Source organism: Camponotus vicinus, unplaced genomic scaffold (genome assembly GCF_025532165.1).
Source record: "Camponotus vicinus isolate PSW18456_S1 unplaced genomic scaffold, iyCamVici1.0 SCAF_10, whole genome shotgun sequence".
Lineage (NCBI taxonomy): Eukaryota > Metazoa > Arthropoda > Insecta > Hymenoptera > Formicidae > Camponotus > Camponotus vicinus.
Genome location: NW_028141946.1, coordinates 7,446,670 through 7,921,959, shown reverse-complemented (window position 1 = coordinate 7,921,959; position 475,290 = coordinate 7,446,670). Strand labels below are relative to the sequence as shown.

Below are 475,290 nucleotides of genomic sequence, written 5' to 3'. Positions count from 1 at the left end.
GTTGCCAACATGACAAAATAATTCAGTGTGACCAATTGTATTTCTAACAATATACAGAGAAAAACCAATATAATTGTAGAAATACAATAGGTGCTTTCCATTTACATCAAAACTCAGATAAATCTCACTTCTGTCTTTCTTCAACATTCATGTTAAAGAAAGACAGAAGTGAGATTTATCTGAGTTTTGATGTAAATGGAAAGCACCTAATATATCGTCAGAAATACAATTGGGCACACTGAATTATTTTATCATGTTGGCAACCCTTTAATCAACGATTGAGTTAATCGGAGTTTGGTCGAAGCGGCCCTGAATTCACCAATCACATTCGAACTACTTAGCCGCTCAGTGAGCGGTTGTGCTTCTGGATGCACCCAATGGCTGCGTTCAGCAGAAAAAGCTGCTTTGCAACTGTTGTAAAATTCGTGAGCTTGATTGGTATATGCTCTTAATTTTGACTGGATCTAAGAGCATACACCAATCAGATTCACGAATTTTACAACAGTTGCAAAGCAGCTTTTCCTGCTGAACGCAGCCAATGGCTGTAGCAATTGAATGCGATTCTATCTTTGAATTCACCAATCACAGTCGAGTGCTACTTAGCCGCTCAGAGAGCGGTTGTGCTTCTAAATGCACCCAATGCATCATGTTTTAAAATCTAATCAAACATTAAAGAATTAATTTTCATGAACTTTTCTTGCATGCTTTTTGTAACATACACAGTCCTATTTTATATATCTCTTATTATATATCTCCACGTTAGAAGTATTTTGTAACATATTGTTTTTATAGTTAACAAATTTGATACTTGTGAAGTTTGTATGTCAAGTATATGAAAATAAAATTTTAATCATGATTACATTAAGGATTGGTATTCGATCATCATTAATTCACAGTCTAAAACTTCTTATCCTAATAATGATAAATATTATAATTGATTAAATTATATATCATATATTAAAGTATATATTATATATTATATAATAATATACAACCATTTTTGTAGCTGGATTCGAACTCGTTTTGAATCTGCGCAATGGTACCGGTATGCTTTTCTGCGCAGACGCTTGACGCTTGATTTGATGCTGCCATCAGAGAGAAGACTGAGAGATGTCATGACCCGTTTTTAGATGATCCCTGGAAGCGATACTCCCTCTGTGGACACTAAAAACGTGGACATGAACTACAAAACCAATGTCCACGAATGTTCTCAGAGGGTAACACATATGTCCCTCTGATAATATAAATAATATAAATAAAAATATAAATAATTTAATTAATAATAATTTATTATATAACAATATTAGTATGTTCTCTCTTTTCACGCTATTATTTATTTATTTATTTATGTGTCTTCTTTTTCTTTTTCTCAACATCATTTATTTATTTATTTAGTTCGCTCTAAGTCAGTCTTTTAAAATGCAAAACTAAATATTATAAAATTTGACTTCGGAAAAACGCGGTAAAACAATCGAATAAATTCAAATCATTAGCATAACAAAAGGTTCCGTGATATATCAATCGTTTAATAATTAATTTAAAATAAAATACCTCTATAATTTAAAATTCCGCGTGTTTATGTAGTACGTAAAATATTTCGGCAGAGAATTATCAATAATATCATGTTTGGCCTTGGCGACGTATAGCAAGCGCGCTATACATATCACGGCTTTGTCATCATTCGCACGGTGACTCTCGAGTAATAAAGTAGTGATGAGAAACGCTTCGTATATTGTAATTTTTGTACTAAACACGATTATGATTAGTATCGAAACATAATTTGCTATAAATATTAATAATTAAAAATTAATTAACTTTTGATAAACATGAAACTGTATCGCAACGATAAATATTTATCGAATCGTAATCATTCATTACTGCGAATAAAAATTGAAACAGGGAATACATGAAAGGGGACAAGAGAATTAAATATATTATGATCTTTTGATCATCAATGCTTATTATAATATTTCTTTAACAATATTAGAATTAAATATATTTCGACCAATGCTTTAAATTTTCTCAATCCTGGTTAATTAAACAAGAAATATATTTAATTCTAATATTGTTAAAGAAATATTATAATAAGCATCGATGATCAAAAGATCATAATATATTTAATTCTCTTGTCATCTTTCATGTATCCCCTATTTCAATTTTTATTCGCAGTAATGATTGATTACGATTCGATAAATATTTATCGTTGCGATACAGTTTCATGTCGTTTATCAAAAGTTAATTAATTTTTAATTATTAATATTTATAGCAAATTATGTTTCGATACTAATCGTAATCGTATTTAGTAGAAAAATTACAATATACGAAGCGTTTCTCACCACTACCTTACTACTCGAGAGTCACCGCGCGAATGATGACAAAGCCGTAACGTATAGTGTGCTACTGTTTATATTTTATATTGCCAAAGTCGAACACCGTGTTATCGACAATTCGTTGAAATATTTTATATATTATAAAATATACACTAACGCGAAATATATTAAATAACAGAAATACTTTAATTTATTGATTATTAATTAAACAATTTATCACGGAGCATTTCGTTACGTTAATTATTTGCATCTGTAATTCGATTGTTTTACTTCGTGTTTTCTCAGAATCCCTCCCCCCCCCAAATTATATTTAGATTGTCAAGTAGAGTGATAAAGTAACACGGATGGAATATATTTGTGACTCTAAGTATTAAAATAATAATTATTGTCCGTAAAGATCACAATGATCGAAGTGATTATTTAATATTTTGTATTCCTATCATTTTATCGATTCTCGATTAAATTGTATATTAATATACAATTTAATCGAGAATCGATTTAATGTGATAGGAATCCAACATATTAAATAATCACATCGATGTTTGCAATCTTTACGGACAATAATTATTATTTTAATACTTAGAGTCACAAATATATTCCATCCGTGTTACTTTATCATTTTACTTGACAATCTAAATATAATTTGGGGGGGGATTGTGAAAGAACACGAAGTAAAACAATCGAATTATAGATGCAAATAATTAGTATAACGAAAGACTTCATGATGAATAGTTTAATAAATAATCAATTAATCTTAATCAATAAATTAAAATGCTTCTATAATTTAATATTCCGCGCACGAATATTTTATATTACAGAAAATATTTCGGCAACGAGAGAATTATCAATAACACCGTGTTCGACCTTGATAAACAGTATCGCGCTATTGTTAATATGTTACACGGCTTTATTATCATTCGCACAGTGATCTTGAGTAGTGACGTGAGAGACGTTTCACATATTATCAAATTCTTTCTTTACATAGTCAACCTTGGCGATATAAACAGTACCGCGGTAATGTTTCTGACTTACGATCATTCGCTCAGTGGCTCTTGAGCAGTGAATATCTTGAGTAGTGATGTGAGACGTATCATATATTATCAAATTCTTTCTCTGAACACAATTGCAAGTGCAACGAGGAACTTTTCGTGAATGAATGTAAGTGCAACGAGGAATTCAAATGAGTGCAACGAGGATTGAAGTGCCACGAGGAAAAAGCGAAGAAAGCAAAAAAAAAAGGAGATTTTGGAAATGGATGGACCAATGAAATATGATGTAAGTCATTAATATAAATTATTTATCACATTCATTATTTGTTATATTGTTGCGTCCCCGCGTCCCGTCCCGCTGTATTCGTCACCCGTTGAATTCTTTCGAAGAAGGTCGTTTCCGCGCGCGATGTCAAGATATTGTTATAAACAACGACTGTCAAAGAATCTGAGCCCAGCTGTCAAGCTGTGCGGACGCGCGTCTATTTGTGATCCATTTTACGATTATTCTGAATTCTTGTATGTTACTCGCGGTTTATTAAAATTCTTGTGCACCTTAAATCGCGTTATTATTTACGAGTGCACGAACGTCAGCGTATGCCGAAAAAAATATTCCATTTTATTTTAAAATATTTATAAAACATTTATAAAATTTTTTATTAATTAATATTTTCAGTTACTTCTTATATTTTATAAAACATTTCATATTAATATATTTATTTAAATATTTCATGTATAAAAAAAATAGAAATTTTTTTATTTATCATATTTCTAAAAGTTTATATCTAAGAAATATAAATTATTTTGTAATTACGAAATTTATAATATTAAAATATAATAATTAGTTTTAAAAATAATTAGTTTTAAAATCAATTATTTTGAACATTGCTTTATATAATAGATTTTCTTTTATCTTTTATATTTTTATTTATTATTTATATTTGCGAATTTAAATTTATGTACTATATTACAAAATAAATTTCAAATTATGTATTATATTATATATAAAATTATATATAATATAACCCTCCCATGGGGTACACCTTGTCGCGGTGGGAGGGCTTAGTACTTGGATGGTGCCTTGAGGTTTATCTTAAATTTTTCTATTTATGATAAATTTTAAGGTGCCTGAATGGGAAGCTAAGTACCCTTTCGCGTCGTCGGTGCCGTCAACGTGCCGCGGACGGCAAGCGCTTCATTACCGCGTTTTCGCGTTGCAGTATTCTCGCGTTGTCGCGTTTTCGCGGAACTTTTGGACTTTTTCATATAAAATCCCAATTTCATTTATTGTCACGAGTCTCTACTTCCGATGCCAACTAACTGGGATGTTTCGAGTTTGCACACGTTACTATACAACGTACACTCGCGCTTCGTGCTTCGTGCTTCGTCAAGTGATTCGGCCCGAATTAGTTAGAACTTGATCGATTGCTCGGAATGGTCGTCAATGGGTCCCTTCTCTTTGCTCGTCTACAGCCATACGCACTGCGTGTGTTAACCCTGTCGAGGAGTCGAGTGGATTCCCCTAGGCACGATTTTCGCTCGGTAAAAGGGGTTGCCTCCCCATTTTCTAAATTGCTGAATGTTAGCATTTAAAAAATGTGGGTATCCTCTTCTTTTGCCGTCTACTAGCCTGGTGTAGCATATAGCAACCGCGGGAGGCATAATATGTCCGGGCGGAGCACCTGAAATCGTGCTTAGCGGGTCCAGGTTCGATACGAGATAGGATAATTATGCGCGAAAAAGAGTTGGTGAACTTCATTTTCCTCTATTTCCGTTAATCGCTTCGTCTTCTTTCCGGTTTGGGCTTAGTCCTTGCTCGTTGTATCGTTGCATTCCCGACCTGTTGACTCGAAGCTGATTCTCGTAAGTGAAATGGGATTTTCGCTCGTACCGAAACCGGGAGTGCCGTTCAAAGTATATACATATTAAGTATATACATCGCGCGATCAAATAGAAAATTTTTTATTGTACCGAAATAGTGCGGACACCGTTAAGTATCGCGCGTAAAATAGCGGAAATAGCGATATAAAAATATCGCTCGCGAGTGCGGGAGTGTCGTTATCGTGCGCCAACAACATGAGAGGAGGAGGAGGCCTGGGAGAGGCATCTTACATCGGCGGAGCAACCTGATGGTGAATATCTATTATTTATATGTTAATTGTTATAAATCGTTAACTTGTTATAAACGAACAATAATTCGATCTTATTATTTAAATGAATTAAAGAGAAAGATTTTTATAAAAGTCATATAAAATTTTCTATTTAAAAAACGGTTTCAAAAATTTATAAAATTTTTCCATACGTGTTTATCTGCTTATTATTTTACACATGGGATATAAAATTCCGCGCGATAAAGATTTTTTTAAATATTAATTGCATTTTGTGAGCATTATTATAAATGAATTTTATATTTGTATGTTACAGACAACTAGCTTCGATAACAACAACTCCGCTGTTGCGCATCAGTGCCGGTGAGTGAAAAAAACTTTTATTTAACTTTAAGGTAACAGATTCGTAGAGATTGCAGATGTAGATGTAGATGTAGATGTAGATGTAGATTGTAGATTGTAGATAAATCCGTTGCCTTAAAATGGATGAGCTAGGATGGATTAAATTAAATAAATTAAATTAAATAATTAAATTAAATTAATTCAATTAAATTAAATAATTTTAATAAGTTCTTTCGAACTTATGCTTTGCATCTATTGCGAAAATATATTGAAATATTAATTAAAAAAAGAAGCGATTAAGAAAAGATTTTTTTGTAAAGATTTTGTCTAATTTATTAAATAAAGGACACGCATTAACAATTACCAATTTTATCAATTTTTGATGCTAATTTATTCTTATAATACGCACTTATCTTCTAATTGCTCATAGCTCATCCATCGTAGAATTTGTTTGTAGATATTGTTTTTAAACTTTACTTTAACTTAATATAAAGCCAAATGATTAATTAATTAAATAATTTGTAATATGATAAATACACATATTAATTTTATATTTTACTATAAAATATAATTTATAGAAATTTGTAGTAATTTGGCTTTATTTCAGTTAAAATAAAGTTATATTCAATATTTAACGAACGATCGTGAAATCGAACGATCGTTACTAAATGAGCGTAAATATTTCACGCTCTTTTGCCGGTAATTATCCGGCAAAAGAAGGAGTAATTATCTCCTTCTTCGATCTCTGATTAGAGATCGAGAAAGAAAGTGGCCAGGATCAACGAAAGGTAGGTTCAACTGGCCTGAAGAGTACGGTTAGGGTACGCGGTTAGGGCACGTGACTAAAATATATACATGATTAGGTGAGGTGATGATTAGAGATAGGTTCCTCAAATCTCGAATAATTTTAGTTAATCAGGAAGTAGGGTTGTTAAGGCTATTAAGTAAAATCATTAGAATTCTTCTATTAATATTAGGGTTGTTAGGGCTCTTAAGATCATTAGAATTCTGTTATAGTAGGATTGTTGGAGCTATTAAAATTATTAGAATCCTTTAATAGTAGGGTTGTTAGGGCTATTAAGTAAGATTCATTCTTTCTTTTAATATTCCAATAATCCTAGGAGTAAATTAAAATTATTTTAATTAAGTTGAATTTATTTTTAAAAACGTAAAAATGAATATAACATGTTTTAAAAATAAAAATGTTTTAAAAGGGAAATTTAAATTATCAAAATTATCTTCAGAAATATTAAAGAAATTGCATAATTATTAACGTTTAAGAAATCTTAACATGTTATATTTTATTTTAAAACTTAAAAATGTATGTGTATTAAATCGAATATAATATTAAATCCAAATGTTAATGCTATCAATATCAAATTATTATATCAATGTTATTAAATATTTGAATAAATGGAATTATTATTTGATATTGATAGCATCATAAATTTGTAAATTGTAAATTGTAAATTATAAATAGTTATAATTGTATTTTAATTATAATATCTAACATTGATATTTTAATTGTAAAATACAATACAATTATGACTATAATTATATTATATGAAATTGTATTTATGATTGTAAATTCTTATGTAAATTACACGAAAAATTATCGAAAGTATACGTATAATGATTACATAATAGTAATTAACATAATAGTAATTCATTAAATTAAAGTATTTGTTTCTGTAGTATATATTTTTGGAATATTCATAAAAGAGTAACTGTTTGTATTTTCATGTCAAAGAGGAACTGAATATTCTTAAAATAAATTATTAAATTATGATTGCGAAAATACCGTGTTCTTTCCGCGTTCTCTTCGCGTTCTTATACAAGATTATCATTTTAACAGAAGAATTTTATCGCTGTCCCTCTCGTCAGATAATATTCCTAAATATTGCTAATTAAATATAAAGAAATGTCGAATAAGAGAGTGAAGATTCGATAAGATTTGTGATAAGTCAACGATTAAATATTAACTTCACAAAATTTAACGATCACCTTCGATATTATAGAATCGCGAGTTAATTATTATGAATTTAATAATTTATTTTTTTTGGTTATATTTGTATTTACGAATTTTTTTTTTCATATCGAAAAATATTCATAAATAAATTAATAAATTACCGTTGCGAAAACACCGTGTTCTTTTCGCGTCCTTTTTCGCATTCTTTTTCGCGTTCTTAGACGAGATTGTCGTTTTAATAAAAGAGTTACCATTGTTCCTTCCGTTAAATAAACTTTAATGAAAGTTGCGTGGCTCGTACCGCCAAGGAGTCAAAACGATTTTCATCATGGAGAATTATTTTTCATCGGTTCTTGTGAGATCCATTCGCGACGTCTAGTTCGGTGCCCTGTTAAAAATTGGGAATTTTTATTGTAAGATTGAAGGAACTAATCTCAGGTTTTCCTAGCAATTTCCGAAAGCAATGATTTCGGTAGTAATTCAACGATGATACGCTTCTTTAACGTCGAATTAATTTAAATAATATATATTTAGATGAGAGAAATGTATCTTTTCTTTTCTTCGTTAAAAATGTTCTATCATTATTAGGATTGGTATTATTATTGTCTATATATATAATGCTAGAAAGATTTAATAGTAGATTAAATATGGATATAGCGTTGTGTATAAATTTTAGGTTTTCAAGTAATTTCATATTGTAATTAATTTGTATAAATTTTTTGATAAAAATAATTACGAACGAATATATTTTTAATTAATATAATTTGTCTCTTTTGAAAAATTATTTTTAGGTGCTGGGGATATTAACATTAATTTTTAGTTTCTTTTAAGAAACTATTTGCAGGTATTGGACATCCATCGGCATTTTGAAATATTAGTTTTTAGATATATACCATTTTATATATATGTATAATAAAATACATGCACAAATTTACGTATCCAAAATATTTTTATAATTTTTAATAATGTTATATATTATATATACGCGAAATTATACATGTATATTATATAAAATGTGCGAATACTTAAAAATTTCGAGACAAATCGAATGGGTACCTATATCAGTAAGATATTGATTAAAAGAAAAGAAATTATTAATTTAAACGTTATAAGAATAAGAATCTAGAGAATTAATCTAGAATTAATTGTTTAAAATTATTTGATTTATTTTATTTTGCACACTGTTCGAATTGAAATTTTTTAAATCTTGCTGATATCGGATTCGATTCGTCTCGCGCGCGCGAACCGTACCCCAAATTATGTGTTCGCACATTTAACACAAACTCCAATAATGCATGTATTTTATTATTTATAAATATAATCGTTCGTAATCACATTTCAATAAAAAAGGTCGTTATATCCATTTAATTTTCAATAAAGAAATATATTTCTTAATAATGGAAGAACATGTTTTCTAATGTGCATATCAATTTCGTGAATTGGAGATAATGACGAGGGATAATTGTGGTTGATTTATTACTGAAATCACATTGCTATCGGGAATAGTCCGGAAGATCCAGGATTCGTTCCCTCCTACAGTGAAGTTCCCGACATTCAATGGATTACTTAACTTTTCTTCGCAGATTGATGTTGCGAAATCTAATGTAGACACAAGATGTTAATCGTTCTCCATTTTTAAGATCGCTCCTCTTTTTATCGGATATTACTGATATATCATTCGCGTATCTGCAATTGAATATTTTGAATATTATCGATTTATTTATTCGTCGCGTTTTATCGCGAATTTTAAATCGCGATTTATCTTATAAAAATTCGCAAGTAAATCGGTCGGTGAATTGTATATTCGCAAACATTACAGACCTCAAATGATTGTCGAAATATTTTTGATTTTCTATACTTACGTGATAGCAATTATATCGCGCTCGTGTCTATTGAGAGCTTCGATTATTATATTATAAAAATTACGTATCGCGATCAAATATTCCGCATATTATGGACTTATTTATTCGTCGCGTTTTCCCGTGAATTCGAGTCGCGATTTATCTTATAAAGATTCGCAATTGACTCAGACAATGAGTACTGTATTCGTAAATATTACAGACATCAAATTGTCTGTCCAAATATCTTCGCATTTATGTGATAATTATATCGCGCGCGATTATAATGTCTATTGAGACGCTTCGATTATTATATTATAAAAGGTATACATATCACAATCGGATATTCCGAATATTATCGATTTATTTATTCGTCGCATTTTCTCGGGAATTTTAAATCGCGATTTATCTTATAATTTAATCGTTGACTTATGCCTGTTTCTACCAACGTCGTTTAACTTTAATCTTAGCTTAACTCACTCTTTGTCTCCTTCTAACTGTTCTTTTAATTTGCAATTAACAATTACATATTTTTTCTTCGAAACAACTATGTTTTCTTTACACCAATTGATTCCTCTCATTATTTTGTACATAAAAGTATTAAGGTAAGATAATCGAAAAATGAATATTTTACAAGATATTTTACGGTTTATGTAAAATTAAGAAATGATTTCAAGCCTCATAACTCGGAAAGTACTTAATTAAAACTAACTTAATTATAGTATTTTGGAAAGCTCTTGAGATGAGCTACAAGAATATGTAATAAAAATAGCGAGTTCCATTTAAAAAATCCAAAGTGATTTTGCCCTGATCTTGACAACACTCTTCAAGGTCATACTGATATCACCATGTAATGCGTTACTTGAAACCTTACAACTTTTGTTTGAAATATTTTTGTCTGCCGCGCTCAGTTTTTGAGATATTCGGCTGAAACGGGTGATCTGCGACACCCTGTATATACATATATATATATAATAAATTAAAATAAATTGTTTTACTGCACAATATATAGACCATTTAATATTAATTATATTGAACATATTTAGACCAGGAGACGTCATGTGAACACCACAATTGATAACATTGAAAATGTATTAGAAACTAAAATTTTTATATTACTTAATTTATCTTACTGAACATAATTTTAGAATTAATATGATTTTTACGACTAATTGTAAAATCACATTAAACCCAACATTTTATTCAAATAATTTTCAATTAGAAATATTCTTTTACTTATATAACAATAAGTAAAAGTTATCCGAATTATATTGTGTTCGATGTCATTTTAAACGCAAGAATTTCATTAATCCCTTTTAATCAAAAAAGATCAAACAAAATATAAAAGCTTTAGTTTTTATTTTATGGCAATTTAAAGTCATATATTATTATAAATAACGAAAAAATTCCCGATGCCGCAGATTCCGAAATTTCTTACACGAGACTTCATTTATAATATTCACGAATATATGTCAAAAAATAAAATGCATTTTTTATTCATTTGAAAGTAATTTTAATAGAATAATGAGAATTTTGCGATTAAAATAATACCAAACACGATATAAATCGCATAAATTTAATTAAATATATAATTATAATGAAATATTTATTATCAGATTAATTAAAAATTACCCGATTTACGTCATGTTTGATATCATTTTAATCGCCAAAATCTCATTAATTCATTAAAATTACTTTCAAACCGATAAAATTAAAAATAAAAGTTTCAATTTTTATTTTATAAGATGTTTACATTTTCGTGAATTGCGAATGGATAGAGGAAGCGAAGAAACCGATTGTAAGAGACTTCGGAACTCTTTGATGATAGGTCATCTCGCTCGCTCTCTACTCATGGTCTTACTTTCTTTGTCACACTTGACAATCGTGATAGATAGCTCGGAAAGATAAGCGGACCCAAGAATCGAGAGCGAGCGAAACAGTAACAAGAACGAGCGAGACAATAATAGGAGCGAGCGAGACAGTAATAGGAGCGAGCGAGACAGTAATAGGTGCGAGCGAGAGGAAAATAATAGCGCGCAAGAAAAATCCGATTCTCGAGCTCGAGTCTCGTTGCTCGTGCTATTTCTATCTCGTTCGCTCTTATTGTTATTTTACTTGTCCTTCTCGCTTCCTCACGTAACTTTCGCATTGCTTTTATACATACATACGTACATACATACGTATATACCACACACACACACACACACACACACACGCGCGCGCGCGTGTGTATATATATACATATATATATATATATATATATATATATATATATATATATATATATATATATATATATATATATATACATCTTTATTATTTAGAACTTTTATTCTTAAGAAATGTGTAGGATCTATATTGAAAATAATATCAAACTTTCTCTCTCTTTAAATATATAAATTATTTATTAATAGTCTGGTAAAAAATATCTTATTTTCAAGTATAGTCATATTATGAATAAATTTCTATATATTGTATATAGCTATTTTTAGTATAAATCTCGATATATATATATATATATATATATATATATATATATATATATATATATGGAGAAAGAGAGACCACAAATCTTATTTACATTAAAGATGTATACATAACTTGTCTTGCATTCATATTTTTGCAGTCATATTGCCGGCACTTTGTGCATATAGCACGGAACAGAACCACAAATCGTGGACATAGCATGTTACCCTTTGAAAAGTTTCATGGACATGGCTATGTAGTTCAATGTCCACGTTTTATGGACATAGAGGCGCTTCAAATACGGGTTCCACCTAAATCAGGGGCATGGCCGCTCTCAGGCTTCTCTCTGCTGCCATGTAGAGGCACCTTAATCCCATCATGCCTCGCGCGACCATGTGCGACAACTTGACGGCGTGTACCATTCTTCGAGAATGTCCGAAAATGTCAACAGCGTCTAAAGTCACTTTCGGTTTATGTTGCACGGTGTCCGTTGGAATAATAGGCTACGTTCATTATAAACAGGCATACGACAGGTAGGTGAGTACGCGCGTTATTGCTATTTGAATAATTATTACTCGACGCAATTAAATGACGGGCTGCTTACGTTACAGGGAGCAACTTCATTTGGGGGTGATACGCGACATCGAGCGACGAGAGCGTCGAAAAGTGCAAAATGTCTACATTTTGCAGCAGCAGGCTGAATTGACCAAGGAATTGCGCAAAGGGATGACGACGGCTCAAGCGACGAATACGTAACGCGAAGCTGTATTCTGTTGCTCCAGTTTTTGTAGAGGGGATTTAAAAGAGTGCGTGTGTTTCAAGTATCCCGTCCCGTCAACCCACTCCGTTTTCTTTCCATCGATCTTTCTCATTGAAAAAAAAACACTTATAAATTTCAATTTCCTTCCAATTCAACGAACATTATGGCCGCTGAAGAGTCTGTGGATCAACCAGGTAAGTTTGGAGCTTTGGAGAACAAAAGTGCAGAGATAAGTTTGTCAGAGTACTGGTTAGGCTGGTGTATATAGTGAGGTTATTTATATATACCAAATATATATACCAGATATGTTATGTAATGCTCTCTCTTGATGTAATTTCTTAAACTATTTTGTGTTATTTTTTTCTCTTTTATTTATCTTTCTTATTGTTATCATGTAGTTAAATGATAGTTCTTTTGTGAAAGAGAGAAACAAAAAATAAAATCAAAGATAATGATATCCTGTTGAGATATTATTGTAAATTTAAAGATTCAAAATATTAAAAACTTAGATTTTATTTTCTACCAATGTATCGCTTGTTTCATTTAATAATTTAGGAAAGAGAATGTAATTATATATTTAAAAAATGTTCAAATTCCATAAATTGTGCACAAAGTATTATATAAATTGATCTTTGCTATTGAATTAAATTTAAAACTAAATTCCAAGAATAAAATAATATTTTGCATTATAATGAAAACATTTCAAGTACAAACTAAACTATACAAACTATACTAAAGTAATAAATTCCTGTTTTATAGATTTATCTTGCGTAGAGGAGAGCCTAATGAGTCTAGAGAAACTGGATAGAGCGTCTCCTGATTTATGGCCTGAACAAAGTGAGTATCTCTTTTTCGGAAGATCTCTTTTTGAGATATATATACATAATATACATCATATATGTAGCGAGCAATGAAGTTCCAGGTGTGCATGAGTTTGTCGCTCAAAATTCACCGCAGACAGAGCCATGTTTTTGGACTGCGAGTTTTTCAGCGGACGACATAAGTCAATTGCATCGTGAGTTAATATGCGTTAACATATAATTCTTCATCTTGTGTTGCTAAATATCGTAAAAAATTTTCTTGCAGAATTGGGTAATTTAACAATGACCGGGCTTATCTCGGAAGTGAAAAAACTGCACGATTTAGCTTATCAGCTGGGTCTAGAAGAAGCTAAGGAAATGACGCGTGGCAAATATTTGAATATATTTAAACATAAATAATATTTCATAGTTAAAAAAATAAAACTCGTGAAAATGCAATACCAATCGGTGTTCTTAAGTACCATTTTGAGACGATTGCATTTGCAATCTTAGGCATTCTCTAAAATCCATCGTGTGTATCTCTGTACATTTATGAACGCAGATGGAAAAATGGTGCTTGAGTCGCAACTAGACCCATATGATAGGATTCCGACCTGATAAAAAAAATATACATATAAACATGAGAAATATAACCTATAGTATATACATATATATAGAAACATTATATATATATATATATATATATATATATATATATTATATTAGTGTAATATACCAGGAAATATGTGTTCGCATATTTATATAATAGAGGACTTCCACTGTAACCTGAACAAGGTTCACAGTCTCCTTTGGCGCACAACTCAACAGACAGACCTTGGCTTGAATAATCTGAGCATTGCTGCTTAGGTACGAGTTTTAGTTGTAATGATTGTTGCGTCGGTGGTTGTGCTGGATCACAGGGTTATCGCATTTGAACATCACACATAAACACTGCTTACAGTTTACTGCTTTACGATAGTTTGTTCAATTAATATAATACCTTTTTGACCGGATAATTTTCCCCAGCCAACAACGGTGCATGTACTTTCCAAGCTGACGTATCTATCTTCCGGTATAAAGCAGATTGGTTGCGCTGTGGCTGAAGAAGACCGGATGTGCATTTCATTAAGACCGATCACCAAAACGTTTTTACATATGTATACATTGAATTGTACATACCTGTAAAATTGATAGCCTTCTTCAAGCGAAGTAAGGCAACGTTATTGGAAAAACTTGCGGCGTCGTAGCCCGGATGTTTTATTACATACGATATATCATGGCTACTGGTATTGTGTCCGCAAAACAATTTATTGCAATCTGGATCCGACTCTGTATTATATTCACCAATAAGCACAGAGCATCTAAATACGAATAAAAACCGTTATAAATTATTGCATGCTCGATTCCAGGCTTAATTATACAATCGAAAATATTAGTAAAGATTATTCGTTATATTTTCGACTGTTATATACATACAATTTGTATTTGTCCGATTTCGCGAGTGCGCATGTAGCTGTAGTTAATACTGTACGCTCATTAACAATCACGCCACTGCACGAGTATTTGATCTCACTCGTTAATGTATCTGAAAAACGAATTCTTGCTAACAATCTGAAAGCGCATGTCTTGTATAATAAAAGAAATATAGCTAATTAATCTCTCCTTCAAATAGATAAACTTGAGTATAGTTTGTCGTATACATAGTGTTACTGAAGCCGCACAATTTCATTGAGAAACATGGAATTAAAGTTTAACGCACTCAATGAAAAGTTTTCAATGACGTCACATGATACAACAAATACTTTAATTCTCAACATTAAGAGAAAAAAATGAGCGGGTTCTGGGACACATATAATACAAGCATTTCGCACAAATACTTGCTTGTAAAACCGATCCTCGCGACGAAAGGATACGATCCTAAATTATCTATGTTATTTCGAATAAGACTCTTTCCGCATTGAGATTTCGAAGACGATTGTGTCAGATACGCATCCTGATTCGTATATATCGGCCGTTCGGAATAATTGTCTACGCTGCAGCAAATTTTCATGCGCGTTCGATCATATCCACAAACAGCCTGTCGTAATCTGTAGTCGAAAAATCTGCGTATGTATGCATGTATATACGCGTATATATTTTATAATGCAAAAAATATAATATCACGTTTACCTGTGGGCGGAAAGCTCGTTTCGTTCCATTAAAGATACAACCGCCGGGCAGTATTCGATGAATGTGCATTTCTGATCGCCAGGGCATGAGAGAGAATTATTTTGGCACGTATAATATCGATAATCGGAATGCTCGCACGGTTTCGAAGTTACTATTGGCAGTAAAAGCAGCAGCAATAAGCAGCACATTTTTCTAAATATGAATATAAATAGATGATCACTTTAAAAAAATACTCTACTTTCATATAGTATTCGTATAATCAGTCATAATCAATTTTAAGAAAATCTACTCTAAGAAAAAAAATTTTCTCATAGAAAGAATGACAGCGTTGATCTGTAAAAAATTATCGTTTACTTCCAGAGGAAAAGTTTCCTGCTCTAAATTCGTTGTTCTTTCCGTACGCGACTGATAACGCAAGACACTGATGCAGATGTATTTTTCGCATCCGCGACTAACATCATCTATACCGGATGATGAACTGATTTCGTTGCATCGTGCGCTTTTGTGCGCAACAGATTTGTTTCTCTCGGTTACCTTGACTAGAGCATTATTCGCACATCCGGCGGAACTGCGATTAGCAGGTAAAAAGTGTATTACGCGATTCATGCGCGAGTTGTCATTATGTTTTATCTAGATTTCTTAAGAAGATAACAGAGGGTTGATATAAACCTTTTATATTTTTACGAATTATCGTTGATTAGTTTAAATTGAAAAAAGAGAATTAGTTCATCATATATTATATTTTTAAAATAGCTGACTATGAATAATATAGGAGTATTTTACGAGATATTTATTTTCCTTCAATTATAGACATTGTCTGTATAATTGCGTGATCCATCTCCTTTATGTATAAAATTTATTGTATATTCATACACTACACGAAAAAAGACTATGGACTCAAAATAATAAGTTATTAAGTACTGGCATAAAATTTCTCGCGTTGCTTGGCATGATATGAATTATTATTTGAGTGCATTAACAAACTTTGGTTTGTGCAATTTTTTTTAACTTTTACGCGAAATCTTAACAATGCGAATTTCGTCTTTCGTTCCATTCGATTGCAGTTTCGATGATGCCGGACGATCGGACGAAGTCGACGGCGACGATATTGGCTGTATGTTGCCACTTGCTATTATACCAATTCGTAACATTGATATTAACTTTCTCCGCCATCTCACGAATGCTTCCAAGTCTATTTAAGATTACGTCCCACGTATTAGGTGTTAATTCCGCCATCGCTGATCTCGGTATCGCTCTAGGATACCTGAAATCAGAGAAGCCCAATTGGAACAAAAATATTCATTGAATGATATAGACATAATACAAAATAATATCAAGTATAGTTTATAGCGCTATAAATTTACAATGCCTGTCAGCATCAGCTTTGTACGAATTTTACACACCCGAGACTTTCCGTTTCGATACGATTCAGATAGTTAAACAAATCATCGATGTTTCTGACGTTTCCCCATTGATGTGTCACGCAGGGCCATATGCTCTCGTAACGATTGACCACTCGTTTCTCGTCATAACCGATTATGAGCCTTTTCCCAGATGACCAGATTGTATTCAGCGTGCTGGTCCACCCGTAACTCTTCGGCAAGTAATATCCGGCAAATTGTTCCTCGAGAAATCCAACGAAATTGTGATGCACTCCCAGATTTTTCCCAAAACCTAGTACCAAAAAATTAAACGAAAAGATCTTATATTATACGATAAAGAGAGAGAGAAAGAGAATTAATATATCTTATTATTAAATTATAGTTTATTATTATTATTATTATTATTATTGGAAATAATAATAAATTATATAAGAGAGAGAAATAATACAAAATAAATATTGTGCATTTTATAATTTTATAATATATCTACACTATATATGATATGAATATATAATAATAATTATATAATAAAAAATATTGTAGTTTTTATATCTAATGATTTGTATATACGAATATTATTTTGGTTTGATCAAATGTTATGAGCGATTTAAGGAAAATTACCAACGGGAAATTCCTGGATGTCGAATATCACGATCTCGTTTGTATTGTCAAGAAAGATCTTCACTTGATTCACGACATTTTGCATAGGAACAGATTTGAATACCCCATGATTGACCCACCATATCGAATTCGTGTTAGGATAGTGTCCGACCCTGATGTCCAGATATCGAACCCCATAGATCAATTGCGCGAGTACGTCCACATCCTGCAGTTTAATTATCCTAACGATTACCAGCAACGGTTATTCTATATTTAATTTTTATCTGATTTCAATGTTCCTAGATTTTATCTGATTGCAAGTTCGTCGGCCATATTGAATTATAACAGCGAGAAATTATGTAAATTTTTTTTTAGTTTTATACATTAAAATATATTAGTTTTTCTAATCTCGCGTATTATATATTTGAGATTCTAAATCAATTTTTAATTAAATAATAAGCGAAGTTTTAGGGCATATAACAATCCTCATTATCAAAGTGATATGTGAAATAACTAATTTATTTCGTTCTATCGTATAAAAGAAAAAGATTTGCATAATTTCTCATTTCTGACATTTCATAATTCGATATGCCTACGATGAGGAAACAGGAGCTTTTTGTGTAAGCAACATTCAGAACTTTTCGTTAATTATTCAAATGATAAAAAACTTCATCTCTAGAGAAACAATTCCGATAAAAAAACTTAATTTTTTAATATATTGTTTATAATGAAATAATTTAAATAATTTAAAAAATTCTTTAACTGTTGCATACTGTTTATAATTAATAATTTTTTAATTATGCACAGTCCTTGCCTCTTTCTGACGAAATTTTATCAATCGAATCACTACAAATGTTTTTACATTTGAACCGAGAGGAAATCTTCAAGTCAAGAAAAGAATCTATGAAAAATTAATGCCATAGAAATATCTTGTGTTTTAATGACTTTCTATATATTGTAACGAGATCTTTTTGTAAATTTACCTAAAAAAAATATTCGATTCTTCAAGCAATTACCTGTGTTATTACGAATTTCTCGACGATGTTCTCAGAGTTCGCCCGCTCGTGTATCGCGTACGATGCAGAGTCATGTGTACCTGGTAAGAATATCCTGCTTATCGGTAATGATCCCAGGCTGTTCCTCCTCTCTGCCATCCATTGAGGATGCGTTTGCAGACAGTTTGTCAATCTTATCGTACCGTTTCTTAGCCAGGCGACATGATACTCTAATATAAAAAAGCACAAGATTCAAATATATATAGCTAGATATCCTATTAAGAAAATGTCGCGAAAGATAACGAGACAAGAAACAATCTTTGTACGCTTCTTAACAGAATTTAAAAAATAGAAAAAAAACGATAGAGAGAGAGAGAGTATTATCTACACTTAATGACAAACATGAATGTATAAAAAATTTTTGTAATTACATCGTCAGATTATGTGAAAGAGATTAGCGCAATCTCCATGCATAATCCGATTAGTAATCTATGTCGTAAAATTATGTAATCGCGTACGTACGTAGACATTGTTGAACAAACATGAGACTCGAGGTGGGGACGAACGTGGCCTGCACTCCGGTCCTCTCGATACCACTCGGCGCGTTTGGTATCAGGGTATAAATTGGCTCGAGGTCGTTCGTGGGTTCGCTCGTGTAAAGAGCTATCGTATCGCCCGGTCGATACTTGACGTGGTTCCAATAAATCTCGATCTCTCGTATCATTTTAATGGACATTATGGGCGAGATAATCAGGCCGACGTGTGCGCGTTGGAAATCTAAAAAGCAAAACAAGTGTACGGAATGTTCAGTCGAAAGACCTGTTTTATGTTGATAATCCTCGACGACGATTTAAACGAATTATTGCGAAATTAAGTACATGTATACGTATGCATAATTACGTAAATCTCTGCAAGAAATCGTAAAGAGAATGTTTTCCTGAATTCTTTTTCTTCAATCAATCGAAGGATATGATGCCGAAAGCAATACAAAGATGCACTGATTCAATGTTCAATCGATTGAAGCGTTGTTAATAATCATTATACATTATAATATTGGTGATACCGTGATTTTATAACTCACCATCTCCAGTTTCTGGATCGCAGAATCTTCCGATCGATATGCAATCGACGATTATTAACCAAGGGAAAAGGGCGAGAACGATTGCGAATGACCTCATTTTCGCTCACGAGTTATGCAGGAAACCTCGTTAGTAAGTAAAATCTATCCGCCTCTTCGTCGGGACGTCGACATTCCTCTTTGTGCCTCCACAATCGTTTCAATTCTCTCTTCCACGAAGACTGTTTACTATAATATACCACTAGAAAAAAGACGTCGGCCTTAGACTTTGCTCCAATTTTGCTATTTCTGCATACACACACACACATAATTCTTGAATTTAAAAAATTATCGCGTACGTTAACAATCTCACACATACAACATATTTCCATTTTGAAAAAAAAAACGAGCGATATCAATAATACATTTTACAATATTAATAATTTATCAATAATACATTAAATTATTTGATTTAATAAGTAACGAAAACAATTGCACTCTCACATAAATTATAATAATTTTTCAATCAAAGACTCTCTCTGCTTTTTGTGATGAATATAATATTTCAAAATATTTTTGATATGAATAATATCTAACATACTTTATAATGTATTATTTAAAAGTTCAATTATTTAATATATAAATTTTATTGTTAATATTTTTATAAATATTTATCGCGTCGGAGAATTTATACTTATTTTAGTATAATATTTTTTTCACGTCTATATTATTATCATATGATATGTAAGTATTTAACAATATTTGCATAACTAAAATTATAAAAATTATTCCAAGCTGCGAAGTTATGGATGTATCTTGCAACAATAATATTAACACTTATACAATAATCACTTATGTAATAATCATATTTTAGATAAAAATATCTAACACACACATTTGTGCGTTATAATGTTACGATACGATGATCGATCGACTGAATGGTCTTCGATTCTTCCCTCGGTTCGGCGCACTCGTACCTCTCTCCGTTGATAAATCGTGACTGATCGTCGTTGTGATCAAGTCAAGTTGTGCAAGTTCAAGAACGTGTGATGTCGTGAACGCGATGACGACAGATTCGAGTGATAGCTACTCTAAGTAAAAACATCCGCATAAATCATGAATGTTAACTGTTTATTTTTTCCTGTCCTATATCCTAATGTTAGCAGCAATTATTTATTTTTTGCATTCGTCACGAAGTTCTGTAATCTGTATTCTTTATATCATTGCTTTTAAGGAAAAAACGAATATTTTCTCTTCGATCCTCGTAATTTTATTCAATATACAGTAATTTTCGATTAATAAAAAATGATTAATAAAAATTTAAAAAAAAAATAAATTAAATAAAAAATAGATTGAATAAATAATGAATAGATTTAATAAATAGATTAAATAAAAAATAGTTAATGAAATATTTAAAGATTTTTTTTATAAAAATACCGCGCGCGGAAAAAGAAAAATGATGATAGAAGAAATTCGAAGAAACTTTCAATTATTTCGTAATCATGAGAATTTGCTTACGTAGGATGTAACACTCGACACTCGATCGAGATCGTTGAATCGCGTGGGAGGGGGGAGGAAGAAAATTACATATATAATGCGACTCGACGATATTTCTCCGATGCTGATCCAACAACTTTAGATCACGCGTTGAAGAACGGAAGATTTCTTACCGAAAATTTATTGCAAAGAGTGACCGCGAGATCGGTGTAACTGACTCCGAGGATCGAACATTTAGATCATTTTCGTTCCCTTGCCATCAAAACAACACGCAGATACGTGAAGCTATGCGGACGATTCGGTATCACGCGAGTTTTAGCAAAAAACATCTGTCGAAGTCAATGTGCGCGTGGCTTGCCTCGTACGAATGTTTTTTTTTCTCGACAAGAATATATCTCAGAAGTAGCGCAATATATTAGGGGTGGTGAATATTGTAGCGCGGTGATATATAATTAAAGGCCGCTTTGTGAGGACGATTGCCGATATCAAAAGAAGAAATTTTAAGAGTGCGAAACGTAAAAAGAAGAAGGAAGAAAAAGGAAAAAAATGAATGGAAAGAAAGAAAAAAAATAAAATGAAAAGAAACGAACAAGAAAGAAAGAGGCAAGAGAAAGAGACATCGAACTTGCTGTTGATACGTGCTTACGACATAGAGCTGCGCGAGCTGCAATCTTATGTCGTTCCACTTTCTACAACGTTCGACGTTCGCATATTACCCATACTTTGTATTATTAACGTTCGAAAACAACTGAGTCATACTACGAAAGTAAGATCGTTTGCGACTTCAAAATTAATCTATGCAATCTCTTCAAATTAAAATTATATAATAAAACCATTATAATTTTAAATTTATTAATTATACAATAAATTTATTTAATTGTACTAATTAAATTTTTACACATTTTTATTAAATGAGTTTCTTTAAACAGAGAGAGGAAAATTATGTAATTCTCTTTTATTCCTTTTTCTTGGAAGAATATTAAAATTACAATTAAAAAAATTATATCACAAATAAATTTCTGTTTAAATAAGAGACATACATATATAACATGTATAACTTTTCTCAAAAAAATTAGATATAATAAAACGAGAATTATGTAATTTTTGATTTTAAAATGATCTATTGTATTCCGAATAAAAATTGAAAATACACAATATGATTATTCGCATAAATAGTAATAAAGCATAAATAGTAATAATTGTTATTCGGTGTTAATGACTCACATAATAACGGTTCGCGTTTATGCATAAGAATTACGAGTTTTTTCCTCGAGTAAATCGCCGGTATGCAAGAATCATTAAGTAAGAAGTGTTAAATAGATCTTGGCACGTAAGTTTAACGCTAATGAGAATACAGGAATATTTGCGGATTCTGTACTCGTGAATTATGCACAAAAGTATATTTACTATTTAAACGCTTAATTCACGATAAAATGTTGTTTAAATATCGAGAGACAGGAAATCAAGAGAATATTTATAATTAATCACATGGAAATCATAAGAAAAAATATTTTTATTACGTACCTGTTGACTGGCTTCGATGAAGTTGCAGAGAAACATAGACAACCTTCGAAATATTTTCACACGTGCACTGTACATATTCACGTAGAAAGAATAATCCCGACTATTTTATCAGCAACTGTTACGTCTCTCTGATGGGAACATGCGATTCAAAAATGAAAACGGAAACGAGGGCGTAGAGCATACGAACATGCTTCGCTTGTATCGCGCTTACGTAAAAGAATCGTATATACAGTGTTATTTACTTCCGCTACCGTGATCTCATGGTCTGATGATTAACTACTATGCTGTAAAAAACGTATTGCAGGATGTTGCGAATATTTCAAATTTACTGGAAAAAATAGGAAAAATTATAAATCTAGATTTTACGCATTGCAAATTTTTAATATAATAGAAAGGAATTGGTAGAATTACTAAGAAATGTTGTTACATAATTTAATCTCTTTGCTAAAAATGCAAGAATTATATACATTAATTATTCTCTCTCTTATAGTTTCATATAAGATTTAAATTTTCAAATATTAATATTTTGCGCAAAAATATTTAAAATTAATAATAAGATGACAGAATTATTAAAGGACAAGCACATTAATCCATGAAATATAAATATAAATATATATATGTATATACACGATGATTACAAAAAATTAAAAATATCATTTCTTCAGTTTTCGAGAAGTATTGAATATATATTGATAATATCAATGTTCTACATGAACGATTTATAATGCTCTTTTGCAAAGAAAGTAGAAGGTGAGAAAATAAAAAGAAAATGCATTCTTCGGGTTTTTTCTCATCTTCCTTTATTTTACAAAACTGAAAAAAAGAAAACTTCTGCGAGAGTAACAAACTTTTGGCTTATGTGACTAGTTGTAATACTTAGCGGCAATACTAAATTAGTGCAGTGTAAGTATGTACATTTGTGTTTACAATGTCTCGACCGCAAGAAATCCTGCGGATTCGTTTGCAAAGCAATCGTAACTTTTATCTTAATTCAAGACTCGCGTTGAAGCGAGCACTTCGCGCATCGCAAAAATGTTCCTACAAGAGATACAGAGAGAAATGTTATTTTTTCATTTTTTACTCGGAGAGAGTGCCGATACATATAAAGGTAAATACACGAGAGGGACAAATGTACAAGAGAGATTAGTAAATGTCCCTTCATAATTTCTTCGCCTGTATTTCTCCGATTACCTTAGTCGCTAAAAGTACGTATTACAGAATGTAAAATAAGTTACACGTGCGCATGGTTCATCGTACTAAATGAAATGTTGACACACGCGAAACGACACACACAGTACACCTCGTACATGTGAATTTTAATCATCAGTACATCTCTTACACGTATTTTAAATGGTATAATGAATAATTTAACTTATAGATATACGTAAACTACTTTAAGATAAATGTTCATAGTCTCTCTCGTGGAAGACACGGTGTGGCAGGATTTTTCCTATTTTTCATTTATTTTTTTATTTTTTCCTTTTGATTGAATGTCCCTTTTAATGCAAACGACGATACGATTTTGGGCTTCTTTGCGACGATTGAATGTCTCGAATATTCTTTTTTTTTTTGCATTTCTGTCGAATCGATTTTTATTATTTTATTACGAAAGAATAAAATTGATGTCTCGTAATTAACATGTATACCGAAAAACCACGAAGATCTGCCTTCGGGATACAATACAATACTGCATTTATTAAATTAAAGAATGTTAAATAGTAGTGATACATTTTAACGAATCATATCTCATGATTTACTTCATTATTTATGTAACTCGCCATTTTGCGAGTTACAAATTGGTTTTATTTTACTGACGATGCATAGGAAAAATCTATCGTTTATTCATTTAAATAGCATTGTTTTATGAAAGAAGATAAAACAAAAATTCAATCATTAATAATTAATGATTGAAAAAAATTGAAGAATCAGATCCCGAATAATATAAACTATGTAGACCTTGTAAGGAAGTGAGGAAGTACTTAATGTATATATGTACACAATCGCGTATAAATCTTAATAAATATTCATGCGATAAATTACAAGGACGAAAGCTTTGATGCGATGTACGGGACTTTTCCTTTCAAACTGTCATCTCTGTTTACGTTGCAACTCTTCGTCGACATTTTATGTAGACAAGAAATCATCATAAACTTCAAGCTAATCGAGACATCAAACAAGATCGTGTGTAAATCAATTCGCAGTTATTACACGAATTATTTCTCAATTTGAAGTCATAAACGAATTGCGCCGCATTTTCAAATTTTAAAGAGTATGCGGATATTTTTTTTATCTGTTATAAACTGATACGCTTTGAATTTTTGCGCAAAAATTAAAATATAAATCGTTCGATCGCGTGGTCGATAACATTACACAAATAATTGTAAGGAAATATTCACTCTCTAAAAGTGAATCAGTGAAAATATCACTAATTTAAACAGTAAAATAAGATTTCACTGAGAATCAGTGAGTATTTTACTGATTTTCAGTGGAAACGCTTATTTTTTTGTTATTTTATCTTATATCTCACTGATTATGGTCAGTTAAAATAAAATTCACTGTAAAACCAGTAAATTTCATTGTAAAACCAGTAATCGCTAGTTCGTTTGTTTACCGCTACGATCGCTATCTCTCTCGTATTTAGCTTTAGTCATAAGAATTATATAAAGTTTGCAAAGAGCGACAGATAAAATTAAAAATATTACTTCGATTTAATTTCAGATATTAAATCGATCTTATGAGTCGGACAAATAAATGTCTGGCGACTTAATGAAAATTATTCGTTCGTTATCTACTTAAAATAGCAAGTTCAATATGCATGTAATATTATAAATAAAATAAAATTTTTAATATAATAAATATTTAGTAAATATAAATAAAATTTTTAATTTTATATGAAATAGATAGAGAGATGAATTGTAGTTTAATATTACTGACAATAACGAAAGAAATATTATTACTGATTGAAACAGTCAAAATTATTAATTACTAATTGTTTCAATAAAATATCACTGATTTACAGTGCTGTACTTATAACTGCTGTAATTAGTGACTATTTACTGTTTTTCAGTGATAATACACTGATTCACTTTTAGAGAGCATGTAAAAGTAAATACTTACTTTGATAACAAAACCACTGATTAGAGACAGCAAGCAAATATTACAACGTAAAAAATATTATATATTAGGAAACAAAATATAATATTATTTTAATATATTTTAATAATTTTTCAATGCTTTTTCTCTTGTCACGAAAAGTAAATATTTAGTGATTAGAGTAAAATTAATTTCTTATAGCTAGAACTTAACCCACGAATCAAGTCTATTGTATGTACATGATTCGATTAATAAAAAATAATCTTATCTAAATATGTGATCTATAATTATATTTTTTCGTCCTTGAATTTTGCAAATTTAATTCTATCTAAAATGAACTCTCGCATGAAATTGTTTAAAACTATTTTATATATTATATGTAAAAAATAACATATGTACGTATACAGGCGAATTATTCGTCTAAGACCTAATTTGCGTAATTTTCTTATAGTAAGGAAAGAAATAAGAAGAGAATTAATCTGAAGAAAAATGTGAAAAAATACATATCATGAGCTTTTGTGAGTCTTCTACAGAGTATTTGCTAGGAAATATTAATATATAACATTCGCGATAAATTTTCCTGATAATCGGTATCTAAATTTTTTTTTATTTTTTCTTAAGGTATAGTTTTTCTTAGGTATAGTTTAAGCACCATCATTACTATCATACATATTTCGTCCGTAATAAAAATTTATTTAGTATCATTCTTTTATTATCATTTTGATGTGTATAGTTAGACTCACTCTATATGATATTTATGTATAATATATAATTCAACCAGAATGTCGTTTCATGAAATGACTTGATCAATGCGCAAAAAAGAAAAGGAAAGAAATTATTAGAAATGACGGAGCGGTGACTAATTTAAAGCTAAAGTCTTCAGTATCAGTCCATTGAAGTTTTCATGCACGTGTAAATAGGTACATGGTGCACGTGTGGTCGTATAGCTACTGCAACTAGAATGATAATTAACCGGAATTGATTTTCGGATTTTCCCGTTTTTCAGGATTGGCTCGCAATTTTTCCGATTGGCGATCTGGCCGATTTAATTCCGATGGCTTCTATTCGCAGCTTTTGAAAAATGTGTCTCAAAATTGGCGAAAAATTGATATAAAAGACAAAATTATGATAGTTATAACAAATGTTGACTGGCAAAATATTAATGGTATTTCTTTTCTTTCTTTTTTCCAGTACAACCTCTATTGAATTATTATTAAGATTGAAGTATTATCATAATTAACGTTATACAGCAACTTTCCACCAATTTAACGATAATTCGATGGTACATATTACATATTGCATAGCAAAGTACATAATATCCTCTTTTTTTTTTTATAGTGGAAACTCATCGGAATTATAGCGATTTAAATCCTGAAGTATGATATTCGTCAAAATTATGTTATTTGAGAATTTTACAGGCAGCCATGACAAGAATATCAAACATAAGTTCGATAAGACGGAATCAACGACATACATACTTAAAGAAAAGAAAATTGAAGATTGGCAGTTTAAGATTAAAAGAGAATTCATTTCTCACACAGTCAGTATCTTACTTCAATCTTATAACAGGAACATACTTAATTCAATTGTTCATATTATCATTGTCATAAATGCATATACATTATATAATAACTGTCGAAATCGAACTATATTATAATAAAATGCATGAAAGAGAAAATGTGATAAATATATACTATTTATAAAATAGTACTATAAAAAAGAGGGGATAAAAAAAAAGAAAGAAATCCCGGAACAATTTCTTTTCGAACGGATTTTAAAAAAATCTTAAAAAAAGAAAAAAATACATAAAATATATGCGAGGTTCTTAAAAAAGAAGGAAAGAAAACCTATGAAACATTTCATATATACTGTATATATTTACTGAAAATCTTAATCTTAAGAATATCTATAATGATAATTCGTTTCTTGTTGTATGTATGTCGTTGCACAAAAATATGATTTCAAGTGACAATATTATAGAAATAAATTAGTCAATTTTCTTTTATAAATACATGTAGTTCGTGCGATTTACGTCGCATTTATGGTCATGGCGTTCTTTCTTCTCTAAAGTAAATAACACTAAGACTCAAAAGAACGGCGTTCGCTTTGATTCGCTTCGATCAATAGCGCGCACACGCCGACTTAAACTTAATCTCTTATATGTACTTAATTAAATACACGATTAATTAACTAATAAATCGAAGTGCTGTACAAGCGACGTAGCGCGATAGATAACGCTTAGGTAGGACTACACAATGTGTGAAAATTCTTTTAATAAATACAATACCTTAAATTTTACATCTTACGGCCCGAGGAAATTCCTCGGTGTTATACTTAAAGTTAAGATAACATCGCGCAGTAATTATACAGATTAAATGCTTACACGCAAGCTTACGTTATACTTCATATAGCGTACATTAATACAATATATGTACGTGTATATATATATATTATTAATAGTATTACTCGTGATTGGACCATTCGTAATCGAAATATAAGTAATAAATTAATCGCGATTAATCCCCACTAACTATAGAATTTTTCTGAAATGCTACCAGATTGACAGGCAAACATTGACTGAGACACCGGTCAAATATGTGCCAGCTTCGCAGTCATACATACTTTATTACCGAAAAGAGAAAAAAAAAAATGAAAATAAAAGTGAAAAAAGTCCCACAGTTTCTCTTTCCTCTTTACTTTCGTAATTACGATAATTTTACGTGCTTGACATTCGTATAAATTAGGAGGAAATCCGTAAAAATCGATTCCTCGCCTCCTAAGGCATTATACTACAATGGTTTATTGAGAAAAGAAAAAGTGCGTTTTTTATATTTACTCGCATCTAAAAAATCCGTTATTATCTCTATTCGTCCAATGTTATATACAATGTGCATTGACACGATGTGGTAAAGAGCTCAGGATACTTAGACTCTTTCCTTTTACGATGTAGAGAAAATATAGGTCATCTATCTACTTTTAATGTCGGATATTATCTACGCGAGATAAACGAGTAAAATAAAAAGCGCGAGCATTAAGTGTAAGATAAATGCAGCTTAATTTGTCACGTAATTATATATATTATATATATATATATATATATATATATATATAACTATATATATTATATACATTGAGCGACTTCGTAATTGCAATTAAACTGAATCCGAGTATTTATTTATACCTGTATTACAATCCCCTGTAAGAGAAGATAAGGAAGCAACGACTGCCGGTTGATTGCGCTTTTTAGATTTGGTTTCGATTAACGAATCCGCGCTCGAATAAATGTTTCGCTTTAACTAGATTATGACCAGTTCCGGTCGAATAAAATGATTTTATGTCGCCGTTGGTGAAACGGGGCGTGAAGTGGGGAAAAAATGCGCCTCTGACTAAAAGCCTCGAGAAGAACAATTGATATATTTCACATTGTGCGGGTAAATGATGACTAAAATTATATTCGAGCGTCTCTCACGGATATATATCCTTTCACTAGTTAGTATAATCGGCAAAGTTGCGAGAAGTTGCGTTAAATTGCGAAATTTTCCTTCTTTTCCTTTCTTAATTATTTACAACATTCGTATGCACACTCTCAGCAGTATTTACATCTTTCAATCACTTCGAAATTTATTATAAACGCGAAAGCATCATTATTAAGTTGTTGTATCTTCTCCTCGTTTTATTCGATTCACTGGTTTCACGTAGGTTTTCATCATGAATCACGATTCGAATGATTGCGGGTGCTCGCAACCACTTGACTCATAAAGTCGATTACGATCGTTGAAAGGTTGGAATGACGCATATACAATGTGATTAATAATCGTGTTCTAGGAGACTGACTAGGTGCGCGCATGATCTTTGAAGGAACAAACTTAACGATTGTAGGAAATACGACGACGCGAATCCTTGAATTGTCAACCTCGCGCGGCATAACATGATTCATATAATCGTCGTCCTCTATTATATCGATAGATCGTGTTAGAGCTTTTCCCTTTTCTTTTTTTCATTCACAGGCCTTCGTGCTTCTTGAATGCGACTCATCGACCGGCGAATTTAAAAAATTCAGCAACTTTTATACGTGGTGTTCCAATAAATATCTGTTTTATGAATATAAGAATAATCCGGATTGCTCTTAGACACTATATAAATGAAACTGTTATTTTGTGTAATATTTAATTATATAAATGCGATATAATTGCCAAGAAAATGCATTTTTGCTTTCATCAAGAAAGGATTTATTTGATAAGAATTCTGACTTTAATCAAAGCGCTTCCTCCTCTAGAGATCCAATACTCGCGAGCGTACAATTCGAGACCGTGAAAAAAAAACGAGTATAACAGAATACTTGATAAACAGGTTCAGTCCTCCATATGTTTAATAATCGCAAAACTCCCGACAAAGTTGAGAGAAAGAAATTTACATCGATCGCGTGTGTAGCACTTATTACAGCGGCGCGCTAGTAATTTCAGTTACATTCAAAAGACTCTGGAAATGGAGACTCGGTGCCATCATCTTATTAGGATGAGACAGCTGTAAATTGATCATTCTGTAGTAATTTGACGCTTGCACGCGATTCGACAAAGAAATAAGATGGGGTCCTATACGTGTGTTATTGTTCGAAAATGACATTTCGATGCATCTCTTGCTCCTCGCCAGACAAAAAGCGAGAGAGGAGGGTTCTGATAAAATAAAGTGAATAATCGCGGAAAAGAAATCGAGCGGAAACGAAATCAATCTCGTTGCTCGACGTTGAATCGATAAAAAAGTTGGTGATAAAAGAATGAAATTATTTATGTATTCTCCTAACGTCATTTCGCTGTTCGAGCTGTGATGAGGAAATGCTCGTTCCTTTTCTTCGCGGAAAAAAAGGCAGGAACACGATGATATTCTATTTCTAAGACCCTGATGTAATTATAGTGCGCCTTCCTAGCGAGAGCTTCGTCGAGAAAGCGGTCGATACAGTACATGACGTAGCACGACGCGTTTTGCTATCTCGAAGGAAAGGCTGTATACTTCATGTATCTTAAGAGCGAGTTCTTATAATATGATATAAAATATAAATTCTATATATGTATATATATTTATATATATACACACATAATAGGAAAAAAATAAATACTTAAATATGTGTGTGCTGTGTGTATGTGTGTATGTACGTGTGTATATATTATATTTTATAGCAACGCTGCGGCAGGATTATAACATTTATAAGGAGATATTAATGTTAAAATTAGTGATACTTAGAACAGCTCGACATATACACGTGTTAGCTTAAATGATGCAGAGTAATGATTATCATTAATATTACCTTAAACGCGTCGTACCGCCAATTTAAAAAAAGATCCATCAGCTGATCAGTCGGAATCGACCGATTAATCAGCCTCGAGACGTTTTGGTTACGTTACAATGCAAATTTGTGTTTAAACCTTATTTAAGCTTAGCCCGTTATAGTAAAATATTATAGTGCAGCGAGAATATACTCTCTAATCGTATTGCTATAGTAAACCGCTCACGCGGTCGTAGATTTCTCTCCCAATGCGTGCCAACAATCGGCGAATTGCAACAAGTGAAAAAAATATATATATATCAACTTTGTGATATTTTCTTTCTTTTGCATACTCGATGACAGATACAAAGATGAGCGTATAAATAGTAACGCTGTTTCTGTATATAATTCGAATCGTCATAAATTTTTTTTTTTTAAAGCATTCGAATATATGATTTCATTCTTTAATATTTCCGTTATTTAATTAATTTTTTCTGAGATATTAAAGCGCGTATAAACACGCAATATTAATCGTTAGTTTTATGTATATATATATTACATTTTTATTATATTCTATATATATTTTTATATAAATAAATTTTATTCTTACATGCATACTCATAGTAAAGCTACATGATGTTACTCCGAATTATACAAGAAACGACGTTTACTCCTATTTACATTATCTCACCGCTATACCATCATGAATGCAACTTTGCAATAAGAATACTGTCAAGAGTTGGTATTCGAATTTAACTATCATAAAGACATTTATATATTTTTAATATACTGTCGAAAGAGTGGTAAATTACCTAAAAATCCAGTACTTACATATTTCAGTTCATTCGTCAAAAATGTTGAAAAGCAAAAAATTAAATTGTACGTATATGCGTGTTTTAATCAGAAATGACTTCTATTTAGTTACTCAATTCGTTACATAACAGGCAAACGATAAATTTGACGCGTAATATTTCAAGAGAAATAAAAGTAAATAAAAATGCATAAATATTAATTTCACGTTGACATAGATTGCCATACACGTTTAACGAATTTTGCAGCTTTTCGAATAAACATATTTCTGCGATTCTTGAATCGGCCACTTCTTTAATCCAATTGAAACTCAGTGAAATCGCTTTATCACCGACATTAATTTCTATGCATATAGTGACGTTTAATTCTTATTATTAAAGGAACTCTATTTATATTAAACCTGTTTCTATCTGAATCGCGTTGACTGTCGCGCTGTACAAGAACAAAAGATTTAGTCGATATAATGTAATGCTTGCATACTTAGAGACCGTAATATGAAATTTAGAGATTGGGATTATTACTTACTCGGGAAAGCGGTTGAAATTACATTTCATCACGGTACGCGTCGCAATTAAGCCGGCCGTTATTACTAATTACTACTGTGCACTTAGTCTCGCTATATGACGCGATTATTACTCTGACCAAGGAGTGCGAAACAGTTAGAGAAATATTCGCGAGGAGCTCGAATCCCCGGGAATTTTTCATTCGTGCGTCCCACAAGCATCTCGAGTTTTCAGATTTTTTTTTTTTTTCGCGATACGAAGTTTATCTTTACAAGGAAATATGACTGCATTTAGCAAAGATCGGTACTCGATCGTTTGATTTTCGATCCGAAATGGAGAAATAATCGAGTTTTGGAATTTTTTAAATACATCAAGTTGATCTCTCTGTTGCACGCGTATGTTAATTCTCTTTCGTCAATCGATACATATATTCTTTTTGATTTTTCGAAAGTTATTTCTTCTAGCATCGAGACACGATTCTTTGAATTGAACGATCGATGCGCGACATTTAAAAGTCTCTAGATTGCATTTAGATGCGCGATGTCTCTCTCTTTTTTTTTCTTTCTGTGACATACACACACATATACACACTTCTTTCCTTCATACTACGTACAACATTTCTTCATTATTATTATTATTCAATACCGGAAGATTGGCTTGTTCCCTTGCCGGGACAACAAGACGATAATTTTTATACTGTACAATCTCTCTGACAACGAATACGATATATTATAAAAAAATTCAGTATTATACTTTCTTTCATCTCATAAGCATTTTTCTTATTTATACACATTCTCTCTCTCTCTCTCTCTCTCTCTCTCTCTGTGAAATCTCTATCGAAGATAGATCCTATCATAATTCTGAAATGAATTTTTCCAAGATATTTAAAGTATTTGTATTAAGGCAAACAAGGAAAATGAAAATTTTCCTTCTGTAATTAAAATGAAGAAATAATACTCATAATATAATTGCAGAAAATGAAAAAAGAATACTCATAATATAATTGTAGAAAATGAAGAAAAAATACTCATAATATAATTGCAGGTATTAATTTCGATTAATTTCTCTTAATACTATTAAAAATGATTTCTTTTTCAATTACTTTACGTAAAAGAGATTTGATATTTTAAAATAAAATGCAAAAAATCCTGTAAAAAAACTACACAAAAGAAAACAAAGAGATCAATATGCGATATAAATTTACATAGAATATATGCACATAAAATATAAATCTACAGTAATTCTGAATTTAGATTTTTAGAGCTATTGAATGCGAGGATTGTGTTTGTTTAATTGAGTAATTATATTTCGCGAACGCGAAAGATACTTTGTGTTATTTTTTTTAAAGACAGAAGAAAGATAAATTTGATTTCATGCCAAAATAAAGATGTTTGTATATTAATTACTGTATCAGATGTATTCAGCAAAAAGGGTGTTAGTTTGCGGTCGGACGAGAAATTTGTTTTCGAACCTCTCGAGTCAGATTTCACGCATGTATATAATCGTTCCACAGCCCTAGTTAATCTATGCTCAAAGCGATTATCGTACCGTTTCAAGATATGACGTCATGACGAGAGATTCAAGTAAGCACACCGAATAAAACACAAATGTTTGCTGTAAGCTCATGTTCGCAATCAGGAATAGAATGAACGACAAAGGAATTCTGCAAAGAAACGTAAAGTATAGAACAGAATATATTGACAGGACCTGTTCTAATGAGAGATCTCAACGTATTGCATTTCTTCCTATCATCTAGTTTGTCGTTACTACCTACTGATTGTTTACATCATCCAATTCCGTATCTGCAAGAGATTCGAGGCTAAAAACATTTTTCAAATCTATATAATTCCATGCCGTGCAGAAAACTTAAACGTGTGATCTGACCGATGTTCCTGATTTACACCCGCTCATCAAGCCCTCCGCCCTCTCCCTCCTTCTTCTGCCGGTCTATATTAAACTTTTATTTTTTTTTTTAAAGACTTGTAAAGATTGTAGACACGCTCTTATTGCAATAATTATCTACGAGGTACCCGCACTTTTGCGAGGGAGAAACTTGTAATTTTATATTTACACTTGCGAGGGTAAAGTTTGTCTTTTTTAAACTCTCGATAAATTAATTACGGGGACTATGCGCGCATATATTGCATCCAGTTCTATTATCTTACTTACGATAACTGTGTGTAATTAGAGTAATTATTTACAACCTTGAGATTATATGTCGTAATAACTTATACGGATGCGACAAGGAACTCTGGTTTGGGAAATCGTTATTCTTCCACCTCTTAATCCTGAAACAGCATTCTTCGAAACGATCAGGAACACGAGGGGAGCTCGTGTTGCGATGTAGATAATAAGCTTGTAACAAGATCAATAATTAATATGTACATCGTGTTTATCATTTTGCGATATATCGTGTGTATATTTTTATTAATGATCTCTCTTCACGCTCATTGAATATGCATTCACATATATTTTATATTTGTATCTGATATTGCAATGAAACGAAAGAATATCCAGATTCTGGTCGATATTTTTAGCCATGTGATTGTTATATTTGATTAATCAAAAATGGAAAATTCTAATGATTATCTCTGATCCAGTATCAAAAAAGTATGGAAAATAAAATTATGTTAATAAAGTAGAAATATTGGCAAAAGTATCTTTTGGATGAATTCCATGATTATCACACGTTGTTTGGGAATAGCTGTTTCAGAACTTGTATGCAAAGGACATAGAAAAAATTAACTCTGAAAGGAATGAACAGTCGATACAAAAGGACTCCGGGCGTATTTAAGAAAAAGAAAACACGAACCTATGAAGCTGGTTTCAATAGGCTGATCCAGATAGAAATATTACGCGCTTATATACCTCTATCTAATTGTTTGATGGCCTAGTTTATGTTACGAACACAACACCATCTTTCCCGAGGTCTCCCTGCATTGCTATCCACCGTCAAGATCTAATTACGTTTGGCCCGCAACGAGAGAAGGACACGTAGCTCTTGTTGCCGTGTTGGCGAACGAACGACTTGGTAACATCTTTTCTCGTCCAACAGTCTCGTCAGGACCACTCGCGTATTGCCCTGAGTATTTGTTTGTACATTAATATCTACAGGTTTTTCCGCAAATCTTGTGATCAACGAGGGCTTCAAGCGGCGTTATCTTTCTCTCGCGCTAAAATTTTCTCGCTTATAATTTATATATAACTCGACTAATCTCATCGATCAAGCGGAACATCCTCGAAGTTAGTTACATTACCAAAATGCTGGAAACCGTTCTTGAAGATCCGCCCGCGACTGGTGCCTGCCTTCATCTGATCGAGCAGCGTCACATTGTCCTCGAAGTCCTTCACCCACCTAGCGGTCTCGTGACCCCAGTGGAATCGAATCGGTGCGGCGTTATGGTAGACCTTTTTGACACCGAGACTGCGTATCTCGATTCCCTCGTCCGAATGGTAGAAGGACTTCTCGCAAAAGTCCTGATTTAGAAATGGCTCCAACTCGGTAACAATCTCCATGAAGGTAGGACGTTCGCTCGGTCGCCACTTGAAGCACTTCTCCATGATCTTCTGTACAGTCTCGGGACAGTTACGTGGTATGTTTAGCATACCCTTGTGCAACACGTGATGCAACACCTCCTCGTTCGAGAAACCTTGATATGGTATCTCGGCGAGAGTGAGTATCTCATACAGAACGACGCCAAACGACCACACGTCAGAATCAGACGTAAACACACCGTCGGAAAGATTCTCCGGAGCCATCCAGCGTATCGGCAGCAAACCTTTCTTGCCGATCTTGTAGTAATCGGTTTCGTAAATGTCCCTTGCCATGCCGAAATCGCCGATTTTGCAAACGAGATCCTTCGATACCATGCAGTTGCGCGCGGCCAGATCGCGATGGACAAATTTCTTCGATTCGAGATAAGCCATACCGTCTGCGATCTCCGCTGCCATTCTCATTATTCTGGACGCATCGGGTACCATTTGGGTGTCGCGTATCCTACGTAGGTACGTCTTCAAATCGCCGTTCTCCATAAGTTCCATGATGACGAACGGCGGGTTACCCATGGAGACCACGCCCAGCAGTCTGATAATGTGCCACGTCGAAAAGTTCTTCATGACCGAGGCTTCATTCAAGAACTCATTCTTCTCCCGTTGACTGGCATTTTCGGAAATCGTTTTGATGGCTACCTGCATGGTGCCATCCAAATAACCGCGATATACCATGCCGAAGTTACCTAGCCCGAGCTCTTCCAGGATCTCGACGTTTTCCCTAGGAACTTCCCAGCTGTCGATGACATACTTGGTCTCCGTAATGTCCGGATTTACACTGGCTATCAATCGTTCCTGCGTCCGTTTCTTCTGATGACTCTTGATAAAGAGTGTCGCTGCAATCATACTGATGAGTAGTACAACTAGAGTCAACAGCGTCGCCAAAATTATCTGATTGTAATCCGATAGACCGACGGAAAAGTAAATCACGTTGGTGAATGTGCCATCACCTGCCAGCGATGTGGAGCGTATCCTCAGACTATATCTACCCGGACTGAGGTTCCTGATATAATGATTGTTATATTTTTGTCTGCGACTGGCGTAAGGTATGCATTCGGTGCTTTTTTTCGCATCCTTCACATCCAAATTCGTATATTCAATGGTATAGGAGACTGTGAATGCGTTTGGATCTCTGACAGACTCCCAGATGACTTCGACTATTGTATCGTTCGAGACGTGGACCTTTACATTATGAATATCGTCCGCGTTCGGCCGCATTTTGGTCCGAGCGTTCGCGTATTGAATGGACGAGCACATTGGCGTATCGCCATCCACCTTCACGCCACACGCGGCGATCGTGATAGTGTATAAAGAATAGTGACGTAATTTTTCCAAGTGATACGAATTACGTTCAGCAGTGACATTATATATGACCGTCTCATCGTCCATACGATTGATCGCGACATTGCTACCCGTAGTACTTGAAGAGACATTCATTACCGTTTTTTGCCTCTCCTGCGCAGAGGACAAATTATTTTCCAGGTCGTAAAATTTACTATCTGGTGAATTATAGGTATTGAAAACGCAATGATCCTTCCAGCCGGGTGACAAATAACTGATGGTCATATTTCCATGACAGAATATTTCGAACTGCTTAGAAATCGCGAGCTTCGCACTCGCATCTTTGGAACAGCAGGAATTAGGATTCGAGATGAGCGGAGTCTTAATTGTCACCTCGTGTATCTCCTCTTTCTCGATTTCGCTGATCAAGGTATCGGTGCAATAGTCGCGGGAAGCAATTAATTCTTCGTCGTCTGATTGAATCGTACTAGAGATCATATAGTAACCTATGGGACCGTTCGGATACACTGGCGGGGCCCACTTGAGCAGAATCTCGCTATCACTTATTACAGTCGTGCTCACATTTGTCGGAACTGAGGGTATCGCGCTCTTTGTCCGGAAAAAGATAATCTCCGATTGACCTACCGGACTAATAAAGGAATTCTTATTCCTCGCCGTAAATGTTTTTACGTAAGCAGCATACTTGGTGTACGGCTTTAAATTCGTAATATGTTTCGAAACGGTCGAGTTCCTAGATGTACCAACATCTACGATCTGCCATGTGTTATTGCCGCAGGCATTCGCCTCATACATTACATTTTCATTTTCGGTTTCTATGTAATTTAATAAATAATTGAGCAGCTGCTGGCCTTCCGATGGTTTATAGCTGTCCCAACTCAGAATCACTGAATCTGCGTCCCGCTTTTTTATCGTGATATTTATATTAACGATATTGCAGGCCACTTTATCACCATTCGATTCCGGTTGTACTTCGAGATCTGTGAAATTGGTGATGTTCACCGTTTTACCGAATTGCTCTATCTTGGAGAGACAAAGTTTGGGATTATAATGGAAGAATAATCTGCCTCTTTCTATTGTTATCTTTTGAGACGGCGGGAAGAGCGAAGAGAGATTCGGATTGTCCAGGACTACAAAGCTTGCATTATTAATGTCCAAAATTTCGCCTTTGATCACTTTAAGCTTCTTGAAGAAATCCAAGGATGTGATCGGAAAGGAATGCGTTATTTTCACATACTCGGTTATCTCCTCGATTAAACCAAACGCGTCTGCCAATTCGTTCATTATATTCGGATTTCCATTTCTGATTTGAAACTCTAGGGCGCCCTTAACCACCGTTATACCGCGAAAACTCTGAGCGTCCGAAATGTGACGTATGATAGCGCCGCTTCCGATCTTACGGCACTGACCTTTACAAATACGACAGGTTGTTGCCTGTAATGTAAAATCAAGAAAAGAAAAATCAAGAAAAAAAGAATGCGCGAAGCATAATAAGTAGATGCAAATATATCATACATTTTTTTCGTCATCATCCTCGAAACCATCAGGACATTGAGTAACGCAAGAGCCGTTGAAAGGCCGCCATGTTTCTTCCGTTTTAGAAAATCTTCTGAACTGGTTCATCTTCTGGCATTCGACCTCGCTGATGCAGCGTCTCGACAGATACGCGTATCTGCCAACAGAAAAGTCCAATGTTACAGTAGAACAGATCTTCCGAGTGCGAAAGATAGGACATGTACTATGTATGTCATACAAAACTTTGAAACCTTCTGACATTATGTGCGAAAGCTGTGAGCGCGAGAGTGTAAAGTATAATATGCGGGCTTATGAGCAAATTTCGAGGTATTTTATGCTAAACATCTGGAATTAATATCTTCTTTCGCAATTTCTTACTTTTCAACATTATATCTCTTGAATACTATAATTTTCTATTTTAATAAAATTTTTATTTCTAATTATCTCGAAATAAGAGTTGCAGAGAAAAAGCAATCGAGCAAATTTCAAAATTAAGGAAAAATTGACACATCAACTTACTAAAACATTACAATAATAAATAAACGGTTTGGGATAATTTACACAATCGAAGTAATCGCTAAAATCTATAGATTTATTTTACACATCTACTTTTTAATTATTTTATTTGTATATAAGATATAAATATGATAGAGAAAGTATAAATGTATATATATATATATATACATTTATACTTTCTCTATCATATTTATATCTTATATACAAATAAAATAATTAAAAAGTAGATGTGTAAAATAAATCTATAGATTTTAGCGATTACTTCGATTGTGTAAATGTATATATATATATATATACATTTATACTTTCTCTATCATATTTATATCTTATATACAAATAAAATAATTAAAAAGTAGATGTGTAAAATAAATCTATAGATTTTAGCGATTACTTCGATTGTGTAAATTATCCCAAACCGTTTATTTATTATTGTAATGTTTTAGTAAGTTGATGTGTCAATTTTTCCTTAATTTTGAAATTTGCTCGATTGCTTTCTTTTTCTCTGCAACTTTCTCTATCATATAATATGATAGAGAAAGTATAAATGTATATATAATGTATATATATATATAATGTATATATATATATATATAATGTATATATATATATATATATATATATATATATATAAAATGTATATATATACATATATATATATATATATAAACTTATAAAGTTAGAATTTACTCCGTCACGTTGCAATTGCATTTGTACAAAAATTACTTACAACTCAGGTGGGCAGCTTTCGATGCATCTCCCGTCGTGCCGGTAATTCTTGCACACATAGCACTCGCTGTCGTTCGGACCATAACACTTTCCGAGGCATTGTTCGTGACATCTTGACCTCTCTAGCAACTGACAGTGTTGGGCGGTCCAACAATAACCGCCAGGACACTGAGAGCATCCTATAATAATATTATAATCATTTGTGCATCGCAATCGCAATCTTTTCTCTGATAAAGTTCAGCATTTTCGTTATACTTTTATATTAAAAAAAAAATTCTTTTTTTAAATCATCTATCACCTTTCATGTGCGGGCAATTCTGTTCATTCCTGTTATCTTTAATGAAATTCTCGCCTGCCGGCACGATAAGGCTCCAATTTAAAGTATTTGTGAAGCAGAGAGCGGGATTTTTCTCGATGCGTACACCGCCCCGAGAAATCTTCGTCAGACTGGTGAGACCGATCTGTGAAAAAGTTTCGTGGAATTGTGAGTCAAAGGTCGAATAGCCGGTTAATTTGATTGACTGATTAACGTCACTTGACCCAGACCATTTAACCAGGTCCTACAGCAACAAATTGGACCATACCAACACCTTCGAACTGACTGGACTTGATTCGGCGTGGGAATGAACGATCGCGATATGAATTCTACGTGACAAACGAGCGTCACATGCGCGCGTACGAATAAAATTCCTAACATTCGCGCGATATGAAAAATTGCAGTTCTACGATGTCGTGTATCATTAAATGTCAATACTAAATACAATGAACTCGCACTCGGCCATCGAAAACTCTTATAATTCTTCTACGGTGAGATATGTGTAGAATAAAAAATAGATACAAATTTTCTCCAAATCCCAAATTTAATAACCACTTATATTAAAATTAACATCCGCGAGATATATTAAAAATATTGATGAGTATATAATCAGTATTAATTAATTTATTTATTCACTTAAGAGATTTATTCATTAACGAGAAAAAAAAATTCTTCAACAAATAAAATACAAGTGAATCGATCATAGATAAATACAAAATATAAGAGGAAAATATAAAAAGTATAATGTTTTGCAAGGATAATAGCTAAAAATTGAAGTTATTGCGAATTTAAAACTAAGATATCAGAGAACACTTTTCAATTTACGCAGAGAAAAGTTGTTATAATTATTTAAAGTGTTAAATTAATTTTAGTAATAAAGTCCATGTTAGATTCATGTTAGATTCACTTTAAATAAGCATAAAAAGTGGAATAACACGAAGAAGTTTAGAGTACACGTTAAGGATTATAATTTAATTAAAATTCTGCTTTAAGCTAATTTCATTATTAAGGAAGATAGAAAGTGGCAAAATTAAGGAAGAAAAAAAATTCAGGAAAAGGAACAAAAGAAGAGCCAAAGGAAGAGCTCACGCGAAAATCTCACCTCTTGCAAGTTCTTCATCTCGTAAATCATGAAGGCGTAATCCGTAAGAAGTATATCGCCCCGGATGACCTCGAGATTTGGGAAAAGTTTGCTGAGGGTCTTCAGACCGTCTACGCGATATAGAAGAAAGTAGCCGGTGATCTCGCGTAATTCCGGAAAACTGACATTGTCGAAATCGGAAGTATCGGTATTGTTCTCGATTAACACGATCTGAAGGAAACCCTCGATCACTTGGCATTCCCTCAATACCGAGAAGCTGTTAACGTTATTCCTGATATCTATGCTTTGACAAATGCCATTCGCGGCAGTTATGTTCTTGGACCGTCGTCCCTTCTCGCGTCCTACCTCCTCGCTCGATTTCATATCAGACTTGGGCAGATTCGACGATTGACTAGACTGATGATTGTTCTTGGGCATCCCGACATCCATAGATCTGGAAAAATCGAGTTTTCATTAAAATTACAGTAGGCAATGAATTTGTCGATTCTCTTTTCGATTTCTCTCTTAACGGAATTTTACGAATTACTTCGAGTATTCGATTATCTGAAGAAACTTTGAACTATCGAGATTCTATCTCTGTACTGTTATATTGAACTTTAATATCAGTTCCTATCGGTCAATGTTGCGCAAAATTATGATGTTGCCGTCGAAAATTTATTTTTTTTAAATACCTTGACAGTTAATAACTCTGATGAATGGTAAATTTCACACAATGTTTTTAATAAAATAAAATACATGCATTCACATTTTTTGCTGAATTTTTAACGTAAAATTGCTCTTTTGTTGGGAAAAGGTAAATGCTCAAATATATTCTGCATAGATTTAAAAGAACTTGCATTTAAATGAACTTGCTTTTTGTGCGTAATACCATGAATCACTTCAACCAAGTAAAATTAGCGAGGCGTTTAAAAGCCGTTAATTACTTTAATAAGATCAAAGAGAATTTCAATGGCGACAGGAGTGCAGAGAATATCGCCGCGTCGCAATCTCGACGATATTATGTACACGTAATAATTGATCTCCAAAGGAATTTATTGGCTAAAATAAAATCACTTAGCGCTTATCATCATATTCAAATAAATATCAAAGTACGGCAAGTATGAAATTTATCAGATGCTTTGCGTCTATTTCGAAAGGCAATTTCTGCATACATGGCATCTTTCGTTTTGAAAATTCGAGAAGTAGACGGATATCACGTACAATATCTCCGATTACGAAAGAATTTGCTGATATCTCGAACAAACGCAAAGTACTTTGACTCTAAGAAGATCAAGATTTATAAGTTAAATGATTTTCATTTAATCGATCAGATATACATATATATTTTTTCATAACAAAAATATAATAATATAAAATATATTATTTAATATATCATACGTGTGTGTGTGTGTTTCTAACATACCTGGAGTTGTCGATCGCTCTGTTGTTTCTATAGGGCTTGTCGGGCAGGAAGTCGGAGTTATAGGCCGAGTTTCGATCGGATTGCTCCTCCGAATCCTCCTCCCTCGTCTTGTCCGCGTAATCGGGATCGTACTTGTCCTTAAAGCTTTTATCCCGGTGCTTCGTGGTCGACTTTGACCACCTTTTCTCCTGGCAGAGCGCCAAGCCCACCACGCAAAGCAGAACGATCAGCAGCAACGACTTCCTCGTCCTCATCTCCTTGTCTCATTGAAACACCGCGTGCTCGGATCCAACCGTTGAACGTTCCCGAAGTGTCTTATCCCCACGTGTCGTCGCCTTAACCACCACTTTCCTTCTCTTATGATTGATCGACGATTGATCGTCGACTCTGCGAGCCAGCCCCTCTCCTGTCCGTTTACTTTTGCCCCTACCCCCGGAATCTAGATCGTCCGATTATACTTTTTCTGGACTTCTCGGGAGAACTGCAAAGTAGACCGTAGTTTCCGTTAATGTTTAAAGAAAGACCATTTGAAACTATATACAACAGTAAATGGCTATTGTATTCAAATCCACTTTATCTTGCTGGCATTTTAAAGGCTCATGATAAAAGATAAAACGAGAATGATACGCAATGAATAAAAAAATATACAAAATATATATTGTATAAAAGAAAAAAATATTAGCGTTTTAATGCGGGTTCAGAATCATATCGTATGAAGAGAATAAACATGAAGGAATAAATGTTTTCGACTTCTATAGCAATTGACCTTTTTCAACTCGCGATTGCTACACATTGGAGTTCAATGCTCAAACATTTAAAAGTATCAATAGGAAAATTTTGTTTGTTTTGTGCAATGCCACTTTTGTAATTTAAGGTTTCTGAGATTGATAATAAAATGCAAATCTAGATGCAAAATGCAAAAAAAAAAATGTTTCTTTTATTTTTAAGATTATTCTATAATGTATTCAAGAGGGCTCGTTAAAACTGCATATTTAATATCATCCCAAGAGATAAAGTGGCATTCTATTCTATTTCAGATGAATATACACACAAATGCTAAATACACACAACGAAAGCATTATTTCTCGTCTCGTGTACCTGCGGATTAAACGATTGAACGGCCGAGAGCTTGCAGCCGCGAGAAAAACACTCCGAGTTATTCCGCGCTCCTGTCCTCCTCCCTCGTATAATCGATCGATCGTCCCAGCATTTGTCCCAGGCTCGCGTAACCCTCTCCGATTCTCTCCTCCCGGACGCGTTCGTTCTCCGGGTGACCGGGATTTCGATCGTTAACTCCTTCCTTCCGGTCGGGAATCAGAAATTCTCAGGAGTCCGCGCGAGTCCTCTCGATCGCGTAGCACGTAGGAATGCACCGCGAAATGTTTCGAAATGCTCGACTGGCGTCGAAAAGTGTCTTCAGAGTACCTTCTTGTTGAAGATGAAGTACTTTTTAGCCTTCATAATTGCGCCGTCGCGCCGAAATTATCTGTCAAACACATAAAAGTCGGAGCTAACGTTTAACGCAAGACTTTATAAGAATTTAAAATTATTACTGATTCTTAATTTAGATAAAATAGATTCTAATTTAGAAAAAAAATTGAAATTTAAAGCTTAAATTGTCGCATGTTATTATTCTGTGAAAAATATAATTTAAAAATATAATATAAAAAAATATAATTTTTAGATTTGTATTTTAAAAATCTTTGGATATATTTTTTCGCCTTTCAGCTATTCTGTTTTAGAACAGTGTAGTGTGAATGTTTCATGTTGCGCAGAATCTAATCCGCAATAATGGAGCTTGCGACGATAATTGTCTTATAATAATTATACATGCGAATCGGATTTTAAAAATACTTAAAAAAGATAAAGAAATATATCTTTGAATCAAAGAAATTTATTTGGTTTTTATTATTAATTTTTTTTACAAAATTCCTATTAGAATAATCTATTTATAGTTCGCCAAATTATATATTTAGATTATATTTCTTCATAATTTTTAACATGATATTTCCATATGCAATATAGATACGTATACTCTGACTCTAATGTAGCAAACTTTGCTATGCTTAATTTAATTAAGCAAATTTGCATAAGGTACTGAAAGAAGAATATTTAAGCATATATCCGCTAATTAAGACTATGTAAAAAAATACCGACGTTCTAAACTGATTCACAAGTTAATATAATAATGTGAAGCGCAATTAAAGGCATCGGTACAATTTCTATATTGTGTTGTTTGGAACACTTTGTTATTAAAGTTATTTATATTTATATTATACTATATTATTAAAAAGTTATATTATTTAAATTTTAATTGATTAAAACATTTAAACAGAAATGTGAAAATATGTGCTTATTATTTTTTCTTAATCAGACAATCAAAAATGAATGGTATTTGAAGTTTGATCAAAACGTAAAAGCGCAAGTTTCTTTGAAAATGATAATATCTAATAAGAGAAATAAAAATCATAATTAAATTTAGAAGAACACGCATTCATGTTTGTGTGAATATAATTAGAATGAAATTTTAATAGCACGTGATATAACTGTGATATAACTAATTATAATCAATTTCAAATATGTAATATACATGCAATATAACTGTGATATAATTAATTATAACATTTTCATATTTTTATTGACGGCTTTAATAAAATAATTAAAATTGTTTGAATACGATACGTAATTTCTATAGAAATTTATTACATCGGAATAAATATATGATGAATGTGTATATTTTAATCAAATGTATAGCGATATAGGAATTTCAATTTGAATTTTTTTATATATTATTTCATAATTTTGTTAGATTCTAATTTTGAATCTTTATGTGTATATATATGTAAAAATTGCCAGAATTCTTATCTATTTAAATTATTGTCTTGTATATCTCAAATAAAAATCTCATTAATTCAAATCTAGATTATTTATTACAAATGTATAACAAAAAGTGCATCAATCAGATGTCGATATTTTGTATTAATTAATTATTTCGTATTAATTATTTAATTATTTTATTAAATGAATTTAATCATATTGTGAAACAGAAAGAGAGAGAGAGAGAGAGAGAGAGAGAAAAGGAAGATAAAGTTTAATTTTAAAACTTCATTTTTGTTAAAATCCAGTTCAATGCCTGTGGTTACATTAAGCGTGTCCCTGCGGTGTCATATAAATACTTATTCGTGATAATTTCATTGCAAATACATACATTCATGCACTCCTCCGCTTCTTATTTAATTAGAGCAAAGTAAATGGATTCGCTTTGGATGTTCCGCCAGAGACTCAAGTATGTTTACTAATTAAAGTCAGATAAATTTGTCTTATTTGAAATTTTATTAACAGATAGAGTTTTCGCTAGAAGAGAAGCGTGTGTATGTATTTTGTTCTATAAAAATATAATAAATATAATCTTGAACGAAATAAAGTAGATAATATATCTTGAACGAAATAAAATAGATATAATAATGTAGAACTCTCATAAACGGCTTAAGTCTTATTAGACTAATTTGCGTATAAAGCGATTCTAAAACAAGCTTCTAAAGACAAAATGTATTCTTTGACGAGACTTTGATGAGATCATAAACTTCGAAGTCGATCTCTCCTATCGTTCTTAATTATCTTTTGTCTCTCAGGATCTTTCAATTTTCAATATTAAATAGCTTAGAGAACTGCTAAGTATCAAGATAAGTAAGATTCTGTTAAAGTGAAGTTTATATTTAAATTTAAATATGAGAGAGAGAGAGAGAGAGAATATTTTGTTATATATTCTCGTTAAGTTTAATTGCCAACAAATCTTTAATTTTTTTGCCGTTTTATTTATAGCATAAAGATTGTAAATATTTCTTGCATTACACACGTTAAGAAACATTGATTTTAAAAATTGATCAAAAAGAGTGCGATAGACAAGATTCTACAACTTAATATAAAATTACTCTGTAAATTCCAGATCTTGGGCTTAACTCGTTTTTCTCATTTATCGTACTTTTTATCCGCTTTTCCTTCTTTTACGCCATTCATTGCCGTTTATTGCTCGGCAATATCAGATATCTACCACCTTACGGATTACGACGTTAGCAAGGAGAAAATTCGCGCGAGCAGAGTTTTCTCGAATTTATGTCTGAAAAACTGTTCTTCCATTTTGGCTCTCAGAAAAGCCAGCTTTACGGAAAAATTACCATAAACCTCCGCTGTTATATTAACATACCGCATCAATGTAGAAAGTGCAGCTACGATGCTGAATTTCACGAGGATTTTCAGCGACGATTTTCGTCATTTCGTCACTCCCCTGCATTTTATTAACCCATTTTAAGGGTCCTAAGTGATTTCCTTAAGTAGAAGTTACTTGCGTAAACTTTGAACGTGAGAATAATATATATTCGCATATTTCTGTCGTCGTAAGTTAAAGCTGTCGACTGTACAGTAGGCGCCATTAATGCCTTAACATATAAAATTGGTCACATTCGGGACTAATAATAATTAGACGCACCCCACACCAAGCTATTCATGCATCATCAGACTATTAGTTAGAGAAGAAACCGACAATATTTGTTTTGAAATTATATCTACAATCTTTTATAAATTACATTTAGAACTGTTAACGAGACAGATGTGTGTGGACACTGTTCCAAAATAATGTCGGTTCCTTCTTGAACTAACAGTCATGATGCATGAGTAGTCTGATGTGATGTGTCTAGCTATTATTAGTCCCAAATGCGACCAATTTCATATGTTACGGCACTATTGGCGCCTACTGTACATAGTTTTCCACGTCAGCCATCTTGGTTACGACGTCAATAGCGCATAGAGAGACCGCAGCTTGAAAGTTATTTCAGATTTCAGAGAGCTTCGACAGCTGCTGTCATTATTCCCATAAAACCGCGAATAATGACAGGATTGCGTCGGATCCGCGACGAGGTTTATGCCGCGTTTCAAGAGTTCCCTTGATTGAAGTGACGCGGCTTCGTCGACAAGAAATGATTTACAGCGACGTAAAGACTTGTGTGTCGGTGCGAATCTCTACTCGCTTCTGACGTCGTAATCTAATACCAGGTAATGTATGTAGATAGGTACGTAGGTGGAAACCTTTAACGCAAATTCCTGGTTAAAATCAGCAACCTTCCACCTACATCCACCGAAGATAACAGTATTGCCCACCGTTTCGCGTATGCGCGAATATCTTAATTCGCTCTATAAATATCGCGATAACGATCGAAGCGAAAAGGAGAGATAACAGGATAGGGAGGGAACAAAAATAGGGGAATCTCGGCGCGGCGCCATCGTACTCCATCGATTAAAAACCGGATACACGTACGATAAAACACGAGAATTTGTTCCACGATAAACGTATACTTGGGAAGCGGAAGAACGCGCGACTGTAAACTTATATTTTTTTTTTCCAGAAGAGAAAATCCCGGAATTATGAAAAGTGCAATTGTCGTGATAAGTACATGCGCATAAATTCAGACAGTTCTAAAGATTGGCGTGTTCCAAGGTAATATAAGATCCTCGTTACGTATGTTTAAGTAAGTGGTTTGCACTTTAAAGAGCATACAAATTGTTCGTGTAAAGTCACAATCATTTTTCTATCGTAAAAACTTCAAGCGGTTGATCTTATCCTGTTGATCACAATCAAACCCGAGAGCTCTACTTCATTCGCGTTTCATTTTTCATCTTATAATCCTTGATTATTCTTGTATAAATAGAGAAATCAAATAACAATAAAATGACTCTGTAAGCTACATTTAAAATAATATTGAATTTTTGCGGCGCTGATCGTAATTGATTTTCTTTATTAAATGGGAGCAAATAAAAATACGCACTTTTAATTTTCTCTTTGGATTTGATAAAGAAAAAAAAAGGGAAACTCTTAATCACACATGCGAGTCGAAATAAAAGCAAACAAGTGTTAACACGGATTGTTAAACAGCGAGAGGGAATAATCTAAAACAATTAAGCTTATCTTCCCGATATAATACGATACGATATAAATCTGTCAAGATTGACACTCTGCGGCAGATTCCCCATATCTCGCTCTTCTTGGGTACAGAAGCGCGGAATCCCAACTTCGTCATGGACTTTTTTTTCGCTCTTCTTTTTCTCGCGTTCTCTTCGTTTAAACACGAGCGAACGGATGAAGTTGGATGTTTTTGTTGGACGATGGAATTCCGCACCGTGCAGCAAAGTAGACAACTCCGTTGGCGATTCCGACGCGCGAGGGATTCGTCGAGAGAGATGAATGGGGAGGCCCTGCTCTATAATGTGTTTTGCACGAATTGGGCCCGAATGCTTGGAATATATATATCGAATAGATCGAATATTTCGGTATAGTCGGGTCAGACGGTCGGTGAAGTTAAAAGAAGTCAGCTGCTGCCGCCGTCGCCGTCGCAGCTGCTCGTCGGTGCCACTTTGTGGCATCCCGAAGGGAACGGCTGGCACATACAACCGGATTTGCGAGAAGTGTGACGGGCGAATAGCTCCGCATGGTTTACGATACGGGAAGTGTGTTTTCGGATCCTCATATTTCACGCGCGAGAAACCTAAATGCGCGCGCGCGCACATCTATTATTATTTATGACTTATTTATTCATTTACCCGCTGTCCCTCAAGTAGATGTTCTCGAGAGACAAAAATTAATATCGAGTGAATAAAATATAGTATTTACTTTCTTTTTGCATTATTTTTCCGAGCTTTACTCGTTCGTAAGAACTGTCATTTTTATTTTTCTAATTATTTCCATGTATTTTAATATGTAATGTTAATAATTCATTTTTCTAATTATTTTCACGTATTAATATGTAAGTATTAATATATTATAATTAAAATTCATATTTTGCAACATATCAATTTTATAAATTACTACATGTAAATTGCTACATTGTTGCGGAAACCGGTTTGTTTGTTCCAAGCGCGAGTTTGAACCGTAATACTTTTTCCAGAGAATGAGAAAGTATACCACGTACATTTTATCAATAAATATATGTCGACATGAATAATCACAAGCGTTTTAAGAAACATTCTATTATAATTATTGAAAATATTATTCGACTTCTCTACATGAACAATGAAGAAGAGAGCTAGCGCGCGAAGTTTTCAGCTCAACTTCACCACAATGCACATTCATCGTTCACACAGCTTGCTACATTGTTAAGGATGCTCATTTCCAGCAAGTACCGACACCTTGAAGTGACTCAAAATATCAATGTCCTATATATACGCGTTTATATTTAAGTATACCTAGGGACGCGCGCGCGGTTGACGGATTGGGTTGGACAGTCGTGACTGCCCGACGAGGAGAGAATGATGAGGGGGAAAATACCAATAACGGCAAGGAACCGACCGGAAGTTGCAGTGTTGCCAACAAAATCGGCTTCACAACGCTGCCCGCATACTCGATGATATAAAAATGGCCGCACATTCTTGCTTGGTACATACTATTACGTGATGTTCTTTGTCACACACTCTCTTTGTCTCTCTCTCTCTCTCTGTTCTCTTCGTGTCTTGGCACATTCTTGCTCATTTTTCCTCCCTTTCCCCCTCTCTTTTCCTTTCCTCCCATCTTCTCTGCCACCCGTTTGTCTCTTTCTTTCTTCCACTGTCGATTTTTCGCCCGGCAACACTCTCCTCTTCCTTTATCCTAATGCGACCCCTGGCTATATTCTTCCTTTATACTTAGTTTTTCTACACACTTACGTGTGGCGCGTCGATTAATAATGGGCCTGCTTTACAGTGTTGCACAGCGGTTTCGACGCTGGTCGTTTTATTCGTGCGATCGTTATTACTATGTTGCACAGCCACCGCCGGCGCAAAACCAGTTTTTGATCCTCGCTCTATGGTAAGTTATAGCTGCCCGGTTCGTCTACTACCTTGTTCGTAAATATAACGCGCGGATATTTTCACGCGCGCCTAGAAATGCTCGACATTACCTATGTCGTTTAATTGTACTTTGGACATATGATATTTTGCACGTTACGAAATGTTTAAATATCAATATATCAATATTATAATCGTACGATGTAATCTAATATGCGGGGATGTCGACGCCGATATCCTCGATAATATCGTAATAAAACGACCTCGTCCTGCATATCAACAAGGGATGCGTTTCCAACAAGCTGAAAAAAGTTTAAAACTTTTTTTCAAACTCCCCGATCCGTCTTTCGTATGATGGCTAAAAAGTCGCGAGAATTTTTTTTACGGATTAAAACAATCTCTTCTCTCTTATCTCTGAGGATAAAAGAAACTTGTGAAAGTTTTTCAAAATTTGTTGCACATAAAAGAATGAAAAATATAAGTATTTTTTAAGATCAACAATGTGACAGCTAAAAAAAATTTTCTTCAAGAATATTAATCATGCTTGGAACTTCCCTTATATTCTTTTTTGCATCGATATGATATCTTTAATTAAGGTAAGTGTAGCATTAAGACTTTAATATCGCCATAATTTTGCCCCGACATTTTCGATATCATCTAGCTTCTCAAAAATCGAGAAGTCTCGAGATGGTTTATTCAAGGAATGTTCTTTATTCTTCTCTTTCCTTCATGGTCATGTTCTTTCTACGATTTTTCGCACGCATTTTTCGATTCTTCATACGTTTGTCGGTGCCTTCGCAACGAATCTCTTTTGTTCCTCGACAAGATGGCTTTCGAAGTAGAGATTGAATTCTGCACTGCTAACAAATGCGCTTCAACCAGACTGTTGCCTGAAAAGAAAGGAGCTCAGAGACGTACAGAGAGCGTGTGGTGCCCCAGAACGAGCACAATGTAGTTAAGCTCTCTCCTTTCATACCCAGAGGATTTTTTCCGAATTAAATTAATCCACAACATATCTGTGTGTATTGCATGAAGTCCTAAATCCTTCTTTTGTTAAAAATATACTAAATAAAAGAATATATTTTCCCATTCATAATTTATCATTTCGTTAATTATCAATTTTTTTTATCTCTCGAGTGAATTGGTTTGTCTAAAAAAATTCTAGTTATCTGAGATTAGTAAGAGGAATAACGTTGCTCAACAGCCTTATTATATCAATATTTCAAATTCAGTTTTGATGAACAAGTATTCGCAACTTTGAGCGAACATTGAGGAATTTATTACTGACGGAATCCGCGTCGATACAAACAGAAAATTGAATCGCAAAGTTGAAGTAAAAGAAGTGCATCCACTTAACACGAACAAATCAACAGTTGTGAAAAATTCACATTACATTTTTCATCGAATGAATAAGTAGGAGCAAATAATTTCTCCGTCCTTGCAGCGCTCCCATAGACTGACATTCGAAGGCATCTGTGTTCTGCCGTTTCCCCGCTGTTCCCCCAGTCTATATCTCTGAAGGGACCCACCTTCTTGCAACCTTGTAGTCGCCATGACGGCTACATCATGGTTTTATAATGGTTGCTGAAGTTATGCGAGAACAATAATTTTGACGCTTGTGGACAATTTTCGATAAAACTATGACAGTTGACCATCGATATTTCATTGCTCGCGATCTCTTTTTCGAATTTTTTTATTTGTAAAAAGGAAAATCTTTCTATCGTAATGCATAATTTAAAAAAAAATTGTCCAAATAATTTACAGGTACAAAAATATATTATTACGAGCAAAATATGAGGAAAATATTCACACATTTTTAAAAAATAATATTTTATAAATACATACATATGTATGTATGGAATAAAAAGATTTATATAATATTTATATAATATTAATATGCAATAACAGAAATAAAGAAATTTATGGAATTATAATTTTTAATGATTGCAATTAAAAAACAACATTAAACTAAACAAATCTCGAATACTTTCTTCAAAAGAAAAAATAGTCAAACGAAAAACCTCTGCATTATACACTAATTAAATTGCAGCTCGCGTCTATAATAATTTCCAGAAACCCCTTAAAAAAGAATCGCAATACGCGTTTACTAAAATACTGCCACTCCGCGAGATTAAGCTTTGCTTCGTACTTCCCTTTTTCTGTGCACTTTATTTTTTACCAAGCATTTTAACCACGGCACGTTATTTCTCTCTGCCCGTCGGTGATGACTCGCAAAATTTATAAAACATTTCGCTAAAATATACTTTATTGGATTATTCGCTCGTTAATTAAAATTATTAATGCGACAAAATATATTTGCCCTCCTTTTTCTCTCATGTTATAGTTTTCTCTTATAAAGTTGACCTGACGTTTTTCCGCGAAAATTCGATTGGAGATCAACCATTCGTCACCCGTTTTTTAATTTTCGATATTAACACGTCGGGTGCTATATCGCCACTGGTGGAATATTCTCTTTCTATGAGAGAGAGCTCGTACGTTCATGGGACATATACATTTTGCCTTCAGCGACGCGCGGCCATTCGCGTGATATTTATATGACGCTACACACAAGTTATATATACGGACTTTACATCAATCAAACGTATTTGTTCTCTCGATGCAACATCAATTACCTTAAACAAGATAATTTCTTGTCTTTGTTATATATTTGTTGTAATAATTCTTTTTTATATAAATATCGAAAATATTATCGTAATATTTCATTTAGTGTATCGATCGTTATATTTTCAGCCAAAAAATCCTTGTTCAAATAAATTTCGTAGATACGCGATAACGATTTTAGAATGCAAAAGTTTAAAAAAAAAGTGTAATAAAATATACGTAATGAATGAACAAATTACTTAATAATGAAATAAAATAAGCGAAGAAAGAAGCGAAATAATGCAAAATTCTCTGCATTCTTAAATTATCTTGCTGAACGAAACCTCATATTATAAGTTTGAATTTCTGTGATTCACTCTTTCTCTTTTTCAAGCGCTTCAATTACCATTGTACTCTATGGGATGGGCATCGAAATGAGTTTCGCATCAGACGAAAGCCATTAACCGCAGTCTGAAATTTGCTCAATCCGAAGAACGAGCAGGACAGAAGATAAAATTAATCTTGTTGCATGCAAATATTTTATGTTATTCTTCGCAATATAATGCTTTGTTTAAATATTTAATTAATCTAAAATTTAAATTTGTAAGAATTATATGAATATATTTATATCCTTTGTAGTAATTGAGTAATATTAATCTAATTAAATGATTATTAAAAAAATTCAGACATATGTCACTTGTGAAATTTTACATTGTTTTAAAGGCATTAAAATGCCAATCATTTTTAAAAATTCATGAAGGAATTCTAAATATTCACAATTTGTGAAGCTCGGAAGTAAACGGACAAACCTTCCTGACATCTTGATTGTATACATATATTCATGTATTGTATTTTTGATTTAATATATTTTAACATCCATATTCAATTCATGTATGCGTGGGTACGCTTGTATGTAACAAATTCAATATTGGAAAATAGAAAATTCTGTTTCTTATTAAAAATTTAATAAAATATTATACGAAAAAGTTTAAAAATATCTAACGACTATAAAATTGCAATAAGATTAAAAAATGCATGATTTAATAAATTTATAATTAACTTTAATGAAAAAATATTTTTACAATTCTGTGAATCGAAATATATATATGTATATTTTCTAAGCATTTTAAGCATTTAGATTACTGTTTTTAACGGAATCATTTAAAATTATATTAATTTATAATTTTATTGAAAGTTCCTGTTTTAAATCTCTAGGTGAGAAATCATTTGTTGCCTACTGAAGTACTATAAAATAGAAATTCGATTCCTAGATAAATTAAACTTTTCGAAATCTCCTAGAATCTATAAATATGAGAAAAATGAGATTGAAAATAGAAACAAGATTTGAACTCGGGTTGCTCCATCTTCGAATATTTCACGGATGAACTCATTCTCATCGACTTGATGTCAGCTACGCATCAGTTTCGAGCAACACGATACATTTAATTTAACGCTCGCGAACATTGGACAAAGCTGTCCATTTAAATCGTATTTCCATAGTGAAGCATGGAATAAAATTCCAAGTTGATCGCCCATATCTAGTACATTGTAACTTTCTTTTATTCTAATTTTCCCGAATTCTGCTTGCAAATTATGAAGGAAACTAACGTAAAGATCGTTGCCAACAAATTTAAGATGTTCGCAAATTTGGAACTTTATCTTTAATAATTTAACATCTTTGGGAAACTGACGGAAGTTTCCTTGTAATGTGTTTTAATGAGATGAGATCCAACGATGCTTGGAGATAAATTACGCTTATTTATATCCTTTAACAAGTTAAAGGTAAACGTCAGGTTAAATTATTTGTAAGAGGATGATTTGCGAATAATTTCGTATGAAGAAAAAGAATTTCCTTTCTTTTTACCTCAATCGATGTACTTAAAGTTTAAAAATCGCAATGCTTGGCTGCATCGAAATGTTTCTTTAATATCTTGAAATGTGTTTTTTAATGATAAAAATGTTACGGATGGAAAACTTGATTCAAAGGTTTTATCTGATCTAAAAATTAATCGACACTTTTTTCCGCTGTTTAATAGGAAGAATTAAATTATATACTTAAGATGTATATTGGAACGCCTCTAATAAAACATTTTCAGATTCCGTGTGATTAACGCTTGATGTCAGGAAGTCGATTGAGCCTTTGTTTGCCGAGCAAACAATTTCACGTGCAAACCAAACGCACAAAGTCGACTGACGAACATTCGGCGATAAAAGAAATGCGCGACTCGTCTAGTTGATAATTTCGAAGCAATGATTCAAGATTAGATGGTTCTATGCATACTTCACTTCTTCTTAAAATCTGAAAAAATCCTTTCATTTAAATCATTTCACGCGGAATAATCTCTCACTTTTCGACAGAAAATCGCAAATTAATTCTCCGATGGAAAACGCCAGCTCATTTATGATTCATACCAAGAATGTTTTATAAACTCGATATTTGGAATAATAATATTTCATGTGCAAAGAAATATATATCAACTATCAATAATTTTTATTGCAAAAAATATTCTTCTTTTTTCTAGAATTATTATATGGATCTATTATTATATGAATAATATTTTAAGAAGTATATTTACGACTTATCCCCATATATACATAATTAAAATCCATTATAAAATTTTAATCATACATGCAAAGGAATTTTTGCTTGCAAAATTGACCCAGCCTCCGTCCACGCAATTGTCTGCTGGTGTCCAAAAATTAAAAAAGGACGACTCCACACAATATCCTCCTGATCCTCCATCGATTACCACAATACATGTATGAAATGTCGCATTTCCTGCGCACTTTTCTCATTAAAGAGTGAACTTCAGATAGCACATAGGGAGGGACTCGATTAGTAATCGGCGCGAAACAAGGAAACTCGTTTAACCATCGCACCGATGTAACCCGTTTCGAGAAACAAGTTAGAAACAGTTCCGTACGTGGCTTTAGGTTTTATGACGCGCCTCGATAAATCAGTGCGCGCGATGTAAAACTTGTTGAAAGCAGCGTGTGCGTGCTTACGATAATCGTGAGAATTACAGTTCGGTTTACGATAATCGATGTCTTAGAAATTAATTATTCCGGAGTCACATGTAGCGAATTAGAGGGCCACGTGAGAAGCAATCGAGCGGAAAATGAGATGGCTTTAACCGAAGCACTTTATTACTCCTTATCTGTTCCCCTCAGAAACGGGACATCCCGTTTTCTCTTTTTGACACTAACACGATCGATTCCTTTTCGAATATCGGTTTTTTTTCTCTCTTTTTCGTTATTAAATTAATCACTTAATTAAACGAGAATATATTGAGATAGTATCCGCAATGGTTATTAATAATAATCATTTTGCTAACGGCCATTCATTAATTAATCATTAAGAATGAGCATTTTGTGGCTCATTAAAATTCTCTGTCTTGTCAGTAATTATTTCGGGTAGCCTAACAAAAGCTTCACGTGTGTCGATTAATGTTTTTGATAATAAACGAGAAATTCTGCCTCGGATTATCACCATTCGTGAACTTTATGCGTCAGGGAACTCATTTTATAGACGTATATATTCTTCAAAAAAGGATAAAAATCACAGTTATTTTTTTTTACAAATATCCGGATTTAAGTGAAACATTAAGATTGCAAAGTTGCTTTTTTAGAATTTTAATAATCGTTATTAGACATATTTTTGTTTTCATTATAAACATCTTATAGGATACTTAAAAGCACATCGAGGAAGCTATCTACTTTTAAAGAAAAATACAAAATAATTGCAGAGTACAAATTTATGAATAAAAAATGCAGAAAGCGCTTCGATGTAAGATATTGGAATTATTGGCCTTTCATATTTATTGTACGAGTTTAAAATCATCAATAAATTGAGCGATAAAATGCGAGAGAGAAAATGCATTCATTTCAGAAATTATCTGTGAAATGTAATAAAAACTCTTTTAGATACATACATATAATTGAAGATTATAATGTATTGCAAAACAGATAATACCGACATGTGTGAGCCGACATGCGAAGAGACAATGTTTCGATAAAGTTACCTCTCACCGAGATATATGTATACCAGTCTATCCGACAATTCACGCAACACGCAGCAAGCGAAAGCGCAACGGTGCAATTTTTTAATTGCTACATAGACGATGTTGTATTCCCGGGCGCCATTAAAGCGTGGGATTAATGGGCGGAATGTACAATGATAAAAAATAAATTTGCGAAAGAAACAGAGATAGATAGAAAGAGAAAGAGAACCTTCGGCTTGCTGTCTGATCATGGATTTTCGCCTCTTGAACTCCAACGTAAAAAAAAAAGTTTCTTGGCATAAATCGATTGAGCAATTATTTAATTCAAATCAAATTTGTTATTATTTTAATAGAATATTAAAAGAGAGAGGAGATGAGAAAGCGGAATATATAGTGTCTATATATGTTTAATATTACTATGAATATAATATCTTTATTATATTCCATGAATCGAAATTTTTTTTTACTTCAATTTTCAACCTAACATTTTGCTTTGATATTTTAAGCACATAATTAGATCATTTTTTATCTATAATTTTGCTGAAAATCCCTTTTAAATTTCAATAAATAGAAAACTTCGTTTATTATCTATTTGAAATTCAAAGGAAGCAATCTTCTATATAAATTAAATCTATCGAAATCCTCTAGAATCTATAAACGTGAGCAAATTGAGGTTGAAAGTAGGAGCAAATTGAGGTTGAAAGTAGGAGCAAAATGAAGAGCCACTTATCAATTTGGAATATTACATTTGGACAAGGACTGAAAGGAACTGAATCACTTTCATAAAATGAGCACTTTTTTATTTACATAAAACTGGTTCATCATTCTTTTATTATTAAAAATTATTCAATAAATCATGTATAGTTAAGATAAAAATTCTCGAATTTTTCCTGAAATATAGACAGTAAACAAAGTTTTCCACTTGGAGGTTTAAAGGAGAAGTTCTTGGATAAAACTACAAGTAAAATGGTTTCCAAAGAAAGAGTAATCTGACTGAAGTACTGAAATAGATGTTGGAATGAAAATGAGGATAAAAAAATTCTGTCTCTGGTGGTGTACTGCAAACTCGCAAGTGATCATAGTGAATGCTATTGTGTTGCTGATTACTAATTTGGTCCATTATCGATCGCACGTAAAATAAAAGCAAATTTATCAGACTAATTTTTATAAATTCGTCAACTATTTTTAATAAGATTCCATAAGAATTCTCTGATTTTCCAAAATATAAAAGAAATTTCATCAGAATTTTTCAGATTTTTCTATAGAGGAAAGATAGACGCTTTGTTTTATATTTATTGTCATTGGTATTATTTCTTATATCCGACCATTCTATTTGAAAAATCGAAACCGTATACATATGCACACAATACCAATCAAAAGTATTGCATCATTTATAGAAATAGGGAAGTCATTATTTTAGTGAATAAGAAAATATATATTTTCAATATTGCTAAATTATATTTTATTACCGTTGTTTTATACTTTAATAATTCTATGAACATGAAAATAACTGGGGAAAAAATAAAAGCTTAATCATATTTGCTCCTGTATGTTTTTTGAGGGTGAAGCAATATTTTTGACTGGTACTGTATATAACTCCAATATCGGAAATAAAGTGCAGACAGAAAAAATATTTTAGTTCATTCGATATCGAGAAAATATTGACAACCTAAAATATCGGTTCCTACATTCATTTGAATTTAATCAATAAGGAGCATCATAAAAGCTGCGCTAAAATCGTGCAATGATTATAGCTGCGCGTCGCGTCGTTAAATTTGTCTGCATCGATCTCGTCGCGATGCACATCTGCTCGAATTTTTATTCGACCGAATAAAAATATATCTACCAATGCGAAGCGTCGAAGTCACCGGGGCAACGCGCGATTCTGTTCCCGTATATCGAGAAAAAAAAGCAGTTCGCGTATATAAACGTTTGCGCACAAAGGGCAGAGACCTGCCCGATAGAGTCGGAGATGGAGTTACGGTATTTCAATAAGAATGCCGTATCGGGAACGCTTTACTTTTGATAGGAGGAGTGTTTTTGACGTCGATACCAGATTCAGTATCCCTCAGTATCATATGTACAGTCGATGCGCCACAAAAAGGACAACGCGGTAGAAAATTCTCCAGATTTTGTAGATTTATTTAAAAAAAAAAAAGTGTGTGTGTGTGTGTGTGTGTGCGCGAGCGCGCGCGCGCGCGATATGAGAATAGAGAAAAATAAATAAGAAAGAAAATAAAAATAAATAATAGAGAAAAATAAATAAGAAGAAAAATAAAAATAAATAAATAAGAAAAGTTATTTAACACGCATAAAAATGTGGAAAAAATTGGACACTTAATTTCACGTGTCGTGCTTTTCGACTCGTGTGTGAATCGTAAATCTAATCGTTTCTCCATCGTGTTTTACACTTTCGTATATACGCACGGGTGGTCAATATTTTATTTTTCGCTTCCGTTAAACGAGCCTCTTTATTCTCGGCACGTCGACAACGGCGCTTATTGTTAGACGTGTCAATTAATAAATCGCGCTCGGTAACCGACCAGGGGGAAGGGCGATGCTGCGACTTTGCGATGCCACGAAGCTGCAACCGCTCGGCCGCAACGTGATGAAAGCCAATGAGATCCGGTCGATGATCCTTCGTGGTTTTTATAACGGATCCGCGAATTGGTTCTCTCGAGTCGACTTCTCTCTCGTGTCACTTAAACTGGTCGACACGTGTCGTACTCGCGAACCGTCTTACCACAAAATTGCAACGAAGTTTCTTCGCTTCGCTTCACGTTTAAACGGCGATCTTACAGCTTACAGCTTGCTGCTACCTTGCGCCTTATTTGCATAATTCGCGATATATCTACAGAGTATGTATCAGTCAGGCAGTTGAATTAAATGTCAGACTGCGTTTGATGCATTATCGAAATGTGTTGCAATTATGTATGTTGGGCAACCATTTCTTGACTCATGCCGATCGGCCGTTTTCGAAAAAAAAAAAGAAAAAAATTGCCGACAGTATTAATTTTAAGATCAGGAACTTTGTTGAGTTCCGTGCGGTTATTAGCGCGAAGTATGTAGATAAAGTTGTATTCACGGAATCGTGCAAGCGTATCGGCCGTATTTTTTCACGTAACTTTTTTTCGACTTGTGACACACGAGCAGACACTTGAGTCTTGATATTTTTTTCTTCGAATATACAATAAATGCTTCGCCAGTCAAATTTTTGACGTTACTTATAAACGACTACTCCAAAAGTATGCGGAGGATACATATTTAATGTACTTTCTCACAGATGCAATTCCAGATGCAAATTTCTCGAGTATTACGGCCGTGAGATATTTCACAAACTTCTGGTATACTTCGTGTCTGTGTACAAATTGGTTTTCCCTTCGCTTCTGTTAGAAAAAAAGGCAGCGAAATAAAATTCGCCTCCTTTTTTCCAGAATGCGAGAGCTACTTTCTCGCGAAAATTACAAACTTACGACTCCGAGAAGTCCTTTTCTCCTTTCCTCGATCTAGTCGAGCGCCATGATGTAGCGTAAGATTAAGAACATGTCAGATCCCATCTTGGGAGCCACTTTTCCCACAATATTCTTCAGAGATTACCAGCGGACTTTGCCGTCTCGTATAAAAGAAGTCAAAGTCACTGCGGTTCTCCAGCCAATTCGCATTGCCCTTTTTGAACACATTCATCCCACAATCTCAAGATTATTTTCTTCCTTCACAATCTTGAGATCGCCTCGCCTCGATCCCGTTATCCGCGTGAAATGCAACTTTGTCCGCGATTAACGCGTAGTAATGCTGATTTATCATTGCGTATCTCGTGTAATTATATATGTAAAATTCAACTATCGGAAAGTGATGTCTTTTTCCACTCTAACTAATTATATGAATTTACAATCGAGTGTAAAATATGTACATACATACAAAGTTTATCGGCTTGTATATTAAAGAGCTGCTATTAGTTGTGAAATGCGTATACCGTCGTTCTTACTTTCTTATTCGCGTACAATATCATTGCATACATGAAATAAATTTTATAAAATGTAATAAAAAACATATAATTTATATAATTATTAATTTATATAATTTATATTATATATATATATATATATAAAATATATATAAAGTATATATATTATATTATTAATATATATATAAAATATATATTAATAATATATATATTAATAATTTTATATATACGTATAATTTTAAAACGAGCAAAAACGTATAAGAGCGAAGTCAAAATAAATACGTGTAACTGACAAAAACAATTGTACGAAATTGGAAACATCATTAGCACATGGATTATCGCATTTGCATATTCTACATGTATGAAAGTTCTATCCAGCAGTTCTGGAGAATAGCAATAGAGAGTATCATATGTACTTGTGCGCCCTCGAGAGGGCGCTCTCTCTCGAGAGGAACTGCTGATTCTCTACCAGAATCGTGATAACGATTATGGACTTTGATAGTGTTCGAAAATTCCGTTTATCCCTTAGATGTCGGAATAAAAAGGACATGAGAACTCATTCAAAAGTGTTATCATATTTCGTATGTCATTTGCTTGTTTATCTTTAAAATATTTTATATTTCTGTGTTACTTTTTCCACGAAATATCACATTCTTTTTGATTCCATTATATAAATTTGGTAAACATAAATACTTTTTTATGCGAACAAGATATTGATATAAAAATATTTCTATATATATAAATATAATATTAAGAATAAATATTGTAAACCTAGTAATACTAACAAAAATATCTATTTTAAAAATAATTTATTAATTTAAATAAAAAAAAGATAATCACACACAGATGCTACACAAATATTTTAATATATAGACCAATTTGCACCACAATTTTTATATCTAGATATTATAGCATTGATCATTAGACAGAAAACAATAATTTTCCAGAAAAAGATGCTTTTAAAGTAGAGAAAATCGATTATAGTTTAATATTAAATAATTATATTACAATAAACAGAATTAAAGATTATCAATAATCGTTGATGTTTTTAACATGTAACCGATTATAAAGATCATTTTTATGAGCGATTATTTGGCCATTAATTCTTTTTCTAGATATCACTCTATCTTTTAGCAATATATGGTGAATGTTTTCAAGAATTTAAATCTTCTATCCAATATTTTACCAAATCGATCAAAAGTATACTCATAGAAGTATACTCATGTAATTCGAAATTATCGAAAAAAATTTTCCGTTTCCTCTTTTATTGTGTTGAAAGTTTCCAAGGCTCGAAATCTTAAAGAAAGTCTCAGGTAAGAAAATGTGCATACCAGCTGTCTTCATCGAATGTTGCATAAAGAGATTTTCGGCCGAAGTCGAAATGACCAGGGGGTTTATTTAGTAGTCTTAACTGAGAAATAAACTACTAAATTATAAAATTGTATATCTTTAAAACTGTATATCTTTAATAATCCTCAATTATATTATATTATTTTTTATTTAATACTCCATAATGCTAATTTATAATATATGGTCAAGAAGAAAGAAGGAAATATCTGTATATTTATTGCCTTATTGCCTATGTAAAAGCAATAATATAGTAGTATGAAATAGTAATGCCTCCTAGAACTAAAGCAATGCCTACAATAATGAGTTGTACAATATGCTCTCAGCGATTTATCGTTTGACTATTGGCGATGCATAGCAAGAACATAAAGATTTCTCTCAAATAACGCGTTAGATTTTATGTATTTAAATTATGTGGAATATCTGATGTGCTTAGATAAATATGCACGCGTGAATGCACACATATTTATACATATGTATAATTATATTGTATACATATGTATAGAATATATGTATATTATACATATGTATAGTTATATTGTATAATTTCGTTTGAAAAGTGTTATTATAAAAAAAAGAAAAAACTGTCATGTGTGACTTAAACAATATTTATTAATATGAGAAAATTAATACCAAACGTTTTCAAAACTGCCAAATATTTAAGAAAAATATTTTTAACAATCTTTTATCATCATAATTCACTATAATAAAATGAAAAATGTAATTCTAAGATTCTCTCAAATTCAGAGGAATGTTCCAAAAATCCTCTATGAAGTGTTTTTATGCAAATTTAGCGTTTTCAGATATCACATTCATCACCGTCTGATTTGAATATTTTTACCTTAAATTCGGCGACCTAGAAACCCCTCGAAGTAATTTTCAGATAAATTCAATGATGCTCAAGGTATAAAAGGTATCAAATCATTTTTTTCAACACTTAAAAGAACTAATGAATAACATTAATCTAATAAAATTTATTTAAAAAAAAGATGCATATATAAAGAGATATTTAATTAAATATAAATTTATATTCCCATGTATGCACATTTATCTCGTTTTATTCAAGTTTAATGAATTAAATAACTAAATTTAATAAGCTTGCGATTAAGATTAATATCATTCGTAATCAGATAAATTAAAGATTATACCGAAATTCGTAATTAGATTATAAATTAAGATTATATGAAATTCGTCAAAAAATTTTCTGATAATCTTTTCTTTGCATGAAAAAGGAAGAGAATTCTATATGTAAATTTAAACAATTATAGTTAATGTGTTACAGGAAATCATAAAATCTTATTATAAAAATATTTCGTCGCAATTTTCAGTAGGAACTTCTTCACGCTTTACGAGTGTCAGACCGCAAATGTCTTATTAAGAGAAGTTTTTATGACGTAGGCCCATTGTTTATTACCGTGAGTGCACGTGTTTTTATTACGGTTGGCATTTCCCGTGCGTCTATCGTTAACCCCAACGACGAAGACACTGCAGCCATTTCGGATGAAACAGCAGACACCTTTTTAAAGAACGGACCGCACGCGTAAAATGGCAAAAATCCAATTCCCGTCATCATTCCCTTGGTCTCATCGTGGTATTTCCTTCTTGGGTTGCGTTAATTGCGCGGCCAGATATATAGCGTGGTAATGACCACTTACCATCGCTATAGCGATTACACTGTAAACGCACGAAATTGGAAGTCATATTATAATTTTCGACCAATTTTGGCTTGTACTCTCTCTTGTGTTCTCGCATCTCATAAATAAAAAAATATATCGTATATAAAGTGCGATTACTGGTGCAAGTTATTAAAAAATATCTGTTTAATATCTGTATTGATACTAATTTCTTACCAATTAATTAATTGTAATTGCATATTACGTATATACCATGTCATTATAACATCTTTTTAAAAAATGTAATGTTTAATTTTTTAAATATATTATAAAAATAAATAATAAAATGGATATATACACTTATGTATATTATATTCATATAATAAATTTGTGTAGTTAATATAATAAATTAATTAATATAATAATAAATAAATTAATATAACATAATAAATTTGTGTAAATTGTTGTAAATGTGTATATAAAAACACAGAATATATAATTTGGGAATTTTTATCAAGAATATGTTAGAACTTTGACATTTCGATTATGACAAAAATATTCTTTTCGACACGATTTATATCGCATTAAACAAGAAAAGCAATAAATTGACAAAAAATGTCAAATGTCTCATAATTGAAAAATTAGTTAGCTCTTTTCACTCATTTTTTCCTTTTACACATACACATGCATGTATGCACTTTTGTAAGATCCAATTCTATTGCGGCGTCACGATAATAATCGTCTCTTAAGTATGCAAATAACATCGGATTGTCGTGAAATCGTGACTGCACAACTCTCATGGATGCATAAATATATAATTGCAGGCAAAAGTGTACGCACGAGTGAACGTGTTACGTTGCATTGCCGGCCTCTTTAATACTTACTTTACTCTAGCAAGTTTGTTGCAGCCTTGAGCTAACTTCGTACCACAGTGTTGTATATGTATATGTCAAATGTAATATGCATAATATTTCTAAGCGCAGCTACATTATAACTACTGATAATATTTTAATGCTAAGAGTTATCTTCGTATCATTAGAGACTCAACATTCCGCGGCAACCGTGCAACGCGTATTCTCGGTTTTCAAATCGGATTTCTCTTTTACGTCCACTGATCGCGGGAAAAACTTTAGGCATCTAGTTGCAGATAACGTTTCACGTAAAACATTGTGCGAAAAATAAAAAAAAGCGAAAAAAAACGGCTGAAAACGTTTTAACTTATATTTTTCATTCGGTGTTTTCATAAAGAATTTTTTTCATAAAAAATTCGTAGCAAATAACAAATATCTTTGTGAAATTTACGCACATTTTAGTTTTCTTCTAGTATAAATTTCTAAGTGCGACGATATATTCCAAGTACTTGATATTAAATTTGATACTAAAATTGAAGAACTTGAATGAACGAATAATTAAATTGCCAAAGATAAGGAATAATCTTTATTTTCTTTTTAATTCAGCCGTAATTTCAAATGTGCTTCAATCGAATGTATTTCAAGGCGCTTAAAATTGAAGATAAATTATTATAAATAATCGCTTTCAATTAGATTTGCATTTTAACGAATAATTAGCTTTAAATTCGATGAAGGCTAATTATTGTATATCTCTCATCTGCATGCTATGTGTATATAATTTTGTTATTATTTACGCACTATAAAGGAAAAAAATTTAGATATAACGTATGTCAACATGCGTCACGTTTAGATTAAAATGCGACCGGATAAAATGGCCGGTTCTTTAAATATGGAGCCGAATGAGCGACAAGAAAATTATCTGCCAATTGCAGCACAATCCAAACGACGTTTCATCGTAATGAGATGTGTGTTCGTACGTTATGAAAGACATTTCCAAGAATTAAAAACAGTCGGCACGATCCCGCCTGCCCATTCATAACTCGGCGCGATAACGATAACGAGGCGATAAGTCAGACTCGTGCCTCGGTTTTCGATTTTATTCGTTATATCGTTGTTGAAAAACTGAAATGATTACAGCGGATACAATTCCAATAAAAAAATCCTTCTAATATTCCGATAAAAAAATTTCAAAGTGAGAAATAGTGAAACGAATGTGTTTGATAAAAAGGGGCGGTCATCATGTAAACAGAGAAATAGCGGTTCTATTAAAAAAGAGAAATTATTTTCTTCTATGAAAATGTTCAATTAAGGAATATCTTTTTTAATATATAAAAAAATATTAATAATTCTATTTAAGATCTCTTGATACCTCGTAGACCAAGTGGTGTACAAGAAAGTCGAAAAATGCTCCAGTCCTGATTTATTGATTACGATGCGTCTTTGTTTAAATGTCTGTATAAAGAGAATTTTATATATAAAAATAAAGAATATAATTTAAAAAAAATTTGTATCACATTATAGGAAATATTTCGAAAAGGAAAAATATATCTGGAAAAATCATGCCTCATTTTATATTGCAAGTTTTATCTTAGAGATTACACGCGCGAAGTTTCTCATAAAATGTCCTTCGTTTCAATGTCTTTTACAAGCATTTAAATCGGAAAGTATTTAACTTGTCTATATAAACTGGCATTAAAATGAATATGCAAGCGAGCGTATTAATGTTAATAAATTATCCAGAGTCTACATCATCTCTTTACACAGTGAAAGGCGCACTGTAGATTTTATGGGTTGACTTCGACGCGTTGCAAATTGGAAATGTTCGAGAAATATACCCATTTAAAACTTATACGATGTAGTTCTTCCGTTACGTCGACTAACCTTTCGGCGACGTGCAGCTTTTCATCGGTCATATACGCATATATACACGCATACAACGACACGTATATTCATTCAGCATAATACTGTGTCATAATATGAATCGGTGCACATTTAGCAGTTAATCTCTCGTGCTCATAATGCGATATATTTTCTCTGATTTTGCAAGTTGCATAAAATAGCAAATATTTAATTAACACAAAATATCAAAATAGAAATTAAAATTAATATTGTAAATTAAAAAACTTTATTTCCTAATCGTTTGAATATTTCTATCTTTGAAAAGCAAAATTGATCATACTACAAAATTTTATAGAAAATTAAGATAAATTCATAGGTAACATTATTACCATCATTTTGTAAGATGGAACTTGAGTGGAATATATTAAAGATCAAAATCAAAATAAAGATGATCGGTGAGAGATATATGGTCTATCTTTTATAAATATTTATCAAAGTTTGTAATAATAATCTTATATAAGAGAGTACATAATCTTTATTTTTTTTCTAAATATGGAATTGTGAGGTAATTGGAAAACACGTTGCTCTTCGGTTGTAATGTAATCGCGATCCAATCAGTAAAATCGAATTTTCGCTGAAGATAAAACAACGAGGATAATCTAAGATAATCCCTATGTAGACTGTAATCGTATTATCAGCTCATTATCACCTGACAAAAATAGCGTAGCGATTTGAGAAGCTCCTCTTAAATTTTAGACTTTAATTCCATTTCAGTACTATACACAAATTTATCCACGCGCGAAAAATCGGCTTTATGTAAGTGTTTCCGCTGTAGAACCAAGCCAAACATAAAATGTTGCAAAATGTATTTTCGAAAATTACTAGAAATAGAGAGACTTTTTATAAAATATATTTAAAGCTTTTACGAGTTAAATGGTAGATATTGTAAACAGAACACTTTGAAGCATATTCTACCACGTTCTTTTTATACGAATGTATCCCTTTGGAAATAGAATGTTTTCATGAAGATTTAAAAACTGTCACAGAGCGTTTCACATCAAGTCGCAACTAAAAACTATCGAAATTCTATCAATTATTGACAACGGTGGATCGTGTTAACACGTTGCGAGTATTAAAAAATTGTATCAAATGTTTGAAATGCATTTCATGCGGTCTCAAACGTTTAGCGTTAAAAAAAAAATTTGGAAATATGTATAAAATATGCGATAACCTGGTTTCGCGATCAATTGGGTCACCAGCATTTTTAACAGCAGTGGAATTTTTTGTGCGTAAAAATATTCAGTCATGGTTTATTGGATATCGCATTAATTTGTCGAATTAATTCACGAGTTATTGGAGCGTAACCGAGAACTATGTATGTCAAACGCTTTTCCCGTCAAATCAGCTTTCTCTGTTTTCCATTGATCACCTCAAAATGTAGCCTGATATAGAGATATATGTAGCGGTTGGTTTACATTTCAGTTACGCATTACGATACTCGGTTGTACGTAAACGCTGGCAATTCACGTATGATCAAACATTCTTTGATGCCATCGATAAACACGAGAAGCGATCAACGCGCTAAATGCGCAAGAAACAGGTATATATAATTACAAGTTTGACAAATAGATGGTTCGCAATCGCAAAATCAAATTACTTGAAATTGCAGACGAGCAATTTCCAAGCCTCACTTAATCAAAATATTCTTCAAATGTAAAGAAACGAACCAAGAAATAAGCAAATAAAAAAATAAAAATTCACTAGTAAATAGATATATTAAATGATAATAAATTTTCCACTAATATGATAAATAGATATGTTAAATGATAATAAATTTTCCACTAATATGTAATAGCCTAATACTTAGTAAATATATTAAACGAAAAATATATTAAACGAAACCAATTATAAAACATTTTTACGATAATGAAATAGTTAAATTCTCAAAAATGTATGTATTTTTAAATGATTTACATTTTTTTTCAGAGCCACGGAATAAATTGTCATAAAAAATTTGCATTAAAAGCTTGAAATTTCCATTTTTACCTTATATATTAATACTATACAAAACGCTAGAATAAAAGAGATTCGAAAAAATTCATTCAATATCCGGAAAAGAAACAATTTAATATAGTTAATTAATTTCGTTGCACTTTTCGACGTGAATATCGAAGCTCGAGCTCGGGGAAGACCAACAGTTTGATTTTAATATTTCAATATATCACTTTTCATCGCAAAACATTGCGGCGGTATTCCTGCGTGTTTTATTCCAAGTATTATCGGCCGCATTTTATCGATAAAAATAATTAATTGTTCCGCATGCAAGGTAGATCAAATCAAAGAGATCAAACGTGAGCGGGTTGAAAATTTACAAAAAGGCATCGGCGGTTAGCAATGCAATTGGTTGCGAATAATTCAAGTGTAACGATCGCAATTATAATCTCGTGAAATTTTATATTTCGGTGGTAATTATAGGATGTATTTGCCGGCAGTTTGTGAATTATGAAATCAATCAGCGGTATTTAAAGCGGCGTTAATACATCGATTTATCAAAACTCTCGTGTTATTTAGTATAATTATGAATATTAATTATTTTTCGTGTAAACATCTCAACTTGGTTGGAGAACATTAATTATCGTAATTTTAAATAATTAAAATATCAATACATATATATTATCGATATTAAAGAAACATGATAGATAGATTAAATACGTTTATGTGTACAGGGTGTCTCTAAAATATCTTAAGTTATAAATATTTCTCGGCAGGTGTTATAAAAATGTCCCATAGTTTATACAGGAATTTTTCAATCTTATCTCTATTCGAAAGAAATTGTTAAAAATAATTTTTGTGCATGTCTCGATGTGTTTCATAAAATAATACAGTAGTAATCCATGCATTTACTTCGATGTACTGATTTATTGCTACACAGCGGGCTTATCGAATCGTCAATGTGCTGTTATCGTTTATTCTCAACAGAAAGGAAGTGATAAAACATTGTGTTTGAATCACAAATCTTGCCAGAAATTTCTCTAAAACTCTGTCACAGACAAAAAATATTCAATAACTGAAAAAGAAGAAAGGAATTTTCAAACCTGTGCATGTGATTTGTCATCCTTGAGAGAAATAGAGTATGTAAATGTCTATTTAAATCTACTCTTTATTACGTAATAACGATTTTCAATATGTTATTTATACCATTTGAAAATAAAAGATAATAACTTTGAAGTCATTACGTGTATCTGACATTTATCCAAACTAAACGTAGAAAGAGCCATAAAAATTACGTAAATGTTTCACGAAATAACCTTTATAATAGCATAAAAAAGGCTTTTATAAATATCTGAATAGCTTTATTAACGAATTTATTTAAAACATTTTTTTGAAAATATTAACTTTTATATTTTACATTAAAATGGAATAACATTCATTTTATCGAAGATATATTGAACGCTATTTAAGAATTCCATAAAATGTTTCTGAAAAATAGAGTTTATATTTGTCTATCTGTATACAATATTTGTTTATATCACGAAACCTTTAGATTTGTTATTGAAAACACTATCGATATACAAGTTCGATATCACATATGATTCGAACGAAATATTTGTTGTCGAAACGCAAACATAAAATTTGACAGAAATTTAAATCGGCGCTTCAATTTCATTAGAATCATCATCTTTAACGCGGAGGAGAGCGCAATCGAGAGACCTTTATCCTTATCCAGGACTCGAAATTTTAGGTCAGCGACTTATATTCATCGGCGATATTTAAGCTAATATCAAAGGTAAACGCACTCGGGGTCACACGAGTATCGATAGCAGCAAGGTATTTTAAAGCACATCTCTTTACTCACCAATCAAAGTGCTTACGTTTCCAAGTAGATGCTTCTATCAATGACCGATAAATACGGTTGGCGCACGGGGGAAAGAGACGGAAAAACACGCTTCTATTTACCACACACGAGACAATGATGGTTCCGGAACGCGTGACGGCACTGATGACACTCGATACACACGTACACCCCGCGCGCGATTTCGCGCTTTCGTTTCCGGCGCTCGGCGATAGCGCGGATATTTACAAAGGCGCGCGCTTTCGATCGTGACATCGATTCGGCATTCGGGCGGCTTTCCATTGTTATTGTCGACCGGCCGATATCAACGGGGCAAGGCAAAGGCGCCCTCGAGAGCACGTCAATAGCTGACTCAGAGAGAGATAGAAAGACCTCGATCTCGCAGCCGAGGGCTAACAATATAAAATACCACGAGCGGCGAGTGTGTTGAAGCCAACCATAATTAGATAGATGTGACGTAAGAAGAAGTCGGCCCGATTAAAGGGGGCCGAAATTGCTTTCGATCGTCATTTTCTCTCTCTTTCTTTTTTTTACACGCAAGCAGAGAGGAGAACGTTGCGTCATCCACGTTATACCATGTACACGCATTTTGGCAATGCGTCGTATCTCACGCGGTTGTTCGAAAATTGACCGTGTCGTACTTAATCGTTTTTATGCTCTCTCCGGCGAGGGGTAAAATATACCAGGTGTTTTGTGCCGATTGATCCGCTCGTGTTCAAGCGGAAAATGATTTCCCTTTCGCGCGATTATTCTATACGAAACATTGTCCTGTGATATAAAAGTCTCATACATTTTTCTCTCTCGTGGAGTACATAAAAAGTTAACCCCTAACTAATAAAGCAATTCCCGCGGACTTCACTGCCTTTGTTTCATACTCCATTTTTTTCTTAATACCCTCTGTTCTGAAAAATTGCACCATCCATTTATCTTTTGCTTAAGTGCTTCTTTCCTGACATTTTCTTTTTGTTACAAGTAACTACATATCGCGTCACATCAATTAATAGTGAAAATTAAAGCACGTAAATTTTGTACAAATATAAAATTTGTAAAATTTTCAGTCAGGGAAAGATAATCTAAAATAATCCTTTTCGCAGAGAGAAATTTGCAAATATAAATAAATTAGAAGGTACCCATATATCTTTAAAATAAATTAAATTTCTAATAAATTTAATTGGCTTTTTGCTAAAGCAATATCTATATTATTTTAGATCTTTTGTATATTTGTATATTTTATATATCATGAGCTTGTCGGTAGTATTACATTATTTTCCGAATAATTTTACAAGCTTTAATTGAATTGATCTAAATCTAATAAAACTTACGTCTTTCTAATCGTACATTAATATAAACATCTATAACAAAACCAATCGCTTCAAATTCATTCCTTTTTTTATCGTTTAAGTGTGCAATAATAATTTCAATTTAAAACGCACGTGCAAACACATCATTATTTCATTTTATCGTAGAATTCGAGGAATCGGAAGTCATAACGTTATATCGTTCGAACGCGACCGCAAATGTGATTTTTCCTAATGCGCGCGCGAGCCCATTTACGAGATAATCAATTGACATTTGGCGTTAATATTGGTAACGGTAATATTTGAATAATCATTGAGCGAGAAATGCAAATCGATTATTCGACTAATGAAGGACCGCGCTGGCGATTATCATTATTACGATGAGGTAATTCGAGCGCGTAAGTAGGTGTCTCGCCGACAATGTCGGTGTCGCGTTTGGTGCGATAACGTTAGTTTATTATAGCGCGCGCGCCCAAAGTCTCGAGTTGCAAACAATAAGACAGACATACTGTATGTTATTGTAGAATGTGATTATAAACTTGGATCGAGTTCAAATTACTGAAACGACTCCGTTTCACGGAGAATTAATCGACGCGAATCGAGCGTTGAGAAAAAAAGCGCCGTTTTCTTGCCCATCTTAAAAATAGATAACGCAACAAGTAAAAAAAAAATTTGCAAAATAGCCTCGTAAATAAAGTCCACGTATCTTTTTTTAGGACAGATATGTGCTTGTGAATGAATACACACATTCATATTTATGATATTCTATATCTCTCAAAGTGCAGGAAACTAATTCAATTTAAATTTATTTTTATCGGCCACTCTTGCCCACAAGGAAATGTCTCATTGCTCCATAAAGAGCAAGCATATTTTTTTTTTAAACAGATGTAAAATATTTAATTTAGCTTTTTCATGCGTACGCTCTTCGTATTTAACTTTTGATGTTTAACTTTTTTTTATACGAACGCGAGGAAGAGTTTTCAGACCGCGAAAAGTTGGAATGTATTTTCTTTCAGTAAATTCTTTCTTGTAATTCAGAAGTCTGGTTACTCTATTTTTTTTAAGAACATATACATATCACAGAACAAAAATTAAAATGATTTAATTAATATTAATATTATAAATATATTTTAATAAATAAGAAAAAATGTCAAATTAAATTTAAATTTAATCGTTGATAATTTTAACTTCTTAATTTTATGTTCCGCATACATTTAAGTTTAGAATAAAAAATTTAAAAAATGGTAAAATAAGTGAGAATAACATTTTCAAAAATAATGTTCAAATTTCATGAAATTTTACCTCTCAAATGAATGTCCATAATGATCAGCGAATCACGACTCAAATTTTACGATAAAACTGATATAGCACAAAATGACAACGATACCCATTTTAGAAAACTGATATTGTATCGCGATAAATAACATTTTTCGTTTGTTTTTCATCTCGCACAAAAACAATTGATTTATTTTTCATGCCCGTTTAAAGTAATAGTTAAAATACGAATCATCCATGTGACAATATCAGATTAATGAAAGATGACGTCGTCTCGTCGCTTTATATTTAGAGGCAAATTTATGACAAGATTTGCGAGCGTGCGATCATTCTTCTCAATCAACATATTATTTTGAGAGTCGAAAACACTGAATGCCATAAATCGAAGAATGAAGCTTGGAAGACAGTATACTTCTCTAGGAAAAATCGTTGATTGAAATATCGAACCGATTTCTGATATCGCAATTTAAATTGGTCGAAAATAAATTTTGACTTTTCAATATCAAATCTTTGATTGTCTATCGTTTACGAAAGAGAATATATGTGTAGTTAATTATAAAAAAAAGTTATTATCTTTGTATTCACCGCCAATCTTGCTCTATTTTTCAACTAAATAACTATCTTTCTGAATTGAATTGTAAATCGGTTATTTTTTTCGTTACTTTTTCTATTTTTGAAATGTAAGTTTCAGCGCGAAAATATAACAAATCAAAGACGATGAAAAACAATATCTATATTATATTACGTGATACTATTCTCTTGAAATAATGAAGACAAAGCTGTAAATTATTGTGGTATCGCTTTTAAAGTAAACGATTAAATTATGTCGAGACTTGAAAATGATAATCGAATGTGTTGAAAACACAAACGCGACGATAATAACTTCTCGTAAACAAGCTGATTTGTCGTGAGAATTAGAACGATTAGAATTAAACTCTCTTTTCCTCCTCACGTCGCTAGAGAGATAGAGCTCCTTACAGAATGTTTTCGAAGTGAAAAGATCCGCATTATATTGATTAATTGGCAGTGATGGTGCACACACAGACTCAAGTGTTTTCAAGCGCAAATTGCACATGTAAACAGGAAACTCGTGAAATTATGGCGACACTACTTGTAACAGAGTTTCGCATATAGGCTTTTAACTTCTTTTTTTTCGGATTATTTAAAAAAAATATACCTTTAAATATAAATTGCGTAAAATTTCAGTCAGAGAATATTATGGTCAGTTTACCAGGGAATAATTCGAAATTAATCTTCCAGAGGTAACATAATATGCAGTGAATAACCCAACGTTGTTGTATAATGTAACTTTTCCAAAAATGAAAATTATTATCCTGTCGTATATAATTATTCCAGTTAAGTAACTTTTTCGCATAAAAATTAAATATTTAAATGCTATTAATATCACACGCTAAAGTTTACTATTTGAAATTGATAGATACATTAATTAATAATCAGCAAATAATCGGTCTATTTATTGTAATCTATATATAATATTTAAAATTAATATATAAATATAGTTATTATTTACTGCGAGAGATTACACTGATTCAGAATATATTAATTGCAAGATGAATAATTGACAAGTAACTATGCAAAATATTTGCGCATTAATATATAAATATATATAAATATATAAATAATATAAATATATATAAATGTTGATATAATTAATTTTTATAAAATAATGATAATATTGACAAGTAGTTAGAAAGTATTATGAAAGTGTTAAGAAATGAGATAAAACTTTTCAACAATAAACAATGATATACTTATGTAATTATGTGAAAAATATTTTTTTTAAATTGAAAAGATCAGAATTAACGCGAGTATTTAAGTGTTAAATTCTAATTTACCTAAAAATTAATTGTAAAGCGAGTCTTGTCATGGAGAGTAAACTTTTGAAAAATACTTTTTGAAGTAAACTTTTGAAAAATACTGAATAGCATAGAACTCCCGGATAATAAATCACGAATGCAATTGTAAATCGAAAAACCGATTTTTTTTTCAAAACTGCAAAACTAAATAAATAAAATAATATGAAAGATAAACGGTATTTTCGGCCGATGCAATTGATGGATTTATTCCCTGGTTTCGACTTAATCAAATCCTCGATATATTGGATGCAGTAGAGCTCTGCGGTTTCTGGCGCGGTACCTTTGTATTGATGAATTTGTTGTCATGACAACCCTATGACAACTGAAGCTGAAACGCGTCGGTAATTAGCCCAAAAATTTACGAGATATCTTCAAAAATTCAAGTTATTCCGAAGCCGAACATTTTCAAATTTATTGACAAATACTTTTTACTCCTCTTGCCTTTATTTTTTCGAACAAAAAAAGAAATGTAAAAAGGATGCAATTTCTGAATATATATATATATATATATATAAAGGCCGATTAACAAATTTCCGAAAAAGAAAAAAAAGTCGTCGGCGCGAAATGGCAACTTTACTCGACATGCCTGGCATGACTGTTGGTGCCTTTTGGCTAAAACCGGAGAGACATCAGGATCTAGTTGCGACCGCAGAAACGACAAAAGAAACAGGCCGCTATTGCGGTAGAATTGAGCGCGGTATATTGTAGATACAGGCCAAGGCGCAGCAGGATCGTAAATTATTCGCAATAACGGAGCGAAATGCAGAGTAAGGGCGCATTCACATCAGATGCGTGGCCAAAGGAAACTAAGCCATGCGGCTAAAACGGATACAAAAGAGAATATCTTGCGGAATGCGTGAATTTATAACTGTTCTAGGTGTTCGAAACGCGATGCTTGTTTCTGATGCTCTTTTTATTACATTTCCAACTTTCCGTTGAATTGCATCATGACGTAAAATCGGACGCGCTAAATTAAACGCGAGAGGGGAATCTTTGTAATATTTAAGTGCCATCTCTGAAAAAAATTAATAAAAAAAATATCTTATCGTATTTCTTAAATATCGCAGTTCAAATGGTCAAGTATATTATTTTTCGAATTAAAAACTCGAAGATTTTCCTTCACGAATTTTTTGCACAGTATTATTAATAAAATTATTTTCGCAAACTAATTTTTATCACTCCTGTTTTACCGTATTTTTTCACCTTTTGACAGGATATGTTTTACTGGCATTAATATAAGCGCCTCGTCCAATTAATTCCGATACGCGGAATTTTCCGTGCATTCATCATTTGTCGAGGTAGTTTCAGCGCTACCGGATCTTTTTAAAATAACGACGTTTATGAATCATGTTTGTTTATGCTCATTCATGCACGTTTTATGCGCGTTCAAGCGCGTATATCGTACATTAAACTGATCTACAATATTCGCGAATGTTTCATGCGATTACGTCCGATTTAGACGAGGTGGATATTTTTTTACACCTGACTAAAAATTGGAAAAACCTAGACAATTTTTAAGCAAAAACTATAACATCGATATATTTTTATTATTAAAATTCTTAATTATAAATATCATTAACATAAGTTTTGGTGAGAAAAAGATAATTATATATTAATCAATAGTGACAATTTAAAGTTCTCAAGCGATAAATGGACTTAAGATAACATCTTTTATTGTGAATACAAGAATAGAATAAATTCCAAAAATGTTAAGAAATTTAAAAAAATGCGTCTTCGAAAACGAGCACATTTATGAGCGCACCTTAACTAAAATCCGACGAATCCCCGAAGATCTTATTATTCGTATTGCATTGCGATCCGCAACGTCGAATAATGATAAGACTAGGGAAGTTAAATGTCAGCTCGATAACATCAATACTACCAAATTAATGTATATATATTTTCCGAGAAACGTTGATATGCATTTTTAGTGTAATCATTATTTTTAAGCATCTTTTCCTGAATAATTTATTTCTCTGGATTATTCGGACAAATCTATCTTTCCTTAACATACTATTCTTTCCATAATTAACAGAAAAGCGACTGTCGAAATAAATGAAACAAAAATAAGAAAATTATAGGTTGAAAAAAATAATTAATATCCTTTATCAATATATTTTTCTATAAAAACACTTTATATACGATGCTTTAAAAAATATTGAAAGGTGAGTGATTATTGCCACAGCTTATCACCTCGTTTCCATTTATCTATGCGCAGGTAAGCTATAACGAGTCGCAAATGATCACTTTCTCGTTGTTGCTGACATAACGATCCCAGATAATTTACATAAGTATGTGTCTCTTTAAATTAACTACTAACTATATCTCTCTCTTTACAAAATTTACACATTAAAACGTGACCTATGCAGAAAACTGTAATCGTGGAACGGTAGATATTTTTGCATAGATACGATGAAATACACGATGTAGGAAGATAATTAGAGAGATTGTGTAATAATGTATTCTGAATAGGATAAACGTTAATGTCATATCAAGTCGCGTGACACATAATCATGTCTCTAAAATGAAGGTTGCCATAACAACCCGTTGGGGTTGCTAACGTTTTACCATATTCTAACAGGATCGCTACACACAAGCTGACACTTTCCAAAGCGCTAATAAATTCTCTTCCAATAAAACTTCATTAAATTATTGCAAGCTAAAAGCAGCCTAATTACATCACTTTGTGAGAAACAAGAAAGTTATAAATAAAAAAGAAATAGACATTAAATATAAGTAAATTTGAAAAAGTACGCGAATTACCTTTTTTTACATCTCATATTACTTCTTAAATTTCTTTCTCAATATCGCTTATACAGGGTGTCCCATTTTAAAAGTTCCATCCTCATAACTTTTCAGGATCAACGTTTGAAGGAAAACGACTCGGATAAAAGTTGTAGAGAACAAAGGCGGCTATCTAAAGCGTCGTCTACAATGAGATTTTAAGGAGACTTAAGGCGTAGGACTTAAGAAATTGACCAATCACAGTCAAGTATTAAGAGAATACTCGACTGTCAATTTTATATAAACCATAAAATATCTAGTAAAATATTCATTTTTCGATTATCTTACCTTAATACTTTTATGTACAAAATAATGAGAGGAATTAATTGGTGTAAAGAAAAAACATAGTTGTTTTTAAGAAAAAATTGTAATTTGCAATTAACAATTCCATATTTTTTCTTAAAAACAACTGTATGTTTTCTTTACACCAATTGATTCCTCTCATTATTTTGTACATAAAAGTATTAAGGTAAGATAATCGAAAAATGAATATTTTACTAGATATTTTATGATTTATATAAAATTAAGAAATTATTTCAAGCCTCATAACTCGAAAAGTACTGAATGAAGAAATACTTTATTATAGTGTTTTGGAAAGCTCTCGAGATAAGCTACAAGAATAAGTAATAAAAAAATAGGGGTTCCCATTTAAAAACCGGAAGTTGACCTTCAAATGACCTTGAAAATGACCTTTAATGTCGAATCCAAAGTCACTATTAGATAGCCCCCTTTGTTCCCTACAACTTTTATCCGAGTCGTTTTTCTTTAAATGTTGATCCTGAAAAGTTATGAGGGAACTTTTAAAATGGGACACCCTGTATAATGTTCTCTTATTTCGCGTAAGCATAATTATTGCCAGTTAAACAAAACTTTATCTTTAGAGCTTCCAGTTATCGCGGAATTTGACAAATTCGCAATTTCCTCGATTTATTACGGCACTCCTTGACCTTTGCGATCTTCATAGTTGTTGAAATTTATATGAAAAGTTCCCGCTGTAAAACGAAACTTCCTATTATTATTGCTCGCTTATACGACCTGCGTCGCGGCTACGAGTCAATGATGTTCTCTCGAAAATGTCTATCGAAATATATAGACGCACGCAGAATGTGCCTCGTTCTTATCTCGATTGCGTAACCTTCAGCAACGTCGCACGCGTCCTTTGCTTTGTTTCTGACGTTGCCGACTTCGTTTATTCCTCGTCACGCTTATTTCTACGAACGACGAGCTCTTTACGCGCACAAATAGCGATATGATTTTAGTTTTAGCGAGTTTACGAGCTAGTATTTTAGGCGATGCTCGATGCAAATCACTATATGACGCCCAGGTTCCATCATTCGTTTATTTAGGGGCTTTCCATTTCAATTTTCACTCTAGTTTATATTTCGACGTTTTACAATCAAACTGGATCCATCAAACAAGAGCTTGGTAATGTACAACATTTACGAGCTTTTTTTTTATAATACGTCGGGAAAAAATTTCTGACGCGTTGCAAGCATAAATTAGAAAAAAATACTGATTAAAAAAAAATAAACTTAAAAAACAATAAAATAAATTTAAAAAATACAGTTGCAGCGTTAGTAAGTAATAAATGTTATCATTATATATATGTGTGTGTATATGGTTAAACAATTATCATATATTAACTTTATCAGTCGATTTACATGAGTTTATAATCGATATTCATTTACCGCGCGTAACACATTTGCAAGACGTCGGTGAAATCGCAGGCAAGTTGGAGCACGAAACCGGCAAATAATTACACGACCGAACCGCAATCAGCGAATTTCTTCATAATTTGCTTACGTAGAAATTCGAGCACAGCCATCAGTTAGTCACGATATAATCCCAGCTTTGTCATCAAAGTATTTTCGTATACGCATAAACGTCGAAATTACTTTTTTAATGCGTTTCCTAGGTTTCCTAAGAGAAACGCGAATGATAAATTATATCCAAGAATGCGCAATTGATTTTCCAACAATAATTAAATATGATCTCTACAAATTGTACTTTTATTATTTGCGTTCATAAAAACTTATATCCAAAACAACAATCAAAGTAAATATGAGATATTATTACATATTAAATTTTAGGCTTCGCCTATCTATATTTGATGTTTAATATCTATATTTAGACTTTGCCAAAAATTTAATATTTGTACATTATAATATTACCTATCCTATATAAAAAAAGAAATTTTTTTTTATAACGGGAGACCGATTTTTACGGGAGGAGGGGAGAGGGAGAAGATACATATCCCGCGGGTTATTTTTCAATCGGAGGGATTCCACGGTAAATAACCAGAGTTTTTTTGTGCAAATAATAGATAACGTGGCCTTGCTGATGGAAGTTTTCCCCGTCTCGTGTCTACCGTTAAACTCGTTAATTTGTTTTCTTTGGCGAATAAGTTGACTGTCACTCGTGCGCGTGTTTTACGGCGTGACGCTTCACGGAAGGTTGAAATTGCTAAAAAATTGGGAAATAATGGAAAGATTACAGTAATTTGGCGTAAACATCTTCGTCTAATGCGGAGACATACGAGGTAAACGTCAGTGTCGCTGACATAATCCGTACTTTCTACTTTACGAAGTATAAGTCTGCGTTTCAAGGTGATCATTACACGGTAATGTTCGAGGGGAGATCGAATTATACGCCATCGACTTTTCAGTTTTTTTTTGTCCACCTGGATCTTCGATCTCTGTACCTCGCGTACAACCGACATTCGCTTATATCACGATGGTATACCAATCGTACATCAATTTAACAAATTTATAGTGCTCATTAGCTATTCGAGAGACTGTCGAATTATAGCGATAATTTATTTATTCGATTGATTTTTCAAAATCAACGTGATATCGATCGATTTGAAGCCATTGTAAGAAAGCAAAAATTGCAAAGTAATTTCCGGAACTTCCTACAAACATGTAACAAGACTTCATTCTACAGATACTTTCCGAGTCTTACTTTAAGAGCATCTTGCTTTAAGACTCGCTAGAATCGAGATACCGCAAATTGCCCGCGGACAATCAGTTGACCATGATCGCAATAGAGAGTTTTAAAGAAATTTTCGTTCGGCTTTTCTATAAGTTTCTTCGATAACCAATTAATAGTCTCGATCAATTCTTCATATTAAACTTAAATCGATGTTGAAAGATTCAAAGTATCTAAAAAATGTCGAGTATTGAAAATTTTGCAAAATCCACGAATTCCATAAGCCAGAAATTAATAGTAATAGCATGGCTTTAAGATAAAAAATATAAAACCATCAACATGTATATTTTGCGTAAAATCAAAGGAGGATCTTTTTGTTCTTTTCTCTTTTTCTTTTTTTATCAAAGTTATGATACATAAAATGTGATATTTTTTTTACTCGCAGGCGTTCGCAAAGTAAATTGTTTGCTTTTAAAACAGCATGCGAGAATAGCACGGATGGCATGTTTGCATACAAAACGTGATCCTCCGGCATTCGCAACCGGTAATCGAATATTAGCCCCTCTTCGTCCCCTCTCCGACTATTCTACCCGGATATTCTCATTAAAGACACGTCATGCATGAAACGCAGTGAAAGAAGTTGCGAATGAAGTCTTGTACAGTCGCAGCACACTTGATCCTAGTCTAGAAGTGCGTATCGACCACCACAAAGTGTTGAATAAAGTGTTTTGTGACGTGTCCAATAAACTCGATGAAGATAAAGATTTGATTAATTCTCAATATTAACCAACTTAATTAAATGTGATCAAGTCTTAATTAAATAAAATGCGACGATATATATTAATTTATCGGAAATATCTAAAGATTATTTATTTTGACACTGAAAAATCACGTCTCTTTTTCTTTTAACATTTATCAAGATTCCTGTTTTATGCGATACCCGGATAGTTTCGGAAGCATTCTGTATTAACTCTCTGGCTCTCTTTCCTTTAACAAGTCAAGGAGTAATCAAGAAGCGCATCTTCAAAAGGGCGATGTGGTTCATTAAGTTTACGAAAGAGTTTACAACCGTAAAAGGGCGGACGGAAACGTTCGTGGATACTTACGTGGGGGCTGTAGATACGGTGCCTTTCCTCTTAAAAGTGGGACTGGCCGATGTCGATGGCGCGTCGATAATAAAATCAACACTGGAGCACTGCCACTGCCTTGTCCCACATTACTTGCCATGCCGATAGCCCCAATAGATCACTATGTAAACAAAAACGAGAAAAAATAGAGGCGTATTATAAGATGATTCACTCGACTATAGCATTACATAGTATTCTTCAATATGATTGTCTTTTTTCATCTTTTCAGTCATATTTTTCTTTTCCAAATTTTTTAAATTCTTTTCATTTTTATTGCAAAGTAAATAAAACTTCTGAATTTAGTGTAGTATGTATGTAACTTTTAAAATTTAGTACAATATATATGTAGTAATTCTCTCTAAAGATTTTTTCCATCTAAAATATATATTTCTACTACCTTGCATTCATTTTGTTAGAATCTGTCCTTCTTTACTATGAATCATTAGAATAATTTATAAAAAATAATAGAGAAACATGCATCTAAAGATATTTAAACCATTCAGATACTCTAGATATTGTAGATATACGTTCTCAAATGCAATAATTTTAAAATTGAAATATAAGAAAAGTAAGAAATTTTTAAATGAGAGAGTTAAAATTATTAAAAAATTAGGAAATAAAATTTAACATACTCTATTATAAAATAAAATATAAAACTGATATTACAAAAGTTTGGCATATTTGAACCTCTTTTGGAAAAATTGAAAACAAATTTTTATTTTTATAATCTCTTTTATAACTTCTTAAAAAATTATAAAAAAGAAAGAGATATATTAAACAATATTTACACAGAGAGAAATCTACAAAAATAAATACAATTCTTTGAATAAAAATTAAATGGTAGTATCAATTAATTAGGCTACTAATAATCAGGGATTAAACAGTATAATCAAGCTAATTTTAATTTCCCTAATTATCGTTAAAAGGATAATTGGCGGGATCCAAAGTGTAACATCCGTAAGTATTACGATCTCCTCTATCATTAGCTCGTTGCTATGCATCCTGTGATTAGTTTTTGACATTTGTCGCGCGACTATTTCCATAAATTGAAAAAAAGAAAATTTTACTTATTTTACTTTTTTGTTCATTTTATGTGATCCAATTACGTTTTGATTTAATACTAATTGTAAGGCAACGGTACTTGCGAAAAGGACCACTCGAATGTGCGTGCAAAGATCTGTGTTGTTTTTCAATCCTTCCTTTCGCTAAGGCAATTATGAATGAAAGATGGTACGTCGACGATTGAACCACGTGTGTGATGTATACATGTGTGTATAACGCGTGAGAAAATCTCTTCTGACAGCGAACTATCAAACAAGTTTATTTCGTAATCGACATTTTGATAAATTCGTTTGGCCAGATGTGATAGAATCGAAATTTTCGAATCTTCTCAGTCCCCCTTCTAAAATTATCGTATGCTCAATCTCTCGGAATCACTTACAAAAGCATGAGGAATGCAAACAAATAGACGTGACAAAATCTTGTGACAACAGATTAATAGCTGAATAAATTGATTTACTACTACTCGATATCTTAATATTTGTTTTGTTTCACGAGATATAATCGAGCATAGAAAGCTATTTTGTAGAATCATGATGTTCTCAAGTCTCCCGCGTAGTTGATAGAAAGTAGGTCAAGCTGTATCAGTTGGATTTAAAGAACTGTCAAAGATTTTATCTTCTTATTTGCAACACAACGTTGTTTAAGTTTTCAAGGTAAATCGATCGGGAAATTTTACGTTTCGCATTTTAAATTTAAAATTTTCTCGCAATGCTATATATTTTATAAAAAATTCCGTTAGTATGCAAATTCCTGTAAATTATAAAAAATACCTCTTGCGATAAAAAACTTTTCGTTCATGTCAAAATTTATGGAGAATTAATACTTTAAGATTCTACAAATTTACAAAGAATCTACATTGAGAAAAAAATAATGTTGAATCAACAACATCAGTGTAATTGGAATTTATTTTATTAATTCAGTGTAATTGGAATTTATTTTATTAATTCAGTGTAATTGGAATTTATTTTATTAATTCAGTAACATTATAATATTAATCAAGTCAATACATCATGATACTAATATGTCATGATCACTGATTTGATTAATAATGTTATTGAATTAATAAAATAAATTCCAATTACACTGATGTTGTTGATTCAACATTATTTTCTTTCAATGTATAAAATTAAAATCATTAAAAAATGTGAGAAGAAATATAAATTCCTGGGAAAAATTTGTTAAATGTTTTCAGCATAACATATATATACGCGATTTCTTAAACATTTAAAGCCACGTGCCATCTTTATTGGAAACGCGTGAATAAGTACGCAATTTCCTGTTGTTACTCTTAATCTTAAATGTTTAGCATGACTGAATCTAATTGAGAATGATTGAACGTCTATGAAGTATATAAATTAAATATTCATAGAAATACACATTTACAAATTTGCATAAATACAAGTTGTTACATATATCGATGTATGAATTTTATACGATGTAAATATAGTTTCATGCACCTTACATTTTGGAGCAATTGCTGTTTAAACGAATATAATTTTCATGCTTGAACAAACTTGCAATATGTAATTACAAAGTGAATCCCACATAAACCGAATCAAATTGTACATGATGTAAATAATATTACGTGACTTGTGCATTCCAGTATAATTAGAAATAATCAGAATAGACAATAAAGCCTTAAATTAACTTGATTAACTTTCTGGAAAATAAATTGCTTGAAAGCTATTTGCTGCCTCTTTTGAAACATTCACATATTCCATTATAAATAAAAATGTACGTTAAAAAATAATAATTAAATGTAATTAATTGCATTAATCGTAAATACAAATTTGCAAAAATAAATGTTACAAAGTTATTTGCGTATTATCAAACGCATTGCACATGATTAAATTCGAATAAAATTGAAGCATTTATCGTAACACAATATGCAGTTGGATAAATAAATATTATAGTAATTGAAATAATTTTTATAGCAATAATATATTCTTTCCTTATCTAGAAAAAAAAATTGTTAAAAAGGAAAGGCTAATATTACTCTGAACATTGCGTGTGATGCACAATTGCCAATCACTTTTATAAATTTGTTAACAATTTTCTTCAGAAATTTGATAAGTAAATTCCTGATACAAAGAGATAAAGAAATTCTCGATAAGGGAGATCCATCGCTTCGTATAAAAAATATATTTCTCGCGATTATAACGAAGTAATTGACCCGACATTAATCTCTGCGACGTTATTGATCGAGATAACCGACTAGGTATAACAAGAATAAAAGTTTCGCGTGAAACGAGATTAAATAATTAAAGCGGTCGTAATTCATTCCGTGCCGTTTTAATTCGAGATCCTTTACCGGTTTGCTCTGCCAATTTTATTTCATGCGGAAGAGAATTGATTTCGCGTCGCAAAATTTGCGCAGAACGGAACAACGAGTCATACTTCTCCACGAAAATTAAATCATAAAGACGACGACGAGGACGAGAACGACGACGAGGAACGAACGACTAAAAGCGATCACGCGCCCGTTTACTTGGTCCTATCTCCGAACAGGTTGTCGTCGTATGCGCACACACTTTCGCAATGGAATCCCAGTTATTTCAAAGGCACACACGCGTGCACACGCATAGCCTGTTCCCGTTGCCCGAGATCGGCGTGCGTGAGTGCGTGCGTGCGCGTGTTACATACTACCGGAAAGAAAGAAGTCGATGGTAAAATACACATTGATGAATGTATGCGCGCTTCTTCACCTCTCCTAGATAGGTTTGCTCTTAGATGGAAGAAGCGCAACGTGTTCGTGTATAAAGTATCGAGTCGTCACATATGAAGTATTTGGATTTCCGAGAATCTCAATCTTATAGAATGCTTGTTTTATTCATGTAAGTGCGTCCGAATAATTAAGCATGAAAATAACGTCACGTTCAGTTTTAGCGAAATTGCGTTCGTGAATTTCTTTCAATTTTCGCGGAAATTTCTATAAAATATTACTATACTCGCGTAACATTGCTTTTAAATTAAAACGCGATGTATTGCAGAGGCGATGTATCATAGTATAAACTTTGCACTTGAAAGAAGACATATTATTAAGAAAAAAATGGATATTGTGTGTGGAAAATGAAGTTTAACATTCAAGATGCAAGATTGAAAATACACATTCTAATATTTTTATATTTTTCATCTACTTCCTATACTATCCTATTACATTAAAATAAGAGCATAAAAGTAATTTATTTTGAGAGAAAAAAAAGAGCAAGTGAAAGACATTTTCAATCATTAATAATTTAAGAACGTAATAACACTGTCAAGAAAAATTCCAATTTTTCACTATTAATAATAACTGGGAAAAGTTTAAGTTTATAAAAACGAAATATTATTGTTTTTTTCTTGAAGAAAATTTTTATAGAGTCTGAAATAGAATATTGACACCCGATAAGATTTTTTCTAATTTCTCATGTTACTAGAATGCCTCTCGTATATTAATGATATGGTTATGCAGATAAGCATTTCTAATTTCACATAGGAAATATAAGCTCGGAAAACAGTATTGAAAGGTTTATATAGTATATATATATATGTATGAATATACGTTAGGATTTCACTTTGCGACGAGAGATACTTTCGCGACATCGTGACATTCGGGCAAACTCAAACTTTGGGGAAATTCGCTTCGCTTCCAAAGTATCATCGCTACTGGTACAAATGGATAGTAATATCACTCGGCACTCAAGTGCTCAAGAGATATAGATGATATTTTGTACCAACATAAGCATCTTTGAAAATTCGTCCTGCGTATATTGTACAGAATTTTTGCTTTGACATTTGTATATATATTCTATTTTTTGCAACAGAAGACGTGTTTCTACGTCAGTTCTCTCGAGCGCATTTATTTGCAAAAATTTATCTATTCTAAGATATTACCTACCCAGGTCAACTACAGCATCAAAACGGAAATTGCTAAAAATTTATAGTCGTGCAACACACACCATATATCCTGAATGAAACTATGTTACTTTATATGGATATCAATCAGCATGTATGATGCTCTTTGGCAAAACTTATTTAATTTAAGAAACTTTGTAAACTCGTTAAAAAAAGGAGAGCTGTTTTTGAATTATAATTTTTAATTTACCTCTGCATATGTATAATTATTAAATTATTGTGTGGTGTATTATTTATATAGTCTACATATCAATTGTATCTTCATATAATTTGGAGGAATGGATGTTTATATTCGTATCACAAGGATGTGGATACAATTAATTCTGCACGAACGGTTTTGATTATTATGCAGCGTCACGATTCTAATTTAGAATAACTATATATGTTTGTAACGTGTCAGTAATATCATTCTTGGTAATATACTCCATCATATATTCTAATTTAGAGAAATAAGTAGATTTTAAACGTGTTTTCTAATACATTTTTACGAAGATAAATATTTCCTACATACAATAATAGTAAAATTTGAACTTTCTTGAGTGTGAAGTTAGCCCCTAAGTTTCTTTTTTTAAATAACTTTTTTCTACAAATGTGCAGACGAAAACTCAATCTGTACGCGAATGTGTAAACAAAAATCTATCGATTATATTGATTGAAAATCATTTTTGAAAAAATTGGGGGACTAATATAAAGTTGACCCCCCAAAAGTTTTTTTTGAATAACTTTTTTACTAAGTGTGCAAATAAAAAAAAAAGTGCATTCTTGTGCAAACAATGTGCAATCAAATCATGAAAAAAATCAATTGTTTCTAATATTGGGTTGTTAACTTCACGTGTTTGGCTTAAATTTGTATTTACAAAATTTGTAAATACAAAGCATTGTGTTACAATGATTCATTTCGCTGCACTTCAAGTTTACAAAAGGCATTGGTCGACTCAATTTAGAAATTCTATTAATGGAATAGTATCTATTGAAGGCTACACTGTGTTTAATGATAAATTCCATATGTTTCACGTGATCTTATTTGTGAGAAACTAACTAATATAACGACAATTTTCAAAATATTATATTTTTTATTTTTGCTCGAACCGCTATATAATTTGCTAAATTTTTCACGATATTTTCCGCTTGGTACAATGTGTACCATGTATACTACGTTGCAGCAAATGTAAATATCGAATGAGAGAACTATCCAACTTTTGTTGACACAAGAAATACCGCAAAATATTGTACTATTTGTATTTGTTGTTTTTTTATTTACAAATGTGAATATATTTTCTTGTTCAAATAATCGCTAAATATATCAAGATTTCACACAAATCGTACGTATATTAAATATAAAGAGTCCTCCTAATTATTTAATTCATTGCTTTTTTATCAACTGGACGCATTATTAGCAAATTGGGAAGCGTCGTTTAATTAACTATAATTTCACGAAAACTTTATACCTTTATCTGTGGATATCTTAGCGGAAACAATTACTTATACATTCTATGCTATTTATTTCAAATTGTAATTCCTCAAATTAAGGGAAAACCGACGAATTTTACACGTAGTATGTATATGTATATCAATTATTTCAAATGTAAAATAATGTATGTACAATATCGCCTAAAATTTTAGAATGTTTTATAGAGTTTATCTCAGAGTTTATGTTTTGTTTTATATGTTTTAGAAAAAGATAAAATAATTAATTAGTTTAATCTATATAATAGTAAAAAATATATAAACTGTTATCAAAACGTGTTATGATTGTTAAACAAAAACTGTTTAATAAATCAATACGTGATATCTTTTAATAGATCTACATACAGCGTAAGAGACACATCATCCATTTAAATACATGATATTATATTTTTTATTATGCTAATGAGAAACCATTAATCTTTCGACTTAACGCACAAAAATATAAAATATACGCTTGATCGACTAGTTATATTAATTAACGTACATGCTTGACTTGCGAATTGATTATGATATAGAAGACGAATAGAATATGTAAACACTGTTTTAATTCACATACAAGGATATTTAATTAAGCAACACTCGCGGGATTTGCTCTCAATTTTGGAAACATACGAATTACAATACACGAAATTTTCCCGTGGGGGTTTCCATGTTTGCTTTCAAATTACATTTGATAAGAAAACAATCCGAAATTTTGCCTCTCTAATGTCTTGTCGAATTTTGCATTTATTACAGATATTAAATCAAAGCGAGACCTCATTTTCATATCGCTCGATCGATACTTTAAGAGATAAGCCAAACTGACTTTTGCTTATTCATCGCAAAATTGGAAACAAGTTTCGATTATTTTCTTTTAAAAAATCGACTTACACGATACTGAGATTTTCGAATGAATATGAATTCGACTTATCATAACTCAGATTCGCTACGTAAACAAACGCGATTAAGGCTATAAATTCGTGCAAAATACGTCCTTTCTGCTGGAATTAATTAAGTATAAACTATTGTTTTCTTTTCTATTCATGTTTTTCAAAGTCGTACCGCGTGTATAATTAAATGCTTGTACTGAATTTTTAAACTTTTATCTATGTACCTCATGTTTTTTTCATATAAGTCTAGGTAATGTCTCGTATTTTCATATTTTTACGCGACACTGACATAGCTTATCTCTCGCACAACTAATGTTACATAACACATGTTATACAACAAATAAATTATCTTTTAACTCTGTAGTGTTTGTTGCAACACATACAGAACACGCGTTGAAAAATGTATATTATTAGATGAATAAGAACAAAGGAAAAAAAAAGAATAAATATAAAACTGACAAGTAAATTTTGAGTTAGTTCTTTTTTCTTTCTGTCTCTGTATTATATAACTTTTTTAATTTTACGTGCCTTCTTTTTTTAATTTGTGTATAATTTAAGTTTTTAATTTTATGCGTAAACTTTGTATCTAGCTTTTTCTGAACCTTAAAGATTTTATTAATATAAATGAATTTTACCGGAAGCATTTTTAATAATAATGCGTTTCGATGAAATTAAAAAGAAAAGTCTACATCGATACCTTAAAGTTAAGTTTTTTAGAAAATGTTATGGAATGGAATCTGTACAACACTCTGTATATGAGTCAGTATTTATGTAATGTTTATGTTAGAATTTTATGTATTTCCAAGTCTGCGGTACATTTTTGCGAAGACTAATAATTTAAATAAACCAATATATTCGAGAAATTATTAATTCTCGTAAAAAATCCGCCATACATGATAATCGAATACCTTATATAACGTATCGACACCATTGCTACTACTGTCTAAGGAAAAAAATACGCCGATAAACCGCATTAGCGAGTGTCGCAATTGTGTTGTGTTTACACAACACGATGTTTAACTTGTCACGCGAAATGTACGACGCGCGCAGGAATCTTCGTTTCGCGTCGTGCCAAATTTTTATCAAAACAGTACCATCGCACGATCGATGCAAATATAGCGTGACGACACAGTCACGAGCAACGATACGCGCGCTTTCTAGCAAACTTTGAAATGGAATTTCAAAAGGGCCAATATATCTCGCAACTGACATTACAATAAAAACAACATCTCGCGTTGCGAGAACTTCCATACTCACTTCGTTTTCCCTCGGCTACTCCGCCAAGAGCGAGATCCGTGTGTGCGTCCAATGACATCCTGACGCTATCGTAGGCGCGAGACGCTTCTTCGTCGTAAACATAAAAACAACAACGGGGCAACACACCTTCTCAGGGACGTATCGCACATGGATTGGAACGCGAACACGTCGGATATCAACAGTGGAAGGTCACCATCGGTGTCGCTACCAAAGAGAGAGCGAGACGCGGAATAGAGATGATGATAGCCGGCGATGTGCTCGAAACGGGATGCCGACTCGTAAAGTGCGTCGAAACGCACTTGGACGGATCGGTGCGCAAGTTCGCCGCCGTGAGAGCTTTCGTCGAAAATTAACCGACTCGAGGAGCGCCCATCGACGAGACGGAACGTCGGTCACGTGCAACGCGGCGTCAACGATTGCGCTCGACGGACGCTCCTAACCTACCCAGCGGGAGAGGATGAGGATGACGATGACGATAACGACAATGACAACGACGACGACGATAATGACCCGTCTCGCCGAGATCGTAGATACGTACTACGAACGCGGTCGCGTACTCGCCCGAAGACACGGCCGCGCATCCGCCGATTCATGTCTACTGCTCGCACGCGAGATATAATACATAGTACGACGCAGCGAAGGGAGAGCGAGAGGGACGGTAGGAGTGGGGCGGAGTGGGGGTCGGATGCGCCGGGGAGGGGATGCGCGGCTGGGGAAGGGGAAGCGCGGCGCGAGGGTCGAAAGCGCGTGGGAGGGGGGGGGGAGCGGCCGACGCGAGGGGCGACGATGAGTGAGAAGCGTAGCGGAGGAACAAAAGTTCCGATGCGTAAAAATATTTCCGTGTTTTTGGGAGTGTGCGTCGCACTCTTTCTCTCTCTCTCTCTCTCTCTCTCTCTCTCTCTGGCACCGAGCACCGCGTGTTATTACTACTCTGGATAAGCGGTGGCGTCTTTTTTCCCCCTCCTTCCGAGGAGTCGAGAAGCGTAAATGGCGGAAGACGCGACGGGGGCGGTGGGCGAAGGAATGATGGAAACGCTGACCTTTGTACGATATTTTTCGCGTAACGTTTCTTCTCGCTTTCCAACCGGAGGAAGCTCCTTAAGCGATTTCAGACATTAAGATGTTTGCGAGTGATACAGCATTCTTACGACTCGCTCAAACGAAGAGCCAAACGCGGTAATGAGATCTCAAATTGCATTGGGTCTCTCGCAGGATTCCCTTTAGAAATGCTCGTCCCTCAAAACAAAGAATATTCAATGTCGACGAGAGTCATCTGCATAAATTTCCTCTCCCCGCGACTTTCTCCTCCATATTAATTTAACTTTGTACGAGAAGTTATAACTGTATACAACAGGTAGGCGCCAGTTAATCAACAAGGAGAATGGGACCGGAAATTTGCTATTGACATCACGTGAAAAGAACGTTACGACCACGCGCTTCGAAAAATTGTGGTTGAAGACCCACGATTCTATATGAATGGCTTTATTGCATGCGGAAGCGCACAATTGTTCACGGTAGAGATAATTTTCGCACGATCACGTTCGCATAATCTAGAGTTAAATGCGACACGCACTATCATCATTAGCGTAAAAAAAGGGAGGAAAAAACGCGCCTCTTCGCACCTATAAGTCTATTATTTACATTTATTTACACGAACAAATAAAAGCGTTCGAGCAATAAAGATACAGCAAGCTTAGGAATTCTATTAAAGGCGCACCGATGTTAATCTTGACGGCATTGTCAGGGAGATCAATGATATCAATGCCGTCTGAAAATTGCGTATTCAAACCGCAGGTTTTTTCCTCGGGAATGACTCATTAATAAAGCACAATCGATGCGACTAATGAGCATGCAATTAAGAATGAATGAATTTCTACTTTAAGATGTTATCGGATAATATCTTGTGTCTCGCAATATCTTGCTACAGAATCATATTTTACGAATCTCTATAAATACGAACGCCATTATACCTCCGTATTGCGTAACGTTAGATAAATTAGAGTCAGACAGTTTCATTCAATGCGAAATGCATGTTATCCGTCTTGTACCTCTTTCTCTCTCCCTCCCTTTCTCTCTCGAACTTGTAAATTGCTTCGTATAATGTACAATGTAATGTTTTTTATCGCCCATGCCATTCTCGAGATAGCGGTTTCCTGAGACTTTTAATTTTCTCTGCATTCATCAGATCGCACTGAGCGAGGAATATGTATCACTTGTCACTAAATTACACGAATCATTTGTCTCGGCGATTACGTAAGAACGCGCTCTCTCGAAAATCTTGCTGAATTCGCGTCACAGTTGGTCGCGTTTCTCAATTAAAATTCGCAAATATCGAAAAATTGCACTTCTAAAATAAACACAACGTGGATCTATCAGTTTTGCGAGAAACAAAAGTGATTTTGTATTTCTTTCTCGACCGGAAAGAGAGAGAAAAAATCGAGGAAAATAATCTAAATAACCATAATTTGCAACGTCAGTAATACCGAATGATGGTCGAGGTAATTATACATGCTAAATATGATAGCTTTCGATCCTTAACCTTCTCGTGACGCGACAAATGATCGATCGTCTGGAAAAAAGTTGCATATTAGTGCAAGATATGCAAAATTATGCGTTGACATAGCAATGATTTATTCAGCTATTATGCAGTTTCGCTATTAATTTTGCGATTATTAAAGTGGAATACACGAAAGAGGGGAAAAAATAGCGGATTCGCGATTGCACATATTCGCGTTTTCGTGAATTTTGAACGCTAAATGCACGATGACAGCAACATGCTGAGCTTTTCAGAACAATTCTCGATTCGAGCAGGACATTCTCCCTCTACCGTCCCAATCAATGTGCTATTGTAAACGTTGCATCACTAGAAGCACGTAGAAACATGCAATTTTAAATCTTTCAAGCTTTGATTTACATTGCTATGGCAAACACAGAGGGGGAAAGCAAGTTTTATTTAAAAAAAAAATTCTTAAATTAATTAAATATTTAAAAAAATGTAAGATAACGAGGATGTTCCAGCAAAATGCGGGAAAAGTATCCTAGTTAAATACGAATTTCTAATTCTGATGATACGCATATGAACAAGGAACACGATATTTCATATTGGACATACAGAATTCAGAAATTCGTGGAATTGCGCTCGTATTATTACATTTTACATTATTGGATAATGTAAAGTGAAAATTGCGGTACCGAAGAATCGTGGTCGCGAAATAACAAGGACTGTTTACACTCGAAATTTCCTGTACTAACGTTTTATTAAATTGCGGATATCCTTATTCAGATGGTATCTGCAAATTGACTTTTTGCTGATTTAGAATTAAAACTTAATATCAAGAGATCGATTAAAAGATACAGGAAATTTATGTAAATTTAAAATTAATAATTAGGAATTTGGCTCAAATAAATAAATAAAAATTAAATCACAATTGGCATAAGAGCCACAACTATCGCGCTGTGGCTCTTATGCCAATTTTGATTTAATTTTTATTTATGTAAATTTGTTTTTACAAAGAGATAAGAATAGAATTTTGTCTCATTTTTATTCCAATACGATTATTTGAAAATAAAATAAAATCCAATCTGTTAATGCATAACTTACGATTCATTTATGTCATTCCTCTTTCACTTCCACTGTTCATTTCCACATTTCGAATGTTTACGATCACTTATTTACGATATTACGCATCTAGTTTCAAGATAAAATATCGCCCTTCTCTATCGTATCTCGAAAAACTTTCCAAATAATAGATAACCGATAAAAGAGAGAGAGAACAAGAGAGACGGTGATTGGAATCACGTGTCGAAAATTGAATAAAAATATCCGAAAAACTCGATTTCTTTCGCATGTAATCTAAATTAATTGAATTTATCTGTAGTCGGTTAATTTATTCTCCTGAGAAAAGTTTTTCCTAAACTCCTCCGCCCCGAATGAGATGGATTTATTGGCAAATGCGTCGTTAAAATCGTAACACGAGGCTGTGTGGGGTAGAGGTACGGCGATCTTACGCAATGTGCCGCGCAAAAGCATCACGGAGCCTTCCCGTCGATTGATCCCATAGAGAAAATGCGTTTTATTCGATATTAATTTCTTTTTTGCTCCATCTCCCATACCGTTTTCCCTCTCGTGCAGAGCAACAACTTTGACGATTTCCGAATTATTAATTCGTACCTCGCGTTTACTTTTATAAACGCGAATCCCTAATTTATTCAATTACAACAGCACTTTTTTCTTAGTAGTAGTTTTCTCAATATTTTTGATAGGTTTTTTTGTAAAATTAATTTTTTAATTTTTATTTTTTTATTTTGACACGTTACACGCGTGATATTGTTGCACTTATGATACATTGATTTATGGATTTAATAAGTGTATTATTAAAGCAACATTTTTTTTTCTTATATTTTCGACAGATTTTTTTTTTAATGAAAAAGTAATTTTTTAATCCTTATTTAATCTATATTACACGCGCAATGTTATTTATGATACGGATCGTTTTCTCTTATTTGCGCCATAAAACGTAATATCTCTCTATTTAATTGCTGTACTACGATATCATATTTACGACGACTATTATATTGAACGTTTCCACAATTAAGAAAGTGTCTTAATATTAATCGGAAAGAAAGAATGCGTCGCATTAGATGTTCGTGACGATTCGCGGTGAAAAAAATAAGCAATACTGCGCAATAACGCGATCACGTGTCGTGCCAGCTCAATAATCACTCCAAATAATTCTTAATTAATCCTCAATTTTCGATAAGAAAAATAATACTTGTCAAACGTCATTAAGCGTGGGTTATTGATTTATCGTTACTTCGTTTATTTATCTCATTAGAAACAGTCGTAATACACAGCAATGACGCGTCGATCAAAAGGGCGTCTCTCTCTCTCTCTTTCTCCCTCCTTCCCCCTCTTTCTCTCTCTCTGGCGCAACAATCTATTATCTAATTCACGATATCCGATAATTCGCGTTCACGAACTACGACTCTAGCGATTTCTGAGCGGATCTCGTCAAAAGTAATGTTTGTAAACACTGCGAGCACCTCCACGTTTCTTGCTCGAAGGGCTACGAGATATACACAGACCGACGATTCTGCGTCGCACGTTTCGTAAAAGGCACGCAGACATTGGGTCCTGCCGGACAATGCACCGTCGCCGTCCTGTACCATCTTCGGATCTGGCGGGTCGTAAGGAATCCGACCGTAAAACGGGAAAAAGAGAGCGCAGGAGAGAGAGAGAGAGAGAGAGAGGAGACGAAGAGGGCGGATCTCGCACACGAGACGCTTTTATTCCCACCGCATATTTAGCAGTGAAACGCGCGCTCTAGTTGGACTCCCGGCTTACATTTGACATTGACACGATTCTCGTATTACGACATACAATGCGCGTTCGCGTCGTCCTTGCAGGTGCGTCGCGGGGGAAATGTAAGGTCGAACGAGGGCACTTTTAGACGCAACACCAACCTTTGGATCTCCTCGCGGCGCATTTAACGACGTAGATGGATAGACGTCGGCTTTTCGACGCGACACGACGCGAATCGTTCGCGTCGAACGCACGAAACAACCGTCGCGGATCGAATATCGAGGGAATACAAAGGGAGAGAGGCGAGTCTCGGCGAATCGCCTCCACGTGAATCCACGACTCGCGTCGCTCTCGCGCTTTTTCCGTCGATCGGTCTTCTCGCCCAATCGCGCGAGCACCCTGCGCCGGCGGCGAACGATCAAAACAGAGGAACGAGGGCGCGCCGCGACGCGACGCGGCGCGGCGGCGGCGATAGGGGTTGGTGGGGGGGAGCGAGAGGTCGCGGGCATTGAGCGGGCGCGACGGAGCGCGAGCGCGCGAGGGAGAAGGAGAGACGGGGAAGGGGGGGAGACGGCGCGGGGAGAGCGTGAGATAGACGGCCGTGTCGTGTCTTGTATTGCGTAGTAAACGCTTGAATGGATTGCGTCACGGGCCAAAGTCGGCTGCAGGGTGGAAACCGCGCGCGATAATACGTCGAAAACGAATACGTTCGACGTATGGCGGACCCTCGTTCCCTCTCGTTACGCGTCCCGCGACGTATCACGCACGGTAAACACGACGCGAATGACAAACGGCGGCACGACGCAACGTGACACGACGCGACGCACCATGTCGCGTGCGTAAGGGACGCGGAGACTCGCCGGGGACTCGTCGTCTCCCCGATTAAGGCGACCGAGCCGCGACACGGCGTCGTCGCAATCGATCGTCGCGCCTGTACATCACGTCGTAAGTGTTCCGGTTAGCCCCGTTACCGCGGTGCGCAGATATACTCCCGTCTCGCTCCCGTGCTCGACGCCCACGTGCGTTCACACGAGTCTCGGGCGCGTCTCGTGCACGGTGTCCCTGCGTTCCTCTCCATCTCGTTCGCTCCGTCTCATCCCTCTCCCACTGACGCGCCAACACATCTATATATATGTTTCTAAATATATATAATACATGTATGTGTGTGTGTGTGTGTGTGTACGGTGACATATGTATATACATGTCATTTATATTTATGTCTTGCCGTCTCTCTCGCTCCGGTTCCCTCAAACCGCGTCGCGTCGCATATTATTGTCCGAATATGTGATTGACGTCGAAATTGGCGACACTTGGCCGCGCTCCTGACGAGCCTGGGAGTGCGCGTCGTTTGTCCGTTCGATTGCTCGCTTTTGTTTTCGCGCAAGAAGACGACGCGTCGCGGAGGCGAAGGCGAAGGCGAAGGCAAAGGCAAAGGCATCGCATCGCATCGCATCGCATCGTCGCGCGATATCACGTGGGCAAGCGTGCCTTTTCGCGACGAGAGCACTCACCTCGTACGTGTCGTACGTCGCGCACGATTCACGTGCTCGCACGTCGTAGCTCGTAGCAGTCGTGTAGCAGTTGGCGGAGGCGACAACGCGAAGTTGCCCCCGATCGGCACATCTCTCCTCTCACTCGTCTCTCCGTTTCTTCCGGGAATACGTATCCGCGCACCACGTACACACGCGCGGATGTAGGTACGCGCACAAACACATAAGCACGCTGCACACACGGCACGAACTCTCTCTCGTGACTTTGTATCACGCGAATGTAACAAACTCTCTCTCTCTGTCTCTTTCTCTTTACCCTCGAATACGACGCGCGCGCGGCTCGCTCTTTTACCGAGAGCAGACGACACACTACGTATATACCGACCCACGAGTCGGCTGCTACTGCTCCAAGCCGCGATTGTACACACCAACAGCCGAACGCGACCACGAACGTGACAGCTTTATGAGAAGCGTCACTCCCGCGCGACGCGAGCGCCGTCACGCGGTCGCATCGCGAATCGCTTCCAGTGAATAATTTCAGAGTACAAGATAGGTTTCTTAACGATCGTCGATTCGATGAATCTTCCATTTGGCGGAAGGAATGTCGAGGGAAAGAATCGGTAAGTGTACTATTAATTAATTAATATTATCACTTGAATAATTCGCGCGATATATAAGCGATGCATAGCCGAGAAATATACTTGTTTGTCCTAAAGAAAAGATTATTCATTAAATACGCTTACTTGAAGATAATAATAATAGAGAGATACTTCATTTAGAGATGAAATTAATTAGGTTAAAATAATCCACAAATTAATGAATATAATATAAATAAAAAATGTATTTAAAATATTGAAATTAAATTTTGTTCGCAAGTTTTTAAATACAGCGAATGCCTATTGTTATGCGTCTGTATTATATATATAATATACGCTACTTGATATTAAAAATGCCTTGAATAATTTGAATAATTTGACGAAACAAAAGAGCGGACATTTCTTGTTTGGATAACTATTGCATGTAATTAAATATAAGAGCCCTTGTAAAGTGGAATACTTAGCATTTGCCAAATGGTAAAGTAATTGAGAAGCAGCACAGGAGATGTTAAAGAAATGCAAATATATATATATATATATATTTGCTTTATGTTGTTTCTCCATTACTTTACCATTTGGCAAATACTACGTATCCCATGTTACAGAGGCTTATAATGTAATAGTTGGTCCAGACAAGAAACTTTTGCTTCGTTTGTTTTGATAACCAAATTAAGTATTTTTAACGTTAAGTAGAGTACATTCTTAATTATGTATGCAAATAGAATAAAAATATCATACATCATGATGTTAAAAAAGATGTAAGATTTCGATACATATAATAAAACGAATAAAAAAATATTTAATGAACGTGGAAAACGTCGAAAAATCAAACTTATCACAAAAGCAATTCGATGCAAAATAAGCAATTTATTGGCTTCTGTTTATCATATGTGAAAGTACATGATTATTTTACGTAGTTTTACTCTGATCTTTACAAAAGATATTCTACGTACTTCTTTCCATTTGCATGTAAAATTATTATTTTTATATATAAATATAGTGTAGAGAAAAATGCAAACTCTCTTTAAAAAATTTTTTTTATATTTCCTCGAATCGTTTAACATGTATTTTACATAAAAATTCACTGATATAAATCTTGTGTACCTTTTTTTCCAACACATTATGTATCTTATATACACTTAATTAAAACATTTTTATTATGTGTATGTACCACGAAATGAAGTAGATGCTAAGAAGTGCTAAGAATAAAGGAAGTTTGTCTGGCTCGACGTGCTAAGAATAAGAATGAAGCTTCAACTGTCTGTAAGTTTTTTTTTTCATTATTTTCTAAATATTTGTGTGTGTGTGTATGTGTGAAAGAAATTAATAATTTAAATTTTCATGTTAGTTACGAGATACGTATGATCATATTATTGAATAGATAAAATATTTTTGCCATTTAGAGAAATTAAATTATTCAAAAATCAATTTTATATCGATAAAGTCGATTGAATAATTCTGATTATTTTTTAATCAATGTCATTTGTCCTTCAATCAAGGCCTTAAATTTCTATTCGTAATCTTTATTCATTTATCGCATTAACAAAATGTCTGATAGTGATTTCTGTTATACCACCGTATCAAATCAACAAAGCTGATCGACACATACCTGATGAGATAACCCGCGATAGCATGAATGTACTTTAGATAAATATTTGCGTAATATTTGAGTAATTGATAGGGTGTACAGGCGATTGATAGTCTGGTTTGTTTTCATTTCGATTGCTTCTGTCCCATTCGTCTGGCTTTCTTTTTCTTCTCTTATAATTCGCTTCTAACACGAAAGCAATCTCTCTCTTTCTTTCTTTCTGTCGAAACATCGAAGGAAACATCGTGATATTCTATGCCAATGTCTTATGTATTGTATATAGATATTTGTTGCGTAAATTTATGGCTACTACTAAATTAATGTGCATTTTATTATGCAGAATAAAATCGCGAATCTTGATATTTAACATTATTCGGCCTTTGAGATACTTCTTGTCGATAAAAGTGTCTATGAATTTTTAACTTGTTTCGTGATGTTTTCAACATGTTCTTTCCTGTTGGAATTTTTATATATGTATTATTAAAATATCATTATATGCATATTAAGCTTTGTTTAAAAAATATTTGCCATTTTTTATCTAAATGTTTGAAATATTAAATAATTTTATAAAAAAAAATAATACTACTTTGAGGGTGTAATTATATATATTTTGCTACTGCATACACACACGGAGAAAATATAATAAAAATTACAATATAACAATGTTTTGTAATTATAGAATGTACTGGCATAGAAAAGAAAAAAAATCGATATTTTTATTCAATAATATCATATACGTATTATATTTTAAAGAAGTATTGCAATTATATTCAGGTATTTTGAGGCACAAAATGCATAATTGTTAACAAATAATAAAACAAATAATAAAACAAATAATAAAACGAATAATAAAACAAATAATTTACAACTTTTACATTAATAAATATCTTAATGTCGTTATATTCCAAGTTTCAATAAATGTAAAAATAAATATATTTTTTATATAATTTGTTGTGTAAAATTTTCTCCTTGTATAAACATTGAGAATTCGTAGTTATTATTTACTTGATAATATATCGTGTATTGCAAATTTTATATTATTTAGTAATTTTTAATTTTTATTTATTATTTTATGTGCAATATATCCAATATACAAAATCTTAATATATATAAATTTATTTATATCAATTTTCTCGTCACGTACACACACATACGAACCATAAATACCAAAATATTGATAATTTCTAAGTTTATAAGTGAAACATTATGATATGATGAACAACTTAAAGTTTAGTTTGTTATTTATAAAAAATAATGTGGATAATGTAGAAAGCGGTATCACGATTGCTGCTATAACAGCTATTATTTAGCCACCAGCTATAACATCTTCCGGTAAAGACCTGTTATAGCAATTAAAATACCAGCAATTAAAGTATTTCGTAATGAGAAAAAATATGTATATGAATATAAAAGTATTTTACTATTTGTACCTTTAAATTTAAAAATTTATATGCAAACAAATGTGTGTAAACTAAGCAAAATTATTAGATTAAATTACAACTACAAGTAACTTATAATTATGTTGCCGTAAAAATATATTAGAGATCTTTTAAAAAAAAGACCGTCTGCCGATCGAAAAAAATGAGTCTCTCTTGTATAATTCCCATTTTGTCCCAATTAAACGTTAAACGTTTAACATTAAAAAATAATATATGCATGATATAATAAATAAAATAAATTTGCAAAAGAGTTTTCACGAAATTCGAATCAATCTTAATCTATTTTCTTCTTGAAGACATCTTGACCGATTACTGCTCGCCAGCATAATTTCTTGAGTCCGTAAATTATCAGGATTAAACTCGTTATATAAAATATTGCGACATCTATACTGTAATAACGGAACGTGCTCATATATCTGAAAAATGTTGTATTTCATTTATATACTTTCTCCAGTTTTACATATATATATATATCGTAGATTTATTTGCTGCATCGAACATTTCAATATACGCATTTTATATATAATTTATTTTAAATTATTTTAAATTTATTAATACAAATTTATTAATAAATTTACTAATACATTAATAATAAAAATGTGATGAGAATATAAGAGAGAAGAAAAGATGCAGATAAAATATTTTATATAAATGTTTTGATGTTTATTTACTTTTCAAGAAAACAGAAATACAATATAAAATAGAAATAGAGAATAAACATGGAAATATTAAGAAAATATTTCAAGATATGAAAAGAAGTGAGAATATGTAAGTAATAAAAAGTGGTGAAAAGAAATGAGAAAAAGAAGTTTGCAAGGGAAAAACTGAGGAAGGAAAAGAAAACTAAGATATGTATAAGAAATAATAACAATACAGGAGGAGTAGAAAAGCACTAAAGAATATAATAAAAGTATGAATAATTGTAAAAGAATATAAGTTAAGCTATATAAGTTGAGAAACAAGACCGAGATATTTTAAGATGAAACGAGATAGACGTATGATATCAGATAGTAACGTACATATATAGAAATAAGAAGGAAAAAAGTAGAAATACTAGAAGAAATAAAAATATAGATTATGTTGAATATAGAGAACCCAGACAGCACAAAAAGGCCAAAAGATGTCTTAAAGATGTCTAAAAGACTTCAAGACGTCTTTAAGTCGTCTTTTAGATGTCTTTTGGACATGTGTGCTGTCTGGGAATATTTCTTAGAAAGATGCAAACGATCGGAATTAAAAAGAAGATATAATAATGATAAATAATAATAATTGAAAAAGTATAATGATGATAACAATTGGAAAAAATATTACCTGATTGAGCTCTTCAAATGATCGGCTCCTCCATGTTTGGCGACGTGTATGACCCACCACGTGGCCAATTCTCTGGAATCAATCGGAAGATCACGCAGCAACGCGCTTCGTTTTTTAGCTGCCTCTCGATAAGAATTATTATGAAGGGCGGCAACTTTAAGTATACCTTCATGAAGTGCACTAATGGATATACCAGCCAAATCCATTACCAAAGCGTAACCCAATTTTTCTGCGTTAAATAAATATACGAAAATGTAGTAAATTAACCATTAAAAATAATTAATTTTTTTTATCGGTGAAATATCTTAAAATATTATGACTATCATTATTAGTTATGAATATTCGATTATAAGTGAAAGATATACGATTATATATAGCGTAGTAGGCAACTTTGATCAATAAAAATATAAAATTTAACTATGGTTGCGTTTTTCATTGAAATTTTTGATTAAAATTTGCAGTCAACAATTTACTTTCAACACTCGAATTATTCTTTCTATTTTTATCGTATATTCATCTTCATCTTTTCTAATCAATAATCATGCGATCAATTCCATACCTTTTTATATGTTATATCATTTTTATTAATTAAAAAACAAAGTGAAGGAAATGATTTACCGGCCTGCGCCGCGTTTCCATCGTGGTCACAAAAGACCGGCAGGACCAGAGTCGGCGCGCCATGATAAGCTGCTTCGTGAAGGGATAACAATCCACCGTGAGAAACGAAGGCGCGGAGTTTGGGATGTCCGAGTAGCTCTTGCTGCGGCCACCAGGCAGCCGTTCTCACGTTCGTCGGTAAATCTTTGATCTTGGCACCTTCCCACTTCCAGATGACGTTGTACGGTAGCGCGGAGAAAACCGCGACAAAGATCTGCCGTAGAGCCTCCGGCATTCCGGAAGCCTGCACCGACGATCCCATCGAGACGAACACGAAACCTGCGCAAAAATTGACAACGTCTCGGTGTCACATGCAAGTTTAGTCAGAGATTTTTATCGTGCACTCGTCACACGAGTCACCGCAGGGAAGATAGTATCAAAATAACACGAAATAACGTTGCATATCTCGGATCTGTACTTATACACGCAATACGGTCCCTTACGTAATATGCAAGAAATGTCGTCATGAGAGATTTAAACGAGAAGTTTAAATATTTTTATGTTGGAAGAAATCCAAAACAAGGAAACGAGGAACGAAATGTAGCAGTTTTTATCGTTTATTAAAATAACACAAGTTTACTGTTTATTCCAATTTCCTTTCTTTAAATGCGCGAAATTTTTTTATGACAATATAATAATTAATAAAAATAGTTTTAATTAATAAAATATGTTTTTTATTATATGATGAATGAAATGTCATTCTTCAAGTTCACGATAGTTTCGCTCTGAAATGTAAGAATTTTATACAGCTGTCAGAAATGTGAATTTTATATAAAAAAATAGGAAGTGAAAGGGAAAAAAGAGTACGCCTGCGATATTACCACGTCGCAGAAAGGACTCCAAATCCGAATTTAATTGCATTGCCGGTCTACAATGAAGACAAGCCACGTTCACGACGTTTGACAAGTAGGGCACGGAATCGGCCACAGTGTAATGACTGTTCTGCAAAGTCAAAGGAACTTCCGCCGTTAAATTGTACAAATCATCGGGTATGTGATCACCTGTCAAAAGCAAAAATTATCTCTATCATTATTCGTATAAATATTCAATTAAAAAATAAAAGATGTGCACGATTATTACAGCGTTACACGCAATTTTGATCAATAAACGAATAGAGTAGAATGCGAAGTTGATTTAAACGTTCACCGAGATATTTTTGAAGAGTTGGCCGAAGGTAAATGGAAATTGTGATCCAATGCATAATTTTTAAAGTGAATTGAGCTGCCACGTTTAAGACCCTTTGGAAAAAGTTCATATCTTGCGTCATCACTTTGCCGAAATATGGTGTCACCGACCATGGTGACGGATTGCCTTGACGCATAATGGATCCACTGTACAATGCCACCTGCATACATAATATATATCGTTGTTTCTATTACTATTATAATAATATTCAGCAAACGTGATTAATTTTAACGAGTCGAAAATATCGATTTTAAATATCGAAAAAAAAAAATCGGAGGAAAATGTTTTCTTTTTAAGTAAAACAGCATAAAAATTCACTTATCATCGAATCATCGACGCATCATCGACGTTATTAGAAGAATAAATGATGAAAATAGCAAAATCAATATATACATAGAATAATTGAAGTTTAACTTGTAAGTTTCTTAAACCATTTTAGCACATCTAGAGATATGTATATAAATTATTCAAGGAGGCAATTATTCTGACATATCGCCATATTAGTTACACGTAGTCGAGTGAACATAACACGGTATTCATCATTTACTTTTCATTTATATACGAAAACGTTATGATACGACAAACAAGTGTGTTTTGCACATTCCATACTCATGAGATAATTATAATGAATATCTGTATACAATTTTATTTTGATATCTGTATACAATTTTTTTTTTGATATTTTTGGTAAATCAAGCAGTAAAAAGAAAAAGTTTACGGTAGACCACACATTATTATTTTGAAACTTAATTTATTCTCGAAAATTTTCCTCCTACATTAGTCAATCTAATTTCTCAATCTAACATTTATTTTAATATAAAATAATCTCGTCTTTTCTTTTAAAATTATCAAACTTATAATTTTCTTCAGTTTTTCTTTAAAATTATTAAGTAGAGATCTGTTTGTTTATTGTACTATTTGATGTACAAAATAGAGTAAATTCTTATATAAATTCCTATAAATTAAATATGTTTAGAAATTTTCTAAAATTTATAAACGTAAATAATTAAGAAATTAAAAATGCAAACAATTAAAAAATTTATATTTTATGCACATTATAAAATGTGTAATCGTATCATTATATTGTATATATTTACAGCGACGTATTTAAAATATCTCGATAATTCTAATATAAAGAATGTGCGGTTCTCTCGAGTCAGAATTGCAACATAATCCTGTATCGTCCTTTTTACTTTGATAGCTATAATTTTTATACGAACTAAATTCATCTTAATACACATAATCATTCCATAATCCACATATTTATGTATAATATAATGAATGAATAATTATATAATATAATGAATAATTATACTATAATGAATAATTATACTATATATCACATATATTATATATAATATAATGAATAATTATACTATATATCACAAGTGATTCAAGTAAAAGTCGAGTCGACTGTTGTCTCTCTCACAGCGAGATAGAGAAACGAGCTAACTCTAACAGAAATTGAATTAGTTACGGGGAGTCTCGTCACGATTTTGCGGTTTTGGGTGAATAGCTTATTACCGTGTTGAGCATTATTGTCGGAACATTCTCGCCGTGAAGAATCCCCAGCAGACACTCGGGAAAAGCGCCGTCAATCACCGCGACATCCCATCGCGCGCGCGGATTGCCATCTGGTTTTCTTAGACCGGCCGTCGACGCCGTGTCGCGCAACAATGCCTCGCAGGACTCCCAGCCGTACCTCATGGCGTCCCATGGTGAAATCGGGAGCTCGTTCCGGAATCGGGCGCCCACCAGATCCCACTCGGACGTGAAGTTCTCGACGTAAGCCTGCCGTAAGAATTACGCGCGAGAATAATGCAAATATCTTTCGCGAAACTCGCTGTGGTGTCTTGGGACTTTAATCCCAAAACTTCGACTTACGAAAACTGCTAAGCTTTCGAATTAGGATCAAACTTCCTTGTTTTCGAAGATAGTTTCATGGAGAAAAATAGATATAAAGCGACGAATAAATCGCAGAAACAAGTTTTGCAAAATTTTCTAGTAGAAACAAACTACTCTGAAAGATTAAATGTAAGTACAAGGAGAAAGGGTGAATGAGAAAATTATAATTTTTTATTTGTTTCAAATTATTGGATCGCCACTTTACAAACAGAGCGTAAAAACGTCCGAAGGACTCCGCATCCCTTGACTCTTATAGTCGATGCGTATGCGATAAATCTTAATATTATTCGAAACATCCCATTATACTCGAATGCTGCCCATCTATATCTTATAAAAATAAAAAGTCCGCAGACAACAGGGCTAAGAAAGAAGGTAATCAACAAGGAGGTAATCGTATAAGCGGACGAATGGTACAGTAAATTACACCGCGTGTAATAAAATTAGGTAGGTCAAGAGCCAAATTGGACGGAGGAGAATAATGACGAGCGATAGCCCGCGGTGATTTCTGGGTATCATGTCCGTTTTACTGGACTGGGGCATCGAGTTTATGCGGGAGTAGATCGTAAATCACCTCGAGGATCGACGGCACCAGCTCGCGAAGGCCATTATTCGCTGCGGGACCGGAGAAAGCGCTCAGCAGTGTGACGTTGTGGCCCCGCGAACTCAGGCTCGTACCAAGGGCGACGAAGGGCACCGTGTGAGACTTGGTACCACCCAGGGTGGCCATCAGGACGTTATATCCTAGCAGAGGCTCGATCAGCGCGGAGATGCCCAGGAGGAGGACGAGCCGACGTGTCATCTTTGCGGATATCGCCAACGCTTCAGGTTCTTCTCGCTCTTATCACGAGAATGTCGATATCGCGTGCGGTACCTTCTCAACGGGGAAGACCGATCGTCTCGCGATCCTGTACCGTGGACATATCCACGTTACGCTCGAACGCGTCCCTTTCGTCACGAACTCTTTTGTGCATCGACGAAGCGAGAAACCGATGCGCGGAGGATCTGTATTCTCTCTACGGACCGTTTCCGGTCGGTTGACCGAGATGAAGAACGGGTCTTCTTACGCTCCAGTTCGCGGCACCGATAAATTGCGTCGTGATCGCGATCGTTTCGTGATCGTCGTGTCGCGAATGCGTCTCACCCGATCGCTGGTCGTCTCTGCGACTGTGGCGGATGCTGCGCGCATCCTTCGTCTCGTGTATTCTCGCACGTTTCGGGAATTACTCTTGTCTCTCCCCCTCGAAACGCACCAATATAATGGTCTGAAACACGCGAGGTCTCTCGAGTTATAAACAAGTTGTCTCATCAAGCTAGGCAACTCATTGTCATTCTAATGCACCGTCGAAAAGAAAATTGTCGGCCTGAAATTTGAATGTCTATGGTGAATCGCAGCATCGACGTGTCATGTCTCAGGCTACGCGCGCTTGTCCCTTTCAAATTCTTATTCGTTTCCGGCAAGCGTCGAATAGTTTCAAAGATGCCATCTCGCTTTGTGCTACCATCAGTTTACTCGTCGATTTTTTGCGATAATCTTCTGTGTATTCTCAAGATTCTATTAAATGAAAATGGATTCCTTTGACTTTCTCGAATGAAAGATTGATCGTAAATAAAGTATTCTTTAATGCCTCTTCTCTTAGTTGAGAGGAAATGAATTTTATCGATTGTGTAATCCCGAAGCTATTTCGTCGGCCTCTTAATCGAGAGATTTCGCTTTCTTCCTCGATACATAAATTTCTATGTAAACGAGTTTTGATTATGTAGATTAGCAAATTAATTATGTAACGGAGAGACTCACTTTCGATATCTTTATAAATGCTACAAGATATTAGATAACTGACGAACTTTCTGGAGCTTATTATTAAACTTTTATTATTTACATCTTTTTGATATCCATCTCATGATGACAATTGTAACATATAGCACAAAAGAAAATTGTAATATTTTTATCAAATATGTATGCAATTTTTACTCAGTTATTAATTTCGCTTAACCTAACTACGCTTATTATTGTCTTGAAAGGATAGATATAAATTTAATTCATTTATAATCGATTCTATTTTGACTTAAAAGCTGGAAAAACACAAAAAAGATACTTTTCACTGCATCTTTATGTTGTGGTCTACGTGTGTGTGCTTACATTCAAGCAACTTTGTTTTTCTCTTTTTCCCATCAACTTCTCTTTAAATCACTTCAATTTGCAAAAACCGTTGGTTAAAAATCTCTCCATTTATTATCGATTACTTTTTACTTCTGGTGCGACATCGCGGAGTCGCGGTTTTACAAAGTATCCTATCTAAACGTTTCTTTTGCTTTTGATAGCTTTCGAAGAGCTTGGTGTGGTTTCGCGTATCTCTTTTGCAGATCCTTTCTCTCGTCTTGAAGTACTTGAACTTCTTCTACCGGTCTAATATTCAAAGAGAAGCACTGTAGAAGATGACGCGCAACTTTCAAGACATGCGACTTTTTAAACCGTCGCGTCGACCGATCTTTTACGATGTATCGTGTATTGAAAATCAAGTATTGTTGAGAACGCTCGTCAATTTTCGCTCAATTACTTCTTCCTTTCTCCGACCAGGTGAAGATCTCTTAATCCTTCCTTTCTTCTGACCTTCTTTACTCCTTTCACGCGATTCCTCGGCGATGTCAGTCTTGATCTTCTGAAACTGTACACAACTTTCACTAATAACACACACCTCGTATGCGCGATCGCTCGTGGTGATAATTCAATCCTGGAAATATCGATGCTATTTCCCGCCTTCTGTGGTTCCTCGTATCATTACTAACATCTTCATTCAAACTTTCGAGATTAAGATATTTTTAAAAATTAAATCGAAATTGACAAATTTGGAGCCACAGGGCAATAATTGGAGCTCAAGGAAGAAACAACACTTCCTTCTTTCTGATTATTCGTATGTTTCAAATTAAAAATAATTACATTAACAAAAAATGAACGTTTCGGATCATCTTTTGATCCCTCTTCAGCGCGACATTAACATATGCATTACAAATTGTTGTACGTGACGTATTAAATTATAAAAATATACGTTCTCGACGCATAGGTAACGTTAAATTGCATCTCGCAGAGGTCTGGTAAGCATATATTGTTTCTAATAATTCTTTAAATTATTGTAATTATTGTAATATGCCAAAGTAAGTGTAAGTTAAGTTCCAATAAATCTAACAAATCGAGTGAAAATATGAATACAAAGAAATATTATACGTGAGTGAAATATTATACGAGAGTTTTATATTTTGTTTTAATTATTAATCAGAAACATGACTCCCCAGATTCCGCGCTTTTTACAAATTGATAACTATATGCCGTTGTATATATCTCATGTTAGCTTGAGATTTAATGATGAAATATATAAATATATCCTCGGTTGTTAGGATGTAAACTGAGGACGAACTCGGTTGACTTGATAATAACAAACATAATATATGTGAACAAACGTCTCATATTTTCGATATATTATCGATTATCATGCATTTGGAACGATAATCGATAATTTATCGAAAATATGAGAGGTTTGTTCACACATACATATATTTGTTATTATCAAGTTAACCGAGTTTGTCCTCAGTTTACGTCCCAACAACCGAGGATATATTTATATATTTCATCATTGAACTTCAAGCTAACATGATATACATAGCGGTATACAGTTATCAATTTGTAAAAAGCGCAGAATTTGGTGAGTCCCGTTTCTGACTAATAATTAAAACATAAAAAATTAATTCACGTATAATATTTTTTTATATTCATATTTTCACTCAATTTGTTAGATTTATTGGAACTTAACTTACACTTACTTAAGACACTTTGTCATATTACAATAATTACAATAATTTGAAGAATTATTAGAAACAATGTGCTTACCAGACCTCTGCGAGATACAATTTAACATTACCTATGCATCGAGAACATATATTTTTATAATTTTTATAATTTAATGTATCAACAACACTTTGTAACGCATATTGTTAAGGTCGCTCTCTGAAGAAGGATCAAAAGATGATCCGAAACGTTTGCTTTTTGTTATTGTAATTATTTTTAATTTAAAATATACGAGTAATCAGAAAGAAGGAAATGTTGTTTCTTCCTTCGCTCCAACTACCGCGCTGTGGCTCTAATTTGTCAATTTCGATTTAATTTTTAATTATTATTATTCCAGCCAAATTTCAATTTATTTAAGATATTTCTTTGCATGCGTAAAATACATTATGTGAATGAACGAATTGTTTCAAACTGAATATCTTAAATTGAGGTCCAATTAATTTCTCTTCGCCGGTTTAATTTGTAAACAAAGAATCATAGTGTTGTAATGTATTCTTGTATATATTACTTGCTTGTTAACGTTTCTATCTGCGATAATTTATCAAATCCGTTCTCGTAAAATTTGCAATTCAATCACCGCTACACCCACATTAGTTACATACAGTCGACGATACAAAAATTATCGATGAAATATAAACCACAAGGAGAGTAAAACTCGAATCAGACCTGATTCACGTGTAAATTCAGTTACGGAGACTCGATTTCCACCACTGCGATATATCTATTCCCCGGTGTATTTAACCAATTTTTTGTCGCTGCTTCCGCCTTTCCGATTTATATTCATACACAATTTGTTTTCGAATCACGTAGTCAACTAGCAAATCTTTCTATCCCGTGCGTCGCGCTTTTCGTTTCGCTTCATGGCCGGATCGACGTGCCGAGCACGGAAGCACGGACCTTGAAATCGGTATCGGTGGTGTACAACTCACTCGCGAAGCTCGCGTATCGGCGAGCGTGAAAGTTTGACTGTGCCAACGGCAACTTTAATGATCAGCTGAACTCTAGAGAGAGAGTTTTGCCTCCCACCAGGACGTTCTTCATCGTCGGTCACGGTACCCGTGAAGATGTGTTTGCTGCGCTCCCGCGCATACCTACCCGTTTGCACGAATGCTTGTTGATTCGATTGGGCATCTCGATGACTGTGAAATTTTAATTGCATGATTATAGCGAAACGTTGTCATTGAAATTTTATCGAAGAAAAATGTTATTAAATGTGTCTCTTATTGAAACAATAATTTATTTTAATTTCCCTAGTCTTTCTCTTATTCTTATAGATTTATATTATAGATTTCTCTTTCTCTTATTCTTATTCTAGATGATGTACCAAGTGATGTACATAGATGAATAAATATAAATATGGAGAATATACAAATTATTGAGAATAAATATTATATTTCTAATATTTAATAGAGGCGATAAAGAAAAAAAATGCTATACTAAAAGTACTGTGAATAAATTACTTTACTTACGTGTGCGTGATAATTTAGCAATGAAACTCATTTCAAGGATGTAATTTCTGTTACTTTAACATAATGTTATCTTTTTATCAAAATTTGTTCAACGAAACAAGTGAAATTTTTCTTCGTTCTCGATCTAGAGAGAGGATAAACTTCCTTTCACTTTATTTAAAAGATTACAATTTACTTATCGACGATTACTGGCAACACCATCGCCTCTCTCTTTCCCTGTTCACTCGTAATTATATACACGTAACTAGGTAATTTACGGTTATCTCGAATATATTCCATAGAACAAGTTTTGATTTTTTATCTTCTTGTAAGTGTATCAAGGAAAATTAAAGTCTAACGACGGGATGCGATTGATAGATTAATCATATCTATAAAAAAGAGTTCGTGCTCGAGTTAAATGTAATTTGTTGTTCGAGACTGTAATATGACATTTGTACAGCCACTTATAAGCAACTTGTGCTGATAATTTCGTAATTATAAATTTGATATAATTTCCGCTTGAATTTATAAAATCTAATTGCTTCATCACTTTTCTATCTTTGTTATACATTACATCTTCATTATGCATACTTCATTTTATATTATTTCCTTGTTATATTCGAAGTGTTATATTCGATTACAGAATTATGATAATTTCCGGTTATGTAACTCACCCGGTTGCGATTTAGTTATTTCGAAACCTCGAAATCTTGACTCTCTATTCTCTCGATTAATAATCGTCTTTGACCGAGAAGTCATAATATAAAGTTATAAAGTAAACGTACACGAAATTGTGACAAGAATTTCGCGAAAGGGAGCGAACTCGCTACTTTAAGAATTAAGGCAGATTTCACTGATTCAATTTAATGTACCGTTACATCTTGTGCAAACAAAATCTTTCAAGATGATAATTTATTTGTTCAAATAGAACATAAAAAACGATTTTTATCAATGTTATGTTTTATTATGTTTAATTATATGATTAATAATAAAAATTTGTTAGTTTGTTTTATTTACAAAATAAGATATTTGTTTTATTGATAATTGACATAATTTTATAATATAATATATAAAAATGTTTTTTAATACATTTTACATATACATATATACAATATTTTAATATATCTACGCAATATATATACATAAAATATAATACAAATTACGGAAATTATTCATAGAATTTCTCTTTCTTTTTTTTTCTATCTCTTTTGTAAATTTCTAAAAGTTGATAACCAAAAATAGTAGAAATAATTAATATAACAATATCTTTCTGCTATATAATAAATTCAATATTTGATTACAAAAATTTCGCTAATCTTGGTCTTCACGATATGTTTGTCTTGAAAGTGAGAAAAATTTTAACAATTTTAGATTTAATTTAAAATTCTTATACCGCATATCACACATACTCTAGCTAGTAGCACATTAAATTACATTAAAAATAGCTCTTTCTATTTTAGCCTTAAATATTTCAATATTGTGTTTACGTAATAGAACATTTCTAGAAAATCGAGATGTATAAAGCATAAGAAAAGTGATAAAGAATGATTATAATCTTCATTAAACTGCGTAATTATAGATATTTTCAAAAAAAATATTATGTATCTCAATATCTATAGAAGAAAAAATCAAACTGGCTTTTTATACTAATAATTTCCATATATATTTAACATAGCGAAACCAATTGTCCCGAAATAAGATAATTAAATTGTAGATGACTGAGCACACTCAATATAATATATAATTAATTTGATTTGATGCATTAATGCGCATCGATGCGCACAAAAAGGTTGCACAATCGTGTGTATGTGCTATAGATCGAAATACGCTTGTAATATATGAGCGATTAAATTAGTGAAATGTTCACAAGCTATCATGTTACTTAATAAAATGTATGTTAAACATTTTATCGCGCAATCAAGGAAATTGCGTTACGCTTTTTTGTATTTCGAGAATTGTGTACGCGATAGTGTATCTAACATATTTCGCTATAAAATTGCATATGAATCAACATCCCGTGCATCATTAATCAAATTTATCTTCGTGTATAAGATAATTAATTAAATATCACTTGATCTTGACACTTGCCATCTTTACATATATTTTGAGAATACATGAATATTAATTTGTTATTTAAAGTTAAATTTTTTTAAATTTATATTATTCGTTATCCGTTATTCGTTATCCGATATTACATTATTATTTGTATTATTTGCTATTTGAATAATTTATCATTTACATTATTTTCATTATTTTCATTATTCATACTACATTTAATATTTTAATATTAATGTAATACTTTATTTGAATTTTTATTAAAAATGTGAAAATATTAATTAACATGAACATCAATGTATGATTTAATTTTTCTTGTGATTAGCTTAATGTATTTAAATTTTTTCAATTTAATGTATCTTTTGAATAAATAAGACTTTTCTAACTAATGTATAGTATAGCAAAGATTTTATCTCTATTACCATTATTTAATAAATAATAGAATAATGAAAATATTATTCAGAAAAATTTTTATTTAAATAAAAAATTAAATAAATTGTTGTTTGAATGAAAATATATCTAATTAATTATGAAGAAATTAGGAATTATCTATTTTATATTTTATATATTGGATGAATAAAAGTTCTGTATTGGAATGACACGCGATAATTAATTTGTCGCGGAATATCGCAGCTTTCCACTTATCCGGTGTCAAATCATTAGTGTTTTACGACATTCTCCCGTTTTACGATTTGTTTAGCAATGCGAGTGAACCGTGATAATTTTAAAATTAATCTTCATGCAAGCTTTATCACTCCACAGATCGACGCGTGCGTTCCGCGTTTTGACGTTTCGTTGACTGTCAAATCGTGTGATTTTACAAAGTTAGATTTGATCACACGCAACAAACAAGAGAAAGGAAGCGTTGTTGTTGATTCTTGCTGACGTGCCTTTTCAACTCTGGTTATGATGTTGAAGCATGTCAAGATAAGCTAAATGCACACTATACATAACGTCACGTCAACGTAACATCAAATATTTTCTTATGAAGCAATACACATTGATCTGACATTAGAAGCCTATATAAAAATATTTGACGTTACGAACAGTGTGCATTCAGCCATACTCGTTGAATCTGAATTGCTTTAGGAAACCTATGTGCATAGGTCCAATCTCAATCTAGTCCTTCCTTATCCTGTTTTTTCGTTATATTATCGACTAGGAAAAAGAAGGAAGAAAAAATAGATTAAATGAGGCGATTTATTTTGTGACATTTAATCTCCTTAGTTTACATATGTATTCATGAAAGAGATATCGTTGACGAAAATATGCATGAAAATCTGAGTTCACTAGACATCACACAATTTACATCACATGTACTATTATAATATGATGCTGTACTTTTCATATACACAAACTATATGAAAAATTCAGAATATTCATAGATATTCACAAATAAGCTTCTTGTTACATCTATAATTTACATAAATCTATGATTTACATAACATATATACATACACATACATTTTATTTTATTTAGTAGCCACACGTTTTTACATAAATATTCAAAATAATATTGTTTTAATCTTTACAAATAGCTAAAAATATGAAATTTAAAATTTAAAAAAAGAATTATTTTCAGTTTTTCAATTTTGAAAAATACTATTTCTTAAGTAATAATTAATTAATATAGCCTTTGAATAAAATATTGTTGTATTTATTTAAAATCTCGATATATTTTTACAAAATTATAATTTTTCTCTCTATCACGATATTTATTTATAATCAAATCTGCATTTTTACAGCATCAACGCTATATACAATATTTAATTAGTGACATGTTCTCCGTGTGCGATTTATGTCGAATAAACTTTATTAACTTTAAACGAAAATTTAGAACGTTATCGTATATTCACCGCAATTTTTCACACATTTTGCGACTACATATATTTTTACAAAATTGATAGATTAAAAGCACTCAGAGCGCGCATATATATATATATATATATATATATATATATATATATATAAAGTATATTTATTACTTGTGCTAATAATCAACATACTATACATTGCAATTTATCTTTCTTTTATGTCTTTATTATAACATATGACAATCGTATTATCTACAATATGCAATGCATTGTGTGTCTTTTATATTTTACGTAATGCATGGTCATTTTTTTTCATTTAGAGAAATGCAAATACTAATGTTAAATTTTAGTCTTTCCAATCATACACAATTATATACAATTTTAAATAATCAAATATATATAATTCACGTTTTATTATTCGAAACTCGTTCAACAGTGTGTGGCTCCTTGCAAAAATCAGGTGAATCAAGTTTTCCATAATGCGGTCAAATCGACTTTACAAGAGAAAAAGGAAGCATCGTTTTAAAACTTTCTAAAATATCTGCCTCTTTTCAGGGCCACGGGGAGAAAGACGGAATATCGCGAAAAAAATATCTTTATTGCTATCTTCTTATATGTTCGCTCATCGTTTCGAGTCAATTTCATTATTCTCGATTCGCGCGAAAATATTCGTACAACGGATTGCGCATTTAAAAGGCGCATAACGTAAGAATAACTTTTCCCGAATTCGCGTACAGGCATTCGATATTACCAAGAGTTGCGAATTGTCATGAGATAATTTTTGTCCATCTCACCGTGAAAATATCTTGCGTGATTATATAAAACTGATTTTTGCCTGATACTGTAAATTTTATCGTTAAGCTTGCATCACCGATTTCTTAATGAAACTTTCTATTTTATAAAATTAATTCGGGTGATTATTAATTTCGTGTAATATATAATATATAAATATTACATTGTTACTGATTATTTATTGGATCTATCCATAGAATTAATCACTTTTTACTAGATCTTGATATTCCATATCTTACGACGGCGTTTTCCGTCATTTTACGCCGCATCTTCAAAAGCATGTTTTTTTTCCTTCTCCTGTCTTCTCCTCATCTTACGACCAATTTACCGCCTGGATCTGGGTGATATCCGGTTTCACGGGTATCTTTTTCACGTACGAAGCTGCCTCAGGTTTTCGGGCGTTCACTGTAGAAAGTGACGCGCCATCAACGTCTCGTTTTATCACAAATTCTTTCACGCGCCAATTTAGATTGCGTGCGTTCTCAATCGTGAAGGCTAGGTGCAATATTGACACCAGAAAATGACACCTTCCATAATTTTGATCGTCAATAAAAGTACACTTAGAAAGAAAAAGAGAGAGAGAGAGAGAGAAAGAGAGAGAGAGAGAGAGAGAGAGAGAGAGAGAGAGAGAGAGAGAGAGAGAGCCATGTATTTGTGTTATGTTATTTTGTACAAAATTACTTTAACAATATTTTATATTTTGACATCGTTTTTTTCTCGAGCGATGGTTTATTTCGGAATAGATAATAAATTTTTTTAAGAGCGTGAGTTTTGCAAGCTTTCATTAATTATATAAATAAATAATATAATAATAATATAATATAAATACAATACATATAATATATAATATATATATATGTAATGATAACACAATATATATATATATATATATATATATATATATATATATATAAATAGATAATATGTATAAATAAATAGATAAAAATATAAATAATGAATTAAAATTTATTATAATAAATAAATAAATTTAATAAAATCTAAAGTTGAATTTGTACACTAAATTGTTACTTCAATATTTTTAAAATTTAAAAAGTGCAAAATAACATGTGAATCTATTTTCATATTTTATACATATAATAAGTGCCTATTTACAAGCGTAATATAAGCTGTAAGATATAATTTGAAAATGCAGTTGTGGTAAAACGATATTATTGATCGTTGGCGGACCGCACGAATCTTTCTGGACGAGAGAAGCGGTGAAAGAGGAAACTAGGAAATTGCAATTAACATCCGATATATAGTAACCGCCGATTTAATGAATACCTTTGAGCTTTATAATATTTAACAAAATATGTTCTTAGTTTAATGAAGCGAAACTTTAATAATATACTGTCATGTTTAATGGCGAAACAGGGAGTTATTATTTCCAGAAAAGTTATTGAAAATGTTTTGGATAATTTATTGTGTTACTTTAATTTTTTGGATTATCAATTCTCACAATTACACTCTCCGTGAAAGTATATTGCGATGATTCTTGACTTTCCATTTGGATTTTTTAAAGAGAAGTTAAACGAAATATTGTTAATTATAAAAATTATGTCACAATTTTAATAAATGTTTGAATAGCTGAACGATACGAAGATTTTTTTATAGATTAATCATTTTTTTCTCAAGGAAGATGTACTATATCACTTACTTAAATTTATTATTACGCAATTAAAAAAGAGGAGCCTAAGAAAACATTGTGGTGCTAATGAGTTATCGACTATGCGGCAAACCACATACAAATCTGACGCAACCGTATGTTTCTCAAACAGAACTGAATATTTGACTTGGAATTTACGAGACGCTATGAGACGCGAGCCGCATCTGTTAGAACGAAACAGCTTTTCCCTCGAGGCGTATTTGACACACGGCGCAAAACAACCACATATTTAACAATACTCTTTCACAATTAACACGACAATCTAACTGCGGTAACTCTTTCTAACTGAAAGTTACCCTCTCTACAGGTATGATGACAGCTTGGAAGGTTATCTGTATTCCATTTGTCGCGAGACGGTGCGATTCAGTTGAGTCTATTGTGTACATTAGTTGATTTTGCAATACAATGCCTAACCGCATGCGAAAATCTCGGCAAAAACGGATTACATAAAATCCATGCAATTATAATATTAACTAAGGGAATCAATGTCATTGAAAGTGATGATATTAAACTTGAAATTATAAGCTCATTTATTCTTACAATTTCTATAAATTATTAATGCGCGTTATGAGCGTTTATTTTATTAAATCATACAATAAACGTGCTTCATATTTAATTTCTTGTTAAGAAATTATTTTCCTAATAAACACATTCAACATGAATTTGAATTACAAATAGATTAAACATTAAATACATTAAACTGAGAAATGGATTTGTGTTATACATACTTGAATTGCATATATATTGATGCATCAATTGTGCACATATTAATACAGAAACATGATAGTAATGTAAAATCATCAATCAAAATTAAGCCATATCGAAATAATTATGAAGTAGTTAACCTCGATTGCTATATTTACATTTAATATACTCTAAATGCAGCCGGAGTTACTGATACTTTCACATTTGCATTCTTTTTTTTATGTTAAATGCTTGTGTGCAATATCTCGCGTTAACCGGTACGAATGCATGGATTTTTCATCATCTAGAATAATATCGATTTGGTGGATTTAGGTCAAGTTTTTCAAGAAAAATTTATCAAAGTCAAGAATTATTGCTCACGAAGAAAAAGATCAATAATTTTAATTTCAATGCTGTACAATCTCGCAAAACATGAAGGCATAATCGAGTTCTTAATAAATGAAAGTTATGATATAATTATATTGCCTGAGGCAGAAATTTTGCGGAGTGTTTCTTCAGAATAAAAGACATGTTTAATCGAAGGTACGATAAAAAGATAAATGTAATTGTAAATTTTTACATATATATTATATACATAATAATCGAAAAATGTGTAATAAATATATGTTTCATCGAAGCGTAAAAATTCGACGAAAATAATCAACATATATAATATTACGAGAATTTTTTCTTTGGGGTCTCAAATAGAATCGCAATAATATAAATTGGTAGAAACAAAAAAACGTTTTGCCAAAATAAACAAATTGGAATATAATATTATTGTACATATATTCCTATCTTATTATATCCAATAGTCTCTCATTTAATAACATTAAATAATCATATTCTAATTGTTATCGAAATATTGACTATTTGTTGCTATTAGAAGAACATCAATTATTTATAATTATAATTATTTGTATCTTAAGAGAATAAAGTCTGTTTTAATCAAAACGTTACTTTTATTAAAAATATGTTCTACGTTTCTTCCACGTTTTTAAATGAATTAACATATTGATCGATATTGTTGTTGCTTACTCTCACTTTTCCGTTTATAGAGAACCACGCAATAGAAACTATGAAATTAAAAGAGAAAAACCATTGTCAGGAAATAATTAAAGAGAATAAAATTCATCAGTCGTGCTTTGTAAATTTTTCAATAGAGCGTCTTAATTAAATTAGAAATAATTTGTGATAAATATTTATATATAATTCGTTGATTAAAATCGAAATCAAAAGACTAGTATGAATTGAAATGCCGATGTTGGAATGCAAATTAAAGTTTTATACAGAAGAATATACGCATGTTTTGACTTTAAATCACCTTCAGTCGCAGTTTCTTTTCAAACCAATTATATCGATTAAATAATTTTAACATTTATTTAATAATAATTTAATAATAATTAGATAGACTAATTTTTTCGCGTTAAGAATAAAAGTATCAAACGATGAAACGAGGAGAGATTTCTCAATCTTCAAGAGACGCGCGGATCTTCGTTAAAGCGGAGTCCATCCAGAAAATGTTAAGAAGAACTCGCGGAGAGTGACACGAATGCGACGACCGTAAATTTTCCTCGCGATTTCACTTTCTCCGATGTGGCATAATTACGCGTGTTACGAATCGTAATGCTTGATTCCGCGCGACATGGTCGCGCTCGCGTAACGCAATCGCGCGATCGTATTTTAACAATGCCAGATCCACAAACGTGACAACTATACAGTAGAACCCCATGTAATGAGGAATACGTCCAGCGTTATATATGACATTCATGATTTACCTAAAATTGAAAAAGAAATTATATTGTTTATCATATTGTATTTTTTATTATAAAAGAAACACAAAAAATTTACCTTTAATATATTGTCAATAAAATTTTTTATTTTATTTTAAAATAAAACAGAAAACAGAAGTTAACAGAACTTCTTCATTACGTAAGTTAAATTATGTAATTTTTTTTCTATAATTTCTTCGTTATGTAATCTAACAAAGTGAATCGAAGTAAAATTTAGATATAGACTTAGAAATTAAAAATTTGACATGTATCTATATGCTGATCACGTTATACGCCTATCGCTATTTTTCCACTGCGTTATAAAAGTATACAGAGCGCTATAAGGAGATCTATTGTTTTTCTCATGTCTATGATACGCGTATTTGTATTCAGATTGAGAAACGATGAATATCGGTAATATTGGTAGCGATGATACATCGTATCTCATATCTAAAATCAATTAGCATGCAGTGAATATTTTTGTTTCTCTCGCGTATTATTTGCAATCTGCATGCAATTATTCTGCTATTTGCAATTTTGCAGGTTAACAACTTTAGGATTTTCTCATTTGCAAAACAGTTGATAGTCTCTTTTGCGTTTATAATTTTGTAGATTTATTTTTAAAGAACATTTTTTTATATGTTGATATCAAAAAGCTCAAAAATTATTTTTGGATGTAAAGTTATTTATTGTTACTTTATTTTATTTGCGAAATTCATTACTTGAACAGATTAATTGAATATTTTGTCGTCGAGCCTTTTTGAAGCATACTACAATATTTTTTGAATTTTTGAAGATAGATAGAAACTAGATCCTTTTTTAATTACATATCTTGATATATTTAATTTTTCTTTTATCTATTTTTTTATATTTCGCGCTTGTATTTACGTAGATAATACATAACTGCATTAAATATTTTTATCGCTTAGAATTTTATTTTTTTTTCTTTCTTTCATGGTTTTTTTATTTCAATTCATACTTTGTTTAACTGTTACTAGAATGTTACAAAGTGCGCGCTATTTTGTTCTATTATATAATATCAGAGAAAATGCATATCTATAAAATTTATATATAATATTAAATATATAATTGCACTATGTGTGTGTGTGTGTGTGTGTGTGTATAAAAATATTAAAAGTAAATATATACAATATTTATAATTACTTCGAAAAAAATGTATTTGTATCTTTTGCATTATTTTCTTGAACGTATTTACGCACACACATACATGCACAAAATGATAGAAATAATGCATCAATAACTATTAATAAAGTTTTTTTTATATAAAAATAGAGTTATAATAATTTTTTAACGCTATATTACACTAGAGACACTAAAACTATTGATTACTGTCTATTAACAGTCTAAAACAAGTGATTTTTCGTTTCGTAAACTGTTTAGCATATTTTATTATGAAACAAAGGAAGAGAAAGAAAGAATGAATGTACCAGCAATTTTATTAAATACAAAAACATTGAAAATATATTAATGAAAGATACTTATCTGCAAAGAGACATTTTCTTTCAAACGGTTAAAACAAAGGACGAAGAAATAAAGATAGCGCATCAATGTTTAAATTTTTCTTTCATTTTAAAGGTTTTCTCATTACTATATCGTCAGTTTTTAAATAATGAAAGTGTGTCAATACTTTTTTCAAATTATATTTTAATGTATTACATATATATTATTACATATATATATTATTCTAATATATTACATATACGAAGTGATCGATTACATATCGATCAGTATCTATTTTAATTAAAATTAATCATCGATTCAATCGATGAATAGATATGTATTTCTTTTTTAACATTAATGGCGCACATCAATGTGGTGAATATACATATATACATATTTGTTTCTTTTTATTTTTATTTTTTTGCAACTTTACTTTACATGGATATTTATTTTATTTTATTTTATTTTTTTTTTCATAAAGTCGACGTTATCAAGTTATACTAGTAAGAGGCGTACGCGTTCAACACATTTGTATACATATTCTTATGGAAACTTTAGAATTCTTCGAGCGAATATTACATCTTTTATGATAGACTTTTTGTTAAAGATTAAGCAAACAGATGGATATAACAAGAGCAACATTAGCAATATATATATTATATATATCAGGTTATACATATCACGTTTGTCAAAGAAAAATCTTCTTTTTAAAAAGTTGTTTTTTTTTCAATACATTGTTTCAACGTCGTTTAATTTTTAGTATGCTTGGTTTGGCACATATATAATTCGAAAGTTAACTAAAAAAGTGTAATGTAGTTATGTCTATAAGTTTAGAAATGGAATAAATAGAATGGAATAAATATAGAATAATAATCATGCATTTTTGTTCTGGCCGAGATATATTTTTTAAGATGTATTTTCTTTCTCAATATTCCAAAAAAGGCGAAAGATATAAACATGTTATATAATAAAATTTTAATTTTGATATAAATTTTCAAGATGAGAGAACTTTTTGATTAATTTAATGTTTGTTTTGAAACAAGTGTTTGATTTCTTTAGAAACATAATAAGATAAATATTTATACGTTTCATTTTTCCCTAGAATTTTTTCAGAAATCAAAATCAATCTATAATAGTTATTTGAATTGTTTATCTAAATATAAACTCATAAAAACACATACGTGATATATCTTTTCAAACAAAATGATACAAACTCTAATATAAATGTTGTACTAAATAATAATTTATTTTATTTATTCTGCGCACACAACTTTTGTTTCATAAAAAATCATCTTGGATTTTATGAAATGCGAAACTGTACGCATTAAAAAAATTATAAACGGATAAGCCCAAATTAAAATAAAAAAAGATATGTATGAAATAAATCTCTGTTTTACACAGAAGATTCAGACTGCTTTTTTTAACAATTAACAAATAAACGACAAAAATAATATTTTACACTATTTATTCATTGTTGGTCTTCTGATAGCATCTTCCTCCATACGTCATTTTCCCTTCATGCACCATTTCTGAGAATAGAGCACAAGAGAAATTTTATTTTTCTGTTTGACTTGAACGGTTGAGACTCTTCATTTCTATTTTGTTCGTTGTGATTTTTGTATTGACTATCCTCGAATTCGTATTGGTGGAAAACATTTTTTTCCAGGTGTGATAAAACTGAACATTCAAATATGCGTATATGATAGGATTGTAACAGATGGAGGATTTCGCGAGAAGCGCAGGTAGCACCGTTACGATGTGGGAGGTTTGTACCTGCAGTATAAATTATTTTTTATGAGCTTTTGTGATCCTTCAAAGGCCGCCATATGTGGAGAGAAATTGATCGAAGCGTCGAGAAGCTATTGTCATGTCGATTATTAAATCTTAATATAGACAGGCAATCGCCTCTCAATCTTTTGACCTCGTTGCGATTAGACAAAATAATTTTGCTATTTGAATGTATATGTTATAAAATATTATAACATTTTATAACTGATAAATTAATTATAAATCAGCTCGAATTTCATAAATTAGCTCTTTTTCTCGAATATTAAACTTTTCGTGATTAGAAATACTCACATAGAAATATTGAACTGCGAGAGCAAGAATGGCATAGGGCAACCAAGCGATTAGGAAAGCAAGGACCATTAGATATACCATCATCGTGACTCTTCTCTCTCGTTTGTTATTTTGACCTAAGAGTAAGAAAAATACTGTTAGTCAAATTAGAGATTTAAAGATGACTTGAAACTACGTTATCAAATATGCAGCATATATTTTGTTCCTAAATTTGTATGCGAAAATTGTATTCAGCATTGTGTCTTTCGATAGAGAAGAATTATATTTAACTTTATATAACTAACCAGAGATTTATTGCTATTAACAAAATCAAAGACTCACCAATTCTCTGTTTTATTTTCTTCAAATTCCTTATAATGCCATAGTAACTGCTAATAATTATTGTGACAGGAAGGAAAAATCCAAAAATAAATAAAAATCCGATGTAAGAATCATTATGCGTCTCGGGATCGTGCAATTCCCAAGACACGCTGCAAGATATGTTACCGGCCTCCAGACCGTAGCTGCCCCAATTGAAAAATGGCGGTAATGACAAGGAAAGCGCATATATCCAAACCATAAATGCTAATACATAAGCATGTCTATAAAAGAATTAACAAATTTCTAAAAGAGTAAATATTAAACTTAGAGGATAAGAGCTTGTAGAAAACATTAAAATTAATGGGACAATATATAATGTTTATAATTATATTATTTTGCTGGGAGAGATTTAATTTGTATTAAAAACATTTATATTAATTAAAGTAAAGTATAAAAACTTAGCGTATTCATGAAAAAATTAAAATATTTTATCAGATTGTGCACATATTTAAACTTTGAAAATATATATAAAATTGTTATATATTTTTATAATTTGATGAATAGTTTAATTTGATAGTTATAATTTGATGGATAAAATTTAACTAAATATTGAATTTAACGAAATATTGAATGTTTAAAAGAATTCACGTAAAAATAACAAATAAAAAAATAATCGAATTATTCAAAATTATTAATTATTTGAATAAAGATATAATCGGATGCGGTTTAAGTTGAATTTCACGAATATAGGCACAGTTCTATTGATTTTTCTATTTATATTACATTTACATAGTTCATTATTATTTACAGAATTTGTTATAAAATATTTTAAAAAATAGCAAAACGCGCAAAAGAAGAATGAAAAAAAAGTTTTTTTATATGACGCATTCATATGTAAATTAGTTTTCATGCAAAATGTTAAAAAAGAGTTCGAAAATTCCAGAACATATTCTTTGATTCATTCAAAAACTGCTTTTTTGTAGTAAAAGCATGCATATAATTTGTTTAAAATAATTTCTCACACAATGTTCAAATTAAAGATTTTTATAAAAGTAATCCTTTTAAAAATCTAAGTTATATAAGTAAGCATATTTTTTTGTTAAAATTAAAATTAAAATTAAAAAATAATCAAAAATACTTTATTTTTGATATCTTCTTTATTTTTATAATTCAAAGATTATTAAAATTTATCCTGATATATTTTCACTGAAGAAAATGATGAATTCTTAGCAATAGCTATATCTTTCAATTTTTGAATTTATATTCTTAATATGAAGATAGGACAAATTAAAATATTGTGTGTGTATGTGTGTATGAATATATCATATATAAATTCTCGTTTGATGGAATACATGGTTGCGGTATTTGATGGATCAGAAATTTTAACTCGTTAGTGAAATATTTAATTCATTAAAGGAAGGATTTATTGTAAGCGGATTAAAAATCCGTTTGATCTTCTTTTAGTTGCTATCATCTTTAGATTTGCTCAAAAGAACAATCACTAACAAGAAGATTCATCAATCGATAACAAAGAGATTATTTTTAATCGTTAATAAAAAAGAGAATTTATGTGTAATATATTTATACACGAAATATTTTAATTTATCCTCTCTTTGTGTTAAAAATATAAATTCAACAATTGAAAGATGTAACTCTTGATAAAAATTTGTCGTTTTCTTTAGTGACAATATCGAAATATTTATAATAATCTTTGAATTATAATTACGAAGGCACAAATAATAAAGGATCCTAAAATACACAATATCAACACGACAATATTATATTTTGTATAACAATTCATAGAATGATTGATAGATAAAACATAATATTGTGATGTTGATTTTTCCCGAATTTCCGATTTATATCTATAATATTATTGATCATGCGCAAATTATATATGAATAACTTTACCTTCTCTTGTCGTAAAAAGAATAAAATTCTTAAAATCTATTCTTAAATTCTTAAAAACTGCGCTAAGATACATTTATTATTTATATTTATTTCGTTGCTTCTCAATCTTCTATATACGATAAACAAAACGAGTAAAGAATGATGCAATTAAAATTTATCGCAAACTGCATAAATTTATTATGTGTAAATTATGTCTTAAAGATGTTTACGACCACTGTAAACGATTATTTCGTAGATATGAATAACGCTTCCTGGAGAATGTCGCGATGAAAGTATGTGTGCGATGGAAAGTCGAGGAATGCTTAAATTGATCATTTCACTATACCTTTGTATATACCATAATCCCTACATTCTATTTTATAAGAAAAAAGGCAAATTATTTTCTTAAAATATAAATTTTATACATGACAAGAGCGAGAATTTATTTCTCACTAACGATTTTTTTTTTCAGTCAATATTTATAAAATAAATATTAACCAGGTTTGAAAAACTTGCTCTAAAAACTCTAAAATAACATAATCTAAAATAACAAAATTTTAGTTACATAAGTTTTCCTCTTGTCTGCGTATGTTTTTGTGCACATATATGCATATGTATATACAGGATGAGTCAAAAGTATGTGTTAAAAATTTGTGAGCGTGTTCCTGAATAAGAAAGACGAACAAATGTTCATATGGTCGTAAATGCTTCGTTATCGAAATGGACATAAATTAGCAGTATCAAATAATGATTTATTTGAACGTTTATAGTTTTGTTATTCTTTACAAGAGATGCTCTACGTGTCCTCCATCATTTTCAATACATGCCTGAACACGACGTCTACATGGCTGGTGCACTCGTTCGAAAACATCAGGATTTCCGCGGACTATCTCGCAAGCATTATAGATACGTGTCCATAGATCTTCATTGTTAACTGGTGTTTGATAGACGACGCTTTTGAAAATGATGACACGTAGAACATTTCTGGTAAAAAACAACAAAACTGTAAACATTCAAATAAATCATTATTTGATACTAATTTATGTTCATTATTTCGATAACGAAGCATTTGCGATCATATGTGAACATTTGTTCTTCGTTTTTATCCAGGAACACGCTCACAGATTTTTAACGCATACTTTTGACTCATCCTGTATATGCATATGTACACACACACACACAACACACACACATATATCTGTTTGTGTTCATCTTATGTGCGTGATTTGATTAATTACCTTATTGATAATACCTTCATTGGACATCTCACTAGCAGGAATCGTTCTATTGCCATTACCGTTAAATTACCGATACTAGCGAATCCCATGGTAGTCATAAACCACGCGTACCTAAAGTAGAAAATTTGCCGTAATTATATGTGTAATATAAATCTCTATTAAATAAAATATGTTGTGAATCGTAGATTATATATTCATAAATTAATATTAATTTCATAAAATGTCTTTTATTTAGAATTGAGGAAGTAGCTACAATGTATATAATTGAGTTAGTATTAAATTTTGAAGTTACAATAATATTATCCATATACAAAGCGTTCTACGTAAAGTAATATAAACAAGAAAACTTGAAAATTGTAATCTTCTTGTGGAGAAAAATATTTCCAAATCAAAATTATTTGTACAGAAAAACATTTGATGGCTTTTTACTCCTCTATATGTTTGATGGCTTCCAAAATTTAAAGATTATTCATATATCTTAAAATAAAATTATATATATTTTTTTACATAAATTAATTCTCCTCATTCTGTATATAAAAATATAATATTTGGGTGAAATTTTATAAAAGATGAATATTTTATATAATGTAAAAAAAATATATCTTATGTTTTGAAATCTCTTAGTCAGAAATTGTGTGCTATTTTTTTTGCATGGCATACACATATATTTTTTTTAAAGCTTGACATTTCTAAAATATTAAAGATCGACAGCTGCGACTGATGTTTAGAACGGTGAAGATTTCTCTCATTTTTAGCATCAACGAAAACGTTAGTCATGCGATAACAGCTGTTCGGCGATTAAAATTTTTCTCGTATACCCAAGTGTATAGACATTACTTTTTTGATTTTCCAGAGAAACGGAAGAGAAAACTTATTGTTTTATAATTATATTTTATTATTTTTTTAAATATTTCTGTTTGCATTTAGAACCAATAAAAGAGAAAAGAGTTTTACTAATAATAGTATGTAAGAAATTATATATAATCCTTGACAAAATCGTGTTACATATTTCGATATGTGTGTGTTTGAGATAAAAAATGATTTGAAATTTTTGGCATTTTATATTTTAAAAACTCAGGAGTCTATCAATTTTATTCGAATTAATTACAATTGAAGAATCTTGTATTCATATTACGAGTATATAACAAATGTGCTATATTAAATTTTTGATTATCATAATAACTTTTAAGATATTTTATTCGAGAGAGTATGATTAATATAAGAATTCTATATAAGAAAAAAAACGACAGCATTCGATAATAAATCCGATAATAGCTCTATGACATACAATGTGAGATACATCCATAATCATAACCGGATTGTCAATACGTTTACATATTAGATGTCGAGATATATTTTGATATATGTATACATATATTTGAAATATTAATTCGTTGATATCTCACTTTAATATTCTTATGAATAAAAAATAAAAAGTTTTATGTAACAAAAGATATATAGTTTTATTTAAAAAAATAACGATAATTTGTAAATCTTGGAAACGATTTCTCATTTAAATTAAAAACATACTATTAAAATAATATGTTAAAAAAACAACTGACTTTTCTTCAAAATATTTTTCCAGCCTATAGTAAATTTTCAAATTATTTATTTTTAAATTATTATTCCAAATGTGACTCTCTGTACACACATATTAAATTTTCTTATTTCGATATTTTATAAATTTGAGTAATAAAATATATACTAAATATATACTATTTCATAATAAAAATATTTTTCTTAAATTTTGACATGACGGAAGAAAGTAAATCATGTATCTTAGTAATTATGTATCTCACATCGTACATATGTGTATATATATTTCGGACATAATGTATATAAATATGAAAAATTATTGTCGATGTTTCAACTATTACGAAATAATTATGTCACGTAAAATCCAGATTAAAGCAATGGAAATATTATAATTAAATTTATTAATTGACGCATACGTTTTGATATTTTAAATATTTCCATTTAATTTTTTTAACCGGTTACTTATCATTAATAAATATAATAAAAATACAGTATGAACATATATGACTTTTTTACGAACATATATATCTGATTGTGTACAAAATTTGAATGAAATTTATGTATTATATATTATATTGTTAAGCTTAATCTTTAGTATTATAGGTAACATTTATTGTCATGAGGAGTAAAAGTTTTGGCTTTATAGATAAAAAATATTATACACATATTATTTAAATAATTAAAATGATATATACCACAGACACACATTATGGTTCCAATACCATGTACCAGCGATCGAAGATATCATTGTGATAGGATTCCCCAGCACAGCTACTAAAAAATCTCCAACCTGTTTCAATAAAAAAATGTATGAAGCATTATATAAAAATACTCAATAAGATTATTTATATAAATTGATCGATTTATACTTAATTATGCATTTTAAAGTTGTTTTTTTTTTTGTTTTTTACAGCAACAATTCGGATATTTTATATTATTTTCTTGAATTTTGCAATTAATTATATGCATGTGTATTTATAAAAGAAGCTCTATATAAAAGATATATAATACAAAAAGAATATAATATGTTAAATCCATCCAGATTTGATTGATTGAATTTTTGCAATGTCATAGTAACGAAAATTTTCCCAGAAATATAGAGGTATTTTGGAAAACTAGTGAAATATAAATGATGCTTAATTTCACTACATATATTTGAAATAAAATTGATTTAAACTAAATTCAAAGCCTATAAAAAGATAAAAATGTAATAAATATTATATTTATTATACTTTATATATTACTTAAATTTCATATTAAGTTTAAAGTTAAGTTTAAAATACGTTTTAATTTTCCAAAAATTATGTACATACAATTTGGTTTTAGTACAAGAAGCATGTTTCTATTTGAATCAATAATTTTATATAATTCTTCGGTAGTTTGTTATTCAAATGTATATTTTGTGAATTAGAATCTTTTGAACAATCTTTTCATTAAAAAGATTATGTATTACCTTAGAATTTATTCATACCTTTATTCATACCTTTATCACAAATAGTTTGCAAAATCAGTCGGTTAAAAAAAAACTTAATTAGACTTTTTATAAAACGCTAGTTTCTCTACAAAGATTCGACATTTTATATAGAAAAACTGTGATTTTGCGAAAAATATACAACGTAAAAACACATATATCTCTGTATAGACCTCTCTAAAATATTTTTATTCTAATTTAAATTTCAGTCAAAGTTTGTAGATGTACACTAATTTGTGTACATTAAAAAAATATATGATATGTATATTGCTAAAAGAAATATATTATATGTATTATATATATTATATGTATATTGCTTGATGTATTTAGAACTTGTTTTCGTATGCATGTCACGCGTATTTGTACGTCGTATAGTTAATGAAGTTTTCCTCATTGCCAATCTATATCGTGGCAACGTTAAGAAAGTTTTCCTTGGCTTGTAAAAGCTACAACTTATCCGTCATATAAATTTAAATATGGTTGTTTACTCTTATTTTCCAGTAGAGATGATTTAACTTTTTAAAACATAATTTTTTCTAATACAAATCTTAGAAATATGTTTATATATTATATTATTTGTGGTTATTCTATAATTGCGTATGATAAATAAATAAACAATATGTTTTAAATTTTATGAAAATTGGAAAAGATTATTATTTATATAAAAAATATATTTTTATAAAAATATTTATATAAAAAATTATATAAATGTATATATACGTGCTTACATGTAAAATTTCCTCAATTGAGTAATATTGCATATTTTTATATACTAGACATATGAGATTTTATATGTTGAATTTAACAGCTTTTTTGTATATAATAAATTTATATAAAAAATTATGAATAGGATTAAGGATAAAAGACCCGAATGCTAAGTAAAAATAGATATACTTATTATTATGTATAAAAGTTTTCTTAAATAATAATAAATATTTCTCTCTTTAGATTATCCTTAACATACAAAGGATATTGTTATTTTCTTTAAATAGTTTTTCAATACAGAATGATATCAATATGTATATAATTATAATGCAATTTTAATTAAATCAGGCTTTTAAAACTTCTACATATTCGTACATTGTCGTTAAAGTTGCACTTTAAAATATAAAGAAATTAATTTCTATGCGTTGATCATCTGCAAATCAAATTTGATAGAACGATATTGCAATAATACTTACAACCGTATTAACGAGGATCACATTGTTGGGTGTCCATAGCACTTGGGCGTCCTTGATAACAGTCAAAATGACCAGTAAATTCAGAGTGAATCCGAAAAAGCCGATGATACCAAGTACGATAGCCGCAAAAATATAAATAGCGGACAACCCTTGTTCCTCGGTGATGAGACCATCGTCCAATGATTTGGTGCTCAAATTCAAAGACATATATACTTCTTATCGTTGAATAGGATTTCCGGTTAGATCGCGAAGATCAGCTGTTCTATGATAGGAAGAGAATCGAAACACTCGGTTGACAACGATAACGAAATCAATGCAGCTTGTTTATGTGTAAAAAAAGAAAAATTCAAGAAAACGAGCGATAACTAACGACGCAATGGCGAATCCGTCCCGGCCGCATTAATCAAAACTAGTGGCGATGTTTCAAAATCATACTTCTCTTATATAAAACTTGCCCAAGCCGCCCTCGCCGCGCTTTCCCCAGCCACCCAGCAACCAACCAACCCCTGACAACGTGACGAAGCAGCATGCGCGTGGATCGAGTGGATCGCCAATGTTTCTTCGAAGTGCATTGTTCGTCCATAGGGATTCTAACACAACTCGCGCGCATACAAATAAACAAATACACATCTTTGTTATAAATTATATATATAAGCGCAATTTTATGAAATAATGTACTTACACATAAAATTAGTCATTAGATTATTACTTTTAATATATCTTGAGATATGTATTTTATCAAAAATATTTTAAATAAAGATTATTTGATTTTAAAAAGGATATTCTATAATCAGCATGACTTTTTCTAAATAAAGATGTTTCCAAGATTTTTCTTACTCTGTTTTCTTAATCATTCTAGATAAAAGATAGAATCATAAAAAAATTAATATTATGTAATATTTCATAATTTATTTTGATATATGAGATATTTCCAGATATGTAATATCTTATAAGGTATTCATTTCTCCATTAAAATATTTGCTAAATTTTTCATAGAATAATAAATAGAATCGATTCATGATTTTATACAAGTGTAATATTGCACCTGCAAGATGTAATTATACATCTTAAATGCGATTGTACATTTTTTAATATTAATTTGATTTATTCTGTACATGAAAGTTTAAAAATAAAGTCATCGAAAAGTAAATATTTTACAAGACATATATTTTGTCACAATATTGTCAAAGAGAAATCAATTTACATCTTATAAACTTTCTATTGATTTTTTAATACCATTCTATTTTAATATTTTGATATGTAAAGCAATGAAGAGAATAAACTTTTATGTAAGAGGAAATTTCTTTACTTTTTCACGTGAGAAAATATATATTGGTCATAGAATATTTTTCTAAAATCAAATCAAATAGTCTCTTTATGAGAAACATTTTTGTCTATAAAACATATCTTAAAATTTATTAAAGGTGATAGGAGATAGATTTGACTTATTTTATGTATGTATTATTTCTATTTTCAATTCATGTCGATTTGCTTGAGAATTCTATTATAATTTAACTTACTTTTTATTTTTCCATAATATTTTTTAGTTCTCCTGAAGAGAGGCAAGAAAGGCTCAATTTAAAGGCTCAATTAATATTAAACTAATAATGTTGATAATAGATACTAATGGTGAAACTAGACACTATAATCTCCAATATATCAATCAATCATGGAGATAGAATTTTTTTAAAATTTTAAAATCCGTGAAATATTTCTTTACATCTACGTTTTTCAGTCATATTGTTACAACTCGATTTATTTCCATTGTAAGTCTCCCCCTCTCTCTTTCTCTCTTTGAAGATAAAATTTCTATCTGGTCCTCTAAAACTTGCTCAAGTTACAAGGTACAAGATCATGTTGCAGTATCATCTTCTAACAAAGATTAGTGTCATTTTCTATAAAAGAATATACAACGTTTCTTGATGTTTTGCGTATCCTTCGACTTGATTTTGCAATTTATCGAGGAAAGATATCGCTTTTTTAGCATGTTTTTCGTCTGTTTCTCATAAAAGTACATATTGTCAATATTAAACCCACAAAAAGTAATGGAAAAATGTATTAAAATTGATATTAATGTTGTAGTATTGAGATAATTTTTCAATGTTATAAACAATTAAAAATTTGATAAAACGATTAATGGCAATTTGAAAAGAAGGAAGTTTGGTCGTTTAAATTAAATTTTAATTTTATTTCTCAAGTGGTTTATGCTTAAAAATCAATAATATAGATACTCATAAATAAGAGCACTGTTAACAAGTAATTGACTTCAAATCAGAAATAAATCCATTATTGAAAATCTAGTACATTTTATGCATAACATCTGTTGTTATCCAATTATCGCGAACAAGCTCATTAACACTATAAGGAAATATTCGATAATGTATAGGAATATGTACATATTATCATAGATTATTATATTCTTATCATTTTTTGTAATTGCACGCTTAAATCATATTAAACTCATATGAAAACATGGAGTAAATCCGTAAATCTTCTCTCGCATGATAAAAATTTGTTATAAGTTTTTACAGCGATATTTTTCAACGTGTTTGTTACGAGCGAGAGATAATTCCTTTGGAAATAGAAATAATTCGCTGAAAGGTCAATCCTTGCATGCGTTATTGGCAGCAAATACCTGATTTATGTTTTTTAACGAACGTTTCTCGATATTTTGTTAAAAAAAGAATAACAAAAGTGATGTTATGCAATTAAATCGCACTTGTTTTTTTTCATATATATATATATATATATATATATATATATATATATATATATATATATATATATCGCTGTAAAAACATATAACGAATTTTTGTCATGCGCGAGAAAATTTACAGATTTACTCCATGTTTTCATATGGGTTTAATATGACTTAAGCGTGCATTTACAAAGAATCATAATAATATAGTAATTTTCATAATCTATAATAATATGTACATATATATATATATATATATATATATATATATATATATATATATATATATATATATATGTGTGTGTGTGTGTGTGTGTGTTATGAATCGGATATAAAAATAATCCAATGGCAATGATTGTTGATCAGCTAAAAGATTTGAGCATTAAATAATTAATTTTTTTACATAGAAAAACAAGTTAAGAGAAATTTATATATAGAATCTTGTCATTTTTACTTGTGACTATTTCTATATTTCTATAAAATATTTAAACAGCATATTAATGTGTTTTCTTAAATAAGTTTTCTCTTTATTTCATTCATTTTTAAAATCTTGAATTGGTGCATATATATTTGTATTAATACTTAATTTTATCGTTTACAATACAAAGAATTTTAATGGCAGTATTCCTAACGTCATTTTACATATCCTCGGTATCACTGTCCGAATCTTCCGCCATTGCCTGCCGTGCCTTCGTCTCGGCCTCAGTTTTTACATCGATTGGTACACGTTCATGCCTTCCATTGGTATGGGCGCCAACCCAACTCATTTCTAATTCAAACTGTTTATCTTTCAACTCATCGTGAACGAGATAAATAATACGAGCAGCTTCCTTAACTAAATCCTTAGATGACATCTCTGATAACTTTAACTTTTCAATTTCTGTTTTTGCAGATTGTTTTGCTTTACCTACGAGATGATATATATATGCAAAATATAAATTTCTTCCTATATGTTCTAATTTATCATTATCAATATTTCGCTTACCTACTGCACAGCCATAATAACCATACGATACTCCTGATGGATCTATCATATATAATGCTGGACCATCAGTTTCATAAGCACTGAGTAGAACGGAGCAACCATAAGGACGTACAGCAGAATACAAAGTGTACGCGTGCATGTACATGGATACCCTTTCGTTTAAATATTTCAGTGGAATACCGACTCCGTACTGTGCCTTATAACTTGCAGCTTCTGATCTTGCAGTCTCAGCGATTTGTCTTGCATCCGATATTATACCAGAGACAGCCATACCAACATGTTGATCTATGTTGAATATCCGCTTATTAGCACCTGCTTCATAGAGTTTTGATGTCACTATCTTTTCTACAGCGAATACCACACTGTCTTTCCCTCGTAAGCCAATAACCGTCCTGCAACAAGATTGCAATCACATAAATAAGACAGATACATGCGTACTTTTTACTTTTTTTATGAATGTTTAATCAAATATTATATATAAAAGCAGATTTATGCGTTATTACAATATTAATTGTCGTGTGCAGGTTAAATCGATTTTATGTAAGAGTTTATTAAGGAAAATAGATGAAAATAAATATAGATGGAATAACACTCACCCTCCATTTTCTACGGCTTTCTGAGCATATTCCACTTGAAATACGCGCCCGTCTGGCGAAAATTGCGAAGCGGACAGGTCATACTGTAAGGAATATTAAGGTTAGGTTCTAATGTCAGTCGCAAACATTACATTTTACAAATCGTATCTCGCGTAATACGCAGTACACTTACCCCTGTGCCTATCGAACTCATTTTTTAGAACAGGTATACAGAGAGCAACGTTATTAGCTGTGATACGAAAAATTGTTTACACGTCTACGACGTGAGTAGGCGAAAATCAAACGTCTCAGTCAACCTCGCGCTTGCAGTACTTGCAATGCAATAGTCAGCGCGAGTGTCAGGATAGGTTAAGTAAAAGCGCGCGCGCAACGTCATCTGGTGGCAGCGATCGACAGACAAATGTGAACGGACGCCATAAGTGAGAAGATCTCAATCTCCGTCTCATCACGTTTTCTTTTTATTGAGTTTTACGAGTGGAATAATAAAATAATCCGGATTATCTTCTCATCTTATGGTACGTTTCTAAAGTTGCTATCAGATTTGTAACATTTTTAAAACTAACGAGAACGCTATATCGAAAAAAGAGCGCAAGCAAAATTTCAATATAGAATGAAAATTCAAAATTTTTCTCCTTTCAACATTAATTTTTGGTGGAATCGTTATTTGAACGATTATATCACGAAATACTGTGAAATTTTTAAATAGCTGCAACTTTTTAATATATATATTAATATATATCATAAATATAATATTCATATATAATATTCATATATAATATTCATATAATTCATGAACTTAAATAATGTTATCACACGAGGGAGAAATTTAGATATAAATTGATCGAATTTATAAATATATATGAAATTTAGTTTCACACATCTCTAGCCAGATATATATAGAATTTTAATAACTATTAAATACGTTCATGAAATGTAGACTGACATTTTTGTGAAATTACAGTTTCAGTCGAACATATCTAATATATGAAATATCAATATACAATTTCTTTTAGAATAATATATTAGGTTACATCTAATGCATACATTAATATATTAAAGGATCTATTGAATAAACAATAAATACCAGGAGCGATATAAGCGCTTGTATGTGTTTGTACATATAATTTAATTAAACTAAATATAACTAAATTAATTTCATATTCATATTCATAATGCATCGCATTGTTTGGCATTATTTCGCGTTAATTAATGAAACATCTGGACAATATAAATACTTGTAAATGAAATATAATATATTGCGAGCAACTTCAAAAGAGAATAAAATAGATGCATCTCAGAAAAACTTATATAAAAGAAATAATTATTAAAAATAGTACAAGACATAATAAATATATGTTTTATTATTCCTTAAAAATTTATTTGGAATGATTATGTAACTTCTATAAGAAAACAGAATAATAATGTAAATATGTTTAAGAATGTTTAAGAAAATTACTATAATAATAAAATATACTTTATAATAAATAAATATATAAAAACTTTTAAGAGTTATTGTAGGATAAAATTGTGAGCTATTATAGATAATATAGCTCTTATAAAATATAAGAACTATATTAGAGCTACATTATCAACTACAACTTTATTTATTATTCTTATTTATTGACAACAATAGTCACCAATGACAGTCACCAATACAACTTTGTATTGGAAATTAAAAAAATAAAATTAGCCTACGACAATGTCGTTTTTTTTAAATTTGCAGTGTGATTTCGATTTCATTATATTTCTATTTAGAAAGACATGTATAAAATAAAACTATAGAATATAAAAAAAACTAACAGTTGTATAGAATAAAACTAAACAGTTTTATTACATGACAGAAATCTCACATAGCTCATATCGATTAAGATTATTACAGATGAATTGCAATCGATCAAGATCAAAATACTATAATTTAAAATAATACTCTCAATTAGATTTTTCTAATAATAAATATTTTGTTAAATAATATAACGTTAATGTCAGTTAATAATGAAAAAGATACATATTTTTACTATGTAATAATTGCTAAATTAAAAGAAAATTTTTATTTTGTTTCGAATTAATATTACATTTTTATATTCGTATTAAAATTGCAATTATATCAAATAAAAAATATGCTTATGTTCTTTATGCAAATAACAATAATTATAACAAAACATGCAGAAAAATATAAAAATATAAAACATGTAATTTTAAAAAACAATTTTTATTTTTTCATTAATTATAATAACATTATTTCCATTTTTTGCACGAGAATGTCTATATGAAACTAAAGCACATTAAGCTTATTGAATGATTATCATTCAAATTATGATATAAAACAAGACATGTATAATTTTTAGAATTTTATAATTCTAAAATATTATTTATTAATAAAATTTAATCATAACTGGATTTGCATATATTTTTACCTAAGAAAATAGAATAGAATGTTTTATAGATACGTTATTAACATTTGCATTATCTTCTTTCGCTTTGCAAGAAATTATTTATATTCTCTTTTTTACAGCTGTATTCTGGTGGACATTGCTCGATATTGCCGTATTCAATCGCCTTTCGGAATTCCATGATCATCTTCTCGTAGTTAGATTCTGCAGGTAAGTTCCTGCGAAAATTTCACACGATAATATTCGATTTCAATGTGATAACAAAGTTCGAAATTTTTAAATAATTTATAAGTTTTTTAAAAAGAGTTCAAATTTCGTGTTTTAAATTGTTCCAATCATTCGAATTTAAAAATATTTTCGAACAAATCGATCTATTCAAATTGACTCCATGTAATATTGTGTAAAGTTAGATGATGTTAGTGATGTGATAAATAATAAGGGGAATAAATAGAAGTGATGTGATAAAAGATAAAAGGAATAAATAGAAGCCATTTATTTTTTACAATAAATTTAATAATTTTAATCGAAAATTTTTCTTAGTGTTTGAATTACTCAGTTTTTCGAGAATGAACAAATAAAATATATAATCAATTTCAAAAATTTTTTTGTTCTGGATTTATATTTATGAATAACAATTCTTCCATATTATTACATGTGTCAAAATATTTTGCAATATTTGGTCTATCTTATTAATCACAAATTCATCAAAATCACACATGTGAAAAAAACCGATATGTAAATATCGGTTATTAGTATAAAGAAAATAATCCAAATACCGTTATAAAACCAAATACAATTTTCGATGATTTTCCTGACAGTTTTTAGTTTTTGTTAACGTTTCGTGATTTTTGAAATGCTCTTATAAAATATAAAGCGTATTCAAGTACTTCTTTTTATGATAAAATATATAACTTATTAAAATAAACCTTTATTCTTCAAATTATTTTTTAATATTTTATATACATACTGTGGCATCAATTTCATTGTTTGCAAGAGCATTTCAGCTGCGCCAAGATATTCTTTTGCTATATGTGGTTCTTCGCAAGCTGCTCTATATAAACAGGTATCACCGATTAGGTATCCAAGAGCTAGCGCGAGTTCACCTTCCGACACAATATTTTCTGAAATTAGCAGAAAGTTATTACAATACCTTAATATTATTATATATAATTTTTAATTATAAAACATAAACATATATTTTCCATATATATTCGTATATTACAAATACGTATTTTTAATTCCGGAATTATTTAAATTTTTAAAAAGTGCAATAAAATATTAATTATTTTCTTATATAGTAAATTTTTGTCAATTCTTATCAGTGCAATCATTAGAAATTTTTGAATCACAAACATTAAATTTGCTAAAATTACCATCTTCTAATTCGCGTCCTTTGTAGCCGTGTTGTCCTATATAACCGGCGCCAAACACAACCGCTTTGAGTACCAAAAGAAGCAGCAGATTTGAAAGATTTAAATTGAGCACCTGCAAAATTACTTTTAATATAACTCTTATTCAAATTTTCAATATTTATCATTAAATATTCTGATAAAATAACTTGAAATATATAAGAGTAAAATAGAATTTAAATAAAATTATATATATAGAATGTACGAAAAATGCACATACACATAAAAATTATATATTACATAAATTATATATAATTATAAATATATGTATTATAATATATATAATGTAATATAAAAATATATAGTATAATTAAAAATATATAAATATATAATATGTGTGAAATACATATAATATATATAATATAAATATATTTTATTTTATATTTTTATATTTTATTATATATATGTATATTTTTATATCTCTTTTCCACATTTATCCATTTTTTCTATATATAAACATTTCTTGATTTAATTAATTCTATTACTGATTATTATTGAAATAATATTAATTTATATGAAAATGATATATAAGCTTGAAGTTTTTACATGATGAGGTTACCTGACTGCTAGTTGTTGATCTTTGCACAAGTTCCTTCGCGATCTCAGCCAGCATTGATCCGGCATATTTTTTATCACTGGTCTCTTTGTAAGATTCTCGATCGGTAGTACGAGGATATACACCGCAAATTACCAGTACGACAATCACAAACACTTTAGAATTAATTATCATGTTTCTCGATGACATACGTGCGCGTAATCAACAAGGCAGTTCTCCACAAATAAACATAAATTCTCGACAATCGCTTAGATTATTACCATTTTTTTATGATTCTTAGAGGAGTATCAAGCAGAATTTCTTTTTGTTTTTTTGTGAAATCTTAAATTTTTAATATCTACAAATGCAAGCTTGGAAATGTATGTACTGTAATTGTTCCTAAGTTGAGATAACGAAACGTTAACTCTTATGTTCGAAGATAAAATAACTTTGCAACGATGTATCGTACTTTTATATCGTACTTTTATGCGTGTTACGCTCCCGGTAAAGCGTGAAGCCACTTTTATCCATATTCATCTGAGCTCGAAGTGACTGTCATCCTTTGATTTTCTCCATTGTGACGATAAACCATGCCATTGCTAATGATACCCATTAGTCGCTCTCCAACTCTTGGTCGTACGCTCTATGCGCGCATTTTCTTTACGCGTTGACGGAAATAAGCGGTGAAAGCACACTTGCAAACTTTTACCACAATAAAACGTCGGTATTGGAATTAAACGATGCATTCACGTAGATCGCCATTTGAAGTATTTCATCTATTCGATAGCTTTTCAATTCGTACTCGTGCAGATACGGTATTGGCATTTATTTGATGCTCGTTATTTGGCCGAAAAATTTGGACAGCATTATATGTTGCGAAAATATTTTTAGAAAGGCGGCATTTTTAATACAAATTGAAATAAGCCAATGAAAAATAAAACGATAAGCAAAACTATGAGCAATAAAATGATCGGATCTAGGGATCTTTCATGTCGCAAATGCATATCATCAATTATTTACAACAGTAGAATTTATGCAAATTTCGTAGCTCAAAGCTCTATTTTAGTACAGTCGAAATACGCATGACCGATCGCGCAAACTAAAACCATTACCTTTCAGTTAGAGGCGGAATAGTTTATGAACTTATAACGTGAATTCGTAATCATACGTTCTATACATTCCTTTATCAAATATGTATCAATAAAATGCACTTACGTGAGCAATTCGTTCGCAAAGGATCAAGTCGCTTGAATATGCGTCAAGCGGAAAAACAAGTTGATGAAAAAAAGAAAAGACGAGAAAAGCTGCGAGTTTCTACTGCATAATTAATGTGAGAGATCCGACTCCTGTCGGAACTTCTCATTAATAGTTGTTGCGACTCCTCCTCTCTTCGTTTCGTCACGTTTCGTCCCCTCATCTTTCTTTTTCTCCACTGTAATTGTCTGCTACATTTCTTATTCACTGCAATTTTCTGTACGAAGTTGCAGAATACATGCACGTTATGCCTCAAGAAAGTTCTTTTGATATATAATATATTAATTTTAATATCGTTTATCAATTATTTTGGAGAATTTTTATATCATATTTAAAGAACACATAAAAATTGACTTGCGAGTGTGAAGCACAAATATGCAATAAAGATTATTGTATCTCTTTTCTATGCAGTATAAAATTAATCATACCAATTGATATTAGTACATAATTAGTACAATAAATTATTTTAATTTTCTAAGACTTTTTATAAATAAATTGAAAATTAAAGAAACAATGAAGGAGACAGAAGAGTTTTAGTTTATATTGCATATAAGCTTGATTATTGATATTTAACTATTTAATATTATATTTGAATACTTGATCATCTGTTTATCCATATATTAAATTAATAAAATTTTTATACATTATTTTTTCATTTTATAAATAGCTTATCATACTCTTTAGCATATATTTTGTACCTATTGATTGTTCTTTACTACTGGCGCTCTCTGAATTACAACGGTTCAAGCTACATTACCACTTGTAAATATCGGCTGTTGATTAATAATATAAATAAATTCTATTAATCAAAAATAAAAGATATATGTGTGAAAAATAATCTTAAAAAATTTAATTTTCATATTTTTATGATTTTTATATAAATTGAAAATTCGATTTGTAAATTTTTAAGAATTTTTACCAATAATTTTCTTCCCTTCTTGGAAATTCTTAAAGTCTTGTAATATAAAAAAATTTCTGCATCGCGTTGTATAACATACATATTGATTTTTTTATAATTAATATACAATTTATATCTGGTACTACTTTATTAGAATATGTACATTTTACAAGCATCTCGAAAATATATCGATTCTATTGCAATCGATGATTTCATTAAACAATTGATACATACAGATATTTTTCGCATTATTAAATTTTATTTAATTTTTCACTCTAAACTGTTTATTGCGTAGAGACACGACATGTAAGTTACCGATCTCTTCAGAACCTAAAATTGATATACAAAATCGATTTTGATCTTAATGAGAATTAAATTTTTTTTGAATTATAACATATTTCATATTTCTAATTAGTAGACTTTATATTTATTCTTATGTCAAGAAAAATAATCAACAAAAAGCTTATATTTATTTTTTGTTCTACTGAAATGAAACAAAGTTCCAATTTTTTAAAAATAATAAAATGAAAATGTACATACATATATAGCTATATTTCATAGTTTTATACCTCACTGAAAAGTTCTCGATTGAAGGAACAGAACCGGCCGGCGGTGATTTGTAATGGCGATTGAGCACGACACATAATGATAATTAGCGACTTTGCTTCGCAAGCTGACAAGTTATACCAACTGCAATCATATGCCGCATATGCTATTTTCGTACTCTGGAATGTCAAATTCAAAAGATTCCAAAGGAGAAACATGAATTATATAGTAACGCGGCGAAATGAAAAAGCTGAAAAGATCACACTAAATATGAAAATATGATTAAACCCTCTTGTATTTCATATTTTAAATCGTATACAAGTCATAGAAAATTATAATTATGAATTTACAAAAAGCCTACATATTAATTTTTTTGTGATAAAATAATTTTTTTGCAGTTTTTTTTCTTTTTATCAACAATCGACTGATTATATTAGCATTTTGTACCTTTTTTTACACATCATGTCATAAGAAATCTTATTGGACATGTTCAATTTTTGAGTTTTCAATTCATATTGCATTACATATTGCATATGTAAATTATAAGTTACTAAAATAATGAGTAAATTTTTTTCTTATGTGAAATTCTAGAAGAAACTTTTTTCTTATATGAGATTCTAGAATAGTACAAAAATAAAATAAAATGCATATTTTTATAAAATAATAGATTATATCTATTATTAGATTTAAAAGAATTGAACAATTATATAACACATATAGAATTTCTATCTTTTAATGAAGTTTGAAATATTTGTTTATCCGTTTTCATTTATTGCTTATTGCTATGTATATTCATCTATTCTCCTAGATCAGCTACTTATGATATATTAAATGTGTAACAAAAAAATGTGAAAAAAAATGCGTATTTCAATTTCGCTTGTTAACATCCAAGGCGTCATGCAGATTGATTTAATACGAAAGCGTGTAGTTAATGACTCCATTATCTTTGTAATCGGGTCATCATCGTGACGATGCAATTTCACTTTTTAGAATGAAGAATGGTATTTAGAATAGTACTTATAATGAAGAGTAAAAATATGTCGATTGAGATAATATCATTTACCAATAAATATAAAAAATTTTATCTTTTTCTGAAAATTTAATTTTGTTTTCGAGAATTTTATCTGAGACATAGAGATATAATTTTAAAAATATACACACACATACACACATATATATATATATATATATATATATATATATATATATCAAAAGTTATATTAACATATCAATCAGAAATTATCAATTATGTCAACACATCATCGGAAATTATCAGTGATTATCATATTACCTCGACAAGTAATCTTTCGCCGATATAACAATACAAGTACAGCTGCAACAATATGTAAACTACATATATCATCAGGAAGATGATTTGCAAGGTGAGGAATTCGTTTATTTCGCCGATCATCGACTACAAAATAATGAAGAATCATTACGACAGATTAGTTAGATTACAGTTTTCTCTTTTTTTTTAATTTTTAACTAGATTATTCCCTTTCTTTGTACGGCTCACCATGAACGCTTGTAAACACTGGAAACAAAGTTGCAACGAACATCCCACCATCTGTATCAGAAGCATCATGTTGAAACAGTCCTCGATTGTTTCTGCAAATCTTATGGAAAATGCCATCGTGTGAAAACAAAAATGTTTTAAATTATATTTATTTTTCACAAACAAATCGTATCATTGATTTCAAGTCTTTTGATCATTTAAGAAGTTTATTTAAAAATTTATTAAATTATACTTTGTATATAAATAAGCAAAATCTTGAAGTAACTCAATATTTGACCACGAACAAATCCGGCGAAATATCACAAATAGAATATCGTATTTATAAATAATATCGGTAGATATTTTTTTGGCACGTTTAAAGTTATATTTTATCGGATGTAAAATCTTTTACCTGTATATCTCTTGTAAGTTCGTTGAACGCTATGATTTGTGCTCCTTATGGATAAGCCATATCACCCGAAATGAATTTGTCAGGAAAATTGTGAAAAAATTGAGGAGTCGTGAAAATCTTTCATTATGCTTTCTTACATCGCGCTTTACTCGATTGATTTCTCACCTGTTGAGATATTCATGTTTCCTCACGATCTTTCTTAATTTCGTCTGGAACCTTGTTTTTGTACAGTCATGTAGATTTATTAGTTCTTGACGTAAATTCGCGAGTTGACCGCACGTATGAAGTACCAGAGTGGCAATGAAAGTGTCCACTGCCGCATAAGTAACCGCCGCATACATATTGGCGATGATTTGTCCGAAGAAGGTTAATTCGTAAGAAGGACTATTGCTCACGTTGTAAGGAAAATATGCACGGAATAATAATTGACGACCGGTATGTCGGATGACGATGTATCGATACGTTACATAGGTGATCGCCACTATTTCAGCCATTATGGTGCTTCTTATGGATAGATTTCGAGTGATCTTTGCTATATCTGACATTATTTTGCGCTCTCGCTTATCCACGGTCATATTCCAATCCTTCTTCATGCTTGATATAAGCATCTTCATGGCTTTTTTAAAGTGTAGAAAAAATTTGAAATATTAATTTTACAAAATCAGTTTTATTTCAATATTCTTTCCCTATTTTAACGATTTCAGATTCTAAATATGTAAGTGTGTGTATATCTAATAATACAATGTATTATAATTTTTATTATGAAATTGAAAAAATTTATAATGCACTTTTAAATTGAATTATAATTAATTTATATCTTATCAGAATTTATTCAAATATTCTATTTAGGATTTCTAGATTGTAGACATCGAATTATTATACGCGCTATGATAAAAATTGGGACTTGTGGTATGAAAATTGATATATTTACATCGACCGTTTGACCAAAATATAGCGGTCTTTAACAGCGAGATCGTAATTGTTATATTTGCCATGGACAAGTTTTCTATCACCAAGTCAAAGTCGTTCCAGATGAACAATAAATTGGCCGACTGTGGTGCGCATACGAAGCAGAACATTATTAGAATTGGGACTATTGCCTTGTAACTAGAAGTTCGATCGAAATTTCTATTTTCCGGCCAAATTCCCATAAACATCATAGTATAACGATTCCATCCGTGTGCGTATTCGGATTCTGCCTTTTTAAACAAAGATATTAATGAACGCAAATTTTTTTCTGTAATTTGTAGCACTTTGTGGCATAAAACATTCTGATATGATGTTAATATTATAAAAAAAGAAAGTTATATTAACAAGTTGAAAGTTACGTTAATAAAGTGAAATATTTATTCCAATTAAATTAAATAAAATTAATGAACAGAAACAAGAAGTATTTTAAATATTATAATCTTTGCTAAAATAACTTGATATTATACATCCAATAATCGAATAAATTCTTAATCTAGAACGCTCACTGCCATTTCGCATAGTTTTATGAATTTATTACATATTAAATTTTATTTATAAAAGAATTTACGAAGTATTTTTAAAGAGAGATTTAAAGAAAAAATTGAAACCGACACCTCGATTGGCATCTTGAAGTTTTCGCGACAACAACATTAAAGTAACTGAAAGGATCTGTCTCGAGGCGCATGCGAATCTTGATGACGCATGCTCTTTAAGAATATGTTACGTACTAAAGGAAATAATATTATATTGTATCCGACAATATATGATATTTTATTTTTCAAATCAGGAGGTTAGAATAATTATTAAAATACTGAAGGTATTTCGATATAATACAAAATTTTCCTCATTTTAATTATTTTTTGTGAATATAAGTAATAATAATTTTATTAAAAATTAAAGGCAAATATCTTTTCTAATAATTTTTTTAAAGATTTATATATTACATTAAAACAAATAAATTTTAAAAAATACGTAGTATTTTAAAAAACATTTGTGTTTCTAAAAAGCATTTGTGTGTATTGTGTACATCATTGTTTACCATTACTATTGTTTTGGAATTATTAAGTTGGAATTATAAGTTGTTGAGTCATATATGCAACAATTTGTCCATATTCCTGATTATCGACAAATAAAAAATAATAATAATGATATAATCTCCTAAATAAAAATAAATAAAAATATATTAAATATTACACATTATATTAAAAGTATATTAAATAAAAATATATTAAAATATATTAAAATTCTTTCGGAAGCATTATAGAGACCTTAAAAGATGTCATTATACAATATAAAGGTTCCCTCTCTCGAAGAACTTTGCAAGCAAATAGCGATGAAACATGAAGCTCTCATGATCACTATACACATTTTATGATTATCGGTTGATGTTAAGAATAGTAACTATCATATTTTCGTCATATTATGTCATATTATATCATGTCATATTATTATTGCTATATTACTATATAAATTATTCTATAAATATAAAAATCATATATTTTGTTTATATTTTGCACAATTTATCACAAATATTTTTACAAAGCTATTGTTTTCTCTTTGTGAAGAAAAATAATACTTATTTCTTAAAAGTACATGTAATATATAAATAAATAATAAAGGTAAAAAATAATTCATTCCTTATGCATTATCAATTCGGATAATTATTTACTTGTAGAGACTACATCTTGATTTCAATAATTCTCATATATGTTATCAAGGTCATCATTTTGAATATTGTGAAAGTTTAATTGGTCATTGTTTATTAAAAAGTTATAAACTAAAAAACATCTAATAAATAATGTAATTTCAAATTTCATTGTTTATTACAAAGTTATAAACAAAAAACGTCTAATATGTAATTTCATGAAACTATATACATTTTAATACCTTGACCTTCGCTGAGAATGACCTTCGCTTCGTCTTACAGCGTGGTATTTCGCCTTCTTTCATGGGGGGGCTTCACTTCCGAATGTATGGCCTAATCCACAAATCGGAATTCATTGCGTTCCGGTATGTACATTTTACCTTGATCCTCGTTGAAAGTGAACTTCGCTTTATCTTACAAAGTATATGCGTGGATTCAGTGGATTTCGCTCCCCTACGGGGGGTTCCACTTTTTGAAAGGTATAACTTAATCCAAGCCTTTTCTAATTTAAACCAAATTTTAGTTATAAATCAGAAACAGGTTTGTGTGAGTTAAGTTATATTTTCCGGAAATGAAGCCCCCCGCAGGGGAGTGAAACTCACTGCGTTCCGGTATATATTATACATTTCATCTTGACCCTCGCTGAAAGTGAACTTCGCTTCGTCTAGCAAAGTACATATAGTCTGTCTCATGAAATTACATATTATTCATTAAACTTTTTTCGCTTACAACTTTTTAATAAACAACGACTAAAATCTTTATAACATTATTCAGAGTGATGATTCTTTGTGATAACATATGAGAATTATTCAAATCGGGAGATGGGGTTCCTGTAAGTAAATAATTATTTAATACATCTATTTTTTAAAAATAAGTATTATTTTTCTTCACAAAGAAAAAAAATAATAGCTCTGTAAACGTAAATAAATATCAAACAGTTCATAAACTCACTAATAAATAATTGATATATATATATATATATATCAATTATTTATTAATCAATTTAAACTGTTAATCAATTGAAACTGTTTGATATTTATTTATTCACATTTTACGAATTCGTAGCAATGATAGAAAGTTTTTCTTATATTTTGCATATTGTAAAACATTATAAGAATGACAACTAACATTAGGATTATAAATCGGTTATTAAATAATAATGCTGATAAATAATGAATAAAAAGAAAAATACAATACTATTTTGTTAAAGTAAAGTTTTATATGTTTAACAATAATTTATTTGTGCTTTGAAATACTATTTTTGAAACACTATTTTTATACGCACATATGCAGTTATATCTTATGTTCTCTTTGCTTAACGTGTAAATCTTTTTTCGCAAGAGGGATATATTTCTGCAAGGTTTTACACTACTATCCGGTCCGTAAAATCGGTGTTTCAATTTTGTTTCCATTTCCTAGAAAACTTTTCTAAACTTTTTTACAATTCTGCTTATACGAGGGGAAACAAAGAACGTTTCGTGCACAACTCAATCATTTGATTTATGCACCATGCAACTTTCCAGCTAAAAAACATGTCCATTCTACGCTTAGAAAGCAAACATTTTTTGCAGACATATGAAGTTTAATATCAACTCTGACAAACTTTCGTGGAAGTTTTAGGAATGATCTATAGACGATTGCAATGAACTATACCTCTTGCGAATGTTTGAAATTACTAAGAGCGAAATGTTCTCTTTATGTAATAAATAATTTTTAATTATGTAATTATTATTATATGTATTATTTTCTGCTACATATTTTTTAATTAATGAACATTTAATAAACATATAAAATAACATATTAAGCAACAAAAACATATAATCATTTTAATTAAAAAAATATTTTTTTACGTTTAGCAAAATACATAAGCACATATATAAAATAAAAATAAAATATTTTAATCAACAAGAATATAAAATTAAGAAAATATTAAAGACAATACAAATAGTCCGATACATCTTCTAAGGCAGAACAGGCAAATTATTTTGCAATTTCTACTCTTTTCATAATAGTAATTTAATGATAGTTAATTTTTATAGAATTTTCTTACAGAAGTTTAAATTATCGCGCACACATATAGACACATATTAATATAAAAAAATTGGGTTTTTATATTTTACTATATTACGTGACTATTTCACATATAAAATAGAATAAAATTTATATTTTTAATAGAAAATATATGTTTTTGCCATGTTTTTTGCCATTTTTCGAAAACATTCTATTTTTATTGGTACTAATTGATGTTTATAGAGCAAAAATTATAGTTGGATCGAATCGTTCTTCGTGATTATACCAAATCATTGTCATTTGGCGTTTGCTCAAAGGATAAATCACTATCATCTTTTTAAATCTCGAATAATTGATTATGACACAGATAACATATAATTATATCGTTGAATCAGATGAGTGTAGAATACTTACTTTTTGATAAGTTAGTTATTTGCTCGATGGGTATGTGTATTCACTTATGAATATTAAATCCTTTATTTCTGGCGTTGTTCAAGATTTGTTACTAAAACAAAAATGGTCTGAATTAAAGTAGCATATAATAAGAAATATTTATTTACAGATTATCATATTGTAAGTGTATAGAAAACATAAATAAATATAAAGATTTGAATAATATACAACTGAAAATTGAATAAATTCATGCACAAAGATAAATCGAAGATGCAAAATAAGACGTTTTTGTACAAGGCTTTGTTTTTGAGAGAATTAATTGTGAAAATTGGTAATTTTTGCTTTTTTAATCCTAAAGAATCTCTAGGCAACTTATGTTATACATTTATCTGGACATATATTGGACAATACTGGACAATAATTAAAATTGGACAATAAATATACTGGACAATAATTAAAATAGAAATAAAGAAATAGAATATTCTTTCTGTATTCTATTTAAAAATTAAAATTTTTTTATCTTAATATTTTTCTATATATAATTCTTTTATTTTTTTTTAATAATGTATAATAATTATAAATAATTTAAATTATTTAACTAAATGGAATATACACTTATCTATTATAATATGTACCAAAAATATATATAAATTTGTGAACGATAGATATATAAACTTGTTAAAAATATTATTCAATTTTAAAATACAACAATATTTTATTTACACTTTATATATATATATATATATATATATATATATATATATATATATATATCACTCAATTCAATAGACACATGTATTCTTAAACGTACGAATGTTTAATAAAATTCAATAAATATTAATTAAGTGCATATATCTCTGTAAATATACACTTGGATCAAATATTTACATATAATACATTAAAATCGAATAATTTCTATTTTTATCTTATATTTTTATTTATTCAACAATATATTAATCAGTAGAAAGAAATAAATAACTTTATCGGTTGCACGTAAATGTATATTCATTCAATAAAAATGATGTTACATTCAGGGGGGGGGGGGACAATATATGTACATCTATTAATAACATTATTCGAAAATTCATCTAGTCGGTTATACAACATTAATTCGAATGATTTCCTTTATTCTCTTATTGTTAGTAACGCAGATAAATATCCCATTGATGTTTTTACCGCCTAAACAGAGTAAAAATGAAAGATAAATTTAAAATTTTATTTTGGTAGATGATAGTAAATGATGGATATCATATATAATATATACATAATTAATATATAATATAAAACAAAAATAGAATGAAACTAAATGGATGCTTTTGCATAATTGCATATAAAAAGTGATAATTTTTTCGTAGATATATCTTACTATTCCGAACAATTCTAACGAAAAATTTCCAAATATTCCAGCAGTCAATTTAAGCGAAATCGCAGATCGATATACGATCAACATCAAGTCTTTCGCATCTTTCGCCGGTATATTGTACCATTTGCATTCATACATACCGAACGCCATATTAGTACTCTGAAAAAATTACATTTTTGTTTTACATAAATACGTTAATATTTTTGTTTTACATAAACACGTTAATATATATAATTTGATTACCTCCATTAAGAGTCTTTCAGCAGCATAACAATAAACATATAATTGTATCAAAATGAGGGAGATATACAAAGTGAGAAAAATTATTTTAATAAGAGGAACATCCGAATTATCTGTTATCATCTGAAAAAATAATAATAACTATATAAGAATCCAGGCTCTGTGTATAAAACATAAACTCAAATTCAAAGGCCATAAGAGCTAAACGCGGATGATAGTGCGTAAGTTTCAACGAGAAAATAAGTTTTTCGTTGAAACTTATTTGTGTGCACAGGGCACAAATTTTCTTGGTACGATACCAAGCAAATTTAAATAATTCTCAATTCGAGAATTTATTTAATTATTATCCCTCTTCCCCCCTGTAATGTTGTAGGCGAGAAAATAATAATACTTTTTCAGTGCAATAGTTGCATGCGAGAGTACACTATGTAATAATTCTAATGCGATGCATTATAATATTATACTCTGAAAAATTATCTGTACTATTTTTTATCAAATTTTATAATTTAGTTTTTTGTACTACATTCTTTTTTATTAAATTTCATATTTCAATCTTTTGCAAAATCATGTAAAGATTATATACACAAAAAAATACGAATTGTTTCGCTTACCGTGGAAGTCTGAAAAGTTACAAGACATAATTGAAAAGAACCGCCTAGCACATGTATACATAATACTGGGCTGTAGCAATCATCAATTGTTTTTACACTCCTTAAAAATTAGTACACATTACATAGTCATATATTATCAACTTATAATCAGAAAATTTTACAATGTAAAAATCTTTAAAAAGTTATTTTAAATTTATACAATAAAATTGATTGAATAAAATATATATGCTTCCTTTTGTCATAAATATGTTACAGTTTTACATAATACGTTAAGAATGCTCAAACGTACCTTATTAGATACTCGTGTCGTATAATGATCGCTGCTAAGCCTTTTTTAAATTTTGAAGGAGATATAGGTTTGTTGTTTAATTTGTTGATCAAATTGTTGAGTGTAATTCGTAAATTTATTAATTGTGCACATATATGCAAAAGCAATATCGAGATGAAGCTATCGACACTATAGTTGCCGAGAATTGCATATATACCGCCACAGAGTTGAATAAAACAGGTGATTTCATAATTCGGACTCTTTTGAATGTAGTCAAATCGGTAAACAAGGTATCGTCGAGGCTGGTGAATGTTTTGAAAAACACTCTCAAGACGTACGTAACAAGCAAATATGATTGTGCTTATTGCAACCATGAAATATGTAATGGATACATTTCTACCAGTTCTTACTAGGTTCAACATTGTGTTTCGTTCCCAATTGCTTTTCGAAGTCACCAAATCAGTCATACTTGATGCTATTAGCATTCGAAGCTCTTTCAAATGAAAGATGTCTATATTATTACTAGTATAAATGTAAAATAAATTATCTTTATATAAGAAGAAATGTTACCTACACAATATACATATTCAAAAGATGTCCACAAGATATCCCGAAAATATCTTTGGGAAAGACGTTTTCAGGATATCATCTGAATACCCGTGAATACCAAGGTGAATACCTTTTGGATATGTATGCTATATGGCTACACAATAGCAGTCTTAGTTTTTAATAGGGATAATTCAACAATAACATTTATATTATTTAAGATAAATACAAATTTATTTGATATTTTTGTTACTGCAACATAATAACTTACTGTCACTATGATATTTAGTAATAATCAGCTTGCATACTGCCATGAAACTGAAATTAGCGGCAACAAAGAGTTCCACCATTCGACTCACGTTGCCCCAAGCTCGAAACAGATTTATTACTTGCGGGGTGAATACATAAAGACTCATAATACATGTAGCAAGGATAAATCCTATTTTTGGCCGGCGACAAATATTCAAAAGGACATCTGAATCGGGCCATACACCTAATATCCGCATACATTGACGGCTCATTGTAAAAGCGTAATGCAATTCTGATAAATTATTTATATTTTAGAAGAGAAATATCACTGCTTATAATGGCTATTTAAAATGAAACATTATTTTTCTTCAAGTATTATTTTCGCAAATTTTTCTTTTTATATGTAAATATGATTGTTTATGTATGAATTTTTTATATATAAACATATAAACACATATAAACATATAAATATTTATATTTATTTGGTAAATAATTAAAATATACACAACATAATATATATATTAAATTAATATAAGATAAAAAAATGTAATAATGATAATGCATCTTTTATGCCAGTTATATAAAAACAGCAATTTCTTTAATAATAAGCAATGAAATAAACGATTTTTTGCTCAGACTTTATTAATTTTATTTTTTTAATTTAAAATAATTTTATATTAAAAATTATATTATTTCATCACGTGTATCATATGAATAACAAATAGTTTAGTAATGATTTATAATTATCGAGTTTTTTTTTTTAATAAAATTTCAAACTAATGCATATTTCTTTAATTCTTATTTTAGAGAGAGAATTCGATTTTGATAAACTTAATATATTATATATAATTATATTTTGCATATAATGCAATTATATATTTTTGGAAAATAATATAACGCGAGCTAATTTGCTTTTTCTAATTTCTATTCTACCTTTGTTAAAATTCATCGATGTTCACTGAATAAAAATTATCGTTTGACTGCATCGTTCTTCGCGATCATACGAAAGCGCTTTGATTTTGCGCTTGCTCAGTACACAAAGAATTCAACTACTATCATTTGCCAACATGTCTAAACCCTTTCGAATATCATAATAGTACGTAACTATGACAACCATGACGGACTGAATTGCATATCATAAAGACAGCACTTGCTTTTCGACTATAAGCAAGGTAAGAGGAATTCAGGTGTTATACAGAGGAGTTCAAGAGATGAGATTTATTTGAAACTCAAGGGAAAGGAAAAGATCATAATATTATTTCATCAATGAGTTTTTTGGGCAGCTGTGGTTTAATAATTATCACGAAGAAAAGAAAGAGGATTTAGAAAAATTTATACAAGACACATATACATATACAGTATATATGTCAGATGCATTCATAATAAGAGAATAATAGAAAAAAGAATGCTCTCCTTCAGAATATTAGATATAACAAAAGAGAATGCAAATATATTATAGAAATTTAAATTTATTAATAAATACTATGTGCACACACACATATGCCTACAGCAGCAAAATCTGAGAAAGAATAAATATACAAAAATTTGTTTTTATAAAAATTATCGATATTATTATTCTGTATTTGAGAGAATCAAAGCTCGAAGTGTTACAAAGTGTTCCAATATATATATGATGCCAAATGAAATGTTGTTTGTGATTTGTGTCTTTGTGAAAGATTATATTATTGGTGTGTGAGTGGAATATTGTTCTTCGATTAATGCACAGTATATTTTAATACTAAAAAATGGAACAGAATTGAAGCAGAATTGTGTATGATGTAGAGAATTCTACGTAGTGCATATTTACATTCTCGAATAAAGATTGTTACATTATTAAAGTGAAAAATATGATCTTTTTTAATTAATTATTTTTAAAATTGTTTTCTCATTGTATGTGATATTGTGTAAATAGTATATATTATATCTTTAATGCTAATTAAAGTAGCATATCATATATAAAATGCATTATTAAAAGATAGCTAATAAAACTTACTGATAAATATATATATGGCATTATTGTATTATCAGAGCGAAAAAATATAATATTTTGTACTCTAAGAACAAAAACTGGATTTAACCGAATTGTACCTGTATGTGCTTTAAGTTTTAATAATGAAATATGTGCTGAATGTGCACTATAATAGATTGATTTTTTCTCCATAATTTATTCCATAAACTTGTAAATGTTAATGGGCTACATTTGCATAAATTACTGTTATTTTGCATTATTTCTGATAATATTAATATTCATAAATACAAAATAAATATTCATTATTTTAATTGTTATTGTAATTTTCTAATCACTAGTACGAATTTTAGAAAAAATTTTATAAAAATTATTGCTTATAATGTTAATTTAGAAGAAATTTTTTTTATTCCCCAACGAAGTAATTTACTTATATTAATTTTTTATCTTTATTTAATTTACTTAATTTATTTAGTTTTGTTTTTATTAATTATATTTAATTTTTATTTTATTTAATTTATTATATAAATTTATAGTTCAAAACTGTGTATAGGTTTTTCTTCAAAGCATCTATTTGAAAAATAAATATTTGCATAATATATTTTTAGCATAAATAATTTTGTATTTTAGAGCGATTTAATAACAATATAATGACGAAAAAAAGAGTTCTAAGGAAAGATATATACACATATTTAGATGCGTATATAAAGAAAATATAATAAAGCCAATGCTTCTTAAAATATTTTTATAAAGCGGGAAAAGAGAAAGAAAATATAAGTTTTACAGGATTGAATTTATCGATAGATTTATTATTATAGTATCAAAAGTATTATAAGTTAAGACAATTGTTTTAGTGAAAAGATATTGATCAACATTATTATTTGATTGTGATCGACATTATTATTCGACGATTAAATTAGCGCATATTACAAAATGTTTGTTATGTATACAAAATATCGTTTTCTGATTGATTTATTAATGATAAAATCGTCTTTTGGTTATTGCATGTATATTGCGGAATTATAAACAGAACGTTAATTAAAATTATACGTTTTATTGTTCAGAAAGAGAAACAGAAGTAGAAAAAAGAGGGAAAAAGAATATTTTTGTGTTCGCAATTTAAAGCAAAAAGATTATTGTTCCAAATGAAGTTATCAATGTTATATATATGTATGTATATATATACAGGGTGACCCATTTTAACTTAGGCAGCCAAATAACTCGAAAAATAAGCAAGATAGAGAAAAATGTTTTAGACAAAAGTTGTATGGTTTCGAGGGGGCCATAAGATGGTATCATTGGTTTGACCTTGAAGAGTCATTTGAAGGTCACGTGAAGGTCACTTCAATTTTTTTAAATGGAATACCCTATATATTTTTGTACATTCTTGTAGCTTATTTCGAGAGCTTTCCAAAACACTAGAATTAAGTACCTTTCCGTTAAGTACTTTTTGAGTTATGATGCTTGAAATAATTTCTTAATTTTACATAAACCGTAAAATATCTTGTAAAATATTTATTTTTCGATTATCTTACCTTAATACTTTTATGTACAAAATAATGAGAGGAATCAATTGGTGTAAAGAAAACACATAGTTGTTTTTAAGAAAAAATATGGAATTGTTAATTGCAAATTACATATTTTTTCTTCGAAACAACTATGTGTTTTCTTTACACCAATTGATTCCTCTCATTATTTTGTACATAAAACTATTAAGGTAAGGTAATCGAAAAATGAATATTTTACAAGATATTTTACGGTTTATGTAAAATTAAGAAATTATTTCAAGCCTCATAACTCAAAAAGTACTTAACGAAAATGTACTTAATTATAGTGTTTTGGAAAGCTCTCGAGATGAGCTACAAGAATGTACAAAAATATATAGGATGTTCCATTTAAAAAAATTGAAGTGACCTTCACGTGACCTTCAAATGACTCTTCAAGGTCAAACCAATGATACCATCTTATGGCCCCCTCGAAACCATACAACTTTTGTCTAAAACATTTTTCTCTATCTTGCTTATTTTTCGAGTTATTTGGCTGCCTAAGTTAAAATGGGTCACCCTGTATATATATATATATATATATATATATATATATATATATATATATATATATATATATATATATATTAGAACAATAATCTTTCAACAATTCAACAACTTCATTTAGAACAATAATCTCTGCCAAACATAATGATTGTTAATCATAACTTGCATACAGATATTGGAATGATTACATATTTTAACTTGAATAATCTTAAGAAATTATGATCAAAATGTGTAATATATATTTCTTTATTTTTCTGTATTGCAAAAAGCTATCTATGTGTTTGTACGAGATGATAGCAGAGATGTAAAACAATTAGAATAAAATATATATTATGTAATTCAAATATTGAATCGATTTTATCCGAAATTATCGCGAGATTCTCAAATCTATGCAAACTAAATTTGATCAAAAATTAATGAAAGACAAAATTTTTTTCACGATCATTTATTCGAGCGATATCGATGATTTTTAATTTAATCAGAAATACTATTTAAGAAATTTAGAAAAATTTTGAAGATTTTAGAAGACTTTTTAACATTCCTTTATGTTCCAATTTGAATTAAAATCTTAACTAAAAGAGAGATATGCAAAATATCTCTAAATGCCAATTTTGTTACTAATAATTTATATACTATAATTTATTACTATAATTTTATATTACTATAATTTATTATTATAAGCGCTTAAGCATAATATCTATACCTCAATGTGTATCGATATTTAACGGATGTCGACGGCGCAACAATTGTCTTGACTTTCTGTCAATTTTTCCTCATCTCTTTCACCTCAGGTGGATCATGCATGCGGAAAGTGATGATATGCTGCGTACAAAAGACCATAAAATCAAGTCGGACAAAGTTACATCATATATAACAATTCATGACACTTTTGAATATATCGATATATCCATCAGAAATTTATTGCAACTTGCTCAAAGTGTGTCAAATCTAATTTGTGCGATCTACTAATATATTTAATAACTGAGAGTTACTATTTAATCGCTTAATAAGTAAAATATACATAAGATAAAGAAAGTTCATATCATAATTATGTGGAATTGATATTCATCAATAGCAACATGATTGTCGTTATTTACGAGTTATTTAACGATTCAAGACGCATGTATTCTCAAACGTAAATGCTAAATAACATTTATATTAATGCAGTGGAAATGCTTCTGTAAAAGTTCAAATTAAATGCTTACATAAATATATTAAAATACATTAAAATGCATAATACATTAATAGTAAATAATTCTTTTTCTTTAAAATTTACATAATTTATATAATCATGTTCATTCAATTTCTCATGATATTATTCGAATTTTTTATGACATGCTAGTAAATAGAAACAAATAAATACCTTTATGGTTGCACACAAATATGTATTTATTCAATTAAAGAAGTGTTACAGACAGTGCATATAAATATGTTTATTGTTCGAAAACGGTGTAGAGAAATTACAGAATTCATTCTATATTATTATTTCCTTTATTCTCTTATTGTTAGTAACGCAGATAAATATCCCATTGAAGTTTTTATCGCCTAAATAGAATAGAAATTATAGATAAAATATTGAATTTTATTTTCACGAAAAAGTAATTGTAAATAATAATTGCGGAGCATCATACGTGTATATAATAGTAAATACAAAGAGAGAAATATGTAAACATTACATAATATATAATATAAAATTAAAATAGAGCAAAACATTTACAAACTAAATGGATACTTTTGCATAACGCATATAAATATTGATTTTTTTCTTGTAGATATATATCTTACAATTCCAAACAATTCTAACGAAAAATTTCCAAATATTCCAGCTGACAATTTAAGCGGAATCATTGATCGATATACTATGAACATCAAATCTCTCGCATCTTTTGCTAGTATATTGTACCATTTGCAATCATACACTGTATACGCCATATTGATATTCTAAGAAAATTATATTTTTGTTTTATATATAAATAACATTAATGTGTATATAATTTGTTTACCTCTGTTAACAGTCTTTCAGAGGCGTAACAATAAATATACAATTGCATCAACACGAGGGAGATAAAAAAGATGAGATAAATTGTCCTTATAGGAGAAAAGTCTAAATTATCTGTTATCATCTGAAAATAATACGTTTTTATACAATAGTTGCATAAAATGAGATATTGTATCGTATAATTTTAATGCGATATATCATATTTGCATTTAGAAAAAAATTAAAAATTTCTTTTTTTAAATTTCATATATAAGTTGTATTTAAATTGACGATAAATATTTCAATGACCAATTCTGTGTAATATTTTAAGACGAAAATTCTAATACGAAAATGTTGAGGCTACAATAATTTTCAAATGGTTAAAGTTTGAAGATTACGAATGACAGAGCAAAATTTTCACGCGCTCAGAAGTGACAAAATAGCCATGAATTTTCAGTCCATGAAGTAAGAATTATTCTTTATGTATCAATCATATTTAGCTGTCTTCACAATGAAGTTGGACATATATGATAGCTGACACATATCAATATCCATATATTAAATTATTGAATAAAAACATTAAAATTAACATCATTATTTAAACTATTATTACGATTCATTATGGATAAATAGAAATAGATTTTTAATAAAAATTTTGAATATTTTTACAATAATTTCACTAATGTCACAGACATTCGATTCATGGGAGCACTTTTACTACTGGCCATTTTGTCACCTCTGAGCGCGAAACTTTAGGCCTATCATTCTGATTTTTAAACTTTTTCCATATGAAAACTATTATAACCTCGACATTTTCATATTAGAATTTTTGTCTTAAAATGTTACAAAGAATTTGTCATTAAAATATTTACCGTCAGTCTAGGTATACCCTATATATGTATTTCGTAAAATAATATAAAGATTTTTTGTGAAATAATATAAAGATTAGACATACACACACATAAAAATACGAATTGTTTTGCTTACCGTGAAAATCTGAAAGGTTACAAGACATATCTGAAAAGAGGCGCCTATCATGTGTACAAATAATACTGTACTGTAGCAATCGTCGATAGTCTTTGCACTCCTTGAAAATTAGTACATTATACACAAATATTATCGACTTATAACTAAAGAATTTCACAGCGTAGAAATCTTTAAAATATGTTATTTTATGAATTTATAAAATAAAATTGAATGAAATATGCTTCTTTTTATCTTATAAGTATTTTAAAGCATACATAATAAAGTTTTATATAATACACTGAGAATGCTCAAACGTACCTTATTAGATGTTCATGTCGTATAATAATCGCAGTTAGACCTTTTCTAAATTTTGAGGAAGATGCAGGGCTGTTGTTTAATTTATCGACCAAATTGTTCAGTGTCGTTTGTAAATTTATTAATTGTGCGCATATATGCAAAATGAGTATCGAGATGAAATTGTCGACACTATAATTGCCGAAAATTGTATATATACCACCGCAGATTTGAATAAAACAGGTGATTTCATAATTCGGAGTTTTTTGAATGTAATCAAACCGATAAGGAAGGTATCGTCGAGGCTTGTGAATGTTTCGAAAGACACCCTCAAGACGTACATAACAAGCAAGCATAGTTGTGCCTACTGTAGCTATGAAATATCCAAAAGATAAATTTTTAGAATTTTTTCCTAGCTTCAATATTTTATTTCGTTCGGAATTATTGTTCGAAGTCATCCAATCAGTCATAATCGATGCAATTAATGTTCGAAGTTCTTTAAAAAAAAATATAACTATGTTATTACTAGTATAAATATATAGTAAGTTATCCTTATATTAAAAAAATTGTTATACAATGACAATCTGAGATAGTAAGGATAAAAAACATTAACATTTGTGTTATTTATGATAAATACAAATCTATTTTGCATTCCTGTTATAAAATAATAACTTACTCTCGCCATGATATTTGGTAACAATCAGCTTACATATTGCCATCATGCTAAAATTAGCGGCAACAAAGCATTCCATCATTCGATTCACATTACCCCAAGCACGGATCAAATTTATTGCTTGTGGAGTGAATATGTAAAAACTCACAGCACATATAGCTATTATGAATCTTATGCGTGGCCGATGAAAATCACTCAAATTGATGTTTGGGTCGGGCCATACTCCTATTAGCCGCAAACATTGGCGACTTAATTGAAGTGCGTAATTCAAATCTAACGAATTATTCATATTTTAGGAAAGACACCATTGCTTATAATGATAATTTAAAGAAAGCATTAATTGTCTTAATCTTTTAAATTTACAATAAATCGATATAAATCGATATAAATGATTATCATAAATGTTAAAGAATTCTTTTTAATATATCTTTATAAAAATGTTTATATTTAGAGAGTGAATAATAAATATATGTTTATATTCACAGAGTAAATAGAGACAAAGTAAGAAAACAATATTATTATATTAGAATAAGATTGAAAATGTTTTTAGAAATAATGTAGTTTTAAAAATCTCTCTCTTTACAAGACATTTTTGACACGATTTTGTGTTATTATATTGATAAAAAATTGCTTTAATTATTTTTCGGTTTTTGTTTTACAATTTTTTGGTAATTCTGTTCATATATATATATATATATATATATATATATATATATATATATATATATACACACAATATACTTCATCGGAGAAAATAGTCGATTGATGTAATTCAATCATTTAATTTACATGTACAGTCATGTACATCTTATTATTAAAAACACTTAAATACAATTTGAATATCAGAAATAAACGTTTTTGCGAATCATTTTTTGCTGGCAAAATTTAATATTCACTCTGACAAACTTTCACGAAGTTCGATAGGTCTATAGATTACTTGTAAAAAATGACGAGTTATACAAAGCTTTGCAAAAAATTACGAAGGGTGAATTTTTCTCTTTATTTAATTTAGAGAACTGTTAAACATGTGCAAGTGTTATTATATAATATTTATCGTATAAAATATTTCTTAATTAATAAATATGTAATAAATAAATGTACTGGAAATTGTTCAATCAGAAGAATAATAATTTTAACGAAAAAACTATTCTTTTATATTAATAAAAAGTAACGTAATGTAAACAATATAATGTAAGATATAATGTATATTAAATTAGTATAAGATTAGTATAAAATGTGAAAACATAATAATGATAACATATATATTTTTTTTTTAAATATACAGAATAATTTGTTATATAAAAAGAATAATTTATGTGCAATTTATTAGATGGATAAATATTAATTTCTTTATGTGGATAATAATTTAGTAATGATTAATTATTACTGAAATTTTTTATAAAGTTTAAATTAAAACGCTAAATTTTTATCACTTATTTGAGAGAGAGCAATCTGTTTTTAAATCTGATATTATATATATATATTTTTGGAGAATATTGTAATGTCGGCAAATTTATTATTTTTCTAAGTTATATTCTACCTTTATTGATATTCATTGATGTTCACTGAATGAAAGTTATTGTTAGACTGTATTATTCTTCACGATTATACGAAAGCGCTTTAATTTTGCGCTTGCTCAGTACATGAAGGATTCAACTACTACATTTATCAATGTGTCTATAAACCCTTTCGAATATCATAGTAATATGTGTACGTAACTACCGTATCAACGGCGACGGACTGCATTACATTGTAAAGACAGCACTTGCTTTTCGACTATAAGCAAGGTAAGGGGATTCAGATTTTGTATAGAGAAATCCAAAGAGGAATTTATTTGAAACTCAATTGTAGAATAAAAACATAATATTATTTCATCAGTGACATCTTTTGTGCAGGACAGTTGTGCATTTTAAAACGGTTTAATGATTACCACGAAAAAAACAAGAGATCTAGAAAATTTTACACAATGCATATACATGTACAAGGGGTAGACAAAATAATGTAAACACTTAAAAAATACATTATATTTGTTTATTAATAAGATGATGGATTCTATATCAAAGAGAAATGACGTTGTATTAAAAGCAAATGGTAGTCCAATATCTTATTAATAAATAAATGTAGTATTTATTTTTCAGGTGTTCACATTATTTTCTCTATTTCCTGTATATGTGTCAGATGCATTCATAACAAAAATAAAAAAACGAGAGTATTTTTCAGATTATTGTAAATATAAAACGAAAGAGAAAAAAGAGGAAATGCAAATATTATGTATAATATTATTATAGAGCTTTGAATTTATTAAAATGCTATGCACATATGCCTACGACAGCAAAATCTAAGAGAGAGAATAAAAACAAAAAATTTATTTTTATAAACATTATCGATATTATTATTCGGTGCTTGAAAAAATCGAACCACGAAGTGTTATAAAGTGTTCCGACATATATATAATGAAACCAAGTGAAAAGTTATTCTTTGTGATTTATGTAAAGCATTATTTTATGATATTAGTGAGTGAAATATTGTATTCGATTAGTGCACAATATATATATTACTAAAAATGGAATAAAGTTGATCTGTGTATGATGTAGAGAATGTACGTAGCGCATATTCACATTCTCAAATGAATATTGTTATGTTATTGAAGTGCAAAATATGAATTGTTTTTTATTAAATACTTTATTAGAAATTATTTTTTTATTGTGCGTGATATTGTGAATATATAGTGTTTATTATATCTTTAACGATGTTGAATAAGGTAGCATATCATGTATAAAATGTATTATTAAGTGACAGTTAATAAAACTATATGATATATATGATATTATCGTATAATTTTAGGGTAGTATATTATCGAACTGAAAAAGAGAGAGCATAATATTTTGTATCAAAGTAAAACTTGAATTTAACCGAATTGTATCTGCATATGCTTGTAAATATTAATTCGCATAAATTATTAATATTCAAAAATTTTGTATTATTTCGGATAATACAAAAATACAATATTAATATTCATAAATCCAAATAAATATTTATTATTGTAATTGTTATCGTAATTTCCTAATCATTAATACAGATTTGAAAAGAAATAGTATAAGAAATGTTGCTTATAATGTTAATTTAAAAGAAAAATTTTATTTTTTTATTTATTATTTACCAACGAAATAATTTGCTTATATTAATTTTTCTTAATTAATTAATATTTATTTTTATTTATTATAAATTATAAATTAATAATATTAAAAATTCATAGCTCAAAAGTGTTTATTATATAGTCTTTCCCAAGATTTCTATTTGAAAAATAAATATTCGTATAAATATTCGTATACTTTTCGTATAAGTAATTTTATATTTTAGAGCAATTTAACGATTAAATAATGATTATCATGAAGAAAAGAAAAGATCCAAAGAAAAGTATACATGCAATTACTCAGACGCATATATAAGGAAAATATAAAAAGGCTATATGCTAATGTGCTTCATAAAAATATTGTTATTATTAAATTGAAAAAACAGAAAGAAAATATAAATTTTATTGGATCCAATTTATTCAATCATCGAATAATGTTGATATCTTTTCACCACAAAAATTATTTTAATCTTAACTTATAACACTCAAAATTTTACTGCTAAATATAAATTATAGATAAATCAGAATATTATCAGATTAAAATTAAATATATATATATATATATATATATATATATATATATATATTAAATAATTATATTAAATATACTTTTATTAAGTGTTCATTAGGCATGCTATAAGTTCAACTAATGGAATCTGTTCTAAATACACATTTTATGTACAATGAAATTGTTTTTTTATTTCGTGTGAATGCTTACGGATAATAACGTTATCAAAGTATTAGTGCTATTATATATTTCTCATTATTTCAAATACATATCATGAGAAAAATATGTTTTTTATTATAAAATACGAAATATGTTTTTTGTAACATTTCATCAATAATTTTTCTAATCAATATTGAAAGACAAGTGTTCAAAATTTTAAAATCATCGAAGAGTTTGAAATAATACTAGAAAAAATAGAGATCTGTAATTTTATTTTGTCAATGATGAATTTTTGACTTAAGTGGAAATTTAATTCTTGAAATTATAGATTCTGAAAAATTATGGATTCTAAGAAATTATGGATTTTGAGAAATTACCTTTTCTGAGAAAAAGAAAAAAACAATTTTTTACTTTTTGTGTTTACCTTTCTAATTTTTTTCTACATTGCCAGGTGTAGATGAATAAATAGCTCCCCAGACAGCATAAAAAGGCCAAAAGATGTCTTAAAAACATCTAAAAGACTTTAAGACGTCTTTAAGTCGTCTTTAAGTCGTCTTTTAGATGCTTTTGTACATGTGTGCTGTCTGGGTCATTTTGTTGCGCACACAGGCATATATTTATTCAGCAAAAGTTATGTTACAGATATATATGTATAAATCTGTTTATTGAATCATTAGAAAACAGACAGTAATGAATCATGCGCAATTAGTTCGATTTTTAATGTTGTTATTTTTAGTCCTTCATTGTTAGCAACGCAGATAAGTATCCCATTGATGTTTTTACCGTCTAAACAAAATAAAAATTAAACATAGTTTTATTTTTAGAAATTAAGATAACAGTGTGGATCATTTAAAATATGTATAAATGTATATATATATATATATATATATATATATATATATATATATATTTCACATATGTGAAATATATTTATAATAAATCTAGTATTTCTCCATCTAATATTTTATTTTTTTATTTTAAGATTCAATATATTTCACTAACAATTCAGCAGAATTCTCTATTCAACATTTCACTGTTTAAGATATATCTATAAATGCAATATAAATTTCATCTTTATTTCTATATAATTTCATTTCTATAAAATTTTTAAGCATCTTCATAAAATTTTATAGTTAGGCTGTAGTTAAATTAGAATTTAAATTCTAGGTTATAGTTAAATTAGAATTAAAATTCAATTAGATTAGATAAGTTAAATTGAACTTATGTATTAAATATATATTAAATTAGAATTAAAATGGTAATTTTAGTACTTTGTACATGAGAAATTGATTAATTTAATAAGTTTATACAAATATCAAAAGATGTATTATACACCAAGGATTTAAACAATGAAATATTAAATATATGTGAAAAAAATTGTCATGAGGATGAATTATCTTACACAAGAAATAATTAGATGAAAAAATGTCGGACGGGAAAATGACAAATAATGAAATATTTATAAACAAATTTTAAGCACGCGCAGAATGCGCTTTTGTTATAATTTTTTAAAATTAAAATTTATATTAATTTGTACTAAATGTTTCATTCTATATTCGCATGTTATAATATCAATATCTCTACAACGAAGCGTTTACAAACATATTTTTAGATATTTCTTATTATTTCTTTTATTTTGACATTTTCAACTTAGATTGTATATTTAATAATTTAAACCGAAAATATTTTGTATATTTAATATTTAATACACACACGCACAGATATATACACGCACTATATTTAAAATATTTTGAAAATAAGTGGCCAAACAAAGGGATCTTCTTTTATCATGTAAGATATGCGCGCACGCACACGCAAGATATATGTTTCTACAGTTTGGTCTTGTATTTCTAAAACATACTCTCTGCATAATAAAACATAAATAAAATAATTATTTATTTTATGAACTAAAGAAGTAAATATTTCTGTCTGAGAAAAATAAATCGAGTCTTATAGATACTTACTGTTCCGAACATTTCTATCGAAAAAGCTCCGAATTTTCCAGCTGTTAATCTAAGCGGAATTGTAGATCCATGTACGATAAACATTAAGATCTTTGCATCTTTGGCCGGTATATTATACCACTTGCATTCATATACGCCATACGCTATACTGGTGCTCTGAAAATTATATTTTTGTTTTGCACACAAATCGTGTTAGTATACAATAATTGTCTTACCTCTGTTAAAAGTCTTTCAGCCGAATAGCAATAAATATACAAATGCGTCAGCACAAGAGTGATATAAAATGTAAGGAAAGCTATTTTGATAATAGATATATCCAATTTGTCTGTTATTATCTACAAATTAATATGCATTTTTCAAATATTTGAATATGTATAATAATATAATTATGCCACAATATTTAAGTTAAATGTATTAAATGTGAAAAAGGTTTATAATTTTATATATATATATATATATATATATATATTCTTTTTCCAATCTTTTATTACATGATATGCGAATATTCAAATAAAATGAATGTAAAACATACTTTTATATAAATCGTTTTACTTACTGTGTAAACTTGAAAAGTTTCAAAACACAGTTGAAAAGTAGCAGCTAACATATGTACAAATAACACTGCGCTGTAACAGTCATCGACTGTCTTGGCAAATCTTTAAAAAATGTTTTATTCCTTATATATATTGTATACATATATATGTATATACGAATCTTATAATAATTTAATTATAATTTTAAATTTAATATTTAATTTTTTATTCTTTTCTATACTTCTGATCTAAATCTGATTCAAATTTTCGACATTTAGGATCATATATTATAAGTCCTTAAAAAGGTTTTTATTAAAAAGATATTGTTTGTAAGATATCATATATGCTTCTTCTTATAGAAAAAAAACACAAAAATATTAAACTTAATATTTAAATATTTCATAATTAAGCTACTATTAATAAATAAATACTTATAAATGTATCTTTTAATTTCATCAGAAGTCCTTCAGCGTACCTGATGAGATGTTGATGTCGTATAGCAATCGCAGTTAGACCTTCTTTAAATTTCGAAGATGATATGGATCTATTGGCTAATTCGCTAACGAGATTGTTAAGTGTCGTCCGTAGGTTTATCAGCTGTGCACATACGTGCAACAAAAGTATCGAGACGAAGCAATCAACGGTACAATTGATGACGGCTGAATATACACCGCCGGAAAGTTGAATGAAAAAAGTGATTTCATAGTTTGGACTCTTCTGAATGTTGTATGGATATGCGAACCGATATACCAAACTACGTTGCGGCAAATACATATTTCGATAAAACTTTATGAGATTGAAAGATACATAAAATGTTACTGTGCATGTTGCAGCCAGGCAACATTTGAAAGATAAACTTCTGCCGCGTCTCGCAATATTCAACATTGCATCTCGTTCCCAACTATTCCTCGAAGTTCTCCAATCGGTTACGATCGATGTCATCAGTGTACGAAGTGCTTCCATCAGATTAAACGTAATAAATATCAGTATAAATTGCAAAGCAAATCATATAATAAAATTCTATAAAAAGGACTGTTGTACAATGACACTCTTAGACTTGAAGAGAGAGAGAGAGAGAGAAGTACACCTTTATATTTATTTACTGACGATAAAGATTAATTTACGTATCTTTATCGCCGTAAAACATTAACTTACTTTCCCCATGATACCAAGTAGCAACTAACTTGCATAATGCCATCAAGCTAAAGTTGGCGGAGGCTACGTACTCTACCATCCGACCCACATCACCCCAAGCACGAATCATATTCGTCAATTGTGGCACGATCACATAAAGACTCAAAATACAGGTAACGATCATGAATCTTATATTCGGTCGAAAAATATTCAAAGAGACTTGTGGATCGGGCCAAACGCCTAATAACCACAAACATTGACGACTCATGGTAAATGCATAACTCAAATCTAAGGAAAAATTCAAATTTTATAAATAATATCATCACTGAGAGAATGTTAAACAAATCAAATAAAATGTTTTTATTTTGAATTATTTTTTCTTTCTTTATATATGTATAATTATTTATTAATAATTAAATTAAATTAAATTTATTAATTATTTATTAATATGAGTTTATGAACTACTAATATTTATTTATTCACGTTTTGAATTCATAGCAGTGACAGGAAATTTTTATTATATTTTGCTTATTGTAAAATACTATAAAAATAACAATTAACTTTAGGATTATAAGTTGATTAAAAAATAATAATGTTGATAAATAATTAATAAAAAGTAGAATGATATCATTTTGTTGAAATAAAGTTTTTATATGTTTAAACAATAATTTATTTGTGCTTTGAAATACACTATTTTTACACACACATGTACAGTTTTTATCTTATGTTCTCTTCGCTTAAAGTGTAAATCTTTTTCGCAAGAGGGATGTATTTCTGCAAGACTTTTACATTATCATCCTCTGAAATAAAATCGGTGTTTCAATTTTATTTTCATTTCCTAGAAGTTAAACTTTTCTACAATTCTGCTTATATGAGAGGAAACAAAGAACGATTCATTTGATTCAACTCAGTCAGTTGATTTATGCACCATGCAGTACAACTTTGCAACTAAAAAACATGTCTATCCTACGTTCGAAAGCAAACATTTTTTGCGGACATACAAAGTTTAATATCAACTTTGAAAAACTTTCATGGAGAACATGAAGTTTTAGAAGTGTATATAGACGTCTGCAAATAAACCATAATTCTTACGAGTGTTTGAAACAAAATATGAATTGTAAGAACGAAATGTTCTCTTTATTTAATAAATAATCTTTAATTATGTAATTATTATTATGTATTATTTTCTTCTGCATATTTTTTAGTTAATAAACTTTTAATAAAGAATTAAATAACAAAAACAAGATAATCACTTTAGGCGAAGAAATATTTTTTTATGTTAACAACATATATATAAGTACACATATGAAATAAAAATAAAATATTTCAAATCAACACACACAAGAGCATAAACTCAAGAGAGAAAATATTAAACACAACACATATCTTCCGATACATCTGCTGTAAAATAACATATAATAAAAATAACATATCATATAAAGCAAATTACTTTGTAATGTGTACACTTTTCGTAAATACTCGTGGATGATATTTGGTGATAATTAATCTTTCCTAGAGTTTTTTTATAGAAGTTTAAGTTACTGCACACATGTAGACACACATTAACATAAAAAAACTTGTGATTTTTATATTCTACTACATTACATAACTATTTCACATAAAACGATTATAATTTTAGCAAAAAATATATGAATTTTTGCCATTTTTCGGAAACATATTCTACCTTTATTGACATTCATTGGTGTTCACAGAGCAAAAATTATATTTAGACTGAAACGCTCTTCGTGATTTTATCAAACTACCATTTCGCGCTTGCTCAGTACACAAAGAATAAGCCGCTGCCATCTCTTTAAGCCTTATCGAACAATCGATAATGACACGAACATATAATTACTGTTGAATCAGATAAGTGTGGAGTACTTACTTTTTGATTATGAGTTAGTTACTTATTCGCTGAATATACTCGCTTGTGAATGTATCTTTCTTTAGCTTCTTTGCTCAAGATCTATATGTTATTAAAGTAAAAGCAGCCCAGATTAAAATAACATGCATATAATAAGAAATATTTATTTACAGCCATAATATCTCGTATAAAAAATAGAAATATATATAAAGATTTAAATAATTAACTAAAATCGAGTGGTTTTATGTGCAAAAATATATCGGAGATACAACATAAATTTTTTTCTTATAGGCGTTTCTTTTGAGAAAATTAATTGTTAAAATTAATAACATATTTTCATTCTTTTCGTTGTAAAAAATCTGTAACAACTTTTTGTGATATATTTATCTGTGGACTAAGACTATTCTTTTCTTATCTTACAATCAATTTTCTTCAATTTTTTTTTCAAATATTAATAAAGAAGAGGAATAAATAAAGAACTTCATTGAATGCAAATGTATATTTATTCAGTAAAAGTGGTGTTACAGGTAATAAATAAAAATTTGTTAATTACATTATTCGAAAATCGAGATATAATTAATTATACAGAATTCAACATTATTTTCTTTACTCTCTTATTGTTAATAACGCAGATAAATATCCCATTGACGTTTTTACCGCCTAAATAAAGTAAAAATTATAGATAAAATATTAAATTTTATTTTGATAGATAATAATAATGTAATAAATTATCGTATATAATATATACAAAGAGAGAAACATATACATGATATTTAATGTAAAGCAAAAATAGAATTAGATAGTTTCGTATAACGATATTGCATGTAAAGTAATATATTTTCTATTGTACATATATATCTTACTATTCCAAACAATTCTAATGAAAAATTTCCAAATTTTCCAGCTGTCAATTTAAGCGAAATCGCAGATCGATATACGATAAACATCAAATCCTTTGCATTTTTCGCTGACATATTGTACCATTTGCATTCATACACCCCATACGCCATATTAGTACTCTAGAAAAATTACATTTTTGTTTTACATAAGTAACGTTGACGTAAATAATTTGTTTACCTCCGTTAAGAGTCTTTCAGCGGCATAACAATAAATGTATAATTGTATCAACACTAGTAAGATATAAAATGCGAAAAAAATTATTTTTATAAGAGAAACGTCCAAATTATCAGTTATCATCTAAAAAAAATAACACTTTTTTAATGTAATAGTTGTAATAGTGATAGCACATTATGTCATATAATTTTAACGCGATGTATGTTATATATATACAATATATATATTATATATCATAATATATATAATATATCTGAAAATAATTTGTTTTTATAAAGTTTCATATTTAATTTTTTATTTGATTTTATTAAATTGTACATATTTATTTCTTCTGTAAAATAATATAAAGATTGCACACACACAGACATACATGAAATTGTTTCGCTTACCGTAAAAATCTGAAAAGTTACAAGACATAATTGAAAAGAAGCACCTAGCATGTGTACAAATAATACTGGACTGTAGCAATCATCGATCGTTTTTGTATTCCTTGAAAAGTAATACATTACATATGCATATGTTATTAATTTATTATATATGTATTAATTAGAGAAGTTCACAATGTAGAAATCTTCAAAAAATGTTATTTTAAATTTTGAATTTATAAAATAAAATTCATTATATATGAAATAATATTCTCCTTCTTATCATATAAATACTTTAAAATATTACATGATGCATTGAAAGTTCCTAAGTATACCTTATTAGATACTCGTGTCGTATAATAATTGCAGCTAGGCCTTTTCTAAATGTCAAGGAAGATATAGGTCTGTTGTTTAATTCGTCGATCAAATTATTGAGTGTAGTTCGTAGATTTATTAGTTGCGCGCACATATGCAAGAGGAGTATCGAAATGAAGCTGTCGACGCTATAGTTGCTGAAAATTGCATACGTACCGCCGCAAAGTTGAATAAAGTAGGTGATTTCATAATTCGGACTTTTTTGAATGTAATCGAAACGGTAGATAAGGTATCGTCGAGATTGGTGAATGTTTCGAAAGATACTCTCAATACGTGCATAATGAGCAGCTGTGAGTGTGCCCATTACAATTATGAAGTATCCAAAAGACAAACTTCTGCCACTTCTAGCTAGCTTTAACATTGTTTTTTGTTCCCACTGACTCTTCGAAGTGATCCAATCCGTCATAATCGATGCAATTAGCATTCGAAGTTCTTCCAAATTAAAGATAGCTATATTATTACTGATATAAATGTAAAACAAATTATTTTTATATAAAAAGAATTGTTATGTACACTGGCAGTCTTAATTTTCATAAGGATAATTCAACATTAATATTTGTATTATAATGAAGACAAATCTAGTTTCCATTTCTGTTGCTACAAAATAAAAACTTACTCTCTCCGTGATATCTGGTAATAATCAGTTTGCACAATGCCATCAAACTGAAATTAGCGGCGACAAAAAATTCGACCATACGACTCACGTTACCCCAAGCACGGATCACATTTATTACTTGCGGGGTAAATACATAAAGACTCATAATACACATAGCAAGCATGAATCCTACTTTCGATCGATGAAAAACGTTTAAAGGGACATTTGGATCGGGCCATATGCCTAATAACCTCATACATTGACGGCTCGTTGTAAAAGCGTAATTCAAATCTGACAAATTATTCATATTTTATAAAAAAATATTATTGCTTATAATGACAATTTAGAAGGAAATATTATTTTTCTTTAAATATTATTTATATAAATTTCTTTTTTTACATGTGAATATTTTTATATGTAAATTTATATTTATTAAATGTAATCGTTAATTTATTGACAAAACCTCAAAACTTTTTCGATTTTTTATCCATATTTTATAGTTACACATAATTTGTTCATCATTACAATATCAACGATTTTTGGCATTTTTAATAAAACTGCATTTAGAAAATCTTTATAATGCTATGTCTTATAAGTAATGCTTCATTTTGCTTGATGTCATCGTTGTTGTCTTGTATAACTCAGAATACATGTATATATGTATATAAGACAATATATGTATATGCATATATAATATACAATTTTATATATACGTAATTATTAATATATAATAGTTTTAAGCAGCTTTATATGCAACAACTTTTTGTAGTTTATTGTAAATACCTGTAAAATCATGGACACTGTTACAAAAAAAACTATATCAAAAAGAATACAATTTATTTGTATATTAATCTTTATATAAATCTTTTAAATTTACTGACATTTATGAATGTAATATGATAAAAAATTCTTTTTATTATTTCCTAAGGAAGTTTATATTCGTAATATATATATAACGAATATTAATTTTGATAGATAACAAAATAAATAAAATAATATTATTCTAGTACATATATATTATTCTACTACAACAAGATTGAAAATTATTTTAGCAATAATGTAGCTTTAAAAATCTCTCTCATCACAAAATTTTCTTTTGCTAGATTTTATATTAATTTACTGATATGAGAAATTGTTTTAACTATTTTTTAGTTTTCGAAGAATTTTATAATCTTTGATAATTCTATTTAAATGTGAGAACAAATATTAGTTGACTGATACACATGTAAATCAATCATTTCATGTATATGTCATGCCCAATGTTACTACTAAAAAAAAAAATGATACAATCTCAATATCAAAAGTAAATTTTTTTTGCTGATATACAAAGTTCAATATCCATTCTAGCAAACTTTCGTGAAATATGAAGTTTTATCGAAGGTCTATAGACATGTTGAAAAAAATTACGAGATTTGCAAGCCTCTGCGACAAATTAAGAAAGAATTACTCTCTTCATTTAATATAGAGAATTGTTAAATATATGCAAATATTATTATACATTTAGCATTGATCAATTTATTTAATAAGTAATTAATTAATTAAATACATAAGCAATTTTTATTTATAAACACTTCCTTAATTTTATTTTTCTAATTTAAAAAGAAATTAATGTAATAATGTATTAATTATATTAGAAATTTTTTAATAAAATTTAACTGAAATGCAAATCTCTTCAATTCTTATTTATTCAGACAAAGAATTTAATTTTGATAAACTTGATATACAACGATTTTGCATATAATGCCATTATATATTTTTAGAGAATATTGTAATGCGAGCAAATTTGCTATTTTTCTGAGATATATTCCACCTTTGTTGGCATTCATTGATGTTCACTGAGTAAGAATTATTATTAGACTGTGTCGCTCTTCATGATTATACCAAACTCTCTTGATTTTGCGCTTGCTCAGTCTACACGAAGGATTTAACAACTATTATTTGCCAACATGTCTGTAAACTTCTCGAATGTAAAAGTACGTGTACTATGTAACTACCATGACAACTATGATGGACTGAATCATATATTATGAATATAGCATTTGCCTTTCGACTATAAGCAAGATAAGGGGATTCAAGTTTCAAATTATAGAGGATTTCAAGATGAGATTTACTCGAAACTCAACTTCAGAAAGAGAACATTATTTTATCAATGATTTCTCGTGCATTTCATAGCGATTTAATGATAAAATGATTATCATAAAGAAAGAAAAGTTTATACATACATACGCATAGTGTACAGATGCATAAGAATAAACAACAAAATGATGCTCCTTTAGAATATTATAGATATAAAATAGTCAAAGATAGAATGCAAATATTATTACAGAGGATCGAATTTATAATAAACGCTTTACGGATATGTCAATAGTGGCAAAATTTAAGAGAAAAATTTGTTTTTACAAAAATTGTCAATTTGTTTATTTGACACTTTAGAAAATCGACGCATGGAGTGTTACAAAGTTTTAATATATGTAAATAGTGTCAATATTAGTGAGATGTTGTTCTTTGATTAGTGTGCTCGTGAAAGCTGTTTTATGAAATTGATGTGTTAGTGAAATATTGTTCTTTGATTATACGATGTATTGTGGTAAAAAGGGAAAGTTGATCTTTGTATGATGTAGAGAATTCTATATAGCATTATCTAATATTTAAATTCTCCAATGAAGATTGTTATTTTGTAAGGTGAAATATGTAAATGTTTCTTAAATTAAATTATTTTAAACTATTTTATAATGTGTATCTCTCTCTCTCTCTCTCTTATTGTGTGTGCGGTACATATTTTTAATGATGCTAAAAACGGTGAATAAATTAATAAAATGTACAAAAAGTATAATATTAAATGATAAATGATAAAATTTAACGATAGATACGTATAGCATTATGATTTAATAAAAACGATTCTAAGAGATAAAATTACTCTTCATATATAAAGAGGCTTTTTACTTTTTTCGACATATCTCCAAAATTATTCGAGATATCAAAAAATGTTTTATACACAAGATTTTTATCATAAGAACCGCCGCTACTTACTACATAAATTATAAATTGTTTAAACTGTTTTTTAAAATGGATCATACTTTTATATTATAATATGTAGTCAAAATATATTTTAACAATAAATAAAATTGTTGGAGAACAATTTCAAGTTTACAGTACGAAAATATTTTATTTATACTTAATCTCTCGATGAATTCAATAAATGCATGTGTAATCTTAAACGCGCAATCTTAAATAAAGTTTATAATGGGTGAAAATGTCTCTGTAAATGTAAGATTGGATAAATTAAAATATATTAAATGTTCACTTAAACGATACATTGAAATTAAATAATTTCTATTCTTTAAAATTTATATTTTCATTTATAATCGTGTTTATAATCATGTTCAATCTTTTACATTATATAACACATACATTAGTCAACGAAAACAAATAAATAATTTTATTGGTTGCACACAAATGTATATTTATTCAATTGAAATGATATTACAGGAAGTGCATGTAAGTCTATTAATTATATTATTTGAAAATTGATGTAATCGGTTATATAGAGAATTAATTCCATATTATTTTCCTTACTCTCTTATTGTTAGTAACGCAGATAAGTATCCCATTGACGTTTTTACCGCCTAAATAAAGTAAAAATTATAGATAAAATATTAAATTATCATATATAATAGATAATAAGGAGAGAAATATGTACATAATATATAACATAAAATAAAAATAGAGTGAAATATTTTGAAGATTAAAACTAAAGAAATGAATACACTTTTGTATAACGATTGCATATAAATTAATATAGTATATAATATATTGCATAAAAGTAGTATATATTTTTATAGATATGTCTTACTATTCCGAACAATTCTATTGAAAAATTTCCAAATATTCCAGCTGTCAATTTAAGCGATATCGCAGATCGATATACGATGAACATCAAATCTTTCGCATCTTTCGCCGATATATTATACCATTTGCAGTTATACACGCCGAACGCCATATTAGTACTCTAAAAAAAATTATATTTTTATCTTATATAAGTAGCGTTAATGTAATTGGTTTACCTCCGTTGATAGTGTTTCAGCGGCATAACAATAAATAAACATATAATTGTGTCAACACGAGGAAGATATAAATCGTGAGAAATATTACTTTGATAAGAGAAATATTAAAATTATCTGTTATCATCTGAAAATAATACTTTTTTTATAAGTAATAGAATAGTAAAATAGCACATTATGTGGTATAGTTCTAATGTATTATAATATTATATTCTAAAAATGTTTTTTATCAAAATTCAAATTAAATTTTTTTATACTAAATTATTTATATTAAATTTTTATATTAAATTTCTTTTAATTAAATTCCAAATTTAAATATTCTAATATATTAAATGTTCTTAAATATACATGGTGGCCCACGTAAAGTGTTACAAATTTATATCTCGGAAACAAAACAATTTAGAGAAAAATGTTTCAGACAAAAGTTATATGGTTTCAAGGGGGGCATAAGATGGTGCCATTAATTTGACCTTGAAGAGTCACCTGAAGATCACGTGAAGGTCACCTCCAACTTTTTAAATGGGACACCCTATATGCTTTTGCATATTCTTGTAGCTCATCTCAAGAGCTTTCCAAAACACTATGATTAAGTTAGTTTTCATTAAGTACTTTCCGAGTGAGGCTTGAAATAATTTCTTAATTTTACATAAATCGTAAAATATCTTGTAAAATATTCATTTTTCGATTATCTTACTTTAATACTTTTATGTATAAAATAATGAGAGTAATCAATTGGTGTAAAGAAAACATACAGTTGTTTTTAAGAAAAAATATGGAATTGCTAATTGCAAATTACATACTTTTTCTTAAAAACAACTATGTTTTTTCTTTACACCAATTGATTCCTCTCATTATTTTGTACATAAAAGTATTAAGGTAGGATAATCGAAAAATGAATATTTTACTAGATATTTTACGGTTTATGTAAAATTAAGAAATTATTTCAAGGCTCATAACTCGAAAAGTACTCAATGAAGAAATACTTTATTATAGTGTTTTGGAAAGCTCTCGAGATAAGCTACAAGAATAAGTAATAAAAAATAGGGGGTTCCATTTAAAAAATTGAACGTGACCTTCACGTGACTTTCAAACGACTTTTCAAGGTCAAACCAATGACACCATCTTATGTTTCCCTTGAAACCATACAAGTTTTGTCTGAAACATTTTTCTCTAAATTGCTTCATTTCCGAGATATAAATTTGTAACACTTTACGTGGGCCACCCTGTATATTAAATATTCTTAAATATTTAATTTTTCTGTAAAATGATATAGAGATCATATAGTTTGTAAAATGATATAGAGATTATACATACACGTACAAATTGTTTCACTTACCGTGAAAATCTGAAAAGTTACAAGACATAAATGCAAAGAAGCGCATAGCATGTGCACAAATAATATTGAGTTGTAGCAATCGTTGATCATCTTTGCATCCCTTGAAAATTCGTACATAACATACTCATATATTATTGATTTATAATTAGAGAATTTTACAATGTAAAAATCTTTAAAAAAATGTTATTTTGAATTTATAAAATAAAAAAAATTTTTTATTTTTTATTAGCGAAACGGTGATTGAGGGGAGGAGCGATGAGTGTGTAGGCGCGCGGCGAAGGCTCTTCCCCTCTCCAATCACTGCTTCGCCGCGCGCCGCCATTATGTTACAATGAGACCGCCTTCACCGCCACGCACTTCTAGCCACGCGCATTGGCCGATTTTCTTTAATTTATTTCTCGTTAATTATTGCGAATATTGCATAACTGTACAAGACTTTTCTTCTAATTTTGAGCCAATCTACCTTAATTTTTTAAAGTCATGCTCACTTTCATGACACCCTGTATAATACTCTAAAAGTTCCCAAGCGTACCTTATTAGATGCTCGTGTCGTATGATGATCGCAGCTAGGCCTTTTCGAAATGTCAAGGAAGATATAGATTTGTTGTCTAATTTGTCGATCAAATTGTTGAACGTAATTTGTAGATTTATTAATTGTGCGCATATATGCAAGAGGAGTATCGAGATGAAGCTGTCGACGCTATAATTGCCGAGAACTGCGTATGCACCGCCGCAAACTTGTATAAAAGTGGTAATTTCATAATTTGGACTCTTTTGAATGTAATCAAACCGGTAGGGAAGGTATCGTCGAGGCTGGTGCATGGTTTGTAAGACATTTTCAAGGCGTACATAACAAGCAAATGTAATTGTACCCATTGCAGCTATGAAATATCCAAAATTTAACCTTCTACCACTTCTTGCTAGCTTCAACATTATGTTTCGTTCCCAATTGCTCGTGGAAGTCACCCAGTCAGTCATAATCGATGAAATTAGCAATCGAAGTTCTTTCAAATTAAACAAGGCTGTATTATTTACATTTATATTTATTAATATAAATGTAAAGCATGTTATTTTTACATAAAAAAATTATTATACAACAGCAATTTTAGACTTTACTTATGATAAATACAAATCTATTTGATATTTTTTGTTACAAAATAATAACTTACTCTCGCCGTGATATCTGGTAATAATCATCTTGCATATTGCCATCATGCTGAAATTAGCGGTGACAAAGAGTTCTACCACTCGACTTATATTACCCCAAGCTCGGATCGTATTTATTACTTGTGGGGTGAATACATAAACACTCATAATACACGTAGCAAGCATGAATTCTATTTTTGGCCGACGAAAAACATTCAAAGGGACATTTGGATCGGGCCATATGCCTAATAACCTCATACATTGACGGCTCGTTGTAAAAGCGTAATTCAAATCTGACAAATTATTCATATTTGATAAAAATATCATATTTTATAAAAAATATTATTGCTTATAATGACAATTTAGAAGGAAATATTATTTTCCTTTAAATATATTATTTATGCAAATTTCTTTTTTTTATATGTGAATATGATTTTTCATATTTAAATTTATATTTATTAAATGTAATCGTTAATTTATCGACAAAACTTCGAAGACTACTACTTTTTAAAACATATTTTATAGTTATACATAATTTGTTCATTATTACAATATCAACAACATTTTAAACATTTGTAATAAACTGCATTTAAAAAATTTTTTACAATGCTATGTGTTATAAATAGTACTCCATCTTGTTGTAATCAATGTCTTCTTGTATGTAATTCACAATCAGTATAGTATACGTTTATGTATGTATATAAAACATATTATTATATATAAAAAAGTTTATATTGGAAAATGAATATATCAAATTAAATACATAATTGATAAAATAAAAAAAAATAATATTATTTTATTAGGACAAGATTGATTATGTTTTTAACAATAATATAATTTCAAAAATTTCTTTACAAGATTCCTTCTTCCATAAGATATTGATAAAAAGTTGTTTTAATTATTTTATGGTTTTTAAGTTTTAAAATTTTTGATAGTTCTGTTCATATGCTGTGGAAGAAAGTATTAGTGGATTGATGCACATATAACTCATATGTCATGTCAATCACATATGAGTTATATGTGCATCAATCGACTAATATTTTCTTCCACAGCATATGAACAGAACTATCAAAAATTTTAAAACTTAAAAACCATAAAATAATTAAAACAACTTTTTAATATTTATGTCTACGTAATCTTACTATTAAGATCTAAATGTTAAGCCTTTCTTTTGATAGTGTATAAAGCTTTAATATCCACTCTGGCAAACTTGCGTGTAGCATGAAGTTCTATCGAAGGTCTATAGACTTCTTATAAAAAATTACGAGTTTTTAAACGTTTGCGACAAATTATTAAGATTGAATTATTCTCTTCATTTAATATAGAGATCTGTTACCATTAAACTGCAAACATTATTATATAATATTTGTCGTACAAAATATTTCTTATTTAATAAATGTTTAATAAATAATGTATTAAATATCAATCTGATTTATGTAAATCTGACTTATACAAATCTTTATGTACATTTTTTTATGTATCTTTACGTATTTTTATGTATAAAAAAAGTTACATGAGAAAAGCAATTTATTTAATGAGCAACTAATTAAATAAATGATTTTTATTTATAAACACATTTTTAATTTTTTTAAATTTATAATAGAAAGATTTTATATTAATTATTTCATCACGTGAATAATATATTTAGTAATGATTTCTAGCTATCGAGTTTTTTTTATAAAATTTAAAACCTGAAATACAATTCTCTTCAATTTTCACTTATTTAGAAAGAAAAGTTGATTTTGAAACTTGATACATATAATTATATTTTGCATATAATATATATATTTTTAAAGAATATTATAATGCGAGACAATTTGCTATTTTTCCATGGTGTATTCTTTATACCTTTGTTGATAGTCATTGATGTTCACTGAATAAGAATTATCGTTAGACTGCATCGCTTTCATGATTATATCAAACCTCTTGATTTTGCGCTTGCTCAGTACACGAAGGATTCAACAACTACCATTTGCCAATGTGTCTGTAAACCCTTTCGAATATAATAGTAATGCAATGTTGTACGTAACTACCATGACAACCACAACGGGCTGAATCGTATATAGTGAATACTGCGCTTGCTTTTCGACTATAAACAAGGTGAGGGGATTCGGGTTTCGTATTAGAGAAGATGGGATTTATTTGAAATTTAACTTGAGAAAGAGAACGTTATTTTATCACACACAGTGGCTTTCTGTACGAGCATTTGTGCTGCACTTCAAAGCGATTTTATGATGAAATAGTGATTACCACATGAAAAAAAAGATAATCAAGAAAAATTTAAAAGTTAATTAATATTTAATTAATCAACATACAATGTGTGTTGGGTGCATTAATAAGAATAAATAAAAAGAATGTGCTTCTGCAGAAATATGATGAAAAAAGAGAGAATGCAAATATTATTAGAGGATCAAATTTATTAAAAAATAGAACATCGACATGTTTAATGTGATAATTAAGAGAAAGAGAATAAATATACAAAAAATTATATAGAAAAAAATTGTTTTTATAAAAATTATAGTGTTGTATTCGACACCTGAAAAAATCAGCAAATCAAAATCATGAATTATTACAAAATGTTTCGCTGTATACATATATGTTTGCAATGTCAATATTAATGAAATGTTGTTCTTTGATTAGTGTGTTCGTGAATTATGATTATTTTATGATGTGTTAGTGGAATTCTTTGATTAGTGCACTGTGTATTGCGATACTAAATTCAAACACATTTCAAAGTTGATGTGTGTAGAGGATTTTAAATAGCGCATATTTTCGTATTTTTAAATGAAGATTGTTGTGTTGTAAAGTGAAAAATATAAATATTTTTTTTTTAAATTAATTTTCTTTTAAATCTATTTTTATGGTGTGTGTCACATTGTGTATTATTTAATCATGATAAAAAACGATGGACAAATTAGCAAAAAATCTATGTACAAAATAATAATAAATACCTTATAAAATAATAGATAGAATATAACATTATGATTTAATTTTGAAGCAGTGTTAACAAAACGAAGAAATACAATATTTTGTATCAATAGCTAGATTACCAAATTGTATCTACATGTGCTTTAAGTTTTAATAACGAAATATGCTTTAAATAGGCATTATAACGGCATTTTTTTCTTAATCTATTAAACCTATCAATATGCTAATGAACTATATTAATATTGTATAAACAATATTATGCAAATTACTGTTTTTCAAAAACTTTGCATTATATACAATATATTGTATATAATGTTGTGACGCAAAAATATATTTAGCAAGTATAATAAAATTAATCATTTTTAATTATCAAATAATTAATAATAAACAATTATGCGCACTTAGTTTGATTTTATATTAATTGCTACATATCACATATAATATTTTCTATATATACACATATGTAGAATCATATAATATTTTCAACATATACCTACACATACATTATTTTCTTTTTCTTTTCTATTATAGCTTCTCTAATCTTTTATTGTCAACAACATAGATAGGTATCCCATTGCTGTTTTCACCGTCTAAACAAAGTAAAAATAAGAATATTTAAATTTTGTTTTATTTTTATGGTAAAATATAATAATTATATATAATATAATGATATATGCACATATGATACAAAATTTCCTGCAATTACACAATTTTCCTCTTTAGCAATAAATTATGTAGATTAATTAGAATCGAAAATTCTATTGCCCGGAAATGAAATTTAAATTTGAAAGGAAAAAGGTTCATCTCCGTTTTCATCGGAAAGTACATTAATTTATTATTATTATTATCATTATCATTATTATTATCATTATTATTATTATTATTATTATTTTTATATTATTAATTTATTTTATTCTTTGTTACAGGTTTAATCATTATTTTTCAATAAATATTAAACTAATTTGAATAGATTAGAATTAATCTATTATTTTTATTTTTAAGGAAAGGATATTGAACCATTTGAATAATTTACATTGTGTATTAATGTACAATTAAAATTATGTGTTATTATCTTGTCAGTTGCATCTAATATTTGTGTCAATATTAGTTAACTGGTATAAATCGGTATCATTTAAATCGATTGCAGATTTGAGTACGTATATTATATAAGTTACAATCTGAGAGTATGCGAATTATACTCTATATTTATTGATCAATTTTTTTTTTCAATTGCTTATAATTCTGTATAATTAAACAGCGATAAGAAGCTATATGAAAAGATATTTAATTTAGAACATATTAAAAAAACGAATATTTAAAAATAAGTTTCTCACTGCTCCGAACATCTCCATCGAAAAATTTCCGAATTTTCCAGCTGTTAATTTAAGCGCTATTGAAGATCCATGTACAATGAATATCAAATTCTTCGCATCTTTGGCCGGTATATTATACCACTTGCATTCATACACGCTATATGCCATACCGGTGCTCTGAAAATTACACTTTTTATTTTACACAAATCGTATTAATTTACATAACTATCTTACCTCTGTTAAAAGTCTTTCAGCTGAATAGCAGTAAATGTATAATTGTGTTAACACAAGAATGACATAAAATAAGAGAAAAGCCATTTTGAAAGTAGATACATCTAATTTGTCTGTTATTATCTGAAGATATATATTTTTCTCAGGTCAAATGCACATACCATTAACAGTACAATACAATTAACAGTACAAATAACAGTACAATTATGCCACAATATTCAAAATATTATAATGTAAAAAAGCTTTATTTATGTATATATATATATATATATATATATATATATATATATATATTTATCTTTGTAATATAAGATATATGAAATAATAAAATAATATAAAATAATCAAATATTCAAATATTCAAATAAAAAGAAAATGTACTTATATAAGTCGTCCCTTACTTACCGTGTAAATTTGAAAAGTTTCAAAACACAGTTGAAAAGTAGCGGCTAGCATGTGCACAAATAGCACTGCGCTATAACAATTGTCAATTGTGTTTGCATCCCTTGAAAAATTATTCACATTATACATTTAAAATTAATTTTTTTAAAACTTATGAGCAATTATTGTCATCAAAAAAATTACTTTATTTAAATCATAATTAAAATTCAGAAAAATATAGCCAATCATATGAGAATAAGTGTAGAAAGAAATGAGATATATGAATTTTTTCTACTTAAACTGAATCAATGAAAATATTGATTAAAGCAAGACAAGATTTCACTAAAGATCAAATATTTTTATTGATTTTCATGAATATTTATATTGATTTTCAATGAAAAGATTCACACACATGCGCCTTTTCTTCGTTTTATACAGAGTGTTTCTTAAGCGATATCGAAAATTCCAGGAAGTAATTTCTTGGACGACTTTAAAGAAAAATATTCCTATGAATATGGATCCAGAAATGATTCCCTATAAAGTTATGGGCTTTCAAAGTTAAAATAATAAAATAATTGTATGATTATCTTTCGCAATTTTTAATTGAAGGTTTTTAGTCGAGATTCAGAAGCATACGCCTCGTAAACATAAATATTATGTTTACAATCTTCATGGAATTGTCGATTTCTTCAACACTATTCAGAATATGCTCAGAATTTATGAGTCAATGATCAAAATAATGTAAGCGTGCGTAGTTGCGCGAGGTGGACACTTCGACCATTTAATTTATTCAAGTTAATACTTATTTACTTATTATTACTAAATTAAAAATTATGAAAGATAATCTGAATTCTTTTATTTTTCTTTCACTTTGAAAGCCTATAACTCTGCAGAGAAGTATTTCTAAATCCATGTACATAAGAACTTTTTTCATTGTCCAAGGAAGAAATTACTTCTTGGAGTTTTCGACATTACGTAGAAAATATCTGTATATTTCATTGATTATAGTAATAAAATTTCACTAAAAAATCAGCCATTAACTTATTTTTCTCATTATCATTAGTGACACTTCGTAGTTTACAATGCTATACTGAAACCATTACTTATCAGAGAATACACTAATTCTATTTCAAAAAGCATTATTGGGAAAAAGGAATACATAAAGAGATAGATTATTTTATTAAATAATTTCGCATTATAAATTTAAATAAATAAATTTTTATATAATAATTTTTCAATAAATTGATTTTATACTTTTTGGGTTTCATATTTAAATATTATAAAATTTTAAAATACTTTTGACACTTAGAAATATGTTATACGTAAAGAAAAATCTTGATTGTATCAGAAAAATTTTTTTTATATAAGATTTCTTTATATAAGATATTGCACATATTTCTCCTATATAATAATATATAATCCTATATAATAATATGACATGTGATACATGAGAAAAAACGATATGTGTTCTTGTTTTAAATATTTCATTTACATTTTTAAATATTTTATAAAATTAATGTGCATTTATGGAGAGTTTATAATTTAAATAATCGCCGGAAATTCTTTGAGACATACCGTATAAGACGTACATGTCGTACCGCAATGGCAGCTAAGCCTTCCTTGAATTTTGAAGAAGATATGGATTTATTGGCTAGTTCATCGACTAAATTATTGAGTGCCGTTTGTAGATTTATTAGTTGCGCGCATATATGCAGCAAAAGTGTTGAGATGAAACTGTCGACAGTACAATTGATTAGTGCTGTGTATAATCCGCCACAAAGTTGGATGATAAATGTGATCTCGTAGTTCGGACTCTTCTGGGAATTATAAGGATAAACGAAATGATAGACCAGTCTGCGTTGAGGCTGATGAATATTTCGATAAAATTTCAGAAGATTAAAACATATGTAAAATGAAACTGTTATTGTCGCAAATGCATAATATCTAGAAGATAAGCTTCTGCCACGTCTCGCGAGTCTCAGCATCGTATTTCTTTCAGGATTGTTCCATGAATTTACCCAATCGATCATGACTGATGTCATCAGTGTTCGTAGTGCTTTCAAATTAAACACACACACACACATACATATATATAAATTATAAAAGCGTAAGATAAATTATTTTAATATACAAATATATTAATACAAATATAATAAATATACAAATATAATAATAAATCTAAATATAGTACAATGACAATATTAGATGTGAATTGAAAATCTAGTATTTGTATTATTTACTTATATTGTTTTATTATTTATAATAATATTTGTTTGTTTATATTTATTTATAAATATTGTTTTAATATTTACAATAAAATAAATATATTTGTTCAATATATTTATTGTTGCAAAATAATTGCTTACTTTCGCTATGATACCAAGTAGCGATCAACTTGCTCAATGCCATCAAACTGTAATTGGCGGAGGCTATATATTCCACCATATGAGTCACATTACCCCAAGCACGAATCATATTCGTCAACTGCGGCATTATCACGTAAAGACTCAGAATACATATAACAATTATAAATCTTATGCTTGGCCGACGAAGGTTGCTTAAAGGAATACATGGATCGGGCCATACACCTAACATTCGCAAACATTGACGACTCAAAGCAAACGCGTAACTCAAATCTAACAAAAATAAAAGTTTTAGATAAAATATCACATTAATGTTGGTTTAGAAGTAACATTATTATTTTATATTATTTCTTAACATTATCTCTTTCCGTTTATATTTTAAGTAATTATATTTAGTTTAAAACATATTCAAGAGGATTGATTTTTTCACAAATCTGTGTATTAAACTAGCACTCGAAAAAGAATTTCATTCACTTATATTATTTTCTCTCTAATCTATTATATTGGTTGTATTATTGTACTATAATATCATTGCGTAGGCTGTGGAAATATTTATTTTGTACTCGAAGGAGGCAGCGTATATATATTAATTTTGAGAAATATATAATAGGGGAAAAAAGAGATAATGTTATTTTGAAAAGAAAATTAAGAATACTTCTATTAATAATTTTGTTTCATTGTAATTATTTTATATGCAGTTATATTACATAAACTTTAAGTCTCTTGATAAAATTTTTTCTTGTATTGCTATATCCTTCTACAAAACATTGCTGTCTTATTTAATTTTTAACTTTTATAAAAATTTTTCATATCTCTGTTTACGCTAGAGGGAAATGAAGTATGATTCGTATATAAGCACAATTCGATTTATATCACTATATATCCAACTTTATTGTTGAAAAACACTTTAGATCAATCTATATGCCGAAAGCGAATATTTTTTGCAGTGGAGAAAGTTTAAGTATCAACTCTGACAAACTGTCGCGAAACACAAAGTTTTTTGAGAGATCTATAGACGAGTACTTGTATTAAATCATAATTTTCGCGAGCTTGTATAAAAAAGAAATTGTTAGGAACAAATTTTTCCTTTTATATTTTACAAGTAAACTGTAAATAGTGCAAATATTATTACATAATATATATTGCAGATAATATATATTTAGCAGAAATTTAATAAATAACACGTTAAATAACAAAAAAGACTGATTATATTTATCTCGAGAAAAATATATTCTCTTCAATATTAATAAAATAAATAAACTTATATTCATTTATAATGGGATATAAAAGAAAATAACATGAGTTGTATAAAATTGCGAAAATATTATCGATAGCACATATTGGATGTCAAGAACAATCACATAATTATTTTTTGTAACTTGTAAATTTTTCTTCAATACGATACCACTCGTGCGAATAGTAATTTAGAGTAATAATTAATCTTTATTGAAGTCTTATATATGTTCATATCGGAGCAGTTTTTATTAACGCACGTTGATAATAAAAAAAATCTATGATTTTTATACTTTACTATATTACGTAACTATTTTATAACATAATGGGATTATATTTTTAGTTGCGATGCGAATCTTTCTGCTATTTTCCGAAACGTATTCTACCTTTGTTGACATTCATTGATGTTCGCGGGGTGAAAATTATCGCTTGACTGAATCGCTCTTCGCGATTGCAAAAACGTTACGTGATTTTGCGCTTGCTCAGTACACGAAGGATTCAACAACTACCATTTGCCAATATGCCTGTAAACCCTTTCGAATATAACAGTAATTCATATTGTACGTAACTACCAACTACATCGGGCTGAAAATAGTGAATACTGCGCTTGTTTTTGGACTATAAGCAAAGTAAGGGGATTCGGGTTTTGTATTAGAGAAGACTCCAAGATGGGATATACTTGAAGCTTAACTAAATAAGCTTGAACTTGAGAAAGGGAACATTATTTTGTCAGTGGCTTTTTATTCTTACGAGCATTTCAAAGCGATTTAATGATGAAATAGTGATTACCATATGAAAGAAAAAATAATCAAGAAAAATTTAATAATTAATTAATAGGTATATAATATGTGCTGCATGCATTTATAAGAATAAATATAAAGAATGTGCTTTTTCAGAAATAAGACAAAAGAGAGGAGCAAAAATATTATTATAGAGGATTGAATTTATTAAAAAACGCTATACAGACATGTTTACAATGCAGTGACAATGTAGTGATAATTAAGAGAGAGTAATTGTATTATAAGTTATATAGAAAAGAATTGTTTTTATAAAAATTATAGATGTTGTTATTTGATACTTGAAAAAGTCAGCAAATCAAAATCATGGATTATTACAAAATGTTCCGCTGTATACAATGCCATTATTAGTGAAATGTTGTTCTTTGATTAGTGTGCTCATGGGTTATGATTTTTTTATGATGTTGGTGTGTTAGTGGAATGTTATCGTTTGATTAGTGTACTGTGTATTATGATACTAAATTCAAAATATATTCAAAATTAATCTGTATAGAGAATTTTAAATAGCGCATATTTTCATATTCTCAAATGAAGATTGTGTTGTAAAGTGAAAAATATAAATTTTTTTTTTTTAATTTTCTTTTAAATCTATTTTTATGGTGTGTGTCACATTGTGTATTATTTAATCATGATAAAAAACGATGGACAAATTAGCAAAAAATCTATGTACAAAATAATAATAAATACCTTATAAAATAATAGATACATGTAACATTATGATTTAATTTTGAAGCAGTGTTATCAAAACGAAGAAATACAATATTTTGTATCAATAGCTAGATTACCAAATTGTATCTACATGTGTCTTAAGTTTTAATAACGAAATACACTTTAAATAGGCATTTTTACGACATTTTTTTTCTTAATCTATTAAACCTATCAATATGCTAATGAACTATATTAATATTGTATAAAGAATATTATGCAAATTACTGTTTTTCGAAAACTTTGCATTATATACAATATATTGTATATAATGTTGTGACGCACAAATATGTTTAGCAAGTAGAATAAAATTAGTCATTTTTAATTATCAAATAATTAGTAATATACCTTTATGCGCACTTAGTTTGAATTTATAATAATTGCTACATATTACATATAATATTTTCTATATGTATATACACATATATGTAGAATCATATAATATTTTCAACATATACACATACATTATTTTCTTTTCCTTTTCTATTATAGCTTCTCTAATCTTTTATTGTCAACAACATAGATAGGTATCCCATTGCTGTTTTCACCGTCTAAACAAAGTAAAAATAAAAATATTTAAATATTTTGTTTTTTTTTATGGTAAAATATAATAATTGTATATAATATAATGATATATGCACATATGATACAAAATTTCCTGCAATTACACAATTTTCCTCTTTAGCAATAAATTATGTAGATTAATTAGAATCGAAAATTCTATTGCCCGGAAATGAAATTTAAATTTGAAAGGAAAAAGGTTCATCTCCGTTTTCATCGGAAAGTACATTAATTTATTATTATTATTATCATTATTATTATTATTATTATTATTATTATTATTATTATTATTATTATTATTATTATTATTATCATCATTATTATTATTATTTTTATATTATTAATTTATTTTATTCTTTTATTATAGATTTAATCATTATTTTTCAATATTAAACTAATTTGAATAGGTTAGAATTAATCCATTATTCTTATTCAAGAAAAGGATATTAAATAATTTGAATAATTTACATTGTGTATCAATGTATAACTAAAATTATTTGTAATAATCTTGTCAGTTGCATCTAATTTTTATCAATATTGATTAAATGGTATAAATCGATATCATCTAAATTATCGAATTCGATATCAGATAGCAGATATTAATACATATATTGTATAAGTTACAGATCTGGGCGTATACAAATTATATTCATCATATTAATCGAGCAACTTTTCAATTGCTTACAACCTTATATATTTAAACAGAGATAAAAAGCTATATGAAAAGATATTTAATTTAGAACGTATTAAAGAAACGAATATTTAAGAATAAGAATGTCTCACTGCTCCGAACATCTCCATCGAAAAAATTCCAAATTTTCCAGCTGTTAATTTAAGCGCTATTGAAGAACCATGTACAATAAATATCAAGTTTTTCGCATCTTTGGCCGGTATATTATACCATTTGCATTCATACACGCAATGTGCTATACCGTTGCTCTGAAAATTACACTTTTTATTTGACACAATCCCATTAATTTACATAACTATCTTACCTCTGTTAAGAGTCTTTCAGCTGAATAACAATAAATGTATAATTGCGTCAACACAAGAATGACATAAAATAAGAGAAAAGCCATTTTGAAAGCAGATACGTCTAATTTGTCTGTTATGATCTGAAGATATTTTTCTCAGGTCAAATGCACATATAACAGTACAATTATGTCACAATATTCAAAATATATTATAATATGAAATATGTTATAATATGAAAAAGCCTTATATGTATATATATATATTTTTTTAATCTTTCTAATATAAGATATACGAAAATATTCAAATAAAAAGTAAAAATATTTATATAAGTCGTTCCTTACTTACCGTGTAAACTTGAAAGGTTTCAAAACACAATTGAAAAGTAGCGGCTAGCATGTGCACAAATAGCACTGCGCTGTAACAATTGTCAATTGTCTTTGCATTCCTTGAAAAATTATTCACATTATACACTCATTATAAATTGTCGACTTATATTATTATAATTCCAATCGGTAATAAGAAAATGAATGCGCTTGAAAATATCAAAATCTTTTTAATTTTCTTTAAAAATAAAAGAAAGTTAATAATATTAAAAAATAATTTTCCTTAAATATTTTGGAATATATGCAATAATTTTTGTAATATATCTAATTATGTTTAAAAAAATTATTAAATTATTAATTATATAAAAATAGAATCAATAGCACTTTTGAAATGATTTCTTGTAAAATCACGCTTTTTCATATTAATGTACATTTGTTTGGAAACCATATTGGTTTGCTAACTTTTTGAATCAATTTAGAGGTAAATAAATTATTATTTAATCGTTTGATTTAAAAAAATTGTATTAATTTTAATAAAATCAATTTTATTAAAACTTATGAGCAATTATTGTCATAAAAAAAATCACTTTATTTAAATCATAATTCAAATTCAGAAAAAGACAGCCACACATATCAGAATAAGTGTAGAAAGAAATGAGATATATGAATTTTTAATGCTTAAACTGAATCAATGAAAATATTGATTAAAGCAACGACAAAATTTCACTGAAGATCAAATACATAAAGAAAAATCTTAATTGTATGAGAAACATTTTTTTATATAAGATATTGCATATATTTGCATGTATTTCTCTTATATATAATAATATGACATGCGATATATGAGAAAAAGAGATATATAGATATCATTTACATCTTAAATATTTTATTTGCATTTTTAATATTTTATAAAATTACTTCAAATGTGCATTATGAAGATTTTACAATTTAAATGATCGCCGGGAATTTTTTGAAACCGTATAAGATACCATACCGTATAAGATGTTTATGCCGTACTGCAATGGCAGCTAAACCTTCCTTAAATTTCGAAGAGGATATGGATTTATTGGCTAGTTCATCGACTAAATTATTGAGTGCCGTTCGTAGATTTATTAGTTGCGCGCATACATGCAGCAAGAGTATCGAGATGAAACTGTCGACGGTACAATTAATTAGTCCTGTGCATAATCCGCCGCAAAGTTGGATGACAAATGTGATCTCGTAGTTCGGACTCTTCTGTGAATTATAAGGATAAACGAAATGATAGACCAGTCTGCGTTGAGAATGATGAATATTTCGATAAAATTTCAGAAGATTTAAACACATATAAAACGAGACTCCCATTGTCGCAAGTGCATAATATCTAGAAGATAAGCTTCTGCCACGTCTTGCGAGTCTCAGCATCATTTTTCTTTCAGGATTGTTCGTTGAATTTATCCAATCAGTCATGACTGATGTCATCAGTGTTCGAAGTGCTTTCAAATTGAACATAAATAAATAAATATATATATATATATATATATATATATATATATACAGGGTGTCCGATTCGTGAGGGACCAAACGAAAAGTGATGATAGATTGGGTCGAACTAAGAAGAAAAGTCCTCTACCATTTTGCAAAATTCGCAATAATTATTAAGTAATAAGCAAAAATGTCCCGGCGCATGAGAAGCGGTAGACCGCACGCATCGAACGGCGAGCGACGAGCGACACGCGACATATGATACCGCGCCGAACAGTATTAAAAAGAATTTTTTTTCGTTTCTTTGGCGATGGGAAAATGATGCGCTATCATTTCCACACCACATTGCGATAGATAGCTTGGTGCGTTTTTTAATTTTTTTTACACGCCATTCGGTGTGAAAGTCGCTTCGTCGGTCCACAAAATATTGTCGGGATAAGACAAATTCCGCCGACATTGCACGAAGAATTCTGTGCATATTTTCTATATTTACTATAGTTGTTTCACTTTTAAATTAATCCGCGAATATGAAGAATTGATGATAATACCTTTACAAAAATTTATCCATTGCTGTAAATCCCTCGGAAACAGTTGTTGCACACGCTGGTAGAGGTACGGATGTAATTGGTTTTTACGTAAAGTACGATGCACATTGTACCTCGAAAAACCTTTGTGTGACGCATCATTTTCCTATCGAAGAAACGAAAAGACAATACTTTTTAATACTGTTCGGCGCGGTATCATATGTCGCGTGTCGCTCGTCGCTCGCCGCTCGATGCGTGCGGTCTACCGCTTCTCATGCGCCGAGACATTTTTGCTTATTACTTAATAATTATTGCGAATTTTGCAAAATGGTAGAGGACTTTTCTTCTTGAGTTTGACCCAATCTATCATCACATTTCGTTTGGTCTCTCACGAATCGGACACCCTGTATACACACACACACACACACACACACACACACACACACACACACACACACACACACACACACACAAACTATACATATAAATTACACACACACACACACACACACACACACACACACACACACACACACACACACACACATACATACATACATACATATATGTATACACATACACCCATACACACAAACACATATATATGTATATATAAATTGTCAATGCGCAAAATTAATATTTTAATATACAAAATAATAAATCTAAATATCGTACAATGACAATATTAGATGTGAATTGAAAATCTAGTATTTGTATTATTTACTTATATTGTTTTATTACTTATAATAATATTTGTTTGTTTATATTTATTTATAAATATTATTTTATTGTTTATAATAAAATAAGTGTATTTGTTCAATGTATTTATTGTTGTAAAATTACTTACTTTTGCTATAATACCAAGTAGCGATCAACTTGCTCAATGCCATCAAGCTGAAATTGGCAGAGGCTATATATTCCACCATATGAATCACATTACCCCAAGCACGAATCATATTCGTCAACTGTGGCATTATCACGTAAAGACTCAGAATACATGTAACAATTATGAATCTTATGCTTGGCCGACGAAAGTCGCTTAAAGGGATACATGGATCGGGCCATACACCTAACATTCGCAAACATTGACGACTCAAAGCAAACGCGTAACTCAAATCTAACAAAAATAAAAGTTTTAGATAAAATATCACATTAATGGTTGATTTAGAAGTAACATTATTATTTTATATTATTTCTTAACATTTTCTCTTTCCGTTTATATTTTAAGTAATTATATTTAGTTTAAAAACCATATTCAAGGATTGATTTTTTCACAAATCTGTGTATTAAATTAGCACTCGAAAAAGAATTTCATTTACTTATATTATTTTCTCTCTAATCTATTATATTGATTGTATTATTGTACTATAATATTATTGCGTAGGCTGTGGAAATATTTATTTTGTACTCGAAGGAGGCAGCGTATATGTATTAATATTGAGAAATATATAATAGGGGAAAAAAGAGATAATGGTAATTTGGAAAAGGAAATTTAAAATATTTCTATTGATAATTTTATTTAATTGTACTTATTTTATATGCACAGTTATATTACATAAACTTTAAATCTCTTGATAAAATTTTTTTTGTATTATTATATTCTAGAAAACATTGTTGTTTTAATTTTTTTTAACTTTAATAAAATTTTCCATCTCTATTTATGCTAGAGGGAAACGAATTATGATTCGTGTATAAGCACAATTCTATCATAATTCGGTTTATACCACATATCCAACTTTGTTGTTGAAAAACACTTTAAATCAATCTATATGTCGAAAGTGAATATTTTTTGCTAGTGTAGAAAGTTTAAGTACTAACTCTGACAAACTGTTGTGAAACACAAAGTTTTCTAAAAGATCTATAGACGAGTGCTTGTACTGTCACTAAATTATAATTTTCGCGAGCTTGTGTAAAAAGAAATTGTTAGGAACAAAATATTCTCTTTATATTTTGAAAAATAAACTGTAAATAATGCAAATATTATTACATAATATATATTGCAAAAATAATTACAAAAATTTAATAAATAACACGTTAAATAACAAAAAAGACTGATTATATTTACCTCGAAAAAAATATATTTTTTTCAATATTAATAAAATAAATAAATATACATTATATTTGTTTATAATGGAATATAAAAGAAAATAACATGAGTTGTATAAAATTGGAAAAATATTATCGATAGCACATATTTTTGGATGTCAAGAACAATCACATAATTATTTTTTTGTAACTTGTAAATTTTTCTTCAATACGTTACCACTCGCGCGAATAATAATTTAGAGTAATAATTAATCTTTACTGAAGTTTTATATATGTTCAAATCGGAGCAGTTTTTATTAACGCACGTTTATAATAAAAAAATCTTTGATTTGTATACTTTACTATAGTACGTAACTATTTCATAACATAATGGGATTATATTTTTAGTTGCGATGCGAATCTTTCTGCTATTTTCCAAAACGTATTCTACCTTCGTTGACATTCATTGAAGTTTGCGGGGTAAAAATTATCGCTTGACTGAATCGCTCTTCGCGATTGTAAAAACGTGACGTGATTTTGCGCTTGCTCAGTACACGAAGGATTCAACAACTACCATTTGCCAATATGCCTGTAAACTTTTTCGAATATAACAGTAATTCATGTTGTACGTAACTACCAACTACATCGAGCTGAATCGTACATAGTGAATACTGCGCTTGCTTTTCGACTATAAGCAAGTTAAGGGGATTCGGGTTTTGTAATAGAGAAGACTCTAAGATGGGATATACTTGGAACTTAACTAAATATGCTTGAACTTGATAAAGAGAATATTATTTTATAAGTGGCTTTCTGTACGAGCATTTGTGCATTTCAAAGCGATTTAAAATAATGATTTAAAATGGTGAAATAGTGATTACTATACGAAAAAAAAGATAATCAAGAAAAATTTAATAATTAATTAATAATTAATTAATAGGTATATAATATGTGCTGCATGCATTCATAAGAATAAATATAAATAATGTGCTTTTTCAGAAATAAGGAGAAAGAGGGAAGCAAAAATATTATTATAGAGGATTGAATTTATTAAAAAACGCTATCAAAAAAATGCAGACATGTTTACAATTTAGTGACAATGTAGTGACAATTAAGAGAGATTGTAATTATATAAAAAGTTATATAGAAAAGAATTGCTTTTATAAAAATTATAGATGTTGTAATTCGATACTTGAAGAAATCATCAAGTCAAAATCATGGATTATTACAAAATGTTCCGCTGTATACAATATTAATGAAATGTTGTTCTTTGATTAGTGTGCTCGTGAATTATGATTTTTTTATGTGTAGTATTTTTTGATGTTGGTGTGTTAGTGAATTTTTATTGTTTGATTAGAGTGTATTGTGTATTACGATATTAAATTCAAAACATATTCAAAGTTGATCTATCTAGAAAATTTTAAATAGCGCATATTTTCGTATTTTCAAATGAAAATTATTGTGTTGTAAAGTGACAAATATAAATATTCTTTTTTTAAAATTAATTTTCTTTTAAATCTATTTTTGTAGTGTGTGTTACATTGTGTATTATTTAATGATGTTAAAAAATAACGCACAAATTAGCAAAAAATGTATGTACAAAATAATAATAAATACTTTATAAAATAATGGATACATGTAATATTATGGTTTAATTTTGAGACAGTGTTATCAAAACGAAGAAATACAATTTTGTATCAATAGTTAGATCAATAGTTAGATCAATAGTTAGATTACCAAATTGTATCTACATGTGCTTTAAGTTTTATAACGCTTTAAATATGCATTTTAATGGCGTTTTTTTCTTAATCTATTTAATTCGTATTTAACAAGAATTATTACTTTCTTATTCGCAAGAAACAAAGTACATACATTACATATAATAAAAAAATATAATAATTATTGATCGAAATTTACTTTAAAAGTTTAATTCAGTCTTCATCTTAATTTATCTTTCATCTTATTTATTTATAATTAGATATGGCTTAATAGGAAATAAAGAACATGTATTGTGACACAAAAATATGTTTAGCAAATATAATAAAATTAATCATTATTAATTATTAAATAATTAGTAATATATCATGTTATGTGCACTTACATTGATTTTATAATAATTTCTACATATTACATATAATATTTTCTATATATACAGGGTGTCGCAGACCACCCGTATCAGCCGAATATCTCAAAAACTGAACGCGGCAGACAAAAATATTTCAGACAAAAGATATGTAATTCTTAATTGCAAATTACATATTTTTTCTCAAAAACAACTATGTGCTTTCTTTACACCAATCGATTCCTCTCATTAGTTTGTACATAAAAGTGTTAAGGTAAGATAATCGAAAAATGAATATCTTGCTAGATATTTTATGGTTTATGTAAAATTAAGAAATGATTTCAAGTCTCATAACTCGAAAAGTACTTAAGAGAAAAATATTTTATTATAGTGTTTTGGAAAGCTCTCGAGGTAAGCTACAAGAATGTGTAATAAAAAATGGGGGTTTTCATTTACAGAATTCAAGGTGACCTTTACATGACCTTGACAACATTCTGCAAGGTCATACTGATATCGCCATGTAATGCGTTACTTGAAACCTTACAACTTTTGTCTGAAATATTTTTGTCTGCCGCGCTCAGTTTTTGAGATATTCGGCTGATACGGGTGGTCTACGACACCCTGTACACATATGTAGAATCATATAATATTTTCAACATATACACATACATTATTTTCTCTTTCCTTTCTATATATATTATAGCTTCTCTAATCTTTTACTGTCAACAATATAGATAGGTACCCCATTGCTGTTTTCACCGTCTAAACAAAGTAAAAATAAGAATATTTAAATTTTGTTTTATTTTTATGGTAAAATAATAATAATATAATCATATATGCACATATGATATGCAAAATTTCATACAATATTTTTCTCTTTAACAGTAAATTATGCAGATTAATTAGAATCGAAAATTCTATTGCTTGGAAATAAAATCTAAATTTGAAAGGAAAAAAGTTCATCTTCGTTTTTATCGGAAGGTACATTAATTTATTATTATTATTATCATTATCATTATTATCATCATTATTATTATTATTGTTATAATTATTATTATTATTATTATTATTGTTATTATTATTATTATTATTATTTTTATATTATTAATTAATTTTATTCTTTTATTATAGATTTAATCTATATATTCTTTTATTATAGATTTAATTATTTTTCAGTAAATATTAAACTAATTTGAATAGATTAGAATCAATCTATTATTTTTATTTAAGAAAAGAATATTGAATAATTTGAATAATTTACATTGTGTATCAATGTACAATTAAAATTATTATATAATATATAATATATATTATATAATAATTTTAAATATTTTATAATATAATAAATTTATAATACATATTATATAATATATTATATAATAAATTTGTAATAATTTTGTCAGTTGCATCTAATATTTATCAATATTAGTTAAATTATATAAATCGATATCATCTAAATTATCGAATTCGATATCAGATAGTAGATATTAATACATATATTGTATAAGTTACAGATCTGAGCGTATGCAAATTATATCCTATATTAATCGGGCAACTTTTCAATTGCTTACAACCTTATATAATTAAACAAACAGCCATAAAAAGCTATATAAAAAGATATTTAATTTAGAACGTATTAAAGAAACGAATATTTAAGAATAAGAATTTCTCACTGCTCCGAACATCTCCATCGAAAAAATTCCAAACTTTCCAGCTGTTAATTTAAGCGCTATTGAAGATCCATATACAATAAATATCAAGTTCTTTGCATCTTTGGCCGGTATATTATACCATTTGCATTCATACACGCAATGTGCCATACCGCTGCTCTGAAAATTACACTTTTCATTTTACACAGATCCCATTAATTTACATAACTATCTTACCTCTGTTAAGAGTCTTTCAGCTGAATAGCAGTAAATGTATAATTGCGTCAACACAACAATGACATAAAATAATAGAAAAGCCATTTTGAAAGCAGATACATCTAATTTGTCTGTTATTATCTAAAGATATATATTTTTCTCAGTTCAAATGCACATATAACAGTACAATTATGCCATAATATTCAAAATATATTATAATATGAAATATATTATAATATGAAAAAGCCTTATATGTATATATATATATTTTTTTAATCTTTCTAATATAAGATATACGAAAATATTCAAATAAAAAGAAAATGTACTTGTATAAGTCGTTCCTTACTTACCGTGTAAACTTGGAAAGTTTCAAAACACAGTTGAAAAGTAGCGGCTAGCATGTGCACAAATAGCACTGCGCTGTAACAATTGTCAATTGTCTTTGCATCCCTTGAAAAATTATTCACATTATTCACTTATAAAGTGTTGACTTATTATTATTATAATTCCATTCGATAATAAGAAAATGAATACGCTTAAAAATATCAAAATCTTTTTAATTTTCTTTAAAAATAAAAGAAAGTTAATAATATTAAAAAATAATTTTCCTTAAATATTTGGGAATATATACAATAATTTTTGTAATATATCTAATTATGTTTAAAAGAATTATTAAACGTATAAAAAAGGAATCAATATCACTTTTAAAAATGATTTCTTGTAAAATCACGCTTTTTCATATTAATGTACATTTTTTTTGGAAACTATACTGATTTGTTAACAACTTTTTTAGTCAATTTAGAAATAAATAATTTATGATTTATTCGTTTGATTTAACAAAATTGTATTAATTTTAATAAAATTAATTTTATTAAAACTTATGAGCAATTGTTATCATCAAAAAAATCACTTTTTTTAAATCATAATTAAAATTCAGAAAAATGCAGCCAAGCATATGAGAATAAATATAGAAAGAAATAAGATATATGAATTTTTACTGTTTAAACTGAATCAATGAAAATATTGATTAAAGCAATGATAAGATTTCACCGAAGATCAAATATTTTTATTGATTTTTATGAATATTTATACTGATTTTCAATGAAAAGACTCACACACACACATGCGCCTTTTCTTTGTTTTATACAGAGTATTTCTTAAGCGATATCGAAAATTCCAGGAAGTAATTTCTTGGACGACTTTAAAGAAAAATATTCCTATGAATATGCATCCAGAAATGATTCCCTATAAAGTTATGGGCTTTCAAAGTTAAAATAATAAAATAATTGTATGATTATCTTTCGCAATTTTTAATTGAAGATTTTTAGTCGAGATTCAGAAGCATACGCTTCGTAAGCATAAAGATTATATTTACGATTTTTATAGAACTGTCGATTTCTTCAACACTATTCGGGATATGCTCAGAATTTATGAGTACAATTGTCAATGGTCAAAAAGAATGTAAGCGTGTGTAGTTGCGCGAGGTGGACCACTTAATTTAGTTAAGTTATTACTTATTAATATTATTACTCAATTAAAGTTATGAAAGATAATCACAGAATTCTTCTATTTTTCTTTAACTTTGAAAGCCTATAACTTTCCAGGGAAGCATTTCTAGATCCATAAGAACTTTTTTCTTCGTCCAAGGAAGGAATTATTTCTTGGAGTTTTCGACATCACATAGAAAATATCTGTATATTTCATTGATTATAGCAACAAAATTTCATTAAAAAATCAGTCATTAAATTATTTTTCTCATTATCATTATTGAGACTTCACAATTTACAATGCTATACTGAAACCATTACTTATCAGAGATAATACATTAATTGTATTTAAGAAAGCAATGTTGAGAAAAAAGATCACATAATAATTTTTCAATAAATTAATTTGATTTTACACTTTTTGGGTTTCATATTTAAATCTGATAAAATTTTAAAACACTTTTGACGCTTAGAAATATGTTATACATAAAGAAAAATGTTATATGTTATACATAATGAAATATGTTATACATAAAGAAAAATCTTAATTTTATGAGAAACATTTTTTTTATATAAGATATATATCGCATATACTTCTCCTCTATATAATAATATGACATATGATATATGAGAAAAACAGATATGTATTGTTTTAAATATTACATTTGCATTTTTAAATATTTTATAAAATTACTCTGAACGTGCATTTATGGAGATTTTACAATTTAAATAAAATTCTTTGAGACATACCGTATAAGATGTTTATGTCGTACTGCAATGGCAGCTAAGCCTTCCTTAAATTTTGAAGAGGATATGGATTTATTGGCTAGTTGATCGACTAAATTATTGAGTGCCGTTCGTAGATTTATTAGTTGCGCGCATATATGCAGCAAAAGTGTTGAGATGAAACTGTCGACAGTACAATTGATTAGTGCTGTGTATAATCCGCCACAAAGTTGGATGATAAATGTGATCTCGTAGTTCGGACTCTTCTGGGAATTATAAGGATAAACGAAATGATAGACCAGTCTGCGTTGAGGCTGATGAATATTTCGATAAAATTTTAGAAGATTAAAACACATGTAAAATGAAACTGCTATTATCGTAAATGCATAACATCTGAAAGATAAGCTTCTGCCACGTCTTGCGAGTTTCAGCATCGTATTTCGTTCGGAGTTGTTCGTTGACTTAATCCAATAATGCATGACTGATGTCACCAATATCCGAAGTGCTTTCAAATTAAACATATATTGATACATTAAATATATATATATATATATATATATATATATATATATATATTAAAATAATTTGTCTTTTGTTCTTTTAATAATTTATATATATATGTATGTGTGTGTGTGTGTGTGTGTGTGTGTGTGTATATGTATATATATATATACACATATATATATCTATAATAAATTTATATATATAAATTATCAAAAGTATGAAAGACAAGCTATTTTATTATACAAAATACTAAATCTAAATATTGTACAATAACAGTATTAAATGTGAATTGAAAATCTAGAATTTATATTATTTATCTAGTATTTGTATTATATTTATATTGTTTTATTATTTCTAATAATAAGCATATTTATTCAGTGTTGCAAAATAATTGCTTACTTTCGCTATGATACCAAGTAGCGATCAACTTGCTTAATGCCATTAAGCTGAAATTGGCGGAGGCTATAAATTCCACCATATGAGTCACATTACCCCAAGCACGAATCATATTCGTCAACTGCGGCATTATCACGTAAAGACTCAGAATACATGTAACAATTATGAATCTTATGCTTGGCCGACGAAAGTCGCTTAAAGGGATACATGGATCAGGCCACACACCTAATATTCGCAAACATTGACGACTCAGAGCAAACGCGTAACTCAAATCTAACAAAAATACAAGTTTTAGATAAAATATCACATTAATGTTGGTTTGGAAGTAACATTATTATTTTATATTATTTCTTAACATTTTCTCTTTCCATTTTTATATTTTAAGTAATTATATTTAATTTAAAACATATTCAAGAGGATTGATTTTTTCACAAATCTGTGTATTAAACTAGCACTCGAAAAAGAATTTCATTCACTTATATTATTTTCTCTCTAATCTATTATATTGGTTGTATTATTGTACTATAATATCATTGCGTAGGCCGTGGAAATATTTATTTTGTACTCGAAGGAAGCAGCGTATATATATTAATTTTGAGAAATATATAATAGGGGAAAAAAGAGATAATGTTATTTTGAAAAGAAAATTAAGAATACTTCTATTAATAATTTTGTTTCATTGTAATTATTTTATATGCAGTTATATTACATAAACTTTAAGTCTCTTGATAAAATTTTTTCTTGTATTGCTATATCCTTCTACAAAACATTGCTGTCTTATTTAATTTTTAACTTTTATAAAAATTTTTCATATCTCTGTTTACGCTAGAGGGAAATGAAGTATGATTCGTATATAAGCACAATTCGATTTATATCACTATATATCCAACTTTATTGTTGAAAAACACTTTAGATCAATCTATATGCCGAAAGCGAATATTTTTTGCAGTGGAGAAAGTTTAAGTATCAACTCTGACAAACTGTCGCGAAACACAAAGTTTTTTGAGAGATCTATAGACGAGTACTTGTATTAAATCATAATTTTCGCGAGCTTGTATAAAAAAGAAATTGTTAGGAACAAATTTTTCCTTTTATATTTTACAAGTAAACTGTAAATAGTGCAAATATTATTACATAATATATATTGCAGATAATATATATTTAGCAGAAATTTAATAAATAACACGTTAAATAACAAAAAAGACTGATTATATTTATCTCGAGAAAAATATATTCTCTTCAATATTAATAAAATAAATAAACTTATATTCATTTATAATGGAATATAAAAGAAAATAACATGAGTTGTATAAAATTGAGAAAATATTATCGATAGCACATATTGGATGTCAAGATCAATCACATAATTATTTTTTGTAACTTGTAAATTTTTCTTCAATACGATACCACTCGTGCGAATAGTAATTTAGAGTAATAATTAATCTTTATTGAAGTCTTATATATGTTCATATCGGAGCAGTTTTTATTAACGCACGTTTATAATAAAAAAATCTTTGATTTGTATACTTTACTATAGTACGTAACTATTTCATAACATAATGGGATTATATTTTTAGTTGCGATGCGAATCTTTCTGCTATTTTCCAAAACGTATTCTACCTTCGTTGACATTCATTGAAGTTTGCGGGGTAAAAATTATCGCTTGACTGAATCGCTCTTCGCGATTGTAAAAACGTGACGTGATTTTGCGCTTGCTCAGTAGACGAAAGATTCAACAACTACCATTTGCCAATATGCCTGTAAACTTTTTCGAATATAACAGTAATTCATGTTGTACGTAACTACCAACTACATCGAGCTGAATCGTATATAATGAATACTGCGCTTGCTTTTCGACTATAAGCAAGTTGAGGGGATTCGGGTTTTGTAATAGAGAAGACTCCAAGATGGGATATACTTGGAACTTAACTAAATATGCTTGAACTTGATAAAGAGAATATTATTTTATAAGTGGCTTTCTGTACGAGCATTTGTGCATTTCAAAGCGATTTAAAATAGTGATTTAAAATGGTGAAATAGTGATTACTATACGAAAAAAAACATAATCAAGAAAAATTTAATAATTAATTAATAATTAATTATTAGGCATATAATATGTGTTGCATGCATTCATAAGAATAAATATAAATAATGTGCTTTTTCAGAAATAAGGAGAAAGAGGGAAGCAAAAATATTATTATAGAGGATTGAATTTATTAAAAAACGCTATCAAAAAAATGCAGACATGTTTACAATGTAGTGACAATGTAGTGACAATTAAGAGAGATTGTAATTATATAAAACAGTGCTGGGATTTACTTGCAACTTTCGGCCAGATTTCTTAGCTTACGCCTACTGTTCCCCTCTTACCGCTTGCGCCGCTCGTAACTAAGGAGCGCTCAGGAACGTGCGCGTCACAAATGTAATGTGGCAATCTATCTAAGTTCTCTTTATTGTTTATTAATAATAAAAATAATTATTATATTTTTAATTACGTACATGTTCTGTAACAATTTAAAATATTTGTGTTTTGAGACGTAATTACAATAAAGAGAACTTAGATAGATAGATTGCCACATTACATTTGTGACGCGCACGTTCCTGAGCGCTCCTTACTTACGAGCGGCACGAGCGGTAAGAGGGGAACAGTAAGCGTAAGCTAAGAAATCTGGCCGAAAGTTGCAAGTGAATCCCAGCACTGATATAAAAAGTTATATAGAAAAGAATTGCTTTTATAAAAATTATAGATGTTGTAATTCGATACTTGAAGAAATCATCAAGTCAAAATCATGGATTATTACAAAATGTTCCGCTGTATACAATGCCAATATTAATGAAATGTTGTTCTTTGATTAGTGTGCTCGTGAATTATGATTTTTTTATGTGTAGTATTTTTTTATGTTGGTGTGTTAGTGAATTTTTATTGTTTGATTAGAGTGTATTGTGTATTACGATACTAAATTCGAAACATATTCAAAGTTGATCTATCTAGAAAATTTTAAATAGCGCATATTTTCGTATTTTCTAATGAAAATTATTGTGTTGTAAAGTGAAAAATATAAATATTTTTTTTTTAAATTAATTTTCTTTTAAATCTATTTTTATGGTGTGTGTCACATTGTGTATTATTTAATCATGATAAAAAACGATGGACAAATTAGCAAAAAATCTATGTACAAAATAATAATAAATACTTTATAAAATAATAGATACATGTAATATTATGGTTTAATTTTGAGACAGTGTTATCAAAACGAAGAAATACAATTTTGTATCAATAGTTAGATTACCAAATTGTATCTACATGTGCTTTAAGTTTTATAACGCTTTAAATAGGCATTTTAATGGCGTTTTTTTCTTAATCTGTTAAACCTGTCAATATGCTAATGGGTTATATTAATATTGTAAACAATATTACGCAAATTACTTTTCATAGAAAACTTTGCATTATATACAATATATTATTCATCATATTTATCATTTATATAAGCAATATAATTATTCATTTTTATTTTTATTGCAATTCCATAATCATTAATATTAAATATTTATAAATATAAATTTATGAAAAAATAATATCAGAGTAAAAAGTTTTTTTTTCGAATATTGGAGTTATACTACATTTGCAATATTTTTTAATGTAATGTGGTATTGTTTAATATGAAAATATGTAGAAAATTTGACAATCAGACAATGAACTTGAATAATATTATTTTATATGGAAATTTTATGATGTGTTTTACGTGGCTAAAAATAGTTTGAATCATTTGATTGACTAATAAAATACAAAAGTGATAATAATTTCTTTGTAATTGGTTCAACGCTTCTCTGATAAGTTTAACAAAAATTAATTGAATATGCAGAAAACTTTTTATGAGACATTGTATTTGAAAGAATTAATTATGAAAATTAATAACTCTGTTTTTTAATCTTAAAAAATTTCTTACTTATGTTACATATTTTCTCAATTAATACTATTAAAATAGAATATAAAAAGATAATACAAAAGATAATACAAAAGATGCAAATCCTACTTCAATTCTATTTAAAAAAATAAAATTTATTAATAGTTTTTCATATTAACGTAATTATTTTAAATTGTTTTATTTTATTAATTATAATTTTATTAATTAATTATTTAATATTTCAAATTATTTTATTTTATTAAATAGAATTTTTTTATATTATGCATTTGTAGTCGAAATAGACAATAAATGTAATATAAAGTTATTAGAAATATAGTTATATAGAAATCATTCAGACACAAGTTTAAAATACGTAAATATGTATAAAATACATAAATATGTATTATTTATTTTGCAAATTTCAAAGTCAGTTTTCTTGAAAACAAGATTTTGAAAATTTTTATTCTTTTCATTTTCGATTTATTTTGTGTCATTGTTATATGTATAATCATCCTTTACCCCCCCTTTATTGATATTCAGATTAAATTCCAATTATACTGAAACATTCTGCATTTTTATAGCGATACAATTATGATGATATTATTTTTCTATACTATTTTACTATTAGTAACATTCACATATATTATTCGCTTTTGACTTTAGTATATTAGTAAATGATTTAGTAAGTATAATTCATTTTAGTAAAAATTAAATTATATTTTATTTTCTTAATATGTTAAATTAAATTTTATTTTGTTATGTATGAAATAATTTATTCAGGCGAAATACATAAATTAAGAATAATGCAAATGAAAGGATAGACAGAAATGTTTATCAAAGCGAACCATTATTGTATTTAACAAGAATTATTACTTTCTTATTCGCAAAAAACGAAGTACATACATTACATACAATAAAAAAACATAATAAACTAAATTATTGATCGAAATTTACTTTAAAAGTTTAATTCAGTCTTCATCTTAATTTGTCTTTCATCTTAATTTATTTATAATTAGATATGGCTTAATAGGAAATAAAGAACATGTATTGTGACGCAAAAATATGTTTAGCAAATATATATAATAAAATTAATTATTTTTAATTATCAAATAATTAGTAATATAACATTATGTGCATTTAGTTCGATTTTATAATAATTTCTACATATTACACATAATATTTTCTACATATACACATATGTAGAATCATATAATATTTTCAACATATATACATACATTATTTTCTCTTTCTATATATTATAGCTTCTCTAATCTTTTACTGTCAACAACATAGATAGGTACCCCATTGCTGTTTTTACCGTCTAAACAAAGTAAAAATAAGAATATTTAAATATTGTTTTATTTTTATGGTAAAATAATAACTATATCTAATCTAATCATACATGCATATATTATATGCAAAATATCCTACAATTATACAATATTTTTCTCTTTAACAATAAATTATGCAGATTAATTAGAATCGAAAATTCTATTGCTTGAAAATAAAATCTAAATTTGAAAGAAAAAAAGTTCATCTTCGTTTCCATCGGAAGGTACATTAATTTATTATTATTATTATTATCATTATCATTATTATTATCATTATTATTATTATTATTATTACTATTTTTATTATTATTTTTTTATATTATTAATTAATTTTATTCTTTTATTATAGATTTAAACATTATTTTTCAGTAAATATTAAACTAACTTTAATAGATTAGAATCAATCTATTATCTTTATTTAAGAAAAGGATATTGAATAATTTGAAGAATTTACATTGTGTATCAATGTACAATTAAAATTATTTATAATTATCTTGTCAGTTGCATCTAATATTTGTCAATATTGATTAAATGGTATAAATCGATATCATCTAAATTATCGAATTCGATATCAGATAGCAGATATTAATACATATATTGTATAAGTTACAGATCTGAGCTTATGCAAATTATATCCTATATTTATCGGAACTTTTCAATTGCTTACAACCTTATATAATTAAGCAGCGATAAAAAGCTATATGAAAAGATATTTAATTTAGAACGTATTAATGAAACGAATATTTAAGAATAAGAATGTCTCACTGCTCCGAACATCTCCATCGAAAAAATTCCAAATTTTCCAGCTGTTAATTTAAGCGCTATTGAAGATCCATGTACAATAAATATCAAGTTCCTCGCATCTTTGGCCGGTATATTATACCATTTGCATTCATACACGCAATGTGCCATACCGCTGCTCTGAAAATTACACTTTTCATTTTACACAGATCCCATTAATTTACATAACTATCTTACTTCTGTTAAGAGTCTTTCAGCTGAATAGCAGTAAATGTATAATTGCGTCAACACACCAATGACATAAAATAAGAGAAAAGCCATTTTGAAAGCAGATACATCTAATTTGTCTGTTATTATCTGAAGATACATATTTTTTTCAGTTCAAATGCACATATAACAGTACAATTATGTCACAATATTCAAAATATATTATAATATAAAAAAGCTTTATATGTATATATATATATATATATATATATATATATATTTTTTTTTTTTTTTTAATCTTTCTAATATAAGATATACGAAATTATTCAAATAAAAAGAAAATGTACTTGTATAAGTCGTTCCTTACTTACCGTGTAAACTTGAAAAGTTTCAAAACACAGTTGAAAAGTAGCGGCTAGCATGTGCACAAATAGCACTGCGCTGTAACAATTGTCAATTGTCTTTGCATCCCTTGAAAAATTATTCACATTATTCACTTATAAAGTGTTGACTTATTATTATTATAATTCCATTCGATAATATGAAAATGAATACGCTTAAAAATATCAAAATCTTTTTAATTTTCTTTAAAAATAAAAGAAAGTTAATAATATTAAAAAATAATTTTCCTTAAATATTTTAAAATATATACAATAATTTTTGTAATATATCTAATTATGTTTAAAAGAATTATTAAATGTGTAAAAAAGGAATCAATATCATTTTTAAAATGATTTCTTGTAAAATCACGCTTTTTCATGTTAATGTACATTTTTTTGGAAACTATACTAGTTTGTTAACAACTTTTTTAATCAATTTAGAGATAAATAAATTATGATTTAATCGTTTGATTTAACAAAATTGTATTAATTTTAATAAAATTAATTTTATTAAAATTTATGACCAATTATTGTCATCAAAAAAATCACTTTATTTAAATCATAATTAAAATGCAGCCAAACATATGAGAATAAATATAGAAAGAAATGAGATATATGAATTTTTACTGTTTAAACTGAATCAATGAAAATATTGATTAAAGCAATGATAAGGTTTCACCGAAGATCAAATATTTTTATTGATTTTCATGAATATTTATATTGATTTTCAATGAAAAGACTCACACACATGCGCCTTTTCTTCGTTTTATACAGAGTGTTTCTTAAGCGATATCGAAAATTCCAGGAAGTAATTTCTTGGACGACTTTAAAGAAAAATATTCCTATGAATATGGATCCAGAAATGATTCCCTATAAAGTTATGGGCTTTCAAAGTTAAAAAAAATAAAAGAATTGTATGATTATCTTTCGCAATTTTTAATTGAAGATTTTTAGACGAGATTCAGAAGCATACGCCTCGTAAACATAAATATTATGTTTACGATCTTCATAGAATTGTCGATTTTTTCAACACTATTCGGAATAGTATGATCAATGGTCAAAAGAATGTAAGCGTGTGTAGTTGCGCGAGGTGGACCACTTAATTTAGTTAAGTTATTACTTATTAACTTTATTACTCAATTAAAATTATGAAAGATAATCATAGAATTCTTCTATTTTTCTTTAACTTTGAAAGCCTATAACTTTGCAGGAAAGCATTTCTAGACCCATGTTCATAAGAACTTTTTTCTTCATTCCAAGGAAGGAATTATTTCTTGGAGTTTTCGACATCACATAGAAAATATCTGTATATTTCACTGATTATAGCAACAAAATTTCATTAAAAAATCAGTCATTAAATTATTTTTCTATTTATCATTAGTGAGACTTCACAGTTTACAATGCTATACTGAAACCATTACTTATCAGAGATAATACATTAATTCTATTTAAGAAAGCAATGTTGAAAAAAAAGAACACATAATAATTTTTCAATAAATTAATTTGACTTTACACTTTTTGGGTTTCATATTTAAATCTTATAAAATTTTAAAACACTTTTGACGCTTAGAAATTTGTTATACATAAAGAAAACTCTTAATTGTACGAGAAACATTTTTTTTATGTAAGATATATATCGCATATACTTCTCCTCTATATAATAATATGACATGTGATATATGAGAAAAAGAGATATGTATTGTTTTAAATATTACATTTGCATTTTTAAATATTTTATAAAATTACTCTGAACGTGCATTTATGGAGATTTTACAATTTAAATAAAATTCTTTGAGGCATACCGTATAAGATGTTTATGTCGTACTGCAATGGCAGCTAAGCCTTCCTTAAATTTTGAAGAGGATATGGATTTATTGGCTAGTTGATCGACTAAATTATTGAGTGCCGTTCGTAGATTTATTAGTTGCGCGCATATATGCAGCAAAAGTGTTGAGATGAAACTGTCGACAGTACAATTGATTAGTGCTGTGTATAATCCGCCACAAAGTTGGATGATAAATGTGATCTCGTAGTTCGGACTCTTCTGGGAATTATAAGGATAAACGAAATGATAGACCAGTCTGCGTTGAGGCTGATGAATACTTCGATAAAACTTTAGAAGATTAAAACACATGTAAAATGAAACTGTTATTGTCGCAAATGCATAATATCTAGAAGATAAGCTTCTGCCACGTCTCGCGAGTCTCAGCATCGTATTTCGTTCGGAGTTGTTCGTTGACTTAATCCAATCATGCATGACTGATGTCACCAATATCCGAAGTGCTTTCAAATTAAACATATATTGATACATTAAATATATATATATATATATATATATATATATATATATTAAAATAATTTGTCTTGTGTTCTTTTAATAATTTATATATATATGTATGTATATATATATATATATATATATATATATATATATATATATAAATTATCAAAAGTATGAAAGACAAATTATTTTATTATACAAAATACTAAATCTAAATATTGTACAATAACAGTATTAAATGTGAATTGAAAATCTAGAATTTATATTATTTATCTAGTATTTGTATTATATTTATATTGTTTTATTATTTCTAATAATAAGCATATTTATTCAATGTTGCAAAATAATTGCTTACTTTCGCTATGATACCAAGTAGCGATTAACTTGCTTAATGCCATTAAGCTGAAATTGGCGGAGGCTATAAATTCCACCATATGAGTCACATTACCCCAAGCACGAATCATATTCGTCAACTGCGGCATTATCACGTAAAGACTCAGAATACATGTAACAATTATGAATCTTATGCTTGGCCGACGAAAGTCGCTTAAAGGGATACATGGATCAGGCCACACACCTAATATTCGCAAACATTGACGACTCAGAGCAAACGCGTAACTCAAATCTAACAAAAATACAAGTTTTAGATAAAATATCACATTAATGTTGGTTTGGAAACATTATTATTTTATATTATTTCTTAACATTTTCTCTTTCCATTTTCATATTTTAAGTAATTATATTTAGTTTAAAACATATTCAAGAGGATTGATTTTTTCACAAATCTGTGTATTAAATTAAATTAGCACTCGAAAAAGAATTTCATTCACTTATATTATTTTCTCTCTCTAATTTATTATATTGATTGTATTATTGTACTATAATTTGCGTAGGCCGTGGAAATATTTATTTTATACTCGAAGGAGGCAGCGTATACACATTAATATTGATAAATATATAATAGGGGCAAAAAGAGATAATGTTATTTTGGAAAGAAAATTAAGAATACTTCTATTAACAATTTTGTTTAATTATAATTATTTTATACGCAGTTATATTACATAAACTTTAAATCTCTTGATAATTTTTTTTTTATTGCTATATCCTTTTTGGGATACATTGTTGTTTTAATTCTTTTAACTTTTATAAAAATTTTCCATATTCCTATTTATGCTAGAGGGAAACGGATTATCATTTGTGTATAAGCACAATTCGATTTATACCACCATATCCAACTTTGTTGTTGAAAAACACTTTAAATCAATCTGTATGTCGAAAGTGAATATTTTTGGTCAGTGTACAAAGTTTAAATACCAACTCTGACAAACTGTCGTGAAATACAAAGTTTTCTGAGAGATCTATAGACGAGTGCTTGCACTAAATTATAATTTTCGCGAGCTTGTGGAAAACATAATTGTTAAGAACAAATTTTTCCCTTTATATTTTACAAGTAAACTGTAAATAGTGCAAATATTATTACATAATATATATTGCATTTAGCAAAAATTTAATAAATAACACGTTAAATAACAAAAAAGACTGATTATATTTACCTCGAGAAAAATATATTTTTTCAATATTAATAAAATAAATAAATATACATTATATTCCTTTATAATGGAATATAAAAGAAAATAACATGAGTTGTATAAAATTGGAAAAATATTATCGATAGCACATATTTTCGGATGTCAAAAACAATATATCACATAATTATTTTTTTGTAACTTGTAAATTTTTCTTCAATACGTTACCACTCGCGCGAATAATAATTTAGAGTAATAATTAATCTTTACTGAAGTTTTATATATATTCAAATAGGAGCAGTTTTTATTAACGTACGTTGATAATAAAAAAATCTATGATTTTTATACTTTACTATTATTGCGTAATTATAACATAATGCGATTATATTTTTAGTTGCGATGCAAATTTTTTTCTATTTTCCGAAACGTATTCTACCTTCGTTGACATTCATTGAAGTTCGCGGTATGAAAATTATCGCTTGACTGAATCGCTCTTCGCGATTGTACTAAACCGCCGTAATTGTGCGCTTGCTCAGTACATATGAAGGGTTTAACCGCTACCATCTATGAATATCTCTTTAAACTCTTTCGGATAACAATCGATAATAATACGTGTGGTGTATAATCACTATATGCTGAACCAAATGCGAATACAGCACGTGCCTTTCGATTATAACCAAGTTGCAAGTTGTGTTCGACGAGAGTAACATATTAATATCGACCAACCTTTTATTTCCGAAAGTTGTTTAAGATCTGTGAAGAGATATCAGTAAATAAAGAGTGAGATACTAGATTCAAGGAATACACATGTATAGTAAAAAATATCGTTTATTCATCGACTCTTACAGATACGATGTCTTACGCGTAGAAAAGTACAGAAATAAATATATTTTCGTGCTCGACGCGCGGATTGGCGATGATTCCTGAATCTTTGAATCATTAAAATTCGCATGTAACATTTTATTCACTTCTGTGACTCTCTTGGCGCGTCGAATTAAATTATACCTCGTTACAAAATAATTTATTCGGACGGAATTAAAAATGTGTGAGAAAATGAAGCGATAGGCGAAAATGTTTATCATGGACGATGATGTGAACATTTGGAAGTTGCAACTGATACAACTGATTATCCGCCGATTGTTCATTCTCCGTCAGAAATTCTATGCTTAATCATCTAAATTACAAGTATGTGTGCATTTTAAATAAAATCGCCTCGATGGCAAGTATGTACAATTGTGGCTCTGTGCCAACTCGATGTATTTATCGAAAACGTATTTATTCGCGAAATCGTTGCGGACATAAATTAATAAAGTTTTTTTTCTGAAAATAATGTTAACAATTATAATCGCAACAATTCCATTATTCGAAATATATTCTATATACGTGACAATCATTCTCTTGCGAATTTATCTAGCAAGCTTAAAGATAATGCATTATTTATTGCATATAAAGGACACTTTTCGGTTCATTTTCGACTATTAACATAGTCAAGAATTCGAAGAATCTTTGAAAAATAATTAATAATTATATAAGATATTTATTAATTATTTTTCATATTGTCATATTTCTCATTTGATTTTCTCAATAACTTTTGAATTGATTTTTTTACAATATAACTATTTTAGAAGTGTGATTTAAAAAAAGACTGTAATTTTTCGCATTTCTAAAGAAAGACATTGCCGGGTCTCGCTTGCGGACACAAAAAGACGGAACAATCATGCTTCCTGACAGCATTCATGACCTCCTCAAAGTGACTGGACACTTGAACAGCTGCTCCAGGCTGAATTCTGCAAGCAAACGCAAACAATTAGATACAGAATAGCGATAGGATCGTTAGAAAGTTGGAGACACACTTCAGCAAATGATCGACACTGCGCGGCTGATCATTAATTAAGTGTGCACTAGATCCATCGACATTTCTCACCGCGTTCCATTAATGATCGCTCGCTCCAATTAACTCGCTTTCCTTACAGCATACTAATTGAAAATACAAGGTGATACAAAAGTACGCTGCGCTTATAAACACATTAATTATAAAACAAATTCAACAATTGATTATGAAAATTTAATAATATTATAGATTATATTAATCGTGCAAAATTTGAAAAAAAGATCTTTTGAAAAAGCCTTAAACTCTTATGAAAAAGTATATTGTGAATGGAAAGCCGATAAAAGGAATCATGCAATTCCTGCTATTTTTAAGAGAGAGAACGCAGTTTACCTCGCAAATTCTCGTCACGTATGCGAGAAATGTTTGCTCGGAAATAGCGCGCACTTACAACATGGTACATGATATAATGCTGCTCTCTCGTCGGTATACGGATGCATGTGTTTGCAATGAATCAAATTGAATAATGAAGTCTCGCATGGTTGTCGACGCAGGAAATGGCTCGTTAAATGCCATATATTTGTCATTACCAATTCATTCGCGCATAAGAAATGTATATATCATCGTGCAAGCTTAATTTCTCTCATTTTACTTTTTAAATTTATCTTAAGTAATATACTCATCGAGCAGAGAAATTTTTTTTTAATTGAAGTGTATAAATATTTGCCATTCTTGAAATATAACGCTTAGAAAGAACTGTTTCTTCTAAGATAGAAGAAACAGTTTCAATTATGCTGCAATGATTTAAATACAAAATATGTACATATTATTTGAGTTCATAGACTAAAGTGATTGACTCAATTTTTTTAAATTTTAGTGTTAAAGCACTTGATTGATCAATGCTTTGAGACTAAAATTTTTAAAAATTCAAAAATGGAATTAATCGCTTTAGCTTGTTAGCTCATTAACTCATCCATTCATTAATACGTTATGAAATAATATTTATATGATACGATGATATATTTTACATAAAATGAATTATAGTGAGAAATGATGTAAATATGACTATTAACAAATTACATCAGAAAACAACTTAATCGAATGGTACATAATTGGAAAGAATTCGAAAGCGAATGCGCAATTGAGTGAATTACATTGGCTGGGTACATTGGTTTTCCCTGTGTCTTTAGCCTTTTCTCTTTTTCGATAACATGCGTCTATATTTTTTTTCTATTTCTTTCCTACTCTCCAGGATTCTTTTCTATCGCACGTGGCCGATGCGATGTCAAAGACAGGACGCAGTATGTGCATACAGTGAAACTGTGCTAAGAGGTAAAAGTCGAATCAGTCAGTAGGACGTCGTCGGCGAAAGCTGGAAGAAAGTTATACGCGACTCTATAGTTCCGTCCGACCGGCTGTTATCGGTGTCCATTGAAGTCCCGATAGTTTGAGCCGCGATAGTTGAATCGCTCGTGCGATTTCATTTCGCTGCTAAAAATGGTGAAAATTACCACAAAACGAGTAATCATTCGTTTTACATCAAATTTGCCCCCAACAAATATCATCAGGTTGCAATATCAACCCAACGTCTCAATAAAACAAATGTAATATATATTTCACATGTTACTTTGTATATTTTATATTTATATGTTACTTTATAAATTAATAAACTGTTATGTACAATTGTCAACTCTAAGGCGTTATTTCTAATAATCAAATACAATTTTAGTTCATTCACATAACATTTTCTTTTAAAGAAAGGAAAATTATATTATTAAAAATAAAATAATGTATAAAAAGTGAAATATTAAATGTGAAGAAAATATAATTTGATATTAATAATAATTTAAATATTCCATGATATTTCCATTGATATCAATTTTTTTTTATCTTGTATTGATCGTACAATATTTTTCTCAATTTTAAAAATAATCTAATATTAAATTTATCACAATCATTTATCCGTGATTATGATAATTATATATTATAATAATTATTTGTTTTAAGTTCTTATCTATAATCCCTTATAATTCAAGTAAAAAATATTCATTGTGTGTAAAAATGCTTTTATCTCGACAGATTATAAGAATGTCAAAAATACTTACAGTCTTAATAACGCTGTCATCTTCTTCTCCATGAGCACCGAGGCATCGGATCCTCTTTGAATCATCGTATCGCAAAATATCCTTTTTGCGCAGGGCGTATTTGTCCAGTCGCCTTGTATGTGAGCCATTTCGGCTACTTCGGCATTTTCCAAATTCTGCAACGCATCCGAGAGTTCCTGATCGCTCTCAACATTGCGCTTTCGTCTTCCGTTGTCTTCTTTAGAAAAATCTTCATCGATCTTTCTTATCATTTCTTTCTCGAGATTACTCCCGAGAAATTGTGATTTTTCATCTAGCACGAGAAAAGTACCATCGGTATCATCTCTCCGATCTTCCTTCGTCGAAATTATATCCTGTAAATTATCGACGTTCCCAAAAATTTTCGCGGTGTTCTTTAATGCGTTTTGATCCGACATGTCTGTTTTGAGATTTTCCACCTTCTTGTTATCGTTATCGATGGTCAGGATGGTATTTTCATTCGAGTATCTCTCTTTGTTCTTCTTCGGGATCAAAAATTTGGTAATATCGATACGACCTGCGCCAGCAGGCACATCAATTTCGACGATTTCGCTGATGAAATCAGCTCCCTTTCTCTGAAAACGCTTGGTACGCACCAGATTTTTCATGTCAATATCCGTCTTAAAGATGTTTAAAAAGTCGAGGCTTCTCCTTCTTCTTCGTCCGTTAGTCTCCACATAATCGGCCTCGTCCACCATCTGTCTGCTCTCTCGATTTTCAATCCTCTCGGCGTTCTGCTTATCTTCGTCTTCCAGAATCAAAAAGACTCCGTCGTTCTCTATCGAACTCGTATTCTCATCTTCTACTTTATCATCTTGAGCGACGTTTCGTAAAACGTACATGGTCCGCGAAGGAGTCGTTTCGTTCGACCTCGAACTCTCGTCCTCGATCGCTCTCAAGTACACTCCAGTCTCCAAGGCCCGCTTGTGCTCAAGATCGAGATCCTCATCTACGTTTGAGCGTTTTAAAACGTCGACATCGAGATATCGGCCAACCGCCACAGCACCTATTCCAAGCGCAGCGCCGGATGCGACAAGGCCTAAAGCTGGTATTAGGATACTAGTGCTCGAGGATATCGTGTCGATTTTATCCTGAGCCTCCTTGCCCTTGGAAAGACCGAGATTCTGCGAAATCTTATGAGTGGCTTCCACCAGAGGATCGATCACTGGCCTAGTGAACTGCGAGACTCTCTCGACCCCGGTGGAAAATTGATTCTTCAGATTCTCAGAAATCTTTACCCAAAACGGCGGCTCGCTCGGCCGTTTCAAGCCGTAGAAGTACTGATTCGGATAGTAGTTCTTCGTCGTATAGCTGTCGACAATACTCTTGTCGTTTAGCACGTACTTCTTCTTGTGACGTTGTTCGGTGAACGAGTGTTGATTCTCGGGGAAATTGTCGGGGCGGCGTTTCTCGTTCTTGAGGATCTTGGCGGGCTGCACACCCAGCTCAGGATGAGCATATTGGAGAACCGGCGCTCGAGCACCGGGTTTCAGAGCCACAGGCGCGATAGTCTGGCTTTCGGGGATGTAACGTTGCGAGATCGGATAATTCGCGACGCTCTCCGGGTGCAGCATTCTCTTGTGAACGCTCGCACGGTAATGGTCGTTATGCGGCTCGTATACCTCGGCTTTCAAAGCTTCGTTCTTGTAATTTCTCGGGTCCCATTCGAAGTATACGTTACGACCCTCTTCCTCGTAATTGCGACTGTATCTGGCAAGAAATAAAACGGGAGATCAAAGAAAGCGTTCCAAATATTGTTGAATTTGAATAATAATTTTGATGACGTTGCGAAATCGGATAATCTGCGACGTCATCCGAATGCAACATCCTCTTGTGAAAGTTCACATGGAGATTTATCATTTATTTACGCAAATAAAATTATTAATAGGGGAAAGATGATAGAATCAAAGTTTCTAAACATATTTTTATAATTTAGCACAAGTGTATGCTATTATTATCATAAAAAATCTTTTAAAAGCTTTAATAGTTAAACAATTTTCTCTGCCTACCTTCGATTGATATCTTTGAAGAACTTATCGAACTTCTGCTTCTTCTCGACATTATCGCCAGGATGAGACTCAATGGAGGGTTCCAGGGTAACTCCCGCGGTGCTTTCGAAATTTATCAACTTGTTATTAATAACTCGAGCGTTTCGCCAAGTTTGTACCTTGTCGATGGGTTCATCGGGTACTCTCGTACCGTGGATTACTGGTGTACCGTCCACGTCCAGCGACATAGGTGACCTCTTCGGCGTGGTTTTTACATTGATTTCTGATCGAACGATTACTTCCGCGGGAACGGTTTTGCCGTCTCGATTTTTCGACAGATTCGCCCCGATATTCGTCCTCGTGGACTGATGAGGCACGTATGTGTAGACAGATCGCTCGTTCTTATCGCTTCCGTCTCGTAAATCGAAATTTCTCTGAGTCCGATCTTGGAAATTTCTGGCGAACAAGATGTCGCCGATTCTACCTCCGTCATAGTTGGTCTTCTCCTCGACTGTAGTCTTTAGATTCGTCCGCAACGGCTTCCAATTTCGATACTCCTCTTCTTCCGGCTCCACCTGTTTCAACGCTCTTCCATCCGTGTCTAGCGGTGTCCAGTTTCCGTAATCGATTATGCTGCTGCTAATTGGGTGATTTTTTTCGGATATCGGTTTCGCATCGGTCCGGTTGACGTCCGGTTTCTCGTCCTTCGGTTCCGATAATTCGGAGAATGTCGCTCTGATCTGCGCTACCTGAGCTTCTTCGAGTCTTCGCACATCGTTTTTCTTTCTGATCTCGCTTCTGTCGTCATCAAGTTTCGATTCATTCCGCGCACTCGAGTTATTCTCTGCAGTGACGTTTGAGTCTGCCTGAACAGGTTTTGGTCCAAGCTTTGATTCGTCGAAGGTGAACGACGATTTGTCTCGTCGCTTAACGATTAAAGTAGCTAAATTGCCCTCGCTCGTTCGTACTTTTAGCTCTTCCGTCTCACCTGGGAGACTTCGAGAAACTTTCAACATTGTCCTGGTGTAGCTCGGCTTGGGCACCTCGTTGCACGTGCCGAGCGTCAAAACGACGAAGAATAAAAAATAGGTAATCTGAAAAATAAAATAAAATGTACAATATGCATAATATATTCCCCTTTTATGGTTTTATGATTTTATGTTTCTGGAAAATTATAAAAAATATTTCCCTTTTATGGTTTTATGATTTTATGTTTCTGAAAAATTATATTTTTTAGCGATTTTATGAATATTATTTAATTTACCTAATTTTTTAAATAGAGGACAATCATCATTATGCGTTGAATCGATTATTTTTCTCTCTAAATAATTTTATTCTAAATAACTTCAATAATTCTTAAACGTGTTAACGATCATAGAGTAAATTTCTCATTCAAACTTTCTCCAAATTAATAGCGAAAAAGACGTTACTTCACATCTATGTACAAAGTTGCAAAATCTTTTCGAATTTACGATCAACGTCGATTGTTTGCTAATTTCCGATCAGAAATGTGACGCGATAATGCACTCCATCAGAAATAATACACGTCAATGATAATTCCCGCATTCCACGTTACGTACATGTACGATTGCGCCTCGACGATCGAAGTACAAGATGACCAGAATGTGAAATGAGTTTAAGAAAAGGTTTTCGAAAGCCGACCTTACGAGTTTCTAGAGATTCGCGGCTCATTTGCAAATTGCGTGCGTCGTTCGCATTTGCAATATACGAAGTACACATGACGTAACACTTAACAGTTACGAAGTCATTAAGTCGACGTTTTGAACTGTCGCAAAAAAAAATCGATATTCGTAATATTCGAATCGATACTCGACTGACTGAGTCATCAGAATCGGCAATAGCCGCGTGATGAGAGAAATTTAATAGCTCACGGATAGAGATTGCCGGCATTCTTTCCCGAGATTAGAAAATAGCAGTGTAGTAATCGCGCGACCGGTGGGTTACTTTCTATTATAAAACGTGACGGATTACCGCTTATTGGAATTACGCGCACCTGTCGTCGCGTGATCGCCGTCTTAAATTCGCAGCTGACTCATTACATGGATTATAAAATCTCACAAGGCGCACTGAAAGTAAATGACAGAAGTATAACGAATACTTGTCGAGAAATATCTGTAAATATATACACGGTATAGATACCATTAAGTTGATATAGAGAAAATAATTTTTCAAGTATCGGCAAATCACGCGCTGATTATCAATCGATTTGCGATTCACAACTTTCAATCGTTATCTGTCAAGACTATTATACTAGCATTTGGGGTATCACTTTTTTAAATTTAATCATTTAAAATTCTCGTTAACAAGAATCGGCTGAAATATACATGTGTATAAAGTTCGATGCTGCAGTGAAAAAAAATACTTTCTAATCGCATGCTTATAGATCCGCGCGAAAAGCGGATAAAATGAAATAAAATCGTGAAAGGTGCCTATGGACCGAGCATGTTCCACCGACAAGTGAAATGGAACGACATGCTTTCCCCGTGCACGCGTTTGGCATGAAGCATGCTAACTCGTCTGTACGTCTCCTATTTTATATATGTGTATACAAAATGTCAGAATTCATAAAATTGGAACACCATCTGTTAATGACAGAATCTTGAATTGGAGATGAAAATCAAGAGATATATATCGAGGCTGTTATAAATTTGTAAATAGAAAGCGGTTCTAAAGCGGTTCTTTTGGCCAATTAAATTACCCATAGTTGCACTTGTCAGCATTTTTCGATACATCGCATAGCTCTCGAATATCAACTTATCTTTAAATATTGATATGATTTTATAGCATAAAATTTTATTACAAAATTTAGCGTCAAAGCGATATGCATCGAATTGTCAAAGTAATCACATAAAGTTTGCCACAAGCAAATGATGTTGTTTCTCATACGGTATAAATGTTTTAATAAATAATTTTCTTATTTTGTATGAGAGCTAAGAAGAGATTGATTAAATTGTTTTAATATATTTCCTCCTATGTGAGATGAAAAAAAAATTTTATTCATAAAAGAATATTATATCACATTTCGTATATAATACACTTCATCTGATAATTTTAATGTGCATCGCATTTTAATACTAATATTTTGTAATATTTTTGTATTGCTATTATCAGCAAATCTATACAACAATTTAATTAGTTACAAAAAATGAAATAATGTCGAAAAGTGTTCGATATTATTGCAAAATTATATCGATATTTGAAGTTATATTAATATTTAAAAATGGACTAATATTCGAGAACTTCAGATTATTTTTTGCGATATACCTGAATTTTGGACAATCTGATTTTTTTATCCAACTTTAAATGATCCCCTTTAATTAAAAAACTATTACACCTTTGATATTTTGATATTAGGCTTTTCGCCTCCAAATGATTTCTGCCATTAGCAAGTTGTGTTGCATCAACAACTCTGCGATATTCTGTACATCAACGCATGGAATATGCCAAACAATATATTCTTTTCATGTCAGTGACGTTCAGTTGTCCATTATTGATGCTTGACAATCAGAAAATCCATAAACTTGAGAAAATTGAGATTGAAAGTAGAAATAAAATTTCAATTTGGAAATCTATGAGAGCTTTTCAAAGCTTAAAATTTTGATAATCAGGCACAATTAAATAAGAAAAATTGTATTTTTTAAACAATTTACCTTTTTGTATTTAAGAGTTCGAATTTAATTGTCACGCAACATGTCAGCTAGTTAAAATCGCGGAGTGAACGGTATGCATTAAAGTATATGGTGGAAATACATCGTGCACAATGATAGCGTGGCAGCGATGCACGTCACCCACTCGGGTTTCCGCTCCAGAAAATTCATTAATTGCACGGCAATTAAGCCGATCTAGTTTTTTTTGTTTCCCGATGTCTGTCTGTCGTCCGTTCGTCCGGAAACGTCCGCCCACGCACTTTGCCACCGATTATGAAGGTCGGCTTCCGTCACGCGTGCCGATCGATTACGCGCGGGATACCACGAAGATGATCGAGATTAACCACGGAATCGTTCACGGTTCGTTATTACGCCGATCGTGAACGGAGATAAACCGTGCGTGTATATAACACGTATATAACATGTATATTTACGTAACCGACGGAAGAGCGGGTCTGCACGGATTTCTTACGGTTTAATTAATCATGCGATGCGTTGCGGTGGTCTTATTAGGATCTCATTCATAAAGGGAGAGAGATCATTCACATCCTTTCGTATAAAAGTAGATGTCCCGTAGAAATAGGTGATTGTCATGATGATTAATGGAACTGCAAAAAACACGTCTTCCGCGAAATGTATCGATTAATGATGTATTTTTGAATACTTAATAATCACGAATCATGTGTTATAATTTATTTCGCGAGAAATGAACCTGTCAAGAAATAAAATACGCGAGAAATGAAAACTTAATAAAAAAGATTCGTTCTTGTCGCAGTTTTCACATCGCTTTTTGTCTAACTTTTCAAAATGAGATTCGAACTTTCTGCAGAAATCATGCTGATTTTTATTTTTATATTATATTTTTATTTTATTATATTTTTTATTTATATAGTATTATTTATATAGTTTATTTATATAGTTTTATATTAACATTTAATGATTTATAAAATACAAATTACCTGACATCTTCTCATTGTCGTCATATCTCCTGCGAGTTTCCTTTAGCGATTTCCGAGAGAAATAAAAAAAAAATTACAAAGCGACGCAAGAGACACGAGGACTTTTTTTCAGGACCGCATATTTCGCGAAAATCATCGATATCTCGTCGGCGAATTGATGAACGTGCGGATCTTTTGCCGATACCGAGGACGAAGCGAAAGCAATGATAGAAAGAGAGGAGAAAAAGAAAGAACGAAACGGACGTCTCTCCTGCTTCTGCAAACACCTGTTAACTCCCGGGATATCCTCGCGAGACTGACTGAGACTCGCTCAACCAGCGGCCGACCGACGTAGGAGCGAGGCTTCTCTCCGACCTACTTCTCGCGCCCGTCTTCGCCTTCTTCCGTCGTGGTGGCACGAGACGAGTCTTCGCACAAACCCTTCCGCGAGAGCAAGACCTTTTTCGATTTGTTAAATAATCCCGAGATCAAAAATGCATCCGGAGATGGCTACGACATCTGTAACAGGTATTAATTAATATAAATTTATTAATTGATTTCATCCTTTCGGCATAAATCGCCTCTTTCTCTCTCTCTCTTCCACTTCTTATAATTTATTTGAAGAAAAAAGATTATTGATAAAATGAAAAAAAAATATATATATATAATTTATAATTTAAGTATAACGAATATTAATAAAATGTTGTGACTAACAAAAGACTATTTTCTTTTCAGGGGATGTGTTTGTTTAGAAGTTTATTATTAATTGCTTGAGAGATTTTTTTCGTATTCTAAAAATATGGAAGGAAGAAACTGGTATTTTTAATTTGCAATATTTATATATATGCAAATTTTTCAATTTAAATGTCAAATACACTACTTGTCAACAAGAAAATTCGTTATGCGGTCATTTTTTTAAAAAAGAGAGGGCTATATTTATATAAAATAATGAAAATATATTATTCATCGAATAAATGAAGAGAGAGAGAGAGAGACAGAGAGAAAGAGAAAGAAGAGCAACATTATTGTATGCAAAAGCATGTCATTCGAGAAATAAAAAAAAACTCATTCACATGTTACTTTGTAAATGTATGCAACTTTTATTTGTACCATGACAAATTTAATTTGTAAAGATGATGCGATACTTCCGTTTGTTCCAATTACTCGGCCGTTGCAAAAAAAATTTACACATTCAGGACGACGTTTGGACCGCGTCATTACATCTTTATCTCCAGTATTTCTTCTCCTCTAAATACTTTCTCGGTACTCATATATTTCGCGCTTCATTTCTCAACTTTGCACCGCTTTCATTTCGTGCTCTTGAACTTGTCGAGTTCACCAATAACAGATTTCTAAATACAAGATTTCTAATACAAGATTTCGTATAACGTACGGTATGTATTCATAGTCTATAATTTTTATAATTTTTATAAATGTTTTTTGTGAAATTATAAGTTTGTATGGTTTCAAATTTTTATCTTCTAATTCTCTCAAATGTTTTAATTCTTAATTTACAATTCTTGGGATCCTAATTTTCGGTTTCTGCATGGAAGAGTTTTCGTTTATAAAACACCATAGCACTTTCATTTTAAACTCTTAATATATATATACGAATAAAACAACAGCCGCATTTGACCTAATCATTGAACCTAATCATCCAACACACAACTTTTAATTTCTATGTAAAATAAATACTACTTATAATTATAATTAGCTTATTTCGTAGAATTATCTTCCAAAAAATTATTTTTATTGAAATTTATCTTCCAAGAGAATTATTTTCTTTTCATGTACGGATTAAAGAAATTCCAAGTAAAATATAATTGCTCTTTTCCGGTATATTTAAAATGATTCATCAGAAAAGCCATAAAACAATATACATTTATTATCTTCTGAGTCCCATTGTTCGCATGCGACATACCTGTAAAATGAGTTTTAATTATCGCACATACAGATTCTTATCTTAAATTCCAGAGACGTGCGAAACTTCATCGATGGTTTGCAGCCGGTTTAATTTTCAAGTTCACGAACGACGGGGCCGGTTCGAAACGAACCGGAAGAGGCGTATTTCTTCGTGAGAGGCCGCGGCGAGTTCAGAGACCCGCCAGTGAAAGTCGATCGGTTAAATGACGCCGATGCACACCTGTGTGTAATGTTCCTATTCTGCCCGCAAGGCACTATGTATTTCCTCTTCGATGAAATCTCTTTGATCTCTTTCGCTTTAAATCGATAATCGATTCTATATAGTTGTGTGTAGTCGTAATACATAAGTTCTTTAAATACTTTTATACATGTGTGTAAGATCGAAACATTATTCTTCATATTTCTTTATAAAACCTATCGTTTCTATGCATCTTTTCTTTTTACAAAATAAAGATAGTTTTTTTTATTGAAAATATCTTCTGGATTAAAGTGGGAAAAAGGGAGACACATAAAATATAATAAATTGTCGAAAAGCTTCAAAACAATTTGCGATTATGATATATATATATATATGTAGGAATATTTAAAATAATCTGAAACATATATGTACTATTCAAAATAAATTTCATAGAACTCAAGAATCTAGAAATATGAATATTTAATAAACTTGACTTTCACTTTTTGTGGATTCTGAGCAAGCAGTGACGGAAGTATCTTTCAGAATAAATAAATATTTCCTATATCACCTGAATAACTATTGAATATTAGAATTAAGAAATACAAATATAAAAGTAAGAAATACAAATATATAAATAAGATATATAAATATATAAGTAAGAATATAAGATTAATATGTGAATATTTAAAAGCATTAACTTTTAAGATGTTTAATGGCAAATAACAACGAAAAGGAGACAACAAAGTGTTTTAAACCAAATAAGTATTTTTTATATTTAATTATGATTCATGACACAAAATAATATTTAATAAATGTAATTCACATTCGATTCAGAAATATATATATTTATATCATTTTGTTTAACAAAATAAACTTCTTTTTTCAAATTAAATCTTCAGAATAAGATTTCTTAATATTTGATATTAAAATAGACAAATATATAATAAACAGAATTTAATAAAGTTTTCAAAAGATTCGAATCTTTTAATTTCTCACGTTAGCTTGTGAATACTATTACCGCGAGTAATATAGATCAGTAGGTAAGTGTGGCCCGTAGTAACGCGTAAATGCGAAGAGAAAGAGAGAAATTGCAGTTCTCTTGAATGCAATACGTGACTAATACGGCGTATTATCGCAGCTCGCTCATTTATCGCGGTCGAATAAATCGCGTACATTGATTGCACTACCGTCAATCTTGAATTTCATCTACTTTTAAAAATTACAATCATCGATTAATGATTTAGCATAAATCAATGTTATTTATTCAACGATATTGCAAACGAAAGTGCAATTTTTTGTTTAATCAGTCTTCAAGAAAATGTAGTTAAATGAATAAATATAAATAAACATGTCCATTTAATAAAGATTACTATAGCTTTGGCAGCCTTGATTTACATATTTCCTTCGATATCATTGTTTTAGTATCTCTCAGCAGGTGGGACATTCATCTAATTACGAGGAGAGAAGTCTTGAACATGGTCCACGGGCGTATACGAATCGCGTAACGAGTTTCTCTTCTCAGAAGGGTCAACATCCTGCTTTTAGCACGCCTCTTATGACGATCTAATGCAAACATTTAGAAGTACGAGAGCTAATTGAGTCCCTTTTAAGAAGCAAAGCGGTTCCGCTTAAATTCATTCTCGTCTGACGGCTCATCAACTGATGGACGTACCACTTTCTTCGCGTCAGCTACCGACGTCGCTAATTAACTCCTTTAAAATTCTGTTTCACGCATTACAAGAGCTCTTTGTATGTTTATAAAACTATTATTGACAGTTCTGCAGAATCGACAGATAACAAATATTATGAACAAAATTAGTTGTGCTTAAATTCGATTGTCTATTCATGCTTTTCACATAAACTTGTAATTTTTTAAATTAGTAAAAGTGATTATTTATATAATAACAAATAATTATGACAATTGTATGTATAATATGTAAAAATAAAAGAAATTAATTTAAATAATAGAGAGAGAGAGAAAGAAAAGAGATAATAATAAGATATATACTATATATACCCTAAAACAAAGAAATAAAAACAATAAAGATTTCTTAATAATCATAACAAGAAATTAATAAAAAATTGTTCGTGAATCTCTTATCTAAATCTTTAATTTTTGTGTGTAAGTAACTTTATAAAATTTGGGAAAAATTAGGTAGGAGGCAATATTACTAAAATATGTTCTAAAATGGCTGTATAAAATTTAATGTATCTAATAAATATTAAAATTCATTAATTAGTAACGACTTTTATTTGAAAATTCGCAAGTAGTCCTTTATTTTGGATTTTGATGAATTTTAATGTGTCCTCAAAACACATATTAATCGCAAAAATATCGCAAAAAAATTATAAAATAATTCAGCTGTTTTTTTTTAAGTATTCTCATATAATTTCGACGAAACATATAGAGAAAACTATGAAAAAACTCTCTCCCTAAATATTTTCATACTTTTAAACAATGCAAATATTTTCAAAGTTGTAAAAATTTATTGTAAAAAATATATACATTATAAAATATGCAAAAATATGCATTATAAAATGTAATAAAATATAACATTTATAATATTATTTTTAAAATAATATTATAAAATAATATTTGATATTGAATTGATTGATTTCAAATATTTGATTTGAAAAATAATATTATAAAATAATGTCTGATAATTTTATTCTAATAACAACACACAATCTTTTCAAATAATTATATAATATATTATATTCACATATAAAAAATAAAATATTTTGATAAAAATAGGCATATACATATTTGTGTGTTTTGGTAAAATAAAATTTATTGATATAAAATTGAAAAAATTGATACATGTAATAGAAATTAAATTTAGATTCTTTAGTTCCATTCAGAATAAAATGCCGTTAAGAATAAAATTCAACTACTTTACAAATTTCTTATAGTCAATTAATTACTTTCTACACAATAAAATATTTAAATAACGGATTCGTTTGTCTCTCTCTCTCTCTCTCTCTCTCTCTCTCTCTCTCTCTCTCTCTCTCTCTCTCTCTCTCTCTCTCTCTCTCTCTCTCTCTCTCTCTCTCTCTTCTCTCCCTCTCTTTCTCTTTCTCTTTCTTTGCAATTTATTGATCAGAATGTATCGTACAGATGTTTCTTTCAACTCCCGCGTCCTCGAAATCAGGCTATGTTCGCATTTGGCGAGATCATTTGGCATTACGATCACGTTGGCATTATTTACATATATGTATATCCTAATGCACGATGCACACGAGGTCTCGTACGCGACATTTTCCAATATCGTTCGGCATCTTCAAACATACTCGTTTTCCTTGACACACCTCAAAGATGAATCCACGCATCATTGTCGCGGACATCCTACATACACCTACGTATCACGTATTATTAGCAATTTCTGATGACTACCATAAGTGATAGAAGACATGATAGAAGAGAAATATTTTTATTTTATATTTGATAGAGACTTTAATCTCCTAAATCTGAAAAAAATCTATTCTTAAAAGGATTAAAAAACATTGTCTCCTCGCTTGTAAACATCGAATTAGTCGTCGTATATAGCTTGCAGAAAAAAATCAAATGGCTCTCTCTAAATCAAGAATCATTGATCTTTATGCACGATTTAAATCAGCTCGCCATCCGCATACATTGCGATATGCGCTTTCACAGCCACATTACTTCCGCCGTGGTGAAACTTATATTGAAGGAGCTCTGTGCATCGAGTTTAGAGCTATTGTCGTTTTGATTATATTTAACAATTGCACTTAACGCCGCGAGGAAAGCGAGAAATGTTGACAACGATTTTTACAATCGCATAATATTGTATAACATTTTATTTTCTATCCGCAATAATGTCATAAAGTGAACGAGTGTAAAATCGTGAAAGCTGAAGATGAAAATGTAAGAGAAAATGTACACAATAACATCAGATTATGTGTTGTTAGCATTCAGTATTTTGCAAAAGTGAAGTCAGATCTGATGTTACTTAATGTTAGGAATCGAAAAGTTCTAACGAATCAAATTTATTTAATCGTAAATAGATTTGACATTAGTACAAAATTTTATTTTGGCTCCTCATTTGTTTAAAATTAAAGCATTTTCGGCAAATTTTCAAATTTTTCTCTCATCTACTTTATTAATTAAATTTTTCTATGAATTAAATTAAGTTAAATTAATTAAATTACCGATTGAATATAATTATTGATTAAACTTTCCTCTGAAGATAAAATCAGAAGTTTCTAATAAAGAGATTTATCGCCCTCTTAGCTGACCTCCCGGAATACTTTATAAACGGAAATGCACTTGCATTAAGCATGACAAATCGTTGTCGCATAATTACAACTGAGACTATCGCTGCGCGACGACATAATTATTCTCGACTGTATGATTTAATTGTTCAGGGCAATCTCTCCACGGAGAGAGATCTCTCCGTTATCTGAAATTCACGGATAGGAATAGCATGGAATTTTTATATTACACAGCTGAGAGAAGATGGATTATAGATTCTAACATTATTAACGTCAAAGATATTTCAAATTTCAATATTCGCGTGATCTGTCAATAGTGCTATTGCAATATTTTCGCCGCGAGACACATGGAATAAACCTCTAATCTTTTTTTAAGCGAACCTTAATGGGGATTAAAGAAGTATACGTATAGTTGAGAAGAAATATTGAAAGTTTTTTTTTCTACACACACGACCGTTAAAACCGTTAAAAGAAAGCTTGTTGTAGGGAAAAATCTCCGCATCTGTTTGTCTTCCTCATTTATTTTTTGGAACGCGGAATTCTCGCCTCTTTATTATGCTTTAGAGGCGCTATGTCTCTTTGGCACAATTTTCTCGGAACGTAAAAAATGTCGAAGAAAACATCGCGAAATAATTTGTCGCAAATCATGTTCTTTCGAGCGTTTTACGAGCGATCTCGTTGCTCAACTATGCTTGAAACTATGCTTAATAATTCGCGACAGAAGTACAAGAATCAGCGCAAAAGGTGGCTCACTTTCGGTAATCGATATGACTACGTGTTGACTTTCGAGTATCTCTGGAAAATTCAATCTGGAAAATTTGTTTAATAAATAAATTAAATAAATTTATATAAATTATAATGAATACAAGAAGGGATGTTCATGTAATTGCGCGTAAGATATCTTACACAAAGATATCTTATGATAAGTTTAGATATCTGTTAGTAGTGACATTTTTGTTTCTCACGATATTCAGAGAGGATGTCATTAATTGATTTGACTGGATCGACTGGTTATCAACGCAACTCGGAGCTTTCTTGCATTCCTGAAGTGAAAATGGAGAAGCGGCGGTTCGTCACGACCCGAAATCCAACTCCGGCATTCGTCTTTATTACGCTTGTTTCTCTCAATTGCCAATTATCTTTTTATCGGCTCTCATATGTTGATATTTTATAAACAGATTTTTGCCGCAAATAATGACATTGACATAAAACAATTCTTCATAATTCATTTTGTTATTGACGTTTTTAGCGCCACTATAGATACTGCATCTCATTTACAAGGTATTATAAGTATCATCGATTAAAGAATTTTAAAAGATATGAATAATATGAATAATAATGATAATTGTGCACGAAATAAAAGTCTTGCGAGTAAGAGAATAATTTTAAACATGAATTGTCATGTAGACAGTTCATTTAAAAAATATAATTGTTTTTATGTTTATCGTAATTAAATGTTGCAGTGTAATAACATAATTTTGCACATTTCGTATGATAAGTTTCATATTTGCAACATATATATACACGTATATAAATATACACTATATTAAATATATCTTCTTTAAATACATAATTAAATGGATAGAGAAAAATAATAATCCTTAAAGTCTCCTACTGTTGCTGTAATATTTTTTTATGATAGATCCTTCAATCAATTTATTATTCATTTCTCAGTAAAAATGTTAGAATGAGTTATTATATTTATTAGAACTTCTAATTATTAGTATTATACAAAAAAATCAAACATTTTAGCAAAATTGAGATATCTTATTTTAAAATAATACTTTGATACATTCTTCATTTTTTTCTAATAAAATTAAATTTATACAAATATCTTACAGATGAAAACTTTTAGATTTTATACAATTATACGAAAAAAAATTGATTTTTTACTTTTATTTTTAAAACTTGTTTCAATAGAAAATTCTATATTATTTGCTTGTTTTTAATTGCTACTTGTCGCTAAATATTTCAATACTTTTATTTAGAGAAAATAAATTCTATATTAATTAAAAGAGATAGAGAAAGAGAGAAAAACTGTAATTATTAAAATATGAAACATATATATAAATATTAAGAGAATAAATAAAAGAGAGAGAGAGAGAGAGAGAATATCAGCCCCCCATTACATATTACATTTAACCATCGTTATATATTAACTCCTGTTACATTTAGCGTCGTTACACTTAGCCGTCAAATTATCCATTTTGTTTCGCCGACACCTTGTTAATTAAAAATTGCGGTGCACTTCATCGCCTCGATTTGACCGCGTGTAATTATTGTTGGCGCGTGTAACGTGTGTGCGGCGCGTGTGCGATAATTGGTCAGCTGCTTGCCCGTCGTCAGAAAGTCCGTTGTGCATCCATAAATTCTCCGAACGCACGTTCGCCGTAGAATAACGTCGACCTACTTATAAACTGACTACTTTCACTTGCGAGGACGAGGTAGGTACGGATGCACAGGCGGAACGTATTTCCGAATAACATACCTCTCTCCTCTCGGTATTTCATTCTTAAAAAAATCCAGTTTTTATCCTCATTTTCGTTATTTTACAGCAACTTTCCTGTTGTTTGCTTACGCATAAAGACGATGTGGATGTGATTAATCGTTGCGATATACGCGTAATATAAAAATCAATTCTCATTTATTGACATTTTTCGTATTTTTATTGAGAATCACTAAATTACACAATGCATTTCATGCACGAAATTATGTGTTAATTATTGTGGAATAATTAAACAAAGAAGATATTAAATTTCTTGAATATAATTTTGTAGATGAGTGATGTGTAACTAATTTTTAATATATCGTAATGTCTCTTTTACTTAACTATATAATTATCTATTATATATAATTGATGTATTGATATATTATTACAACGATCGTTATACGTATGTGATCGGATAATTATAACGTTTTTTCTCTTACCATTTCATGCATAAAGTCACGAATTTGCATAACGTGTAAATATTAACACCATAAATCAACGAACGCGAAATTGATCGCGTGTAGCTGTAAGTGGTTTTTCAGGCTTCCTAGACGGTTATTAACAATCGATGGTCATGCAGTCCTTCTTTCTCACAGCGCTAAATATCTCATGAAGACCGTTTCTTTTTGCGATGTCATCCGCAGTCCTGTTAATTTGTAAAAAAAAGAAACATTTTTTCGCTTTATATTATTTTTACGAATATATTGATCAGCGATACGGAACTAAAGTGCGTCATTTACCTAGTAGCCAAGTTCCACAGGACATTCTGCAGAATATTGGATTGCGGCTCGCCGCCAGCCAGAATTAATTCGCAAATAGATCGATCTTCGCAGACGGTCGCCGATTGTTCGTCGAACGAGCGTGCCTGTTTGTGTTCGATCGGCAGGTCGGCGACCCGCAATTTAGAGAGGACAATGCTCGGCTGGCTGGAACGAAATTTATCCATTTATTAATTAAAAAATATGAGCGAGTAGATGCAAGAAGAGGCGACTCACGTTGTCGTGTTGTTGATTTGCACAACCTTGGGCATCAACACGAATAGCAGACCCAGCGGCAATAAAGTTCCGATCAGATGAATGATCTTCTTCCAAGGACTGCAAATGATATATTTTGTTTTATATTTAGAATTCAATTTTTATGCAGAAGCCATTAGATATAAACATTGCTTAATCAATTCCTCAAAATATTCTATTTATTTAATCTCTGCGTTAAAAACTCACCTTTTCATTTGCGGATAAGTCATCGAGTGTGGCTTTTCCATATATTGTATATCGTGATACTCATCGCCCGGTTGATAAAACGTGTACGGGAATTTGCGCTTCTTCGTGTAAGTAGATTGCTGAACAACCAAGACGCCGTTACTCTCGGGCTTTTTTATCATCTCGAGTGTGGCCTCTTGCATCGGCTGATGAGGGTTCTGATTTTGACTGGTGTAATAATTGATGATGTACGGAGGAGATCTTGAGAAATCGAAGTAAGCACCAGTCGATCGATGATCCGTCATCGCTTTGCCGAAGATCGTTGATGTGTCCTGCGGCTTCTTCAAGAAAACCGTTTGATCGAAGAATACATGTCCGACAGTGGGCTGTTCATGCGGCGACCCCGAAACGATCTCTGTAATCGCTTGCTGATCGTTGAAGGGATGATGGATACTCGATGGTATCTGAATATCCTCTTGGAACTTAATTCTGCCCGATCGCATCGCTTCGTCCACCAGACTGGAAACACCTTGATTCTGCAAGACATCTTGGAATTGTTCATGTTGCGCATCTAAATGAACACTGTTCTCGAATCTCACGTGTTGCACGTTGTTGAAGGGATTTTTTCGACTCTTCGGCTGCTCGATCTCGCCTAAATGTATACTGGGTCTGAAGACGTTGGAATTGTTTTGAGGGAGAGTCTCGAAAACGACTGGCGATGTTAATTTCTGACTATTATTGGTGACTGGTGCAAGCGTTGTTGTTTCATGACCCGAATACTGATCTCCTACGGGGGTTTCCTTAAAGGAGACTTTTTCGCATATTACTTCGGATATCTCAGCAGTCTTCGCGCATGCAAACACAATGAGCAAAAGATGAAACAGCAGCAAGTAACGTTCGGAGATCTTATGCAACCGCATGTTTGTCGATTAAGTCAACGGTCAGTGCAAATGGAGTGACGATGACGAGCGACTATTGAAGACAGCTGTTTCCATTGCGAAGAATCCGCAACTGAAGGATTCGGTACGACATACTGTGACTTTAACTCGCGAAGGCAAGAGTTACCTTAATGAGGGCACTAAAAAGCGTGAATGTGGGAACAGTGTGCCTTAATCATTGTCCGTACTCCAATTGTCGTCGACAAAATAAGTGTTGCGATGTTTAGTTCCAGCAAATTTCACGATGGTACGGTGCATCATGCCGTAAATGCACATTATCGCGGCGATGAGATAGATGTTTTCAAAAACAATTTCACATAAAATTAATTATTAATCAAAGAGGAAAAGAGATAATATATTTATTATTATGTCTCGCTTCTGTTTTTCTTATTTTCAATTTTATTTCTATTCTTTTTTATATTTATCATTTGTATACGGAAAAAAATAATATAGATTAATTACAATCACCAGATCAAATTAAAGTCTCCGACTTTTATTTCATTAAATATTATAGAAGGAAAGCACAAATAATTCTGAAGTATTTATAAAATTATCTCTTTATAAGATTAAACTTTTTACCGAGATATACATATGCTATATTTTATATATTATTTTATATATTTCACCCTTTTTATAAATAAAGATTCAGATCGAATGAAAGCAAGTGAAACGTTTGATGGATTGCTAAATTGCGTAATTAAGATAGAAGACATTCCTTGCTTTAGAGATACTCGTTGAGTACAAGTGTAATGAGCGGAAGGGGTGAAAAGACTTTCTAAGCTAAGTTTTATCGCCGAGCGGTGAGAGTCTGACCCTGTTTCACGGCGAGGTCATTTCAATATGTTCTATATATGCATGCGATATATCTTAGAACTTATTTTACAAAACAGAGAAAAGTTTTATATAATCCATTTGTTAAATAATTATTCCTTCCTTTTAAATATTTTTTGTGTGCACTTGCTTCGGCTTGTGTGCTTGCTTGATTCATGTAAAATAGAATTAGAATCTATGATCTATTATATAAAAATAAAAGCGGTTGTTATCGGTGAGAGATGGCAATCAAACAAACAAGAGAATTTACACGAAATGTAAAAAATTCAATTTATTAAAAAATAATTTATTAAAAAAATTTAATTTAATAAAAAACAATAATATAACTATTTCGATAATATAACTTGTTTTTTTTATAATTTTCCATAATTCCATTAAAAAATTTTGTTATAATTATGCTTGTACATCAATTCGTGTCATTTCCTCTGCTAGTTATTGTATATCTCCTTTTCTTGAAACTTTCTGTTATCGCACAAATTCTCAGGATCTAGGCTAGATTTTATCTAGGGACCCTTTTCACCCCTTCCACTTCTACCCATATCGTTCTCGCCATCATGACTCTCCCTCTGGTATGACCGACAATGAAAGTAGACGTTTGCCGCACTCGCGCGAACCATTCTTCCTTTTTTCCACTATCGTCGTAGTCGTTTTCGCGGTTAGCTACGCGGTTAATCTAAACCGACCTAATTCCGGTTTTGAGTAGGCCACGCTAACCACGCCGTAACCGGCATTGGAAGTAAGAAAAAATCCATCGCACGTCTCTGCAATTCCGAAAATGCACGATCTTATCTATTTCACAATAAGAGAAAAAAATTGCTTTATGTAATTATTAGTATTCTTAAAAAAAAAGATTTGCCATTATCGAGCAATTGTTAAATAAAGTTACGAATTATTTTCTTTGAACATTTCAAAAAGCATATATTTTATTGCAAACTGAATTTTGTTTAATATACGTAAGTATATTATTTTAAATTGTTAACAAGCTTCAAGAGAAACAAAAAATCGAAATAAAAATGTTTGAAATGATGCAACGTAGAGACACGTTTTGTTAATTTTCTTTTAAAATGATAAGATAGTGATAGTGCACTACGAAAATTGAAGGAAACATGTAACCGGCGATAGAGACGGGAAATGAAATCGTCTGTTTCTGGGTCGGCGCTGGGCAAAAAATTCTAGATCGGTGAAAATCTGGCAGAAGAATCGGAAGCTGCTCGTAAAACGGAAACTGTTAAGATGAATTTCACTCGCGCGACGAGCAAGAATCGTCATAAACGAGAAAGAGGTAAGGGAGGGGACGGAAAGAAGAGGGGAAGGGGACACGAGGGATAAAAACGACGGAGGTTTCTGGGCCGCGAAAGCGCAAAAATCGGTAAACGACCGATTCTACGTTTGTTCGTCCGATACTCGATCCTCGCATCTGCATCGAAGAAGGCTAAATCGACAATTTGTCGAAGCATGAAAATCAACGATGGCTTTCTTTTTCCTTTATGACGTCCTTAATTGTGCGGTCATTCGATCAGAAACTCCATTTCCTCTATGATTATAGTACGCGTGCATTTAATTCGATATGTATAATAGAGTGCAAATAAATATATGTTAAATAAATAATTTCTTATTCACTCTAATCATAATAATATTGATGTATGTTACTTGCGTTAACTGTCAAAATATATTGTACGTTAGAATTATTCAGTAACTAATAGCAATAAAATCTATATTCCCCATAAGAAATTAATTTTTAATTATATTATAATATAATATAATAATATATATAATATTATCTCTCAAATATATATTGCAATTAATTGTAGCAAGTATATACATAATTATGATATAATTTAATTCAAGAAATAAAAAATCACTATAATTTATAATAAGATTATGGTAATATATCAATATTACTATCGGAGCGCGTCTTCATAATAAATAAAAAAAAAATTACATATGAAATTATAATATCAAAAAGTCTAAAAAGAGAGAAAGTGAAAGGTATGTTTCTTTTAATATTTTATTCACAATTTTGTTGGATCTCTCTCGTGGCAATCTCTTTGACAAATAAAATAAGAAATTGATCTCGAAAAGACTGACACGACCCAAAAGTTCCTCCAGCATGTCCGATCTCTTTAAAGTAACCGAAACTACTCTAAAGTCGCGCCTAGAGGAGGCCACGACCAGAAGAGAGAACATAACTCGTCGTCATCGCCATGGAACGTCAGTTTCTGCCATGTTTAAACGGTGAAAGTAGCATTTTGACAAAACGTAAAATCCGCGTGAAAATGACACTGTCACCCATCTGGATCTAGCCAGAGTCAGAGCGACGGATGCAGTTCGCTCGTCGTGTCGTCACCCGCTGATTGTCACGAGCGCGCTGTAATTAGCGCGTGACGAGCGGTCTAGGTCTGTTTTTCATCATTGTATTGCCTTCAGTCGTCGCTTCCAGGCATTAGCCAGGAAAGGACGGCAATCAATGAATAATACATGAAAACTATTGGCGATTGACTCGATTTTCTCTGTCAATTACGGCTCTATTATAACTTCTTTATCCTCTTGATAACCGTTCGCGCTACTGGGGTGGCAGAAATAATCCTGGTGATTAAATCGTCGCGAGAATGGTTAAAAAACACAATTGTTTCGTCTCGTTCGAATGCATTCAGTCGTGTTTCAAGTTACCGGCTAGATTTTTGCGATGTTGTAAGTGTGCCTGATTAGAGATGCTGATAAGTGAGAAAGCGCATTGTAAATAACTTGTCGAAGTGATTGTTTTAGCATACGGGTGGATCGATCGAGAGAATTCGTTTGTAACAGTAATAAAGGTGTTCTGATAGGAGAAAACATAGGAATGATTGAGAAGTTTATCTGTGACCGAAATAAACTTGCAATTCGATGACAGATTTTTAGAGATTCAATATAGGTTTGCGTAGTATTTTCAAAGTATATTTTAATACATTATTATCATAAGTGCAAGATTGACTCGAGAAGTTCTCGAAAAATTATATAGATAACGATCATCGACTTATTTGTGCAGTAAAATTCAATATATGCAATGTTTCATAAATCTAAGATCCTACAACTATACATGTAAATAAAAAATTGTTCATGAATACCTAAGCATATCATAATATTTGAAATGTAAATAGAATTGAAAGATATTTCAACCTCGATTGGATTTTCCTTCTTCATTATTTTATACCAGTCATTCAATACTCGTTATTTTTACAGAAATGCATGGACAAAAGCAAAATATTCTAAAGTAAATAAATAAATCTTTGAGTAAAAATAGAAAGAGAGAAAATATTTTGCATCCACTTGATATCTACATGAAGCTTAGAAAAGCGAACACTTTAGAAACCGCTATCTTAGTACCGTATAACATCCAACAGTACCTCGCGCAAAAATATAAGCATCATTCACTTGTCGGAGACCAGTGATGGGCTCATCGATCATCGATCGTAGCCGACGATCTCGTAGACGATGACCTCGCCTCCTATTGTGTCCATTGTATTCCAAGAACGTTATCCAAGAGGAAAGACCTCTGAGGAACTATTCTGAGGCAAGAGAGAAAGAAAGAGAGAGAGAGAAACCGCGTCGATGGAGAAAAAGAGAGAGAGAGAGTCCCCGCCTGGGTGAGAAGGAGAGACAATCCGGCGCCCGTTCTCCGAGTTGACCAAGTCGAGAAGTAAGGAACAGTGCATAACAGCAAGCCGCGAAGATCGGAGGAAGATGCAAAATGGACCAAGCATCGACCAAGTGGGGATCTGGATTAAAAGCAAACGAGGGCAACGTCTCGGCAACAGAGCCATCTCGGACCTTGAGGAGTCGAGGCCGCGCTATCTCCACACTTCCGCTTTTCCGTTCGCATTCGTCGTAACTCGTCGTAGTTCTGTCGTCGTTGCCGGCGCGGTTGGTTCCCTGTAACGGGTCTCCGGAAGCGACAAGTGGCGCGGACCTCGTTGTTCATGTAATTAAAGACGATTCGGACGACTAATATCAACACGGTCAGTGCGACGCATTGTGAACGCGAATTATCCTCTATCGATGCTTATCACGATAAAGAGTAGAATCGAATAGACGATGAGAAATTAGGGAGTGGAGCCGAAAAATGACAGTGATTTTGACAAAAATAGCAATTTTCAACTATTTCCTTAGGAATCCAGTTCGCTTAAATCATTGTTTCATCCCCCTATTAGTCTCTCTATTTTTAATTATCAGACATTTTATTAGATATCCCTTTCTTTGGTTCTTTTATAATTTTTATAATTATTAATACGCAGGATATATCACTTTTCTTTTTAATTAAAGATAAGGTCTTGCAAACTGCGTAAACAAAAATAAAATTAGCATATTATATTGTACAATAAATTGTAAAAAAAGTTATTAGAATGACTGGTAAAAAATGGAGATTTTTAATAAAATTCTGTACGATGTACGAAATAAAAAAATCTTCGTGTTTTAGAGATGACGCCAAGAGGAGCGCTTTATCTGCTCCTGACGATCTTGACGATCTTAGATGGATCGCAATGCAACACGAGATACTTTGTAAAAATGAGAACGAATGCATCCGACATGTTTAAAACGAAAGCCGAAAATCTACGGATTCTTCAAGATCCGATAGCGATCACACCGAATTCCCTGTACGATAATGAAGAAAACGAGCATCAAGTCGAGGACGAGAGGATGACTAAAGAAATATCGAATGATCAATATAATCGGAGAAATTCTTTCGTCGAGACTTCGACTTTCAATCCAGATGTACTTAACAAGTTTCTCGAGGAATACGCGAACAAAATAAAGAGCACTACCGAGAAGAGTTTCAAGTATCCTTTCAGAATCGTAAAACCACCTGCAGAGCCGCTTGTCCTCGAAATCGACAACGAAACTGTCGAGACCACAACCAGCGAAGAGGATGAAAAATTTGATCAGAATTCAAGTACTATTTCAGAAGAGAATGATGCGGTAAGACAGAAATAAAATTAGTAATATAAGTTCTAAGTTAAAATAATAATCTATAATAATTTATATTTTATTTTTCTCACGAGAGCTTGAATATACAAAGAGTACATTAAAATAAAGATATAATAATATTCTAATTCAAAAGTTCCATTATAATTTGCATTTTTCCTGAGAATATATTAATTAAAAATAATGCAAAAATAATAGTGTGTAATACACGATCAATAAATTTACATGTATATAAAATACATTTATATTAAATATAAATATTATTTTTAATGTGTGTTATTTATCATTGCGTAATAAAAAATACGTTGATGAATTTCCGGTTGTCTCTCTCGACTCTTAGTTAAGCGAGGCACTGAACGACACTTTGAAGAGGAACAAATATTACGGTACAAATACTTACGAGGACAGAAATGGCTGGGTGACGTTAGAAGCAATTCCATGGTCTAAGAGCAAAATTTCCAAGTGGCAGGCCAATCCCAGCACTCAACGACCTTGGCCAGAGATAAAACCGTGGGATAAACCGAGCATGAAACCATGGGCCAGTGACTATACCATCAGACCCACTTATGAAAACAACAAACCGTGGTAAGTACCGCAACCGTCAATTTTCCTTTCACTATGCGATGCTACATACAAGTTCGAAAATAGGTTTCGTGCTCATTACGACAAGAGATATTTACTATTAGCGTCCAATTGAAACTTTCTTGTCCGCGAGTTTATCGATATTTTCTTTAACAATACAATAATGTATCCAGAAATATATCAAGAAAATCTCGTAGATTTTTATTCATTTTTCACTTGTGCGGTTTAATTCTTATTTACGCAGAAATTTCTATAAAAATAAAATGCAGATTAATTTTTAACAAATGATCAAAAATAATCTTTAAAGATAATAATGCGTAACATCTAATTAAATATCTACTTTTTTACATCACATCGAAATATTTATTGATAGAATAAATTTCTAATAAATGGTCGAATCTTTAGGTACGACAAATCGAAACCCAATTGGTCCGAAAACAATGAGAACCCGTATCAAAAACCGATTTCCCGTCCTTATCATTCCGGCGACATGGCACAAAAGTGGCCATCAGAGAAACCGTACTGGAACAAGCACGAAACTCATCGTCCAAACAGCGACATCATCACGGACGATAGACCTGCCAACTTCCCCAACACTTGGTCCAGGCCTCAGACGACTTCGTATCAGCTTATCGACAAGTACACGGAGAAGGATCAATCAGGAGACGAGAGCGAATGGCACGATTATCCATCTAAATATGATCAAAATCGACCCACTCTAATCACTGAGAGACCAAACTTCTCCCATTATCAATACGTGAATAATCATCCACCGAATCATCCGGCGAGCGGTGATGGTCAGTGGATCCTTCTGTCAACGAACCGCGGATATTCCAAGTCGAGACAGAGATCAATCAAGATCGATACGGTAAACACTCCGGAGGCACTCCAGGCGGTCAACACAACGAATCGCGGGAATAAACAAAACAGGCCTGCGCTACCCGTGATAACTTCAAAACGCCAGGTTAGGCTAGATGATTAAAGAGATGGAGTAAAATTTATTCTAATTTAATGTTCTAATTTAGATTTAAATATATGTGTGTCCTTTTTCTCACATGAATCATTTTTTTAAATTGATAAATTTTCATTCGACATTAATCAAGTTTCGAAGAAAACTGCGATCAATATTTATCAACATATAATTTTGCAATTAATTATTATTGATTCGGATTCATTAATAAAAATATATTATTGATAGCTGCTTTATGAAAAATCGTTTACCTAGGTCAGATTGACGGTGTTGCCGTCGATCAACGGCACGAACACGACGACGTCTCACGGAGGCCTTCTGGAAGTCGAGAAGACGTTCAAGAGCGTCGACCAGAGCCGCAAGGAATACGAGATGGGAAAATTGACAACCGAACCGAGTATCCCGAACAAAAGACCGATCAGGCACACTTTGAGCGGACAACCGTCCAGTTCGGCAGTCCTGGCAGCCGTCGGCGCAGGTATAGCTGTAATAAATTAAAATATATGTATATATTGACAGATTTATATTTAAGTTGACATAATAAATTTAAGTGAAATATGTTGAAATTCTTTGACGTTTAAAAAGAGAGTTTGCAAACATGTTAAATATTATAATTAATAAATGTTAATTTAATGGTATGAAAAGTACATTAATGTAAAATTGTAAGAGATAATGTTGTAGTTTCTCTTATAAAGTCTCTAAAATAATTGCTAATATTTATATTTTCTTAATATAATAATGTTAAAAGTTAATTAGATTCTATCTTTTTATCCTTGTGAATTTTTTTGAGCTATACCATAAAATCTATTTCCATAAAGTTTCATCACAAATTATACATTATATTTATTACGTCAACGGCAATCTATTAATAAAAGTATGATTAAATTTACATAATGCATATTTTAAATTTAAATCTTAATATACAGAGTGTTATAGATTTTTTGTGACATCATTTAATGATAGAATTTATCTAGAAACGCAAATATTAATATAAAAATGTCGAGATTATAATAGTATTGAAATGAGCAGTATTTAAAATTGTTTAATTGTTTAATTAATTTTTTTCGCATGGTAAATCATGCAATAATACAATAGAAGATCTCCCAAATCTTAATTTTATTCTCGACATTGATTTAATTTTGTATGTATCATTATTGAAAAAGATTTCTTTGTGGCTCATCTATATCTAACTTTATCTTGCAAAACCTTTCATTAATAAATATTACGAAAAATCTGAAACACTTTGCATCATTGTTTAATTTAACTTATTTTTATTTATTTAATTTAACTTATTTTTTATTGGTTTAATTTAACTTATTAAATTATCATACCTGTATGCGACAACAGGTATGTTGCCGGCGACAATGGCAATGATGATACCGATGATGCTGGGCCGCCGAAAGAGAGATTTAAGACTGATGGATGGCTTGAGTAAATCCTACGATCTCCAAATGAATCTGCGTAAGCTCGCGAGAGAATACAACACCCAAGAAAGAAGACCAATAGGACTGTAGATTAAGGTAGAACAGGACTACTCGTTCAACATTTAAAGAATATTCATTAAATGCAAAATGATGTGAAATGCAAAAATGCAAAAGATAGAGAATGAAACGCGACATGTATAAATGACGTTGAAGTTTCAAACAAACAAAACATTAGAAATCTAAAAACAAAGCGTTTAAATGAATAATTCGCCCATAAATTTGGTGCATTCTTGCGCCAATTATTCAGTTAGAATTTAAATAAAAATAGAGTTTCAATATGTATATGAGATTTAAAGTTAAGATTATATATGCATAAATTTTACAGACCATTTCTTGAGATACCGTATTAATCAGTTATGCTATAGATGTTTTAATAATGAATAATCGATACTTCTGTGCTTAAACAAGCAAGCATATAAATACGATCGATTTAGAAACTTCTGTTGCTGTTCTAATAGAAATAGCAGTAAATAGAGGAACGCGAAAACTGTAAAGAAATTTCCGCATGTTGTTTTTGCTTTGCTCTCATATTTTGCTACTTGAATCACCATTTATAAATTATGTTTAATTGACAGTAGATGGTTTTATAAAAAATGGATTTTATAAAAAAGAAAAAACATAATTCATTTCGACATTTATCTATTCATGAATATTTATTATTATATTCTAAGTTCGAGCAGACATCGTCTACGGCAGATATAAATTTGTAATTTATTTCACTAACACATGTTGGCGCGCCAACATTTATTTGCAAGAGTTTAATTATATCATTGCGTAAGCGATCAAATTTATATTTATTGAAGATTGAATTGTCCGAAAAACTTTGCGGTCCGTTCAGTTTTCACATTGATACGATGTGAAATAATTCGTAACTTCTCTATCAATAACTTTTCTATCAAAAATAAATGTTTTAGTATTTTTATGCAACGTAATATAGAGAGAGAAAAAAGAGCGTTTACAATCTCCAATATTTATTTACATAACTCATATCAGGGTATTACATAGAGAGAGAGAGTTTTACTTATTTATTTATTCATTTATATTTGTTTCTCATTATTTATTTATTTATATAGAATACTTTACGGTATAAGTTGCCTAATATCGGCTCGTCCGTACATTTTTGCTCGCTCTTTGGCGAGACGAAATAAGAGCAGCACGCATACCAAATTAGTTATGTAAAGAGATGAAAAGATTTTCAATAAAAATTTAATCGCGATTTTTTGGAAGAAAAAACGTTTATCGAAACCCTTCACCAAACTCCAGCGCTACTTTTGACCTTGAAGAAGTATATTTTTAAAACACGTGTCGTGTGTGCGCGCGCGAGGATCCGAAAACCGATATTAAAGCTTATCATATTAATCAAACCCGTTATCGTGAAACCCAAGTACATTGCATTGTCATCAATCATCGATTCCTCGCGCGTCGAGCATCGAAGAGGATCCTGGCGAAAGATTCAATACTTTGAAGAGGAAGCCATTCGTTCACCGACGTAACAGTAGTTCGTGTTTCTCTTCATCGTTTTAGCTTTCTAAGTGAAAGGACGATCATTTATCGGCGATGCAAACAGATAAAAATGATCGTCCGTGAAATCGCGTCTCGAATCGACCGTGAAGATGTCGGGAAAGATGTGTGCTGCTTCTTCGCGTTTGCCGACCACCGTTACGAGGCTCTTCAGGATCGCAGTTATTCCGACGAATAATGTTTTGAAGCAAGCGCGCGCCGCATAAGATAGATCGGGAAACGCGTATAAATTATTATTAAAACAAAAACGTAAAATTTTTATCGCCAATTAATTTATCATCGCTTTTCCGAGTTAGTTATACACGATCACCCTCATTCCTCGCCGTTGATCCTCTTTTGCACGTGACCTAGATATCGCGCGAATCCTTCGCTGGCATGTTTTAGAATCGTCAAGCCCAGCCTGAACTTGATCTCGGCCACTTTCTTCACGAAGTTGAAAAGGCTGAAGCCTTCCGGGGGTTTCTTCGTGGTCGAGCTCTCGAACCATTCGACAGTTGTCGCTTCCGAGGTTTTCGGATTCGATGTTGTCGCGAAATGGATCTCCGAGGTGCCTCGATCGGAAGAAATCTCCGAAGAGGTGCTTGAACCACCGTCGTTCATTTGCTCGACGGTCTTGGGAGATGATGTTACGCTTTCGGGACTATTCGTCGTATCTTTTTCCATATTTTTTACGGTGGTAAGAGTCTTCATAGTAGATTCTTTCACACGCGTATTGGCTTCCTCCTGCTGTCTTTTCTTTTGTCCCTTGAAATCTTCCACCTCGTTTTCCTCGCTATTATTCTTCATCTTTTGCTGTTCACCACCTGGCAATGCCGAATCAATGATATCTAGAATCTCGTTGCTCAAGTCTTCTTCCTTCTCCGCCTCCTCACGTTCCTCTTCCAGTTCATGTTTCGACGGTATCACCTGTATCACCGAATCTCTCTTCAATCTCGAACGTCGGTCATTTTCGCTGGTACCAACAGAGCGTTTGACCTTGAGAGATCGGGGTCCATGTTCGACAGCTACCGCGGTCGGCGTTATCTCGATTTCTTCATATCCATCGTCCGGTCTGACGGTCGACGCTTCCACCTGATAATTATACACCTCAGCTGAGTTCGGTGGGAAATTGAAACCTTGCGCGATATCCCTCTCGAATTGCGTTTGCCCGATCTCGGTCGATACATAATTAATGCCATTCTTGCTGTCTACCGGCAAGACGGCCGCTTTCACCTCAAAGGGATATTCTTTGGGTACGTTACCGACCACAAACTGCCGGTTCGCCGATCCCGCGGCTTCTACCACATCCAAATGCTTGTGATCGTAATAAACCGGAGTGGTTTGAGCCTCGGTATATCTAAAGTCCGTGTTCCGATACTTAACCGCCGGCTGAGTGTTCTCCATCGTTCTATAAATGGGCGATGTGGATATCGATGGATATCTCGCATCAGTCTTTTTCGTCGTCTGCGTATCATACGCACCGTCGTAATGCTGATAATGATAATAATTGCTATCTTTCACCCCCGGATACTTGCTCTCGTGATTCGTCATACCTTGAAATACCTTGGATAACACCTCCTCCTCGCTCTGTCCGTAATTGCCGCCGTACTCGTCCAAATTATATTTGTAATTTGGCTCCACGTCGTAGTTTCTTCGAGAGATGGTACCGCCGAAGGGGTACAAGAAATACGAGGCTAAACCGAGACCCAGACCTACCAGTGACATTACGCCGAAGCTAGGCATCACGTCGCGACTGAGAAAATTGTAGATTTGAGTGCTAATCGCTTTCTGCGGCTGTTTCTTCTTATTCTTCGTCGCGTTTGCGATCTTTGTCTCGGGCGCGATCTTTGATTCTTGAATCGCGTTGTCTAAAAGGATGGCATTCGTGGTACCCTCGCTAGTCTCCATCAAAGTAGAAACGATCGTTGCGACTGTCGTCGGACTTGGCGCTGCCGAAGTCGTGGATGGCTTGCGTCTGCGAACTTTGTTCTTCTTCCTCTTCGAATTGTGTCTCGGTCGTTTAGTCGTGGTCGACGTTGACGTTGCAGTCGTCGTTGTTGACGTCACTTCAGTTTGCGTTTGCGTTTCTACGTTAATTTTTGTTAATTCTGGATTAAAGTCGAACTGTAAATCTATCTTGGAGTTACTCAGATTGTCCGTATCCTTGTCCACGATTTGCTCCATCTTGTTCTTGTCGATCTTCTCGATCTTCAGAACAGGCGCGTTCACTTTAATCGGTTCTATTTCAATTTGCGTAGCCTCTTCTGCAGGCTTCTTCAGCTGTACTTTCAACACGTTATTCACCTTCGTGCCGGTCGGCTTCGATTTTACTGGCACTTCCACAAGGTCGATGTCGGACAAATCTGTTTTAGACGCGATATCGGAAGCTGGAGTGGTTATAGCCGATGTCGGAAGTAAAGTAGTCGGAGACTTCTGATTGTCCATGAGTACTGAAGCTTTTATCTTAGTGACAAATATCGGTTTTTCAGTATTCTCCGGTTTGTTCTGCGGAGTCGTGATGATTTGAACCGGCTTGAAAGTCACCTTCTCAATCTTACCAGTCGACGCGGATGTCTCGTTTTTCATTGTTTCAAGTTTGACCGTGGTTCTTCTTGTCGTGGTAGGCTTCGGTCTACCCTGTTGACCTGATCTCGTCGGTTTTGTCGTTATCGGTTTAGAATGCGAAGTCGTTCTCGACGTAGTAATCTTCGGTTTAGAAGTGGTTCGCTGATTCTTCTTTGTCGTGGAAATAGTTGTCGAGAATGTTGTTTCATCGCTCGCCAAACTGCTTACAGTTGTGGTGCGAACAGCCTTTAAAGTCGTACCCGAGGAGGATTCCAATTTTTCCGAATCTGAAGTACCTTTCTCCGGTCTTTGAGTAGTTGTGATCTTTTTCGTGATTGTTGTAGTCGGTTTTTTCGTGATCACGGTTACTTTCTCGGTGGTTATAATGGGAGTCAACTGCGGTGTGCTCTTCTCTGACGTCTTATCAGATTGCGAGATCGTTCCCACTTTGTCGATCGACGAGCTTGGTCTGACCGTCAGTCGTACTTCTGTCTGAAAAGGTTGTTGTAACTTTATTTTTTCAACTTCCGCGCTCTTAACAGTCGTTGACGGCGGATTCAGCAGGATCCACGTGGAAATACCACCGGTAGTTGTCGGATTATTTTTATAGGCGGTCATCAGCCTCGTGGAGCTCATCTCCCGTTCGAGCTCTTCCTGCGTTATTGCCATTGCCTGGCCAGGATGGCTACTCTCGAAGTAACTGAACTTGGAATTTATCGGCCTGCCGAAAATTAAACCAGTGGATTCTAAGTTACCGATTTCTGAATTGACTTCTTTTATCAACGAAGATGTGTCGTTTTTTTCCGAGGACTTCAGCGTCGTAGCGATGCCATGTTCTACGGTGGTGAAGTCTTTATTATGCACCTTTATCACGTCCTGTGGATTCGTAACATTGAGAAGTTGAGTGGCGACGGTTCTCAAGGATTGATCCATATATTGCAGATCCTTCAAGTCACGGGTGATATTTAGCTGCTCACTGAAATAAAATCCATTGTCAAATTTTATCAAAAAATGATCGAATAAACTGTTTCGCAAAATTTCGATTTAAATAATCACATATTGATACAACGCAGTCATATATAATATATAATCATATATATAATCACATTTTAAAAACGGAAATTGTAAAGAAGAAATCATGTGATAATATCTAGTTACTTCACGAATTTCTTTTATAATTTTATTAAAATGAAATTTTTATTAATTTTATTTAAAAAGATAAGCATATTATATAAAGATTTTAAAAAAAGTCCTTGCACATAACAGCATGTTATTAAACATTATCCTTACCTTTTATGTGTAATAGCTAAGACTTGATTTTTCATACAGTAACAAAAAAATTAGCACCACTATCAAGCACTACGCATGCAATTAAAAATAAAATGAAAAAAATAATATGGAATAAAGTTACAAAATATGATGCAGTTTCAAATAAATTATTATTTCTATCTTAGAGAATAAATCGATCAAATTAATTTTAATTAAAATTCTTTCAATAAAAATTTTCCAATTAAATTTTTTTCTTCATCAGCATTTACATATCTAAGCACACTAATAATTTTCAAGTAAATAAAGTGGATTAAGCGTAAGAAATTTTTCTAATTTTTAATAAAACTAATGCTCTTTCGTTAAACATTGATTTCAATTTAGATTCTATTTTAACAAAAAATTGTACTTAAAGCATAATTACATAAAAAAATATACTATTAATCTTTTGTACTCTAAGCTTTAACTTGATTAACTTTAAAAGTTTTAAAATATTTACTAAATTAGTAACAAAATTCTCTTTAATTTTAATAAAATTTATACGGATAAGCAATTGTAAATAACTGAATTAGTTTAATCGATAATTTGTATTATTTCAGCATTTGTACTGTGTTGATTTGTACTTGTTCATTTGTTTTTATCGAATTATTGTGTTATAATTATTATATTATAATATGATATAAGATTATTATATTAATGCCGTGTTGTTATGTCGTGTATGTATGTGATACAACTTCTTTTTGTGAAATATCAACTTCTTTCTTTATTTTTTTACAGATACTATATTTTGCAAAATGCACAATTTCGTATATTTCTTGCTTTCTACATAATTTAAAATGTGTATATTAAATATTATAATATTTCTTCTACAAGTTTAGTTGATTTTCAACAATAAGCGGGATAGAGGATCTAGGGAGATTGTAGATGTATACATACAAAAATAGGAACATATATTTTTATATAATATATACGAAGGTATATAAAATATATATTATATATTTATTCACAAGAATGTATTAATATTTACTTCAAATATTTTATTAATATTACATATTTGTTGGCACACAAATATACTGCAAATGCCCTAAAATGGTGTAAGCTTTTATTATGTTTAAATACCGACACACTTAGTAGGAAGCAATGATTATAAAAAATTAAATATATATAAATATTTTATCAAAAAACTTATATTAATTTATAGAAAATTTATATCTGCGATAAAAAAGCGCAATATATACTATATGTTCTACTATTGAACATATGGCTAATAATGATAAATAATAGTAATAAAATACTGAACATATACACAGACATACATGTATACATATTTATATATACGTATGTCTTTATCCGTAAATCTTCTCCTTTATTTGAACATATTATATTGTTCAATCTACGGAGTTATTTATATAAACAGAGAATGTGTTTTCCTATCATGCTATTTTTGGCAACAAAAACAAAGCTATTTAATATCGCGTATAAAAATATATTATGAACTTATAAACGAATTCTTATATAATCATTAATTATTTTATTAAAATTATATCTATTATAGATTTCTTTTCACACACAAAAAAAGAAAAGAGAAAAAAAGAAAAAAATGAAACGGAAAAAAGGTGTGTGTCAAAGATATCATGTTCATAAAATAATAAATAAATTTTCTATTCATTTAATCATTATTATTCATCCAGATAAATAAGCTTTGTACGAAAAAAACACCACAAATCTGACTTATCGTTACATATGCTATATTATGCGTTATGTATTAACGCATCCTCATGTTTTAAAATAAATGCATGTAATCTCATTCAGCTATATATATCTTTTTTCGCTTCTTTTATTAATCATATATCATTTTCAATCAACTCTAGAAGGATATCAACGCCTATGAAGGATATGAATCACACTACATCCTTTCGAGTCCTAATATAATTAATTCTAACGGAACCTGCTTATGCTTGCTTCATGCAAGTTTTACACCATGACTCCTCTCTTCGAAATAATGCCAAGTGATTTCGAAGAAATATACGAGCATTACGAGATCAATCACAAAATTAATTCATTTCCTGCGCTTCTTCCGTCTACTTTTCCATTCGTTCAAACCATTGTACTTGTGCACGGCTTGTTTAACGAATTCCTCGACATTCGGCCTGAATCTAATCGTTGTCGTCTTGTCCGCGGCGCGTCCGAAATCGATAACATTTGGTATCGCCCACGGAAAGACAATTGCGGCGACGCCAAGCACGCCAGCTGCCATTGCGGCGAACGGCGCTGCAGCGAGGCTGAAGAAACTGTAACCTAATGGATTTAATAAAGAAAAGTACGTGAAGACCGAAGCGACTGACTGCAACATGCCGCCTGGCAACATGTCGAAATCGTCGTCGTCATCATCGGAGGATAATCCCGAAGAACCCTGCGACGAAGATAAACTACTAGTGCTTGGTAAGCCAGGCCTAGGAAGATTCTGCAGCGCGGGATGCTGCAGAGAACCAGGACCATTGGCTTGACCTGTCACAGAATTGCTCAAAGATTGTCCGACCGAAGGCACATTTATGGAAGCCGGCGAGTTTATGGAACCGGGGTTTCCGACAATGGGTGATTCACTTGCTGAAGCCTCGGCAGCAGCCGGCGGAACAGCCGCGTCATCACCAACGGCAGGACCATCGACGGACGATCCGACAGGACCATCTGCAACCGAATCCGCCGTCGCTTCCGAGTTTGTTATCGGGACACTCGAGCCGAGCACGCTGATCTGAGTATTCTGAAACACTTCGACAGTCGATAGTTCTGAGGATACAGGATTGTTTCCATTCAAGGTACTATCGGGATCTTTCTGGGAATCGTAATAATTATTTTGATCTGGGCGCGATGCCTCAAGCGGGTCATACGTGCCGATCGGCGCTGTTACGTAACTGTTTGAAGAATCCTGATGGGAAAGATCGTCGATTTCCCCATATTTATCACTCTCGTTTGTATTATCGTAGCTCTCTGTCGGTTCGCTACTCGGTTTGAACACGTTCGTATTCAAGACGTGGGAGTTGACGATTATATTCAGATCGGTACAGCCTTCTTTGCTTTGAATCGTATTATTTACGCGGGTGTAAGTATTTATCGTGATGGTCGGGCAATTATAGGACGAGGGGAAGGTATTGGTCTCTTGCTTAGGAGGTTTCTCTTTATCTTTTTCTAACATTATATGAAGATTGGGTTTTTGATCTGAAGAAGAAGCCGCTTGAGCAGCAGATATCGTACTTGGTTGAGACACCTTCAATTGCGTTACATTCGGTTCCTTCAGACCATCGTTTAAAATGTGGACCACCGTATTCTGCGTCACATGTGTCGTGGGATTGTAAACGGTTTTGTTTTTTAATAACGTCGCATCAGACCAGGAAGAAGGAGTTAAAATAGGAGAAAGATTCGCAGAATCTGTTGCATACTGAGGACGAATGGTTGGATTCGGATACTCTTCATAATAGTTTATTTCGTCGGAATTTTGACTCTGAGGCGTATCTTGAAGATTGACAGTTTCGTAACGATCGTTATCATGATTACTAACGCTTAGCGGCCGATTAGGTTCCAAATTTTCGTAAATCGATTCGAAGACTGAATCGACCGGTTTGTGAACATCGTCACTGTCTTCCATAAATTGTGTGCTGTTCGGCGTGATGGTTGCTACCTTCAACCAATTGATGATTTTCTTTACGCTGGCATCAATAATCGGATCCGGGTGATTGTAACCATCGTTCGACGACAAAATCATTGGCGTCTCATGGACATCGTGAAAGCCGGAGTCAGGACTTAAACTCTCCTCCAGGGACGAAGTGTACTTGTCGTAATTGTATAGATCTTCAATATCCTTCAACGTTTTGTTCGGCCAGTTCTTCAAGTACGCGTTATGTTGTACCGTCGTTGTACTACCGTATTCGTCTCTCGTTGTGTCTCCGCTGTCGACTCTCTCGACCTGACTCGACAGATTCTGAGCATGCGAAGAATGATGATTCTTCGTCAGATGGAACGTCGCGCGATCATTTAAAGCAGGCCTCTTTGCAGCTGTTCGCGTCAAGTGGGTCTTCATCGACTCTCTCAGCTGAACATTGTCGTCACTTTTTAGCTTCGAATTTAACGCGACATTGCTAGCATCTCGATTTAAAGTAGAAAACGGATATCGGAGCTTAACGAAGTTTCTATTAGAAGTTATCGCGTGTCTGCGAGATACGTCATAACCGACTTTTGATTTCGGATTCGGCATCAAAATCGGCTGTGTCAGTTCTCCTGAATTATTCAAATCGTCGCGCTCGGCATCGATAATGCGGCGAAAAGAATCGGTTATGAAACCAGACTTTAGATTTTCGTGCAAAGTCACGATCGAGTCCGTGCTTTTACGAATCGACTGATCTTTATTGATGGAATGCGTTGAAACAGCGCTTTCCCGAGGATCAATTGAGACCTTAGTTCTCGCTATATGCGAAGAAGGAATATTCAAAACCTGCCCTGTCTTCCTAAGCAAAGTATCATCTTCAATAATATGTTTATTTGAAAACAACTCAGGCTTAGTCGAACCTGACTTCTGCCGATTTTTCGCGATAGAAATATCATCGCTCACCCTCGCCAGACCAGATGCATGATTCACCAAGAAATTACTTCCTCTCGTCCGAGCGATTTCCAATTTATAATTTCGACTCGAAGACGCGTCAGATTTCGGTCTTTCTAAATCTTCGCTACTTACTTTTCCAGAATAATCGATCGTTCGATCAATCCCTAAGTCGGAGCTTTTATTCGATGCAAAAACAAATCTCGGTGAATTATTAGAAAAACCACCAGGCAAAAACCCATCTGATTTATTTGAATTTCGAACGGTGCCGGTCTTTGTGATTTCACCTAATACGTTCGTCCTCGAAAGACTCGAAGGTGCTTTAAATTCAGACGTCGTCCAGATCTCATCGATCTTGGAACGACGAGCGTTAAACGACGAGCGTGTTGTTGGAACGAAACCGTTCGCGCGTGAACCGATCGCGTTATGCTGGCGCGACAAATCGACACTATCGCGGAAATGTGTGATATACGACTTTCTATTACGTCCGGAAGTCCCTGTATACCTGCTATCGTCCCGAATTGTATCGTGCGTCTTGTTCCGGGCTTGAACGTCTTTCCATCCTGCGTCGCTCGATTCCGCTTGTGGTGCCAAATTTACATTGTCTGAAAGGCGAAACAAAATTTTTTAGAGAGAAGAAAAACTTGCATTAAATAATTATCGATTAAATATTGGATGTGCTACATAAACGAAGCTTGCGACACTAATAATGTGCTAATTGTTGTCAATTGCAATGAAACTACTAAGCCGTGGCAATTTCCAATTGCTGCAAGTTTAAATAAATGCTTCCGTCTTAAGAAATTCGATTTTGCAAGAAAAACACTATAGACGCATGACGAACAATGACGTAATTGCGATAAGAAGGACAAATTGCGATTCGACACGCTACAACAATATATAATTGATGCTATTGGGAAATTACATGTTTGATGCGTCGTTTTCTCCATAATGGAACGTTGAACGAAGTCCATTTTTTAAGAAATGAAAGGCTCTTTATCAGAAATAATAAGAAAATCAATCATTGAAAATAATCATCGTATGTAAATTGCACGCAAATTTGTGAAATAAAAGTCACAAAGTCGGAATTATTATACCAATGATCAAGAACTATTATATTAATTAATATCATTACATTAATAAATTAATTAAACAAATTATTAATATAATAGAATTATTATATTATTATAATGTAACAAAAATAATCATAATGTGACAGTTATTGCATATATGTACAACAACTAGCAAAAAATATTATATTAAGTAATTATAATTGAAATACATTTATTAAGTGTCATATATTAAATTATATGAAATTATTATGATATTAAAATATATAAAAAGATGATAGATTGGATAAGCAATTGGATAAGCACGATTTATTAGCTACGATTGTACCGCGTAAAAGGCATCAATTGTGCGTTAGAAAACATCGTTTTCTGCTACCAATTTGCTGCATTACATGATTTGATTGCTAGACATTACCGATTGTTTCCGTCACGTTATAATATTGTCATCAGGCATAATGTCATTCTTTTGAAGAAACTTACCACTTTTCTGAGGTCTGGTATCTCCTGATCCTGCGACAAGCAGGACCATCACAATTTTTAACATCTGCATCCACATCTTTGCACTGAAACAAAGATTAAAAAGAATATGTTAGAAAAAGATTATATATACACATTTTATATAAAGAAGACTATACCACAATCTTTTATGTGATTTATTTACAAATTCAGAAATGGCTTTATCGAAAACGATGTGCTGTGAATTATAAAAAGAAAGACAAAGGGAGATTCCTCGAATTGCAAAATATGCATATCAAGAGACTGTCCTCGACACGATGACCTACACTCCTAAGCATCGAACCTGATCTTGAGCAATATTCTAGATCTCGTTGCTTATAGACTGTGTATCATAGGGAACCAGTCGAGAGCGAATATAAAAACAATTTTGCGATCGTCGAAATGAAAGGCGCGATCGAGTCAATCATAGAAGGAGCGACAGGAAACGATGGAGCAAATGCGGAAATGGAAGGTTTTAATTTTACGACGACAAAACGAGACGCTTGCATTAACATTCATGAGAATAAGCATGTGCGTAAGCGTTATTGCGAGGATTTACATCTGTAATATATATTTACCGTTTTTATATGTTTCGACAAACATTTTTGCAATATCTCGCATGCGTTTCATGAAGCGCAGATAGATATTAATCAAATATATACATAGAATATTTTTTCTGATTGGATTATACAATGATATATTAAGCGGATAAGAACAATATTAATTCGAGATTTTTAATCTTTTCTTTCTCGATAATCGAATTTCTAATCAATCTGTAAATATAATTTGTAAATATATGTAAACGCACAATAATAGCTAAATTTTCTTATCATTCTTATATGTGTAAAATTCTAATTATTATTATTAAATTAATAATTTAAGTCTGAATCTATGTTATAATTCTATAAAATGTTATTCAATAAATATTAAACATCCGAATCAAATATTTATAAGTGTAATTTGCGTAGGAAACCTTAACTTACGATTGATAATAAGACACGATCTTATTACCTGCGCACAACGACTTTTAAAGTGATGTTGGACAACAACAATTGAAGAAATTAAGATGCACAATCTTTAGGTTACTAATGACGCAATTGTCGAGACAGTTGATTTCGGTGACTTTACTTAGACGCGACGTGAATTTCTGAGCACCAATTTGTCACTGAAGGTTCTTGGTCGTTCGTATTCAATTTTCATTTCCGATTGTTCAACCATCAATGCACGTGGAATACAAGCAGTAGAATTATCTCAGCATCGACGTTCACATGAAATTAAATATGCATTCGCGCAATGAGATTGTAGGATTTCATATCACTGTGCAAGATGTGTGATACAAATAATATAAAATTAAATAATATATTAAATAATATAAAACTTTTTCGAAAAAACTTTAGTAAAAATACAAGAATCACGTATTCATCAATATAAGAATTATAATTAATACATCATAAATTAAGAGAAATTGTCTTGTGGAATAACATTTAATTAAATAATATCCTGATCATTTACGAACGAGCGAAACGTTCTCTCCTCCTCACGCATTGAAATCTCCGCTAAGGATAATCAGATACTTTCAATCTCAACTTGAGAAAGACAAGTCGATCAACTGTCATTTATAATTAATATTTCCAATAGAAATCGCTCGGCGATAGCATGATTGTCACCTGGATGTTGTTTACCGTTGCATTTTTCCGCTCATATAATCGTGTCTACTAACGGTACCACGATTGGGGCGTCGATCTTCTTCGGGAGTTCTTCGTACGTGACGCGTCGATCGTGCATCCCGCGGCGGTATCAGAGAATGTGGGAATGTGATCGAAGTGCGAGAAGCCGGGACATTATTCGCCGGTGTTGAATAGTAGAATCCGCAAATTCTACGAACGGGTACGTACCGTTAACCATTTGAATGTATCTTTACGAACATGAAAACCACGCGCATAAACGGCTACGTTGAGTTTGTGAATAACGTTATAAAGAGAGTCTCTGAATTCCAAACGAATGCGTCAGTAAAAAAAAGACCGATCGAGCAATATGATAAATAAATTATATATCTTTGTTAAATATAAATATTGTTATAATAATTATACTTCAATTATCGTGTTAGCATTAAATTTTCAAGCTGTTTGCGTGAAACTAATATGCTATTTAAAAAATTAATATTAAAAAAGCTATATATAAGATAACAAATAAATCGTTTCTTATAATTATGTGACAGACTATAAGCGTTTTCTAATTGATAAATATATAATAATTATAAATTAAGTGAAACAATTTTAATAATTTTTGGTGATAAACCTACAAACTTTGTGCTTTGTATAATTCCGATAATTTTATCTTCGTAAAATTTAACAGTTATATGCAACAATAATTATTATTTATGCTTTACGCACTGACTATTTTCGATGGCAAGCGTATTGTAGTAATTTCCGGCAATTGTACAATAAATAGACATAAATGTGAGATTACGGAGAACTATTTTACCGTCAGACTGTGTGATTTCATTAAGTAAAACTTTAATAAAAAATTAATTTATAAATTATGATAGATCAAAGAAATGATGACAAAATATCTTATAGGTTCAGTTAAATGTAAAATCAAAGTATTACTTCTTTTCTTTTCTCTATATTTATAAGAATATTAATATTATAAGAATATTAAGTTTATTAAAGCTTAATATATTTTTCACCTGTATCTATATTAATGTGACAAATCAACGGAGTGAAATAAAATCATTCGATCACCTCAATAATTCAATCTACAAAGTAAGGCTATTCGCGTATTCATGGAATCGCTTATGGCCGAAGAATGAGATGCGTTTCTGGAACGTTGAATGCCCCAGCGGAAACGATCGTGCGCGCAATAAAATTACGCCATTTACCAAACAGATTTGTGCTCTAATGAGCGACCCTAACGCTTAAATCAGATCGCAGAAGATAAAAAAAAAAAGGAAATAAAACCACGAGATCAGAAATTCACGATGAAAGCGCTCCTTCCGATCGTTCGAGTCAATAAATCGCATTAATATCGGCCGGATCGAATCTCATTTACGGATAGATAATCGTTCGTTATGGGAAGCGGATGCTTCAGCGACTGTCCCGCACAATGAATGTTCTCACGCGAAGTCTCCCTTTCCATCGATCTTTAATTAATTTCGCACTAATAACGGTAATACCTTTAGCTATATACCTAGCTAATATACCCTAGCTATATTATATTTTATATTTTTTTATGTTTATGTTTTTTATTGTTTTTAACTTTTTATATATATTTTTTTATATACTTTAATGAAAGAGAATAAATTTCTTCTCTCATTAAAGATACTTTCACTAAAGCGTGAAAGAGACTATAATATAATATAAATAATTCAACATGTCCATAAAGTAGAAAAAAATAGATGGAAATTGAAAGTATTCATATATCATAAGAACATAACGATTAATTATAATTTCTCTATTTTGCTGATTTAGTAAGTCATGCTTAATGTTTAAATATTGACAATTTTGATAAATCATGCATCTATGTAGAATGATGGGCGATTAGTATAAAGAAGCTGTGTTCCTTGTCAATAAGTAAAATAATTTGTTCCCAATAAAAATAATGTCTAATTAATATTTCATTAATAATAAAAGCTTAAAGATAGTAAAAAAGATTTTGGCATATTAAGCTTCAGAGATGCACATACTCTCTAAAAGTGAATCAGTGAAAATATCACTAATTTAAACAGTAAAATAAGATTTCACTGAGAATCAGTGAGTATTTTACTGATCTTCAGTGGAAACGCTTACTTTTTTGTTATTTTATCTTATATCTCACTGATTATGGTCAGTTAAAATAAAATTCACTGTAAAACCAGTAAATTTTACTGTAAAACCAGTAATCGCTAGTTCGTTCGTTTACCGCTATGATCGCTATCTCTCTCGTATTTAATTTTAGTCATAAGAATTATATAAAGTTTGCAAAGAGCGACATTTAAAATTAGAAGTATTACTTCGATTTAATTTCTGATACAATCTCAATAGAGAGGCTTCAGATATTAAATCGATCTTTATAAGTCGGACAAATAAATATCTGGCGACTTAATGAAAATTATTCGTTCGTTATCTATTTAAAATACCAAGTTCAATATGCATGTAATATATATAAAGAAAATAAAATTTTTAATATAATAAATATTTAGTAAATATAAATAAAATTTTTAAGTTTCTATGAAACAGATAGAGAGATGAATTGTAGTTTAATATTACTGACAATAACGAAAGAAATATTACTAATATTGAGAAATATTACTGATTGAAACAGTCAAAATTATTAACTGATTCTTTCAATAAAATATCACTGATTTACATTGCTGTACTTATAATTGCTGTAATAAGTGACTATTTACTGTTTTTCAGTGATAATACACTGATTCACTTTTAGAGAGTAGGTAAAAAGAATCTTATTCTTTACAATTCATTTTAAATTTACTTGAAACAAAATTTTGACCTACAGATGAATTTATAAAATTTTAATAACAAATTTAAAAATTCCGAACTTTTTTAAAATGGAAAATTACTTTAATCGTGTCCCCATGCACACAATTGTTTGGCACAAATAGGTCGCACAACATATTAATAACATTGATTAATCTAATTAATGTAATTACTTCCAATCTTTTTTAGAGCGTGGCGTATAAGCTCCAAAAGTGTTCCCAATCATTTAATGAAACAATATAATAAGATATCCATGAAACGCCATTAGGTGAGTATGTGAAGTATAACATGACGTAATGATGTGAAAAACAAAAATAGAAAGCACTAAAGGCTCTTCTCCCAAGAAAGTGATGATTATTAACGATGTTACATCCTGGATCTGATTCTGCTAATATCATATATATTACAATTTCTTCTTTATGTTTCTCAATAAAGTAATATATTCATGTTATTTAAAAACTTTGAGTTAAAATTAATTATGATTAAATACATAAGAGATTTTTAAAATTATTTTAAATAAATTCCATATATGTAAATTAAAAAAAATAACATATAATGCACATAATGACATTTATAACACATGTATATAACACATGTGCGTGCGTACGTGCACATAATATATTATATAATTATCACATTAATTATGCAATAATTGCCGCCAAAAGACGAACAATTAAACTAGCGCAAAATGTGTTAACAAATTTGCATAATTAAAATAAACGAAATATGCTATTATTCAACCAAATGTGATAGATGGTTAACAATCATTGTAAATTTATCAAGATCTTACCTATATCTCAATCAACTGCCCAATGACACATCGAATCACCGCTAACGCGGTGATCTTCATACACATACACGCACACGCACCCCCGACGACCGCGAGAAAACTTTTCGGCGCACCACTGATACGAATCCGCGCGTTAACTACTCGACTATCACCTGTTCGAAAAAGAAGAGACAACGAACGTGGACGAGGAAGAAGCGAGAGAATGCAAAAGTACAGATAGATGCTCGAAGTGAACTCTAAAATCTGACGAATCGCCAGGTATTTGAGAAACGGAAGAGATCGCGAGAGTGTCGACTACCCGGACGATCTTTCGACAATGGTGCACGGCTGACTGGCGAGCTCGACAAGTCGTACCCAGGTTGAAGAAGGTTTGTAGCGGGCAGAGAAGAGGAAGAGGGTTCCCGGCGTGCACACGCGCTCGCCTAGAGCTCGCGAGGAGGTAAAAACCGAGCCGAAGGTGGAGCGCCGGCGCGATGCCCGGCGTGCGCGGGCCTTAGGACCCGTTATACTTGACGGTTACAAGATCCGCCCGAGTTGAACAACCTTCGCCCGTCGCCGTCGCTCGTCGTTATAATACCAGATACATATAACGCGTATGCTAAGTGCGCGCGAGTGAGCGAGAGATGCTCTTTCGCCGCTGACGATCGATGCGCGAAGTGGGTGAACTTGACGTACGGTGCACACGACGATACGGTATCTCGAGTAGTTGAAGAGCGGAACAAGCCTAAAGTGGGTTTGTTTCAGACGAGACAAAAATTCAAATGGATGTTATATTTTACCGGGTTTTGATGTATCTTAATCATATCTAATTAGTTATATAATGCAAATTTGGATTTGTAAGGAATTTTGGAATTATGTCAAAAATATAGCAATATATTTGGAGTATAGGCTTGTAATTTTGCAAGAAATATTTTATGTTGTAACCATGTTAAGTTATAGGCTCGAAATAGAAGGGATATTTAAATAGATCTTGTATAACGTAGCTGGAACTGTAGCATAGAATTAGATTAGGAAGTCGACACTTGCGCTAGGTATCAGGAAGAAAAAGTGTATATCGAAACTTTCACGAATATCAGTGCTGATATCAATTATCAGTATCGACATATTATAAAAAATTACAACATTTTTTTATGGCAACGCAACGACTGTATTGCAAATCTAATTTGACGCAAATGTAATAAAAATGTGTTTAAATGTGATATTTATGTTGACATTTCCAGTGTAATATTATTCAAGATTAAGGATGCAATCCAAATTTTTTAATTAAAATAAAATTCATAAATTATCTTTAGATATCTTTAGAATTAAAATTACTTCTAAACGTCTCTATTATTTTAATATATTCTATTTTATACAGAAATATTAATATATATATATATATATATATATATATATATATATATATATATATAATTTTGATAATATATATGTAATATTAAAATTGTCCTAATAAAGAATACATAATAAGGAAATATTATTTAATGTAGCCAGAAACAATTGCTTTCTATTATTCTATTTTAAACTATTATATATTCCTTCTTTTAATAATCATAATAAATTTTTTCTACACTAAATATCATATAAATTGTTTCAATATTATAATTATGTCGCAAAGTTTATTGGAATCATCGAGTAACAAATTGCAGAAACGGGAACCGGTAGATTAGACACGAGTCAATGTCGACCGACGTACATATTATCGAGCAACTTTGTTCTACAATCCCCATTCATTCTTTTACATCCTGCACGCGATAGGCTCGATGAAGGGTTTGTGCCGTCTCAATAACGAGGTGCGTGATGCTAACTGATGGTTAACGCAGGAAGAAGCTTTTTCTCTCTGGTGTACGTCGCGCGTGGAATGCGAGCGAGTGTCAACCGCGGAAAGACGAGCGCACGTTCTCTGATAGCTCGCGTGCGACAGATGGAAGCTGAAGAACGGAACGCGCAGAGAGTTTCAACCCAGGTCGGGAACCGGTTAGTGAGGAAAGGAGTGAAGGAAAGAAAGGGAGCGGCACCCCTTTTTCAGCCGACAAAGGCGCCGTGCGTACGTCCCAATAAAGTGCTGGCGGATCGTAATGCATATGATCTACTTGTCGCGTCCTAAGATACAATCGAATGATTTCTAAATATGCAGTGATAGGCGAGCAAAATAGCTTGCATCTAGTTTACGGTGCGCGCCTTCCATGTAAGATGAAGATTGTAAGAAAGTGTAGCAACATTTTACGATACATATTTTAGGTTTATAACCCTAGAAGAAATACTTTATTCACGTTAACATTACTAAATTATAAGATAAGATAAATAAATAGAAGGGATATTTAAAAAAATCTTGCATAACGTAGCTTCAACTATACAGCAAAAAATTAAATTAAAAAGTCGACATTTTAAGGAAGAAAAATACATATCCAAATTTCGATTCATCAATGGCCGATTTTTCGTGAATTAATCAACACTGTAGCAAAAGAAGAATGAATTCTGTTGTAATGAAAATTGTATATATTATATTACGATATGAATAATCACGATCAATCTTTCCTTTCTAACAGAAGCAGAAAATGCATCGAATGCTTTATCGCAGTTCATAACGATACGCTGAGTTACAATTTAAGTCCAACCACCATCTGCGCTCTCGAAGTGGAATAATAAGCAGAGAAAGGATGAGTCATGGCGTTTAACAGCAAAGGGGAGCTGCATATAAACCTTATTTTCCTTTCTTATTTTATTGTAATATTATTCACATTACAGCCGGAAAATAATTTTAAAAAGGAACTGTTTTGAGTACTTCACGATTTCACTCGTTATCCTCGAGTAAATATAAAATAATCAAGTGAAAGAAAACTAGTTCAAAAAAAAATTAAAAGTAAATTTCTGCAACGATTTTATCGATGATAAGAAACAGCTAAATTTCCAAACTTTTAATTCAAAATGTTTTCCGAAATTCTTCTGAAACCTGTAGAAATCATGCGGAAGCAGTAGGAAAAAAAATAAATCGTGGTTTGTTCTCGATAAATGAAGACTCGCGATATTAAAATTTAATTTGAGGTTTAAGAAATCAATCATAGCCGAACCCGGAAGATACGTAATAACCGAATGCGTCGTCCCAGAATCATCCTCCGCCGCCTCGGCTCTTATGTAGGACATAGCGGCACTTCTTGCGGGCTTAGATACCTTCGCCGGCTACAACAGCAAGTGTAGTCGCGTCGACGTCATCGTCGGGAAACCATCTCTGAATTAATTTATTTGCGCGCGCGCACGCGTGTGTTTTAAATGTAGATTAATGCATCTAGCTACGCGATGGGAAATATGTCAAATCACCGGTCGGCGGCAGATGATATGAATTTCAAATAGCTATAATTTTTAATTAATCGCTCCAGCACTTGAGAAGTGAAGCAACTTCGTTGTATATGTAATAAATCGTCAGGTTGATGAGAATATTGAAGTTAGAATTGGCAAGAAACGAATTTTACTCTTTAGATTCTCATTTCATATCTTCTTTTAAAATTCTTCTAAAATAAATATTAATAAACAAATTATTCAATTTAATAGAAAAATAAACTATATGGAAAATATTATACGGAAAATATTATATAGAAAATATTATATGGAGGTAGTTTACTTATTAATCGCATACGAAATGTAAATAAAATAAATCAATATGCGAAGTGTAAGAGTTTTTTTGTTATCGTCTTTTTAATATATTTATATTAAATATATTTATATTATTTTATTTGCAAAATATTAGATTAATACCGTTGCTTAAGATAGAAAATGCATTTGATATTGTAAAAGAAAATAGACTGATTCTGCGCATTTAATATGACATAGGAAAAAAATTATAATTATTATTGTATGTATGAACATTTAAATGCCAATCTTACATTGCTTTCTAGTCTATTGAAAAATACAAGTGGAAATAGATTAGCCGCTTTCCTTATAATGCTTCAAAAAAAAATCTTACACACACAATCTATCATATTGTTTAAATTACTTCCCTTGAGAATGTTTCCTCTGTCAATACTTGGAGAAATTACTTTCCGCTTTCGATTCTAATAATCTCCGTCACGCATTTGTCATATGTATGTACTCGTGATTAAGATGCCCAGCGAATTTGTGTAAAAACAATGAATTATAATGATGAGATTTCGATTTATGTTTATAGCGGCGCTATTATATATGTGCACGCAGTTACGCTCGCGATGTCAGGGAACGTCTTTACCTTTCATAGATAGGCGACGATAATATTCGAATATTCGTACATTATAATTATTTTCGTAATTTAAAAAAAATTCCCTAATTTATTTATATCTCGATATTTAATAATGATATATAAATTTTGTGTTAATAAAAATATATTTATATTCCAATTTATACAACCATAAGACGTAATTTTTAAAATGTCAACCTTGTCTTTTATAATGATTTATTTAAAAAACTTCTTCATTGTTTTCTAATTAAATTTAAAAAAAAAATTATAAATCTCAAGTTAAATAATTTAAGTATAATTTTATATATATATATATAAATTATATAATATATTAATATAAATTATACTATATTATATAATTATTTATGCGTATATTAACTAATTAATTTATTAGTTAAATTAAAATATATTTTAATAATAATATTATGAATTATAGATATCTTTTTAATATCTTTATAATTATCGATAATGGTTGTCGCGCGAATACTGTTTCGAAATAATGTTATCATTATGTATATTTATCATTATGTATATTTATCAAGAACAAAAGGCGTCTCATAATGCCAAGTGTATCACTGAATCTTCTTCGCGAGTACTTATCTCGGTGCAGTCTTCAGCAATTACTCGAAATTGCCGACCGTGAATTATGTTATCGTCTCGTTGATCGTCGTCGGACTAATAAAGAATCTCTCGACACGAGCGAAAAAAGAAATAGAAAGGATCGAGTGTGGTTCATCTCGTAAATTATACCGCCAGAATTTCTGGTCGTGATAAATTGCATGTATAAATTGCAGATACAGTTCACAGAGGCGCCGCGAAGATAATATAGAAGAGAGAAATGATTAGGTACCGGTGTTTGAGCAGCGGCGGTGTAATTGGCACCTCGACTACTGCGACTATCATATGTATATATCTAACCAAGGTTGAGAAATATATAGTGAAAACAAATACGATATTTTAAACAATTTATCAATTCAAGCCTTGTTCTCATCCTTTCTCATTATTAATTTATGAAAAATATATTATATACATGCTCATTAAAATTAATATACGAATATGAAATCTTTATTTTGTTTTTGTCGTCTTATTATAACTTGACGCAAAGTGCGCGATTATATAATTTATTATTATTTATTATTTAATAAGTGCACAAATTTATTAATATATTATCAATTGTCCCGTGCATTGCGATACTTAATCCGATCGTTAACTTGTCTTAATCTCATTAAAATCATATTATTTCGTCAGTTTTTCTTTAAACATATACACGCGCGCGTTTATAATTTCAGATCAATTGCATATGTGATTTAAACTGGACAGTGAACGATATGGGATATTCTTAACATGCAATAATGTTTGCTGACACCAGATTTCTATATATTATACGTAGATCGCTAACATCGAACAGTTATTTACAATTAGAATATATAGATTGACTTAATATACATTTTATGTCGTATTTCAATTTGTCGGCAGATATTATGAGCTCTTTTTATGTACAGATAAGTATTGATTGATATTTTGGATTAATATTTCGTCTATTAATAGAATAATTATATTCTGTTCAATTGTAAGTAACTCTCCTAGCTTCATCTTTAGCAAAACTGTTAACGGTCTAGTATATATAGAAGTTTGTGGCACACATTTTGATACACTTACCATACAAACTATTCGTGATAATGCGAATAAACATGTGCTTCAATTCCACCTGTATGATTATTTGGATTGAGTACACGTGCGGAAATTGCGTGAATGAAATTGCAATCTTTGTCGAGAAATGAGAAATAGAATATGCTTGAAGGCATATGCCATGTTATACTTACATCCGCGTGTCATAAATCGATAAACCCGTATTCGCGCCTTGTTATAAGAATGATGCGAGGCTTTTGTACAAAATGTAATTGAAAAAGAGATTTTTTTAATTGAAATCTATATTTTTTATTTAAATATGCTTCTATTTGGCATCTGAATGTTTTAAAATGATAGTTATGAATATTTTACATCATTTATTTTAAGAGATTTGCATCTTAAAAATTGACTGTCAGCGTTGTGTATGTTTGTGTATAATATAGAATCATTGTAGATATAAATTCCAAAGATTTCTTGATATGTATATATGCGTGAATTCATATATTATTATTTTATAATTTTTATTATAAAAAATAAAAAAATAGAATAAGAATTTTTATAAAAAATTATTAACGACAGTTTTGCCTTAATAATTCACAAATTATAAAACTTGGTTCCATTTATTTATAATTCCGCTAATGCTAACTTACAATGGAATTTTAATTTTAGATTCAGTTACCAAATCAAGTATTAAAAATTAAGGAGTCATAACAGTTTTTAATATGAAAATTAATCATAAAATTAATTAACGTTCCACATTAAAAACTTTTTGACAAACAAGAAATTAACTTCAAATCAATAAAAATTCCTTTTATGGATAAAAGATAATGTGCAATATGTGAATCAACATTATCATAATGTCTGAAATTTCCTGTATGTATTACCGTAAATGGATGAATAATGATCGCGAACGAGTAAAGGTCATCGATCGTCGAGAGATTGAAAGTCGCTATAATGGTGAAAGCAAACGATAACGAGGAAGGTCAGGAACGAGTAATAGTAACATTGACATTCATGAAAGATATTAATCGCGTCAGTGAAAAATATTAATCGCGTCTAATTAATTTATATGTGGTACAAAAGAATACGTTTTGAAGTGAAAACGGACTAAAAATATAATTGCGATTGATAAATTTGCAATGTGCATTTGCATTATTATTAAAGAGAAAAAAGTTGTATTTCTCTTTATTTATTTATTAAATAATCCGGATGTCATATCTGCGAATTGCGATCGGCCAATTAGCAAACAGTGTACGTACAATTTAACAAATTATTTAATTAAATAAAGATGCTATATAAATATATAATATATTAATTGATAAAAAGAAGAGCTTGATGATTTGTATTGCAAGTCATTCATTTCAAAGTGTACACGATTTGTATGAAAGTGATCGTGAATTAGCGTTCGAATTTAAATTGATATTTAAACTGACTTGTTTGTAAACAGTGATGCAAAGTCATCTAACAGTGTTTTCCTTCATGAAATTCAAATCAAACGATCCACTTCGTTTCCTCTAACGGACTGCTGAAGTCTTAATCTGCACGCTTCTTTGTATGCTTTTATTCTCTCACTATAGAAATATTTGCTATATCATTAATGTTTCATATCTCACGCAGAATTCAATAAGTACATAAATAATATTATCGCCCATTACTGACAAAAAAATTTATGTTTAATTTAGCTATATGAATTTTACAACACACATACACACAAATAAAAACTACAAATTGAAGAAAACTAGGACTGTAAAAAAGATGGAAATAATTGAAATAATAAAGTGTTATTATGCATAAAACTTGATATAAACTATTCAAAGAGTTTAACTATATTGTTTAAAAAAAATTATACGTTATGAGCAAGAAATTTTTATGCCATATTTATGCACTTTGTGTATTTTTAATCCCTATTATATTAATATTTGCTAATATAATCAATTAAGAATGCTATTTGTGTAAAGTTAGGAAGTTTTGTCTCTATGCCTATTAAATTTTTTGATAAATAATTGGAATAATTCAATAAATAAAATAAATTCAATAAATAAAATAATATTAAAGCAATTATACGCATATAATATCTTGTTACTTTATTTATTGAATTGCTCTTGTAGAAAAAAATTTATATTCTACAGAAGAAAACTAAAATATATATTTTAATAATCATGGAAAAATGTTAATTTTCATCAAAAGCTCCGAATCTTTCGGCAAATCTTTCTAATCTTTTCCAAAAAGATCTTTTTTATAAACGGAAACATCGTCAAATACACATTTCATTCACACAATCAATACATATATATATCAATACATATATATATATATATATATATATATAATATTCTAATTTCAATTAAGAGATTGACTTACTTCTTTCGTGTATCACGGATTGATACCGATCTTCACGTCGTTCGTTCGCCGCTTCTTTATCGTCGCAAATGCGAAATCTGGAAAGTGCGCGATAATTCTGCAAATTCATATCCAGTGCCTTCTGCAATTCCAGTCTACGACGGGTGAGACCGATTCCGTGGGCGGGAAGACGATCATCGGCGCGATGATGCCGATAGCAATTTCTCGCATCTCACGAGACGTTTACACGGCTGGCAAATTTGTGAGGCGAGACATCCGATCTGAAAAACAAGCTTGGCATGAAACATCAGATTAAGGAGCGCTAACGCGAGACGAAAGTAAGTTGGGGAATGACGGCAAAGTGCGTGCATGTATATATGTTCATTATTCGCGCAAAATAAATTAGAATTAATCAACGTCGTAACGTTAATTGGGAACCATTCATTTCATTCGTAGAGATTCGTAGATGTTACATAAAAGAAGAATATGCGAGATGCGAGAACCGCCCATAAAATACCCCAATTGTGATAATTGTCTTTAAATAAAAAATTGATACTTTATAATATATTTCACGATTTTTCAAGATTAAAAGAGCTCGCGCATAATTGCATTTTTAGAGATTTCTTTAGGAAAAAGAAATTTGCATTTGATAAAAAAATTCGTTCGATAAATCTACGTGCATAGCAAACTTGTTTGTAATAAATCGACGACTTCAAAGATCGTAATATAAGATTCGATGTTACTTATAATTATTCTAATTATCGTAGAAATTATCACGAAAAGATATACCTTTAAATCTTCGATTTTCCTATCCTGTTCCTTATTACGTCGATTCGATTGGCTGTCAAGTCTTGGGCTCTAACAGGATCCTGTTTCTCTCAGTAAAATGCTATCTCCTTCGCTTAGGGTGAGCGCGTATTCAGATGCAAAGAGTGGCGTATCGCGATTAACGTCAGGCTGATTTCGCCGCATCAGTGCAAAACCATCAACACCTCGTCTATAATAGTTCCTCCAAATGATCGGTCCAGGCATATACGAGAAAACGTAATATCCTCAGACAGACTACTTATTTGTAGACATCTGTGTCTACAGGTGTCCCGATAGATTTTACCGTAGCGTCCTCAGAGGGGAAAAAAATTCGAAAGGATCATTCGAAGATTGTGGGTCGTCGTGTAAAGTTTTTCTACATGTGCTAATGTTTGACACACACTTCACGCCGAGTGAAAATTTCTCGATTTCTCGGCACAATTTTCTCCGGTTACGGTAAATAACGAGTGTCCCTGTCGATTAATCATGGTGTTTAAGATCTTAATATCAATGTGCTATACCACGGATAATCACTCAATTAAGGCAAGATGCGTCAGATGCGGAGTCACGTTGTTGATTCGATCCCGATTCCAATTCTTTTTTTATGCGTAATACGAGGCGAGATGCTGAAATTAATCTAGAAAGCTTCCTGTTGATTCTCCAAAGGAATACGATCCAAATTTCTCTGTTTTTATCAGGCGTATCCGACTACTCTCATCGAATCATGTCGCTCTCGTAGTTTCTCCCGCTCGAAACTTTTGTTGTTTGTGAAAGAGAGAAGGTGATTGTGACTGTATATAAGTCGCTATTGTATAATTTTCTATTTTTAGCACAAGGATAATAAAACGATGAAATTCTCTCGGTGGTTCACGATCGTGTATCACGATCGAGTATCAATTATTGTGATTGTTGCGTTGCACTCCTGTCGGTTCACACGACTGACACCGGTTGTACTTGCGAAGGGTCACTCGGGTTCCAGTAAATATATTTTTTCTAATTATTTTCTTTTAACAAAACAAAACGAATCCAATTCTACCTCTCTTCGCGCGCTGCGCTTCATTGGAATCGCGCGGCTTTTTTCGTCCGCGATCGCCGCTCTCGCGTTTCTTATCCACTTCAACTCTTCGTATTTACGACGGTACACTTCCGGCCGATCGCTCTAATTTTCAAACTGAACGAGCGAGTTTTGCGAACGCGTTGTGCATGTAAATCAGGTGGATTCAAACGACCGCGTCGGAATCTAGATGTTTGCGATTGACGTTATCCCGCCTCCTTTGCTAGATTAAGTAAAGTGAATTTCCGTTTGAGCAGCCTCTCTCTCCACCGATTCGTGATATATCTTATCAGTGCGATATCCTCGATATTTCTCCGCGGCTTTCTCTCCGCGACTGATATTTCGCCTCTCTTAATAATTTATAGCGCGGTTTGTCGAGGCGGTATCTCTGTTTACCGCAATATTACCTTCGCGTTTAACACGCTTAGCACGCTTTGTTAGAATAACGGGAATAACCCTGGGCGATTTACGTTTCATTATTCTCTCCCTCGGCTTATGTATGGCACGCGCCGTTGAACCACCGGTTTAACATCTCTCATTGTAATCTTTTCGCGTCTTACTTTAAAGCGAAACAACCACGTTACAGCAAATGATAAATATATATTTCTTCTTCTGCGATTTCTCACAAGCTCTTGAATACCCGAGACGATAAAAGGTGAGAACGTCTGCTCCCCTTGTTTCTACAATACACCTCTTGAAGTTCTCGTTTATATCTGATATAATAACGCAACACGTATTGTAAATGTGTATTTTAAAATCTTCCTGTTAAAAGTCTTCTTTTTGGATCACGCATTAATAATCCAGCGGTGTCTTATCTTTCCCTTAAAGACAAGAGAGATTAGTCTGACTTCTTTTGTCTGTTTTCCCTTCCGATTTACTCCGATAACTTTTCGCAACTCGTGGTAAACATGTCTCCGAATTCTCGATATGTTGGTACCTGAAGCAGAATCATTTTTCATCAGAGTGATATTTTCGATTGCGAATCCGCCTGTTCTCTCATTCTCCTCTTATTATGTATCTTGCGACATGCATTACAATCCACCACCAGCGATATTCCTCGCATACTTAAGAGCCAGTCCAAGACAATTTCTCTGGCTCTCTCTCCCCTTCGTCTATTTATCAGATGTAGAAGAAATTTATAAACTAATATCGAACGCTTATTATTTACTTACGATGTTGACCCAAAAACGTTTTCTCACGAAGTACTCTTCTCGTGATGGCTCTCGTCGCGGCACCGATATAACAATTTGATACTTCTAGCTGTACATTGCCAGATCGATCGACACTCGATATTCACCACGTGTTCCCGATCTTCTCTCTCAGTACGGTTTACTTCGCCCTTTCTCCTTTCTTCCTTACCGGGTTATCCTTCTCCTTCAATGGATCTCCGCAGCGACTCTTATCAGGTTGCACGCCGCACGTTTAACCTCACGTTTTGACCTCTGGCTCTCGTTTAACGTTCCGTTTCATCTCGTATCGCAATTGCCTTTCGTGACACGAAAAAGTCTTTCACTTGAAATGATTTCTTCCATTGTCCTTTTCCTCTTTTCAGTCGTTGACATGAGTCGAGTGTCATCAACAGAGTTACTCTTCCGCGTTTCTGTGCCTATTCATGAGTACGTCGTCGTTGCTCCTTTCGCTCCAACTTTTTTCTTCTTGCCACTCTACTCTTAACGTTTCACATGCTTCTTGGCTCCATCAGAGGGATAATTTGCACGTCTCGATTACACGCATCGAAAATATCGGGGATATTCTATGATTTGACCTCCTCCGATTTCACGACGTGCGTTTCCATTACATTCAATTTACATGTGGAGTTGAAATTACAGACCTTTGTAACCTTGATTGTGCGTGCGAATATTTTAAAATAGATTTTCCGCGTATCATATAATTTAAGAAAAACATAATGAATGAATCAAGTGTAATCAGAATATATTAAGGATTGCAATTATATGCTCATCTCTTTTCTCGATAAAACTTTGCTGGAATTTTCAAATCTCACAATTCAATTATTCTTCTAATTTTCTTGGTCGAGTCCATCAACGATACAATTATATTCGCGTATCCTTTTTTTAATGGCTTTAATATCGGCATCATCTGCAAAGAAGCGCAAAGATCTCGCGTCTTCAAGAGTTACTTGACGAACGCTGGGATACTACTGAGGCAAAGACTAGAGATAGCTTCTCTTTACGCGGTGCAGACAGACTTAATTGTGGGAACGTGGAGTTTCCTTCGGATCATTCACGGCCTCGTTCATTTAGTATTCCATCTCCATGTCATTACGCCGGCGCAGACATTTTCCGCAATTTTTCTCCCTCTTCGCACAGTTCATTCAAGAGATAAAAGTTTCGAATTGCCACTCGCCGAGCAATTACCCGATGCCTGTGTCTATAAATGGAAACGGCTTGAATATTATATTTTTCCGCGATGATCTTGAAAATGAAATTCATACGTTCTACTCTTCGCCCCTTAATTACGGATGCGAAATAAATTAATTCTTTTTCACAACCGCACGCGTGCTCGATTTAAACCGTGAGTTCTGATGTTACACAATCTTCAGTACAGTTACATTGTTCAGACGAGTTAGAGCGTTAACCTTCTTCTCGGTATCTCCCAAAGTCATTTATCGAAGCTCTATATATTTTTTCTCCTTAATATCATACAAAGTCATGTGTTAAAACGAGACAATTACTTTATGCAAGAATAACCCCCTGTCGATCTTCAAGTTGTCCGCCGTTCGCATCCGCTGTTTCGAGCGTCGGGTTCATTCATCTTCATCGATCGTCGAGTCGGAGTCTTCTCTCAAGCCGTGATGAGGCACTTGCGTTTCTTCACACACTTCCAGTGTTACCATGTAACTAAACTTGGCGGATGGTAGAATTGCACTGAGGCTGGATGATGCCGAGCCGCCCCCAATGTAGCTCCTCCTTGCCTAGCTCTGCAATCGGGCCATTTAATAGTGGGGGATTCGGATCCCTTCTTTCGCTTCTGCCGGGCGAGCTTGCTCGCTCACCTCCTCGTGTCCTTGCTCCAACACGATTGTAATATCCGATACCGAGTGTTTCCTCCCTCTGCCGCACCTTCCACGCGATTCTTCTCATTCTCACGGGTCTCACGAGGCTTTGTTTCCGGCTAAAGTGCGAATCCGTGTCGCTGGCATTTTCACTAAACGCCGTTTTCGTCACCACCCTACTCAAGCACTATCGCGAATCTGACGGTCGAGTTTATCCAAAGTTACCTTTCGAGATTAACAAACGCTACCTTCGCAAGAGACAAATGATTTTTTTAAATACAAAACATATTTATAAGTAAAAATACATATACTTGTCCATGAATGTAACGCAGTTCTTGACATATTTCTAAAATTGTAAATTTAAAAATAAATTTCGTATTAAAGTCTATATGCGCGCACATTGAAATTTTTTTCGCATCTTCAAAGGATCTTAGATTGAATTTATAATTTATACATCATCGAACAATTTGTAATCGCGCTTGACTTTAATTATGTACAGTCATTCTTCTTGTCATTTTTGACAGGTGGTACCCTAGAATGTTACAAATGCACGCACTGTTTATCGTGAGAACTTTTAGAGTGCGCTTGCAGAGAAATCACTAAGCAAAGGTTCCACCTGAAAAAGGGCATTCTCACGCGAAGAACGTGAGTCGTGCCAACATTCGACATTTTCTAGGACGGCGACCTCGATCTCTGCATACGCCGCGTTCCGCTGGAGCGGAAGCGTCGTTCGTCGCTTAATACGGAAGATCGTTTCTCTGCGAGAACTTCCGCGTCTCGAGAGAGGGTGAGAGCTCGACAATGAGAGACGCTAATGTGCAACACTTGTAGCATGCTAATCGATCGCTGTAACATGCTAATTCTACGAACGATTAATGTTCGTGCCTCTCGGTTCGTTTTAGGAACATCGTACCTCTCATGATGCACATTTATTGCTCCACGTGTAATTTTGTAAGCGGACAGAATATCTCTCTTTACGTACGAGAGACGCGGTCACCAAAAGTAACAAAGAACCTTGTCACGGATTCAAGAACACAAATCCAGATATAACAGTACTTGAACTTGAATATATCTCAATCATAATTAGAATACGAATAAATAATTTTCAAGTAATTCGCTTATGAAACATTTAAGTAACACAAGAGATTATCTTAATCTCGTTACGCAAAGAGCGATTTGATCAAATGCATAGCTTTAATTAAGAAGATTCGGTGAGAAACGTTATAATAATACACAATTATATCTCTTCGATCGATATAATCAGCTTAATAATAAGTTGTTTGAAAGTCATACTTGTTAAACAGGAAATAAAACCTCTGTTTATAACGCAAAGATGCATGCAAAATGATACAATCATTCAGAAATCAGTTGAAAAAATAATGCAAATATCTTTTGAACATCTTTTGGATTCATTGATAATTAAGATTAATTTGTTTTTTTTTTTTACACGTCATAATTTTAATCATACATATAAACTTGACATTTCTTTGAAATATAATAAGTTCTAAAACACAAGAAGAGAAGTGAAAATAAGTGATGTTATCTAAAAAATTATATTATATAATAACTATATATTGTTCTATTCGTCGCAAACTTTTTTTATTAAGTAGTTTGTATAACGTTAATAATTATTGCGTGCATTCGCAAAATGTTTATCTGAGCGTCACAACGGAAAGATCAGGGTGTAATCGTCAGTGTTCGTTGCACTCTGTACAGTGCGAGGCAATTTAGTCTTTAAACGATCTTGGAATAAGATTAGGAAAAACGTACATATACGCATACCAACCGCATATAATTAAAGTAACAATTATGATTACGGTACATGAGCGCGTGGTTGCCCCGAGTTTATACGCATTATAACGCTGCGTCGCTTTAAAAGCGTAACGCTGCGACGTTCTTTCTTTTCACGAGATATACGATATCTATTATGATAAAATGCGAACGAGTTTCATATAAATAATAAAAAATAGCTCTTTAGAACGCAAATAATAAGTTTTCGTATCAATCATAACAGGATATACACGATTATTCTGCAATATATGTAACGATTATAACATGTCAGGTTCGTCAATCAATGTATACATATAATGTGATATAATTATAAAATAGATTAATTTTAGAAACATATAAATTATTGCAATAAAAAATAATTTTTTTAATATAAAATGTGTAGGACTGTTTTTCGAAATTTTTTAATGCTGAATATGATTTCCAAATTTCTTAAAATTGTGATGTGACAAAATTTAAAAGCCGAATCAAACATCTAAAGTCAACAAAAATGCAAAAAATAATTATTCTTTTTTTGTTGAATTATATTCTTAAATGTACTTTAACATTTAAAAAAAAATATTATTCTTTCGATTTCATAGAAAAATTGTACACATTAAATATATTTATTAATGAATACTCGGTCATTTAAAATATGACTGTAGTAATACTAAGAAAATTAGAACCACGAAATGTGAAATTATATATTATGATTTCTTTCAAGTTACAAAAGCGTATCAATCTTATACTTGTATAGATATCATCTCAGCTCTGAGATCATAGAGTTCTAAACCGTTATTTATGATATTTTATGGTTGTCCCATGTAATCTAAGAATAATCCAAGGCCAAGGCTAGTCGACGATAAAATACAATATGTATAAAATTATATAGTGGATACAAAGGCTTAAGTGGACAACGGAATATAGTAATAAAAGTAAATACATGTGCGCGGAAAATGGACGTTGCGGTATCTATGATGTCGAAACTCTATAGATAATCTCTAAATTTCTGCTTACTTTTATGCAAATCTTTTGCGCAAATTAAAACGTCACTGTTTACTACACGCATGAGATTTAAAAGAAACGTGCATTCTCAACCGGAAAAATATACGCAAACAAGAATTCTGACACGTTATATTACCTAATAAGAAGAAATACATAAATATCTAAGATCGTGAGATTTTTAAGGAACTTTTTTAACGCATATCAGGTATTTTGCTCTTTCAAAAAAAAAGTCAACTATGAAATTTTATCTGTATGTTACACTGAATTACATAAAGAGTTACGTTATATCGAACGTTATATCGAACATTACATAAAGAGTTTCTTAGATCAATTAATTACATCTCATGCAGAATATGATATAATGATATAATGATTAAACGTTGTAACGCGTAACCTGAATGTAACCATATTGGGAATTCACACATGATAAGAGGATTTAAGATGCGAAATTCATTCGGATTTGCAATCCACAAAAGGATTAAAGTGTGAAAAAGACATCCGACTGAATATCCGGTACTATCCCGCTTGCTTAATGATGTTACGGGTCACAAACTTCCAAATTACCTTTCGGAATGGTAACGGAAGTCTTTCATCTTTTCTTGCGCGAGAGTTTGTTGTGAATTCGTAAAACTATTATTTTCATCGTTCCATTTTTTCGAAATTGGACCAAGACTGGGAACATCCGCTACATCATGAATTCGTGAATTTCATAGAATGATAAATGTACGAAAAGAACTATTGTTTATATGTGCGCATTATTACATATAATATACAGAGAAAAAATTAGAATCTATTTTTTATTATTTTATATACATTAAAATATCAATAATCTCTAATAAAAAATTGAAAATGAGAAAATTTTTCGCAAATAACATGCAAAATAAATAACTATAATTCTATAGAAAAGTAAAGTTGCTTAGAAAAATATTATAATATATAATATATATTAAAATATAATACATATACATAGTTAAACTAGATTATATCGATGAGAATTATTAGTGGAAAAAAAGCCGGAATATGCGGGAAATGTTGAGGTAAATTCATATAAGAAAAGCACAAAAGAATTACTTAATATATTCTGTGCCTTAAGTTTATTTATTTACACGTAAATATATTATATATTATATATATTTTATATTATATATATCACTGTCTTTCTTGTCGCTATAACTCTTGACATTTACATCAACTATATCCTCTATATAATTATCGCTTACGCTAGTATAGATTTAAAAACATCGAAATTTATCGTTTTCTCTTCTCTGACAGACATATATAACGACTGAGCGCGTGACCGCGTCAAATTATCAGCGAAGAAATTATTTTTATGATTAATTCATTTTGTTCACGAAGTGTGGTGATTTTTTTCATCGGTAACGTGACGACAACGAACCGAGAGCCTAGCTAATACTGTTTAAAAATCGTCTTTTTGTCAATCATCTCGTGCATACATCTCTTCTACTTTCTTTTCCATCATCAAATAAAAAACACAAAATGTTGAGGAAAAGAACATTAAATGTTTTAGCAATTTAATACAACAAAATGCATTTATAATTGTTTCGACTTATGAAACGTTACTTCGCTTCTTGGCTCCTCTATCTGTTTGATTCGCCTCACACGTTCTTCGATCATATTGATTTGGATAAATTGATTGAATTCGACTCATAACATTTTTAGGAACTCGTATACTTATTTTCCATTTACGAAAAAAGAAACAAAACAACAATAATTAGTCAAGAATATAGTCAACTGCATCTCTAAATTTTTTTCATTAGATTTTGTGAAAAAAATATGATCACTGCATGAAATTTCATGTACAGTGAAAGAGGATATAAAAAGGTTTTTTGTCGGTATGACGGTTCTTTCTCGTCGTGGCAAGATCGCGGACTTTAATCGTTAATGTCTTTCATGAATAATCCAGTAGGTTAAATTCGTTACTTAAAATATTGATTCGAATATTATTATTATTTACAATAATACAGGTCAATATAATTTTCTTTTGAAACACAAGGATCGAGATAATCACCTATAACTTTTTTTATACTGAAGACAAATCTAGAATGCTCTGTCACGTTACAATTTGGAAAAACGAAGTTAAAATTGCAAAAACGGATTTTTTTTAAACGTATTTTGCTACAGCTATGGTATGTGCATATTAGAAGTGTTTTATTGCCTTTAAAATTATTTATATATATTTGCATATTTGCAATTTTAAAAACCCTTAACAATTAATATTTCCATATATATATAAATAGAGATAAAAATTTTAGAGTTTTGAGATTGCAAATATATCAAAAATTCAACATGATGAACTCAATAGCAGGTGTTTAAAATTTTTGCTCTTATATCACAATTAATCCACTACTTTAATTTAGTTGATAATTAGATTATTTGTACTCTGTAATGAATCTTTCTTAGTTTAACTTTACTAAAACTGAAACAATATTTATTAATGAAAATCTTAAAATCAAATTTTCGCAATAAATTTATTTTCAAGATAACTCTATGTTAGATCTGTTATTGATTAATTTTGAATTATTTATTGAATTATTGATAAATTCGAGTTCGATATTGGTTTAGTCATCCCGTATGATTTAAAAAAAATCGAAAGAAAATTAATAGATTATCTGCTCGACAAAAAGAAGTTCTAAAGTCTGCAATCGATTCTCTTACAACAAAAAGCAAAATATCAAAGTTTCTGAATCAAATAATCGTAATGTCACTGCAATAGAATACTAATTATAGTATTAATTAAAAAAGAGAGATGTAATCTTCTCTCCAAAACAGATTTCTCTATTTCAAACGCTTCTAAAAATATATACATACTTGATTTTAATCGAAATAAAATTATTTCAGAACAAATCATATATAACTATAACATGATAAATTACATTAAAATAAAATATTCTTTTTTACGATTGTAACTTCAAATTTTTAAAAGTTGTAACGAGATAGAGTATTTTAAAAAACTATAAAAAATATTATTTTTCTTTTTTTCTCTTTTTAAATTGCGTAATCTAAAAATCATGACGCGGCATCACTATCATTTCATTCGCATTTTCAAGTATCATTCAGTTGATGTCTTTGTTTGAATTTTTCTTAATTCAATCTTAGCAAAATGGTATGTCATTTTTAAAATATAAAAAAATTAAAAAAATGTAATCTATTTTATTCTCACAAAACATATAACATCTAATAATTTTTGATAAATTTAGGCTAAACAAAATTCTTAACATTATGTTTAAATCACGTTCCTAATTTATCAACGCTCAGTTCATTTTTATTACAGAATTATATATAATTATTGGAATATTCGAATTATACACAATAATCGAAATATTCCCTTGCATATTTAATTGCAACATGCCTCTATACGAAGGTCAGGTCACCTTTTTTGCGAGATAGAAACTCGCTTATAGAAACTTCTTTCAATGCCGCATCATAGGCTCGATAATAGTAATTGCAACGATTACAAAGATTTGCTCAATTCTTTATCAAACGAAATGTTATAGAAATGTACTCGATAATAAATGAAACTAATACATCCTTCAAATGCGGCATAAAAGAAAGCATTACTTTGGTCGTGCACTTCCTATGGAAAGAACTTATAGCATCTATGTGTAGAGATTTGTTTGTTTAATATTAAAATAATTTTCAAGTTTTTATGCAGAATACCGCAAGTTTACTTTCATATCAATAAATCAATAGATTAAAAAAAATGTTTCTTCACACAAGTCATAGAAATATAACATTAGAAATGCATCTCGCTAAATGTGTGACACCTCGAAAATCTCACAATCTCGTGACCCATAAAAAATATTTAGTATATACAAATTGCCGTTTCTTCAACTAGCATCTACTTCCGTTGTTAGACGATAAAATTCAGTTTCAAACTGTAGCTGTCTCGATTTGTTTACATTCAAATTTAAGATGCAACGGTCTCTCTCCAATTACACGGCAGATAATTATCTGGATGGTTTGTGATGTACATGTATACCGTATTTCTACGTTTCATGTATCGTATAAATGGCACGAAAAGCTCTTATGTAAACGTTGTAAGCGCAACTTCTCTATTAATTGTTAATTATAATGGCAAGTAGTATTACAATTAACATTCATCTAGTTTCAAAACGTTTTTATAAAAGCTTTTCTCTTTCTCCATTCATCATAAAATTTGATCTATATATTCAAAATTATCATATTAATAGTGTCTTGGCACATCTTTTCTTTTTTAACATGTAAATATTCTGTTCATATATATGGCGTTCATGCGATTACCAAAGGTTCGTCATCTGAAAAGCCTCGGATCACAGGACTGTCTTCTTCTTCTATAAGGAAAAAGGAAATTCATTAGTTCTTTTTCCTTATTTCACATTCGTTTCTCTTATTTTTCAAAATGACACTTACCTAAACCGTCTGTCGTGCCTGGGAAGGTAGCTTGTCCTCGCCTCGTGTCATAATGACTATTGGCAAATTGTGTAAAGCTATTAGATAATCTTCTATGTCGAATGATGAAATATGCTAGCGCTGCACCCAACGCTAAGACGACTAAGCAGATCGATATAGCGAGAGACAATATGTTCGACGTGTTCATTATCACGGGGAGTTGCGAACCTATTAAATAAAAAAATGAAAAAGCTTATTATATACATATACATATATTAAAGCATCTCGCTTCTCGAAAGAGAATCACCTCAAAATAGAGACTTACCTGAAAATTGCGTACTCCACGTTTCGCTCAATGGACTTCGATATCCGTCTTCCGTGACCAGACGTGCGGCAAAGGTATAAATCGTTCCATCTGTTTTAGCGTCCTTGTAGCGATAAGGCGATCGATCTTTAGTAAAGATGACGTTAGCCGTCGACTCATTTATCTCTCTCGATCCCTCGGCTATCAAAATCTCGATATGCCGCTCAACATCCTTCGGCATATCCGGCTCTTGCCAATATATTAGATAATCTTTATTATCGTGCAAGACAGTGACTTGATGGGGCGGCTTGATCGGTGGTGCCATATAAACAAATGGTTGAGTGGGTATAGCATTTTCCTCATCAGTCGCTACCGTAATACTATATTTTCCACCGTATTTGATAGAGTGGAAGGTATGTTTCATGATAGTTTCGTTAGTCGATGACAATGTCACAACCGTCTGTTTGTTGAGGATAGTTTCCGTAACAAAAATCTATAAAAAAATCGATTAACTTGAATAAATATTAGTTTAGTTACATGAGAAATTTTCCTCAATAAACACAACTCAATTTTCTTAAAAAAATACATTTTCTCGAAAAAATATTTCATAATGTTATTAACTTACTGTATAACTGATTGGTTCATCAATTGTGGGACAACTCGCACTCCATGAAACGATTATACTATCATTTTTATCTGGCGATGGTATTACTCGCAATCTCTTCGGAGGTGCGCGTTTGTTGAAGTACGTCGGAACCGTGATCGGTTGACATAAAGGTCCCGCTCCGTAATCTCCAATAACACCAACGGCAAAGAAGTATGATTCACACGCTTCCAAATCTTTGATCGTAGCCGTGAGATTAGTAGTTTTTAACTTGTAAGCTAAAAACAAAATAGAAAGAATATTTTTCATTATAAAGATATTATAAAAAACAAAACAATTTAATCACGATTAGTAACGTTTAATTTACAATGAAATACCGATTATCTTATTATATTAAAATAATTTTCGTGTAAAAAAATCGTACAAATTTCTTCTCACCTTTAAAGAAATCAAATATATTGGTGGCGTAATGAATAGCATACTGGAATTTGATTTTCTTGGTGCTCTTAGGCGGGTCCCATGTAAGTTTCACAGTCGTCCTCTGAGACTTTACCAATTGCGCGTCAAACTTTGTTATTAGTGGCAGCGCAGTATCGTTCGTCGAAGCCGTCACTATGGCAACTTTACCAACATATTTCTTTTTCACTGCACCGACTTCAAAAGTATACTTGATTCCTGGTGATAATTTTGTCACTTCCAATTGATTTTCCATAGTCGTAATTGTCTGCAGCGTTGGATAAGACGGCGGTGCTCTGGGAGTAACATGATATCCATCCACATCTTTCATTTTCTTCCACGTCAACGTGACAGAGTGATTCGTCGTCGACACCACGCGAAGATCTTCAATGTCATCGATGTTGGCTGACCCGTCGAACGTCAATGTGGCAACCTTTGACGAAACTGACAGGTACTGTCGGTTCTTTGCCACGATCCAGAAAGAATAATTCTTGCCCGCCTCAAACGCCATGTCGATGATCGCGGAGGTTTTTTGCCGCGAGAACTCCATGGGCGGTATAGGCGGTGTGATGTAACCTTGATAGCCTATAATAAGACCGTTTGGATGTTCAGGTTGTCGCCAAGAGACCTCCACGCGAGTGCCGTTCTTCTGCGTAACTGTCACGTTCCACGGCTCAGATGGCACACCTTCGCCAGTCGTTATGATTTGATACTTAGCTGGTGGAAATGCAGTGCTTTGACCCTTCACTTTGACGTAGACAGTCAAATTATACTTGGTATATGGCTCCAGATCGTTGAATTGATACTCGGTCTCTTCGATCCACTCACTGGCATTGGTCCACTTGGCGCCTGGGATTGCCCGCGCGATCGATGGCAGGAACTCGAATGTAACGTTCGATGGTATCGGCATCCACCAGAAGAGCAAGAGGCTGCTGTCGTTAATGGCACGCTCATCCACACCCATCACCAGTACCTGATATACGCGTGAGCCGTTCTTCTCGCAGTTACTTTCGTCAAAGCCATCGAAACAATCCTGATGACCATCACAGTAGGATGCTAACGGGAAGCAGCGCGTTTCGTCACATGGGAAGAGACCGACGAAGCAGGATGGGGTGGCGGGTGGGCTTGTGTCATGCTCCGTATGGCAGCCGAGCTCGTCACTGCCGTCCGGGCATTCTTCGATGCCGTTGCAGATGTAGGATAGAGGAACACATGAGCCGTCCTGACGGCACATAAACTGATCGTTCTCGCGGCATGATGCGTGCATATGTTCACAGTGCTGCTCGTCCTCACCGGATGGACAATCGTTGGAGCCATCGCACACCCATGCGTTTTCGATGCACTCGCCATTGTAACACTGAAACTGGTGTTCGCGACAGATGCGCGACTGCTCGGTCGTATGAATTGGCGCCAATGTAGAGTCTGACGTATCGTCCATTTCGCTACCGCAGCCAATCTCGTCAGAATTGTCACCGCAGTCGTCCACGCTATCACATTTCCACCAATACGGTACGCACTTCTTGTTCTGGCACAGGAACATCCAATCGTTGCAGGAATTCGTTGGCAGAACCGGTGGGATAAACGCTGGCGGCACGGTAGTAATGGTACAGTTTAATTCGTCGGAACCGTCTACGCAATCCTTGTCGCCATCGCACGCCCATGACTTGTATATGCACCGTTGTCCAAAATCGGTGTTGGTGTTGTTACATGTAAACTGCCACGATTCGCACACCAGATTATTACAATCCCTTTCGTCCTCGCTGTCCTCGCAGTCTGGTTCGCCATCGCACTTCCAGGAAGTCGGTATGCACGAGTGTTCGTTCGTGCAAGCGAACTCATCGGATCGACACGTATTCGGTAAAACGCTTCTGGTGCAATTACGTTCGTCCGAGCCATCCCGGCAGTCGTCTTCACCATCGCAACGCCATCGATGCGAAATGCAGCGACCGCTGTCGCACTTGAAACGTAATTGATCTGTGCAATTGGCGTACGTGCAATTTTGTTCATCCTTACCGTCCTTGCAGTCGCGATCCATGTCACATACCCAGTATTTTGGTATACACTTGTTACCGTCGCACTCAAAATTAGTAGGGCTACACGTGGCGCGATTACAGTTGGTCTCGTCCGAGTTGTCGCCGCAATCGTTGTCACCATCGCACTTCCAAAATTCGGGGATGCACACACTATTGTTACAAGCAAACTGATTCGACGAGCAGGTACTAGCAACGCGTGGGCATGTCGAATTGGCGTAGGGTTTGATGCCACCTGGACAGAGACATTTTCCGTCTGTCATTACCATGCCATCCGGACAAAGGCACACATGACTGTTGCCCGGTGCACCCAGGCAGATATGTGAGCACGTGTTGTTTGTCGCGCACTCGTTTTTGTCGGTTTGCACGCTATGCCCAAAGATCTTCAGGTCCATCAGGCCCACGATTTGAAAGCCAATTATTGTGTTGATTCCAACACCGTGATCTTTGTTGGCGACAAAGATCATCGATTGTTTCCAATCATCCCAGTACATGTTGTCCTTCAAAACGGCGACTGCAAATGGATGCGACACGCGCGCATCGTTGGCGATAATCTTTTTAAATCTCTTACCCTCAAAGTCTGAAGAAGCGATATAATCCGCACGGGCATCTACCCAGTAGATACGTTCGGCAATGTGATCAATCGTTATTCCATTCGGCCATTCAACTGTAGGTTTGACGAACAATCGCTTGACGTCCGTGCCATCCATATTTGCGCGAGAGACAGAAGCATTGCCTGGCGACCAGTCGGTCCAGAATATATATCCATTCATGGGATGAACCGCGATACCTCTCGGTTTCTGCAATACGTTCGGGCCTAATATCGTTCTGCGCATTCTGCCCATGGTGGATATGTCTGTTCGAACTATTTGTATCCTCATTTTAACACCATCCACGAAATAGAGCACATTGGACACCCAATCGAAGGCCATTCCCTCGATGGAACTTAAATCACTTTCGACGAGAACTTCGGGATAGCTATTGCCTTTCAGACATTGTCTGCCAATTGTATCATTTACAATATCCGCCCAGTATAAACAATTGTTCTTCATATCAAATTCGATAGCAATCACATTTTTCAAATCGTGCACGGGCAACGTTTCCATTTTATTTTCCACCAGATCTATTCGCGTTATGTGCTCCCGTTGAGCAACCAACAGAAATTCTGGTGCTTCGTCCATAGGACATGGTATCTCATCAGGCTCAAAGTTTCTCGCAAGACCGCCGGAACATTCGTCATCAGATATCTTTATGTAGCCTTTTGTACGATTATAAAACTCGCCAGGTTGACATGTAATTGGCACGGCATAAGGATCGTAATCAGTAATTAATTTATTGCGGATACAATGATACGGATTTCCGATACGCATGAAACCGTAATCACACTGATAATCGTTTGCGTCGCACTGACAGACCTCCAATCGCACTGGTCGATCGTAATTCACGCCTTGATAGCAATTAGTATGTACCGCGCGTCTCTGATACGTTTCTTTACGTCCTAATACACAGGCCATAACTGGTTGATCGGTACTTGACGGCGACCAGAATTTGTAATCGTCCTCCGTACACTCCCTTTTAAATACATTTCGCAGATCAACCTTGATTATGAGCCATTGATGTTGTCCACTATCCGATCCGAACATGGTAAATACTGTAGTGTTCTCCCCGGGTTCCGTCATGAGACCGTAAACGCGTAACATTTTTTCATTGAATTCATAAGTTTGCCACGTTTCGCCTTCGTCCAACGAATACGAGATATCTCTGGTCTCTCCGCGCGACTTGAAATACTTTACTGCTACTAATAGACCTCCGTGATCGCCCATATTGAAAAAGTAATATTCCCTCAACACCTGTTTCCACGTGAGACCTGCATCTCGCGAGACATAGAGCGCAGGGTGGCCTTTTAAACTGCTTCCAATCACGCCAGTGGCCATTATTATTCCGGGCGCTGATTTCGAGCTCATGATCGAGACAGACCTCGTTACCGGATACAACTGACTGAATCTTTGACTCAAATGTAACGAGCAATCTTTCGGACAATGAATGTAGTAGCCTTCGTTATTCGTTGTCGGCGCTTTAAGGCTATTCCAAGTACCACCGTGATCAAAAGTGATCACCGATTCTAAGTTTTCCGGTCCAATCGAGCCTGATTTCGGAGTACCTTTGACTCGTGACGCTATGTATATACCTCGAAGACCTTCGACTTTATACATGTCTGTGAATGTCTCGTCAGCTACATCGCTATACAAATAAATACACAAATAAGCGGGGCAAAATTTTAAAAGAAATATTTTAAAAAGTCATACAATTTAGAATTTCACTCCATGCGTTATATTTCATTATACTTACTTCAACCAGCTGTCCTTCCAAGTACTGTTGAGGAAAAATGTGAAAATACCCTCCAAGGATAATGTAAATATAGCCTTTTCATGATCTATGACCTCCGACACATAAAGATTGACCATAGTCTCGCTGTGCGACACCGCGATGAAAACTCGATTGTACGATACATCTACAATATGGTAATCATTGCAATCCAATTCAGTGTTAAATTGCGCCACGACGAACGATTGATTTTTGTAAGACACATGGAGATCCAGGTGCTCCGACGTCCTATTCTGTTAAGCAGAATAAAGAATTAATGATCAAGAAGACTAGATTTGATGAAAAAAGATGCTATGTAAGCACAACATCATAATACTTGCCTTTGAATTTTTTACAGTGAACATATAATCGCCTTTGATTTGGAAATCCTCAACATTTTCGATGACAACAGCAAATTCTCTTCGTAAAGCCGGTCTTATTCGCAAACCCAAAGGATGTCGACTTTGATGCCAGAGTAAATATTGAATATCTAGTTTCCAAACCGTATTCGTTTCAGTAGGTTCTGTGCGTTCCACCAATAAAACACGATAAGGTGACCAGTAAAAGGCCTTCACAAAATGTTGTATCGGTACCCAAGCTATCCCACGATCGGTTGACATCCATAACTGAAATCGATTATAAAATTATAAAATTCGAATATTATAATATTATAAAATTCAAATACTTAAATCCTTTTACGAATTCTTGTAATGAAACAGTTCAATAACGAAAAAGTCGCGTGCAAATTCGGTATCTAACTTTATTTCATCTCATACCTTCCGCATCGAATCGACTTTATCCAGTGCGATGAGTACTCGTGGATCTAATTCATAAAACGAGACCTCGGTCGGATGAAATGGCACTGGAATTCTTCGAATAGTTTTGCCATTGTTAAACGTTATGAAGATTAAACTATGTTGACTGTCCACAAAAACACACTGCAAAGAAAATAAGATCTAGGAGATGTCCTTCCGATGACACGCAATCGGAGATATATATACGTTCGATAAATAATAAATTACCATTATACATTTTTTTATAAGAATCGATTTTGTAAATAAACGAGACTCACGTATTGGTAGTATTTTGGATGATTGGTGAATTTATCCACGACAGCGTATGCTGCATTGGGATCGGACGAAATCCTGAACTGTTCAGTCTTATTCTCAAACGTATCGCCATAATCGTAACTGATGTAAACAGCACTAGGATTGGTCGGGGAGGAGAATCTGCCACCTTGAAAACGCACCACGGGTGTGCTATCCCTTGCTAAACATATTATTACATTGGAACCTTCCCCGACCCAATGTACCATCAATTGCTGATGCGAATCATTTAAAGCATTGACCTGTAATAACGAGAAATATAATGATATTGGCGTTTTTTTCAAGCAAGCGACACAAAGGACACAGTGTATCGCTTCATCCTTGTTGGTTGCCGAATGTAAACAAGGACGAAATGATTCATTGTGTTACACTGTGTCCTCTGTGTTTGCTGAAAAACGTTTTGTAAGAGATGCTAGAAATCTTACGCATTGTATATAAATTTATGTAATAACGACAACTTTTATAAACAATGAGATTTACAAACAATAAGACTACTTTTATCTTATAATATTAGTCGGACAAACGGCATAAAAGATAAAGAGATAAGGAGACGAAAGATAAACGTGATTACAAGATTAAAATAAAAAATCAAGTACATAAAATTGTCGACTTGTTGAAAAAATACTGCAATGTTTATGTAGATTTAGTAGTATAAAGAAAAACGTATTAAAAACATGTAAATGTAAGATATATATGCGCGCATATAAATCGACATTTTTCTTGCAGTAATTTTAGCTGCATGCGCAAAATATATGCCGCAGGAGATGAATCATTGGATATGCGTAATTCGCGACAACCACTATCAGATTATTTTCTCTATCGCACTCAATATCTCTTTTCCTTAAACCTTAAACAAAGAATATAAATCGTCATTCGAAAAAACATAAAGATAGTAAATCATTCAAAATATTTCTATATTTCGCAAATTAATGCTAATTAATTGTATATATTAGCATAATTTTTCTAAAAGTATTAAACGCAAGAAAAAAATTCTGAGCGATAAAAAAGACGAATAAAAGGTCAATCATTCGTCAAGATAGAAGTGAAAGCTATCTGGTTTTTTTGCATAATTAATTAAATGCAAAACAGTCTAAAATCTAAAACATGCTATATATGATTGAAATAATTCTGCAAAAAATATTCCTAAAAAAATGATATAGAAAAAAAAAATTAAGATTAAGAGCACAGATTGATTAACATCGAAATATTTTTTTCTATCAAAAAAAATAATATGATTTTAATAAATTCGAAAATAATATGATTTTAATAAATTTAAAAATAATATGATTTTAATAAATTCAAAATCTCCCGGAGTAAAACACAAACAAACAAAGGAAACAGAGAAATGTAATATATTATCGATCAAATTAGTTTCTCGGAGCCTTGGGCAGTCCGTATCTCTTCGAAGTGACAAATTGCTACGTTTTTCTTTGTTATCACGAAAATTAATAGTCACAGTCAAAGTGCATATGCGTATCTATTAATATGTCATAGTCACTAATCTATAAGAGTGTGCATGACTAAGCACGCGTTACGTGACGTAAGAAAAATAGACGCAAAAAAAAAAAATATTATTCACAAGTGTTTCTGAAAATTCTCTTGGCAGCTCCAAAGCCAAGTGTCGCAGAAGAAAGGAAGACTCCAAAAATAACGATGATATCGCGCGTAACAATCTCGTACAACGATTTGTTTTGTTTACAGAATCGGCGACGTTTCCTTCGCGGAAAAGCCGCGGAAAGCGGGGAGAGAGGCTTTCCTCGAAATGCGGGAAGGGAGGACGCGAGCGGAGGGCGGTTAGTGACCCCTCGCGTGTATCAATATAAACGATGCGGGCCGCGCGACGCTCCGTTTCGTCGAGATTGATTGAATTTACTCCGGAAGAGAGATAATACGGCAATTATGCCCCGGTTGTGACCGCGCACAAAGGCCGCGCTTGTCCGTGTCTCGACGATCCCAATAGGAAAAACTCCGCGGGAGCGAGATACAGACACATCGGAGGAACGCGTGTCGCGCGTATCTGTGTACGTGGCGCGTCTATTTACGCTAACGTCCGCGAGTTTTTTTCCTTCCCCCATTTCCCGGGGGGGAGGAGGGGGGAGGAGGGGAAGGGGGCGACGGGGAGAATGCGGGAAAAGGGGGTGCGAGAAGCGAGAGAAGCGACGACCGTTGCCGGCGTCGAATTGCGACGCAACGACGCGACGACCTTCACCTACGCGAGCGATACGTACCTTGGTCGTGATGTTTGGATTATTGTTTGGGTGCTCGGGCGGCACGTCCCTGCGCGTACGCCCGTCGAATGACGTTTCGTGCCCGTCCTCGTCCGGATCCAGGGACCGCCTGTCAATGATCAGCGGCCTCCTGTAGGACGAGTCGCGGTCCTCCGCGACGTGCAACCGCTTCGCCCTGTCACCGTATCTCACGCCGTAATTGCACTCCGTCAGTAGAACCAAATGGAAGATTAACGCGAGGTAGTAAAAAGCCGCTACCGTCCGGCCGGCCATCTTGCCCAAGACTGACTCTTTCCCTCGAGAAAGCGGGGATATTATGCGCCGAGGCTACGAGTGCGCGCATGCGCAAACGGCGGACTTGTAAACGACGCTTGCGGTCTGTTCGCGAAATGTACCGCGGTGCACCAAGGGTGCTTATCGAAGTGCATTTATCGAACACAATTTCGTTCCTTCTTCATCCCCGCTTCGACGCTGAATGTTTCTGCCCCTAAAGCTCATTCGATTTTCATCAATGTTATTTTTTATTGCATGTATAAATAACATTTTTATATTAAAATAAAATTAAATTGATTTATGATGCGCGAATATTTTATGTTCCACGGTTATAAATATGTTGTCTTTTATTTTGAAAAATCAAAATAATAAATCGAAGTCGTATATGACGCTGCGGATAAGAAAAGACGCAGAATCTTTCGATAAAAACAACGGATCGCCGTTAGGGGAGCGAATGCTTTTAATGACGGTGCGCAGATGTAATAATAAAAGTATATTAGATAATGACTTTCATTTCCTGACATGGCTAGAACGGTGTCGTTGACGCGCCTAGGTACGTAGATTCCTGCTCGCGATATGTCCCTGGCGAAAATAAATATCGGAGCGTAAGTCGAATGTAAGGAAAGAGTAACAGAAGTGTAAACTAAGCTTCTACGAAGTGTTAACGTTTCATTTATGTTTCGTTGTTTCAATTTACGCCTCTTAGAAGCTTCGTTTACACTTCTGTTACTCTTTCCTTACATTCGACTTACGCTCCGATATTTATTTTCGCCAGGGATGTAATCGACATCTAAACGTTATTTTTATCCTTCGTAAAAAGATCGTCGATAATTTATTAAAAAATAAACGAATTATTATTATTACAAAAAGAATTACAATTTATTAAAAAGATAAGATAATCGAAAACTAAAATTCTATACAATTACGTTATCCGGAAGCTGTCATTTATTATAACAAAATATAACGTCATGTAATTAAAATTCGCTATCATGCTTTAATGTTTCACAACATGCTATAATAATGCGATTATCAGAATTGATTGATGATCGTCACGCGAGGAAGCAAAGATGACGCACCTTACCTCTTAAAAATTAAAATATTGAAAGCAAAGACGCATCTTGCCTCTTAAAAACTAAAATATTGCTTCTTTTTCTAAAAATGTGAGCAAGTTAAACTTTTTTTTATAAATATAAAAGAAACGATTGAAAAATAATAGAGTAATCCGGCTTCAGTTGTCAGGTTTATCGAAAAGAATTTTCAGAGGATTTTTCTTTTAAAATGCAATTAAAAGCAATTCGAGTATGTTCTGTTTGAGAATCTTATCTTACCTTGCGTTCGCCTAGAGATAAATCAATCAACTGATTGCACAGCTGATTGCACAGAAAGCGAATTTTTCGACGATTACCACAATTTGCGGACGATTGCGGTGTCCGATAATTTCCTTCTCGTTTTTCGCAAAATCTAAACATCATATCACGGATATTTTCGAGTTCTCGAACGAAACTCGAACGCGATAGAATTATTCTTTTCGGACGTATTTTTTTTTTTTATTTCGTTTCGATTCACGATGGACGGTAACTAGGGCGTGTAGTTATCTCGCTGATTTTTAATTTCCTGTTTTTTGGCAACAGTGCACGAACGAATCGATATCGTTGCAACGGAAATTGTACGCGTTGTTATTACTGTGTGCCTTCCGCACAATCGCGTGTATTTCCAACATTGACATTTAACTCGTGAACCTAGTCCCGCAATTTTATTACGGTTATCATGCATGGATGGACATCGCATATCCTGACAAACTAAACTTCGCATAAAATGTTCTTGCAGATGTAACAATTCGATCTTGCATTAATAGATTCACGATAAATAAAAAAATCTCGTAGGAAAATGTATAGATCTTATGAGAAAGACGGGTTTCTCGTGTGTCTTGTTTCGAAATTTCATTATAGTTTTTCCACTGGCATCAACTACATTTCATATATATATATCGCATTTTATTTGTCAACGAAGCTATAAAAAGGCACATTAAAAAATTACAAGTTGATCTTAATGAAGTTTGAAGGTAAAGTAATTAATGCGTACACATTACATTGCCGTGTCTCGTGCGTGATAAGGAAGTGTGAGTATTGATTCGTTTTCCAAGGGAAGATGGAATTAATCGAGCGAAATATACTCTTAATACAGTGTTAGATATAAAGGAAAATTGTTTTCTCGCTAAAGAGAAATACTGTGCCATATCTGCATTTCTAACGTATCGAGAATTGCAATCCGAAAAGTACAACCAAATATTTAATTTAAGCGATATTTAATAATATACATGCAAGCTCTTTTCGTATTAAAATGTTCCTATAATCAAATGTACTTTCAGTTTTCTAAAAAATTTTTATTTAATCTCGCTGAGATAATCATCGATAATACGAATCCGGTCTTCTTATCTCGAAGATAGAATGTACGTAGAAGGAACATTTCAAAACGAAAAGAGCCACCATGTTAATTCGACAATTATTATATATATATATCATCTATTATAATAATTTTTATTTCTTAATGTTCTTCATCATTCTCTGTATTTATATATTTATAGATATATTTATATATAAAACACATAGCTATGACATACCAAATGTATTGTTTAGCAATGCGACTCTGATATTCAAATGTTTCCGCTAAATGCGCATGCATGAAATTATAAAAGCGAATGTACAATCATTTTGATTAGAATTTATTCTCGCGGACATAATATGCGTACAGCTTCATATATACAAATCTCTGTGTATATAAGCTTAGCTAAAAAAAAACGCAATTACAAGATATCCCAAATGTTTAACGCAAGTCGGAATTAAATCATAAATTGCAAACGGTCGCCGAATCGATCAGTCGAGTCGCATTGATTTGGAGAACAAATGAAATGTCGTTTAATATATTTTTTTCATAAAATCATTGTAATATTTCCAAGATATAATGATTAGATCAAAAAATACGGAGAATAAAAAGAATTCTTAAAACTTTGCAATAAAGGGACTTATATTCTAGGAAAAAAAAACAAGGCAAATGCGATAAATATTAAAAAAATTAACAATTACAAAAGAATAATATATGATCCGTATAATATCACGCCAAATGTCAAGTTGGAATCAAGTGAGATACAGTGATTTGCGACAATGATATAATAATTTACGGCTATATAATAATTTATACCGTAAGCGCTCACTTAATACGAACTGTATCATTTGCGCAGGTCTAGAAATTTTTAAATATCCTTTCAATTCTACAGAATTATGATATTTAGGAATATTTAGGGAAAGGTTGGGAGGGGGAAAACTCTCTTGTTAGTTATTATATTTTCTTTATAATTCTTCAATGCGATTTTTTTCCCTTAGGACGCTGCATATTTAACAATTTATTAAAAGCTAGTTTATATAATATTATGTCCCAAGTTAGTGTGGCTCTTAAAATATATGGCAGTCATTCAAACGCAAACAGACACGTTTGCAGGGAAAAAAGTCAAATAAAATACTGCAGTGCAATAATATGATAATGAAAGCGATATATCCTAAGCAATCAACACGGCTGGAATCATTTCTCGTTCTCGCGTGTTTATTGTTGTTGAAGATTATATATCTTCTATAATACGAGAACCCCTGTGTGAAATGCAATAAGAAAAATGCGTCAAAATATTAAAAATTAACTCGTCACAAAAATCTGTGCTCATCGTGTAGAATAATTATACTTCGTCATAAGCCCCATGATTAATATTTATGTTTCCTCTAATCTACATATTTTGCAAATGAATTAAGCTTGTCTCTGTCAAATAATTTCTTCTTAAGAAAATTGCTGAATTATAGAAATTCATAAAATATTTTGTATCATAAAGAAGATATAATTTATTAAATGACAAAAAATAATTATGCATTTCTAATGCGTGACAATGATAATAAAACACGCAAATACGAATTACGTGTATATTATAAAATTAAATCCCGTGTCAAGTCTGATCACGCTAACGTGGGACAATAAATGTCACTTGTTCTTCAACTAGTAATATTGCAAAGTGTCCAAAATTCATTGAAGAACTAAATTTAATTAGACTTTCAATAGCCTACACTTGTAAATATCAACATATATAACCGTTAAATATCTCCATTCGTCGAACGTAGGCGTTTTGTCAAAGATCCATTCAATTCGTCCTTCAATATATTTCATAACACCCCATCGTGTGTGATCATGTCTTCTAATTTTATATTAGCGTTGCTTTAACCATGTAGAGCGACGAAACATTTTTCATAAACGCGATGTTGTGCTGAGACGCATTACGAGAGCGGCTTATACCGAACTTCACTGCTCCAGTTTAGCTGAAAATTAGCAAATGTGAACGGTGATAATTATTTCATCACTAGGGCAATCATTAATTGTCACTTCCAATTACTGTTTTTGTTTTACAATTTAGGATTCGTATGCACAATTACGAGATTAGATAAGAAAAAAGGCATATGTATATATATAGGAAATTAGCTAAAATTCTTGTAAGTTGTAAAAATGCGGTTTATAATTTTTCAGGATGACATTTGATGCGAGAATTGTTAAAATTTAATATTAAAAATTAAATTAAAATAATAATTACAGTAATTATTGTTCAGAATTTGAAAGAAAGTACATATTATACTCGCTCTATTTCAACTACTGCATGTTTTTTATATATTATCATTATTTATAAAATAAATATGTTACACAAAAAAGATGCTACCATATAAAAGTCTTCCTCAGTGCATTATAAAAGAGATTAAGTCACTTATATCTAATATATGTATAAAATTATCAACTACTCCGTCTTTAAGGAGTCACATTTCGTGAAATACGTGTCTGAAATAGATGATGCGCGGATGTACTCAGTTACCTCTACGATAAAAATTCCTGGGAATATTCTGATAGCAGAAAAAGCATGAAAAGTAAATGACGATGTTCAGAAGCGGTGGAAGCTACAATATAAAATTTGTGTGACAATGATACACAATAATCCGAATATCTACATAACACACTATCTTATGCGAAATAATAAAAAATATCCAAAATGAAAGCGATAGATATGTATGCGAATAATAAGCACTTATTACATAAATGTTAAACGATGTGGTAGAGAACAATCGTGTTTCGCATATCTGTCATTTGCTTATGATGAGAGAAACTTGCAAAATTTATAGATTTTTTTATATAATAAAAAATGCCTTATAATTCCCGTAAAAATATTCAAACACTCTTATTGCTAGATTCGCTCTACGTATGAACACAGAAAGCTCTACGCACATCCAGATATTCTCTCATTTCAGAGATTTTCACGTAATCATTCCGCATTCACAATTGGAAGAACATTCCTGCCGTATTCTTCAGAGAGAAGCTAATTATAACGAAAAACTAAATACAAGAAGAAAAAAAAAAGACAACTGGAATGATGATCGGTTAATCGTGCAATAGTACGATATGGTAGAATGATCTAGGATTATGTGCGACTCACCGCATTTCTAAATGTTGTTCCAATTGTGTACTGTTTCATACGTTCATTGGTTTCGCTTTCTACTTTTTGGCTTTTCTAAAATATGATAAATGCAATATGATCGAATGCGCGATAGGATGAATGGATTTCGTATGGAGTGAGGGCGCGTATCTTCTCGAATTATGCTTTGCTTTACGAGATGATCGTCCGTCACCCGTGAATGATAATGATGATGAATAATGCTTTTCTACGATAACCAGATAAAATATTGTGGTTATCGTATTGTTTGATGATTAATTAAAATAATATTTTAAAGTGATGAAGGGAAGGGTCGAAAACATCAAGAAACATTTTTTCCGAAAGAAGGAAAATTAGTCTTGTTAAAAAATATAATACGGAATGCCAGATATGTGAGGAATATCATTCGAGGAGTGTAAGTAATGGAAGATGACAAATGTATAATTTTTTTATTGCTAACAGAATATTCTCTATCAGCTTCATCGGGACGTGTTCAAAAGGATGAAGCAAAATAATAACAAGATAACAGGCATTTTACGTACAAGAATAACATTGTCTTGAAATGCTGCAAAACTTAATAACTTATATATTCGCAATATTATTAAAAAGTCAATTGTAGATTTAGAATATTATCATTACGTTGCATGTATATTTTATTTGCCAACTTTGTGAAATTTACAGAATTTATTTGGCTTTTAGCTTTAGAAATTCTTGCGCCGATCAATTCGTATATTCATATTCATATCGTCTTAAATTCTCATGTATGATATTATTACGATATGATAACAAAATTTCTCAATCAACACTTACTTTTTCTTGAGAGTGAAGAAACTACGCCGCTTAGTTTCGGCTTGTGTCGGGGCGGGTAAAGTGTGAGCTCTGGACGTACTTGCACCTGATGTTCCTTGCGCCGCTTGATTTAATACGGACACCCAATCGTTCATCTCGGCGTCATCTTTGGCCTGGAACAGGAAGTCGGATCCGCTTTGCGACCTATAAAAAAACAGGTAACAATAATAACATTTGCGTCAGCAGAAGCGTAAAATTAAATATGATCGAGGTGCGTTAAATACTGACTTGACTCGGAAGACATGTTTCTTCTTAGTGTAATCACTCGCTACGATAATAGTCGCGCCTCGTAAATCAAGGGGAGCTTCTCCTTTGTACGATTGATCAGGCGAAGCCTTGTACGACTTCTGATCTTTATATACACATAAGTTCTGCCCGCGTACGACCATGTACACCTTGTCCCAAGATCGATTGGATGCCTTCTTCGTCGTGCTTTCCCATTCATGCTTTCGCTGTAACGGTCCTTCGAATTCGTCGTCGCTCGGACTTCGTTGCTCTGCAAAAGATAACGTTCATCATTACTTATTATTCGTTGAGAGAATGAGTTTCTAAAAAATTTAAGATTAGATTATAAATTATTATCTGTACGGAAGAACAACATCAGCCTGTTCCCTTGTTCTTTCGGTAGATAAAAGCTGCAAATAATCAATGACATTATTATTGTAAGAATTAGTCATAACATGCTTTCAATGTAATACGCTGCCCATAACACATGAAAATTCGTTTTAATTCCTTGTTATTTTAATTCAAAAAGTATGTTTGTTTATCGTTTAAACTCATAATAAGCCGACATGCATTGATATATTTTTATAACAATACTTGAAAAAAAAAAAATAATTTGTCCCAATTATTCATTCCTTTACTTGTTATCCAAATACAACGTAGCTCTTCGAGTGTCTTCCCACTATAAAAGATATAATTTTATCATAGCTGACTTATATTGTATATAATGATAAAGTAATTGTTAAAAATATACGTATGCTTAAACAATAACTGAAAATAAAGCATGATTAATTAGTAAAGTAATTATATAGATGGATACAAATATATATGAAAGATCACAATATCCACCTGGATATTCAATAACAATTCGCAACAATAATTTAGAGTTTCATTACAAACGTACAAAATTTGATCAGAAACTAAAATCACATAAAAAATACCTTTCCAATTTTCGATAATAATGATTTATTTATTGTTAGATTTATTGAAGATGGATTATCCGTTTTTCACATCTTGGCTGTCTTAAATTTAAACATGTAGAGAGTGAAGATAAAACGAGCAAATCTTGTAGTAAAAAGAAAAAAAGAAATGTTGAATGAGTGAACATGTAAATTTCTAACTACTGTAGACCACGTGAATTTCTTTTCTTCACTTACCGGGGATACTACGTTCATCGTCACTCACGCCACTGCGATCTAAACTCGGCGACTTGGCGGACTTTCTCCAGCGGAAACTCCTAAACGGTGATTTGCTCCGACTTCGTTCCTTACGCCTTAAAGACTCGGAGCCGGTTCCGCCTTTTGGAGCTTAACGACGTACGCAACACACATAACGTTTATTAGCTACTTACTTTGTACCCTGAACCACCTAGCTTGTAGCAGAGAATTGATCAGGTAAACAATTTGTCTCACTAATAATCCTCACATCCACATATATGTACGTTACATTATTTCTCCATACCCTCTAACTACATACGAACAATATGCGAGGATACGTTCATGCAACATGCTCATGCAGATGTCAAATGACCGATATATGAATTGAATGTTTAATAAATACAATATATTTTTAATTTATCTGCAGAATTATTGTATCGTACAAGTAATTATATCTATTCCAATAAATGTATATGTATATAATTAATTAAACTGTTCAAACTGAATTACTGTGAGCATAGTTATCTCTCATAAAAGCTATCTGTAGTAAAAAATGGAAAAAGGCGCATTAATTTTTTATGATTATAAATAAATTTGAAAGAAACACCTGCAGTTTCAAAATAATTATCGTGGACTTCAATATACTCTTCATTTAGAAAGAATAATTTCTTGAAATATATGATCGAAGCAGATTATATATTTCCGAAAACATTTTTAATCTATTAATCAATCAGAGGAATTAATTAATTTGTTTAAAATAAATCTTTAAAAAAAGTGATAAATATTTTGCATACATCTATCCCATGAGAACGTATTCTGCGATGATATATATTTCTCATGTTTTAAAAATAGTGAAGTGACGTGAGAGACAACAGAATAGAAAGAAAATCGATCGTTAAAAGTTTCGTGTATCTGTAGTTACAACGACTTGCGGTATAATTTGCACGAGACACGCAATGGTCTCGAAAAATACACTCATGATTATGATACAATCATGTCGAGTATAAAAATAATACGTTCGGGATGAACTCTTGTTGCGCAGAAAAATGGGAAATTCCGCATACACCGCAAGTACGATTGATACCAGCAGTGTCACGGCCCGCACCACCCTGGTCGGGTGTTGCGATAATTGATTTAAAGATGCAAGAGTTATCATCAGAACATTTCTCGGGAAAGTACTTGGTGCTTCTCTTCTATCCGTGCGATTTCTCGTTCGTATGCCCCATCGAGCTTATTCAATTTAGCGATCGTATTGCCGAATTCCGGCTTATTGGTATGAAATTTTATCATTTATCATTATTAACGTCAATATGTCATCAACCATAAATTCAATTTTTAATATCAAAAATCTTGATACATTTAAAAAAAAAATTATTTTTCGTCCAAAATGAAGTCTATTATTATTCTAATTTTAAGTCTCTTGGTTCCTCTTTACGTGAATTGTGAATTGATTAATAAATAATTGTATATCTTGATCAATTGTAATAAAGTCCATCCTCGAAAATATAGAATATATTATATATAATAAAATAGATGCAAATTGAGTGCATTTTCACTTTTAATGCAAAATAAAAAAATAATTTCAATTGTATGATACATACAAAAAAAAGTGACTCATTAAATCAAAATTAATAAATTAATCTCTCTTATATATTTCTCTATTGTGAATATATAATTACTATATTTTTATATTATAGGTTCGGAGGTAGTAGCTATTTCAACAGATTCCAAATTTTCGCACTTTGCATGGGTGACGACACCGCGCAAACAAGGGGGCTTGGGTGAAATGAAAATCCCACTCCTGTCCGACCAAAATCACCAAATAGCGAAAAATTATGGTGTATTAAACGAAAAACATGGAGTAGCATATAGAGCTCTGTTCGTTATAGACAAACAACAAATTGTACGTCACGTAACGATAAACGATGACGATTTACCGCGATCGGTGGATGAGGTTCTGCGGGTCATAAAAGCTTGCCGTTTTGTGGATGAACATGGTAGCGTGTGTCCCTTTGGACCGTTGCAAACGAAAACCGCCTCCGGAGAAGAGCCGGATTATTATTTCCACACGAATTAATTCCGATCAAATATCAATTGCATCCTTATATCTGAGATTTCTCACTTAAAAATTGAAGGTGTAGTCTTTCATTAATTATACAGTTTGCATTGACTGCTATTTAATTGCAAGACAATTGCGATCATGTCACGAGGAAAAAATATTAATAAAAAATATTTTGCACAATGTATACTTAATTTGACACAGTTCATTGAACACTTACTTGTCGGTGTGCGAGGAGTACCATGCGGCGGAGTTTTCGCAGAGGTTGGCGAGACAGGAATCCCTTCTCCTTCCCGGAAAGACAGTTGCCTAGGTTTTTGTGCATGCACTACACCACACCAATCACAAAATCATGCTATATATGTATATATATTATTCTTACATGTACATCGCGTGATATTGAATACCTTATGTATATATTCAACACAATTATATCAAATAACTTTCAATAATTATAATTAATAAATGTGACATCCGTTACGAAAAAATCGCACTGCTGAGAAAGTGAAGATTTAAAATTTTATCACAAAAATTACTTCACACTATAATCGAAACTAATAATTGAACTTTTTATATGTAATATATAATAAAAATATACATATATTATATAATAATATAAATCTCTGTTATTATATTAATATATTTTTAAAAAATATATTAATATTATATTTATAATATATAAATATATAATCATAAATAGTATTATAAATATTTGTTATAGTGACATATCGTGTCCCCGAATATTTAAGTAAACGAGAGAATATAGAATATTGTATCTCTACATTTATAGAATAACGATTCCGATATACTTATCTTCCAATAAGGTATTTAAGCATTTTATCATTTATATAAGTCAACAATCGTGCGATGAACAAGGTGAAATACGATAGTTCAAATATGTACCTACCAAATTAGCGATGCAAAATGAAATGGTTTATAACAGAGTATATAGTACGACCAAAAATAATAACAATAATAATATAGATAATGTATAATTAGAATTATATTGTTATAGATGTATATCGTTTCACGCGTGTGTCTATTCATACGTGTGTCTACTAAATATTATCTATATTATTTGAAATATTTAGTAAATTATGAAACATAATTGATATATCAGCTTGTGACAGATGACAAGAAGAGCATCTCGGGTAATAACAGCCCTCACCTGGTAGAGAAAAAAAATTAATAAAAGCGCATAAATGATGACTTGTGCGGGCGAGAGCGATAAGTGCGGTGTTGTTACGAATATGCTGAAAGATATAAAATTATTATAACATAATGTGACTTGATGCTTATGTGAATCCGTAGAGCGAAGCAATTAAATACTGTTACAAAAAATACAATATTATGATTATCCGTTATCCATCACCAATTTGATGAAAGATTATAGAAACTACCATAAGATTCGATTATAGTTTCAAAGCAGTCGTGGAGACATATTAAGATGTACTTAATATGAAAGTTTTAATCTGCACAAACTTTACACGCCTCACGTAAAACTCACCTTCCTTGGGCTTGTCTTGAGGCTGTGGTGTACGTGTAGAAGCCTTGCGATGTGCCACTGTGGTTCGTGCATTCCGTGCCGCATTAAGGTGCATTCGGGAAGGATAATATGAGACGACGTGGAGCGATGGATTTTATACGTGGATCGAAATAGATTTAGGTTGCGGATAGGAGAAGGCAAAAATAAACGTGCTGTTAGCGATGTCACACATGCTTATCCAAACAAACCGTAACGCTAATTGACAGAGTTAAATTTTACGTCAAGAAGCAAGATTCTTTGCTGTACCGATTATTAGTCATAACAAAAAGAAAATAAAACAAAACAAATGTTACATACCGAACTCGATTTGATTTTTTCAAAATCTCTTTCGGTTATACAAAATTAATTACTACCATCTCGCAGTTACTAAATCAATAAAAGTTTTACGAACACATTACGTACAACCCCATTAGGAAAGCACTCGATTACATTACATTCTAAATAATGTACGTATATTAAATATCGATCGTTATTCATCAATACCAGCATTCAAACGGAATGCAAAATCGTAAAACGAATTAGAAGATAAGTACCGAGAAGAGTGTTATATAGAGAGCTTCGATTAGTATAAATCCAAGATATATTATTAAGTGTAGTTATATTACCATGTCCCTCGTCTTCTCCAGCGCGTTCACCGCTTGTTGCTCCATCAGTTTCGGCTCTGCAGCAGACAAAATTTATTCATGATAATCATATCATCGTGTAATCGCAACAAAATATTTACCTTTCACTAGGTGGTTCATCTGGACTAGTAACAGGTGTTGACTTGGCCAAACGTGCGGCTTCTGCCGCTGCTGCCTCCTCCTTCTTGCGTTTTTCCTCTTCTTCCCTTTCTTGCTCCCGTCGCTTTAGCTCTTTCAATTCGAACTGTGCATTAAGAAAAACAATTATTTATTTCTAAAACCGTAATATTTATAATTCGTATTGTGTTTTATTATATTATAATAGCATTATGTAATAAAAAGAAGATAAAAGTATAAGCAGCAGATAATTGTATGTAACAAGATTTATATATTTAAAATATTCATTTAAAGATGAAATATTGAAAAGTTTTTAAATTTAGATTATAATAGAAAATTTTTTAATATTAATATAAATAATTTTATAAATGATTTTACGGTATTTTTACGTTTTCTATTATAATATTATCTAGTGATTGTGTGTGTGCGCATATGTATTTAATTACTTACAGTGGTAAGTCGGTGCAAGGCACTAAATCTTTCTTCTTGTGCAGCTGCCGATTTTTCAAAAGCTTCATGTTTCTTGATCAAATTTTCAACTTCGTCAATAGTATGCTGTGAAAATAACAATTTTCTTTTTTAAAAAAAGTTGTACGCTTAATTAAGAATTCGGTATTTAAATAGTATGCTGTAAAAATAACAATTTTTTTTTTTAAAGAAAGTTGCACGCTCGATTAAGAATTCGGTATTTATGTTTGCAAAAATAATTACTTACACCGAGCTCTTGACTCATAAGATACGGCTCTTGAGCGATTAACCATGCTTCAGCAACCGCTGCATCTCGGGCAAACTGATAGACTTCCAAAACTATGGCAAAAAATAAGCAAGTGTTAAATAAATACACATGCATATACATACAATATATTTATGATTTTTAAAACATTAGATATTTCAAAGATATCCAGTATTTCATACTAATCAAAAGATATTAAATTGTGCAATAAAATTGAAATATATTTTCCGTTAATAAATATAACTTACTGAGCTGCAAATTTTCCCAACGTTCCTCCCATCGATGTAAAAGCGCATTTCTGTGATCGGTCAATGCTGCCAATTTTTCCTTTATCTGCGCGCTAGCGTAATGATTTCTGGCTAGCAAATCTTTCCCGAGATTGATGCATGCCATTAGATTATCCTCTCTAGCATCGATTTCCGCCTTCAAACTCTGATGATTGTTCATCAGTAATTCAACACCGGCGACATCGCGTGGCTTTTCAGACGTGTTCATTTGACGTACAACGTCGTCCATCCAAATCATCAAGGTTCTAACCATGTTGAAGAATCTGAAGAGATCTCCGGTGTCTTCCAGTTTAGTTCGTCTGCCCTCGCACAGCGATTGCAAATTATTCCATGCTGCCACGACTTCGGCTTCGCGATTCGTGATCTCTCGTGCTTTGTCACCAGCGTAACTTGCTTGCAATTTGGCAGATTCCTCCTCGATCTGTGTCACTTGACTTTGTAATGTGGACAAATCCTGGATAAAGTTGGTATGCTTGCGTTGGAGAGCAGATACCGAGCCAGCATCTCGACCCAATTCATCGGACATGGCGTTTTGTTTTTCCAGGATTCTGCCGAGAACGTCCTTGCAGTCGTGGAAGAACTTATGCAACTCGCGACTGGCCACCAGCATCTGCGTGCGCGTCTCAATTAATTCGAGCAGATCTTGCCAGACTTCGTTCAAGCCGTCCTTCCATTCGGCAATCGTTGCTGCATCAGAATGTCCAGTAGCAATCAGAGAATCGGCGATGCCGTTCACGGCTTCTACCCGCTCGGAACCGATCGCCTCGGTATCACGCGCAAACTCCTTGAATCTTTCCCACAATAGAGTTACGTGATCGTAATCCTGACCCAATTCATGACTGCCGGCGACCAGTTCGCGTTCTTGAATCCATTGCTCGAGATCGTCGACCTCGCGGTTTAACATGAATAATTGCAGTGCCTCGTCCAATTTGGCGCGTCGCTCGCCCGCCAGATCCTTCAAACCGGCATAGAGTTTATCTGCCTGCGACTGCTTCACGGCGATTTGATCGGCCAATGGATGCTGATCGTTTATAAGCTGCCGGGCGGTCTCGCCGAGCTGACGAATCGTTTCTGCGTAATCTTCCACTGCGTGTTCCAGAGACTCGTGCTTTTTCATCAAATTCTGAGCGGAGATCTCATCCTTACCGCGATCTTCAACCATCATGTACAACTCCTGCTCGCTCATCCACGATTCAGCCTCAGTAGCGTCGAAGAAGTATTGCTGCGCCTTCTCGTTCTGTAGCAAATGCCTGTTTCTATCGTCGACTGCGTCCTTTAATTCGCGCCACTTTTCTGTTAATTCGGATATCAATTTCTGGAATTCGGGACTATCTTCATGTCCCTCGTCAATCAACTTCTGCCCATTATTGCACACTAGATTAATCCTGGGTTCGTGGTTATCGATCTCCGTACGCAGCGATTGATTTTTCTTCTTCAGCATGTGAACATTAAACAACGAGTTTCCATACTCGGTACTAGTCGCCTGCGGCATCTTCTCCGCAATCCACAATTTCTCGTCTTCGACATCTCGCCGGAATTGGAAGGCTTCCTTCTTTTTCTCAAGCTGCCGCTGGCGATCGATGAGAGGCTCCTTAAGCTGCGCGAATCTCTGAGCGACTTTCTCCTTCTTGCACTTGATCTCCTCCATCTTATCATCCGGCACTGTGCGCTGCAGATGTTCCGCCTGTTTGTCGAGTTCGGTGACTTGTTTTGCTTTCACCGCCATTTGCGTCTCGATCATCTGTTGTTTCTGCATCAGTATATTCACGGAAGCTAAGTCAGAACCAGTGTCAGTGCTCTCTATCTGCTTCTCTAGTTCGTTCATCCAGGAGTCGATGTCGTCGCAAGTCTGGTGAATCAATACCTCACGATTCGCATCAAACAATCGTTCACCCTTATCATGAGTCGTAGTTTCTAACTCTACAAATTGATCCGCTAATTCGGCTACCTTCGGCTTGATAATCTCTGCCAAGTCTGGTTTTTGTTGAATCAATTCGTCCGCGGCTTGTTGCAATTGCTGTAAGCGGTCTTTGTTACTTGCAATCTCCGCTTCAAACGCCTGATGACGAGTCCATTTACTATGAATAGTCTTTGCGCTTCTATATGTCTCATCCTGAGCAGTGATATGTTTCTCTTGCACCCATTCGCCGAGTTCCTCGCAATCTTGCAGGAACATCTGTAACTGAAGCTGATCCTTGAGTTTCTCCATAAGTTGATTAGCCTTCTCGCGATTGATCCGGCGACGCTCGTTGATATTCTCAGCCTTCTTCTTTACTTTATCAGCCGCAAAGTGTCCCTCATCGACCAAACGTCCGGCAAATTGCACAACTGAATTAATCTTCTCATCATTGGCGTCCATAGTTGTCATAAAAGCTTCGTGTCGCTTGATCATATGTTCTGCTTGCTCGAAGTTTGCTGGCGTTTCGTCCTTGGCAAGGATATGTTCCTGTTGCGACAAGAGTACCTCCGCTTGACGCGCATCTCGATCGAATACCTGCAGATTCAGAGAATTGGATAGCAAGTTCTGACGATTTACCCACATCTGATGTAGCTCTTCCCAGCCCATCTTCAGCGCATTCAATCTTTCTCGCAGGAACATATATTGTGTGTCGCCATCGCCGGCCTCCGTTGTCAGTCGCTCACCGTACTCCATCATCTTCTGATAGTCATCGGTGTAATTATCGATTTCCTCCTTGATATTCTGATGTTGCGTGAGGAGTTTTTCGGCATCAGCGAGACTGGTCGGCGTGTCTTCGCTAGCGACATCAGTCTGAGTTTTGGTGAGCCACGCTTGGAAGTGATCGAGATCACGCAGGAACCGGTGCAAATCTCCAGCCTCTTCGAGTTTAGCGTCACGTTCCTTTAACATTTGTGTCAACTGCTCCCAAATTAAATGGATTTGCGCAATTCTGTCGCGTATCACAGCTGCCTCTTCTGGATGTTCTTTCTGTATGACTTCTGCTTCTTTCTCCAAAGCATCCAATTTAGCCTGAATAGCCGCCAAATCACGTTCCATGCCACTCAATCTGCGTTGCAGCGTCATCACACCTGTCAGGTCCATTTCTAGGCTATCGGTCTGCTGTAAAATTCGTTTCTTGTCCTCGATCCATGATACGGTCTCGCGACATTCAATGTGGAACGTCTGCACGCCGTGTGCGGAGTTCAACTCTTCACGTTTGCCCTCTGCCTTTTCGCGCAGTTCGGCCCATTTCTGATTGAGCTTATTTTGTCGCGCGATTATCTGTTCCGAGTTCGGATGCTCGACATGTAACAATTGTCTGGCCAATTGATTAACTACAGCGACGCGAGATGCATTTGCGTTCATTTCTTTTTCGAAGCCGTTATAACGGTGTTTCATAATTTCGACGTCTTCGATATCCTTGACGGGCACCATTGTATCCAGCATCCTGTTCTTCTCGCCAATCCATTGTTCAACTCCGTCAGTCTCGCTAAATACTTTGTATAACGACTGGGCATCCAAGAGTCTTTGTTTACGCAATTTAGCTAGTTCAAGAAGTTCTTTGTATCTATTATCTATCGAAGTCAGTCTTTCCAGGACCTCCGGTGATTTAGCATCCTGCTCGCCTAATGTGGATGCCTGCTGATGAAGCTGTTCAATAGTCGTAGCGTAATTTTTGAGCTCATCCGTCACGTCCTTATGCTTTTTCAATAACGACTGCACATTTGCCTCGTCTCTACCGACATCTTCTGATGAGACAAGCCGTAAAGTATCTAACATCCAAATGTCGATGTCGTCCGCGTCCGCAAAGAGCTGATGATAGTCGACAGCCTCTTCGAGCCGCTTTCTCCTAAAAGCTGCCAGATCCAGCAAATGATTCCACATGCCAAGAATTTCTTGGAGTCTCTCTTGAATACGATCCGAGCCGAAATGCTGTTGTCGAACTAATTCATCGCCAACAGCAGCGACTGACATCAACTGCGGCTCATGTGACTGTATCTCATTCTCCAATGCCTTGTGCTTGGATAATAGCAAATTAATAGTGGTTAGATCGTGACCAATGTCCCCTGTAGATACAATTTGTTCTTTCTCCTTTATCCAATTCTCCTCGTCAGCCATGTCCCAGTAGAATTGCCAAAGCTTCCGAGATTCCTCAAGCCTAGTGCGACGCTCGATCGCTAGCCGCACTAGTTCAGCGTATGCATTCTCCAGCTGTTGTACACGTTCGACTATGATGGCCGGATCGCACGGACGATAGCCCTCTCCATGCTCCAAGAATCTCTGACTTTGTTGAACGACGGCCTTGACTCTTTCGCCTAGAACGTTGATATCTGCCTCGACGAGAGAATGCTTCTGCAGCAGATCTTCCACACCCATCAGGTGTTTGCCGTAATCGTCCGTCAACAGTCGCATCTTGATCTCCTCCATACTGTCCAGAATGTACAACTTTTCTTGGAAATTTTGTTGTAACTGCAGCGACAGTTCCAGCCGCATTCGTCTAGCGCGGAGTAGTTCTAGGAGATAGTTCCACAAGCGCAATACGTTATCCTTACGAGCATTGATACGCTCGATGTCATGGTAATTCTCCGCCTCCAACTCCTGTGAGACCGCCATGACGGCCTGCACACGCTCCTCGTAAGCAAAGATGTCGGTTTCTATAGCCTCGTGCTTCTTGGCAGCGGCTTCTACAGCGGCGAGATCAAAGCCGAAGTTATCTTGTGACACCAGTCGTTGATTCTCTGACAACCAAGTTTCGCGCATGCTGGCCTTTCGATTAAATCTAGCCGCCAATTGCTCTAACTTCTCCTGTCGAATCAGTTCTTCGCGCAAAGCCAATTCTCGTTCGTGCTCCGCCTTTTCTAATCTCTCCCAAGCCTTATTGATGTCGGATATCATTTTACCCTCTTTAGGCGTGTAAGGCTTCTGATTGTTTGCGCGCATTTTCGATTGCAAAGTGAATAACAGTACTTCGAGATTACCCTTCTCTACGAATTTAGGCGGTTTCTCTACGGTGCGATAATTCGAGAATTGCGAGAGCTGTGATTGAACACCCACTAGAGAATTGGCAAATCTGCGATCGCCAAGCGCCTCTATCGTAGCTTCGATCCAGCGTAGCAGGTCACTGGTAAGACTCTCGTATTCGTGTATCATACGATCATTTTCCATTGCGATACCGACCACTTTGCCGATCCTTTTACCTTGCACCGTCTCCTGCTTCATCTTTGAGAAGTAATGATAATATGTAACGACATATGTTATGATAGACTTCTCATCCGGGTGATCCACGAAGATATCTTCAGCGTCCAGGAGTTTTGTGAGTCCGAGTTTGTCTTCTGCGACGTTGAATGCATTGTTAAGATTATAAATAGCATTTGATTTGGAGAGTTTCTCGAACTGAATCAAATCCGGACGGTGTTTATGAATGATTGCGTTAAACGCCAGACCGTCTCGCCATGATGTCGTGAAGTTTCTTACATTCACGTTGTGGTAACCGGCAGTCTTCATCTGACACCACAACAGCAACGCGTCCTTGGCGGACTTGGTCTCCTGATTGTCCGTCTCTTCGATTGTAATATCTTGGATCTGGAATCGCAGGATGATCGTCCAGATAAGACCCAAGCTCAAACGCGGATTCCCGTCGACGATGTCATGAGAACCCATGTTCTCCAAATGTACCCTTTGCTCGCGCAAGAATTGGAGGGCCTTGTCCACATTTTCTAGGCAATGGATGCGCATCTTGCCCTTGGTAGGACGCGGTAAACGCTCGCCCGATAAGATCTCTAAAAGTCTTATCAGCATCTTGCCATCTCGCAGATCGACGTACAAATCGCCGATCCGGCACGAACATCGAACCAAGTGGGAGTTGACCCATTTCTGGAAAGTCTTCTTTTGCACTAATTCACGCTCACCTAACGAACAAAATTATTTATGAGCGATCGTGATAAATTATTAACAAATTTCGATCAATATATGCTATAATTAAAATATAACGTGAATTTAAGATATAATTAAATTATCTAAGAAAAATATGCTTTGTTTAATAATAAACGAATTAATTAAATTAATAATAAGCGTTAGGCTTATTATTAAAATAATTAATATAAAGTTTCTTTACCTCGAAGATCAAGTACGACTTTATCATAGTTCATCTTATTAAAAAAATTGCAATTCTACTATATAAATTATTTTATATACTTTTTCAAATAATCAATATTTATTTCTAATCTAATCAATTATTACACTTATAATAACAGTTTAAATAACTGAATATAATATAACGACCACTCTCAATCCAAGCTAAAAAGCAACTGGTTAAAACTTAGAGTTATAAAAATCATAGAGCGATTATCAAGAGGATGCGGTTGATTCATATCTCAACCATACAATTTTCTAAAAAAAATTTACTAATGCGTGCATTACCATTTTTATTACAAAATAATAGTATAAAAAATAGAATTTTACTGCATTTGTTTTATAAAATTAATAAAGGATAAATTACATAATTAAAAAAATCAACAAAGTTTCGTACCAGCTAACGCCTTGATACGTGAGCGTTCGAAAAGTCTCGAACTCGAGTTTCCCCCGTCGTATTCGTACTCATCGACAATCTCTTGTTGCAGCGTGGGGTCCCATCCCGCACGCACCACCGAGATATCGGTCGTCATTTTGTCAATCGGACCAACAGCTCACTTCTGCCTAACCCTTAAAAAGGGTGCACCTGAAACAGCATCGCGCAAGGTCATTAATTCGCAGCAATTAAAGAAAAATATATACTTATAATTATCTCTTATCAGTCACTATTATTACTATTATATTATTTATACTTATAATCACTATTAATATATAAATAGAAAAGTACATTTATTCCATTTTGTAAAATTTCAAAATAATTCAAATTACGTAAAGAAGAGAAAAAGTATTGTGTACAAAATGTCTAAACGAATTTTATTTTTTCAATAGAGATAATGATGCATTTTTTATCTTTTAATCTTTTTTATAATTACTATCGAGATAAAAAATTTAATAATATATAATACAAGATTGTTAGAAATCATCCAAAAAATAATAAGTTATCAATTTTCTAACTTTTAAAGTCAATTTTATTGAAAACAAAGCAAAAACTTATTCTGCATTTTCGATTTATTATTTTATATAAAATTAATACTTTCTAATTGTATCATAATTACTGTAGATACTCAAAAGTATATAATATAGAAAATATTTAACGTTTACAATATATATCTTTAATCATAAGTCTAGGAAACATGATACTACGCATAAAATAAACGAGGACACAATAATCATAGGAATTTTTTCCTTCTTTTACCCACGCAGTATAATAGTAAGCAACGTGATGCATACAGAATATGTCTTTAGTAAACTCTACAGTCAGCTCATTGTCGTCAGTTAATTTTTACACAGATAAGAGAGATGTTAGAATAATCTTATTTTCTTTTAATGCATAGGCAATCTTTTTCTCTCTCTTCTCTCTAGGGATGCTTAATAATTAAAAAAATAATACAGAAACTTTAGATAGATTAAGTTTTACATGATTCTGTTCGATAATGCAATATACATATGTGTAGATTTTTTATTCTTTTTCGATAAATTTTGATAAATTTCTTTAATAACTTGGCCTCAAATACAAAAGTTTTGAAATTAGATGAAGATTTAATTTGTTATTTATTTTCATTTGTAAGAAGCTTAATTTGCGAGACATTTTTTTTTTCGATCGTTTATAAAGCAAAAACTATTAATTAATAATTTCGTTAAAAAAATTAACTTCAAATTGATTAATTTATGCTCTCAAATTTTTGTTTTAAATACTCTTTTTTTTAACAAATTTTTTAAAAGTCTTACAGTATATTTTTCATTCTAAAGATTATATTTTTCATGTAAAAAAAATAAAAATTAAGATGAATTCGTTTTAAAAAGAAGTGCAATAAATAAACTTTAATACCTAATTTATGATTTTATCATATAATAAATTTTTTTAATGTTAGACTTCTCTCTCTCTATTATTAAAATACATTTGATAAAATTTATTTTCTTAAGTGTCCATAAATTCTCTCTCTCTCTCTCTCTCTCTCTCTCTCTCTATATATATATATATATATATATATATATATATATATATATATATATATATATATATATATATACACTTAAGGAAATAAATTTTATATATATAAAATACCTTGTACAACATCGTTTCTCCATTTTCTATATATTCTTACACATTGGTAAACTGTATTACGTCACTTTAAGCGTGAATTCATCTCTGTTTTCTTTCATTTTCGTCCAGTATCAATTTACTTTGGTACTCAAATTTACTCAATTTGCATCCCTCAAATTTGTCCTTACTGCTAGCTAATTGCACCGCTGTTGTGTAATCGTCAAGTTTGCAGGGTCACCGGATATCAAGAAAGCATCAGGTGCGTACTGTTAACGAGCCTACCCATCGAGTATTACTTGATTCTACGTGTGTTTATTTAATAAAACGTTACATGCTTGTCTCCGCGTGGGAGACGTAACGCCTCGCGCTCACTACGATTACATCACGAAAATGATGTCACACATGCGAAATACACATCGCATCGGCATCGCATCGAATGTCCTGCAGAGGTAGCTAACGAGAAGTTAAGAGAACACTGTGACACTAGCGTAATATCGACTCTTGTAAAATAATGTAACACACGATAGAATTATTATATTCACTTGCATTGTTAAATATATAATGGACTGCATGCAGCAAAGTGGCAAGCAAAATCTAAATCACGCACAGGTGTAGAATAGTAATAAATATAAAGGACTGAGATTTTATATATATATACATACATACATATATTTAAATATGTATATATATATATATATATATATATACATATACATATATTTAAATTATTCTGTTATATATAAGCTAAAGTATGCTAATTTTTATGCACATATAATAATATGCAGTTGTATATAATTCAAATATCAAATTAATTAAATAATTTAATTAAATTATATATTATAGTTAAATAATTTTAATTTAAACATTAACTTTCACGACACAAGATATGAATGAATTTTTTATGTATAAACGTGAATTATATACGTATAATGAATCAAACACAATATTTCGTGCTAAAATGCCAAGTAAGAAATATCGTCATCAACGTGACTCGATTATTAAAATAGAGCGGAGGATGATTTAGAGTGACGTCTAACGTCTAATTTACAACGATCTGTCGCAAACAATGTTTACTAATTAATATTGATAACACTTAATTCAGATAGTTGCAATTGCAGCTGCATGAACAAGCGATAACGCAATAATAATGTTTCAATGGACCAAGTGTTCTACAGGTTAAATGCGCAAATAATATTTTACATATTCGTGCACGCGCTTGTAAAAACTCAAGGAGAACCACGGTAAACCGATATGGGTATTTGATAATGAACCCGACACCGAAGAGAAATAACTCAAGTAACGCAAGTATGTACAAAACTTGTAAAATTAATGACACATATAAAAGTGATTGCGTCAATCTTTTGAAATTAAAGATATTGCACGGTTATTACATTATTATTTATTTATCTATTATTATTATTATTATTATTTATCTTTAATTATTATTATTTACAATATACAATTATTATTTATTATGTAATAATAATCTATTATGTAATAATATATAATTCACGTTTTAATCATCAAGTAATGCCAAAATTTATTATTAATTAAAGATATATTTCACAGTTATGTTATTACTTATTATTTATTTACACTATATAATTATTATTTATTATCTAGTATATCATAATAGATAATTCACGTTTTAATCAACAAGTTTTGTTAGAATTTATTTATTATATATTCTGTATATATCATTATACATATATATATATACATACATACATACATACATACATATATATATATATATAATATGTATCAGGCTAAAAATAAAATATTAAAATTATATCTTTTATCATTACTACTTTAAAGAAAGAAGTAGAACATGGCATTGAGTATATTTCTTTCTCTTTTGAGTAGCCGACAAGATGGAGACCGATTCTGATCACTTTGCGACGATATCGATATGTTTTCCCCACCAAGAAATGAAAGTTTGAAGAACGCAGGCATGAATGGCATTCTTAAATGTCTGGACAGTCACTTACGATGAATTAAGAGCAATTACGCGAGTGCCGTCATACTTAATGGCTGGCATAGTAGTGGGAACGTATAGATTAATGCCTCCGTAATCTAGTGGGGGCGGAGTGAAATGAATCACAAAGTGAATGACACGATAATCGAGGAAGGTTAAGTTTACCGGTGACACTTTCTACACTAATATCTCTGATGCAAGCAATAAGCTGCAAATCCGAAATCTCATTTTTCAGAAAAAGTCTATGTACAAAAAAAAAAAGTATTTTTATCTCCAAAATTTGAAATGCATAAATAAATTTTAAACAAGTATGCATGTATATTTGATATATGTGTTAAATCAATTTTTATTTAAACAAATTGTTAATATACCGCAGCGCAATCTTTTTTATTGTAATATAAATTTGCCACGTTATATTTTGATAACACTACGGATACTGAAAAATTCTTTCTTGTTCAGAAAGATTTTTATGTTATTATCTTGTCTATTGTGGAAAATATAAATGCAGAAAATTAATAACAATTGTATGATCTCTCTCCAGCAATTGTGTTTATGTATAATGCGCATGTACCATCGTGAAAAACTTTCTATTGAGAAAAAGTGAGAATGGAGAACAAGAAGCTTATTGTGTATCGAAACGAGAACAGCCGGTCTTTATATATGCATCGTGAATATTACTTCGACGGTCATAAAAGCAGAATTCTGTTTAAATATATCTAGTTCGTTCTAAAACTTGTTATCATATTATGCAAGCAAAAAATACGGGTTTTTTCAATTTGTTCGATAACGGCAAATTATCACTGAACAATATTCTTTCGGTTTCTCATTTTTCCAGTAGTTTTATAAAAGTAAATTAGATTATAATAGCGCAATGAAAGTAAAGTACTTGTACAATTATCATATATATATGTTGGATATATTTATAAAGATCAAATGTCTTGCATCAATGTTTATATTTTAAATGTTTATATTTTATATAAAATATGTATGCAAGATATATTTTATATAAATTAATATCGTTAATATAACAGTAATTAGTTGTTTATAATTAATAGTTTCTAAAATTTCTATGTCAAAGTCTGAAAAATTTATACTATTTTATCTTTCTATCTATCTATTTATCTACCTATCTATCTATCTATCTATCTATCTATCTATCTATCTATATATTCTTTGTAAACTCTGCAAAATATTTTTAAAGGACTATATATGTCCCTTTAAAGATATTTTCCAGAGTTTACAAAGAATCTTTATAAAGTGTCGTGACCTCAACGATATATTTTTGTCGTAGCTAACGGAGAATCGCGCAGATAAGCGTAACATTAACTTCCTTGGTGGATCTATTTTTAAGTCGACCTAAGACAAAATACGCACAGCGAAACCGATTTTGTCGTCTAATCGACGCCATACAAATTAAGTTGTCCGCTTGAAGCGACGCGCGTTTACGCCCGCTTTGATCCGCCTTCTGGAAAGAAAGGACCTTATATGTGCTATGTATATATGTATATATGTAGCAACGCGAAAATTGTCGCAACACCGAAGGTAAGATGAATACCGCTCGCGCGCACGCACACAACGCCGAGTTATTGATTTTCTACCGGAGTCACCGTGGCGCCGGTGTCCCATCGTATACATACATGTACGCCGAGAGCACCTGCATAAATCAGGAAGGGAGGAGGAAAAAAAAGCAGGTAATATTTATGTTTTTTTTTAACTCTTATCCTTAGAATCCTTACTATACGTGAGATCCTCTTCATCGCGATATATTTTCCGAAATTACTAGAGGCAAATTAAGTTGCTCGAAAAAAAATAATGAAAAATGAATATTATTTATGTTTTAAATATATCTCTGTAAGAGGTATTCAATCATAAGATGCGACCTTTATTTAATATCACGCAGGGATAACATGACGTAATGATATTCTCTATTAGATATACATCTATTAACATTTTTATAAAATTATAAAAAAAAAACCTTAATGTGTGTAAATTTGTGACAAAAATATAAATATCGAACACGTAAAATTATCTCAATTAGTACGACTGCTATCTTCAATAATTATAATTCATATCAGAAATGTATAAATTATTGGATCATGCCTGGGGATTAATTAAAAAGAAAATATTTATCATCTCTATTATTTTCAAAATTACGAAAGATCGATAGAGCATATTATATCGTTTGACGTAAATACAAGGCGTAATAGTACATATATGAATTTTAAATACTTTGCAAAATTATTGTTTAATATTAATAAATAAATTTATATGTTTAATATATATAAATTATTATATTTATAAATAAATTTAAATATATTAAATATTAACGATATAAATATATTGTTTGATGCGAAGATGATGCGAAATGATCGAGGTAAATTTTTGATAAAGTCATAGTTGTGTGTAGGCATACTTTGCGAGATATAATCAGAAACCGTTACGCGACGCGAATACAATTGTAATCTGCTTTCAACACTTCCCACTCCTCTCCACTGCAGGCATCTATCGGAAGAAAGAATCACGGAAGCGTGAAGTGTATGGGTAAACGCCCTTATGATGACCCAGTTTTCGCCAACATCCCTCTATGCAGGAAGCTGCAAGCTGACTAACAAGATTTCAAGAGCTGATAAAGTTTTGAAAATATTTCTGCAATTCTAAGTTTTTGAAAGAATCTAATTGAAAAAAAATTAAATTTCAAGAGTGATATTGATTCATCACTTTTAAAAAAATAAACATATAATTCTAAATTATAATTCTAAATCAAATTCGAATGCTTCTAAAGTTCTCTATGTATTTTAAATCATATTATACTCGCAAAAACCTTCGAAAGGAAAGAAAATTAAATTTTCATTTATCAAAAACATAATAAAAATTTATACAATTTGATTTGAATTTTGTTAGATAGCCTCTCGCAATTATTTCTGAAAGACGCTAAGAATAACACTGAAAACATTCCCACGCCTTACTTATAGCTCTAATTCACAGAGAGATTTAAAAATGGAGTTAACTTAAAGAAAAAGATTGTTACTGTGCATTCTTTAAAGATCAAAAGCGAAGGAGATTTAAAGAAATAGCGCGAGGTGAACGCTCTGATGACTCAATTTGCTCTTTCCTTAGCTTTAAGCACGGAAGAGTCGTTGCCATCATCATCGACGATTAAAGACTGATTACTTGATCATGAATTATACGGTATAATTCTAAAAGTACCGATGCAAGCCACGATGATAATTTAGAGTGAGTGTATGTATGCATTATGCATTTTCTTGTGTCCTAATTTTCATGGAATAATTATACGATCACGGCAATCGTTTTGTCATGTATCATCGAAAATGAAAAGAATCGCTGAGTCACCGAAGTTTCATCGGTCTTGTTAGAAAGACTCCATTAATGTTATTGAGTGAAAAGAATCGTCACTTTAGATGTTATAAATAGCATCCGCGAATGCGAAATGTTGCGCTTATACAAGTACTCGCGATTTAAATCACGAATATCTATATAATAATTAATAATTATAACTATTAATAATTATAACTTGCGTGAATAATTAGATTTATCTTTCGTAATATGAAATATAGCCATCGATTAATTAATTCTCTAATTATGTCAAGCATATATCCGCAAAAGCATGTTTTATTATTCTAATAAAATTAATCAAATTTGATATCTCTTTGCGATTTAGATTTCTATAAAAATGAGGAATAAGAAAATAATTAATTAATAATTAATGCTGCATATAAAATAATTTTAAAATAGTCGAATGCTTCAATATACATTACTATCCCACGATTTACATGACACATTATCATAACTACATAAATAACATATAACTGCATTAGACGAATAATTATTAACAAAGCGATTGCGTATTGCCAAAGGCATTCAACATGTCACTTGCCAAGTGGCTGGTAAATAATGCAACATCTCGACAATATACATGTCACTAAATACAATCCATCTCTAGGAATGTGATCTTTCAACGTTCAGTAATATCATTTTTGATTTGATGACATTTGCTAAATAATTTTCACATATTAAATGAAATTGTATGTTGCTTTAATTTTATAAATTTTAATTTTATATTAAATAATTAAGATGCTTGTTCATTAATATTTAAAGAGGTTTCTTTATAAAAAAAATTATGTACTGATGAAAGAAGGATGTTTGAAGCAGTTATATATCTTTAAATAAGAAGAATTATTTGATTTCAATTATTAATTTCTCTGAAAAATAATCCAAGAATCACTATTTTCAGTTCGTTCAAACATACGATCTGTATCTTAAGCTCATATACTTTCCGGAATAATAGGATAGACGTGTAATTATTCATGGTGCTAATAAAATCTGCCACGAAATGGAGCAACGAATTAGGTCAAACCACAGATATATTGTCTTGATTGTCCTCGAGCATAATGTCTGTCCATGACACACGGAACTTGCACTGACCTTAGTAATTTTCAGTAATCGTCATTTCGTCATTTGCACTCGCTCGCATATCGGCAAGTCAAGTTTGTAATCGATAAATTGGGTTGCATCCGAAATGTGTATCATCGTTGCTTATAATCGGTCTAAAAAAACACTTCTTACTTTAAAATAATAATTGAGCAACTTTGCATTACCGTAAATTGTTCGACACAGAAAAAAAAACAAGTTAATTAAAGTCAAATAATTAATTTTCTCGTTTCAAAATTATCTATAATTTTTTGATTACAGAATATATGTATCTCAAAATCCGTAAAAATTTATTTTTTAAGATTAAATCTAAATAAATTTTTACCTTTAACAAAATTCTTGAAGAGAGAAAGAGAGTAATTATATAAATGTGAAGGTTCAACTGGAATTGTACAAAGAAACATCAAATGGAAGTCCCTATTCTAGACGAAGAGCCGGTAGTTGTTATTGTACAACTACGTCACGTCCGCATTTACGTTAATCTGCCTGTTGGACGACTTTGTCGAAACATTTTAGTACATGAACAAAATGTCGTTTTAGCTATAAAATGCAAATCCAATCGACCAAAGCTAAATTTAATTGCAATTAATATTACATTAATATCTATAAAAGAAACGAGAAATTTTGACAAATTGACAATTGTTTGTCTACTGATTCTAGTTAGCATTTGTAATAAGCTTATTTTTTGGAAGTTTGAATTGCGCTTGTTAAATTTTTTGTTATTATTGATTGTTAATTCAGTTCGACTTCAGAAGAGAGTCAATGGATTTTCTATTCTCTCACAAAATATTTGAAGAAATAATATTAATAAAAATGCGAATCCCTTGATAAAATTCTGTCAAAATTTGCCGATTTTACTAGAAAAATTTTATAAAAAAAGACTTTAAGAATTCTAGATATTTTAGCTTTCTTAGTTAAGAGATACTGTATAATATAAAATTTTAAAAATATAATTCTTATTTAAATTTGCGATAAAAATATCTATTAAAATATGTTAAGATTTATATTTTATAATAATATTTATATAATATATAATTTTTTTCCAGTTAAATAATAAAAATGTATTTTTCTTTCTTTTGTCCTCTCTTAAACATTATTTAATCCTCAAAAATTATAATATTCCTTAATTTGTTCGTATATGATAAAAAATATAATAGAAGCGTGAAAGTTTAAAAATCTACTATTCGAAATTTGTATTTCTGTTTTTTTTAAGGAAAAATGCATAGCAAATTTTTAATTCTCTGCATCTCGCTATATAACACTTACATTACATAAGGCCTTATCTCGAACGAGGTTGCGCGTAATCTGGATGCATTAACGCTTGATAACTAGGTTGCATCAAACCCTTCTACAGACGGAAGTGCGCGATTATCGCTTACTTAAAAAAATCGATATCAAAGACAGGTATCGAGTCGGCGAAGTAACAGCGAACAAAGCTTTTCCTCCTCCTCGCTTGTTTATAAAAAAAGAAAGGTATGAGCGTCCGTACGCATGCATATACATTTAACGCAATCTCTGTATTCCCTTCCCGTATGACCTCTCATCGAGGCATTTTCTGCTCTGAAAGTAAGACAAAAGAGATTAGATTATTCATATTCGATAGTTTTCCTCGAAAACGCGGTTATACTTCGCGAAATCAGTCATACAATATAAATAGAAAGCATCAATCAACTGTCAAAAAAAAAAGAAAAAAAAATGCATTAATTTTCTCAATATATGTACATTAGAGTTTATTAATATCTTAATAATCTTTTGTCAAACACATCGTGCCAGAAATATTCATACATGATATACTGTTGATTAAATAATTCAAATTTATATTTCTTCTTGATTAATTTAATATTTTATGTGTATATGAGTTATTACTTTGTCTTCTAATCTCTCATGTTTAATTTTTTGTGCATATCAAACATTTATAAGTTAAATTCAGACAGAATTTCTGAATCACAATGCATATCTAAACACGTGAAGTTTAATGACTCTAGATATCGGAAGTGTTAATACAGAAAATATTCTCGCTCTATTTAATTGGTTTTTAAAGGACATACATTGGAGCTAGGAATTCATGTTAATTTATCAAAAATGCATGTGTATACATTCTATATATAAAATCAAGTAATATACTTGCATCGAAATCAGATTTCTTAGTAATTGTAACAAGTATTTGAAAATCACTAAATCGAATATTTTATTTATATTTTAAATTAAAACCCGAGGTTTTTTATTGCAGCTATTATGACGTCAAAGGCAAAAATATGTGAATTTTTGTTATTGCATCATGTGTCGAAATAAATCAATTTTTTCATATGACGTTACTCCCATATTAGTATAAACTGGTAAAATATATTTAAGACTTTTTTTGAATTAGTAAATAACTTTCGTGAGTTAGTAGACTTTCGTGAATTAGTAAATAATCGTAAATCTCGATTAACATTGTTAGATTTATTTTTGTTGGAAATACATTGTATCATACATACAGATTGAATTATTATAAACATTCTTTAATTCCGGATATTAAAAAGAGAAATTCTCGGTATATCTTACTATTCCATATTAATTATCAGAGATGCGAGCTTAATTTTTATTTTTTAATACATATTTTATGTTCTTTTTCTTTGTTAAATTTCCGTTCATTATAGAACGCAATATCTCGGAATAATTATATCTTGTCTTAATTAAAGAAGGTAATATTACATTGATAAATAGATAAATTAAACTAATTAAACTGTATTATTATACACGATATTGATTAATTAGAAAGTTTATCGTTTATTTAATTTATTTGATCTTATTCAGGAAGACAAACTACTCGCATATGTGCCCGAAATGTGACTTTCTTGGAACTTCGACTAAATATAATATTCGCACATGACTTGTCTTCATATCTCATATATTTCTATATCATTAAATAAGTTTCGAGAACATTTATTCGGCTTAGTCTCTCTTATATATTTTCTATTCAAACGCTACATACAAATATAGACTCTTACCTTGTATTTTAATGCTAATAACCTACTATAATGCGTGTATTTAATGTAATAGAATTAGACTGATTAGATTGATTATAAATATAACTGTTCGAATAAATTTGCCAAAGAATGACTGTAATTATTCATGATTATTTATGTTCAATAAGTTTATAATACTGATATGACATATTTATTTTATTTTACAACTGCAAGTTCTTATCAAAAAAGCACTGGGATATCAATTAATAATTTTAATATTGAACAATATTTTTTTAATAAATTGACAATGTTATTAGTTAGTCGCACTTTTAATCGCCAATCATATTCTTGCAGAATCTTTAATATCATTAAAAATACAATGTGTAAATAAAAAAAAACATTAAAATTCTACACAATACGAATTTACTACAGAATGTTAGAATAATTTAACTTTGAAATATTAAAATATATTATAAATACCGCGTATATATATCCTGGAATGTTAAATACAATTATAATTAGAAAAAATTAAATTTTCTAACTATATATATTAATATATAAAAATATAAATATATAAAATTATACAATTAAAAAAATATATATATATATATATATTTTTTTTTTTTTTAAATTAACGTTATATTTCAATTATTCTCTCTAGTAAGTTTCTGAAAAATTATCAAGCTACTTAAGCAATATTTTTACATAAGCTAAATAAAACAGGTAAATTGAAAATTCTATTTTTTTTCGAGGTTATTCCCCTCCTGTTTATCTCCTCTCGGTCGAGAAATCATACTGTATATCGAACGGTGTCTCGTACTTTGCAGAATGCAGCTATACGTTGACCTTAACATTTTGCGGCATTTAACCACTCGATTCGCGATGAAATGACTCAGCTCTAGATTCGGCGTCGTGACTAAATCGTTCGTAACCTATAAAGAGGCGACTCTGCCAATACTGACCGATACTGAAGCCATTAAACGCATTAGCTCATTAAATTGGCTAACCATACGATCACTCTTCGATGAAAGATATCCTCTGTACGTGCAAATTTAAATAAAGACAAGCGAAGAAAAAAAATCTTCGCGATAGTCAGCACACATTATACTACTCATATTTCAGATCTTCTCTTTGAAAAATATGTGTATCTCTCTCAATGCGTCTCTCTCGGAATTAACTCCCCCTCCCTTCTACAAGTGTTAACGGCGTTGCGTGTATTCCTGAAATAGCGCATGCCGCGTAAACGATACGTCGGCATATCTGCTTCTTCTTTTCGCACATGTACGTACGAACGAACGCACGAGCGCATGTACGAACGCACGCACGCACTTCCGTCAAACACAGTGCGGTCAGCGTGCGTTCGACGCGTAACCGGAAGTGTCCGTAAATCGAGGAAACCTGGTTACCTTCGCGAGGTTGTACCTGGCGCGCACACACTGTGAATGTCACGTGAATTCATTCGCGATCTGCCATTGTGTTCTGGCGCAACGGAAAGCACCGTTGTCCCTAGATAAGAGCGGAAGTCAAATAGCAGTTATATGGCAGTTGAGTAATATTCAAAGTTGCGGCACACAAGATGTTTTAAAATTTAAATCATTGAGATTAAATTATTATATTATTAAGGAAGAGGCGTAAATAAGTTTTTTAAATATTATTAAAAAATAAAGCTTAGATAAGAAAATAATATTTATTAAAAGTTGAGTCCGTAAAATATGTTGATTCAATCTTTAAAATTCTCTCTCGTTACATGACTCGATAATATGTTTTGGATGATAATTCTTACATAACGATTTACCAGCAGTGATAAAAGTGATAAAGATAAATTGACGGAAAGTCTTTAAACTTATTGTTAGTTAAAAAACGTACGTCAAGTATATATATATATAAAAAAAAATTCAAAATTGACAACTAGAAGAGACAAGTTGAAAAAATAAGAAACTGCTATAAAAAATTACTTGTTCAAAAACATAAATTACACTTGGCAATTGATATCTTACATGCTATTAATTTGTAATCGATGCTGAACGACTTAGGACTCTGTAAAGCACATTTCGTACACGCACATTTTTCGAAAGAAAATTTACTTGACGCACACAAATGTGATTTCGCAAGACTCTCTACGCGTAACGCGTATATCGCTCCAATGAAATCGCGAAGCAGGTACAAGGACGAGTTTATCTCGCGCAATCGAAGCGCGAGATCGCTTTATTTGCCCTCCACGCCCATTGACATCAATTTAAAATTAAACGCGATACGCGTACCGAGAATCCGCTGTCGGCGATCGCGAACTTTGTCGCGTCGCATCGAATGCAGAGTACTATCGTCGAGTACTTGGAGCACGAAAAATTAACGCGACAAATTAAAATCGAGAAAATCCGGAGACTTCTTTTATCTCGCCGCGTTACGAGATCGGCGAGTCACATACGTTTGATTCGCTTCTCGGTGCGCGCTCGACGCGTTCAATGGATCGCGCCGGGAATTAGGTCACCGGCAGATAGGTCGTCTTGACAGGTGAACAAAACTGCTGGCAACGAGCGAGTGGGCGGGCGGGCGGGGAAGGTGGGAAAAGGGAGAGAAGAGGAGGCGGAAATTAAAGGCGACCGATGCAGGGAATCAACCTCGTCGACGACGACGACGACGACGACGACGACGACGCCCTTCGATCGTGATATCACGCGACGGAGGATTAAGCGAACGGACACGTCGCGCGGGCGCGCGACACCGCGAAAAAGATTTTTCCCCTCCCCCCCCCTCTGTCCCTCCCTCTCGCCCGATTTCCGCAGTCCCCTCGGTTGCAGAGATGATTCGATCGCGCACAGTGGAACGCGTTTCCCAGCAACTATCAGCCGCGAAGGTGGCAGCGGCGGCGGCAATCGATGCCGGCAGGGTTCCACGGACTCCGCGGGCGATCGACGACAACGACGACACGACGACGACGATTATGACGGCTCCGACGCCGTCGACGCGACGCAGATGCACCCGGTGGGTGGGACGCGACGTCTCGTCTCGCCATCGACGAGGATACGTGATCGTTGCGAGAGGCGCGCCGACACCGATAGTCTCGGCACGAGACGTACTACGATACCGGTATCATCGTACGACACTGGGGAGAAGCTAAAGCGGCGCGCACGCCATTTTTATCCCGACACAATATCCACCCGCGGCGACTCGTCGCTCGCCGCCCTCCGCTCGTTGCCTTCTCTCTCGATCGGTGGATACTTACCCTCGCGTAAGGACACCCCGTGGCACCGCTCCGTCCCGCAACTCGCATAAAAGTCTCACACGCCCGGTGTACACAAAAGAAAAAACCCACCGAGCGAGACGATCCGACACCGAGCCACCCGTCCACACACTCGACCGGCGCGCAACCGACTGAGTGTAACACGGCGCTCGCCTACGCCGCCGCAGCTAGTCCCTCTGCGCGGAGAGGCTGCGCACTGCACCGCGCAGGATCGACGCGCAGCTTGGTGCAAGCGAGACGGGGAACGCGCGGCGGGAGCGACGATTTTACTTCCGTCCGGTATCTTGAAACGTTTCGAGAGAGAGTAATCGGTTTTTCGGGACGCGAATGTATTCGGAGAAAATTGGCTGGCGATATTGACGTTAGAAATCGACGTTTACATGTGTGTATCTCCTGTACGTATCTCCTCAAAATAGGTACGTGAAAATATGGCGTCGTAAATTTCGTAAGACGATTGATTCGATTGTGAGCAGACGACTTTTTCTTCGGATAGACGAATGAGTATATATTTTAATTCAATAGAAATATTTCAAGAGATATTCTGAGACAGTCTCTTGCAAATCGTAGTTACAAAAAGATCGTTATGATTTATGTATCGATGCTAAAATCAAGTTTTTTTCTTATATCGGATATGACACTCATCGACAAGTTATATTTTTGTCAATATATAAGTAGTATACTATGTATATATATTATTTTACATGCACCCTTAAAAAACTAACATCTTTTTCCGGAAAAAATACCTCGTCGTCGATAAAAACAATAAACTGTATAATTTTAATTTTCTAAATTATAATTTTATTTTTCTCTTGAGGTAAAAACAATCTATCATAATTTCTTCATGTATATATAAATAAAATATAAATAACTTTGAAAAAAAAGATGCGACATGTCACTTTTTCGATGATCACAATCCTCATCTGTACTGTATCCACTTTATCTTATTCCAGGCGTAGGAATACACAACAAGATGTCTCGCTTATGACATCATCAATCCTGTTTACTCGTTTTCTGGACCGCGGGCACGCCCTATCCTCCGTGTTAATCATGTAAGTTTTTCTCGTTATAGTATATTACAGATGCCACGCATTATGCTTATCGTTATCGCATATCGTGCGTGAAAAAAGTCCGCGGCACTTGTGTCAAAGGGCCATGTTCCGATTTCGAAAGTTTCAATTTCGAATATCACGCGCGCGATTACGTGGCCAATCGCATAGCTTCAATTTCAATATATTTGTTCCTCTTACACTATCCTGTATCATTCATCTCTCCCTTTTCTATCTTCTCTATATTTAGATATACACTTATTTTATTTTGAACGCGCAGAGAGAATAACAATAAAGAATAAACTTAATAATTCATAAAAGAGATACTGTGCATTCTTACAATTTTATTTATCTTACTTTACTTTGCTCCAAAGTATCTTGTAAACGCATGAATAAATAGAATACTTCGCTTTTTACGATATATTTATATTTTTACACTTATCTCTTATAGTATACAATATAAAAGGCGCAAAGAAAGAAGGAAAAAAATTGTAAAAGTTGAGAGGTTTCTTGCGAGAAATAGTTTTAATGATAATAATTAATAAGTAATTTTTTCTAGCAGAGATAATCTCTGAATTTTATGTATATGTATATTGAAATTTCATATATATATGAAATTCGTATAAAAAGAGCCTACATTAAATATATACTGTCTTAAAAATAATATATAATGGTAATTATATAATATTGTACAGTTTTACTTTGTTTATCCTTTGCGATCTTGACAAGAATAATGTACTATATCACCGTTAGGATACCTCGCAAAAGCACTAAGAAAACAGAGCCAATTAATATCAATATAAATATAAAATTTGTAACAAATATAATTTAATATAATTTTACAAACCTTTGATTGCCAAAGCGTTTTTTACAAACTGGACATATATTAAACTCTGTCATGAGAACGCTCTGTGACTCGTAATGCATTCGTTGTTCCTGCACTTGTAAATGTTCTGCATAAAGCAACCCTTTGAGAACCTGTGTTCTTCGCCTCGCATTCAAATTATTTTGTAAACTAACTTCCAAGAAATGTTTTATCCTGCCGATAGGTACAGAATCCGGTAAAACTTTCAGAGCTTTCATAGGATTTATTTTTGAGGCGTGTTCCTCTAATAGTTGAAGAGCCATTTCTAAATCTGGTTGTGCCGTTCTTTGAATTTCCGGACTGCAACCTTAAAGAAAAAATATAATATATAACTATAATTATAATCACATATATATATGAATTATATAAAAAATCTTATTTGTATATAAATATTTATACCAGCCATTAAAACTCCTTCATTATCAGGTTTCAACAACTGCTGAATTAATAAAACATACACTTCGTCAGCATTGTCCGTTTGTTTTTCCGCACAATCTTGATCTTGTGAATAACTTTCAATTAGTTATATCATCTTTTATTTTATATTTAATATAAAAAAGCTTTAAGATGTTTACTTACTTTGGTATTTTGTATATACATTTTGACAATATTGTATAGCACGTGGTATATCATTTAAAAGACTGATATATATCGATATAGCTTGTTGATGACGACCGAGTCGTCCAAGTATAATTGCACGTTCCTCGAACAAACAGTCAAATGGAAAGTGCACCAATATTGTTTCAGGTGTATAATATGTCGATTTTTCCAAGAATTGTTGCAATTTCTGTCGTATATGTTGTGAGGTTTCTTTCTCCGCTGGTGTTGCATTAGCATTCATAGAAGTTAGACATTTTTCCTTATACTGATGTATCAAAACATTATGAAATAGTGGATTAGTGTCTTCCCAAAGATGTACCACATGCTCCAGGTATTGTATTACTAAATCTTTATGGAAACGCAAAAGATAATCTAATATTTTTGGTCTAGGTAAATGTTCGACTTCCTGTAAAAATTATTTTATTAATACAATATAATTAACAAAAAAATAATGAGTTGAATATATAAAAGTTGAACAAATAAATGCACACCTGTATATCTTCCATAAATATTCTGAGGCCTTGTTCAGGATCCTCTGTTAAAACCCATCCAGCAAACTTCAAAATTAGATCCATATGATCCCTGCCGAGATGTTGTAAATATTGTATAGTTCTCTCAGTGCCTTTTAGACTAGAATCATTCTCTTTTGCGTGCTTCTCTAAAAGTTCCAATGCTTTTTTATGTTGTCCTTTGGTTTGATATAATATAATGAGTTCTGGATATTTTTGATGCATTAATAAAGTTTTCTCAGCTTCTGCCAAGTGGCAGTGATTCAGTCTAAGTAAAGGTGCTACCAAAGCATCAGTGGTCTAAAACAAAATTTGTTTAATATTTATGTGAACAACTTTTATAAGAATTCATTTGATATACAATTTTTTAGTATCTCCTTTTTTGTATTTTATTTACCTGTAAGTAACACTTTAAAAGAGTAGTATCAATGATCTTCAAAAGTTGTTCCGTAGCTACTGCAGTTAAATTTTTTTCTCCATTTACTCCATCCTTTTCTTTATTAAGCTCTTTTTCTTTCGCCATTAATTTATGCCTAACTTCAGTTAGAAAAACTATTAATGCACGTAAACCTTTTTCCAACTCATGATCTTGCAGTTTTGGCAAGCTGGGTGCTGGTTCACTAGGTTCATGAGTGTTAGTCGAGGGTGCTAAATCTGGAAATAATCTGATTACCTCATATGGATCAGTTCCCAGTTTTAAAAACAAATCCATCGCCTCTTGGAATCGCTTATTGTAAAACAAATAATGTGCATATAATGTTTGTATTTTATATGTTTGTCTAGTTTTCTCCTCATCTGTTATATTGGACAAATTCTAAGAAAAAAAAATTATATATGTATGAATATAAATTTTAAGCACTTTAAAAGATAAAGTATTATCTTATTATTGATATACAAATATTTAATGTAACATACAGTTAATTTTAAAGCCAATTGAAATTGATTTTGCTCCAGCAATGTCCTAATCTGCAAAGTAACATCAATTGCCTTGATACACCAAACTTGACTAATGGATGCCACAAAGACTTTTCCTTGTTTACATCTGTATATAAGTCTAGCCTTATTTAGATCTCTTATTGTCTGAATATGTAGACATCCTTCTAATGTATATACCTCCAATTTCTCATGCACAATACCAAGTAGGTAAGGATCATCCCATGCTGTATGTAAAGATCAATATAAAAATTTTGTCAATTGCAATTTAAGAGATAAAAAGAATAATGAAATTAAGAAATAAAGTTTATTCTGCATACCTATTGCACTAGGTGCATCTGACCATTTTATAGGATTGTGCTGAACCAATTCTCCTTTCGTGTCCATAACGAATGATTGAAAATCTTTTCCCAGTACAAACGAATTATCTGATAATTTTGTAACACTTGGTTCTGGAGATTTACCAGTGGGAAAAAGTTCTTTAGGTTTACCATTTAAATCAAAAATGGTATAAGATAATCCACGAAATCCTAATATCAATGTTTCACCACACCTTAAAAATTAATATCAAGTTAATCAAATAAAACTATTATATTGAGCTATTTTAATAACTTTTGAAAATCTATTACCATGATAATTGACGAGGTATATCTGGCACTGTTAACTCGAAATCATTAAATTCTTCAAACTTCTTTCCCTTCCAGTAATATAACTGTAATTTACGTTTGACAGCAACACATAAGCGCACTACAGTATTCTTTTTGCCTGTCAGACTTTGAGTTGATTGAACATCCAAAGTGAATAGAGTAGCACCGCGAGTTTTTGGTAGTTGACATATTTGTAGAAAGTTTGGTGAATTCAAATCATGAGTGCATACAATATTATCTGCAATTTTTCATAATTAAATCAATATATAATAAAAATCATCACATTGTCTATATAAATTAACTCATTAAAATAGCTAGTATTATCTTAAATATACCTGTCAAGATAATCAATAAATTATACTCTGGCACAACATCTATCTGATTGATCCGTTTCTTGTTAAAATTTTTACTATGACGCAATAATTCCAGTTTGTGACTGTCATCAAACATTGATGGAACATTGTACATAAGAAGATGACCCTCTCTTGTGCCTATTAATAAATTGTCATCTGAAATAAACAAAACAATATAAGCAATGAATATACTCTGGTATTGAGAATAATTCCTAGTAATTTGATTATGTATACTAAAAAAATAAGAATTATTATTCACCATAAGCTGCTATGGATTCGATTTGCACTGTAATATTTAATATAGATGTTTCCTCATAAGCGTCGTGCATTGTGGCAATTTATAAAAAATAATATCCTGTGTCAATTAAATTCTTCGAACAATCAATTGTATGTTCTTTTCAACAATCAATTGTATGTTCTATCTATATGACTTTGTCAATTGACATCGGATGAGTATCTCTTTCTATGTAACTGTCAGCTGGTATCTGACATCCACCATCTGACACTGTGTTAAATGGAACGCACCCATTGGGTGCATCCAGAAGAACAACCGCTCACTGAACGGCTAAGTAGCAATCGAATGTGATTGGTGAATTCAAACATAGAAACCACTACCCAATCGTTTTCGAGAAAAAAGCATTTAAAGTTTCGCGAGCACCTTATAAAGCCACGGAATAACATAGAGATATAAAATTAAGCATAGGTAGGTGAATAAAGTGGTAGCGGTCGGAACGCAGGAACCGTGATTCGATTCCCGCCGTATCTTTTTTTCCAATTTTTTTTTATTAACTCATTATTTCAAATATTTTAAAATGAATAGGAATACGCAAACATTACGTGCGACAAAATTGAATTTTAAATTATTTATTATATAAGCAATAAAATATAAAGGAGCCGTGCATTTTATGCCCAAGAAAGGGATACTATATTATAAAAAAAAAGAAAAAAAAACCAGAAAATAATAAATAATTTAAGATTCAATTATATGTGTTGCATGTAATTTTTGCCTGTTAATAAATATTATATTGCTATTTATTAGATATATTTTTTCTTTTAATATTGCAAGTAAAAAAAGAAATTTTATAAATTGTATAAATAATTGTATAAATTTTTATTCAGTTAGTACAACTTTTTAATATTATTATTTTTATAAAAAATTAAAACAATTATTTTGTATAACTTTTTCTGGTTAAAATATTTTTGTAGATTTTTATTTTTAGTTGGCGCAATTTTTTGATATCATTAATTTTTATAGGATATATTAAAACAAATGTGGAAAATTAAAATAAATCTTTTGTATAACATTTTGGCTAATAGTTTTCTACTTGCTCGCGTGAACTTGGCGCCTTTTTTTTACCTTTTTTGAAAAGGTTAGTTTTTTTAGAGATAGTTATAACATTAATAATATAAATAGTAATTTTAATTACTATATATAATAGTAATTATAATTATAGCTATTTTGTTCATAATAATTCTATTTTATTTATATAATAAAATGGAAAAATAAGAGTGTATCTTCATTAGTCTCGTGCTTACTGCCGCATGATTTACTCATCGTTGATGAGACAAAACGTGTGGCAGCGTGTGGCTGAGCCAGCAAGGCTCTTGCTTGCCATATGAAGAGTCGCGGGTTCAAGTTTCGTTAAGGCCAGAATTTATTTCTGGCGATAAAGCCGCCTTCAGGTGAAATATGGTATGGGGAGTGGATTGTGAAAAGGGAAGAGGATTGGAGCAGAACTTTTAGGACGGAACTATGCTAAAATATACATATGTAAAGTATACAGAGTAAAAATAATATGTGGAATTGCTTTACTTGTAATTACTTCACTTTTTAGATGCATGCATGCTTGTGTGCGTATGTTCAGTACGTCGGAGTTTGGTTTCTATTGTCCCATGAAGTGGATTACGCGGAAGCGGAATCAGTTAATCACCAATCACGAGACTGTTTTAACGTAATCTTTATCAGAATAATCTCGTGGATTGGCGATCCGCTAAATCCACTACCGCGTAATCCGCTCCATGGGACAATAGAAAATCAAACTCTCGCGTATCAAAAACGACGGATCGTCTGTCATTGGTCGGAGCTCGATACGCCCGATACGCGCGTATCGCAATACGCGCCATGGGACGTCACCCTAAGGGCCCTACACAAAATTGCATAGCTGCATATGCATAACATAAGACCATACGGATCAATGAGCAACGAGTATTAAGTCGCCATATTGACTTACATAACATAATAATCGATGCTCATTGGTCCATATGGTCTTATGTTATGCATATGCAGCTATGCAATTTCGTGTGTGATGGCCTTAAGGGCTACAGAACGCCATCCGCATGCACCGTGCATGCTTTTAGAGATACAGCGTAACCTCATTCATTGATTAAAGGATTGCCATGCACCACGTGAATTAGTATAGTTAATAGATCAACAAATTTTGATCTATTATACAAAAACATTGCAATAAAGTTATTTTGCATTTGTTTGACAGAAAATGATAAAATATTTTCTCTTAGCATTATTGCTCTGGAATATGATAATTCTAATTCAGATGTGGAGGAGACAGAAATAGACACTAACAAATCTGAAAATCGAGAAAAATCTGAAGAGCAAGACAAATGTGAAAATCAAGACAAATCAGGAGAGCAAGACAAATCTGAAAGTCAAAACAAATCTAACAATCAAGATACTATACCAATTCCCGAAACTTTACAACAATATCGTACAATTGAAGAAAATGTATTATCTTCTTGCAAGCAAATTGACTGATAGTGAAGATGATTCTAGTAGCAGCTGTGATAGCAGCAGTAGCAGTAGCAGTAGCAGCATTAGTAGCGACAGCAGCAGTAGCATTAGTAGCGACAGCAGCGACTATGACTCGGATGATATTAGTACCAATAACAAGTATTATTACATTTCTCTCAGAATAAAATTATGACATATATATATTTAATCTTTTTTTAATATATGGAAATGATAAACACCTGATATATATATTTTTAGGGAGAAGAAAGGAAATAAAACAAGCATAGTAAAAAAGAAAAAACAAATAGAAAATGAACTTGATGATCTTCCGCCAATAGAAGATTTAAAAATTAATGTTTCTGAAGTCTTATGTGATCTTCTGGGTGAGGTAAGCAATATATAAATGTATATAAACATAATTTTGTAGACATATAGAAGCTTATAAGATAAAATAATATCATAAAATCAATTATAATTCTTTTTTCATATTTAAAAGTTACATTTTTATGTCATTGAACAATTCAGGTAGATAAAATAGTGGAACAATTGGTAATTGTAAAACCGAAGCCCAATAAGCCTACTCCATGTTGATACAGTTTTATTTATGGAGAAAGAAGAAAGAGCGCTCGGTAAAATATTAGATGTGTTTGGTCCTGTCAACGAACCGAATTACTGCATTTGCTTCAATAGTTGCGAACACATACAAGAAAACAATATTAAAGTGGGCATGCCAGTTTATTATTGTCCAAATACGCAATATACATCACTAATCTTCCTACATATACAAGTCAGTATTTTGAAAAAATATGATACACAGTGTATACATGATACTCAAGTGAATCTTTACTGTAGACTGAATAGTCATGATGCAATGGATGATGACGAGATGCCGGCATTTTCGGACGACGAGAAAGAGCGAGCTTACTACGAAATGTTAAAGCAAAAAAATAACAAAGATAATTCTGATGCTGACACATCACGGAAACGGCAATGTCTATCGAGTGAGTATTTCTCGAGCTGTTAATATTAATTGAATGACTGAATAATTACTATTGATCGTTCTTCAGGTTTTACTCAAAATAAGCCAACAACTGAATGGCAGTCAAATCATTCATGGAACAGAAATGCCAAATTTCAAAGGAAGAACCAGAAAAGGCAACAGGCATGGAGAAATAATAGTCACTTTAATCTACCAGAGTATGGGCCATATTCCTATAACGATTCTTGGTTGCAATATCAATATCAGAGTAACATGCATTGGTCGCCTGTCCCGAGAAACATACATTCCATGTTCAACGAACCAAATGCGGAGTACAGACCGTCATTTAATATATCAGGCTGATAAGCGTGGAATTAAAAATAATAATTATAATTATTTAGCAGATAAAGATGGCATTTTCCATAATCATCAATCATTTGCTTTATTAATTATTAAAAAGTCATCGTTTTTTAATTTATTTACAATAGGCTCTTCTAATTTCTGTTCTGCTATTGCAATATCATTTTTTATCTCTTTGACGAGTTCCTCTGAAAGAATAACACAAAATTGTACAGTAATCATAAATTATGCAAGAATGATGATTAATGATAATATTTATATATTTTATGTCACTATTATAATGTATTTTACCTAAAGAAGAGAAATTTTTTTCTGGCCGTATATATCCAGTAATTATTACTTTGATCTCTTTGCCATAAAAGTCATCGTGGAATTTATGTAACAGATGAACTTCCTGCAAACAAATATACTATTTTAATTTATGATAATAACAACATATAAAACAATAACTTTGAGAGGAAATTTAATCGATGAAAATTTCAACTTAATATTATTTTTCGCACCATTGACTTTTTCTCATTCTTGTAATAAGGATTCCATCCTATGCTGGTGACCATTTTGTAAACTTGCCCATGCAAGGAAGCCCAGCCATAATAAATTCCAGTATTTAAATCTTCCGGCAAATCGTTGACTACAGATTCTGAGAAATTAGCTAATATAATTGTAAAAAAAAAATATTAATTCTTTTATACATTAAGTCCCAAATATAAATTTTAACTGTGAACATTAATAGCAATATTTGGATTAAACACGGCGCCATTGATAAGACGTGGAGTGATATATATATATTTTTAGATATTTTCTGCAATTTAATATTTAATTATAAAATGTAAAATATACAAGAGATTAATTGCTATTAAGGTTCAATTAAAAATTATAAAGACATACGGAAAAATAATTTTTCTGCATTTCGAATAAAATATATACTTTTTAAAGCCTTTTGAAGAAAGATACAAAGTGCAGGAGGTGCAATTTTAAAGGAGATAGATCTATTGATTTAAAATACATGTAAGCGTAGATTGTTGTGAAAAATCCTAACCTGGAACAAGGTAATACTACGTATATAACGCGAACGTCAGTTGCAAAATAAGTGAAGAAACAAGATTGAAAATTACAAATATTAAAATTGTAAATGTGAAAATTGTTCGGCTTTTGACAGCAGAGAGAAATAAATTACCACATATCATTATACGTCTCGTTATTTAGTATTGATATAATGTGATGAATCCTCGCGCAATATTTTTTTTTTCCTTGAGGATCAGATCGTTTTGACTTCGATACGCATTTGAACGACGTTCAATGTACTCTTGTCCTGAAAAAAGGGCTACCTGTCGGAATGCCGAGCGCTTTAGAGCCTCTACCGAAGCCCTTGATAACAGTTCCTGACACAAAGTATGGTAATGTCTTGCTGCCCATAACTTTCGTTTATTTCGCACTAATCGGTGTTATTCTGCAAATAAGTCTGAAAAAGCTGTTGAGATAAACTAACGATAATTAATAATATGACATATGACGTGGCATATCCTCATAGGATATATGACATATCAGCACGTTCTGTTATCCGATACTAGATATTTGCAAACGTATATCATGACCAATCTTAAAATTGTAAGCAATCTCTTCTTCGATCAATTTCTTTGTTAATCGATATACTGATACAATAAGAAATTATTTTCTTGTATGAAAATTAAACTACAATTTCTAAAATTTTAAGTATTATCAGTTAATTTAAAATAAATTAATTTTAAAATTAATTTTAAATATTATCGATTGAAATATCACATTACGTAATAAATTGCATCTATATCATTACATAAAAAAATCTATCGTTTAATTATACATTTAGTTCTACACTTAATATGATTCAATATATTAAAGTTTTACAAGCATTTGCATACTATATGTATACATAAGTATTGAAACATTTAAAAAAACACTCAATAAATATGTTAATTTTTTTATATTATATTTTATATTTTTATATTTTTTTATGTTGCCCAAAGTTTGTTAGCGTCATGAAATCCTGTCCTTCCCAAATTACGTGCAACGCGCGAAAAGCAAGATCGCAAGACCTCGTGCCTGCCGCCGCATTGGTAATTTTCATTGGCTGCGTTCAGCAGGAAAAGCTGCTTTGCAACTGTTGTAAAATTCGTGAATCTGATTGGTGTATGCTCTTAGATTCAGTCAAAATTAAGAGCATACACCAATCAGGCTCATGAATTTTACACAGTTGCAAAGCAGCTTTTTCTGCTGAACGCAGCCATTGATATATCAAAAAATCTACCAATAAGATGCTAGCAAGAGAGATAAAATAGGCCTCCTATGTAGTACTTCTTTCTCTACAGCGGGCGCTCGCCTGTCTGTCGCGATGCTCAGTCCATTCTATGGCTCATATTCTGAATCCTCTTTTATCGATAAAAGTGCCTCTAAAAGTGGCATATAAGCCTTCTGATTGGCTACAGGCCGCTTTTAGGAGCACTTTTATCGATAAAAGAGGATTCAGAATATGGGCCTATAAGTCGATGGTCTTGCTAGTCTCGATAGGGTTGGCCCATCTTTAATAGTACGTTGTTTGTGGTGAAAGCTTCAAAACAAAATTTCGTTTGGCGATTAGTTTGTTGAATTTTTATTGAAATGATCGAGGAACACAACGAACACGAAACGATATGCGACTCAGTGGTAAGTGATATGATAAATTGAATATAAAGACGCTGTTGGATCATCAGAAAAAACATGCAAACTACGAATATATAAGTATGATAATATTCTAACCTTACTTTTAGAATTCACTGGTTGAAGGCTGTCGTTTACCAGTTCGAATGTGTGCCACAGATGATTGGCGTAAGTAAATTATATACATATTGTTTCATTAATGCTCCGAAGAACGTTTTACTATGGGAAGGTGGGATTTTTTGGTTTCGTCTAAAAGACTGAATTTTGTAATCTACCTTGATGAGTTTGGTTCTAAGCTATTATTAAATTGTAGGACAAGATATATAAATACGAAGTTTCATTGCAAAATATTAATAGATTATATAAAAGTCTTGAAAGTGTTTTGATTATATCATTATTTGTGTTGATTTGTATTACTTTCTGTAGTAACGATATTTATACATATATATTTCTGATAAGATTGATTCTATTTTATATATAACACTTAAGTTTAAGAATTCATTGTATTTAGATAATGCAATTTGTTTGTAATAAATGTTGCAATAGATAAAATGGCATTATGAATAATATATTATTTTTAAAATATATAATATTTTAATATTAAGGTAACTTAAGCGGATTATTTTATCTGTAGCTCTTGCCGAAATCATCAGTATCAAAGATGTACAAGGTGTCAAATGTTATTATGTTCATTATGTGGATTGTAAGTAAATAGCTTAGCATTGGAGTCTGAAAACTCTAAGTGATGTTATTGTCATAATTGTGTTATTTTAGTCAACAAACGATTAGATGAATGGGTTATGGAGGATTCTTTGGACACTAGAAAAGTCCAATATCCTCGTCGCGAAGGAACAACACCGGGAACTGGTGCAGCAACACCAAAAAAACAGGCTGTTAGTAGACCTCCTAGTCCCAGTAGTGTTAGCAATGAACCGGTCAATGATAATGCTGTGCTACAAGCTGCACTACAAAAGAAAATGTCTAGAAAGAGAAAAGCGACATTTCTAGAAAATGAGGATTCTCAGGATGGTCAGCCACAAACTGCTACGCCAGGTCCCAGATCCACTGGCTCTCTAGTAGCGCATCAAAATGATGATGTAGTCACAAGAATGAAAAACGTAGAATTAATTGAACTAGGTCGTCATAGGATAAAACCTTGGTATTTTAGCCCATATCCACAGGAGATGGTGAATTTAAATTGTATATATATCTGCGAATTCTGCCTGAAATACAGGAAGAATCGAAAGTGTTTGGAGAGACATTTAGTCAAATGTAATTTACATCATCCACCTGGAAATGAGATATACAGGAAAGGATCTATATCATTTTTTGAAATTGACGGTCGCAAGAATAAAAACTATGCACAAAATCTTTGTCTACTAGCGAAGTTGTTCCTGGATCACAAAACTCTCTACTATGATACAGATCCCTTTTTGTTTTATGTAATGACAGAATTTGACAGCAGAGGATTTCATATAGTTGGCTATTTCTCCAAGGAGAAGTGGTCGACCGAAGATTACAATGTAGCATGCATTCTAACACTGCCACCATATCAGAGAAGAGGATATGGCAAGCTCTTGATAGAATTTTCATATGAACTATCGAAATTCGAAGGAAAAACTGGCTCTCCTGAAAAACCACTATCCGACTTGGGTTTGCTTTCATACCGAAGCTATTGGGCGCACACAATACTCGATATTCTGTTAACTCTAAAGCCTGTGGTAGAGAATGAGAAACCACAAATAACAATAAACGAAATCTCCGAGATTACGTCGATTAAAAAGGAGGACGTGATATCGACTTTGCAAAATCTGAATCTCATTAATTACTACAAGGGACAATATATTGTCACATTAAATAGGTAAATTATTACCAAGATGAAAGGAGATTAGCTACAATTTACCTAATTTGATGAGATCTTCATCCTGAGGTATATGTTTATTTGCAGGGAAATTATTGAACAACATTCAACTGCGATGGAAAAAAGACAGATTAGAATAGATCCTAAATGTCTACATTGGACACCGAAAAGAATGTTAGGGTTAAATGGTGAATAAAACCCTGAATTGACAATAAGATGATGCCGATTTGTTTTGAAATTATTTTTCAGGGGAATTCAGGAAAATAATTATTGTTGATGGATGCAAAAGTTGTACATACATATATATACTAATCTGTGACCTCTCAATGGTCTAGCGTTTTAATAAGACTGTATTTGGCATGCACGCTTATCGCGATGCTGTGTAGAGATTTGTCGACGTACGAAAATCTCGGTTGTAGAGAGCTAAGATCATATAACGCGAGCAGTCGTGGGGTTTTATCTGGCAAAATATTTGCTGTAATGATATACATCTTACAGGTAAACGCAATGTTTTAATACTGCGGTTAGAATTTTTCAGATACACAAAAACGACTGTCGTTGCTACGATAGTCGACTGGTGTAGAAAATCTATCAATCTTGTGTATAAATAAATGTGATTTTATAACATACTTACAATTTCTCAATAGCTCAAGCGCATTCAAATTTTATAGAGAAATATTTATATAAGCTCAATACTCAGACTGCTGTTTATAATTCAATTTTTAATATACGAGAACAAAATGTAGACGCATCGTACCTATTGTGTGTATGTAAATATGTACACATCTTTTCACATTGTTATTTATATATTGTACATTTCCTCGCGATAAAATTGGGATAATTTAGATAATAATGAATATTAATAAAGTACTGTAAAAACGAGTACTCGTCAAAAATATACATTGTGTATCTGCGTATATTTACACGATATGCAAGCAATCTTATTTCACGAACGATTTTAGCTATCACCATTATTATTGATTGTATTATATATAAAATCAAGGATGTAAATAATTTACTAAATTACTAGTATATTACTGAATCCGTCCGGGATTTATTTTTCATTTGAGGGCTTTTTCATAATCCAAATATTGAATTTTTATAGCTTATAATTAATGCTTATATGTTATAAATTTATAGAGAAGCGCCCTTTGATGTAGATGATCCCTACTCATATTTTTGTTTTGTAATAAAAACAAGAGTTATATATAGTTACCAATATAAAATAAATTTCAGCTTTTCAATTTAACAATTCTTTTTTTTTTATTTTAATTAGAATATCTTATACCGAATGCAATATTATATGATTTCAATGTATCTCTGAATCTTTATCGTATATTAAAAAAAATATTCTCATTAAAAATATGAGTATTTCGCGTTTGCATAAAAATTTTACAAGGATATACGATTAGTAGGATAAACGTAGTATTGAAAAAAATTTACGCGATTAGTCATAAAAATTTTTGCTTCATGACTAATAAGGTTAATAAAATTAATTAAAGTTTGGTGTAGAATTCATAAAAGTTCAAGTTAATTTAACTCGATTAACTGGAAAAATAAGAGTTTATATTACGAAATTTATAAAATTTATATCTCTATTTATACCTTTTTCTAGTTAATTGAATCAAATTTTTATGGAATTATTTAAAATTTTAATTAATTTTATTAGTCAGAAAACAGAAATTTCTGCGATTAATATAATAATAAACAATAGTTTTATGAATAATAGCGTCAATTTTTTCACTATTACATTTTCCCTTAAACGATTATTGCTTGAAAATTTAATCTTAATTATCTCATTCAAGACTAATAAAAATACGATAGATATACGATTTATAGAAATAAGATTTGTAAAAGTTAGAAAGCTCTTGTGTTAATTTTTTCATAATAGTGGTATACGATAAGGAAACTTTATGAGATAGAGAAATTTGTGTTTTGCTTTTTCTGCAAAATGCATATCAAATAAAAAGAAAAGAAGAAAGATTCTTATTTTATACGGTAATTGCATTTTTTTTCATTATGTACTAATTTGATAGGATTTACGTATAAGGAATTTCTAGCACAATACATTTTTATTGCCTATATTACATAATAGATCAGTCACGTTATCGTCTTTAAAAAATAGTTTGCTCGTATGAATATAAATTACAATTTCACTTTCACTCACATACACACGGATTCACGACAGACTTTGTTTCGGTGAGCGAGAAGATAAAAGAAAACATTCTTTAGACACGACTTTTTAAATACAGCATCTCTTTTATGTATGTATGTATATATGTATGTATATAGATATATAGATATATTTTTTTTTATATTCAACAGTAACATCACAGTAGCTTCATATACAATAAATCTTTGTTCATAATTTTATCTGTCTTTTTGTATTCGTTACCACGCAAGCGTGACACGGCGAGTTCCTAAAAGATTCATCACGTGAATACGACGACAAGCGAGAAGAAAGAAACTCGTGTGTGCACGCATTTCTCATAATTGTCAGGTCACAGTGATTTCATACCGATATGATCGCATGAAACTGGAAATGTTTTTTGATATCGTAAATCCATTGATATATATATATCTCTCCTGTCCATCATACACACTATTACTAATTTGAATTCACGTTCACAACAATGCGAATATGATACATCAGGATAACAAATTAATCAAATAGGTCCATATTCTGAATCCTCTTTTATTGATAAAAGTGCCTTTAAAAGTGGCTTATAAGCCTTCTGATTGGCTGTAAGCCACTTTTAGAGGCACTTTTATCGATAAAAGAGGATTCAGAATATGGACCATAATGTATGCGACTGACGTTTTATCGCGAAGCATACTGAGACATATAGATAAATCATTAATAATCGAATATAAAAATGCGGCAAAACTAGATAACATTGGGCTATTTATAAACTGATATAAATCACTTGATACTTTCGTATTAAAAGAAATGTACGAAATGCAAAGAACGAGAGAATCACGATTTTTACTTATATTAACCACTGTAGAAACAATGTTTAAATATTGTACAAACAAGATTGTTTTTTCCAAAGATATTTAAGAGAATGAGATCTTTCCTCTATTACTCTTCGTCATTCATCGCTAAAATATTCTTCAAAAATCAGAGTACTCTCTGGAATTCATAATATTATATAGGAGAAAGTGTGAAATTAAAAATTTATAATTTATCTATATTATATGATTTTCAAAATATAAATTGACAAATCCAGAAAAAAGTATAGTCGCGACTTCTCGCCGCTGCGTTTGTTTCGCGACATGCGTGCAATGAGTGGACAATACCTTTTTCCCTCTTAACAATAACGACAACAACAACAACAACGAGACGATGAAAATTCAATGGCAGCGATATAATGTCGAGGAGGACAGCGAATATTTAACAAGATAAGAATGACGACACGTACACGATATCGCAACAACGCATTTATAGACTATCATACGAATAACCAGACGCATACCAGAGAATTTGAAAAGCGCTTAAGATTACGCACAACCCTCGTATATCGCACGGAACGCAACTCTCGATCGAAATTATCCCTAATCAGGCGCACACCGAGCTTTGGGCAATGCAATAGCATATTCTCTGCATATCATCATCGTAAGTTTCAAAGAATGAACAATAGAATCTCTGTACAATTGATTAACATATCTAACGAGAATTATTATAATATATACAATATATATCAATAATTAACGGTCTTTCGAATATAATTAATTGATAAAAACCATTACAAATTTTAATTTTGATGAAAATTATAATTAACAGAATGGCTAAAATTGAATGCTATTAAAAGATACTATTAGATACTATTATCTTATCATTATAAAACATTATACACATAACAGAATACAATTAAAATTTCAAAGACATTAATAAGCGTTTTTAGTTTTAATTCTTTATGACATTTCACTCGCTAATAGATTATTTTCATAAGAGTATTAAATAATTCTAAAATTGTTCCTTTCAAATCCGTGGCAAAACTGCTTTCATTAATTCAATTCCTCTTCATCTTTTGCCGGATCCAAAACCCATTATCTCAATGTACGCCTAAAATTACTCTTATTCTACTTACTCGCCGGAATCCGCTCACGTGGCGTACAATATCTCGTTACAGTTTTAACTCGTCGCATTAAGTACTCTTTCTCTCTTCCTTTTTTCACCCTCTCGTTCTGTTTAATGTTACATGTGCACATGTATACCATATGTGCGCGTGTGTGTTCACATTTTTATAATATATATGTATACGTATATATATATATCTTTTTTCCATCTTGCCTTCTATTCCCCCCTCCCCCTTGCGAAATAACTTTTTTATATATTTACGTGAATGCATGTACAATTGTGTGAACAATAGGCGGCAATAGCTGGACAGAATGGCGTTCGATGACATTTTTTTCGATTTTCTTTTTTAGGTGTTCTTCCACGAACGGGGGTTGTCTCGACACATCTCCCCCTTTTTTTGTTCTACGTTTTGATCAAGCAACGCCTGGACTGTCTCATCGAGTAAAAAAAGTGTTGTTTTGTACATTAGTATATTCGTGTCGCAGCATGAGAGGAGGAAGAGGTATATATGACAGAGTTTGTACTGATTCATGGTATTTTTTTTTTTTTAAACTCGAGCGCAGGTTCTAATTCTTTCACATCTCAAACAGATTATTGATATTGATATATAATTTCGATAAGAGAGAGATAAAGAGAGAGGTGAAGGCGTGGACAAGATAAAAAGAAAGTGAGAAAATTCAATATTTTAAATATTCTCTACAGATATATAAAATTATACTTTGCACAAAATCATTTTTGCATGTCTATAAAATCTCAGCTCTCATCGAAATTATATCTCGATTTCATAAATATATCCTGTTTTAGATAATTTTACATTGTGAATAGACAATTTTTTACGCGTAATTTATACATTTAGTAGTTAAATGTTTGCAGAGTTGTATTATATATTTATATATGTTAATTTGATATTAGTATTTGATTAAACCTCGAGTTTACATTATACGCAATTACGTAATGTACATTGTGCGTTATACAACTACGGAAATTTCATCAGTAAGCATTGAATGAACCTGCGCCGTGTTTTATTCTGATAAATATAACGCGCGATGAATAATGAGCTTACGACATCTCTATTTAAATTGGGAGAGAACCGTCGTAAATACAATGACCGATCGAATACACTTCGATCACACACTAAACATCTATAATTACATACTGACGAAGTAAAATATCGAGTTTCGCTCATTTCACAATTCGTTTTCTATTATTCTATTTATCGTTTACTTTTTGTCTTAATCGTAAGATCGTACATACTTTTTGACATAAACTGATAGAAAGTCTATTATTTCGATACGTATAAAACGAGGAGATCATGTGTATCTATCGCATATTTTTAGGATTTACATTATAATAATTAATCATTTTTAATTTCTAAAATAACTTCTAATTAAATTAATTCTAATAATATAATTGTTATATAGTATTATATTCGCGACGTGTATCTTATTCTGTTATTTTATAAAATATTACAAAGAATTCCTATTACAATAATAATGATTAATATAAAATATTAACGTAAATTGCACTATGTATTATATATGATAATCGGCTTTGTCAAATGGCGATACTTCGAAATTCTACTTTCGTCCAGCCACTTGCCTGAACAATAAGACACTTAACAGTTTGGCGATCTCCACATTTGACGGGAGGAGACCGATTTTAATCCTCAGCTATGATTATATTTTAGATCGCTATATTACGGTGAGATCAATTTTGATCCCAATAGCTTAATCGGAGTACAATCTTTGATTGTTATTGATATATCTATCCAGTTTCGTGCTATACTTACAACAAAATATAAGCCATTAAGCACATTTTGCATATGTATTAATAATTAAATAATACTAGAGTAACAATACAGACAGTATTAAAATATTATAATAGTATTTATGAATATAATCTTTCGAATGATTTCCGATAATGTAATCGTGCCGGGGATTAAAAATAACCTTCTCTTAAAATGCAGAAGTTTGAACAGTCAAAAGTATCCAATCGCATATAAATGAACATTATTTTTCGTACATTATGAAATACGACATACGAATGTTTGTATTGGGAACAGATTTGAGTCTACCGTAGTAGTTGAGGATTAACGGCCTTTTATCTTTACGCGCGTTACATCGTAATATTATTTTGTTACGTATATAATAACACAATATACAGCGGGGAATCGGCGCTCGAAAACATTACGTCGTAATTGCGGGCGACCAATCGAGATCGTGTAAAAATATTTCCTTCCCTGGAATCTCGGGGAAGAAGTTTTGAAAAAAATCCTCCAGAGAGAAAGAGAGCGACAAGTACGCGTTCTCGATCGCGCGATTTTTTTTCCACATTCTTTCTCTTTTTACTTATCTTTTGATATATGCAGTCGTTACCGAAACGTTACCCAAACCAAACTAGCCGAGATCTCTTGTTTGAGATATGCAAAAATTCATCGAAATCACGTTGATCAAACTCGAGAGAGCGAAAACCCTCCTCTTAGAATTCCGTTTAACCCGGCGGAAAAAAATCATCGATATGTCTCGTCTCTTCATAAAACGGGAAGATCGATAGTTCACGATCGTGTAATAAAAAATTTCGCGGGTACAGTCGAGGCGAGTGTCTTCCCAGACAAGGAAGATATCTTGCTAAATGAAGAAGAGGCCCCCGCGCGCGCTGTCGCGCGAAAAATTCTTTCTTCAGCCTGCCCCCCGTGGATTTTAGAATCTCTGCCTTAAAGTATTTGAAGATATAAAATCTACGATATAGAAAACAGAACAGATCTCGAATATATATATAATATATATATATTTTTTGTTTTTCCCCACATTCAACATCGATTCGCTTATCGTTTTTTTTATCGTTATTATATTATTTCTCATTTTATATATATATATATATATATATATATATATATATATATATATATATATATATATAACTGTTATCGTTATTATTTTCATTATTGTTGTTACTCATCGTTTAACGTTTTATTCTTACCGACAGGTATGTATATATATACATATGTGTATATATATATATATATATTTATATATTTTTTTAAGCTTACATAATATAATAAATCTCTTTTATTTACGTGTTATATCAGTAGCGCTTTCTTTTATGATACAGATTGTCATGTGTCGGCATTTTATTAAGTGCCGCCGATACGATGCGCACGGATGCATTCAATCGAAAATCCATCTTTGATCGATGACAGTCTAAATAAATTTTTCCGTTGACCGTCAACATTGCATTTAGAACTCGAAACGACTACGTTATGATTCGCTGCTTTCATTCTTTCTTTATTTTATTTTAGTGGTACAAAAAAAAATAAATAATACCACATGATGATTATCACTACTCAGATTTATCTTCGTCGTCCATTTGCAGTAACGTATATATATATATATATATTTTCTTTAATTAATTACTTTTGACCGTTAACTGATTTCATTGAACCTGCGTTTCACTTGCAATCGATGTGCTTCGTATTTACCTCTATCGATCACGCACTAGAGTTATATTAATATTTAGCAAATTCCATATCTCTAGGAGATTGATGACGCCTACTCGAGAAACTTTAATATGAAACGTCGATCACATCGTAATTGTGTTTTACTTCATTTCCCAGCTCGATTCATCAATACTAGATATTTCTTGCCCTGCAAGACTTTGGAAGAGCATTTTATACTATCGAAATTCTTCGATATTGCGAATCGCAACATTTTATACAAATATTGAATTAAAATTATATTCTCTGAAAGATCATAGAAAAAATAAATAGTGTGTGAGATGCGTATAATTTCTAATAATTCTAATATATTATCATAGTTAGAATAATGGAGTTTCGTTAACACTTTCATCATATTTACTCCAAAATATGGAAGCAAAATTCAACTAATCTGGACATTACGAAATGTATATCGTGGAAGCATCATCATAAAACAATTTTTGTTTCTATTTCAGAATTTTACAAAGATTTTAATAATACATAGAATTTTACGTTATATTCGAAAATAATTACGCAAAAGGATCGCGTTGGACATTTTTACTTTTACCAACATAGGCCAACATTTCACAAGTCCGATTGACATACACATGTCGAATGACTGAAAAGTCGAGCAAGAAACTTCTAAATTCCTCAGATAAATTTTTAAAGGAACTTTTTAGAAATTTCCTTTTCAAGTATCTTCATCGATATCAGCCTAATATCTCCTTAAGATGATTTATATCTTGATGTCGCAAACAAAAAACTTGAAATACCATCAGACACGATTGAATTATCGCAAGTATCAATAAAGTTTGCGCGGTTTCGAGCCGAGACTGTCTAAACTCATTGTTCGTTGAGGGGTTCGGCAGCGACCTTATACGGTTTCGGAGCAATCTATCAAAACGCTTGTCAGGCCCTACAGTGTAATTATCGACTCCTACGTATCGAATTTCGTGATCGCGGTCGGATGCTCTAATTACAGATCACCGTTTACACGGAAAGATCATGATTATTCCCGCACAATATCCGATGACATAGGCGCAGCAAAACATTACGAAATAAGACTTTCCTTTTCGACAAATTTATCGATCAATCATCGAAACGTATTTTCAGGTACACATTATGCTTACGGCGTTTTTTACGTTTTCGTTGATGTTTACAGTCCACAATCGAAGCTCTCTTGATTCTGCACTTTCTTCTGGTATGCCTCCAAATAAGGATCGACGTTTCTGTATGTGCCCGAATTCGCTTGATACATGAGGGTCTCGAGGATACGTTCGTTCCTTATGGCTTTCGACGGCAAAACGATCTAGAAGACGAAAAATGACTTTATTCGTGCTCTTTTATTCTATTCATTGTACATACTATGATATTACTTTCATCTAATTGTAAATATAATCATTTAGATTACATGATTATATCTTTTCTTTGTTATTCTGTAATGTTGTTTATATTTTCGTCTGACATGTTTCTTGATATCTCTTCAATACGTACCTTGATTAATTCGTATGGTGTTATCCTATATAATTTAAGGTCCCTGCTGAGCCTCTCCATGATACAGTTGAATTCAACTTTCGCATCGAGCTTGGTTGATTTAGTTTTGATTCTATGCTTCGCCCAACTCAACATTGCCTCGAACTTTTTAATCTCCACCACTTCGAGGCTACGGCACATGATCATTTGTACCATCGACTCGCTTAGGGTAAGGAAGTCCGGGTTCTGGAAGAGCTGATAAGCCCTCGTCTCGACGAACGCGAGGATCATATTGACTAATTCTGAGGCGGATGTATATCGCCAGTAATAATTCTCGAGGGCGCATAACATCACGCAGACGATCTCAATCCTGAGGAACTGCTTGGCGTGATGAAAGCAGGCTTGAAGTAATTCTGGTAGATCATAGTGTTCCGCGGCACATATCAGACCCGGTATATTGCTACACGTCAGCGGACAGGATCCGGTGTGCAAGTAATCAAGTAGAATTCGAAAAGTCTCCGGATCGAATTCGATGATATCAAACTGAAAATATATTTTTTTATATTTTAGATATTAAAATTATATGACAATAATATCGTGCTTCAGCTCGAAAAATATTTTAATCAAATTATAATATTTATTATACAAAACCAATTTTTATTATTAATTAAATCTACTAGAAATTACGTATCTCACTACTTATTTTTTTATGATCTTTTAGAAAATATATACAACACGTTATAATTCAATATTTATTTATTTTATTGTTGCAATTCATGATGTTGAAGAATTGTGTTATATTATAAATACTATTGCTACTTAAAGATAAAAAAAAATAAATGTGTAGACGTAAATTAACAAAGACAATAGAAACATTTAATTTTACGGAATATAAAATATTATAGTTGTCTATTTATTGTCGATTGATATATATCGATAATGATATATATATTCTGGAAATCGAAGTTTTACAATAACATGAGCTTTCTGAAAAACTGCCCTTATTTCTTTTCCAGTAGAAATATGCGTTTGATATTCCACTCACCTCAGTCTGTGCTAATTTCGCTCTATCTACTTTTTGCGCGTCGGCGCAAACGCTGAGCCTTGGTACTGCCAATGATTGGGCTTTGTCCTTATCTTTCACTTCTTTATCTGTAAAAGATTTATTTTATCTTTAAAATTCATCTATCTACTTCATCGCGAAATGAAGACTTATTGTACACATGAATATTTCTTTTTCTCTCTCTTCATACACGGTTATTGAAAACATTAAGAGAGATTATCATTTTGTATACATTACATCTACCTATGAATTGGCTGTATTTACGCTTTAATTATGTATGATATTTGAACGTAAGATTAAAAACTACATAATATATAAGACAAATTGTCGGTGTTTTCTCTTAAAATCTGTGACACGTACTGCTGCAATCTTGCGAACTGGCCCATCGCTTTCGATCCTCGCTCTGCAGAGTGTTGCTACCGTGTTTTCTAATACTCCTCCCCCATCCGGCCGTTATCGTGCCCAATCGTGAGAAGGCCCGTTTTACCATCGGTGACGAAGGGACACTTTTGGGCCTAAACACATCAGAACCAGTATCTCACAGAAACCGCGGAGCGGCACCTCAAGGTATGGAGATGGAATTTATGGACATTTTGCACAGAAACGGGAATGAATTCAGAGTGAATGGGAGGGGACTGGTTACATAACTGAAAGGAAGAAATATATATATCGAATATCAAATTTTACGAAACAAAAACGACACAACGATGAAAGCTTACTCTCAGAATTAACAATTTATATCTGTCAACGTGCGAAGAATTGAAACAATTTGTGCGCATTATCGAAGTCATAACAGCGATACGAGCTTCTTGTCAAATTATTAATATAATATTGATATAATTATTACATGAAATTTAGAATATAGGAAACAAAAACTGCGATAATAAAATTATTGACAATAATATATCGCAATTAAAGTAAATGAAAGGAAGCATATTTGATTTCAATATTAATACGGATGGAAACAACACTGTGTAAAAGAATATACTATAAATGGTAGATTTCATATAAAAAATAGCACGTCTCAGAATAATATCAGCGAGCAAAATGGTAAACTTTATTCGTAGAATTTCACTATTTGTAACGTAATTGCCGCTCTTGTTTAGCGATCGAAGCAAGGCAAGTTTGCCACGAGTTACATCATTCGACAGAGTACTTTGACAGGTGCTTCTCAGAGAAGAGCATGCCACATAGAATTCAATATACGATACATGGTCCCATTAAATTTATAATACTCTTGCATTATATATACGGTAAATAAGGTAGATATATATAAACAAAAAAATAGTTATACACGAGATAATCATGCGGTGCCGTGAGGATAGGAGACATGGATGTGCCGTGAAAAAATACACTTATTTACGACTCGATAATATATAAATATAAAAGAAACATTCGAGACACTGAAAATCGCAGGCATTGATCTCACCCGTCAAACGGGATTCCCAATTATATTCTCATTAGAGATATCCAATTAATATCTCGCATAAGATGTCGCATGAACCAGGTACTCCCGTACTCAATGTCCTGAGCGAATGCTCTCAAGTCGCCAATTTCAGTTTTGCAATCACGTGTTTTGCGGATTGGTTTATTGCATTATTTTCAATTTGTTTAATAAATTTAATTGCGAATCTTACCGCTTTTCGTAATGACGTATTCCGCCTTAAGCGGACTCGATATCAAACTGGATTCATGAGACTGACAAATAAATATCTCGAAATAACAATAGCAATCTTGATTGTTAAAACGTACCTTGGACTCTCCATATCGGGAACTTGAAGAAAGTTCGAACTCTTCGGTTTTTGCGGGCTGAGCAATGTTGGCGCCGGCCTCGCCAGCAACTCAGCAACCGGGACTTGTGGGCTTCCGAAGCCCGCTTGAATTCCGTATAACATTTCTTGGAATACTCTGCACAAGAATAAATATTTATGGATAAATTCCACGCATCAATGTTCAACATTGACGTTCAAACTGAATAAATTTTCTATATTCAATTAATTTTTTAACATTCTTTTGTTTAGCAAAGAAGTCTTTTATATTATTAATCAGTAGGTCTTAATACGGGTTTATTCATTTGTGAATTTCTGTTTACTAATTTATTCATCTGTAAAATGCTCAGCTAATTATAAAATATTTATTTTATCTTGAAATTAATAAATTAATGATCAATAAATTATTGAAAAAATTTCCTGCACTAAGTATAAATAATCGCGAAGGAAAGCACAACCGTTTAAATTTATATAATATTAATTACACATTTTACATATTAATTACATTTCCCTACATTTCGTTACCTGCTTCTTACTGCTAGAATCGCCCTAACGCCGATGAATCTGACTTTTTGCTTTTGTTGTCCTGGCACAAGGAAAGATACGTCAAATAGACTAGCATTTAGCGTCACGTTCGCTGAATTATTAAGGAACACCCTGGTAAAGTCCTTTGCGAGCTGATCATAATCCTCAAACTGATCTCGCACTGAATCCAATAATGGCGACGATGGTCTCATGTGTCCAATCGGTCGCCAAGAACCTCGTCTAAAAATTAATAATCGTAAATTTAGTCCCACTAATCAAGTGCGTAGTAAGTAATCGAGAAGCTTTATAATTTACAATGCAATTAACGAATTTACACATAAGAATAAAATTAGAATTATTTATTAAATTTAATTTCAATATTAAAGATAATTGATACGCGTCATATATAAATTATACGAAAATATTATAATATATGCCGTAAGGATATAAAATAATTAGATATAAATATTAATTTTTTAAAGATATAAATATTAATTAAAAGATATAAATATTAATTTTAAGTATAGAATAATTATGCCATATATTTTCATATCATTATTATACTTTGTTTACATGAATATACATGAATTTTAGTGTACTTTATTATGATTGCGTTATCTCACCTATACGGTTTCGGAATCTGCCCGGTTTCCGCATGATTAGCGAGATTCGCTACGATATCCTCCAACATTTGACTTCTCGTTCGCTCCTGCATTCTCGCGAATTTCGGTGCGGAATAACTCGCTCTTTCACCATTCACGATTTTCGTCAACATCCACTCTCGGAACATCGGACCTGTTGCGCCCGGAATATTCGATAGATAAGCTCAACACGAGAGAAATTTTCTAAGCTAACATAATTCTAAAGTAGCCAGTCAACAGAATTTTATCATTCACATTGCTATATTATTTTCCACATGTCTGACAATTAAAAACTTAATATAATTATAAGAGAATATGTCTGTAGAGAGAAATTCACAATATTAAATTAATATCAAATTTACTGTGCTTCGTCGCAAAAACCATATGGATTTATAATGAAAATTATATCATATTAAGCAAATTATGTAATTAAATTATCATTTGATATTCATAATGTTGATGATTAAATTGTTAAATAAAATAATACTTGCTAATTTATAAAGAGAACTTTGCAATAATCTTTTACAAATTTTATATATTAAGTTTCGTGTGCGAGAATAAAATTAACTTTTTTAATTTCATGCTCTCGATTATTTAGCTTAGTAAAAATATAATTTTTGGCACCTTTTTCGAAGACGCTTTGCTCCCATAGATACGGTTTGTAGGCCCCAACTTCGTCCCTTGTAACCACGGATACTTCGTATCTCGTGACTTTCCGCTTTATCCGTGGACTCACTCGCACCAAGATAAATGTGTGCAAAAAGTGCGACTTGATGCAAGCTGGACTGAAATTCGTGTTGTCGGCTTCCAAAAATACGACGCACACTATATCGTTGCCAATGTGTCTTTTTCTCTGGAGCTGCGCGTGCAAAAAGCAAAGATTTTTGATTAAATTTCTGTGAGACATTTTATCGCGTAAATTGTTTTAAAATTGTTGGATAAAAAATTTAATAAAAATAAGATTGGCAGCAAAAAAATATTAACGACTCACTTTTTGAGGATCGTGTTTCTCGTAAGGCAATAAGGTGGACACGTGGAACATTATCTCGATACCCCTCCAATTGGTGTAGACAGAATATAGGCCCGTCAAATCGTGTACGGTATCGAGACCGCCTTTGTACTTGTCGAAACCCTTCAGCCTGATTTTGTCCCCGAGAATCTGCAGAAATTCCTCGAAAAGCAGCGAGTTGTCGTTGTTATCGAGTATCTCCTCCTCGCTGTACTGACCTTCCTGAACATATATCACTCCCACTTTTAACTCGGACTTGATAAAAACTTGATCGAGCTTGAGAAGTTCTTCAGGCGTATCCGGCAATTGTCCCAAGGTCAGTGGCGGATTGATGTTTACCTCCTTGCCAAGACTACGTACTACTTCTTCTCGATTATATCTATAAAACAACTGCCATGTTTCGCATATTCTCGCAAGAAAAATTAATTGTAGCACGCGTTTGATTAATAATTTGGACTCGTTGAATATCTTCAATTGTCAGAATAAATTTTTGATATGGAACAATCGATAATATCTTCTATTATTTCATTAATAGTTACATCAATCCGAAAATTACATTTAAATTTGATAAAAATTTTTACCTTATGCGCGTCACGAGTAATTAAATTCTATTAAGAGATAATCATACGTAATTGTAATATGTATGCATAAACTAAAAAATGAATCAAAAATTACCGATCAGCAAAGACGCAGCTGGCGGGGATAAGGCCGTGAACCGTGTAACTGATAGCTCTGACCAAGATTCGGAATTGATCCCGGTTGTTGAGCGTTTCCTGCTTGATACTGAGTATCACCGGTCCCAGATCCTCATCATTTGTGAAATAATTCCAATGTTCCGAGCCATAGAAGTATTTCTCGTAGGTTTCCTGTTCGACCGAGGTAAGTTCGAAGCCCTGATTTTTCTCCCATTGTTCTTCGATGGTGGTTTTCTTTCGTGGCACATCGTCCGTATCAACCTCGTTCTCCTCGAACAAGCAAAAACTGTTGTCTTGTCGCTTTAGCATCGACGAACGCTCCTCCACCGTTTGTTCTTCCGTCTGCTCAGGATCGGTAGCCTCGCGATCGCTCTCGCTTTCGTCCCAGATCGTGTCCGATGTGATCTGCTGCCGCGAACATTCGATCCAGTAGCCAGGCGTTGGTATCAGGTTGTGCGGAAACTCTTGACAGAATTCATCTATAGGAAAATTTATCCTCAACTCGCATCTATTTTTAATTTGCCTATTTTTCATTACTTCACAGATTTCTGTAACGAGTAGAGATAAACAAATAGAAGTCTTTAGAATTAATTCGGCTAACGCTTCGAGAAAAATACTTGAAATACCATGATAAGTCGCTTCTGGCTTTTGCAAGTTCAATGAGTACTTTTGATCGCATTCCTTTGAAAGATTAAAGATATGGGATATTAAACGAGAAATCTAAAGAGTGTAATCACGGAGTAGTAATATCACAGTGTAAAAGTTATTAAATTGTCGTGGTACGTTGTACGTAAATGCAATAATGCTCAACGTTTTCATCATGAAGCGCGCGGACGTTGATCGGGCAATTTCACTCAAAGCGAGATTAACGTTAATTAAAGCCGCTCGACTAGCGCTCTTCCTGTCGGAGCAAATTGGAGGGCGATAGCGTTCGATAGTGTCTTTGTTCTCCGGATATGCCAAAAGAACCGGTCGAATTATCCTCGAAGCGAAGGGGATTTGTTTAGAAATTGGAGGAACAAAGCGAGATAGATAATAGATAAACAGATAGATGGAATCGGTAGATGGAGTAGATAGATAGATAGATAGATAGATGGGAGACGGAGAGCTCAAGGAAGTTGGAGCAAATAATATCCGAAGACCAGCACTTTGGCTGAAAATCATTAAGAAAGGAATCCGATCCGACAAAATAGAGCCTCGAGGGTGAATCGACCCGTCGGGTTAGATAAAGCCCAGAGGCGGAGAATTTCGAAGTGATTTTCCTTCCACAACTCGGACTCACATCCACTTAAGCACGTATCGCCGGTAATATGTTTCTTCTCTTCCATCCCCGCTGCCATTTCGCTTTATCAATCTTCGTCTTCCTTCCTGCCTGCTGCTTCTTTTCCCGACGCGCGGCTGTCGATGATACCGCAGTCGATTCACTGTAAGGTAGAACACCAAGCTGTTTGCAAACAGGGCTTGGTATTCGAACTTAGAGTGAGCCGCCCGCGGTGCCTTCCTCTTCTTCTCTCCGCTGCGAATCGACCTAATTACCAAGACCCTTTATCCGCGCATAATGGCCGTTTATATCTCACCGGGAATTCGAATTTTGACACGGATGACTAAAGTTCGCTTAATCTCCCTTGAAGAAATGGAGAGATTTTTAGCTCCCGGGAAGGGAAGATAATTTTTTCAAAGTTAAAAGATAAATGATGTAACTTCGACGATAGAAATTTACATGAAAATTATTTCAACGATCGCGCGATATAATTTACTTTTACTTTTTCATCTGCCATTCGCGTAAGAATTCATCTCGACGAGCTGAAGATGACTTTAAGAAAGCGTGTCAATTATCATTTTCTCTTTTTATCGCGTTTTTCGTCGCAAATAGGGTCTCGCTCGTAAAATCTATGTTCGCTATGCGAATCCGGCGACGAGATAACTTTGCACGTATAATCGCGCGTAATCCAAGGCGGGCGAAACCACCTGTAGCTTCGTCTCATGCATATGCACTCTTGCAAAAGTCGACGACGTCTGTTGCATTGGTCTCGGTTCGCGAAAACGTGGCACGACGGTTAGAGAAGGAGGAGAAATGAACGAGCGATCTTGACGACGACGAGAATAAAAGTACTTACCGGAGCACGCCTGAGGTGGCAACGGGAAAATCAGGGTGGTCGAGGACTTTCTTCTCGCAACTGCGCAGCCTAAACTTTGTGGTTTGAAGCTGCGCAACTGCTGCATGAAGTCCGAGCACTCCATCAGCGCCACGTCGGCAAAGTGCAGATCGCAAAGTATCTGGTTCTTGAATCTGAAACGCAGAACAGCCCTTAAAATCGTTCGTCGAAACGAGTGGTGCTTCAGACGGCTGTTCTTCGCCGCCAAGAGAGGTCATAAAAAGATGTTTATGGGGCTATACATATTTATAGCGATAGACTATCGCTATGATAATATTGAATATCAGCGACGCGAGTGGCAATGATATTTTCGACATATTCCATAAGAATAAACTGATATGTAAGCACAATATATATAAATGGATTTAATATTTGACAAGCGAATATGATCGCGATATTTTCCTTGATTAATGCAATTGTTTCTCTAAATATATTTTTATATTACACGATAGGGAATATTAAATTCTCTTAAATCTTTGACTAGCGATAATAAAAGTTATTAGCAATTAAATTAGTATTCGCAATGGATCGATTACGAAAATTAATTAAGCGAATTAATAAGATTGCATCAGAGAATACAATTTTTTTCCATTTCTGACACATTTCATTTTGGCGTGATAATACTTGTAAATTTAAGCGAGTTTTATCACAAGCGAAAACAATCAAGGGAAATGAAGTTTTATAGGAGTTCCGCTTGATAAGAGACGCGAACCCATCTCAATGGTGGCTGTTATTGGAATACGCCGACTCCCTTATCTCCTCTATCATTCGCTCTTATCATGCGAATTTATGCAGTATCAATTAAAATTATGAGTTTGCTAGAAATATGTTAATTCATATTTTTAAATACTGATAATCCATGCATAAATGCATTCTTGATCACTTTGCAATTTATCCAACTTTTAGAGCAAATTTTCTTTATTATATCTGTCTTTCGGATTACTTTATTAATACTTTGTGCGAAATAAAGGAATTGAAATATTAATTTAATCTCTCAAAAAAATTTCAATTTATAAATACGGAAGTATCCGAAATTAAATTTCTCACTTCTTAAATATTTTTTATTAATGCAACGATATTCCGCACAATATATTTAATAGTTAATAGTAGTAATCAAACACCGTGGACACAAATCATATAAAAAATGTTATTTCCTAAGATTTATATTCTATTTATTTCTATTTATATTTTCTCCAGCTAAAAACGACAGCCCCGTTCGCACAATACTGTGACGTGCGTAGCGATTTGCGTAAGTGTTGTAAAACGGCCGATAATCGCGCATAACGGTACATTAAAATGTCCATTCCAATTCAATCTGCATCTGACAGGATTCTGCACGTTATTTCCACGGCCTGCCGTTCACGTCGGAATAATAAATATTTTTCAATAATCTCTCTTTCGCATGCGCGCACATTTTCGCCGAAGAAAGCTTGTCGAAGAATGATGTTATAACGCGCTATGATGCTGCGTTTTTAACGACAGCTCGACGATAACCGTTCGTTGAATCGTAAATGGGTTTCCTGAATCTTCGACCCGATATCGTTCATCTTTTTATCCGGGGAGGGGAGAACCACGTTAAAGTCACCGATTCAACTCTTGTCGCACGTGACTCACGATCAAACTGCATGATGGGGATGGCTTTCCGATCGACTGAGCCCCGCGATGATCCTCCGATGTATATGACGGGTGTAAATGAAAACGAAACGTTGTCGAATGGGAAACGCGATAGATAGTCGAGCGTTCATTTAAAGATCAAACTACATCGACTATAATAAAATCGGGCCTTTAAATTTGTGGGCACGCGAGCGTGCGAAGGCGCGATATTCGTGCGCGGAGACGCCTGATCGAACATTTGTTTTCGCGAGTTCTTTTAACGAAATCAGATTGAATCCGCCAGAACGATCGGAGTTTCGTTGAATTTTCCCGCGATTCGATTAATCGGCCGAGATCGATTCTCGCTGGCGAGGGACACTTGATTCCGCGTCATTTTGCCTCTCGATCGTCCACCGTGTTTGTCTCGTAATTTCTATGCTCGTCGCGTGTGGGAAAAAGTAGTAAAAGTCAGACGGCGATGTGATGTATAGACGGTGAAAAAAGTGCCTTTCCCTGTCGCGCGATCCATTGACGCCTTTCTCACTTCGGAGAACAAAGTGTTAAATCGTGAACGGAATCTCTGTCTGTGTATGGCAATGCGTTTCAAAAATACAGTTGCACAACAATTCCTCGGCTGATTGATTGTAAGTTTATCGTGTTATATAAAAGATGTTATAAATATTTCGACATTTTTTTATTTTATTTACGGATTATTGCGAATTGGTATAGTATAAAATTATGTATAATTTAAATATTTTTAAGAAAGAAAGAAAGAAAGTGAGAAATACACTATATATATGACGAGATTAATAAATTATTAGCGATAAAAAATCGTATTTTAAGATAGTACTTCTCTAATTCAAAAATTAAGTTATACGAGTAATTTTTTTTTATTAGTCTATTTTATCTTGAGCGTTTCTCTGAGGCTACAGATATGTAGATCGAGAGAGCAGTATTTCGCTCGCATCTATTTCATCGCGCATATCTTGAGCAGTCGGCATCCAACCTCCGAGACTGAAATATCCTGAGAATTTAGCATCATGGGGCCGCCCGTGTCATGGATCTCGTTTCATATACGTTGGTTCAATTTTTTAAATATAGAAGGAGATGTAGGGAGTCGAGCGGAATGGCATAAAGCAAATAGCAGACAGAATCTAATGATGTACAATTATTCACAAAGAACGAACAAAAATTATAGTACTCGTAATAATTAACAGTTTATTAAAATGTCTCGCATGTTCACAAATTTAAATAAAATTACTTTATTGTGTAATTGTTTTTTTTTTCATAAATAATAATTTAAGATATAAAAGATATTCTCTGTACGTCCATTTTTTGTCGGTAATATTAAATATTATGTGAAGCAAGATCGAAGGTAAAAAGTAATAAATCAACTAATAATAAATGATAATTTAAATGGAAGGTAAAAAGTAATAAATCAACTAATAATAAATGATAATTTAAATGGAAGACGCGAATTTGTGACTCAGCATTTTTCTGGTAATTTTCAGAACAGACATTACTTTCCTAAGTATACCACGAATCAGTATGATGAGATTTTATACAATGTTTAAAAATATTTTCAAAATTTTCGGTACGTGCAAAGAAAAGATTTATTTCAAAATTTTTGAAAGAAATTAGTATTTATACAGCATATTTTCGGATTGCAATTGCTTTAACGAACCAAACCATTATACAGTCATGTTGAAGATCTCGGTGAGAAATGGAAATGTAATAAAATATGGCAATGAAAGATAAAGAAATTCTTCACGATTCTTAACATACTTACCGTCTTGCCCGCTTTTGATTGGGTCCCGTCAGATTCAGGCCGCAGCTGTTACATTTTAGGCACTCCTCGTGATAATGGTTGTTGTCGTACAACGGCGATGGTTCTTGAAACAATAAGCATAGAAATACACTTTTAATATCAATATCCAAAATATATAATATTTGTGTGTGTGTCAAATATATTTATATTTCAAAACCTCAAAGAAAAAGTCTCTAAATATATATAAGAAAGTTTTTAGAAATATTTATAATTTTTTAATTGCCATTAATAAAAAGATAAATACTCAGTATATTTTTCACAAGATAATCGGTAAAAAAATGTCAAGGTTCATTAACATTACATTTTGCAAAAGTATTGTAAATAAATTATTTGAGCAATAATTAAATATTAATATGTAATTAAAATTATAAATATTTATTATTTATTTAATTATAATTGTGAAAAATATTTGAGTATTTATCTTTTTATTAATGGCAATTAAAAAATTATAAATATTTCTAAAAATTAACTTATAAAAATTAACAATTAATTTGCGTTTAGATAGTAGACTTTTCCCTTGTTTTTGCATTCTTCCTTTTAAATGTTTCCAAGGCATTACGTAATATCCTCTTTATCATCATCGTCGTTAAAACCTCCGAGAGAATTTGTCTATCATCCCATTTTATTTGCATTATTTTTCTATCTCCGTATTCTGCCGAATCCCCGCTCCTCTCTTTCATTCCGTGTCTTTTACTTAACTGCCCTTCTGCGAGATTGTATTGAGCTGAATCGGCGGGGTGTGGTCGTCGCTCTCGTGACACCGTACCATACCACACACCGACATAGTGGAGGCCGTAAAGAGTTCCAGCGCGTGCCAAGCATGGAATTTTGATATCGAGAGAAAAGCGAGCGTCACGGCGCCGCATCAGTGGTTGGTTTCGTCAAGTAAATCGGCGAGGCATTCGTGACCGCTACGATATGTAATTGCACATATGCACGCACGCACATGAATGGGAATTCGTATAATGTAGGGACATTTCGACATATTAACACAAAAAGTAAAAAAAATGTTTCACAAACATTTAGACAGTAGAGAGAGAGAGAGAGAGAGACTTTAATTTATATTTTATCTATTGATGAAGTGCGAAGAGATTATAGTAAAATATAAATACGTAAAAATATGATAAAGATTCATGAAAAATAAAGTGCTTTCTTTTTTATTATACGTTAGAGAGATCTGGAGATTCTTGAGGAAAAAATCGGACATTTTATGTGATGTAAAATAATATATTTTTTGATGACACTCTTGTGAAATATAAATTAAAAATACTATTACATGAATAAATGAAGCTATCTCTATACGAATTTCGCGTTATAAAAACCAATTATTTTGCATGCATGAAAATTGTCATTTTCGGAGAACTTTCGACATTTTGCACAACATTGCAATTATATGCAATTTTGTTTATTTATATTGTTATAATAAATGTTTAATAAAAGTGCCCAATAATAGCAGCATTCTTGAGAGCTTTCACAATGTTACTAAATTATTAAAGCGTCAAGATTTTGTATATGTCAAAATGTCCCTAAATTACATATGTGCTTTAGGATGTCTCAACTGGTATTAATAATTAATTATTTAGTTACTTTATTAATGTTTCAAGTTAGAAATATTTAATAAACATGGCTTCTATTTTCTTCTCTTTCTTTTTTCTCTCTCTTAATATAATTGATAAAATATAATATAAGAAAAGAAACATCTCATACAGAAATAAAATTCAGCAAAATATATGATAAAAAAATTAAGAATATGATTTACGTTTTAATGTCACTTTTCTAAATATCTTCTAATTAACAAAAAACATTTGTGTGTGGGTGTGTGATAAATTAAGAAAATAAAATATTAAATTATAAAAGCAACGTTTAGGGAATGATATGTTTTCCGAAAAATCTACGCGACAGAATCGATAAATTTTCAAATTATTCACGATCTCTTTTATTTTAACTTACATCTGCGTGAAAGATTGTATTTTTCAGATTTTTTAGGAATCAAGATCATTTCAAAAGCTATTATAGAAACTCGCGAAATATCTTATATTATCCTCTGTATCCGTTATTCTGACATCCTTTCGACGCTATACGCGAAGCATAGATATACCGATTTATTGTTTAACTTGGATTGTTACAAAGTTATATATATATATATATATATATATATATACACACACACACTTAGTTTATAGTGTATACATTATTATATATTTTAATGACGGCGATATGTATCTTAAATAGAAATAGTGAACTCTTCCGCTAATTGAAATTTGACGATCTAAGATAGTAATGGGTTCTTGTATACACAAGATGTTTGTCTTCAATTAAATAAGAAAACTTGCATAAGAATCAAATTTGATAATTTTAATTAAAACAACATTTTGCATTCCGAAATATAATAATATAATACAGAATATAATAATATTTCTATAAATATATAACATGTTATTATATGTAGAAAATATAAAAGTAAAAGTTTTTATTGTTTCCAAATCTTTTATCTTTTATTATTTCAATGTTAAAATATTTTGACAGGAATTCTATTGCTGCACATTATTTTCGTTTCATGTATATATATTTTAATTTCGTGTTTTTTAATTTATAATTTATAATTTATAATTTAATATTTTTTTTATATTGATTATTTTTCAATTACAAAATATCCAAGATTAGATATAAAAATTACATTAATGTGTTTTGAATGATACAAAATCAATTTTGATAAATTGGACATTATTTCACGAATGCGCTTGCAACGAGAATACGTTATAATATTTATGTATTAATATTAATGCGTTGTTGAGGAAAGTTTAGAAGACACCGATGAATCTGAAATATAAAGTAGCTACGTTGCATCAATCTTGTTTTCAAGTTTTCGCGGACTGTAATATATTTCGTGCGAAATATCCGGATGACGAGCGAAATTATTCGCGGCATAACTGTAGCACGTGATATGACAAGATTACGCTAGATGGTATATTACTTTACGCACACAACCAAGGTATTATTCTTTCTACACTCGATTTACGCCGCCATCTGATATGCTTTATACAAGAATATTATACAGGGTTTACCAAAAGTGTGGAAACCCCTTAATATTTCGAAAAATACGCATTTTAAAAAAAAATGTTTCATACAAAAGTTATAGGGTTTTATGTGGCACATTACACAGCAACATTATTATGACCTCGAATAGCATTGTCAAGGTTATGTGAAAGTCAGCTTTAATTTTTTAAATGGAACCCTATATTTTTTATTACATTATCTTGCAGCTTATCTTGAGAGCTTCTCAAAACACTATAATAAAGTATTTCTTCATTGAGTACTTTTCGAGTTATGAGGCTTGAAATAATTTCTTAATTTTACATAAACCATAAAATATCTAGCAAAATATTCATTTTTCGATTATCTTACCTTAATACTTTTATGTACAAAATAATGAGAGGAATCAATTGGTGTAAAGAAAAAACATAGTTGTTTTTAAGAAAAAATATGTAATTTGCAATTAACAATTACATATTTTTTCTTACAAATATAACTGTATGTTTTCTTTACACCAATTAATTACTTTCATTATTTTGTACATAAAAGTATTAAGGTAAGATAATCGAAAAATGAATATTTTACTAGATATTTTATGGTTTATGTAAAATTAAGAAATGATTTCAAGCCTCATAACTCGGAAAGTACTTAATGAAAACTAACTTAATTATAGTGTTTTGGAAAGCTCTCGAGATGAGCTACAAGAATATGCGAAAGCATATAGGGTGTCCCATTTAAAAAGTTGGAGGTGACCTTCACATAACCTTGACAATGCTATTCGAGGTCATAATAATGTTGCTGTGTAATGCGCCACATAAAACCCTATAACTTTTGTATGAAACATTTTTTAAAAAAATGCGTATTTTTCGAAATATTAAGGGGTTTCCACACTTTTGGTAAACCCTGTATAGTTATCCTTTAATCTCTTTTCTCTTTTTTTCTGCTACATTTTAGAAATCAAAATAAAACTTGTGCTTTGCAAATTCCTTTTTATTATAAATGAATAATTTATAGAATAATTTTATATTGAATTTGATTATTATATAGTATGTATGAAATTATTAACACATTATATATGAATATTATTAACACTTTATTTCTTACAGTGTTCCAATAATACTAAAAATATGATGCAAAATATTTTGCCGGCTAAAAAAATTAGATTGAACGAGATAAAGCAATGGAGTAAACATTTCCAAAATACAAAGCAAAACCATTCGCGTTGCAATTCAGATCGGCGAATTAAAATCGCGTGAGACCACAAGCGTAACTGCGGGAAACATCGATTAATCTGCAGTTCTTCTACACGTGCGATATATTTTTCAACGGGAAAACGCGAGATGTGTGTGTACATACACTCTTCAGGTTTCGCTTTTTATCTCGAAATACGACGCGATGCAAATCTCGCCTAAAATATGCAGCAGCTAAATTGAATGTTAACAGATGCAATTTGTCATCGAGATAAAACGTGTGTTTAATCACGATCTGGAGCAAAAGTTTGGAAAGTAAAAAAGAGACAGTCCACCTACATGTGTCGCGATGGCCTTTTTACAAATTGTCGCCTATAACGATTACATTATACTCAAGATGTCGTGTTCTTATTTATATACTCATTGCACGACAAAATAGCGTATCAGAAAATGTCAAGTAACATGGAATGTGTAATGAATATATTGGAAAGAGAAAAAGAGAAAGAAGAAGAAGGAATTGCAATATTTCTTTTTCTTTTTCTATTTCCGATCGAACGAGGTATAATCGAAAATTGGAAAATGGTAAACAAAGCAAAATAATGCGTTAGATGCGAATAAAGTTGAACGAAATTGTTGTCGCCATTGCACCGGAGATATTTGAATATTACCTGAGTTGCGTGTTTGTTATTCCAAACAGGCTTTAGTAACGAAAGAAAATAATAGCGTGCACGCACGAACGCGCTGATATTGACGCAGCCTTTATCAGTACTTTAACCTCGTTTGATCCCCTGGCTCTTTCTATTTTATGAGAAAATGGGTAACTGCAATGTGTTTCCTTTGCGCGTGAAAATGAAAGTATGAAGAAGTAAATATGAATATTTCAGGAAAAAAAATTATTCAATTTAACTTTTAATTCACAAGAGTATAAATAAATTACTCAAGATAAATGAATCTCTCATTAAAAAAAAGAAATATTAAAAGAGATTTTTGAGAAATCATATTTTTATTCGCAATTGCAAAAGAAACTTTGTAATTTTGTGAGATAATGTTTACCGCACATTTCCTTCTCATTACAATTTCACCTTAATTCCCTTTATGATAAACTTTTGTCGCAATATAATTGTCGCAATCTTGTGCATTATCTTACGACTTCCAATGGGACTTCTGTGAACGTTAGATTGCATCTCTCGCCACGCCTAATTAATTAATTCTTCGTTGCCTGCCGACCTGTTATTCCCGTTTTGCCGACGAATGCAATCTCGCGCGCATACGACGCTCTTCGTGTAGAACATTCGCAGCAAATGAAATTTTCGAAAGTTTTTCGAGAAAAAGAAGGCGGGGGGAGAGGGAGGAGGAGGAGGAGAAAAATATGAGCATGTAATATTGCGGCAAACACAAACTCGCTCGCGACGGCTCGATAGCTTACTTTTATTGACGTTTTAACCCTCGTCTTTGCCATGTGCTCGGAGCAGGTGTTTTATTCGTTGCTGCAGCTTTACAGCATTTATGGATTCGGTCGCGGTTGATAAAGAAAAATTTGCCGCATATATTTGATGCGATAGGAAAACCAGATTTAACGCAAACTACGAGAGCGAGTTTCGTCGTCTCGTCGGTTGAAGTCGCTTAATTCGTATGTGAAACACAATTACAAACACGTGTCGAGTGCGTAATGCAATTGTGTCTGGTAGCTCCGTCTGTTACGCCTTTAGGCAATAACTTTCGTTGAAAATCAGAAAAGAGATCTCGACATGAAATATTCTTTTAGCGCGTTTCATAATATTAGTTTCATTATTTCACATTAAAATGAGATTAGAAAAAAAGTACGTAAAAATATTGAGAAGATAGAATTAATTATTTCGAGCAATTATACTATTATTCTTACATTATATCACGTTATTCGACATTTACAATAACAGTAATTTAGATACACAATTAATGAAAGCTGTAATTAACACACTTTAACCTTTTCCAGTTCAATAAATTCAATTGGAATTATATACATATACAGAATGTATCAGTTTTCCCCGCGCATTTTGTTTTATTTGTAGCTTCTAAATTTATAGGCTTCAATCTGAGGTCGATTTCTCTAACAAAAATGTCGAGACTAATAGCTTCTGTATTACAAGCGATTGAAATTTAGAGGAAACGTAAAGAATTTATATATTTTATGTCAATATACATTTTATATCAATGTTAAACATGCATTAAAAATATTTTCTTTAATTTACTCTTTTAACGAAATTTAAAATATATTTACATTTGTTTAAAACAGAGAAAATAAATACTAATAGTTATTTTATTCACGGAATTTAGTAATATGATTAAGAATATTCATTTAATAATAACACATTAAATACTTACACTAAATTTTTATTCATTTAATAATAACTAATTAAATACTTACACTAAATTTTCATTCATTTAATAATAACACATTAAATACTTACACTAAATTTTCTCAATTAGTCCGAATTGTGTAGTGGCTGTTGAACGCGTGATATCGACATCGGATCATTTGTAGACTTTTTTAATATACAGAATTTGGCTTTGATGTATGTGATGCGTGTTAGACGAGAACTAAATTAAGTTTGTACAGTCCATTTTCACGATTGTTCGACGCAGGTTGAAAATGAAGTAAAAGTAAATTTTATATTCAGTTTCCTATTGCGCGTAGAAATAACTTTTTGAGAAATGAAGGAAAAATGTTCACTGTTAATTCTATATAACAAAAATTAGGTTCCACATTACATATTATGTGTTAATACTTAACAAATAATTTATGACTGGATTATATACAAATACGTAGTGTAGGTTCCAGAATCACCCAATTAAATTTTAACAACAGATGCTCCTTCTAATCCGAAAAATCGATTTTTCCTTAACCGGTTCCAATAATTTTCGTGTTACAAGCAAGCCCGAGAACGAAGAGCTTTTGGTGAACTTAACTTGTCGATAGTTCACTTCCGATTCATTCACTTGGGACGATTTATCCAGAGCCATCGCCAAAAGCGTAAATTCGGCCTTAGCAATGAACGTGGTCTTGTCGACGGAAATTGATGACCAGGGAGCACGGCCTCGACCAGTCGGCCGGCAGAATTTATCGAAACCAATGAAATTCCCAGGAGTCCTCCGGCAGAGAGCGACGATTACCAGCGGTCTCCACCATGGAAATAATAATTACATCTCGCGCAATTATTGCATCCGGGATTCTACCGCGTCACTTGCGTCGCGGATGAAAGAATTAGGCCGATCTCATTCTCTCTTTTCTACCAGATTTTTCCGAACTTGGATTTTTAATCTGCATAAGTTCATCCGTATTTCCAGAATTATTCATTCATCAAGAAAAGTTTTGTATAAATTTAAAGTTTACACACAATTATAATTATAGAGACTTAATGATATCGAAAAGAAAAATTTTATGAAAGGTAACTGAATTTAAAGAATTTTATATATATAAAAAAATATATAAAAAATATATATATATATATATTTTTTTTTTATATATTTTTTTATATACAAAGAGAACCTCTCTCTCTCTCTCTCTCTCTCTCTCTCTCTATTATATACATTTGTTTTAGTTGTCAGATAATTATACGATAAATTCTCCAGTAATCTGTACAGATTCGCTCGTCCAAATAACATTGAAGAGAATGAATGTAGCGCGTGTGTGACGTGCCTTAATCACAATGTACGCGGTCGTGAACAAAATACCGATTATTTACGCTTAGTATGTGCCAATCGAAATTCCCCCTTTAATCCGGCGAGCGTGCCGCGCCCTTCACGCGTCAATAAAAATAAACAAATAATTGATTTGCGATTGGTGCGAGCGCCACGGGATAGATTAGAGCTCAATAAATCCTTGATAAACGCACACGCACAGAATGAGCAGCGATGCGATTGATACCGAGGTGGGATTTACGGTTGGCAATATTCCCCCCAAGCATCTCCTCGAACTTTCTGATTTATCCTTGACTTCTTAAATTCGATAATGTTCGATTTATCGTTGTCCTTGGTTTCCTAAATTCGATGAATTTAGGAAACCGTTCTTGTACTAATATCCAGCGTATTTCATTCTCGAAACGCTACACACACATACACATTTATATTGATTATTAATAAGAGAATGATAACACGGAATTACCATCCATGCGGATCGGTTAATTAATTATGTAATATTTATAATACATATAGTATTAGGAGATTATGCAATCGTATCTCGGAAACAAATAAAACAATATGGGTTATTAACAATTAGATATGAATCTCGTTTACAATAGCTATGTTTTAGCAATAAATAAGCAAATCACAAATAATAATTATTCATACGATATGTATTGAATGACTTGATGTTAAAATTATAATATTTTTAAATAAGAAATACAGTCTTTTTTAACAAGCTTTGCTTTTTTAGATTTTTGAAACTTGAAAAGATACAATTGTTTAAGCATCAATAATCACGACAGTATAAACAATGTTACTCCCTATTCTTATTATATTATATTATATTCTTCTATCGATATTGAGTCTGAAAACACATTAGTAATTTAATTGTTAATGCGTTCGTCGATAAAAGCGCCCTTCGTCGTTGAAGACTAAAGAACAAATAAGGGACGAATTCTGTCGAGGGTTCGGCTGGCATACAATAAGCCCGAGAGTTTTTCATGAGCATCTCGCGTGTTACGGCCGATTAATATTTCTCGATTAAAAGCTTATTACGGTCATGTTATACGGCGAACGGGCGTGGAATAATGCGATTAAAAACGAACGTTCAATTGCATTTCTCCATTCGAAGCGCATGGTAATATATTCTTTTTCGTGTTATTTTGTTTGCCGTTATCTTTGCTTTCGTCACTTCGAGCTCGCGCGAACGACTTATTGTATTTCGCCTCACGTTTGCAAACGGCTGAAGAAAACGAAGTGATCCGGCATCCGAAATGTTTTTCTTTTTATTTAGCTACACGGCACACACAAGGTTTTAATAGGTATCTACCTGCTACGCGCAAATAATCCCAGAAAACGAAATAAGGGCGACAATTACAATATCTACACATGTCGGAAATATAAAGCAGTGCAGGAAATAATATGTGCATAAATAAAAAGAATTAAGGAATAAAATCATAGAAAAATTCGCTGAAACAAATACAATAATTTTGAATTGTTGGTTGACAATAAAAGTCTGATTTCGCAATGATTTTACAATAATATTCTTGCCTCTATATTATATATATTTTATATACTATTTTATTGTAATCTTCAATAAAATTTAAAAAGTGTGATAACAACCAACGAATATTTAATAATAAAACTTCAATTACATACTGCAAATAAAAACCGAACTGTGCTGATAGAGTACTTTTATTTATATATTTTTCAATGTAAAAACTATTTATTGTTAGTAAGCGATATTTTCTCCATGCTTGTTCTACTTTTCAAAAGATATCTGTGCTCCAGAAAAATTTAATCCTATCATTCCGGGGAAACATTCGATACACGGCAAAAAGAGCCTAAAATGAGATGAACGGAAGAGAGAAGTGGAGGTACTCAACATAAAAGTCGGACGCCTCACCTTGTTATTCCTTCCTTTAACGTGAAGGCGAAAATACACGAGAGCAATTTCGAAATGGACGCATTCGCGCGACCAGGAGACAAGACCGATCTGGAAAATTACATTTACCAGCGGCGCTCAAATTACGGACAATTTGTTCGTAGCTCCGGTGCCCTGAAACGCGTATCCACTAAATTACGTGAGCACTGGCCGAGTCTCGAAGATAAGAGAAACATAATTAAGGCAGCACGGTAAAGTAAAAAACGGCCATAAAAGTGGAAAAACCTTCGGCAACGAAGAAAGAAGATCAAGAGGAATGTAATAAACTGCAGATTGATGAATATTGCAAAGCGCAGTGCACATAAGTTCTAATTGTTACAAAAAAAAAACAACGGACATCTAAGTAAATATAATAAGCGATTATATATATATAGATTATTTTTTATATATTATACAATAAATATTTTTTTATAATTTTAATATTTTCATTGTACGAAGGTTACTTAATTTGGAATTATTGAAAATTATCTGTATGGGCATACAGAGTTAATTTTACAACATGAACTGATGGCAATTCTATTACGTTTCGCTGCGTATTCGATAATTGTCTCTAATTAAATCGTTATCGATGGGTACCAATCGATTGGCTAATTTAAAAGCGCACTTGTGAATGTACGCGCCAATATGCATACTTAATATTACCTGTACGAGAAAAGAGCTGATTGCAGAACGTAGTTGAGTGTAGTCACGCGTTTATCATTAATTAGATATTCAACAATCGTTTCGTAAATTAAATTATTATTAATAGATACGATTTAATTACTTACTTCAAACATTATTTTCAAGCATAACTAATTAGTTAACTAGTCGCATAGATACTCAGCTTTTTTGTTGTAGATTTTCAACGATAGAAAATAAATCCTTTTTCGATATAGATAAGGATCAAATTCAATAATCTACCGTCTTAAAAATATTCGTACGAACTATACAGATTTTTTTCCGATATTAATAACGCGCGATACGTTTTGAAACTTGCTAGCAAAATGAGCGTAAAAGTTGTCGACACTTCGAATCTCTAATACGCCGAGGAGATGTAAGAAACAACTTCCGGTCGCCCAGATCAAGTTAAATTTCTTGTAACGATCCTTCCTTCGTCAGCAACGGAGAAACAAAGTTTGCAAAAATAATTCGCCCCCGCATAGTTCCGACACGAATCTCTTTGTGAGTTGAAAAGCTGCGCGATTAAAATTCGCCGTGATTGTAATAATTAAATCGACGAAAAAAAAATCCTTTATGTTATAACGGATCTGCTGTAAATAAAACCGTCGGCGATTTAATTAGCTAAATGAAACTCGTTTTGGTTTGCGAGATTACGAACGAATCAACATTTTAATCTCGGTCTTTGCAGATTAAAGAAAAGTAAAGGCGAAATATTCACGCGCGATGTTAAAAGAATTATTTTTATAATTGATTCTAACATACGCGTGCGCGCAACTTCAATGACGTGTATTAAATACGGTCCGCGATAAAAGCGTTCTAACGAGGAGCGCTTCTCTACTCAACTGATCACGTCTGTCATAAAATTCGCAATGAAAATATTTATCACCATCGACGTCGTCGAGAGGGACACGATTATCTTATATCTCAACTTCTCGAACACGCCATAAGCTCGGCAAAATTGCCGTTTCGAATTTAAATGTAGCACACTAAATTCTGTACTATCAGTATCGTCGATCCATTAAAAGACGATAACATTATGAATAAATGTAATCGAGTGTCTTGTAAATATCATCCTACACGATGAGACCGAAATAAAGTTGAATTATCATACTCTTAAAAACTTGCGATTTTAATTATAGATATACTATAATGAATGTGTACATATAATGTTCATTAACGTATTAAACTTTAAGTAAATTGCACTGGAGTAAATTACGTTATCCGTCGGTATGTGTTAAATTTGTAAAGATTTAACTTTGACATTTGAATACGGTGCGTCGGGATTCGTAATCTAAATTGGCGACTAACCACAAATTAGCACGTATAATTCATATTGACTTATTAATCTCAAGTATTGTGAAACGAACACGTCACGTTACTAATTGTGGTATGACATGCGATAAGCTTCGCACTATTTTCTCGTTAACAGTTAATACATATATCATTTATGTTCTTTAATTGATTATTGAACTAGAGCAAAGCTTTTTACATTATAAATTCAAAATTATAATTATCTTATATAGTAAATTATTTATACATATATGTATAAATAATTTACAGTTATATTACGGTTATAATACAATTATATATATATAAATCTCTATCATTAATTTAGAGTAAATTTTAAATAAACAATTTTTTAAGTAGAAAAATTTTTTCGAAGACTATTTTTTTAAATCTTCCAATATTCAAAATTATTATATATATACACACACACACACACACACACACACACACACACACACACAATAATTTTGAATATTGAAAGATTGAAAAAAAAGACTAGTCTTCGAAAATCTACTTAAGAAATTTTTTATTTAAAATTTACTCTAAATTAATAATAGACATTTTTTTTAAGCTTTACATTTGAAAAATCATATTACACATTAATAATTGAAACGATATACCGCATTATATAAATCGGATAGGTATTCATGTAAAAAATAAATTCTACAGAGTTTCCGCTCGTAAATTATATAAATGTGAATCATAAAAATATGACGCATAAAAAACGTACATAAAATAAATTATTAGAAGTATATCATAACGCTCCCTTGAAAAAAAATTATTATTAATCGTACAAAAAATCGATAAATGTTTTTATCACAATTGTGCATGAAATCGCGCAATAAGAATAAGGATCTACGTTCGACATATATTTTATACGGTCGAAACATACCTGTGGATCATCACTTTCGCAAGAGTTTCCGGCATCATGATCGCATTGACAGGAAAACAGTAAAGTCCTCGATCGCTAGGACGAGTCCTTCTCGCCATCACTCGCCAATTTCGCATTCGAACTTCACAGAGATAACACACAATCGGCACACCGACTAATAGCGCGTGACTATCGAACGATCGACATAACGTGTCAAGGACGCACGGAGACGTCCGCCGCCGCCTCGAAGGTCACAGAAGGACCTTTCAGGTCGCGCGACGATAGGACGAGTTAGGTACTGTTTCCCTGACGACGCGTGCCGCGTGTTGGCCGATTTCCAAATTTTTCGCGTGATATCGGAACCGATATCGAACGACAGAGTTCGCCGGGCTCTGCCACAAGTGGTTGCGTCCTGTCAGTGGAAAACACCTGATCGTGCGCTCCGCGAGCGTCAACTCAGGATGTATGCTTGTAGAATATATTACATATATGTACATACACACATATGCGGGGAACCGACGAAGAGAGGAATGCCTGTTCGTTTCACACGGAAATCTTAACAGTCGGTAAACTTCAATCTGTCGCTCGGAAGAAGAGCCACCACCCACAGTTAACGTATTTTCATCGCTCTAATGGACAAATTCGATTGCATCAACCTTCCGCAGGAAGGGCTACGCACCTTTCTGACGGCGTGGCTCGCCACCGACATTTGATCGTCCTAGGATCGATTCTTCGAGGCGTGTAAACAGACAAAGGTAGAAGCGGGACGGACAGGATTTGCCGCGTGCACCTTCAATTAAAACACGAAGGATTAGACGAGTCGTCCATTCGTGAAAAGTCCTTTCTTCAGGAGCGATCCTTTATCGGTCGAATTCGATCGTCGATCCTCGAGAGGACCGAGATAAATACTGGTCCCCGAGTACGACGAAATTTTTCGAGACTCTCACTTCAGTGTAGAACGCGATGTTCTTTCGCGATTACTCCAACTTCCTCGTCTTACGATGACGGGAACACCTTGCGCACGAGGCGGAGCCGCGACGAGTGTACACGCACGCTCGTCCTTAGACGAGGAGTACCTCACAAGGGTTGGTTTTCTGTTTTCCAGTCTATCGACTACGGTGCACCCCCAGTGTTATCTCGCAGGAACTAATCCGGTCACGATGACGCCTGCGTCCTCGAGCGTCGCGACGCCGGCTATTCGCGCATGACGCGATAATAGAAGCGCGAATTTAGCATAACGTTCGAGATGCAGAATATTTGATAGCGAATATTTAGGTTTGCTGGCTATTTAGAATAATGAAAGCAAATGTCATGATTAAACGAATCCTTGAAATATTCTACTAGAAAGATTTTATAATATTATTGAAGATTTTATATGGCATATGATAAATAAGGAAATGATTTTTAAGCTGTATTTAAAAAATCAAAAGAAAGTTTTGTATTGAAAAAAAATTTTTGACTTAATGAAACATAATATCGTCGAGTCAAGAAATATCATTATCTTATACCATTGCAGTATGACTTTAATAATTTGATCACGAAAAAAAACTTTTATAAAAGAAAAATTTTATTTATAATTCTTTTTTGCCAAACTATTTAAAATAAAAATTTTTCATTATTTTTTTATAACTTTTTTCAACTTTGTTAAATATAATATATTATAATTAAGATAATTTATGAATAATATTTATGAATAATATTTATGATTTATTTATGTAACAATGATTGAACAAAGATTATAGAAATCTCGATATGTAATTATTTTTAGGATTAGAAAAAGCAAATAAAAACTTTTTTATTTTAGTTTTTCTTTTTGTTCAAATTTTTTCTATTAAATGAATTCACGTGATGATTCTGCGATAGTTTCCTTATTCATTCAATGCCTAAAATTCAATATATAAAACATATCAAATAAAATTTTCAAAAAATGAAACGCTAAGGCGCGGACATGTTTTGTTCATTGATATTACTTAATGAAGATGTTTATTCTTTCAAGAGTAAGAGATGTTTATTTTTTCAAGAGTAAGAGATGTTTATCCTTTCACGTATTCCGTGTTGCCTTGCGCAACACGGAATATTTTAAGAGTGCTAAAAATTTACGAAATTACAAGATTCCTCTTGTACTAAGAATACATCACGGAGCGAAAATTTCTACTGTCAAAGGACAGGTCAGGATGAATTTGGAACACGCTGGAATTCACCAAACGTCGTGAATTACAATATTTTTACATGTACGACGCGCGGAATTATATTTATCCTTTAATCTTTAATCACTCACCAGTCTGGGTGCTGCTGTCAAAAAATGTGCTAGATGTTTCGACTGTCATCGTCGCGAAGGTGCCATCCGTGATTTGAGCAGAGCTATCTCTTCGTCCGCGATATCTCTGAACCTATGAAATAAGAAATAAAGTCTCATGATCGTTAATTACATAAATGAAAAACACCAATATTCTTAGCTCTAATAGTTAGTTCTAATAGCTCTATGTTGCTTTCTTAAAAATGTTAAATTTTTTGAATAGAAGTTTTTTAAAAATTATTCTTATATTTATTACGTAAGGAAGATTTCGCTTCATAAGAATTTTTTATAAAAATTTCCTTTTATAAAAATTTTTATTTTGTTTATTCGATGCCCTTAAGTTTATGCAAATTTAAAAAGAAATCAGAATTTTTGTTTTTTAATGAAGCATTATTATATTTTCTATATATCTATTTCGAGATGAATTTTATCGATAATCGCGAATATTATCGAAATGAACGAACCGTGTCGTCGCTCTGAGAGCTTTGTCGTCTAAAATTACGGCATCGTATCATCTCCTCGGTGGTACTCTGCCGTCGAAAACCGCGCGCTATCAAAATTTCTTCGGTGGTGGATTGCCGTCGTATTATTGGTGCATGTTGGATACCGCTGGGTGCGCGAGCACAAGGACTGGGATCTCTGGACGAACATGAGGAGCTGTCCGGCGATCTGCAATATATATAAATGGGAAAAATTTTAATATGTTACAAATTAATATAATTATATTAAAATTTTAAAGTTTGGCGAAAATGTGATTTGAAATTGTATAGATATTTATAATTTAAAAATATTTTAAAATGCGTATAAAAATAAAAATATGCGTATAAAATATTTAAAAATAATTTGTAAAAATATTAATAAGTATATTATAAATATAATAATATATAATAATATTTCAATATATAAAATAGGGCTTGGTTACACATATTAAAATATTTTGGAATTTAAAATGTTAATAATTGTTATGAATATTAAATGGATCATCGCATTTACGCCATTCTTGTTAGAAAATCAATAAAATACAGGTACCTTGGTGGCCGACCAGCCATGGAGGTGGATTGCCTTCTCAGTCGAGCTTTTCTTTGCCTGATAGGACTGATATCTCTTTTATCAACAGTTCTGTCGGGACTCAAATGACTTCTTGAGTCACGACGTCGTGGATAAGAAGCGGAATCCGGACTCAAGGAGTCTCTTCGTGCTTTTCGACCTTCAAATATATCGATAAAATTAGTATATATATCCTACAGCTTAAATAATTATAACAATATCTCTCGAATTTAATATCTTCTTCAATTATCATTTAAAGGAAATGTTAATTTATATCAAAATGTTCTTTTAAATTTGAAAAGTTTAACTCATTGCCGAAATGAAAGGGTGACGCTATTACAATAGAAGTTAATAGAACCGTTATGTCATAATTGAAATGATCGATTTTAAGTATTTTGTGCGAGATAAAAATACAAATAAATTAACAGATATATAAAGAAAAATTATATAACAGATACATAAAGAAAAATTAATTGCAGACAATATATAGAATTTTAATTTCATGTATTGTTTGAAAAAAACTAAAGCAATTGTAACAACAATTGGTATTTACCGCCATCATCAGGATCCGGTGATAAAGTTGGCTGACTGCCACGACGCCCTGTGGGTGGCATGGACTCGTCTATTGCTGCCTGTTGACGTATCAGCCTCGACAATTTATTCGGCGAAACTTCTTTACTCTTGTAATAACACTGTTAAAAGAATCGATAAACCATTAATATGCAATATATAAACAACAAAAGAAATGGAAGATTTATGACAGCTACAGATGCATTTTAATAAATTACGCAAAAATTGAGCAATTGGAAAATTCTAACTATATTTTTGTCAAATATATAAAAAAATTTAATTTTACATCGCTATAACTTATTACAATCATACATCAAATTACTGGATTAATATTCTTCATCGTAAAAGAAGAACGCAAAGTTTACCTGCGTTGTCGAGTCTCTTCGAGTGGAAAGTAACGGATGCGTAGGTGTATTGTTGACGTTCGGGGAACCAACTGGGCTGGAGCTACCGGAAGTCGAGGTACCAGGAAGCGGTAGGCTGCTTCCGGCCGTCGGTGAAATCGCCGGTGGCGTTACCGAGGACATGACGATAGTCGGTGGGTTCATAGATCCGTCCAGATTGATACCGGACTTGTTATCAATAGTGGCTTTTGTATCAACGCTCAAGGTCGACAAAGTGGGGGTATTGATTGTCACTATTCTCGATTCAGTCATGGTGACGACGGACGTCTTTCCGTCGACCGTCAAGGATGTCGCCGACATTGTCGTCTTCGCGTCAATCATGGGGCCAGTTGATTGTGTCTTGGTTTCAGTACTGCTAGATCTCTCGCTTTTGTCTGTGGAACTCCTCTGGGCCTCCATATGATCTCTAATGGAAAACAATTAATTAAATAATACACATACTACTTACAGAGTATCTCAAAATTTTGTCCTGGATATTTTTTAATAACAGATTCTGTGGTCAATTTGGAGACGAGAATATTCTACATTTTCTCTCTCTCTCTCAATACAGAATCAAATATATGAATAAAATGAAATGAATATGTTATTCTGTATCGAAGAAAATTATGAGGCATTGTGTATATAATTTGATATATGTATAAACGATTCTTTTGTATGAATGGTTATGTTATTAATGTTATTAATTTAAAATTTAAAGATAATTAAATTAATTTAAATTAAAATTAATTAAAAATTATTAATAAAATAATTAAAAATTATGTATTTTAATTACTTATTTTAATTACCTTAATCTCATTTATTTGAATTTAATTATTTGCCTATTGGCCAATTTAATTATTCATCTTCACCGACCTGACCGCGTTACTGGCCGCACTGTCTGTGCTTGAAGCGCTCGGTCTTTGATCATTTCTGTAGTATTTCGTAGGTGTAATGCCACCCCCATCCATCGACTGTTGAGACTGCCTACGTCTATGATGACGACAGTTGTGCTTACGCTCGCCGGGACTCGGAGTCTGTCCCGCAATCACCGAATCTCTCCTGGATCTTGCGCTTTCACCCGAGCCACGACGAGAATTTCTCGATTCGCCAGAACCTGCAAGTGATATAATAATTAGTATGATAAATATGCATCGTGCATTTCGTTAAAAAACGATTAATTTTTTTTATTCCCTTCATAATTAGTTTTTTTACATTGTTTGAAAATTAAAATTTGACACGCATAAACGTTGATAAGCTATTAAAAATTATGAAACGTACTAAATAAAATATTTCAAAAATAATTACGCGTTTTACGTTAACATAATTGGTGAAAAAGAAACTAGACTATTTTTCAAAGTGACTGGTCACGGATGTTAAAACCAGCACGTTAAATCTGCAACAAAACGTCACACTTTTTCTCTCTGTGTATCTTTAAATTAAATTAATTAATTTAAAATTTAATCTAAAGAAGAACGATTATACATGACTCATGCAAGACGCACATCTGTCTCTAAAACTGTTGTGAATGAGTTTTTTTCATTGAATTCACGTATCAATCACTTTGCAGTCTCAAAGCAATCGCGAGCACGAGCGTTATTTTTAGACTGGTATCAGAGAAACACAAGCTATTTCTCCTTTGCTCTTCTTTGAAGGCTTTACCTCGTCGTGGCGTGGGTGAGATGACTGTGGGCGGTTGCGGCTGCGGCGTTTCCTTCTTGCTCCAGAGTCTGGCTATGTCGTTCTTGAAATCGCTGATGGCGGAATCACGTCTAGACTTGGTCGACACCTGGCTGCGAATACCGCTGTCGACCGAGCTCTCCCGTCTCTTCCGCAGGCTGGCCAGGTGGCTCGCGTCCGTGGTGGTTTGTCGCGACCACGGCAGCGACTTGGCGATGTCCGCCAAGGTCTCCCTGCGGCAGAGCTTGTTGCCGCGTCCGCTCTTCGCGGAGGCACCGCCGCCCCATTCGCGCAGGATGTCGGTCAGCTGTGCGAGGCTCGATCGCCGTCGACGTTGGTTCGTCGGCGAGGAGTCATGGGTCTCGTTCGGTGGCGAGATCGATGTGATTTGCGCCGCGGAGTCTCGTCTGCCTGTTCCTGAACGCAAACGCATTTTTATTTTTGTAGATGTTATCGTTCGATTAGTTCAAGAATAAAATAATGTCGTCTTATTATTGATTTGTTATAAAAAAATCCGATGCGCAACGACAATGCCAGTTTTTTTTGGGTGGGTCTTTGTTTCTTCTTAATAAATAATGAAATAATATTATATAAATAGCAAAGTATTATTTTATTTATACTTGAGAAGGTCGCTCGAAAGATAGAAATAGGGAATATATTGAATACATAATTAAAAATTGATTTAATAGCTGTATTTTAAAAAGAGGGACGTTCTTATTCTTCTTATTATTTTATATAATACTTATTTTGTGCAATTTATGCAATATTAATTTTTTATATGATACTTTTTTAATGAAATGAATTTTTTCCCGGAGAGAAAAGATTAGAGAAAAATACAAATGCTATTAATTTCCGACTTTAATAGTTGCGCAACACGGGTATCGGCCATTACAATTCTCATGAAAATGAATTTAAAGCACTTTCGCATAAGAAAACCATCGAATTTCCATAATGTGCGAGAAATGCTGGTTACGAATCGTCGAAGCGTGTCCGTGCATACCCAGTCGTTGTTTCAAAGTGGACTCCTCCACTTGCTCTCGCACGAGATCGTCCCAGCCGTTGCCACCCTGCCATATCAGCCCGACTTGATGACTTAGGATGGGCAGGTTGCACACGAAGCAGATCGCTGTCATGGTCCTGAAAAAAGGAAGTGCGCGGTCTCGGCTTAAGCCGGTAGGAAAGCGTGACGTCCGCTTGCCGCCACTCGCGAGCGGAACGGAAGAACTTTCAACGGAAGAAGAAGGTGCATCTCTCAACGATAAAATTACGTGAAACCAGGCCATGCCAACAGAGCGCTCAAAAGTGACAATACTTCATTGAAGTCGTGGTTTCTTTTAGACCCTTGTTAAGACGCGCAACAAGACGATTGTCATGCTCGATTTTATTGCGAAGCTACCATCGGTACACAAGAGACAGCAGGAACGAGGCACGTATAATATACAGATATATTGATATATACAGATGTGCGAGCCTCCTCCTGCCTTCTTATCGCCGCGAAACCACACTTCGTCTATGCCCACTTCGTGAATACGATCGAAAGAACTTAACGAGATATTCAAGATAATACAAACGTAGCTAAGTAGAACAACACTCTAACAATGTACAGTAGACACAATAACGTACGTGTAATAATTACAACGGGGCTGGCGATTGTGTAAGCTCGACCGTGATTTTTGTCGAGAATACGCGAGAATAATTCTTGCGAAAAAATAATCATGAGAAATTTTTAATGTGAATTTTAAAAAATAATACAAAGCATTTTTTTAAAATTGATAAAAATTTTTAATAATGTAAATTTCATAATGTAAAATTTTTAAAAATAATACAAAGCATTTTTTAAAAATTGATATCATGTAAAATGAGCAAAGATCTAGTAACGCATGGCACTATTATACACAAGACAAACACTGTCGCGTCGACATTTCTAAAAAATCTAAGAAGTACTTAGCATTAATTTGATTATATAAGCATGATATTAGAAATTAAAAAAAGAACGGATAATTCTAGATTCTATTTTTTATCTTCGAACATACACTATCTAAAATTATCACAACACTGACGTACTGTTTGATGCTTGATACATGTGAGATTAAATTCTTCGCGTCATTTTGAATTAGCATAAATTTAAATATAAATAGGGTAGAGACTTCAGGAGTAAACGCAGCGAGACTAAACGCGAGACTCATTCTGGCGTATGTAAAGCACGAGATCGCCGAGTTCACACAAGTCGACATCGCAGCCTTCCGTTTAGGAATGTTAACCGCAGCGTGTTTCGCGAGCGCCGATGAACGTCATTCCAAAAGCGTGGATGCATAAAGAAACTTGAGATATATTATATAATATATATACATATATATATATATATATATATATGTATATATGTATACAATTACTAGAGAGCGAGAGAGCCGCATGTCTTTTCTCATGTGTATACAGCATATAATAAAAACTTTTTTAGAAGGCATATATCTGATTTGATGTTTCGACCTGTAATGTCGAAGTCTGGGGCTCTGCAACGACATCGCATGGCAAGGGTCTGGCCGACCTGCAAAAGATACACACACACAAACTTTTTTTTTTTCGATAGACCGCTATCGCGTTCGATAGTAAAGTAGTTGATGTAAAGAGGCATCGCGCTCTCGATGATGCTGTATCCTGAAAAGGTGCGTGATACTTGAAATAGAGCGTGGAAAGTAATCGATGATCATTTTTTAATCACGGAAACTGCGTTGTTTCTGCGCAACGCCGCCGTTTATTTCTTATATCGAAACATCGGAAAATTAATGACGTTGCAAAAAGGTTGACAACGAAACTCGATGATAATGTAACACAATAATATTGAGAATAAATATCATATATCATGATTGTGTAATGTAATTATGTGAAAATACGTTATATTTCCTAAAATATCTCCCGCATTCATTAAAATGTTTTAGCAATCGTTTACTAATCAAATGGCTAACATAATATCTAATGAATGTAATATTATTGCCACATACGAGGAAATACGATTTTAATTATTCAATATAGTTTACAAACGTTATTATAAACACATTATACGAAAATTTCTATATTATTGGAACGTATGCATATACCTCGTGTCTGGTTTCACCTACATATTGGACATTTGAATATGTTGAATGTAAATTCCGTTAAATATATATGCAAACTTCAATGTTACAAATTTCTATCAAACATATATTTCCATTCATAGTTTTCGTATAATTTCTGCGAAATCAATACGATACAAGTTTTGCTATGTCAGTAACTTTCTAGAAACTCTCGCTACATCACAATAATATTAACTCTTGTTAAAACTTGGCTGCCTTATATTAAGAGAAATCGTGAGAACTCAATCCATTCGCATGCTAATACGACTGGTCGTTAATAGTGAAGCTTGATGGCTCATATAAGACGAATTAAGAGAAGTAATTAAAAAAAAAAAGTGTTACGATAAGGCGCAATTACAGTTTCATCAGAGGAACGATAGGGAAAACTAGATGTTTGAAGTCTGGACCCGAAACGTGCGCACAGATAACAATTAATTAATCTTCCAGTCAAAGCTGTAGGGTTTACTTATGCACAAAGTGACCTAATTAGCGATTCACTTGCCCTGATTACTTCGCTCCGGCAAACAAACGAGCATCGACAACGAACTTGTGTCTAATATCGATAGTCAATAAATTCGAACGACAATTTAACTTGTCCAAAAAAATAAATTTCGTGATTGACTTTTTATTTGCAAATTATTCAATTAAAACTTAAAGTTTTATGAGTTTTTGTATTCTTCTCTTTTTTCAAAACACATAATATCACTGATCAACTTCAGAGTTAAAAAAAAATTTAATTCGATGTTCAATTATCATATGTGTAATAGTGAATATTGAAATTTGCGAAATGTATACTTTAAGTTTTTCTCTCGAAAAAATCTTATATATATATTGAATTTATATTTTATAATTGTGATCAAAATAATAGTCCACGATATATTTAAAAATCAATGAATGAGAAATATAATATGAGAAATATAATATTGAAATTCGACACGATACTTTTGCTTGACAACAAAATTCCGACACGATTATTATGGAACAAATAAAATGTTTGATATTAAATCTGGTTAAATCCGACAAAAATTCTCATTTCAACGAACAAAATAATTTTAGAGTTTCCGCATATAAAATGATGATTAAATATTAAAATTAAATGTGAAACGCGTGAAAAATTACATTATGAAAGGAATTCTGTGTCATTCGATTCTGAAAAAAAGAAATAGAAAAGCGGAGAAGTTTGCATTTAGTTTCAGCATCGCGCATTTAACATGATAAGTAAAAAATACAATAAAAATGTAAAAATTACAATAACGTGTTATTGCCAAGTTAATGTTTTCTGAACTAGAACAACAATTCTTTAGTAACATTCTCAGCTAGAATTTTTTTTGCTAGCGTTATTTGAAACCACAACACAGTGTAGATGCACGAAAATACGTAGATCACGGACTTTTATTTGCATGCGTCAAAGTCACGTTTCCAAACCATGTTGAGGTTTATAAACGAGAAAAATCATATAAAAAAATTGTTTTTCGGTAAAAAATCTAAATTCAAAAATTCGAAGATATAAAAATTTTGATTTACATTATTAGAAACATGAGTAATATTAAACATGAATTTTTTTTATTGCTCAAGGATTCTACAGCGTAATGCGATAAATGAAGCGAGAGATACATAATATTTTGTTGCTGGTCACTGCAATTTTACGCGCCATTAAAGGCGATCGTCATGGAAAATATGTTTTAACCGATTTCCATTTCGAGAAGTAAAAACCAATTTTAGAAGCAATAAAATAAATTTATTGTTATTTGAAAGCGCAAATACTATCTTTAAAAGCCGAGACCTTTTTTCGCGAGATTACACAAATATATTAAAATACATCACAAATACATCCAGCGAGAATAACGCAAATTTGCTCGATAATAGTGCGCGGAAGTTTCAGAGCTTTGAATAAAATTTTTAATAAAAAATTTGTTTGACTTTTTTAAATAACAGTACTTGGATTTTTTCTATATTAATTAATAATCAAGATTGAAATTTTTTCTCGTTAAAAGAATATTATGTAACTTTTGAATTTCATATTTCAGAGATTGATGATAAATATCTCTCTTTTTTAAATTATAATATTGTAATATGAATGTTGCAATGAATATATGATCTTTTTACAGTCTAGATTTTCCAATATTTGCTAATACTCTCCACTTTAATATGTATTATGGTAGCACGCATGCCAAATCGACCAGCCGGATCGCCACCCTGCGTCGCCATAATGCGTGCTTTAATGTCACATTGTGGCGTGTATTATCGGCCTGCGAAATGCCTGTACGTCATTAATACGACAGCTTTGACATTTCCTATTTCAACATCCATTGCGTGGTAATGATGCCGATTGCGAGAGCTGAGAGGTAAATAGCTCGCATCATAGAGCCATAAAGCGAAATAAAATCATTTTCACGATTAAGAAAAGAAAATAAAATTAATTTATATAGAAAATACATTTGCATTTATTTATGTCTTTCTATATATTTATGACAGCATATCTTCCATTGAAAAAGATGAAAAATGTTCAATATTCCGGGGAAATTATAATTAAAAAAAAGAAAAATTATTTTAAATTATGCAAACAATCCAGATTAAATTAAAAAAAATTTTTCTGGCTAACTTCTAATAATTTCTAGATAATTATTTCTGCATTTTATAATCGTCAAATATTTCGTTATTCAAATGTGTATTAACGCTCTTTACATATTTATTATTCTCCAGTCTCTCGCAATTGTGTGGAATGACTTACTCGTATAACGCGAAATGAATTACTCGCGCGGGCATCACGTTAACATTGAAATTATGAACGAGCAGCAGATATTGCGCGAGATCATATTCGCTCCTGAATTTAATTTCACGCAACACGACGCAACGTGTGTAATTCGAAGCGTTGTAACCAGAAACTAGTATATAGATGCACAAGAAATGTAACTGCATTTTTTTTTTAAATTTATGCGTATGAGCAAACGCGAATTTATCTATACAACAATTCCCTCTTACATACTTAATTCCAATTCACCAACATTCTTGTATCAGCATAATTATTACCTGCATTATTAAAAAGCGTATATTGATAATTCTTCTTAATTTAAGGGTGTGAATACACATCTTTTTAAATTAAATAGTAGTATTATTAATGATGCAGTAGGGGCAAAATATGTATTATGGCGATTCTCTCTTAAAAGTTCTTTCCTATGTTCCCAACGAGGATTAACCTCTTAAATCTTAGAGTAACCCAAGAATAAAACATAGAAATTACATATTTCAGTAGTTTATTCTTACTAATGCTTGCCCCTAATCTCTTCTTAAAGAGAAGAGAGTTTAAAACTTTCTACGAAAGCTTGGAAACCTTATTTCCTAAAATAAAATTCTCTGCATCGCGTAATTTTACACATATCTTACGATATAAAATATGCATTTTGCATATGCATTTTAAAATATTGCAGATTTTGCCTCTAGTTATGTACAAAAAGTCACGTGGAAAAGTCCTTGTAATGGCAGGAAGACGTTTTGAGACGTTTGCTGGAAAGTAATGATAACTTGTAGATTATCATCAGAGATGGCTGTGATTGCGGCTTCGTAAAAACGAGCGAAGTTTATCCGCGGAAAACTGGCGGAGGACTCGAGGTAGTTCCCGCGCAAATTGAAGGACTCGTCTTCTTGCTTCGCAGATCGCGATGCAGACCACGCGAAGTATCTTAATAAAATCTGACCCCGAAACTCGTCGGAAGGAAAACTCATCAGGCACCACTTCGAAAACTCATCTGCAAACAAGCTTGCGGCCAATAACAATTAAATAAAAAAAAATAAAATGCAAGAAAAAAATTAAAAACTAATTCTTAGAATAATAAATTTTTTTCACGTTCGATATTTATCCGGGTATAAGCTGCGAAAGACTCTCAAGATGAGGAAAAGTAAAAACTATTTAGCTCATTTTTATAAATATTTTAGCTTATATAAATATATGTAATTATGCTTTTTTTAGAATAAACACTGTAAATATATACGTTTTATTTAATTTATAAAATATTACTATTTTTTATTATTCTTTTAAAATTATTGTTAGATCTTTTTTGTTATTCACATTGTTATAAATATTGTATTAATATAGAAAGATATGAATTAAAAATTAGATAAAAAATGTGAAACATTTTTAAACAAAAATATATAACAAAAGCATAAAAGAGAGGAAACAGTTTATAAAATAGATTTTTGTTAAAAACATTATAACAAGATAGAAACGATATTTTTCACGTAAATGATGGTGAAATGTCCTGATTTTGTCAAGACGATGCGGTGTGCACGTTTTGTAAACTCGATCATGTCTACTATGCGTTAAAGCTTTCTATCGAGTTAAATATTTGAGGATGACAGGGGATCGATAATGGAAGTATCAATATATGCTTTACACGAAGACGTATTCGCGTGAAGCAGCAAATATTCAAAAAATATTATGTTTAAATATAGAGCTAAGTATTTTTAATGTTTAATATAATTATTGAACACATATACGTATGTATGTATGTGTATATAATTATTCAAAATATAGTAATGATTTATGTACATTAATATCGCGTACATTTTAATATTAATTATTTTCAATTTATATTTATTGCAATATAAATTAAATTATTATTGTGTACAGAATGTCCAACGTCTTAAAAAAATTCAAATTATATTTTGAAATATTGCACAAAAATTACTTGTAAATGAAAACTTTTGATTGAGTATCTGATTAACACTTTCGTCACTTGAGGCATATATGTTTCATGAGATTTCAAAGTTTCTGTAATCTTGTAAGCAAGTTTTCGCAACTTAAACATACTTTTAAAGTAACGGTGGTGTTAAAGAAACATTGCAGCGTTGAAAGAGTTAAAGGAGATACATTGTCCAAAAATGTACAACTTACATTGAATTTCTTCTCGAATATATGAAACAAATTTCAGAGAATAAAGATTTATGTGTATCGCAAGAAAATACGAACAAATATATATGAAATAAAATAAATGCAAGCAAGAGATGAAGGAAATAACGAGAATTATGAATCAAAGGAGAAAAATACTCGTCTCTTAATGATGAAATTTATTATGACCAGGAATAATTGTTTTCGAAAAGCTCTTGCGCAAAATCTTTTTATGCAAGGATCTACTTTAAATCTTTATTTTCCCTATTTGTTATCGGACACGGTTCTTCAATTTCCTGCGCTTGACGTTTTCTGCGCGTACTACATATACGACAATGGTTTCGACTATATCAAATCGAGCTCACAGATAGTTTGCCTGATATTTCATCGGCGAAACGAGAGGAATCTGCGTAGGTAACAGAACGAGCGATTCATATCGAGCTACATTCGGATGACAAGCGATTATTTCCCATTGAGGGATCGCTTTTCGCGAAACAATCGCCGTGATGGACGTAACAATGCAAGATCCGTGGACGCTCGTGTTCGTCGTCCCAAGTGGTTCTCAGGCTCGATACTTAGAAGAAATTCTGATCTACAGGTGGGCGTTAAAAGATGAAAGACATGACGGCAGTCGGTAAATATCTCCCTCGAATGCTTCCGCCAAGAAATTCTATCACGAAGAGTGTGATTTTTTTTCTGATAATGTCACGAAAGATACTGTCACAAAATTTTAAACGTGTATTCTTCCGACGACGATATTTTCATAGGAAGCAAAATTATAGGAAACAGAATGAATTATAATCCTTAAAATTTTGTAATATATATTAACATTTATCTTTTAGTTAATTTTCTTATCTTTCAATATTGTTTATCTGATCACTTTAAAATGATATTTGCGTGCAATCAGATTTTCGAAAAATTACAAGGGATGCAAAGTGCACAGGAAAAATAAATAGTCATGGAGAACAATATTATTTTGTGAAATATTAACGATACAAAAAATAATAAATAAGAAAGAAAAACTTTCAATATTTTCTCTTTTAATAATATGTAGTATTCTTATTGCAATGTTCTCTTTGCGAATTTTTTAAACATAATTTATCAAGTTATATCTCGAAGGAGTCAGAAGACGATATTTAGAATATAGCGATGAAAAATCCATGACCACCCACATTTGGGAGAACTTCGATTTATCCAGAGTGATAAAGCACACGGATAAGCTATAACAACGTTTTCTTTAAGGCTGGACAGAAAGCGGTCTAGCTGACGAATGAACAACGTTTCAATGTCGCATGAAAGTCCCAGAAGACTGGTGAATAAAAGGAAAGAGAAGAGGAAAGCGAGAAGGAGCAAAGGAGAGACATGTCGGGCCACAAGGGTCGAATACGAGGAATAAAAATCGGGCACGATGTCGCCTGATGTTGAACAAAAGCCTAAGAGGGTATCCCCATAGCAACCATTGCGACAACGTTACCGGAGAAAGAGCAAGCAATAAATACAACTACGAAGGATGTCGCGAAACAAGGAAGAAGGAGTCAAAAGGTGCGTGTGATATCCGAGGGCGAAGAAGAACTAATATTCTTTCTTTTGTACTGGTGAGAGGAATTTATGTCCGTGCATTAGAGATTTAGCTCTAACTAAATATATACTAAATAAATTTTTTTCACAATACTCGCATATAACGTAATAGGCGTATAATCAAATGACGTATTTGTCTTTTTCTTCTCAATGTTACAAGATACGCTGTATTACAAGCTAGTATTATTTAATCCTTGCTGCGATTATCTCGCTATATTTATAATATAAATAACATATACAAATCAAGGAATCGAAATTATCTGCAATATATTAACAGAGTAATTTTCTCTTTGATGTGACCGAGCATTATAAATAGCGTTAGATAAAATTATATAATTTATGATCTTGCTACAAGTCTCAATGTTATTTTACTGTAACTAATAGAAAAGATAAATATATAAATTATTAAAAAAATATTAAAAATTATATAATTTATATAAAATTTTATAATTATATAATTTATATAAATTATAATTTATATAAAATTATATAATTTATATAAAATTATATAATTTATATAATATATATAATCAAGCAGTTAGAAGTTCTTACAATAAAGCTAATTAAAAGAAGTTTACGATCATATTCGCGGTCGTAATTAAAATTTCAATTTTCAAATTCAACAAATGCTGAATTTATTTTACTATATAAAGATATATAAACGAGAAACGATAAATATGACAAATGTTTTTTTCGTAAATTCAGCACACGAACATAATTAAATGCAACGACAAAAACGTTTGCTGATGCTTTGAATATTTTCAATTCTACATCCTTTCATGTATAAATTTAACAAAGGACGAATATTGAATATGTACACAAAAACTTTTTAAGTATTGTCTAAAATAGAAAAAAATGTAAAAAATCTAGATGTACGATAGAATTCATTTACTCATAGTTTTCGTAATTTACATAAAAAATATTCTATAATCAGTCATTTTGCCAGTTATAATTTCTATAAAACGTATATTATATATTATAATTGGCCATAAACTCGACTATTCCAATCAATCTCAAATCTACAATTAAACAATTAAATAAAAAATCAGATTCAAATAGGTTTAACATTAAATGTGACTTTAAAATAATACCGTTCTTTTTAAATTATACTGAAATAGAAACTATATTGAATTTTAATGAATGAATTTATTTTTATTATATTTATTTTATAGAATACTTATTTATATTCATTTTATATAAACGAAAAATCTTTAGATTGTACAAACTTTGAAATATTATGTGCCAAAATAAAAGTGTATTTTGCTACGATTACGAGTTAAATCATTGCTGTCACATGATAATTTAATATTCTTAGACGTTATTAGGCACAAATAATATAATATTATACATGTACAATATTATACATGTATCTATATGCACGACCGTAATATACTGCGTAATAGAATTTTATGCATATTATGCGCATAGAACAGTTCATAAGCGATTAATATTCATTATCATATTCAAGCTGTTACATCAATAATGTTACATGAATATTTCGATTAGAGATAATTAATCATTACATACATTTGTATAGTTCAACTTGCGCTTTTGGAAATCTTGTACTCGGCCTTATCTACTAATTGCAGCGATCCCTAATGTAATATGCGTTGACATTTACCTTAACTGGAATTACACAGGCGGTCCTGTGGTTCGTACTCTTGAGCACGTGATAGTTCTGCACTATCATTTAAGTATATTACTATACTATAGTTGTATTTTACGAAAACTTTCAAAAGACAAACTTACGAAAATTGACAAGATATTTTCTATATCTGTCAGATAAAATATATATTTGTCAGATAAAATATATAAAAAAATGAATTATTTAAATATAAAAAGTTTTTATATTTAAACATAATATACACGTACATACATACATACATATGTACATATATACATATATACATACATATATAATCTTAGCTGTGATATTTATTAGACATATTTAAAAATGATGAGATTATTAAATTTTTATTAAATAAACAAATATTTTTAACAAAATACAATAATATTTTTAATAAAATGCGCAATATTTTTAACAATAAGAATTGAAAATTATATAAAATAATATGTTATTTGATTTTGAGATATCTCACATATCTGGAATTTAATTTAAATATATAATAAAAAAAGCGCAAAAGAGTAAATATTATATAAAATTATTATTTTTACTTTCAGGGTTAACTTGTCCGCAAAAATTGATTTTTACTTGCGGTTTTTAAATAAAAGAGATTGCCCCTCTCTTGAATCGAAGAAATATCTTTATTGTAACCGAAAACAAAACTAATTTGTTTCAACATGACGCGCATGACCACTGACCCGTATTGCGATCGTCAAAAGTCGACGCTCCAAGCATGAAACTTTTGTGCGGCGATTGTATCGTGATTCCGATACAACGACACGCTAGAGGGTCTGTGAAAAATGCGCGTGCTACGTACGCCACGTTAGGCATATTGTTTCTAAACAAAGTCGCCCTCTCTTGCCGAGCATTAACAAAGATTCCGAGACAATGCATTTGCGAAGAAAGATTGGATTGCCCGCTAATTCCAGTCTTTTTTGAAAACTTTTTTAGGCCTCGGTTAACAAATACAGATGCGGTATTTCATTTCGATTATCTCAGTCTTTTAAAAATAGGCCAGGACGCAAGCTAATCAAAAAACGTTATATTCAAAAATATAAATTAATCTCGAAATTTAAGCTTTAGGCTAACTATAATCAATAAATAATTTCACGAAGTTTATTTCTTTTTAAGAACGATCGAGTTTATATTTCTTTTTTAAAAACGATCTATTTTTATTTTCTCACGCGAGTGAGAACGCATTCACCGTAAATCGAACGAGAAGATGCCCTTCGGGGCATTGCATAAGTGCTACAAGATGAAGCTGTGGTGCATAGCAATTGCATCCCGATCGCGTAATTTCAAGCGAGAAAACGTTATCCATAAATTCTGTCGCAATTTTGGTACTCGCATAAACTATGCAAGCGCGTATTCAGCACGCGTGCAGGTGTGCTGGACCACGTTACCTCCATTATCTCGATTGGTGCCCGATTTCGGCGGGTCAACGATGTGTCATGCCTAATAATATGTTTGACGATATTGGCATACACGCGCGCAATATGTACGCGAAATGCATATACCCATAATGCAAGGTAAAATAATATGATAATATGATAAAGGTGTTTACATCGATCAACAGACCATAGACCAACAGATTTATGTTATTATGAATAAATTATTTCGTCGATGATTCAGAATATGTTTTATTTAAACATTAGTTTAGTAACTGACGAACTTTATATTCTACAAAAATCAGTATATATATATATATATATATATATATATATATATATATATGTAAATATATAGTGATTTTTATTTTTATAAATATTTTTATTAAATTTAAATTATTAGATAAAGTTCATGTTTATCACATAAGATATATTGTCGTAAATAATAAGTGCTTTTTATTTTACAAAAGATACATGATATATCTTTTAATTTTAATTTGAAATTTGCAGATATCTGTGCAATACCTGTTTCTTATTTTCTTTTTCTCTTTCCCTTTCTTTTGCATTAAACAAATTAAAGCGGAATAGAAGATTAATCTTAGCATACATAATCGGCTTCGATCTATGAAACGCAGTCGCGATTATGATATCGTGAGAATCTCTGCAGGAGGCATCGATTAAATTGCAGAGAGGTCGTATGAGCAAATCTAATTTGCGAGAGACAATAATCTCTTTAGCAGTAATTGACCCCCTCCTATTTTAGTATTCAGCAAATACATTTGTTTCTTGAGAACGAATAATTATTCATGCTAAGATACAGATATTGTTGCAATAACAATATATCTTAAGCTTATCTTTTCTTAATTTCGTGATGTATAAATTCTTACTATGAGTTTTATTAACTGAAAATGAAGTTTTTTTTTCAAGAATTTCAAATAAAAAAAGGTTTTAAATACTATATTTATAAATATTATATATTATAATCGTGTATATTATCTACATGAAATTTTGTATTCTTGTCAATCTATCTATGAAAATTATTTTACCTCATGAAAAGCATGTATTTTAAGATAGGGATTTTTGTAATTAAATAATAAGTAATATTAGACTTGCATTAATATTGATTAAATTTATGCTTATTGTTAGCACAGGTAGAAGTAACTGTTTTGACCTTTAAAGGTCAATGTAATGTATTTCATATTTGTTTAGAATACCATGAAAGTTATAAGAGCTGTCTACATCTGTCTATATCCTTTAAAACTATTATCTCATTTAATAGATATTAATGGATATTTCACAAATGTATGATATTTATGATACTCAAAATAATTGATAATAACAGTAGAAGCTGCACATAAAGACGTATTGGAATTATTTTTATTCTCCAATATGGATATTATTCTGAAAAAAAGTACAAATATTAACATATAAATACAACATGAAGAATTTTGATTTTACGCAATCGATCTATTTGATCTTCCTTAATGGATATTTCATTTTAATTATTTTTCCATTTAATTTTCTGTAATTAAAAGACATTTATATGTTATGCTATTTTTTTTCTTAATGAATATAGACACACATGTTCGGAATAAAATAAATAATATCTTCGTTCCATTTGTGAATGTAAAAATATGTCCCTTTTTTATTCGATTGTAGCTAATCTGCGAACGATATATGGAATATTGGAATATTATTTTTCAGAATTATATTCAATCCAATACTTATGTCTTGGATTTTATTCAACTTGTAATTGGAAATTCTCTTTCCTTTCTTTTTGATTATTAAAATGTATGTCGTCTGCTTCATTTATTTTATTTAATAGCGTTGATTTTATTTATTTCTGATGTAGTAGATTGTTATTCGGCGACTTACGAGTTAATAAGTTTGGAGATCTTTTGCTCTATATAAAACAATTTATCTCGTCTCGTCGATTATTATATTACCATGTTAATCTTCATTTCGATTGAGCAGAAATTTTCAGCATTCTGTAGCAATACATGTGATACGTCTCGTCGGTCTTTCTTTCTTTTCCTTTATGGCTACTTATGCACGTCATGACTGTCGATCTTCGGGGAGAATTCTCATTTCAACGCAGATTTAAAGTCTTTCCATGTTTTACCACGTGCTTCGTATTTTATGATCCACGTAAAAGTCTCTTGGCATATATCGTTTTTTTTGTGTACTGATAAAATCTCACCATTTCATCAAGGTCTCTCTGATCCACTGTTTCTGTAGAGTCCTCAACGTCAATATTCTTAAATGTTAGCTTGTGTCTTTCCCATCCGCGTAAATAATTACATCATTACTGTCTATCATCTATCAAGTTGTGTTTAAATTCGTTGCCAGATTCACGACCGTTGCCATCGTTATTATAACTATTATTTACATTCTTTTGATCGTTTAAAAGAGTTGCTGTTCGAAGTTGCTCCATCAACTCCGCTTTGATGTCCCGTCTTATTTTTAGCTTATGTCGCTTTAGCTCGTCTTTTAGCTACATGACCGTCATGGCATCTATGTGCATAATATTCTTCTGTGTCATTAACGGCTCTTTCATCTTTCATTTCCATTTTACCACATTGGATGTGTCTTACCCTGCTCGTGTGTATATCCCAGCTGAGTTCTCAATTGTGGTTGAGATAAGGGTGTATTCATAGATCAATAGTTAAAGTGGATAACGCAGTTTGATAAGAGGATTACTCGAATTATAAATTAATAATATTCTTCTCTTGCGAGCTGAGAGCTTTATTCCCTGAGGGTCTCCACCGATCTATTTATGTAGTCATCCTATTTTTTAGGACATATATAAATCTCTTACAATTATATTTTTATGACTGCTAGTTTCAAACGATTCAAAATAAATTTAAAAAATAATACATTAAAATATAATAAACGAAATGAACACTGTTTCTATTTATTTTATGTTCATCAATTCAAAATGATATCACGCAGAAACGACCACTTTGCCCATTATTAAAGACTGAAGCGTAGACTCAGCTGTTTTCTCGCAAACCAAATTAATGCCATAGCGGAAGTGGAAATTTACAATACCGACTTGTGTGTACGTGTGTATATATACAGGGTGAGCCATTTTAAGTTACCCACCCCAATAACTTTTTTATTTTTGAATGTACAACAAAATGTTTCAAATAAAAGTTGCTTGACTTCGAGGGGGACAGAAGATGGTGGCAAAAATTTGACCTTGGATAGATTTGAAGGTCACATAAAGGTCACCTTCAATTTCTTAAATGGAACCTACTATTTTTCATTGCATATTCTTGTAGCTTATCTCGAGAACTTTCCAAAACACTATAATTAAGTACCTTTTCGTTAAGTACTTTTTGAGTTATGAGGCTTGAAATAATTTCTTAATTTTACAAATGTAATTGTTAATTGCAAATTACATTTTTTCTTTCGAAACAATTATGTGTTTTCTTTACACCAATTGATTCCTCTCATTATTTTGTACGTAAAAGTATTAAGGTAAGATAATCGAAAAATGAATATTTTACAAGATATTTTACGGTTTATGTAAAATTAAGAAATTATTTCAAGCCTCATAACTCAAAAAGTACTTAACGAAAAGGTACTTAATTATAGTGTTTTGGAAAGCTCTCGAGATAAGCTACAAGAATATGCAATGAAAAATGGTAGGTTCCATTTAAGAAATTGAAGGTGACCTTTATGTGACCTTCAAATGACTATCCAAGGTCAAATTTTTGCCACCATCTTCTGTCCCCCTCGAAGTCAAGCAACTTTTATTTGAAACATTTTGTTGTACATTCAAAAATAAAAAAGTTATTGGGGTGGGTAACTTAAAATGGCTCACCCTGTATGTGTGTGTGTGTGTGTGTGTGTGTGTGTGTGTGTGTGTGTACAGAGTGATTTAGGCGAAGGACTGCCGTTGACAAGCCCTTTGGCTGAATGCAAAGCGTTTATGCTGCTTACTCGGTCGGAGCCACGTTGCTAAGCCATGCTGAATTAATATCAAATAACAATGCGGGCGCGCACTAATCATGAAGGCCGCGGTAACGAGGATGACAGAATCTCTCCACGTGATTTATGTCGGTGATGGTGCTCGGAATTTATATTTCGCTTTATATCGGAAAGACCACCCTCGGACGCGCGAGCGCGCACCCCGTGAAACTTTGCCGATCCTTTCACAAAGCGCGTTGTTCGTAGTTTATTATTGCTTTGCGCTCGTGTGCTCGGTGTGCGCCGTATGCATTGTTGAATGCGACGTGCAAGAATGTGTGTATGCACGTGCCGCGGCAATCACCACGTCAGAACGTATTGGAGATAACAGTCTGCAATCTCATCGCGCGTTTACGGCCAAATAGCGCCTGTCTGAGACAATGCGTTGGATATAAACAAGAGGCTCTTTTAACAGTCGGACGAATAGCTGTGCAGCTGTCGCACATCTAGATATTCCATTCGAGTCATAAACGTGATATTCACACACAGAAGTTGATAGAAAGAGATCAAAAGAACGGAACCAGATGAAAGAGGATTTATTTGAGGTTTTAATGTTTTCTTTTTAATTTCTGACTTTGATAAGAAAAGCCGCGTTTCATTCGTTATAATCTTCTATCCGTTCTCAACTAGACAAATTGAATTTTTAGTATTATATGTAGGTAGTCGAGCGAATTACTCTTTCATTTTGCATTATTCTCGTTTGTATAGGAATCATTAAATTCCTTTAGCGGATGATAAAATAACATTACTCGGCAAAATATACATTGATTATTTCAAAATTTTTACGTAAATAATTATATTGTAAACGCTTAAAATGCGGATAAAATTGTGTAAATTCATTATAAAATTTAAATTAAAATTCGCTCGACATCCGAAAGTTTTAAAATAAGAACAAATCGATTACGAAATTATTATATTCGTATCGAATTTAATTTCGATATCGATTATCTGTTAATATTACGAGATATATTGACATATGAGACATATGAAAAAATTGCACTACGATTTTTATGATATTTGCATTTCTTGCTATTAAATTAAATAAAATTAGTAAGTCATTAAAACATATACTTTCTCTTTAACACATTTATATAGATCTCGCTCTAAGGATTTCCGACGATAGACAGAGATAGAGAGCAAATGTTTCTGATATTCTACTTACGGTTGCATTACTACAAACTTTGCTTGGAATCATGAGATGCATTTATAATTGATTCAACCGCCGCGACTACGCGAGACCTTAGATGTTCGGGTTGTACCAGCACGCATTCTCATCCCGCAACAATCAATTATTTCAATCCAAGCTGCTCTTGGATATACATGCAGATGAGACAGAAACTAATACCGAAATGCTCGGCGTCGCTTGGCATCGGTAACAAGTCGCTAACGAGTTCCTCGACGTAGCCTTAATCAGACTTAATAATCGGATCTTGCGCGATTGAAGAGGAGCTTCCCGCTGCACGCGAGCATCCTGTTACGCGAGAGCATTCTGCTGAACGAGGGTTCTGTTATAGGACTGCGCGCTTGCAGTCGTGTCGATTGAGTTATCGGTATTACCACTGCCTGCTGCAGCTATCGCCGTTACAGTCTGCTTACCTCGATACTCCTTCCGCTACGTTGTACGTGTCTGATCGGTACCAGTAGTCGCCCCGTAACTGCGGTCAGACAGCACGTGAATTTCTGACACGTATTACACATGAATCGCATAGACAAGTTCAATAGTAGACTGATATATTTCATGTGTCATATGTATATTTTTTAGATCATAAAAATCTCACACATGCGCACACATAAGTTTTATATATAATATTAATAATACTATTAATAACATAATATGTTGATATTAATATATAATATAAATGTTTTATTTCGTTTGAAATTGATTTTAAACAAAATTAAAAAATAGCGTACAACGATATATTCCAGTATTTTTTATATGTATCCGTTGTATTAGAATCAAGCTTGAATGCGTGCGGAATTTATTAAAGCAGAAATATTGCATGGCAGCTTGCTAGATTTTTCGTGCGATTTTTAAAATATATTTTGTACAGAAAATATGTATATAGAAAATTTTTATACATATTGAGTGTTTTAAATGAAATTAAATCGATACTTTATGTAAATCTGTAATCGATAATTATTGCGGATTTTCATCAGACATTTCGTTTAAAACATAGTAATTTTATTCAGATAATACATTGAAATAAATGCTTCATTAAAAGCGAAAATCGAAAACGCGACCTATATAAATTTGGTACTTTTATTAAATCAAGTTTTTATAATTAATTAAAAAAAGTAATATCTTTGTTTGTGATTCGTAGTAATTCTGTTTATATCAAAGCTATAAAAAATACAATATTCTGAACAATTTTTTTATTTTCTTGATTTTAAATTAAAAAGAGTCACTATACATATATCCATATATCCATTCACATTTGTAGTTGTTTAATTATTTTATTTTCATTTGTATTCGCATCGTTTTTTTTAAAGTTACAATATATTTGCAATTAACACAAAACACAATTTTATCTATTTCAAAGATATTTGCACGAACTACTTGCATTATTTTTTAACATTGTTTATTCGAAATAATTTTTCTTTTCACTTGTAATATTAAACCATTTAAATGCTACAAATATTAATAATAATGTAACTGTATTAATTTTAAATCCATTTCTTCCAGGTTTTTAATAATTGTTTGTAATAATTTTTTAACGTAATTATGAACGAAAGAAAAATTACAATTATACGCCCGTTAATTTTGAATCAGAATATATCAGTTATTTTTTTTTTATCTTAAAATTGGACAGTTATTTTTCAGAAATATATCTTTTGTCTAATTAAAAAAAATTACAAATTATTGTTTTTGCTATAAAGAACTAGAAATAAAATAATATTTTTTGTGTTAAAAACTTATTTTATACATGTAAAATATAGTAAGAATAGATATTAAGTTCATACAGGTTGATACAAGCGAAGACTGCATTGTATCTAAACAGAATATATGATTCCTGCGAACGTTTATTGAAAACTCGCCGAGTTTATGTCATGCTCATATTGAATCTTTTAGAAAACTTCTTGATCTTCGACTATGTATATAAGCGACAGATTTAAATCGCACGTGTCAGTACATGGACTTACATGCGTAGCTGTTGCATGCGCCGACAGTTGTAACATAAAGCTTATTGACACTATAGAATCTAGTAATACTTTCTTTAACAGATATTATGTAAAATCTGCTCTCGGCAAGCTTGACCATCTAGGAGAAATATCAAATGCCTTTTTTGCAAGAAATCAACTTTAGAATCTCTGACAACAAAATAATTTCTTTTGAATGAATTCGAGAATAACTTTCCTTTACAAATTTTTAAAATTAAAGCTTTAAAACATTTTAAATTAAGTCGAAAAATTTCTGTAAAATTTGTATTTAATCAAATCATTTTAAGTGTTTTAGCCTTCATTAAAGTTTTTTTCTATTGTCACATGACATGAATTCAAAATATGGAAATAAAATATGATCGCCCGAGAAAACATAATGTATATACATACATCCATACACACGCAAACATATACATGGCTCACCAAATACGCGGTTGGCCGCGAAACGTCAATAGCTCTAATAATCATTTATCGAAAATCGATACGCGCGACAAGGTCCTTATAACATTTCGTCATTTCAAGGGTCCTCTCTTCCACTTCTATATCGCGTGCCATCCTGCGATGCCGAAGAGGCGAACTTCGATGCGCGATCGTAAAACTGCCCATACAACCATAAAAGATCTCCAACTATCAGGGAGTATTTTCTGCTTTACTGCACCATTATGGCGAAACAAACTATTCACAAGCCGTGAATTGAACAAAATGACGCTTAAATGTGCAATAACCGCCACGAATATTCTTGGCAACTTATCATGATAGTAAAAGATGGAAGTTATGATGATACTACGGTAAAAATATTCTCAATTTTTCTTACAGTTATCGAAATATTCGCACAGTATTAATATATTATATCATATATATAATCACGCGTGTTTTAATTATTCAGATTTTATATTTAAGAAAGAACAGCACCAACTTTAAAACATTATCTAATATTAAAATAACTTTCAACGTAATTTTTATTTTAATCTTCGCGAATATTTGTTAAATGTTGAGCAATTTCTCTCTCTCGCGAAAAAGCAGCCATGTGACACGTAAAATTTAAACTAAGCTAGTGTATATTAAAGCTTAATTCTAACAGTGCTCTCTCTTCTTTTTCTTTTCTCTTTCATGTTTCAACTAACCGTAATTTTCCAGTAACATATGCGATGCGCTTAATATCGCGAATGCTTTTGTTAAATTAAACAATCTTACATAGTCCTCGCTCGCAAAAAAAAAAAATTGTGAGATTATATATACACTTCACCGCGAAAAAATTACTTTGGACAATTAAAAACAATTTGATAATATTAAAATATATATTATCATAAAGTTATTTTTGATAAGAGTGCAATGTAGCCCCGAAGTGATTTATCACGTTACTAGCGCAATATATTGCCACGGAATCTGACATTTCTGTATCACGATACTCCGATATCGGGATAAACGATTTTCAGACATCGTCACTGATATCCAATTTTCCTCGACGACCCATTCGGTACAATACAATGATGTATGATCCGGCGATGTACGGGTAGGCCCCTAGATCATACTGTGAACGGTTTCGGCTCAGAGAAGGGGCGAAGAATCGCCGACCTTCGTCACGATCGCAAGATTACCGTGCGACGAAACATAAAAGGGTACTTTCATAGAGCAGGCCGCAATTTCTTAGACACGGTAAGACTGAACGGCGAATTGCCGTAGGAAGCACGAGCGACCTTCTAACCCGATCTTTTATCGCTCTTCGTGTAGGTAGCGAGATATCTTTAGTTGACGTTCACGGAAGTACATATGAATTCCCTCCCTACTTTTCCGATGCCTCGTGCCGATACCTTCGTGCCTTTGATAAGGCGTTGTTCATTGTTCTAATACACGATACGCGCAAACACAAAGGTAAGTGGGTTGTATGAGGTGCAAGGAACATCGTGCACACGTTAGATTTCCCGTGACCTGATTCGTTGACGCAGTGCGAGATACAATAGGTATGTAAAAGCCTTTATATGTGTGGAAGGAACGAACTGAAATGCGCTCTTGACGTTTCACTGGTCGCCCTTAATCAGACTGCTAGATGAGAGTGGTTGTCTTTCTTTTCTCTCTCTCTCGTTTTATTTGACTCTTTCGCGAAACAGAGAGAGAATGAAAGGTCTCGGGTGAGAAAAGCTCAGCGAGATCTTCGAGGAATAACACCACGCGAGTCGGATATTAATACCATCGTAATGCCTAGTCGCGACTTTGAAACTATCGCCATAGCGATGAGCAAGGCGGTGATTCATCTTCTTGACTTTTGGATAAATACACGAAGAGGTGCAGCAATGCAGCTTTGTTGTATACTCGGAAATAGTGAGGTGCGAAGTTTCTACCGAAACCGACGGATATGAATTCATGCTGTGTACAGCTGTTCTGTTTAAGAGAAATCCTCCCCTATTAAGGTAACAATGAGAAATATGACCTTCCATACGTGTGCAAAAATGTAATATCGAGAAAATTACGGAATAAGATTTAATTCATATTTGTTGAATATACATATATCTATAGAATTTCAAAAATCAAACGAAAAGAAAGATATTTTACAGAGAAAAATAAGAAAAAAATATTTTCTTTGGAATTATTAAATTCATACAGTCAATTTTTAATTTCCTTCTTTAATAACAGAGCATATATTTTTGTGCTGCTACCATCATCTTACAACGCGCGAAAGTCGACGGGGGATGAAACGAAAAACTTGCTCCTTTTCTCATTGATTTATCGATATCTCGTTCAGCGTCGAAGTGTTCTTTGTTCGGCGGCAACGTAATTTGTCGGGGCACATATTTCCTAGGTCGCGGTAATATTCTTCCGCTGTCTGGCGGGAAATTGCAACGACAGTGATTTCGAGGTTCTCGCTTGTAACGGAATTATCGGGCGGGCGTAAAGACGTCCCGATGGAAAATTTTCCCGACGAGGGACGCGGCTCAATTTCGACTTTCATCATCGGTCGACAAAGAACGGCTTGCAAGCTCTCTCGCTGCTCGTAGAAATACTGAAATTTTTAGTCCAAGTGGGAGCGAGCTCGTACATTATTCGACGATGCTATACAACAAGGCGTCGCACTTGTATTCACAAATTGCCCGGCCACCCGTAACCTAATCGAATTGCAGCTCAATTTCGCGCACCGCGTCTCGAGAAACTTTAGCATTATCGGGTATCTGCTTCGTATGCACGTTCCTCGCGCTTTGAACTGAGATCTTACTTTTAATAGAGATATATATTTTTTTAAGAAATATACAATTTCAAATTGATATGCAATTTTTTTCAACTACAAATAAAAGAGGAATTGTTACAAACAATTGTAAAAAGCATTTCTGAAAAATAATGCAAGTGATTTTGAGATATTTTTGAAATTGACTATGCAGCATGTTTAATTAAAAATATAATTATTTTAAAATAATATATAACTATTTTATATAATTATTTTAAACAACGCAACTATATAAACAAAAAAAAATTACTACAAATGATTCTTTAATTCCAGATATTAATGATACATTCAAATTTCATTTTATTCGATATATTAAAATTTCATCTTATAAAATCCGATAATTTTTTCAAATGCTGTATTTTTTGACATATCTTTTTGCTTCGAATGGAATTAATGTTAATTGTGTATTGAAAAAACTTAGCTGATTAAAAATAGGGATTAAACCAAGTAGTAAGGTTTACGTTAAACCAAGTTTAGTTTAGAGTAAAAGACCAGTAATTTAAAAATAAGTATAACATATATGAAAACATGTTGCAAATATCCGGATTGTGAATTTTAATATAGAATTTTTTCAAAATGCACATGGAGAATATTGGAATGTATATAAAATTGATTTATTATTTCATGGAAACTCATAAATTATTAAGAATATTAATCTATCTCCAATAATCTTACAATTCTTAATAATTTAATCAAATAGTTATGATCGTTAAACTAAAGAAATATAAAATAATTAAAAATAAAGTTAGAACTTGCAATAATATCTGAGTTTCCATTAAATATTATGCCAGCTTCATACACATCTACACATACCATAGGTTTACAGTTATTTTTTTATTTATTCTGGTCTCAGATAAAAACTTTGCCAGTAGCTCATAATATTTATCCAACATCGAACAACAAACACTGTTTCCCAAATTACTTTTCATCCTCCCTCATGTTATATCGCTTGCTAAGGTGAAGAATCCATACACGCACGTTTGCATTATGATTTTTATCTTTCATGACATCGTGGAAATTGATACGTAACATACTTTCATCCTCAATATTGCCCAGTCTTATGATAGAATATCTTATGATAAAATATATGAGTATACCGGATAAATAAATAATCTCGAATAATACTAAGCTATCCCTTGATCCTTGAGCATTAAAAATGATAATTACAGAAATTCCCCATTAATATTTAAATGAATGATGAAAGATGTTTTGGAAAGAAATTAACAAATTAATATTACCTAATCTAATATGCACTTAATTGGAAATTATTGTAAATATTTTTTTCACAATCTTAAAACAAATCTCTAAACGTCATGTCACGTCATCCTGATTTATATTCTGATGATTTGTTCGATATATTCGCGCGCGCAAAAATGGAAATGCCACGGATTGATTTCGATGAATGATAAATGGCGTGACATCATATCATTTCAAGCTTAAATGCACTATCGAATTGATTATTTTATCAAACTTGTCGAGTTTTAATTTATAACTATCTCCTTTATCGGATTATTCTTCATTCCATTCAACATTTCATTTCATTTCACCCTTTTTTAAAATATGATAACGTTTAAATTTCAAAAACTTTGTCAAACTTGAGATTTAAGCAAGGGGATATTCTTTCGAGGTGATATTTTTAGCCACACATTTTGCCGTGATGATCCCGGAGCGACAGCAGCGGCTGCTTAATTAATCGCATGAGTTCTTACTGAATTATTAGCGAAGCGCTACACTCGCTCTCCCGCTCCGTTTATCACTTAATGCACCGCTTTATCGTCGTTCACGGTTGCTAAATTTGCCTTTTAAATCGCACTGGCACCGGTAGTAGAAAACTGCGCGCGATTTGCCCTCATTTCCCTCTCTAAAAAATTTACTTTATAGTTTCGACGCGTAATTTGCGTGGTAGACAACCGTTGTGTGAACTTGGCTTTTTACTTTTAATAAACAAATTTCTGCTTCAAAAAATGATAGCGTTTGTTGTCGTATGTAGTAACAGTAATTTTTTTGTAAAAGTCGTGTGAAAAATGCAGCATTTAAAAAAAAATAATTACTTGACTTTAACAAAGTCGCTGATATCTTGATTCAGAATCATTTATTTAAATTTTAGATGGCGCAGTTACAAAAAACAATCACTACAAACAATTGCAAACGAAATATTTTCATTTTTTTATACTGACAACTTATTATTAGTTTATTAAAAATAAGATATCATATTCTTCTAGATGAAAAAGATTAAAGTAATTGTTTTTGCAACATGTATTTGCAATATGCAATTACATTTTTGAACAACAACCATATTTTTTTTACGACGATTATATATTCTTTTAATCTACATAAATAAATATTGATATATATATATATATATATATATATATATATATATATATATATATTATATTTGCGGTCATCAAAAGAGAATAAATATTTTATGATATATTTTATGCATAACATTATATTATATTATATATGATATTTTATATCATATATTGCAAAAACCATTTTTCAATTTTAAAATTTTTTCTTAAAAACCAATTCGTATATCAGATGCCAGAAATATTTTGTATAAAAAATCATTTATAATTCCAACTGTGAAAGCTGATATATAAGTTTTTTTACGTCGCTCAAAAGTTCCATCTACATTTCTTCCCGATCAATCTCGATTTGAAGCTATGAAATTTTAACAACAGACTCGCTTAAATCTCGTATATCGATGGCAACCAATCATCGTCCCCTCTTTCTATTTTATGTTGTTGAGAAGATCAAGAATCGCCTACCCTTGGTTCGTTATTTTCCCGAAAAAGGAGGAAAAAAAAAGAAATCCGAAGCCCCTTTAACCATCAGCAGTACACCGCTCGAAATCGACGTCTCCCTTTTTCACGAGGGAAAGATTATAAGAGGTGACTTTCTTTCAAAACCATTAAGAAATGCTGGGTCAGCCACGAGACAAAGTGTACGATATACCTTGTATGGCGGATAGATACTCTACAGCTTTTAAAAAAGTCCGGATCCCCGACTTTCCCGGTGATACTTTTAGTGCGTTTTATTGATCGTCCGTTGAAAAGTCAAAGGAACCGGCAGTTCAGATCGCTTCGAGCATTTTTCTCGTTTGCAGCGGAATTATTAAGCGCGCGTCTCTGACAGCTGCGTCTCTGTAACCTTGAACTTTCGGCCTTGTTTGCCACAATTTTAGGCTTCATACCTGTTTCTCTCGTAAATATTTCGTTAGGCTATCCCTTGTCATTCTTTAAAGCGCGAGAAGCGCTCGAGGGGGAGCGCAAAGAGCATCAAGATATTGTGGTGCAAGAACGACCATATTTGCGTGAAAAAGGGAAGAGAAATATAACACCGTGGACACTCTCCTATGTTTCGAACGGCACTTTTGCAAATATCCGGAAAGCCACCGCCCTGTGGCGTTTACGACCAAAGGTGGTTATGTCCCGCAGTTTATTCGAGTTTTCATCCCGTCCACACATGATACTACCTTATTTACTACTGTTTTGTATTTTATTCGCTTAATAAACTTGTACACGTTGCTCATGATTTTTGTTATTTTATTTTGTTATTTTATATTTTATTATGTTTTTCGTTACGTTAATTTATTCAACATACAAGTTTATTTGGGTTTACTAAATTCAGGATATTTGAACATTTTTTTACAATTGAAAGACATATATATTGAATTTGCATATTCCTGTTAATGGAATGTTACTTAATATCATTAAAATATTATAATTATATAATTAATTATACATATATTATAATTATTAATCCATAATCTGTCTATTTATATTTATATAATATATGCACGCATACTTGATATACTATCATTTTCTTGGAAGGTTGGTTTATTAAAAGTAGAGTATCATGTTTACATAAATTTATTTTTCTGTATATTTCTTCGTTGTAAAGAATAATCCGCGTTCCAGCTTTTGTTAACATCAACCCTTATATAATCACGTCGCTGGAAGTAAATCCTCTATTCTATAAGATAAAAAGACTTCGACTAACTAAGTTGTCTCAATAAACAAAATAAGCCCGTGTATTATTACGAAATATACGTGAAAAACTACGGAAATTTCTATTTCTCGACAGTCGCATAGTATATTACATATCTTGTTATAAAACAGACCTTCCGAGTGCTCTGGGTTTTTGCGTCCGACATTCTTTCACCGTCTATCATACTTACGAGGGATGTACCTTTTAGTGAACATCCTGGATGTTAATACAGAGAAGTCATTTGCGTCACGCGCACTCATGTTGCCGCCAGAAATTCGTTTATTGGAAGATGAAATTTCGGAGATATGTATATATCATCTAAATAAGTTAATATTTTAAGGACTCGTACGCTTGTGTCCATCACACGTGTTGAAGTTACACTTGTAACTTTGTAACGTGAGATCCATGTCACAGCTATCTCGTTCCCTAACAATTCCGGTTATCTCATGTATAAAGCGAGGGTTCAAATCAGTATAGCAGATACGAGTTTTCATGTTATACAGACAAACGCGAAAATTATCTCTATATCTACTCGTGACAGTAGCAAACAGTTCCAATGTTGAACTATGAAAATTTATTTTAATATCTAATTTCTCTTTGTCTCTTTTAAACACATTGCAAGCGTTTCAAGCAAATAATATTTTCGCTTAAGAAAACATGATATACACGCGGGAATATTGCTCATTTATGCACATGCATTTGATTTGTTACAGGAAAAAAAAGTAATCGAAAGACAAAGATGGTAAAAATCTGAAAAAGATAACCGAAAGTCCGCATTATTTTTTTGCCAACCGCGTTATTAGCGTAAATACAAGTCCATTAGTACTAAAGTCACTATTTTCTGTGCAACACGCAATATAAAAATTGCGACATGCATGTGCAGATTTATAAAATCTCGAAAATATCCGGGAAATACGTGACATTTCGAGGAATATTATAAATGGTGACGCGGTACCGCGTTTCACAGCTTAGAAAACTCTACATGTAACATCCTCGAAAAATGTTCAAAGCGGAAAAACGAGCTTTACCAGATAAAACTACTTCATAAATGACGAGTGTTACATAATATCCATTATAAAAAAGCGCTCCTTTTCCTGCAGAATGGCTCTCTGCAAATATTCGAGGAATATTTGCAGTCAATAGCACGATATATTAATAGAATATCAAATGAGAATCATTATTAAAATCCGTCAATTAAATCGCTTAATTGGACAACGATTGCTTAACGACCTTCCGTTGCTGTTTTATAAAAGTCATTCCCGCGCTATAAAAATCCGCGTTAGACAAATGCGAGTGAATGTAATAAAATCAGATCGCGTTTTACATCCCGAAAATGATCGATTAAAATGATAATCGCGCGGTGCGGCGATTCAATGATATAGAGCAGAGAGCACGCACGGATCTATGCGCGAAATTAAATTGCATCGCGATTAGGACCGATTAAACGTTAATTGCGGAATTTATGCCAATTTACTCGCGTGTCCTCTCGTCGCGGTGACATAGTGTAACCAGATCATTGTATAAACTGCATCCTAAATCACAATGTTTCCATTTGTTAGTTGACAAAATCATAGTTGACCATATTCTTGTTTGCTTTCGCGAACATTTCTGCCATGCATTATAACGCTTCCTAAATATGCTATTACGTATAAAATATTTTTGATTATTATAAAAGAGAGGAAATATAAAAAGGAATATTTTATCATAGGAGTAATTTTTACAATAGTAAAAAATATGTAAAAAATATATCCACTTATATATGTGTATGCATAAATTACATGTGTCTAATAATTACTTAAAATATAAAAATTATAAATAGATTATAATTTTTAGATATGATAAATAATGATACAGAAGACGTTTTAGGGAGGAATTTAATTATGCTTGATTGCAATCAAGCAAAATAATACGCGATTGTTAAAATTGTTATTATTAAATAATTAAATAATTAAATAATTTGAATAAAAATGTTTTATCAAACAAAATGTCCACATTTCTCGATAATTGAACATTTAATGCGTTCGATATGTATCTCTGAATACTATTATTTAAATTAAATTAATTTATTTCGGTTGAATTTATCAAAGAATCATATCATCGGATTGATATCGATATAATTTCATTTACGTTTATAACAAACGCGCGATTAATACATTTTCATACATTTCTAAAATGCAATTGATAGCTTCAGGTACTCAAGATTCTCGAAATGTATATTTCCAATTTTTATTCGAAAAACTCGCAATAATAAACGTACAGCAGCGGCGATATTACGCGGGTCATGTGGAAACTATAAATCTTCGATATCGAGTGCAGAATTGCTCTCACAAATCGTATAGTAAAGGAATCGTTCACTTATATTCTCTCTCTTTCTCTCTCTCTTTCTTTCTTTCTCTTTCGCTCTCTCTGTAGGTTTCTAAACGAGGATACTTCCGTGCGGTAGCACGGTTCGATAAATGGTACTTCTCGCACCATTTGATGGCGCGAAGCTGTGCCGTGACCACGGAATTAACCACACTGAAACTTTCTCGTCTCTCTGGCGTGTCTAATCTGCCCCGTTAAGCACGTTATCATAATTGAGCAGATTCCATACTCCACGTCGTCGTTAATTCAATCGCCGGGAGAACTAAAGACATTTACGAGCGCGAGTCCGTAGGGAAAACGTTCTGCTGCTGGCGCCAGATCTTGACGCAAGAGAGACCCTTTGAATCGTTCACGATGGCATTACAGAAGTGGCATGAAACGTGAACTATTGAATTCGCGAATTTGCGAAATGAACCGCGACGTGAATTATTGTGAAAAAAATCCCATCTGTGAAAGCGCTGCGTGTTAAAATTCTTTAGTATATTTCGCGGATGGAGCGATGATTATTTTCAACGATTTCCGTCGTTTTCTCTCGCGACATTTATTGGATTTTAATCGACCGGTAAAGATCCGCAAATTCATCACTCTGTTATGATAATTAAATAGATAGAGGACTAATTAAACTCTAGTGGAATAAATGGCCATCAACAAATGAACATTTTGTGTAATGCAACAATCGCGCAATCAAATATATATTGATATATATCGATCGGTCACTATTATAATTCAACTATACATGTAAACAACTACAAATTTTGCCGTGTCATATGAGATAATTAATCATTATATCAAATTAAAATGAACTGCATTGTTTATCTACACATGCATAGAAACTATCGGTCGAATCACCGATATTCGCCAAACACTTTGCACATGTCTATTGTTTTATTAACTCGTCGGAAGACAATCTCTTGATTAATGCGATTTAACATTCAAACAGGAGAGCCAATCAATTTTCATTTGGGACGATGCGAGAATTACAATTTGACGAGGTTAGCACGTTTATAAACGAGCAGATTCGCTGCTCGACGTCCACCGTCGATTCAATTACCGTATAATTAGCGGTACCGTTTATAGACACACAGGTCGACAGAGAAAACGATTTACCGGTGGCATCGTGACAGGCAGGGTAGTCCGCGTTGCATTTAAGTATTTGTGATACACTATTACGGAACTGCCATTAAGGGTTTATTGAGTTTCCCTCCCTGTTAGGTGGCATTCGATAAACGCAACGGAGCCGCAACGACCACACGGCTTTCTCTTTCTGTCTCTTTCTCTTTCCTCTCCTTCTTTGTCTCCCTTTCCCTCTCTCTCTCTCTTTCTCTCTCTCTCTTGCTGCCGAACACGGAAAAGCAACTAAATTGCGTGTGCCGATAGAAAGGCACTCTCTAATAGGTCTACCTCGAGCAGGCAACGACACGTTCCGTAATAAAACCACCCACATACGCCGGCTTTATTAGACCGCCGTTGTTACGATATATTACACGCCGGTACGTTAGCACTAACGTATCGTGACATTTACGTTACTGTTACTTTTTAATAGAATATTGCATAGTTTAACCTTCAGCTATTGTGGTTATATCGAGATAATTCTATTATGATATGAAATTTGACTCTAATAAAGGACTCTCGTAATTTATGTATTATATTTATCTTAAAGGAGCAATACATTAATGTCACTCTTGATTACTTTAGTCTTACGATTAAAGTAATAAATTTCATTAATTAACGATAATTATTATTGAACTCTCAGAGATATAATAGATGAAAAAATATTACATTATCTCTGTACATGAAGAATTTACTTACTATAAATTTTTTTTATAGATAATGTAATATTTTTTATTTATCTTTACAGAATCAAATAATAATCACGCGCCGTTAATTAATAAATTTTTTAAAATTATATAATAAGGTCTTTTGAATTCGATTTGTTTATTTATAGTTATTTATAGAAATTTTCCAAAGAAAAGTAGTTTTAGTTTATAATTGCTCTTTTGTAGGTATTTCTCTTATCATTGATTCTCGACCTCATGGCGTGACTATTTGTCACGTGCAAACATATCGGTGTCTCGTTCGCGTATGTACGCGTACATGGATGGGTCGGACGTGTTACAGGAGGCTAACGAAGCTCCTATTTTGCGGTTCGTAAGGTATTTACGAGAAGGATAATTAGATTCGCTTTCATCGACAAATTACATCCGCATTGCGCGTTAGGTAAACATATGGCAACGTAATAGATAATTGGCATAAATTTACGATTTCAATAATATTACAAAAATGTACAACGTATTCCAAAATTCCCATCATCCTTAATTTTAATTATATAAGATTTTTTTTATTTAAAGAGAGAGTAATCATATTTCAAGTAATTTTCAAAATAATAGTTCTCGAAATACTTGATTCCTGATGTAACAATAATTTATTTCTAATATCTATCAGTAATATTGTATTTATTTTGCACATTCGTTAATTCTTTATACACGTAACATTCTCAACAACAATAAATACTTGAGTCAGTTTATCATCTTTCTAAAGAAATTTTTCCTGAAATAAAAATTTTAATGCAATATGTATAATAAATGCGAATTAATGAGGTTTAGTCGCACATAAAACTCACTTGAAGCGTGGTAAATATCTTTCGCGCGATATATTGTCATTTTTTCTCTTCTCTTTAAATTTTTTCCACGCCATACGCCGGGGGCGGTAGAAATGCGATTTACATAAACCGTTGGTATTAATACAAGTTACTAATATGCGTGGGTGATTATATTTTTTTCTATGTAATGAATATTCATTTCCTTGTACTAGAATAAATAAGTTTTAATACAGAACGCGCTTTAGAGAGAGCGAGTTGCGTGCATTTGTCGTCATCGTCGTCGTCGTCGTGAAACGATTACGGAGATGTAACTTTTCTACGTCCGCACCCCATGTTACACATTTTCATTTCGCAGAAATGCACGCAAATACTTTCCTGTGCTACTGTAATCACCTCTGTGTCCCCGGACATTTTGTAAATACCTTTCGTATTTGCGGCAGGGAGATGATGGTGTGCTTAGCAGGTCACATTTCCTCATAGCTCGTTCACATTGCGCAAAATGAGCCTTTCCCCTGCTGCCTTTCTCTTTCTATCTCATCGTCGTTTCCCTTCTGCACCAACCAACTTCCGCTCCTACTTAATTGACTTCCGACACGCGCAACCTGACGAATAGCCGAACGGACCTACGTGAGGTCATCTTCTAACCGCGTTTTGCCTGTCCGGTATACCTCTAGCTTAGCTAGGTTTCTCTATGCTAGTTTCCACACTGGCCACGCTTCGTTTAGATTAATGAGCAAAGACGCAGTCATGGTCCTTACACCATGTCTACGAAATCAACTAGACGTGATGGGTAACCATTATGAGAAAGAATGTATGACTGAGCGCAAAACGAACGAGTAAATGTAATTCAAACAGTTTCAAGTAATTGCATATTTAAATAAAATTTAAATAAACTGTTTATCACTCAATCTAACGAATACAAGAAATAATTTATTTTAAATATAAATTAAATTTAAATATAAATTAAATATTTTAAATATAAATTTGTGCAAAACATATATGTATAATAAGTCAAAATTTAATTTTTATACAAAAGTAATCTAAAGAATTATAAAACTGTAATAAATTGAAAAATGCAAAAGTATTTTCCATCTATATAAAATTATTAATTACAACCATGTGTGTGAATATTTTAGACATTTTATATAAAATAAGATTTAAAATATTTTAAATATGTTTTATTGCATAATAAAGAAAGATATAAATCGAATTTCTATCGCGAAAAGAAATGAACAATTAATTTTACAAATAATAAATAAATTAACAAAATATTAAATTAGTCACCTCATTGGGCGGTTGACCGCCTAATGTTAGACCATTCTTTTTTATTTTTATTTATCTTTTGCTGTTTTTATGACATTCTTCATTTCCGCAATTTTATAATATTTTATAATTCAAAATAAATATAACAATAAAAATATATGCTTAGCACAAATATACTATATGTAAATCGTATAAAAAAAAAACTTTACTCTTAAATTATAGTTTCAATTTCGTATGTAAATTGCATAGTTCGAACAAAACGGAATTTCTTTATTGAATGTAATATTAATGGCGCGCGAAACCATTACGGAAAATTATCATGAAGAAATGATGAACGAGAGTGCAAATACGTCGATGCGAAGCTCCTGAGAGATCGCGTCGCCACGTCGTTGATTTGTGTCTGATTTGCTTGCAAGTTGAACGATGATGGTTCAAAAGATCGATATTCAAAGCGTATATTCCGAGGCGTTGATACCTGTCAACACGATTGCTATGATCGAATGTCAACAATGACGTAGAAAGGTAAACGCTCGGGGATATAATATGCTATTTTCATTCTATTCGTAGTCTAGAAGGAAAATATCCCGCGAATAAAATTAAGCATTTATTAAAACACGAATTTAATCATTTATTAAATTATTTAAAGGAGAAAACATAGTAATGTGTATTCATTTAAAATACCCAAATGTCCAGAGGATTTTCAAGAAGTGTTCTGATGTTTTAATCATCTTTTAAAATACTTGCTTATGAGAAATAAGATAAAAAAGAGTAACACACATTACATGTACAAAATTTTATTTAATAAAATATTTCATATATGAAATATATTTATGAATAAATATATTAAAGTATCTGTTTACGTTGGAGCTTTAGGTTGAAAGCATCTGCGTAAATAAGAGTGTTATTGCTTCGTACTATTACTTTGAAATACTTGTGCGCATATCTTTTGACAGAAACATTCCCTTCGCTTTTATTCATATTATTTATTGATATATCTGATGTGACATTTTTATATCAAAGGAAATATATACTTGAATTCCGTGCAAGATTGCACCGTATAAGAAATGCTTGCTGAGACACGTGGAATGCGATGGTTACTGTTTCATTCATTCGGAAATAAAGGAGGATATATCTGTATTACACGAAATTTATTGACACAAATAGCTTTCGCCACACATCGACACTTCCACACACATGCGATCATGCGTGAAGAGATTCGAGGCACGCACGATTGATGAGTTCCATTTCAAGACGCATACACGTATAATCACCTTCGTACACATGTAACTTCTCTTCGCTTAGAAACGCTCACGAATGATTCCGAAGCGAACTTTCTAATGGCAATTTGCAGGTATATCGACACAAGTTTGAAAACAAACTTTAATTGTTTAAGCGTTTACGAGATAAACTTGGGAACGTAAGAAACAGACGCGTCACTCTCTTTCTTGAAATATCTCTTCGAAATTGCTTCTTTCGAAGATAAAAATAATTTAGTATTTATCGGCACGATTCGCATAAACTGAGTCACTGCCGCGAAAATAAAAGCGTGAACAAATAATTTTATGTAGAACAAGTAATTAGTTTAAAAGATCATAAACTGCTTATTGCATGTTGCTTCGTCGACATCAATAATTCTGGGTGTGCTCTCTCTCTCTCATTCTTTTTGCTTATTCTTTGTTGTTTCTTCATGACACTCACACGACACTCACTCGCGAAAATACGATTAGTTACAATAATTAATTAATACGCACATGTATTACTAATCACCGGAATATAATTGCGTAACACTTTACGTAATTTTCGCGCCGCGTCTTCTCTATTCGAGTCTCGTCGCGCGAATGACAACGAAAAACGACCACATGTAAACAGTGTGTACGTGTATTATAAAGGTCGGCGACGTATAATGCTATTGTTTACATACGATGGATTTGTTATCATTCACACAATGAGATTGAAAAGAAAAGCATAGCAGCGCGAAGAGCTTAGTATGTCATTGCATTATAAATTTATACATGTGTATATAAAAAATATTTTTCTTTCATATAAAATTATTCATATTCACATGACTATTATATTTCATCCATTTCAGATATTTATTTAAATTGTTAAACATGGTTATTATATGATGTTATGAAGACTGGATTTTTCTGTGTAGTATTTGGAAGGCAGTAAATCCTGCATAAAAAAGATATGTTAAAATTGCGAAGTAAGATAAAACTTTCTTCTTCTTCTCGAGAGGAAAATGCCTTTAACAATTTTACAGAGTTTCATTATAACGTTTCTCTATTCTAAATTCTTTACGGAATACATAAGGATGAACATATTTCGCAGAAAAAAAATGTAGACAAGATGGAATAATTGACGCGATATATTGCGTACATATTTTCTTGCAGCTTACAATAATTATGTTTAATTTTTTATCACTAATGAAAATGATTTAGCGGTTGATGTTGGGACAGTCGAGGACTTTTTGATTTCTCAAATTTTTATACTATTTGATAATGGCATTTGTAATATCGATGTACTCTTCTGCATATTAATGAGCTATATGAAAATGTCATTTATTCATGACGTCATCAGTCTCTATTGCACGAGACGCTGATGGATGTGTATGAAGGTGATTCAGTTCCAGATCTACATGTAACAGTCGATATATCAAATACTGAAAATAGGAAAGCGAGAGAAACAAGAGATTCCTCGATAAAATCTCCCCTTTGACCTCACCAAGTTTGACGGCTGTCAATGTCGCTACAAATTCGGCGAAACTTCGTTCTCAGCTGAAGGGAATCATCTCGCGGTTAAGAAATTTCTATATCACATTTATTTCTTTTCAAGAATTGAATATAAGAGAAAGATGAGAAAAATATGTTAGAGCAAAACTAATTATGTCATATATCCGAATTTGATTTCAATGACGGTTAATAATGAATAGAAATTGATATATATACATAAGATTTAGGATATTTTGAAACGCGACACCTTATATATAGGCTTGAATGATGTAGCTGACAAACTGCGTTCTCGTATTACTGGTTAACTAGGACATTTGCACTATTTGTCGGATGACCAATCGAACGTATTACTGCCGGGCCGACTAGCAACGCCCGTAACTCCTTCAGCCTGACTAGTGATATGCTCGTATTACTGTTGAATTGATTTATTATCAGTATCTGTTTCATTTATATATGATTTTGAATTATGCAAGTATTCGTGAAACGAAATCAATCATTATATTATTGTTCTATTGAAATCGTTATTTTATGATTTTTTTAAGCCTTATTAAAATATTGTTGAAGTTATAAATTCCTACAATACTTAACAGAGATTGAACTGAAAGTTTAAAGTATCAATTAACATATTTGTGAAAATATAATATTTTCATCGATAATCATTTCAAGTGTTCTGCTTTTAATATCAATTTTTATGAAATTGTATTGAATATTATATTAAATTATAATTATATTGTTAATTAATTGGTTTTTTAAATACGCAAAAAATATTATAATCTAGCTATATTCTGTTGTTAATTATTCTCAGATATTAATTTATCTTTACATAGATATTTACTCTATAGATTTTTATTAATTTCTATTTCACGAACGATACACGCGTAAAAACATCAAAGTAGATAACGATTTAATCAACCCTGTGTACGAAAAGGTAGATATGCAAGCAGGACTAAAATCCGTTGCGTAGAAACTCTGGACGAGAACTATGTGAAACGTTACGAAATTTATTAACATATAATGAAAAGAGCCGATATCGGATATTGAAGTACCCTTCCAAACTCCACGTGCCCTGTAATTGAAATATTTGCCGATATTTGAGTCAGGGACGAAGGCATATATAACGGCGAGTTTAGAAGTTCTGTGGTCATCGGCCGATCATTATTTCCTGGTTATTATTTTCCCACCCCACGTCGCTCCGCGGTTTAAAATCTCGTCGCATCCGCCAACCCTCCCTCTTTCGATTGTACATCGCCGAAATTCGACGAATATTCCAAATTAGACAGATCCAGCTTATTACGCTTATCGCTTTCTCAATGATAAATTGGCGACAAATCCTCTTTGCAGCGACATATTTTTAATTAAGCACTGCGCGAATATGGAGTATAATCTATAGACGCACTCGGATTTAATTTAATTAATCTCAATGCTCAAGCTTCGCATAAAATGGCATATTTTCGAATATCCAGAGTGTCGAATCATGAATAATAGATGAATATGAAGTAATATTCGTTCGCTTGTTAATGTACTCGAAATGAAAATCGTTTTGTATAATTTTCTTATAGGAAATATATAACAATTTCTTATAAAAAATAAAAGATAATAAAAGATAAGAAATATATGGTCTAATATATGATATAATTAAATACTAACCCGAATTTGATTTTCTATGATGAGAATGCCAGATTAACGGTTGTAAATTGCTATGACAAGAATCGCAAATAACTCCAATTTTAGTAAAAGAAATAATCTTTTAGACTTTTTAAAATTTTATGACAATAATACATACATTTATATTCAATACATTTTACATATGATTAGTTTTATTTTAAAATGGTTAATTAAATAGTAAATAGTAAATAGTGCGTTGATTTTTTATGATAATGTGTTGAGTTTTCATTCGCATTATTCAGGATTTAAAATCGGAAATTGCATTTTTGCTGCATATGAATATGCAAACATTGATTCTCGAAATCTGCGATTATCGGGATTGCAGCCGTCATATTTGTAAATAAAATATTCACTTGACGACGAAAATTTCTGTTTAACTTAAATTTTTATTTAATAATAGGCTCAATTCTCGTTGTGCAAATGGCAAAATATAATATAAACGTAACGTGAAATTGGAGATTGCGTCAGAATTAATTTTAAATCATGATGAATAAAGATTCTTCGTGATAAAATGACAGTTGAGAGAATGCTTCTCTATCTTTTATTGTGTATTTGATAAATGGGCGAATTTAATGCAACATTTTGGCATATTTTACTGTCCCTTTCGGTAGGCATATAGCCAGGGGATGAGCAATCGATAGAGCAAACTGTTGATTCTGGCCCGGATGTTGGCCATGATTCCGGATTTTATGCGGCACGAGGCGAATTGAACACGCCAGAGAAATCAATCGTTTTCGAAGGCTATGGATCTGTTTACACAATAAGATGGAGAATATTAAGTAAGAACAAAAATTCAAAAAATTCATTCAAATGTAGTATATTGGATTACTAAAGCATCATAGATATTTTTTTAAAAATTGTAAAATTAGAGAAAAATGTCGATATTTTTTTATTAAAAATGTATGGATTATTGCTGATGTATTATTTTCTTTTTTAATCGAAATATTGGAAAACGAGCTTCTTTATGTTTCAAATAGTTTAAAACGATATCTCGAATGGATGCACTTTAGACATTAGTTTTTCGAAATAATCTCAACTTTTTTTATGAACTTTTTTGTGACCCTAACAATGTCTTTTTTATCGTTTTAGTGCATTCATTCAGATGTATCTATCGACAAATTAGAAAGATGGTACCTCTGTGTGTATATATGCTTTCTCTTTCTTTCTTTTTTAAAAGCACTCGTTTATCTGTTTTCACGGTTAAACTGTTCGCTTCCAATTAAGATGGATAATCGGTGTAAGATTGTAATTAACAGTATATATAAAGAAAAACAGAAATAGTCTGCTAACTCAATTTCTGGAGAAAAATCCAATTGTATAAAAGTCGCGTTGAATTATTTATACACGTTAATGATAATGCGTAGAAAGTTTTTAAAAGAAAAGAATAATAGAAATTTAAATTTAAAATTAAAAAATTTAAAATTACTACAAGATTTTTATTTTTTTTATCTATATATTAAATCTCTTAAATGTTGATTTTTATGTTTTAATTTGCTTTGAAAATGAAAATCTTTAATAACAAAGATAACAAGATTTATTTCTTAATATAGATATTTTACAATATGCAATACTACATGTAAATAATTACAGTTTCGATATTAGAGATATTGTAAACAAATGGATATGAGATCAAATTAATGAATATGCACAGATACATATATATGTATATATATGCATATTTAGATATCGTGAAGTTGTGCGTAACATAATTACGCATACATTTCCTAACCTTTCGATAATGCACAAACTTATACAGAAACTGTAAATTTGATTAGCATGAAGAGAGAGAGTGATTTCACCAACCAACAACACGCTAATCGTTGCACGATAAACTTTGCGTTTAACATAGTGATATATACAACACTTTCGCATCCGAGTACTAAGTGTTAATCTGATATTCAAGTATCAAGTTCGTGAATATGCGATCATTCCACATTGATACCACATTGATCTTATATCATTGATAATGTACTACGTCGATTTTAATAGTTAAATTATTAATTTTAATATTAATGTAAATGTCAAAAGAACTTTTTTGTTGGTTTATTAATTTCTGTCAATATAATAGAGAGAGACAATATTTTATAATTTCGTGTGTTATTTATTATCTGTTTATAATTGATATTAAAAAATTGATAATATCAATAATATTAATTATTAATATAAATACATATATAATATATTATTTTTACATGTATATAGTAAATTTTAATAATATATATATATTTGACGAATTATATTTCAAATAAAATACTATAGTACTTTGTCTGTAGTTTTTGAGTTGCACACAAAGTAAGTTTGTAATTCGATATTGTTCAATATATACCTATTCAATATATACCTATAGGACTTCCCTTTCTCTTACCTAAATATATCAAATTCTCAAACTACTTTGTATGCACACATACGAGCGCGCGCACAACATACATAACACTATACTTCCCCCAAGTCAATATCGTGCGTGATCCTTCCTAACAGAAACTGCCGCTTAATTCACTTGTAGACTCACTTAAAACTTCGGTATACTTTCTCCGATCACGAACGGCTTTTCATAGGCTTTTTCATAGGATAATCTTTGAAGAAACAAGAAAACAGTCCGGATACACCCTCACAAATCCGCTTTCTATCTTCGGTCGCCTCTTCCAACACGAATTCTGGTCACAATAGCAACATCTCAGTTTTGCTTTTTCTCTTCTTCCATCCGCTATAAATACGAATCGCGAGCTCTGTCGACCGTGACCTCTCGTTAAGCCGTAATTGCATCGGGCTTTTCATGAGGAAAAAAGATTCTAGCGAGATCTTGTACTCAAAAAAAGATGTATCAATAAATATCTGGTCAAATAATATTGGTAGATAATTTTAAAAAATCTTGCTAAATAAAAATATATATTTAATCTTTTTACAATCTTTATTTAACTTTTATAATAATTTAATTTAATTTAATTTAAATATTTTTAAAATTGTATATATTATTAAAAAATATATATTATTAAAAATATATATTATTTATTTTAGACTATATTAATTTTAAAAAAAGAAGTTATATATATAATCACAAAATAAGTATAGCATTAGTAATCGTCATCTATTGTGCTAATCGGCTATTGATACATTTTTTCCGATCTGTAATTTTATTTGCCTTTATTTAGAATATATCGAGCAATTATAATGCACAATGTTGCGTATTTTTGTGACGAAAAATCGCGATTTAATTTTCATAGAAAGTTTCATGAAATTGAACCGCGTGAAATCGTCCTCTTCCTTCGTGTCTCTTAACCTGAGGGAATCCATTTCCGACAAGTAACACCTTAAAATCCCGACGTATTTTCATCGCTCCCTCGGCTTCGTTGCTATTTTCTGCCTTAATTCTCAATTTCACCCTCGATCTTTCGCGCCTTGCTCTCGATGCCGTTCTCTCGAGTCCCTCTTGAATTCGAAGAGTTTTTCGCGACTTAAAACCTTCCCGCGAGAATCTCTCATGAGAGATGTACATCGATGCAGAGAAGTTAATATCGCGACTAGATAGCTAGATATGGAAAGAGAGAAAGAGAGAAAGCGAAGAAGAGAGTGAATGAGAGAGAGACACCGTAACTCTCATCCGAAATCGATGGAGCTTAAGACCCTGGACAACGAAGGCTACCGGGATGCTCTGGCGCCATTGCTTCGGTCGAGGAGCTTCTGCGGTTCTTTTCCGATTGACGAAGCTGGTCGGATGTTGAAGGACGTTCGAGTGCCAAAGAAAACATTTCGTTGTGGTTGTTCATGGAAATGATTGAAAATGGATGCAAATAGGGAATAAGCCATCTGTGCCTTATTCATATCAAATATTTAAATGTTTTCATAAACAAAAATTTTACATAATATCGCATTCGAAGTTTCGAGATATATTATATGTATGTAGATATAAAAAGAATTTCCATTTTTCGTTATAAAAATTATTGTATAAATTTAGAATTATATATTCGAATGGAGGAGATGGCCTATTTACCACATATTTGAAATTTTATTATAATATAATTATATATTGAAAAGTTTTTAATTTATATATCTCTTTATGCAGCGGTGAATTTTTAAATTAACTTAATTTTTGCTTTTATTTTTGTCGAATTTAATATCTCTTTGTGAATTATACTCTTTGTTACACATTTACATACGCTATATATTCTATAACATTGCGAGATAGACATCGAATACTGCATTCATGAAAATCCAAGCGATCACTTATCTCAAACGGTTTCCACGATGAGCGGCAGGGGAGGTTCGGCAGGTATGCTATTCGATTTCCGACTCGTGTTTTGCTTCGTAAATCACAAACAGAATTGATAGAACAAGTCGGCGGGCGCGCATGCAAGACAACAGATTCGATTCACGCATACGTCGAATACATTTCAGTCGATTTCGGCTTGCCGCATCTATTTCGGTATATCGAGGAAGATCTGCCGCGATGGGGCAGCGGGGGTTGAAGAGCGGAGGGAGAAGCGAAAGACGCGCGAGAAGACCTGATCGATCGCGGTCATGAGTACGATGCAAAGCACGTGTCAAGGTAAAGCGGCTGCTGCGTCGCCGGGAAATCTCCGCTGAAAATGTATTCCGATGGTTCGTAACGATTTCTCCGGATGTGATACCTCGCGATTGCCTCTTTAGTCGCGAACGAGAGCACTCGTGCACGTTGCCAAGCTGCGAAATGATCTTCCAGTCCGACGCGGCTGCGATCGATTTGCATAAAGACGTTTAATATTCAGAATCTGTGACGCGTCGAATCTCGATGGTGGATTAAGTATAATCCAACTAGCACGAATACATGTTTCAGTTGAATCGATAAGTAAAGGGATCAAAAATAGATAAAGATTTAATTTTATTTGCCGATTCCCATGTTTGTGAAACTGTCGTTTATACATTTATGTATGTGTTATATGTATAAATATGGACGATAAATTAAAATTGATTCTGATTGATTTCAAGTGAGAGAAATTTTATATATACTTAATGGTTTTTAAATTATTATATTTGCTAATTATCAATGCAGTATTTGTTGCTTTTAATTCCAAAAAGCGCGATTGCGCGAAGATATATTAATAAATTATTCTTTGATTAAATTTAATCCAACGCATTTAATAATCGAATAACAATTATCGAATTAAACTTATACTTCTAATCTAATGAGTTGTGATCTGACAATGAGAGTTTCAGATTAATCGAGAATGCGATAATGTCAACAGCTGTTATATGTATTTTGCGTAAATTTCCTCGTCGAAAAAGTTGATATGGAGAGAACTTAACAAACATGGCAACGTTATTTGATAATCTCATTAACGTGTCAAAACGTGGGTAATAATCGTTGGTAATAATTCGACTCGCGCTGATCTAATCCGCGAATCGCAAGTTATCTGTCGCTTAATCGGTCGGAATTATTAATTAACTCTATTCCCACAAGTATTCCCGTTCGCCGGAAGCTTTGACGATGATTGCGAGCGAGATTTGTAAATAAGTAAAGCGCACTTAATATGGAGAAGGAGAGAGAGAACGAGAGAGAGAGAAAACGGAAGTGGTAAACACGCAGAAATGATAATTCGACGATGCAAAGGCCGACATCGATAACTTTTATGTTATTATATTATGCCTACCGTATATATTTAAATAACGGAAAATTTACGAGGGCAAATATTGTCAAAATAATTCCTGCATAATCTTAAACTGGGGTTATTGCATATTAATACATAGGTTAATTAAATTATAACATACGGTAAGGCAAAATGCTGACAAATTAAATTGCTCTTTTATTTCTCTTGTTATTTATGGAGAGAAAGTTTCATCATATTAACGTGATTGACTTGATGCTATTCTGTTTCTTTACACATTTGATCATACATTTTAATTGCATCGTATGCTTTTGTTTTAAATTGATCGATCAATTAATCAACTGTTATTGTCGCTGATGGTGATATGTTATCGCGCAAATGTTATCATGAAAATTTAATCACGTTTTACCGCATTTAGATACACATACATATATAATGTACATACAAATTGGATCTGCATTAAAAATCAACTTGTTAATGCAATTTAAAAAATATATATAAAAAATATGTAAAAAATTTTACTTAATAAATAAACTAAGTAACGCAAATTGCAAAACTTACGTATTACATAATGGGAACAAGAAATGTAATATCTAGAATTTGCTTCTGAACTATTTTATGATTTCACATAATTGCTTTCAAGAGGTCTTCAAAATCATAATTACTTGAATACTTTTAGACGTAGGAACCTAGGAACTTTTCTCCGGAAAGCGAAAAAATGAATCTTTTCGTACCATCGCATATATTTTATTCTTTTTGAGCTGTGCGAACGACGTTGTTATGGAATTTAAATCCACTGTAACAAAAACTGCAAGAATATTTTAAAAAGTCTGGTGTGAACACTTCTCTTCTTGTTGAAAAATTTTCCACTCTAGATATCCAGCAACGTGTCACTGTATGCTATACCGACTCCGAAAAATAATGACGTCCGCGCTGTGGCCATCGAATCGCTCATGCGCAAATTTGCATTAATTGCAATTAGGAAGACGGCGTTATGTCACTGTGCATTTTCATTAATTTTAACGGTTATCGGTCAGCGTACATGAATCCATTGTTGTATCCCATTCCGTTATTCGCGCGCTTGTTCGCGTATCTCTCGCCTCTGTATCCCAGCATGAGTATTGACAGCAAGGTATCGCGAATACGACAAGTGGAAGGCGAAACGGCTGTCGTTTATCTGTCAAATTCCTTTTCTCAGTGTCGGTGCGATGGCTGCAGTGAACGTCGACACGAGCTGTTGCCCTAAAGACCCATTTAACCCTTCGCGAGAGAATTTCGCCCTCATTTTGACGTTATCAATGTCGCGCAACGTAATAAATAGCTTTTGTTCTTTGGAGAATTTTTTAAAAGGACGCGAAAAATATTATAAATTGGCACAATTTAATAAAACGCAATTTTTAACATTCGGAGAAATATCTTATATTTTTATAAATTATTATATTGTAATCAGAACACGTATGCAAGAGCTTATATTAATTAAATATATCAAAATGCCAATTACATTTGCAAATTACATTTAGGACGACTATGTAATAAAGCACATTTGAAAACAATAAAACGATTGTATTCACGAAAAAAAATCATACTATGTATCGAATATATCGAATTTCTACATTACATTTTATAATATTTAATTAAAAAGTGACTTTCTCCATATCCGTTTATGTAAATAGCCATTTATATTGAAAATTGTAATATTTGCTCGCGTGGGTTTTGTCCTCGTTTCTGACGTCATAATCCAAGAAATTGTTTCGTCCTACATAAGACTTTAAAATTGATCGATAGCAATCGCGAAATTCAAGGAAGTGCTTTTGATCACGTTAATTGTTGGATAAAAACGATTGTTCGATGATGGATGATTGCGCAATTATTTCGATAGAGCTTTTCGCTCAATCGAAGAATTTCAACGAGCCAACCGCCGAGCTGTATCTCTCGAATTTCGAAGTAGCTTGGAGCTTCGAGAAGATAGGACTTGACATGTTTGGCATTTGCCTGAAATTCTTTTACAACTTTCTTGTCTATTAAAGTGATTAAATAGGCGTAGGGAGCTAAAGACCAATATCAATAATATAGGTTAATTGATGAAAAATATATTAAAAGTTCATAATCACAATTTAAAAAAACAGATATAATACAAAGATATTTAAAATATGTGCGGACGTTTCGACTTATTTTTAAGTCATCTTCAGCGCAAAGTTTGTATCAGGAAAAAGAGAATTTCATCAAAAGTTCGCAGAGAAAATACAATAAAAATACATAACGCAGGGAAATATAAAAAATACTAATCTTAAAGGAGAACATCTCCAAACGCTACGGTTGTTCATCGTTAATTGTAAACGGCTCCCGATTTTCACATTAAAAATTTAATTCTGTCTTCGTTAAGTAAAAGTGACACATTGTAATCTTTTAAATTTTATAAAAATTCGTAATATATATGTTCATCGGAAAGATTCTTTTAACGACATACATGTTCAACATTATTCCTCATGGCAATTCTCCCTAAAGAACTATACTCAACTTTGGGCCAATTAACCCAAACGAGAGAGGTTTCACTTCACATGTGAAAATCGGGAGCCGTTTACAATTAACGATGAACAACCGTAGCGTTTGGAGATGTTCTCCTTTAAGATTAGTATTTTTTATATTTCCCTGCGTTATGTATTTTTATTGTATTTTCTCTGCGAACTTTTGATGAAATTCTCTTTTTCCTGATACAAACTTTGCGCTGAAGATGACTTAAAAATAAGTCGAAACATCCGCACATATTTTAAATATCTTTGTATTATATCTGTTTTTTAAAATTGTGATTATGAACTTTTAATATATTTTTCATCAATTAACCTATATTATTGATATTGGTCTTTAGCTCCCTACGCCTATTTAATCACTTTAATTTTGAATTTATAGAGAGCTTAATTACTTCTTTATTTCTTGTCTATATTTATGCGAATTTGAAGAATGTTTTTTATTTTACATTTATACATTAACTTGCTTGCTCCGATCTTTCTTTCCGATAGAAACAAACAGATTCTCTTATTGAAATATTTATTTAGAAAAAAGGATTTGTCTGATTGAAATTAAAACAAATATTTTTAAAACATCCAGGTACTATTACAAGCACTTGTTTCACTATTCAACTCAACTATTCGATTATAACTTGTTTCATAACAAATATAAATATTTGAAAATTGAAAAGTACCGAGTAACTCTGATAGTACGTATGTTCTAAATCTATATTTAGAGCAAGCAAAACTGGACTGTCGTTTACATAAAACTCGAATCTGATTACGTTATCATCCTTCGGCAACAGGATTATAAAGAATTTCATCATTATTCTTATATTTTTCTTCTGTCATGACGCGAACAATGTAACAATAGCAACACAAGTGAGAGAGGCATAGCGAATGCATCTTCGTTCGTTGATGTCCGTAATCAAAGATTTGAACATAAACTCATGCTTTCGAATGTACATTTATCATCGCGAGCAAAAGTGACCTAAATATTTGTTCATGTTTCCCCTCGATGACGATTCCTAATTAGACTTCGGCGCCATAAATTTTAATCGAGCCATTGCAGGATCCCAAATTTATTTTTCACCATTATGTGTTTACATATTTATCTATTTATTATGTACACACACATACGCATGCACGTTCATCCCCTTCGTTTCCTCATATCCCTTGAGGAGCACTGGTTTTCGCAGACATAAAGAATTTATTTTTCTCCGCTGGTTCCCTTCGCCTACGGGTACGCAGTAAAAGATGGCTTTCGCCATCTCGGGTCCTTTAATTTCCCTTCAATTATTTAATCTCAGATGGGCAATTTTTTATTTATATTGAAGCACATCGGGGACAAATTCAAGAGATCCTATTGGCAATCTTATTAAATATTTAAGCTGTATAACAAGAATGGTGAAAGAGGAAAGATTATTATTATTACTAGGGTAAATGTAGTCTTTAAGTATATATGCATCAAAGGATATTTGGAAATTCATTTTATAGAGAAATTTTAGGCTTTTTATGACCTCAAACATGTATGGGAAAATACGTATAAAGGATAATAATATTTTTTACACATATTGTTATCGTATTGTTATCCTCGCATGTCATTTTACATTTTTACGTTCCGATCATCCATGTATATCGCTATCGTTGGTCTCGGTTCTTGTCTCTCTCTTTTTCCCTACTACGATTTTCGAAGAGAAATATCTTCTTATATAGCCTGCTCTTCTCGCTCTATATCCTATATATATATACACGCATATACGCGTTCTGTGGAATCTTACGACCACCCGGTGAATTCCATTAGCAGGTTTCATTATCTCGTAAGAATGCGATGGTTTCAGTAAAAGCGTTTTCACTTCCATTTACAAGTATATTATTCGAACGCGCATTTCTTTTTTTTCCCTGCATCTTTATAACAAAGATATAAATTAAACGACATATGTTGTTTTATTATAAATGCACGCTCGCATGGAGAGATAGCATTATTCTATTCTACTTTCAATATTATCGTTCGCTTTTGTTTTATATTCATTACATTTCGCAATTCCTTTTCGCAGATTTTCCCCAGATATCCTCTTGTCTGTATTTTATAATTTAATTTTGCAAAACATAAGATCTCATTTATGTATTATGCGTTTTATAATTAAAATTATTGCGCGGAAAAGATTTTGTTTTGCCGTTATATCTTGATTTTGTACAACGAAATTTTACATATGTTATTAACATTTTCTGTCCCAGCTATGTAAACAAGTGTTCGTTATTTCGGACCAAAGCATTTCAATATAAATCGCGAAATTTATATAAGAGATAATTAATCTTGTGTTGGACGCTTTCATTAATGCCGATAAATAACATTGATCGGTCGGCTTTGCATTAAATATCGTTGCTTGACTTTATTGTCGTTTTCGTTCGCTTTTATACGGTTTTCACAGATATTGCACTGCTCCTGTCGACACAGCGAATGCGTAGTATGAGGATATAGAACTTTTTTGTCTGTCCGGTTCGATTAAACGGTAAATGGAAATATCTTTGTCGTATGAACAGTTGTACTACATTATTCCTTTCATCTCACACACGAGGATATAAAGCTAGCGTAACTTAACAGAAGCGACTCTTTGCTTCCTTTTTGGAAATATAAAAAGATATATGAAAAAGAATAGAATAAAGTATCTCTTTACGCACCGATTATTTTCATGTATTTGCATACAATTTCATTATCATCTTTTGAACGTTATCAATTTTTCTTCGTTCGCATTTGTGTAATTATAATTGTGACGTATGTATTATGCGAGTTACATATTTAAACAGAATTTTAATTATATTTCAAGCTTATTTTAATGAAAGCATACGAAAGGTACAAGATAAATTGTATAACGTATGTTAATGTGTATTTTGCATATACAAAGATAAACTTCTAGTGCTCGAATTAATCATGCTTGATTCAATTTGCATTAATAGCATCTTAATTTACATCCATCCCGCAGTATCATGAGAGAGATTATATCAATTTCCATATTCTCCAACCCGTAGAACGTGGCTCATGATCGAATATATCGATCATACTAATAATGTATTCGGCACCATGGCTTTTACGCCGGTGTCCGTTAACGCGATGTCCGTAAAATCGTCTTTGGGGTGATTTGCATTTAATCGCACCGATGGCCGATCAGGGACGTCGGCTGATTGGTGCGGACAATTAACCTCAGGCGGGTTAATCGTGCACGATCGTTACGTTGAAATTACGTCGGGAAGAAGGCACATTTCTGTTTCGAGAATCATACGAGGCGCCGAGAAGATTCGAGCGATTCAGCTCGATTGCTCCTCAATGTCACGGGTACGTAATTTAGATACGACTCCGGTCGATATAAATAATATCAGTCGAAATGAATCAAGGACGTTTTCAAAAATCGCGATTTGAGACAATGAAAAATTCCGGGAGAATCCGAGGAGAATAAATACCATTTGTACGTTCATGAGAATTATATCTCAAAGTTAGAGATGGAAATAGAAATTAGGGTAGTCGACGATATCATTGATGATATTTTAAAAATCGTTTCTCTATCAGATTCATTTAGCATCACGTAAGAATAAAAGGGAAAAGATATTATTGATACGAATTTTTGTACGATATTATTCTGTTAATTCCAGAATTAAAATCTTCATCCAACTTATTACTTCAGTAATTATTAAAGTGGCTAATAGCTGACTACTTTGTTAATAATCAATTAAGATTAGCATAAATGATTTGCATATGCATACTTTATGTTCGAGCAATCTTAATCAATTTTTTTCTATTTCATTTATTTTGGTCCTCCTCCCAGGTCAACCATTAGGAATTCATCAAGAATTACTTAGCGTCAGCGCTACAAAAGCATTCAATTACATTCGAGTATAAATTATTCCGACCGCTCGTTATTTAGATGCGAGAGATATATTAAACGTTTACGTGATAGTTCGTCTACCACTTATCAGTTAATTTGTCATTTGAATAATCCGTACATATAATATATCCCTCTTCCTGTGTATGATATATCATTACAATAAGCGCGCGTTGTAGAAAAGACGTGTTACCGAGTGTTAATTAATATCTACTGTAAATTAAACCGTTTGGTCGTGTTCATATAAATGACACTCGGACTAGTCGCTTATTTTGCTTGGCCGATTTCATGGAATGAACGACTGACGATCGGTGAAGTCGACCTTTAATTTGTCGAATGAAAAGATTAAAGATTCGTAAAACTGAATAAAGGATGAATTAAAAAGAGGTTTTATTCGCCAACAAATCTCTGTCTTTTATAAGCCATAGGGCAATTTGTTAAATCCAAATTACACGATTTAAACGAAATTTTATATATTGTATTTTATAGATACATGTATATATTTTTTAGCATAGTTTTCTTTGTCATACTTTTCGCCTCAAAGCTGTTATTTCAGGTTGCGGAATTATAGGAAAAAATTGAATTTGTGTAATTGGTTATTTCGATTGATTTTATTTTTCTATGTATTATCAAATAAATCAGACTTCTTTTCGTAAAACAACATTCAATAAATCACACAAACATAAACAAAATATAATATATCATTTATAATTAAGAATTATTATCCGTATTTTAATAGGATATGATATATCGAGAGATATAATTTATCATTTGTAACGTAATTTGTAAAAATAAGAGATTTGGAAAATCTCTCCCTCTCTCTCTCTCTCTCTCTCTCTCTCTCTCTCTCTCTCTCTCTCTTATGTAATTATTTTATCTTTTAAATTAAACCATTAGTCACACATTTATTTTCACCTTGTTTTATAAACAGTACACATTTTTAAATTGAAATTTATTCCGTATCATTTTTCTTTATGTGATTGTAATTTTCTGCGAAAATAGTTTCTCTTGATATTTATTGCTTGTTACATACATATTTCTCCCATTCTTTTATCAATTTTTCGCAGGTTTAAAACTTGTTGTAGTTTTGAAAAAGAAGGAAAGCTAAAAGTAAGAAATTTCCAAGAATAAAAACTAGGAATTTTAATGACTTGATTGAAATTCGGCGTCGTCAAAATTTCTTGTATATTGTATTTTGTATGATGCAGTCGGATATGCGTTGCTTTCTTCAATAAATTTTGACATTTATCTTACTTATTGCTGTATAAAATCTGTTTATCGCACTTTGTATTATCATTTCCTTTTCTTCATCACTTTTCCAATCGAATCTGAACTGTTCATGTAGATATATGTGCGTATCAATCATACATTACATTTTATACGTGACCACTGATTCGCATAAATTGCTAGATTTCCCAATTTCCCTCCGTCTCCTGCTCCTACATATTTCACGCAAGAGTCGAACGCACATTCGGGGATCAGACGCTGCATATATCCTGCGATTCTCTACATTATACACCGCGATCACATGTATGCATGTATGAAGCGTGCATGCGAAGTCGCGCGTGAATAGACTTATAAGAAATTCCATTCTACATATCGCGCGCGGCGTGCTTGTTGATCGCAGGTAGCGAAAGGCGGTAGCCGATGATATGCGTACGTGCGTACGTGCGTGTGCGCGCTCGATAAGCTAAAAAAGATGTGCGGAATCGATCTCCCACGTGCGTGGGAATTTCGCGGAATTTCGATGAACGCGTCCAGATGCGGTAACGCGCCCGCGGCGTGGGCGTGAGCGGAAACATCATCGTATCCGTCTCGCAAACACGGCAAGATATATCGCTTTTATGAATCATATATATGATTCGACAAAAAGAGGGGATGGGAAATAACAAAAATAATCGTGATGGCAAAGTGATCGTATCATATATATCGTCATGATTACTTTCCCCATCGCGCTTTCATGACATTTCATCAAATTTTCGTATCGTTCACTCCTCATATTTTATTAAAGCGTCAATCAAATATACGCGCTTATTGAATTCTTAAAAACATTAAGACTTTATTCTCGAATTAATTAATTAATAATCTTATATATTCGATAATGAAGAAAACATTCAATCTCATTTGTATACTGAAAAAAAAATTCTGGGTAAATCTATGAGATGCATTTAGTAATGCATTTTTTGAAATATTTAGTTTTTATCATCAAGTATGATAATAATAACAAAATATTTAGTAATAGTTATAAACATTTTCCAAAAATAGTTATAAATATTTTACGTTTAATTGAGTTCACTAAATATTAAAAATAATTAAATAATTTCGTCTTAATCACCTATATGTACGTTTAGTTGAAACTATTTCACCACAGCGCTGTGGTGAAATAGTTTCAATTAAACGTATAGGTGATTAAGACGAAATTATTTAATTATTTTTAATATTTAGTGAACTCAATTAAACGTAAAATATTTATAACTATTTTTGGAAAATGTTTATAACTATTACTAAATATTTTGTTATTATTATCATACTTGATGATAAAAACTAAATATTTCAAAAAATGCATTACATAGATATAAATGCATCTCATAGATTTACCCAGAATTTTTTTTTCAGTGTACGCTTATTAAGCTACGTAAATACGCAATAAATACAATCTCTCTATTTTTTTAAAATTAAAATCCACATACCATATAGATGATAATGAAAATTATATACGCGCGTTTGCTTTGTGCTTTATTTTTCATTTTTTGTACTTGACAGATCGCTGCGATATTCGTCGCCGAAACGTTGCGAACGGGAAACGATCGTTTGCATCCGCTTTTTACCGATCTCTTTTACGCGTGCTATTTCGAAAGAGTCTTGCTGCAAACTCTGCGGATTTAATCGCTTTTCGAGCGACGCAAAGCAGATCACGCGAACGTAATTCGCTTGCGTACATACCTTGGAAGTATACAGAGAGATGTATGCACTAAAACGCGTAATAAGATTCTTTGACACAATCTCGAAATTGATTTTTTTTATTAAAGATTTTTTTTTTATTAAAGTTAGACATACGCACACATATACACATGCGTACACAAATTGGTTTATAAAATATAAAAAGTTTTTGCTTTTTTTTTGATAATTAAATTCTTTTAAATTGAATCAGTGTATTATGATACGCAATAATTTCAGTTATAAAAATAATACACTACAGATAGTAATTTTTTAAAATGAAGCAGATAAAAGTATAATAAGAAATTATGACATTTTCGTGAAAACTCATTACTTTCAAACTTTGTAGAATGAGTGATTATAGTTTATCTAAAGCGTTGAATGCGTAAAAACCGAGAACAACTGTCTCGCATAGCTCGACGAACTGCACGTATTTCGACCTCCTTCTGCATTCCGGAACTGATGGAATTTCAAGGAGCGTCCGGAATTTCGTTTTGTTTATAAGAACGAGGGCCAAAAGAATAAAATAGCAAATCATTCTGTGGATCTTTAAAATGTATTTTTGAATATTACTAGAAAATAATAACTTGAATATTACTAGAAAATAATACTGAAAAGAATGCAAATTTTTCAGTGTGCTCAACATACTCCATTTTCAATTTAATAAAATTGAATTGTATTAAAGTTGATATAAAAATTGTATCCGCGTCGGAAAAATTCTCTTTCCACATTTAAGTATTTGCTGTAAAATTGCAAAAATACGCAATCAAGTTGTTCCATTTGTCTCTGTTGATATTATTCTTAATTAACGACGAACTGCGCGCAAAGTGCATCAATATCGAAGTAAATATACAATTTGAAAGAGCAACTCTCGATTATCAAGAGACGGATACACAAAAAGATTCCGATTCCTAGGATTCTTTAGTGGTTTTCTTTTCTTTTCTTCTCTTTCAGAAAGGAAACCTTACTTTGTTTAAATCCGACCGGGCTTCTTGTCTTCTCGAATTTTGTTACGCTACAAAGAAAACAGTTTTGGAGCACAAAGTTATCTCCTGCCGTAGTCCTGGCTCTTTTGTCTGCAGAAACAGAGCGTAGAAGTGATGTAATTAAGAAAATTAAATCGATGTAACGGTTGCAAAACAATTAAGTAAAATAATATTTTACGCAAGCTTTTTTTCCGTGGATATACAATAAAATATAATAGAATAAATATAATAAAATAAACATTTTTACTTGTGTAAATATTCTGATATTAATTTTTCATGTCATTTTTATATATTTTTACTTGAAACATTTTTTGCAACTAAATATACAATAAAATAAAAATTTCTCTAGGGATGTGCTCGCATATTCGATGTATATTTTATTTATATATTCATTTATAAAATCTATTTTTTCTTATATTTTATAACTGACGTGTCCAAAAAAAATTTCATATCTGTGAATATATAATTAATGGATTTGAAGAATTCAAAGAAAATTAATATCTTCGTTTACATCTCTTTGGAGCTATCTGTTTTCATTTTGAATTTTTTATTGCTGCCTAATTTTTATCCCGGAGAATTCTTACGTTAGTTATAAATATTTTCTGTGATCTTCCGCCTTTTTCCTTTTAGGATGACTTGGCTGTGTGTTTTGATATTAATAATATAAATATTGCTATATATATATATATGACAATAAAATATATAAATTATATCTTTTTTATATTTTATTGTTAATGTATTGATTCATATATGTATATAAGCAGTTTTGTATAATTAAAGTACATTATGGAAATTCGTGAAAATTTTTTACAGATAAGATTTTTACCTTGTTAATCATATTTAAATCTCTAATAATTTTTCTCTCACTGTATTATTATTACATAATACTTTTAGAGCACATTATCTGAATTTTACTATGAGCTTAAGAAGGAAGTACTTTTCTGCATAACCTTCTGATACAAGTTTCTATTTCAAGTTGCATACTTGATATTATATTCTACTAAAGTATTCGGAAAGTTTGCTGCATATCGTGCAACAATGATGGAACAATGGTGGTATATAACCGCAGGCAATATAACATGAAAATAAGATAACAATTTCGCATTAAATTATTATCGCGCAAATAAATGACATTAAACAGTGTGTGATAGAGCAATAAAAATATAATTATTCCGCCACATTAATTGGATTCAACCGCAGTTTTGATTGTACTAAGACGGGATATATTGAGCGATTGTAAATCAGCTTCACGTCGAGATTGACGTGCGATTGATAAACACGATAGATAAGCCGTTTCATAAATCTCTTGTGATATACAATTTTATCTTTCAGTTAATCAATGTTCGATAGGATCACCGCGCGTTATCATTCTTTTTAATCCTGACAAAATTGACATCGATTGACACTGATGAACCTGTGTAATCACGAATATGCGACATTTAATTACTGAAGTTTACATAAAAACGATTCCATTAAATACATGAAATGTATAAAAAAATGGTCATTTTTCCCGAGCGAATCTCTTCGTGATGTCCGACTCATCAAGACTTGGAGTTTCCACGAAATGAAAACTTCTGTTGCACGAATTTCTACTTCACTGTTATGCGGAATCTATTTCAGCTTAAATGAAGCACACTATGCGCGAATTTTCATCTCTCAGTATCCATTATGCTAAAACAGAAATCTCGGTGTAAGATCTAAAATATCGTCGTGGTTGAGGCGTGGTTATACATCACAAGCCAACTCCTTTACAATTCAATTGCATTATTCTCCGGGGCAGCCGCTAAATTGAATCATTACCGTCAGTTTTTAGCCGCGGGATGCGAACGTAATTAACATCGCCGCGAGACCGTTCTCTCAGTCGAATTTCGCGGTAATCCCTTTGTTATACGCGAATGCAAATTCACGAAACGTTTTCACATCGTGGCGATCGTCCCATATTACACGATCATTGCATTAATGCAAATTTGTATGCAATAAACAATAATGAAAATTGGATTTTCGATCTCGCGATACGACAGCGAGAAATGATGGAGAAACTCACTATACACATCGCCATTGCTTTCTTTGCTTGCTTGTTACAGACTCTGAAACATTCTTTGCGTCCAAAGATTGGAAAATATTACGTAAAGAGGTTTGCTCCTTTAGTGTGGATTTAATCTTTTTTTTTTTTAAACAATCCTGGAAATGGAATTTCTTAAGTATAATACAAATCATGATTTACTATCCATAAAAATTATAAGATAAAAGAAAAATAAATAATACATAATTGTGTATTTTTTTTATAATCCATTTTTTTAAATTGATAGACATTAATATTATATTATATTGATTAGCTGATTTCTCGTTTTTAATTGAATTACAATTAACGTGGTAAAAATTTAAATTTTCAAGACCTTTTGTCTTCTCCATTCTATTAATTTACATACTCTCTCTTGGCGCTGCTTGAATCAAATCGCTATCTCGCTATGAAACGTGAATGACATTTCCTTGAAATATGCATTTACTCCGATCTTATCTCTCATTTTTGTCTCACAGTGTGTTAACGCAAATTCGTCCTGTAGACGTTTACACATTCGCCTTATATAAACTTTCCATTTAGTTTTCATGGAAAAGATGAAACGTGAGATTCTACCTGGATTAGAGTCGTTTAGATTTTTGTCATCAATATTCTAAGCCGCAAATGTTTCATTATTTGCAAAATTAATAAAAACCCCTAATTAATTCCGCGAAATTAATAAAAATTTCTAAAAAAATTATCATAATTCTATGATAATTTTTTATCTTTGAAAGAATATTCAATGCTTTTATCATAGTTTATATGTTTTAAGGTACGTTTATGTACGTCTAAAAAAGAGCATGTATTATATTTATTAATATCCGCATCTCTTTCAATCCTTTCAAATCTTTGTCTTTTTTAATTAAGAAAAAAAAATTACTAGATTTTCATCTTATAAACAAAGAGAAAATTTGTACATCCCAGAACGTTGAAAGCAAAGAAGTGAATATAGACTCGTTAGTAAAGTTTTCTTTACGATGAAAAAAGCCAAGAGAAACTCCTCTTAAATTTTTAATTTTTTAATTTCTTTATAAAGACGATAAAATCTGAAAGAGAGGGGCATTATTAATTTTAACCTCGTTTGCGTTTAAACAAAAAAATACGAAATTGCCTCCGTAATCCTTGTTGTATTTATTGCGAATTCCAGTTCTCTTATTTGACGAAAAACTCGTATTCTTTGCGTAGGCACGAGATTCGAGGTCGCTATAAAAAGGGGGATGGACACGATTTACGAAAATTTCAGGTTCATTATGCCATAAGGTGAACAGAATATTATCGATTTATACTTAGGCTATCGCAACGACGTTACGGTTCATGGATAATCTCAGGGTCTCTCGCTTCCTCGAACGTTTGCAACCACAAATTGCTGTCTTTGTTTTCTCTTTGCCCTTCTCTGTAAACCTTAGCCCTTCTAGCGTCCTCCGAAATTACGCTATCGAATTAGACGCGCGGCATTAGACCCGCGGCGCTCTAAACCGACAAAGTTTCGCGGCTCCCTTCCTCTACACATATCGTCGGACTATCGACGTACTATCGACTTTCCGAAAATAACTCGGGTCGACTGGAACCTCGAGAAAATCAAGTCCTCTTTCCGTCTCTTGCGTTGTCTCCACTCAATTCGATATACGATGAAATATAAGAGTAAAAGGAATAAGGAATAAAAAAATAAGAATTCAATGCACGACAAACCATGTATCAATATGAGATGCACATAATCAGATATTTTCTTATGTTTTAAATATATATTTTCTTTCATACAACTACTGTATTAAAGTACCTTTATTAATCTTTTATAAGAAACCTATCTTGCATCTTTTAATCGTATTTTCTTCACCATTGATCTCATCAATATTCAAAATTTAAATATTTTCTTTTATTAATGTGGATGTAAAATTATAATTTGTTATAAAAATCGATTGTACTTATTAAATTTTATGAATGTTGATTAATTTTGTAAATTTCTCTTACGTCAAATTTATCTCTGTTTATGCTTATGATTTCCATCACATGGCAAAGTGACTCGATTGAATCGTCTGGGAATTTCACTTTGAGTCATCATGTTCGATTGGGTATTCATGCGAATTGTTACTGAAGCAATGATACGTTGCCACTAAGTGATTGTTTGCTTCGCTTCAATCTTGAGAAAGCCAAAGTACACCCACCATCTCTCTTTCCAATCTCCCAGCACCACCTGTTGAGAGAGAAAAGTCGTTCCCGAGTCTCGTTGGTGCTCGAGTGTCAGTTATCTGAGATCGTGTTGAAGTATGATGTACAAGATAGTTAAAAATTAGCCAACTCTATCATAAGAAATTTTCTAAAATTAGGTATCACGAGAGAAATGTAAAATACTATTAATAATAAATCGGTATTGTTAGAAAAACCTTTCTCTCAAGATTCTGTTAACGTAAAATCTGTTTGCAATTTTAATTGGAGAAAAAGATTTCAATATTTAAAGAATAAGAATAATTATGCATTTTTATTCATTCTTGAAGCTGAATTTCCGGAGACTCATTAATTATATATTATAATTCTGTAATTATAATGTAATCTTGGTTTACATTTAGCTTAAACCAAGAAAATGTGTTAATGGAAATTTTTTTGAAAAATACAGTCTTGAAATTCAACGCGAATCTTCTTACTAAAACTCATAAAAAAATAATTCATGAGCTCTGGAAGAGGATCCATCAATGGAATGGTGTATTAGACTTCAATGCTGCGTCAATATTTTTGTAAGAGTTTAAAATTTGAGATGTTTTTTTCACAAGACTTGTAGAAAAATATCATAAGCTTGAAATATCAAATATAATTTCAATAATTTCAAAATTTTCAAATCAATTATACAGTTAATTCCAAGTTAAATCCTAATTAATATATTAATTATTATATTAATTAATACATTAATTAGGATTTTTAATTTAATTTGGAATTTTATTCTTAGAATTTTCAACAAAATATAATTTTATGAATTCTTACAAGATCTATAATTTTTCGTGCAAATTATTTCTATAGAGAGGATTTCTTAATAAAATACGTTCGTCATTTCATACGAACATCACGATTTCATTCCGATATCGAATATTACGCTTTCACGTCGAGAAGTTCATTTAGAGAGATTTATCGATAACGTTGCAGGTGATTAGAAAAAGATTACGATGAAATGAGTCCTTTCTGTCTCCGTTCTTGCGCGCGGCTTTCTCTTTCATGTTCATAGCTTCATTTCCGGTACGATCGGATGCTGTTTGTAGTTTCTCAAAGGGCGCAGGTAAACGAGCGAGATTTATTGGTTGTCGAAATCAAAAAGCATCACAGTTCATTCTGAAGCTTATTCTCATCGTTTTGAATGTTCCAACTCGACTTTAAACATTGCAGCAGAAACAAATTCGTTCTTATAACTTTAAACAACCCGTAATATTGTTTTTTATTTTAAAATCTTTATTTTTTCGTTTTTTGTTCATTTATTCAAATGATTGTTGTTTTGATAGTCAATTTTAATTATCGTGAAAATGTTAAAATCAATAATAAAGAAAAATATATATACATATACCAATGATAAGAAAACAAATGTTATATTTAATGAAATATTTTATAAAGTTAAATTTAACGAAATATTCTTCAATGAAATCCTTTCCAAAATGAAATATTTCTCATCAGCATATTAGAAACCTTGTGAGTGTAAGAAATATCACTTTAGTGTGAAAATCATTAAATGCCATAAGTAAATTTATGTGCGTATTAATCTTTTATATCAATAATATCTCTCTCTCTTTCTCTCTCTCTCTCTATCTTTCTCTCTACCAAATCTTATAGCAAACTTGAGTAAGTAGGACTCGCCACCCACGCCAGCAGGCTTGATCCGTCAAAGGAAGTTAATCGCTCCGAAAATTTGCGTCGTCGTTTCATTCAATTTGCGCAGCTATCTAAATTGCATCAACATTGAAAATCAATCGTGATATCTGGTGATATTTTCCGATAAAGATTTTTCTCAATCTCTTGTCTTGCTTTTTTTCAAGTCCATATGTCCGCCATATCTCGGAAAAAACGACTGCAGAGCTCTAAATATTATATACATTATATAATTTATTTATTTATATTTTTTTGCGTATTAATTTATATGCTTCTTAATAAATATCATATACAGTTTTAATTAAATAATTAAATTTACAATGATTATTTTCGAATTATATATATTTTCGCATTGCTAGTCTTTAAATTATGTAGATTAAGAAAAAAGAAAGCAATACTGATTCAAAACAATAAATTTATAGGAATTGTAAAATTTAAATTTAAATTCACAACAACTGAGTATTTTTCAACAAATCCAAATTTAAAATATGGATTTATGAATTGGACACTGCACAAATTATGAGAAATGTCTATCTCGAACCACGCAATATTTTGATATATCCGCGAGTGTGTTGAAGATAAATTCACGATTGAAATTTATTTACTAGCTAGCAATGCAATGTTTATTATGTGCATATTTTATATTTACAGGCTCCGAGCAATACATATTATTCTCGCAGCACACATATGCATATTATATTACGCGGATTATTCACCAATAAATTGTAGGTTCAATAAGACTACTTTGTTAAAGGAAAACGATTTTCATCGCAGAAGCTGAAGGAGAATTTAATTAAATCTCGAACTTGTATGACTTTTATAAAAAGCATTCATTCATCAAACGTTCTCCTAATCTCTAGTCTATGATAAAGTAGTTGTAGTAGGTTTTTTATTAATAAAAATTATATGGCGAATCTGTTGATTAAATATTTGCAGATTATTATGAATAATTGAATTCTCTTAAGATAGAATTTCTCTCCTCATGTGAAAATAATTGAGAAAATAAATATATATATAATTGACTAATCGAAAAATAAAGTTCTTATATTCATTGTCATTCAATATTCATAAATGTTAATGACATAATAATGCATATAACATGCTTTTAGGTTTTATATAAAAATATCCAAAAATATACTCCGATAAAAGCGATTTACGTCCTTACATTCGTATTAAATGCATAATATATACCGCGTTATTATGCATTACCGATTTTGTCTGTTGATTGTCTAATAGATAATAAAATTTTCGAAACACATATGCATTCAATTTGATTGAAATGCGACAGTAGATGGAGAAAAATTTGATAGATGCCACGCGTTTTTTCATCAGATTCGATGAGAATTTCCGGAGGCAATCGATATCATTTCTGTCTAACCGGGAAGAAAAAGAACTTCTTCCCCATTTCAAAAGAATCTCCTTGCAAGGATTCTTGGGGCTGACAAGATTCTAGGTCGACAGAGTTAACTGAATATCAACTACAGTTTGTGCTCCCTAAGGGCGAAACAATCACAGAGAAATTATTCTGTCGGCAATTTTATCGCCACAAATATTTTACTCAAGGGACTACTAGTGATATCACGATTAATCCGGGCTAAAGTTTACCGGCCGTTAATCTTGATTTCTACACCGACAATCTCTTAGGATGTTTCAGAGAATCCTCCATCTTAGATTTCAATTCGGATTCTTTGATCTGTTTAGTTTCAATTTCTCTCAATAATGTGTATGTATGTAATTAACATAATTTTTGTCAAATTTTTAAAAGTCAATCTTAAATATATTTTATAACCAATAGTTAATTTAAATAAAAATTCTAAAATAATTTTTTTTAAATAAAAATTAAACCATATTTATCTGCATCTCGATAATTTCAATTTCAAAGTTCTTGGATTTTTATTTATAGCTTAGAAACTATCACAATATCTCGACATTAATAATATATATAATTTCTATACAAAAAGTTTTACTGTTACAATTTACAAAAAGTTACTTAATCGAAAAATCAGCAGAAGTGAAATGGAATATATCAAATTTGTAACGTTGTATGTGCGCGTTTTGCTTTTTGAAAACGATATGCGGTTGTAATCTCTCTAATGGGCGCCAAATGAAAGTGGTCTTGACTGAATGCTCACTAGAATATTTGGATCTTGTTAATAAAACTTTCAAGCGTACATTTAGCATTTCCGTGCTCGTTTCGTTCGGTTAAAATGTTATGTGTATGTAGTTTTGGAAATCATGAGTGAGATTTCAAAAACTTTAAGATACTTTCAGAGTTCTAAATTTGCTCATTAACTCCTTTACAAGTCTCCGTTTATATATCTCGATTTCTGGTATATAAACATCTTGAAGACTCATTATTTTATTTCTCATAATTATATGAGCAATTAGTCTGAGAATATTGCAAAATTTAAATTACATTTTCTGTGTTCAAATTTATTTAAATTTCTCAATTTAAATTATTATAAAATTCACTTATGTATTAATTTATGTCGACAAACACTCAAAATTATCATACATTTCCTAAACTCATTTAAATTATTATCAAACTTTGCTATTTAATATATATTAATTTATATTAATATTTAGTAAATATTGAGATTTATAATTATTATCGTAATTTGCACTGTTTTTAATATAACTGTTTCTTATAAATACAAAATGTTATTTATTTTGGAGAATTATACATTGTAAATATGAGAGAGAAATTATAGGGAAATATATATTTTAAATTTACTTTATCTTTATTTTTTATCATATATCTACTATAGTCCCTTTTGTAATATATAAAAATTTTACAAGCGTAACAAACTAAAAAAAAACGATATCATTTATTGTTTTTGATAAATTATGAAGATTGAAGATTAGATTAGTTTTAAATTAAATTAGATTTAAGAGTTAATAATTTTAATACAACTGATCGATGTAGAATCTTGGATATAGTACACGTTTAAACGAAAAAAGAAAAAATGGAGAACAAAATGAAGTAAAACTAAGAGCAATCGAAGCGCGCACTGTTCGAGCTAGTAGTACAGGAACGCCATTAGCCTGACTGCCGAAGTAGATTGATCCACACTACTGATTTTTGTTTATCAGTAATAAAAGAGCAGTCTTGAAGTGGTTGTTGCGAAAAATTCACATTTTCCCCGATGTTATATGCCGGTGGCAATTGCTCTCTGTCGCGTGATTGAATACTCGGTCGAATTTATCGTCCGATATTTTGTATTTACGTCAACGGCAATCGGCGGAAGGAGTAGTAAATAGGACGGTGTTTTCTCTCCTCCAGCACGATCGAAGCAGGCAAGCGAATCGGCCGGGAAAAGAGCGCCCGGGACGGAGCGCCAGACTTTCCTTTCCTCGAACATGTAAATCAAGGCCATTGACGAATGCGAAACGCTTCTGACTGAAGTTAAAGCTAGACTGAAAAGTTGCTGGAAATGGAAAATACGAGTCGTCCTGCCGTGATTCGCGGCCACGATGATTCAGGCTTCAAAGACCTGTTCCATTTGGCGAGTCGCTTTCGCGTTTACGTCGCTCGAAAAATCGAGCCTATTTTCTCGCTCCCCGGGGTTAATCAAATCGACCTCAAAACGAAACGGGCAATTCTCGTACATATGTACGTAGGTAATGAAACGCCGGGAATGGCACTCAGTACGCGGCTGCGCGAAATCTCGATAAAAGGCGTCGCTCATTGTTTTTCTCGGCCTCCATCTCGCTCTTTCCTACCGTTTCTCGGCAGTATCGCCCGGTGCCTCTAATGGAGTTCTCGGCACAATAGCGGTATTGTATAGTCTCTTTGCAAGCCTGTCAGGCCTCTCTTCCCAGGCCGGTTCGCTCGCCTGACGAATGCTTCGACCGTGCTAGAGAAGAGAGAGAGAGAGAGAGAGAGAGAGAGAGAGAGAAAGAGAAAGAGAAAGAGAGAGGGTACCGTCGTGCCTATCCTTTCCAGCGACCGTCGACGCAACAATATCGTACGATAGCTTTGCCAGGTATTCAATCGCGAGACAGGAAGCAACTGCCATCAATGTGTAATATCGATTGCCACTCAGAAAATTGCGAACTTTTCCCGACGATATTTGGCAACCTCGCTTGATCATTTTGATTACGTCAATAACGCTCTTTCATTACTAACGATCAAAAACTAGCGGTGGGTTTACTACTTTGTGATCGAGCTAGTAGTAATATTTTGCTACTAACGCGAGTAAAATATATTAATATATGAAGTGAATCTCATATATACTTTGTTTCGAGAATTTGTATCTCGAATTTAATTTCTGTCATCACTTTTTGATTTCTGCGTTTTTAATTTAAAATTGTTTTTTTTTTGTTTAAATATATCATCTGAGAGTCTTTTTGTTTAAATATATCATCTGAAATTTTATATCGTTATAATAAACTGTTAAATCTCAAATCAAACTTCAGCGCAAATATTGTAATATGCCAAAAAATATAGACGACTCTTTTTTTTTTTAGTTTATTATTTTATTAAATTTGATATTATATATAAAAATGCCATTTTATTAAAAATTGATTAAAAATTTATTTATATTAAATGTCATTTTATTTTATTTTAATAAATTTTTGCTATTTTTATTGCACAAAAATACAAAATATAGATGACAAAATTTTTAAAATAGTAGAAGTAGTGAGTTGGAATATTTTTTTTATTATTATTTACGACAATTTATAATAATTTATATTTGTTATGTACATGAATTAGATTTCCATTAATCAGTCATTATTATGAGAAAGCAAATTCAGCTGTATAGCATAACTGAGTGCTGACATATTGCTAACTTGTCACTTTAATTCTAAATTTATCATCTTTATCAATTTTTAGAAAATTAATATTAAATATGAAGGTGTTAACTTAATATTAAACTAGCATCTCTTTACTTCCGAGAAATATTTATAATAAATCATAATCAAAACAAAGATGATGTCAGAATTAAATTGATAATTAATCACTCAAAAATTTCAAAAATATAAAATTTTTATAGATATAGACTAACATGGAACACTATAATTATATAAAATAGTCAAACATAAGAAATTAACAATATTAATTTGATGTCAAATTACTTCCCGAATTAATTGCTACCGAAATTTAATGCTCGCGAAATAAGGTCAAGAAATAATTGAAAATGTTTTAACATCTATACCGTTATTGTAAGCGCAGTAAGCTATATTAGTGTAAATTAATTGCTCAATTGATTTTGATATTAATTAAAATATTTCCCGGATTATTTTGCTTTCAAGACGCTGAATTATTAAGTTATTATTATACATTCAAATTTACTATAGACGAATTAACGGAGATTTTAAGTTGCATGGTCACTTACATATATTATACACACATACACACGTTTGATGCATAGACAGACTAATATTCAGTCGTTCAAATATAATCTGCGATTCATTTTATATTAAAATGATGTAAAATAATTCAATTACTATCACGAAAATAAGCAAGTTAATTCTACAAATAATAAATAATAAATAATAAATAATAAAAAATTGAATTACTAAATAATAATAAATAATAAAAAATTGAACTACTGAATATTACAAATAATAAATCAAAAATTAAATTGCTATCGTGAAAATCAGCAAGTTAATTTTACAAATAATAAATAATAAATAAAAATTTAACAAAATTATAACTTACTCACCCCACATGATTGCTCCGCAATTATATACCCCCTCGAATCTTCGCTTTTTGTCTTTTCCTTCATGGCACTCACATGACATTCATTCGCAAAAACACAATTAATTACAATCGCGCGCGCACTTTATATAGCACTTCAGGCATTAATTGCGCACGACGCGAACTTTATTTTATATTGCGATTTAATCTTAAGGTAATAATCTAAAAATTACAATCATGCTAGGATATTTCTCTCCGCACTCGACAATCGTGCAAACAAATGCTATTTCTATTGCTTATGATTATATAATTATGAACATAATCTCTTGTTATAACTGTGATAAACATAAAGAATTAATGCTCGATATTTTTTATAGTACTTGTTGCATACATCGAGAAATAATACAAGAGAACGCAGAATATATCTTTACATTTCCCCTCTTCCACTTGAGTCTCGTCACTTTAAAATGACAACAAGATGACCGCATATAAACATTAGGGGCGTGCGTATATTATTCATAAGCAATAGATAGTATGAATTCGGACGCGCAATTCTCCAATGCCGAGCGAATCGTAGTTTCATGTAATCGTAATTTTCACATTCTCCCATCAGAATCTCCGCGTCAAATTCGTACAATGTTACCTCTATAGCTTATGAATAATATACGCATGCATTTGTATGAAAATTTTACTATTTTCAATTAAAATTAATTGCAATTACAATTATTGTAATTAGAATTATCGTGTTTCTGACTAATTTTGTAATTTTCGAGCGCATATAATACTTGTATAGCAATTTCACTACCTCTCATTGTAATTAATTGTAATTATAATTATCGTTAGAAATTATCTATATATCTATACTTTTCATATATATTATCTATATTTCATATTTCCAATTATTTATCACGATCATGCTTGGAGTATAATACAGATAATACGTAACAATAATAGATGTAAGAGATAATATGCGCACGTAAACTTTGCATATAGCGTCCTAATGTTTATACACAGACACCTTGTCATTCTTGCAACGAGATTCAAGTGTAAGAGGGAATAGACGCGAAACGCTCTGTATATCCTCGTATTATCTCTCGCGACAATCGTGATATTTTCGGATGTAAAATCATAATATAAAGTGGACGTCATGAATGTCGGAAGTGTTATGGAAAATGTCATATTATCGTTGTATTAATTATTAGTATATGCGTAATTAATATTTTGTGTTTTTGCGTTAATTGTTTGCTTGTTTTCGCGGCAATAAATCAATTTCTTTATTTTGAAATATAAAATTTTTTTTTAATTGATCAATTATAGATTGTTTTGATTCGCATATCTGTGAGTCGTATATAATATTAATGATTACTTCAAGACTTTTCTCTCAATCTGACATCTCTGTTATGAAAAATTTGGATATACACACATATATATAGCATAATTAAGTGCTAATTTGTTGTGAATTTATTGTTTTAATTCTACTTTATTACTTATATCAATTAGCAGGAAATTAAAATTAAATACGGAAGTGCTAATTTAACATTATCAACTTAATTCGGAGAAATATTTATAGCTAATTATAAACAAAAATAAATGTTCAATGTTAATTGAACAATGTTAATAAATGTTAATTGCTAATTAATCGCTTAAAAATATTATAAAATAAATATGTAAAAAAAGATATGAAGTTTTTTTTCAAATCTAACACACGGAATATTATAAACATATAACAATAAAATAGTTAAAAATAAGTAATTAAAAATAAAAAAAGTTAATAATATGGGTATCAAATTATTCCCCAAATTACCTGCTATCAAAATATCCTAATTTCCAATTTATTGCTGGTGAGATAATTAAAAACATTTTAAGCGTTTTAATGAGAAATAAATTCGGTACTAGTATATTTCGAAAGTAAATAATTCGAAACGTTTCGAAATTGAAGATGCAATTATAATATTATTAATATAATTTATTCATTAAAGACGTTGAAGCATTTTCTATTATTCTATTAAACTGATTTTGCGAGCATGCACAATTTTGTGCAAATTTTTAATAATAATTAAAATGAGTTTGAGTGGAAAATTTAATCTCAATTTTGATATGCAAATTATATGATTTTTGGACTAATTACTCGTACGCTCGATTATGAAAAATGAAATATAATAAATTTCTTCAATCATTTTATGCGACGTGCGGTCCGAAACCGGTTAACATTCTTTTGCTATTAACAAATACATAGCTCAATAAAATGAATCAATTCATTCGGCAGCCGTATAAGTGTATGTAAAACCGTATCTTGACTACTGAAATATTCTTTCACTATTAATAATTATATATTCTTATATTGACTATAAATTTAATTTTTGTATTAAGTGGAATTGTGTCACGTTAAGTCTATTCGCAATTTTTGTTTATTTCTATGCGGATTTGGATGACTACAGACGAATCTCTCGTCTCTCTCAAGTTGATCCGTATTTGTTTCCACTATGCTGATACTTATATCGCTTTGGAATTTTTTTTGTTTCCATCATCCCCGTAGAGCTGACGTAATGCGGATTAATCGGGAATATTCCACGTATGCCATACACGACGAATGTGTTTGTCGAGTGGTCATATAACGGCTCAACGAACGAACGCGCTTCGAGATGGAGCGATTAATGACGGTACTATAAAAATATTATTACTTGCGGCTGTTATATTGCATTTGATATGAATATTCAACAAGAGTAACATTATGTAATCCATGTCGATGTTATACAATTTAGACAATTTTTTTCGTAAAAGCTAATTTTAAAAAATGTATTTTATTCCCATTTTTATGATATTAAATTTGAATCGCACGATTGAACATTTGGCGAAGCTATTGTTAAAATGTATTAATTAAACATAAAAATCAATGGAAAAATGAATTTCTGTGCAATTTTGTTTTGCATTTTTAAATATCAAGCAAAATGGCATCAATACACTCTAAATATCGAAATTACAGTATTCAATAATCTCAATGGAAAAATGCGCAATATCGGAGAATTATGAAAGAAAGAGGGAGGACCACATATTCGAATTGGAAATAATTTTGATCGATTGTACGAATTTTGAAAGATATTATTCAAAATTTACACGCTTATGTACAATTGTTTCGAGTCGTTTCTAATTAAAGTACATACGTTCTCCGTTCTGCATGCATAACATTTCGATATTGCGGCGGAAACTGGAACATATCTGGAAAGTTGGTCGCGGGAAGCGCGACGCAAGAAATCGCAACATCAACACACGTGCGAGTAACCGCGTGTTCCGGCCAGATGACTCCGAATTCACGTTACGATTATTAAGTACCCGCCAAACTCTTTGATGCATGTGTTCGTTTATTAGAAAGTACATGGAATTCCTTCGTGGAGCCTCGAAACGCTGCCTCGAAACTTTACGCCCAGGTACTTGCGCGCAAGTTTACTCTGAAGATTTTATCCGAATTGGGAATCCTTAGCAGGAAGTTTGCGATGTTTCATACCGCGAGAAGTTCATCTCTAGGGCCAAGCTCTGATAAATTTATCGTAACATTACACACACACACACACACACACTCTCTCTCTCTCTCTCTCTTTCTTTTGGCTAGATCTCTATATTTTTGATAGCAATATTTATGTGCTGGCCCTCCGCCTGGATGTTTTAATTAGCGGAGCGTGACACGAAGCCCAATGTGCGGAAATAATATAGAATTGCGCGGAGGAGCTCATGCGCGCTTCATTGCAGCTCCAAGCGCAATCCCGCGTTATCTCGCGAAGCGTTTAATAAAATGTGCCGGCAATTTATAAGTGCGTATGCGTAAATCCGAAATATACGTATGCCGACGTTATTCGATCGCGCGCAAACGCGATCTAGTGTTAATTGCGAGTCTCCCGTACATATTTAAATTCATCCTGTTCCCCTCTCCTCGTAAGCGAGATACTTTTGCGTGATTCCGGTGACTTGTGCGCGAAATGGGATCGAATGGTTGCAAAGGTAATTTGATCATTCCGGTAGATGAAAAAATTCATTTCGTCCAGTCTCGGTTAGTAATTTGAATAACCAATATTATTCCAATCTCTGATAACGAATGTTATGAAATGTTGATGTACATGAAAACCACTAATAAAAATATATTTGCACTTTTTTCCACATAAGATTACTGTAAATAATACTGATACAGTTAAAATTAAATAAATAAATAAAATTAAGTTATTAAACTTATATTAAACTTATTATTAAACTTATATATATAAAAAATTAAATTTATTATTATTATTATTATTATTAATTATTATTTATTATTATTATTATCATTATTATTATTATTATTAAACTTATATATATATATATATATATAATTAAATTATTAAACTTGAAACTTTTGTATATAAAGTATAATAATATTGTGTTTCTTTATCTGTGTGCGAGAAATTTTATCCCAACTTCAAGAAGTTTTCTTTCTCAGATTTTACATTGGAGAGAAGCGCGTACTTTTTTACGTCTAATAAAAATCTCTAAATATATTCAATATTTAAGGCGCAGCGTTTGAATTAATAAAAACGCTGAAGAACGGACGCAGCATAGTGGGTCGCATCTATTTAACGAAACGTTTCGGGTCGCAAGGGTATTAGATTATTATTAGATTATTAAAACGGCCAAAGGTCAGTCCGCGTCCTCCATGGCTATTTTTGCTGATGGGGTACCCGATATAAAAATAGAAATTAGAATAATAACCGCCAACCACACACGACGTATAATATAATACCACGAGTTTCTAATATCGGACACCTCGAGACTACATAACTGCGACATATTCACGGATCCCTGCTGGAACGATAATTAAATGATCGCAATGAACGATATAATGGCGCTGTTAAATACGCGCACATCCAATCCTCTTAACATTTCCTCATAAGCCTCGCTTATACACAGATTGATTATGAAGTGAAGAAAGCCTTTGTCATTAATTGTTCAATATTGCACCGATGAGCTAACGATTGAATAGGCCCAAATGGTCTTTGTAGAGCATTTTTTTCTTAGAAAAGTAGAAGGACATATCGAGATTATAAAACTAAATTAATAAAAACGCAGACATAATAATGACAGAGAAAATTTCGGAAACTTAATTTTGACCAGAGGGGACAGAAAGTACTTCATCATGTTACAAGATAATGCGAAAGGTACAAGGGATTTACGAAAACGTGACGTGGAGCATTATAGGATTAGTCCGCAATGGATATTGTTCCTTATTTGGCCGGCTCGAACGTTAATTTTATCATGAAAAATAATGAATCGCTGTCTGAGTCGGATTAGGGGATAGTCTGACATTTTGCGGTTTAATTATGTCAAAATTAATCTGCTTTGTATCTTACAATTTGCAAAACTGGAAGAAGAGCGTAATCTAAAATTTTTTTCAATTAGAAATTTCTTTTTAATTTTAAAAGCTGTAATATGATTTATTCCGAGTCGTTTTGATTGTTAGTGTTTTTAAAAATAATTTACTCTATATTTTTGCAAAAATCTAGTTTCACCCCGTTTCATCAAATAAAACTGCATATTTTCACGATCGGTAGAGTATTGAGTTCTCGTTTTATAAATAATTGAATATTGTGGTAGATTGAATGTATCCATTGTACAATTGCGTGTTTTTAGTAACAAAACCTGTTGATATATATTCCTATTGATTTCACTATTTTGGACCGATCTATCAGAGCGTTTTATGTTAAATACAAAATTGTATTTAACATCGGAGAAGCATAAATAAAGTAGTATAAAAAATATGAAATATATAAAAAAAAATATAACATCGTCTATTTGATCTTCGTAGATTTCACTTTCGATTGCCAAAATATCCTAAATATTTTATAAACATTTGTAGACTTTTTGAAAATATTTGTATCATATGCAACTTATATATAAATGACTTATATATAAATTAAACTTATATATAAATGAAAATCTCGTTAGAAATTCTCTTAGATATATAACCGTGCTACTCATTATTTATTATTAATAATTTAATTGCATGATCGCGCGCGCGACCGAGAACCGGAATGATGGGCGCTTCTTGTGTCAGCTTCTCGGCGGAAGGAGCTCGTCTGGGCGAGAGTCTGATATCACTAAGGGTGCAACGGCGCGAATGCCGACCCAGTTACACGCTGGTCTGGTGGCTGACCCACTTTTTTGCGGCCACGGCTCTAACTCCGTCGTCGGCGGGGGGTTCGCTTAGCGTCGCGTGTGCGGCCTAGTCGGGCGTGCGTTGTAGAGTAGTAGAGTTCGGTTTAAAGAGAAGGAGAGAGAAAGAGAAAGAGAGAGAGAGAGAGAGAGAGAGAGAGAGAAAGAAAAGTAGCCAGCCAGCCAGCTAGCCAGCTCGAACACAATATCGGGAACGCGTGTAGAACGATGACGTGCGTTGTACACACTGCCCGAGCATACGGCCAACAGGTTGTGCGCGTCCGCATCCCTGGCTCTCGTATAAATAGACACAGCCGGGATCATCCCTGGACCGACTGCGAGCCGCCCCGACTCTCCTCTTCCATCCCTCCGTCGTCGCCGTCACCCCTCGCGCGTCCCTGAAACTACCCCACTGCTATTCGCTCTGTTTTTCTCTCTTCGATCTCTTTTTTTTTTTAGTTCTCTCGTTCTCGGTTATCGGTAATAATAGAGACTTCTCACGCAGTCGGCGATCTCCAATAGTTCGCCCCTTTGCGTGTCTTGCCGCGTAGCACGGTCTCTCGCTTTCCTTAAAAAGGAAAAAGGGTGACTTGTTTATTTTTCCGTTTTCATGCTCGTTTCTCTCGGAAACGTCGAGACCTATTGCGAGTTCCGCGGTGCGATAAAGCTCAAGTCACGGGCTTTTGGTCACGCTTATTCATATTACGAGGTTCTTGTAAAATACTTTACTCATAAGTGGGTTTACTCATAAGTGTTGAACCGTATAATAGTATTATGCTAATTCAGAATAACATAGGAAGCGAATGTACTAGAGAGTTTCACATCACATATGTAAGTCTAAAATGTTGTAGGAAAAGTATAAAAATAAGATTTAACTATGATAACTTACTTTGATCCGAAGAAATAACATAAATTATAATAAAATAATAAATGTAAAGTTAGTTTGTTAGCTCGTGATATAACATAATTTTGATATTAATTTTTTTATATATATCAATAATATCTTGTCGATACTTTAACATATCAATTTATACATTAAAAAATAGAAAATTATAAAATCTTTATATATATAATAAATGGAATAAAATATTATATGTGCTTGATAGAACAATATTATCAATTCAAGGGATAAAATCCCATGCGACTTTTTCAATTTCACTCAATTGTGAAAAGATGGGAATCTTTGTACGATTGCAATATACTGACCAGCATTATTCGATTTATATTCTTTGTGTCCGCTTTCTCTGTTTCACGACTTTTGAGAAAAGAAACGTTGCGTCTTATGGGCATCTACTAGACGATATTCCTGCTCTTTTACCTCGATTTTCTCGTAACGATCATCTATTTTCTATTCGTTTTCCTCCAGAATCGACTACAATTTACTCGGTTCCCCAAACGTTTCCATATAATGAGATCTGTCAAGTCGCGAGATGTGTTGCAAGAATCCTTCAAATACGATAAACATTTTTCCAGTTACAAGTTGCTTCTTCCTCTTGTCCTTTAGTATCAGCTTATGACGTTCCCTAACAAAACATTCTTATAGATAATTTTGATATTTAAATCGCGGATTTTTTTATGTACAATTTTATATTCTGAAAAATTTCACTTTATTTATCTGACAAATTCTTTCTTCAAGCGTAGGTTAACGTCATGACTTTCGAAAACAGCTTCCATTTATCGACATAATCAATCATCCAGAGAGATTTTTAAAATTGATTCTAAAAATTTGCTTTTTTTTCTTTCTTGGTATATCTGTGATTAAAACTCGCAATAATTTTATATCGAATTCTGTATCGAACCAGTTATTCGAAGAACTAAATAAATCAATCGGTACGAAAATAAAAGAGTTTTAAGAAAATAAAAGATAACTGTATACGTTAAAACTTTTCTTGTTACATGGAGTATTTGTATTGGAAAAGAAAGAAACTTTCCAAAAAATGTTTCAAGCAAAACTTGGCTTTGTCTTATTTCTGTAACTATCTATCTGAAATCTTATAATACTATTTAAAATATTCAAATTGAAAGCCACACACGTGAAAGGAGAGATATTTTCATCCTCTCCTCGAGGAGAGATTATTTTCTTATACATATTTATTTATTAAACCTGAATGGTTACGATATCGCGAGTTTGTCAGTAGTAATATGTACTAGCATGTCATTATGCACAATCGCTTCGTATTGGCTTCTCGTCAATCTGAAGCAATATACGTACTAAGAGGCTATATGCGTCACTTGTCTGCGAATAGCGATGCACGTAACTCTAGAATATGCCTATTTATGTTCTCGCGAAATGTGTTCATCGGTTTTCTTTATGCCGTCGGGAAAATGGCCGTTTCAGGAAGCATTGTTCATTCACCGTTGCGCGTTTAGCTCCACATCTCCCTTCGAAAGTAGGACTCGAAATAAGGCTTGATTCACATATGTCGGGCAAAGAATTTCTACGTTGACTTGAATTCAGTGTAGGATAATGGATACTAAGTCGTCAATCGTTAAATTTGGAATTAAAAAAACGTAAGAAAACAATATGTAAATAGAAATACGAGAAATACGTATCTTTATACATGTATTTTTATAAATATTATTTATATATTTCCTATATGGAATAGTTCCAGTAATATATTTTTATGTTATGAAGAATATAGATTATAAAACATAGCTTGTATTGATAATCCCTTAAAAAAAAGATACTCTCTCGTTATTATATCTCGTTAACATTTGTATCCAATGAAAGCAAGAAAAAAATTTGATCTCGAATATCTAATATAAAATGGAAAATGGAATTGCGAGCAGACTCTCCGAATTCGTGGCGACCGATATGAAAAATGACATCGCGACCTCTAAAGGCGATTAAAGGTTTTACACGTAAATAATAAACGAGAGGAAAATCCGTGATTGTCCTACTGTTGACGAAAATTTAATTGAGACGGGGAAATAAATAAAAGCAGAAAAGAATCGCACTTTTTTTCTTTCTTTCTATCTTTATCCCGCATTCATTATCCACGCTCTAATAGATGCACGTGTACGTAAACAATGGTTTTCTTCTTGGGTATATGTAATCACAAATTTTGTTATAATCTACCTAAAGAATCATATAAATGGCATATACAGCTCCGTGAATTAATTTTTAAACTGCATCGCTCTTGATTTATTGAACGCATTATAAATCTTTAACGACCTCTTTTGCACCTTGATTATCTGATAGTTAATTCCTTGCAAATAATCGTCGTCGATTATTGTTTTGATCGATGACGAGCGAGTTTGGCGATAGAAATGTGTAACTTAATAATATAAAAAAGCGGTATTAATTGAGAGTTGCATATTGTCAAAAAAACGCATAAAATAATTTATTATGTCTTACCTATATTGAACAAAAATTTTTATCATATAACTTTTTTTATTATATTCTCTTTAATATTCTGCTACTGTAAATTTTAGTCTGAGAAAAGAACAAAATTCAAAAAGATAATAATTAGGAAATCATCGATTTTGAAATATTTTTGTCTTGTGTATATGTACTTGGAAGATTTTAAAGTAAATCTTACGGCTGACTATGGCCAATCACAACTACTTGCTGAGCGTCTGGAACTTCGATTATGGCGTTTCTTAATTAAACATCATATCTAGGTCTTGAAAAATTAATTTAACATGAAAAATTAATTCGTTATTAATTATTAAATGTAATAAAGCTATTTACAATATTCGGGAGTTAAACACATTAATTTATTAAACTCGAATGTAATATTTATATTTTAAGAGTTTACGATTATATTAATATGAATATCATAAATATTTATACAACACTATTTTCAACTTTTATACAATTACTATTTTAATTTTCTCCTGTCTATAAATCGTCTGAAATCCCTGTCAGAACAGTCACATACAATCGATATCTTCAATTGACTATACATTCGCAGTGTATCAAAGCCAAATCAAGCGGCGGATTGTTGTCGCAGGCATAAAGCGATGTCTAAAGGATTCGAATCTCCAGTGCGATATAATCAAGATTGCAATACCCGAAGTTCTGACTATTCTCGCGATGCGATTTGTCGTCGTAATACCGCTACACCCGACTACTAATTCGCACGTGCCGCACCAAATTGACATTCGGGACTCGTCGTGTTGCTGTAACACCGTAAAACGTTCTCGACGTTCGTGCGACAAATTTTACACAAATTTCGCATGCACATTCCCGTCTCCTGTGTTTTTCTCGCGTAAAAGCAGCCGCGACGCGTTCACGCCGTGTTTTTCAATGAGGGAAACGCGGCCTATTTAAACGTCGCGAAAAGAAAAGCAACAAGTAAAGGGGTAGGAAGGGGAGGAAGTGTCGCCTCTGCCGCTTCACTGCTGTCCTCCAAATCGCCCCGTATGCGTCAACGCTTATTTGCAGAAACCGGAGGTAACCTCTGACTATATACTCGCTCTTCTCGATGTTATTTAAGCTGACTCGAGTAATCATAAAATAAACACGATAAAATTTTCGTGTGAAAAAAGGTGCGATTAAAAAGAATAAATGTAACTAAAACAGCTAAATATAAAGAAGATAATTTCATTCAAATAGGTGAAAGAGAGAAAGAGAGAGACATCATGTGCTACACCTTGTTGAGATCGGAATAATCCTGTATTTTATTAACAAATTTTTGATGCATTCAGATTTTTTATTTTGCTTTGTATAAGATTTTTTTGACAGATATTATATTTCTCTTTAATAATGGTTGATGCATGACTGGTTCACATCTGATTATAATATCGTAAATATAAATCAAGTTATTCGTAGCTTGTGAATGAGGTGAAAATTGAATTGTATATCGAAATCGCGTATCTTCGGTTTATATTACGATCGTGCGTTTCGTTTAGATTGAAGGTGTCGTGAAGGACATACTTATCCGACTTATGAATTTATCGACGCGAGAATTTATCCCCCCCCCCCGTGCACCTTCGAGAATTAATGTAACTTAAGAGTTTATGGCGCGCATTTTTTTCATTTATTGACAGACGACACGGCTGCCTGTGTATCAGCCGTTCGTATCTTCGTATGAATTAAATATGAACAGCTGGGATTGAATCGCGCGAAAAATAGAGGCAGCTATGGAAAATATCGTGTGATTTATACGGGCGATGTAAACGCAGAGAGAGGCTGCATATTTAAATAAATATTACACTGTAGTGTAACGCGTTCACACGATGCGACTAGATTGAATTTAATTATAGCTGATTCGCGCGTTACGATAAATCTCTGTTCCTATTAAATCTCCTTATATTGAATCATAAATGATTGTTATTGCAAAACGCGTGCATACAAATTTGAAGAGTTATTTAAGTAAATAATACAACATGTTAAATTATATCGTAACATTATGATTGCTTTGCACATAATATTAACATGAACGCAAGTTCATATTCACGCTATAATAAATTATATTAGTTTATCAGAATAGCCCCCATAATGTAATTATGCACAAAAATTATGATGCATATCACGGAATGCAAGTTTGAAGAAATTTGCATTCGCGTTGAGATATCAAAAGAAATAACAGTTGATTGAGATTCTTATATTTCGCCAATCTTACTTAAGCTACTAAGTAATAAGCATACAATTAATATTCTTTTTCCTTCTCTTTCCTCTATTTTCTTTATTTCCTCGATAAAACAAAGAGAAACTTTAAATTCTCTTTTTTTTCAATGAGAAATTGTCGTACGCGTAATCGCGTATCGACTCGCTCTTGTAACAATTCTCTCGGTTGATTCGTAAATTGTAATTTTTGGAGAACGATCGTGCCAAACCGCGCGTCGCAAACTTCGGTCCCAAGTGTATTTTCCGCGCGTCGTGCGTTTTAGCCGGATAAAACTTTTACCTCTCGCTCCTTTCCCACACTATGAAACAACACCTCTTTCCGAATCATCTACGAGCCATGAACTCCGACCCTTTTTCCACCCCTGCGTGCGTTATAAACTCGAGGATCTACGATGGCATCAAGTGACACGCGATAAAATAAAATTGGATATACAGATGAAAGCAAGATTAAATATCTTCTTTTTGATCAGAAAATATAGTCGAGTTCCGTATTTATTGTCGTGGCATGTGATAAGAGTCGTACGTTAAGTGTCGCTGTAAATTCGATGCTTTACAAAAAATAATCGAGCACCCGATCCTTTGATATTTAGCGGCACACAGATCGTACTGTTTGTTTCCATTTTTCATCGTTTTTTTTCATCGTTCTTTTATTGACGATACTCGTTTGAAACTTGCAACGTTTGCACTTTGCTCAAGCGCGTTCGCGGATTTAATTGTAATTCGCATAAAAGAATGCAGACAAATTTCTATAATGCATTGTTATACGACACATTATTTTCCTGAACAAACGAAAATAAATTTCAAGTATTGAGAACTTGAGTAAAAAAATATATTAAAAAGAAAAATTTACTCGCAATATGAACTTAAGAGATTTTATTATTTATTTGCATTTTGATATCTTATTTATAAATTGTAAAAGATAAATATCGAGGGGTAAACCGCTGATCAAAATTATGTACACTAATGCCTACTAATGCCCAATTCCTGGGCATTACTGCTAAATTTTTAAAATTTAATAATTTAAATTTTAATAAATTTAAAATTATTATTTGGAAGAAAAGACTTAATAATACTTTAATAACGTCCATAATACGCATTAATACTTCAATAAAACCTAATAATGCCCAAGTAATGCCCAAGCAATACCCAGTAATGCCTCAAATCTGTACACCGCAATGCCCTCAGCGGTTTACCCCTCGATAAATATCGAGTAAACTCAATTAATTATTCGTGCGTATCTTCCGAAATTTTGCGTTGAAAAATTTTAAGAGCGAAAAAATAAGAGAGAGAGAAATATCAGCACTCATAAAATTGTTTAAATAATTGAAATCTTCCGCGATTAAATTTATGAGTCAATGTTAGATGCTAAAGCGGATCTCGAACATAGTTGAGAAGCAAAGATTCCCCGGCATAATCAGAGAAAAGTATGTAGAAAGTATGTAGAAAGAAAGTGTTTTATAGACTGTTTTATAGAAACTATGGATAAGATTATCGTCTTTTTCCCGATTCTTCTCAAAATAGAAAAGATCTCGATGACAAACTTGTCAATTTAATTATTATCTTTCTTTTACTAATTATAATACAGTAGCTAAGAAAAAAAAAGCGTATATATCAGTAACAGCGAGATATGTACAAAGGAGAAATAATTGAGAGACATATAATAATATAAATAGATAGAAAAATGAAATTATATATCTATATCTCAACTGAATTTTTCGTTTTGCTTACGATAGCGCTTTCACGTGTAGACTGAAATATTATCTCTTATTCCTAACGGTATTTAACTTTATGAATTTATATTACAGTTTAAATTAGCGAAGTATATTAGTGTACTCCTGAGAGCAACTTCATTGCAATTATATGATTTCATGTTATGACAACTGTTTATTAAATTGTTGAGAGAAAAAGAGAGGAAAATATAATAAGAGAAAAAATAATAATATAAACAATATAGTCAGTATTTGGATGTTAATATTTAAATTTTACAATAATTTAATATTAATGTAAAGTTGTGTTTGCAAAATATAATAAAATCTCCATTTAAAAAGACATAATAAATGTACCATGTTCTTTTATTTATGATTCAAGAGGCAGCAGTTCTTAGCACTTCTCATCAGGCCGCGCATTGTCCTTGGAGATTTAACTGACAACTCAGAAGTAATCTTAATGCAGCATAATTTCCTCTTTTTTTTTAATAAAGCGACTGCCTTGGAATCAATATATTCATTTACGTCAGACGTATATTCTTGATAATTGAAATATTATCGGGCTGTATTACATTTCAATGAGAAGTTACTCTCTCGTGGCAAACTAAAAAGCAATGAGGCATGAAACAATACTACGAAATACCACTTGATCTAAGTATTTTTTATAATTTACATACTTGGCATCAGCAAGTTCGCTGATCCGCAAATTTACGGGCAATAATTAATCAGCATAATCACGAGTAATGCGCTTATTGAAGTGCACAAACACAGAAATTATCTTCGGAAAAAAATACCATAGAATACGTAGCGTTCCAATGATCCAGTTTATTATCCCTATTGCGAATATATATTTAATTCCGCTCTGCCGTTGTAATGTCGATGAAAAAAAGTGTCAGATAGATTTCTAGATGAACTCGCGAACAATACATATAAGTACAAACGAGCACATATTTCAACGCAGATGCTGTCTCTTTCTTTGTTGTGCGACTTTTCTAAGAATTTTATTAGAGCGATAGCATTTATTGCTGTATTAAAACGGAGAACTTTGTTGACGGTGTAAGTCGGCTTTTATAGAATCGAGATTTCCATGAATTCCAATTACGATAATAATCCTTAATATATGTTCATCTGCGTATGGAGGTTTTCTCGTTTTATTGCGCTCCAACCGAATTCTCTCTTGCTATATGCTACTTAACTTCAATTCTAAGTTGATGGATTTAATTCCTCTAATTTTGGTGAAATTAGGGAAACGAATTTACAATTATCTGATGATGCAGATATATGTACATATATTTTATCTGCCCACGCGTTAGAATATCTGCAGAGTATGATTAAATAATTCAAATATATACCATACCTTCAATTTGTTTCATATATACAATATATACCATATTTCTATTATTGATATTAATATTCAAAAACATGTTTTATTAGTTTAAATCGAATGATAGAATATAATGTTGATGTAAAACTAATATTTTTATGCACCGATATTTTGTGAAATAGGGAATTCAGCTTCCGATAATCTCAGAAAATATTTGATTAACGCAATCGAGCTATTTGTTTATAAATGCTTAAAGTTCCTAGCATAGCGATAATTTGAGATTCTGTAAAACACTCGCAAAGCATGTTACATCTCTCTATATCTAAGAGCTTTAACGATCGCAAACTAACTCTTTGAATTCTTTTGATTTTCCTTTTCGCGACGAAACGAAAGGTTTCGAGTGCGTTTGACAGGAGAGAAAGAGAGAAAAAGAGAGGCAGAGAGAAAGGGGGAGAAAATGAGAAAGGACGCGAAAGAAAACTATTAATTACTTCAATTCAATCGACAACAAAGCGTTTCATACGTGCATCGTAACGCGTTGTGTTGGACGAGCTTATCGTCGAGTTTGTTAGTTTCAATAGCGGTAAAATGGGGTGCGTTACATCAAACTGGTATCAAAGTAACGTCACTAGCTTGCGAAGCGCGCTCGAAATTTTAGCAAAGCAGCAAAGCAAAACGTCAGGTTTCCCAATTAGTGGCGGCACACGACCAGAAGTACAATATTGACTCATTGTCAGTGTTTCGGCCTTTGGCATATCTTTCATTTCATACAACCGCGAGTGACACGTAACAAAACATGCCTTGATCATAATCAAATTAACGCGAGCCTCGGTAAGAGACCAAGATCATTCTATTTAACAAACTGATCACATGATCTGGCAGTCGAAAAAAATGCCTCGAATAATTAATTCTGATTGATAATTTTTTCACTCAAATAGTTTTACTAACCTACTAACTTTTAGCTACAATTGCGACTTATATTCATAAGTTATATTGACCTTATTTAAGCAGTTATAGCTCGTTATAGCCTTTCTTGTTACGATGCAGCTTTGTAATATCATGGCGCATTATTGCGCTTGTCAAAGAGTCACTAGTCCATTGCGAAGTTTATATAAGGTCGTTCATATAATGTCAACATTTAAGATTTATTACAAACTTAATACACAAAATCGATTTTCCATAAATCAAAGAATATTAAACAAGTCACATCAATTAATATTATTTCTCGATAGTGATACATGTTAAGTTTGATAAAGTACCTAGCTCGATAACTAAAGAATATGGTTAAAAATATGCGCAGGAGAAATATTTCCGGCTTTCGTGATTCAATATATTTCATAATTCTGAAAAGTTCGAGACTGTAATCGTCGGATTAAAACTTATTCCGGCGCATAATTGCGGTATTAACAAAATGTGAAGCAGATAAATACGCGTTTAATTATAATTGCAAAGCAATCTAAATATTTGAAAACCGCGTATAGTATATTATACGGCAGTATACGCGGGCCCAATTATGAGACGGTTTCATTATGGTAAATTCACGGTGCGTATCTTACAATCAAGATTATAAGCTATATTCCACTCGATTGGTTGTACGTACGAAAGTAGGAGTTTGCAAGGTGCATCTCGACTATTTGAAATATTTAGAATAATTCGCTTTACATATTTAACTCTTTTGTGTTTTTAATCTAATAAACAATTCTCACTTTTTTTTAGCTGCTTTATTGTTCATTATCTGTTTTAAAACTCTACTTGAACTCTAACATATTAAAACATTTTTCTCTCCGTAGTTTTTAAAAATTTCCATAAATCGATAAAATCGGATACAAAGCATTAACATTTTTTGTTTCTCCGAAAGATGCAAACTTCCATCAAGAACGATTTTCCAACTCTTCAGTTGTCAACTTTTTTGAAACTTGATCGAAATTTTGCAAAACAACTCCTTGGGGGACCTTTAAAACTTATAATCTATGATGTTGCTTCAATATTACTTACTCCAAAGAACATAAATAAAAAGTATATTTAAAATTTTCTAGAGCAAAAAAAGTATTGGTTACAAAAATATTTCTAAAAGATTGAAAATATAATTTATGTCGAAATGAACAATTCAAATTTAAACTTTTAGCTTCGTAATTCAGAGAAAGCCCGCAATAATTTTTCTACTCGTGTTAAAATAAACTTAAATATCTTCAATAAAATGATCAGCTTGAGATGTAATATTAGTTTCATCGTGACAGATGATTTGGTATCAATACTTCAGATCCTTTTTTCGTAATTTTTGACGACGGGGATAAAACTTGTTCGCCTTCCTATCTCGGGAAAAAGCAGAGCCAAATCTGATTTACCGGATTTTAACGTTCGACAAAATAAGCTTGAAGTCGCTTTTCTTTTCATTATACGTTTTCATCATAGCGCACACTTTTCATGACAAATATTTCTACGTCTGAAAATAAATTGCAATTGAATGATCATCAAACTAGAGAAAGAAATGTCATGCATAGTGTTATTGTTGAAAAATTTTATTGTATTTCACGAAATTGTCCTTGATAAATTGGCAAATATAAAACTGAAAATACACAATCCATTTACAATCGTTTTTACAATTTGCCGATTAACTAAACAATAATTGCTTTCGCTAATAGATCGTTTAAATAAACGGGTTAAAATTGTTAGCGATGGTGATGGAAAGGATGCCGTGTGCCACTTGTTGTTTCAACTAGCCGCAGAGTTGAAACTAGAACATTTTAATCAGTGCGCACTGATTTAGTTCAGGGTGACGAAGTTATTCCGCCGCTTAAACAGGTGCGTGTATGTATGTATACATGTATACATGCATATCTGTAGGCATTGACATTTCTGCGCATTTCTGCACCGAGTTACATGATGAAAAAGTTCACAAATGCACTATCAATATCGTAGGCGGCCAGGAATTTATGCGTTCGTAGTTCGAGAGAAATTATTATAAGACGTAAAAGACACCTACTTTTTATGCATCGTTTATCAGAGCACATTATGATTACAAAGCACGATGTTGTCACGTTAAACGAACTTCTAAAATAGCAGTATTACTCGACAAGTAAGAAATCTTATTAGCGTATATCAATTCTCGTGTAAAATTAGTACTTTATAATTACTTACTTATTTACTCTATGTAAAATTTTGTAGCTACTTCACAAATAATGAAAAATACCACAATAAAATAATGTAATATTTTTATCCAAATATTCAATCTATAAAATATGATGAGCTATTATTGTTTCAATTACAAAATTTTTCATATTTTCTATCTGCTAAAAATTTATTCTTTCCTCTTCAATATTCCCTCAGTTAATATTTCTTCTAAATCAGTCAAAAAAATATACAAATAAATATTTCCGATATGAATGTCTAAAATTTGATTATGGAAAGAACAATGATGCTCCAGATGTGTTAATCAACTGTCACAATATAATTTCGGACAGTGACGAAACGTTATTTCCGCTATTGCAAATGTGAAGAAGCAGAGGAGATAGCTTTTTAAATATTTTGCGAGTTGCAATTTTACAATATGCGATATAATAACCGGTTTCTCGGATCGCACGTGTAATAATATGTTAATATGTTACCAAAGCGAATAAATGAAAGGTGAATAAGTGAATGTTATCAATTGTGGCTGTGCGTTGAGTAAAACGATGTCCGTTTATATAAGCTTTGAATAAATTGACGGCGATAATCGTGATATTGTGATTGAAGATTGTCGGTAATGGATGTGTTCGAAGCGTTTGTCGCATTTACACGTGATCATCGTATTGTCAGTAACAATTACATCATTTCATCCATCCAAATTTGAGTAAATTATTTTATCGTGCCATTTTGTAAGGGAATTTGCTCGAGTTCCCTCGATTTGTGATTACAATCGTTAATATATTTTGCCTATCAATTTCCTGCTCGAATCTTATAAATATTTTGGATAAAAAAATATGTTGATTCTCCTTTTAATAAAGATAAAATTTTTGACATATTTACGAACTTATATACGTTGTATATAAAGTTAGATTGTCCATTGTTTTCTTATCAGTATACTCTTTGCATAATTTCATTTTTTTTTCTCGACAAAAATTCAATTAGATACATTTTTACAGTTCTTAATATTTGTTTTTGTATGTAATAGTTTGTTAGTAAATTTCAAAATTGATTAAATTTAAAACTCAATAATCGCGAAAGTTATTATAAATAATCTTCTTCATTCATTTGCCCTTTTATCGATTTTAATTTATGGATATATATTCATTAGTTTGTAAAACAAATTTAATATATTCACAAGTACTCCTTTTGATTTCTCGTTAATTAAATTGCAAAAATAGCTCGATTCCAAGAATTCCAAGAATTCCACTAACTTGTAGAATTGTGAGTGCTAATCAATGTCTCCTCTTTTCTGCGATACGTGCAATATTCAGCCATGTCGATGACGCTATCTAGCAACGCCATTACAATACAAAAAAGGGATGAATGTAATTGTTCACTGTAATTTCTCTCGTTCGAACTAGGACGTACATATTCTTCGTTCCGCCTATTGTTCTCCACTACAACTCCTTTCGCACGTCGAAGAGGCGTGTAGCGAGAATTTATAATTACCGTCACGGTGTTTTATCAAAGCGCATTCTCGCCGATATTGACTACCCCTTTACTAGTCTATCACCGTTAAATCCATTAATTGACGCTAAGTAGGTTAAACGAGAGGCGCTACAATAAGGCGAAATAAAATTAAATTTAATATTGTCCTGCGCAACTCGTGAGCTTCTCGTAGCTGTCCATTTTTTCCCGTGGGTCTGCCTCGTCGGTCGTTCTCATGCCATTACAAATCATTCTCGCCGATCGTTAACCGTCATCGTCAGTTTATTAATTCCAACGTGTCGACCGACACCGCCCGTCGATAAATCACATTTCCTCTCGTTATTCGATTAGTGAGCTCTGCGCGGTTAATTAACGGCTATCGAGTTATTGAAGAAAAAGAATCCGCTGAATCCGAGAAAATCTCATAAAGCCGAAATGTTCTAGCGGTGATGATACGATTCGCGAGATGTATAATTTAATTCGCTTTTTCGAAAGTACCGTATGTCCCATGATAATTAAAACGGGTGTAAAAATTTAGATGCAAATAATTGCACCTCATTATAATATTGGTCTCATTAATGAAAAATATATACATTAAATATTTGTGATATTCTTAATGATATAATTAGTTAATGTCATATTCTTGATTAAAAGTGTCATAGAAACGAATAATTTAAAAATTTTAACGATATAAAACCTGTCGCATTTATGTATGATAAGAGAGATTTTTTAATATATTAAAGTATTTTCATTTTCTAAATCAAAGTTGAATCCGTAGATTTTTATCCATTATTTGATATAACGAACAGTTTTTCTTTATAAATTCGTTGTAATATGTTAGATTGATGTATAGAATAAATATAATTTAGTTTTAAATTATCGTCGCAAAGTTTTACAATATACGCGGCATAATTTTATAGTTTTTAAAGCCAGCTTATCGCGCGTGCTTTAAGTGTTTAGCTAAACTTAAAAGTTTTTTACTATTATTTTATGCTCTTAGATAAAAAATATACTAATTAAAGTTGCATGAAAGTAAAAGAGGTTTTCCATTTATTCTGAAAAAATTCATCTTCCTTGTATCTCTTATATGTTTGCTCGAAAAAATTCCAAACGATTTACATCGCTGCAAGAGAGTATGTAAATTATGTTAAAGCAATTAATTATTTTTATGTTGAAACTTTCCTGAATTATTTATTTTCGAAATCTATACATTGCCAAACTTATTCCTCATCGTTTAATTTAAAAAGATAGACCGAACGTGTAACAGTTACACATTAACTTGTTGTATAAAAAAGAATATGTCAATGCAATTAATTGCAATTAATTGCACCTTATGATTTTGATCTCGAAACATGTTCTCGATTAATTGCTCTCGATATCTAAAAATCGCACGATTATTCTCACAGAGACTGTAAATGACGCGGAAAAAGATAAATATTTCCTAACGATGCTTTTTTTTGTATTCACTTCGAAAGCTGTGTAACAATCGAACACATGGATTACACAAGTGATTGAAAAACTTTGCGCCAGTTAAGCGCCTCCGAGTCTCTTTATCGATTGAATTTACGTTAATTTGAAATCCCATCTAAAAGGTAACGCCGTAAGCTGTCCCTCTACGCGTCAAACGACAAAAACGCATTGAAATTGAGATCGAAAACTTCCTGCGAGTTCAGATTTCGATGCCTATAAAAATGATCTCTGTAATTATTCTCGACGATGGGAAACCCAATAAAAAAACCTGTAAATTATTGATGTTTCATATATATATTAATAATTTATTAAATTCGACTACTTTATTGTAATATTTTTCTCTCTCTCTCGTAGTCCTATAAATTCCTTTTCATGTTTACTTCGGCATTCTGCCTTTTTTTTTTAAATCGTAAAAAATGTATCATTATCATAGTCGCATCGCGTTAACTCGGCATAATACACAACTAGAACGATTTCGAGAGAATTCCGAAGTGTATGTTTACGTCACCGTGATAATGAGAATCACGCTCCGAAGGAACGGTGCTTTGATCTCGCATCGTCGATCAAAGAAAATAACGACGACTCGCATTTCGGGCTCTCGCAAGGCGTACTTGCGTTACGTAAATGCTTGTAACTCGTTATCTTCCGAAGGATTACTTTCGAGGTGACATAAAACTGAATTTACACGGATCTATAATAGATATCAAGCGAAGAAAGAACGTAATCGCGAGTCATTGTTCGCAAGGTTTGCGATTCGCGAGAAAATCCGCGACAGTGCAGTCTGTTAAATTACAATTTATAATAAGAAAGACACATACGATAATGATTATAATAATTATTAGTAGATAATTAATAAGCCATCAATCGCGTGATTGCAGCGACGATTCATTTTAATGAATATTTATTGGGTTTATTGTTTAATATTGATTGCCATATACCATACAAGCAATATAATCTCTCATAGAAACGCATGTTTCATTCAGCCTATCGTCCTTTATGTACGCCGATACGCGCGTCAGATGAGCTTACGAACACTCGCGAATTGAGGCTGTTGCAAATACCGTTGTATAACCGGAATCTGCGATAGGGACGGGATACAGAGACGAGCCTAAATGGTCGATATCGCGAAGCGAAACCGGGGCACAATTCGCTTTTGCTTTTCACAGAGAACAATACTTCGGTTGGATTACCGTCGGTTGCGACACCTGCGTATAACGCAACTTCGCTCAGAAAATCGAGTTCGTCTCCCCAAGTATAAAGTACCGTTGTATAGATATACACGAGGGAAAAATATATTATAAACGAAGACACACGAAGATCCCTTTCGATTTTGATATCTTCACGAAATATCAGATTAATTTAAAATAAAAGATATACATACATTTATATATATGCGCGCATATACATACATTTATCGATCAAGATATATATCATTTTATGCCTTTCATTCTAATATGCCAAAAGTATAATAAATATATGATTCGAAAGAGAGAGAGAAAGAGAGAAAGAGAAGAGAGGAAGTTTGATATTAAAAATATAAATATCTATTTTTCTCAAATCTTCCTTTATAGAAAAATTTAAAAGTTAATGTACTTTTAGTTTTGTTTTTGCGAAAAAATCTATTTTTAGAAAAAATTTAAAATAATATTTTATAGCTATTTTTACTAGTATAAAAATATTTGTCAATCGCTATCATCATTTCTTTGCATATTTTTATTTCATATATATGAAATAAAAAGATATTTCTATTTTTTTTTTAAACGAAAGCTTATTATAATGTAATCAACATCGAGAATTGCTTGTGTCGAAATCATAGAATTCCAGAATTTTAAGCCTTTATGCTGCTAAACTCGTCAAGTCCATTATATATAGATTTTTTAGAAATGTTTGTACTTAAAATTCGTTTATCCCAAAACTATGTTTTTGCACGTTAATGCTCTTTCGTTGTAAACCTGCAATACATGCGGGTTTCTCATACGAAAAAAAAACTCGAAATCATATTATACGTTAACACCCGATATGGACAAAAACAGGTCAACGCATTGATGCATCATATCCGTTAGTATACACGCATATCCATATGAGAATTTTTGGGAGATACGTTTTTTGGGAAACAAAGTTTCAACTTGCTATAGAGAGTACGCCTCGGGCATTTGCTGCAACAAAATGATTTGAAATAAATAAATTCTTTTGAAGTGTAGTTTCGCCTTTTCTAATCTTTATTACATATTTCATTGATTCTTTCTTCTTGTTTCTATCAATATTTCTATACTAAAGAATTATTTGAGTAATTATTTTATTTTATTGTAAACAAAATATTAATTCTTTCTATATTTATCCTTAAATATTATATTTATTTTATTGTAAACAAAATTTCTTAAATATTATATTTTATTACATTTTTTATATCGCGTAAAAGAAAGGATAAGCACATGCTGCGACGAGGAAAGCATGATACAAATATAAATGTTGATTAATAAATAGGAGTTCTAAATTTCCCTTTCATTTTATATGTGAATTTGCACAAGAAGCAATAATTTATAGTCAAATACGACAGGATATACAAATACGATAGATACTATATCACGGTGGAATCATCTGTCATTTCTACACTGCAAAGCATCTCGTGGATAAATGAAAAATCTCTGCGCAAATGTAACGTGACTTTCCTCAAACGCATTTCTCGACATCTCCCCCCATTACTCTTCGTAGTCGCCTGATCGATATTTCCATATTCAGAAACGTCTATGTGTGTTCCCGGCTTAACTCGTCCCAACGTGAAAAAAAAAACATCGCCTTTTATGTCGTTTCGCCAAACTAATCTTTAAATTTATATTCAACGACGAAAAGGATGTTCGATGCTTGCGCGAGGATCGTCGTTACAGAGGCCTGCTGTGCAGGCCAAAAAGGAATAAATTCGATATTTCGCGCGTCCTGCACTTCATGATCGGCGTATATTCTCCTTCTTCCGCTGTTCTATCGCAGATCTTTGCTTATCCACCGGAATGGATTCAGCAGCGACACGTGCCACAGGCCTTTTATCGCGGCTGATTCGGCAGACCTCGATCTTGTCACGATGCTATCTACGCACTTGCGTAAGCACTCTAAGGGAAGCTGATGAGGAGCAATAAAAGCGCACCGCAAATTGCACTTTCCCTTTTCGCTGCTGAGATAAACAACGTATTTTCTTCTTCGCGGCAGCTTTAAAATTATCGATCAAAGCGATAAAATGATTTCTTCGAATTTCTCGCAAATAGTATACATGCTATGAAAATGATATAAAATTTATATATACTTTTATAAATTTTTACATACAATTTTTACAATTCTAATACTCCAATCTACGTAAATTATTTCTTGAAAAAATAGTGCGCGCACAAGAGGTCATGTAAGGAGTTCTATTGTAAAAATTCTTTTAACATAGAAATTTTACGTTTTGTCTTCCGATAGAATCATCACATCATTTTTCGGTGTTTCACACGTATATAATAATTTGTCGGCAAGTTTCTTAGGGAGAGAGGCATCCGAGAAAGTTGCTTACGTTGGCCTTATATGTACCTAACTGCTCTTTTATCATAATAAAGTCCACCACCGACCGAGATATTTTCCAGTCAATATTTGTTCGCGATTTTGCGTATTGATATGAAGAATGCGGGGTTGCACCACGGAAGTATCGAGTCAATATTGGCGATTTATTATGATACTGATCCGTTATATACACCGTCGTTGTCAGCGTCTTTTACTACCTATATATCGATGTATTGAGCTCGTCTCAAACAATATAAATATCCGCCCCTCGGGAATAAACGCGCACGTTGTGCGGTGAGCGCGCTATCGGCGGAAATGCATGGCTTGCCAGTAGATAGAAGTGAATCAAATGCAATGATAAGCCGGACAGGTCGTGGACGAATCGGAAGAGTCATTGTTTTATCCATTTTGAGGATATAGAGTCTATCGATGCATCGATTCGATCTTGTTTACCGGTATTACTCGGCACTCTCTATCTCTTCACGATATAATGGTACGCAAAGATGAATGATGCGATTTATCTTGAACCGCGGTCGACATGGTTTCGATTCGGTCAATCGTCAATAATCGTCGAAAATCATTGAAATCCCAATGCCACTTTATTGAAATCCGCGAAATGTTTTAATTAAAAAAAAGTTTTTATTTTATTTTTTTTCAATTTCCTCAACTACTTTAACAGAATCAAATATGTACGCGTAGAGCAGATATTATATAAAATGTTGAATATGTGTGTGAAATTTATTTGCCTCTTTTATTATATTTCCACTAATATTTTTATAAAGCAAAATATTTTCTATTCGTTATTGTATAAAGTCAGGAAACATAGCATTCACGTGGCATTCCATCTATTAAGGTGAATTATATGATATTATTTATTTGCATTTTATTTATTGAGGCCACGCGCGCATTATATACACAAAAATTGACATCGTTGCAATATGATGAAAATTGTGAATTATGTGAAATTACATTAAAAATCAAGAACAATACGTACGATTTAATAATAAAATTGTAAATAAAATTTTTAATGCAGCAAATCGAATATCGAAATTCATCAAAAGATTCGATATTATTTAATAATTATTAATAATAAATTATCTGCAATATCGGTATTTATGTTTGGGACAAAACAGCTCGTTATTCTATAATGTGATATTTAGGGTCTATCGAAATAGCAGATCCTTGAATGATCTTTTACAACGTTGTAGCGCACGGGTGCCCGTTATTACGTTGTATTATTAGCTTAACCCTCACATAAAGCTCTCTCTGCGTCAATGGATTTTCGCCGAACAAATATTATCGGTAATCCATATTGCGTTTTGTATACAGATGCATAATATATTCACGTGCCACAATATTCCATGATATTCTCTTCAGGTTGACACGTGTATAATCAATTGTTCATTACAGAAGTTAGGTTTAGTATTAACAATCGCCTTTATGATGTTGTGTATTTTAACCTCCCCAATTATATATGATAGTATCGAAATCGATCCTGAGTATGAATATTTTATGAGTGTGAAATATCTCTCCTAGTTCATTGTTTTTTTCTCGTATTTTTTTTTCATTTTATGCGTGACCTACTTTTTTTATTCGCCATAAAGATGAGAGTTATTAAAAATAGTTAATTTACCGCTTCATTTATACTTGTCACGGTTCGATAAATAGTAATTGCCTTTCTTTCAACCACACAACAGTTAAGGTTTAATTGTGTGTGTAGTGATATATTATATAATTATAGATATATTCTTCCTCTGAAATTTTAGAGATATTTGATACAAATAAAGTGATAAATATTTTTCACATGTAGCCTATGTGCAGATTATTATATATATCTAACATTTTATATATATTACAGAATATTTCATATTTCTAGGTAACTATAATGGCTGCATACACAAGTGGATTTGGTAGTGCTTAGATATTTATCGTGAATCACATTTAAATATATTATATATATGTTCAAGGGAACAACGTATATCATGAAGGGTCCAAGCTTTTGATTTGTTTAAATTATATAGAATGCCCCAAACATCAGATGCTTTTTAACTTAATAACTTTCATATAGTTAGCGATTAAAAAATACACTTTGCGGATTAAATTTTAGAAAAGTAAATGGACAATTATATATTAATTTAATAATTAATTAATATTTTAATTATTATTTAATTATAATTGAGTGTATTTTATTTTACCATATTTCACCGTTTTTTATTTGTGATTTAAAAAATACATATAATGCTAAAAATTGTGGTGACAAATTTTTTCGTTAAGAAAACAAATCGAATTCTGATTTTAAAAAATATGCTAGTAAAAGGACATCCGATGGTTTTGGGACGCTCTCTGTAATACATAGTATTTCGCGCATGATGCACGAAAATTGTCTCATGAATTTTAATAGATATACATAGAGAGATCTGATGAGTTTTAACGGAAGTAGGACTCGTGGTAGGCGACCAGCTGGCTCCTTTTCCGGCGGCGAAACAAGAGGGCATCCGATACGCGAGGGCGCCATACGTAACGTAATCTCGCGCTCGCCTAACTTCGTTTCCTCGATCGTTCGAAACTTCCGACAATCGCGAACCTCGTCTATCGAAACGGAAGTTCTTATTTCTTCGCTATCGAGACGCGATACTGCTGCTGTAGCACGACGATACCTCGAGTGATACCACGCTACCATAATTGATCAAATAATTCGTACAACACGATTCTACGGAACGTAACATGTTGCGAAGTGAGATTTCTCTCTCTTAATTTTGTTTCGATCGTGATTTTTGTTTCATTCTTGGGAAACTTGATCATACATCTTCCGTGATACATACTTTTTTAATTTTCTCTTTGTTAGCTAAATCTCCAATAACTTGTACAATTGACTTTTTCCAATCCTTGCGAAACTATTATTTGCATGTCATTTGAAAATCAGAATTCTGGAATCTCGAATTTTTAATCCCGGATTTCCTCGTTTAAAGTGCCACAAAATAGTTACATTAAAATAATAAATAATTTTTAAAATTTTTTACTCTCTTGTTTTACATCGTGTATTTAATATTTTATTTTTTATAATAATTATAAAGTCGTTTTTTTATTTTGTTTTTTTATTTAATATTAAAATATAAAATGTTGCAAAATTCGAAAGTACGCTTATTTCTACCGCGTTAATAAATACATTTCCACTACACTTTTTAAAAAAGAAAAGACATGAAAGAGAGAGAGACGTGAATGAGAAATTCAAGATTCTTTAGCTCTATAAAAAAAACTAACCAAATGGATCTATGTTTTTAATATAAAACTAGTTTACGTTATCTCAACTTCTAAAAAATTTCCATGAAGACTTTATTACTAACTTTGTCTGAGTTTAGTTTGCGGGATAACGGCATCGATAACAGCTTAAGATCTACAAACTTTAAGTACATCTATCATCGTGATTTAGAAAGATACTTTCCGACCGGTACTTTCCGAATAAGATTTACATAAGATTTAAATCTGAAAAATATTATATTTTTATAGTGATAAATTATACGAAACTTCACGTAGCATCTTTCACTTCGACATATAATTTAATTCTAAACTTGGCAAATTAAATAAATACTAAATAGATTAAGAAAATTAATATTAAAACAATACGCGTGAGCAAAAATTATCGATTCTTCTTTTTTATTCATATTATTATTTCAAAATATATTGTATAGCAATGGAGATAAGGATTGAAAGAGTTATGCTCACGTAGCTTACGTAAATCTCAAGAATGGTCTCATATACAATGATAAATGATACGAAAGTGTTTTACATTGCATAGAACTATGAGATTGCTTTGGCAATAAAACGAAACGATTTGCCGCCAATAAAAACCAACAGCAAATCCCGATCAAGAAAACGAAGCTTTACAACTCGCACATTATTTGCTTTCTCTCTCTCTCTTTCTCTCTCTCTTTTTCTCTTTCTTTATATATATTATGTATAATCTGGATCTCTAAAATTAAGTTTTAAATTTATTAATTTTTTTTTCTTAACGATAACAAATAACAATTATTTCACATAACTACGATCAGCGCGCAAACTTAACCATTATCCCAACAGCCCGGATCAAGGAAACGAAAGATTTGATAAAACGCACATTATTGGCATTTTCTAAAATCATTTTCTGAAATTGTCTTCGTTGTTCCGACAATCGTAAATGACACGAAGTGCGTTTTACGCGACGTCTTCCAGTTGAGCGCGTATACTGAACAGAAAACTTCGCCGGCGCGTACCACGGGACCTTTTCGCAGAGATAAAATCGAGAAATAAAATCGCGACGATGAGTAGTAGAAGACATGAAGTTGAGGAAGAAGAAAAAGATAAAAGAGAAAGAGAGGGAACTGTAAAAAGTTGAACAAGACAAGATAAAAAAGAGAAAGGTAGATAAGAATCGTTGGGGGCCTCGTCATAAGAGACGGAGAGAAAAAAAGAGAAAAAGACAGAGAGAGAGAGAACTTAGCAGGAAGGTGGAATAGAACGAGAGAGATCGGCGAGTTTGCAAATTTACTCACGATTGTGTGGTACGTTTTGGCGGTGCGGCAGGACTGTCGTCGCCGAGGGTGGAAAAGCACGTCGGATCCCCCGCGAAAGAGGCTCACTCCTATCCTGGTCCTCATCGCGCAGACGTGCCTTCCATCCCCTCTGCGTTTACGTGTACACACGGCCGGAGAGCGAGCTATAACGTGCGGGGGATAGAAAGAGCATGGAGAGCTATAGGGGCGGAAGGCAGGTGGAGGCCGACGAAGGGATGAAGCTCTCTTCTCGGGACTGCGATAGAGAGACATGTTTAGGGATATATTTCCGTCATAACAAGAGTTGAAATAAATCGATGCGTAACCCTGGGATAACCTCGATCCAAGTATTGCACATCTTATCGACCATAAAATTGAAAAAATTTCTTTGCAATTGCATAGTTTCTTTTCAACTTTTTTTATGAAAATAAAGAAAATCTTTAATTGCTTACTATAAGATCGTGCATTAGAATTGCAGAGGATTAAATTTTCTTTTCTTCGTAATGTACATTATAATTGTCTTGCTATAATCAATCTCGAGTTTTATTTCCTTTTTACGCTTGTCATATTATTTTATCATGTTTCAATTATTGATGTAATAATTTAAGGAAAAAACTGTTTTTGTATCCTGCGAACAAATATAACTTTTTTTTAACATTTTACCAGAAATTTAATTCGGAAAGATGTATACAAGTAATTATTTATAATACAAATAATACAAATAATTATTTATAATGTAAAGCTTCTTATTTTTTTGTTCAAGATTGAAAATATGATTTGTGGATAGTGAAGAACCAATTTTGCGATCTAGATATAAAGTATAGATATTTGGAACAGAGGCATCCTCACTAAATAATGCTCGTCATTATTTTCTTTCTTTGTATAAGATTCTTTTAGATTGCATTCTTCTATGAAAAATGGTTGAAAGGTGACTGATTTGATTTTATGTATCACATTTCAGGGTTAATATAAACATTTCAGAGTTAATATTCGACTTTAGATATCGATTTTATAATGAACTTTCACAGTTCACTTAAAGTTTATCTGAAGTGAATTTTCGAAAATTTTATCGAAAGTTCTTTAAGTATTGATTAAAGGTCATTATCTTGAGTTTCTCGTAACATTTAGTGGCAATATAATTTTCATGAGATTTACAATAAAAATAATTATATATACATATATATATATATATATATATATATATATATATATATATCCTTTAATGTGATTTTTAATCAATGAAATATAAATTGATGACATGCCTTCTATAACACACGGATTTGCGTGCGCACAACGTATGTAGTGTTAAACATTACATCGTCAATTTGCGGCAATTCCCAATCTATTCTGTTTAAAATATTTTATACTTGACTGCCCGACTCACATGTGTTACATTTTGTTATTTCCTTGCTCATTTAACTATAGACAACAACAAATATCTATATTCATTTAATTATTCGTATGTCAAGGAGGGAGAAATTTTTCGATGGCGAAAAATTAATATTGCGCAAAGTAAGCAAATATTTGATCATATTAATTGTATAAAGATATTACATTTGTGCCAAACAATATTACATTTGCTGTCTATATTGCATGCACGCGATATTTTACATAAAATGCACCGAATGTTACGTCGACAATTAATAGTATGACCTGATACCCGTATTTACATTTGCTTTTTCCATTTGTTTCGACGCACAAAGTTCAAAAGGGCATGGTATTGTTGCAGGGAAATGAGTTTAGCATTTTCTCTGACACATATGTATGTAATAATATAGACAGTATAATTTATATATATGTATTATGTCACGCTTATAACATAAATTCTACACTTTCGTAAATAAGAATGGAGGGACTATAAAATATATTGACATTTTGATTTTAATATCATTATTTTTTCTTTGATGAATTCGTAGCTGATTAAGGGGAAGAAGAGAAAGAGAGAGATTTTTTATACAACTTCTTGATCGGGATTATATACCTTAGTATAAATGAACTTGGAATTAAAATTCTGAACATCTTAGAAGTCTATCTGAACTTCATGATGACAAAGTTTTGCTCCTTAAGTTCTCACATTCTAGTTAAAAAAAGAAAAAAAAGAGCAGCCAGTATTGATCAAAGAAACTGCCTAAAATTAAGATCGAAAGTTTTAGGACGTCCTTCGGAAGCTTATTCGAGAGCTGACTATGCGATGATGTCAAAGTTTTCATTGCTTAACTGGCGAAATCCTTAAAGTTGAGTTTCTGGACCGACACGATATAATGAAGAGATGAAAGGGAGAAGGGATATATCGCCTAAATACGGAGGGGTCGCAGCGAGCTTTATTACGAGACGAAATTCTTAATCGCTCGACCGAGACAATAAAGGGTAGCTACACGGAACGAGTTCATCGGGTAACTGTCTTCCGCCGAGGAAACGGATCCTGCATAACGGCAGGATTTCCCGAGATACCTCTTTGAAAATTGCGACTAATTTTCGCGTTAATGGTACACCAAAATCTTAATTGCACCGAAGCTCCGGCAATCGCTTCGATAATATAATTGATAAAGCGCCTAAAATTGCCGCGAGCATTATTTTTCAATCCTTATGCGATTAAGAAAATTTGTTATTCACTCATTTAGCAAAATACTTCGTGAATGTAGTTTAATAACATAATATCCGTGACATCATTGTTTTATATGATAAACTTTTTAATTACATCAAAGAATTTTATGTGTCACTGTTTCCAATATTTTGCCTCAATTAATACATCTGATAAATTTGCAATGTGACTGCCATATCTTTGAGATATTCTGTGTTAACAAAATGATCATCTAATAAGACAAGAAGATAAGATAAAGTAAAAGAATCATTTTACTATCCGTGAATTATACGATATTTTGAATTAATATTGATCTTAGGGTTAATATTCGACTTTAGATATCGATTCTGTAATTAAATTTCATATTACAATTCAGTTAAAATTTATGTGAAGTAAATGTCCAAAATTTTATTATAAGCTCTGCAAGAATATAGATTAAAGATTACATCGTTGGGTTCCTCGAAAGGAACATTCATTCGCACGCAAAACATTTATTCCTGTCTCGTGTCATGCTGCTACAAGAGTGATGCCTCCGCATTTTCCCGGCTGCTGCGCTCCCATTTCAATCCTGAAAAAAGAGCCATGTCCTTTCGTCGACCTCCACGATTTCCACTTACGTTTCTTTTACACAACCATGTATTTTTTCCTTCTACTCCACGTTTTAACTCTCTTTCTTAAGTGGTATCTAAAAAATTTCACAAGAAATTAAATTATCAAATGTGATAATTGCAGATTATCATGTCTTCCAAAGATATACGTCTCATCTCGAATTTCTCCGAATAAAATCGGTATCAGGAAAAACCATAAATTGGTGACACCCTGCTGAAAGAATCGCTATTATTTATCAATGGTAATTCCCGGGAAAGTATCTACGCTTCCACTTACAAGACACTGTTACTAAAAACATAGAATCTTAAACAATTAATATTCGTGTAAATATTCTTACAAGTAATCCTCTCCAAGAGAAGATATATCTCACTATTAAATACATTTCTTAAGGAAAATAATATCACATAATATATATAATTTTTTTTAATTTAAAATACGATGTATATGAGAATTATTTTACGGAGAATAAATTACAAATATGTATATTTAATAACTATTTCGTAGAATAAATTCTGGGAATTCAATGCAGAATGCTTTTTAACCGCATTAGGATAAAATATTCTTGCTATTTTTATTACTTAGTTAACCACAGTTAAATATTTTCGTAACAAATACGATATAATTAAGTTGCTTGGGTAGTCTGATAAATTTCAGCGCCGCGTAACTACAGCGTTAAATCTTTATTTCAAGTAAAATGTAAACATTTGCCAAATATACAGTGGTGCGAATGGCAGTTCTCTTGCGCGCTTTCGTTTGCATAGATTTCACGCGATACGCTATGAATCAAACTTTAGCACCGTACTAAAAGACAATAAAATGTTACAAGCAGACAAGCTACTATATGTAATGGATGACAGTACCTAAGTCTATAAACCGAAGATATAGTGGTAGTGGATCTAGCAAAAAAAGAAAAAAAAAACGCGACAGAGTTAGAGACGAATTTACGCGGTAAAATCTTTACTAACCAAAGTAAAGAAAAACGACTTGTATGCGCTATAAAACTGATCTACGGTTAAGTAAACAACTGTCTTATTTTCTTTTTGCCTTAGATCAATATTTAAAATCTCTTCCTCCCCTTTCAATAGAAAGCTTTTCAATATATCGAGGCCTATTTTAATACTTTTCAAATTACAAATAATTCAAATTAAAGCTTACAAATATATATAAGTAGATAATAGCATTTTTTTAAATTTAATTTTTTTTAATTTATTTTTTTTAGTACAATAATAATTAATTATACAAAGATGATTACAATTAAATGTAAAAACTACAGAAGGTTTTAATTAAATTATTGCTTTTAAGTTTATCGGAAAATATGTGAATTCGACATACTATGTAACATGAAGAAAAAAAAGAAACTGAGGAAATTTAACTTTAAAATCCGCCAGGTTTTAACCTACCATAATGGTGTATGCCTCTCTTTTCGCAATGGCCTTACAAATCTAACGAGATTATATTTGTCTCACCATGGGAAATCCGCAACGCGCTTTTCCGGCGTTTATCTACGCTCATTAAGCGGAAATGCATCAATTATGCACCGCGTGCTTTATACACGGCTAGGCTCTCGGAAAAATCGCCTAATCAAAAAGTTGCGTCGGCGAGGTTCGTCCGCTCGTGAATCTTTCATGTCCACGCGGGACCGCGCTCGTCCATTAGGATGTCGGCGACGTTTTTCCACCTGCTCCCGAAAGACGAAAGAACGCGAAAGAGAAATATGGAGCCAGCTGGAAAGCAAGGTGAGAGGAGAAAGCGCGACCGATTGAAATACGGCCTCCTTTTCAGACACAACTACGGACATTTGCACACCGCGAAACATCTAGATCAGGATTAAAAACGTAGGAAAAACTGTAGAAAGTTTCGTGTCGCGTAAATTATTAATTTAAAATTATATGATTATAATTAAAAATTTTAATTGTAAAATTATATTAAAATTAATAAAATTGAAGTTTCAAGATTGTGGAACACGGGATCAGAATCTGAAATGTAGGAAGTAGAAACTGTAGACAATTGCATCATAATTATTAATTAGAAAATTATATTAAAATAAAATTGAGAGCAGAGATTGTGATTAGTATTATTAATTTAGACGTTATTGTGACACATATCTCAAGTCATTATCAAATAGATCGCGAATATAAATATAGTTTATTAATAATTGTCTAAAATGTCCGACTAAATCACTGTAATATCTCTCTCTTAATATTAAGTGAAAGTACAGTAGTTATAATAGCTACTTACTATTAAGTAAATACAATAATTGTTTAACATGAATATGTCTGACTATATCACTCTAATAGCTACTTAAATTAAAATTTTAGCGAACAAAAAATTGACTTCAACTTGCGATCGGAGGATATATCATCTCGTTGATTTATTTCACGGAGACTTTTTCCTTCATGTTCGAAACTGATATTGACAGAACATTTTATTTTTGTTACATGATAGAGTTTTAGCAAAAACAAAACATCTGATTGACCCTCAGGCGGTTACAAACTCGGATTTGTAACCGGCCTTGCATCCATCCGCCTTTAATTCGGCAACGAGTGGAATAAAAGCAAAAACACAATGGAAGCAGAGAGGGAAGAGAGATAAGGGGAGAGAGATCCATCAAGGGGCGCCGAGCTTCGAACTTTGTCATCTTAATCCCTCTTTCGCTCGCGCCCGATGTCTCGCCGACGTTGCAGATTCGAGAAATCACACGTCAATCATATTTCTCCCTCGAATGTATGTTGACTGAAATGCTCAAAGGCTGACAGATTCGATGACATAGTAATACGTAGGAGAAAAAGGGAGGAATGGCTACACTCTCAAATAACGATTGCTCCGCTAAGTTCATGGGGTATTTTAATAAGGGAACGGGAGAGAGCTTATTCATATCCCTTGTACGGCGCAAGCGCCGAAAAGCCACCTGTAGCCCCAGCCTCCAATCAATACGTCACATATACACTGAGAGCGAGGCGATATCGTGGCAGT

At 31.8% G+C, this 475,290-nt stretch overlaps 30 protein-coding genes and 2 pseudogenes across 58 annotated transcripts; 6 read left to right on the top strand and 26 right to left on the bottom strand.

Annotated features, from left to right (window-relative positions):
* Positions 1 to 12,192: 12,192 nt before the first annotated feature.
* Positions 12,193 to 12,798, top strand: Pet117 (cytochrome c oxidase assembly factor-like). 2 transcript variants are annotated; one of them, XM_083080953.1, is made up of 2 exons: positions 12,193 to 12,575; positions 12,654 to 12,798. In XM_083080953.1, exons 1-2 carry the CDS (start codon positions 12,421 to 12,423, stop codon positions 12,796 to 12,798), a joined length of 300 nt encoding a protein of 99 aa, XP_082937079.1. In that variant the 5' UTR covers positions 12,193 to 12,420. The 2 variants fall into 2 exon arrangements, 1 of the variants encoding a protein (XP_082937079.1); XR_014435558.1 differs by having other exon boundaries at positions 12,441 to 12,579; positions 12,654 to 12,793.
* Positions 12,799 to 12,856: 58 nt separating this feature from the next.
* On the top strand, positions 12,857 to 14,061 carry Lin-52 (DREAM core complex component lin-52). 3 transcript variants are annotated; one of them, XM_083080950.1, is made up of 4 exons: positions 12,857 to 12,996; positions 13,562 to 13,639; positions 13,725 to 13,817; positions 13,889 to 14,061. In XM_083080950.1, the coding sequence occupies exons 1-4, from the start codon at positions 12,966 to 12,968 to the stop codon at positions 14,020 to 14,022; spliced, it is 336 nt and encodes a 111-aa protein (XP_082937076.1). In that variant the 5' UTR covers positions 12,857 to 12,965; the 3' UTR covers positions 14,023 to 14,061. The 3 variants fall into 3 exon arrangements, with proteins under 3 accessions (XP_082937076.1, XP_082937075.1, XP_082937074.1); XM_083080949.1 differs by having other exon boundaries at positions 13,719 to 13,817; XM_083080948.1 differs by having other exon boundaries at positions 13,707 to 13,817.
* LOC145961099 (chymotrypsin-like protease CTRL-1) lies at positions 13,448 to 16,434 on the bottom strand. Its single transcript, XM_083080954.1, has 7 exons — positions 15,772 to 16,434; positions 15,484 to 15,689; positions 15,079 to 15,187; positions 14,782 to 14,963; positions 14,603 to 14,701; positions 14,339 to 14,511; positions 13,448 to 14,216 (listed from the first exon to the last, which is right to left on the bottom strand). Exons 1-7 carry the CDS (start codon positions 15,957 to 15,959, stop codon positions 14,112 to 14,114), a joined length of 1,062 nt encoding a protein of 353 aa, XP_082937080.1. The 5' UTR covers positions 15,960 to 16,434; the 3' UTR covers positions 13,448 to 14,111.
* A 112-nt stretch (positions 16,435 to 16,546) lies between these two features.
* On the bottom strand, positions 16,547 to 20,911 carry LOC145961092 (PI-PLC X domain-containing protein 1). Of its 3 annotated transcripts, XM_083080941.1 has the most exons (7): positions 20,701 to 20,911; positions 19,830 to 20,067; positions 19,271 to 19,525; positions 18,770 to 18,978; positions 17,775 to 17,979; positions 17,175 to 17,445; positions 16,547 to 17,035 (listed from the first exon to the last, which is right to left on the bottom strand). In XM_083080941.1, exons 2-7 carry the CDS (start codon positions 19,924 to 19,926, stop codon positions 16,795 to 16,797), a joined length of 1,278 nt encoding a protein of 425 aa, XP_082937067.1. In that variant the 5' UTR covers positions 19,927 to 20,067; positions 20,701 to 20,911; the 3' UTR covers positions 16,547 to 16,794. The 3 variants fall into 3 exon arrangements, with proteins under 3 accessions (XP_082937067.1, XP_082937069.1, XP_082937068.1); XM_083080943.1 differs by lacking the exon at positions 19,271 to 19,525 and having other exon boundaries at positions 20,701 to 20,910; XM_083080942.1 differs by lacking the exon at positions 20,701 to 20,911 and having other exon boundaries at positions 19,830 to 20,093.
* A 2,333-nt stretch (positions 20,912 to 23,244) lies between these two features.
* Positions 23,245 to 97,835, bottom strand: LOC145961086 (insulin receptor). 6 transcript variants are annotated; one of them, XM_083080924.1, is made up of 10 exons: positions 97,447 to 97,835; positions 90,634 to 90,837; positions 82,064 to 82,205; positions 44,016 to 44,403; positions 42,918 to 43,398; positions 41,516 to 41,948; positions 40,396 to 40,558; positions 40,099 to 40,276; positions 38,856 to 39,012; positions 23,245 to 38,774 (listed from the first exon to the last, which is right to left on the bottom strand). In XM_083080924.1, exons 5-10 carry the CDS (start codon positions 43,169 to 43,171, stop codon positions 35,709 to 35,711), a joined length of 4,251 nt encoding a protein of 1,416 aa, XP_082937050.1. In that variant the 5' UTR covers positions 43,172 to 43,398; positions 44,016 to 44,403; positions 82,064 to 82,205; positions 90,634 to 90,837; positions 97,447 to 97,835; the 3' UTR covers positions 23,245 to 35,708. The 6 variants fall into 6 exon arrangements, with proteins under 6 accessions (XP_082937050.1, XP_082937052.1, XP_082937053.1 ...); XM_083080926.1 differs by lacking the exon at positions 90,634 to 90,837; XM_083080927.1 differs by lacking the exons at positions 90,634 to 90,837; positions 97,447 to 97,835 and adding an exon at positions 94,235 to 97,421.
* LOC145961090 (uncharacterized) lies at positions 96,380 to 242,674 on the top strand. Of its 2 annotated transcripts, XM_083080934.1 has the most exons (9): positions 96,380 to 98,045; positions 99,205 to 99,284; positions 138,123 to 138,210; positions 222,924 to 223,318; positions 239,034 to 239,533; positions 239,880 to 240,124; positions 240,527 to 241,085; positions 241,347 to 241,569; positions 242,439 to 242,674. In XM_083080934.1, the coding sequence occupies exons 4-9, from the start codon at positions 223,285 to 223,287 to the stop codon at positions 242,603 to 242,605; spliced, it is 1,728 nt and encodes a 575-aa protein (XP_082937060.1). In that variant the 5' UTR covers positions 96,380 to 98,045; positions 99,205 to 99,284; positions 138,123 to 138,210; positions 222,924 to 223,284; the 3' UTR covers positions 242,606 to 242,674. The 2 variants fall into 2 exon arrangements, with proteins under 2 accessions (XP_082937060.1, XP_082937061.1); XM_083080935.1 differs by lacking the exons at positions 96,380 to 98,045; positions 99,205 to 99,284; positions 138,123 to 138,210; positions 222,924 to 223,318 and adding an exon at positions 238,237 to 238,575.
* Positions 100,571 to 110,903, bottom strand: Ugt50b3 (UDP-glycosyltransferase family 50 member B3). Of its 4 annotated transcripts, XM_083080939.1 has the most exons (9): positions 110,453 to 110,903; positions 108,662 to 108,769; positions 106,678 to 107,658; positions 105,726 to 105,992; positions 104,163 to 104,361; positions 103,838 to 104,017; positions 102,978 to 103,295; positions 102,360 to 102,588; positions 100,571 to 101,464 (listed from the first exon to the last, which is right to left on the bottom strand). In XM_083080939.1, the coding sequence occupies exons 3-9, from the start codon at positions 106,903 to 106,905 to the stop codon at positions 101,323 to 101,325; spliced, it is 1,563 nt and encodes a 520-aa protein (XP_082937065.1). In that variant the 5' UTR covers positions 106,906 to 107,658; positions 108,662 to 108,769; positions 110,453 to 110,903; the 3' UTR covers positions 100,571 to 101,322. The 4 variants fall into 4 exon arrangements, with proteins under 4 accessions (XP_082937065.1, XP_082937062.1, XP_082937063.1 ...); XM_083080936.1 differs by having other exon boundaries at positions 106,678 to 108,769; XM_083080937.1 differs by having other exon boundaries at positions 106,678 to 108,769; positions 110,611 to 110,903.
* Positions 122,747 to 132,018, bottom strand: LOC145961093 (rhodopsin). Of its 2 annotated transcripts, XM_083080945.1 has the most exons (7): positions 131,702 to 132,018; positions 131,332 to 131,593; positions 129,375 to 129,469; positions 127,144 to 127,254; positions 124,037 to 124,296; positions 123,716 to 123,831; positions 122,747 to 123,409 (listed from the first exon to the last, which is right to left on the bottom strand). In XM_083080945.1, exons 2-7 carry the CDS (start codon positions 131,536 to 131,538, stop codon positions 123,191 to 123,193), a joined length of 1,008 nt encoding a protein of 335 aa, XP_082937071.1. In that variant the 5' UTR covers positions 131,539 to 131,593; positions 131,702 to 132,018; the 3' UTR covers positions 122,747 to 123,190. The 2 variants fall into 2 exon arrangements, with proteins under 2 accessions (XP_082937071.1, XP_082937070.1); XM_083080944.1 differs by having other exon boundaries at positions 131,332 to 132,018.
* On the bottom strand, positions 134,527 to 135,945 carry Prosalpha7 (proteasome alpha7 subunit). The gene is made up of 4 exons (XM_083080946.1): positions 135,783 to 135,945; positions 135,611 to 135,693; positions 135,015 to 135,406; positions 134,527 to 134,936 (listed from the first exon to the last, which is right to left on the bottom strand). The coding sequence occupies exons 1-4, from the start codon at positions 135,801 to 135,803 to the stop codon at positions 134,668 to 134,670; spliced, it is 765 nt and encodes a 254-aa protein (XP_082937072.1). The 5' UTR covers positions 135,804 to 135,945; the 3' UTR covers positions 134,527 to 134,667.
* On the bottom strand, positions 138,059 to 140,182 carry LOC145961095 (uncharacterized). Its single transcript, XM_083080947.1, has 4 exons — positions 139,969 to 140,182; positions 139,374 to 139,485; positions 138,968 to 139,121; positions 138,059 to 138,218 (listed from the first exon to the last, which is right to left on the bottom strand). Exons 1-4 carry the CDS (start codon positions 140,152 to 140,154, stop codon positions 138,074 to 138,076), a joined length of 597 nt encoding a protein of 198 aa, XP_082937073.1. The 5' UTR covers positions 140,155 to 140,182; the 3' UTR covers positions 138,059 to 138,073.
* LOC145960299 (odorant receptor 13a-like) lies at positions 142,238 to 146,152 on the bottom strand. Its single transcript, XM_083079659.1, has 7 exons — positions 146,025 to 146,152; positions 145,481 to 145,744; positions 144,715 to 145,165; positions 144,159 to 144,258; positions 143,934 to 144,056; positions 142,666 to 142,821; positions 142,238 to 142,426 (listed from the first exon to the last, which is right to left on the bottom strand). The coding sequence occupies exons 1-7, from the start codon at positions 146,035 to 146,037 to the stop codon at positions 142,367 to 142,369; spliced, it is 1,167 nt and encodes a 388-aa protein (XP_082935785.1). The 5' UTR covers positions 146,038 to 146,152; the 3' UTR covers positions 142,238 to 142,366.
* Positions 150,626 to 153,901, bottom strand: LOC145960297 (odorant receptor 4-like). The gene is made up of 7 exons (XM_083079656.1): positions 153,777 to 153,901; positions 152,866 to 153,135; positions 152,070 to 152,541; positions 151,781 to 151,880; positions 151,173 to 151,292; positions 150,933 to 151,088; positions 150,626 to 150,745 (listed from the first exon to the last, which is right to left on the bottom strand). The coding sequence occupies exons 1-7, from the start codon at positions 153,790 to 153,792 to the stop codon at positions 150,692 to 150,694; spliced, it is 1,188 nt and encodes a 395-aa protein (XP_082935782.1). The 5' UTR covers positions 153,793 to 153,901; the 3' UTR covers positions 150,626 to 150,691.
* On the bottom strand, positions 158,300 to 162,347 carry LOC145960296 (odorant receptor 13a-like). Its single transcript, XM_083079655.1, has 7 exons — positions 162,312 to 162,347; positions 160,775 to 161,044; positions 160,123 to 160,594; positions 159,826 to 159,925; positions 158,864 to 158,983; positions 158,646 to 158,801; positions 158,300 to 158,405 (listed from the first exon to the last, which is right to left on the bottom strand). The coding sequence occupies exons 1-7, from the start codon at positions 162,325 to 162,327 to the stop codon at positions 158,352 to 158,354; spliced, it is 1,188 nt and encodes a 395-aa protein (XP_082935781.1). The 5' UTR covers positions 162,328 to 162,347; the 3' UTR covers positions 158,300 to 158,351.
* LOC145960305 (odorant receptor 4-like) lies at positions 165,216 to 168,500 on the bottom strand (the record flags this gene model as incomplete). The annotated part of the gene is made up of 6 exons (XM_083079664.1): positions 165,216 to 165,357; positions 166,536 to 166,691; positions 166,751 to 166,870; positions 167,092 to 167,191; positions 167,544 to 168,024; positions 168,224 to 168,500. Coding segments are annotated over 6 exons (1,188 nt in total), but the record flags the coding sequence as incomplete, so codon positions are not given.
* LOC145960298 (odorant receptor 4-like) lies at positions 170,596 to 174,301 on the bottom strand. Its single transcript, XM_083079657.1, has 7 exons — positions 174,286 to 174,301; positions 172,497 to 172,766; positions 171,841 to 172,312; positions 171,530 to 171,629; positions 171,144 to 171,263; positions 170,930 to 171,085; positions 170,596 to 170,726 (listed from the first exon to the last, which is right to left on the bottom strand). The coding sequence occupies exons 1-7, from the start codon at positions 174,299 to 174,301 to the stop codon at positions 170,673 to 170,675; spliced, it is 1,188 nt and encodes a 395-aa protein (XP_082935783.1). The 3' UTR covers positions 170,596 to 170,672.
* LOC145960302 (odorant receptor 4-like) lies at positions 176,048 to 180,882 on the bottom strand (annotated as a pseudogene).
* LOC145960303 (odorant receptor 4-like) lies at positions 182,483 to 187,868 on the bottom strand. Its single transcript, XM_083079662.1, has 7 exons — positions 187,853 to 187,868; positions 186,237 to 186,506; positions 185,446 to 185,926; positions 183,895 to 183,994; positions 183,494 to 183,613; positions 183,281 to 183,436; positions 182,483 to 182,536 (listed from the first exon to the last, which is right to left on the bottom strand). The coding sequence occupies exons 1-7, from the start codon at positions 187,866 to 187,868 to the stop codon at positions 182,483 to 182,485; spliced, it is 1,197 nt and encodes a 398-aa protein (XP_082935788.1).
* Positions 189,466 to 195,307, bottom strand: LOC145960304 (odorant receptor 22c-like). The gene is made up of 7 exons (XM_083079663.1): positions 195,292 to 195,307; positions 193,663 to 193,932; positions 191,822 to 192,302; positions 190,850 to 190,949; positions 190,525 to 190,644; positions 190,313 to 190,468; positions 189,466 to 189,519 (listed from the first exon to the last, which is right to left on the bottom strand). Exons 1-7 carry the CDS (start codon positions 195,305 to 195,307, stop codon positions 189,466 to 189,468), a joined length of 1,197 nt encoding a protein of 398 aa, XP_082935789.1.
* On the bottom strand, positions 197,608 to 203,510 carry LOC145960301 (odorant receptor 4-like). The gene is made up of 7 exons (XM_083079661.1): positions 203,495 to 203,510; positions 201,878 to 202,147; positions 200,999 to 201,479; positions 199,115 to 199,214; positions 198,786 to 198,905; positions 198,573 to 198,728; positions 197,608 to 197,661 (listed from the first exon to the last, which is right to left on the bottom strand). Exons 1-7 carry the CDS (start codon positions 203,508 to 203,510, stop codon positions 197,608 to 197,610), a joined length of 1,197 nt encoding a protein of 398 aa, XP_082935787.1.
* LOC145960300 (odorant receptor 4-like) lies at positions 206,920 to 212,710 on the bottom strand. The gene is made up of 7 exons (XM_083079660.1): positions 212,682 to 212,710; positions 211,075 to 211,344; positions 210,241 to 210,721; positions 208,430 to 208,529; positions 208,089 to 208,208; positions 207,876 to 208,031; positions 206,920 to 207,100 (listed from the first exon to the last, which is right to left on the bottom strand). Exons 1-7 carry the CDS (start codon positions 212,695 to 212,697, stop codon positions 207,047 to 207,049), a joined length of 1,197 nt encoding a protein of 398 aa, XP_082935786.1. The 5' UTR covers positions 212,698 to 212,710; the 3' UTR covers positions 206,920 to 207,046.
* On the bottom strand, positions 213,056 to 223,156 carry LOC145961088 (uncharacterized). Its single transcript, XM_083080932.1, has 4 exons — positions 222,812 to 223,156; positions 218,206 to 219,278; positions 216,179 to 217,906; positions 213,056 to 214,032 (listed from the first exon to the last, which is right to left on the bottom strand). Exons 1-4 carry the CDS (start codon positions 222,833 to 222,835, stop codon positions 213,909 to 213,911), a joined length of 2,949 nt encoding a protein of 982 aa, XP_082937058.1. The 5' UTR covers positions 222,836 to 223,156; the 3' UTR covers positions 213,056 to 213,908.
* Positions 231,897 to 234,173, bottom strand: LOC145960393 (uncharacterized). The gene is made up of 4 exons (XM_083079817.1): positions 232,833 to 234,173; positions 232,608 to 232,706; positions 232,353 to 232,538; positions 231,897 to 232,258 (listed from the first exon to the last, which is right to left on the bottom strand). The coding sequence occupies exons 1-4, from the start codon at positions 233,729 to 233,731 to the stop codon at positions 232,171 to 232,173; spliced, it is 1,272 nt and encodes a 423-aa protein (XP_082935943.1). The 5' UTR covers positions 233,732 to 234,173; the 3' UTR covers positions 231,897 to 232,170.
* An 852-nt stretch (positions 242,675 to 243,526) lies between the features above and the next one.
* LOC145961087 (uncharacterized) lies at positions 243,527 to 271,172 on the bottom strand. 2 transcript variants are annotated; one of them, XM_083080931.1, is made up of 6 exons: positions 270,531 to 271,172; positions 268,287 to 270,295; positions 267,519 to 267,778; positions 254,045 to 254,127; positions 253,003 to 253,102; positions 243,527 to 247,616 (listed from the first exon to the last, which is right to left on the bottom strand). In XM_083080931.1, exons 4-6 carry the CDS (start codon positions 254,118 to 254,120, stop codon positions 244,409 to 244,411), a joined length of 3,384 nt encoding a protein of 1,127 aa, XP_082937057.1. In that variant the 5' UTR covers positions 254,121 to 254,127; positions 267,519 to 267,778; positions 268,287 to 270,295; positions 270,531 to 271,172; the 3' UTR covers positions 243,527 to 244,408. The 2 variants fall into 2 exon arrangements, with proteins under 2 accessions (XP_082937057.1, XP_082937056.1); XM_083080930.1 differs by lacking the exons at positions 267,519 to 267,778; positions 268,287 to 270,295; positions 270,531 to 271,172 and adding an exon at positions 259,325 to 259,774.
* LOC145961089 (uncharacterized) lies at positions 249,536 to 252,995 on the bottom strand. Its single transcript, XM_083080933.1, has one exon. It carries the CDS (start codon positions 252,153 to 252,155, stop codon positions 249,966 to 249,968), a length of 2,190 nt encoding a protein of 729 aa, XP_082937059.1. The 5' UTR covers positions 252,156 to 252,995; the 3' UTR covers positions 249,536 to 249,965.
* Positions 271,173 to 276,185: 5,013 nt separating the features above from the next.
* On the bottom strand, positions 276,186 to 288,920 carry LOC145961085 (sortilin-related receptor). The gene is made up of 10 exons (XM_083080922.1): positions 288,625 to 288,920; positions 286,363 to 286,638; positions 286,067 to 286,228; positions 285,632 to 285,916; positions 285,276 to 285,544; positions 280,879 to 285,167; positions 280,462 to 280,718; positions 279,858 to 280,329; positions 279,554 to 279,760; positions 276,186 to 279,474 (listed from the first exon to the last, which is right to left on the bottom strand). Exons 1-10 carry the CDS (start codon positions 288,895 to 288,897, stop codon positions 279,413 to 279,415), a joined length of 6,552 nt encoding a protein of 2,183 aa, XP_082937048.1. The 5' UTR covers positions 288,898 to 288,920; the 3' UTR covers positions 276,186 to 279,412.
* A 1,956-nt stretch (positions 288,921 to 290,876) lies between these two features.
* Positions 290,877 to 322,888, bottom strand: Beta-spec (spectrin beta chain). Of its 6 annotated transcripts, XM_083079859.1 has the most exons (13): positions 322,730 to 322,888; positions 308,485 to 308,673; positions 301,958 to 307,864; positions 301,692 to 301,783; positions 301,427 to 301,531; positions 300,961 to 301,103; positions 300,842 to 300,897; positions 300,198 to 300,254; positions 298,911 to 299,018; positions 296,632 to 296,781; positions 295,481 to 295,748; positions 295,214 to 295,396; positions 290,877 to 293,249 (listed from the first exon to the last, which is right to left on the bottom strand). In XM_083079859.1, exons 2-13 carry the CDS (start codon positions 308,618 to 308,620, stop codon positions 293,246 to 293,248), a joined length of 7,209 nt encoding a protein of 2,402 aa, XP_082935985.1. In that variant the 5' UTR covers positions 308,621 to 308,673; positions 322,730 to 322,888; the 3' UTR covers positions 290,877 to 293,245. The 6 variants fall into 6 exon arrangements, with proteins under 6 accessions (XP_082935985.1, XP_082935987.1, XP_082935986.1 ...); XM_083079861.1 differs by lacking the exon at positions 298,911 to 299,018; XM_083079860.1 differs by lacking the exon at positions 300,198 to 300,254.
* LOC145960417 (peroxiredoxin-like) lies at positions 297,521 to 299,271 on the top strand. Of its 2 annotated transcripts, XR_014435349.1 has the most exons (3): positions 297,521 to 297,904; positions 298,329 to 298,766; positions 298,895 to 299,271. XR_014435349.1 is itself a non-coding variant. In XM_083079873.1 (2 exons), exons 1-2 carry the CDS (start codon positions 297,655 to 297,657, stop codon positions 298,706 to 298,708), a joined length of 630 nt encoding a protein of 209 aa, XP_082935999.1. In that variant the 5' UTR covers positions 297,521 to 297,654; the 3' UTR covers positions 298,709 to 299,271. The 2 variants fall into 2 exon arrangements, 1 of the variants encoding a protein (XP_082935999.1); XM_083079873.1 differs by having other exon boundaries at positions 298,329 to 299,271.
* A 1,355-nt stretch (positions 322,889 to 324,243) lies between the features above and the next one.
* On the bottom strand, positions 324,244 to 328,216 carry Vps39 (vacuolar protein sorting 39). Its single transcript, XM_083079871.1, has 11 exons — positions 327,960 to 328,216; positions 327,683 to 327,856; positions 327,330 to 327,585; positions 327,021 to 327,253; positions 326,683 to 326,927; positions 326,165 to 326,581; positions 325,750 to 326,067; positions 325,238 to 325,664; positions 325,058 to 325,159; positions 324,641 to 324,965; positions 324,244 to 324,563 (listed from the first exon to the last, which is right to left on the bottom strand). Exons 1-11 carry the CDS (start codon positions 328,027 to 328,029, stop codon positions 324,500 to 324,502), a joined length of 2,631 nt encoding a protein of 876 aa, XP_082935997.1. The 5' UTR covers positions 328,030 to 328,216; the 3' UTR covers positions 324,244 to 324,499.
* A 1,790-nt stretch (positions 328,217 to 330,006) lies between these two features.
* LOC145960845 (uncharacterized) lies at positions 330,007 to 333,255 on the top strand (annotated as a pseudogene). The gene is made up of 5 exons (XR_014435475.1): positions 330,007 to 330,067; positions 330,121 to 330,605; positions 330,705 to 330,834; positions 330,972 to 331,447; positions 331,514 to 333,255. The product of XR_014435475.1 is annotated as an uncharacterized LOC145960845 (transcript).
* On the bottom strand, positions 331,842 to 333,510 carry LOC145960418 (riboflavin kinase-like). 2 transcript variants are annotated; one of them, XM_083079876.1, is made up of 4 exons: positions 332,963 to 333,510; positions 332,289 to 332,437; positions 332,077 to 332,179; positions 331,842 to 331,973 (listed from the first exon to the last, which is right to left on the bottom strand). In XM_083079876.1, exons 1-4 carry the CDS (start codon positions 332,970 to 332,972, stop codon positions 331,855 to 331,857), a joined length of 381 nt encoding a protein of 126 aa, XP_082936002.1. In that variant the 5' UTR covers positions 332,973 to 333,510; the 3' UTR covers positions 331,842 to 331,854. The 2 variants fall into 2 exon arrangements, with proteins under 2 accessions (XP_082936002.1, XP_082936000.1); XM_083079874.1 differs by having other exon boundaries at positions 333,114 to 333,472.
* Positions 333,511 to 334,219: 709 nt separating this feature from the next.
* Positions 334,220 to 338,692, top strand: Tip60 (Histone acetyltransferase Tip60). The gene is made up of 5 exons (XM_083079872.1): positions 334,220 to 334,464; positions 334,569 to 334,626; positions 335,093 to 335,161; positions 335,233 to 336,319; positions 336,407 to 338,692. The coding sequence occupies exons 1-5, from the start codon at positions 334,420 to 334,422 to the stop codon at positions 336,513 to 336,515; spliced, it is 1,368 nt and encodes a 455-aa protein (XP_082935998.1). The 5' UTR covers positions 334,220 to 334,419; the 3' UTR covers positions 336,516 to 338,692.
* Rsh (Rap GTPase activating protein radish) lies at positions 338,373 to 469,192 on the bottom strand. 5 transcript variants are annotated; one of them, XM_083079869.1, is made up of 22 exons: positions 469,128 to 469,164; positions 377,731 to 377,788; positions 376,244 to 376,380; positions 375,226 to 375,660; positions 374,440 to 374,680; positions 373,549 to 373,993; positions 373,167 to 373,305; positions 372,596 to 372,773; positions 372,031 to 372,235; positions 371,549 to 371,660; positions 356,586 to 356,688; positions 353,165 to 353,337; positions 351,028 to 351,526; positions 350,335 to 350,731; positions 349,968 to 350,202; positions 349,326 to 349,497; positions 348,703 to 348,942; positions 348,161 to 348,316; positions 346,769 to 346,923; positions 346,391 to 346,497; positions 345,367 to 345,888; positions 338,373 to 345,181 (listed from the first exon to the last, which is right to left on the bottom strand). In XM_083079869.1, exons 2-22 carry the CDS (start codon positions 377,763 to 377,765, stop codon positions 345,029 to 345,031), a joined length of 4,839 nt encoding a protein of 1,612 aa, XP_082935995.1. In that variant the 5' UTR covers positions 377,766 to 377,788; positions 469,128 to 469,164; the 3' UTR covers positions 338,373 to 345,028. The 5 variants fall into 5 exon arrangements, with proteins under 5 accessions (XP_082935995.1, XP_082935996.1, XP_082935994.1 ...); XM_083079870.1 differs by lacking the exon at positions 377,731 to 377,788 and having other exon boundaries at positions 469,128 to 469,192; XM_083079868.1 differs by lacking the exons at positions 377,731 to 377,788; positions 469,128 to 469,164 and having other exon boundaries at positions 351,028 to 351,511; positions 376,244 to 376,957.
* Positions 469,193 to 475,290: the final 6,098 nt, after the last annotated feature.

Bases quoted from the DNA above. Each gene is read 5' to 3' on its own strand.
- LOC145961088 (XM_083080932.1), bottom strand. From the start codon at position 222,835: ATGACGACAATGAGAAGATGTCAG. The intron at 219,279-222,811 runs GTAATTTGTATT...TTTATTTTTCAG, and splicing joins CGACAATGAGAAGATGTCAG to ATTACCTATTTTTTATTCTT. The intron at 217,907-218,205 runs GTAGGCAGAGAA...ATTTCTTGCCAG, and splicing joins TTCAAAGATATCAATCGAAG to ATACAGTCGCAATTACGAGG.
- LOC145960393 (XM_083079817.1), bottom strand. From the start codon at position 233,731: ATGCGGTTGCATAAGATCTCCGAACGTTACTTGCTGCTGTTTCATCTT. The intron at 232,707-232,832 runs GTGAGTTTTTAA...TATCATTTGCAG, and splicing joins ACTTATCCGCAAATGAAAAG to TCCTTGGAAGAAGATCATTC. The intron at 232,539-232,607 runs GTGAGTCGCCTC...ATTTCGTTCCAG, and splicing joins CAAATCAACAACACGACAAC to CCAGCCGAGCATTGTCCTCT.
- Pet117 (XM_083080953.1), top strand. From the start codon at position 12,421: ATGCCTCGCGCGACCATGTGCGACAACTTGACGGCGTGTACCATTCTT. The intron at 12,576-12,653 runs GTAGGTGAGTAC...CTTACGTTACAG, and splicing joins TATAAACAGGCATACGACAG to GGAGCAACTTCATTTGGGGG.
- LOC145961087 (XM_083080931.1), bottom strand. From the start codon at position 254,120: ATGTGGATGCAGATGTTAAAAATTGTGATGGTCCTGCTTGTCGCAGGA. The intron at 253,103-254,044 runs GTAAGTTTCTTC...TTCGCCTTTCAG, and splicing joins TACCAGACCTCAGAAAAGTG to ACAATGTAAATTTGGCACCA. The intron at 247,617-253,002 runs GTATACAGGGAC...ATTTTATTTCAG, and splicing joins ACAATTCGGGACGATAGCAG to TGAGCAGCTAAATATCACCC.
- Rsh (XM_083079865.1), bottom strand. From the start codon at position 376,526: ATGGCCTGGTTTCACGTAATTTTATCGTTGAGAGATGCACCTTCTTCT. The intron at 374,681-375,225 runs GTAAAGCCTTCA...TATCACTTGCAG, and splicing joins CTCACCCACGCCACGACGAG to GTTCTGGCGAATCGAGAAAT. The intron at 345,182-345,366 runs GTACGTATTGAA...TTCGTCTTCTAG, and splicing joins CACCATACGAATTAATCAAG to ATCGTTTTGCCGTCGAAAGC.
- LOC145960297 (XM_083079656.1), bottom strand. The intron at 151,293-151,780 runs GTAAGCGAAACA...TTATTTTTTCAG, and splicing joins TAACTTTTCAGACTTCCACG to ATGATAACAGATAATTCGGA. The intron at 150,746-150,932 runs GTAAGATATATC...TACTCTGTTTAG, and splicing joins CGTTAGAATTGTTCGGAATA to GCGGTAAAAACATCAATGGG.
- LOC145961090 (XM_083080934.1), top strand. From the start codon at position 223,285: ATGCATCCGGAGATGGCTACGACATCTGTAACAG. The intron at 223,319-239,033 runs GTATTAATTAAT...TTCGTGTTTTAG, and splicing joins GGCTACGACATCTGTAACAG to AGATGACGCCAAGAGGAGCG. The intron at 241,086-241,346 runs GTTAGGCTAGAT...TCGTTTACCTAG, and splicing joins TGATAACTTCAAAACGCCAG to GTCAGATTGACGGTGTTGCC.
- LOC145961089 (XM_083080933.1), bottom strand. From the start codon at position 252,155: ATGCCGAATCCGAAATCAAAAGTCGGTTATGACGTATCTCGCAGACAC.
- LOC145961093 (XM_083080944.1), bottom strand. From the start codon at position 131,538: ATGTCTTTGAATTTGAGCACCAAATCATTGGACGATGGTCTCATCACC. The intron at 129,470-131,331 runs GTAAGTATTATT...TTATTGAAACAG, and splicing joins TGATCCTCGTTAATACGGTT to GTTGGAGATTTTTTAGTAGC. The intron at 124,297-127,143 runs GTAATTAATCAA...ATTCTTTTATAG, and splicing joins ATGAAGGTATTATCAATAAG to ACATGCTTATGTATTAGCAT.
- LOC145960418 (XM_083079874.1), bottom strand. From the start codon at position 333,201: ATGGGCAGCAAGACATTACCATACTTTGTGTCAGGAACTGTTATCAAG. The intron at 332,180-332,288 runs GTGCGAAAAATA...ATTTGTTTGCAG, and splicing joins AGAATGAGAAAAAGTCAATG to GAAGTTCATCTGTTACATAA. The intron at 331,974-332,076 runs GTAAAATACATT...TTATTCTTTCAG, and splicing joins AAAAAATTTCTCTTCTTTAG to AGGAACTCGTCAAAGAGATA.
- LOC145961095 (XM_083080947.1), bottom strand. From the start codon at position 140,154: ATGTCATCGAGAAACATGATAATTAATTCTAAAGTGTTTGTGATTGTC. The intron at 139,486-139,968 runs GTAACCTCATCA...GTAATTTTGCAG, and splicing joins GATCAACAACTAGCAGTCAG to GTGCTCAATTTAAATCTTTC. The intron at 139,122-139,373 runs GTAATTTTAGCA...TGCTAATTTCAG, and splicing joins AGGACGCGAATTAGAAGATG to AAAATATTGTGTCGGAAGGT.
- LOC145960417 (XM_083079873.1), top strand. From the start codon at position 297,655: ATGAACTCTTGTTGCGCAGAAAAATGGGAAATTCCGCATACACCGCAA. The intron at 297,905-298,328 runs GTATGAAATTTT...TTTATATTATAG, and splicing joins TGCCGAATTCCGGCTTATTG to GTTCGGAGGTAGTAGCTATT.
- Tip60 (XM_083079872.1), top strand. From the start codon at position 334,420: ATGATCGAGGAACACAACGAACACGAAACGATATGCGACTCAGTG. The intron at 334,627-335,092 runs GTAAGTAAATTA...TTTTATCTGTAG, and splicing joins GTGTGCCACAGATGATTGGC to CTCTTGCCGAAATCATCAGT. The intron at 335,162-335,232 runs GTAAGTAAATAG...GTGTTATTTTAG, and splicing joins TTATGTTCATTATGTGGATT to TCAACAAACGATTAGATGAA.
- LOC145960300 (XM_083079660.1), bottom strand. The intron at 208,032-208,088 runs GTAAGATAGTTA...TGTAATTTTCAG, and splicing joins CTGAAAGACTCTTAACAGAA to AGCAGCGGTATGGCACATTG. The intron at 207,101-207,875 runs GTGAGACATTCT...TACTTTGTTTAG, and splicing joins CGATGGAGATGTTCGGAGCA to ACGGTAAAAACAGCAATGGG.
- LOC145961099 (XM_083080954.1), bottom strand. From the start codon at position 15,959: ATGTGCTGCTTATTGCTGCTGCTTTTACTGCCAATAGTAACTTCGAAA. The intron at 15,690-15,771 runs GTAAACGTGATA...TTTCGACTACAG, and splicing joins AACGAGCTTTCCGCCCACAG to ATTACGACAGGCTGTTTGTG. The intron at 14,512-14,602 runs GTATTATATTAA...CCTGTGATCCAG, and splicing joins AAAATTATCCGGTCAAAAAG to CACAACCACCGACGCAACAA.
- LOC145961086 (XM_083080924.1), bottom strand. From the start codon at position 43,171: ATGAGGACGAGGAAGTCGTTGCTGCTGATCGTTCTGCTTTGCGTGGTG. The intron at 41,949-42,917 runs GTATGTTAGAAA...CGATTTTTCCAG, and splicing joins AGAGCGATCGACAACTCCAG to ATCTATGGATGTCGGGATGC. The intron at 40,277-40,395 runs GTGATAGATGAT...ATATTATTATAG, and splicing joins GAATTGCCCGCACATGAAAG to GATGCTCTCAGTGTCCTGGC.
- LOC145960301 (XM_083079661.1), bottom strand. The intron at 199,215-200,998 runs GTATGTCTCAAA...TAATTTTTCAAG, and splicing joins CGACATAAACATCTTATACG to GGATGCAAAGACAATTGACA. The intron at 198,729-198,785 runs GTAAGATAGTTA...TGTAATTTTCAG, and splicing joins CTGAAAGACTCTTAACAGAG to AGCAGCGGTATGGCACATTG.
- LOC145960299 (XM_083079659.1), bottom strand. The intron at 144,057-144,158 runs GTGAGCCGTACA...ATTATTTTGTAG, and splicing joins AGTGTTTACAAGCGTTCATG to TCGATGATCGGCGAAATAAA. The intron at 142,427-142,665 runs GTATAAAACTAT...TATCAATTTTAG, and splicing joins ATCGAGAACTTTTCAGTGAG to GTTCTGAAGAGATCGGTAAC.
- Beta-spec (XM_083079859.1), bottom strand. From the start codon at position 308,620: ATGACGACCGATATCTCGGTGGTGCGTGCGGGATGGGACCCCACGCTG. The intron at 307,865-308,484 runs GTACGAAACTTT...TTTGTTCGTTAG, and splicing joins ACGTATCAAGGCGTTAGCTG to GTGAGCGTGAATTAGTGCAA. The intron at 301,784-301,957 runs GTAAGTTATATT...TTTTTGCCATAG, and splicing joins TTGGGAAAATTTGCAGCTCA to TTTTGGAAGTCTATCAGTTT.
- LOC145960298 (XM_083079657.1), bottom strand. The intron at 171,630-171,840 runs GTATACTTAGGA...TTACTTTTCAAG, and splicing joins CGACACGAGTATCTAATAAG to GAATACAAAAACGATCGATG. The intron at 171,264-171,529 runs GTAAGCGAAACA...TATTTTTTTTAG, and splicing joins TAACTTTTCAGATTTTTACG to ATGATAACTGATAATTTGGA.
- LOC145960303 (XM_083079662.1), bottom strand. The intron at 183,995-185,445 runs GTATGTCTCAAA...TAATTTTTCAAG, and splicing joins CGACATGTACGTCTTATACG to GGATGCAAACACAATTGACA. The intron at 183,437-183,493 runs GTAAGATAGTTA...TGTAATTTTCAG, and splicing joins CTGAAAGACTTTTAACAGAG to AGCACCGGTATGGCATATAG.
- Ugt50b3 (XM_083080936.1), bottom strand. From the start codon at position 106,905: ATGACACGTCGGCTCGTCCTCCTCCTGGGCATCTCCGCGCTGATCGAG. The intron at 105,993-106,677 runs GTGATTTACGAT...TTCTTACGGCAG, and splicing joins TGGTGCCGTCGATCCTCGAG to GCTTACGTCGAGAACTTCAC. The intron at 104,362-105,725 runs GTAATAAGCTAT...TTATGTATGCAG, and splicing joins CGACAATAATGCTCAACACG to GTGGCATTGTACAGTGGATC.
- Prosalpha7 (XM_083080946.1), bottom strand. From the start codon at position 135,803: ATGAGTTCGATAGGCACAGGG. The intron at 135,694-135,782 runs GTAAGTGTACTG...TATTCCTTACAG, and splicing joins TGAGTTCGATAGGCACAGGG to TATGACCTGTCCGCTTCGCA. The intron at 134,937-135,014 runs GTAAGCGAAATA...ATCATCTCGTAG, and splicing joins TTATTATGGCTGTGCAGTAG to GTAAAGCAAAACAATCTGCA.
- LOC145960304 (XM_083079663.1), bottom strand. The intron at 190,645-190,849 runs GTAAGTAAGGAA...AAATATCTTCAG, and splicing joins AAACCTTTCAAGTTTACACG to ATCATAACAGACAAATTAGA. The intron at 190,469-190,524 runs GTAAGATAGTTA...TGTAATTTTCAG, and splicing joins CTGAAAGACTCTTAACAGAG to AGCAACGGTATAGCACATTG.
- LOC145960296 (XM_083079655.1), bottom strand. The intron at 158,984-159,825 runs GTAAGCAAAACA...TATTATTTTCAG, and splicing joins TAACCTTTCAGATTTTCACG to ATGATAACAGATAATTTAGA. The intron at 158,406-158,645 runs GTAAGATATATA...TATTCTATTTAG, and splicing joins CGTTAGAATTGTTTGGAATT to GCGATAAAAACTTCAATGGG.
- LOC145961092 (XM_083080941.1), bottom strand. From the start codon at position 19,926: ATGAGGTCATTCGCAATCGTTCTCGCCCTTTTCCCTTGGTTAATAATC. The intron at 17,446-17,774 runs GTAATTTTCCTT...TTTTGGTACTAG, and splicing joins CATCCAGGAATTTCCCGTTG to GTTTTGGGAAAAATCTGGGA. The intron at 17,036-17,174 runs GTGTGTAAAATT...CTCTGATTTCAG, and splicing joins ATCGAAACGGAAAGTCTCGG to GTATCCTAGAGCGATACCGA.
- Vps39 (XM_083079871.1), bottom strand. From the start codon at position 328,029: ATGCACGACGCTTATGAGGAAACATCTATATTAAATATTACAGTGCAA. The intron at 326,068-326,164 runs GTAAATAAAATA...ATTTTGTTTTAG, and splicing joins TTTTAAAGTGTTACTTACAG to ACCACTGATGCTTTGGTAGC. The intron at 324,966-325,057 runs GTATAAATATTT...TTTTTCTTTAAG, and splicing joins TGAAGGAGTTTTAATGGCTG to GTTGCAGTCCGGAAATTCAA.
- LOC145961085 (XM_083080922.1), bottom strand. From the start codon at position 288,897: ATGGCCGGCCGGACGGTAGCGGCTTTTTACTACCTCGCGTTAATCTTC. The intron at 285,917-286,066 runs GTATGAGATGAA...AATCGATTTCAG, and splicing joins AAGTCGATTCGATGCGGAAG to TTATGGATGTCAACCGATCG. The intron at 280,719-280,878 runs GTGAGAAGAAAT...TTTTGTTTTTAG, and splicing joins TATATTTGATTTCTTTAAAG to CTTACAAGTTAAAAACTACT.
- Lin-52 (XM_083080948.1), top strand. From the start codon at position 12,966: ATGGCCGCTGAAGAGTCTGTGGATCAACCAG. The intron at 12,997-13,561 runs GTAAGTTTGGAG...CCTGTTTTATAG, and splicing joins AGAGTCTGTGGATCAACCAG to ATTTATCTTGCGTAGAGGAG. The intron at 13,818-13,888 runs GTGAGTTAATAT...ATTTTCTTGCAG, and splicing joins CGACATAAGTCAATTGCATC to AATTGGGTAATTTAACAATG.